Raw genomic sequence first — 529,874 nt, forward strand, 5'->3', positions numbered from 1 at the left:
CCACGTTATAGGATAGTCGGCTCTTGATACCTGGAGAATGGTCCGGATGAGAATCGAACTCGTCTGGCCTCGTAGGAACCGGTCTAATCACAGGACTTTTTTTTTTTAAAGCACAAAAAGATGTTATGGTTTATTCATATAAATTTGTTGAAAGACAAGATGTTTTAAATCCTCGCTAGGTTTCCTACCGTTTTGGCGCTTACACTAGGTACATGTTACATGAGATGTATCGTTATAGTTCGTTGGAACAGAAGAACACGCAGTACTTCGCAATATATTACAAGGCTTTTGAGCCTTGTGAATTGAAATCAATTCTCTATCGGTTAATATTACCGAATTGTATGGGAAAGGAGAAAATTATTTACAGGGCACTTAACTAACTTATAATCTATTACTCTAATCACAGCACGCGTTCAATGAGTCGTCGGGACGCATGTCGAAGAGAGCAGCAGAATTAGGATTAAAATGCATTCTGCCTTTTGGTTTAAAGTCTGTATACAATATTCGGCAATTAATTGTTGCTCGACCGAAGAAAAAGTTTACCAAAATGTGTCCCAAATATACATAATACATAATACTGTGTTTGTGGTTGTGTTAGTCACAAAACGCTTTCCGTACAGTGTGGCACATCAACGTGCACGAATTTGTATAGAATTTGGTGTGCCAGAGACATTGCTTCTAACAATTTCCCTTTAACTAACCAAAAGATCGTGAGGAAGATGATCGTTCGCAGACAATGCCATACACAGGAAAAACAAGGAGAAAGAAAACTCCCTCACGTGCGAGAAAGAGCAGCAACAACCAAACAGTAGAGCCGATGGGATTGTGAGAATGTGACAGGGCATCATCGTCTGTGAGCGAGAGTGAAACAGAAGACAGAACCATAATCTTCGCATCCATAATCAGCCACTATAATTTGTGTGTGTGTGTTCGCCCCATACAAATGGCATAATTTTGATTTTCGCTTGGTCGAAAATCGCGGCGAAAACCGGATTTTGCGGCTGGGGTAGTTTTTGAATTTCTATATAAAATAAATTTGTATCTACGTTTGGCCACCCTACAAACAAAGAGCGGGGTATTTTTTAACACGGTATGTGTAAAAACCAAGAGTTAAGCCAATGGAAGATTAATCAGTCAACTGCCATACATGTTGAACATGCTTTTTTAATCAAAAACAAAACAAAATGGGATATATTTAATTCATTGCAGCACTGACACAGATCGATAGTTACACATTCGGAACCACTTTTGTTTCACTCACTATTTTATTGAATCATAACATTAAATTATTTGCCTTATTTCGCCTGGCGTTATGATTATTATATTATCAGTAATTAGGAGAAAAGCAAAACAAACATACGTAATTATCAAGCAACTTCTACATTAGACACATTTTTGTAACAATCACAATTTAATTTGTTTTATTCACTGCAATCTGATGTCATGGTGTACAATTTACTTATTTTCTAAACATCAACGAACAACGATAACAATAACAACAGCCCTTCTAACCAAACAGACTGAAAAATTCTCGATTAATCTTCCGTACATCGGTGGCAACGTCTGCTACCGGTGCTGCCGCTCCACCAGCGACTTGTGTGATAAAGTTCGCAATCACGCTCATCATCATCTGAAATCCTTCGCCCGGCTTCCAATTGGTAGCCTAAAACGAGTACAATCAGCATCGACATAATCAAACGTTGCCCACTGCCAGCCCGTCCCATTGTACTTACCACTGAATCAATGGCGTCGTTCAGATTAAACACCACCGTTGGTCGATTGCCGCTGCCTGTTTCCCCGACACCTTCATCACTCTGTTGTACCTGATCGGCGGACGACACCCAATCGAACAGGCCACCCTGGCCGAAGAACCCGAGCGGTCCACCGTGCGGACGGTGCGGCTTGAACGGTTTATGAGGAAATAAACCGCCACCACCCCCACCTCCGCCACCACCGAAGGAAATGCCCTGACAAGGATATCCCCCAACGGCATCGTAGAAATGGTTATTAAACACAGCTCCACCAGCCGTTCCGGTGTCCGCTGCGTGATCTCCGCCACCGTAATTATTGTTGGGCGCATAGTAGTTCACGTCGGCCAGCACAAGATTCAGGTGCGGAAGGAGCGTTTTCGGATCAACCGGATTGCCCTGCAGATCTCGGCCATACTTGAGCTTGTGAAACAAACTGTAGGGGATGCAGGGCTGGCCCGGTTTGCGTCGCTTGTACTTAAACTTGTGTCTGTTTTCCCCAAACAGTGACGTGAGTCCATCCGTCAGACCTCCAAATTTGTCGTTAAAGCCGTAGAACAGGTTGTTGATCGTGTTGGATGCTACTCCACCACCACCACCGCCTCCTCCTACGATCGGTGGTCTGTTGAATGCGGGCGATGCACTTACTACCGGCTTGTCCGGCTGTTCCTCTTCCTCGCCGACATCGTCATCATCGCCGTCGTCATAGTCTCCGGCAGGTTCGGCCTGTATCGGTTCGTCGTTTTTAGATGGTGGCAAACGGTTATATGCCGCATTTGGACGATCCGATCGCGTTGTATAGCGCGGAGGTGGAGGAGTGATCGAGCCAGGACGATTGAGATAAGCACCTGCGGTCGGTCTCAATCCCGGAGGATCGGGATCATTCTCGTGCACCTGATACCGGCTGTAGATGTCAGGGAATTGATGTTTGTTGGATGCTGCTCCGTTCCCACGTATGCTGCGCCCCTCGAATGCTTCCTGCCGTCGATTCGATGTGCTGGATGTGCCGGAAGAGGAAAGACTTCTACCGTTGTCGCCACTACTACTACTTCCATCCGGAAATGAGAAAGGCAACGATGCGGAAAGATGAACCAAACAACCGAACAGAATCAGTCGAGATAGCTGCAAAGAAGCACAGGGAAAATTCGACAGCAAATAGGTTAGAAAAAATTTAAAGCATTCTGATTCTATGAAGTAGTGCTGGGAAGTGTTTTAAGCATTATGACATGATAGGCAGGGCTCCAGGGGTATCCAAATTACGGCCAGCGAGCCGGATGCGGCCCACGAGACTGTACTTTGTAAAGACTAGAACAAAAAGTTTATTATTTTCTTTATTTTAATACTAGGAGGCTGTACAATTTTGATACCTTCAGTTGATATTTTCTCGTTTATATTAAAACAAGATTTAAACGTTCGTCCATTAGCTAAAGGTAATGTCAAAATGGCCCTAAACAACGATATTTGTAAAGCAATGAGGCCTCTCATAAACTTTTTTAATACAGTTTTTGCAAATTGAACAGTTTAAAAGTAGAGCAAAATATCAAACAAACGAGGTTGTCTTTCTTTTTAAATCATGATGATACAATCGTGAATATTTGTTCAAAGTAGACATTTATCATTGAAGCAATTTTTGAAATGTTAATTTAAAAGATCGATACGTTGAAATTTTTGAGAAATGTATTGAATTGAATTTGTAAACAAAAAAATGAACTATGGAGTGCATAACTCTTAGTCAGTTTTATGTTCTATCTGCTTGAGCTCGTGTTCGTGTGAAATTTCATGCCATAATAAAAAAATATGTATGGCTAGCCGTTGCCAAATCTTATAAACATTTTTGAAATATTTGGTGTGTAGCTACTATCGATATTGTTACCGAACTTATTTCCGTTTTAACAATCTTAATTTATAATATATTAATCATAACACCAGGTGAAGCAAATCTGAGTCTGATTGCCTAATCGTTAAAAATGCTCGAATTATTATTGTTGATTAAATAATGTTCGCATTACGTCTGATGTCAATTTACCAAGCTAAGTAGATACATGACATTGGGGAAATTATTGTTACAACTTGATTTCCCAGTAAGTATGTGTTTCTGAGTACCCATGCCATTTCAAAAAAGATTCTGAACGAGAAAAAAATAACGTCTTGCATCGGCCGGGAATCGAACCCGGGCCGCCCGCGTGGCAGGCGAGCATTCTACCACTGAACCACCGATGCCTGTTGATTAACTGGCGTTTATTTACGATCAGCGTCCATTATGGGTACACTTATCGGGCTCTTTTACGACTTGTATTGTAGATTTGAATAAAACACGTAAAGCTTATCAATTCTAATGTTTAAAAAATCGTTATGCAATGAAAAACAACGTGATAGGTAACAGTTTTTAACTCAATGTGGCTGGTGAGTTCATGGTAAAGATTTTCAATGGGGAATTCTATATGCTGGGACTTCTATTGACAGGAAAAATGGTTTCTGACTTTAAATGAAAGTTTATTATATTCAAATGTCAAATGAAGATATTTCAAAGTACTCTGGCAATTCTCATCGGTAGTTATCTATGAACCTTGCTTTTTAGATACAAAAAATCTAATACTCGAAAATACCATTAACGTTGCATTACACAAAAATACAAAATCACACAGAAATACATCAAATAACAATCGTTGAAAGTAGGTTTATCGTGATGTATTCAAGCATTTACAATTTATCAAACCGAAATACAGATGCTATCAAGCAATCACATTTTTTCACATGGACACTTAAGCCACTATACTTACAATTTTACCATTTTTGCGAACGGATTATGTTTTAATAACAATTGGATGGAAATGATCCAATTACGACAGGTTTCGCATTTCGCAAACACAAGAGATATAAAGCACGAGAGATACACGTTATAATTTTTACAACGTTTTAAAATCTTTCTCTCAGCTAATTTATATTCCATTCTTCAATTACAACTGAAAGATCTGTACAGGTTGTCCCTTAGACACGTTATTTAGACAGATTTCTGCGTAAGTCGAAATTTGTCATTGGTTCAGCCAAAACAGAGCTACGATTCGTCTTATTTAGCTTGAACTGGGTGATTCAGTCACTATTGTAATTATTTGACATGACTCTCACAGAAGCTAACTTATTTCTACTTTTAAAAAATGTTGGGGCTTCTTGTTCGCGTTCATGTATGTCAGTCCATAGTTCAAGTTCAACCGTTCTTTTAAAATAAAATCACACAGTATTTCATTTTATGTAGTTTTGACCAATTTTAAAATTCACTCTAATTCCATCAAACTTTTTGGTGACACACTGAACAATGATCCACTGTACACATGACGAACACATAAATCATCGTTAGCTTAACAAGCATAGTTTCACTAACCATATTACTGAGCTGCATCATAACACTGTGTCGTCGGTTTCGATCGTATTCGAACCTCCACTCGTCAGTTCAAGCTACCATGGTAACTCACACTGAGATTGATTCACTGCAAACTTTGCACTAGCTCCTCGTCCTTTCACAGCCACAAATGGTACCGATCACTGCGATCAGTTCGACACTCGGCACGAAACTGTCCTCTTCTGATCATTCCAGCGCCTTAAAGACCACCTTGCATTCGTTAAACTCTTTCACGTGGGGTGTGTTTTTGCCATTTTTTAAAAAGAGCAACAGAGATCGTGTGAAAGAAAGTGAAAGAAATGGAATACAGCTGTGTCCAATACCGCTTCGCATCCCCTCAGCGACGGAGACGGTCAGATCTACCCACAGATCCATTCATAAGCGTCAAATGTGTGCCCTGTGCAATTGTTTACATTTTCATTCGTCTCCCCCCACCTTGCAAACCTGTGAACACGAATTCGCGTCTGAAAATAAAGTTCCTATCTTCTCGCACGCACGGCACGGCGCCATTCATCAGGTTTGGTGGAGGAGCAAGCTTCCCTACAAAGCTGGTCGGCTGATTTGGTTCAACTTTGCACGATGAGGTAATAGCTAAAGTTCCCGCCATACAAACGGGATTTCATAATCGTTTGCCAAAACCTGGCCATGGTGACCCGAGCGAAAGGCAGATGTGCGGAGGCGTAGTGCCCGAAAGCCAAACACTGGCGGGGACCGACTTACTCACAAACCCGTTATCTGGGTGGATGAAGCTTCAAACACAAAGTCCACCACCATAGGTACCCTTGGTTTCCCGCCCTAGGTGCGTGACAAACGGTGACGTCAGTGCCCACTACCTCGGCCACACCACTTGGTTGGCAGACGCATTGCTGCCCACATGTTCTTTTTTCTGTAATTTGGTAAATTTTACGGTTTTGATTTTGGGTTAGAGGGTTGGCTGTTGGGATTGTGCATAAAGCGGGTGGTTCGTTTTTTCATGGCAAACAGGAGCAGGAGAAGTTGATACGCCACGTTGATACTTCCTTAAAAGACGCTCGCAAGGAGAGTGACCAACAAATCGGAAGGTCGAATTAAAAATAGGTCATACAGTGAGAGTTGATTGTGAGGAATTGGCTGAACGCATTCTTAATTGCTTATAAAATTGACTAACTTAAGTGTTTTTTATGCCTGGAAATGGCCTATACCACTGTTAGCTCCAAGGCAATATTTTTTTAAATTTAAAGGCTTCAGTAAATGGAGAGTATTAACGGTTTACAAGGTCGTTGAAATAAACGATTCTAACAGGCTAAAGAAATTATTCTACAGTTCATAATGGCTGGTATCAGTGAATGCGTTCGTAGCGGCGGCGTACGTCCCGACACTCATGTTCCTGACATACTAGATGGTTGCTACAGTTATTTACCGCGGTGTTGTAAGACCGGGCACAAGAAATGTGTTGCCATCCCAAGAATTTCTTGTGCAGTACGTTCCGCTACGAACGTATTCCAATGAATTGGTAGCTATAACTATTGGTCCAGTTGCAATTGTGTCCGGCAGCTATGGAGCCCACTGGAAACCCAGCTCCATGTGTGGGATTCAATAGGAAATAGCGTGTCTATATTGGCCTAAAAGATCACGAATTAGTTTTCTAGCTAGTAAACCTCACATATTGGTCATATCATTGGAAAAGGAAGCGCCTTTCTCCGATGTACTTTTTTTTAATGATTTTCTTTTTTTTTATAAAATTGCTCGAAAAACTTTTAATACAAATGTAAAATACTCTTCATTTAAAATTTGGTGAACTAGTTTATAGTAGCGTTCCATGAGGAACTTTACCATAATTTTTCAAAGTTCTGAGAGCAAACTATCAAATTTTTGCAAGAGTTTGTTCATGTACGTAATTGCGTTCAATAGCTATTAACAATGAAAACATAGTGGAGATATAAAAAGTTACACAACCACTAGGAAAGTCCAACATGATCAAGGAGCAAAAAATCAATTCATACAAATCAATTCTTTAAATTTGAGGTTTCTGGTCAAAGATCTAATCCAATGTCTCCAACAAATATAAATACTACTTTGGTTTGAAAAAGGCGACAAATTAATGTAACACCAAATCATTGACAGAATTAAGGACTTTATCGGAATGTCCTGGTTATCAATAAATTCATATATAAATACATAATATGCCTCAATCAATTAATTTCACCTAAACTCAATGGTAGTGATGGCTCAGTAAAAAACTGGCCAGCTTTCGTTACAGTCGAGAAGTGTTAAAATGGCACAGCTATATCCAGCATAATTACTGTCCAGAATTCTGACCTAAAGTAAAAGATTGAGCAAAAATTTTACAAAAAATTTAAAAACAACCAAGAAACCTGCAAAAAAAAAAACGTTAGCTTTACCAATTTTATACTAATGGAGTAAATAGTAAGAGAAGACGATATAACGGTTGTGCAGATTTTAATAAGTAGTATCGAAGGATGCATTCATATGTACATCAACATTTTATTTATTTTTTAATACTTTTGTCTTCTTCTGCTGTGGCACAACAACCGTTATCGGTCAAGGCCTGCCTGTACCACAATGGGCTTGGCTTTCAGTGACTGATTAATTACCTCAGCAGGGTAGTAGGATAGTCAGTCCAACGTATGGAAGCACGACTTTTGTACTTTTGTACATGATAACAACTTCATATAAGCTAAAATAATGTTTATATGTTGAAAACTGATTGTTTTACATCCTGTACTGTACTGTACATCCTGTGGCCAGTGGCGGATTTAGGGTGTTGGGGGCCCTAAGCGTTAAAAGCAGTGGAGGCCCCACGGTTGGTGTCGAGCGGGGGGGGGGGGGTGCATATTGCTGCATTAAGTTTTGAATCAAACACACGTTAATGGTTTGCTGGCGGGGGGGGGGGGGGGGTGCTCAGAATCCCTGTACTGGGTCCCTATAGTTTATGAGTCCCTTCATCCATGGGGCCCCAATCTAGCACAGAAGTGCTCTCAGTGAGATTACTGTACACACTCTTCTATATGCTGGAATTACCATACACGGGGCCCCTACATTGACGGGGCCCCCCGCGGCCGCTCAGTCCGCGCACCGTTAAATCCGCCACTGCCTGTGGCCAGATTCTAAAGGAACAGTGGAACCACAATAAGGTAGAGAAATAATGCTTCCTTGGGATGAAAGCTCGGGTTACACCTTTAGTGAAAATGAACGTGATATTTTGGTTGGTTTATGTTTAATTAAAATTTAATCAGAATATTGTTCATTGTTAATTAAACATTCAATAAAAAAATCAATTGTCCAACAATTTAAACTATAAAACATGTTTAAATAAGCAATAAAATTGCGCATTTCCTTATATCTCTTCGCTGAACATTAGTTTTGCACCGTGAAAATAGTGGAAAACCACAAGGAAATGCATTTAATTCTTTATTTAACATATGTTATAGCCTAAATAGTTAGGGAATTAAATTTTCTTTCTTTTGGCTTAACGGGGTAAACCGGGCTTAACGTGAAATCTAGCACCGAATACCAAAACCACATTATTTATAAGAATCATGCGAATTACAGTCTTCACAAACTTATCAGCCTTGTCAAAGATAATTGGTGCCATAGTGTATGCGAATCGTTTTGTAACAGTCGTGATTTCCGAAGCATTCCCGGGCATTCCTGTCGTCCCAGACTGACTATCTGGTTACGTATTACTGTAACCTGTAAATTACTGTATAAGTTCTAGTGTAGTGTGTAAACCTGTAAACGATAACCAAGATCATAAAAACTATCGGAGTGCGGTGTGTTCAAGGGTGGCGCGTGCATCGAAAGATGAACCACGTGCTTGATTGACATAACATAGATTCTAATTATGACGACACTTTGAAATTGTTCGAAGCATAAATTGCCTGTGATCGCGTTCTTACCAATATTATAAGCTGCATTCCCGATCCAAGCTACAAGCTGTTAATGTGTTGTCAGGGTCAAACAAAATAAAAGTACATCAATTGTAAAATGGAGGTCGTTATATTACACACAATAAATGAGTAGGATTTTCCACCGCATTCTATTCAACTTACCATTGGTTTCTGTCATTGAATGCAACATATCAAACAAACTCTACAGCTACTACAATGATCCAAACACCAAACCATCAATCCATCTTGTACGTTTTGTAATTGAGGTGTTACAGACATATTGCTGTTGATCATTCTTTTTATCACGCAAACACACGCACACATACACACGCAGGCGGATGTTTAGTTTTCTGGGCGCCAATTTTGAGCTATTGCTCAATTACGCTCGCTCAGTACAAATTAACATCTTCACTTAAGCCGCGCTGCTCCTTCCAGGCGCCTAACCAACGTGATGACGTCTTCGCTGAATGAACGTCCGGATTCGATTCGCTTCAATCTAAAAGATACAGACCCCACACGCTTCATGTTTGCTGCCTTTGCTTGCTTTATTTGCTTTGTTTCTTCCTATTCGTCCAACCTGTTCCTGATCCAGCATCTGGGTGTGGGTGGGTTTTGTCATCTCCGTCGCAGAAAGCTGTTTCGCCTTGACCTCAAAAAAGTATGGCGAGTAAGCAAATGATTCGTGCTGTCGATGACGACAACGAAAATTAAGTAAAAAGCAATTACTATCTTTCGGATGCAAACATGAAAAAAACGACAACATGGACACATTTTTTTCTTTGACAATTATTTCAACCGAAGATTAACTTCATCTTTATTCTGCTGTTTTCTGTTGTCGCCTCCGCTGCCCATTCTCCATTGTCTGCTACCATCTCACACACACACATATCTGTTCCTTTTATTATGTTTTTCTTTGCTCTGCGCAATGATAGTTTTCGTAAAACACATTTTCACTTTCTTCGCGTGTTGTTATACTGCTTATCCCTGTAGGTTTTGCCTGTCCAACTCTTTCAACACCTCTTACTGAGTAATACCGACTTGCCATCTAAATGTCTTAGTTTCAACCAAAAACACACGCTCACGCTGTTTACCTTTACTTGTTTTTTCCTTTAACAATCAACGGGAATGTAAGATTTGTTTCATTCTCAATGTATCCTTGTTAAAACGAGCATATAATTCCATTGAATTCATAATCCAAAACAGCGCACATGTGCTATCAACATTTTTGTTCATTTCTTGTTCTCAAACGATCGATCGATTAGTTGTTTTTCAGTAGATCGCACACTTGATCGAGCTTGCTATTATTTTGTCAAGCCATTGTTTTGTTGCGCATGCTTTTCGCCCACGTTTACCTTGAGGCCATGTTTGCTGGTTTTCACGAGCAGCTGCAAATTCGCATTCACCATCTTCTTTCCCAAGTGCTACACCAATTGGCTCGCCCAGCATGAATGCAATACTCTAAATATATATATTTTCTTCCATATATGCTTGGGTTTATATTTGTTATTTGCTCGATTTTGTTTGTTTCTTTGTATGTATATATATATACCTTGGGTAAGATGGTTATATGTAGTTGCATTGCAATCAGCATTGGTTTCTGTTTATATGTCTGTTTTTGGTTGACGCTACTTGTTTTTGTCTGCTCTATGTTCATTCTTTGCCATGCATTTACTTCTACCTGCCAGGATCTATCATCCATACCTAGTTGGAGAGTTCCTTGTCTCGATTCTGTTTGTGAATTTTTACTGTTTTGCACTTCCTTCCCTTGTCTTTCAGTTGAATACGTACTATACTTTGCTACTAACTGTATTACTAACCTTCGGGACTAAAGCTATTGGTTTTGCTGTCACTATCTTCCCCTTTTCACTTCGTTTGCTTCCCTAAACATTCGCAAAGAGCCTATCGCTCTCCTGTCGCAAGCATTTCCGCTCTACTTGCATGCTTACCTATGTGCACTTTCTGTCCAGAACGCTTGCGTTCGTTCGTTTTACTTGTATGCAAAAAAATGAAACAAATCTGTTCACTAAGTCACTACCAACTACGCTTTGCCATGCACTTGCAGTATGTATCATTACTTACGCTATTTATTAGGGGGTTCTTTCTACTGTTTCTACTACTACCTTCTGTTTGCTGCATTGTTTATCAGTTATTCTTCCTTCACTACAGTTTATTTGCAAGGTTTTTTTTTTGTGTGGATATTTGTGTGGTTTTACATGTTAGTTTGCTTCTGCGTTAACGCTTTCAGTTTTGTGCGATTTACAAGTGCCCACTATTCTAGTTAATTCCACCAGCCATTTTTAATACGATGTTTCTGCTTTGCGATGAATGTAGTTCAGTGTTTTGTTTCATGTTAGTGCGATGAGTTATTAGCATTTCCTTTTTACTTCTGTTAACGTTCCTTGATGAGATGCTTTATAATTTTCTCTCATGCCCTTTTCTTTAATGTGTTTTATTACTTCTCAATTTTCTCTTCCGGTTTGCTCAATGCTTCACTGCCACGTTGCATTCACCAACACAAGCCATCTGTATCTGTACTATCTGTACCTGCGTACGCCGGACACGCGAAAAAGTAAATAATATATATAGGTCAAAGATATAACAGGAAGTCTTTCAGCTATCATTAAGCACACAAATTCGATTGATAAACAAAAACGAAGACTTTTGTGATTTTTTTTAAAGTGTTCCATCCACTAACGCATCACCACAGGCCGGGGTTTATATTGCCTGCATCGTGCGTGGATGGGAAAGCTCGTGCAAGTAAGTGCTATCGTAGTGTGAAGTTTTTTCTTTATAATGTATCTTCTCTACTAGACGTGCTATTTGGATAGAGAGCATCTTTGGTGCAATTTAACAATACTCATATTTCTCCCGCCTCGCCCATTACAGTATGTATACGCAGTGTGCAACAAATCGCTTAGAGGAGTAGAGTGCAAAAACGGTACACTAAACACATACCCGTAATTTAAAAGCATAGTGTGTGTTTGTGTAGAATAAAAAATAATCAACTATCACATGACAGTGTTTTGCGCAAATAAAATTTACAGAATATTATTGTAAAATGAATTAAAAAAAAAAAACAACGTATAGTTGGTTTATGCATCCTTTGGCACTAGTTAAATAATTAAAGAGCGTTCATAACCTTCGGCTCAGTATCAACCCCCTGTTCTTTAGCATTCCATCAGCCGTTTCCCGATTTTTGGGAGATTATTTGTTTCGTTTCTTGGTGGAGATGATTTTATGATAAGATTTTTAATGCCTTTCATGTATGTTTATAAATATCTTTCTCCGTCTCTCACTCACGACACATTTTCTCAGTGCTGTCCTATTTGAGCGTGATGTTTTTCTACTTCCTTGCTGAGTGATACGTTCATGTTGTGTGTTCAAGATGACTTGCTTACTCAATTAAATCTATTTGCTTTCCTATCCTATGTACACCATTCCACAACTCTTTTTGGTTGACTTACATTAAGCTTTTACTTCACCCTTAAATCATTGAGACAGTTAGATTTGAGTGTTATAAATTGGCTGCCCTGCTGCACTACTCCTTCAAACCTTCTTTTCAAACCTTCAAACCAACTCTATCTACTTGATCAATCGTGCTAAAAGTGACTGTGGAGCACATTCACACAAACACATACATACACACGTGGAAAAACAGGATACAACGCCACGGATTACGATCCATCTTCTGCAGTGATTCCTCACACCGCACACTCACACACCCACGTATAGGTAAGACTATCGTGTGTGAATCATTATCGATGGTTGCTAATGATTCGAATTAATCGTTCCGCGTGACAGAGTGAGTTGAGGTGAAAGGGCAATGTGGTACCGTAAGAGGGGTACCAATTCGCCGCCCACCATCGTACAGCCGCCGCTAGTGGGAAAGTGTATGAAACCGAATCCAAACCGAAGCATCGCATCACTCAATACTACCGCGAAGGTTAAACAGTGCGCCGGAAGTACACGCGTTACGATTTCTTACAGGCAAAAGTAGTGCAAGAAAAATGGATGCCGTAAACACAGGAACGATAATTCCATCCCCATCTCCCCATCAACCATTCCGGTTCTGTACACACACTCACACACAGTTACACAGACTAACGCACATCGAGATTCCTTTTGCTGTTCGAATCGGTAGATGTAAGATTTGCCAACAGGAAACATATTGTAGACGCACAACTCGGAGCTTTCACACACACGCCAGGAATCGGAATCCGAATTATTGTTCCACACACACACACACACTCACACGGACTGATCTGATATTGGACATAGAAACTTTCCTCACATACACAGTACACATACACAAATATTGGTTCCCCGTGCAAACTGCTCTTTCCTGTCCCACGAAAGGATTCAAAATAGAGGTTTCCCTGCTGAAGAAAGATGCGCATCTTTGCTTAGCGTCGTTGTATGTGTTGTAGTGATCGGGCCTTCACAGGGCGGCCCCGGTAGAATGGTAGTCGATCGCTAACGGTTGCGTTGAGTGATCGGCCTCACCCTCCTCCTCGAACGATTCCTGCTGCAGCCCGCATTTTGCCCCCGCACTGTCACTCAATTCCGTCTCCCGCTCGAGCCGTATTGTCAGCTTTATCTAATCGCCCTGTCAAACGTTCATGGCGTAAAAAACAGCGCCCTGGGATGGCTGCTGGGAGGCGTTCGGCATGCTGCCACCTGACTGGCTACCGACCGCCACCACGCCACCACCCTGCGCGCCGCTCACGCCCGACGATACTGCGCCGGCCGTAGTGCCGGCCGTCGTGGTGGCCGAGCTGCTTGACGCCATACTTGTCGGCATGCCCGGTGGCCCATGACCCTGGCCGGTCGGTGAGAGCAGCTGGGTCGCATCGGACGGTTGCACACTGGCCGCACCTTCCGGTGCACCTCGCTCGGTGAACTTGACCACGCCCGGCTTGCCATCGGACGGGTATTGCGAGTAGGCGGGCGGTTTACCTTGCGGTGGTGGCGGAGCGGCCTGCGTCGACGGGCCCGTCCCGGTGGACGCGTTCACGGGAGCCGTGTTGGTGCCCAGCCGGGGAAGGGTGGAGTAGTGTGGTGGAAGACCTGCTCGTGCACCGGCGGCCACTACGTGGAGCTGCATTCCGGGCAGTGGATAGCCAACCGGAACACGGATCGTTTGCTGTGTGACCTGTGAAGAAAGCGACAGAGAGAGAAACGTGTTGAAGTAAGTCTGAATATCGCCAAGTTATATTTATTTGCCATAATGTTGTGTTATGTTTAGTGTTGGGTAAATCTGATTCATTATTCATGCATCTGAATGAATCTGTGAAATGATTCAATGATTCTGAATCAATGATTAATGAATCTTAAAGAGTCATCAAACTCAATCATCAAGTCTCGAAAGATGAATATATTTCGAAAGATTCACGAATCTCTAGGGATTCATGAATTTCAAGATATTCATAAATTTCCAAAAATTCGTCAAGCTTGAACTTTTCATTCTTCTTCTTGTTGGCGTAACAACCTATGTGATCATACCATTTTATACAGGCTTTCGAGACTTCTTGGCAAGTACCAAGCAGTCGGATAGTTTGTTTTGCTACGGCGACGGTTCATGCGAGGCTAGAACCCACAAACAGGCATTTTGTTAGGCGGAATCGCGCAAATTCAATGTTTTGAAAGATTAATTAAACCCTAGAGATATATGGATTTGAATGGATTTACAGGGTTTTCCACGATTTATTGGTTGGTTCCCATAATTTAGTGTGATGTTTCCCAAATTGTTTTGGCATGTTCTCACGATTTTTTTTTTTGCGTTTCTCAGAATTTTTTGGTTCAATTGTATTGGTTTTTAATAAGACGATACCGATAAATGATGGGAACAAACCAAAAATCTGTGGTACACGATGAATAAATCGTGAGACGAGCCCAAAAAATTATGGGAACCGATTAATAAATCGTGGTAAATCCTGTATAAATTCTATAGAGTCATGAATTCTTGGAGATCTTTCATGAATCCTGAATATCTAGAGACTCATGAATCTTTGAAGAGTCGATTCGATATTCGAATGACTCATCACTGAAGATTCATATGAATGAATCTCAACGAAAGATTCATAAAACCCAACACTAGTTGCGTTTCATTAATCTTTAATACACGAATCTTCAGTGTTCAGCAATTCGAATCTACAACGATTGCCAAATCATTACAGATTTAAAAGGATGTTCTTAGATTCATATATCTAAGAATTCGTAATTAGCTCTGAGTTAAGAGATTCATTTATATTATATTAGTGTTCTTAAATTACATTTATCTTATGCCATTAAAAGCAAGAATCTTAAAATGTTTAAGAGTTATGATTTTCTGATTTAGTGATACAGCGAACTAGGCCGTTCTTGCTATAATTAAAATAAAGGATTTATTCATTGTGGATGTATCTATCGCGCCTAGATACGATCTTTGGAATGAATCTATACAGATACATGAATCTTGGGGGATACATAACGCTTGAGAGATTTGTGAATCTTTAGTGATACATGAATTCATGAATTCCGATATTGAATCCTAATCAGATATACCCATATCTATTATGACGTAAATGGTTCATGAGACACTCAAAGAATTCATGATACAAGATCCTCGTAAATGGCGGCGTTCTCTTTGACTCCACGAAGCACTTCTCACTGATCGATAAATTTGTTTAAAAACAGCCTTTCCGACATCTAAAACGTTACCTGCTGATACTCTACGATGTTGTGCTGACGTCGATAGTTCTCCTGCTCCTGGGCGGTGTAGCGATGGTACGTTTCGGCATTGTACGGGATGAGCACCATCGTCTGATGATAGTTGCGCAGCGGTGGTGGCGATTCGGGCCGCCGTGTTGGGCTGCGAGCGAACTTGCCGTACGTCGCGGTATCAGTCATTTGGTGGATGTGGTGCGCCGTATGTACGGCCTGGTGTTGCGTGTGAATCTGATGCGACTGCACCTGAACTGCGCTGGCCTGCACGCCCAGCGGCAGGTTGGCGCAGTTCTGGTAGATCGCCTCCTGCCCATGGTAGCTGTGGCGCGTCTGCACCGGTATGTGGTAATAGTTCCCATGCGGATCGACAGCCGCCAGCATGTTGGGCTGTGTGGCCGCGGGTACCGTAGCACCTGGCGCTTGCTGTACCGTGCCAGCCGGTTGCTGTGGTTGTTGGGCGACTCCTTTTGACTGGGTCGCTGGGTCCACGGCAGGATAGTAGCTCCAGGAGGCCGTGTGCTGGTGTGTGGTGATCTGTTGCTTGGCCGCCGCCACATGCATGCTTGGCCGGGGCAGCGTGTTCGATTGGATCGGTTGCGTTTGGGCGGGTACCGTGGTCGATTGAGACTTGGTCTACAAAGAGAGATGAAAGTTTAGGTATAAAAGAAGTATGTGACTCCCTTTTTCCAGTATCTAATTTACCTGCGGAGGTGTTGGGGCCGCAAGCTGGGCCTGCATTTGTTGCAGAATTTCGTTAGTGGAGCCGAAGCGCGGCTTTATACCCCGCACCGAGGGCCGCGAGTTGAACCCGTAGTCGTTCTGCTCGTCATCGTCGGAACCGGCGCCGGAAGCAGGCGCGGAAGTCGACGTTTCCGCACTGTACCGCTTCTTCAGACGCTCGGTACGAGCGCCTTCCTGCTGCACGAATGCCGCTAACTCGTCCGACTCTTGCCCGGGCGTTCCGGCAATCACGTCCGGTGCCACCTTCTTCCCGTCGTCATCGTGCAGTGCGGCGTCGATGTCTCCGATGCTGTACTCGGTGCTCTGCGAGCTTGCCATCGAGCTACGATCGCCCGGATGCGCCAGCGTGTAGTAGGACAGATCGTCACGCTGCCCGGCCACACACGCCGTCAGTGGGGCAAGCGTGGACAGGAACTGGCGCCGCGAGTCCACGTGTCGCTGCTGCGGAGGCTGATGGATTTGTGTGTGTGCACCCTGAATTTGAACACCCATTCCAATGTCCGGACCCGCCGGGCAACGGCAGTCCTGCCAAGGAAATCGGAACATACAGTTAATGACGGTTGGAGAGGCCGCGGCCGTGGCTCGTCGCCGTGTGACTCCTTACCTGCGGTATGATGACTATCGGGTTTTCATCCGCTTCCGGTATCTTCTCCTGCCGTCTATCGCGATGGAACAGGTCGGTGATCTTCTTGTAGGTCGACCCGTTCGAACCGCTACTTGAGCTCGATGCGGACGAGCTGGGCGAGAAGCTTTTATCTGGGATGTACTTCGGCTGCTGCGGGTTCTCTTCACCGGCCGGACTGTCCCGACGCTCCATCTCGCTGAGATCTCCGTCACCCGCCTGATCGCTACCCTCACCTCCACCCGTCTCATCGATCGGATCGTCAATGTCGCATGTAAGCTGTCGGATGCGCTCCTCCAGCGACGTAACATCCTTCACCGGGATCTTCTTCCTGTGATAACACAAAACACAAAAATATGTACAATTTTACAAAATGACAACTCATTCTTCCTCCACCAGGTCACCTACTTTGGCTCATACTTGATCAGCGATCTTCGCAAAGCGTTGCGTTCAATCGAGCGCCGTATGGTGTCCGTTTCGCCCGGACCACCACCCGGCACTGCCGTGCCCGCCGTAGCCGAAAGTGCCAGCGCAGCTGCCGCACTGTTCGGTATATTGCTCATGCTACCGGAATTGCTTGTCAGACTGTGCTGATGCACCAGCCCAGCCGCTTTCTTCGCATCGTCAAACGCCTTCAGTGCTTCCTGCGTCAGCACGGTCGAGTGTGCTGCGCTGAGGGCAGCTGGACACATGGCCGCTCCGCCACCGGCAGCACTTGTCGTGCACAGAGTTTGAGCATTGGAACAGGCGGAGGTGGCAGTGCCCGCCGAGGCGCTGGGCGTTGTTGGACCCGTGCCGGAACTGGCCGTTGTAAGCAGAGGCTGAATGGCGCTGCTAGGGAAGAGCTGACGTACGGCCGAGTTGGGCCGCAGCGCGTTGTGGAACAGTCCCGACGAGTGGCGCTTGAGCGTGTCCGACATGTAGTTGATCGCTCGGCAGGTACCCATTTCACCCTCGCCCAGCCCAGATTGTACCTCGCCGTCGCAGCACGCCTCACGGATCGTTGACTCCTCGTTGAAACGTACCGAACGCTTCGAGCTCGTTTCTTCATCCGAGGTCACTGCTGTAGAGTCGTCGTTCTATGGAGATTAAAAATATGTTTTGAATGTTACAATACTTTGGTTTATGTTGTTAATGTTGGAAGAAACGTCTCGTTTACAGATACCCATTCAAATCATCATATCAGAAAGGTTATCGAACTAACGCAATCGATCCATTAACATTGAAATTGCTCGCGACAGGAAATCAAAACATATCCTTCGACACTTTGTTTGACCAAAATAACCTTCCAGATTGGTTCACTCTAAAAATAAATGCTCCCGCATAGCTACCAGGAGTTCCATAAATAGCATCCTACGGTGCGATGCGATGACATCCAATAACCGAAAACTGTCAATTCGGTTCATGTCACCGTAAGTGCTCAAAGATTGTATCTTCGAATTCTATGAAATCAGTCGACATTAAACATTCATTCCTTCCGATGCATTTTGATACAGAAAGAAGAAGTAAACGCCATTTGTATATATTCTTCCAACCACTTTCTGCTGAGTTGGTGTTTAAAAAATGCATCTCGAAAACGGCAAACTTGGCAGTTTCCGTTTCGCTGCTTCCCATTTGTCTCTTTCTGCCCCCAGAAAACGTTCAACCATACAACGATACTTTATAAGTGTGATTCAAACAGCACCCTTAAAATGTAAAAAAGTATGAAAAAAGGTTTCAATGAAATGGTGAAAGTGAAAATCGTCTGTAAACATTGCCCCGGACCAACCGGAAAGCAAACGGATATCCTTTTGCGGTTTTGTGCAAAACCGCTCTTATCATCCGCTCGAAAGTAAAGAAAAAAGTACTCCAGATAAAAGTAAGAATTCCAAGCTTTTCTTTCGTGTTTTTCTCTCGCTTTTCAATCGGTACTTATCCGGTGACGGTAGTGGCAGTTAATGGAACATAACGCTTCCAAGGGGACGATCGAGAGATGTCGAATACCAGTGCCATCGTATGGCGTGGCGGTTGAAATAATCGATACCATCATAATAAATATTGGCGCATTTGCAGTCTAAGCACGTTCCCCCGGGCTAATAAAAGCCGCTATTTGACGGGATGAAAAATTCATATTACTCTCATATTATCCTTTCCGGTGGATTTTCCTGTCCCTTTTCCCCGGTTGCTTCTGTATGCTCAAAAAGGGGAGAAAGCTTTCGATCGCTCGGTTATTATCACTTGCTTTATCTTTAAAATATGAACGCTGTTTTACGCGTCAATCGTTCTAGCAATCGGTTTCTTAAAGCCACTCAAACGATGGTGATCACAACACATGTAATCGCAGAAGAAGTGCTATTTTCACTCTAACTGCTGGTACCAGGCACTCTGTAAAATTGTGTTTATAGCAACAAGGTTGACAGAGACTATTGTAGCTCAGTTAATTGCTTTCCAACTGAAAATTGCCACGAAATAGCTCATTGGAAACTAAACCGAAGCTCATCTATTCTCTTTCTTCGTCCATGATAATTCTGACAGGAATCTTGTAAGCCTTTAAATTAAGTTAAGGATTAGCATAAAGCAGCCTCAAGCGAATTCACGATTGACGCACGTATTTTGTCGACTGAACGGGAGTAAACGCGACGCTTTGCTCTTGAACCGAGTCAATTTAAATGGAATGATAGTATTGCTTCAAATATATTCAATTTGAATACTTTATAAGGCACAATTTTCCGCAACATTTTCCATAAATCAGTGCTTCATCGTCATAAATATTACATTACAGAAACAGCACACAAATGGATCTTTTTTTCCACTGACAATACAATAACGTTTTGATATCTCACTCAACGCGATATCATCGTTGCACAACCTTGCTCCATTTATTTTAATCGAACCGACGTGGACACGGAATAAAGAGAACAGTGGCTCCAAAGTGGACACAACGACAGTAAAATATGGTTGCGCTTTTTGTCCTTGACAAAGAAACTTTTACAGCTTTTCATACAGCAAAGAGGATGTTTCAAAGCATCACAGCGTAGGTTTTGTCAATGCTGAGGGTTTTCCCTTTTTTTGCTCTTTCCCTCTCTATATCACCATTACTTATTACTTTCCTGACTTTGTCCTTTCCTGCCCTTGTCAGCTGAGAACTAGGTCACGTACACCACCACCCGATTACACTTTTCTATACCGACCGTTTCGGTCGTCTTTCGCCGTTGTAGTGACCACCATCCGTTTTGAAAATTTCACACTTTGTGAACTCCTCCTTCACAAAAGAGTGTTGATATGTTCGTTGCAAAAATAGCACAACTTTAATCATCAACCTATTGTACGCGTATCACTACAGTTACAGCGATAGGGAACAAATCACACGCCAAAGGGAAAAGGATCTTTCACTAACAATTAAATCATTGCCTTACAACTTGTGACGCATCAGACTGTGCCTTCGTCATAAATTAAAAAGCACAAAAGCAGTGCGGGTTGACTCTATGCGTCACAAAAAGGAAATCCAAAAGCACCCGATTAGTTTCCACTGTCAGTGGAGAACAACTGCCAGACACACACACAGTCGTGCATGCAGACAGGCATTGAAGCGAAAAAGAACAAAAATAAAACCTCATTTCCAACACCAGCTTCAATCTAAAACTCTATTCTCTGAGCCATTCTCTGTTCGAGCTCCACCCAAGGGAAATGGCAAAAATACTTGATTTATTACCGAGTCGCTACGCTAGTCGACCGGTTCGCACCGAACACTGTGTGTGTGTGTGTATGTGTGTCCCTTGTGCCAGTCTCTCCAAGGATCTGCTACGCCGGTTACATCATTCCTGCACTCCACTGTCCTTCGAGGGCCTTGACGAGGGAAGTAATAAATTACATTTCCACAACGGCGCCACTGGATGTAAAAAATGATAAAATAATACACCGAACACACACTACAGACACTCTCGCGCGTACTGTTGGGTCTACCTGCGTCTTTTTTTTTTTGTTGCTTAGAACCAACACTAAAACCCTTTGGGATCATTTTGGGCCATTTCCGATTTCCGAGGTTGAGAAGCGGCACACACACACATACACACATGCGAGCCTAGTATGTGCCATATTGGCAATATGACACAAATGAAGCTTGACATGTTTCTCTAATCCCATCAACGCATCCGCACGGAAATGTGTTGCTACTGTCGATTTGGCTACTCGTTGCATCCTGCTATCTAGTGCCAAGGACTTTGTCCTACCAAAATGTGAAAAGCTTCAGCAAAATCAAATAAAAAAACGGTCAAATCAAATCAAACATAATCAGCTTCCACAAAAAAAAATCGCGTTTAATGGGTAGAGTTAATGTGTCACGACTAAACGCCTAACGACTCATTACATTCGCTAGCCCCCCGAACACGTAAGGACCATCCTCCGAACTGGGACATTAATTTAAATTAATCCCCACATTTACAAAGCCTGCAGGCAATGAAGAAATTAGCTCACCTGAACGGTCGACTGCTGCTGCTGGTGTGCTTGGTGTTGCTGCTGTTGTTGTTGCTGTGGCTGCTGTTGCTGTGGCTGGTGCTGATGATGTTGCTGTTCGTTTTTCCACAGCTTGCCTCCCTTGAGGATGCCACTTATCGCCTGCGCCGTGCTTAGTGGCTTATGTTTGGCCGGCTCGTACTGACCTGTGCCACCGCCCGGCGCTTGTTGCTGCTGTTGCTGCGAGGCACTTCCTTCACCACCGGCCATTGGCTGTCCCGTACGTAGACCCTTCTGCAGTTGCTGCTGCTGCTGCTGAAGAGATCGGTAGTCGTGGCTGGCGGCTGAGGTTGCGAGCGAAGTGCCCGGGGCACCACCGGCCACCGTCGGTACTGCGGTCGAACCACCTTCGTTGCCTGCTGGAACGATAGGTGAAAGCGTGGTGGATAAGGCAGACATCACTGTTGGTATGGAGGTGGTGCTGGTGGTGTTGGCCACCGTCGAACCCTCGACTGCACCTCCACTACCGGTCGGGCCAGGCTTTGGCCGCGTCGGCGAATCCTGCTCCTGCTCCTTTTGCACGATCCGGCGCTCGGTCACCGTGGTCATCGTAATTGTTTCCACGATGTAGCGCTGGGGCGTTTGGGATGCCGTCGCACCGCTGTCGTCACCTCCTCCCTTACCGTCACCATCTTTCACCGTCACCGACCCCGGGGTAAGCGGTAGCAACCGGGTGCAGAGCGCCGTTTTGCGAAACGACGGCATACATTTGGCGCGGACAGTATTGGTATAGCGGGGCAAAATTCAAAACAAAAATGGTGCACTTCATTAGTTTCACTGTTGCATTTGGCAGGGGCAGGCCTAGTGGCAAAGGGTAGTGTTGCAGGTATAACGTGCCAGCGTAAAACAGCGTTCGACAATCAAGAGAAAAGGAAACGGATAATGCAAGCAAGCCTTATCGCAAAAACGACCAAATTGCAGCTTGGTTTTAATTGCATTTCTGTTGCTTTGAAGTTTGCACAGAACACACGTGAAGTAGTGGGTGCTTCGAATGCAATCGTGGCGGTACTAAAGTGCGCTTGAACATTACAGAACCTCTAATATATGGTACAGTAGGCAATCCTTCCGAATGAACAGTAAGTGGCTTTTGAGAAATTCATTATCATTTGTATGCAGCCTAGTTGTGCCATTTTTTTGTATTCCTATCCAATCATGACAGTTTGGCAAAGAAGTCGACTATTTTCTAATTACATTACTAAGATCTTTTCAAATGCATGGCTCAACAGCAAGCCATCACTATTTATCGGTTGACAAAAGTTTGTAAGATCTGAAGGTTTAAGCTACGCTACCATATACAAACGTGCGAAAGGAACTACTAATTCAACTTATCCTAGCTACAGCTTCTAATTAGCGGATGCTTAGCCTGATTGCAATCTAGATGAGATGATTAAGTTCATGAACAGATTTTACACAATTTCTATAAAAAGAAATTTTTGAAGGCCGTCTCGTCTATCGGCAACTGTGCGTCTCCATCTCCTTCCGAGAGCATATCTAAATGAGAGCCAGCCATTTTCTCAGATAATTTAATTATTTTGAGAGTAATTCAGATAAAATAATTTTACAATAAAAAAAGTTATTTTCCTATACTAAACAGAACAGCAATATTTTAACGAACACCGTTCGCAGCTAACAACTGCTTGAACGCGCAAATCCTGCGCGACACAACGTCGCCTTGGGCGTTCCTAGTCGATCAACTCGGTGAAAAGTTTAACTATAAAAATGAAATAAATGCATCCAAGTCCAATTTATCGAATGTATCGAATGTAACTCCGTGCCCGCCGTGTAGGATGTTGATGTAGGAAACTCCTGCTGAGGTTTGGTGACGTGCCAGGATTGAAATGGAATTAGATTGAATTTGTTTTTGCCTCGCTTTTCCAATTCCCGTTCTGCCAGAGATGCGAGTGATGGTGGTGGTGGTAATGGTGAAGGTGATTCGCAAAAGGGTGGAGGTGACGAACGGTTCAATGCGATTTCCTCTCGAGCGTGAGATTGTGGTTGTGTATTTAAATGAACATTTTATTGAAATTTGCATTCCACGTTCCATCCTCATAGAAAGGATGGACGAATGAACGAGTGTGAGCATATGAGTGTGGTTTTCATAAAACTTAAACAGAAATTGCATTCAACAAACGTTATCGGAAGCATTGCATTTGTGTTAATTAAAATGAATGTGGATTATACAAAATATTGCGATTCAAAGATAATAAAATTGATGATTTTTTCATTATCCAAACATTACAATGCTTGCAGGCAGCACCATTTGCATTCCGATTGCATTATGAAAAATTCATACGAAAAATCATACTACAAACGTACGGAACCGAACATTCAAACAGCATACTTATGTGTTCATCCATCCGCGTCCTACCTTGCGAACCGGAATCCTGCACCTGTTTGATGGTAAGGAACTTAGGCCTTTCCTCGCCGGCTATAATCTCCTTTTGCGTAATGCGTCGTTCCGGCGAGGACTTTGTCAAGGGCACCAGCGCGATCGGAAGGGTGGCATGGGGTGGCAGCGGAGCCTCCAGCATTGGCGAAATGTCGTCCGAACATTGAGAGTCACATTCTGGAAAAAGGATATTACATATTACAAACAAAGCAAAGAGTTAAAATAATGTGAAAATATATGAGGGTTTTGTATTTGTGTCTGAATGTAGAAGAACGTTAAATAAAACAAGTCGCAGTGCAGAAATAAGAACCAATGACTAGGACTTTTAAACATTCATTTGAATAGCAAATATGAACACTAATTCAAATATCAATAAGCTGACCAACAACTCATGCTAATCTATAATATCGAATGAACCCAAATTGCAGTGCATTTTCATCAACGAACTGTATATTATTTTTCAGTTTTCGCAAAAGCTTCATTAAAGAATGCTTACTTTTTATAATGGCAATTAACTCATGCTTAGAAGAATGAAAACTCTTGAATGAGTAATATGCAAAACGAGAGCACTGCTTTAACAATAGCGTAGTTTTACATCATCAATGGCACCAAGTCACACAGGAATTATCTTCATTTTCTTCGTTTGTTGTGATGTGTGATGATTTTATCACATTAGATGTCAGTTGCAATGAGATGAGACATACTTGATTACCAAAAATATTTTATTTTTCTAATAGCTAATTGAACTAATTTATGACCAACTTATTGATGACTAAATTTTGTTATCGTCTTTTTTGTGCTAGTTATTATTGATTTATAATAATGTCAGCATTTATTTTAATGTTACAGGGTTTACCTAGCCAATCCGGCATCGTCAAAGCGTTATCGGTCGCCGTAAATACTTTTTCGGGCGACGTAAACCCTCAATTGGGCACTGTCATTTCTATTCGAGCCTTGTGAAGTATAAATCGGGCAATGTACAGAATTAACATCTTCTAGTGTTTTAAAATGTACTGGTTACATGATATATTGTATTATGTCAAACTTAGGAACCCTGAGCACAATATGATTGTAGTAGTGCATGTAGTCCACGAAGATCCATTATCTTTCTAATAGATTAATACATTAAAAAAATAAATGTCTCTTTGGTTTTGGTTTTATTGAGTTTTAGTTTTTACTACTTTTGGGTACTACCGCTGACGACAATCATATTGACAAAAAGCGTATAACTTTATCTATAATATCGTTTAATATAAATGTTTCCAGCATTAATCGAGCAATAAAAAAATGCGCACGATACTATCACAAGCACCTTATTCGAGATTATCTTACCGCACATTGACAGTTTGAATGAATAAATCAACTACCACTGGGCGATCTTCTTGCAGCCCAAAATTGTAAAAAAAAAAACCAGTCGAAACAGCACGAAAGGCGAGCAAACATATTCTACCGTTTCTAGGTTCAATCGACGACTACATTCCAAACACGCACATTTTCGCGCTCTGCCGTGAAACGGACATTTATGCAACGCACGCACACGGAATGTATCTCGCTACTGGTCTCGTAAAACCGGTGAATGATTATTCGAGCCACCGTTGGTCGAATGTTACCTTTGCGCGGTGCAGCTCAAACTACTCAATTGCTGTTACTTCCGTCGGCTTCCCGTCAGGCCCCGCACGACCTAATTCTTGTCACGATCCAGGTATTGAGCCTTTCACCCGTCAACAGTAATAGTAGCGAAGGCACGGGAGCATCAGCAAAGCGAAAATGTTTTCTATTCCAACACATGTTCTTGAGCGACGAGAAATGATCTCACGACTCGAGCACACACAATTGTCATCATTGTGTCCAATATCCAAAGAAGTGGGTGAATCGCATCAACATATGCTACCGATTTCCATCGGGACCAAATATTGATGAATTTGCCTTCAATTTCCCACGAAGAACGTAGTTCATAAAAACTCGCCCAGCACAAATACCCACTAGGCCCATAAATTCATACCGGAATCGCTTACAGCATGACAGTTTGAGTTTAATTTAATATTACATCCCACCAACTGAGGCTAAAACCGCAACTACTTCCACTTACCATACGTAATTGGTTGAAAAATGGGAACAATTTCATTGAGTTTTGTAACCATCCAACACTCTTACGATAAGTCATCGTTCTGTTTATACATTCCGACACACTACGCATGCATTTGACCCTGTAAACTGCCACACAGGAAAGGAAATGAAACTGTGTACCAAGAAATCACGGTACTAAAATAAAATTCCATGTCCACGTAATATTTTACATTTAGCACAAGCACTGTCACGAGCCTCAGACAACATGGGGAAAAGGGGAAAATGAGATAAAATGCTTGGGAAAGAATTAAGCAATATTTGCACTGCAATGCCATTCAAACACAACCAATTGCATTACACAGAAACAAAGAACTTTTCATTACACCCAATTGCGGGAGTGTTTGAATGCGGTACGCATGGAAACAAAACGTTTCGACACAGATATCAATATCAACCGATGGGATGGTGTTAAATTTTCTAGGACATACTGGTACAACCATGAATGCATTTCCCAGAATATCGCCCCAAAACCAGCACAGTCTACGCAATGCAGCTGACATGCAAATGTATCACAATTCCATAACTCATTAATCTTTCTCTCCCTTGCCGTCATGTTCACTCTCTACGATAGTGAGCAACGGAACCGTTCATTCGGGCGTGGTCTCTTTGTTATAACTCGAAGCATTGTTCGAGTGGAATCTGCAGTTCGCTCGATACATTTAATTTGTGCATTACCGAGGTAGCTTACGGCTTTGGAGCCGGATTACAATACTTATGCAATCCATTGCAGCTTTTAATTGGCAAATTAATGAAATAGCATTAAACACTTATCATACAGAATAAGTAACAACTTCAAAACCTCATATTTAGAGATTTACGGATAAAAGTCAATTTCAATTTAGAGCTGTGGAAACCACGATTTGGCAGGATTCTCAAAAAATCTGTGTCATACCGACAAGCAGGCAAAATAAGTATAATAACTAATGTGCACACGAGTAAAGTTAACTGAATGTGCAACAGCCGCACAATTCTAGGTAAATATTAAAGCTACTCTTTTACAACCCCTTCCCTCCTGTATGACTTTCAGCTTTTTGCAAATGAGCGCGTTCTATCGCATGGGAAAAATTACTCAACCGGTAATTTTTACAATCTTCATCCATTCACCTCAAGTTTCCATCTACTAGGGTCGCTTCTCATTCATTCGGCACTCTTCACATTCTTATGACGAAGACGCCGTACAAACGTTCCGGTGGTTGAACTTTCATTTCATTACCACCCTCAACAGCTCCGGCCCAGGGTGCCCTATCTTAGCATCGTTTCCACAATTATCCACGAAACGGCTGCTACAAACCGAGCCTAGCTTCATAAATTGAATGAATCGGCTTTACCTCCCGGTTGGAAGCACAAATTTGCTCTCATTGACATTGTCCTGCGCAGCAAGAAATCTCCCAGGAAAGGTTGTCGTCTGTAGCTGCTAGAACTTCACCTCAACAGCAGTGACATGACCTGTCCAGTGTACGGCAAGTTCATTTCACACTAGTACATCTTCCCAAGTGCCTCGATTAAGTTTATAGTTCAGTTAACATTCTAACAAAAATTCTCAGTACCTATTGTCGTGCTTTGAAGATTCCCATGATTAAGATTAATAAAATGCTAGCACGGACTCATCCATCACCGGCGTCAGAGTTGTCGCTGATTATATAGTTTCTTGTATGTTCTGTAATGTTTTCTTCGCTTTTTTAAGGTTAATTTATGATACATTTCTTAACAACATATTGAGGGACACTAGGTGAACGATGAACAAGGGTTATTACTACAGTTCTTGATGATTCTTCTCAAAGATTAATAAGATAACAAATTTCTAAACACTACTCAACAAATATACAAGAAATAATATTCATGAGGCACAAACATGCATGACTCCCCGTAATGTTTCGGTTATCTAGAGACGGTAAACTCGAATGTGTTCCACGAAATTCCAACAATCAACAGCGTAAAAACGCGAATGAAATACTTAACATAACCGAGATGTATGTGGAATAGCAACCGATCGAAATAAAACATAGCATCAGAAATGGCACAAATGAAAACCCATTAAACGGTGAGCATGAGCGTTGTGTATCACTGTACTCGGAAACGTTCTTCTTGAACAGATTCTGCTACCTGTGTTACCATGCGCGTCGTCCAAAATCGATACAACATTATCAGACGGCAACAACAGAGAGAGAAGGCAGAGTGATTCGAAACCACATCGAATCGATTTCAGAAGTATCGCACTTCTAACATCACCCGAAAACACCTTCCATTACAAGCCCAAAACAAGCGATTAAGTTCCACTTTTACTGCCAGCACTGTCTCCGATTCCGGTCAATATACAATTTCACCCAAGTTTGGTTTGCGGCAAGGTAAACACTGCAGCAATTGCCACCGCCCAGCTTCTTTGCGTAATTGGATGACTATTAAGACCGTGTTTAGCATCGTATCCTACCCATTACATTCGAGACATTCTTGGTCCGAAATTCCTAACCCAGGATACCTAGGAGTTGGAGCATCATGAAATAATTTATAAGGCATGCCAATTTACCCGGAGTTTTTGGTTTGGTGTTCTTTGTTATCGGTGCTACTAGTTCCTAAGTTTCCTTTTAGAAAAGTATTTGGAGCTATGTAACAAAGATGATTTTAAAGTTGTTATAATCAATTATTTAACATTAGTAAACTGTTTGCAGACATATTTGCATTATATTTCCACACTCTGGAAGCAATCTGTTCAGCAGCGTCAGCTGTCACATTATATTTCAAACCCAACCCCAATGATTTACATCTGGCCCTGACGGAGAAATACCGATTAAAATGCCGATAAAGCTTCTCAATAAGCTTGCCCCAACCGCAGCTCGCGTAATGATTTCCACCCAACAACGAGTTGAAGAATTTATTCCCTCATTCTCAAGAGCTTAAGTGAGGTTTAAGCCATCGCACATTGAAATAATGTTATGCGCATTTTGGTAGAGTACTTTGGTGGATGCTTTCATTAAGAATTTTACCCTGAATTCTTCCCCAGACTTCGTGAAACCAACTTGAATGCACCAGTTGTGAAATATTTTACTAGGACGAGGGACCCCAAAGACGTTAAGCAAAATGGCATAATTACATTTAATGGTAACATATCTACCCATATATCATAGCTTTACTACATTTTCCAAGGCACACCGAACTTCTGTGGCTTCTTTTATTTTAAATGACACAATTCTTGAAGTACGCTGAACATATAATTACCGAAATCTTGAGAATATTCGTTACCTTCGTCACTGATAGCGTTGAACGATCCCTTCAGACTCCGCGATCCTAATGACAGGAACGATGGGCAAGTATGTAATCGTAGCATATGCATTTTCATACTTTAACTTGTTTGACACACACACTCCAAACTTTGAACCAAACTTTTACATTTCGAACTCATGTGAACAATTTCACTCGCCAACGCCAAAACCTTAAGAAGATGAATCGTTTCTATCCTTCCGTCTGACTCTAATTTATTTAGCGAACACATATAAATCCCTCTAGCACACTGCACCACACGCTGAACATAGAAAAGCTCCCAAATTAACCCTTTGGGACACACGAATCATTATTTGATCATGCAGTTACTTCGCTTATGCCGTCGCACATTGGGAGGCCATCTTATTACTCGCATACGGTTTTACGAGTGCTGCTGATAGAATTAATGAACAGCCGGTACCATTTATGTTTGGTCCTCGTTCCATAAACACATCGTTACACACTGAGGGAAATGTTGAAGCACAACAAATCAGTACCACAGCTCTTATCACACCGAATCTGCTCTTGTCTGCTGGTATTTCCCAAGTGAAATACTTGGCAAAATGCCGGTACTGTGTGAGGTTATTTTTTATTTTAGCCAAAAAAACCCTCAGTGGACAAAACCTGGTTCACTTTGCCGCACACCGCACAACGTAGTTTTTTACGTTATTTTATCCAGAAATGAGAAAAAAAACACACACACACACCTCTTTCGTTCTCTCCGTTCTTGAAAAATTTCATCAGGGACGAACGCGTCAGCAAAAATAAACTGTACACTCATCCACGCACGGCAGTCAAACACGCGATGCCAATTAATTTCATTCCCCAATTTGTCAACAATTTTCCTCCCATTTTCACCTTTTAAGCACCGTTCACTATTCTTTCACCCTAGCCGGACTTTATTATTATTTCACACAACTTCCCGCATTGCTTGATTTTGCACTGGCTCGTCATTTGCGCAAGGAAACTCCTTCCTGCAGAACCGGAAATCGATTTTTCGTATTCTTAATTAAAAAGGATGCATCAGCTACTAACCCGACTCTATCAGCACATGCAACGCTCATACGCATGTTAGAATTTGTTTCGCGCGTATTTGCCCGCATCCAACATTATCGTTTTAAATAATCAACAGACGGATAGCAATTATTTTCACAAAACTTCATTTGCATCCAGCACTGTCCCTTCGGTAAGCAGTTCCGATCAAGTCAAGCAGCCCCACTCACTAGCACTATCCGAATTTGATTGCGTCCAATCGCGAGCAGTTAACTTTTTGGAATAAATTGAACAAACCGCACAGACCCGGTCCTGCTAACGATTGTGATGAAACGCAACCGGCAAACCGGACTCTCGCTAACAATCGGAGCATAATAAGGCGGTATATTCTCCCGTTTTCCGGCCCATGGGGTGAACGAGAATTTAGGAGGACCAACAGACGTCAAATGAGGGAGAGATCGACCGAGGAAAGCAAAAACAAAACGCTGACACCAGCCGATTTCACGCTACTGATCGTACGTCGAGTGGCAAGATCGAGAGCCACCGCCCGTTCTGTTTCTATTTATCGAAACCACATGACACACGGGTGTGGAGGACCCGGCTTCATCATCGCTTTGGCTACGCATACAAGCATAAATAAAATCAAAGCATAAAACGAGACAAACAGTAATAATATTTATATGTGAAACACTCGTTTGCTTCTCCCCTCTTTCGGCGAATCTAAACATAACGCAGCATAAATAAACCACTCCTTTGTGTGTGTTCCCCCAAACGATTGACCCCGCATGCATGGTTTTTCATGACGGAAATCAGGCTTCAGGGCGCTGAAGAAATGCAATGACCAGAACGATCCAGCCAGCAGCACAACGAGTCGCCATTCATTCACAACAGCACGACTCCCGGAACTTCGAAACTCGATGTGAATACTGAGCTGCGGTTGTTGCGAATGCCCATGCTGGAACACATTTCCCAGTCTAGAGTTCAAATCTAGTATAAAACAACTGCAAAATTCTTCCGTAAGAGACTTATATGCTGCTTGAATAAAGTCCAATTAAGGCGAAACCTTAGAACGAAACGAAAACTCTTGAAATACAAACCATGGCACGGTCTGAGGTTTGGTGGTTTACTAAGCTCCTAACTAAGAAACAATTTGCACACAAAAAGCACAAGACTTTCTCAAGAGTAACCTGATACTGTATGTTTAGAGAAGCATATACAAACAAAAGTATGTGGTAGCATCAGATTCGTAGTCTTCCACAAGGCCCAAACAATCTTGCTAATATTCTCATTAACCGGGCATGTGTTTATTTTGTTTTAGGTAAATACAAACCAATTTGCAAAGATTCTTTTGACAAGGAAAGTTCGTAAAACACTTTCCTCTGCACAAAATATATCATAAAGTCAGGAGAAAAGAACACAGACACCAATAAATATTTTATGCATACAGTACCTTCACTGGAAACTATTGATAAACCGTACAAGTACATTGTACATGAAAGTACGATCGATACGATGGAAATGTGAACATGAAATGTAATTTCAAACTATCCTCTGCCTTTTTCCAGCACGACTTTCAGCTACTGAAAAAGGATAGCGGATATCGACTGTCAGGGAATATTAGAATCATGACATTGCTATTGCCTGTTGAACGGCAGTGAAAGATGCTATTGAAGTAAAGTTCGAGAGAAATGTATTTTTTAAATATGGGAACATATTACAACATTACCCAGAAACTCATATTGCTCAAAACTGTTTGGAAAAGATTTTATTATTCGCTGAAGTTCTTCGATTTGCACTATCGGTATTGATTTGCACACTAAGAGCCGCCTTACATTTCCCCACTAAGTTTCCACTCGTCTAATGAAGACAGCTACAGGCTTAATCCATCGCACACTCAGCAGAGAACAAACATTTACAACTTCATCATAGTTTGGGCTTTCGCGAGGCATGGCTAAGATGTAAGCCATGTGTTATTAATGCGTGGTTCAGAAGCCACTATTTGCCTGCAAAGCACCGCAGGCGCAGAGCCAAACATCAATGACATCGCTAGACAGCACACACTGGGGGTCTAGCTCATTAAAGTCGAGCATCTTGTGCGATGATGCTCGATGGCACATATTGCGCGGTCATGTCACAACCACACAAAGGACTCATGCCTCACACAACCCATTCCCATTCGCAGTAGGTGTGGCCGATGTTGATAATGTGAAAGCTTCCCGCATGGTAGTTGGCAAAGGCCCGGATTCGTATAACCCGATTCGTCTGTTTGATTCCGGTAGTTACGCTATGGTCGACGATAAATGTCAAATGCCCGCGGCAACTATCGAACCATGCTTCCGCTATCCTCCATTCACACTGCCAACCGATTTCTCTCTCAAACCGGGGAGGAGGAAATGTCACTACCGGCCGTACCAGCAACAGCAATGTCACGGCATAAGCGCAGGAGGGTATTTACAGACCCCTTTTAAAAATTGCCCTGCCCGAAGATCCCGATATTGTTCGGGACTGACTTTCTAGGATGGGCGAAACTCGATATCACTCCAGCAACGCGCCCTCCTCGCACAAGTTGAAGTCACGCATGACGGCGAACGCGTTGCGATCGAACGCGATGGACGAGGGAGAGACAACGTAGGTCACGGTTCACGAAAGCTCATCCATCCCTTACACTGCTCTTTCGAACGCGACGCTAGTTTAAGCTTCCCTCGAAACTGTCCACGTGCACCTCCGTGCACCGGAAGCGAAACGGAAAGCAACGCAATGAAACTCCAATTTCCGTTTTGACATTTTCCAAGCAACGGATGGAGTAAAAGCGGTATGGACCGCGGGGCAACAGGAACTTGTTGCGTTGCTCAGGTTGTCTACTTCCGGGGTAGGCAAGACTGGAACGTTCAGTTTATGTTAAAGTATTTCATGATAAACACGCCATTCCGGACACAAGTTGTTGGTCAACCTGTCAAATGAAACAAATCAAGTGGGTTTCTACGCCAAATAAACTAGAGTGTGCGTTACATCTCAATCATTCAACTTGAGCAATGGGCCAGAATGAACAATCTAAGCGTAATTTTCATCGAATAGAAGCATACCAAAGCAGATTCAATGCACTGAGGTTAAAATTATTCTTGGACACCACAAAATTAGAACAATTAATCAGCTTCATTTATTCAAGGAAACGCCTCCCGACCCGACAGAGTAACAGGAATCGATTCAGATTCATCTCCTAACCGTTCGTTTCCTGCTGTCTGCTGACTGACAGTGAATTGAGTAGTCAAGCAATTGCACGTGAAGAAGGTTCAACATCATTCACAATACCGGCTATTTCCTGCTGCAGGCAAAGGAGTAATGGGAAGCGTAACCATAACACTCTCCCTAACCGACAAAGGTCAATGCAACCTTTCGTTTAATGAAGCAGAAATCGATTTGTATCTAACGAACGTCCCACGTCTTTCCTTCTGAGGAGTTGACAAAGTCTGTAATGGGAAAGGGTACAAATCAATCTGATGGTCCCTTTCTTTTCCACCCTAGAGTGTACTTGTTTGTGTCACTATATGATATGACAGTCTAATCAAATATAAAAAATCGTCAAAATTGTTTAAAAACTATTTAACTTTTTCATGTTTCAAATCCCCCACGATTTGATGAAATATACAAATTTATTGCAACTGCATAGATTTAACTCAAATACCCTACTTACCTTCGTCATGCATCTGTTTAGCAGCGCATTCAGCACATTCAGCACACTCGGTGCACACAGCTGCTTGTTGCGCTTGCTGCTGTTGTTGCTGCTGCTGCTGTTGTTGCTGCTGCTGTTGCTGTTGTTGCTGTTGTTGCTGTTGCTGCTGCTGTTGTTGACTAGCGGAGACGGGTTGGGAACCAGCCTGGCCTTGGCCTGCGGTGCCCGTTTGTTGTCCCTGCTGGCCAGCAGCAGCTCTGGCTGCCAACATGGCAGCCCGTTGCTGCTGTAGCCGCTGGATAACCTGGAGCTGCTGAATATGTTGTGCACCGAAGACATGCCCACCGAGTGCTCCACCGAGTGCATTGTCAAGCAGCCCACTGCCATCTTTGTAGCCCTCCGGGGGGCTTAGCGTGGCCTGGTCGACAAACTCGATCGGGGGAGCAAACTTCGGACTCTGTAGAAGAAATCGGAAAGCGAACAAGAAGTTAGATCAATAAAGTGTGTGAATTTGAACAGCGGTTTCAAGAGTAAATCAAACCCAAGCATCACAAATATTACTTCCGAAAAGGAATCTCTCCCTGTAACAAGCACGCATCGTCCATTCGCGTGAGTTTCACATTAGCAATTCAAGGTGCAGTTATGGCTACGGTATGGCTACCTACAGAACGCACGACCAATTGACAACGGCTATAAATTGACGATGCGTGTAATTGATCGCCCAGAAGATTGAGCTATTGAGATTTCTGTGAATCCAGTACCTTTTTCTTTTCTTCTGCTGTCTTTCGTTTGTCTTGACTGAGTCTGAAATCGATGCGCCGGAACGGACCGCACCCACGCAAAAATACAAATACAAAAGAAGCGTAAGACTATGGGTAAATAGCTCCCAACTTGTCATGCGATAAATCACAACCCCATTTTTGTGAGCTGCGTGCTCTGTAGGTTGGGGTTGGAATTACTGTGAAAAAAGCTAAACATGTATGCTACTAGACGGTGACTGGAAGCTCCGCATGCTACCAAGAGCGCTCACGAATTGGAATGTGATATGTTACCGTCCAATTAGATGTGGAAGAAGCACCCGTTATAAACACGCTGAATAAAATATCATATAATCATACAAACGGATGCAATCGAAACGGATGAGCAAATATCAAACGGTAAGCTGGTGACGGACGGTTTATTTTTGTAAAGCAAATAGGAAGCAACATTTTGTACCATTTTTTGTACATTGCATGAGAGAATGTATGCTTTTTATAGCCCTATACTTATTTTCCGACCAAGTGTGGAATCTTAACTGACACTTATATTTACTCTTTAAATTACATTTACCCAAGCAATTGCAATTTTTTTTAAGCTCCCATCAATATGTGCATGGTTTATGATAAGTTGTTTTCAAGTGTTTCAAACAAAGTTACAAATAAACTAATTTTCAACTGTTTCTCAACCATAGCGTTTATGAACAGAAAGTATGGTACCATTATCAAAACCTTTACAACATTTGTGCTCCCAATAAATCCATTATTATCATGTACTGAGCACTACAACCGCATTAGAGGTAATATACCAACGCTATACGGTCACATTCTTCACATTAGTGTCCTCCACCTCTTCTAATAGACAAATACCGACGCAATTCTCGGACTATAATCGACAAGGCCATCGTTACTAACCGGCAAAGGATGTTTAACCTATGAAAATATTGAAACCATCTAACATTATGACCCCGCGGCTAATCGAGCTGCTGAGTCCTTCCACAAACTGTCGACTTTGCTGAAAGCTGTAACCTTCCTCTATACTCATGGCGAAAGCTGTTTTACATCACTTTTTCGTCGCAAACCCCATCCCATCTAGCCCTTCCCAAGAATGATAATGTGTCTTAGCTTCTGCCCATGAAAATACTTTGCCACTATTTACCCCCCCTAATTCTCATCTCGCAACCCATTTAGCCACAAAGCCGTCTTTTCGAACTCGAGCATTACGCTAACGTGAACCCGTTTCATTCCTCCTTCCCGTACCGTGTCCCTTACATTGGAACGCTTTTGTTATTCTTCGCCGCCAAAGTACAAGGAACGCTTTCCCCCTTCAAAGCTTGACGGGTAAGAAAGCAGCCGCTCCCAGCCAGACGTGGCATGATTGGAGTCCTCTCAAAGCTTCCTGCTTTTCTCCCACTCTGGTGGGCCGTATCATCACACACCGTACCACACACGTATGGTCTAGCGATTTCCCGTTGTGTTTGCGACTCGTCTGAAGCCGTTTCAAGCTAAGCATCGTGTAAGGATCCTTTCATCGAGCGGCGAGCGACCGTTTTGGTGTTCAATACGCTCACAAAGCATGCAAAAGTCTACCTAACGTTCCGCTGGCTCATCGCAGATGGTAACCAAGGGTGGGCCACCTTCTCCTTCAGGATCTTGTACGACGATAGGGATATCGCACCGACATTACAGTGAAAGCGAAGGGTATAGGCAAACCCTCTTGTAGGACTATTTTTACCACAACACGCACACAACAGGCTAGTGCGGGGAGAAATGTCAACCTAGACGTAGTCAACGAAACCCTTACGTTCAATGAAAAGCTTCGTTCTATCAGAGTTTGAAGAAAAAGGCCTAGAGTTGAGAAGAAGAAAACGACAGGTAAGCGAGCCAAACTACTACAGGACAAGAGAATAATTGAACGACAAGCTCTCGAAACGAAAAGCATTCCAATAGCGAGAAGTATATAATCGAAAATAAAGCTCAAGCGTCATTAGGATTTTCCTCACTTTTTTACCTGATCGAAACAGCAGCCCGTTATCGCTTCTTTGATTGTTTGTCGTGATTCGTTATGGTTTAATAACGAGGATGGAATGATAAAGGGAGACAAAAAGACTTCGAACAAGAGGAACCACATGTTTACTCATTAATAAACTTCAGATACAATAAATGTGACGTGTTTTGTGGCGATATTCGAAGTAATCAAGAAGTAGAGGATGTGAACACTCGAAACGGTAGCTTCACGAATTTATTTGGACATGAAATTGTGGAAGAAATATAGGGAATATTCAAGAAGACAAAATCGTTCAATATAACTTTCAGATTGAATTAAAGACACAAAGCGAAATGAGTCAGTCAGTCTGTAAGCGATTGCAACAGCTTTTCATCGATAGTTACACAGTATATGTGAGTACTCACTTTAGTGTAAGTATTTTCCCTAGATGAATCATTTTCTGGATAGTAATAAATGAAAATGTTAAAGAAATTTACACCAAATTGAATGTATATAATGTACATGATAGCTTTCATAATCTTAGATATTTGAAACATCTATCTATAATCTCCAAAAATTCCAATAAATCCAATTTTGCACGTCCGGTTCAGTGATATCTATGTAGATTTTTTTCTCAATTAAAAATAATCCTCCTGATTTCTAAAAACAATATTTACGATCGTTGCAAGCTGTATGTACTCTGAGAACAGCTTCTAAGATTTCTTCTTGTCTTTTCTACACAAAATTGACAAAATTTCAACCAGAAATTAATCCCTAAATCATGCTTAAACACATTTCCCTGCGGAGGTTTGGTCTAATTATGCGAATTTTGCATGGTTGTTGTGGAACTTTTCCGCATCTTCATTGTTGGTTGCTTTGAAAAACCTTTATCAGACAAAAAAAAAACAAGAAAAAATATAATTCCCATGCCTAATTTTCCAAGAAATGGATGGCTTGCGAAGCGTTCGTACCGTGACCTTCATCAGAAGCAACAATATGCATGGTCAAATTATTCAAAGATTAAAAGATTTTTGTTCAAATTTCACCCAAGCTCCTTCACCCAGTTTGACGCACGAACAATGGCAATTCGCGTGGTGCTAGGGATCAATGATTTAATTTGGTTGAAAATACTCAAAATAAAATCACTTTTTTATTTAATTTATAGTGTATAAGATTTACCTGAATACAACACCAAAATAATTGATTTTAACTATTTCTTTTGAATTTGAACTTGATATTTATTAAATATTTTTATTGATTTTAAATATTATCAACCAGATTTGTCAAACTGGCGGCCCGTGGTCCACATGCGGCTGCTGAGGGTTCTGTATGCGGCCCGCGACGCTACGAGGTTATCACTTATCAAGTCTATATAGGAAGTCCCCAAAACATACGGTACCGCTTATAGGCGGATTTGGAGTTACGCGGTTTTCTAAATTAGACAGATCTTTGAGCAAATTGTACCAATTTGACTCATCAATTGTCAAATGCCAAATAATTTTCCTTTTGATAGAATGTTTAAAATCATTTCAAAGCGTTTAAAACTGTTAAATTTAGCGAGAATCATATCAAATAATTAATTAAGTGGCTAAAAGCACCCCCTACTTGTAAAATTACAAAAAAATGAGTGATATTTAGGCTGGAAATCACGAGATTCGAATTACGCGGAAATTCGAGATACATGGTATTTTGCAACCGTTTTCGGTCCCCATTAACCGTGTATCTCGGGGATCACCTGTATTTGAAATGGAACACCTTTACCATCGATGTTTGAGTTTAATATTGCTGTCCGCAAAAGAATTTTCGCCCACCCAACAAATGAGTTTGACAAATCTGTTTTTATCAATACGACCTTTTTGAACCGTTCCAAATTTTATCTGCTACTGACAATTTTAAAGAGTACCAAAACTGAATCAATTTCGTAAACCCAATTTTCCAGATCATGTCGTAATACCAACGCAACATTGAATGCCTCTCGAAGGCCAATCACCGAGTATCCAACATGTCGTTTGAAAACCAATTTTAATGTGTCTATGCCTCTCTTCAATTGCTTTGATTCAACGTACGAAACGTTGCGCGTATATTGATTTATTCAGTTGTGATTTTACAAAATGTCTACGGAACAAAAAATATAATACTCAACCACACTTATGACGATTCCAAGACGAAATTCAATTCCTACAAACGACTCATCATCGTATCAAAATTGCCTCATTTCCGTGTGTCAAAAAGCTGCAGGATCGAAAGTAACATCCACGAAACCGACGCCACCTTCCGAAACCTTGTGCAATCCTTGGGTCTGTGTGTGGTGCAAAGGTTGCGGCACAACGTGCACCTTCAATTTATTCATGTCAACCGTTTTCACTCGATGAAAAGGTCAAACCGTCTTTTCAATGGCTTCTACTGCCTCGATTTTTTAATATTGTAAACAAAATCAAGCCACATGGCGTTCTAAGTATACGTATCGTGCCATGTAAGGCACGACGCTTTATTGAAAATTCGCACATGAATCATCGTTTCGAAAAGTTTTGACAGCGATTCAGGAGCTACCTATAAGTAAAATATAGCTTATGTCAGTCAATGTACATATAACGGTTCCACATGCACAATCGCAATATATGTACCAACGATAAGCAAAGAAGCTCAGTTTTATATTAATTTCATTTTCAGTTTCTGCAACTAGATATTGCAACGCTGGCTTGATTACACCATTTAATAAAGTTCCAAAAAATAGAATTATTCAAAATTTCATATTCAATCTTTCTCACTGAATACTTAAAGCTCTTTTTGTCACTGCAACAGTTTGATTTTGTCTTCATCTGTGTTCCGAAAATATAATCCATTTCCTCGAAGTCACACAAAAACACACATGCAAAAACGATAGGCATACTCCTATTAACTCTATGCCCATAAACATCAGATAGCATTCTCTTCCTTTTGAGTTTAGCACTCTCCCCCTCCCCTCCCCCCGAATACCTTTTGCCCAACCAAAAACCACATGTAAAGGTGTCAAAAAGTCACGTCCATTTTCACCTGCGGCACAGTACCGCTCAGAGGCTGTGTTACGGTGCCAAAAATAGCACAGGACAGCACTAGATTGCTGCTGTGCTGATGCCTCTTCGTTCATCATATTTTGCAACAGGAGATCAGCCCCTCGCATTTGCAGCAGCTGCCAATGATTCCCTTGCGTGAGGGAGGAAAGTAAGGGCACCGGTAGGACAGGTAAGTGTTTATGAAAGTCACAGAACACAGTGCAGCAACGCTGCAGATGGCGCCATGGCAGGCAGCTAATATTATATTACAACCGACGGAGTCAGAGCGTAGGTGGTACACCTATTTTCATCTCACCGCGTGCTCAGAAACGTGCAACGGCAAGGATAGTAATACCGTTGATACGCATCACAGTCCTTGTCGCATGTTTTAAATTATACCAATGTGATGAACAAAATCCATCTATCTTTTACACTTATTTGAATTTATTCCTAAATTCCTTTTATATATCACACGTTCCATTAACACGAAACACGAATAGAAAAATTAAGCTTCCAACCCAAAATGGAACACACTCATAATGCTCTCACGACAAACATCACCTTATTATCCCGTATATGCTCATCCCATCTGGGAAAAGCTCAAATCGACTCCACCAAGCCTGCCACAAAATTGCCGGAAGTTACTTTTACCCCACGTAAAACAAACAACAGCACCAGCATGCTGTACAGTCTCCATAAAGTTCCATGAATGACGAGTTGGTGAACGATCTCCCTGGATGCCCTGCGAGGATGCCTGTGAGATATAGGAAGTGACTGGGCTTTGCTCGTTTCAGCCCATCAAATCCGCTCATTAACCTATTTACTCTTAATGCTCGGTCGCCTGGTTTCAATGAGCAGAGCTGTGTTAGAATGAAGATGTACCCTGGCCAGACTTACGGACGACACTTCGCAGGAATAGAAAAAGGATAACGATTTGAAAGCATTTCTCTCTTTCAGACCATATTTCCTATTCTATGTATTACAGAGGTGATATTGTGGAAGATTTACAATTCAGACTTTTCGAGACTTTTCCCGATTACGCAAAAAAAACAAAGATTCTCAATTATCGTTGCAAAGCAAAGAGCCAAAACCATTCACATGCAATGAGGAGAGTTTCTGTAATGCAAACGATAACAGAGCGAAGGTTCAGTAAAACAATGGAATCTGACATTCTGAAACGAGAGTGAGCATTCGACGAAATATTGATATCATTCGCAACACGATTGAATGCAATTTTCGTCGAACAGTCATCGTGATTGCGCAGCATCTCATTAGCGCTTTCGAATAAAAGAAGCATCAATCCAGAAGAACATAATTAATTAGCGTACTTCTGCCACTAGACAGATAATGATGTTTTCCAAGATTTACCTGCCACTTTCGCGTTCAATAGCATACTTTCTTTCAATGCATTAGTTCGAACACAAAAGGCATCTTTAGTGTGCGTAATCATCTCAATATTCTTAGGACTGATCATGATTGTTCTGCCCAAAATAAATGCTTTAAACCCTGTTCTGTTTGATAGCCGATTCAACATAGAGCTAAATCTACCACATCGCGGTCCGCAAAAACATAAAATCTGTTGTAATTATTGGAAGGATTTCGAACCCATCGCATACCCTCACAGACCAAGCATTTATTGTTTTATCCGATTAGGTTAGCAAAAGGAAACCTTGCGAGGGATATTTGTTTTTTTTTTTTTATTTTGCTTCTTCCACAGCAGAGCATTCGAGTTTGTGGATGCTTCATTTTAATCACAATCTAAACCACCCGTCTTTTACCCATTGACCGTACTCAAACATAATGAACGTCGTGAAACTTTTGTCGGGTCTAATCTTTTCTCATTTTCCATAAGTATAATTTTCTTTGGCGTACGTCGAAACTGCAAAGAAGCTTGTTGGCGCAGCACAGAGGCAAAAATAGCATTTCTGCTACTTGCGCTGCTGTTTACATTCTTAATTTTTAAAAGCATATTGCTTGCTGGTGAGTATACTCACGGAAATGGTACACATGGTACTCCCGATTTCATTGTGAGGATTATAAAAGCAATGAACACCACTTCCAAGAGGAGAGATGTATAACATTCCAATCCCACCGGTGACTCGTGAGTCATAAGTTTATGTGCCATTTGCTATTCTTATGCTTCTCCTGCACTTTGCTACAGCAGCTGGTGCCCTTTTGCAGCTTTAGCGGCATAAAAACAGGAACCACGCAAGCAAGGACGAGCTCCCCACCGTGCAACCCCGTTTGACCCAGTTACGGCCCATTTCAGAGCCATTTCGCCGCAACCGTCACCACCACCACCAGCACACTGCCGCACTACCCATCTTGGGCTGGCGAGTTTTGCTGAACGATGGAACCAGGCAGGCTATAATCCCGGCAGCTTCTGCACACACTGCTGTGCATCCACCTATGCAATCCTCTGTACCAAAGTGGACACATTCAAACGCGAGGCCGTAATACGAAACGGGGACAGTACGTTCGCCATTTTGACTCTCGATGGTTGAACCATCAACTACAACAAAAAAATGCCGTATGTTTTTCCACGTCCAGGTCAAATGGATTTCTCGAACGTTTCTTCCTTCCAGGACGAACTTGGTTGCTTCCTGGCTCCCTGGAAAGAGCAGCCATAAAGCTGAAGGTTGGAGGGAAAATATTTCGGTCGACTTAATAAACGGGTCGACGAGAGTTTTTGCTACATAAACGCACATCTCCCACGTAAAGCAGTTGACACACGCGTTTATGCACACGCGAAAATACCGGACAAGCATGGCGATGGTGGGAGGCATTCTTACAGTTTTCCTTTAGGCGTGGGCCAGCCTGTGACAGCGACAATTTGAGACGCGGTAAGTATTTACCATCGGCTCTTTGAGCCTGAAGTCTATGAGTGAATGAGACTTGCTTTTTCTCTGTTTTCTCAGCTTTAAAATATTGACGCTTTTAAATCAAACATACATTTCCATACATGATGTTTAAATTAAACGTAATATAATCCAAAGGGCGAATAGAGTAGAGATCTCATAGATCACCAAGACCTTACATATTGATATCACAAGCTTAGCTTACGTTAAAGATGCTTATACATACATACATACATACATACATACATACATACATACATACATCAGATGGTTGTATTTCCCTGAATTTAAGATACACTTTAATGGAACCAGGTTCACCAGGTTGTGAACAACAAATAGAGAGAAAATAAAAAAAAAATTAATCTGTTATATATTACTTCCAAGTACGATGTAGAATGTATTGATTGTCACTGCAAGCAACATTGTTGCTAGAAATTGAGCCGAATTTAACAGCTCATGCAACTTCTATGATGACCAAACTCTATATATGTTGATAATGTTTAAAAATTTGATTTTGATCTTCATCTTTTAGAAATGTAATTCACCAGAAATTCGTTTAAAAACTTATCTGCTTGCATGGTTATGTTATTTACGGTAAGAATACCTTGGGTAAAATGTCAATCCAACACATAATGTAAACAAACTAATATAGATACTACTTTCAACTAAGCACATTTTAATAAATGAATCGATTTGTTGACGAAAACTCAAACGATTAAATCGTTAAAATGTTTAAAAATTAAACAATTTTACATTGATCCAATTCATTCTTAAATAAGCCCAAAAATAAATATTTAATGCAATTTATTTACATGAATTCTAGTATTGAGCAATCCTTCTTATTAGTCTTCTTCGTCTTCTTCGTGTTCTTCTTTGGCACAACAGCCATCGGTTAAGGCCTACCTGTATACCACTAGTGGACTTGGCTTTCCGTGACTTATTGATTTACTCCATAAGCAAGATAGTCAGACTGGGGTCATACACATGTTAGGGGCACAGTCCATTCGGGGCTTGAGCCCACGACGGACATGTTGTTAAGTCGTGTGAGCTAGCGACAGTACCACGAGCCCGGTATGAGCTATACACATATTCAAAAAGAAACTACAACCCTGTAAGCTTTTTTACTATTTCTCTAATCCACTTTCATTTCAATCTAACACGGAAGGCCACATCATGTATATAGGACGTGCAAAAGTTTTTTTTTGTTCTAATGTCAGGATGCATTCCGTTCCATCTGTCACTCTGCCAGGTTTACACTTTGGCGTATATGTAAAAATAAACAATTATGGCCAACCAAAGCCATGGATACAGTCGAAGCAAAAAAAAAACTGAAACCCGATTTCGCCGTAAATACCATACTGTAATACTGCCAACACTCATCCCCCGTTTTGTATGATATCTACCTGAGGTTTTCCATCAGCCCTAGCTCTGTTTCCCACGCGACAATGCACTTTTCCCGAGGGCAGTGAACCGACTGAATGCGGTTATAGCGCACAACAAAAAAATACCCATCGCGAGCATTCCCATACACATTTGGCCGTAGATCAGTTGACACTTTTTCTCCTGCTGCTTTATCGAGCTTTTATTTTCTACAACAGAATACTCTTCCAGAATGGCTCTCGGTAATAAGGATTCGCCTGGGAACAACGCAATCCCGATTCGTAGCTAGCTGTTCCCTTTGGATGAAAGAGTAGCGCAATTACGAACGAAAAAAATCCGATGAATTCGAATAGCAAAACGAGTTATGGCCAAGAGATTCCTCGAGAGCTGAACACAAACGGATACAGCAGTGGGTGTGAACATTCTGGAAAAAACATATTGATTTTCCTGTTCATACTGTGACAGCAAAATAAGCCACACTAAGCAACAAAAAAGGGCGATACCACAAGACAAAAAAAAAACAGAGAGTTGCCAAACTTTGTACACACCATACCGTCTTCTGGTATTTTGGTTTTATTTTTCGTAGAAAAGTTCCTGCCCATAGCAAAAACGGTGCCTGCGCCAGGATACGGCATGAACCCGTCTCGTCCGAAGTAGAAGTGAGCTAAGCAATTTTTACGGCTTTTAGGGCAGGAGATAAATTTTCTTCCCGTCACAAAAAAACACAAGTAAAATATTGCCCAAACGCGAGAGACTCCACGTTTCTTGCGCAGCAAACGATATCACGAAACTTTCGCCTAACAGCTCTCACATACAACATGGTACAAAACATTCATTTATGCTGACGAAGCAACGAACTATTATGTCAAAGGCGTTGGTGCATCCTTGTGGACGGGACTGTAGTTCGATGGGGGTTTTTTTACATCCTTTTTCCGTGGGAGGAAAATGCCACCATTGAGCATTGAACTGGGCGTATTGATATGTTGAACCATGAGCACTAAAGCGTCGCACAAGCTTTCCCGAAGGACATGCGGTTGCTGGTTTCGGCAGTGAACGACCCCGGAAAAAAGCTCCTTCTACTACGCTGAAAGCCGATTTCATCGTTTTGCCAGTTTGCACACTTTTCTACGAATATGTCAAATCGAATGTGAGTGTGTGTGTTTGCACGTTTGGAGACTTGTACGATTCGTTCCAGGTTTAGTAGCCCTTGTTTTGCGCTCCCTGCTATGCGCTCTGAAACGTCCCTTAGCACCCACTGAAAACAACCCATCCCCAAGCTACTATTTCTTGTAGTCTAAGTGAATTCACCACATCGCTGCTCTCGTGGTCTACTGGGAGGACGGAACAAAAGAAACAAATTGATCGGGAAGCAACGACAGAGACAGAGATAACACAACCCGAATGCTCGCTCGCTGCGACTGACGCGAACGCTCGAACGGACGCAGCCAAATAGATAGCAATCAAGCACCATGCGGCTCCATCGTGTCTGCGTCTGGCTGCGGTCTGGTGGTGGTAGGCGGTGTGTGGAATGAGGTTGTTTTTTTGTCACTGTTTTTCTTTTACGATCAAACACCGTTACCATGGTAGGCCGTGCTATTGGCAGACCGAATTCAATAAACATGTCCCAATTCCAATTTGCGACAACAGCGCTCGACACAACCGACTGTGGTTTGGAGCTTGGCGAAAAGGAACAGGCTTTGCACACGGCCCAACAAGCTAGCCTGTGTCGGCCAAGAACATTTCGCTCGGAGGCAGATTCTTGCATCCTGCAGCAGGTCTTCAGCACAAATCTGCGCCCTTAATCGGAATGTACGAGGCATTACGAGCCTTTCGAGGGCAAAGCCAAAGGACTCGGCCGAAACAACCTTCCAGATAATTAGATTTATTTTCCCGACATTGCACCGCTACGTTGTCGACGTTCCTGCAGTACGCTTTTTGGGCATTAGACATTGGATCCGTATGCGCTGCGGAAGGCGGATAACATATTCAATGCAGGTTCATAAAATGACCTTTCACAAAATGAGCAGTTGCTTGGCTGGAGCAGAGACGGCTGATGATGACCATGATGCGTAAAAGTAGCACCCACTACACCAAGAACCTTTCATCGTTCGTTTAAAGAGAGAAAAGACAGCTTGAATTGTTGCCTGATGGACATCGAAGCTCCGTACAGAACAGTGGATCAATCGGATTCTCCTAAGACGCATGGTACGAAAATATCAACGCCGCCACCTTTTCGACCATCCCGATAGCCCAACACAATGACGGCTCGGGGTGGTAGATATAAAAGCTCGTTAGGTTCAAAGTGCCATTGAATTATACTTCATGCAAATGGAACACTCCTCCTGAGCGGAAAGTCCTCGGCGAGCAAACACCGCACAGTGCTGGAATGAGCTGAGCGTTGGTTGATTTATTGGATTTACGAGCTACGCACTAAATATAAATCCTCCGGTTCAGCGGCATTAAGGGCCCACGTGCGTCTTCGTCTGTTTGTGCGTCGGTTTGTGACGTGAGTGTGTACGTTGGTATCCAGTCGAAATTCGGCCACCGGAGCCAAGGAAGGTATTTAATAATTGAAACAAAGAACCTGCGTGCAAATTAAATGGAGAGAAATGTCTTACGAATAGCTGGCCCTACTGGAAGGATCTAAATGAAAGGTTCGTTTACTCGTAAGTGACGTATTATTCTATAAGTTTTTAAATAATATTTTGCTTCTTTTACTACTTGGCCAAATCTATCTACAAATCATTTCAATTTCCAATTTCTACACAATCTATTGTTTTTGAAAATTAAAATTGAAATCATTCTGCGCACAAAAATAAATATCTATTTCTATTCATCCAGACACCGCTGCTTCAAACAACCTGCTGACCTTTTTATCAGCCCAAAGAAAAATATCTACCATTATTCATGTCGCTTTAACTTTCTCCGACACCCTCTCTTCAACGGCCATTGGTAGCCAACGGTTAGGAATACATTTGACCCTCTGCAATAAAGTTTCACCACCGTTCCTGTTGTCGACCTTGGAGAGCCCGTACACGGTGGGCAGTGTTTTTCAATGACAAACAGTTTCTCACCATATCGCTCCATTTTAATCTAGAAGCGGTGCACGATGAAGTCAACCGAGAAAGTACGTTCACCGAGCGAAATTGGAACAACAAACTTGTGGAATCGAAAACAGTCGAACACCGCTACACGTTCACACTCATACACCCCGGGGTTAACGGAGGCGGAGGCTACCCGATCCGTCTTGCAGGGGTCGTCGGAGGTATTGGTGGTGCGAAGCCGAATCGAAACCCACAGGCGTACCGTTTGTCATTTGCCATGATCATCGACACGCTATTCCATGCTAAGGTTGCGCTCGGAGCGTGCTCTATCGTGAGCGAAACGAAGTCTTGGCCCGACTCCTCCAGTTTCTACTCACAGCTACAATTACAACCTTCGACAACTGTGGCTTCCTTCGACAATCGTGTGACGTCAACGAAACTCATCAAATGTTGCGTTCGTGAGGAGCTGCGAAGAACACCGTACCTTCTGGGATGTCGATCCACCCAAACCAAATAACGATTGCCGGTAATTGTTATTGCTCAGAACAAGAACATCAAGGGCACAGAATCTTGTCTTTCGCCTAAGAACAGTAACACCAGAAGGTTCGGCAGCTGACTGTCACATCTTCATCGTCTCATCCCAAATGGACGATAATTTGAGGTGCTGATGAGCCAGGCGGACTTGTGGATGTCACAGCACAAGGAAAATGCTGTAGTCAACCGAATTGTTCATCAGGATCTGTTCTTGCTTCTCCTGTGCCCTGTTCGACTTACGTTTCATTCGAAGCTTTTTTGCTGTGAATACTTCATCAACAGCACGGCAAACATTCTGGTATGTATGCCATGGCACAACAAGTTCAGCAATAGGAACAAACCCGAATCAATTGTTAAGGTGTTGCTACGAAATAAATGAGAAAATGAATCAGCCCAGCATTGTGTAGAGGGGTGAGCCACCGTCAAGACATCCTCGGTCTCTTGAATCCATTTCGTGTTCGTGTTCCTGTTCTTGCCCGTCCCCATGTGCAATGGGTGCTGCGCAGGCGGCCTTCTCGCCTTACCTCGATTGTGCGGTGGTGGCCTCGATTTTCCTCGGGCAATCACCGCTGGCTGGGATCGTAAAAAAGCGAATAAAAGCATCCAAACACGAACACAGGAATCGTTCCATTTCCAACAATATGGCAACTAGCATCCTTCCATCCATCCCACGGATGGATCCCATCGTGATGTGAGGGGCGCTCTTTAGATTCGGAGAAATGGAAACGAGGTCACGAACATCAAGGTCACCTCGTACGAGATTCTAAAAAAATCCTTATCCATCTGCTCTGCTCTGTTTTTTTGTTGTGCTTTGCAGTGTATTTTTGTCCTGAGTACAATAGGAAACTGCACAAACTGCATGGTCATTTTTGCAAACAGATGGCTTTGCTTTGGTGAACATATTTCAACGCAAAATTTTTGGACAAAATGGTACAATACTACACAGTTGAGCCTTGCATTATAAATTTAATTCGATACACTGAATTATCCGTTCTACCGAAAACGCTCTATGCTGTTGTGCTCTATGACAAATTAAACATTTTGTTCCTGGCTTAGCATATTGGTAGAACACAATGTTTCTTCTTCTTCTTCGTTTAGCTCAACAACCGGTGTCGGTCAAGGCCTGCCTGTACCCACTTGTGAGCTTGGCTTTCACTGACTTATTGATCCCCCCATAGCAAGATAGTCAGTCCTACGTATGGTGGCACGGTCCATTTGGGGCTTGAACCCATGACGGGCATGTCATTAAGTCGTACGAGTTGACAACTGTACTACGAGACGGGCCACAATGTTTACATTTAAAATAAAAAAGTGGAAAGCGTACATAAATACAAACAAGTTATCCTGAAGTCTAATAACTGGAAATGAATTATGTTATTTAACAGTTCCTCATTATTATTTTTAAGTAACCAACGTAGTGGACTAGATCAATCACGCTTGCACCTTTTACTCGTATGTTTACTTATTTGTACCTAACTGGCCCGGAAAACTTAGTTATTCCCAAAAACCTAAAATATAGCTTTGTTGTAGCTTAGCTTAGCTTTGTAAATTGTGATATTTTTATCATGCCCGTATCCCCAAAGTATCGTATCGTCGAGTGCAAACCGCTAGGTACCTTACACTGTCAAAGTGCTGTATACAACAACAACAACAATCTTGTTCTTTGTATGGGAGTTAGAAAATTGCAATTAAATTATGTTAAATGTAACATAGGAAAATTTTATCAGTCTTAAAACCTATGCTCATAAGTAGTGTGCAAAGTTTCGTTGAAAATGATCCAACAGTTTCGGAGATTGCTGGCAACAAACGCCGAGACACGAGATTTTTTAATATATAGCGAAGAAGAAGATTTAACCAACTTTCTTTATCGTTGTCTAGGCAAAGCTCGCATTGCTCACGAGTGAAGACAAAATGTTTGTAGAAATTACCGCACATTCCATTTTTTCAACAAACAACATAGCTTGTTATTTGTGAATTGACTCGTTATTTTGCTGACGTATTTGCAACGCATTTCGATGAAATCTCTTTGCAAAACAACGTTAGATAACTAAATAAAACGTTAAAATAACTTCAACTGTCTAAATGCTTATTCATTAAGCAAGAAGTTTTCTCGTGTAATAGCTTTAGGTGTCACATTAAACTGTTTTACAATGAAACTCAACACCGTAAAGTAGCCCTTGGAATGTCCTTAATATACTATACTATGGAATATAGTTCTATGGAGAGGATCGCTTAAACTTCAGTCATATTCATGTGATGCTTTAATTGATAGGAAAATTCAAATCCTGCCACACCGTGCCACACACGGTGCTCTAGGCACACTTACCGGTGGCGTTCGTCCATCATCCGTGTAGCCACAGTTACAGCCTTCGTCACAACATATTCGAACGAGCTCGTGTTCACCGCAGGTGCATGGCTCCTCGTCCTCCTCGTCGTACGGGCAGTCCTCCCGTATCAGTATGATGTAATCCGCTTCGAAGAATTCATTGCGCGTTTCGTCGAACACTACGCGATTTTTACGCACCGGCGGTGGCCGGTTCGGTTTCTTCAGCAGCCCCCGAAGGGTCCCGGTCGCCGTCTCACGCATCGCGCCCCCACCCGCGGCAAACGCTTCCACCTCACTACGATACAGCGGGATCGCCTCGATCACGCACCCACAACCGTCAAAGCTACGCGCGACCCCGGCGCGCGCTTTCGGTGGCGGTGGTGGAGGTGGTATATCACGATCCTCCGCCTCGCCCGTCTTAACACTACCACTCGCACTACCGCCTGGGACACTGGCCGGACCGTTTACCACCACCACACTGGCCGAACCTGGCTCGCTTGAATCTGCGTCAGCGATTCTGGCTAACGACACTGGCAATACTGTAGCAGCACTTGCTTCCCCACGCGTACCCACGGCACGACCTTCTGCCCCACTGCACTGCACTTCTGCCCCCGACACTGTGACACCGAATCGCGGAGTTGAATAGATTGCACTTTGCCTGTCACCGACCGACACTACTCGCACCCCTTTCGGTGGCGGCGGTGGCGGTGGAGGCACTGCTGGAGGCGGACCCACCGGCAGTGGACGGGCTGGACCACGCAGCACCACCAGCAGATCGTTAGCTGCCGCCCGCTCTTGCTGCTCCTCTAGCTCCTCCTCGAGCTCATCGTAGCAGTACTTAATCCGATACACTTCCGGCTCGTAGTCCTGCAAATGGCGCGTGTCGAACTCGCAGTTCGTATGCGGATCGGCCGCCAGCAACTTTTCCAGCCGCCCAAACTCGTCCCCCCGTACCGTATCGGCCTCTTCGCCGCCCAGATAGTGGCGATGGTTGTTGTTGAGAATGTCCTCGCCAACGCCACTGAGAACAATGTGCCCTGAGGTGTCTTCCTCGTCGTCGTCGTCCTCCTCCTCCTCCTCGTCGTCGTCGTTGTCCTCTTCCTCGGTGGATCCACCAATCACTACCGTCTCAACCACCTCGAGCGGATCCGCAACGCGAGCCTTCCCGCCAGGAAATATTTTACAGATTTCTTCCGACTCAGCACCGCTGCTCTCCGGCGTGTCAGTGTTTCGTCGCAATTCCTCGACGGCCCGTGGCTGTCGCTGGTACCGCAGCAGCTGGTTACGACTGCCGAGTGGGATGGTTTCCGCGGTCGAGGCACAACGTGCTGGGCTAACTGTCTCCGCCGCACTGCCTCGCACTGTCTCTACGATACACTCGCTCGGCCCTTGCTGCTGTACCACGGGAGCCAGTAACGAGGGCAACGAGACAGCCTTCGATAATCCGTTCTCCTCCGCACGGCTGTTATTGTTCTTCTCTTGCCCTTCGCGGTGCCCTTCGGCAATCTCCCCCTCCTGATTTGTGCAGGATGGTTCTTGGCTGGCGGTTCTTTGTCTGCTCTGTCGCGCTAGATCCAGGCAGGACAGCGAAAGCAACGAGGACGCAGAAAGTGACAGTAACGACGAGGACAGCGGTGGCAGGATCGGTCTAGTCCAGGATGCTCTCGCCGTTCGGTTGAGAGATGTTGATGGCGACGGTTGCGACGTGGCGTGTGGCGCCCGATTACTGCCGTGGCTTTTGCTGTTGCTCAGCAGATAGCTCTCCGTGTCATCCTCGTCTCGGGTTGCGTCCTGCTGTAAACAACTGAGCGAGGATGTTTTCCTCGACGCTAGTAGCGCACTGCTGCCGCGACCACTGCTGGCAGACTTTCGCTCACTGCTTTCGGATGCTGAGCAAGCTGCTGACGATGCCACTACAGCCCCGAATCCTCGCGGCGATGACGATGATGATCCCAATGACGACGTCGACGCTGACGACAATAATCCTCTCCGGCTGCGTTGGTGTGTTGGTGAACGCAAGAGCGTCACGTTCGCATCGCTACCACCGTGGCCTCTCGCAGCATCTTCCGCGGACGCACGCAACGATGGAGAGCCTGCTGCGAGTGTGTTGGTGTTGGCATAGTCCGTCGACGACGAGCGAGCGTCGGGATGGCCTGCGCACACCAGCAGCGAGGGCAGCGATCCCCCAACCGAGCGGGGCGCCTCGCCGTACCGCCGCGCACCGCCCGCCCCAAGACCAGGCGTGTCGTGCGAAAGTGACTCGCGGAAAAGCTTCTTAGTGTAGGCAAAGCCACGAAATCGCTCCTCCAGACGCTTCAGGCGCTGGCTCGCCTCAAAACACTCGATGCCACCGCTGGGAGCTTCCGCCGCCTCACCGCTCGCTCTATCACTGGTGTCGTCTTGCGCAGGGTGGTATCCCTCTATCGACACGGAAACTGTGGACGAACACTTGCTTCTCGAATCGCTTTGTACGCGCTCACCAACACTCACGCCTTCGCACACTTCCTGCTCTGGGCCGTGGTCTGGCAATCCTTGGGGACGGATTTCACTGTCAATAAACTGCTCAACGAATGGTCCCGTCTGTGTGCCTTGGTGCTGGTCCCTTCGCTCGCCAGGACCTTTCACAATGCTCACACCCCCCTGTTCGTCGCCTACTCGCTGCTGACACGGAAAGCTTCTTTCGTCACTCGCTGCACCACCATCGACGTCATCGTCGATAATAATAATTCCACTGTCCGCACTGGACGGGTTGTTACGGTGGCCCGTACGCGACTGGATATCCCCCGTTCGGGAGCTGCTCCCGTCCGAATTGCCGTCACCCTCCCGGTCCTGTGTGCTGGTGGCACTGTCCCTGAGCACTCGCGAGTTTTCACTGCAGTGGCAGGAGTTACTTGTTTCCCCAAAGGAAAACGGAGCCTGCTGCTGCTGCTGCTGCTGATGATGAACACAGATGTGCGCACTGAGTGTTACCTCCACCAGCAGCGATGAGGAGGTCGAGTTGTGCTGTGTGCAGGAAGGACACTCCCTCCCTTCCGGATGATACTCGTGCTGATTTGCACAGGGACGATGCTGGCTGACCCCTTCTACGGTCGGCGGTGAGCACGTACCGTAATAATTTTCACTCTCACTGTCCGACGATAAAGGGCCCGTGGTTCGCGCCCCGTGTCCCTTCGCTGACACCTGCGTCGATTTTTCTTCACACTCCGTTGGACAGGTTTGCACCGTGCGAGCGACGGCACCGTTCGGGGCCAGCTGGCGCTGCTGCCCTAGGCCTTTGGACCGTCGCTTCCCTTCTTCTTCGTCCTCACCGCTGGAACCAACAGCCTGCCACGGTAAGCTGCTGGCACTGACGCACTCTAATCCTCGCAACAGACTGGTGCTCTCTGGTCGCTGCTGGTGTTGTCCCTCGCCACCATCGTCGACGTAACACCGTTCGTCGATTCTCTCGCGCTCACCAGCGCTGCTATTCCTCCGCTGCGAAGTTGCAGAAACCCTCCCGTCCGATACCACTGGCCACTGTCGAGCGTTTGCTGGTGTCACTACGCGCTGCACACCCTGCCCACGATTGTCGTGCTCATGGTGCGTCTGCAAATCACGTCCATCGATGCAACAAACCTCAATGTCACTACCAGCGTGCTGGAGCCGTTCATCGATCGGTACGGAAGAAAGCTTCACATTGCTCAACGTTACTACACCACGCTCGTCACAACTACTACTACTGCTGCTGCTGCTTCCATCATCGCTAGCCTCGGGCCGTCCTTTGACACTCAGTCCGCCGTCGTGAGGGTCGTGTTTCACCAGGCTGCCCTGTTGGTGTTGGTGTTTCCTGTGCCGTTCGCCGTTGATCGATTCGGTTCCGGCGCATGCGTTCGCTCGGCAAACATCCGCACGCGACGCTCTCGCCCCGTGTCCGCCCGCTCCCGACGGTCGGAGGGTGCACGCGAGAGTTTCATCGATTCTCTGTGTGCTGGTGGTTGCTCCACCATCGGAATTTGCTGCCACGGCTGCTGGACAGATGGCGACGGTAGACTGCTCCTCGCGATGGCGCTCGTGACGACGGCGATGCTGATGATGATGATGCCGCTGACGATGACGATGACTCTCACTCTCGGCGTGTAATGGAGAGGAGCATGCGCGCTGAACCATTTCCGTTTCCAGCCACGCATCGTGCTCCGATGCTCCATGCTCGTCCCCGTCCATCGCTCGCAACCGTTGGGGACTCCATCTTCCAGCAGCTTCACTGTCAACGTGACCACTCTCAGCAGCGCTCTGCTTGCCATTGACGTTTACCCCGGCCCGTCCCGCCGCCTCATCCGCGGCGCGCAAAACACTGTCATCTGTTTGCCCAGTCTCTGTTGATATTTCATTACGAAGCAGGCAGGGTGGATGGTGCTTTGGAGTTACCTTCCGCCCGCTGCTGGTAGGATCGCTTTCATCGACCGATACCCACTGCTCGCAAACGCTCTCGGTATCGATGTCTAGCACCTCTCCATTAATCCGCGTAGTCTCTTCTTCCTCTTCCTCCTCCTCCTCGGAGACTTCGCTATCTGGCAGATCTGACTCGCCGCGAGGATGCTTCACGCTATCCGACCCGTTATCGCTGTCGTAATGCCGAAATGGATCATCATCTAACAAAAATGTCACCTTTTTCACCCGACCACTTCCGGTGACGGGTCCGATTTGCGTTTCAGGCGGTGTAGCTTCCAGTAGCCCGTTGGATTCTTTCGCTAGCGTTTTTTGCACCGGCGTTTCGTTTGGTTCTGCTGCAGGCTCTTCTTGATCACTGCTGAAATCGATCAAATCGATCAAATCGTTATCACTTCCATTATCTTTCGGACCAATCTCTTCACCGTTATCGACGACCTCATTTACAGCCGAGGCGCATTGTTGTGGCCTATCAATCTTCAACTCTTCTCCGCCGTCGATAGATAATTCGTCGCCCTCGGCATTATAACCACTTTTCGAAAACGATTCCTCGACTTTATTCCTCATCCAACCGTCATGCGGCAGTGCGGTAGATGGTGTTTCAAAAATATCCTTATGCCACCGCTCTAGGGTACTAGATTTAATCGGAGCAGGCTGTGTGACTGGTGCCACGGTGGCCACACTGTTTGTTATTACTTCCGGAGGTTTGCGAAGGCTGCGCTTCACAGCAACTCCCACAATGACTGGCGGTTGCTTGAGTTTGGATAGTTTTGGATGGATAAAATCAACACCTCCCGTTGTACGCAGCCTTGACGATTCTTCCTTCCAATCTTCCAACGATGTCGTTTGCGATACACTGTCGTCAATCATACCATCGTCGGACTCACAAACGCTGGTAACTGCTGGTATGAGCGGAGACAACGTGAGTCCATCCCGACCGTGAACTGAGCTTCCGAAAGGATCTTGCATTGTCTTCCGGTGTGGTGGCGCATAATCCGGATCTGTGTTGATAGTAGGACCAGCACCCGGTGACGATTGTAGCAACAGAGTTTTGATCGTTTCCATGGTGTTACAAGCCAATTATTCGCCACATCCCTGTTGCCGACCAATGTCATGTACCGGATGTCTTCTTTGGTATTCAATTGAGGCGCAACTGTGCGGTTGACTGAAATGATAGAACGGGGTAAAACAGAGGGTGTGAGAAGTACAAAACAAAATAAACATTACAGTGTGATGGTAGTTTAAGCTCTTTGTGAGATTTATTTAAGTTTTAGTTTCCTCACGATTAACACTTATATGTTTGAATGTTTGGTAATCATATTGCATATCTCAACAGTTTCAGTGGGAATGAAACAATGCATTTTCTATATCTTCCTTCTAATGCTAAGTACTGAGCCCTGGTAAAATCTTACAAACCACAGGCCGAAGAAAACCATAATACCATCGAAAAGTTTTTGTTGAAGTTACTCTTTCCTACGGTACCGGCCCTATATTGTTCATAATACTTCCCTGAGTTACACGGAAGGAATGTCCTCGTTAACGTCAACTTTTCCGAGTTCAAAACGAGATAACGAGATGAATCAAAAGAAGTTTATTATTAGATGTCTTTTGTACTAGCATTTTTATTTTCTCAAAAAAAACACATACATTGGTTGTCTGTTCAATGTTGGTAATTAAAATGAGTACACTGCTTTTCTCGGGCAGTCCCTTGGTACATTCGACAACTCGTACGACTCAATAACGTGTCGGTCGTGGGATCAATCCTCATATGGATCGTCTCCCACTAGCAAAAACTGAATATTCGGCTGTGTGGTACTGAATAAAGTCTCGAAAACCTGTATAACCCGGCATGTCCGCGTATGACGATATGCCAAATAGAAAACACTGTTTTTCTAATTTGAGTTAAAAGTAAAAATTCATATCGTTTAATGTTTGCACACTTTAAAGCATATAAAATATCACATTAAAAAGTGTTCTTTCTATGTAATGAGTAAAATTTTGCTGCAATAGAATACGGTGGTCTCAGAATATTTTATGTATCTTACAACCACGATGAATAAATCCGTTCTGTGTTAATAAAGATTCAACATAAAGAAAAATAAACGTCAAAAAACTCATGAGTATTATTGCCCCAGTTGAATGGCACGATTATTGAGCCAACAAGCAGTGACCAAATCATCCCCTCCATCGAGCGATTTTAACGTTCTGATCTTGACCTAGCTCACTCACCGCACCTAGGTGTGGTTTTATCACATTTTGCCCTGTGAGTAAGTCGCATTGCACCAAAGCCAAGAGGCATCCCAGTTGAAACAAAAAACACGAATAAGAAAATTGCTACACCGTACACCGTAGAAGGTTCTGCAACCATGACCCACGTGGGTTCGTCGTAACGTACCCTACTAATCTTGACGCGCTGCAGCTGCTTGCAGGACAAAGAACAAAGAATATCGCCACGTGATTCGGAGCACTACATTCGGGGCTCCTCCCAAAACCGCTGATTGCACACACAACTAACAAAAAGCAGAAAATCCATGAACCAAAAGCTCGCTACCTTCAGCTCCAGTCGCAAGGACACTGACTTCATCAGATCTAATGAAATTTTACACCTTGCATCGCTTTCGCATCTTCGCCTTTATGCATCCAAACAGCGATAAGGGATTCTGCTTGAACACGGGACCAATGACCGTAAGCTCGCACCAGGCGTCATCATTTTAACACCATCCCTACAAACGTTGGGAGCCGAGGTCAATCCTCCGTGTGCCAGAAAACAATGCACAATCGACAAATCCTTGACCCAGGACAAAATGGCTCATGTCGCTCGATACGCGCCCGACTAGGACACAGCGCAATGGGAGCAAAAGTTCGTCAAACTGCACCGAAAGAGCAACGGAGGGCATTTATGCGCTGTGTGTTTTTTGCTCGTGTTCTATGAGTTCGATCTACGTCACTCAGCATTTAGATGATATAGAATCTTGAGTGCTTGAGTGAATGTGTGCTATGATTTTTCTGGTGAGTCTGAACTATTATTAAATTAGCGTTAACAAAGAAACGCTATATACCTACATACAATGTGAAAGGTAAAACGTGTTGGAAAATGAAGCAAAGCTGCGTTTACACAAACAGCAATCACAATCAACGATGAGAACTAACGGAAATGAAACGCTGAAATTTAATTTGAATGACAAAAACGAATGACGGATTGTATGCTTTGCCAAATTGAATTCATGTCTTATGCTATTAGACGACTGTAATTTAAAGGCTCAATTTTTACTAATTAATCATTGAATCACGTCACTCAAACGTGCAAAGCTATTACTTTTCAACACTTACATATAACACATAACAAACGTGTTATTAAAGCTTTTTTTATTTATTGAAACTAACTTCTGACACATTGGTATAAATTCATAATCCGTGTTACATTTTGTTTTGTTTTTTCGCCAAATTTTATGACATTTATATCAAACATAATAAACACACTTCAAGTTTTAAAGAAAATCATACAGACATAAGAGGAAAATATAAATTCGAGTAGAAATCACAGATAAAAATAAATAAATAATCTGATAAACGTAATAAACATTCAAATCATAATAACATTTAAACAAAATCTATACAAAACGGAAAACTCTTGGTCTAAATTCATTACCACAACAAGCTTGTTACCTTTCGTTTGGCGTCTATTCTTTCAGCGCGATTACCCAACTGATGAAATGTAAAGTACCAGAAGAGCGCCCTCGACCTTGGTATCGAAAATGAGTTTGCCGCGAACTTCGACAACTCTAGCCCGCAAGCAAAACGCGCTTACCTTCAAAGTTACCAATGCCACTGCCACCTGCACCTGCCACGGCGCGTCTACACGTAGCACTACCCCGAAAACTTATTTCATAGCCTATCAAAACGCTATCTGGAACCATTAACAGCTACGGCTCTTCACGGTGCTTGCTTTTTCTCGCCATCCTCCCCGGAGGGCTATATGCTAACCATGATAATGATAATCTTCCAGTCAGGAGGTTAATTTTCGCATCACAATTCTTGCACACCGGCAACAGCGGCAGAAAGGATTCGCCCCACAAATCCCTGCACAAATAGGCAAACTCGGAGGCCGAAACTCGGTCCCAGCTTATCGGTGGACTCGGTGGTATTTTAAAACAACTTCAGACAGCCTCCGCGAATAAAGCTTTTGTGCCCAGACTCGGTGGCTGGGCGAATGAAATTGTTCCAATCCGGAACCATGCCAGGGCGCTAGAATGTGCTTGTTTAATTAAAAATTTAAATTGCACCTCCATCGTACGCGCCCGGCTGCGCGTATTCAAATTAACTTTTTGCCAATCAACACAATACGACACTGTCGCTAACCTTTCGGATGGCACATAATCGTTCGAACAAACCAAGCCGTGCGGAATGTCGTACAAACCAACGGAAAGTAAGATGAGTAAGTCTACGCAGAATATCAAGAGGTGAATCGGTATTCCAACTACGACATCGGGTGCATATTTGCCCAGCATGAAAATCAAGTATATTAGGCAAATGGTTGAACAGGTAACGTTCCTCTTGATATGTAAACTCGCAAACGTAGAACATGTTTTCCGTAACAAGTAAAATTGTGTTTGAAGTGCAAGTTCAAAGAACCATCCGAAAACACACACATTGGTAGATGGTCCCGAAATGCAATAGTACTTACTCCATGGCAATCAAGTTTCATTCATGGGAAAAAACTTCAAATTCTAAGAAATTTATGAATTATATTTCTAAGAACACTTCAAAAATTCAAAAATAAATATGAAATAATGTACAATTTCCATCAAACGATATTGCTGTAATAATCAATCCAGTCACGTCTAACTCAAAAAGCGTTGAACTCAATAATTCAGCAATATGTTATTTGGGGGATCCGTCACGAATCTTCCACCCATGAATGGTCAATGGCCGGTCTCTGCACTTCACACAGCTTACATGGCAACTTAACTCATGGCTGGAGAAAATCATAACCCTCAACATACCGTGTGCTATCTTTGAACCTAAGAGAAACTTGTAACGCCAACAAACGTCCCAGTGCCGTTTACCGCAAAAGACTGCCCTGGGTCGGAGTTTCGTCGTAAGAATCCATTTTACTCTGTGATACAATAATTCTATTCAAATTAATTTACATAAACTTTTGCTGCCTCTCGCCGCAACTCCTTGGTTTGTAATTGATGGTTACTTTTATGGTTTTGTCGAGACCCGAGCCATCGGAGTTTGAAAGGTAAGGATGCAGGAAATTGCTGTCCCGCTTAAACGAACCCTTGTTTTAAATATTCGGAAAACATGTCGTACCAATGTTTTATTCATAGAGTTCATTCTAACCATCTGGCTCAGGATGTCTTGGGCATCATGAGCAACATTAAAAGTTCACTGTTGTAATGGCACCCTTGACCTAGGCATTTGCAAAAGCTTCCGTTTTTTTCTTAGCACACTTAAAATATATCAAATTATTCAAATATAATCCAGACTAAATGGCACATATATTTGCTCAGAAAACATAACCCAATAAACTCACGATAAGTCACGAAAAATAATCACCATGCCCTTGCAAGGCTAAACGGCAAAGCGAAACACATCATAACTGTAAAGTAAAAATGTATGTAAAATGTAAATGATTACTACCCACAAAAAAAGCCAAACGAATGAAGCTTGCTTTCCCCATGCATTTATGGCAGGAAAAGTTTATCAAACAGTCATTAAAAAAATAAACATCCAACTTTTGTACCCGGCCTCTTTCAAATACTTTGCAAGTTGAAAGCATTCCGCGTTTAAGTAACAAACAGAACTCATCAACAATCCGACAAAAAAATACACACAGTCAACGGAAATCATCCAACAAACGAAAAGTTCGCTACATCCATCGCGCAAGACGCTCGGAATCGTACAGGCCTCAAAAAGCCTCCAAAGTCAACCCTCACTGCCAAACTCACCACCCATCCAATTGGCTCCCCGTGTGCGCTGAGCATATGGATCATTACCGCAGCATAGATCATCACTGATGATAAACTGCTTACATAAAAATCTCCCGCACAGCCAATAATAACAAATAAATAACGACCCACCAACCCCTGTTCCGCCCGAATCCGGTTCAATCGTTCGTTTGCACCACGCTTCACGTTCCATGTTTACGATGAATGTTTTAAATTCTGCACCACGTTTCCCATCGGTCGAAAGATGTTTCCCATCTCGCCTTCCAACAGTTGGTTACCCGATTAAAACGAACCACACACTCATCCCTCCATCCGCACCCGGCGTAGAGCTTATCTTTGTCTTTCGGGAACCCTGAGAATCGCCATTGAATGTGCATTACTTCTTCTGTGTGCATTTTTGTTCGTATTGTTGCTATCTCGTTTTCACTTGTTTACATCTATTCTTTGCTTTTCCTCACCACGCTGAGCGTCATGCAGGTGTGCTGTTGCATTGATTATCGCATATGCACATGCGGCATAGGGATGGTCGGTGTCTATTTACTAGTGATATAACCGTAAATAAAGTTCGCGTTACATTTCTAGAAATCTATCCTTATTTACACTAATCTAATATTTTAAAATAACGTATTGAATTGTTATGTTCTAGGTCAACTTCTGGAAATGAATGAATCTAAATCTAATTCAACTAAAAATTATCTAATATTGGCTCCTTCTATATTTAAAGCCAGAAAGCTGAAATTTTCAGCCTGTCAGTAGAATAGTATTCATCATCTGGGTGGTATCAATTTGACAATTATGAACCGCCATATTGTATTTCAGCAAAGTTATAGTATTTTTATGAAATTTCAACTATTCGATACATTTTTTACCTTTCTTCTTTTAACCGCTAACCTTATCGCGCCTGCGACGAATCAGTGTTTGTTTACATATTTTTCAAGCTAAAATATCCTAGGCTGAAAATCAGAGGCTAGTTTTGTGTGAGGTTTTTTTATGAAGTGTTGACATGATTTCAGTCAAATTAGTTCAAAACACATGTAACACATCTAACTAATATCGTAAAAGCCCCCATTGGTTAACACGAAAATTATTCAACTACAGTTCCCACCCCTCATCACGAGTTTCATCCGTCCCAGTTACTGACTCGTTATACGTGAGGCTCTATTCCATATGATAATTTGTTCCAGGACAGTACAAGTAGAATCCAATTTAAATAGAACGTCGAATATTTTAAACTCTGTAAATAAACGAATCATGAAGTGATCGCTGACCTAATAACATCCTTTACTATTATTTGCTTCTTTACATTTTATTGAGATTATTTTAACTTTAAAATCAAATTATTGTATTATATTAGTATTGTTAGGATTCCAATCTATGTTTGTATGTCATCAACTTCTTCTTTTTTGTAGCCAAAAAGTAGTCCGCTTGAAAGCTTTAAAGACTGCCAACACTTTCGAAGTTGTGTCGTGTTCTGTATTATTTTCGGATTTATTAATTGATATAACCGAACTCAAATGACTAATAGTTTGTTGAGGATTAAATCAGAAGAAATCCAATACAAATGTCGATTTACTGTTTAGAATCCATCGATGGGTTCGACTCGTAGATTATATTTAGCCTATGGGCTGGACTTTACGGATCCATAATCGGCAGGATATCATAAAACTGCTAGACTGTTCCATTGTCGTGATGTCAAAATCATGACGAAGCATATAGTCCTGCACATAGCAGAGCTATTAGTGGAAATATCATGTCGCGGTGCATAATTTTCCATAAATTTTGAATTATCAAATGCATCACCGGCTCACATTCTCACTACTGCATGGGGGTGCCAAGAAGGTAGCAAACACTTTTTACGCTAGCGTAACGCTTCGCTTATCACACACACCTGCATGTGTGAGTGTGTGTGTCTGTGCGCGAATGTGGGCGCCAGTTTACTTCCGAATGCGCACGTTCTGCAACAGTGCACATTCCCACGCTGCAAGGTAAGACACTCTTACTGATTGTACACATTCAATGGAACAGCAGTGCATGTTTGAACTATGACGAAAGGTGCGAAATAATTGATAAGTATTTAACTAAACTATGAAACACTTCATATCTATTCCGCTTTCCGCGGTATAATTTCAAAATATAATAAGTAAAAAATAAATTTCAATTGATACAATAACAAGATATAACTTGTATTCCGGTCCGTGGGACGGTCTGGTGGTACAGTCGTCAACTCGTACGACTTTAACAACAACATGCCCGTCATGATGGGTTCAAGTTCCGAATAGACCGTGCCCCCATATATGTAGGACTGAGTATCCTGCTATGGTAACAATAAGTCACTGAAAGCCAAGCTCACTTCACCAAGTGGGTACAGGCAGGCCTTGACCGACAGCGGTTGTTGTGCCAAAGAAGAAGAAGAACTTGCATTAAGCAATAATGGAAGCACCAATAAAGATACATAAAAATGTTTTCAAATACTAGTTTTCCATACGTAATGCTTTAAAAAGTTAAATATAATTTAAAAACTCATGAGTCATGACCAGTGTTGTTAATAGTCGCCTTTTTATGATACTAGTTAATTTGGCCCGGTTACAGGGTTATGCAAGATAATTTCTGGGGTATATAATAACCTGCATGCAACGGATTTCTTAAAATACAACGCAAATTCCATGTGGTTTTTAATTCCAAGTGATGCATTAAGAAGCGAAATCATCGAACATTTCGAAATTATCGAAAAACCGAACATTTTAGATTTTTTTCCGCGATATTGTTAACATTTCGTATTGTTTACACAAAAATAAGCAACAGAAATGAGTTTCCTGTAAGTAATTTACCTGTTTAGTAATTTAATTTAAATTTTAAGTCAGAAATTCGCATATTTAACTGAGTGAAAACCCGACTTCGAATCAAGCATACTCTTACCGGTTTTTGAAGACTATAGTTATAAAGTTTTTTTAGTTAATATTTCAATCACTAATCACACTAATTTTTACGGTCAAATTATGTAAGAAATCAATATTATGGATGTGATTCTTACTATTCATTTGAAAACAGCTTCAAACTAAGTTCCATGTGTATTATACACAGTTTTTAGGTATCTTTGTTTACCAACACGATAGTAACACAATACGACGACTATAGGAAGTAAACCACCATTACAGATGCAACGAAGTTGTCATAAAAATATACTTTTTTTGTAAATTTGTTGTGTTTGATGGTTAAAATGCTTGTGATTACGAAAATTGATTGATTGATTTCTGTTAAAATATTCATAAATTTACCTTCCTGACACTTTAAATCTATTAAAGCACATCTGTACCTTACATTGATATTTTTACCCTACCGGTACTTAAATTGTATATATACCGGTATAACAGCTCCAAAAATCGTGCCGGCCTTGGAATTGTTCCCGCACCCACACCAAAACCTACACTAAACCCATAACGGTCCTGGAACTGATCCTGACTCCATGCAGATCCTGCAACACATACCTTTCGGTACTGGAACAGAACCCTCTACTGATCCTTGAAATGATTAAGATTCCATGTCAGTCATGGAACAGATCCTGATTCCAAGCCCTGATACTGCTTCCTTATATATTTCGGGACCTGAATAGTACCTGAATCTGACTCACTAATCGAACCACCCAGTCCAGTTTTCCTATTTTTATCTCTTGTTGCATCGAGGGGTCCCGCGGTACTATCGTCAACTCGGACATTTTAATAACATGCCCGTCCCATGGACCGTCGCCCTTATCAAGGATTGACTATCCGGCTAAGTGGTACTAAGTATCGAAAGCCTGTATAGACCGGCATGACCTGTTACTCCTAAAAGAAGCTTATTTGTTTTAGTTACTTTTTCGTATAAATGTTGTCGCAACGTTTTCATACATCCGGATCCAGTTCTTTGGACCACTGATTGGAACATTTTACTTACACGTAGTAGAAGACATTCTTTAGCTATGCTTAAACCAAAAATTAGGCCCATGCATAGAAAAATCTCGAAAGACCACGGAAAAACGTTCAATTATTAAATTCAGACTGTTATTTGTATCATTCTTCTCCATACCGTTCAAAACACTAAAAACTAAGTCGGCGTTGCCGTTTCTATAGTCGAAGTGGTATCCATTGTATGGATGTAAAGTAAGCAAAAAACATCCAAGCTACCGCTGGAAAGTAACGCTGATCAGCCTTTACTAGAATTTTATAATAGAGATTCGCAGTAAGCGGTTGTCAAAATCTTTTTTCGATCATGATATTCATGGTTACCATGACACGACTTTTCAAGAGCGACAATCATTTGTGCAATGACAATCAATGCTTTTGCGATGACATGATTGTAAAAAGAGTAGAATGATAGTTATTTTACATTTTTCATGTGACGCCAGAACTGCCTAATCGTGCATTTACCGATACTTAGGTATTAGACCACTTGATATTTTCATTCAGTCAACCAGAAAAATGGTGTTCACTTATAGGAATATATAAATTCACGCGAAAAAACGAAAAAAGGGCCCATTTCCGATGAAGATCTAGTTCACTTGAAGTACGGCAAAATCAAAAAGTCAAATAATTGTACCAGAAAAATATCATCGTGTCAAACGACATTTTTTCCGTGATTTTCGAATGAAAGCTTGAATCTAGAATGCGATGCTTCAAAAAGTATCATTTTGTTAAATTTTGTGTCGACGATTATCACCGTTCGCAACACTGGTCATGACGCATAGCATAAAAAACGTCTACCAAAACACACACAAAAAAAACTAATTACCAATCCAATTCGAGCGTCCAATAATACATTTTTTCTGCGCAATTGATCATAACAAGGAAGCTATTTCTCCTCTTCAATACATCTACTTTCTTGTTGCATAATTTTCTTCGCCAATGTTTATTTAGAAGTAAACATCGTCCCAAAAGTTCACACCCTTGATTGATTGTAAGCTTTTCCATGAATCGCATACTACGTGTAGCCAATCGAAGAATCCTCTTTCACAATCAGCCTCTCGGCACCAATCAATCATCAACAATGCACCACGGACTCACGACCGTTACCAGATAAGCCTACATTACCGGAAGAGCATTAGCTGGCGCGAAGATTACACCCAATCGCTGATGAGTGGTAGCGATGGGCGCTCAGATAATCATCGGCCCTTTAAAGAGCTACCAAATTAAAGATGGCTCACTGCAAAGCTGCAGGTTGCACAACCGAAACACATTTCGTCTTCCTCCACCCATCGATTCAAGCTACTCTATTGCAATACCGGAGGGCTTGGTAGTGTGGAAAAACCAAATAAAGGTAAACTTTCCATGAGCGACCTTTCAATTGTACACGTGCAGCAATGCGCAAGGCGAGTGTAAAATGATTCGTTATGATTATGATGAGGAAAATTGCATTTCGGTCCGCATCGCCACCGTACGGACGCAGGGCTCGTGAAGGGGCACATCATAATTTTCTCACCTCGTTCCGTACATTTCTTCCCAGCCATGAATGGTGGAAGAAATGTTGCTTTTCCACACGGACATTGCATCACCGGTGTTGCCACCAGTGGTCACCAGCGGCGGCTGTGCTAAAACAATCATGTTATACGATCGGCGCACGTCATCATCGGGGACACGCTTTTTCTCGACGCATTTGTTGCACTCAGCTCATCTTTTTCGTAGGTTTTATTGTTGTAATACGTCTACTGCCTAGGAAACTCTTCGAAGACACACCGACAAAAAACAGCTTTTTCGTACACACTCATACACGTCATCAGACAGCCATCATCAGCTTGGATTAGGTGTTGGATGAGTAGGGTAATGGATAGAAAATATTTGCTAAAAAACAAAAGATATACAAAATTAATACAATAAAATTGAACGAACTATTGTGGATCACGAAATCACCAGTCGATTAAGTTGTTCAATGTTTAATGAGAAAGTAAATTTTATCACATATCACATAACCAGTACAAAAAAAAGCTTGAGTTTTTGCCTTCAATAATGATGTTTTTGTTTTCTAGCATTATTTAAAGAATTGCAAAACATACCTAAGGTCAAGCTACGTCTAACAAGTAACATCTGAAGACTAATTAGACCACAAAGTGGCAAATTAATAGATATTTGCAATTTATTCATTCTATCCTAGAAAAATTAAACCAATTGGAATACTCATAGCATAAAAATAAACATTTTTCAAAATTTTACAAAACTTATATGAAATAAAAGCCGCATCTCAAACCGCATGGCAATGCGCCTAAAGGTCTCTGCAGCAAATTGATGTTATGAAATGTCTGTTGCGTTTCATGCCCGTTGGCGTCAAAACCGGTACATCCGTAAGCTTTAAAGCGTTGTTTGCTAAATTTTCCACATGCACCAGACTGGGGCGAAATGTTTAAAATAAAACCAATATAATCTACGGCGGGTCCATTTCGTCAAAAAAAATTTCTCACATACTGACGAAAAGTTTCAATGCTGACAAAGTACAACCAAAATCAAGGACAGACAAAATTTTGAAGAAAATGGAAGAAAACGTTTGTACGCCCTGCTACAATTTCACACCTGGGATTTTACTGTTACCAAGCGCTATAACCCACATTTGAGCCAAACAGTTGACCTCGCAGTGAGCGCGATAAGTTACTAGTGGCTGATTATACACCCTACCAGAATTAAGCTCGATTCCAGCGGAAAGAAATTGACTTTCTTGAGCGTATAATCTACGGCTGCAGATGAACGAAGATCACAGTGCGTTTAGAGCGTAAAGCGGAGAGTAGAGCAAGCAACAAAGCAGCCCAGCGATACTCGACCACGATTGTCAGCTCAAAAGTAGGTGAATGAACGCTGAAAATCCAATCTACATTTTTCAACCATTCCCAAACCTCCCGGCCAGCGGGACTGGTAGGTTCACTTTTGTGACATCCCATTTTTCACGCCAATTTCTACGCTCAATCCAGAAAAAGCTTCAAGTAGCAAACCGCAAAGAAGAACCACCGGGAAGCATCATCTTCTCGAGGGTGTACACGACGAACATTTCTACTTGCACCAGCACCTCGCGAAGACAAAAACATTATATAATTAATGTGTGAGAAAATCCATAAATCATGGAGAAATTTTATGGTAGGCCTAGTCGGAACACCACTACCAACACCGTTCGCGGCCACAGCAAACTCTTGGGCCAGACTGAGGGGGGTAGAGGGCAATGCTGGGAGACTGTTCCAATCTGCCCGCTCGAACGTTGTTTTTGTGTCTCTTTCTCTCTCTCTCTCTCTCTCTCTCTCTCTCTCTCTCTCTCTCTCTCTCTCTATCTCTCTCTCTCTCTCTGTGCTGTTTTCTCGTATTTTCCTTCAATCCGTTTTAAAACATTCATCAGCGCTAAGAGATCACTTTTTTCTAGCGCCCAGCAATGGGTTGTTCTCCTGGTGCTCTTTTTCTTCTCACACACGTGCGGCGACCAGCAGGCGGATTTAGAGAGGCAAGACGGCAGTATTCAATGGAGTGGGAGCGCAAGAGATGAACGATGCACAAGAAAACGGTAACATCTTATGCAGCGGTTCCACAAAACTTTACGGAATCCCAGAAAAACATACAAGCTTATGAAACCGCCAAGGTAATAGTACAGGTTTATTTTAGAGCTGACTGCACCAAATGAATATGTCCGTTAGTTGCAAATCAATTTGCCACACAACATTGTACTTGATGGATCCTTCAAACAATTCAAGCAACTGCTTCTATTTATAACCATTAGATTGTCATGACAGGTTAGTTTTTCATTTCATGCAACTGTCGTCACAGTGAAGTTGAAATCACACATTATAATACAATATAAATTTGTACCAGCCGCATTCAATCAGGAAGCCAATCAAACCAAATTTCACGCCCCATCAAATACTGCTTCCACACAGCCAAGCTACGCGTATTGTATTTCGCAGCACTCATTAGTGCACTGCAAGGGAAAAATTCACAACAACCAAAACGAACAAAACTGAAGCCGACACTTCTTTTTAACCCTGTCGAGCACACGTGCAATAAATGTGTTAATTTCGATTTGTGTCGATTTACAGATCTATTTGAAAACATCAATCGACTTGGCGTTCGCCGGGCAGCGCATATCACCAATATCCGAGCCATTCCCGCGAATCCCGTCCTTTGGGAATGTAACGTAATTGAGTTTCATTTGAACGGTACGGCAATACTTTAATCGCACGTTTTCTCATTCCAATCTAACCGTTTAATACATTCCTGTTAGACCCAATAAAAATTCATTTGTTTTTATTCCTCTGTTGTACGTTGCACGTGAGCTATCGAGAAAAGCCGTTGATTTGAATTTCATGAAAACTGCTCTGTAAAGTTATTTAGTTGAATGTTTCGCAATCAATCGAATGAATTAGTACCGGTACATGTTGAAAGGTCAAACAAACAAAAAAACAAAACATGAATAATTTCCATTTATTGAACCCTACAAATGCTTCCAATCAATCGAGACAGTAGCAAGCGGCGGCTTTCAGTTGTTGAACAGTGCATATTACAAGCAAACCACGTGCCGAATTGATTGCCCAGAGTACACTTTACCTTTGCCTTGAGCTAATGTTGCCTCCCTTTAAACAACTGTGATTTTTTCGTTTCGCCCACCGCGCCTAAAGAAGCCCCCGACATGGTGCGCTTGAAGCATTTGGGTCATCGTAGTGCCCCCCCGTACCGGTGCCATGCCGGTAAACGGGTCAAAATCAACATTCAAAACAACGCCGCACAATTGGCTGTAGTAGGTACACCCAAAAAACAGTGCGCAGATTCTACAAAGATAGCCTTTCTGTGTAGTGCGCGTCTACGCCCTACACCATCAAACGTATCGGTATTAGCATCATCCCGCCATTCGTCATACAAACAATATTTTGTTTGTGTTTTTCTTTCGTTTTCTTTTACGCTACAGCACCACACAGCTCTACTCGGCCCTCGAGCTGGCCGGAAAACGAATCCGGACCGGCAACCATTTACTAACGGCAAGAGATGGACCGTCGGACGCTTTTCCATCGCGACCCAAGTGTGCACGGTACGGAGCAAATCGCCAGAAGAGCCCCTAATAGGTTCGAGAGCATCGCGGGAAGGCTCATTAGCATAACCAGGAACGCGATGAGGCTGGGAAAATGGGCTACACTTTTCTTTTTCCTTCTTTTTTTTTTTGCATCACCAGTTAGCCTACGGACATAATCATGGGGAGCGAAGGAGAAGATGAAAGGTTTCCAACAAAAGCTCTCTAAATGTAGCCCCTGCGTGTACCAGCAAACACACAACCCATCTAAACATGATCAGCTGTGTTCGCTGCGATAACAAAGGCGAGATAGGGCGAGCCATCGGTGAAAAAAGTTTTACTCAAGCGAACATAGGTCCTATAAAATGTCCGTTATCTGATGGCGGTTCGGTAAATATGCTTAACATTGTTGCAAAAGTAAGCTTTTGCAATAAGGAGCTTTCGCCGGGTGGGAGGAAATGCGTCAGACTTTACCCTGGATCTGGCAGCATTTTATGTATGTAACAAAAATCAAACACTATTCCACGCTTCAACCACAACGGCTGGGGACAAAGTGTAACGCCAAGCGGACAGAGCGACAACCGGAATTATATGCAGTACAGTAAACCCCGCGTTTATGCTGGGTAAAGGGGTTTGCGACAGGAAATAGCAGCAAAAAAAACCCTTCGGAAACGGAAGCAAGAAGTGAGAAAAGTGTAGCGTGCCACCCAGCCACATCGGGCGTCGACAGCGATGGCGATTATCTGGAGGAGATTATGATAATAGTCAATTCTGGTAGCACAGGATGGCTGCAAAGGATGAGCCGGCTCCGGTTGCTCCAGGCTGGCAGGAAGTACTTTTTTGTTACTCTGTTTGGTGCAATTTTTCTCCGCTGCCGGACAGCAACGGTTTGTCCTTGGGCGACCGATTTCATCTTTTTTCTCATCCGTTTCGTAAGTTGATTTTTTTTTCTCGTTACTTAAAGTGCTACGTCTCACAATTAAATAAATTTAACTTGTCTTAGAACATGGGGAACATTTTAGTGGAAAATTGTTAGTACTAAAGTGAACTAAAACAAAACTAAGCTTCTCACAGCAAAAAAAAACATAATCTGTCCCTTACGGGTAACAGAAAACACAAAAGCTTTGCTAGCAGATAATTGCCATCTTTATTCCGTCTGCGGTAGTATTAGAACATTTTCCCAAACTAATGATTCAAGTCTTTTGCCTCCTTTTCTTACTGGTTCAACTGAGACACGGTGAAAAACTTTTATGAATGGAACCTCTGTCTCAGTACAGCCTCAACCCAATCTGCACGCCGGCACTCAGTCCGTCTGCAATTTTCCCACCGCAGCAATTAGCCAGCGAGCCGAGAATGGGAATGTCGAATGAGAACTGAGAAAACCCATCCAACCCCATCCCGGCACGTATGAAAGCACTGGTATGAAGCCCTCAATGTCATTCGTGACGTCATTTCCTTGCCACAAATCGTCCAATCACAACACCAGTCGACACATGAAACTAATCCCACTGTTCCTCGGTCGCAGCTTTAATCCACACTACTTCCTTCTTCCTTGAACATTCTCATGTCCACCCAAAACACGCCACATTGACAGACAGTCGAGGAATGTTCTGAGGTTCTTTAAATTCTCGTATCCATTCCATCCAGACATTCATGAAGATGGCCAGACAAATTCTCAAAAAAACTGGGGTGGGGAGGGACCAGCTCATCCATGAACCATGAACTGCACAAGTAACAAAACCGCAAACCAAACCGGACACACTCGTATACACACACGCACATACACACGTACAGAAACACGTCGTTCTTGGATTTTTTTTTGCTGCAGCTCGAACTAAACCGTGTAAGTGCATGCCTTGGGCTTTCAGGTGATGCACGAGTGCGTTTTCACGTGAGAAAAATTAAAGGTCCAGCATTTCGCTAATGCTATGGCCCATGCAGTCTGACTAAGCTATAGATGCTGAAATTGCAATGTTGCAATGCAGACAAACGGTGTTCGTGTGGATGATGATGATGATGATGATGATGGGGATGAAGTTGGCTGAGAAAATGCCGGAGGAAAATGCTGGACGACAGTCGCTCTTCGTGCCATCTTTTCATTCTCAATCAAATCAACATGCTTGACCACGGGTAGCAGGATGGACGAAAAGTCGACTGGGCGGTAGAATAAAGGAAAGATGGCATAGAGCACAGCACTCGGTAACATCAAACAGATAGACGATCCGCCATATGGCAGACGAATGAAACGGTTCGCTTAACAAATTCGAGTAAAAGTTTTCTCAGTTCTGCAAATAGATTTTTTTTTAATTTGCAATGATTGAAGTTGTCTTAACGTTATGCTATTATTATGCATATTGGTACGTTTTTTAAAGCCATTGTTAACGTCATTTTGGCGTTACAAACCCTTGTAAATCTAAACCTAATAATTATTTTCTTCTGCTTCTTCTACTACTTGGCATAACGTCCTTCGCGAACATGCCGGCATATATAGAAAATTTGTTCATTTTACGGACATTTTATTAAGTCGTATAAGTTGATGAATATACCGCAGGACCACCCCTAATTAATAATTATTTTTAATCACGTACATAAATATTCTTTACTGTCTTAACGATTATCATCCTTGCGATAATCATTAGAATTTCAAGCTCGATCTTTATTCAGTTCATACGGCCAGCTCTGTTACATTTAAAATCGCCAACTTCACGCAACCTAACAGATTTTAATGTAAACTCTTTGGCTATGGGATGGTTATACTTTTTGGGGTAAATATTTTACATACCATGCACCATGCAATTTCATTTACAAATGATGAGGGTGTGCAATACACCTTTTATATTCTAAGAAGGCGAGCTTCAACAAATCAATTAATTACGACCGTTGCCATATTTCTATAAAAAAGTACATTACCACAGAGTCCCATGTATGTATGATTTTTATTTCTATACAGAATGTATTCAATGTATAAAAGCAGATTAAGAACGCAAACAAGGAAGTTCATAAGGAGAGAAATATTGCCTGGGCAGAACTAGTGATGGGAAAAATGAATCTCGAAAGGGATTCGAATCTTCGAATCCCAATCCTGATTGTGATTCGAATTTTTAAATCCCAATCCCAATCGCAATCAGAATCACAATCATAATCCCATTACCAATCGAATTCCAATCGAATCGCAATCCGAATCCCAATCCAAATCGAATTGCAATCGAATCTCAATCGCAATGAAATCTTTTAGGGATTCAAAGCCTACAAACGGGATCTGATCCGATCGAATCCTTCTAAGGATTGAATCTTCGAATCTTCCGAATCCCGAATCTCCCAACACTAGGCAGCACTATAACCACTAAAAAACGATCGAATAACATCTCCATTAACTTGGGCTTCAAGTTGAGCTTTCAAACTATTTCAAACAATTGCTAATTGTAGCAGTTTAGCTAATGAGAGAAATCAACCCATTGTCGTAATAGTAACTTTCACCAATTACAATTCCATGCGCTGTCGAGAGGACTACTCTGTGATTAATTATTTATTGCTTTGCTTATTAGCGATGAAATTTTCAAACCTTTTCCCCGTGGAGAGTCCTCAACAACCTTAGGTAGCTTTTGAGAATTTGTTAACGTATTTTTTTTCGTGTTCCTTCAAAAATACTTATCGAAGGCTTAAAAAATTCCAAACAAAAGTCGCAAAAACGCTCTGTGAAGATTACCTCGATGTATAAAAATGCTGTAATTAGAGGTGGAAAAAAATCAGCACACCTCGAAGGACTTAGCACCATGTCATTGAACGATGAACAATTAAAATGGTCCGAAAACTTTTCACGCCCGTAAACTGTCAGCCTTTGGGGAGTTCCGACGCCACTTCGATCCGACCAGTTAAAAGAAGACGAGCGAACACTTAAACGTTGAAAAATAGCTGACGAGCTGAAAGTAATTACCGTTTTATTGACCATGGCCATCGTTCTGCGGTTGTGAAAGGGAGTAGCAAAAAAAAATATATCTGCCTGTAAGGTTGGTGCAATTTTGCGTTTAAATTGTAGCTTTAAATACCATTTTTCGATCAGCCTGCGCTACATAGCTACCGACATCTTTATTTCTTCATCGTTAATGGTTCTGAAAGAAAATTCAAATGCTGCTACCTATTCAGTGGAACACCAAAACTAAATAAAAAATCGTTAAAAGAAGTATTGCTTTATAAAAAAAAGTAAATAAATGAAGTAGCACAATATCTCACTGGTTTATAAAGCAAAATCACAACTCATGTCTGAAGACGTTTTCCGCTTTCATGTCAACAAACTTAGTCGGATAGTGGCGAACTTTGGGCCAAAAACTGAAACTTTCTTCTACGTCCGACGGATCGCAACCTATCACGCAACGTTAAAGGGTAATTGGGACACGGCAAGGAATTACCCAAAGCAAACTACTGCAACCCACCGTCGGGCTTCTACTTTCTATCTGTGACATCATCAGTTTAGATGGAAAAAGGGAACCTCTTCCGAACTTGTTCTCCATATCAAACAAACTCACAAAAAAACGAGACAGGAAAACAAGTCAGCAAACAACGACGTTGGTGGAAGGAGTGACATCAAGTAACAGAACTTAACAAACCATGTCGAAAAAAGTTGTAAACTATCCCTGTTCATATTTTTCTTCGTTTCTCCTGCCAAACCGTTCCTGCCATTTCTTGATATTAACTCCTCGGCAGGAAGAACTACCCTCTAGCTTCTTGCAGCATATTGTTTAGTGAACCAGCGAACACCCCCGAGGGACACTGTTTGATAGTTTTCCGCATGAAAGGACAATAAATTCCTTGGCCAGAGGGAGGGAGGCCGAAGTAAATGTTCCGGGCGGAATACCGTTCATGCTTATTTCCACCTAGAAACGGGGTAAGAAGTTATAATTTTCGTGACTAGCAACGTATTCACGGAACACGACGCCAATCAATTGTAGTCAGGAATATATGAACTCAAGGGTAAGCACGGGAAAATACACACAAAAAAACACCCGCGGTTTCCAAACGTGTCCGTATTGTATTTGTTAGTATTTTTCAAATACCTAATCGATTATGCACGACCATTAAGGGGTAACCAGGCAGAACGGCAAATAGCTTTGTTTATGCCGTCATAATCATGCGAACAGGGGTGTGCTTGATTGCAGTGGCAATAAACTATGAATCAGGTTGGTGCGGGATAATGTTTGGTAGAAAAATAATGCACGAGATAGGCATAAATAATTTCATTATTTAAAAGAAAAACAATTTCGTTGAAAAATGTTAGACTCAAATAAGTTTGGAGGACTTTGCGTAAGCTTACCGTTCAAACGTTGATGAAATGCAGCTATTGTGAATTGTTCGACAATTTTAATTAATCACTGATCACCTCATGGCTGTGTTCTCATTTCGATTGCCAAGAACAAACAAGCACCAGCTAATTTTCTATCAAAAAAATGTTGCAAAATATTAGAACTATAAATCAAATCTATTACTTTCCTTTCACTTTAATATCATAAATTAAAATGTTACAAGCTATTTCACTCAAATACGCCGCACTGTATCACTCCATCCAACAAAAGTATAAACTAATCTTTTAACAAGATTCTCCCACTAACAGCGGGAAACATATGGTGGATAGCACATTAACACATTACAACACGGTCAGCTCGCGCGGCACAGATCGAGCAAAAGCGAACATCTTATCCTCTTCCAATCTCTTTTCTCATTGCCCTTTTTCTTCGAACGAATTTTCCACTCACAATCGCATCCGAAACACTGCTTCTATCGATTATTAACGAATCGCACGTAAGATTTATCTGTGAGGCATGCCAGCAACCCGCACCAACTGCCAGATTGAACCGGAGCAGTTCGTTATCCACCCGGGAACGGGAGGGAATGGACCCTGCTACCCGCTAATTTCACTTCTCTTTTACGTTTTCATGCTCGGCAGTGGCAGGTTCCTTCATTTTCTGGGAGCGTGAAAGATCTACCCGGGATTTGCGTTCCTGCTACATGCTTCGCCCAGTGAAGCACTCCAGCCACACTCGATCAGCTCAATAATTCGATCACTGCACTTGCTCCATGCCTCATTAACGCATCATCTGCCATGGGGATTGGGCCGTTTGATTGGATGGGTTTATTTCTTCCCCTTCATTCTTGATCTCACCTTTGAAACCGATTACCTTCTCTCAAGCACCGATTTCTACTCACAGCAAACCCAAATCCCAAACGAAAAGATGATGTAAATCAACACCGCACTAAACAGCGCAAAGCACAGAAGCACTAGGAACACCATCTTTGCACGCGTCCTGCAATCCTTCCACAATCCCAAGATTGTATCGCCACCAATATCGCGATTCCCTGCGTTCGATCACACCCGAACACTCGATGCGTTTCGATTGGAATGGTTGCGGAAGGCAAAACCGTTTTGCAGCTCGCTGCAGCCCCACTAAAAGAATCGTTCGCATTTAACGTTCGTTGTTCGTTGTTGAACCGGTGTCGTTTTGACATTTGACAGTTACTACGGCAACGCATCGTTTACTATGGTGGGCGCATTTCGTGTGAGACACACCGCGCGCGCGTTGTGGCCCCCCATCATTCGTAAACAAACTTTTTTACGTTCACGTTTAGCCTCTGGGGAAGCAGTGGCTAGCAAAAACCGCACTCACACACACACAGGCACAACTACACAAACTAACCCTCCAATTTTTGGGAAGACCTAAGGGCAGCATGCATTTGAACGAGGGGTGCTGGCAAGCTGACCCCCTGGAAAAGAACGGTGCGAGCCGATAAACAATTCAAAACTTCTACCAGTTCCAACGGAGCGTGAATGGTTGAGAAGGGGGGGAGAAATTATTGAGGTTAGAAAGAGGATGAGAAACTCTTCGCCGTGCAGGTGTAATCACCCCGCAAGCACATACAAAGGGAAGAGCAAAGGTAACACGGGAAACAGGTCCGGAATCCTTACAAAGCGCACGCAAGAACTGCCATTAGCATTACCGCACCGTTTGAAAGCTTCTTATGAAAACATTAACGTATTCTTCATTTTTTCATACACACACACACACAAACACACATCTTGGGGCACACACACACACGCACGCACACGTGCTGAATAATCCGAATGCCACCCGGCTATGATTTCCTTCCGTTCCAGCACGGCTTCCTTCACATCCGGAGCGTTCTTGAACGGGAGATGGTTCTTTCCTGTACTGCTTTAAGATAATTAAGCAATCACTGTCCATTTCGGAGATCCTTTTCACTTCCACGTTTTAGCCGGCAGTACTACAATCGATAACCATGGAAACAGAGATGAGCAACTGATTGATTTGAAAACTGCACAGCATGGCTCGGAAAGTAACGCATACAAAACCGGAAACGTAACGCTACCTGTAACGCTGATCACTGATTTGACGCCACTGTTGACCCTTAACCTGGGCAAGTAAATTCACACACTCCAGTAGCTGGCTTTGTCCACCTGGCCTCCCACCCCAAAACTTTTCTCACCCTTCCAAAACAAAAGACCTCCCACCGAACGCCGCACGAAGGGCGCAAAACAGGAGGTTCACCCTCCACTCGCGACAACTCCACTCGGACAGCGCAACAGATCGGACCGACGACGTGCTGCGTCTTTGCGAACCGTCTCGGCACAGTGTTGATTTGAAACTGACGGAGAAACGCCATCCCAGCCCCAGCCAAACATGGGCCAAACATTGTCTGCACCCCGCCTCGCCGCGCACCTTATCCCCCTGTCCTTATATGCGCCTGCTAAAAACAATACGCTTCGGTGTGTGTGCGCAAGTGGCTGGTTGTTGTTGTGCTGCTTCGTGCGGTGCGTGTTGGTCTCCGTGTTTTTAATTCCCCTCCCTTTCCCGTTACCCGGTGGGCCCTATCTGATGGGCCCAATGCGTTGCGCGAGCCCAAAGCCCTCTGCACACGAATCTTACGTCGTCTGCCTTGTGTAAGCGGGAGGAGTGGGAGGTGGTGGGGAGATTGTTGCTGTTCCGGCGGCGTTTGTTTTTCGTGTTGCTCTCTCCCACACGTTCGTTTGCTTTTCGCAGTTTCTCTCTTTTCCTTTTTACTTCTTTTCTTCGTTCTTCTCTTAACCATCTTCTTTTCATACACTTTTTCTCTCTGTCTTTCATTTACTGCTTTATATCTTCCCCTCTTTCGCAACTCGTTGTTGCATCTCTTCACTTGCTGCCTTTCGTTCTCCCCATTCTTATCTCTTCCTTCCGATCCGTTCTGCTTCATCGTGTTATTTACATCACATCATCAAAATATTCTTTTCTTCTTTTCTTTACTTACTTTCTTGGCGCGCTTCACTTTATGAGCTTTTCTTTACCAGCGTGATCATTCTCGACAAACGAGCGCGTCTATATTACATGCGCTCTGATCTTTTCACTCGTCTCCACACGTACACTTCGTTCCTCGCTTCGTCCGGCTAGCATGATAATGTTAGCAACATATGCAGTTTTGTTTTACTTTTTACCCTCACTCGCTGCTCAGCTCTGTTCCTCCGATTTGCGTTGTATGTGTTTGCATTATAATTTCAATATAAACATGCAGCACCGCCATCATCAGCAGCTACATTGCCAGCACCATATTACGGTGGTTTCGGTGGTTTCTATGCTCTAGCTCCTGGCGATGGGGGATTTTTTTTTTTTCGTTTTTCAACCTGCAGCTCTCTGACCCCATCCAGCGTGTGCACTTGACACTCGCTAGGGGTGCATTTTTTAAGACATATTTCTTTCCTTTTCGCTATCTCTGTTTCTCTCCGTCATACTCTCGCGTTCCCTTTTATCCATGTTTTTGTTTAACCTAGGGACCGAGGGCAATCGTGGTCGATTCCATTCCTTAAAACAAAACAAAAAATTGGCCACCGTTACTTTCACGATCCATCTCAAACCTCGCATAGTCGTGTCTCATGGGTGGCCATCGAAGCGATGCCACAGTAGCAATCTAGCCACACACTTCCGAATTACGAATCCGGAAAACCGTTAGTCGGATAGTGACAGCGAAAAATTAGATCACTTTTTTGGTGTAATTATCTTAACGCCACAACATTTATGTTTTAATGTATTATACACGGGAAAAATGACGGAGAAATGTCACGATGTGCGATTAGAAAAAGCGTTGGAATGTCGTAAGATCATGTGGAAAGTTACTATTTGAGGAACAATTTTGATCATAAAAGCTGTTTGTAATGTAGCACTTGACAATATGAAATATTAACAATAAATTAGTTCCGTTATTGGTGCAGATTCGCCATAGCTTTCTCGGTCAAGTTAAGCTCCATGAAATAACCGAGATAGGTGTCAGTTGAAGAAATGGGATAAAATATTCTTCTTATCAAACGATCAATTAGCCATGTAATCATGTATAACAGTGATGTCAAACTATGGGTCGCGGGTTGGATTGCAGTTAAAAATATTCCGCGCATTTCAGCGATTTTTCCACAATTTTGGAAGAATTTTCAAATATAAATAATTTTAGTTTTTGGTCAATGTATAGTTTCTCCATCACCATTGCTTTCCCTCAGCTTAAATTATTAAAGATATTATCATAGTTACATTTTTGTATAGGGTCTAACGAATCTTTTCATGTCAAATAATTTCCCACGAATTGTTTGTTGTGTAGAAATAAGGGAACATGGAAATAAAAGTATACTAAACAAAACAGTTCATGATATTTACTTATATCTTCAGTGGTGGTCGTCCTAAATTGGAAATTTAATAATTATTATACATTGCGACAGATATGTGCTACCTTTGAGTCTTCCTGAACTATTCTTAAAACCTCGTATAACGTTTTCACACAGCGATGAGGATATTGTTCGGCTAAGCGAGTGCAAAATATCAGGCCAGTATCTAAAAACACTTATGCGTAGCAAATAAGAATTATTTTCGGAACTGGTGTTCTACACATTGGTCATTCATTAGGCACATGCAGCTTATTGACAACGCCAATAACGATAAGTCATAATTATAGCACTATATCGGTTAATCTTGGATAGATATGTGGCACTTTTATCCAACTTTCAGAAGTTTCCTCATACAATTCTCGGTTTTTGTATTGCTTGATTTTTCGTGATTTTTAAAGACATTGGTCTAATTTTCTGTGAAGCATGGCTTAAGAGTACCCTCATCAATGAAGTGAAGAAAGTGATACATTGTTACCAAACTGTCCTAAAACGTCCTCAACGTCAGAAAATGGGTTAAAATATGAGGAGTCCGTCATAAGGGTGCCGCCACTTAGACTAAAAAAACACGCGCTACACGCCATCTTTGCGGGTACCTGGTCAAAGAAGCCACTAAGAGTAAATCACTCGAACAACTAAGACTGAATGTTGAAGCCTTCGTCCAAAGCGAAACAACATTAGCACAACTGTTTTTCTTGTCTTATAATCCACAATCTGTATCTGCTGCTTCATGCAAATAACTGAAAAATTTCTTCGCAGGCCGGACTGAAAGCCTTCGCGGGCCATATGTTTGACATGTCTGATGTAGACCCTTAAAAACTTATTCGAATTGTTGTACCACGTAAATAGATTATCAGTCCCTGCTGTGAAAAAATAGTATTGATGGAAATTGAACTTACATCGAAAACTGTCCTTTTAAGTGGAAAAGATTTAAACATAAATACAACTCTCCGAAAGTCTGTGTACAGCAAAGGAAACCAGTGTAACTGTCATCTTGATGTGAACTGTGTAAAGTATCATTATTCATTAGATCAAATGTATCATTCATAGATCTGCAAACTAGGAGTGCGTTTTAAAATGTCTTCGCTTCTGTTTGCACTACACTTTCACCAGCGCACCACGATAGATAAGCAAGATGTGTTTTCGCGACACAAGTCACATGAAGATCGCCATGAAGATCTTCACTCGGAGTGGGTGTAAACTGCGTCTGCGGCTGTGTTTTCTCCACTCGTTCGCGTTCTCGCTAAAGTGAAATATAATTATTATTTTTACATTTAAAATCACTCATCCTATGCGGCTCGGAAGAGGGCACGTTAAAACTGACCTCCCGGTGTGCGGTTTGCGGCGGCAAAACCAACAATTATGGTTGGACCCGGCCGGCCCGCCAGTCCAACTTCCACGCCGGCTTCTCCGGTGAGGCATCATTTTGAGGGAACTGTAGTACACAGAATGATGTGAAAATTTGACAAACGAACCACAGAAGCAGTAAAGTTGTGTTGTTTTTTTTTTCTTCTGTTTGCTCTTTTCCACCCAAAAGCTCAATCACAGCTCGGCTCTAACCGTTAGCGGGGTTCAGTTTTCTCACCATTCAAGCTGCAGGTGAGTAAAAGATCGTAATCAACACGCGAATCAACAGGCGTGTGCGTGTGTATGTGTCCTGTGGCTTAACGCCATTTGGGAAGTAAAGTTATGATCGTTTGAAAATGTGTATATAATACCAAAGAATAATACATCAAACAGAGGACCACAATCTCGATAACGTCACATTGAAAGCGTTTGCTATCGTTCATCACCAATGAGCCCACCTAGCTGCCCAAAACAGAGCTCATTAAGCGTGTGAACCGCAATGCACCATCGAACATGTCTCGCTAGTATAATAATTAAGCTTTAACATGTTTACATGAACCAGCAGACTCCAGAGTCGGTAGCGAACGCAAAATGACCCCGCAAACCAGAAACACAAAAAACACCACTCAAAACAGCAAAAGAGAACCTTTTATGAGTCGCCGGGGTAACAATACACGTCACGTTGTTTTATGAAAACGCTATTTTAACATACCCGCGAGTCAATATGCTTTATGAATCGCAAACAACTGGACTGGGATAAGCCCGAGTGTATTTAACGACCATCACCAACACAAATCAATGCTTTCTCTTCCCGGCATTCGCCAGACTTGGGGGCCGGTCACGTTTTGTGCAGTTTACTGCATTCCACTGCAAATGCATCCCGACTGTGGCGATGCCGGCTGGCATGCAACAGTACTGTGTTCCAGAACTTTTCCATCTTCCGCACATTACTTATGCGGAGTTCGGTCGCAGAGCCGCACCGAATTTGTGTATGTGAGAAATGTGAATGTATAAGTTTAGTGCTTTTTTCGGATTACACTGGGAGGTGATGATACTGGTCCAGCACATCACTGTCCATCAAATGTCAGCATAATAATTCAGGTTACTTTTAATCTATTTTTAATGTTCTCGTAGCGCTTGATGCAGGAGGAAAAGGCTTCCTTGTTGCATATTGATGATGGCAACTTTTAGACACGCAAATTACATATACCGGCCTCTGAAATGCTTGGTTTTGTTAGTAAGTAGTTAAACCGTACATAATGAAAGTAGTTTTTAAACTATTTTTGGATCAACTAACCAAGTTGGCCGGTCTGGTGGTACAGTTTTCAACTCGTACAATAGTTGTTGTGCCAAAGAAGAGGAAGAAGAAGAAGAACCAAGTACAAAGAGAGTTCCGAATCATACAGCCGCACAGAATCCTATTATAAACTACCATCAGCTCATCCCCATTTTCATAGAAAAATTAGTATACTAACTTACTTATCCGGCACTACAACCACTTTGCAGTCTTGGCCTGATCCAGGAGTGTCCGAAACCGTTCACGATCTCGCGCCTTCGTCTGCCAGTCCGTTAGCTTGGCCTTAATAGCGGACGCCTCCATGCCATCTTGCCACCTCAATTTGCGTCTACCAAGCCTCCTATGTCCTTGTGGACGGCCTAAAAAGACTTTACGGACTGGGTCGTTTCCGTTTCCATGCGTACAACATGGCCAGCCCACCGGAGCCTGGCGAGCTTGATACGTTGTGCGACAGTAAGGTCGCCGTACATATCGTATGGCTCGTCATAATAGCGGCTCCTCCATTGTCCTTCCAAACATACGGGGCCAAGTATTCTTCTGAGCATCTTCCTCTCGAACCCGGCAAAGAGGGTTTCGTCAGATTTGGACAGTGTCCATGTCTCAGAGGCGTATGTGAGTACCGGTACTGTACAAGTGTTATATAGTCCCAGACAGGTCGTCGCGTCGCGACAGGTTCTTTGAGGTGAACTGCTTTTTCAGGCTGTAGAATAACAGGTCCGAGGTTCTCTGCCGCCTGCTCGATCCTTTGGTAGGCTTCTGCTACATAGGAGAGCCGCAGACCAATGAAGTCTATATCATCAGCGTATCCTTACATCTGGGTTGCCTTATAGAAGATGGTTCCCGTAGTCTCCACCCTCGAGTCACGGATGCCCCTCTCTAGCGCCGCTTTGAATAGGATACGTCCCCCTGGCGCAGAACTTTGGTGGTAGCAAAAGCCCCTGAGAGTTTTCCATCCGCCTTTACCTGACAAGTGACGTTGGTCATAGTCATTCTAACTAGCCTTATCAGTTTGGCCGGGATTTCAAAAGAGCTCATAGCGTCATACAGTTTTACCCTGGCTATGCTATCATATGCGGCTTTGAAGTCAATGAAGAGATGGTATGTGTATGTATTCAGCCATCTTCTCCAAGATTTGCCGCATGGTGAAGATCTGATCAGTGGTTGATTATCTGTTCCGGACTCCTCTTTGATACTTTCCGACTATCTCTTCGACATCCAGACAACGTGATCCTGAAGGATCAGGGAAAATATTGTATAGCCGGCATTTAATATCGTAACACCCCTGTAGTTGTCCATCCAACCTGTCTCCCTTCTTGTATATGGGATAGATGATGCCGAGATTCCAATCACAAGGCATCGATTCGTTATCCCACACCTCAGTAACAATTTGATGAATTTCATTTTCTAGTCGTGCTCCTCCATTCTTGACCAGTTATTATTATTACTCACTTATTATATTACTTACTTAGTTATTATTATTTAGTTGTTTTTCAGCCGACGGATAGCTTTTTGTGTAAGAGAGAGAGAGAGGAGGGGAATCACAAAGACGTAAACGATAACGGAACACTGGGACATTGTGATAGGAGTTGATGCAAGCCGATAGAGCTCAGAGAAAATGGTCGTTCTAACCGTAGCGGATCCGGCGAGATGGGATTCAGAGGCGAAGTCTATCACGAAGACTACTCTAGCCTGGCCATCGCTGTCGAGTCTGGAGGAGACCAAACAACAGTGGCGTATTCCAGGGTAGGTCGAACCCAGCTACTGTACAGTGACTTCAAACATAGAGGATCGCGAATTTCGGACGCAAGTCTAAAAATGACTCCCAAACACCATTCTAAGCTTGAACCCATGGCGGGCATGTTGTTAAATCGTACGAGATTGGTTTCTCCATCCTGATCTCCGGATGATCGATATCAGATCCAACTCCACCTTTTCCTGCTCATCGCCATTACGGAGGGAAGTTAAATAGTAGTCACGGAAGTGTCCGATAGAAGTTGCACTTCATTCAAGGTGACCTCAACAGCCATATCATTTTTCCAGGAAAGTTGATCCGCTGTATTATTCATCACCAACCACTTTCAAGCCAAGGGATGTGCGTCTGCAGAATACGATCTGCTACGTGACAAATGCAGTCTATCTCACCCTACAGCTAAACTGAACGAATGACATCTATTTTTCATGGATTCTTTCGACCCCTAGATCTTCGCAAACAGACGATGATAGCAACATTGACGCGGTAAGCCTCTTTAAACATAAAGTTGTCTCATGTCTATTGCTCTCATTGTCACGACAGCAATGTCTTTTTTAACACAATAATCGCAGTACCTCAAATAACATACCTAAGACATTTATGAGCTTGGCTCTCTGGGTGAGCTTGACCCATAACGAGATATTGAACCCTGCGTATATGAGCTCAAGCGTTTGATCCGTACCAGTTTTAAAACATATTTTGTTTACTGCATGTTTTAAAAATAGTATTGATAATTCCTTGCAATAGAGCATAGAACTGCCGTTTAGATGAACACAACATCTTTTCTACGCCTTGTAATGCAGGGGAGGACTAAAATAGAACACCAAACCACCACGATAAATAATTTAGGCCAACAATTGGCAGCCTCCAAATGAAGCAAGAGTTCACTAAACTTGTGATGCACACTGTAATTTAAAAAACAACAATAAACAACCATCACCACGCTTCACATTTTTAGAACGGTAGAACGCGATTCTTACTAATTTTTGACCAAATGATTTTAAATCTCCTCATCAAGCTGCCCAATTCCCTTAGCACATACACACACACTTCCAGTGGTGAATATTCATTCTACCTGGTATCAGATTTTTTGCAATTTTGGGTATTCTTGTAGCTGTGGCTAAATTTATCACAACACAAAATCCACCCATGTTCAAGACTCCTCCTTGGGTCGTTGATCTTTCTATCTGCCCCTAAAAGTAAAACAAAGAGAATCTGCACTCTCAACAACCACTCACCGGTTGGAGCTCAGTGTCCTTCCCATTAGCTTCCGCTGCACAGAGCTTCCTCCCATCTGCCCCACAACGGACACTTATCATTCTGCGCAATCAATCATCGCGGGCTGGCGAGAGATAGTTCCGTTCATCAATCGCGCTCGCGTAGAAACACGAAACCATTCGCAGCAATTCGCAAACCCTGACCAGAGTAATCTGGTCCACCCAAAACACCTCCCACCCTTCCCCCCGGGCCTGGGTTGTAATTTTATCCCGCGGCATGGATGGGCAGGGGCGGACTGTCGGCATGGGATTTAACATTCGGCTAAATTCACACACAGCTGAACCAGTCCCCCCCTCCCTAGGATGGACTCCACGAACCTGCCAAGCAGTGGAGCAGAGTGTTGGATTTCGCTTTCCCGCATGCAACGGCGGCCGTACTGGGCCGTAAAAAGGGAATCGATTCTCGTACGTGCTTTAACCGCAAAACCCACAGAACGGCGGGAAAGGAAATAAATGTCCGCTTCCTATCCGAATAGTATCGGGTTTGCACTCTATTTTTTTTTTTTTTTTTTTTTTGTGGCAATTTGGTCGGATCCAAAATCCGTTTCGGAAAAATGTGAAAAGTGCTACAAATTAACCACTTGTAGCAGGCAAATCTTCACACGAAGCGATGCCAAACATCGCTGGGAAATTGGGATGGAGAGAAGCAACAACAAACAGGAAACGTTTTGCGGAAACTTCCCTTTCCTCGCCGGATGGTGAAGGGTTTTGGTCGGATTTCTGCAGCATTTGTGTAATTTATACGGCAAGTGTGAATTAAATACGTGCTTACAAGGGTTCCCACAAGGGATCGGGACATTATGGAGTCATGAAAGGATACTGCTACAACATTTGCTTACCTTTTAAATGGGCGATGGCATTTGGTTGAATCACTTCTTCTGCTTCTAAGTTCACAGTTCAATTCATTCACTTCGATTGCTACAACTGCGGCGGCTTCATGGCTTCCTTTTGCACTGCATCTTCCCAGATTAGAAGCGTCGATCTTCCCAGAACCTGCCGTGCGGCTTCCCATGCCCAGCAAGCGCAGCACATTCGATGCTAATCAAGACGTTGTATTAGCCAGGCCGCAGACCGTGCTTTTGCGCCTGCCCTGATGATGCGCACCAATTATAAGCCCCAAGCTGTGATGTGCGCACCAATTATAAGCCCGGAAAGATGTCCCGGTCCCTTAATAAGGTCAGCCACCGCGGACGGTTCGGGCAAAACCGATTCCTGCTACCAGAAGAATCCAAAGAAGCCAACCAGCTCTTCACCCTTTAGAACACAACGGTTGGTGTCGATTGCACCGTACCAATACACACTCACACACATACACAAAGACTGAAACAATTCACTTGTTCCGCCTGGTTGCACAATTCTCACCCCTTATCAACAGGTCTTTGGCACTGCCGTTCTGGGAGGGAGTTCACAAGCGTTTGCGGCGTAGTTTTTTGCAGTGACCCCCGTTTGCGTCTGGCTGTATCGCAACTGGCGAAGCACAAACCAATGGGACGGAAGGCAACGTGTAAATCATCACCCCAACCCCCTTCTCTTAACCATTTGAGTTACAGAACTGTCCGAAAGCTTTCGCAGTAGGCTGAAAGACTCTCGCCTACTACTACTGCCCGGTTGTCACCGAAACATCACGCCAACCGCGCACATGTTAATGATTACGCGTTTACGCGCGGCGACTGTCCCAGCAGAGCCAGCAAACACAACCCGGACAAACCGGCGAACCATATTTTGTAATCAACGGTGGCGGGCCATTAGTGGCGACGGTGTGCGGAAAAGCATTAGCTTAGGGTTGTTGCAAAACAGTTTTTGCGAATATGCGTGTCACAGACGAATATGCGGATGGATGCGACAGAGCTCTTTGCTTGGAACAGGTAATGACGTGTTCGTGCGTGGGGCACGACTCATCTACCGCCATTGCATTAGGTGACAGACAGCATGAGACGATGCGAAGAGTACGGTAGCGCGCTAGAGCGTTAAATCACTTTAAAGGCGCAGAATGTGGCTGGGTGTGCTGTTTGTAGCGGATTCTACAACATTAACACAAACTACAAACGCCTTTGATGGTGTAATTCGTTTTTGAGGTCTTAAAATTGTGGCAAATGTCCTAAAACGATACCAATACTATTCAATATGCTTTGATGGCTTTATAGATACAACTGATAGCTACTTACTTATGTTAGTTAAACAGAACACTTGTTTCTGAAAAGTATTCGTTACTTAATGTTTGAACTTAATCTCTTTGGGAAGCAATAATTAAATAAAATTATGAATTAACGCCGAAATGACAATCGACATTAGTAGATAGTACTTTAATCAATAGTTAAAGTACTTAGACCCGCACGAAATGTGAAATAAATATATCGCACATTGATTCGCCCGATGGTTCTCTATAGATACGAGTCCCGGACCATCCGAGTGGAGGATGCAAACGCTCTGGGCGTGTTTGAGCGACGCATGGAGAAGGATGAACCACGAGCTTGCTGAGCTGTACGGCTAACCGAGCATCCTGACGGTGGCGAAGGCTGGCAGGATACGATGGCTGGGGCATGACATGAGGATGCCGCACTCGTGCCCCACCAAGAAGGTGTTCGACAGCGATCCCCAGTTCGACATACAGGGTTTCACACTTTATCTCAAGACCGCGGGACCCCTTCCCGAATCTGTCTTAGCCAAAGCCAAGACTGCGGTATGATGCTTGAAAACGTTGATGATACCTGAATTCATCGGATGCAATGCTGAATCTGCGGCACATTTCTCGAAACACACTGGTCCGCGCCGAGGACATGCGGTCGAATATTTTTTTTACACGGATAACCTTTGTGTACATCAGTGTACTGAAAACAGTGAATTATTTTTTCGTGTTTTTACCAGAAAAGATTATTTAAACAGTTCAAACTACTTTCTTAACACTTGTAAATATTTTAATTAAACAAATATGCATTCACTCATTTTATTAAATTGTCATTTTTGGTAAAAAAACGAAAAGGATAATTGAGTGTTTCAAATAGACTGATGTACACAAAGGTTAACCGTGTAAAAAAATATTCGACCGCATGTCCTCGGCGCGGACCAGTGTGTTTCGAGAAATGTGCCGCAGATTCAGCATTGCATCCGATGAATTCAGGTATCATCAACGTTTTCAAGCATCATACCGCAGTCTTGGCTTTGGCTAAGACAGATTCGGGAAGGGGTCCCGTGGTCTTGAGATAAAGTGTGAAACCCTGTAAGGCGCAGGGGAGCACAGCGAACGCGATGGTTGGATCAGGTGAAGCGAGACCTGTCGGAGATCGGGTGTCTACATGGATGGGAGGCTGCAACCAAGGATCGAGCATTCTGGAGAATGAATGTTGACCGGGCCATGTCATACCGACGTGCTCTATCGTGAGCAGGCCAACAAGAGAAAGAGAGAGAGAGAGACTTAGATCAATAGTCATAGCAGCAACAATAAAGAAGAATTAATAGCATTTTCTTTCACTGGCATCTACTAAACAGAAACAATAATCAATTTCTTTTAAAATTTTCTTATTTGTTTACATTTTGTTTCCGATTCACTGTACGATACATTCGCTGGCCTACGTTTAACAAGTACAAGGAAGGATTTCCATTTCTAAATTTACATTGTCCCAGACCGACAGATATACTGGGTACTGCTGCTGCTTCTGCTGCTGCCCTTTTCCTCTTCCTGGAGCACACCTTATTGATTCATGTTGTATACTACTTGCACGTTGTACCACGTGCAACCTTCTTATAGTGATACTACTCGCCTAGCCTTTTATAGCTAAAAAGTAAGTTTATTCCTTATAAAGTAATTACGTTCATTACCTTTGTGTATTCCATTGCTTGTTTCTTTAGCGCATTTCTTTTTTTTCAGAATTGGTCATTTTTTAAATGTAGAAGATTTGTCTGTTGAATCGATTCGCCTCCTGTTTTTTGCATATTTGTTTGTAAACGAACTTTAAGCCGATGGTCTCTATCTTAGGCGATAGATGGTACTGTAAATGCTTAGTTAAGCTTTCTAAGACCTACCTATGTACATACATACTCGAGCAATGGTGCGAGTTTCTTTGAAAATCAGTTTGCTGAGAGAAATCTACATTTACTCCATGCGCTTAGCCACCACTTCAAGCGATATCATTCTACTTTAAATTGTCACATCAAATGCTACTCATTTCAGTACAAACTGCTCCTTTTCTACAAATCCCTTGTGTACACTGGACGAAAGATAGACTAATCAGTTCTACCTACACCGTAGACAAGAAGCAATAATCGGGAGAAAATTATAATTCTTACAACTTAACAACTGCCTCAAGTGACGATGGATAAAATAAATTAATTGTTTGTTTTGTTTCCCGATCGCCCGTTTCTCGAGCGCGCTCGGATAGCAAATAGAATTCAATCTTTCGCTTCCACTTATCATTCCTCTACAATCCAATATTGTTGCCTAACGTTAGCTTGTAAACAGATGCTTAAACAGTTACCCTACAGCTATATTTACATTGCCCACCCACAGCACAGCAGCGAGCTTACGGTGCAGCTTGCTGTTGTCCGTCCGCGGGAGCGACCGTCGCCTTCATGAGATTTACTCGCGCCACAATTTTCAGTGCCGGGCCGAGCTTCATATCCATCGTGCTGACGAGATGGTTCTCCTTCAGCAGCAACAAAGCCTGACCGTCGATCTCCTGGTTGACGAAATCTTCCGCATAATCCGAACAGCCGGGCAGTCCCCGAATAAACTCGCCCACATCGTTTACCGTCCAACGTAGGATGGAGGACGCTTCCTCGGAATTTGCTGCAGCGGCAGCGGCAGCAGCTGCAGCAGCCGCCACTGCTACGGGCGTCGCTGGGGAGGCCGGAACGTCGGCAATCAACATTGCAGCCGGTGCTTGCGCTTGTCCCATACCGGCAGCGGCGGGCTGTAGCAGACCCTGCTGCTGCTGCTGCTGTTGAAGCTGTAGGAGTTGCTGCTGTGCCAGCGCACCGGTTGGCAGTACGGCGGCCTGCATCTGTTGTTGCTGCTGCTGTTGTTGTTCCATTTCTAGCTTCATGGTGGGGAGCACTCCTCCAACGGCCGGTGCCAGCATCGGTGAGGCGGCCAACGGACCGAGCGGAAGAGTGCCAAGCGTAGGATCCACTCCTTGCACTACAACACCACCGGCCGGGTTGGTGGCGACACCGATCATACCGTTGATGGAACCGACAACTGAAGTGTCCATTGCCGTTGTCATCGGTGCGGTTGGGGTTGGTGGGGCCATACCATTGCTACTGGGCGGAAGCATCAAGCTTCCAGGAGCACCGGCCGTTCCATTCTGCACCGGCGACGATACCTGATCCGGCGAGCCTTGCTTAGCGGAGCGCGCACAAGCCGCACTGCAGAATCGTTTCCGCTTCATCTTGTTGCGCATTTCCGCCTTGCCGCATACCTCACAATTGCCCATATCGCTGGTTTGATTTGATGGCGAGAGCGGACTATTGCCCTCATTGGTGGATCGTTTTTCTGCGGAGCAAGAAGAAAGAGACGCTGATTAGAAAATCACATTCTGCAGATAAAACAGAAAACCGAAGGCTCGAGTCGCTCGAGAACGTATACTCACTCGGAGGCTCATCGGAGCTGTCTCGCTCCGGATAGCGCTGCCGCTGGACCACGAACGGTTCGTTCGCTTCCTGTATCACGAAACCCTCGATGACGTGCGTCAGCACGTTCGGTTTGATCGTCGCCTTCGGGATGCCGCCCTTATCGGCGCTGCTCGCCGTCTTCGGTGGCAATCCGCCGCCGGTCGAGCCGGTGGAAGCGGTCGTCACGCAGGACGTTGCAGTCGAGCCAGACGACGACGACACCACGCTGCCGTTCGTTGAGAGCAAACCGTTCGAGCCAATGTTGCTGACCGGTATTGCTGACGTGCCCGTTACTGTGGCAATCGCCGTCGTAGCCATTGTGGATGATGCGGTAGTGGAGGTGGCACTGCTCAGTGCACCACCACCACCCGTCGTTACCGTGGTGGTCGTGGTGTTGGTCGAGGAACTGGAGGCCGTTGCCACCGAGGCAGTAGCTGCCGTGGACTCTTTTGCCGCATCCTCTGCCGCACTTGCTGGCGTGGTAGCGGTTGTGGAGTTCACCGACGCGGTGGCGGCGCTGCTGCTGACTCCCGCACCGCTGCTCACAGTCGTAATGGAGGTGGGGGCATTGGAGGCAAATGCGGACGATACTGCGGATGCGATCGACGACGGGGTGAGATCTCCACTGGTTCCGTTCGCGTTGCTCACGGTGGTCGCGGTACCGGGAGCAGGTGTAGTGTCCATCGGCGTGCTGGCGGTGCCGTTCAATTGCGCATCGGTTGCGCTGCTATCCGTGGCCGGTGTGCCAGTGGTCAGTGCTGATTGATCCGAATCTAAAAAGGTGAGAAAAGACAACACATTAATATCGTGTTTATTAGGTCGTTCATACAAAATATGGAAGTATGATATGAGAGCATTTATGCGACCAAACTCCAAATTAACATCTATCAAGTAAATTAAAACAACAAAAAGCGATCAACTCGACCGGTGCTCCACGAGTACCGGCACGGTTGGCACATTTTAGGTCAATTAACACTCGGCCGAAACTCGTCTATTGACACAACGGTTCGTTTGGTTGTTGGGCCAGTCTAACACACACTAATAGGTCCAGTTTCAGCATCCAAAGCATCGTCACAAACAGTTACGCATACAGTGTCTTTAAACCTACATTTTATTTTTCCGCTACACGTGCTCACGAGGCAAAGGCTTTCTACTTAATACTCACACAGGTGTTGTATGTAGCGCCTATCGTGTTTAAAGAGCGAACCAAAAGCACATCAACAAACTGGCCGAACGACAGGCAAACGCACATGTGTTTCTCCTGTCGCAAAACGCACCTTTCCATCATTGACTAACGCCACACTCCCATCGTTTAGATTCGCGTATTGTTCGATTCCTAAACCGTTTCCAGTACAGTGCACCCAACTGGTATATGCGTACTGCAATCAACTGTCAGCACAGCAATGATGCTACCGTGATTCATCTTCTTTCCCCGCTAACCGTCGTCACACTTTCGAACCAGCCTGGCGGGGGCACGTGCTGTACAGGCAGGCCAGGCAGACAGGCAGGAAAGAGCAACTCAACAACCCACCCCACTCCAACCCTTAGTTACTTCCACTCACCCCCCAGCCAGTTGTGTCAAAACACTCACGCAAACAACATCGATGGAGCCGTCGTTACAGAGCGTTGCGCACTACCACATGCTCACTTCGCGTTGCTATAGACACGCACACACATCCACAGCGCCCTAGAAAAAACACCCTTCAGGACCTTTCGCGCACCACGCTGTTGCCGTCTCCACCACTACCACCACACCACACCAATGCAGCAATGCTCGTTGGTACACGCTAATGCTCAATATATCGATCAGTGTGTCATTTGATGCACAAGCATCGACCGGCACCCGGTACACCCGGTTGGGTGTTGTGGCCTTGAAACCATGCACACGCCACCGTAGAGCACACGCCGCACTGCACTCACTGGTGGTACACTACTTTTCGCTGCCGCTTGAACGATGGAAAAGAATACACTCAATCGGGCACTGAGCGAAAATGTCAAAACATCCTTCGTGTTGGCTCCATGCTTTTTTTCGTTTTTTTGTTTTTGTTTCATTCAACAATTGTTAATGGTCCACAACCAAAGCTGGCAGTCACGAAATAGCCACAACACATCGGTGATACGGGCACTATCTAAATCCTTTCTCTCCACACACAATCGCGGCATTCACTGAAGAAATAGATAAAGATATGTGTTATATGTCAACCGGAGAACCGAACGACACACTGGAGGCACCACTCGCGCACAACTGACGCTACGCTCTCTCGCTCGAATCCGACCAATGTCAAGTTCAGCAAGCGCCAACAAACGCCAACAAACCAATACACACGGCATAATATCTTTGCGAAAATAACCATTCACTCACACCGGATCGCTGCCGACCGAGGTATGTGTTGTTTATGAATGTGTGCAATAGCCGCGCACTGGGAACCCACCCCTCGCGCCCATGTTGCCTCCCCCCTCTCAGGTGATGCCGCCAATGTTTTCGCGTTCGCACGTTTGTCTAATCCGCGTGACCATACCCACCATACCATACCATACCATGCGGTGCCCCATTCGTCAAACCACCATACCACCACGCGCCAAACGTGTTACGGGGTAAATGAGATGTCGTTGACAGGTCGGATGAGGGGAGCAGTGGCTTCTACTTTGGAGCAGTTCGAGTTGGTGGAATTCCATGCTACTAATTGATCGTTATCAATCAATCAAACGTATCATGATCACTTTGTAACGAAATAAACTAACTGAAATGTGGTTAAGCGCACTAATAAATTTTACATTAATTTGTTTCCGCGAGTTCAAAGCGCAACCTACCGACACACAACCGGCAACACGTCTAGTAAAAGAATGGAGACCAGGGTTGCGTTTTTCAACAGCCAATGCGAAGCCGAGGGCACAACAGCACATGCTTCGTTCCACGAAACCGTGTAGCATTAAATTGGTTGATGATTTTCAAACGATATTTGACTTCCGGACAGAGTAACGTTCTTCCGTTCTCTCTAACACAATCCAACGCCCGTGGTGCTGCTGCCTGCTCGCCCGCTGCACCAAGTAGTGTACGAGTGTGCGAATAATTATTCAAACTCAAAAGCCGCACGCAAGAGAGACACAGCTACACGGCCGGTCTCACTGGACCACCATCACTCCACGAACCAAAAAACGCGACTGTTGTATGATCGCTGTAGCCGTCAGTGTGTTGCCTTCTTCTTAATGCGCGATACAAACACACATTCGGAGTTCATCGTACGGCGAAATTAATGGCAACAAACACAAAGACACACGCCGGCCCGAAAGGGAGTGTGAATTAGAAACATTGGTTTTTGCAACAACCGGCAGCAGAGAGAGGGAACAAAAACCTCTCCAGTTCGGCAACCACACATTTACATGATGCGCAAACAATGCGGGCGGGCGAGCGGTAAGCACCGGCTATTGAAACGCTAAATTTGCATAAGGCGCATATATTGGAAAGGTTAGCAAATTAATGGGATACCACGCTGACATCCAGAAAATAATTCTAATTGCGTAAAAGCAACCGTTTCAAAATGCTTACGTGAACATTCCACTGATTTATCTCTCACTCATTAAGTAATGCTCTTTCAGTACGTACCTTTTCCACTGGTTTCATTCGTGGATAGCTTTTCCTTCGCCGATGCGTCCATCGATGCAGCGGTCATCCCTGCTGGAAGTTGCTGAGGGCCTTGTGGTGACTGGAACATACCCAACTTAACGCCACCGACGGTTTGCTGCGGCGAGCCCATTAGACCGCCCTGTGCCATCGAGGTCGGGATCTTTCCGCCCACCGCCATCATGCTCATGGCCGTCGAGGTGGCCGGCGAGCCGGGCAGCGTTACGTTGCCAACCGCTCCGCCCGCGATCGGTGATCCTCCGAGCATTGCCAACGGGCCGGCACTACCGCCGGCAGCGGCAGCCGCAGCTAGTGCGTTCATGTTGTCCAACAGTTGCTGCTGTTGGATCTGCTTCTGGGGCGTGGAGAGCTGCTGCAGCTGGTGCATTGCCACGCTGATCGCTTTCGGGTCCGTGTCCTTGCTAGCGTTGAGGAGAGCATTTGCAGGGCCTGCATTACCACCGGCACCACCGGACGCAACCAGCGTTGCCTGCTGCTGGCCGAGGGAAGCGGTAGTCGTAATGGCACCGGAAGAGATCGATGAAATCATTCCCGAGCTAATGATCGATGCGACGGACATCGGAGCAGCAGACAGAGACGTCATGGCCACGATCGGGTTCTGGCCGGACTGGTGTACGGTCGAGCTGGGCATCGACGAAACCAAAATCTGCGAATGGTGCTGTTGCTGGTTCGATTGCAACGCTCCTGCAGCCACAACGTTCGTTGCGGCTACGTTTGATTGATGAATGGGTGAAATGGTGGCACCATTGCTGGTCACTACGATTGGATTGCCGGCCATGCTGGTGATGGACACCGGCAGCAGACTACGATCAATCTGCAGTGGCTGTCCACCTTGAGATACGATGGTGGCGCGATCAGCACCACCCGGCTGTCCCATCGAGGCTGCCATTATCATCTGCGCTGCCGCATTGGCAGCTGCACCACCCTGCTTTCCAGCCTGGCCATTTGCCGCCTGCTGGTTCGCAAGCTGCTGAAGCGCATTTTGCTGCGCTTGCTGAACTTGTTGCTGCTGCTGTTGCTGCTGCTGAACCTGTTGCTGCTGCTGTTGTTGCTGCTGCTGCTGCTGTTGCTGCTGCTGCTGCTGTTGAGCTTGCTGCTGTGCTTGCTGTACCTGCTGTTGCTGCAGCAAAGCTTCGGAGGAAACGTTTATCATCATGCCCGGTTGGTTCGGTTGGCCCTGCTGGAATACCAGCTGGTGGACGATGTTGCCCTGCTGCCCGCCACCAGCCGTGGCCGTCTGCACTAGTTGGCCCTGCTGGGCGGCATTAGTGAGCAGCTGCGCTTGGTTTGCTTGCCCGGCTACGGCGGCCTGTTGAAGGATTTGCTGTTGCAGCTGCTGAATTTGTTGCTGCTGGGCAGCCGCTTGCTGCTGTGCTTGCTGATGCTGAGCTTGATGCTGCTGCTGCTGCTGCTGCATCATTTGCTGCTGATAAATAGCCTACGGGAGAAGCAAAGGAAATGGTTAAAAGGCAATCCACACGCAGTCGTTCGCAGTCGAGGCATCGTACCTGTTGCTGTAGCAAAATGTGTTGATTGTTAGTCTGCTGCTGCTGTTGCTGAGCCGATTTAAGCTGCTGCTGGAGCTGCAACTGTTGATGCTGCTGCTGCTGCTTGCTATCACCCATCAGAGGCATATTCAGCACTGCCGGGCTTAGTGCTGTTCCCGTGTTCATCAGCACCATTCTGGAAGGAAGAACAATTGCAAAAACAATTCGTTAGAATCTTATATGTCCGACCGTGCAGTGATGGAGCATGATTTTACTTACTTTCCACTGCTTGTAACAACTTGCTGTATTTGCGGCTGAGCGGTCGGCTGTTGGGCTGTGTTTTGGCCGAGTTTTTGCGGCGTTGTCGGACCCGTGCCGAGCTCGGTCTTTATAATCGGTGCCGATGGGCGCACCATCGGCTGTTTGGTGCGCATCTTCGTCCCAGCCTTGTTCAGCAGACTCTGCTGTGCTTGGGCCGTTTGAGTCGACACCGACGGACGGATGGGCGATGCACCCTGCGGTAGTATCTGAGGCCGTTGACCTTGCTTCGTACCAAGCGCTCCACCGAGAGTCTTCTGTCCCTGTAGTCCCGTGCCCACGCCTCCCGTTCCGATCGACTGGGCGGTTGCTACACCTGCAGCACCTAGCGTTCCTGCCTGTCCTACGGTACCTCCCGGTCCCGTAGCATTCGTTTGGGCTCCCGTTTGCTGCTGTTGCTGCTGTTGCTGCGTTACTTGCTGTGGTGATTGTGTGATCGCACAGGGCAGTGCAAGAGTTTCTATGGATGGAAGAAAATGACAAAAAAATGAAAATGCAATCGATGTCATACAGACGACTTATAGTAATGATGAGCAGCACACGCTCCGTCACACTACTTACGATTATGCGTCTGGGGTGCCTGCTGCAGCGTTTGCTGGGTGCTCGGGAAAAACACGTTCGGTGTGCCGTCCGGGTTGGTGCCGCGTATGATGATTGAGTTAACTAGCCCGTTCGGGGTGGACCAAATCTGCCCCGGCAGCGGCCACTGGGTTGAAAACTGCATCTGCTGAGCACCCTGCTGCTGCAGCGGACTGAGCAGCTGGGCCGTTGGCATCGGTCCCTGCGACACCTGTACACATTGCTGGCCGGCCGCCGCGGCAGCTTGTTGCTGCGTCAGGGCGGCTAGGTTCTGTTGCTGGGTGGCATTGGTCGCGCCGGTCAGGCCCGCCGCCGTACCAAGCTTCTGCAGCTGCACTTTCTGCCCAGGCGAGGCACCAGCAACGGTGGCGGCAACAGCGTTCTGTAGCGCTTTTTGGATGTCTTGCTGGTGGGCAGTAGTGCCCGGCTTATTTCCCGTAGCGCCGGCCGCAGCCACTGCCGACTGGGCTGCCGTCGCACTGAGCGCCGGGAGCAGGTTCTGCGTCTGTGCCTGGGGCTGCGAGTTTACCACGCTAACCGGGGAAAAGAACGTGAACGGACCGTTAAAGTTGCCGGCGCCGGTCGTACCTATCACCTGCTTGCCGGTGGTCGTCGTCAGCATCTGCGGCTGCTGGAAGGGTTTCGAGGTGATCAGCTGAAACTGCTGCTGACCGGCGAGCGGGGGGAAAACCGTCAGCGGCTGCGTGCCGTACAGCTGCTGTAGGTACTGCGCATTCGGAATCGGCTGCTGTACCACCATACGGCCGTGCGGCCAATCGGTGGATGAGATCTGCTGTCCCGTGGCCATCGCTTGCAGCGGTGCCATGTTGTTAAGGGCTGCGGCTGCCGCCGCCGCAGACTGTTGCTGCTGTTGTTGCTGCTGCTGCTGTTGATGCTGTTGCTGGGCGGCCTGCTGCTGCTGCTGCAGTGTTTGGGCATGGTGTGGGCTTTGGGGCGGCGCCACACCGCTCGCCTCCGCCAGCACCTGCATTTGTTGCTGTTGTGCTTGCTGTTGCTGTTGCTGTATCTGTTGCTGCTGCTGTTGCTGCTGTTGTTGCTGCTGTTGTTGCTGCTGCTGTTGATGATCGACACCGGCCGTACCGGATTGCCCGGTCGGCGTTGGTGCGTACTCTTGCTTCACTTGTATCGTACCGCCATAGGCCTGGATTTGCTGGTACTGGAACAGTTGCTCCTGGGACAGCTGCAAGGGCACTGTGGCCTGCTGCGCCACCTGCGCTGGGCTCTGGGATTTCTCCAGCGTGTCGGGAAGAAAGTCGTACGGTTCGTCGAACGTGATGCCCGCCTTCTCGGCAAGCGTTTCCAGACACTTTAGCGACGATCCGTTGTTACCTTCGGCGTGCGGTGCAACCGTGCCGCTACCAGTGAGGACGATCGTTGGCGATCCGATGGTACGCACCGAGGATGGTGACGAATGATGCAAACCCGATAGCGAATGCACCGGTAGCACCGATATTTGGGGGCTGCTGCTCGGATCACCACCGACGACGGTAGAGCCGACCGAAGTTATCGATTGATGGGGTGATAGTGCGCTCGGTGCGGTACAGGCGGCGGCGGGTGATTGAGCTCCTGCTTTGATGATCGGATTCCACGGCAGCTCGATGGTTATGATCTGCGGCGCCGATTCACTGACGCTCGTCGTAACGTTGTTCGATTGGTTTGTGTAAGCAACGTGTGCGTTACTGGTGTCTCCGCTTGTCTCTTGATTTTGGGATTTTGCGAGCCTTCCTTTTTGTTTTGTCGGCGCCTGGTTTTGCTCTGGATTGTGCAGCTGTCGCTTAAGATTGTCGTAATGTTCAGATCTGTAAGGTGGAAAAGATGAAGGAAAAACATTGTAGTGAAGTTGCCAACACAAAGTTAAAGGTATTTGTAGAATGAAATATGAGTGAAACGACTTTGACATATTATTTGAGACACCACATGAGCCGAATTGTGAAAGACAATTTCAAGGATTGTATAAGAAATTAGTTAAAAATAGAACAGTTCTTTTCTACACATAGGCGGAAATATCTCTTATAATTTAAAATAAAAACTACAAAACCCCACTCATCTGATGGAATCTAACAATGAAAGGGCATCTCATTCTGACATGTGCAATGGTCTACAACCGGTTCCTTACGGAGGTAGGAAAAACCTTCAATTCATCCTGACGTAGGGACGGGCGGACCATCCCTTAATCGGATTGCTGTTCATCTTATTTTAATGAAACGAAGTTATTCCGAGCTCCAATATATTTACCGTCTCCCCCGACACACACACGCACACAAACAGAACACATGGAAGCACTATGGGCAAGAGAGGGTGGTCGAGTTGACGCAATTCTCGTGCTTGCCCTTCGCTCACACAGTTTTTGTGAAGCGTTCTCCCGCTGGTGCGAATATACGAGAAGAGCTGAATAATACAGTTCAAGAAGAGCAATTCTCGAACCAAAAGTGCTAGCCTTCGACGAGAGAGAATGCTCGGTTCAATATGGTGGTTGAAAATCCGATTATATCGGGATGGAAAAGGCCAGATACTAAGCCAGAATCGAAGGGGGAAATATTCATATCTGTGCAACTCTTTCCTGCTTATCGAGTGTTTAACAGTAAACATCTGTCAATTAATTTGCATTATTTCTGATATACATTTAACAGTATTTAATGTCAATTTGAAATAAATTTCTAAACCACCCATAAGAAGTTTTACCACTTGCGAATAAACAGACTATCGATGTACCCCATTTATCGGACGAGTTGTTCAACAGCAAACCTAACACAGTGTCGTAAACTTCACAAACTGCCATAAAATTGCTATCCCATCGATTCTAATTCAATTCGCACGACGTCCACACATATTTTCCTAAGTGCTGGTGAGGCGAGGCTATAAAAAAGAAACAACGATTTTCCAAACTATTGAATCCCGCTACCAAACAACGCTGCCCGGTTAGTTGTGTGTTTCTATTGGGGAGGAACATCACCATGTCCTCTCCGGCACCAGAGCCCCAATTGAATTACTCAGCTCTCCGCCGGGGGGCCGTCAGTCAGTCGTGTACAGAGTAATAAAAATTCAACAGGTTGGTAGATAAAATTAGAAACAAGCGGAACGGACCAACTCCATCGGAACATCGGAACCAAATCGTCCAACTAATGGTTGTGTTCGACTAATGCAGCGACGAAGAAGCGAAACACATATCACTGTTAACACAACAGGAACATCATTCATACATTTAACAGTACCAAATATTAAAAAGACAAAAATAAAGCATCCTCCTGCTAAATTCACACCCCAACGACAAAACACATCCAATGGATCCATCCATCAATAGCAGGTGCTGGTGATGAGAGCAATGTCACAGCACAAACGAAAGGATTACGCGGGTAAATCCCAGGGAAAAAAGAGATTGAAATTGGTTGTTTCCTTAGGTTCGTCGTTTTTGGTCAGTACGTTAGTTGGAAATCTGTGAGCAGGGGACCAGAAAAAGTCATCCGTTTTTAGTCCTGGAACATCGATCGAAACATAGCAGAGTAGCATACAAAGATACAAACAGCTAGAAAGCAAATATAACTTTCCAGACTGTTGTAGTTCGTTTAGCTTCTAACCTTGTGATTGTGATGTCCTCTTTTTAGTTTCTATTATGTTTTGTTTTGTCAAATACGCTTCTGTGTTGTTGTGTTTTGTTACTTCTTTCACTTCAGCTATCGTTTTGTCATGCTGGACAAGTTGATTCTTCCGTAACAAACTGAAATCGTTCAGTCGTGTTTGTTTATAAAGCTTGTGTCTATTTCTTTTTCCCCCAAACCAAGTTTATGGCTGTCCTTACACTCATTTTTATGCACTTTTTGCGTAGGTTCAATAAAGTTCTCTTCCCAATTAAAATACCATGCGGTTTAGAGGTTGCTGCGGTCATTACAATGTGTGATTGATATTAGAAAACCATCATGAGCTTCATAGCATGGCCGAGCGAGTTCGGAGAAGATGAAAGATATAATCAACTGCCGACCGTTTGCACTTCGTATCTGTCCAAAAAAAAGGCCATCACAAGCCTGTACCTTGGAAGAGTACTAAACCTCAATTGCACAAATACCAATCTTCATGCAAAAAGGAACCGCAACACCGTCTCTCCTGATAAACCCTCATTCAGAGGTTTAGGAGATATGGTCAAAACGCACGCACCACAACAACCTTACCACACCACTGGACAACATCATTCCAAAAGCATGCCTCTCTATTGAACATTCAGAAACTAACGTGTGCTGCATGCGTCCCAAAAACTGACGAACGAACGAACACGAGCAGTTTCGAGTACGACCCCCCAGAGTACGATAGAGTGATGCTGGAGAGCTGTTGCCCACCGTGTGACAACAAGAACGCGCTCCCCGTTCGTTGTGCAAATGTTGTGCGTTGGTCAGACACATGCTGGTCTGGAATGCTGGAGGAGCTACTACTGCAAACCAAACGACGAATCGAAGATCTGGTACAGCATGCATGCGAACGTGAAAGATGATTGATTCTAGTGTTTGAATCGTATATGTGAACGAACGATACGAAAACTCCCGGGCAGTGTGTTTGGTAGTGTTCCACCACCACCCACTACCGAGAGTGGATGATGATGGAATTGGAGGGAGCGTTGGATTTCATAACAAACCCAGACAACATCGTACCGTCGATTTGAATGGAGTTAAAGCCATGGAGAGTATATACCGGAAAATGAAATTCAATTCTCCTCCACTACATCACTTTCAGAGCTCGTTTCAAACATTTTAAAGATAGGTACACACAAGTGGGTGAACAACATGCATAAAACAGGCATTAGACGTCCATGCTTCTACCGATCGCATCGGAACATGACAACTGCACTCACGCACCACCGTGCTTTCATAAACCCATGGCATGTCAGCAGCAAAACGAACCTAACAAAACAAAAAGTTACATCTTTTCGTAGAAACATTTGCCACCAACCACGATGATACGGGTGATACAACCCTCTTCTCTTCTCGCCGGCGATGGAATGTTTGCGAACCAAAAACTAAATCCACTTTACCAGGAAGTCATTCTGCACCGGCTGCTGGCCATTGTATGCTCCACCGACAACGTCAATCACACTCCTGTCGGCCAGGGAACAATTTGTGTCGATTGCTGCCGAGACGTATCCGCGCAAAAGGGCCATTTCCATAAGGGAAGCTAATTATCTTTCATTATTTTTTTTTCTATAATAATTACAAAACATCACAAACAACATGGAAAGGTTTTAGAAAATAATTCTTCAAAATGCAAATTTGCAATATTTTCCCGAGAAGAAGAAGTAAACAGCTCTCGACTGACCTCGACTGGACCATTATATAGCGGGTGAGGTGCAATAAACATGTTGGTGCATTTATTAAGCCTCTTCCTTTGCGCAGCTGCAGTCTTTTGCGTCCTCTCAGGTACAATGGCGTATAACGCCTTCGCTCGAGCGCAGCGCTGTCATAAAAAGTAAAACTTTCATACATGGAAATAAAATGTGTACGGCTCTGATGCTCCATCCAACCCTGCAGCCGAACCGGAGACACTGCCGGGTGTCCGTGCACATTGAGACAAAATAGCAAATGGTCAATAATTTAATATTAAAAAAAAAACAAATCCTAAACTAATGTAATGAAGTTGAGTTTAAAAAAAATAAAGATGTTATCTTCCCTCTTTTCCAATAAAAAAAAACGCAATTTTTAGCCACGATCATGCCCACTGTACGAATTCTTCATCTCGCCGCGTTTTCTGCCGACATTATCTTTCAATACAAAATTTATGTCCACCATTCGTTCGTTCACGGTGCCATTGATGGACGGGATCAGTGAGGAGATCACACCCAGCGAGGCACACATGGCAAACCCAAAACGCTGAGATCGGTTGTAACCGACAGTAAGGGGCACACACCACCAACAGCAACTGTGACGAATGCTGTGCGCACCACCAACCTGTGCCTCTCTGCGCTATGCCATAAATCAGCCACAGGCTGGATCGTCCATCGATTGCGAAAAAACGGCTCTTCTATTGTGTGCGATCACCGAAGAACACCGCGATCAACGCGTTAGTGCAACGGAGAAGGTTGGTTGGTTGTTGGTCTTCTGCAATTAATCGTGCTAATATGCCCTCAGTCAGCGGCAGCAAAACACAGCTCCCCAAGCGAAGAACTAATCCACAAACAGGTTTTACCAAAAGCTATAAAATTTTGCGCGAAGCTCGTCATTTTAACACTCATCACACACACACACCCACCCCGCTCGGTCGGAGTGGACAACAATAAACAGCATCTGGGCATGCAATAATGACTCCCATTCCCTCACAGAGGGCAAAACGTTTGTAACGCTTGCTTGCCTTAACGTGTAAGAAATGGTTTTTACCACACCTGACCGTTGTTCAGTGCCGCACACATCCATCACATGATCGAACAACGGGAGATGTATTGCTTGCGCCCTGTACATGCACCAGAGCGGCCGAAACCAACCACCAATGGAAGAAAAAAAGCTTCGCGATAAAGCGGAGAGACGAAAGGATTTGAATGACTTTTAGGTTCCAAACTCTGCCGAGGGCCGGGGTGTTTTGTCGAGCAAACGTAGTACAAGATGGAACCATTAGTTCAAGTGCATTTTTGCTTTATAAAGCTCGCTTTGTATCGCTTGCATTGGTGCGTGATCCTCGCGTAGAACACGGCTCGAACGAAGAGTTCGCAAACGTTGAACGTTCGTAAAGAACAGAGTTGAGAGTGACATGGTTTTATTGAAATGGACAGTATTATGAAACACCTACTCTCGATTTGTATTAGTGTAGCAAAACATGAAATTAAAATTTGACCTCCTTCGAAAGTGAGGAAGCTTTGTTTTTATTTTAATTCTATATAACATGGACCAATAAAGGAAATAAAACACGAAATACGAGTGGTCTGCTCAAGCCTGCTTAACAACACCATTCAACAGATGCTAATTCCTTATATTAAAAGTTAGGATTAATTGACCAAATTGTTCGTTATCTAGTTCGAAGTGAGTTCTTTCGCAGTGCCCCCATCTTAATCCCTTGATGTAACATCGTGAAACAAACAGGCACTCGGACACACCTAAAAGCGTTGATGAACGGCCCATTGATGGTGCATAATTACCCTCTTCCCCCATCCAATCCCCATCTCCCATTGGATTGCGCGCTATGGGACTTTCTCTCTATTGGCTAGCGCAACGCATTCTTCACCCTTGTCAGGGGTTTTAAGCCTTTCGGCACGCAGAACCGTAACCGCAGTTCCAGGCGCGCGCACACACACACACACACACAAAGAAGCAGCCAACCCTTTAAACATTACGCACCACACACGCGTCGTCCACAAATTGCCTTCTTGCGACCCTTTCGAAAGATCCTTTTTCCCTCGATGTTGTTTGATTTTGGGGAAAAGAGAACAGAAAGAGTCACACACCAAAAAAACGGACGCTAGAACACAAACCCCTGGGATAAAACTGGAACCGACCGGGTACGTCCTGGCGAATCGGTAGCCAAAAATGGGGGATTGGGATAAGGGCACGGCAGCCAAAAAACAACGGCATGTTGCTGCTGCTGCTGCTGCTGCTGCATGATTCTGCTGCTGTTTTAGCTTTTATTCAATTCAACCCCATATACACATGTGCGTGTGAGAGAGTCTGCTTTCCCTTTTCTATCTCACATTAGTGCGCGGGACGGCGCACGGTACCGGAAAAAGCAAACGGAAAATGTTGTGTGCACATTTTCCTCGAACGCATCCATCACCGGGACACATACGCACACACGACTTGCTAACAAAAAAAAAGAGGCAGTACGAATCGCGCACACACACACACGCACGGCACCCCACCATGTTGCTGTTGTTATCGACTGCTGATAGACAACAACAAAAAGCCGTACCCGAAAACCCCTGCTTGCTTGCTTGTTCGCTGATTCTGGGGGACGAACACTGCACTGTAGAACGAAAACGGTAAGAAGATGGCTCTGGCTCAATCTCACAAAGCAGGCTGGGAGTTCTCTTCGGGAGGTTTTGAAAAACGCACACCACACTTCGAACCCGAACTGCATGTGATGGGGACGCACCGTCTGCTTTCTAGCGCAAAAAAAAAACGCGCAAAGAGAGAGAGAGCACGCAAAAAACGCTGCAATAAAAACAGCATCCCACACACATGTATGCGCACAGAGGGACAGAAAAAAAGGTAAATGAAAATGGGGAGGAAAATGCATTTTGTTCAATCTCTTTTTTCTTTCTTTCCTGTCGTTCTTTCTACTGCTGTTTACTGTGGACTTTTTTTACTACTCCAGTTAGAATTTGGCCGTATGGGGTGGTCCCCTACTAACAGATCAAAATGAGGGGAAAGAAGCAACCGGGAAACAACGGTTCAAAAAAAAAAACCCAAATTTGGGATGCCTTGAGCCATAGATTTTTTTACCCTGCACCACCTATTGGTCCGTTCCCTGTTCGCTGAACCCTTTCCCTCTCTCTCTCGGTAGCTTTGCGCTGCCGCTGGCTTTCTTCTCACCTTGCAACCCCATCGTCTGTACGCGTGCCCGACCTACGTATGTGTACAACAAGCCAGCTGTGCTGATGCGTTACTTCCGGTTAGTTCCGTCCAGATCTGATTGCCGAGCGCATCCCACCCAACCCTCCTCCTCTGAATCTGCTTTTTTTACCACTTTCTTCTTCACCTTCCTTCCTCTACACGCGACGCACCTCTCCTTCAGTCAAACAGGAGGTTTTTTTTGCCAATTTTTCACACACCAAATCGCACACAAACGTGCACACGCGATAAACGTCGCTTGTTGTAGGGTTGTAGCAGCAGCTGGAGGAAATTTTTAAACTAGACAAAGCAGAAAAAGCCTTTCATCCAAAAAAACACACACTCAAAACACCTCCCACCGGGAGGAAAAATGGAAAAGCGTTCAAGAGAGCACTTATCTGCGCCGCCACTCACACACGCTCACACACCCGATACGTCAGACATTCACTTTGCCACTTGTTCCCGGTGTTACGTGTGTGTGTGTGCGATTGAGAAAAATTTGATAAATTGCTTCGAAAATCATCCATAAGTGAGCACACCACGACCACCTTTTGTTCCTTCACTTTTCCCTAATTTTTAGTTCAAACAGAACCAAAGCCTGCCCTAGGTCGGTGGTGCTGGGACGATGGATGGATTTATGCTCAGCTAGACCGAGAGGTTTGGTGCTAGAGTTCGTTTGCTACCGATTGATGGATAAAGGCAGGAATTTTCAATTTATCACACACATGATAGTAGCGAAGCGTTACGATAAAATGGCAAAACACGGCCCAGAGGATGGAAACGAGAGGAATCATGCCTTCTCTATCGGGAAACGTTTTATGTTCACATTCTTCACGGTTCGATTCACGGCACTGGGCGGGAGGAGGAGGTTGCATATTGCAAGTGGCATGCGAAAGCATGACGAGGATGATGATGATTGTCTTTAAATGTTTATGTATTTATAATTTATTGTCCCTCTCCCAAGCTTTGCCCGTTTGGGAATGGGTGAGTGCTAATCGTTGATGTGTGTTGTTTATTTTATTGATGGAGCAAATAAACGCTGTGAATGGCGGTGAGTGGGTGTGGGTGCGTGCGTTTTTGCAGCTCTAAGGTCCGGTGATGCATGTTTTTAGCATGAATACAATTTTATGAGTAATCTTTGTGCAAAATGTGCAATTCAGTGACGCGAAAAATATATCCGTACTGTAATTGACACATGTTATTGTTCAGTGTGCAGCAGCAGTAGCGGTTGGATAGTGTATGGAAAACGTTAAAAAAATAAATGGTTTTCTATGAAGCAAGCATTCTGCACTGATACAGAGTGTTTAGTTCAGTAAATCCAAAATTCGAAGGGACGAAACAATGACCTTACACAAGAGATCATTCATGACGGAATTGCTTGCTCTTAAAATAAACCATTACCTTCAAGAGCTTCCAACAAATATTACATTATTCTTAAAACTCTGGAATTCGACGCCTTTTTGGATTAGAGAAAATGTGTGAAGCCAACAACGAACAGCACGAACAAGACATAAATGTCCCTTCGATAGCTCGAATACTATCGAATTATTGAGCAATCAGGAGACCCTTTCTTTGCTGTTGCTTCCCGTTCTTCGCCATCCAAATCGGGTCCCCGCCGTCCAAGTGACACCGTCCCCAGACACCAATATTTGAAGCCGCGCTTCAAACGCTTGAACCAATAAACCCGCGCACCCGTATACCAGAACAGGCGTAAACAAATGACCCGTCAAGATTTACGGGCAGTATTTTATTTCTTTCGTTCCTGCCTGTTTCTTTACCCAAAGCTGTTTTTGTTGCCCATTTTTTTTCGAAACAGGCAAGTTCTATGTTCGCTCTCCACTTGTTTTACTCCCTTTGTTCCCGAATAGAGTTGTCCTCCAACTCGCAAGCTCCAACCGCATGAGCAACACGAAAGCAATAAGATGGTGGTGTGTCATGGGTGGAAGGTGATTAACTCACGCTTAGATTCGAAAGTTAATATGCTAATTATTCTTGGTACCGAGGCTCGTTCCCCGCGGATCGTTCTATCCCTTTCGAGCGGGTGAGCGCATTGGCTCTTCGATTTCAATGCCAGCCAATGTGTGCACGTGTTCAGTGGCTTGTGAAATGAAACATCCGCGTAATACGATGTGACACGATGTTACGGTGGGATGGGATGCGAAAAAAACAACTTTGTCATTATGCGAAAGGCACAACGGGATGTAATCTTCGAGACAGTTCAATCCAAGAATCTACTCTTTTTTTAGACAACACCTAATTGAGAATTAATATTATACATTAGAGCAATCCTATAATTCAGTACAGTCCTATAACAAAGGGAAAGACGATACAAAAGCAATGTTGGTTGTAGTGCCAAAAAAGACAACTGATGACTTTAACGTTTCTATCTCCTTTCCAGTATTTGTATTTGTCTAATATTCATAGCATGATACAAGGATCGTGTGGATACTTTTCATCCTTTTTATCCGGCAACGATTTTATTCTCCATCAAGCAGCAGAAAAAGCGTACATTGGCGTGATCAATAGGAAAGCTTAGAATGGCAAAATCCAAGACACAATGGCTGAACAGGGCGTCAAGCTCTTTCGTCCACAAATCTCTTATAGATTGTGTATAACGGGTACACAAAAAAACAACTAAAAACTATGTGCTAGAAATGTAGTTAAACAAGAGAGTTGTTCTCCCCGCCGAAACCACACTGTTAATCACATAAGATACTAAACACGGTCGGAGAGAGAAACAAAAAGGCGCCCGACCGACCAGTTTTCGAAGGTTCCATGACCGGTACACGAATGTGCTATAACCGTCTTTGCGCGAAAATTAAGAAGCATCCTCTGGCAAATGCTCGTCTCCTGTTCCTTCGATATTCTCTTACTCTCTATTTCTGCATCTCTCTTTCGCTCCCACTCCCCAAAATTGCTCACAATTGAAGCTTCCTGTGCGACGCATCCAAGTCTCCAGACGACGAGCCAACTTTCGGGGTTTCGGGGTAGGCAGGCAAAAAACGGCGCCTAAGCCAGTGGCAAAGCTTCCCTCCTTAGCATGCCCAAGGTCCACCCCATCATGCACACCACATTACCATGTGTATAGAGAGCTGCGCACAACTGCAAGTGAACCGAGTAAAATATTACAGCGTGTCTGTGAGATAGTCACGCTGGTCTATACTTTGTGAAGAGTATAATGAAATTTACATCCTTCCAATTTTGGCACTATCTCTCCACATGCAGTGGGGTTTTTTCCATTTCTGAACCCTCAAATCGTGTAGAAAGAAGAAAAAACCCGAACTCCATTTCATTTCCTTTTCAGTAACTAACTTCCCTTTTTGCTTTTCTATTTCCTTTGCCGCGCTCGAACACGAACAGTGGAGGTGAAATATTTTTTCGCCGCACTGTGTCTACACCAACAACACCTTTCGGAGGCGGGCGGGGGCTGCAGGAGAAGACTTTTTTCATTCTATTGAACAAAGTTTTATTTTCTCATAAATCTTAGAGTATACTCCGACCACTGAAAAAGTGCGATGAGAAAGTGCTTTTATCCTACAAACTTTGCTGGTGCGGCTAGCGATGTACACAGCGCCGGGTACTCGCTACATAAAAGCTGGAACCCGGTACATGTATTCGGTACATGGGTTCGGCGCAGTTTAGTGTACCACAGCCGCGTAACCATAGTGAACGAAGAAAGTATGTATATAAAGTGCGTAAGGGTGGGAGATAGAGAGACGCAAACTAGAACACTGGCACTCTTTTTCGCTCTTTCTTTCTCCCTCGTTCTCGCTATGTATTTTCCACAGCCACAAAACATCCTTCCATTTGGCTGAATCGAAGCAACCCAACCGAACGAACACACACATATGCTTGCTTTTCCCACGACAAAAAAGGGGAGCAGCCACCCTTACCATACGAAGAAAGAAGACATGCTCCCGAGAGGGAGCAAGGCTACGGGAGAGCGCGCATGTGCCACACACAGACACAGGACGATAAGAACTAAGCGAACTCGCTGGTTCGCTGGAGAAGGCTACTAAACACTATCGTAAATGAGTATTTGCCGGGATGGGAAATGGGAAAATAGCTTTCCCTTTCTCGCGGCCAGCAGCTAGCAGCTTTCTCTTACGGCGCCAAGCCTTTTTTTTTTTTGAGCTAACCAGCATTAGCGGTAGCACAGTGGTAATATATTGTCCCGGTCTGAAGGATAGAGATGGGGTTTGTTTTTTTTTTTTCAACCCAGCATAATCCGTATTTGTGCTGAGAAAAGGTTTTTGTTCGAAATGCTTCCAGAAATTAATGAAAATGGATTGCTCATACCCATACATTCTGTGAGTATAATGACATTTGTAATTATGTAGCTAGCTAAAATGTATGAAATAAATGAACGAAGTACAAAGTATGTATAAAGTGTTGAATAAATCGCCGGCACTGGTCTTAAACCTGTGATCTTCTTAGGAATGCTGGTTTGGAAAATTCCCTGCAAATTGATTTAATAACCAAAACCCGAAACTAAACGTTCCACTTCAAACACTTTTGGGTTTACATCCGATACTCTTGTCTAAAGGACCCTGGGGTGTTGCTTAAGCATAACTGCTCATATCGAAGGGACACCAAAGACGATCGTGAAAGGGTGGCATTGATGATTTGAGTGTCAAGTAATCCCGGAAAGGAGACACAATTCTACTTCTCTACTTAACAGCTAAAGTGGCTTATTCGCATTTAATCATCACACTAAACTTTACACAAAGAGTAATTTTCCAATAATTAAATTTACCTCCTTCTGGTGTAATTGATACTGAAATGGTAAAAGATAAAATGTCCTCACAAAAGCGCCATAAAGTATCGTATAACATCAACATTTCTACGAACGCAAACCCTTCCAACTGTTTGGCTTGACGGAGAGGACCGAAAATATTTCACCCAAGCAACATCCCAAGGGTTTGCGAAAAGGTTCGATGTCCTTTTACGGATGGGGGACCCATCACCCATCGGCTGCGTGGTTTTGTTTTGCTCTCCTGCCGCGTTCCCGTCCCAGTGCTACTCTACTTTCCTTTCCAATTCTCATTGTTAGATATCTCTTTCTCTCTCACTCGCACTCCATCTATCCAAACATCTCTTTCTACCTGTCATATTACCTGAGCGAATGTTACTTTGTCTCTCTCTCTCTCTTTCATGCTATCTATTTCGTTGCTATCCTTGGCCTGTAAGGAAATTGTTCACTCCAAGGGAAACGCAACTTCCACGCTCCAGCAAGCTCTCTCCTATACTCCATAAAACTGTTTTCTTCTGGAGTACACAGGCACACACGCCAAATATCATGCTCTCGATATTTGTTTCATTCATACGGCCCCATACTACCGAATATGTTGCTGCGCCGATGTCGCTCCATTACCATTGTTTGCCACTCAACATCGACACCAGTGGAGGCTTCCTCGAGGGACAAATGCAGCTCCAAAACGTCTTGCCTTACCAAAAGACAACAAGATCACCCGACTTTCCCCCGGTCAAGTGTGCATCCACAGCGGTGCGTATGTGTGTGTGTATGTTGATATGCATCGTTTGCGCAGCCCGGTAGCTGTTCTGAAGCATTTGTTATTTACCGGTTGATCTATTGCTGCATGTTCTTATCGTGTAATGGCAAAAAAACTTATTTGAAAAAAGATTTGAAAGTTCACATGAAAATAACAATGGATAAAAAATATATTTCCGAAAATACATCAGGTAATGGGAAAAGTGATTACACTTCATATATTTAGTCGTAAGAATTCATCGACAGTGAAAAAACCACCCATGACGAATGTTTGTGAAACTACAAAACAAAGATGTTGGTTGTTTAACACATCTTGAATAACAGTAACGCCCGTCATGTCTTTCCATTTTCAAAAACTCTCGCCGAAGAACGTAGAGTAAAACAAAATGACCAGTGCAATTTAACAAGCGCCTACATGCAACGATAAACAAACCCCGCGATGCATCGAAGCATACGCACGCGGGTGCCGCAAGATAAAGGCGCAAACATGCAATGCGAGTGAAGCCCAAAGTGAAGAAAATTTGACAGATGTAAAACCGGCACATCCCACCAGAAGTGTCGATGAAGACGTGCGCCTGCCCAAGGAGGGCGTACACGCATTCCCGCGGAAGCCTTCGCCGAGCCCCCTCCCCCCTCCCACCCCGTGTAGTCAGCACACACCTCACCAATCCGTGTGAGGGCACGAGGTCAAACCACACGCGATAAAGCGACATAAGCGGGAGCAGTAGCAACGGCGGCGGCGGCGGCGGCGGTGGCAGTTGTATTGCCCCGAAACCGGTTTTCTGGCTTTGTTGAACGGGCTCAATTCCTGGAGCATGGTTCGCTCTCTGACCCCGCCAACTGCAACTGCCGCCCCGACGCAGCACATGTGTGTGTGTTAGTGTGTTGAAGCAGAAAGGCAAACATTTCCGATGCGCCGTTGCTCTCTCGCTCTCGCCAGCTGCTGCTGCTGCTCATCGCACGTAAAGGCGCTGTACACGCACACCAACTCTCCCCACAAAACCTGTTCACATTTTGCAGCCTCCACGCTGGGCTAGGCCCATCACCACCTTGAGGGTTTGAGCATTGAAAAAGGGGGGCACCCCTACCAAGGAGAAGCAAACGACCAACCGTGGAGAGTGAGCAACGAGAGTGCAAGAGCAAGGAAACAGGTCGCGGCCGGGTTGTACCGAACAACCTCGTGGTGTAGAATTAAAACGGTCGCCGCTTCCAGGGATGTGGTGGTGTTTTGATTTTTTTTCTCTCCTACACCCATCCCGCGGACGGGCAAAAATGGACGGCGGGATCTTGTATCGCGAAACACTCGCACAAAAGATTTTGCAATGCAAGAGAGACAGAGAGAGAGCGAGACAGCAGCACGCACGAACAACCAAGCGAGCGAGCAAGCACGACGAACTGCACACCAGTGGAACAGCACGCGGAGCAATGGGGAAGCAGGCAGGCAATAAAAATGGTCTTTACCTCCTCGACGACATCGTCGCCTACTATACGTTGGAGCACAGGCACCGTGCGCCGGACACAACAAAAATAACCTCCGTTTTGTGCAACCACAAGGAGAGAAAGAGCAAGCGAACCGTGCGCCTGCTGTGGTGCGAGAGAGCGAGAAGAGAGCGCACAAATATGCACATGTTGCCGGCCAAACAGGATGAGAAGGGAATAAACGATGGAAGCCCTTTCCACGGGACACAAAACTGGTTGGACGGGTTGGTGGTTTGCTCGGGTCTGTCGTGTTGTTTGGCGGTCTCCCTTCCCATCATTCCACACCTTCTAACGGCACCCCCACTGCCTCCCGCTCCAACAAAATGATACCCGAGCAGGGATCAGGTTTCGCCGCACTACGAACAAAAACCGCGCGTCGACCCATCACACGCCTTTGGGAGAGGGGAAATGTACGTGAAAGTATTGGTAGTAGAACAACATTAAACCATAAACACACACACACACACGCACGCATACCACACAAACAAGAGAGGCAACACATTTCCGAGCTGTATCCTCACACTCGAGGAAGGAGTGGATTGTTTGTGGGGTGATATGAGGGGGAGAGAGAGACTTCGCTCGGTATTTATTGCACTCCATCAAAAGGGACATACAAACGGCTCGGGCCTGCAGCAGAACATGTGTGATTTGCCTTACGTCCGGCTGTGTCCTACTCTCAGCCGATGTGGGGAAAGATCTCCCGGACAATCGAGGGCGAGCTGGAGCAGACCTGCGGAGGAGGAGGTTGATCAACACGACCACCGCCCGAGCCCGAGCAAACACTTCGATGGAAAAGGGCACACACATTTTTATTACACCAAATAGTGTATCCTTCTACGCGAAACCACCCAGCGCGCAGGGCACTGTCAAGCCGGTAACGCTAGCGAGAACGAGACAAACTCAAAGAACCATCGAGCGAGACCGAACCAAAGCACAGTAAACCGCACACAAGCGAGATGCAAACCGTGCTCGAGCCAACCGTGTGGCCGTGTGGTGGCGGCGGTGCCTTCGCCTTCGTCCGAAATAAGGGATGCAAGGGCACGAATGACACCGAAAGGTGAGCGCAGAATATTTGAATGCGTTAAAATAAATGGTACAAAAACATAATCGAAACACAATGTGAAAGCGAAAGAAAAGAAACTGGGGCAATGTTAACGAAATGATACAAATGATAAAATTATTCAAAATAATAAATACCTTTTAGTATAAAAGCTGGACCCACGAGGGCGATCCATTTTGAACGAACTAAACATAATAAACTTAATTCAACGCTCGTAATAAGGACACAAAAGGCACGTCTCATCAAGCGCGTGTGCAACACTCCGCAGAGACACAACTGATGATAACTGATAAAAGCACACACACACGCATACAAACGCACACTGTCGCTAGAGTGATGGATGCAGACACACACACCGTTTGTTACGCACGTTCGGAAACAAAAGCTTAGTTTTTTTTGTAAGTGAAATTGCAAACGAAAATCAACACAAACAAAAGCAGCAGCCCAAGGCAACGTAACAACGCACCGCGCAGCTGGTAAGGTTACCACGCGAAACAGCAGTCACATCCATCAACGCAATCGCAATAATGCCAAAGGGGGGGAATAAGGCTTTGCTGTACCTTATTGATCCTTTTCTATTCCATTGAGCGAGTGAGCGATACCCCCCCGTTCGTTGGTTCAGTTTTCGGTGTACGGTGAAGTGTGTTGACAATGTTGAAACGGGGCCCGCGCCGTGTCTGCTCGCTCGCTACTTCTGGGCCAGGGCTCACACACTTGAATGCATCCTTTTGGAAGTGTGATCGATCGAAGCGTTACGCGACGTTACGGTGCCGTTATGATCCAACCATTCGATGGCTGCTGTTGCTGGTGTGCGATGCGTCAATTCTCGCTTTCCGAGAATAAATAAACAACAAAACAGCAATGCCCAGACTCTTCCCGGTACGTCCGTTTGACGGATAAACTCTTTGCAGGGCTGCTACTACTACTACTGATGTATGCTGTTGATCGCGAACCAATCGATTGCTTGTGTTACAACAATTACCACAAAAACACAAGCACACCGCCACACACACCTCACTTCATTGTTGTTAGTTTGACCTGATTTTGGCGTCTGTGCTTGAATACAGGGGCCAACCACTTTCACTAAACGGTAATCCACACACACACAACAACTCACGCCCCACGGTTTTGGGGCAACACACTCTAATTAATCCTTCGCCGACGCGACAAGAACAAACACGCTTTGTGTACAACACAGAGTACGCCCGGACTGGAGCTCGCCTACTCTTCACAGCGCGGCCGAGAGATTTCGTGCAGATCGCAAGGAACGAAACAAGCTGACTGATTCATGCGACGGCCCGTCCATTGTACGGACGGCATTCGCTTTCCGTGAATGCTGCTTCAATACAACCCAACACCACCACGGCACAGGCCAGTGTGTGAGTGTGCGAGCGCACGTTTTTATGACTGCTCACTCTTTTATGGTGTGTGTGTGCGTATGACGAGAGCGCGTGCTGGTGTTGTCAGTGTTTCTTTTCTTTTTTTTTTGCTTTTACTCTTGCTCTCCCTCTTCCTCTTCCCCAGAGCACCGTTTAAATTTCCAAGCACCCGCGCGCAGCACAACTCCACAGCACCACCATTATTCTCTTTCTCTTTCTTGCTGTCCAGCTTTGCGACCCACACTCACCATTTCTGCTCATTTACTCCCTCTCTCTCTCTCCCGTCAAATTCTTCTTCTCTCCCTCCTCCTCTTCTGTTATTTGACTCTGCTCAAGCAAAGGTAAAAAATGGGATTTTGCCCGCTCGCACTCTCCTCATGACAGAGGGTAACAAAAAAGAAAACCAATGCATATTCGAGAGGAACAATTTACTCGCATTCACACAAACACACACACACCAACACAATTTGTCTGGTGTGCACGCGCTGGCGCACTCTTCACCGTACCGTTTCAACGGCAGCGAGCTGAAACAAACGAACATTCGGTCTCTCACTCGCACTCGCACACTCAATACGTCTACCTTATCATCGCACGAGCAGCGTGTAAATCCAACCGAAAAGAGGAGGAAAACAATGAAAAAGAAAATCGAACGCGAATCCCCTCCACTGTGCTTCGTCGCACACATTCTTACTGGCGTTCAGCGCATGCGTGTGGTTTCGCTGTGTGTGCATGCTTGCAACGACGTGTGTATGCATGTGTGCATGAGTTGATGGAATAAGAAAAAAAGCATTTGAAAAGAGCCGTGCGTTAGAGCAGGGTGGAATCTTTTTCAACAGCATGAGCCCTTGCCTAGCGATGTGCGCAAGAGAGAGAACAGCTAACGAATCTCATTATCTTTTACGGCCGACCAAATATGGATTGAAAGGAAGGGAAAAATGGGAATACATGCAGCGGTGAAACGGAGGGGTAGGGAAAGGTAATTCCAACATCCGGACCCTCATACCCAGCCAACACTCTCTGAATCTGAAGGGAAAAATATAAAAATGGACCGCTGCCAACGCTTCTCTGCCTGCAGCAATGGCGACTGCGCAATGCTGCCAACGCCGGTTGAACATGAGGCAAAGAACAGGGGAATGAGAAGAAGGGCGAATGAAGCGTTCCCTTATGTCTGTCAGCGACATTCCTTTTATCAACCCCTCCTCCTTTCCCCCTGCGTCTTTTCCTACACATTCTACCTTTCTTCATACTATTTTCCCGCTTCAACACAGCAATGCAGCGCCTTTGTTCGTCTGGTTGAAAAGAGAGGTTTGCGTTTGCCCCTGTCGATGAACTCTTCGTAAAAAAAACAACACTCTGACTAGGCCCGGGCGTACATGTTTTACACGTATACTCATCGGTTATTTTCAATCCTGATCGGAGTGGGGTAGAAACGACGCTGCCAAGATAGGGGAATGAGGGAGGTTATAGAAAAAAGGGTATGTGCTGGAACAGCGTTTCAGCAGAAGGGGAACATAATTTTGATCCATTGTGCGATTACGATTGCTTGAATGCACTAGCAATGTGTGTATGTGTAGCAGTGTGGCAGCGTGCGTGTGTGTGTCTTTCAGTTGGAAAAAGAAGAGAAAAAAACAGAAAAACGCCCTGAAATATTTTAGGGACTAGAATAGGCTGGGAAATCGTTCTACCGATGTTTGGTTTCTTTTTCTTATCCTGACGAACGCAGAACAGGAACAGATTAAAAAATGACGATGACAAATATGCCCAATACCTTACGTTTCACTGGAACTCTTCGAATTGCATGACATCCGCAATCAAGAACAAAAAAATAATATTAGAGCAAAAACAATTATTTGAGACTTTTTGTATTAAAACTTATCACCATGTAACTTAAAAGCACCAAGATAAAATATACCAAGATTAAAATGCTAGAGTAGCCTAGCTAAGAATTGATATGAGCCTGATTCTGTAGAAGGCAATACAGTTGCTAATGCGGCAATACTCAGTTTGATGCGATAAGACTATTTCTAATAGTTACCAAACATCATTCATCAGAAGTACAACAATAATGTAATTAATCCTATTTAATTGTTACACATTGCTCTCTTAGGCACCACCGTCCAATGCATTTGTCTTCAAAAAAGCCAAGAGACTGATCGATCATCTCGATCCATCACTTTATCGAGAACAAAAAAGCACCACGATCAAAGAATGAAACCATGAAATTTCTCATTCTCTCTGCCTTCGTCTATCCCGCGTTCGCAGCTCCAGTACTCACAGCATGCGGGGCAAGAGACCTATTATCCCTGCAGGATCTGTAGGGGCGCGCGCAAAGCCAGCCCGGCCGAGTAAGCCATTATTATTATTAATGTCCATTTTCCATTTTTCCCTCACACCGTTGGTCACCACTGTTCCCTAAATTTATCATCTGTTCCATTTTCGCCTAAGTCATTGCATGTCCTCCGCACCCTTACTGATGATGACGACACGCATTCCCCCTTTGGACTTTGAAGCTAAGGGAGCATTCTACTCAGATCGATGTGTGCACAAAGGAGATATGTGAATTATATCTAGAAAAATATTTGAAGTTTGCAATTTTCCTTTTAGAATTTTTTTTTAATTCTGTCCAGTAATTCATTTTTTCAAGCAACAGGAATGACACAATTTAGTTGAGATCGTAAAACCAAAATTCCTGTATAAATAGATATTCTGCTTCTTCTTCTTCTTATTTGGCTCAACAACCGTTGTTGTCAAGGCTTGCCTATGTCACTAATGGGGTTGGCTTTTAGTGACTTATTGATTACCCATCGCAGGATAGTCAGTTCTACGTATGGGACAAGGTACATTCGGGGCTTGAACCCATGATGGGTATGTTGTTAAATCGTACAAAAATATTTTTCATGTTTATTATTGTTCTATTACTTTTCATTTTATTTGTTTGTATTATTTGTTATGATATACAAAGTTAGTCTAGCCAGACCGTATCAATTTAATTTTCACGAGAAAGGTCTCAATGTTTTCTGTAAACAAACAAAACATTGATCAAAATATCCTTGAATATAATTAAAATCTTTAAGCAACAAATAATTGATGGTTGCATTAATTAATATTCCCTATTGCATAAATTGACAATTAATGTTTAGATTCATTGCAAAACACAAACAAAATTAAAAAAAAAATACAAAGCGTAACTCATGTAAGTTATAACGCAACGTAAACTAATTAATTAAAAAATATTGTAAAAACATAATTTTTTGACACCGGTAGAATACTCCCTTTATCCCTGTCACTAACCTGAGCGGTTACACAGAAAGGATAGGGAAGGAATTTAATGAGCACGAACACCGCCTGAAGGGAGAGGGAGAAGCAAAGGATCTCCACCCTTCTTTTGTGTTCTCCGTTCTGCCATTTTCCACTTCGAAATTGTCAGAGTTCCCTTCTACTTTTTCCATCCTCCTTCACCGTAACATCACACCACGAAATGAACCGCTCGCTTCGACCGCTCTTTGTCCCTTTGAACGCCGTTTTTTAGCTACTTGTTATCGCGTTTCTTTTTTGCTCCACGTTTATAGTCAAAAGCGATCGAGAGACTAACACGAACCAAGGAGAAAAGGGAGAACAGAATTAATCTTCTGATCGTTTGGAGATTGTTTTTTTTTCCTTGCTCGGTTATACTTGTGAAGGCTCGGATGATCAAACAACTGGGCAATAAAACAACTTCCACACTCACCCTCACGTATAACACCATTCCATAATTCAGACTTCAAGTTTATACAATGAATAAAGATGTTTGTTATACTCACAAACCAGAACCAGTGGTGAAAATATAGCTCTATAAAATTTAAGAAAAACCCATACCACTTAAACCGACCGTCGATCGCTCTTCTCCTATGGTTTACGCTTTATTTATGGAATGTTTGCCACTATACGTCTTCCCACTTTCGGGCGTTTTAATCAAAATTGGCTTAAAAGCAGGGAGAAAATCCCTTACTGGAGGAAACATCAGAAGGGGAGAAGAGCAAGGAAATGAAACCTTTTTCAACCCTCTTTTCAAAAAGCAATATTTGTATACACACACATACACACTAACACACCAAATCCAACTGTACGTACCCTTGGTTTCGATCCTGTCCGCAGCCGTAGCAATGTCCTTACGCTTTGAATGGATGAAGGCAACACTCGAATCACATTGCTGCTTCTTGAGCGAACCCTCGCCGTGACTGAGCTGAACAAAGGGGACAGAAAACGGGAAACAACTCTCCTTTTCTCTCCTCTTGTTCGCAGCAGAGATGTTTGGTGGAACAATTTGCTTTGTTAAATTTACAGCACCCCTGGCACGGCCGATGTGCACCGATGGGACGCTTGGCTTGTACTGACGTGCTCCGCCATTACGATTTTGTTACATTTGCAGCACCCAGCTCGAGCGTCTGCTGTACAGTATAACCCTCCTTTTCGATGCTGAGAACACAGCAATGGATCGAATGGAACTGGTGGGTAGGGGACAGCGGATGTCGGAAGAGTAGAGGGGAAAAGAGAATGTAAAGCAGTGACGGTTAGTTGCATGAAGCATACAAAGAGCATACGCACATACACATACGCACAGCGATCGCCATTTTGTACGGATCAAGAAAGCCGAGGAAAAGTTTAAACAACTTTAGAACCATTCCACCGGTGTAAAAGAAACAACACTTTTCCAGTGCAAGGACTTAGAAAGGCAGAACAATGAACAAAATGGACTCGTAAAAACTTTCTTTTACCAGCTTCTTTCAGTTAAAGGTTAGAAGGCACCACGGGATCGGCGCAGCCATGTATCCATCCGCAGTCGATCCAAAAACATGTGCCCGTCATGGATTTAAACATCGAATGGACTGAGCCCCTGTTATCCACTGAGGAGCCCCCCAAAAAAGGCCCTTCTTCCGCCCATAAGCAAATATTCATCTTGGTATCATTGCAGTTGAGAATCCCAGTAGAGCCATAATTAGTGGACTAATGAGTGGACTCATCGTATGTATCATTCAATGGCTACCATGTCCTAAGACCATCCATTGTTATTACCACAAATCAGGAAAAGATACTAACGATGATATAAGCCAAAAAGTTAACAAATAATTATGCTAACGATAACACCCTTAAAATGATCATCAGAATTGATCAGCGCGATCGAATGGTGTGAAAAAGATCGTTACTCATTTATGTTACTAGATGTTAGTAGTGATCATCACGATGACCATAGTGTTCATAATCGATCGCTTGTCAACACACTCCTGTTTAATTAGATTGTAGTATCACCGAACGTTTCTTCACAAAAGATAGATCATTCTACAAATGTATGATAAGGTGATCTATTTTACCTGTCATTCGTTTAAATCTCGTATGCTAATGGTATAATAAATACAAACAAAGGCTTTAATGGTAAGAGTACGGTAACGGTAGAGTAGAGGGTAGAAAATTAGGGGCGCTGTGGTTTTATGGGTCCCCATGCATGATAGGAGCCCTGTGTTCGGAGCCCCCCACCTCACAATTCCACCCACCAGTACCCTCAAAAAATATATGTTGTCAGTTACATAGACGAGTGAAGACTACACCCCTCCCCCCCACACCCTTCGCAGAGCACTATAAATGGCCGCAGAGTATCTCCGATAGGCTAAACCTGTCACTTTATTTATCAAGTCACGAATAATCCAATATTGATAATTCAACTAAATACTATGAATTAGAAGAACATTCAAAACTAAAACTTACCTTTTCGTCCTTTATTTATCCACAGTGAGAAGACGAATTATTGGCTTTTCGTATTTAAGCCCTTTGTTAACCCAACAATCGCACAGATAATTAGATCATTACTCGCCATTCATTGTAGAAATATCCTATAAAGAAAAGAAAAAAAAACATAAGATTAATACCAAAAGATTTATTTACTTTTTCTACACATTTAAAGATTTCGATATAATAAAATAAACACGTGAATAGCCATCGTTTAAATGTTTAACAACTTCTAATTATCGTGCATAAACTAAAAGATCAGTTCCGTCTTTATACTAAATACTGATACACCATAGCGGGCCTGTCCCGTGGTACATTCAACCCTAGTATGGACCGTCCACCGTAGCGCAAGAACTGACTATCCGGCTGTGTAGTATTTACTAAAAATTCTCGAAAATCTGTATAGTCCGGCATGGCTGCGTAGCTGGTTACACCAAACAAAAGATGAAAAAATTCTTGTAGATAAAAGATATAATGTAAATATATTCGCGACACTTTAACAGGATCTATAGCTTGTGTCTGCTTAGGATCTCAACTAACCATTATCCGCCATTGGAAATGGATAATAAGTACACGAGTGTAGGCCCTAAGCGATCTCACGCCAGTAGGCCCTGAATATTAGTTGCGCGCAAAGGAAGATTGAAGTATTCACCATAGTAAAAAGATCAAGAATATAATTTGCTTATATGCGGAGGTGGTTCTTTTACTCAGAGCCCTCTCAGGACCTCGAGTCTCTAAACGCCCGCTTAGTTTGCGTAGTTTGCTGATCCGCGTCGTCCACATAAAAGTTCCTGTTATCTGGCAACAAAAAATTTCAAGCATTGGAAAAAAAATGTTCAAAATCATCACGTTACCTAGTCACACAATCAACAGCACGAGTGAATCATCAATTTATAGATGTAGCACTACGAATCAACACCACAAAGATGGTAAAACTCTTAAAAAACCCACGCACCAGTAAATGTATTCCGAGTTTCAAAAAATCAGAAAATAACGTCCCGACCTCTCACAACGCCTCTTTGTTATTCGTGCGCAATTCCCGCGGTAACACACCAAGTCATTTTGTGGGGTTCTCTCGCTTCTGCACATCTAAATTTGTATACAGCTATCGCGTTTGCTCAACCGACTGCTGAGCGATTGACGGCAATGGTGGAGGCAAACGCAGCTAGTAAGAAGAACATGAAATTGAAAAAAAAATAGAATCACATTAACGCACACATTCGCAGGGCATCAAATACGAACCACTCACACACTTACACGATGGGCGCTTTCCCTCTCCTACGAAACAAATGGATGTGTTCGATTGAGAGTAATGGTTCTCTCGTTCTCGCCAGTGGAAAACCACCCTTAAGAGATTACCGTTTTGCCCATCCTACAGAAAAAAATCCATCCCTTTATGTGGCTATGTAGTGGAGAAATGGAATCCAGGTGGCTACACAAAAATCCCCTGCCACCGTTGGAGGGGAAAATTCAAGCAACCCTCGCGCATACATAAGCCATTTTCTATGGAGGGGAGGAGGCACCGTACGAATAGCAGGATAAAGTGTCGAATGACAAATCATGTACCCCTTCCCATCGGACACAACACATGCAACCCCTAACAGAGCCGCATTTCAAGCGAAACAGAAAGAGACGAAATTATTCAGAAAAACCATCTGCCCTTAACACCACCAAGCCGTCGAATCCGATAGGAATGGACCCCGGGGTATGTGTGTGTGTGTGTATTTTTTTCCTTTTTTTTGTTCATTGTCTTTCCGTCCCTTCCACTCCGTAAACCATTAGCTACATCAAGCCGCCAAGGCATGAGTAGAAAGAAGACCAACACGCTAGAAGAACAGCACATTCAATACGAAGGCGAATGGATGGATGGTTTGTGCTTCGCTTCACCACGCTACCCTTGGGAATCGCCTTTGCGGGGCAGGGAAAGAACGCAAGATGAAAAATGACTGTTGAAGGCGTCCAAGTGTGCTAATGGAATGGCTGGGGCGTAGAGGGTAACATGAAAAAAAAAAACATCAAGTCGAAAATCTCTTCCCTTGCTGCTGCTTTTCGTAACACGAAACCCGTTGCAATCGCTCGCTTTTCGCAAAACTGCATCGAAATGGATCGTTTATTCGTACAAAATCAACTAAAAATGGAATAAAAAAAATCACATAACTGGTACAAAGAAGCCATGGAATAATTCATTGCAATCATTACTGTAAATCAGCTTGGTAAATTGAAAGAAACTACATCTAAGTGTTACCGGGTACACAATGAGCAATTTCGCTTTGCACAGCATGTAGTGAAGAAGTTGCTGCTTAGCAATTTTATTTCAATTTCGTACGGCTTTGTTGGGATTTTGGATCTTTTTAGATCAAAACTAGTGCCTAACCGTACTTTATTTTTCGAAAAGAGGTGCACAAGCACACACAATGCGATGTTGTTGTTTAAGAAATGAAGTGTATTATAGAAATAATTATAGTCTTGTATTTTCTATTATATAACAAATTGTAAAACTATTATTTCATCAAAAACCACAGAACTAAAGCAATTCGTTAGAACGTGTTTGCATGGCAGAAGAAACTGACTACATGGAATAATTGACATTAGAACGAAAGAGACCAAGGCAAAGAACAAGCGGGACAGAAACAACACATCCATCTATCTTCTTTTATGCGGAGAATTGCGGGAGATAGAAGCCGCGATAATTGTTTTATTTGAATATTGCAGTTTTTTTTTATTGAATGGTAAAAATGCAGACTCTATTTGAAAATAATTTTTTATAGTACAGAAAACCACATAAAGGAAGGTTTTAGCTTTTAGCTTCCGATTTATATTGGTTGTACTTATTGCTGCATACATGGGATGATTTGGGTCAGTTGACGGGTAGTTTTTATTTCCTTATTATTCTTTTCAAAAATTATTTCGGTATATGGTCAAATTCATGTGTTGAACAATAAAAAACGACCAACATCACAAGAAGAGCATGAACGAGCGTATGAAATGCTATATAAAACCATATTTTGGGAAGATTTGCAGTTTTGTTATAAGTTTTATTGGAAGTTAAGCGCCGGTTAGAAACCATTAAAAAGCGATTGGTACTGATTTACCAACATATTAACCGTTCTTACGGCAGCGTATATTGTGCCTAAGTTTCTGTTGCTTTGCAACACCGTAGGAAGTCGCAAAAGTTGCTTAAAATTTTCCTAATCGAAAAACTTGCCTGGCCGTTTCGGAAAGACCGGAAAAAAGTTCCGTCGGCAGCAGCGCTGCCAACATACCAGGAGACCAGCCAATAAGCGGTATCTCCCGCCAGAAGCCAACCAGCGGTAATCTCAACGACCGGAATGCGTTTGGTGTACGGGGCAGCGAAGGCAATAGAAAGAGACAGCGAGACATCTGGACTAGAAAGCAGTGCGAATGGGAAAGAAAGTAAGCAATCAAGCCGACAAGATTCAATGCACATGCGATGATGCTCTCTTTCACGGCATCTCCATCTCCGTCCACACACGCGAGGCTAAATCCACAGATCCACAGAACACGCTGCGAGACGGAACCACCGTGGCTCACCCTCTACTCTTGCCAATGGTGGGCGAACACAAATCTTCCCCGCATGGTATCGCCCCTGCGGACGAGTACGCGATGGTGCCCGGAAACCAGCATGGCGAAAAAGATGGCAGCACCAACAACGCTCGGGCATTTCGACCAACGGCGAGAGAAAGTAACAGGCGCACAAGAATTCTCCCCGGAGAGAGGTAGCGCTCACAGCGCGTTCAATTGACTGCCAGCTTTGAGCTGGTATTGGTGAGCTATCGCTGCTATAAACTGTGACGCTGAAAAAAGGGTCCAATCTCGTTCGATTCCTCGCTTTGTTGGACTATAATTCTATTACTTTTTACCTCATATTCTCCGACCATTACCGACCACTTATTCTATTTTGAACGATAAATGCCATGACTTTTTATTATCGAAAGAAAAAAAGCACACACTTAATTTGTCAGTGCCCGTTTGTTTACGACGATGGTAGCACACTCACACATTCTCATTCCAAGCAATACATGGCCACACGAACACATGCTTACCTCCGTTGCCGTACATCTGGCGCACAATGCTGTCAGCGGTTAACTGACAGCATCGAACCACAAACGTCAAACAGTTTGTTTGGGTCGCCGTCTCTTATCGTCGCATTCAACATACGCTCAAATGAGTTTTGCCTCTTCACATAGTGATAAGCGACCAATAGTGAGCACAGTGCCAAGATAAACGATACCACAAAGCCGCAGCGTCCGAAACAGTGGCGTAAAATTTATGGGTTTACTTTCATTCGTCCTTCACCCTCGTTTGGGTGTGTGCAGAAAATTCGTACCGTGCGACCAATGATAAGAGAGCGCAATAGATTGCAGCGAGGTGTTTGCAAGATATAGCTCATCAGTGTGTGACCTTCTCTCGTAGCGACAAGTTCAGCGCTATTTACTGCTACGTCCGGGTGCAGCGTCCATTTCATTTCGATCAGCTGTGACAATCATTTGTTGTTGCCCTTTCGGTAAGTTTTGATCGTGAAATTATGACAGTTGTGTTATTGTTGCGAGCCACTTCACTGTTGCGTATGCGCAACGGACACGGTAACACGTAATTCGGCTAGAGTCAAGTGGTAGTTATCAAATGCATTTCGTCGCTCCTTGACCTTGACGATACACGGTCGCCTCGGGTAGAAAGGTGAAATTGTCAAAAATTCTTGAACGACAAGAGCGGCGGAAAAACGCGACTGTCAAACGAAGCATACACGCAAAACATCATCCCCTCACGCACACCATCTCGTGTAACCCTTGGTTACGAAGGTATTGCAAACAGCAAGCACCATCAACCAGTGCGTACAGTTGTGTGAGTGAGCACGGGACAAGCTAATGTTTTACCGGCCGGGAGGCATAACAGTGCAACGTTGCCAGATCTCGCACCGCACGCACTTGCATATTGTGGTCGGTTCAGTTGAACTAAAGCAATTAAGAATGAAAAATACATTTAAATAAGTGTTGAACAAAGCGTTTTCTGCTTTTCGTGTGTCTCTAAAAGCATAGGAAGGCCAAAGTATGATCAGTAGAAAAGGCTTGTTCTGTATGACTTCTGTACACCAACTCACATAGTTCATAGGAGAAAGCACCGTCGGCACAAATGGAAAATTACAGGGCCATGTAAAATAAGACCAAAAATATTAAAGGCATAAATGTATTTTGTGTATTTTTTATAAAAGGGTATTTTCAAGTAAACGAAAGAAAAAGTATTACAAAATGTTTAAAAAATTTGTATGATTTATAAAAAAAATGCTATTAGATGGATTGCTTATACTGTAGTCATTATTTTACTGGGTTCATAATCAACAGCATAGCCCCTGTATAGTAGTAGTGGTAGTAGTTTATTTTGGATTTAAATATTTCAAATGTAAATTTTACGAATACGAACTTATTATATAATGGGTTCGCATTTTGCTTTCCTGATTAATTATTTCATTTATAGCAATCGCTGAGTTTTAGATTTGGCCTCGGTACAATATTTTACTGTGAGAAAAAGTACAAAAAACAACTAATACAGCCTGTATAACTTTATGTATATTATATATGTATAATATAATATAGCTTTATAATAGTCACTGTTATAAGCAAGTCCTTTCTATAGTGGTTTGAAATAACGCTAAAATCTTAACAAGTAGATTAAACGTAAAATCGAAACCATCTTCAACACAAATTATATATTTTTAAAAACAAACATTAAAACGTAGCTTTTTGCTGCAACATGCACGTTCAGCCTATCCACAACATCCCTTCGCATAAAAATGCACACACGTAAGGATTTGTGAATTTTGGCGATACATCCCTACCTCTACGACCCTTTGAACCGATTAGATCAGGTCATCCAAAACACTGTTCACCCCTTGCACCCGCCCCAATCGAGTGGAATGAAATGACTGCAACCATAAACCATATGATTCCATGCCATGCTAACCTTGATCTACATCCCGCTGCTGAATTCGCGCTATATTCGTCATCACATGTGTAATCGCCATAGATTCCTCGTCATCGTTGGGTGAGAAGCAAACTGGTGTACGTCAGCATGCCTCCATCACCACCCGTTATAGCCTCTCCGCGTCATCCCAGACGTTGCTCGCGGTTCGCTACTGGGCGATATATTCTTTTCCTCCAGCGCTGTAACATGAGCGTTGTGGCGCACCAGAGAAGGATTGGAATGGAAATCGAATGCATCGTCTACTTTGTTATGGCGGCAGAGCAGAGGGCGATAAAGATTTCAACATTTCACCAACGGAAAAGGGTATGATTGGTGAAGATACAGGTGTATTATGGGATCGGTAGGCAAAAATTCCCCAAAAATGAACGTCTAAGAAATATTAAAATAATGTTACTTTAATTGTTTACGCTTCCCAATGCTCTGTAATTGGTAAACCATTTCTTAATTTTTGAGCTATGCCACAAACCCTTATATGAGCTTATTCAGCCTTTTTGTGTAAATAAACCATTTTGATGTGGCTAGATTAATAGCATTTAGATCGCGTATACACATTGATTGTACTGCCAATATAACAATGACAAACTTACCATCAAGCTGTAGCATCAACACTATATCAAGACGATAATCAGCCAGGAGGAGCTAAGAAGAGCTCTATATTCAAATCAGCTAATAAATCACTTATGGATTCAATTTGCCCTTCTTATACCTCGACAGGCATTAATTCATACATCGACACATTTTCCTGCAAAGAAACGAAAATAATAGGTAACTAACAGAGGTTCCACGAATTTAGTGACGCTTGTTTTGATGTTTACAAAACTATTAATTATGAGCTTCAAATGTTCAAGCGTCAACACTTGGCTCATATTAACCGAAATTGGACATTTGTTTCGCGCAAATTAAAAACGACGCTCCAAAAATGATTTATGTTAATTTATGGTTTTCAGCTAACCCTCCCCCATTCCTCCTCTTAAGAGCTCTTCCGTAGAGCCACATGGAGCGGACAAGTCTTGGCTGCGACCTTCCACATCCCGGATGAACCTTGTCTTTCACTTTTTTTTTGGCTGCTTCAAACGAAACCCATACTAAGAGTCCCTTGTTCGATGCGATTAGAAAAGAGACCCTTCGTCCCTGGCAGGGGGCGCGCTTAGAAGTGTTTTTAGCAATGAATGCGAAATGGTCACATGCTCGCACATAATAGAACTGCTTTGTTATTCTTATGGTTTTCTTCCTCCCTATTCCTTCCTTCCCAAACTCAACCCAACCGAAAGGTCATCGGTCTCGGTCCGAAGAGATCTATGTAACTAAGAACGTAAGGAATCTAATAATTTGGATTCGTTCCAGGAAGAAGGCACTGTGTGTTTGGCTGGAACTGGAGTGCACGTGTTTTCTTTTCCGGGGGGTTTTTTTTCTCCCCCTGGTGTTCAGAATCATCCCGGTGAAAGTGATAGTTTACCACCACGAACACTCTCTCTCTCTTTCTTTCTCTTACCCATCAAACGACGATTGCAAACAGTGAAGACTTGCTGTGTCCTTCCGAATTTTTATCTTGCAGCATCGCCTTTGCTTGACCGCATTCGCTTTTAGGCTCATTGTGCTGGCTACAAAAGCAAAAGGATTTAGTGATGATGACCTTTGGCTGGAGCTGCGATGCGATGGTGGTTCAGTCTCTAACAAACGAGGTTACGTTTGGCAAGCGCTGTCACAATGGAACGATGCCAACCAGTATCGAATGACCTCAAAACGATCGGATATTTATTGGCACTCCAAATGGCAAATAATGCTACTAAATCGCCAAGAAAACCAGTAAGAATAAAATGATCTCATTGCTAAGAATGGTAGATCATGAAAGAGCTATATCCGACATTGGAAAAAGTGCAAGAAAACGAATGAATGAAGGTGGGGTTAAGCAACTGCTTAAAACAGTACTCCTAATTTTAGAAGTAAGACAAATCTCTCACACAAGCTCTTCCCAACATCATCTGATTGTAATCAAGCATGTTATTTATCATTTTGTTACCACCCCCTCTCCTCAATCCAAGCAGTGCCACCAGTTGCACTCGACTGATAAAAAATGCTTGTTTTAGTGTGAATTTTGCACTTCTGCAGTGGGAGGAAATTACTGCAAGAACTCATCGCAATAAAAGAGTAAAACAGCTTCCACCTGGGTCTTTCGCTTTAAGCAACCGCGTGTTTCATTTTGTTAAAACGGAAAGGTTGTGCGTTTTCTTTTTTGCTGTCCGTTTGCTTGATTGAAAATTTCCCGTAGGTACGGGCGGGTGTTGTTTTTCGCCCTTTCTTAATAGTGAAATTGTACAGGATTACGGTGAAGCGAGAGAAAGAATTTCGCCAAAGACGTGAAATTTTTCGCTTTCACTGTCTCGTAGCCAACATTGGAGGAGCATCCATCCATCCATTTGCTTGATGGCTGTTGTATCGTGTCTTCCGTTTTGGAGCTGCAACATGTCGCGTTGGATGGTGTGAATTTTGTACGTGCAATGAATTATGTGTTTCAGTCGAACGCATCCATTGTTGGGGAGATAGGTTATTTCCCCCTCGTGAATGTGAAGAACGTATAAAGCAAGCACTGCAAGAAGGGCAGTACTAAAGGACATTTAAATAAGTAAGAGCTGTTCAAGGACTTTTGATAAATTTTTAAAACTCACAAAAAAGTTTATTTGTCTTGTTCTTCTTCTATTTGGCGTAACGTCCTACGCGGATATGCCGGCTTTCAAGACGGCTTTCGGGCCTATACAGGCTTTCAAGACTTAATTCATTACCACGTAGCCGGAGAGTCAATGCTACGGGAGGACGGTCCATTCTAGGCTTGAACCCATGACGGGCATGTTATTGAGTCGTTCGAGTTGACGACTGTACCACGGGACCGCGCCAAATTGTATTGTAAAAACACATATTTTTACAGTTTTACAGTTCTTTCAAAACATAATCAAAACATTAATATAGTAGCCTTCTGCAAACGTTTTCGAACGAGTTATTTGCAAGCGCGTTGTAAAGCTTCCGTTTCTTTGAAGATATTTATGCTTTCGTTCGCTAGGATTATTGCTCGCGCAGCATAATAAATCGTTCCTTTCAAGTCGGCACAATCTAGCTTCTAGCCTTTGCGGGGCGTTTCCCATCCATGTTCTCATGTAGAGGAGTGGGTATGTTTTCAAAACTTTTTACATTTTCGCAAATCCCGCGCACTAGTGCAGTGAAGAAGGCGTGCAACAACCGGGAATGGGCAAAAATTGTTTGCATACTGTTTGTACAAGAGTTATTGGGTGGGAGTGGAGTGGATATTGTATAAAAATGTCTCACTAACAAGGCACGTTTACGCTCTGTAGTCGCGTTCGTTGAAAGATGGTATTAATGTGCATTGGCTGTAAGAAGATTTTCATTGGAGATCAACATTGTTTCGTGCAAAAGCTGAAATACTGTTCATGTGCGACAGTGACAATTTTATACTGTATACTAAATACAATTGAGTTATTGACACATTTACCATCCTGTCTGGGACCGCTGTTTGACGTTGAACTAATCGCTTAAGCCACATCTGGCGCCGATGCTTTAATTGAGGCTTGTTCTCAAGAAATTAAGGAAAAGAATCGAGACGGTACCATTGGTAATTAATGGCAGCATTGACAGATTACAAGGAGGTGTTACACATTACGCTAAATGTTTTTAACGAAATTCTAAAAATAACCTCTAACAGTATGATAGGCCTGATAGTGATCATGTGGATGCAATACATCGAATGCAATAAACAAATTGTTTGTCGATGTGGAACAGATGAAGCTATTCGAAAAAGCCATATTACACTTTTACTGTCTTTTAGGTACTGCAATCCGAAAATGGGTTTATCCTGTGAGATGCAATACTCATTCTCATGATTGTTGTTCTATTTTGCTCTAATAATAAAGTAATAACAACACCAAACACAACAACATTCTCTTTTCGTCAGATTCGCAAGCTTTATCCACCAAAATCTAGACCCCATTTTTGTTTTGCTGTGGTAGTTCCTCTTTAAGTCGTCGCTTTGTTGCGTTGTGAATGCTTTTCTTTTTTCTTTTTGCTGTTGCTGTTGGTTCTCGTGCGTACATACGTATGTTTTGCAATGCTACGCGATGGATGCGGGAGGTGTGATTGTGAAAGCACCCGAACATCCCCTATTCGTGAGTCGAACGAGCCACTCTGGTGGTCGGTCTGATTTGGCCCCGGGAGAGAACCGCAGAGCAGCCAGATGTCTGCCCAATCTCCGACTCCGACGAGCGCGCGCGCCTTCTTTTTCGCAATTTCTTCGTTTTACACCGTCAGCTTTGCGAGTTGGGGTGTGGGGACGATGTGGACGGATATGAAGGCCTGCAACGTCGCAGCGGGTTTGCGCCCATCTATTTCGCCAATGAAGAAACGGCAGGACGGAATTCTTTCCTTTTTTGGGGGATAGTCTGACAGGATCTGACCTGAGGCAAGCATGTAGCACCAGCTACCTGTTTCATAGATTTTTTGTGCGATTTTGGGGCCATGAGAGGCTAGAAAAAAGGATGTTTATTTTTTTTCTATCTTTATGTGTTAGGCTATTAAGGGAATTCTTAAGAACTTTTTATTCCTGCCAACTGTAGACCAGCAAAATACAAAAGGAAAGAATGAAAATAATGAAGAAATTTTTACTAAAAAAATGTTCTTCATTATTAAGCATCAAATAATGAATTAGCAGTCAAAAATGTAATAATCAATTGACAAGATGCGTAGAACAAATGTGAAACAAAGCTTGGTCTTCCACAACCTTATAAATTGTTCAATATTTTTCAACTCAAATATGTTTTATGATTAATGCAGATCGTTATAGAGATTCTAAATATATTTTTCTACGATTTTTATTGAGCAAACAATTATTTTGTACAACCACTAATGCTCCTCACGAACATTTACAAAGAACATAAGTGAGACAAAGTTACCAAAATTGAGTTGAAACACCATACACTGCAATATAGTTGCTTGTGATAAGTAAATAAAAGGCCGCTCAAACTAAATTAGGCATGCATAATTAAGTTTGAATATTAATGAATAAGTAACAATCAGTGGGTTATTGTTGGCCGAGCCAATGCCATTAAAGTACCGCTGATGTCGAGGAGTTGATTAGATGGAAAGGACAGCTGATGATTTCAATTAAAAGTTGTTCGTTTGGTATATAGCACGTCATCATATGCATAAACGATAATTTAGTATGATGTGACAAATTATGGGAAACTTTAAGGTAGTTTGCAAAATTTTGCTTGCTTTTATTGTTTAATAACTGAGTGGGTATGAAGGATGTTCGTACTTTCTTACTTCTATCAAAGTTGGCCTCCTTTTCCTTCAGTGCCATGCAGCAAACAACGTTATTCTCTACAGATCAAAGTATTTCCCTTGGCAAAGGTAACAAAGTTCAAAAAAAATCTTTATGTTGGCTATCCTTCCCACACTCACACACACGAAAACGAGTGGGTGGGTAAGGTTACACAATCTGATGATGACGTTAATTATTGTTATTACTATTACGATCGCTGTCTAACCCGTGTCGTCCACCAATTCGGCTCGAGTATCCTCCGCCCACGTTTCATCAGTGGTAAGGTTCGATGTGAAACCGGTTCATTTGCGATACGAGAAGTCTGAAGGAACCACACTACCGGAAGGCCGAGCAAAGCCGTCGAGTATGAATCGGGATGGTTCAGTGCCACGGTGTGTGCGCGCACGTACGGTAATGTTGGGTATGTCTCGCCATGCACGAGACATGCCATGTCGGGCGTGAGAAGCGTAACGGACGCGGCCGGGCCAGTGTGGACCGGTGTGGAATGATAGTGTACAGTGGACGGAGAAACGAACGAACGCCACCATGGCAACCGTCGCGTTTGGTGACGTTTTCGCACTCGTCGCTCGGTGTAACGACCTTGACTGGCTTCAATCGTTGTACGGTTTCGCACTACCAGGCGGGCTGTGCTACCAGGCGCCACCAGGTACTACCACCGCTGCCATTCCTGCCCAAACGGAATCGCATCCTCTAATTTCGTTGGGTTTGTTTCCTTTTTTCCATCAACCAACAAATTTGTAATGCAGTTTTGATCCCGGCTCCGAGCGGTACAGAACCGTACAGAAAGACATTCACGTATTAGTGAGCGAAGGCAAAAGAAGAAGGCAGATTTCTTTTCGCCTTGAGCCAGAGAGCATTTTTGGTGTGTACCATCATCCGTGGTATGCTATATTTTCGCCCATACAGTAACGGACATTAAGATAGGACCCTTTTTTTTCAATGCACCGTGCACTTGTTTTGCCACGTTACTCGTGTTTGTGTGTGTGTATGTGTGTATTTGTGTGTGTATGTGTGTGTGTGAGTGTGTGTGTGTGTGTGTGTTTGTGTGTGTGTGTGTGTGTGTGTTTGTGTGTGTGTGTGTGTGTAGTAGTAGTAGAAAGTGAGTGTGCTTTTTAATGTGTATTTGCAAGTGCGCGGGTTTGTGTCTGAAAAACATAGCTTGCCATGATGTCATATTGCGTTGAAATTATTCTTATTATGTGTGTTATCATGTGAAACATTGTGCGTTTACACTTGGATAAAAACTAAAGTTTGCATCGACAGCAGCCCTTGTTCCTCGGACGAAAACGCAGGTGTGCTGTTTCATGAATGTGAATGCGACACCGGTGCGAAATGGACACACGCACAATATCAATGAACTCGGCATTCTCTCACAGGTGTTTCTCCAGTGCACGCCATTGAAAGGCCTTCGTGCATCTCTGCGTTGCACGTTGTGTGCGAATGGTAAACTTTGTGCGTGCATTGAGCTGGCGCGCAGTTGTTCTTTTCAATGGGCGTTTTGTTTCATGAGCGCGGCAGTATTCTGTTCTCGATTTTGAAGGGAAGACGCTTACTCGCGTACTCGTTGATAGTTTTTATCCATGCGATGTTTTCGCTGCTCGACAACGATGTAATTCATCGCGTATAGAAGTAGAACGCAGGCAGAGCACGGGATCAGCCGTGTCCAAGTTTTTAACCAGCGCGTTCTTGACGGTCCAAGCAAGCAATGTTAGTAACAATGGGTCGAGGTAAACGTTGTACCGATTATCAGCGCCATATGTAAAAGCGAATGGCTGCTGCTGGCATTAAGCGCAAAAGGATCGAGTTCGTAATGGAACGATCGCGCACTTTTGTGGCAAACGCGCTTCGGACAACCGAAACGTGCTTAGACAACTGAAACGCGCTTGGACAACCGAAACGCGCAAGTCAACCGGACGTCCTCAGAAGACCACGGCGAAAGAAGACCGTAACATTGTTAATATATCGAAAACACACTGATCGCGAGGGCGGTGGTCCTGCTTATCACACCAAAAACCTAACCCAAAACACAAAAAAGCTACTTACAAATCTATCCGAAACGACCTACTTGTGAAACAAACACACACATCAATACACATTCAAACATACATCCACACACACACACACACACATGCACACACACATACACACACACATACACACACATACACACACACACAAACACAAACACATACAAACCACACATAAACTTGGCCCAACGGGTGCACGGTGCGTTAAAAACCCAATGCCCTATCTTTCTGTCCGATACTGTACCAATCATTTGTGCTCCCCCTCGTAGCACGAGCTTCTGAGCACACCGTTTGCAGTGCAAAATATTCCACGGATTCCACTGAGCACGAAATACGAAAAGGCTACAAACAGAACGCGTCAGAAAAACTTGTTTTCGAATGCATTGGTTCACTTTTTTGTCCTTCATCGCGAGTTACATGGCAGCTGAGTCGTCTTTGAGTGCAATAGTTCGTTCGATTAAAAAACCGATTAAATTATCATACCGCAAAAAATGGAAGACGAGAGCAAATGGGTAGATAAATGGAAGGAATTATTATAAAAGATAAGACAAACGGCCTCCAAAGGATTCTGAAATCAGAGATACATTTTATCAAACAATCGTAAAAAATATCAAAATATTCAATGTTCAAAGCGAAATTGCCTCTTTAGAATTTAGATAAATTATAAAACACTGTGTAAATCCATACAATGTATTTGGTAGCCTTACGGACACGGTTCAACTCTCATCCTGATCCATTTTTCTCCTGCTGTATGTAACAAGGGATTGTTAGATCCTGAATAGCAATTTTCTACATTTTTACATTCACTAAGCAACAACATTCTGTCTTTCTTCTGTGTGTCGATCTTTCACGATAATTAATTATCATAAATCAAGTTATGTAAGAAAAACTGTGAGCGAGGTAACGTTCTTTTAAGAAAATATTTTACGATGTAATGCACTGTAGTAAAATTTAATAATATCTATGCTTTTCATACTTAATATGTATGCTTTTCTGTATAATGGTTTCTATAATGATATTTGAAGAATATTGAAGAAGTTTCACAAGGATGTTTAAGTATCGGTGTTTTTATGGTGGTAAGTCCTGTAACGATGCGTAGTTGCTTTCTGTCATTTTTATTTTCATCCGCAGTTGAATAATCTGTAGTTATTGGATCAGAGCGTTTTTTATGAAACGGTGTACAATTTTTTGGAGAAATCAGATGAGATAATAAAATTCTCTTCAATCTACAACGTACGGTGGTACGGGTTGAATTGGAATCGAGGCATGTTCGGCCTTGTACGTACTGGTACATCTTTACCACTGGATCACGAAAATGTTGCATACTAGCTAGGCATTTATTATGTCTCCAGAGAGCCAGGGAAATAAGAGTTCTTACGTGATTGCTTCTTATTTTGATAATTGCAAATTGCCACAGTGTGCCTTCTTTAGCCACTAACTGCTTGGCTAATTGCGAGTGGTTGCTGCATTCTTCATCTTCTACTTGGCGTAACTACCTACTTGGACATGCCGTTCTATATAGGCTTTCGAGACTTATTCAGTACTTTCAGTTGTCGTGAATGCAAATGTAATGAATTAAGCAGGTCTTGTTCTGGTGGCCCCTATCAAACACCAGACCGAGGGTCTTGATCAGAAATAACTAAATAACAACATCAATGGTTCGTTCACAACCATTCCCACTCAATCTGGGCGCGTGCTTTCATTCATCAAGCAGCAATCCATTCAACCTGTCAATCATCTACGCAAAGCACACATTCCAACGCCAGTAGTCGATCGAGCGACATCAATTGTAACCCTTCCCCGATCGTGCGTAGTAGCAGCTGATTTTGACAGGCCATTTCAGCGCTGGTCTACCCACTCTCGCGGGACACCACAATGAATCGAGCCTCTTCTACCCGCTATTGTGCGGCCATTATCATGTCAAATAGTCGCGTAGCTACCGTGGAAGTGAGAAAAAACACAACAACGATACAGATGAGATGCCGTGTTAAATCATGCAGTCGTTAAACGCGTATCAGGTTGTGTGTGCACTGCGGCGCTTCCAAACGCAAGATCAGTGGGAATTATGTCGTGTTGCGCTTTCTTGTTAGTTGCTTGTTCCTGCAGTTGGTTCGATTATGCAGTTCAAAAAATGGCAAAGCGTGGATCCGATAATGACCTATCATTAATCAAATTGTACTGCCCCGAAGGCAAACTTCTGGCGTCCGTACGTGAATGTGCCGTTCTCGTCAGTCCCGCGGATTGATATGGAGGACAGCTTCAATCTGGGAAGCGTCTGGCTGACGTCTTCTGTTTTACAGTACAAATTCGATGTGTAGTTTTATTCGTACACCTTGCAGTAATATTGTATTGTACTTGAATGATTTATTTAAACATAATGAGTGGATTCGTGTATGTTTGTATTTTTCGTTTCGCAAGGGAAATTTGAATTGAATTGCTGAATGTTGTTACAAATATGTGTTCTAAAATTTCAATTGTTTTTTTTGTGGGTATAGTTACGATACAGACTGAAATGCCCAAACGTGCCGCTCTTCAACATGTGGTCTATCATTAATTAAGACCGAAGAACATCTGACGACAATAACTGAGAAGGATAGATACATTCTTGTAACATTAAATACGATGTCCTGCTACGCAGACTACGATTTCTGGCAAAAAGACTCCACGAGGACGTAATTTCTGTCCTTCTCGCTCGTCCGTTTTCGAACATTTGGGCCGTACGCGTTGCGTTCTATCATCTTATGCGAAAGATAATTCGTTCTTAGAAGCCCAATTCAAAACCCAGACAGCAACACCATCACACAGCTGTAGGTTTGTGTGTGTGGTTGTGCATGATAATCTTCATAGATCGAAATGGCGCAAAGAACAGAACATAGCTGGAAAAAGGTAAAATATCATGCACCCGTTGCCCTTGCCTTTGTCGTCGTGTAGAAGGTCCTTGCTTTACCTCTTCTCTAGAGTTCAAAGAAGGCGAAACGGAGCAAAAAAAGGAGAGAAAAAGAGAGAGATAAATATAAAGAGAGAGAAAGAGGGAGAGAGAGAGAGAGAAAGATGGAAAAATAAGAGAGAAGAGAAGATATAACGAGAAGGATATGAAGAAACGAGAAGGATAGGAAGAAACGAAGGCGACATTTAATCGAAGGAAACAAAACGATCCTCGAAAAAAAAAGCCAGCACAGGATATGGTTTGGGCTGGTAGGCACCGCGGTTCAGTCTCTTAGGTTCAGCACAGCCGCTCCGAAAGGCGTACATACACACAACATTACCGTTAGCATGGCACTGGTATGGCGGCAGTTTCGGCACGGTTTTTCGTTCCCTTTTACTGTGTGTCGTGCTGTTCTTGTTTTTTTTATAATTATCAGATCCGATCAATCATTAGTTTTTCACTTGGTTGCGATCGCCTACCAAAGATCCTTTTTAAGGGTACAGGGTGTTGAATGTTTTCCTTATATTCTTTCGAACACTAAATACTTCCTTTTTATAGCTTCATCTCTATCTGCCTTTTCATTCTTTTTGATAGGTACTGGTACAGTTTAGTTTTACGTATTTTTACTTAATAAAACATAAATTCAGAAAATAATATATGCGACGGGGTCCTATTACATCATATTTTTAATTTAAGTAATACATAATTAATTCTTCAAATAATATGTAACATTCGTTTTTTTTATAAGATGTGCACAGTGTTTTCTTTTAATATGAAACAAACAACAATAGAATAAATGGAGTCATTTTCATTTTATATGAAAAAAAAAGATGTGTTGTTGTAACTCGAACAAAACAGCCGATTGTATTATAATGTAATAAATAACAAATGTTGCTTTACGAAATCTTCAACGAACGTAAAATCTGAACATTCTATGGAGGTAAAATGTGGAAAAATTAATCCACATCCGGACTAGCGTACCAACCTTTCGCTCGGTTGCTCACAGTATTATTTTCCGCACATGCTCTTGATTTCTAACGAAAGCAGCAGCACCACCAAATACACTCACACATACACACCGCCACACAAAACGCACCGTAACGCACTTTTCGTAATGTATATTTAAATAACAGTGTGTGTGTGTGCGTTCCTTTTTTGGAACTAAACCACTACCAGCGCACTGTTTTTGCCAGCAGCGTGTCCGATGATGGTATTACACACGCTATTTAAATATGTAGTGGTGGGACATTCACGCACACTATCATGAAAAAACACAACAGTACACACTTTCCGGCATTAAGACAGAATCACGGCACGCTCGTTGGGATGCGTTTCCATCGCAACACATCTCACAAACGTTGCTGCTGGTGCTGTTTTTCTCACTTACGATTCACGAAGGTAGTTGCCATACCGGGTAGGTAAAGGTCTTCCAACTTTGTCACACTTGCTGTTTATTCATGGTTGACAATTTAGTTGTCAAGATTCTGCTCCGCGTTTAATGCTTTTTTTAGTGCTCCGCTTTCACAGCACGATCGAAAAATTTCTCTACCCACTGTATGTGTGCGTGTGCACGAGCGCTTACTGAACGCGACGGATGACTGAAAGTTGCCCTCGATTCTCTTTTATTCTTTTTATGTTAGTTTACTTTATCTACACAGTATCTGCATCCAAAGGGCCTATCGCCACGCGTTCACTTATCTTCAGCTACCAAAGATAATACTCACTTAAATTCTGCATACATACAAACACACATATACACACAAATTGATTCGATTGATACCCCCTGGGGGGATGTTAATCGCCAGAAGGGCTTTTAACAATGACAGCAGCCACATAAACACTCACACACTCATACTCTCATGCGCACTCTTTCTCTCCTTCGAATCGCTACCGACGACTTGCGCGTTCACTCTCGGGCTGTCTTGCCATTGTTAGTCTTTTAGATAGACCAACACCACCAGCACCACCATCACCACTTGCCATACATTGGCTCATGCCCCTACCCTGCTCACTCGGGGCTGTTATCAACACCACACTGTACTATCAGCACCACACGCCTGAACCAATCCAATGGGCCGAACAAAACGGGCGATAAAGCTTTGCGTCCCCTTGCCGCTGCTTGTGGCTTGTGGCTTGCCCGGGAGGAGAGCAGACAGCGTAACGCTTCGCTTCGCATTCGCCAGTGGGCCGCTTTCTTCTCCACTTCACGTCACATACACACACGCTCCCGGTGACACCAGACTAGACTAGAGTTCGAGAGCGTGCGCGCGCACAGTAGCAGGCCCTGCTTGCCCCGTCTCTTGTCGTGCGGACTGGACGCGGAAAAGCAGGAAAACCGCGCTGCCCTCTTTCCCGGGTACACACCAGCGACAGACGAGGAACTAATAAACGATGGTGAGGCCGTGCAGCTGGTACGGAGCGAGCGAAGAGGCGCTCAAGGGAGTCGATGCGTTTCCGTGCTACCGTGTACACGGCGAGACGCTTCACTTGAATGTGTGTAAGTGCAGCCAGCAGTACGGTAGAGTGTGCTGTGTTGTTTACCTTTGCGAAAGAGCGAGTCTCTCTTTTTTACTGTGCTAATGTGCTCGCTCTCACTTACACGCGCTTGTTTTTTTTATTTATTTTTTGTGTGGCAACCAAGCGACTTCTTTTTTTTTTCTTTTGCGCTTACTGCCGACAGCACTTGCGCACTATTGGGTTTATGCTGCGCGAGAGCGGGGTGTAACAGCGAGAAACCAAAGGGGTGAAAGGTGTGGAATGGGCCGCTCTGCTGTGAAGATGTTTAATAAGGGTTACCCTCCTTTTTGTGAGCGGAATGCTCAACGCTAATGAAGGAGTGAAGCAGTTAGCTATTTCGCTTTAGCAGCCTACGATCAACGTGCAGACGAGCGCGTAATGTTTTCTCGCTCTGACACATTGGCTCGCCCGTACAGGCCAAATGACAGATGGACCCGTCTGCTACGATCGAAGCGAATGAACAAAAACGGAAAACCGCTTCCATTGTGAAGGCAGACCAAGCGATATGGGAACTGCTGCTTCCACCGCTTTTGTAGGACAGTGCAGGAACAATGATGGAATAAAATTTGTGCAGGGTTGCTTACCTCGATATCGCTGGTACTGCGGGAACTACGTGCTGAAACAGCAGTTTTGGTTGCTGATTGGCATCGTTTCGATACCGTTCTCGCCTGTCGTCACGGGTCGCCCGGAGACTCGTGTTGCCGCGTATCGACGTGTATGTAACTGAACTGGCGAATCGGATGTTTATGAAATTGGTCGAATGCTTGGCAGTGGTGCTTCTTCTTCTTCCTCCCTCCTCGACAGCAAACAGCCGACCGCTTTCGTTCGCTTCTACTCCGGAAGTGTGAGCAGGATGACGCCCGCTATAGCAGTGCTTGTGTCTCGGTTACACTACAGTTGAGGTTATTGCTTCACATCGCCTGCTGCGTCGAAAGACACGTGAATGTGAGTGCGTTTGTAAGCTTCACTGTCTGACAAGGGTACGCTGATGAGCGCTTGCGCCCCTAACGAATGGTATTGGTCGTTTCGAGGTTCTGCTGGGTAAGAAATGGTCATACTCTACCTTTTGGTATTTAGCCTTGCACAATACATCTTCATGCGAACAATACATGGAATTCGTTGAAGTAAGGGAAAACGGGTACGGAAGTCGTGCGGTTCGGTAGAGTGAGCGAACCAGCCAGAAGATATGGGGAATGGTTTAGAAGGCGTGGTCTAATAATTGCTTTCGTATGCAACACAAAAGCATGCCCTACCACTAGTAACCGTTGCTGATTGCAGGGGAAGTTTACTATGTACGCGAAAGATCGTATATAACTGAAAGGTAGAAAGAGACAAATGATCTTTGTTGGCTATCTCAGCTATGCTAATGTGAATGTTTTTTTTTATACAATTAACAATGCCCCTCCAATAAAATTAACAAACGTCGTGTGTTTGTATGTGTGTGTGTGTTTTTTTTCCTTTTTTTAACACACTTGCACACAAACGTGTTCAAAGATTAATTTTAACATCGTCGTCGTTCGTCGGCAATGGAAACGAACGTGATTTTTCCTTTCGTTGATGTACTTCATCATTCAATATGAATCTTACGCAATCGAGATCAAGACAAGTTATTAAATCCTTTATGCTCAACGTTTTAGTTTAACAAATGTAAGAAATTACCTCCCTAGAAGTATTCGAATACAAGCGTTTCCTGTAAACTTCCAGCTAAACTACAATAAGTTTTTTTTTGTGTGTTCGTTTTCCTTACGCGACAGCATGCGCCATTGCGCATTCGCTCCGTACGCGCTCTGCACTTCCGACGTACACACATTGCTCGCCCAGGCGTCGTAACACGCGCCGCCAAACGCTACCGATCCCGTGGCAGTTCGCTAAGGAGAGAAGATACTCGTTTTTCGTCTGCTCGCTTGGTACTGCAGCGTACAAAAATGGCACATATGCGCAACTGCACCGACACCGACACACGCGGTGCGCGATCTCGCGAGCACGTTGCCACGTTGTCGAGCGTATCGGGACCGGAGCAGAGCAGACGTGCTGTGAGCGAATCTTTGCAGTGTGTCGAAATTTTTAATTTCTTATACCTCTGGCGTGGGCTCGTAAATATCGCACACTTCGCTTCACACTTTGTGCGCTGTGCGAAATGAAATGTTACGAGCGTGTTATTTTTAGCATCTTTCTGCCATGTTTTAAAATTGTTTTGCACGAGCGCAGTTTAGTAGTTCAGAGGGCAAGCATCTACAAATTTACTTTAATTTCTTCAAATTTCAAATTTAATTTACGAGAATTTACTTTTTCCTATCAAACGATTGAATACCCTTATTGTATCAAATGCTCGAAAAATATTTGCAAAACATATAATTATTAAATATCTACCAATCAAATACCGAAGCACACCTTATTGCCGAATAAAAATAATACATTAGCAACATCGTTACAATAAAGTATGATTTCAGCAATAGTATAATAGTTGTATGTTGTCAAAAAGCACTGCGTACACATTGGTATGCTCAATAAATACATAAACGGTTGTTCTTTTTGGTGTGGTGTTGTTTAGGTAGCATTTGTTAATAACTTATCATTCGAGAATTACTTAAATTCTCATTCAAGTAAGGCTACTACTAGCCTTTTTATCATATTAAAAATGTAATTCGACAACAGATGACTTCTTCTCGTATCCAAAACCATTCATCGTACGGAAAATGTCCTAAAAGCTTTCTGTTCTTCCCACCATTCTCTTCTTCTTCCCCTGTGAAACGAATAGCGATGGCGCAAACGTTTACCATTCCCGTTTTCATTCCGTCAGAGCATGGCGCCATTTTTACTTTTTCGGTAGTTACCTCCCCGGGCCATAACGGAGAAGTCCGTTTTAAATGGATGATTTTGTTGATTCATAAAAATAAAAATATAAATAGCTATTACGTCAGAAAAATAAGTCGCCGCTAACAACACTGTCTACGACAGTTGCCCGTGTTTTTGTTTTAAAACTGAGATTGTTTATTAGAACAAAGACTTCGCCGGAAATGTGTCGCGGCGTTTTAGTCTTCGGCCGGTCTCATCGTACAGTCGTCAACTCGCACGATTTAACAACATGCCCGTCATGGGTTCAAGTTCCAAATAGACCGTGCCACCATACGTAGGACTGACTATCCTGCTATGGGGGGATAGTCCAAAATTCATTGAAAACCAACCCCACAAATGGTACAGGCTGGCCTTGACCGACAACGGTTGTTGAGCCAAAAGAAGGAGAAGAAGAAGAAGTTTTAGTTTTAAATTACTATAACCCTGCTTCTAGATGACCAATTTTTGTACCGCGTCAAATTTACTGCGGGCTGTTTGTTACAAAAAGTTGCATCGCTTTGTATCGTCCTAAACTATTGATGACTATTGTTGTGTTGTTGAAACGGCACAGTGTAAAAGCGTCTCTCATCCTGTGAAAGCAGTTTTTAAATATGGCCTGGCGATAACAGCAGTGTTGCGAACGGTGATAGTCACAGACACAAAATTTTACAAAATGATACGTTTTGAAGCATCGCATTCTAGATCCACGCATTCATTCGACAATCACGAAAAAAAATATCATTTGACACGATGATATTTTTCTACTACAATCATTTGACCTTTTGATTTTGCCGTACCTCAAGTGAACTAGATCTTCATCGAAAATGGGTCCTTTTTCGTGTTTTCGCGTGAATTTCTATACTCCTGTAAGCGAACACCATTTTCTTGGTTGACTGAGTGAAAATATCAAGTGGTCTAATGGCTAAGTATCGGTAAATGTACGATTAAGCAATTCTGGCGTCTCATGAAAAATGTCAAATGACATTCATTCTACATTTTTTGCAATCATGTCATCGCAAAAGCATTGATTGTTTTTGCACAAATGATTGTCGCTTTTGGAAAGTCGTGTCATGGTAACCATGAATATCATGATCAAAAAGTGATTTAGACACCCGCTTACTGCGAATATCATAAAAAAATGTCGACAATTAACAACACTGGATAACAGCTATAAGCCCACCTGTATATTATACCCACTTTGCTTTTGAGCTAAAACATAGACGGTTTGACAGATGGAAAGTGTTGCCAAAAATTATCGCGGAAAATTGTTTGACACATACAACAGACACAGACGTAAAGACAACGCAAATGCTATTTGATTGTTAATTCCGATGGACACATTAAGAGAAACATATTCAGAACCCATACCGATCCTGGGACAAATTCCGAACCCATGTCGATTCTGAACCTTAACAGAATTCATACTGGTGCTGGAACTGATTCCAATCCCAGAGTCATAAGACTACTCTGGCTCTGGAATTGATTCTGGCACTATAACGGTCAGAGGCACTATAACGGTCAGATTTTCCCATAAGCGGACTAAGCGGCCGCGGAGCGGACTAAGCGGAGGGTCTAAAGGGGGCCCCGAGAGAAACCTCTACATGTTAGCTTCCTTTTATAAGCGATTGATTTTTTTTTCTATTAATGCACATACGGACGGAATAAAGAATATTTCTCAAAGTAGTACATTGTCAAAAGTAAGTGTGATGTTTTGATAACGTTGTTACGAACTTTGGAGTTAATTTTTGCAGGCTTTGAAAAATTTGACATACTTTCGCTCTCTTCCATATAAGCAATACAACCTCTCATGACAATAAAGCATGAATAAGCTCTTGGAACGTCTAATTTAATGCTTTTAAGAACTTCGTCGATGGTCTCAATAGCAAAGATGGCAAGTCTTCAAATACGCAAGTACCGGATAATGATTGTCGAACTCTTGGATTTAGGGTGATTTTAATATATCTGTGAAACAGGAAATGACACAAACTTTGTGGAGTGGTTTTTACCTCTCATATACATAATTGAGCAAATAATAAATTGCAAAATCTTCTTTACAAATCAAAATGTACAAATGATTAAAATTCGGTTTTTTTTGCAAGGTAGACCAACTAGAAATGAATGTAATGTTAGTAAAGAAATTTAGAAAGTCTGGAGTTTTATTAACGACAGTTTATCATTTCATTGTTTGATTCATTTCCATTAAAAAACGCTTAGCTTAGAAAAACGACCAAATGTGTATTTGCTATGAAAGACTTGTGTAGAAAATGATTTTTTTACACCACAAACACATGCTAGTATTTGAATATAGCTTTGATAAATTCACATTACCGATAACAACGACGATGGACAACCGAAACATGTGCAAAATATGTAACCATGGTTTCACGAAGATAGTTATCATTTAAATCATGTAATAACTGCCATATAAAAGGTCAGAAGAAAATTAATCCAAAACGAATTCAGGATTATGTATTTGCTATTCGTAATAAGATATTAAGTAATAAGATATTAAGTAAAATGCGAACAGTGTAATGTTGGTTGATACTGATACTTTTTGGGGACTTTTAAGGAAACTAGGGGCCTCATTTTGATCATCCGCTTAGGCCCCCGAGATGGATAAATCGGCCTCTGATACCGATCGTGGAATTGAACCCGATCCCATACCGGTCGTGGAATTGATTCCTATCCCATACCGGTGCTGGTCCTACTTCCAAAGCCGTACCGGCCCAGGAATTGATTCTGAACCTAGAACTTCCACTGAACCCATACTGGTCCTATAACAGGTCCTGATCTCATTCAAATCTTGTAACATATACCTACCGCAACTGCACCTGATCCCAAAGTATGGGTCCTTGAAATGATTAAGATTGCATATTGCATATATATTTTTAAAGTTCGACTTAAAGGAATTGACAACTGTTGAAAGATCTTTTAGCGAATTTGAGTGAATGCACAACAAAACTCTTAACAGTTTATCCACTGATTGAGCTGGAAAATGTAAGTACTTGTCGTACTCATTTGTAATGTTGTAAATACGATTTAAACAAGGGCACATATTCCCGTAATGTTTGTATAGATGACGATTCAATAAAATTATCTGATAATGAAGATAAATGTTAAATGCACATTAAATTACTGTTGGAAACTGCTAGAAGACTATCAGACTACAGACTACAGACTATCAGCAGAGGCGAAATTGTGTGTGTACTCAGACATAAGAAGGAAGAAATAAGGTAATTGAGATTAAAACACCCAAGAGCAAAGATTTATAGAGGACAAAGGAAACATATTTGTTTGCTTCACTCTCAATAATTACCTAACTGAATCAATTATTCTTTTGTTTTTTAGTTAGATAGCCAGTTTCTAACAGATACGTTTATAATGGTCTCCTTTACAACGGCCTAGCCGTATTGCTAATGTAATACAAGGATGCATTTTGCAACGCCTTTCCATAAGTAAAACAACCTTTTAGATCTGCGATGCCTACCACTTGATTACAGGACAGATGGTGTAAGTTTCTCTGTCCAATTTAATAACACAACTGTCGTGTTCGATTGCACAATTGTAAGATTCGGCACCGTGAGTCCAGACCGTAAAACAAGTTAAAAACTAAAAAGGTGTAGTATGTGTGTAAATTTGAAGATCAAAAAGAAATCATATTTTTCAATATTTCAAGTAAAATTATTGAAAATTGTATTGTTTTATCAAATGTAGAAGGTTTGATTTACTAAAGTGAGTAATGCAGACTGTTTTAAATTGAATTAGTTAGAAAATATTAAATGCGGTCTTTTTTGTTAGCATGTGTTTTCATACATTTTTTTTTAAAAAAGGTCATGAGATTTTTGTATTTTTTCACTTTTGAACCATACAAACACATGCGTTTCAATTTAATTGCCTGCAAACTATCGAGCGTTTAACTAAAAAGCATTCAACTATTAAATTCTGTCTGTAATTTTTATCATTCTTCACCATACCTTTCAAAATACAGTGAACCCTCTCTTATTTGACACCTCTCCAATTTGAAAAACCTTTCTTATTTGAACATTTTCCACATTTTTGAACACTTATTTGAACACATTTTGTTCGCAGTTGCCTATAGCAACAGTAAAGGCGGCATACTAAATGTGCTATCTCTTTCTTGTTTGTATGGACCTTTCATTCACTTTCAACCTCTGTAATTTGAAACCCCCTCTTATTCTGCATTCCTATCGCTTCTCAAATAAGAGAGAGTTGACTGTACTCAAAACTAAGTCGCCGTTGTGTTTTCTATAATCAAAGCAGTTGCGATTGTATGAATGTAAACTAAGCAAAAAGCTAGCGCGAGTGAAGGTCCTAAGCGGACACACGAATGTAAGCCTTTCTAAAACGTGGAGCGAGAATATCGACCGTCTCTGATATTAACACGTTTGATTGCGAAAATAACAACGAGAAACCAGATTAAGCGGATTAAGCACTACGCAAACTATGCCGTCTCTAGGGAGCTCCGAGAAAAGGAACCCACCCCCCGCTCAAGCATGTTTGCTTCTCAATCTTTCTTTGGTTTAGAATCTCTCTAGAAAACTCCTCGCTCGACACTTCAGAAAGGCATACATTCGTGTGACCGCTTAGAGCTTCAACTCGTGTTAATCCTCCACGGCAACTTGTGACAACTTTGCGCTATGACCAAAAGGATAGTTTTAAACAACGCATCCATAGCATGCTGAAACAATTGGTGCGTTGATGTTTAGTTGCACCAATTATGGACGTACGGAAAACACACACTTTTCGATAAAATATTGCTAACTTTTTGAGTCGTTAGATAGTTTTAAAATAACTAGCATTTTGCACAAAAATGATGAACTTTAGATAAAACTATGGTTAGATACTTTAAAAATCTAATGTTCTACAGTGCTGCTCTTAGCAAAATACCAAGAGATGCCAAACATTTTGGCTACATATTTTAAAATAGACAATTTGCAAAGGGAAGTGGCCAGTATTAATCAAATGAAGCACAAATGTTTTTAAATTTTCGATATTTGATGGTGCTATAGTCACAATTGGTACACTTACCTTGCTTTAAATTATTTTCATCGATTATTCCAGATTCAATGCTTAACAACCTTCCTGTAGTAAACCCATTAATAGACTGAGCCATCTTTCATGAACAGTATCTTTTTGAGACTATGTATGTGTCTACTAGATTGATTTCCTAAAAAATTCCAACCACCTTGTTTTCAATGCCTGCTATTTTTGTTTGGTGCTCTGTTTTTAAATATTTCTTCTTCTTCTTCTTCTTCTTCTTCTTCTTCTTCTTCTTCTTCTGCTTCTTCTTCTATTTGGCGTAAACGTCCTGCACGGACGTACCGGCCTATATAGGCTTTTGAGGCTTTATTCAGTACCTCTTCTTCTTTTTGGCACAACAACCGCTGCCGGTCAAGGCCTGCCTGTACCCACTAGTGAAGTGGGCTTGGCTTTCAGTGACTTATTGTTACCATAGCAGGATAGTCAGTCCTACGTATGGGGGCACGATCTATTCGGGGCTTGAACCCATGACGGGCATGTTGTTACGTCCTTCGAGTTGACGATTGTACCACCAGACTGACCCAGTTCAGTACCACGCATCCGAATAGTCAGTCCTTGCTACGGGGGGACGGTCCATTCTAGGCTTGAATTCAGTGGCGGGATTACAGTGTCGGGAGCCCTAAGCAGTAAGAATTGTTGAGGCCCTCTGTACATGATTACCGAGGGGTAATCCGTCTTGGATTATGTAACATTTCAACTTGAATTTTGTTGCTGCCGGGAGTGTTTAAGGTTCCTCTAGCACAGGGCCTCAATGTTCATCACCCACGGGGTCCTCCTATTAGCAAGGAGGCCATATTCACAGTGCCATATTCTATCAACTCTTATAGATAATGGACTAAAGATTCGCGAGGCCCCTTATTGACGGGACCCGCCGCTTTTGCTTACTTTGCTTACCGTTAAAATCGTCACTGCTTGAACCCATGACGAGCATGTTATTGAGTCGTCCGAGTTGACGACTGTACCACGGGACCAAATATTGGCGAATTAATTTTTGACACTTGGTTTTGGTGAAAGGGGAAAGATACGATTGTGAAGGGGGTACTGTTCATACGGGGCTTGAACCCTGTCATGGGTTGTTGAAAAAAACGTACTAATTGACGACTCAAACACGGGACCGACTCAACCAGGTCAAAACATGTTTTTTTTTATATTCAGGAGGAACGGTCCAAAAAGACATTGCCGGACCATTTGGTAAAGATTAATTTGTTCATTTATTTCACAATTCATTGGAATTTTATAATTGTACAGGTGTCCCCTGAGATACGACTGTATTTGGGACCGAAAAATGGCCCAAAGCAAGGCGTAAGTCGAAAAAGTCGTATGTCGAATATCTGTCAATGTTTAGTTTATAACCGAAGTTGAATAGGCGAAATCTATGGTATAGTGATTTTTATTCGAAACAATGTTTGATAATGTATTAATTTAACACCAAAAGTCGTTTACACGATATAGATATTCAAGGCCGGGAAGTTGTGGAATCTGTGGAAATGTGTTTGTAACGGTTATCAGCACAGAAATTCAAAAAAATAGATCAATTTCAAAATCAAATCAAAATCGTCGTATCTGCGAATCGTCGTAACTCGAGGGGGTCGTAACTCGGGGGACGCCTGTATAGGAATCTAAAGCAATAACTCTTTAGACTAAGTGCTACGAAGAGAAAAATGTGCCCTCATAAGTTGAAACATAAGTATATCCCTAAAAACATTGTCGCTGAGGACAATTTAGGCTTAAAAACAAAGCGTTGCTAGGTCAATAAATGCTGACTAGCTACGTTATGCAACGCGCCAGCGATGCGCGCTGGTTTAACGATTTAATGGAAAACGTAGGCTAAGAAGAATGTGCTGATCGACGACGGTCAGCATTTTTAGAGCATAAATTCAGTTGAATAAATTAACGAAGGCATTATTTGCCAGGATCCAGTTGGTGCGTTTATTATTGTGCTTATGTCGGCGTGTACTGTGCCTGTCTTAAGCTGCTGCTTCGAAAGACACTTTCGTGTGCGCGACAAACATGTTTAGACATTTTGAAATCGACAAGTTTATACGTTTCATTGAAAGTGTGGCCAGATCCAAAGGATAAGATTGACTTAAATGAATAATGGATAACGTAGTTTTTTTTATTGACGCGTTAGATTCGATCAATTATAATAGCGTAGGAGCACCTTTATGATTATTCAATAGCGCTGATGTGAAAAGGCGTTTTGCTACATTTTTGGGCTTTTTGAGAATCTATAATCCTCTATAATCGCCTCTATAATCCTCTATAATTTTTGAGAATCTATAATCGCCAGTGATGAAGCCAAACAGCAAACCTTTTTGCTTTACTCGGTAAGAATTCTATTCGGTTATATCAACGATCGGCAAAGTACGGATCGCGAACTGCATGCGGTTCTTTGGTTTCGAGATGGTGGCTCTTAACAGTTCATATATTTCATATAACTTTAACACATTTTTGCTCTTAATTAAACAATTTGGCTCTTCACGTGAATCTCTACGAACATTTTTGTAGAATTTGGCTCTTTCGGTCGCAGAGTTTGCCGACTGCTGGGTTATACCATTATTCAGTACAGAGACTTCACTAATTATGCATTCCCAACCAGATCGCATATATGCACAATATAGGGTTTATATGGTAATTGAATCACGAAATCCTCGATCGGGGTGAAAGGCTAAAAGAGCGTCGAGGTATCAGGTTTCAGTACGTCCCAAGGATGTATTATCAATCGGAATTCATTGTGGAAGTATTTATCAGCGTGAAAACAACAGTGTTGTGCTGTGAATTTCATTAAATCACATATTTAATTCTGCCCGTAATTCAAAGCAAAATATTTTATCTTGTTTTTCATTCCTGACAGCCGAAGTAAATTGTTACTAATATACAAATACGTTTTTAGACAGTGATAATACCAAGCAAACCACGATATTTGAAGATGTATATGACAAATGCATTGATGGCCGTACGGGAAAGATCGCCAATTTGCGTAGCAGTTCTTCGGTTCTATTCATGTACGAGTACAAGAGTAAGTAACATCCAAATCCCGTTGGATTTAGGACCGTCGTTCTGTCGGTCTAGGAGTACCCCAACATACAGAATCAAGGGCCCAGATCTTAAAACAAGTTTAAAAACTAAAACGGTGTAATGTTTGTCTGTGTAAATTTGAAGATTATAACAGGAATTTTCAGGCTGTCCAGAATAGGAATCAAATCGTCCGTAATTTAAACATGAGCTCAAAACTGTCCGGAATCTGAATCAAAATATCGTTGCAGTTTTATGATATTTTGCAATGTTTTTAGTTAAATTATTGGAAATCTTTTTATTTGTCAAATGAAGAAGGTTTGCTTGTGGTAAAGTGAGTTAAAAAAAGGTTTGACCTATTAAAATTGAATTATTAAGCAAACATGAAATGCCAACGTCTTTAGTGTCCGTATTTCGAAGCAATACGATATTGTGGAGCATATGTTATGGTTAAATTGATTGATTAATACATTCAAGTAAATATACTACTGTAATCAAACTTGATTGACCTATACCCCTATCTTTACCTTAACCATTATTCAAATATTGTTCTAATCAAAGTATATTCGGACAAACGGCTGGTAGTTTTGTATGCGAATAATACTTTCAAATGCCATTTCCTCAAGGGCAATTGTGCTGGCTTTACTATGAAGATTGTCCTGATGCCGTATGGTTCATTAAGGATCGTTCGTAATATGTTATAAAAACTTACTTGAAGTTTTTTAAGGTGAGTTTTAGCACAGTCTATGCGGACCGGGATTGCATATGTTATAGCTGGCAAAATGATACGTTTGTAGAATGCAAGTTTGTTTTCCTGGGAGAGTTTGGATCTTCGGTTGATCAAAGGGTAAAGTCTCGTAACAAAGATGGTGTTTTTGTTATTAAATTTTGAACATGGTCGCGAAAGTAAAGTTTCTGATCAAATGCTAATCCTAAGTAATTTACTGTTATGGACCATCTAATGAGGGTATTTCCTATTTTTACCATATGCCCTGTTGGTCTAGGTAGTGTAGTCCGCATATTGTGTGAAATAATAATGGCTTGTGTTTTATTTTAGTTCAATTTTATTTTTCACTACTGAACATATTGGAATATAATGTTTATCCATTTCTGGGCTCTGTTTTGGAGTTGTTATGGTTCTACCTTTGACTGCAATGGCAGTGTCATCCACAAAGAGAAACAGATTGCAGAATTGTGGGAAAGATGGTGGGTCCGAAACGTAAATAATGAATAGAATGGGGGCCAAAATGCTGTCTACGGGGACTCCAGCTAAAATGCTGGTGATATCAGAGAATGTAGTTGACAATGTAGGATGGTAGTCTCATGTTAACCATTCTGTAGAGAGGGTCGTCATACCAGACATTGTCAAAGGCTGATTCGAAATCCAACAAGATGACGGCCCTGGATCTTGCATCGCTCGTTGTTTCGTATAGTGTTTCCTGGTCGTATTAACTGATGAATTGTAGAATGTTGCGATTGGAGCCCAAACTGTTCAAGCGAAATGATGCGTAACTCTTAAATCGCATCTTTTAGCCGCCAATATATGATTCTCTCAAAGAGCTTGCCTAACGCTGCCAACAAACTAATAGGCCTGTAGCTCTCTGGTGATGTCGGATCTTTCCCAGACTTTAAGATGGGTATTACCTTAGAGCATTTCCAACAGCCTGGAAAGTAGCAAAGTTCCATGCATTCCGTGAACACATTCGGATGCAGTCATTAATATTGTTGAGAACAGCAAATCATGCAAATAATCTGAGTTCCGTGAGCAACAGGCCGATACCATTTTGTGTCTAACACGAACAACTGAACACCCATGTTGCTACCTTGAGGCACCTCAGAATGGTTTTTAATTTTATACGAACGGTATATGCGAAAAGAAAAGAGCCATGTCACAATTAATCTAGTATCTCCTAGCTTTTCATGTTTGACTAACAAAATATCATGCGATCAAAGTCAGCTTGACCCATGTAGATAAATCTGAAATCTATTTTACTGGGGTTTCAAAGCCAATTCGTTATTGCAAAATAGTTGTCTGTTTTCGGTTAGTTTCACTTTGGCGTCGTAAACCCGCAATTAAGCACTGTCAACTCTATTGATGTCGATATTGGATTATCGAGGACTTTATTTTGTTGACTGAAATCCAGGTTTCGCTTCGTGGGACATGGGCATAAGCATATTTTTTTTACTTGAGAAAGACCTACATGCGTCTGACCGATTAAATAGAATAGAGTAGAAAGACCAAATTAAGCCGTCCCGCCTAAATAAAAAAAATCAATTATTTTTTTGCTAGGTATTTAGTTTTGAACACCACGAAGTCATGAACATAAAGGTCATGAGGACTACAGATGATGACAAAATATTGTTTGAATTTTGTTGATTTGCATAGTGAAAGATAATTTGTTTTTGTTTCATATGTTTTAATTCAGTAGTGCGGGCTTAGCCTTATTGATAAAGTTATTATTACTGCTTCCGGAAATGTGGCTCCGTTGCAGCGTCCAACACCGGTTCTTCACACCGAGTCGGGTATATTTTTCCTTCGTCGACTATAGTGCCTTCGACTATAGAACGGAAAGTGCCTCCGACTATAAAGAACGAGCGATTCTGTGGTAAGTGTTTGAATGCACTTAATTTATTTAGGTTCTGATCTCTTACAATCTATTCAGTTGCTGACCGTATATAGGTCAGCTAATTGTAACTAAGACTAATTTGATAACAAGTTTTTATACTTAATGCGACATGTACCACAAATTATTCATACAATTATATTATTTTACTTCATTGAAGTTCTCCGATTCGGAATCCCAATCCTACTTTAGTTTTCAAGCTAAACTAGGGGGGGAACTACTACATAGGAAGTACTCTGCTGTTGCGAGAAAATCATGCAAAACTACTAACGGCCATAATCATATTCATAATCCACGAATAATTCATTGAGCTTTACATGTTGTTTGCATTGATTGATTCTTACCAAAATTGCTTTAACTTTCTCATAATTCCTAATTGCTTCAATTATTAACGATGGGATCCATTCGCCAATCCGTAATTGAGTCGTAATCCAATCTCAATCTCAACAAGCAAATACACAAGCACAGAATATAATGCACAACTTACATAGTCGGTCTAGGCAAGCCTTTACCACAATTGGGTTTTGGATATTCATGGGTTTTCGTTACGATTTACGATGGGTCCCCATCGTCGACGGCGTCCCAATCAAGCACGGAGGCCCTCGATGGGATTACTACACCTACTGTAATAAATGCTGGACTCACTATCAACGGGGCCCCTCAATTGAGGGGCTCCTAAGGCCGCTTAGTCCGTTTAGCGTTAAATCAGCCACTCTGCCCATCTATGATTTATTAATTTACTTATTAATCTCAGGATAGTGGGGACTTGGTTAATATGGAACCCATGACGGTCATATTGTTGACTGACAGAATGACTATCAATAAACATATATATTTGTTTATGTTGTAAAAAGTTCGCATTGCTAAATAACTCACTCAGTAGGCACCCGAACTATTAACGTAAGAAATTATCTATTTTCGCCTATGTACAAAGAATCACTTTGCATTCGACAAGTACCACCTATTGCTGCGAACTAGCACCAGTCGCTATCTAAACTAAGCTAGGCGATCGGTCCTGTGGTACAACAGCCATCATGTCCTACACGACTTCACAACATGCCTATCACGGTTTCAAGCCACGGTTGGATCGTCCCCCGTAGCAAGTTTTTTTTATAGAGACTTTGAGCCAATTGGCCTCATTTGCCCCTTTACTCCCATAGCAAGGAATGACACAATGCGACTGCATGGTTGTTCTTGTTTTATTTGGCCTAACCTCTTAGGCTCGGGTCTATGAACGTGTTGCAGCAACATTTGTTCAATGGCAACATTTCTGTATTTTTCTGTTTATTTCAAAGATTGTGCACGTATTTGCTCACTAAAACATTTTCAAATTAATTATTGTTGTACAAGTTGAAATTATTTTCTATCCGTTTTGGTATGCAAACAACTCCTTGTTCCTCTTGCAACAAAAATGTTCGCGCAACATGAGTTTGACAGCTCGTCCATACAATTTGACAACAAATGTTCCCGCAACATTTCCATAGACCCGGGCCTTACGCGGACATGTCGAGACCCTACTCGTCTCGCTTCAACCAACCTCTACGCTCCTGCAAGAACGCTTCGATCCCGGGATCTGATCGCTATTGAGGACCGTCGTTCACGTTCCGGCCACTGCGATCCTTTCTATGTAATGTGTCGAACGTTCAATGGTATCTGTCGTATATTCGAACCAGGAATGTCGAGCACTGAGTTTCTGAATAGTGTTCATCATGCACGCTGCTAGCTTCTTATGTTACTGTTTGTTTCTATTTGTATTAGGTTAAGCCTTAGAGTGTAATTTCGTTTGAAATGACCAACAGGATCCATTAAACTGAATAGATTCAGTTCCTCGCAGTCGGATTGTCAATCCTTTCTACAGGGGAATGGTCTATTCTAGGTTTGAACCCACAACGAGCATATTGTTGAGTCATGCGAGTTGACCGCTCTACCACGGGACCGCACCTGCATGGTAGTTGATATGTCTCGAAAGTACATTTAGGTGTCTGGCATAACCGCGTAGGTTGTTATTCCAAAAAAGAAGAAGAAGCTTAGCAGCCACTGTCACGACAATTCTGTCTTAGTAGTGCTCCTTGTACACCTACTAATGCTGCTGGCGGATGTGTTGCTCCGTCGCAGCGCCCAACGCCGGTGCTTTACACCGAGTCGGGTATATTTTTCCTTCGTCGACCGGAGAGTGCCTCCGACTATTAAGAAACGAGCGATTCTGAGGTTTGTGTTCGAATGCGCTTACTTTATTTAGGTTTTCATCTCTTATATGCTATTTAGTTGCTGACCGCATATAGGTCAGCTAACTGTGACTATGACTATTTTGATAACAAGTTGTATTTATACTTAATGCGACATGTGACATGTTTATGGTTTATGAATTGCGTAAAGTTACTTCCTCGTTTGAACCGTGAGAACGGTTGACTACCTGTTTATGTTTGTTGCTTTCTGAAGCGCGCGCTATCGCTTGAGGCGTGTTTTGCTTGAACTTTGTTTTAACTTGAGGTGTTTTATCTTGAAGTGTTTTACTTCGCTACATCCGCATAAATGCTTTTACTTCATAATGAGGTCGTACGCAACACCTACATTCCCTGTTGGTGGTGTTCCCCACCTCCTACACCTTTTACACCTACATTCTCTTCTTCCCTTTCCCATTCCCTTTTCTTGATGTTTCCCTCAAGAAATACACGATCGATTTTGCTCAAATGCGAAGCGAAGAATCCTTATGGTATCACAGTACACAGTACAAAAATTCATTCTTCCTGGATAGGCGATGATCATTGCTTAAATTCAAAGCTCTAACTGAAACCCCCCTTCCTCTTGTTTCTCTGTTGACCTATTCTATAGCTCAACATGCCGTATTTACACTTTCTTTAGCAATCTCTCAACCTTATCCTCCAGCAACTCAACCTACAACTTTTGTACAAATAAATATTTTTCTTCTTCTTTGTGACAACGACCGTTGTTGGTGAAGGCTTGCCTGTACGACAAGTGGGCTTGGCTTTCAGTGACTTATTTATTACCATAGCAGGATAGTCAGTCCTACGTATAACGGCATGGTACTTTCGAGACTTGAACCCTTGACGGACATGTAGTTAAATCATACGAGTTGACGACTGTACCACGGGACCGGCCTTTTTATCGTTATTTGGCGCAAAAACTCTTGCTAAATAAAGACCTATTTACATCATTCACTGGCGTGGCATGATAACTAATTGGAGAAGAATTGTTGGTGTATCAGGGATATTTTTTGTGTAAACTTACTGTCATTTAATATTGGTCACCAATTTTTCAAAGATATTCATTAAATAATCACGCCGTTGTTAAATAAAGTTGCGGTGTTTAAGAAAAGTTGTATTAGAATAATTATTTGGCGGCTAAATATTTTTGTGTTTTATTTTTTTTTATATTTATACATTTATATTTCCAATAGAAAAGACGAGCACTGTGTGTAAGATGGACACTTCTCATACATAAATGATAAAAGTACTTATAGAAGAATTGTTTAGAAACAATGTAGCATCCAAACTGAAAATATGGCAAAACACTTGAGAACATTTTTTGCATGATATCTGCAAAATTGGTTAAATTCATGAACAAAACACTATTGTAATCGTGGCGTGATCTAATTTGACTACAACGGATCTTAAGTTCGATAACTTTCACTTTTCTTTTCGGTTGTTTAATGAAGTGAATGAGTTGTCGTGAAATATAAGTACTTGTTTTCTGGTGGTTAAAGCTTCCTGACACACAAGTGGGATAGACGGACACTCGGTTGTAGAGAAAGATTGACACCGTTTCTTTTTACTTTTTGTATAAATTGATGATAAACAGATGTCATCATATACCTAAAATAAGAGTAATCGGAAGAGATAAACCGTCAAGCAACTATATAAAGCATTGAGATAAACGAGGAATGGAACTCCGGTCCCGATAGCAGTCATGCGTTATTTTATTACTCGCTCGACGCCGATGAGGTATCATTCTTGCCACGACTTGGACTATTTGCTTCTTTGTTTAATCAAGAAGAAGGCGAATTAATATGACATCATTGGGTAACTTTCCAATGAACGATTATTTGATGGTGAATCTTTTCCCTTCCAACGTCAAAAAAGATTCGCGAACCATTTTGCGTTTCCATGACATGATTCTTCTGTGGCTTCGAAAATAGCGATTTTTTTACGTATACACATTGACACTTGATTTTACCGTATGGAAATCACTTAAAACCCTTAGACCAGGGATCTCCAAACTACGACCCGCGACAGCCTTCAATGCGGCCCGTGATGACTTTGTGAAGGCCAAAAAAAGTTTATTTTCGATTTTAAATAGATCTTTCATAATAGAAAGTTATACAATTTTGATTCATTCAGATGACAATTTCTCATTAAAAGTAGATTTGAACGTGCATCCATTAACTAAAGGTAACATCAAAACGACCCTCAACAACGATATTTGTGAAGCAATGCGGCCCGCAAAGTGAAAAGTTTGGATACCACTGCCTTAGACACATGTTCTCCAATGCGAAGAGATCCCAAAATTAAGTTTAAATTTTTAAATGAATAGTTTTTTTTTTGCATCTGACACATATTACAAACAGCAAACATTCGTGCCATCCAGCCTACAGGCAAATGCCAAAAATGGCAATAAAAAGATTTGCCGAACGCTGGTCAACTTGGAGTGAAAATGCACTATAGAACCTATTTATTAACAAGTCTATGAAACTTGCTCGGGTCACGGGCTTGAATAACTTCCTAAGGCGAATTCCTGGATTGTATTTTTTCCATAATCTGGAGCAAGATATGTTGTAAACCGACGCGTATAATTCCTAAATTCACAGCTGAAGGAACGACGTTGATGCAAATGTCAAACAATTTGTTTATGTACAAACCAGGAAACGGAAAGCAATAGGTAATATTAGAATATGGTAAACTACTTTAATTTTCATCGTTTTACACAGGTGTCCATCTTATTCTCCATAGTGTTTATCTTTCCGATATAAGGTTGCTAGAAAAAACTTTGTTTTTAATTGATGATAAAAAAACAAAAATCTGATAGAAACTCAATACATTTTATGATAAAATATGAGTGTAACATAAAATTATATATTTCTAGATTTTTAACATTTTCCTCAGCGTGTCCGTATTTACCTACTTTATGTTATAACCTAATGTTTTACCGTACATTATAACACCTTCATTTGCCCAATACTTGACGTCAGATACTTTATTATTATTGATGTTTTAAGAGTCTCACAATGCTACCAATGTTCGCATGTATCAATAACATGCATTGATTACAACCAATTCCATTTTAAATCATTCCTTACAAATTTTATGGATGTTCCATTAAAAACAATCCATAAAATTACCTTAAGTATACTATACATGAAAATATATTAAATTGATTTAGAAAATGTGAGACCAATACATTGGTGCATTTGCGTTGAGATATTCAGACCCTATTCTGGGTTGTACATGACTTATATGAGTTTATGAACTTAACGTTCCACTAACTATCTAACCATGTATTTTAACGTAACGCTAAACGTACAAGCGTAAGACTCAAACTTTCGCGTATAGCGAATTCATATAAATGTTTTTTTAGTATCCCTACAAGGGGTAGCAATATCTGATTACCATGTTGAATTGAATATTTTTATCATAAAAATCCACGGAGCTGTCAAATCAAAGCTGTCGTAGTACAAGTTCTTATTACAATTTAAAATAATAAGAATAAATTTTTTTGCATTTTTTTTTAATCAGAAGGAACGACTTCGGCTACTAATAATTATATTATTATTATTTTTATTATTATTATTATTATTATTATTATTATTATTATTCTTAATATTACAATATTCGTAACATGGTTTAAAAATTTGCCCTTCTTTTTTTGAAATGTTACATGGATCCAGCGCATCATAATTTGGGTTAGTTATCCTGCTGCGAATAAACCAATAAATCATAGACAAGCCTATCCAATTGCGGGCTTTAAAAACACTATGTTGACTACGGTTTTTGTTACAAACAAGAAGAAAGAGAAAGTTCAATTTTAAGTTGTAAAACACAGGAACAACAATAGCCAAATGATATTGTTTTTTATTATTTAAAATAATTGGATAACAAAAACACAAAACACCTGTTTAGATTATTTTATAAATAGATTTATTAAGTAATTTTTTTATTCTTGCTAACGAATAGAATTATTCATTTAAGTTGAAAAACATTTGGTAAAATATACTATGGTTTCATTCAAAAATGTTACTTTGTCTTTCATTAAACGTATGTTACATTAAAATGATCTCGAATAAAAGATAATAAAAGATACGCTTTTTAAAAAAAGATATCAATGTTTGCTCGATAACCTCGCTACTGATCAGACAACTTGTTTTGTATTCTGATAAGTCCAACATAGTGTTGTCTGATGCAAACTTACGTCGCATGTATATACATACAATATACTGAGCAATAAATTCGGAACAAGAATTGTATACAAATATGTCAACAACATGAGAAAGCCCAAAGAGAAAATACGTTACAAGTTCATTATATTAGAATAATTACAGTTCATACAGTTTCATTATATTAGAATATAATGAAATAATGAAATTATTTATTTGAAAAAAATATTTACTTGTGTCTGCATTCCGTTAGAACATGAAGCATGAGAGATTTTGTAACGTAAAATGTGGCATTCCTGATCAACGCAATGTACGTTTATAATGTTATATTGTTGATCGCGTGGGTAAAAACACTGCAACTTACGTATGTTCTCACATTCCTTAAAAGATGGTTGCTTTTTGCGTAGTTTTTTCAGTATTCTTTATGCCTTATGCTTCGCTAGCTTTCCGATGCTGGTTTGTGTTTCGTTTCTTCCCTCATTTTCTCCGTCTTCCTATTTCTGCGCAAAGCAAATGGAACCGGTTTGTGATCACGGTCACACAGCGGACTGCTTCACAGACTGCTATTCTGTGGCAAACAGGAATGAGCTCTGATGCTAAGCGTATGTTATTTTGTTCAATTATTCCACTGTTTCAGTTGGTTCACACACTGTTCAACGAATTGTTTAATATCCGTGTATTATTCGCTATTACGATACGAATATTCGATGTGTGAAAATACGGATTAACCAGTGAGCCACTGTCTACCCTAAAATCGATCATTATGATACAAATATATCGAATTAAATGAAGTTATTTCAATAAAAATCCCCACAACTGAAAGCTACCAGATATAATACTAACTAGCATCTTGCATCAATCATTCGTCTTAATTCAGATGTCCCCATTTTTCAAGTGGCAATCTCTGGCAAATCGTTCGTTATTGTGCACTCTGACGCTTGAGTGCGCATGCTTGGGAATGCTCCTCGGACCAAAAAGGGCCCACAGCTCCTCGTAGCAGCAATAAAACGCCAAGAGCGATAGAAGGAGAACGCAACAACAGGCCACAGTTAATAACTTAGAACGTATTAAACAGCCGAAACAGTTTTGGGCAAAATCGCTAAAATCTTGCTTCTTGTTGTTTGTTTATTTTACAGAAAATTTGCGCCGATTGACTTTTGTCATCTCTGATTATGATTAGGCGTTATCCATCAATTATGTAACGCTGAATGTACGGGGGGGGGGGGGGGGGAGAGGGTGTCGTCAACTATTTGCTACATGGGGGAGAGGGGGAGTTTAATGTAATTACATGCAATTCGTGTGGTTTAAATATGTGTATTTAGTAGTTAAACTGTAAAAAAAACGCTTTCCGTAGCTTTAACCTAACGGAAAACTGTTGGACAAAAAACGGTCTCCGTTTGAGTCAGGTAATGCAAATGACCTTCGTTCAGTTCTATATATCAAACCAGAGACAAATCGAGTTCTCTAACACATAATCATAATCGAGTTCTCTAACACATAATCATAATAGAAAATGAGCATTTTTGTTTCTTTTTCTCAAGCAATTGAGTCACATAATCGGCACTACAGTCGTCAACTCGAACGACTCAATAACATGCCCACCATGGGTTCATGCCTAGAATGGACCGTCCTCCCGTAGCAAGGATTGACTATCCGGCTACGTGGTAATGAATTAAGTCTCGAAAGCCTGTTTATAGACCGGCATGTCCGCGAAGGACGATACGCCAAATAGAGAGAGAGAGAGAGTGAGATAGAGTGTGAGAGAGAGAGAGTTTTTCTTTTTCTTTCTTTCATTTTTTTGATTTGTGGTACAATTGTTATTTTATTTTAGAACAAATCTGTTATTTGAGTTGATCAATTGTAATCAAGTGAATGAAAAATCATGTAATCATGTCTGTGAAAAATATAGTGATGTAGAAAACTCGACCTGACCGTCTCTATCCAATAATTAAATAGTAGTCAACTATTTCCTTTTCTGGCAAACTGTTCTTAAAAAATGGCGGTCAAAATTGTTGAGAAAATGACAATTTTAGAAAATTAAGCAAGTTGGCCTCTCGGACCGTTCTTCTTGAATAAAAATAGAAAATGTTTTAGTATTCTAGTAAACTATTGACATATTAAGTAATAATTACGCAAAACATCGATAGAACAGCATTTGTAATACAACATCTACGAGATGTCGATTAGCAAAAACATATCAGCGAAATATTGTAAAATGATAGTAGCTGCTTTATGTTATCGTTTAATGTTAATTGGATTTGCGGAAATAATGACGTGCAATGATAATAATAATCATACAGTTTCGTTGAACAACGTAATCAAAATTAATGTTCGAAGCCATAAAATAGTTCAAGATATAGTTGCGATAGTCACAGTTAATATAGTCAGTCAATAAAGATAGTCAATTTTGTAAAAGAAAAACATAGTCCAATCTGTAGGGTTTTTTTTTCAAAGATAATTCAGGACCGTTTGGCAGGCTGTTGAATTACACGGGAAAATGAAGTGAAAAGTATTTAATTATTAATGTTTTATCACGTACCCTCCTGCTCTCTCCACGCGACGAAGGGAAGAAAATAAATAACAAAAAAAATAATGAACACTCTCGGCCAAATCAATGAATGACGGTCGTTCTTTCTGAATAAACATAAATAAATTATATCTTTCAATGCAATATACCAATGCAGTTCTTTCTTAAAAACAAAACAAAGTAGTATAAAAGGTTTAATCTTGCTTCAATACTACAGATGTATGGAATCGGTCGATGAAACAATAATGAAAATTTATGAAACTATTGATTTATGCACTACCTTAATGTTGCACGTTTGCAAAATGCATGAAAATGTACTGACAGACGGGATAGAGTAATTGGTCAAATTGGACAGAATTTTCCGTGGCAAATTTCGAATCTTCTCCATAAGGCATATTTTTTTAAAGATTATGCGATTTTACAACCAACCAGCTCGAAGTAAAGAGCAACTTTTATTGCAGAAAACAATTCCAACGGTGTCTAGTAAGTTCAAATGTGTCAAAATAATGAGAGTATTTTTTTAATACGAAGAACGTTATACACAATTCATTTGTTATAATTCTTCCAATAGTATATGAAGGTCTAACTATTCTCAAATGTCTTGCAAGCAGCTGCAACAACAGAATGGACATTTTTCTCAAATTTTGATCGTTTTGAGTTAATCTATTTATGTCATTATCCTAGTATTTATTTAGCATCGACGTCATACAGAACCAAACAATGAAATCGAAAGAGCATTAATAGCATTAATATCAAAACGAATTCCTGACCAGTCGAAAGAGCATCATCATAGCTCAAACCAAACCCTTTCTACTGACCTTCGACACGTGAAAGACCATGCATAGTTTGAAATACTTATAACCAAGGTTCGTTCCAAAATGGCGTGTGAGTAACCCTGCTGGAATCGTAGAGATCAGCAGTCCTTTGCCTGATTGAATGGCTTTGTTTAACTACAAATCTGTTCGCTCACAACCTTGATGGCGCGTGTCGAACATGACCAAGGACGTTGGTTGGTTGAGAACGTTTGTTGATATCGGTTGATCGTACTGATGTGAAATATCCACTCTGATCACTAGGATCCGATATTCTTTCATCTTTCAGATTTTTATGCTGAAACTGACATCAGTACCAATTTACATGGCTCATTCTTACACACCCATTAAAAAATAAAACAAAACTTTTTAAACACTGAGTTAAACGATTGATGATGCGCGTGATGATGCTATGTGCGTGATTATTTTCGATAAAAAAAATGTAGCATTGCATTACCGTCTTTTTTCCTTAATAAAAACTAAATGGGGTTACTTAGCGATCTATATATGCGTTAGTTTGTACTAAGCCCAAAGAAATTAACACTCACACCTGGAACCATCATATTGTAGCAAGGACTGAGCGGTGCTAACAAGTCTAGCAAGCCTGTTTAGACCGGTATGATCATCATCATCATCATACTTTTGCTGTTTTGTTATGGTGGGAGAGGCTTTATAGCGTGGTAAATGTATATTATTGTTGCTAATTAAATGTATCCATTAATTTATAATTTGAATCCGGTATACCGTTCAGGCCTCAGGTAGGTTTACCTACTAATTGTTGAGCAGTTGATTATCTCTAGATGTCTATTCAGCAGTAAACATGAGCGAAGCGGATTTGTTATTCGCGAGAGTGATAATCTAATAAATGAGGAAACGGTTCAGGCGTTCTGAAAATGAAGTTCGTTAATGATTGATGGGCTTGCGAGTTCGAGTGACATTTATGTTCGGTGTTCGTACCGGCCTTACCGATTTCTTTTTACCCGTTGAAACGACGTTATCGGGCCAAGTTCTCATTCTTTCATTTGAGTAATGAATGCTCATGTGTTAAGAACAGTTTATCGCATTTTGAGATCGAGATCGAGCTGTTATTATTTTTTTAAATCAAACTATAGCGTTCTCTCAGCCGTGGAATGCAAATCCCTAGCTAGTGAATAAAAAACGACATTTTTACTAATTTTATCTTAGTTTTCGGCAGTATTTATTATCTTTTTTTCCACAAGCCACGAGCTCTTACTTTTTAGAAAATAAAAAAACAAAATCTATTATTTGTATATTTCTACGATATCAAAACAGAAAATACATCAAAGATAATTTGCATGTATCTGGCAGAGCTATGCATATACTCCCATTGATTACAGTTTGATGCGATTTAATTGTTTATTATTATTCCGTCCACCGTAAACGGTTTAATAGATACTTAAACCTGTGTCTTAAGTTTAAGTTTGAGTCTAGATACAAACACGTTTGACATAGACAGTCGATGCAGTAACGAATATACGAGAGACATTTCAAATTATGTTATTCGCAGAGAGTTTTTGAACATGGACATGGACATGGTGAAATAAAACAGACTGTAATATAGGTCGAATCATACGAATCATAGCGTTGAGTCACCACTTCACACTTGCTGCCACACAGAGTGTTGGCGCGAGCTTCGTGTAAAATTTGACTATTCCTAGAAGTTATACGAGGGACTGTAAAACATAGAATATTGACTAAACACGGGTCATCAATTGTTCCTAACAATAATCCTGCTATGAAGCAAACTTGAGCCGTACAGCGCCTCGTTTCCAAGGATTCAAGGTCCAGAAGTGGACAGCGTTGATTGTAGGAAGGTAGCGCGGATGCGTTTGTCCAACCTATTTTCCTGTTAGTTTGCCACGATCGAGAAGTTTGCCAACACTTCCTATTAAAAGTTGTGCGATTTAACTGATGTACTGATTTAAGGAAACACCATTCGATCCGAATTTTGATCGTCCTTTTATAGCACAACCTGATCAGACCTGAACCTGTTGTGCTCGTGGATTGACTGCCATGGGGCCCCAACGATCATCGGCCATATACCCTATTAAAATTGTTGTTAAGCGGGGGGAGCGGGTGGTGATGGTAGTGTAAATGATTCGCCAGTCTCGGAGCCCTAGCAGCTATTCAACTCTGTCAATTTTTATACATACTGTGTACTATTGGCTATCGATCTAAGGGGATCTATCCCCTATATCGACGGTGCTCCAAACAATGCATATGATAGGCATAAACAATGCATATGATATTAAAATTTGATCTAATATAAAGGAAGGAAAACTACATTTTCTAAAGTTATAATTTAGTTACAGCAGTTTCAGTTTTTTCGCACTGCCAATAACTGCAAAAAACTCTATTTGAACAGGATTTTTTTATATAAACAATTATCTCTTGTAATAGAGAATATTCGACAACGATAGTGGAGTTTTAACTCCAAATTTATTCATGCATTCATGTTTTAAGGATCACTATTAATAACTATTAATGCTAGGAATGTTTAAAGGAATATGAGCAAGGAGTTCTGTCGAATTCACAACACATCAATGACATAGACGAATTTTCTTTGAAAAAATAATAACAATATACCTGGAGGACGAACTTTTGTTTAAATTATTACGATGTTTCTAGGGATTCAGCTTCGGAAGCTTAGATAATTACAATAATGAGACATACCGCCATTCTATGTGTATGTTATTGCAAGAAAAATAGTACACAAAAAGTTGTTTCTTACCGTTTCCCTTAGGATCGTCCATATTCGTTTTGTACATTGCACAATGTTCCTGCGTGGTGCGTTCCGCGCCCTTGCACTGAATCGAAATCTCACCCCAATCGCCGTACGTACCTTTGCCTCCAAGCAGCGTGAAGTGCCGGCCCTCACCTGTGATCGTTACCCCGTCCAGCGAGGATCGTTTGCTGAGCTAACCGATGATGATGTGGCCGTGTTTCGTGGCATCCTCGGTGGTGCAGACACGAGTCGCGTTCTTACAGCAGCGGACGAAGTGCAGGACTACAACATCGACTATCTGCGTAGCGTGCGTGGCTATGGACGGGTCGTTCTGAAACCACGAACCACGGCCGAAGTGGCGGAGCTGCTGCGCTACTGCAACGAACGGCGGTTGGCCGTTTGTCCACAGGGCGGAAACACGGGCCTGGTCGGTGGATCGGTGCCAGTGTTTGATGAAGTCGTCCTCTCACTCCAACTGATGGACACGATCGAGCGTATCGATGAGTACTCAGGCATTGTGGTCTGCCAGGCGGGATGTGTGCTGGCGACGCTGGAAGAGCAAGTCGGTGCTCGGGGCCTGGTTATGCCGCTGGACCTTGGTGCCAAGGGATCGTGCCATATTGGAGGCAACGTGTCGACGAACGCCGGTGGATTGCGCTTGGTACGGTACGGCAATTTACATGGCTCAGTGCTAGGCGTGGAAGCGGTAAGTTATTAAGACCAATCTGTTCATTGTGACACATAATTTCATGTAAATTGTGTTTAAAAAATGACCATCCATTTTCCATCACCATCCTCCACCAGGTAACGGCCGAGGGGCGTGTCCTTGATCTGATGTCTAATTTCAAGAAGGATAATACCGGATATCATCTAAAACATTTTTTTATCGGATCGGAAGGTACGCTCGGCATCATCACCCGACTGTCCATGTTCTGTCCCACCGCTTCTCGTTCCGTCAACGTCGCCTTTCTGGGGCTGCACAGCTACGACGATGTAAAGCGCACCTTCCTGGCCGCCAAGCGTGGCCTCGGCGAGGTTCTCTCCTCGTGCGAAATGATCGATGCTGCATCGTTGGACAGTTGTACACGATTTTTCGGACTACAGTAAGAACTAAACTGAACCGGCAGGATGTTGAAATTTTGTTCTGATATTAATACTTGTTCGTGCGCAACTGCACAATTCATACGGTAGGTCGCCGATCGATAAGTATCCCTTCTACATGCTAATCGAAACGTCAGGGAGCGATGCAGGACACGACGAAGAGAAGCTCGCCCGCTTTCTGGAGCAGACAATGGAACAGGGCCTGGTGCAGGATGGCACGGTTACGAACGACTCGACCAAAATGAAGGTAAACTGCATTTCGATAAACACGATCACTGTTTTTTTTTTGCTTCAAGTTTGTCTACGGGCCAAATCATTTTTACATTTAACACTTTTGCAACAATCACAATCAGAGCATTGCATACTGTCAATAAGAAATGTATGTAATGTGCCCTAAGAGTACATCCTTACCATTCTATTCGAAGAGGTTATCAAGGGATTGTCTCAGACATGTAAATTAAAACTTTGTTAATATTAGTTTTTTTTATTCATAACAATTTTGTACCTTTACAACCACAAATTTAATATTAACCATAATGAAAAATTAGAGTTATTAATTGATTGATTGAATTGAAAATGATCGTTGCTGACCTAAAGATTTTATTAAACAATATTTTTAAGATCATACAATGAACTTCCGCAACGCATACAAGTTAAACAGTGATTAAATACCGTAAAAGTAATGAATGAAATGAAATGAAACCACAAAAAGTTCAATTTTTAAAAAGGTGTAATAGTAGATTGAAAATGATTGAAAATGGTGCCTAGCACTTATGCAATTCAATAACCTATCATTTAGAATCATTCAACCAATCTAATCTCCATCGCTTACCCAAAAATGGGTTACCTTAGATTAATTGGGACATCGAACCCGTGCGATGCGAGAGCCAAAGCGAGATCACTAAACCACTCCTCGACCTGAAGCCCGCCCCTACCGATTCATTGTGATGCACATAGCTTCATATAGGGGTCTGTTCGAAAAATTAGATGAGTAAATGAAAGAATGATCTTACAGGGTTTCCCACGATTTATTGGTCAGTTCCCATGATTTTTTGGTGTGTTCCCACGATTTTTTGGTCGTATCCCATAGATTTTTGGTTCGTTCCCATAATTTATTGGTATTTTCCGATTGGATATCAATACAATTGGACCAAAAAATTCTGGGAAACGACCAAAAAATCGTGGGAACGCACCAAAAAAATATGGGAACCCACCAAAAATTGATGAGAACCAACCAATAAATCGTGGGAAACCCTGTAAGTGCAAATTAGTATAAAATTAAAATATTTGTTTTGTGTGCAGTATGCTTTGACACAGAAAAGAGTATTACCTTTGATGAATATACAAATTGAGATGGATGAAAAACTATGCTATGTTACTATTGATACGATAATGTAATATAAATAATTAATTTCAATACGAATGCAGAACAATAGAAAAAGTTTTTATACAAGCATCTCATTATATCTGGCACTTTCATGGAGTTCAAACTGTGGCTTTTCAACTCTTATGGTGATCATAGCTGAAAAAATGTCTAGGCTAACTCCATGATGTTTACACAAGGGACCATATATGAAAATTAAAAAAAAAAAATACAGTTACAACCAAAAATTGAATTTTTTGTCAATAAGAAGAAAAAACAAAATAAATACAAATGTTGTCTTTTAGCTAACAAGAATTACAATTCATGAATTATTTAATTCATTAATTCATTCAAATTTTGCCTACACCCCTAAGGGAATCGAACCTTTCCGGCCTTGTAGCAACCGGCGTGGCTATCGAATAGAGCCACTGTGATTATTGAGTTAAAATTATTAAGTTTTTTATGATTGAAACAATTCTCAGCAAATAACGTTTATGAGCTCGTTTATGAGTTTCCATTATTCGATATGGCGACAAAGTTGTAAGAAAGCTTAACCCCTTTACAATTTTGCCCACAGTTGATGGGCTAGTTGAACGGTCCTTTGAAGTTTTTCCCGAGCAGTGTTCGGGCGGTCTCTTTAGGATTTTTAAATTGTTATTTTAATTTGTGTATTTTTTGTGAATTTAAACTACAATTTAATTAAAACAGGTATTAAAAATGGGTGACAATTGTTTGACCTATTTTTCAAAATCGCGACTGGGTTAAACAAAAAAATCTGAAAAAGAAATCTCAAACTCCACCGCAACATCTATTTCAAACATTAGTCTCCATTTTATCTTACGCGAACACTTAACAAATGTAAACATGAGGATACCTTTAGCGAAGGGCGCATGAACAGGTGATGTCGTCTTATCTAAAAGGCTGATAACAAGATGATCGTGCACACCATTTTGTAAGAGAGCACACAAGTATTTGTAAAAAGTTTATATTGTTTACTGGATTTTTTATATTGAAGGGGAATTTGTGTTCAAATCATGCATCAAAAGAGAAATAATTTCCTCTCTCCCTCCCTTCAATATTAATAACTCTTCACATGATCCTCTTTTTACAGAACATTTGGAAACTACGCGAACAGATTGCGAACAGTTTGCTGAGCGATGGCTATTGCTTCAAGTACGATATTTCGCTGCCCTTAGACCAGTTCTACGATATCGTGCTAGCGGTCCGTGAGCGTGTCGGCGATCTGGCCATAAACGTTACCGGATACGGACACATTGGCGATTCGAACCTGCACCTCAACGTGTCCTGTGCACGCTTTACACCGGAAATTTACGGTCTGCTGGAACCGTTCGTGTACGAATACACTTCCAAGCTGCGCGGAAGCGTTAGCGCAGAGCATGGGATCGGATTTCTCAAGCGCAAGTACCTGCACTACTCGAAACAGACGGAACCGCTCCGATTGATGCATCAGATGAAGCAACTGCTCGATCCGAACGGCATTCTAAACCCCTACAAGGTGCTTCCCCCTGAAACGCCAGACCAGTCACGATAGAACGTTAGGAGGTTGTTTTGTATGAGGGACGCACTAATGCCATATTAGTCTTTAAAATTGACTAAAATGTCTTCCCAATTCAGTCTTTCATTACGTATCGTTCGAGATGGCATGCATTAGTAGATGAGCTGACGGGTAAAATATTTTATACGAAATATATTTTTTTATAAAATGTCTGGTACACTACGTTCGATGTAATAGAATGGAAAAAGGGTAAAATTTTAATCAAAGGGGGAACTGTTAAACGGATTGTAGAGGTGATATATCAGAGCAAAAAATATTATATGCTTCTTCTCCTTAGTAAAAACATATATTTTTAAATCGTATTTAAGCAGCCAAAAAATATGTTATTAATAAATCTACCAGAAGCAATACATTGAAATAACAACTTCAGTATAGTGTATCTTTCATTCCGTTGTATTCAAACAAAACTATGTTCAACGATAGTAATTAATACACGAAATGTAAACGGTAGTACATTTTCGATTTTGACTTCCTCTTTTCCTACATTTATCCCTTCGATTTTGTAATTACATGGCGTTCGCAATATTCCATTAACATGCTTTGTGGCTATAAACAGGATGAATGCGGTCTTACTTCTACGGCATTGAACACCATTCTAAACACAAAGAAAGCAAACAATTACCTATGCTCAAATGCCTAGTTTCTTTGAGTTTTCTAATTTTGCTTCAACAAAAGCAATCAAACGTACTGCCGGAGTGTGCTTCAGTGCAATCGACCGGTCCGAACCGAATGTGTTACATGTTGACGAGATTTCACTTCTCTATTACCAGCTTATCCGGTGCGCCATACAGTTGTCCAATTACGGTCTAAAGATGTCACGGGATAATATATCGTAAAAAAAAGAGGAAGAGGAAAAAGTACTTATTACACATTACAAAGCAGCCGGTTGTAAACCACCCAGCATACAATTGTTTAGCTTCACAACAAGCTGTGCCATTATTACATCATATTGGCTATTTATTCCGGCGCACCGCTGTCATAACCTCAAACCGTTCCACAAACTATCGCTCACACTTACCTGTCGTTTGATAATTTCTAGATTCTTCTGTGCGTACGATAGCTCGCTGGCAATGGCAGCATTATCGGTTAGTGCTCTGTTTTCTCTAAATGCATCACGAATCCGACGTAGTGCGTACATACTGTGAAAAAAAATCCATATCGTAATCGGTAAAATGTGACCGAGATAGCGCAGTTCTGCCGCCCTGGGCTTGCACGGTACTTACCGATAGTTGTACGAATCAAACTTTTGCGACGCACGCAGTAGCTGCTTGTAGAGCGATAGTACCTTCATCTTGTGTCCAGCTCCGGCCATACACAGCGCGTTTGTTATCGGAGTGAGCTTGCAAATCGGATCGAATCGCTCTGGCTGGCGCTGCTGAATGTTTGTGTTGATAAATATGCGGTATCTTTGACGCAATACAAATCAAAACAAATCACGTTACTGGCCGCACAGCCCATTGCGCATAGTTTGACGTTGTTTTAATGACATTTCGCTAGCAATATTTGACAGCGTTTGACAAATAATTTTAAAATTATTGTTTGTGTTTTTTTGTGTCTTTTTTTAAATAAAATGTACCGCAGATAATGAACGCTCTCATTCGTTTGATATTTTCCATCCAAAATGAAAAGGTTTGGGTTTAGAACTGGGCAATTGCATAGAGCTAAATTTGAATGCTTCCATTAATTGCCGCTAGAGCGCGCTGCGCGTAATGCATTCAAAAATTCAGTTGGGATTTTTGCTAACCATTTTTTTCTTGCTCAATTTTTACTACCATCTGCTGAACAAACCGGACAAGTTCACTAATATAAAAATATGTATTATTTGAATTCTATAATTTTAAAGTATAATCATTCAAAATAAGTTGTGATTGAAATTCTAGTCCAGAAAATTCGATCGGATCAATATTCGTGTTAAACTTTTTTTATTACAAGGAAAACAGAGAACAAAAATATCAACAATAAATAACTGCTGCACCGCATATACGTGTACTGACGAAATCAATGAGCAAATGCCAAACAATGCCAAACACTGTTTCCGGAAAGGGGATATAAAGGAGATTGTGATTCTGCGATGATGGAATGGTGAGTGCCAATCAAACCGGGAGGCACAGGGTCTTAGGCCAGATAAGTACTGGCGGACACATTGCCACCCTTGCCGGTCCAGTTGGTATGAACAAATTTGCCCTCCTTGCCGAGCAGCTCGTAGGTATGCGCACCGAAGTAGTCACGCTGTGCCTGGAGCAGATTTGCCGGCAGCCGTTCCGAGCGGTAACCGTCGAAGAATGCCAACGCAGCTGACAGAGCCGGCACCGGCACGCCCCACAGTACTGCCTGGCTAACCACCTCACGCCACGACTGCTGGTTGTCCATCATGGCCTTCTTGAAGAAATCATCCAGCAGCAGATTCGACAGCTGCGGATTGCGCACAAACGCGTCCCGAATGTTGCCGAGGAAGACGCTGCGAATGATGCAACCGCCACGCCACATCAGCGCAATGCCACCGTAGTTCAAGTTCCACTTGTACTCGTTGGCCGCCTCGCGCAGCAACATGAATCCTTGCGCGTACGATACAATCTTTGCGCAGTACAGCGCGTTGCGGATGTGCGTGAGGAACTGCTTGCGGTCCGCGACGGACGCTTTCGTGCTGGGCCCAGCGAGCTGTTTGCTGGCCCGAGCACGCTCCTCCTTCAGCGCCGACAGGCAGCGGGAGAAGACCGCTTCGCCAATTAGCGTCACCGGGACGCCATGGTGCAGGGCGGCGATTGCCGTCCACTTGCCCGTGCCCTTCTGGCCGGCCGTGTCACGGATACGCTCCAGCAAGTATCCCTCATCGTCGCGATAGTTCAGAATGTCCCGGGTGATCTCGATCAAGAACGAGTCCAGCACGCCCTTGTTCCACTCGTCGAACTCCTGCGCCATCTCCTTCTGGGTCATGCCAAGCGCCAGCATCAGATGGTACGCTTCGCAGATCAGCTGCATGTCACCGTACTCGATGCCGTTGTGCACCATCTTCACGAAGTGACCGGCACCGCCTTCGCCCACCCATTCGCAGCACGGATCGCCGTTTGATTTGGCGCAAATAGCCTATCGCGAGAAACGTGACAAGCGTTTAAAAAAACAGTCAGTTTAAACACAACAAGATTTACCCAACCTGGAAGATATCCTTAATCAACGGCCAAGCGTCCGGGTGTCCACCGGGCATGAGGGAAGGTCCATAGCGAGCACCTTCCTCTCCACCGCTAACACCCGAGCCGACGTACAGGATGCCCTTGGCCTTCAGCTCCTCATAACGGCGTGCCGAGTCCTGGTGTTCCGAGTTACCGCCGTCAATGATCACATCGCCCTTCTCGATCAACGGAAGCAGCTGGTTAATGAAATCATCGACCGCACTGCCGGCTGCAAAAAAAAGAAGAAACAGAGGTGTAACCAGTTAGCAAAAACGAAACTCGCTCGCCGGTCACCAGAAGGCAATCGATCGCCACAAGTCACGTGAGACCCGGGCGATCTAGAACATGCGAATCGTGAACCAGTGAATGAGGGGTCTATGCGTCTGTGTGTGTGTGTGTAGGGGCAAAGTAGAGGTCACTCCGAGGTAGATAATCAGTCTCTTTCCTTCCCGCGGCTTATTAGGTGTCGTTGCGTGTGCAACGATTGTTTCCTTCTCCTCGTCGTTACCCACGACACTTGACGCGATTTCAAGATCAACGCTCACGGACGCAGTCAGTGAGCAAGAACGGCAGTGGCAGCAGTAGTGGTAGGTGTAACATAAAAGGTCAGCCCCCCACCGGAGGAGGCTTTCACTTATTGCCTTGCGCTGCACCCATTGGCTTTACGTTAGTCTTTCCTCCCAACACGCCAACATAGTATTGGGAGCTGTCTTGAGCTTATCGCTGGGAATATGAGTACGTTAATCTCTTATGCGCACGTTTCCAATCCGTCCCACAGTACGAATTCGTTGGTGCTGCGGCTTGGTTTTCGTCAACCTACAAATGACTTTACTTTGGACGAGGCTGCTATGCTGCGGCACTTGAACGAACCAACCAACGTCCCTCTCTTTCCGCTCACCTTTAACTAGCATCATGATCTTGCGCGGTTTCTTCAGCTTGTTCACCATATCCTGCAGGGAGGTGGCACCGATGATGTTGGTACCTTTGGCTTCATTCTCCAGAAAATGGGTCACCTAGAAGGGAGATGAAAAGAAAGCAATGCAATTAATTGGGGATGTCGTAAATCACGCCACGAAGGGTCAACTGCGATCCATGTGAGTATCAATATTAGCGCACAGTGCTCGCGTTCGACCCATTTACGTTATTACCGGTAAAGTGAGCGGTGATCGAACGCAATGCGGTGAAGGGTCAGCTGTATGTGCGTTTTGCACTGTGCGCTAACCCTAGTGGGGTCATTTCAATGTTATGAGAAGGACTACGTTAGAATAGGGAAGCAACACCTTCACGTGTAATGGTGGATGCAGATTCAAAGAGATCACGTGATTTCGACGGTCGCACGTGGTAGCCACCAATAAACAATATAACTTCAAACTACTCAATCAAGTATAATATTAAATGGTTGTTGTAAAATATAGTAAATAATGAGCTTCATGCTTCACATACAAGCACACACGCTCCAGTTAATCCGTTGCTGGTGAAAGTTAAAGATTGTACAATCGCGTGACATAACTTGTGTATAGCATCTGTTGCATAAAACCGAAAGCCGAAAGTATTGAACCAAAAAAGAGAGAGAGCAAGAGCGTGAAAGAAGCTGAGAGGAAACAATAACTGAATACCACTGAGAACTGCTAAGGATTTTGGAGGAACTGCATTACCCAATCGTTAATGAAATTAAACGATATAATGTAATAAATAATATAAATAATATAAAAAAGAAACTACTCACCTTATCCACAGTACGATTGTAGGCGCACACGACAAAACCCTTCGAATCCATGTTGAGGATCAAGTTTTGTCCCATCACGGCCAAACCGATCAGTGCAATATCAGCTTTCCTGAAATGCAAAAAACAGCGCATACAGCCATCGTCATTAAAACGCACTTATGCCAACGTTTCCCCCCAGCAACGAGCCCATCAATTAAATCGAAACCACCAAATCGCACACATTTTTGTTGCCAGAGGTCATAGGGCACACGGCACGATCCGGCACGTATTCTGTAGACCACCAATCGTTGATAGACCATTATGCAAGCTCCAACAACACATGCGGTGTTTGCTCGCTAATCCGCCGTTTGTTTTTGTTGCCATCGTGCAGAAGGTCTTTTGGTTTGGCAGATCTAACACAGCCCCCCCCCCTTCTTAAGGTGACCTTGCCTACAGGCATGCTTGGATGCTTTTGCTACTGCTGATCACACCACGCCGCCGCACGATTGTGATGAATCATTCGTGTATGGAACACGGCGGCGACCGACCATTACTGCCAGCGTCAAATAGACTGGGGCGAAACGGCCACGGTCGTGCATGAAAAACTTGACGTGCCTGATGATGGTGATCATCATCGTCTAACAATCGATTCAGTGACGTGAAATCTCAAGCACAATCGTTCGCGACACTAGTCACGGAAGTGAGGAGATAAGAAGTCCCATGTGTGCATATCACCCGTGTATTTGTTGCCATCGTTTGCGGTATCTTCAGAAAAAAGGCAAACAGAATACATCAACAAACTTCAAACTAGGAGGGAAGGTCACTTTCAACCTGCGTCACAAAAGCCTTTCAAACTAAACGAAGGGGGAGAAGAAAGGTGAACGCCGACGGCATTATTTCTGCCGATCAGTTATCCAAATGAAGGGAAACACCATTTCGGTTCCATAATCAGCATTGCGTTTGTTTATAGCTCGGGTCATCCAAGAACCGAAAGCAAAGCTTGTTCGTAAAACTTCTGCAAATAATGACACACAGAGAAAAGCAAAGTGCGTCGACTGGCAGAAGAAGAATGGTGGCGGCGGTGTGCGATCGACGCGTCATGACGATGACTTGCACAGGGGGCAAGCGAAGGTGCCCTTTCCGGCTCCGGGTGTCGGTATAGTTCGCGCATCGAACGGCGTCAACTTACGGGCTGGACATTTTGTACGATGTCAGGGTGCAGAGCAAACGGCGTAGGGATTGAATTTTGAATTCACTGGGAACGGATCCCGGTTGACACTTTTACAACGAAACGAAAGGAAGGCGTTTCGAGAAGGAACTATGAAGAGCAGCGTGAACACACCACACCAGTCGGACACACGTTGTTTCCTTCCCGTGGGTAAACTTGTGAATGCTTTCCGATCGGTCCACCCGGGCTGAGTAGTGCCGAGAAGACGCCGCTGCTCGGTTCCACCGCACAGTGGTCGAAATAGTTATGCACTGAAAACACTGTAAAATTATTGAGTTTTAAATATGTTTTAACTTTCAGTAGCTCGCTGCAAATAAACACAGCGTCTTTCATGGAAAGTGAATGAGTGCGAATATTAATTACTAAATAGCACATAAATTGGGAATCCCAAAAATGCTATGATGTGGCTAAATCTGCGTTTTCATCCACTGTGCCGTTGGTCCAGTGCCGGTGCTGGTACGACAGTAGTAGTAGTGCTATCATCTCCACAGCAACGCGAATCATACGATGTGAGCCGCGTACGCACGCATACAACGCGCGTCGCGTGTGCTGCGTGCATTGAGATTCCGATGGAAAGGCGCGCGCGCGGAATGAGTCCTTGGGGTGGTAGACGAGCACGTGAGTTTGCTACAGTGCGTCTCACAAATAGACCAACACTATACGGTAACATTTTCGAGAAGCAGTAAAAGTGTGCGCCTTGTTAAACAATAACTAGAAATTTTATTTGCAAGTTGGCGAAATATACTCCCTTTATTTCTGTTCAACGGAAAATGATGCAAAAATGTAAGTATGCACATTGGTTGAATTATATCACACTGCGTCGTTAGTTGCAATATTTTTACACACTGTTTACCTGCTTTTGAAGGATACGTAAATTTTATTATACTTTGCCTAATTTATCATCAAGAAAGAGAAAAATAATGTTATCCTGAGAAGATGCAGCAGGTGGATGTTGCTGCTTGGTTGTGTATTACTCCACTAAATAAATAATATGTGCAGCTGGTTGCAGACAGCTACACTAACATAAAACTATGGACACGTAAAATAAAGAGATATAAAAACCAAATCAAATAAACGAAAAGCTAAAATGCCAACCGATATGACAACTGAAAACATCAGATATGTTGAAACCATAAAAATAATTACAAAGAAACAGTAAACTGAAACCGTTCCTTATTTTACGCAAACTATATGTTTTTATATGTTGTTTTCAAACGTTCTGCTACACTCTCATGGATCGTCTACGGTAAAACATAACGCTATCAATTATAGTAATTCTGCTCACATTAACAAAAATGTAACTTCTTCTACACGAACTAAAGGACAGCAACGCAGAGCGGTTTCTTTTCTCGAACTTGCTACATCGCATTACCGATACGAAACAAACTAGACTAGCAATCATGTGATTCATAATATCATTCATAATGTAAAGCAATATTGTGCTGCAAAGCTCACCACACAAAAGTTATGCACTTACGTCTTCTTTAAGTCACGCCTTAGAGTTTCTAACATTTCGTCGTTTATACGCTTCTGTTTCGTTGTGATAATAATAATCGTGATATTGCATTTAAATTTAACCGATCAGTCCTTAACAGAAGAAGACAGAGAATAATTTAAAATATATTGATCCACGAAACGCGAACGTGCACGCTCCCTAATTTGAACTAAGCAAAATGTCTAGCTGCCCACCAACATTTCACATAACTGTGTATGCCATTCTACTTCCAAACCAATGAGACCATCGAAACTACTCATATACTACGATCAGTTGCGCGGTAAACCAATATCGTAAAGAAAGCCATCGAATGAATCGTTACATCGTTCTAATTTTAAATTATCATTGTTATATTTTAAATACTCGCATCCTCAGCGTTCTCATGCTATTACATTGTATTGATTGTTAGCTTTATGTGTATTTGTTTGCCTTTCTGAAACGGGGTTTAGCGCGTGTCCAGGGAGCGTTCAAATCAAATGCATATTTTTCGTACAGTACTTGCTATTATGCATTAACAAACTATAGGATCCCAGGCATACTACATGGACAACAGAGCTACAGAGTTTATGTTTCCAGTTCAGTCGGGTACATCCATCGGGTCCTGTACCTTGATTTTCTTTTCATATTGGCTAACGGGGTGTTTGATGATACGTTACGCGTACGTACATTAAATTTTGCTAAAACGATACATTACCGCCTATCGCCTGCCTGATTCTGACTCACGACAATAGCGTGCACGGTGTAATGGTTCTGATAATCTAAGTAGTATTTTTTATATATATTTTTGCTACAAACCGTTACAAAGTAAGGGACTTGTGTGATGACATGTAACGTTCGGTAATGTTTATAGATGATGATATTCCTCATAGTTACAGTTCCAATTCCATTACAAGCAATCATTGCACCTGTACTACTACACTGCGCTGATGACAGGAAGGAGATCAACGCGGAGTGTTTTCGCTCGTTTTAAAATTCGTATTACTTGGCAATTGTCATAAGGATACATCTGTGTAACAGTTTTCGATTATCTTGCGTGCGTCTGACGTTCGTTTGACTGAAGCTAGCTATTGTGGCAGAGTGATGCTATGAGACCGTCTGCGGCTTCTGTAAATGTTTAGACGTTTGGTGGGATCTATTCTTCTCTAGGTTATAATTGTTGCTGCATACGAGGGAAATTATTCTATTGGTTCCTGCATCATGACTAATGTTATATCTGCTATAGTGTGCTGAATATGCAAACGCGTGTAACAGTACAATACAAAGATGAACTCTGCTGATCTGATGCCGAAGAGTACAGCGCTACCGATCACGGCATAAATAGCTTGTCCTCGCAATGATGAGTCTTTATATAGTTATTGTTGTGTTCATACTTGGTTTCGGGTTTGGCTGTCAGTCTAACGGTTAAAAAACATTGTGCAACGATCATCAAACACAAAACTCTGCTCTGTGTTGCTTTACATGTGTTCAAGGTATCTCTCTATACTCCCGGCCTGCGACCTTATCCTTTTCATTCGTTTCATTCAGGACAAAAAATGCTAAAAGTTCAATAATTGGTTTTTTACTCTTTTCCTCTCTATCGATCTACATGATTATACTTGCTTTCTTCATCAATCGCAAAAACGGATCGTTAAGTTTCATCTACGCTTTACCATAAGGATTACAACACACCATCGTCTTACTAAACGATTGCGCTGTTTTCGACGGGAGCAGCAACCGGACAGGCTTGCGGTTCTGCTGCTGCCGATTCAGTGGTATCATTGGTGTCAGAAGAAGCTGTGGTAGCAGTAGCAGAAGATGCATTTGTTGTATTAGAAGTGCAACTGTCGATAGTAGCGGAAGAAGCACTACCGTTTGTGTCACTCTTGGCCTGTGAGTCAGTGGGATCAGTGGTAGAAGTGCTGCTAGTAGGTCCCTCTGTTTTAGCAGTACTGTCTGCGGACACTGTGGGCGCGTTTGATTTTTCTACATTTTCGGTACGTGCCTTTTTACAGGCAGGCGCGGTCAAGATTTTATCTACGTCCTGTAATGAACAATCGTGAGTAAAATGTGTTTTCAATTGCTTGTGCGACTTTTCACTGGTAAGTAATCTTTTTGCTCTCTATATGGACTATATTATTGCAACGGTAGCGCAACGATTAGTAGCCTAAACAAGGGCAAATAAATTATTGTATGTGCAAGGGGATTACTAAAGGCATAGTGCATATTAGTAAAGGTAATCCTGAGGTACGTTTAAATACACGCTACACGCTATCGGTACATACACTTCCCACACTTACCTGTTCCGGATGCTTGCCAATGTATTCAAGCCGAGCTGCTTCGTACATTTTAACGAACTTATCCCGCTGCACCTTAAATTGTGCGAAAAGCTCATCGTCTCTGTGCCCTTTCAACCGATTCGCCAGATCAGCCTTCTTATCATGTTCGGCTTTAATTTCCTCGGTTACCCATGGCTTATCCAGCGGATACTCTTCTCTGTTCGGTGGCTGGGTCGGTTTCGGCCGGGCGCGTTTACCGTTCGGACCCACTCCCGTTCCACCGCCGGGTGGCATACCGTTGCGTGCAAACGGTCCCATCTTTCCACCCATGCCCCGTGCATGCATGCCACCGCTGTTCATGTTGCGACGCATCGGACCATCCAGGCCGCCGTGGCGCAGTGGCGGCGGCATCATACGCCCCATCGGTGGGGGCATCGGTCGGCCGGCCATCGGTGGAATCGGAGGAGGTAGCGGTCGGTTCATTAGCGACATCGGCCCGGGCGGACCACCCGCACCAAATCTTCCATTTTGTGGGCCCCGCATACGCATACCCGGTCCGCTGCGGAAATGAGCCGGTGGCACGGGCGGCGGTATCGGCGGTGGATTCATGGGCCCGCGGCGTCCGGCCGACGGTGGACCGGGGAACATGTTTGGCGGCGGCATCGGAGGGCCCCAGCTGGGCATTCCATTGGCTCCCCCGTTCATGCGATTCCGCATGCCTGGCATACCGCCGTTCTTCATGGGACGCTTCATCGGCGGATTCATCCGTCGATTGCCGTTTGCGAAGGGGCCATTTTTGATTCCTCCACCTTCCAGCCCGTTGGAGGTGGCCGCTCCTGCTGCATTTGGGCCACCCGTGCCGTTCGGTGCGGCGGTGATCGAATCATCGTTGAAGTCCACGAAACCGGGATCGTCACCGAGCTGATTGGCGTTGAACATCGCGTTCATGTTCCGCATATTGCTCATCGGATTGTACTGCTTGGCCATGGCCGGTTTGAACCGCGGTCGATTTGCCATCTGATTGCCGACACGTTTGTTACCTTCGCTCGTCTGTGCCTTGTTGGAGACCATTATTTACAACGTTTTTCACAAGTGTCCTCTGTCGCGAAACCAGTACCAGTTGTCGCCCGTAAAACGAGGCACCGTGGGGCCGGTGTTGACTGCGAATCAAGCGTTTGCTACCGTTACCTCACAATCTAATCGCTGGCTAAACGTTTTATCGTAAGCTAAAGCCGTTTAATCACTTTTCACCAAGTAAAACATTGCAATTCTTCCCAGGAAAAGCTTAATCGTGCGTGTGTGTTGCTTTGATACCTGTAATCTGCGTTTTTTCTTTGGGAAAATGGATGTTCTAAAGTGATGACAGTTCTAGAAATAGACTCTGCTGTTGGCCAGGACTTCTGAACTAAAAACAACTTTGAACCAATTACCATCAGGATGGAGATTGTTGATTACCATCGTTGTGTCGTGGACTTGTCGCGAAAAAATAACAGGAAATAATGCAAATTATTAAAATATGTATTTTGTTGTATTTTATTTAAAAAAGCGAACTGAGTTGTGTTGTACTAAAATTGTCCCAAATGCCCAAATGTCAGATATACTGTGGTACCATATGTCAAATGGTTCTGATGTGTTGACCAGAGTGACCAGAAATACCGATTTATCTGTATTCCTACCAAGGATAATGTATTTAGAAGGTTGATTTTTATCGCTTTTGCTGGGCGACATTGTGGGGGACATCTGTCATTCTCTCCATACAAATTTCATTACCCCGCACCAGCCCTCCCCGATTTTTATACCGGAGCCCACGGAAGAGAAATGTCAAGTCGAGAAATGTCATTTTGCTCTGAACAACTTCACCTTGTCATTTATAACACCTTGATTCCTACCGATTTTTTATACGCCTACCGATTCACAGATGACCGCCCTAAAACCACCGACAAACCGACGTGACACTTCGAACAAAATGAGCTTCAAAAGTTGTCTCCTTATTTCAAATGAAAATACGTTAAACACTACCGCCATCTCTATAATGATTCGCTTACTACACTGACACAGAGAAGAAACTGCTAAACCCCCTTTTTGTTTTTCTTCGCAAATTCCAATGCGTATTGTTTTATGTACTTCTCACATCTTTTGCATTGATTTGAAAACTTATAAAATGATTTTCCTGTGTGTTTTGTCTAATTATTCTCACAAAATCTTGCCTCACACTTCCTTCGCCATTTGTATTTAGAAATAGTTGCGAAACACATTGCAAGAAAAGGATAGCAATATAATGATGAGTTGTAATACGCCATCTATTGATCAAACCAATGAAGCTGTGGAGTTTTCATTTTTTTCCTATGGATATTCAATTTTCCAGTCGTTTAAGCTTAATCTGTGGCGCTTGGGAAAGAGAATGAAATTTTCAGGCGAGGGAAAGGTAGAAACACACGGTGGGGGTCCGGCCCAAGATCGGATCCGAAGTCCGTTGTTTTGGGCTGATAATTAATGAATGGCGGATGGAGCGCTACCACCGGGAGAATGCGCTCTCTTGCTCATTCTTCTTCTTCATTTGGCACAACAGTCGCTGCCGGTCAAGGCCTGCCTGTACCCACTAGTGAAGTGGGCTTTGCTTTCAGTGACTTATTGTTACCATAGCGGGATAGTCAGTCCTACCTATGGGGGGTCGGTCTATTCGGGGCTTGAACCCACGACGGGCATGTTATTAAGTCGTTCGAGTTGACGACTGTACCACCAGACCGGCGCTCTTTTGCATGCCTTTAAAATACAACCGTCTCCCCCTGCTTCTACATGCCCCTCGTCTGAAAGTCGCACACTTTTTCATTCTCTTTGCTAGTATGATAATCATTAAAATATTTAATAAAATTTAAATTGTTGCGTTCTGAACAGTGCTCCTGCCGAAATCTCAAAGCTGCCGAAGGGCAAAAGCTCACTCGAAAGGTCAACAACCGTCGCAAAACGTCAAAAACGACCGTCACCAGCGCCTCGAAATCGTTGCGAGTTTCGCTCGCTGGCGACGTCGGTTTGCAGTACATGCGACGCCGGTTTTGACGTTTTGCGACGGTTTTGCGACGGTGGCCGCCAAAAGCTCGCCTGCCCTGTGGGCAAAGTGACCAGAAATACCGATGTATATATATTTGGGTTTGAAGGAAAAAATCTCAATTTTTTGTAATCATTGAACGATGAAACTCAGCCAAACAATCAAATCAGTGTAAATATTCCAGCGAAAATCAAATGACACCACGTACGATAAAATCGTATCCGATGGAGCACTGCAGCGGCTCTAAGGTCGCGTGGAGGCCTGAGAAAAAGAACTTGCCACCTTCTTCTTCTTCTTTGGCTTAACAACCGATGTCGGTCAAGGCCTGCCTGTACCCACTTGTGGGCTTAGGTTTTCAATGACTACAGGCGGTCCCCGAGATACACGGTACCTCTTATACGCGGATTCGGAGATACGCGGTTTTCTAAATTTGACAATTCTTTGAGCAAATTGTACTGATTTGACACATCAATTGCAAATTGCCAAATAATTTCCGTTTTGATCGAATGTTAAAAACTATTTCAAAAGGTTTAAAACAGTTATATTCAGTCAGAATCATATCAAATAATTCATAAAGTGACTAAAACCGCCCCCTACTTGCAAAATTACACGAAAATTTGTGATATTTTAGCTGGAAATCATGAGATTCGACTTACGCGGAAATTCGAGATACGCGGTATTTTGCGGCCGTTTTCGGTCCCCATTAACCGTGTATCTCGGGGACCGCCTGTAATTGATTCCCCCCCATAGCAGGATAGTCAGTCCTACGTATGGCGGCGCGGTCTATTTGGGGATTGAACCCATGACGGGCGTGTTGTTAAGTCGTACGAGTTGACGACTGTATTACGAGACCGGCTTATTGAGCAACCATTGAGAAGAAAATGTGCATCTTAGTCCTTCTTTGGCTTAGAATTCCTAGTACAATTTTCAGACCTTCATTTGTGTAACCGCTGAACCAAATCTAATCCATATCCTAAGTAAAAGATGCATATTCTTTTGATATGGAACTTTAATTTTGCGCATTAGTAACCCCTCTCCTTCATCCTTTTAACACTTCTTTCGCTTTCACTTCTTTTAACTCGAGTTAAGTTTCGAGTTTTAACCTACCGAAAACTACCGATAAAATTTTGATGCGCCTACCGAAAACCGCCAAAATAATCTGGCCACACTGGTGTTGACATTTATATGCGCAGAGCGGCTCGAAAGCATGGTCGGTGGTGCTGTTTTGTTTTTACTGTGCTGAGTGCGGATTTTGGTGCGATTTCGTTTAATTCTAAAAGTTTATCGGCCGGCCCACAAGATGGTGAGTCCTATAAAAGATAATTTATCATAAAATATTGTGAATCCATCATCAAAACAAACATTTGTTGATTTTAGGTAAAACAAGCTGCTCGTTATTTCGAACAGAAAGAGGAGAGCAGTGGACCTGCCAAGAAATCCAACCAGAAACATCAACCTTCAAACGCGAAAGGAAAAAAGGGATTCAAATGGCAACCAAATGATAAAAAGCCAAATTATAAGGGCTCTCGCAAGAGCAGAAAAGAAGGCAGTTTCGAAAAGAAAAATGCCATCCCCGGATTGAAGACGCGGGAAGAAACACTAAACGGTTCAGAGACTCTGCCGGACATGAAAGAGTCTAACCAGATCAAACAAGAAAAACAGGCAGCAAAAGATGGGGGTAAGGAAGGCTCTCGCAAAGAGACCAGGAGAGAGAAAATGCTTAAAAAGAAAAATGCTACCCTCACACCAAGAGGGCGGGAGGAAACGCTCAACATTCCAATAGATCCGGCGGCTTTGCTGCGCCATTCGCGTGGCGAGCGCATGGATATGGAAGGCGTCAAAACCCGGTTTCACAAAATCAATGAAATGCGCAAGGATATGAACATTGAGTTTGCCACCCAGCAGGCTGCTCGGGCGGACATCTTGCTCCACGAGGAGGAAGGATATCTCGAGGCGGACGACGGCGAAAGTACGACCAACATTGCGCAGCGAGAGATAGTGCAGCACGTGGACATAACGACTGCCGCCAAGCACTTCAACCTGGAGCTCGAGTTCGGCCCGTACCGCACGCGGTACACGAAGAACGGTGCCTTTTTGCTGCTGGGCGGGAAGCGCGGCCACGTGGCCGCATTCGACTGGGTGCGCAAGAAGTTGCTGTGTGAGATGAACGTGATGGAGTCGGTGCACGATGTCACGTGGCTCATGAATCAAACGATGTACGCGGCGGCCCAGAAAAACTGGGTGCACGTGTACGACCAAAACGGGACGGAGATACATTGCATCAAAACGATGCACCGAAGCGTCCGGCTGGAGTATCTGCCGTACCACTTTCTGCTAAACAGTGCCGGCGAGAACGGGTTCCTTTCGTGGATGGACGTGTCGGTTGGCCAAACGGTGGGAAACTACAACACTCGCATGGGCAAGGTCTCGGTAATGACGCACAACCCGTGGAACGCGGTGACTTGTGTCGGCGGATCCAAGGGTGTCGTCTCGATGTGGTCCCCGATGATGCGCGACCCACTAGCGAAGATGCTGTGCCACCCGGTACCGATAACCGCGATCGCGATTGACCCGAAAGGTATGCAGATGGCGACGGCCGGACTGGATCGCAGGATAAAAATTTGGGACGTGCGGCAGCTGGAAGGCCCGCTGGAGACGTACAACACAAATACGGCGGCATCCGAGATCGAGCTGTCCCAGCGCGGGCTGCTCGCACTGTCGATGGGCAACGTGTGTGAGGTGTACCGCCGTGATAACAGCTCGACGGAAGCCCAGATGAAGCCCTACATCCGCCACCGGACGAATGGTCCGATTTCAAGCATTCGGTTCTGCCCGTACGAAGACATTCTCGGCGTAGGCACGGCGAAGGGCTTCGTGTCACTGATCGTGCCCGGTTCGGGCGAACCGAACTTTGACACCTTCGAGGCCAATCCCTTCCAGTCGCGCACGCAGCGGCAGGAAGAGGAGGTGCACAGACTGCTGGAAAAGATTCCGGCCGAATTCATCACGCTCAATCCGTCGCAGATCGACGAGGTGGACGTACCTTCCGCCAAGGCGCGGCTCGAGCAGAAGGTGAAGCTGCTGACCATGAAGCCGCCCAAGATCGACTTTGAGCCACGCAAGCGCAACCGTGTCTCGAAGGCCAAGCTTATCAAGATAAAGCAGAACGTGAAGGAAGCCCGCTTCCGCGAGACAGCGAACGAGTTGCGGCAGATCAAGGAGAAGCTGTTGGCAGAAGATGAAGCCAAAGCACCGGCGGAATCGGACGACTTCATACCGCTGGAACCGAAAAGTGTGCTGGATCGCTTCAAGACGAAGGCGAAGAAGAAGGCTGCGCGTTAGTTTAGCACGCCCGATTCGTTTATTGCTCTACCCTATGGATGGAAATTAATAAAATCTAACCCGATCACTTGTAAATGCTTGTGTAGTATTCTTCCTCGAGGTCGTACAAATCCGCTGCCATGTCGTCCCGCACGGCCATCAGCTTGTTGTCCCGATCGATCTGTGTGGTCCGATAGAGGGTGGAGTTGCTGCAGATAGCCTCATTGACCGAGTGGAAGTCGTTCAGGATGAGGTACTGCTTGATGTCGGACACCAGCTTCATTAGCGACTCGCCGGCCCGTACAATGTTGGCCGCCCGGACCTGCGTTTCGTACGTGTCCTGCTCGCACTGCGTTATCTTGGACAGCTGAGTGTCGTTCTCGCCCTTGGCAAGCCGGATTATTTCTGCAATGAAACAGCGACAGCATGACGAGATCGGCTCGATCGAACACGTATCGTGTGGTCGGATACGGCGCATACCTTCAAAATTTTCCCGCATACTCCGAATGTCCTCTTTCAGCCGGGAATTGTAGGATTTCAGCAGGGCTTCCTTCGATTGGGTCAGATTACGCTGCATGTTGACTCGGTAACAGTTTGCTGAAAGCGATGTAGAATTTCTTCGGCAGTTTTATCCAGATAATGCTAAAATTGTTCCCTTTTTCCTCACTTGTTTACATTTCAGTTGAAGGCAAACTCGGATTGGGAGACGCATTCTTAGCAGATGGCAGGTTGGCTCACATTCCGTTGCTGGAAAACATTTTTCGATATCCACTTTGACAGCAGAGTCGGATATCAATTCCTGCTTGTTTTTCTTTTTTTTTTGTGCCGCTCATTCCAGAAATCTTGTAAAATGTGTTTTAAACACTCGTTTGATAGAAAAGACAGAGATAATTTAACATTTTCATGAAATTGTCAAATTGTATGCTGCGTGCACTGCAGTGTTCGACCATGTCACCATCATGCAAAGATTAGGCGGCGCTCTGTGAACTCCCTACGGCAACAGTGATTCCTGTGCGACATAAACAAATGCGCTTTTATTTTTCTTTTATTGATGCAATAATAAAAGATAACTGCATCGTTGCTATTTTGATAACGGCCGGAACCAAAGCACAAATCGTATTACATCAGCATTTCTACTTGCAGAATGTTACATTAAGCTCGCTCATATCAATTGACGGCACACGTTTCCCGTCTGCATCGTCCAAGACCATCGCCTCAATTGATACACGTCATGCTTTCTCGAAGTGACGGTCGGCGTTAAGGTTGACGTGTACTTTACGAACAATAAAGCCTGGGCGCAGCGGTAGCGCAGGAATCATTCCCAGCTCAGCAATAGACAAGCGAAAATCGAGACAGTACGGTATTAGTGTGCAAACGGTGAATAGAAGGTTTTCTTCCCCCCCATAGGGTGTAACAGTCCCGATAGAGTGGTGCCCGGTTTCTTCGTGAAAACTGTGTCCTGAAACAATTAAAAGAAGTAAGTTGCGTGTTCTATGGTGTGCCCTGTTTAGCCGAAAATTGTGCAATGTGTGCCGGTAGGACGCGCGGTGTGTCTGAAGCGGAAAGGCAATTAGATGCGATGGTGGTGGTGGTGGTGCGTGCGTGCCTGCTGGCGGGTTATCCAATACCGACATAGGGGAAATACAGATAAGATTCGTTTTATTTGTCGAACCGCTAGAATAGAGCTTTTGATAGCGAATTGATTTTGCCGCCCGGTCAATTGAATGTTCTGGAAGGATTTGGGATGTCTTCCGCGTTTTTTCGGTTGGATGGCAACAGGGAAAAAGTAGGTGAAATGGTAGTAGTATTCGCGAAAAAATGGTTGCATGAAAAGAGGCCATTTTTCGTACACACATCGCCGCCAGTGGTGCCTTGGATGCGCCCCGGCTAGCCTGGGCCGAAAAGAGACGGAAAGCTAGTCCCCTCTGTTTGCTAGTAACGGCGTCGTAGCAAAGGGAGCGCGAAAGAGACAGGTAGTACGCACTGAAAGGTTGACGTGTTCTTTTTGAATTGGAGCTCGAGCAGCCGCGGCTGCAGCAAGGAACGAATCGACTCTCGTGGGGAACAGAAGACACGACGCTGTCGAGGTAGAAAGTTGGGTTCGGTTTTGCGGGAGAATCATCATCACTCTCTGGTGTGTGTGTGTGTGTGTAATAAGTGAGTTTTCTAGAAAGTTTCCGGTCGTTAGTTTAGTGTATAATCTTCTTATTACGCGTCATTTAACACTGTTGCTGAATAGTTTGTAGAACTTTTAGGGATAGGTTTTCTTTTTCGCCGTGTATGGCGGCACGTATTTCCTCTCCCTTTGCCGCCTCCTCTGCCCATCATAAATGGGGTCAACAGACATAACGGTTGTTTTCCGATTTTGTGTTCTGTGCTCCGCGAAAAGGAAGATGACGTGATTTGTATGTTAACCAGTCAAAAAGGCCTAACAATGGAGAAAGGTTTTCCACAGCTTTGAATGAGGAATTTGTCTAGAATTAAAGCATCGAAAGTCGCGATGAGTGCCGCCGTCGCCGCCGCAGCCGCTAAGCTTCGATGGGTACCGGCGCAGCACTGACGTGGCCTTATGGCGGATGTGGGATTTGATTATGTGGCATTGACATGGAAAGAATAGTCGGTATACTGTTCGGGGCGAGCTAATCTCGGCCATGCTATGCATCCGCTTGCTCTTTTATTTGATTACAGTGTTTTTGGTGAATTAAAGATTTTTAAATTTTGCCAACCTTTTCTGAAAACACGTGGTTCATCTGACAACCTCAAAAGTAGGCGACGATAAAGAAGAAAAGCACCGTGGCAGTACAACCGTGGCACGTCGTTACACAGTTAAAAGTTAATATTTTACGCAAACTTTGTCCTAATTTGTTCTTGGTGTGTTTTTGTTTCCCCCCATGTTCTCCCCTCCAATTAGTAAACCAGCAATGAAGCTATTGAAACAGACGGCCCTGGTGGTCGTGCTGGCCGTGTTGGCCTGTTCGGCGGAGGAAAAGAAGGAAAAGGACAAGGATATCGGCACGGTGGTCGGTATCGATCTCGGCACCACCTACTCCTGCGTCGGTGTGTACAAGAACGGGCGCGTGGAAATCATTGCCAACGACCAGGGTAACCGCATCACGCCGTCCTACGTGGCATTCACGGCCGACGGTGAGCGTCTGATCGGAGACGCCGCCAAGAACCAGCTGACGACCAATCCGGAGAACACCGTGTTCGATGCGAAGCGTCTGATTGGCCGCGAGTTCACCGACCACACGGTGCAGCACGACATCAAGCTGCTGCCGTTCAAGGTGATCGAGAAGAACTCCAAGCCGCACATCAGGGTGTCGACCGGCCAGGGCGATAAGGTGTTCGCGCCGGAGGAGATTTCCGCGATGGTGCTGGGCAAGATGAAGGAAACGGCCGAAGCGTACCTGGGCAAGAAGGTGACCCACGCCGTCGTTACCGTGCCGGCGTACTTCAACGATGCGCAGCGCCAGGCGACGAAGGACGCCGGAACGATCGCCGGTCTGGTGGTGATGCGCATCATCAACGAGCCGACTGCGGCCGCCATCGCTTACGGACTGGACAAGAAGGACGGCGAGAAGAACGTGCTGGTGTTCGATCTGGGCGGCGGTACCTTCGACGTCTCGCTGCTGACCATCGACAACGGCGTGTTCGAGGTGGTGGCCACGAACGGTGACACCCATCTGGGCGGCGAAGATTTCGACCAGCGCGTCATGGACCACTTCATCAAGATGTACAAGAAGAAGAAGGGCAAGGACATTCGCAAGGACAACCGCGCCGTCCAGAAGCTGCGTCGCGAGGTGGAGAAGGCGAAGCGTGCCCTGTCGGCCAGCCACCAGGTGCGCATCGAGATTGAGTCGTTCTTCGAGGGCGATGACTTCAGCGAGACGCTGACCCGTGCCAAGTTCGAGGAGCTGAACATGGACCTGTTCCGTTCGACGATGAAGCCCGTGCACAAGGTGCTGGAGGATGCCGACATGACCAAGAACGACGTGGACGAGATTGTGCTGGTCGGCGGGTCGACCCGTATCCCGAAGGTGCAGCAGCTGGTGAAGGAGTTCTTCAACGGCAAGGAACCGTCCCGCGGCATCAACCCGGACGAGGCCGTCGCGTACGGTGCAGCCGTGCAGGCGGGCGTGCTGTCCGGTGAACAGGACACCGATGCGATCGTGCTGCTCGACGTGAACCCGCTCACCATGGGCATCGAGACGGTCGGCGGAGTGATGACCAAGCTGATCCCGCGCAACACCGTCATCCCGACGAAGAAGTCGCAGATCTTCTCGACCGCCTCGGACAACCAGCACACCGTCACGATCCAGGTGTACGAGGGCGAGCGCCCGATGACCAAGGACAACCATCTGCTCGGCAAGTTCGACCTGACCGGCATTCCGCCGGCGCCGCGCGGCATCCCGCAGATCGAGGTGTCGTTCGAGATCGACGCCAACGGCATCCTGCAGGTGTCGGCCGAGGACAAGGGCACGGGCAACCGGGAAAAGATCGTTATCACCAACGACCAGAACCGCCTGACGCCGGACGACATCGAGCGCATGATCAAGGATGCGGAGCGGTTCGCCGACGACGACAAGAAGCTGAAGGAGCGCGTGGAGGCCCGCAACGAGCTCGAGAGCTACGCGTACAGCCTGAAGAACCAGCTCAGCTCGAAGGACAAGCTGGGAGCGAGCGTGTCCGACGATGACAAGGCCAAGATGGAGGAGGCGATCGACGAGAAGATCAAGTGGCTGGACGAGAACCAGGACACCGAGGCGGAAGAGTACAAGAAGCAGAAGAAGGAGCTGGAGGACATCGTGCAGCCCATCATTGCCAAGCTGTACGCGAGCAGTGGCGGTGCCCCACCGCCGGCCGGCGGCGACGAGGACGACGAGCTGAAGGATGAGCTGTAAGTTCCAGCAGCAGCGGCGGGGACCGATCACACCCCACCCACCTTCCATCCCCCCAAAAGGACGGTACTTCACAGCCCAACTTTCCGCGAGGAATGCAAAACAAACAAAACCAGCCGCCTTTCATCCACTCCATCTCGCTGTGTCTCCGAACCGTGTGTGTGTGGGGGGGAATAATTCTCCATTCCTCGGACACACACCCTTCGGAGTGACAGCTTCATAGTAATCGACCTCATCATCAGCGTGTAAGAAGAGGAAGTATAGTCGTCGCGTTGTCTTCGTCCTATTCCCCCCTTTGTTCTGAGGCGCAGTGCGCATCGCGACGAACCGGGTAAGAAGATATTTGGACAAGAAAGATGTGGCGCGCACAATGACGCCACGTTTTGCGTTCGTGTGGCGAGGCTCATCTTATTTTCTAGATGAGTTGTTAAGCTCTCCCAAACGCGTGTGCACAAACGCACACACGCAAAACACACCCAAAACACACCACCCAAGTCATGGGGGGAAAACAAACCACCACAAAGTGTGTCGATTTTGGAAGATCCCGATGCCGAGGTTTGATTTTCCCATTTTTGTTCTGTCGTCCACTCAACAGTGTGTCTGTGTGTGTGTTTGCGTCTGTGTGTTGAAGAACGAATCGTTTCCGATCTTTTTTTATTTATTGAGCGAGAGATGCGCTAGAAACAATGCTAGAAGGTAATACTTAATGAACACACCCTGCAAGGCATTTTGATAGGAAGGAGCTCACAATTTAGCAAACAAAAAACGGGATTAATTTAGGTGATTTGTGTGTGCGCGGTGTGTGCGTGTGTCTGTGATGAGCCCTTCCAAGCCAATCAGGAAAATGATTTGTAGAGTCTGCAACACCACCATCAACGAGAACAACTAAAATAGCAACACACACACGCACACATTGCGCCCTGACAAAGACAAATAGAACTAGAGAAGAAATTAAAGAGAGAGGATAGTGTTTTTTGTTGTTGTTCACACATAATTGTTCCAATTCGTTCTACGGGTGGTAGAGGCGGCTTTTGGTTTGGGGTAGGTTGTGGAAACACTTGTTCCCCCCCTCCCCCAAAAGTCCCAACATCGCGTCTAATCTGCGCTCCCCCTCCCTTTAACGTGTAGTGAGAGAAATGATGAAAAGCGAATTCGCTACCAACAAGAAACAAACTCTCAAAATTGATTCAATCACGCTTTTCCGGCCTCAATTTAGGTGGTGAATAGCATTTTAAGGACAAAATCATTCTTCTGTTTGTGTGTGTGTGTTTTGTGTTTACCGATAACACCCCAATATGGCATGAAGCCGCCACACACATTCACTGCCGCCTCCCAACTATTACGCGATTTCAAGATACGATTATTGCGATCATACTGCAACGGTACACTTTGTGTGCTACCCATTCCGTTTTCAGTTCGTGTTTCATTGTTTCTCATCCATCGACTGATTGTAATGTAAGGAAGAAAAAAGGAAGTAATAAAAACTAAACAAAAATAATACTAAAAAAGTGTGGTCGTGTGTTGTGTTGGTGACGAGGGAAAGAAATGTATTGTTTTTTGTTTTTGTTTCGTTCACTTTCAATAAGAATAGCTTATTTGTTCATGTTAGTATTTGATATATCACGATGGGGGTTTATTAATTTGTTGCTGCCAAAGGAAGCAGGAAGGAATGGTATATGGTTCCGTATTTAGAGTAAAGTTGTTTCGCATTTGCCTTTTTTCATGATTGATTCTTATTTAAGTAGCGATGATTTTTGTTGTTTAAATAGTACACAATAAGCTTTCCATTTTTTTAAAAACGCAACCTAACTAAACACACAGACAAAACAAAAAACAGCTGAGTTCACCATAACTCGTGTGGAAAACATCCTATGCGCGTCCGCGTGCTATGCTACCATTTTCGCATTCATTTTCTCGAGCACCGGTTCAAACAAGGAAGCGACGGGTTAATAAATAGGGACGAAAACTATTAAAAAACGCAAAAACTAGAGCCAAAAATTAAGAAAATCCCTTTTAGAGTGATGCTGCCTTATTCGTACCCCGGTTATTTCAGGTTGCGCGATCATACGCCACAGGGGAAGCGCAAACAAGCCAATCTCAATCCTGAGTAAACTACTTTAAACCTAACCAACTTTATCATACACCCTCAGTGCGTCTTCTCCATTTTTACACCCTGACGTTCACGCGAAACGCGGCGGTCAGTTCGTTTGAGGGGAAGGAGGCGAAATCACCCTTGGCCGCCCGGTGCGGTTTCCTGCTGAGATATTCCTGCATCACATCGCACGCCAGCTGTTCCGCCTTGGCCCGTATCTGCGTTTGCTGCTGCTTGCGCTGGTTCTCGTGGTCCAGGATCGTCTTCGAGACGCTGCCGTGCACGGTGTTGGTGGCCGGTATCTCGGCACCCTTCACTAGCGACATGATGAGATCGTGCTTGACGCGCGTTATCTTCTGCTCCAGCTCCTGGATGCGCTCATCCTTCGGCTGCGGCACGTGCAGCGGCTCCAACCCGGCCAGGATCTTGCGGTACTCGTTTGCCTGCACCTTGAGCCGCTCGGCCCGCTCATCCTTGAAGGCGCGCTTCAGCAGCGACAGCTCCTGAGCGATGTAGGGCGAGCTGGCCGAGATGTCGAGCGCCGTCGTGGTCTTGAGATCAACCTTGCGCGAGCTGAACGATTTCAGCTTGTCGCGCAAGCTGCTCTTCTCACTTTCCAGCGAATCGATATCGCTCTGCAGGTGGTCCATCGTTTCCTCGAACTCTTTCTCCTTCCTAAGGGGGGTTTCGGGGAGGAAAAAAAAGTGTAATTATTCAGAAACAGACAGCGAAGGACATTTGAACTGGCAAAGCGCCACGCAACACGTACTGTTTCAGCTTGGCGCACACTTCATCGTACTGCTTCTGGAGGCGCGTCGTGTTCGTCTCGTGGTCCTGCTGCAGCACCGACAGCTTCTTCTCGGCCAAATCTTTCCGTATCTGCATCTCGGACAGCTCGTTCTGCTTGAGCTTCGCGGCCAGCTTCAGCTGCCGTATCTCGGCCTCCCGGTTCTCGAGCGTTGCCGTCAGCGTTTTCGTTTCCTCCAGCTGCTTCTTAACGGCCTGCGCCCGCAGTATGATCGGCGCGACCGGTTTCTCCTCCGGCTTGGCAGCGTTCGTGGCCGAGATGATTTCGTACTCGTGATCGAGCAGATACTGGGCGAGCTGGCCCATGTCGGTGCTGGCCGCACTCAGCACGGTGCGCACGTTCTGCGACGGTCCTAGGTCATCCTGCTCGTACACCTTCTCGCACCCGTTGGACAGGATTTCCCACAGCTTTTCCTGCGGCACGGACGTCTCCGTTTCCGGGTCGAGCGTCACCAGCTGCAGACATTGGCGGGTGGCGTAGAACAGCACGCTCATCACCTTGTTCAGTGCTTCGGCGGTGCGTTTCAGGTTGCGCAGTGTGTTCATCGACAGGTTGCACTTCGTTATTGCTACGTCCTGCGGCAGGCGGCGCTTCACGAGCTTCAGCTGCTGTCTTATGTTTTCCACATTTTGCAGAATGTACTGCAGGAGTAAGCCGGAATCGCTCGTTTCGTCACCGGGCTGTGGAAATACGGGGCAATATTGTAAGGAAACTCTCCAAACGATCTGCCTGCGCTACTAACCTTAATCAAAATCTTAATGATGTTGGAATCGTTTGCGATCGAGTCGCAGGCCGCACCGATGGAAGCCGTACAATCGCGTACGATTTGCGTTTCGTTTACCAAATCTTCGCCGGTTAGCAGTACCACGTACATGGCGTTGAAGAATGTGACACACTTTTCCAGATCTGCAAGTAGAAAAATCCCCAATTAGGTCAGTTCACACACATCGCTCTACACCACCATCAACACCACCCCACTTACTGTCTGTGGAAGAGTTTTCGTCCAGCTGGTTAGCCTTGAGCAGATCGACGATCTCGTCCACCATCTTTTCCTGCGCAAGCATCTCTGGCAGGGCGGCGCCGATCTTGAGCAGCGTGTCTGCCTTGCATCCCGTCATGCTGAACAGGAACTGGTGCATGATGCTTTGCAGGTTGTGCACGTGGTGGAGCAGGCGCGACCGGAACCCAAACTGGGCCACCTCGTGGCCGGACAGGATTGCGGCCCTGTCCATCTGCGGCACGCTCGAGAACCGTTCCCGCGCCTGGCTGACGATGATGCCCGACTTGAAGACGATGCGCGACACGAGCAGTATCACCAGGATGGCATCGTGGTCGCCGCCCCGTGCCATGAACACGTCCGGCATGAACGCGGTCAGGTAGCGGACGTGCTCGTTCGCCTGCGTCAGCTCGATCTGGCGCAGCTGCAGATCGATCGCGCGCGTAAACGCCTTCGATTCGGCGAACATTTGCTTGAAGTCGATCGTCTCGGTGATGAGGGCGGTATCCTTGGCCTGCTGCTGCTGCTGCTGCTTGCTCGACTCTTGGTTCAGCCGCTCGCGCAACTCCTGGCACTGCTCGTTAAGCCGCTGCACCAGCTCGCGGAACTTCAGGATCGTCTGGTCGCGGTCGACAATCGTCTCGAGGGCGGCGTCCTTTTCGCGCACCGCCTCCCGTTTCGCCGCGTGCGCCATGTCCAGCTCTTCGCGCATATCCATCTCCAGCTCGTGGTTGCTTTCGACCAGCTGCTCGTGCACCTCCTCGAGCGCCTCCAGCTCGGCCACCTCCTCCTCGAGCGCCTTCACCTTATCCTCCAGCTCCATCTTCTTTTCGGCGAGCTGTTCGACCATCTCTTCCGCGCCCAGCGCCGCATCCACCTGCTCCTGCAGATCGCCCAGCTGGGCCTCCAGCTCGTCGATTTTAGCGGAAAACTTTTCCTTCGTACGCTGCAGCTCGGTCACTTCGGACTTTTTCGTTTCCAGCTCCTTCTCCAGCTTCTGGATCTCGTGCTTTTCGTGCGCGGACAGATCGCGCAAGCGGACGAGCGTTTCCCGCAGCCGTGCGTTTTGCTGCTCCAGCTGCTTGAACTCGTACGTCGAGGCTACGGCCGACCCGTCGCCAGCGCCAGCGCCACCTCCGCCCCCAATAGAGCCGACCTTCTCCTGCATTTCCGTTTTTAAAATTTCCAAATCAAGCGTAAGCTCCTCGATGCGCTCCTTGGCCGTTTCCAGCTCGAGCGCCAACGTGTCCGCCTTCTCCTCCGCCATCTCCTTATCCAGCGTGATCAGCTCCACGTTTTCGGCCAGCTCGGCCATCTCTTCGCTGTGCAGATCGCGCGCCTCGATCGCGTCCTTCGCTTCCTGCTTGGCGCGCTGCAGATCGCGCTGCAGCTGCGAATGAGCGTCCATGATTTTGCTCTTAAACTCCACCAGCTGCTCGTACTGCGTTTTCATCTTATCGAACTCGCGCAAGCGTTCGCGATCTTCCGCGCGGCGCTGCTTCAACGTTTCCAGCTTTTCGCCCAGGTCGGCGTTTAGCTTGCGCATCTCTTCCAGCTCTGCCTGCAGCTGCAGGATGTGAATGCGATCCTCGGTGGAGGACGCTCCCGGTGCCGGTGTCGGTGCCGGCGATGGTGAGATGAGCGATTGGCCCGGGGTGAACTGCGGTTTCAGCGTTTCCACAAAGCCCGTCTCCACGAACGATGCCCGTTTGGACGTTTGTAGCGATTCCGGGGGGCTCATGTGCGAACGCTGCAGCGGCTCATTGCGGTCCGGTTTCACCATCGTCGGGATCGAGGACACGGGCGTCGGAATGGAGGATTGCCCGGATGCCCGTTCGCTGCCCGGCGACGTAAGCTGCGTCTTGGAACCGAGCGAGCTCGTGCTCCGATTGAGCGACATCCGCGAGCTAAAATGGGAGCAGCAAAAGCAAAACCGGAGAAAGGACTACGTTAGAAGAGGAGAACGTGTACAAAAAAAACAACAACACTGTGCTAGCTTAAATAAATGGAACACAACAGAGGCATTGCTTGAAATTGAAGGCGTGATGATAACATATACAACAGAACAAGCAGAATCCATTCGGTGGGAAAAGTGGCTGCCAAGATACAAAACACAACTAAGGTGCACAAACACTGCAATCGTTTCCAAAGCATCAGACGTAAAGTGTGCGCATTATTTTATTTTATTTTGGCGAAACATCCTGAAAACGCAAACCAAAGTTAAATATCGTTGCCAAAGGGGGGCAGAGGAAAGAAAATATAATTTCAAATTTTGACCAACCGGAAGCAAACTAAACAAAGCTAACGAAAAAGGGTACAACTACACGCTTTATGAGTTGGTTGTTTTGGATCGTAAGATACAATATAGTTCTAATTACAAAAAAACAACATCATAATGCGTGTCGAGACAGTGTACAAATGGAAGTGTTCATGCAAAACAGAAAACCCAGAAGGTAGAGCAAGGTAAAACAGGCGTTCAAGGGAACATTCAGAGTGACTGTACAGTGACACAGGCAAGAACAAAAAAAAGTAGCAAATGCGTAAGTATCGCTAAGTAATGGATGATGTAATAAAATAACCTGGATGTTGACAGTGTCATTGTCATGGAGGCGCGCTTCGTTTGCGGCTGCTTGACCGGTGACTTCCGGCGCACCCTGTCGATGATCGCGTGTACAGGCGCATTAGCGAAACGATGGCCGATTGTGGAAGGGTTCGTTTGTACGTGGGAGGCGATGAATGGTAAGGATCATAATGTTAAACCAGTGTTGATGATGTTGAAGATCGATCGATCGTGGGGGATCGGTAATTGACCGAGCAATTTCCATGTAGGGAATGGATGGAGCAGGAAAGGGTGAACAAATCCAGAGTCAATTTCATAGTGTTTATCGGAGAGTCGTATTTGGGGCGGCAGTTGTTAGTGTAGAAGAGAGTCCACACAACGTCGTCGCACATTATTTACAACGACACCGGTCAGGGATGAGTTAGTGTGTGAAATGGGTAGTGTATCGAGATAGTGGAGTGAAAGAAAAAGAGAAAGATAATGATTAAATTTTGCATATATGATCTTTTCGATGGAGAGTTCTATAGAGGACCGTTACACTACACTAACAGAGGAATGCAGAAAGTTGTCTGCACAATATTACTGAAACCATAAATCATATTTAATTGAAAGGTTTACTTGCAAGCATCTTTGCTTACCGTTTAAAAAAAACACACACACAATAGAACAAAAGACAAAATAAAAGTAACTAAAAGGGGTTTAAAAGACCGGTCTAAGTTGTACGGGCGATTAGGGCGATTTTGTTTTTCGGGACATTGTAGCTAAAGACTAGCGCTACCACAACTGCAAACTACGGGAGTTCGGTAACATGTTTCACTTACGCTGTTGGCTTGGCCGAGAACGTTTGAGTCGATCCAGGCATTGAGGCAAGCGATCGGACTGAACCCGCGCTGGACCGTGGGCGATTGCATTGAAATACATAAAGATAGATTTAGTTAGATTGCTACTACCTATTGCACAGAAAGCGCGCGTTGCTTGTGATAGCAGCAGTGGCAGCAGCGGCAGCAGCGGCAACAGTAGCAAAAGCTCATTGGCGCTGCATAACAAAAACAGCCCCCCTTTCGGTAGGTGATGATGGATGTGAGTTCGAATTCGAATGAGACAATTTCGTCACTAGTTTGTGCTCGCCTAGCCTAACCGATCGGATACCGCATTGGGCGCAATGGTTAATGTGAGAGTGCGTTTTGCGTTCAAAGATTTCTATTACACACACCTATTCTAAAACAACAATCGATTTAAGGCGAAAAGTGCCCAATCTATGGTGACATTATGAGCTGAGTAAAGAACTGAAGGTGTTTCAAAACGTTAAATCGCACTAGTAATTTGTGATGGGAGCTATAGAAGCATCTCAAGTAACAACCATTCGGGAAAATTAATGAAGGGGTCTCGAGCGTGAAAAACAAAATACAAAGGACTAACACTAACTATCAATAACCAAGACGGCCTACGCCTAAATTAAGATGGATTGGAATGAGAAACAAAATTTGTGATCCGCTGCAAACAGCTGTTTTAACAGGATGATAGATACGGTTACGGTTTTTGTTTGTGGGCACTTACGTTACTCTGCCAGTTGCACGCTTAGCACTAGCGGGGTTTAACAACGACAAAAGTGTTACAGGAGTGTTGGAAGAGAAAGACGGAAGAGATAGATAGTTCGGTACGGCACCACATGAGACATGAGAACAGCAAGGTATGGTGGATCGAAGTGTGCAAAACATTTGTATGAGCAATGATGAGCTGAACTGGATGGACTGGATCGATCGTGCACCGATGGAGCACCGAGATTCTTCCCTTCCCGACGTCCCTGGTTCGAGGGAATGGGAAACCCTTTTGCACTATCGTCTCCCCTTACTACTAACCTGCTCAGACGGGATCGTGGCTTTTCGTCCGGCGTTTGTGCATCTTCGATGGGGTTACCAGCGTCATCGATAAACACCAACTGGGTTGGGCGTACAAACATCCCATAGTTTTCTTCACACTGAAATGCAGATGACCAGGTATTATAGCCGGGCTATAGCTGCTGCTTGTAACCCTAGCGAGGGTTTGTGAAACATAGTGCCAACGTTACCGAAAAATACTGATGTCCTTTTATCGATCCGTTGTTCTTGCCTTTTGCCTCATCCAGAATTACGCCGACCCACTTGCCCACGGCAAAGGAGGTCATACCGACGTAGGCGATCGTGCCCCGCACCTCCTTGCCGGTCAGCTCGACGCGCTGGCCAATTTTCAGATACCGTTCGGCCATATCGGGAGCTTCGGGGTGTTACCGTCGTTGTGTCTCCGCGAGAGTTGTTGCTGTTGCTGCTTTCACTGTGAACGGAACACGGCGTTGATGTCATCATGGGTTTCCCTTTTTTCACATGCATTTACGGGCAGACGGACTGCCCGACCGCACTACAATTACCTTGTCCGTTGTGCGCCGTAACGCTGTAAGCCTTTTTTGTAGGTGCTGTGCGTTGAAATTGGGTTTGCTATCGTTTTACAGTAAACTAGAAATAATTGTGTACATTTTGAACACCTTCCTATGCAATCACAAAAATGTAACTTTGGCAGTAGAGAAAAAAAGTACGTTTTGACATTTAGCCGGATGACAGAGGGCCCAAACAGGGTTCGTCGGCCGGAGATGTCAGTGTGTGTTCAGTTTCTCACTGTTTTGAATTTTTGCTCACTAACTGCAATTCTTTCTCACTATGGTATAACATAAAATTGCTACTCTCTATTGGAATTTTATTCAGATTACTTATATCTTAATTAATAAATGTTTTAGTTTCTCTTTCTCACTCTTGTTGGCCTGCTCACACGTCGTCGTGGCATGGCCCGGTCAACAATCATTCTCCAGGTTGCTCGGTCTTTTTCTGCAGCATGTAGACACTTCTTCTTCTTCTTCTTTGGCTCAACAACCGGCGTTGGCCAAAGCCTGCCTTTACCACGTAGGGTTGGCTTTCAGGGACTTATGGATTTCCCCCCATTTCAGGATAGTCAGTCCTACGTATGGCGGCACGGTCCATTTGGGGCTTGAACCCATGATGGGTATGTTGTTAAGTCGTACGAGTTGACGACTGCACAATGAGACCGGCTTGTAGACACTAGTGATGGGTAAAGATGGCAAAATAAATTTGGATTCGGAGTCATTCAGAGTCATCCGGAGTCGTTCAAAATCGTTGGGAGTTCTTGTGAGTCGGAATCGGTTGGAGTTAAAAGTCGTCCGGAGTCGGCCAGAGTCGGCCCTCGAAACAAAGGCCTGTATACGAAGTGCACGTACAAAGTAAAAGACAAAAATCACAACTAAATGAAATGCCTGATCATAATCACATTGAACCACATAGTTCCTGTGGACTCCGACCGATTCCGGTCGACTTCGATCAACTCTAGACGACTCCAAATGACTCCGACATCGATCGACTCCAACCGACTCCGGCCGACTGCAGACGACTCCGGACGACTACGACTCGGAACGACTCCGACTCCGGGCAGATCTAGTGGTTCCATATTACCGGAGTCGCAATTGGACTAACAATAGTCGGAGTCAGATCGGAGTCGTGGGTGCTATCCAGAGAGCACAACACTAACTAGACACGCGATCTCCGACAGGTCTCGCTTCACCTGATTCAGCCATCGCGTTCGCTGTGTTCCTCTGCGCCTCATGTCGAAATAGGGGTCTCCGTCGAACGCCTTATTGGTGGGTCATGTGTCCGGCATCCTTATGATATGCCCCAGCCATCGTATCCTGCCAGCCTTCGCCACCGCAAGCTCTTGGTTCATCCTTCTCCTCCACGCTCAATGTTTGTATACTCCGCCAAAGATTATTCGGAGGATGTTCCAGAGGATGCCCAGAGCGTTTGCGTTCTCCGCCCGGATGGTTCAGGACTCGTATCCATAGAGGACCACCGGGCGAGTCAATGATCTATATAGCTCACATTTCGTGCGGTCTCGAAGTTTTCGAACCATCTTATCATCATTCTATTATCATTACATGGTTGTTCAGGAGTTCTGATACTTATGGGCTCTGGACTCTTTCACATGGTAAGTTTTGACGCGCTGGAGATAAATCTGTTAATTTAGTAAACTTTATGGAACTGGAATAGTTATGCACGATCAGAAGCAACCCTAGTAGGTTCGTTTTGTTCCTAAAACGGATCGATCAGAGCAAGGTTAACATTTTTGAAACTAGTAGGATCGATCGGAACGTTATATTCGGTAGAAACAGTAGGTTCAGTCGGAGCGATAAGTCGAAACGGTTGGAACGATCGGAACGGTCGGAACGGTCGGAACGGTTGATACCAGTATTGCGAACGGTAACGTAAATAGTAAATAGTATTATTCCGGAGCCTTGTGTCTTCGGCTCCCCTTCCCCTCTCTACCGCTCATCGCGTTGGAAACCGGTACTTCAGAACGCTACTACCGAACCTGCCCGAAAAACTTCTGGCTTCGTTCCATTCCAATTGTTCTGAAAATTTCACATGACCAGTCTGTAATTGGAAAACATCTTTTATAGACAGACACAATTGGATTCCAATTGGCAGAAAACTAGAAAATTAATTCCAACGTATCGTTGGTAAATTGGTGGAGGCGCCCTAAATCAGTGCTGCCCAACCTTTTTAGGATCGCGGACCACTTGGCTTTGAAAATACATTTGCCGCGGCCGACAACCATAAAGGGCGTTCATTTTTTAGATTTGGTTCAATGTTTTTGATAAAAAATATGTTTAAATCTCATTCTAGACATTCCTGTTGAACTGATACTGATACTGATTGTGGGGAAAACAATTGCGCGATATGTATAGTAATAAGCTTTACCTTTTCAAAAATAAATTCATTCGCGGACCAAGTCTGTTAACGCTACGGACTACAGGCTGGAGACCACTGCCCTAAATTATCACGTAGTAGTGTTTCAACACACTCAATATGGTGTTCTGTTGTTTCAATGTTCAAATTTGTTCATTGCATAAAGAAAATGTAGTAGCTTTTTTCTCTTCCAAAATCTTCCAGAATAATATGCAACTATAAATTTCTCCATATTCTCCAAAACGGTAGAGGAATAAGCTTTATACAGAATACCTGATAAATATTGATTGCATGTGATAAAGGGTTAAAATGTAGGTCAAGTAAAATGTGGGCCATTTGCCACAGGATTCTAAATGATTCAACAAAATCTAAAAAATTCGATAGCTCTGCTGCATGTATGACCATCAAACGAGTGAAAAGGCTTAGTCTGTTCCTCGATATTGATGCCTCCGATATTGCTCTTTATTAGAACCCCGGAACGAATTGTTTCGTTGTTCCGGAATGACTGAACGGAAATATTGTTTCCACGCAGTGTAGTACTTACCACAAGCCCGATTCCCTTGAAAATGGTAGCAAAATCAATTCTGACCCATTTTGGCTCTATGATACATGAACTTCCATTGCTTACATGTTATCCATTGCTTCTTAAGCCCGTTCGCTGGAGTAAACACTCTGCCACATTATTATAGCACGAACAAAAGTGACGATAACGCTGACCGAACACCTTGTACCTTGTAACATCGTTTTGGCTGGGCAACGAACGCAACAGCATGAGCATGAGGCAGAAGAAACGAATCGCGCAGAAGGTGCGTCTCTGCGTACAATACACTCCGCTGAATGGGGAGGCAGCAAAACAAAACAAAAAAAGGCGGGAGTTTGCACGGGAGCCACTTCGGGCATTCTTTCGGGCGTTCGTTCTTTCTTTACGTTGCCGTGATTTATAAAAGAAGATCATCTGGGCGCCAAACGAGTTAGTCCATTGAAGAACGTGTTCCGCGCAGTGTCTATCGATCGTCTTTCGGTGGTGGTCCGGGTTCTCGTGTGGTTCTCTGGAAACTTGTTTGTGCTTGCTGTGTGTGTGTGAGAAGAGTGTGATGAATATCGGGCGGTAATAATGTGCTGTGATTAGGGTAGATTAGTTCAGCAGACAGAGAACGATTATTTTTGTGTGATTTTTGTGATCGTGGTCATTGATCTCAACCCTTACATCCGCACCACGCGTTAACGAGCGAGCGCCATGTGGTCGAGCCAGAAATCGTTGGTTATCCGTACCTTTGTAGCTAGTGTAGTTGGTATGTTGTGTCATGCAACAGTTAATGGTCAGTTTTATAGCTTAAGCTTCGGTACGGATGAAAGCTACAACACGGCTCCGGTACACGCCGGAGCTCCCAGTGGACCCACCCAGCACCAGCACGAGATTCGCCATAAGGTGACCCCCCTCGAGGCGATGATCGACAAGACGAATCATCTCGGGTTTCGGGTGCTTCACCAGCACTCGAAAGGCAATCGGAACAATATTGCGTTCTCACCGTGCTCCTTGGCCAGCATACTTGTAGCCCTGTACGAGGGAGCGACTGGCAATAGTGCGGCGGAGCTACACGGCCAGCTGGTAGCGCCGTACGATAAGGATGTGCTACGCGTTGGATACCGGGATATTCACCGTCGACTGCGCAGCTATTTCTATCAGAAAGAAAACCTTTTGAATGGGCTGAGCTTGAGCAGTGAAAATATTACCATTAGGTGAGTATGGTTCCAGTGATCTTCTGTGAGAGTGGGGCTGGTGTTTGGGGTTGGTTGATTGTTTGAATTTTCCCCCTCATAACAGACCGGAATATGAGTCGGTGCTTAAATTTTATGGATACGATTTGGAAAACATACCGGAAATGCGAACGCTAACAACTACCACCCCGATGCCGGCCACCACACTTGAAATGGAGTTGGAAGAAACGACGAGCGATGCAACGACTGAAATGGGAAATTCAACCGAACCGGTAGAACTGTCGACGACCGTCGGAACGATGCCTGACGAGCCTGCCACGGGCAGTACAGTCGATTCTGTAACGACAACGGAAGCATCCCAGACGACGAGCGATACAGGCGGCGATATGGATATAACCACTACCATGGTTTCGTCCGAGCCAGCGGAGGAAACCACCACGGAAGCGACGGAAGAAACTTCCGAACCTCCGACGACGGATGGCGAGGAACCGGTGACGGAGGAGACGGGTGGTGAGAAGCGGCGACGAAACCTGCGAAAGCGTGGACAGCGTTTGCTTCAGCGTCGCCATCCGGACTCACCGCAGCGGAGACGATCCGTGCGCCAGAAGCGGCAGCCGGAAGAGATCGACATCATCAGCCACCAACGGTTCCTGCAGAACTTCCTGCTGCAGGACGTAACGACCAACCCTTCGCCAGCGCTGCTTGCCACGGCCGGGTTTCCACCCGCGGTGGACAACACGGTCCGGAAGAACCCCTTCCTGCAGCAGCCCGATGCGTACCGGCTGCTGGACGATACGATCGAGCATAACTTCTACCTAACCGAGACGGACATCGTGAAGGTGCCGTACAAGGTGTACAACACGATCCTCAAGTACGCTTACATCGAGCGGCTCCAGTCGACCGTTATTGAGCTGGAGCTCGATTCGGAAGATTACAAGCTGCTGATCATACTGCCCGACTACGAGTTTGGGCTGGGCAATGTGCTGAAGCTGCTGCAGATAGGCGACAATGTGCCGAGCCTGCGGGAAGTGACGGAGCAGATGAGCCCGACCTGGGTGAAAACGATCGTGCCGAAGTTCAACCTGAAGGGCAACATCATCCTGACGAGCGATTTGCAAAATGTAAGAACAGCACCTAAACCCCGAACGACGGAGGGTGCTGCGGGTCGGCACGGTGCAATGATTTATGTTGTTGGTTTTACCATGCCCCACCCACCTTTCTTCCACAGCTCGGCATCAACGACATTTTCGAACCGTCCCGGGCCGACTTCTCCCTGATGACCGAAGATCCGACGATCTACGCGAAGCACATTGAACAATCGATCAACGTTAACATCCGGACGCATTCGCTGCAGCAGCTAAAGCGTAATTATGCAACCAAACACACACACACACACACACACACACACACACACACACACACACACACACACACACACACACACACACACACACACACACACACACACACACACACACACACGAATGCTACCGCTTCCCGTTGCACATTTGCATATCATTATGTTTCTGCATGACCGCTGGCTATAATTGGTCCGCTGCCGAATGGTGTGGGCGTTGGTTGTTGCTTGGGTGGTCGTGGAGAATTGCATTCTACGCACATGAGCACACGGTTGCGTTTTGCATTCCTGTGATCGTTTGTGACCAACCGGAATTCATTGCATTCTTCGTGCTAGAAACTGTTTTGTATTCTTTTCCTTTGTTTTTTGTAGGGTTTACGTCGCTTTACAAAAATCCGGTCGAGCTTGCCGTCAACTATCCATTTTTGTTCTGCATTCTCGATAACGAGCTTGACCTGGCACTGATGGTTGGCAGAATATTGAACCCGCTGAATGCACGTATACACTAACGCAAAAGCATGTGGAATATGTTACGCAGCACCGTAAGAACCATTCCACATAGCACAAAGTGCCTGCCGACGTTTTACAATAAAGCTTCAAGCATGAAAGTGTTGTTAGCTTTCTTCTCACACAATGCGCTCGACTGGTGGACGCATTGTGCTCTTTATTTTCTTACCGTTTCCTAACTTTACTAGCATTTTCTAACATTCCTTCTTCAACAAATTGCCCGCCGGCATACAATCGGGCTTTACATCGCTACGTTTGCAACTCTGTTGCCTCTCCTACATCAACTGATCACATACAACCGATCATACCTACATACATATATTACAGCTCTACTGTGTATACTTTTACATGCGCACGCCTCATCCGGAAGCTTGATAAAAAGCAACAACAAAAAAACGATATAATTATGAAGTACAATTTGTGTGCTGCCTTCTTCTGCTTGTAGCAACTACTGCTATACACCGTTCAATTTGCTACCTAAATTATTTGTCTCAAGTTCGTTGATGTATGGTTGCAGGAAACATTTCGCAAGACGGATGCCTACAGCGCGTCACAGCAAGCAACACGATCATTATGATTTTTCGCAGTGTTACACTTTGATCCTGTGTTTCCTATTTGGTATTGTTTGTGGTAGTGCGTCGCGCTACTGGAAGACTTGTTATCTTTGTTCTCCTTCTTTTCACATATCCACTTTTTGTCTCAGTGTCTGTGCACTGTTCCCATTTTGTAACTGGCCGGTATTCGTTTACCGATTCATTAAGTCGCCGAAACCATTCAAAAGTGTAGCGTAATGGCGCGTGACACTTCTTGTGCCTTGTACCTGGTACACCCGTGCATGCACTCATAACTGTACCTGCGTGTACCAATATTGTGCATCAATACCGCACCCCGAAGATACGCTCTCGTACCTCGACATAGCCACAGTTGGATGGGGTAGGTGGGATAAGGAAAGCTGGTGCGCATAGGGGAGAGGGGCCGTTAGGGGTGGCTTACATCCTGCTTAGCGGTCGTAGGAATGTCCACCCTGCTCGAATGCTGTTGTCTCACCGTGGCGTCAATCTATCGTATGCGTAAACCAAACACCGAACACAGGAAACGGAAGTAAGGTCGTTAGTAAGGAAGAGAGAGAAAAAAAGCATTAGTGTCCGAGGGCGAAGGATTGCCTTGGGCGAGGGAACGGGAAGGGGAATGTTCGGAGTGGTCGCATGAATCATCGACTTCATTTCACACACTCCAAGGAAGTCATACGTACATCGCCACCGTTCTCGATAAACTTCGCCAGCCGCTGCTTCATGGCACGTGCAACCGGGGGCGAGAAGAGGTCAGTGTTCAGATAGGTCTGCTGCTCGTCGAGGTAGATGCGTTCCGTGCCCTGCGCACCGCGCCAGCGCAACAGCACGCTCGTACCGTAGCCAACGAGGAACGTCACGAGATAGCCCAGCACGCTAAACCACAGATAAGACAATCGGTACAGATAGAAGTAGTCGGAGTCGTCCCGCGGTTCGGCGGCCCTCTGTGCCATCGCCAGCGGCAGGCTGGTTTGATTGTAGCCCCCAAACTCGGAACAATCTTCCACGGAAAAGTCGAGCGTTTTTAGCGGTGGTCGGGGCTGCCCGAACCCGATCCACAGCGAAAACGACAGACCCACCAGCAGGCCCGTTATCACGCCCTGAGATCAACAAAAAAGGCAGTAAAAGCAACAGATGAAAAAATAATAGTAAATAACAAACGGTATCGATCGTGAGCTTACCCGCTGATTGGCACGTGTGGTGAACATTCCCATGGTGAAGAGCGCAAAAAGGGGTCCCCCGACAACGCCGAAAATCGTGAGCGATGCCTGCAGCACGCCGCCCATCTTTTGGGCGAGAAACGCAACCGCTATGCAAACCACACCGTACAGGAACGCCATCACCTTGGTCGGAAAGCTGGACTGCAGATCGGGCATCGGTTTCCGCTTCACCTTCTGGTACAGCGGCTTTAGGTAGTCTTCGAGCGTGACGGCGGCCAGCGAGTTGAGCGCGGCCGACACGGTCGACAGGCTGGCGGAGAAGATACCGGACACGAACAGGCCTGGCAGCCCGGGTATATCGCCCATCGCGTCCACCACGAACAGTGGCATCGTTTGATCGCGCACCTTTATCCGGCCCTGGCGCAGCGGGTCACAGCTGCGATAGTAGTAGTAGATCGCCAGCCCGCTGAAGGACGTGCTGAGGCTGAGCAGCGACAGGATGGGCCAATTGAGCCAGAGCGCTTTCTGGGCGGACTTCAGGTTCTTGCACGTCTTCAGCCGCTGCACTTGCGTTTGGTTGACGGCGTACAGCGACAGGTAGGTAAACATGCCGCCGATCGTTAGCGTCCACCAGGTGTGCCGCGTCGTCGGGTTCGGATCGAAGCTGTAAAGGATGGCGGTACCCGCTGGTTAGCATTGGGAAAGAAAATGTGTCGTGTAAAGTGACGCTTACTTCCAAATCTCCAACCGGGCGCCCTCGGACGCTGCCTCCCATATTGGGCCGAGTCCGCCCGCCTTAACAGCAGCGCAAATAATGACCGCGTAGATGGCGGCAAACATCAGCACCGACTGGAAGACGTCGGTAAACAGTACCGCCTTCATGCCGCCGATCGTTGAGTAGAACGTGCAGATGCCACCGATCGCCAGGATCGAGTACGCCTGGTCAAGCCCTGTGACGGCCTGCAGCGCGAGGGCTGGCGCGTACACGGCTATACCCATGTACAGAATCATCTGCAGGGTGTACGCCAGCGAGGCTGCTAGTCGCGTCTTCTTGCCGAACCGCTTCTCCAGATACTGAAAGTGGCAGAAAAGAAAGAAAGAAAGGCGTACATGAATACTTACAAACAGCTAAGAACCTATAGTTATCGAAGAATTTGATAACCGTGAAATAATGGAGTACACCGCTTACCTCGTACGCACTGCACGCTTGCAGGCGAAAGAATACTGGCAGGAAGAGGTAGGCCGCAATCGGGGTAGCCAGCCCGTACGAGAGGTTGATGGCCACGAACTGCGTACCGAACTGGTAGTTTTCGTTCGACACGCCCAGCAGTGTGATCGCGGACATGAAGCTGGCCATCAGGCTGAACGACACCGGCCAAATCGACATGTTGCGATCCGCCAGCAGGTACTCCTGCAAGGGTAAGCGCGAGCGAGGAAGAGTAAAGCCAGCATTATAAAGGGTGAAGAGAGAACGAGCTAAGTATCGGGTTCGCAAGGGGTTTTTTTCGACTGTCGCCTCAGGTGAGGTCCAAAGTCCAGTGTAAGATCGCACGATCGCGTTTTGGGTACGCGCGTATTGGACCTAGCTGATCCTCCAATCGGTTTAGTTCTATGATCGGAAGTTATTTGTTGCTGTTTTATTTCTTCTTCGTGTTGGTTGTTATTCTTCCCTCGTCGATTGGTTGGACAAGGAGCTCCAGGTGCATGTTTGTTTCACGTTGTGTTTTATAAAAAACTTAACTCGCTAGCGCTCAAACTAGGTTTAAACTCGGCACAACTACTGCAACTTTGGTCCCAATCTGCTCTTTCTAGTATAAGAATTTTGATACGTACCGCATTAGTTTTCTGCTTGCCGCCAGAAAACCGATAATACACGCCGATGCCCGCCGATATCATCAGCATGGCAATGAACACGACGTAATCCCACACGCCGAACGCGGAAGCCATGATGATGGTGCAGCCAGACTCTTTTGAATGGTGATAAGTTTAGGCACTGTCAGGCAGTCAACTGTAAGAAGAACCAATGATACACACTGATTAGAGAGGGCCGACTAGACAATCGGGAGGATCGGGCAGTTCCTAATTACATTGTAATGCTAATGACATCAAATTAATTATCGGCTCTTTTTACGTTCGTTACAAAACACACCCCAACCAACACGCTTCGTTTAGCTTCCCAAACTTTATGGCATTCTAGTGCGGGTTGCGCTGGTCTCCTTCACGCTCGGTGTCGACTTGAACGACTGCCAGGCGGCGGACGCCATCAGCCTCATTATATTGCTGACCGGACGGAAATCCGACGGAAAGCGTGCGCGTACACAATCTCTCTCACTCTCTCTCTCTTTCTCTACCTCTGCCCAGTGTGGTAATGGCGGCAATGGCAAGAGAGACATCGTTCGAGTAATTACACGTGCTCAAAGAAACCACCCGCGCTCGATCAGACGGTTCTTCAGGAGATCGATTAGCCATCGTCCACGCGGTTTGCCGAAGGACCGAACGGGATGGCTTTCGGTGTACTTTTCCCGTGTGTGTGTTTGTGTGAGAGTGTGGTTTGTTTTATTTGATGGCCCCACTCGTCATGTCCGCTTTGTGGGCTAAAGGCAAATGCTGACTGTTTCGAGTGGTTTCACAAGCGTGTGCTCCCAAGACCCACCGAAGAAACGTTTGTAGCTGCCAAAGTCAGCAAACGGGGCTCTTGAGCGCAACGGGAAGAAGGTGTAAGACCGTCGACAGGAAACTGTGTCAAAGGGTTACACACCCGCGGAAGGAAACTTCGGCCGTCCGTTACTCTTTTTATGACGCGGTGAGCCCAAATTTTCGAACCGTGTCAAGAAGGTGGCAGAGATCGACGCCCTTTCAATTATCATTTCCTTTCGGTTACCGGGGTGGAGAGATTTCTGATTTCTGTGTTTTTGAGGCTCGTTGTATCGTGCTGTATCGTAGAAAAAGGCAGTGAAACATGAAAGGAAAGCATTTCCATTTCACCACATCGTTTCATCTTTTCTCTCTGATGGTATTGTTGACTGGAGCTTGATAACATTGGTGTTCAAATCGCTTTGTCAGCGAGACTCCACCGCACTCAAGTTGCAAACGATAAGAAGCGTTTAAACACACACACTCACACAATACAAACAAGATGCAATAGACAATGGTTACAACACCTATAATTAAGCTAATCCTTCACAACTGACACCTTTTTCCCCGTGCAAAGCACGACGCCAACAGCTGATCGTCTTATCTTTCGTTTTGGGACAAAAAAAAGAATGCTGAATAACACCCTCATCAGATGCCACACGCTCTTGAGTGTATGTCTCGAAGTATTTAACTCTTTTGCTAAGGGTCTTTATTCAACTCGCGCCTGGAAGTGTTCTCCTCTCGCTTGGTTGTTCTGTCAGTTTTTCGGGCACAGCAATTAAAGGCACTTAATGGTAAGAGGCCAGCTTGACATGAGAATCTTCCACATGCAGCAGACTCATCCACCAGCCAAAGATCGTCCGGGTAGACGGGAGACGGTGGAGTGGTATTATGTTTATTGCTTCAATTAGCCTACAACGCGACATGCAGAAGCGCCACGAGACGAACCTTTTCGGTACAAAACATTGAATCTCAATTAAGGTGTCTCACGCCCGTAATTGGGATAGGTCCATTGAGCATTACAAAAACACTTCAAATCGTACCGACCTTGTGCTCCAATTCTTCTCGCCCTGGTGGTGTGTTGATTAGGGACAGTTGCAAAGAACGATCGATCACTCGCTGGGCGGATGTTCATCCCAGCGGGGTTGCAACATTGTTGCAGCAGCATTGCTGCTATCAACCGGATGGAAGCGTATTGTAAAATCACACTAATCGAGCGGGTGTCATTATTATGGTGTGCCGATAAGCGAAACGCCACGATGAGATGTCCATCTCGGTATCTTTTCGGGCAGGGTAATTGGACCATCTATACCGCAAGATGAATAAAGCGAGCAGTAGATAAGCAACCATCCCACCCCGTTTGCCGCTAATTGTGTAGTCAAAATACATAACACGACGGATGTTTGCAAGATACAGGCGCGTGCGGTTTCGTTCGCTGGGCTGGTAGGCAATTGATGGTTAACGGCCGTTCAACTACTTCCTGTGCGTGAATGGCAAGGGTAAGGAAGCCGCAAAAAAACTCGTCTTGTTTACGTTCTGGGTAAAAGTTAGTAGCGACGCCTATCAGAAGGATAATCGTAAGGTCACCCTTCTTTATAGTTGAAACGTGTTACAATATACAGGAATGACGGAGTAGGAGTGTAGTAAGGTTGATGTAGCATGATACGAGCACGGCTTGGTGCACATTTCAAGGCGCATATTAATGAATCGATTTGATTGTGCATTTGTTTGTATTTACATAACATTGTGCTTACATTGTTTGCTGCGAAGCGGGAATAACTACAACCGGCAGAATACAAGCTTTCTTATCGTTGGGTCCTTTATTATTACAGTTTTCTTCTAGGCAATGCTAATTCGAATTATTAAGTCGACCAGCAGGCGCGTCTAATTGGAATCCAGGTACAGCGCATTCACGTTGCTCGTTCGAAAAGGTTTAACATCTTATTCAAAAACCAATAAAAATTATTCAATTACATTGATACGTGTGTTGGTTTCAGAACGATACGGTTTTAAAGAATTTGCTGAACATTTGGAATTATATTTTACTTACATTATAGCATAATCCACAATATATTGCAGCTTTGTATAATGTAATAGTCTAAATTTAAGTTAAAAATATTTTAAAATTCATCAAATTTAAATTAAACATAGTGTATCTTATAAATTCTAAGAATCTTAATTTTTCAACCAGATTCAAATTAGTTGATGTGTTCCTTTTTAATTTATTTTGGCTACGCATTTTTTTTAATTACAGCTACAACATTGCAATAGAAGAAAACTGTAATTATTGATAATTGTATACATACATTTATTGTTTGATAAGGATTTTTATTGTATTCCTTTTATTCGATGTTTTGTCCCAGGGCTTGGCCAAGTCCATAAAGCGAGACCATTTTATAATCCATTTTATTTTAGAGAATAAAGAGATTAAAAAGTTAGAGTTAGAGATTAAAAAGGATAGAATTTTATTACACCTCACAAATTTACAAAATAAGATCAGTTAATGATCTAATTTTAATTATTAGTTATTATATTGTTAATACATCTCCTTGATCTTGAGTCTTGAGACAAAATTGACGAATGATTGGCATTATTTCTTCATCTGGTCGATGTTTTCAATGAATGCTTGTTTGCCATACTGCAGGGGTCTCCAAACTACGGCCCGCGAACTAGTCATCAAGAGCCTTTAATGAGGCCAGCGATGACTGGGTAAAGGTTAAATAAAATAGCTTTCTTTTCTAACTAATTAATCAAAATTTATTTTTTTACTTCTGAAAGACGAAAATCAAGATTCAATAAAAGAAAGCTGCAGAAATTTGATATATTTTGTTAATATTTTCTTATTAAAACGAGATTTAAACTTCCATTCATTCTAAAGGTAGCGTCAAAAGGCCCTCAACAACGTTGATTGGAAGCAATGCGGCCCGCGAACTGAAAAGTTTGGAGACCCCTGCCATACTGTAATAGCCGTCTCTTAAGGAAATCATCACTGATTATTAAGGAAATTATCACTCCTATACGACCCCATCGGGCCCATTTTGACAAAAGCTAATATGATTTATTTTCCATATAATACTAATTAGCTTTACCTGACCATGTTTTATTTGGTTCATCGGGCCCCTATCATGCTTAGCTGTGATCTCTATCCTATACAACCATGTCGTACCATCGCTCATACCACAACCGTACACAGTTTAGCAGTTTAGCAACAATGTTGCGGCCGGCCACCTAATCTGTAGAAGTACGGGTTTTGGCGCGAGTCTCTTTTTGCGCGCCTTCTATTTTGGCCGACAACACTCTCGCTTGGTTGAAGAGATTCAACCGGGTGGCAAACATAAATTAGTGTCAAAATACATTCCTTGCCAAACACGGCCCGGTGGGTGTGTTGTTCATAAACATTCTTCAAATACTTTCTTTTTGATGCGTGGTAGAATGCAGGGAAGGTTAAGACATGCAGGAGTTTTAGTGAGAGACGATGATAGTTGGATACTGCGAATGCACAAAAAATTGTATGTCGATTCCGAAAAAAATAGCGTTGTTAATAAAAGCTATACCAGCTGAAAATGTAATCTTCCATGCATCACGCCATACCAAAAATTCATTTACCGATTGCTGATAGCTCTGCTCGTCTTAGCCCTTCAAAACGCTTATCAGAAGAGAACCAGAATATGTTCGAGAGGAGAGAAAGAGAGGGAGAGATATCGTTCAGGAGAAAAGAAACGGAAATCGACCTTGAATTTACGCATGCTCCGCTTGTGAAGGGTCAGCAAGTACAACACGTTGTTATGGGGAGTTGTCAAATGACGACAGCTCGTGGCGCCGGTTTCATTGATCGCGGAGTAAAAAGAGTGACTAGATGCTACGCACGCATACGCACAACCGCGATAGGATAGTTGTGTGAGCAAGGGCCTAAGCATTCCTATACGCTATGTGTTTGTGTGGCGTGATGGTTGTGACGAAACAATCCCGCGTGCTCAGAATGTTGCCCTATCCCTGTGCCCTGATCTCGAACCTCTAACACTGGTATGACGTCACGTGTCCCGATATTGGTTAACTGAAGATGGGTTAAAATTGAACCTAATAACTCCTAGCGTGAGTTTTGTAGTGAATACTTTGTTTACTTACATGCAATCACTTTGGTGCAACACGGGCACAATTATGTAAGTAGGAGTGTGCAATCCGCTGGCAAATGACGATTTGAAGTTGCGAACACGCCACATACACTGCAACAATTTTCAGTACTGTTTTCACTGCTGCCGAGAGCGAATTAATGAAGGTGTTTTTGCTTCGCACGTGCAGCGTGTACACTGTACACAACCTTACGAAAAGCGGCACACCATCAAAACTAGCACATTACTCTTGACAGCGTGACCTTTGGAACCGTCCCGCCGGACAGGGCCAACGTTGCGCCAGCATCGGACTGCAACAGGGAACCAATACGCTTCTATCTATCATACACACGGACGGCCTTCACGAGGCGGAGAAGTTAGCGTTAACGGGACACCACTTCTTGTTTTAATCACTGCACGTTACTCTGCTACTACAACACCAATGCCCAATCACTCTTTCGTTTCCCTATCACTGCGCAGGTCTCGCCTTCGGTTCGCACACGGCGAACTGATAAACAATTCACTAATCACTGTTTAGACGGTCTGCAGGCCAAATCGTTCCTTTCTGTGGCAAGAGCGACACTGTTCCGGGTGCTAACGCACTCTTTATCCTCACACCAATTCCACCCGCTCTGCTGTGTTGCACCGAGCGCAACTGTAACTATGGAGACGCTCGCAAACGTGCGATTTGTGCAACTGTCAAATGCACGGCGTGCGAAGCAGTAAAATGTGCAACATTGCAGAATATCACGAAAGGCTGGGAATTATAAATAACAAACTCAACGCAGCTACAGACATCATCGGTCACAGAGCAACCGTACCGTACCGGCGACCGCGAGGGTCAATCGTCAAGGTATTCGCATCAACGCCTTTGTATACAGTATACACACACACACACACGCATACATACTTTCCCGAAAATATTTGGGTTATTCGCTGGACGACAGACGCACAAGGGAGCGGTGGATACGGTGCTTCAAAAATTTCTCCCAATAAAAAAACAACGCTTCACATACAAACTTTCACGATTCACTACATCTTTTCCAACACTTTTCACGAATGCACAGCACAGGTACCAATAAAGGAACGATATGGTGCATTGTTATCCTACCATTTCACTAGAATTGAGCTGAATTTTCCAAGCAGTGGAAAAATTTTCGCCGGAAAATCTTGCGAGCAGCGCGAGCAAACGGGGAACACGTCCGTCAGCTGAGGAGTATCGATGAATACAACGGCTGCCCGCTGGGCAAAGCGACCGAAGAAATCATTGCCTTTCGCGCATTTTCTCAGGCCTTCTTTTTCTCCCCTACGGCAAATTTGTCAAGCAGCACTCGTCCCCTGTTCTTTTTCCTACCCCTCGCCTGAGCGGGCTGTCACAGGTTTAGATGTGGTGGTGCGTCAGACAACCATGGCTGTCAGGCGTCGTCCGTGCTCATTCCCTCTATAGCGCTATCTCTTTCGCGCGTGTTTGCTCATGATTGCTGCGGTGCTTAAAAAAGCCGTTAACAAACATTGCGGCGATGAAGTTGAATTTTCACAAATCAAACCAAAAAAGCGCAATGAGTTCAAACGCTGCAATATAAAAATGATCACGTAATTGCTAGCTCACGCTGCTGGGTTTGCTGTGCAACGCGCAGAACCCTAGTTCCTATTCACACGTTCTGCCTGGCGCTGATTTTCATCAATTTTCCGTTCCGCCGGCATCTAGAACGCAGGCAGTTGATTGTGAAACCGGCATACTGGAAAGATCACTGACAGGCCCTAGGGCCTGCCACCGGGCTGAACGTGTTAAGCATAAAGCATATTTTTGTTACACTTTTTTGCTTTCGTAAATTACACAGATGTGCTGTGTCGTCTGCGCATGGTTGCGAGTGTGCGTGTGTATGCGAAACTGTCGCCAAATGTGTGATCTTCTGGAATCGAATCGAATCGAATATCCACAGAAAAAAAGCTCCATAGCTTTCCCAAGCGCCACATATTAAGCTTAAACGACTAAAACATCGAATATCCATAGAAAAAAATAAAAGCTCCACAGCTTCATTGGTTTGATCAATAGATGGCGTATTACAACTCATCATTATATTGCTATCCTTTTCTTGTAATGTGTTTCAACAAGTTTCATCTTATCCTGACCTATATAGCCTTCTAACTTTCTGAGCAAAAATCTATATGAATGGTCGTGTGGTCAGATACGTGGGTATCGACACCAACGACCATTACTCAAATCTCACTTGCTTCAGTGTTGATGGTTTATATTGAAGGTTAGAATTTAAACAATCGTTCTAGTTCTAGCGATGCATAACTTCAATGCGAAACCATATAAGTACAGAGGGAATAAGAAAGCTATCCAAGCGAGGAAAGTGCTCCACTGGTTGGGTATCCAACCAACAGATAACAGATGGCGCCACCAGCTTTTTGCTATTTTTAGAATGCATGAGTCGTTCATCGTCTTGCAAAACCAAGTCTTTCTAAATTCCGTGTAGGTAGAGAGCTTGAGTCGTTTAGAACCCGTTTAGTGGTCGTTTAATGAATTTGTGGTACTTGGGTATTGATACAGGCAGGCCTTGACCGACAACGGTTGTTGTGCCAAAGAAGAAGTAGTAGAGAATAAAAAAAAAATCTTTTCTTCTCCTTTAGCACAACAACCCACTAGTGAAGTGAGCTTGGCTTTCAGTGACTTATTGTTACCATAGCAGGATAATCAGTCTTACGTATGGGGGCACGTGCACCCATAACGGGCATTCTGTTAAGTCGTACGAGTTGACGACTCTACCACCAGGCCAGCGAAACCAACATTACTTCTGAATAAAAACAGGATTTCTTTCGGAGAAGATATTTTGTTGTGCGCTTGTTTACTGTCTTTATATGCATTTATTTACTATTGCTTATGATCGATACTTTGAGAAAAAAAAAACAAAATAAGTAGCTAGGGAGGTTGAAAAAATTGAGCACCACAAGCTTGGAATTAACTGCAGATCACAGCAATCCGAAAAAGTTCCCCATTGTGCGCGGTTTGACGAGTCGTTTGCTCTCGACTACCCGCTTGTCCTGATCGTATCTGGCTAGATGATCTCCACAACTGATTGTGTAGTTGTATAAATTATCTGAAAAAAAAACAAAAACAAGAACAAATGTAGAACAAACTCTTTCCTCCAACCATGTCGATCAAGCACCGAACCCGATGTGTAATATTACCTCGTAATAATTTGCGTGACTGTGCCATACCTCCATAATCGGATGGCAGGAGATGTTGAGGGATGTAAGGGAAAAGAGTATGCATCTTGGTGTGTAAATGGAGCATTTCAAGCAACTCTTTCTTCATGAACGGCCTGATCATGGTCATGATGCGATCGATGAACGGCACCACGTTGGCAAGATGTAGTCCCTTAAGCCGAATTGGTAAGCCTTCCTGTATGAAGTACAGCAAATCTTTAAGCGTAAATATGCCCAGCTTCGGCAGGTGTCCAAGATGAATGCCGTCCATGTCGATGATGAGGATCGATCCGTTATTACATCCCTCCTCCCAAAGTTGGATATCAACACACATGAGCGCACTGTGGGCATGGGAGAGTGAAGAAAAATGATCAAACTGAAGGTTGAAACAAATCAAAGGAAATACTTACAGCGTCAGCAAGGAGCTGAGGGAAAATTTACTTGCGTCTGGGTCAACGATCTTGGCCAGCATCACTCGATATCCTTCGGGCGTTAGTTCAGGAAGGATGGCTAAATCGCTGCAAAGATGAGTTCAGCATTCGGTTTATTATCAATCGCACAATCGTTGTTTTTTAAGTTTATTCATTTATAGTTTACTTGTACTCACAGTACATCCATCGCCATCAGTATCGCATCTTTATCGAGGTTTCTGTTGCCGAACAGATTCTTACAGCTCGTTCGAAAAGTATAGTAGCACTCGATCGTACGTTGTGCCGCCTCCAGATCGTAGTAATTTGAGTGTAGAAACAGGATCAATTCGAGCTCGGTAACTGGTGGTAGATGCGGTTGGCCTTTCACCCACTCGCCTAACTTCTGCACATCAGTAGCTCGCAGTTCGCCTGCATACTTTCGGTACTGGTCTTCGACGTTAGCGAACTGGATGGTTTTCATCGCGAGCAGGTTTTCAGAATGGAGATGTGCAAAGCAACTTCAAACTTTATTCGCTGGAGTGCTGCTGTTGACTGGAGCCTAAATAATTTCTAAACCGGACATGACCCACAGTGGCAAGACCCAGGGGTACGGAAGGGATTTTTTAAGTGTCGTTTTTGTCGTCCAGCTTCCTAATCCATTAAAGCAAATATACACGCGGAAGACCTTGGAAAGATAGAATTAACCCTTGAAGAGCCAGAGTGGCTGAAGGTTACGATATTAAAAACCTAAATGTGCGACTTTTTAGATACTGGAATTGAAACCACCACACTGCACGATCTTCGCGGGTTAGCACGATCTGATGAAGGTCTTGCTTACATGCTATTTTGCTTGTTATTGCAGTAATTCAGCAAACTTGTTTTATCTCATCTGGATGAATGAGAATGTAATGTCTTTCTACAGACTTGTACCGTATCGCCGTACAGACGTCATGGTTTCGGATCGCCAAGTCGGTTGGAATTGACAAAAAATAAAAACTAAATAAAAGATGTGTCTTTGACGCATGCCAACAGTAATTCTGCCATCAACCTCGTGCAATGGAGTAGGTCGCTGGTTGATTGTATGCCAAGAGTTGTGTTTTGTTTTATGTTTTTGTTTGTTACTTCATACCCAGCAAGGGTAAAGTAGTTTGGCGAGGATTTTTAATCCGAATTGGATGTGGAACCTGTTTTATCTAAAACCTAAAGACCATATATGTACTTCATATGTAAAATATAAATTTTTAGTCATAGTCAACTGTCAATGTTTATTATGTTTAAATTTTTTAAGAGTATAATTTAGCTGGCGTCAATAAACATACATGAAGTTCAATTGACTATGACATGAAGTGTATTGACTTATTCAAAAGAAATATTCGTTTTTTACCACGTAATCGCAACGAGGGGCGATCCCATGGTACAGTCGTCAACTCGTACGGCATTAATAATATATCCGTCGTGGGTTCAATCCTCATATGGACCGTTCCTCCTGCAGCAAGGTTTTTGACTATATCCGACGAACAAAGATCAGTAGTCTCGAAAGCCTGTAAAAGCCGGCATGTCCGCATAGGCACGATACGCTAAATAGAAGAACAATCACAACGAGTGGACGATCCCGTATGGGAATCGAACTACATCTGACCAATTGGAATTTTGTAACGTCCATAGACATTTCTGCTGGGACATGTCGGATCTGGCGGAAGGAGACTTCTAGCGATTGGCATATAATTGTTTAATTTTCAAATCTATAGGATAATTATAGTGATCGCTAAAAAAGGAAACAATGTTCTTTTCGGATGTAGGGGAAAGCGGGGCAAAATGGGCATGTGGGGCAAAATGGGCACCCTCTATTTAAGCATTATTTGACTACAATGATACTTTCCAATGCTCAAAATGTATTCATTAGAGTGTTCTATGAACACCATGTAAGTTTCATAACCCTTACATAACAAATAACTAAGAAAAATGCAAAATAAGGTTTAGCAGCATATTGATGTAATTTTTGCCACTTCGAAAATAAGCTTAAACGTGTGTCACAGGGATGCGTTGAAGTTTTTAATGATATATTTTTAAAGATATGATATTTCTTTACAATTTGTCTGAAGCAATCAAGGCGATTGAATTCGTATTTTTACTAATATAACAAAAAATACAAAAATGCTACACGTGGGGCAAAATGGGCAGTTACTCTTGGGGCAAAATGGGCAGATGCTTTTGACATACGGCGCTTGGTGAGGCTATGGTGTTGTATTTGTCGCCTCAATAATGATAACAGGCACAGCTTCAAAACATTCGATTTTGTAGATTTAAACGTGTAAAAACTGTTATAATTTTGATAACGTATTTTTGGAAGAATTTTAAGGGCTTTTCTGACCAGCAAATCAAAAGAAAGAACGAAAAATACATTTCACGAAACGTGCGCAAAAGCATAGACCATTACCTAAGCGCAGTTGTTGTGGCCCATATTGCCCTAGTGTTTTGACGTTTCACAGTTTGTTTACATATGCCCATTTTGCCCCAGGGCTATGCCCATTTTACCCCGTGTGTCAAAATAGCTTCTCGTAAAACATCAACTTTTATTTTACATTAGTTTATTGTTTTTAAGTTGTTTTCATTCTATGTGGCAATTTTAATCCATAGATAAATGGTGGAGGCATACAATAATGAAAGAAAAATTGTGTTTTGTGGCATATTCAAAGGAATATTCAGTAAACTGCTTAACATGCCCATTTTGCCCCGCTTTCCCCTATATCATAGAATGGAGCAAAAAAGGCGTCGGTTAAAAGCGTAGCCAGTCCACTTTCAATTTACGGCGTGCCCAAATGGTTCGCTCCAGAGGTTTTTTTTATTATGCGTCCGTATCATAGAAGGTAAGGTAAATAATAATATTATAGTTATAGTTACATAATGCCTACTAGTAAAATAATTGTTTAATGAGTAATCGCAATTACAAATTAGAATGTAATTTCGCAAGCCAGCAAGCAGTGGTCGGGCATTCCATTTGCACGTTATGTGTTGTGTGCTTTTCAATGGAGTTTCAAATGGTTTGAACATTATGATTTATGTACACAATGAAGAGAACTATAAAATAGAAAGTGCCATAAATCGAAATCAGGGCAAACGAGTTTTAACAAAAAAAAAGAACAGTAGCTGTAATAGATACGAGCTACCTGAAATAAACGAAATCTATAATGCGATTGTGGTTGCTTGGGCGCTTATGGTTCCATCATCATAGGTAGTGTTCGATTTTAATTGTCCTACTGTGGTATACATCTTTTTCTCTCTCTCAATCGCTCTATCTCTCGCTTCTTGATTTATCCTTCGATATTTGTGCTTTGTTTAAGTTTCTGTGGCAGTTTCAATAAATAAGTTTGATTGGTTTAGTATACAATATATCCTAACGGCTATTGCAAAAGATTAATTATACGAATACAATAAAGTCAGGCCTTCCCATCGATTGATTCTCATTCAGGACGTCCTGATATAGCAAGGAAAACCCATCCGATTAGGTGGCATAATAAAGCCTATGAAACTTGGCTTAAAGACGCAGGTCGTTATGCCAAAGTAAGAAGAAAATAATAATAACCAGATAACAAGTTCTTAAACTGATTGTTTCGCCTTGAGGGAGGTGGAGAAAACACTCTGAATATTGAACGTTACAAATCTATCGTCACATCACCCCTAATACTTGCGAACATCGTGGATAGCTTGAGGCTTACGCTTAGCAATTCAATCGCAATACAACATTACAGGAAACATCGATCGGGATCGATATGTCTCCGCTGCCAAACTGTTCGACTTTGTGATTTTTTGTGTTGCAGTTGCATTTTATACATTTTCTGTGCATCCTTAACTATATAAAAAACCGTTATAAAAACACATTACCTATACCAACTACAGGAGAAGAGAATCCGGGCTGCCGGGTTCGTTCGATAGGTTCGTGATCGTTTCGTACACATCCTGATACCTCGCGCAGCGATTTGTAAGGATCGTAGTATCGGATCATTCTTTTCCAAAAGGAAGTTGCGCTTCGTTAACAATAATATGGCAGTTTTCATCCATTGTTTTTCTTTTAGCGAGAGAAAAGAAATAAACACATCAATTTGTTACTAGTAAATACATTGACTACACGCATTGGTGCACCTCATTACAATAAGCTTTATGTGTAGCAAGGCAGTTTCGTACGGTATTGTAAGTAGGTAGAGTTACTAGTAAAGATTGCTTTTTTCTTATTTTTTTTGTTTTGTTATAAGAAAAAAGAAGAACAGATTTAACCGGCTTTGATCGGAAGTTCGATTTTGGCAGTGGGCTCGTAATACTAAACCAAACATAGGATGGCAGTAATCTGCCACTTGAGATTCGTGCATCCGTGGTTGTACAGAGTGGGGTCTTCACGTTGCTTTCTTTACAAATCAAATCTGAGTACGTTTATCATCAATTTTACTAAATAGTTAACGTAAATAATTTTCTTCACCCGTTTAGGGTGGTTTGGTTTGACTGTTATTTTATTTTTGTTTATCACTATTGAGTATTTTCGGGTATAATTGCTTATGGGAGATTCGATTCGACCGGTGCTTATGTTTTGTATTAAATATTCTAATCGACTCATTCATTTTCAAACACAACAGACTCAACAGCGAGAACATTTTAAAAGTACTCATTCATTATGACATTCGGGTTAGAGAGATTTTGAAGTAATGTTTTGCTCTCTTTCATGCACGAATATTTTCTTTGCCAGTTTTTAGTAATTTTCAGGGTTTTATGACTTTTTTTATGACTTTTCTTCTTTGTTGTTTTTACAGTTTTACAGGGAATGAAAAGGAACGTAATAGTCCACTAAAAAGCCGTTTACACTTTTGAATGTTTAATATTGCACCGAATCGATCGAAAGGTCAAAGGTCGGTCTAATGAACGTGAAGATAGAAGCTAACGTGGTCCGACCAGCATATTGATAAATGTATGGCAATAGGTTGATGAGGCAGTGAAACGCCTCAATCAGAATAAATGACGCCGAGACAGGTTAGGATGAAACGAGACTACTATTAAGCTAAGCTAAGTGGTTAGTGGAGAACCGATCTTTCCGGTGTAGCGGTATTCACACTAGCAGATTCTACTTTGCTGCTTGTGTTTGTTAGTCAGTGGACAGACAATGGGTCCTTAAAACAGAACTTAAATTCGCTGTCGCGCGATCGACTGCTGGCACTAGTGGGCGGTTCTCGGTGAAACCGTTTCTCGGTCCTGGCCAGTTGGAACGACCGGGAATCGGTTCAGACCGCCCAAGAGCACAGCTGATGCACTATGACCGCTGACCAGTTGGACGTGTTTCGTGTTCGTTTTGGCACATGTTCAAGGCATCGTTAGCTCGAAGCTGTTACGTTAATGGGAGAGAGGATATTTTAGAAGCACACACACACACACTCACACGCAAACACGAATACACACGTTCACACATATACACAAGCAAATAGTTCCATATAAAATAAATGTGTGTGTGCGAACTACGCTCCACGTTACGGACGGTACAAGAGCGGGAACGGGACGTGCTCTACCGCTAGACGTGGCTTGCTAGGTACATCCACCGCAGGAAAGAGACGGCCACTAGCACACAGATAATACGGAAGATCGTTGGATATTGGTGGTATGGTCGTGATCGCTGAAAACACCAGTCCTTAAACACTAACACTGTAAGGTCATGGGTTTCGAAACTCTCGTCCTTGAGGTTGTAGGATGGCTCCCTAGCTCCTCAGCGGTGCGTTCTACATTAGCTCCAGATACAGATTGGTACGTCGTGACACAGAGCAACTCCCACAGTAGCCACCACAAAGTGCCCGAACCTTTTGATACGGCGGTTGCAGCTACGGAAATAGCATAAAAAAAGGATAGTTAATAACGATAACGTTGACCGTTGCGTTGGAGCAGCCCTTTGCCGTTTTGGTTCGATTTCTTACCGGCACCAGGAACTTTATGACCGCGTGGACACCAGACTTTTCCCACGAAGTGTGGGGTCGAATGCGAAACGGTGTGCCCTTGAGATTGATCGCAAAATCACCCTGCGGACAACGGCCCGTATTGCTGTAGCAGTCACCGGCCGATCCGAACGGTTGCTTCTTGCCGGAGCTGTTCGTGAACCGGAAGTCGTTCGTGTGCACCTGCAGCGTCGACACGTTGATCCGGATCTTGCGGTAATGCGTCGCACCGTAGCTAATGCTCGAGTCCGCCCAATCGCGTTGCGAGTTTTCACACTTGTTCGCATCGGCCGCTCGTCGATTGATGTAGATGGCATAGTTTTCCGTGGGACCTATGGTAGCGGTAGATCACATTGTATAAGAAGAATTTCCAGCAGCATGTCAAACCAATCGGTGTGTACTTACCGGCGGGCAGGGAGAGATATTCGGTCGGCGTGTCCGTCGCCATACCGTGGCAGTAGATCTTAGCCTTCGTCCCATTGACGTGCATCATGTACTCGCCGTCCGTTTTATGCTTGCGCCGCGCATCGTTGCAATTGCGGTAGACGGGTTCGTGATGGCGGTTGCGCAACGCTGTGCGGCATCCCGGTGGTTTCTGGCAGGATGCAGTCTTGCTCGGCCGTGTGCTTTCCGAGCAGCGGTTCGACTCGACCTTCATCTTTTCGTCGTAGCACTTAACGGTGCGATTCTGCTTACCCTTACAGTTGCACTATAATACGAATGAGGAGGATGAATGCAAGACAGGTAGATGTGGTGAGTGAGTGCCGTGCATGTGAGAGGCGCTAGAACTGTTGCGATACGGATGGTAGAGTGGATCTCTGGAGTGGTCCAGCTACGATCAGCGTGCCGGATCTTGCTGATTTTTTGAGTCTTTCGAGCGGTTTGATCGTGGAACACATAGAAGGTGTGTACGAGAAGTGTAGCAGAGGGCAAGGTGATAGGAAACTAGACACAGATTCTGCTCGTAGCAATAGCAGAAAGAAGGATACGTTCTAAGAGACTGCAGCTTGCGATGTTCATATTCTGTCTGCCGTCTCTTGCGCGACTGTGAATTGTTATACTTTCATTACACTGAGCTTTCGATCCTCAACCCAAACTAGCGCACAACGCACTTTGGAAGCGGCTGCTAAGGATGAGGATGAACTATGTTAGTACCAGAGCGGAAGCAAATGGACGAAATTGTTGTTTGGAATGTGTATGTTTGCAACAGAAGCTTGGTATTGGCAGCTGAGTAACGTGTTTTTCCTTTTCAACAAGTGGTGGACACTTATTCCATTAAAACATGATTGGATCGGTACAAAAAAAAAACAAACTAAGAGCCACATGTGCCCCGCAGAAAAGTTACAGGAGATGGGTAAATATTTGTTTGAGGAAATCAGCATCTTCTGAATTCCTTCAAGTGTTTTGGAAAACATGAGAACTTTGCTTTGAAAACAAACTCCAACCCAAAAAAAAAAAACGTAATTCGTAAGGTACAGAGATATCATACTTAGAAGTGAAGTGATTGCACTGAATGGCGAATACCAATACTCGACACATACTTTGTTCGGCTTCGAAATTCTCCAGCGGCAGTGAGTGAGCGCTTCGCAGACCTTCGTATTCGGGGGTTTCAGCATCGCGTTGCAGGCTTTCGGCATGATCGTACGGCCATTGGTGCAGGTCACATTTCGCACTGTTCTACCGGTGCCGCACCCAACCGAACACTGTGCGTCGTTCACGCCCAATTCACGCACGTGGTTTAATGATTATTTGGGACAAGAATTAGTTTCGACGGAGGGTTTTGTAGTTCGGTGGGTTTTGCCACCATGGGAAAAAGTGTAGGAAGTTGTTTTTTTGTTGGAGGGTGTAGAGTGTACATGTTGGGGATTTTGTTGCGTCCAATCGGTGTGAGGTTGAGTGTAATGCCGGAAAGGGAATATTCAACGCGAGTGTGTAATTTAAAGGGCATAAGTGTGTGTGTGTGTGTGTGTGTGTGATGGGAATGGAACAAAAATACAAATAAAAACATAACAATGGGTGGGTGGGGTGGAAAGTGTGACCAATGCATTTCAGATGGTTGGCATCACCGGAATAGCGTGGATGGCGATGGTGAGCACGGTGTGTGGTCGGTGGGTTGGTTGGTCGATTCGGGTGTTGGTGTACACATAGATGGTGAGACATGACAGATAGTAACGGTAGGAAGACAAAATAATACGATCGTTAGAAGGATGGTATAAGTACTGCAAGAGAATCGCTAAGAAAATCGTTAATTATCGTTTATAAAGGTAAGGAGGTGGTAGGCGTAACGTGTACCGCGTAACGAATGCAAAGACTATTTGAACTATTTTAATACTTTAAAATATCGATTTAGAATGGTAAATAAAACTACAATCAAGAGATTGAGGTAGCTTGTTTTTTGTTTACTTTATATAGAAAAAAAGAAGATTTTGAATTAGTTTAATTTAACTTTTTATGTTTAAAATATACTGCAATCGTTACACGTAACACTACTATAGAGCGAGGCAAAGCCAAAGCTCCACATAGCGGTTGTGATCCAGCAGAATGGATAGTTCATAGAAAAGGGAAGTTTTATCAATCAAAACATAGAAAGGGTGTGGTGGGATGTTTATGGACACAAGTAAAATTAACATAGCTACGCTGCGCACCTCAGACCAGTTCCCGAGAACCCAGCGGAACGGGCACGGTTTGCTACACTTTTTCTTCAGCTTGGCTGGCGTCGGCATTCTAGCGTTGGCACAGTACTTCGGGTCGACTTTGCGCCCAGTTCTGAGCGGATGCGGATTGTCGATCGACTTGGGATACAGCCGTTTGCAGATGACATTCGGCTTGCGGCGACCCTCGGCATCGCAAGATCCGGCGCACTGCAACGCGAGCAGGGCAGAAAGATGCGCACGACAAAGCCGAGCGGCGTCCACGGCACGGACACGGACCAAAAGCGTTGGCGGATGGAGATGGTGGCGGCGGCAGCGGTCGCGATGGCGGCGATGATGGTGAAGAGATGATCGTGGCAAGTGTTGATATTGACATTGGCGGTATGTGTACGGGTACACGGATTTTATGTTTATGAATCGCATGTTGGCACACACAGAGAAAGAGGACGGCGATGGGAGGGCGAATTGTGTAATGTGGTTTTGATGTTGTTGTTGTAGTTGTGGTGGTGGTGGTTGTTGTTGTTGTTTTTGTAATAATAGCCGAAGTTATGTGTATGCGTATGAATGAGAAAACAAAAGAAAACGAGAAAACACGATCCACGAGGATATGATGAGACATATTTCAGAAAAGGAGAAAGAAAGAAAAAGAAAGAAACAATTGCATCGTTAATACACGATTTTCACAAATATGTACATCAGAAAACAGACATCAAGCTAACAAAGCAATCATCTGGCAATTAGTTACACTCTACCGTAAGGTAAACTATAAAGTAGTTTTAAAGAAAAAGTACGAACATTACGAAAATAGAATAAAAAAAGTACAAAACAAAAGAGGAAACATAAGAGAACTAAAGAAAAATAATAAAAAATCTACAAAACTGAAGCAAATACAAGATAAAAACAAAACAGAAAAACTAAAACATAACTAATAAAATGAGATAACGATAGATAAACAAGAGAAAAAAGAACAAGAAGGTCATTGGAACGATATTTACGGTGACTCTCCATTTAAAGCTACAACACGATTCCACAGCGGGCGGTTTCAATTCGGTCGAGCATTGGTCGCTTTCTTTGCCACGGTGATCCTGACACAGGACCTGACGGGAGCGTATGCATTCGTCATTACACTAAAAGAGAAAACACAGTCAAAATAGATTGAGCCACCCATCTTGCGTTCTATGGAGTGGTGTGAACGAGGATTGCATGTTGGTATAACGTGTAGTGTAGTATTAAATCGATAGTGATTTACGAAAAAAAAAAGAAAACATTGTGGATAGGAAAATGCAGGAAAAACGAATGCACTACTGAATCATTTTCCGTATAGTATTCCAATAAATGCATTTCATGCGCATTGTAGAAAAAAGGTAGTCAAATCTTAGATGTGTTTTTTTTTGTTCATTTTCTGCGTATACACAATGTTCAAGATGGGAGATAATCTGTATATAGTACAAATTGTTAAAGTAATATGGGCATGCGTGCACAACTCTTATGACGTAAGATCATGACAGATCTTAGAAATGACGCATGGTTCGTGTGTAAGGATTGTAGTAAAAGTAGTGCCGATAATCATTGACGATCACCATCCTCAGCCAAGGAAGCAGAACAAATGTACATTTGCAAATGTGTGGTGGATGTAGTTCAGCGATCGCTAAAGTGTGTATTTAACATTTCGTGGAAGAGTGTTAGGTGGTGTGTATTGGTTGAATGTGACAGTGATTGCAAGCGACACATCAGAACATTTGTTGAAGCCGGAAGCAAGATTGTAAACCTAAATTTCATTACAAAATCCATAGGACAGAAATATACAAAATGTGCTCTTGCGCAATATGTATTTTATGAATATAGGCAGCTTGTTGTAGTGTGGGTACGTGGTATGAGATGTATACAGTAGCGTAGAGTGGAAATATTTAATGAAAAGCACACTGGTGCGGGTATTTCACAATTTAAAAAGAAAACAAGCCACAAAAGCATATTGCTGCAGCATCGCGGTTGTTCGATAAGCTAAGAGATCGAGCACTGTTTCCTACCAGATGGGATGGGCCTGGTGGGTGTGTCTGTGCAGTATTGTATGTATGTAAGCAGTGTGAATCCTTCGCTCCTACCTCCTGGCAAAATATACTCGCTTAGGATGGAAAACATTGGATGTGGTTTGCTGAATCCGACGAACAGATGTGGGACGGATGGACGATCGGAGATGTTTGGGGCGATCGTTGTGCACTTACCTTGCTCCAGGTACCGAAGTTCCAAGAAGGACAGCGAACGTTGGCGCAATTGATCTGAGTCACCGGCTTGGGATGGGGACAGTACCGCTCATCCAATGTCTGGCCCGTTTCGGACAGGCAGCGCACCAGGCGCTTTTTAAAACCGCCGTCACATTCGGCACTGCAGTTGGAATAGCTATAGGCACGCCACTGCCCGCGCGGCACAGGGCTTGGCTCTGGAGTCGGTTGGTAGTTGACATTTTTCATGCTCTGGTTTGGCTGTACGTCGTTCCGAAAGGATGAGTATTGGGTGTTAGGCATTGGCTACGAATAATGGTGACACCGGTTGGGAAGATAGATAGACAAAGGAAGGGGAAATTTTGAGTCGAATTACATGGATCTGGTTGTACTTCGGTGGTTCCGGTGCTGAACGGTTCTTTTTTTTATCAATAACAAAGCATAAGGATGTACTGTTGAAAACAATGCAAATATGCGCCTCTATTTGTGTGCATTTAACGCACAAATAACTGAAAGTAGTGTGTTATAATATACTCACAAATTTCATTCTCGTTTATCAGTGGCAAAGAATGAAAAATATGGAAAATATGTATTGTAAAATGGTACAGTTTCAATGAAGGGAAACAAAAAGAAGACATTTAACGTAAACATTGATAAACAAACATACATTGAATAGGAACATTGAGAAACAAAAGCGAAAGCTACACAATATCTGACAACCGATTGTAGAGAACCAGCCGACAAAAGATTTGGACCGAACATGTACTATTGTTGTGAGTGGGAGAAGAGGAGGAGGAGGAGATCGCTATGGGTTAGAAGGGAAGCTACCAAAAACACATAGACACACACACACAAACCTTTTGATCGCAGGGCGGCATGGTACAGGTCATTACGTCCGGTGCAGGACGGGCCCCGCACAAGGCAGCATTGACGCTTACATTTTTAAGCATACATTGCAGAGCGTACGCACGTTGGCCTTCGCCACAGGTAACGGAACACTGCACGGGAAGCGGGACGCGAAGGAGGTTGAAAGGTAAAAAAAATTGGGCACATCAAAATAAGTATCAATGATATGGGGGATCATTGATTGAAAGGGTATACACTAATGCATGCATCTAACGACTAAATAAGCACACTATATACAATGTAGCTGGTGAGGAATCCAACAAGCAAGAGTAATAAGGCAGCCTAACAGCTTTAATTAAAAATGGCAATCACGGTAACGTATGAGCATAATGTTTGTCGTTAAAATGTTTTTGGTATGCGTCTATGCTTAACATTAACAATAATGATAAAATAAGATCAACGATCGTTTCTTAACACGTTCAGCCCGGATTTTTACTTATTTTTATCAATTATCCGTTCCGCCAGCATCAACGCAGACAGTTGAATTTGAACTAAATATACATGTAGCGATTTCTTGGTTGCGTTATTTTCAACTCTTCTCTGTTCATGAATACTCTAAGGGCAATGGGATTTTCGTCAATCGCAATAATTCTTAGAACACGATTATTCTACCTGTGCACCGCTGCAATTCATGAGTGTAGAGTACAGTGGTTTGCAATGATTGTTGTTCCTCAGCAAAAGAATAATGTGAAAGACTAAGTAAAAGACTAACTAATGTCCCCAGGCACGGAGCATACGGGAAAGTTCACTTGCGGTCCATGGGGACCCCCATAGGGATGAACGTGTTAAGAAACTTCATTATTAGCTGTTCAAAAGGATGATCACTCTAATATAAAGCATATTTGAAATTCGCTATAAAAGCATGCAAAACAACAACAAAGAGAAACTAGATAATAGCAGGGAGTCCAACTGGTCCCTTGATGAAGGAAATATTTACAAACGCACGCTGTCCCAATATAGTAAGGGGTTTAGAATAAAGCATGACAGTGCGCCTAAAGGTAGGCAATGAAACGCTTAAACATGTGGAACTCGAAATAGGATGAGAAATAAAACACGAGAAGGTGAAACATATAGCTACCGGGGTAAGTTCTCCTTTAACCCATCTCGCGCAATCCGCCTGGTCCGCATCGCAAGATCGTACAGTAATCTTTTGCTCCCTGAATTCACAGTACGCATCTTGGATCGGAAATCCGTTCGGTTCGGAGAGACACTTGGCGGTACGGTTCTGAGTACGATCGGAGCAGGAGCACTGCGCGCCGAACCGTGACGATGGATAAATAAGGTGTGTCGATACGCGAGGATGCAAGGACGATACAGGACGATACACAGTGAACCATTACAGGGAGAGACAGACACACAGACATGAACATAGAGTACGGTGGGGGTACGTCACAGGACACGGAACCATAACGTAACGTAACAAAACATGAAAGGGCGTCCATTTTTCACCCGACAGCAGACAAGGCACATCCCAAGCGTTGGTTGAAAACAGGGCCAGCACCCGAAAGGTTGAAGGTTCACAGTACGTTCGGTGGACAATTCACAAGTAGAGAAAGCGAGAAAGAAAGAAATGAAGAACGAGAAAGAAACCCGGTCAGTAAACGTTGTACGGCGGGGTCGATATTCACCGGGTGGTAGTAGAGCTTGCTTGTAACCTTATTCCATTGCGAGTACAGCCAGGTCGCGTTCATGCAGGGACCCATGCACGTTTCCCGGATGTTGACCGGTTTCGTCGAGCCGTAGCACATTGCATCGTCCACGTGCTCCTTGCGTTGCGTCTGCGAGTACGATCGGACGCATTTGTACTCGATCTTCTTGGTGCCCTCCCCGCACGCACTGGAACATTCCGTACGGCCGGGCTCCCAGCTGTACAAATAAAATCGCACGCGCTCATTAGACGGGTCTCACCCTGTACGGGACAGTGTGGTGACTTACTAGAAATGACATTCCGTGTTGCATGACTCGAACTCGTCCTGCGGTTTGACCGATTGGTTGCAATAGTCCGGCGACACTTGCTGCTGCGCCTCGGCGTCGACACAGATGGCCGTACGACGCTTCTTACCCGTGCACTGCTGGTCGCACTCCGTCCACGGCGCCAACTCCCATCGGTAGGGTGATTCCGGCGTCGGCGCAACCGTGGGCTGCAACCGGTGGACACTGTTGCCACTGTAGTGCGAATGATGCGTATGGTGAGGATGATCGTAGGGATCAGGTTCGACTTTCGAATATATCGCGTTGGAGAGCGTATTTCCGAACGGGTGTACTGGAACCATGTAGCTGTAGTCTACGAAGCCTTTGTGTAGCTCGACGTGCTTTTTGTGGATAACTCGCACCGTTAGCTTTTCCTTGAGCGGTCGCCCAAAGGTGGATGTGATGCGTTCTTCGGAACTGGTGACAGTGTATTCTAGTCGCACGCCAGCAAACAATCGATGCCTGCTCGTGTGCGGTGTGAGATGTTTCGGGTCGTTAAAGATGATTTCGTTGCCGCTCATTACACCTACACAAAAAAAACCCAAATGGAACGGAACATGTTAAGAATGGAAGCATGATAAGAATGGGAACATAAATGCCGATTGTCGATGAATCTTACTCAAATAGCATGCATCCTTCATGTAGCCCGTGTTAATGATGTTAATGCTGGTGGCTCCTTCCGGTATGCGGAACTCCATTGGGCCGTCGGACGACACCCTGCGTACGACACCCTTGCCTAAATTAAGGCGTCCGGTGACCGGCCGGCAGGTAGAGTTGTCCCCTCTGCACACACCGCATTGGTCGAGCTTGGCGTCCGAGTTGAGCACATAATCGCATCCCGCCTTGCGACACTGCCCATTAATGCACATATCGAAGCTGTCCTCGGGAAACGTGCACGGTGTGCCATCAATCACCTTTTCCTTCAGCATAAAGTACAGACTCTTGTCCTGCACGCGGCACAGCAGCTTGCACTGGTCCGCCACCGGTGTGCCATACTTAGGCGTCCATCGTACATTCGGCTCCAGCGAAGGTACGTCAAAGTTCTGGCCGTCCATCTCGTGGCACTGCTCTTCGCGGAAGTTATACCGCCAGCTCGGGCAGGGCTGCGTGTTACAGGGCCGATACTCGATGCGTAATCCGGTGCAGAATTTGCCCCCGTTTTTTGGCTTCGGCGAGTCGCACTCGCGGGTGCGCGCCTGTATGCCGCCACCGCAGGTCCGCGAGCATTCGTTGAATCTGACAGGAAGCAAGGTATAAAATGGTATTAAACTTCAATCCCCTGTGCGTGGGTGCAGGATCGCTGCACAGCGCGCTACTTACGAACTCCACGCACTCCAGCCACCGTTCTGCGGTTTCAGCGCTGTCCGGTCGATCGGTACACACTGGCCTTTCTGGCACCAGTGTCCCTCCTGACACTCGGTACCGTCCGCCCAGGGCATGTGTTGCGTTTTGCAGCCGGACATCTCGTTCTCCCAGCTGCACCAAAGCCGTGCGCACGGCGGCATGTAGGAGCAGATTTTTGATCCATTGCCAAACACCAGCTCGCACTGCTTGTCGTTGGTGAACTTTTCTCCCGCCAGCATCGAGTCCATACTGCCGGACGTCATCAGATCAAGCGAAGGGTGGTTCAGCATGCAGTTATCTGGATGTTTTCTGTGCGGTACAACGATGTACGGGCGAATGAAATTGACCAAAAGAAGAACAAATTGGTGAAACGTGCAAAATAAAAACGGTTCCGAGTTTCGGTGGGGAACCGAAACGAAACAAAACAACTAGCGGGTTTATGCAAATTTCGACCTTTCTCGATCCCGTTCCACTGATTTTAATCGATCGACATTATATCGTTTAGTTTAACTATTTTGCCTCCGTGCACAAGCGACAGCTGACTGCCGCGCCCAAGCAATCTTCTTGTGGTTGGGGTAGATTTTTTTATTGCAAGGATGTATGCAAACCCGTATAGAATAATAAAACCGCAGCAATCAAATGTACTGTCGGCTTGTGCAGAAGAGAGGGTTGTGTATAGTTTCACGTTCATCTACCGCGTAGAATAGCATTCAATTTGTTCTTGCCTAGAATCATGTGATCGTAACCGATCGAAAGTAGCAGCAAGTCGTTAAAGCACATGGACGTACAGCTACAGATACAGCTTCAATAACCAGAGCCAGATCACTATCGGGACTTATTATCATTCTGAGTCGTCCGGATGGGCAGCAGACTTATTTTATTGCGTTCGTCTGGCGATCGCTCCAACACCCAATGAAGCCAATGAGAATATTTGATTGAGGTCGTAAACCTGCATCTCGCCAACGGTGTCGGGATGGCAAAAAGGGTGTCGGGATTTGGAATATTTATGACATTATGCACGCGGATTGTGCAACCGATAAGCGTCCTGGCCGTGGACATGCAAAATGATCGTGTCCTAGGTCGGGACGCGTGCTGTGTGCTACTGACGCACCGAAATTGTGTATGCACGGTCGTGCGACGAAGGAAATCGTTAATATGTGATTGACCGTTTCGCGATCGCATTTTTGCGATGCAGTCGACCCGTGAGCATTAGTGCCTTCGGTCTGGACCGCGCTGACTTGGGCAGGATTCGTGGCAGCGTAATTGCAGTAGACACTGCGGCCGGCCGGTCAATTAAACCCGGTTGCTGCGGACTTGTGGGTCGTCGCGCGGTAGGACATTGACCAGACGACGCACGAGCGGGCGATGTAACGATAGGGCTGCTCCACGGTGAAGGGATGGTTTGCACAGCACAGCGCAAAGATGGTTTGATGGCGATGAATGCTAAACGGTTTCATCGACGACAATGCGATACGCACCTCTCGGGGTCTAGGTGATGCGGTTATGGAAGGGATTAGAAAGTGTTGATTGCACATCGCAGGGAATTAGCATGAAAAATTACTCCGCGAACTAATCAACCAGTGGTATTCGAAAGGAGTTGTGAAGAATGGCTCGCTGCTGTCGTGCAGGGCTTACACCTGGGAGATTAATGATCACACGGGGTTTATAGGACACGCTGAGTCTAATGCTATGCGAGATGTGTCTTATAAAGCTATATCAAAATGTTGCCCGCATGTTGCTTCATAGGATAGAATTTATTTGAATCCACCTCTTTACTAGGGAACGTTCACCAAATAACCACAATTTTACAATATCACAGAATTAAGATCGTAATAAATGACAGACAATATTGGTTGAGCTGGTATACAGTATACAATCAATAGCTTGTTGCACGATTATTCCTCCACTCATATGTTCAAGTAATATCGTTCCCCACAAGTATGGCAGTCAAAAATGCCGCATGCAGTTTAATAATGACTCGTTGGGCTTTGCTGTGTCCCGGAGGAATATCTTACCCATCATTACACCGCCGGTTGATGAAGTCATTCTTCGCCTAATATGGGGCGGTCTTATACTGGCCAATCGATATGATCGGAAGGTATGTTTTCTTGTCCTGCCAAAGGACCTTTTTATTTACCCTTGGGGTATTTTTTTTATTTTTGGGGAAAACGAAGCAAATTAAACCTAACCTGTGGTGAACAAAAAATGGTCACGGAAATTAAACGCGCTGCGTGATTGCTGTGTTGCACACCGCCATCCCCTCCCCGTGCCTCACACCAATCCAAATACCAAATTGGGATGTAAACCGATGCTCTTCCCTTTTTCGAAAGCCCAGAGGCCAAGGCATATGCTGCCTTGCCTTATCCAACGAACCGACACATCCATACACAAACACACACACATTCATTCCTGTCTGTATAAAACATTGACATGAAAGTCGCCCGACAGTGATGCAGCGGTTTATTTTGGTAGGAAGCAAAAAAAAATCTGCAGAATGTGTTTGCTGTTGTTGCAGTTTGGTTACAGTTCGTGAGTTAGTCTAACAAGTGGAATACGCCTGCAGTCGGTGTCCGGGAAGGAAAGGCGATTGCAACGTACAAAGACAGCTTAACAAGGCACTCCAGGGTGGTATGGCTTTGTGGTGCACTTAAAAGTTGTTAAAATAACTGTCCAAAGTATCTGCAAAGTGCGATGGACTGCGATCATTCCGTGCCTCTGTGGCAGACAGGTAGAGCCAAAAAGAAATGGCCCCACTAATTGGGTGAAAGATGTATGGAAAGCAAAGGTTTTGCGTTATGTGGACCAGTTTTGTGACCGTGATAGCAACATTTTTGGCAGGATTTAACATTCATTCGCGCCCACCACACACCGGTGACGATCTCAAGGAAAGCTAAAAACAAGCGAAACAAAAAATAAAATCAACCCGCTGCGTTTCAGGTTTTTAGTGTCTGGTAATCCCTACAGGTCTGCACAGCTCACCGAATAAGCGGATTGTCCGTATCGTTGCGCCTTTGGCTGGAACACCTTTATCTGTCATCACGATGTAATACCTTTTTATCTAAGCTCCTCGGTTTGCCCCTTTCCTTCATTTTCATACCAAGTTAAGGAGGTACACTCGGTAATAATAAGTAACAATACTCGGAACATTACACCCTTGGGGTTTCTACGGCTATATGGACTTTTAATCCCATTTTGTCGGTTGCCTTTGGTGAGCGCCGGTACTTAGTTCATGGTAATTGATATGCGCTTTGTTCGGAATTAACGGCAAGTGATCGGGATGGAATTCGGAGGAATGTGATCATGAGTGATTTATATAAATCATATAAATATAAATGCCATTTGAGTGGTCGACAACAGGTAGAACAGTGTAATAGCTTCGTGGGAGAGTTTTAGGGTATTAAAGTTCAGAGAAAATAATTAAATAGCAGCAGACACGACCAGCAGTCAAAATAGCGCACAAGATAAGATATATTTCATTTGAATCGCTCGTTGTGACAGCATGTCACGCTTAGAACGAACCAATGACTCCCGAAAAAAGTGCTAAGCACATATCCGTTCAGCAAACATGTTCCCTTTACTCTCTTGCTCGAACTTGCATATTAATGTGTTGAAAATATGTACAGCACGCACGTTGTTTACGGACGTAAATCAAACTCTCTTTCCACCCGCCAACTGCAGGCAAGTTGAAGATTTCAACGGATAAAGATGACTTCCTTTTACGTGCCGTTTGGCCGTTCGGTGTCGGCATCCTTGCTGGCGAGCGCGTTGAATTGCGTAAGGAAAGGTGATTTATCTTGCCACTGGCTGCCGGCCTTTCGCATTCCACTCTTTGAAAGGGGAGATGAGGAAGGTTTGCAGCGCGTAGGTTACGCTTCGCACCATCCCTGATTGCACCGGACAACCAGGCGATACAATTGCATACACATAATTCATCCTGCCGCTGGAGAGGCAAAAACAACAATAAACTGCTTCAATCAATTTTAGTTGTCGACGTCCGACAGTGCCGGGATTTGCTTCACTCTCTTTGAAGCCGACATTTTACCCAACCCGTGTTTCCGTTAAAAAATCGTACCGAGATTGTTTTGATCGGTGCTGATCAATTATTTGATTAGTAGTAAAATATGAGGCGGTGCATGCTACTGCAATATTTTTGGGAAAGGGCAACGGTAGTTGAGTTTGTGTTTTCTGTGGTGTGCAAATTTCGAGAGAAGACATTTTGTAGATTTATGAGGTCAACAAATGTTTATTTAAAAATTAAGAAATTAAAGATTAAAGTTCGTTGTATTTTTTTAAATAAATTCTTACAATAACACTCTTAACTTTAATGTGATGCCGTATATGAATGAAAAGCAAAAAAAGGTCTTTAGAGTGTCTAAAGAATTAAGAGTATTTAATTGTCTAACATTATAAAATAAACCAATGTTTTAATCATATAAGTTATGTCGTAAAAATTGCAATTTTGTATAAAATACGTAGTATAAAATATTATATATTTTGATCACATAGATAGCTAGCAAGGGCTATTATAAAAATACATTGCTACCGACTGAAGCAAGTGTACAAAAAGTTCTTCAAGAACAAAAAAAAACTGACATAAATCAAGTGTTTCATTTGTGCACCGTTTCCTCATAACTTTAGCAGAGATGAAACGCTCTTGAGACCACCCTGTCAAATAAGTGCATCATTTTTGAGAAGAAGCAGAAGGTAGCTTTTGTTTTTGGTCAGAATTTTTATTGATTTTCTTTGCTTCATTCTCGATGCAGTTAACTTTCACTTTGCGAGCGAAGCAGGGAGAAGAATATACGACATGCTTACAGCATTATGTAGCACGCTCATGCAAGTGCATAGTTGACCGCCCAGGAAGGTGCATATTGTCAGCATTATGTTGCTTGTCGTTGGTGAACATAACAGCGGTGAAAGCATGAGCCGGGGAGTTCAACGCTATCGTTCAGTATTTGCCGAGGGGCATTGGGGAGGGTGGCAAGAATCGAAATTGACAACAATGTGCCGCATGTTTGGTATCTTCACCGTACATGCTGGGCACAATGAATGATGGGAGCGTTTCAAAAATCACAGAAAGGAAAATAATGAACGCACATACACCAACAAAAAAATGCTATGCTGGTGCTTATGGAGAGCATATATTTATGCTAACGATATATTCGATGCATTTATTGCGTTTTATTATTATTCCCGTTATGTACTGGGTGGTCCTGGTTGGCAGGCGTGCTCAATGCACCTATGGTATAGCATAGATTAGAGTGCAATGTTATGCGACTCACGCTTATTGTTATTTTTGTACTTTGTAACAGAGAACAAATAAGAAGTTAAAACATCATGCCTAATTTCTGTTTCAAAAACCTACATTCCAACAAAATGCAAAATGAAAAGATAACCATGATGATTTTTGGCTTTCAATGTGAACATTAATTCATCATTATTATGTTCACTTCTTTTCGTACCCGTCGATAAACGACCACCGTGGTCCAACGTCTCAGAAATAGAAAGGAAACTGTAGACAAGATTCGCTCGGCAGGGTTTTGTTTTATTTGCTAGCGTCGTCGGGTGGTCATCGAATTCAACGGTAAATTAATTTCATTAATTATCGACCGATCATAAATCGACTCCAGGCACGTGGGTTCGAGTGCGTGTAGGCTTTCGACCCTTCCTCGGTGTCGCAACCGCCTCGAAGCTCGTGTGGATTTTTGACCAATAGAAAGGGAACTCCGGAGGGATTGCATAAAAATGGAAACCGTGCGTGTGTGTGGCAGCGGTGGCAATCATTTACTAATAAGAAAAAGCCAACCGAAGAATCGTTTTAGGATGAGGGCCTAACCGCGTCTGTGTGGGTCTGAACGATTAATGATCCTGCTCGACCGGCACGCACTCGATCGCGTTTGGTGGCGATGGCCCACCAGTGTGTGACGTTTGATTGCCGATGAGTTTGTCGATATCAAAATTTATAACACAGCAATGCTGATAGAAGATGGAGTTATGTTGACGTCATTAAATAAATTATGGTCAATAAAGATAACTACAAAAAATACGGCTTTTTGCGTTAAACATAAACAAGTATTCGGGATTTAGGAAGACGAGGAAATTTACTTACTCAAAGTACTCGCTAAGAATCTGTCGCGAACAATTAGACCACTGCCATGGATGTGTGTTATGGTCGATCGTACGTGACATAATACGATTGTTTCCGGATGAGTCGCCCCGATACCGTTGACACCGGTGGTCGTCATCGTGAGGCATTCCTAAGCTGTGTGGGGGAATTGTAAGTAAGCGAAGAAAAAAAAATGGAATTGAGAAGGAGTGTGAGTCAGCGAGATACAAAATCAATAGAATCGGATTGAGAAATAGTTTGGCAGGATACAAACATGGACTCAATAGTTTACTTGACATTTACTGAGTAGCCAAACAAGGATTGTAGCAGTGCTCCGAGATTGTAGATGGGTTCGGACCATTTCAAACCCGTTGTCTTGCAAATTGCAGTTAACGTTTCGATTGTGACGCTTTGTTTTTGTGTTTGTTGCCATAAGTAAAATTACATAGGAACACCATATATAACCAGATTATTACAGCTGTTGTCAAGGTGTAAACTTATGTAAATTAGCACTTTGAATTGCTTGCCATGGGAGTGCACGTTGAAATCATGTTTAGGTTCATGTACACCGAATCCACTGTACTGTACTACCAAATCCAGCACCGCGCCTGCAGGATTTGATTGAATAGAGAGTTTGCAGTGACAACTATAACGATATCGTATATACCATATACATATAAGAAATATATATAAGAAATGCTATACATATATGCAATCTCCATTTTTTACCTACTACTTTCCAGGTGCCCATACAGATCGCTAAAAGCCGTCCTGGACTTAACACGAGAATCAATCGTAGAGTTTATTATAACTGAACGCTACATTGTGTGCACGCCGCGACGCTTAATTAATGGCTTGCTTCTGTCTGGCGGTCGAGTTGTCTGTAGTGACGCTGGCTGACACTAACGCCTCATAAAGAAAACGGGAGGCTCACCTCGTTCATAAACCACGCGCCACGAATGACAGTAGCAGAACAAAAGGCTATAAAAAAATGATCTTCCGCAAAACGTGTTCACTCTAATCGTGTAAACGACCAGCCACCACTACAATACGTTCATTTGTCTCGAAACACTTGGAGCATCAACACGACGCTCCACAATTGGTCATTGAGCGTGCGGTGCCGCGAAGGGCCCTCAGTTACCGCTACCGAGCGCGATCCAATTTGTTTGTACGATCTTAATGTGGCCCTGCAGTTCTCCTGTTGTTGCTTGATCTTCTCCGTGGTGCTTGTTGGCGTTCATGGTGGTATTTAATAAATTTTATTGTGCATTCTATTTATCACTTTTCATCCTTGTTTTTTTGTCCGATGATTAATGCGGACGGGAGCTAGGGAGTGTTCCAGTCGCTGGTGAACTCTCGGTCTAAGCCCTCTGCAGCGCCGCCACAAACGTACCAAGCCATTAATCATGCGCCGTGTCTAGGAAGTAAGTAATGTGCAATCTTCTCTTACCATACCTGCACGGGGCGCATAAAATCGGATTACTGCACCGAGCAGAGGGCTAGGTACGCACGATGAGTAATTGGCTCGTGGTACGCGGATTGTCCAGTTTAGCCGTACTGGTCCATGAAGTTCAAGTCGTGCATTCCCGTGGCAAGCAATAAAAATAAATGAAACAAAACAAACCGTACCCAACCTGGCGATACTTACACGTGGCCAAGTTCATGAGCGATGGTAAAAGATGCCGACAGCCCGTTATCCTGCACGATGGCGCACGCCGTATCCCGGCAGATCGTGCCCAGCTCTGCCAGCCCGAGCGTGTCGCAGTTGTTCTCGGCCGGATTGCGACAGATTTGTTCACGGGTCAGTAACAGTGCAACGTCATGATGGATGTTTGTCGATTGCTTAAACCGGCAAAAATCTTGCAGCATATCGGAAGCAGACACCCCTGTCATTAGCGGAAGAAAAAAAAAATGGACAAACAGATTAGGCGATGAAACCCAAGCTTTATTCAAGCGTTCGATAGTTGTGTTGAAAAGTCCCATGTGAAATACTATATTAAATAACAAATGTATTTCAAACTGGATGACACCATTTTAAAAATAAATAACAAAAAATAAATAAAAAAAATAAGACATTACCAAAGTAAGAAAGCAATAAAGTAAGGAAGTAAGAATGTAAGCAAGTACGTAAGACATCAAGTTAGTTAATAACTTAGTAAGTAAGTAAGCAACATAGCATACGATAAACACGTATGCCAAAGAATTGTTAGAATTCTTACTGTTAGAAAGAACGCCGGTCTGATGGTACAGTCGTCAAATCGTACGATTTAACAACATTCCCTTGATGGGTTCAAGCCCCGAATGTACCGTGTCCTCATACCAAGAACCCACTATCCTGCTTTGTGTTATCAGTAAAAGTCAGTAAAAGCTAAGCTCTCTAGTGGTACAGGCTGGCCTTGACCGACAGCGGTTGTTATGCCAAAAAGAAGAGGAAGAAAGGAAAATCTCAATGAAAGCATGTGAATAAATTTTAGTTGAAACAACTTCATTCAAAATTGGAATGTTCCTATGCAGTGCCAATTCAGCAAATAGCATTCAATAGCTTTATTAATTATAGAGAGCTCGTAATGTATTTGCTAAACGACTCTTTGTGCTCAGTCCCTAGCTCAGACACGATGGTGCAATGTTGCAATAAATGTTAAGCCAGCAACAGGGTCCTACACCCGGTTGGGGTCTCGAGATTAGATTTGCAACAAACTTGAGTACTTGTTAAGTTATCGCCAGGGAAGTGGGTGTGGAAAGGGGGGAGAGGATTTTCGCACAAACGCATGCGCAGCTGGTTTATTGATTCTCTTTCAGTAAAACAATATTCATCCTCTAAGCGTGTGCCACTAACTTCCAGCTAACGACGGGTTGGTGGAGTCGTCGATGGCGCAAATACATTGCTCAAATTCTCGCACACCACAGGGACAAAGGCGTACAACAGGCAGCCCGAGCTAGCCAGCAGGATAGTTTGTTTAACGCAGCGGAGTACTCAAGATAAATTTTGCGAAAAAAAACATTCCGTTGCACAGCAGTTACTGGGGGAACGTAAACGTTTGGTACACTGCAGCTGCTAATGCAGGCGATGTAACGTGCAGCAACATTCTAACGGACTCTAGACAAATGTTTACAAGAGTTGTCCCATTTGTCATCGGGACTGGTAATAGAGTTTTCACATGGGGGCCCCCATGCACCGCTGATTGTCAGCCCGATGTTTGCTGGCGGTATCGTTGTCACCCTAACTCCTACACACGTGCCGGCTCAGCCATGAAGCGGCGAGCCGTTGTTTCAGAGCAAAAGTGGTTAAAGCGTGCTTGGAGATAGGCAAAAAAGGATTATTTTCTTCATGTCGTCATTTTGTTTCGTTGCGTTTATAAAACATGCTGGTTATACTATATCGGTTGGATTGGAGGCTTTGTGTTTGACGAGAATGGCATGATGCAGAAGAAAGGCAAGAAGAAACATCTTTCGTGGGAAATCGTACGATGTGGAATGTAGACAAAGACGGAGACGAAGAAAAGATATTTGGTTTCTAATAAAAAATCAAACCTCAAGCCTTTAAGGAACACAGCAAGAGGAAAAAGCAACAAAAATACGATGTGCATATCGTTCTTACCTTCTAGGCCCTTCTTCGCGGCGGTCGTTTGTGCATCAAGGTCGTGATGAATGTAAGATATATGGGTCACCGCTATTTTCATCGAAGATCCTATGCTAGCGTCAGCATACACACTGGAAACCTTTTTGAGGGAGGAAAATAAACCAACAAGATGTGAAGAAACTTGAGTGTGAAGCTATGGAAGAATACTACCATACAGGTAAGACACAGCAGGAAATTGTGAGTAAAACAAAACCTTTATAAAACAAAATAGAAAAAAAACACCATCTCGCCACAAATTGCTGCCGCAATAACCGTAGCATAATTTATGACGCGCGAGATTAAGCAATTTCGATAGGTAGAACGTTCGCAACGGTACAGCAACTGGTGCAGCACGATTTGCAGCTGCATAGAGCTGTTTATTTATGGTTTCGCTACCAGCGGGACTGTATCCGCATGCAGTAGCGCGTAATTTGTAGCACATTCCTGGTAGAACAATTCAATTTCCGAACCTAGGTGGCAATTGCGATAAAGAACTGCATTGAACGCTCGCGGCAAGACTATTCGATGGTATCGATCTTTGCGTTCATGGTAATGGTCCGTAAAAAATAGAGGAATTCGCATTTAAGATATCTTTTACTGATTGCAATGGACGAGAGAAGGTAAAAACAGTTAAAGCGCTTCTGCAGTTTGTAATTGAATATGTTATGGGCGTGAAATATTATTTTACCGTTCGATCGGTATAGCGTTACCTAAATGAAAAATGATCGATGTGATCGTAATCTGCATAGATGTATTACCTGTGTAGTGTTTTTCATACTTCAAATCAATTTACATGACACACAAATTGAACAATTTATTGATTGAATTATGCGATTAGCATCTATAAGGTTGCAATTAGGACAAAATATACTGGCCTTCATGTTCACTTTGTGCAAGTAACAAACCTCCGAGAAAATAGAAAATAGCTTGTAATGTAATGTAACGAATGTTTACATGATTACGAGTAAAATATGCTTGAAAAAAACACCTAAAATAGCACTGTTCTAAGATGTAAGAGTCTCAAGAAATTAAGCACTATGTACAGGCAACAATACTTACAATGGACATCAGCGTTAAAACGTAGGTTTTGAGGTTTGTTTCGTGATATCGCTGCATTTGGTTATCGACCACCACCAGCACCTCGACCGTGTAATCGTTGTTGGCGAAATGTTCCGGGCTGCGTCGTCTTCGACTATGCCGACTGAAATAATTGTTATCCGTTGGTTCTGAACCTAATGACCGATCAGCTGGAAAAAAGCAAAGAATGTTATGAAACATTAATTGAAGCGAATTGTAACAGCAACAAACATAAAATATTAAACGCTTGTACAAGTAGAATACAAATGTGTTGAACCATATTTGAGATATTTAGGTAAGATGAAGATAACGATAAGCTAGATTAAAACAGAGGATTTAGAAAACAATATTTCAAATTATGGTGGACAATAGTAAAGTAACGCGAACGCTTTAAGTAATGTAAGTGTATATATTGAACCGTGCTTTATGCTTACTATTGGGTTAGGTTTATTATTGTTTATTTTTAACGTATCCAAACCACACCGTACCGATTACGGTTGTGCTCAATCAATTGATGTGGCCCCACTAACCACATGCTGGAGCTGCATTGAATGGAACAGTAAAAAACTACCCCGGATTCCCCACACCTTCCTACCCATCAAAACGTTTTTTTTTGCTTTACCCTTTTTGTTCGTGTCTCAACACGAGCCAAGTGGCACTCTTTAAAATTAAAATATTATGCTAATCAAATTAATGATTTCTAATGCTTAGCACCTCCGACACCTGTGCCAGTGCACCGAATGGAAGACTGACCGAGTAGTGAACGCTTGTGTGGTACCGAAGAAAAAACAAAACACACCATGAAAAGCTGTCCGCCTCCTGTCGCGGTGATTTGGAACAAAAACGATGCAAAGCAGCCCGGCTTTTACCGGTCGGCCAAGCAACCTGTCTTGCCGGTCGATCATTTTTCCACTCCAACCAAGCCTCCAAGGGTCACTTTAGTCACCGACGATTAGTCTCGATGACGCAGAGACTTGCCTTATTTTGTTAGATAATTTGTTGTTAGCCAGACCGGACGGTTGAAGGAGTGTTGAAGTAGCTTTTGGTGCATGGGGCAGGCCGCACCGGCACGGAGCGTCCTGCAGTGTCCTACGAAGCCGATGGAAGTGCAGCGTGCGGGCAATCGGGCGGTTCGATGCCACTTTACAGCAACTTAAACTTCACTGTCAGCTCGGTGGAGTGCCGATTTGTTCCAGCCGTCCAGTTGGTGCGTTTGATAGATATTTATGAGTGCGTGTTGATTTTGTCACTTGTGCACACCTGGTTGGTTAGATGGTGGAGCTAGTGGTGGAGGCGGTAAGCACTGTTTGGACGGACTGCACCAACTAACTCACTGTCAGCCAGTCGGTCAATTTGCCAAACCGGCTTGTCAATCAGTGCTATCGGTTTGAAGCCACGAGGCGTACGTAGCGGCTCGTTCCGCGTGCGCCAGCGAGTCTACCATGGCGCGCTTTGTTGCATTGGTTTTAACATTCCATCGCGTTTGGAATCCTGTGGTGCGCTCCGGGCATAGATGCGTTGCGCAAGACGCGTGAGGGTTGATTTGTTCGATGAACGATTAGTCACCTGTCCGTGTGACACTGCGGCAGCATTTGTTATATACCTCTTACAGTCGATTATGTCTGCGGTTTGTACTTAAAGTCCGTTGGTGCATCCTTGGAATCGATGAAGAAACAAAAAGCGTGTGCATGCAGGTGTTAGCTATGTTAGCCATTTACGACTAATGATGAAATGCAAGTCGATTTATGACCATCTTTAACGCTTGCCGCTGTTGTAAGCATAGCTGTAAAGGATTTTAAATATATAATGGTGTGTTTAGTTGTTAACTGCAAGAACTGACATTTTGCTAAAACATAAAAAAAACTGGCACACAAAAAATTGCTCCTTTCACTGCACGGGCCAAAATCCAACAACGCATAAACGTTACGTTTTAGGTTTGTCAAGCGATCGGTCGCAGCACATGCCGTGATAGTGCGTGCTATTATAAATCGCGCTAATTGGTAACACAGTCGTTGATACGCCAAGCTCGCGCCTTCTCCTGGTCCTTGTCTGGCTGTGGGAAATTGATTAGGTTTTAATTGGCGATTAAGCTAATTGGTACGTGCGTCTTATCGAAAGGGAAGTGAGTGGCTGCGAGGAGCGTGCCTGCATTCGTACTGGCCCGTCTTCGTGAGGGGTAACGATAAAGAGAGCTGCCGTCGGGACGATGCACTACAGAGACCCAGGAAGCAAGCTATTTGCTGTATAAAGGCGCCAATGGTAATTTATCATTTATGTGCCACGCAACGTGCAGACCGCTGTTTGCATGCTATCACTCGTGTGTCCATGTTGATGGTAGACGGTATCCATCAACACACTGCATGGATTCTGTCAGATTGAAGAAGATAGATACAAGTACTCGATGCAGCTGGGTATAACGACTGTTTCACTGTCCAATTTTGAAAGGTTGGATGAAGATGCGTACACTATAATCGGTCGACGAGACGCAAGCACTGAAATGAAGCATAATTCTGACGAGAGTGCATTATGCAGATTGCGCTGTACAGGTTCTTGGTTGATGTTCAGTTTTATACATCCCAAAGAAGAATAGTGACGATCGGAATTTACATTTTCTGTGCTAGAAAATGTTCACACCTTACCATTTACTCGGTCTGACACGGAATGGTGACTTTGAATGGATAAGCCAAAGCGCAACTTCGTGAGATGAGATTCTATCTTTTTCAGCGAATAAAAGGTTATTAGCAGATTGACTGGCAACGCTAGATTTACACAGCATGCCAGTCGCATTGCCCTTGAAATGGAATTTTCCTGTCAGCGTCTGCTTAAACACTAGCTCAAGCGCGTTTGTTTCGTTTTTAACTCCATCGACCATCGTTGAGGTGCATTAGGGAAAGAGCATAGTGAGGACATTGTTTGTGCGGACGTTCGAACGGTTTCTATACTGCTACGAGAAAATTGTTCAACCCCAACTAATAAGCAGCCAGTGATGGAATAACAAGGTAATCGGTACAAATACTAGAGCTATATCAACCAGTGTTTATACAATTAAACAGCTAATTGGCTGGCCGGTAAAAAGATACAAAACTGCTAGTCAAGCAACTGATGCCCCATTGTAGAAGCGTTTGATTAATCAAACTTTTTATAGACTTAGCCTTATGTTTAAAAACTCGTGTACATCATACGCGTGGCGGTATACACGCTGTTCGCGACACCAGCCAGGCTGACTCGTTCAAAATATTAAAAAAAAAAACTTGAGTGCATGCATAAGACACGAACCCCCTTTCCGATCCAACAGTCGCTTAACGGTCGGTTTTGAAAACCAACAACGCGCAGCGTGTAATGGGAACCAGATCAGCTTATCGACAGTTTAATTAATCACAAGAAGTTAATCCATTACCCCAGCTGATCACCGGTCCTCTATCTTTCCCACGGGAGTAATGTCCGTCGGCGGCAGTAAATTCGTGCCGCATGTTTCAATCCACAGCGAACTTCGCTCGAAGGACTGAATGAAAAAAGAGCAAAGAATAACAACAGCAAACAACGCTTGTAAAACACCTTTATTGAAGATATTCAATTGCGATAAGCGCCTATCGAACGGCACCTACACGGCAAGCGGGATTGTGGCTCGTTGACAGAGGAGAGGGGGGGGGTGGAGACACTTTGAACGGAAAGCGTTTTCGTTGTACAATTGTTTTACGATGTTGAAATTAATTAAAGCATGCTTGCGGGCAGACTGCTTGCTGGGCGCGCGCGCGTGAGACAAGTTGTTCAATAAAAAGAAAACCCCCACTAGAGCAACAATTACTTTCCTATCGGGCAACAGTATAACGGCGAGAACAATATGTTTGAAATAAATTAAACCATTCCCTCGGTGTGTATTTCTACAATAGTTTACGACGAGTTATTCACTGCAGGGATCGTTACAACACAAGTTGAGGAAAGCATGTTCGGCAGAACATGCATCTGAAAATTGCATTGCCATGTTTTTAAAGCATATGGTGTCCGTCAGTTTGCTGCAGCGGGCTGTAGTCGTGTTGTAGTAAACCTTCTGTTTCTCACGACTGCATTCAAGGGGGTAAGAAAAGGCAAATTACCAGATTGTTTTGTAAGCAATCAGCTAGCAACAAAGTGAGGAAAGAAAATGCATCTCTCGGATGCATTAACCGGATCATCCTTGACACACATTAGTTATCAAAACGTGCTCCAAAGAATAAACAAGGGTAAAAAAATTGACCAAGTATGTGCAATAAATCACCACCGAATCTATTAGCTCTCGGTCGAACGATAAATTTGGATCAATGGAACAGGGAACACGTGTGCGAAATGTGGCTGAAGCTGACGATGAAACTTCCATAACGCTCGTTAACGATCAATCGGCTAATACTGCTCGTAAATTATTGCCGAAGTATTTACGACAAATCAAGACTAACTGGTTAAACGGGCCAATGAATAGTTTGCGTGAGAATGGGATCTAATTTGAATTATATGGAATTTTGGATGATCTGATAACACCCGCGGATTGGAATTGATTTTATGAGTTAGTTGTGTTGGCATTTTTAATGAAACGCGTACGGATGTTGGCACTGTGCGAGGGATGATCGAAAAGGGGTAAATTTGTCAATGTTGAAGGGATAAATTATGTACAACTATTTTAATCACTTTTGACAAAGACGATCTTTATGCAAACCTAATGGTATTTAACTCAGAAACAGTTTGGACGATTCAAAATTTTAAAATAAGAATAAAACTATTGATCACGCAAATAATGGTGCAACTGTACGGAATCTATAAACATATATGATACAAATTTATTTGCTTTTTTTTCGGCACCAAACCTCGCCCAACTGAGCATCTTCTCATACTCATCCAAACGGATCGATTTCCGGCACCGAGAACGAGTTGTGCAGGTTTTTTGGGCGGTCTTTTTCATGCAAATCAGTTGCGCATACCAAACGGCAAGCACTGCGGCCAACCATCCTTGACTTCTTGGTGCTGCTCCGCGGGCAGCATCCGTTCACATGAGCAGTCTTTCGGCTTTTGCAGACACGACGTCGGCAAAACAACTTGTTTCCCGTACCTGAGTCACGGAATAGTAAAAAAAAAAACACAAACCGGAATTCACGTAGACAAGAGCGAGACAGTATATACAGTTTTTGGGGAGTCGATTGTGACAACGAGACAAATAAAAATTACAGAAAAAAACGGAACGCGCATGATTCGTGCAAATGGGCGCGGTAGTAGTTTTGGGATCATGTTGCACGATCACATTGCGCGCAGTGTAGAAAGCCGCAAGGTGAAGGAAGTACACACAGGTGGTTGACAAAAAGTGCAATAAAATAAAATAACACAACATATCACGTAAACAGCATCATAAAGGAGCGATTTTTATTGAGCCATTGAAACTGTGTGGGTTTGGTGGGTCGTTGCATGGGATGTTATTGCTCAACCGCAAAGGCGGCCGCGAGTGTCACGAGAGAGAAAAACATTGTTTCCAGCACCGATAGAACCCGCTCTCGACCCACATTCTGGGAAAGCTTGGGGTAGTACTGTATGGGCCAAATTTAGGTTCGATAGGTTCGTATCTCTGCGCACGTTTGTTTTCCCGTACAGACGTGTACATTCCACTACAGATCATTCAATCCATTGTCACTAAAGCGACATCTGACTTTCGAGTCATGTGATGAATCGTTTTTTCCCTTTAAAAAGCAAACTGGGACACTAGTTATTTTTTATGGTGTGGAAACAGTGTCACCGTGATTGCCCAAAAGCGAGAGGTACGATGGAGCGGATGCAGCCGTTAAACCGAAAATAGTAAACAATTTGCAATTTGAAGACTCTAGTGTAGGATGCAACCTTTAGACGTGTGGTAAACGTTATTGCGCACCTCCTCTTGCAGTGCAGTGCATTCGGTGAAGGAACGTTGCAACCGACGAGGGCGATGTCACTTATGGGCCTCGGGTGCCATTTTACATAACATGTTGAAGGCGAGTAGGAAGACCGGTCATGATTTGTGTTTGCCCTGATCTCTTTTTATGAGTGGAGCTGTAATTTATGTAAAGCTGGTAAGTACTGCTCATCCACTTGAGCGGCAAAGGTGAGTGCACAGAGCAGCACTCTAACACTGACTGGATTATGCTTGAATGTGTTATGATGGAGGTGTGAAGGCTCTGTGATAAATGTTCGCTCATTTACAAGTAAATTAAAAAAAGCTTCCCATTAACTCGTGCTTATAATGCGATGCTCAAAAACCAATCACATGTACCATCCAGTGGTTCAAAATAGGAATCTTCTAGCAAAGCTCAGATACTATTTGTTGAAAAATGTTAAATTAGCTGTTATCAAGATTCCGCTTTCTCACAAAACACCTGGTACCGAACGGTTGCCTATCAACGCCAATCGATGAGTCAGTTAGCTGGGCCTTTCAGTTTTGTTTCAGTAACCCGAAGCTGTTTACATTGGAGCGGTCAACAACTTGTTCGCGTTTATTAGTTTCCTAAGCAGAAGGCAAACACTATCAGTGAGCAGTGTGTGTTGATACGGAGAGGCTAAAGCACCGCGTACGTTGCTGATCTTGAATGGCAGGGGGGATGATGTTTTGTCAACTACGATGATACGGGTGCCAGATTCTCGGGCAATGCCTTCGCCCGGGTTGTCAGCTGGGATTGTTGTCGTGGCACCGTGCGTGCTTCCTGAAGGGGCTGGGCAGGGGATGACAGGGGACGGGTGAACTCGCGCTGGGGAACAAATAATGCGATTCATCATGGAACGACCTTGCGAGAAATTACGCAATCACCACGGAAGCGGGAAGCGAACTAAAGAGATAGTGAAAGATTCACAACCCATTCCCAGGTGGGTAATATTTTATCGTACTTTAAGTATTAGTGTGATCGTTGACCTGATTTTTGAGTTGCTCTCTTCTCTTCAACCTGTACGCTAAGCCTTGTGTATATCGTAGTTTCGTCCATTAATCTTGATTACTAAAAGTATATGCAAATACTAGAATTTGACCTAGGTTCTGTAGATTGCAAGAGTGCCCGGAACAGAACCAAGTTCGGATGAGCTGAGCGAATAATTGGTTCAGGTAATTTAACCGTTGTTTTTAATCAACTTGGACTGAATATTAAATGTAGTAACGCGTCGTGGGATTGACCTAGATCGCATTTTGGCAAATAGCGTGCCAAGATCTGATCGAGAAGAGCACATTTCTGAGGATGAAATAAGACACGTTTTTGCAAATTCACGGTCGTAATAACAATCAATAAAAGTAGTTCAAGTTAAGCTGGTTGTTTTTTGATGGTGTGCAGTGGTGGTTGAAACGTTACATTCGTCATTGAATCGTTGAATGAAAAGTTGGAAGAAGAGTAGAAACTAATGGAATAACGGGCAAAATTATGATATAATATTATTATAGTAATTCCCCGATATATGCCATACTTGATACACGCGATTTTTTTTTAATTTGACAGTTCTTTGAGCAAATTGTACTGCTTTGACACATCAAATGTCAAATGCAAAATAAATTAACTATTGGTCGAATTAAAAAAAAAATAATTAAAAAGTACAAAATTATTACCTAATTAAAATTGAAATCACATCAAATTCCTAATTTAGTGGCTAAAATCTACCATTTTAAGCAAAATTATACGAAAATTCGCTATAATTTGACTGAAAACCTCAAAATTTGACTTAGCGCTAATATTATTGGTACACTATTGCCTCCCGTCCGCATTAATAGCGTATATCGAGGAATACCTGTATTGTTGTTATTTCTTTATTTAATTTCAATAGCATAGCGTCTCCATAATTAAAACATAGTTTAAGCTATCCTACCCTACAATTCCCAATCTACTTCGATTCTTGCGCCTAAAAATATGTTATTTTTTACCGCTGCAGTACTAAAGTTAGAATAAAAAATGGAGCTGTTGAGAGCCTTGCACATAGCTGATATAGGTGAGTTACTCGCATGCAAAGAATTAGCATTAGCCTTAGGGTGTATATGGAAATACCAAGCACATTACGAGAGGTTCTTATACAGTTGATCATCGATTCGTCAAAACGGAATCGTGCCGAAACAATTTTGTCTATCGGGCAGCACGTGCCCTGTTTCTGCTTGATGGAGATGTTGCCGTGCCCCGTGTCAGCTGGTAATCGGCGGGCGGCATTTTTGGCTTTTATCCCTTTTTATCCTTCCAGCCCCCAAACGCCAAGCTCGTGGGCTGCTCGTTCCAATCGCAATTCCCGTGCGCGTCGATCATTACGAGCTACCTTTTGACGACTGTTCGATCAATCATCGAATTCGGCTGGAACCTGTTTGTTTGGTGGAGTTCTTGTTTTTGCCATTCGTCCTCGCTTCACAGTATTCGTTTTGCTGACAGGGATAGCCAAAAAATATGCCTAGATTATCCCATAGCTCCATTCAATGCTCATTTCTGCTTTACTGAGTGGTTGTTTATTGGGTGTGTGTCGGTTCTCCCCCTCTCTGTTGGGGGGGCCTACATCGCTACCAATATGCTAAAAGCCGACCACCATTGAACGGACGCGTTGTACGGGCGAACTAGGAAGAAGAAACTCTAAACATAGTTTGCCAATAAAAAAAACAGCAAGCAACTTCCAAGAAGGAAAAAAAAAGTAACTCCACAGAAACCCGAAAACTGTTGTTACACGTCAGTCAAAGATTTTAGCAGGCAATTTACATAATTAGATTTCATGTTTCACCTAACGACAGCCATCACATTGCGACTGCGGTAGGCGATAATATAGTCTATGCTGGAACGGGCGGGGGACATGTTGTGTATGAAATTCCTTACAAGGTGTTGCCGTTTGTTGGTGGCTATCTCATCAGAAAAGGTGCGAAGCAGCCACGCAGGAGCAACCAGGTCCTTCGCGCGAGCCAGACAGACAGAGTTGCAGTGACGAGAATTTCAAAAACGTATAAAATTAATTTTTAACACGTTCTTGCATCGATACATCTATTCTACGACATGACACATTGATCTGTTGGTTGGTGGGAATGTATCTTTTTGTACGTATGGGTATGATGTGGTGTGATGTTGCCGAGCCGATTCCATCTACTGAGACTGAACATACATAATACGTATCTGTCCATCAGCGTTTAGTCAGGGCACAATCGGGTACGGGCAAAAAAAAACATCTGAATAGCAAACGACGCTAGAAGATGTTCACTTTATCGCCAATTAGCGAGCCAAGATTTAATAATCGGTCAATGAATTATGTACTGATAGGATTTCTGTTTAAGCTCACCGCTGTTGATTCATGGTCTGGTCGAGCAGGTGTCGAATCGGGTAGGTAACGGGCACAATACGTATGCGGCAAAACGCTCCAGCAACCGCACAACCACCAAAAGGCTTGCCCTTTGGCCGTGCTGAGGGCGATGTTTTACCGTGGGCTGCTGCTGATAATCATCAGCGAAGCGCATCGCAGGTGGCAAACGTGAGCCGAAGCCCTTCGTTCAGGTTTATTTAATCAACCTTAACATTTACAGCCTATCAACAGCGATCTTGGCCCGGTGATCAGGTGGGAGCTTCGTTCTGTGCTGCTCCAAAACGGGGTTGGGTCTCCCGAAGTCAACGTGCTGCCAGCGGAGCGGCGTTACCCAACCGTTAGCAACCGTGTACCGTCGTGCATACTGATGCGCCGCACACGCCCGAAGGTCACCGTTTGGGAGAAAACATCTTCTTGGTCAGTCGCTTGACCGTTTCACCGCGCACCATGCGATCGGCGGAATCGATTGTTTGACTTATCATCTGCGGTTGGTTCGGTGAACGCGGTCGTCAATGTTAACCAGATGCGAACATTGCCCGACAGTAGGGCCGATGCGTAGGATCTAACCACGATGCGAAGGCTAAGTGATGTATACCGAAAGTGACGCGCATTTGATACGCTCCGTACACGCTATGCTATGCTTTGCCCAATTGGATCGAACATAGCGCAATTTGTTTGCTTATCAATTTCTGTCGCCCTCGTCACGTTCAAGCTACCCTCCCTGGCGGCTGTTGACACTCGCCCTCCAATGCGGTCTTTATCCACTGGGCCTGGCCGAAGTGATCTTTTTATGATTGACAAGCATAACTAAACGCCCCTTGTACACTTTCGTACTGCGGGACTAACGATATAATGGACGTTTGCATGATGCTTATACATTGAGAGTAAGATGAATCCGAAACTGAACCGATGGAAACCGTAGTTTTTTTTTTGATTCGCCAATAAAATCAATTCCAAGTTAGAGATATTTGCAGAAACTATTAACTAATTTACGGACAAATTTAAGTCATGGTTAAAGCCGTTTATTTGCATTTGAAGATTGCGTGTAAATGGAAAAGTGAATTCGACCTTTATTTGCACTAAATATTGCAACTGTTCTGATTTAATAAACGCTAAAATTCAATAAAATGATTATATGGTATATTTCTGTTAGGGTCGCAGCGATAGATGGGAAATATTTGTCGGAACTCCATAGTTCTTACCCATACACGTGACTAACCAGTCAGCAATAGCAAACTCACATGAGGCCAGGTCCAATAAAGGGCTCGGCAAGGTATTCAACAGTAATACAAATCTATGTTAACGAGGCTTTATGAATCATAGACCGTTACTGAGTTGCGGGTGGCTGGAGGATACATGTATTTCTTTAATATTTCCAACGACATCAACGACATGAAATTACGCACCTCTGCATAATAGGTGGGCGAATGCAACGCCGCTGCTGCTGCCTACGTGGCCATAAACCTTCCATTAATTTCCACCTAGACGCAGGGTGCGACTGCAGAAAAGTGCGTTTCCTCAATGGTGTCTGGCAGCGTGCAAATTATGCAACGTGGCTGAGCCAACATGGGTGGAAGATATTGTGCATAAGCCTGGCAACATATGTCATACATCAGGACGCATGAGACACTGCCGCAGGAAACGCATTCTGGCTCACAATAGAAGAACCGATCTATTTGAACGGGATACGGCTAATGATTAGGTTTCATGATCACGGTGTTCTTTTCTGTGGCAATGCTATGCAGGTACGTCAAGCTACTAGGTGCGATGTCTCCGTTGGACGATTCCTTCACGAAAGTCTGCCATTGAATCGTATGTTGGTGAATGAAAGCCAAACTCAGCACGCTTCTGCACGAGACGCGCGTGGGCACATGATTGCTTAACAATGCACTCCAGCACAGTGGGTACATTTAATCTTCTTATGCAAATATGCCGCCAGCTTGTCTGGGTAGCTGCGAGGTAGCAGAGCCACTGATTGAAGAGAAAAGAGCTTGCATATAATAAATCATACATCATTCTGATCACATTGGATGCATTTAAAAGCTTTCCCACATCGTCTTAGTGATGCGTTTTTAAGTAACAAGGAATGACGTTTTGATATATTTTTCAGTAAAGGGTAAGTTGTGCAAGTAAAAGCGTAAGTTTGATTTTATATGTCAGGGTATTTAATTTGTAGTAGTAAATACGTAGCCTTATTCTTTATGCCCTAACATACAATGATTATTTACCTGATCAGAAAATACCGTTTGGCATCGTCTTCAAAGGTTGAAAGATCATGTGTCTCGATGCATGTAGGCTTGATTGCAATATGAAGGAGTAAGAGGAGCGATGAGAGAAGGTGGAACGAAAAGCAAATAGCATTCCTTCGATGATATACTCTTTTGATTAAGTTGTTCTCAGCGCGAGGTTCCCCAACGACCATAAGAGTACAAGCACATCCCGTTATGTACACCTAAATGCCGAGAAAAACAGCGAAAAAGGCGTGTGTGATCGAAACACAACCGTTCGGATGTCCGTACTATACGCCTCGGGACTTAGTGGTTATCGATCGATTATTTCGTAAGCGACCAAACCAAGGGGAAGAAAGGGTGTGGTCCCCTCGAGGGATCGAAATTAAAAATAAGCATAAATTGGTTGCGTTCGATCATGTCGCTGATAATCTGCACCGTGTAATGAAACGCCTTGGACCAGCGTCATCGTCTGGGCGGTTCACAACTGTTTTGCGACTCAGACGCCCTAAACCACAGATCACTACGGTTGAACATGTAGGGGTGACGGAAGCTGGGTATGATAGTAAAAGATAGCACCAAGAGAGGGCGGGCTTAGCGTAATTATGATAACTACTATTTTACTCCCGGGCAAAATATCTAGTACGAAGCCGCCAAAACCCCAAACATAGGAAGTAGCTGTATATTTGCAACAATGTAACATACGGAGCTGAGCAGAGAGAAAATATGTGAGTGAAAAGTGATATATTAGAAGATCAAGTTGCAAAAGAAAGGTACGAGGTTAATCACATGGATCACAAAGCGCTTGAATTATACTCGAATGACTGGTCTAATGAATCGATGACCTTGTATTACATTTTCTATTACAAATTAACATAGCACATTGGGAATCTGTATAATGGTGTGTATTCGTAATAAATGTCATTGTAATTAGAATACATTTAACTTTGTTATCTTTTTGATTCAGGAGGAACGGCCCTGCCGTATTGCTTTTTTTTAAACTAAGCACAATATAATCTGAATTTCTTAGTATGGTCTTTTTCCAAAAATTGAAAGTTTTAAACCATTGTTTGACCATTGACCAGCGATCATTCTGATGAACATTCCTGGGTCTAGACTGCATTTAGGTCACATTCGAGTTGTAACGCATGCCACTGGACAGATCTATACACTAAACTGTTTATGAAGATCAATGATCAGGTATCGTACCATCACGTACGAAGATACACGTCTCCATTACATAGACATTGTAATAGCCTAGTGGCAATTTTAAAGTAGTTTGATTGTAGATTAAATTCGAAAGTTGGAAAATAGCGTTACATCCGCATAGATTAACTTTTTTGGCTTGGTTATTATATAGTTGATTCGTAAGCCATGAACGAGCTTTTTTATATTCTGAATACAATATTTTGGAGTTAAATATTGCGTGATAAAAAATCATATAGTTTAATGTTATCGAAACAAAATATATCTTGTCTTTTTTTGCTAATCTTTTTTTTTCTTTGGCACAACTATGTAAGTTTACCCGTTTAAACCAAATGAGTTCGATGGGTTTACTTTAATAAACAAACATATAAACAAATAAACAACAACTGTTGTCGGTCAAGGCCTGCTTGTACCGACTAGTGAGGTGAGCTTGAGTCTCAGTGACTTATTGCTTACCAATAGCAGGATAGTCAGTTCTACGTATGGGAGCACGGTCTATTCGGGGCTTGAGTTCATGACGGGCATGTTGTTTAGTTGTACGAGTTGACGACTGTACCATTAGACCGGCCCACATTTCTTTGCTAATATTATCTACTAAATTGACATCCGTCAAGTTAACTGACGGATATGACCTCACTATCGGTTACATTTTCATATCCTTCAAAGAGGGGATTAAATGTACTTCAGATTTATTTTATTACTGCCTGGTAACACAAAGTACTGGCCTTGCTTGCGAATTGATGCGATATAGTACAATTAATTGAAAAAACTGACATCATCGATCTACTTTTACGGTAAACTAGCCTACTGAATCGTATTGAAGAGAGCAATAAACATAACAAGCGCAGCTACAAAAGCGTTCGTAGGCCAGGGTCACGATCAAGATTCGCTACTAGACAAAAATCTGCCCAATGGTAAAATAGCCGACCACGCATACGCGTTAATGAGTGTAGTATTCAAACACACACTTAATCACTCGCCACAAATTGATTTTAATGTGTAAACACATTCGAGGGAGTTTTAAAGCCAGCCCTTACTCTGAAGGTAAAAATATGCCCAACCCCGGCACGGTTTACTATACGTAGGAAGCAGGGAAATATTGTGAGGAAAAAATCTCGAGGTTTAGGCTGTATGCAGTACTGCCTATGTTAAATGTTTGGTAAACACAGTGCATTGTGGAAGTAAATGTACTAGAAAAAGGGAACCGGTATAGAATCTGATAATTACAGTAGACGATGGTTACCGACGTAGATGATAATGATCTTGATGCTGTTTTTGATAGTAACGTAAACAAGCTACCGCATTCCTGTTACATTCCGATCGATGTCGAACGGTGAGTAACACTTTCCAAATCTTGAGATTCTTTTGACAAAGCAGAGCGAAACATTCCACACTCAAACATTAGTGGACGGTGCGGTATGCGCGGCACATTAACGGGGTAGAATCGGTCAGCAAATCGAATGAGAGCTAAAGTAGCGAATTTGCGAGCAACGTATGTTTAGATAGCTTAGGTCTACGTCGATCTACCACTAACCAACCTTCATTTCGATGCGCTATATGCGAAACCTCAGACTGTTTCAATCATTTGGTGGGGTACGCACGTCGGTTGTTTTCGATAACATAAATGAAGTAATAAGTTTCAGTGGCCGTAGGTAAACAGCTTGTTGAAATTGTGTAATGCATACTCATCCACGGAAAAAGACACAAGTTAGAATTGCATAATATGAATGTGGCTAGTACTCAGTATAGCCAAACGACATACGTTACACCGAAAACAAGCCAGTCGTAGCACAGCTGGGCGACTCCGATGATATTTCATCACCCATGTATCCCAGGGGTCTCTAAACTGTTCAGTTCGCGACCCGCATTGCTTCGTTGTTGAGGGCCATTTTGACGTTACCTTTAGCTAACGGGAACTATATTATATTCGTTTTGACAAGAAAATACTTAGTGAATATTTCACAATTCTCTATCTTTCTATTATTGAAGTTTGATTTTCGTCTTTAACTAGTACACATCACAAGCACATTTCTTACTCCATTACATATAGCAAAAGTGCATCTCAAATGGATCTACTTACCAGCTTCATGATCTGTTCGAACAGCACAATCCTGCGCCGGTGTGATCGGGCCATCGACTAGCGTTCGTCCATCGTTTCCGGAACTGGTTTTGTCGGTCATGAGCCGTTGGATGCGGTGTAGAATACGTGCATCACTGTTCGATGCATTGTCCGCCGGTTGTATTAGAAAGGATGCGTTGGTGGTTTTAATGTGCCCTTGCTGTATTGGATAATAAAAGAACGAGTGTTATATGTTATAAGAAACATGATAATTTATCTGAAGGCAATTTATTATGGTAATGTAAACATCAGGTAGTGTTAGGTGAGTTTTTCGCTTTTAAACTGGAGAATTGTTTGCGAAGAATGAATTAAAATAGTCCTTGTCACAAAAAAGCAACAAATGTTTGAGTAACTGGGAGACTGGTAACAACTTGGATTATGCGAGATGATAAATCCAAATTTTCATGTTGTCTAGTTGTTCTTCGTCTTTAGTTTTGTCTGAGACAATTTTAGTAATCATTTAACATGATTTTTCGCTTTTAGGTTCTTTTGGGTCACATTTGCGAAAATGGTACAATTCATGTTTAAAATGTTTTTTATTTTTTTTTAATATATTTTATTTGCCAAAAATTTGCCAAAAACTTGCCTCATATGCAAAAAGTTTCAACGATCATCATCATCAACGATCATGCATCGTATAAGCGTTAAAGTAAAAAGGCAAACAATCAACTACCGTTGAAGCAATTGGCGCTGAAGCACAAAAAATAAAACTTCCATACACTCCCATCTTTAACCTATTTCACCACAGACGTTGTGCTGCACTGATAAGAATCGAACTGTAAACATGTGGGCAGTAAAAATTATTTCATCGTTTAAAACGGCGGTCATTACACTATTCGAAGCAGCTGAAAAGATTTGATGATAGCAGGACTGTGAGATCAGCAAATTTGAGGTATAAAAGATGATCCTGCGACCACCAGAAGGCACATTCGAGCTTTGGAGTGCATTCAAAGCATCCGGGCAACTGCGAACAACCGAACCATGATTGCGAAGTTACTCCTCCTCACGCTTGGTAAGTGTTATTCATTCAATCGTTGGCTATTCCATTCGAAGGATTTCATCTGCCGTGCAATATAACTAATCTGTTGGTGTGCTGCTTTATGCTTTACAGTGGGGTTGTGTACGGCGTACCAGTACTCGTACGAGTATGAGTTCCCCTCCTCTCGCCCGTTCAACAAGACGGGCTTCGAGTTCGGTGCCTGGGAACCGAACAAGGAGTACGTGTACAACGTGACGACGAAAACCATGACCGCTCTGCCGGACCTCGAGGACTACTGGACCGGCATTGTGACGCACGGCTATTTGGTGATCCGTCCCAAGGATCACAACTACGTCGTTGCCTACATTGACCGTCCGACGTACGCGGCGTTCAACGAGTATCTGCCCCGTGGATACCGCACTGAACTGTCGCGCTTCAACCTGAAATGGCAGCCGATGCCATTCAGCTCGAAGCCCTTCGGAATCTACTACAACAAGGGAGCCGTCAAGGGCTTCTATGTTGAGAAGACGGTCCCCAACCACGAGGTCAACATGCTCAAGGGCTGGGTCAGCCAGCTGCAGCTGGACACCCAGGGAGCGTACGTGATCAAGTCGGAGTTCAACCAGTTCCCGGAAAACAACACCCTCACCGGTGTGTACAAGACCATGGAGCCATCGGTGACCGGCGAATGTGAAACCCTTTACGACGTCAACCCAGTCCCGGAATTCCACTTCCAGTCCCACAAGGAATGGGTTCCTCAGCCCCAGTGGCTCGAGGAGGACCAGCATGTGTTCCATGTTGTCAAGTCCCGCAACTTTGACCATTGCGAGCAGCGCATGGGCTTCCACTTTGGCTTCAGCGGGTTCAGCGACTTCAAGCCAAACACCAACCAGATGGGTAACATCATGACCAAGTCGGAAGTGACCCAGATGTATCTGACCGGCAACTGGTACAACTATACCATCCAGTCGGTGTCCACCGTCAACAAGGTTGTGGTCAGCCCGTCGCTGGTCAACAGCCAGAAGGCTATGGTCTACGCTCAGGTCAACATGACGCTCAATGAAATCACGCCCTACGATAAGTACCCCGAAGGCCCAGCTGACGATCGTCAGGTCTTCGTCGACCTGGTGTACAGCTACAACATGGCTCATGATAAGAACAACTTCGTTCGTCCGGCCAACGAGACCGATGACTCTTCGTCGTCGTCGTCGTCGTCGTCTTCGGATTCCGACTCTGACTCGTCCAGCTCTTCGGACTCGTCCAGCTCTAGCTCGGAGGAGGAAGCGGAAAACTTCAAAATCAGCCCGGCTGAGCAGTACAAGAAGCAGGCTAAGGAAGTCGAGCGTCGTGGAAACCGCAACCGTCGTGATCTGAATGCCTTCAAGGAGAAGCAGTACTACGAAGCGTACAAGCGCGACCAGTACCGTCTGCGTAAGCAAAACGACACCTCGTCCGACTCGTCTAGCTCCGATGATTCTTCGTCCAGCAGCTCTTCGTCCAGCTCTTCGGAGTCGGATGAGCACGACTTCTACAGCTCTTCCGAGTCCGACTCCGACTCGCTGAGCAGCGAGGAGTTCTACCAGCCGATCCCGGAAAGCATGAAGGATGCCCCTCAGACTCCCTTCCTTCCCTACTTCACTGGATACAAGGGATACAGCGTGCAGTACGCCCACAACGTCGATGCCTCTCGCTACGCCTACAAGCTGGCCTACGAGATCGCCGACGAGCTGCAGGAAATCTCCCAGGTCCCCAAGTCGAACACGCTGAACAAGTTCACCATTTTGGCCCGTGTTCTGCGCACCATGCACTACCAGGACATCTACGACGTTTGCCAGAAGCTGTTTGTTTCGCAGAAGGAACGCGAAGAGGGCAGCAACCACAGCGAGTCGTTCGCCAAGAAGGTTGACGCCTGGAACACTTTCCGCGACGCTTTGTCCCAGGCCGGTACCCCGCCTGCCTTCAAGGTGATCAAGGAGTTGATCGAAGAGAAGAAACTGCGTGGTGATGAAGCTGCCAGCGTCATCGCTACTCTGCCCAAGACCATCCGCTACCCGACCGAAACGGTGATGCACGAGTACTTCCTGCTGGTAACGTCTAACGCTGTCCAGCATCAGGAGTACCTGAACACCACCGCTCTCATTTCCTACTGTGACTTCCTGAACCGTGCCCAGGTCAACAACCGTTCGGCCTACAACTACTACCCGGTGTATAGCTTCGGCCGTTTGGCTGATGCCGACTACAAGATCGTGGCTCACAAGGTTGTGCCGTGGTTCGCGCACCAGCTGCGTGAAGCCGTCAAGGCTGGTGACAGCGTGAAGGTGCAGGTGTACATCCGCTGTCTTGGACATTTGGGACACCCCGAGATCCTGAACGTTTTCGAACCGTACCTGGAAGGCAAGATCCCAGTGACCCACTTCCAGCGTCTGGCTTTCATTGTCGCTCTGGACCGTCTGGTCGAGAACTACCCGCGTCTGGCTCGCTCTGTGCTGTTCAAGGTGTACCAGAACACCGGAGATGCCCATGAGGTCCGTTGTGCCGCAGTGTACCTGCTGATCCGCACGAAGCCCCCGGTATACATGCTCCAGCGTATGGCTGAGCAGACCCACTACGACCCGAGCACGTACGTCCGCGCTGCCGTCAAGACCGCTCTGGAGAGCGCTTCCGAGGCTGATGAGTTTGATGATGATTACGAGTTCTCCCAGAACGCACAGGCCGCTGTCAAGCACCTGAACCCCCGTGACTTTAGCCTGCAGTACTCTGGCACTTTCCTGCGTGATTTTGCCTTCAAGGAGCTTGAGCTCTCGTACCGCATGTACTTCTCCCAGATCGCTGCTGACGACCACTACGTCCCGAGCGGCTTCTTCTTCCACCTGCGCAAGAACATGGGTGGCCTGAAGCGTTTCTCGACCTTCTACTACCTGATCTCGAGCATGGAGACGTTCTTCGATTTGCTCGACAAGCAGTACGACAGCTACAACAAGCACCAGGAGTACAAGTCTAGCGACTACTACTACAAGTACTACAAGCAGTATCCGCACCTGTTCAAGGACTACTTCAGCCAGTACAACAAGAACCACAAGTACCAGAACGATTACTACGAGCAGTTCGGAAACAAGAACCAGGAGGAGTTCCAGAAGTGGTCCACCACCCGCATCGCCAAGCTGCTGAACATCGATCCCGAGGAGGCTGAGGAGCTGGAGGGTCAGTTCATGTTCCAGATCTTCAACGGAGAGCGCTTCTTCGCCTTCAACAACCAGACCATTGAGCAGTTCCCGAGCCTTGTGAAGAAGTACTTCGAGGACTTCGAGGATGGTTTCGCCTACAACATGACCAAGTTCTATCAGCAGAACGTTGTCACCATGGCCTTCCCGCTGGCCACCGGTCTGCCATTCCACTACAGCCTGAAGACCCCGACTCTGATGAAGTTCGAGTTCGAGGCCTCTGCCACCACCTACCCGAGCATTTTCAAGACCCCCACTGGATACCCCGAGAAGGAGAACGACGACTTTATCCATATGCCCCGTTGGTTCAACGGATCCGCTGATGTGAACATGGCCTACTCTCGCCTGGTTGATGCCAAGGTTGGCTTCATTACGCCCTTCGACCACCAGCGTTATGTCGCCGGTTACCAGAAGAAGTTCCAGGGATACCTGCCATTCAGCTTCGACTTTGGCTTCGACTTTGAGAACAACGACTTTGAAGTGAACGTGCAGCCGCTGGAGCCCAAGAAGGACGTGCTACTCTTCCACATGAGCTCGTGGCCGTACACCGGATACAAGGACATCGCCGATCTGCGCCCGATGGCCGAGCAGCCGAGCGTGCACATTCTGCACGATCGCGCCCAAACCACCAAGTCGTTCGAGCAGTCGTTCGGTCAGTCGCTGACCGGCGTTGCTCTGCGCTTCCAGGCCAAGTACGACAAGGACTTCATCGACTACGCCTACCTGATGAAGCACATTGAGCAGCACGACTACTGGTCTGCGCTGGTCTATCCGTTCGCCTCGGAGACCTACCACTACCATCAGTTTAACCTGTACTACGATGCTCAGCGCACCAGCGTGAAGAATGTCAAGTTTGTGCTGCAGCACAAGCAGGCCGACTACGACCAGGACTTCCAGACCGCCGATGTGAAACACCCGAAGAGTCGCCACGGATACTCTGGATTCTACAACGAGTACAACTACGCCCAGCCCTTCGTCTACTACGCCGGAAGCCAGCGCCGACAGGAGCAGTTCATGCGCAACGCTGGTGCCGGTATTCGCAACAGCGACGTCAATGTCTACGATTTCGGAATCGTGTTCGAGGGCAAGCAGCAGAAGGCTGAGTTCGTGTTTACCACCGCCTATGCCGACAGCCCAGTCGACGAGAAGGAGCGTCTGTTGATGTTCCTGTCCTTCAGCCCGTACGTGTCGTCCAGTGCCTTCTTCGAGTTCATTCCGTTCTCTGGCAAGCAGTTCCAGATGTGCTTCTCGGCCACCAACCAGTACCCGAACATGCCCAAGCTCAACTTCCTCAATGTTCTCAACTTTGACAAGGTCGGAAGCATGAACTGGGAGCTGGCATACGGTGAGAAGTGCCAGGGAGGATCGCACGTCTCGATGAAGGGTAAGCTGATCCAGTCGGAGCCCTACCGCCACTTCCTGCGTATCTCCGAGGCTGGCCAGAGCTGCAAGCAGCAGATGGACCAGGGATACTTCCAACTGCCCGCATGTCAAAACGCCACTCGCCAGGCCGGATACTTCGATCAGTACTCGTTCAACTTTGAGTACAAGGATGTCTCGAACTATGCAAAGAACCTGACCTACCAGTTCTTCGACTACGCTCGTTACTTCACCTTCCCGTACTGGAACGAGGACTACTTCTTCCAGGGCAAGCACAACCAGTTCCAGATCGACTTCCAGCTGGCTCCGTACTTTGATTACTACAACGCTTCCTTCTACGGATCTGACCGTAGCTTCGCTATCCAGAACTACCCGATCGAAAGCGAATACGCCCGTTACTTCTTCTCCGTCCACCCCGACTTTGACTACTACGAGCGCATGTTCAACTACGCTTACCGCGGAAACTACCATCGTAAGTATACTGGCGGAACATCATCAATATTACACGCTCCAAAGATACCAATAATTGTTTTCTTTCCTCTACAGCATCTTGCGCTGTGTCGAACAAATTCGTCAACACCTTCGATGGAAAGACCTACGACTATGAGCTTGGCAACTGCTGGCATGTTGTGCTGCACACCGTCAAGCCTGACTACTATTTCTACGCCCAGGACTCGCACTTCATGAACTCGGACTACGAATACAACTGGAAGAACGGCTTCGGAGAGGATGAGCAGATCACCATCCTGGCCCGTCACGGCGAGGACAACCAGCTCTTCTTGAAGGCTATCCTTGGCCAGTACAAGCAGAACGACTACAACATCGATATCATCCCCCACGGACACGAGCTCCCGATGGTCTACATCAATGGCAAGCCCCAGCAGATCCACGAGAAGTACGCCGTCGAAATGTACACCAATGATGATGGTGGCGATCAGCCGCTGATCCGCGTCTATGCCCTGCCTGGCAACGAGCTGGAGATCAGCTTCCGCGATGACGACATCAAGATCGTGTTCGACGGATACCGTGCCCGTTTCTTCGCCGACCAGTCGTACTTCAACAACTTCGTCGGTCTTTGCGGTACCAACAATGGCGAAGGAGAGGACGACTTCATCACCCCCGACCAGTGCGTCATGCGCAAGCCTGAATACTTTGCCGCTTCGTACGCGCTCACCGGCATGAACTGCAGTGGGCCAGCTCAGGCCTACTTCACCGAGTACCACCAGAAGGCTCAGCAGCACTGCGTCAAGCCCCAGTACTACTTCGGCAACGTCATCAGCGAGCAGGAAGCCGGACGTCAGCGTTACAACTACTACTACAAGGACTTTGATCTTTCGGACTCATCCTCGTCCGAGTCTTCGTCGTCGTCGGATGAATCTGATGATTCCAACTCGTCCTCGTCGGAAGAGCGCAAGCCAAACCGTGAGCACTTCTTTGAGAAGCAGCAATACACCGAAAAGGAGTGCCCCGTGAAATACCAGGCTCAGTACGTCGAGCAGGGTGACAAGATTTGCTTCACTAGCCGTCCGCTCCCAACTTGCGCTTCGCAATGCAAGGCTACCGAGAAGGCTCCCAAGTACGTCGATGTCCACTGCCGTGACGCTACCGATTCCGTGGCTCAGCTGTACAAGCAGCAGATCCGCAAGGGAGTCAACCCGGACATGAGCAACAAGTCGGTCACCAAGACCGTCAAGTTTTTCTTGCCCAAGAAATGTGTGCACGTCTACTAAAAACCACAAATCAAACTGAAACCCCGAGCCAAATGAACCGTTTGTGAAAGAATCGAAATCAAGCATTATGAAAATGTATAAAAAAATGGAGGTGTATTTATAATAAAAAGAGCATTTTATGAAAACCTATGGTCTAAAGAACTTATTAAAACTAAACTATCTATCAGCAACCAGTTGGTGAACTCGGATGAGCAAATATACTCGTCTTAACTGGACGTGCCAACACATTTTGGCATCAACTCGAGCCTAGTTGTAATTCTATACAGAATAATATGTATATATTACAAAAGCATGGAATCATTAATAGGGTATATAAAGGGATCATAAAATGTTTGAGGTAAAGAGCCAAATTTTTAATTCAGTAAATGATCCAGTGCCGCGGGCCAGAAGAATGCATTTTTTGTTTTATTTTTGCACTTAATTTAAGTGTTTATTATATAAAATGTGAGAAAAAAACTAAATGGTAAATGATATCAAGCAACACGAATTGTGATGTTGTTGTGTTAGTTGTTATATCATCCAAGTGAGGTTCAAAATTAGTACTTCCTATTATTAACAACTAAATGTAAAAATTCATCAGTCAATGATCGGCAACATAGTGCGAAAAAGTGTGATAAGCCACGATCAAAGACAACATCTTTTCTTGATGCCCCCCTCTCCTCCCATGCCGCAAATTTCTTCTATTTGGCGTAACGTCCTACGCTGCGACATGTCAGCCTATACAGCCTCTCGAGACTTATTGAGTACCTCCCAGGCGGATAGTTAATGCTTGCTACGGGGGGACGGTTCATATGAGGCTTGAACCCACTATGGTCATGATGTTAAGTCGTTCGAACTGACTGCTGTACCATGCCTCACCATGCCGTAAACAATATTCCTAACAAATAATAACTAATAATTAATTTCTCATGAAAAAGCTCTTTGACAATCGTTGTACTCGTAAACAAAATCATCAGGATTTGTTAAATGTTGGATGATGTTTTCCAATTCGATTTTTTTTTTCCTAAAATCGATAAAATTGAAGACAAATAATTAGTATGAAATAAAGGAGAACTAATGGATCAGAGAAAATATACTACCGCGAGAAAAATTCATAGAGCTATTTCATGATTTTTAAATCGTTGTATTGCAGATAATTGACACGATATTACGTTGGCAAAAGGCATTGACGCATGCAAAACTTCAGTTATACCCATAAAATCAGTAAAGACCTAGGTGTATTTTCTCTATACAAAATTTCGTATGCGATTTTCATCATTGTGAATATCTCATCGTCGTGAGGAAATAATGTTAGTATTACATACGGGAAATTTTGACCTCGAGTTCAACTCGACCATAATAATTGATCCGTCAATCCATATTGGTCCGCAATAATGAAAGTTGCAAGAGTACGACGGTATGAAAAGAGGTTCAGTAAGTTGTAAACTAATAGTTTCTTCCCAACGTTCAAATGCTGGCAAATCTTTTCGCGGGCCGCACTTCGTCGATCGCTAGTCTTAATGATAATTTCTGAGAAAAAGGTGCTACTGCATCTACTATATTCTACTGGATATAAATGAAATAACAACGTGAGACTCACCTACAACATGTAATTTATTGATGGTTTAGTTTAACCAACCTATGAAATAATTTGATATAGAAATTTGTAGTCGTTTTTCTATGAAGTAAAATTCTAAAATCAAACATTAAACTGTTTTGTAGTACCCGGACTCATGGTATGGCTTCTATTAGCCGTAAACAAAGATTTACAATTGACTAAGGTTAGGTCCGACACTGTAGGTGCCAGCGCGTCCTTTCAATACATCAACGGACCATCTCGTGTTGTTAAATACTTATTATTATTATGGTTTGCTAATTGATATGTTCCAAGACCGATTTGGATTTCGAAATAAGTATTCTCTGATTCATTTTGGGAGCCGGTCTCGTGATACAGTCGTCAGCCCGTACGACTTAACTACATTCTCGTCATGGGTTCAAGCCCCAGATGGACCGTGCCGCCATACGTAGAGTCAGTCCTATCCTGTTATGGGGGGTAATACATAAGACACTGAAAGCCAACCCCACAAGTGGTACAGACAAGCCTTGACCGACAATTGTTGTTGAGCCAAACAGAAGAAGAATCCATTTCGGGAAATGATTTTATCATTCAATCAAACCAGTCAATCATAAACATCATAGTTTTAAATACTCAAAACTAGTTGAGATCTTTAAAACACATTATTTTAGTTTAATTAAATGATCTGTTAGCTAGAAGGTAGATACGATATTTTAGACATTTCGTAATAGATCGCAAATCTCTATTATGTGGGTAATTCACTTCGTAAAACTCTTAGGCAAAACTCTTATTAGTAAACAAAATACTAATCAAACACTGATAAACTAACGCGATTTATACATTGGACAAAGAAGAGGCTGATTTTAAAAATACTCGCTTTAAAATTTGCTTCATTCATCAATGTATTGTAAAGCACATAAAGAACACAATCATTGACTGAAAACAATTCCACGTCTCAGCCAACTTCCAGGATCAATGAAATAGCAAGTTCCAAGTTCCATTTCATTGATTATGGTAACTACTGATTATTTTCAATAACAAATACTTCGAAGACTGCACAATTCAAAAGTATGCCAGAAAGAAAGGATTACTATCAATTGTGGGTTAATCAAACTAAGACAGGTGGCAAAAATGGAACCATTGATTAAGGCAGCCACTGACCGATTTCATTAAAAAAACACACTCTTGGAAGTTTCCACACAATCTCACCTTTTGCCAATTTTAGCAAAGACGTTGTGCTGCACTGATAAGAATCGAACTGTAAACATGTGGGCAGTAAAAATTATTTCATCGTTCAACACGGCGGTCATTACACTATTCGAAGCAGCTGAAAAGATTTGATGATAGCAGGACCGTGAGATCAGCAAATTTGAGGTATAAAAGATGATCCTGCGACCACCAGAAGGCACATTCGAGCTTTGGAGTGCATTCAAAGCATCCGGGCAACTGCGAACAACCGAACCATGATTGCGAAGTTACTCCTCCTCACGCTTGGTAAGTGTTATTCATTCAATCGTTAGCTATTCCATTCGAAGGATTTCATCTGCCGTGCAATATAACTAATCGGTTGGTGTGCTGCTTTGTGCTTTACAGTGGGGTTGTGTACGGCGTACCAGTACTCGTACGAGTATGAGTTCCCCTCCTCTCGCCCGTTCAACAAGACGGGCTTCGAGTTCGGTGCCTGGGAACCGAACAAGGAGTACGTGTACAACGTGACGACGAAAACCATGACCGCTCTGCCGGACCTCGAGGACTACTGGACCGGCATTGTGACGCACGGCTATTTGGTGATCCGTCCCAAGGATCACAACTACGTCGTTGCCTACATTGACCGTCCGACGTACGCGGCGTTCAACGAGTATCTGCCCCGTGGATACCGCACTGAACTGTCGCGCTTCAACCTGAAATGGCAGCCGATGCCATTCAGCTCGAAGCCCTTCGGAATCTACTACAACAAGGGAGCCGTCAAGGGCTTCTATGTTGAGAAGACGGTCCCCAACCACGAGGTCAACATGCTCAAGGGCTGGGTCAGCCAGCTGCAGCTGGACACCCAGGGAGCGTACGTGATCAAGTCGGAGTTCAACCAGTTCCCGGAGAACAACACCCTCACCGGTGTGTACAAGACCATGGAGCCATCGGTGACCGGCGAATGTGAAACCCTTTACGACGTCAACCCAGTCCCGGAATTCCACTTCCAGTCCCACAAGGAATGGGTTCCTCAGCCCCAGTGGCTCGAGGAGGACCAGCATGTGTTCCATGTTGTCAAGTCCCGCAACTTTGACCATTGCGAGCAGCGCATGGGCTTCCACTTTGGCTTCAGCGGGTTCAGCGACTTCAAGCCAAACACCAACCAGATGGGTAACATCATGACCAAGTCGGAAGTGACCCAGATGTATCTGACCGGCAACTGGTACAACTATACCATCCAGTCGGTGTCCACCGTCAACAAGGTTGTGGTCAGCCCGTCGCTGGTCAACAGCCAGAAGGCTATGGTCTACGCTCAGGTCAACATGACGCTCAATGAAATCACGCCCTACGATAAGTACCCCGAAGGCCCAGCTGACGATCGTCAGGTCTTCGTCGACCTGGTGTACAGCTACAACATGGCTCATGATAAGAACAACTTCGTTCGTCCGGCCAACGAGACCGATGACTCTTCGTCGTCGTCGTCGTCGTCGTCTTCGGATTCCGACTCTGACTCGTCCAGCTCTTCGGACTCGTCCAGCTCTAGCTCGGAGGAGGAAGCGGAAAACTTCAAAATCAGCCCGGCTGAGCAGTACAAGAAGCAGGCTAAGGAAGTCGAGCGTCGTGGAAACCGCAACCGTCGTGATCTGAATGCCTTCAAGGAGAAGCAGTACTACGAAGCGTACAAGCGCGACCAGTACCGTCTGCGTAAGCAAAACGACACCTCGTCCGACTCGTCTAGCTCCGATGATTCTTCGTCCAGCAGCTCTTCGTCCAGCTCTTCGGAGTCGGATGAGCACGACTTCTACAGCTCTTCCGAGTCCGACTCCGACTCGCTGAGCAGCGAGGAGTTCTACCAGCCGATCCCGGAAAGCATGAAGGATGCCCCTCAGACTCCCTTCCTTCCCTACTTCACTGGATACAAGGGATACAGCGTGCAGTACGCCCACAACGTCGATGCCTCTCGCTACGCCTACAAGCTGGCCTACGAGATCGCCGACGAGCTGCAGGAAATCTCCCAGGTCCCCAAGTCGAACACGCTGAACAAGTTCACCATTTTGGCCCGTGTTCTGCGCACCATGCACTACCAGGACATCTACGACGTTTGCCAGAAGCTGTTTGTTTCGCAGAAGGAACGCGAAGAGGGTAGCAACCACAGCGAGTCGTTCGCCAAGAAGGTTGACGCCTGGAACACTTTCCGCGACGCTTTGGCCCAGGCCGGTACCCCGCCTGCCTTCAAGGTGATCAAGGAGTTGATCGAAGAGAAGAAACTGCGTGGTGATGAAGCTGCCAGCGTCATCGCTACTCTGCCCAAGACCATCCGCTACCCGACCGAAACGGTGATGCACGAGTACTTCCTGCTGGTAACGTCTAACGCTGTCCAGCATCAGGAGTACCTGAACACCACCGCTCTCATTTCCTACTGTGACTTCCTGAACCGTGCCCAGGTCAACAACCGTTCGGCCTACAACTACTACCCGGTGTATAGCTTCGGCCGTTTGGCTGATGCCGACTACAAGATCGTGGCTCACAAGGTTGTGCCGTGGTTCGCGCACCAGCTGCGTGAAGCCGTCAAGGCTGGTGACAGCGTGAAGGTGCAGGTGTACATCCGCTGTCTTGGACATTTGGGACACCCCGAGATCCTGAACGTTTTCGAACCGTACCTGGAAGGCAAGATCCCAGTGACCCACTTCCAGCGTCTGGCTTTCATTGTCGCTCTGGACCGTCTGGTCGAGAACTACCCGCGTCTGGCTCGCTCTGTGCTGTTCAAGGTGTACCAGAACACCGGAGATGCCCATGAGGTCCGTTGTGCCGCAGTGTACCTGCTGATCCGCACGAAGCCCCCGGTATACATGCTCCAGCGTATGGCTGAGCAGACTCACTACGACCCGAGCACGTACGTCCGCGCTGCCGTCAAGACCGCTCTGGAGAGCGCTTCCGAGGCTGATGAGTTTGATGATGATTACGAGTTCTCCCAGAACGCACAGGCCGCTGTCAAGCACCTGAACCCCCGTGACTTTAGCCTGCAGTACTCTGGCACTTTCCTGCGTGATTTTGCCTTCAAGGAGCTTGAGCTCTCGTACCGCATGTACTTCTCCCAGATCGCTGCTGACGACCACTACGTCCCGAGCGGCTTCTTCTTCCACCTGCGCAAGAACATGGGTGGCCTGAAGCGTTTCTCGACCTTCTACTACCTGATCTCGAGCATGGAGACGTTCTTCGATTTGCTCGACAAGCAGTACGACAGCTACAACAAGCACCAGGAGTACAAGTCTAGCGACTACTACTACAAGTACTACAAGCAGTATCCGCACCTGTTCAAGGACTACTTCAGCCAGTACAACAAGAACCACAAGTACCAGAACGATTACTACGAGCAGTTCGGAAACAAGAACCAGGAGGAGTTCCAGAAGTGGTCCACCACCCGCATCGCCAAGCTGCTGAACATCGATCCCGAGGAGGCTGAGGAGCTGGAGGGTCAGTTCATGTTCCAGATCTTCAACGGAGAGCGCTTCTTCGCCTTCAACAACCAGACCATTGAGCAGTTCCCGAGCCTTGTGAAGAAGTACTTCGAGGACTTCGAGGATGGTTTCGCCTACAACATGACCAAGTTCTATCAGCAGAACGTTGTCACCATGGCCTTCCCGCTGGCCACCGGTCTGCCATTCCACTACAGCCTGAAGACCCCGACTCTGATGAAGTTCGAGTTCGAGGCCTCTGCCACCACCTACCCGAGCATTTTCAAGACCCCCACTGGATACCCCGAGAAGGAGAACGACGACTTTATCCATATGCCCCGTTGGTTCAACGGATCCGCTGATGTGAACATGGCCTACTCTCGCCTGGTTGATGCCAAGGTTGGCTTCATTACGCCCTTCGACCACCAGCGTTATGTCGCCGGTTACCAGAAGAAGTTCCAGGGATACCTGCCATTCAGCTTCGACTTTGGCTTCGACTTTGAGAACAACGACTTTGAAGTGAACGTGCAGCCGCTGGAGCCCAAGAAGGACGTGCTACTCTTCCACATGAGCTCGTGGCCGTACACCGGATACAAGGACATCGCCGATCTGCGCCCGATGGCCGAGCAGCCGAGCGTGCACATTCTGCACGATCGCGCCCAAACCACCAAGTCGTTCGAGCAGTCGTTCGGTCAGTCGCTGACCGGCGTTGCTCTGCGCTTCCAGGCCAAGTACGACAAGGACTTCATCGACTACGCCTACCTGATGAAGCACATTGAGCAGCACGACTACTGGTCTGCGCTGGTCTATCCGTTCGCCTCGGAGACCTACCACTACCATCAGTTTAACCTGTACTACGATGCTCAGCGCACCAGCGTGAAGAATGTCAAGTTTGTGCTGCAGCACAAGCAGGCCGACTACGACCAGGACTTCCAGACCGCCGATGTGAAACACCCGAAGAGTCGCCACGGATACTCTGGATTCTACAACGAGTACAACTACGCCCAGCCCTTCGTCTACTACGCCGGAAGCCAGCGCCGACAGGAGCAGTTCATGCGCAACGCTGGTGCCGGTATTCGCAACAGCGACGTCAATGTCTACGATTTCGGAATCGTGTTCGAGGGCAAGCAGCAGAAGGCTGAGTTCGTGTTTACCACCGCCTATGCCGACAGCCCAGTCGACGAGAAGGAGCGTCTGTTGATGTTCCTGTCCTTCAGCCCGTACGTGTCGTCCAGTGCCTTCTTCGAGTTCATTCCGTTCTCTGGCAAGCAGTTCCAGATGTGCTTCTCGGCCACCAACCAGTACCCGAACATGCCCAAGCTCAACTTCCTCAATGTTCTCAACTTTGACAAGGTCGGAAGCATGAACTGGGAGCTGGCATACGGTGAGAAGTGCCAGGGAGGATCGCACGTCTCGATGAAGGGTAAGCTGATCCAGTCGGAGCCCTACCGCCACTTCCTGCGTATCTCCGAGGCTGGCCAGAGCTGCAAGCAGCAGATGGACCAGGGATACTTCCAACTGCCCGCATGTCAAAACGCCACTCGCCAGGCCGGATACTTCGATCAGTACTCGTTCAACTTTGAGTACAAGGATGTCTCGAACTATGCAAAGAACCTGACCTACCAGTTCTTCGACTACGCTCGTTACTTCACCTTCCCGTACTGGAACGAGGACTACTTCTTCCAGGGCAAGCACAACCAGTTCCAGATCGACTTCCAGCTGGCTCCGTACTTTGATTACTACAACGCTTCCTTCTACGGATCTGACCGTAGCTTCGCTATCCAGAACTACCCGATCGAAAGCGAATACGCCCGTTACTTCTTCTCCGTCCACCCCGACTTTGACTACTACGAGCGCATGTTCAACTACGCTTACCGCGGAAACTACCATCGTAAGTATACTGGCGGAACATCACCATTATTACACGCTCCAAAGATACCAATAATTGTTTTCTTTCCTCTACAGCATCTTGCGCTGTGTCGAACAAATTCGTCAACACCTTCGATGGAAAGACCTACGACTATGAGCTTGGCAACTGCTGGCATGTTGTGCTGCACACCGTCAAGCCTGACTACTATTTCTACGCCCAGGACTCGCACTTCATGAACTCGGACTACGAATACAACTGGAAGAACGGCTTCGGAGAGGATGAGCAGATCACCATCCTGGCCCGTCACGGCGAGGACAACCAGCTCTTCTTGAAGGCTATCCTTGGCCAGTACAAGCAGAACGACTACAACATCGATATCATCCCCCACGGACACGAGCTCCCGATGGTCTACATCAATGGCAAGCCCCAGCAGATCCACGAGAAGTACGCCGTCGAAATGTACACCAATGATGATGGTGGCGATCAGCCGCTGATCCGCGTCTATGCCCTGCCTGGCAAAGAGCTGGAGATCAGCTTCCGCGATGACGACATCAAGATCGTGTTCGACGGATACCGTGCCCGTTTCTTCGCCGACCAGTCGTACTTCAACAACTTCGTCGGTCTTTGCGGTACCAACAATGGCGAAGGAGAGGACGACTTCATCACCCCCGACCAGTGCGTCATGCGCAAGCCTGAATACTTTGCCGCTTCGTACGCGCTCACCGGCATGAACTGCAGTGGGCCGGCTCAGGCCTACTTCACCGAGTACCACCAGAAGGCTCAGCAGCACTGCGTCAAGCCCCAGTACTACTTCGGCAACGTCATCAGCGAGCAGGAAGCCGGACGTCAGCGTTACAACTACTACTACAAGGACTTTGATCTTTCGGACTCATCCTCGTCCGAGTCTTCGTCGTCGTCGGATGAATCTGATGATTCCAACTCGTCCTCGTCGGAAGAGCGCAAGCCAAACCGTGAGCACTTCTTTGAGAAGCAGCAATACACCGAAAAGGAGTGCCCCGTGAAATACCAGGCTCAGTACGTCGAGCAGGGTGACAAGATTTGCTTCACTAGCCGTCCGCTCCCAACTTGCGCTTCGCAATGCAAGGCTACCGAGAAGGCTCCCAAGTACGTCGATGTCCACTGCCGTGACGCTACCGATTCCGTGGCTCAGCTGTACAAGCAGCAGATCCGCAAGGGAGTCAACCCGGACATGAGCAACAAGTCGGTCACCAAGACCGTCAAGTTTTTCTTGCCCAAGAAATGTGTGCACGTCTACTAAAAACCACAAATCAAACTGAAACCCCGAGCCAAATGAACCGTTTGTGAAAGAATCGAAATCAAGCATTATGAAAATGTATAAAAAAATGGAGGTGTATTTATAATAAAAAGAGCATTTTATGAAAACCTATGGTCTAAAGAACTTATTAAAACTAAACTATCTATCAGCAACCAGTTGGTGAACTCGGATGAGCAAATATACTCGTCTTAACTGGACGTGCCAACACATTTTGGCATCAACTCGAGCCTAGTTGTAATTCTATGCAGAATAATATGTATATATTACAAAAGCATGGAATCATTAATAGGGTATATAAAGGGATCATAAAATGTTTGAGGTAAAGAGCCAAATTTTTAATTCAGTAAATGATCCAGTGCCGCGGGCCAGAAGAATGCATTTTTTGTTTTATTTTTGCACTTAATTTAATTGTTTATTATATAAAATGTGAGAAAAAAACTAAATGGTAAATGATATCAAGCAACACGAATTGTGATGTTGTTGTGTTAGTTGTTATATCATCCAAGTGAGGTTCAAAATTAGTACTTCCTATTATTAACAACTAAATGTAAAAATTCATCAGTCAATGATCGGCAACATAGTGCGAAAAAGTGTGATAAGCCACGATCAAAGACAACATCTTTTCTTGATGCCCCCCTCTCCTCCCATGCCGCAAATTTCTTCTATTTGGCGTAACGTCCTACGCTGCGACATGTCAGCCTATACAGCCTCTCGAGACTTATTGAGTACCTCCCAGGCGGATAGTTAATGCTTGCTACGGGGGGACGGTTCATATGAGGCTTGAACCCACTATGGTCATGATGTTAAGTCGTTCGAACTGACTGCTGTACCATGCCTCACCATGCCGTAAACAATATTCCTAACAAATAATAACTAATAATTAATTTCTCATGAAAAAGCTCTTTGACAATCGTTGTACTCGTAAACAAAATCATCAGGATTTGTTAAATGTTGGATGATGTTTTTTTTCCTAACAATCAATTTTTTCCTAAAATCGATAAAATTGAAGCCAAATAATTAGTATGAAATAAAGGAGAACTAATGGATCAGAGAAAATATACTACCGCGAGAAAAATTCATAGAGCTATTTCATGATTTTTAAATCGTTGTATTGCAGATAATTGACACGATATTACGTTGGCAAAAGGCATTGACGCATGCAAAACTTCAGTTATACCCATAAAATCAGTAAAGACCTAGGTGTATTTTCTCTATACAATATTTCGTATGCGATTTTCATCATTGTGAATATCTCATCGTCGTGAGGAAATAATGTTAGTATTACATACGGGAAATTTTGACCTCGAGTTCAACTCGACCATAATAATTGATCCGTCAATCCATATTGGTCCGCAATAATGAAAGTTGCAAGAGTACGACGGTATGAAAAGAGGTTCAGTAAGTTGTAAACTAATAGTTTCTTCCCAACGTTCAAATGCTGGCAAATCTTTTCGCGGGCCGCACTTCGTCGATCGCTAGTCTTAATGATAATTTCTGAGAAAAAGGTGCTACTGCATCTACTATATTCTACTGGATATAAATGAAATAACAACGTGAGACTCACCTACAACATGTAATTTATTGATGGTTTAGTTTAACCAACCTATGAAATAATTTGATATAGAAATTTGTAGTCGTTTTTCTATGAAGTAAAATTCTAAAATCAAACATTAAACTGTTTTGTAGTACCCGGACTCATGGTATGGCTTCTATTAGCCTTAAACAAAGATTTACAATTGACTAAGGTTAGGTCCGACACTGTAGGAGCCAGCGCGTCCTTTCAATACATCAACGGACCATCTCGTGTTGTTAAATACTTATTATTATTATGGTTTGCTAATTGATATGTTCCAAGACCGATTTGGATTTCGAAATAAGTATTCTCTGAATCATTTTGGGAGCCGGTCTCGTGATACAGTCGTCAGCCCGTACGACTTAACTACATTCTCGTCATGGGTTCAAGCCCCAGATGGACCGTGCCGCCATACGTAGAGTCAGTCCTATCCTGTTATGGGGGGTAATACATAAGACACTGAAAGCCAACCCCACAAGTGGTACAGACAAGCCTTGACCGACAATTGTTGTTGAGCCAAACAGAAGAAGAATCCATTTCGGGAAATGATTTTATCATTCAATCAAACCAGTTAATCATAAACATCATAGTTTTAAATACTCAAAACTAGTTGAGATCTTTAAAACACATTATTTTAGTTTAATTAAATGATCTGTTAGCTAGAAGGTAGATACGATATTTTAGACATTTCGTAATAGATCGCAAATCTCTATTATGTTGGTAATTCACTTCGTAAAACTCTTAGGCAAAACTCTTATTAGTAAACAAAATACTAATCAAACACTGATAAACTAACGCGATTTATACATTGGACAAAGAAGAGGCTGATTTTAAAAATACTCGCTTTAAAATTTGCTTCATTCATCAATGTATTGTAAAGCACATAAAGAACACAATCATTGACTGAAAACAATTCCACGTCTCAGCCAACTTCCAGGATCAATGAAATAGCAAGTTCCAAGTTCCATTTCATTGATTATGGTAACTACTGATTATTTTCAATAACAAATACTTCGAAGACTGCACAATTCAAAAGTATGCCAGAAAGAAAGGATTACTATCAATTGTGGGTTAATCAAACTAAGACAGGTGGCAAAAATGGAACCATTGATTAAGGCAGCCACTGACCGATTTCATTAAAAAAACACACTCTTGGAAGTTTCCACACAATCTCACCTTTTGCCAATTTTAGCAAAGACGTTGTGCTGCACTGATAAGAATCGAACTGTAAACATGTGGGCAGTAAAAATTATTTCATCGTTCAACACGGCGGTCATTACACTATTCGAAGCAGCTGAAAAGATTTGATGATAGCAGGACCGTGAGATCAGCAAATTTGAGGTATAAAAGATGATCCTGCGACCACCAGAAGGCACATTCGAGCTTTGGAGTGCATTCAAAGCATCCGGGCAACTGCGAACAACCGAACCATGATTGCGAAGTTACTCCTCCTCACGCTTGGTAAGTGTTATTCATTCAATCGTTAGCTATTCCATTCGAAGGATTTCATCTGCCGTGCAATATAACTAATCGGTTGGTGTGCTGCTTTGTGCTTTACAGTGGGGTTGTGTACGGCGTACCAGTACTCGTACGAGTATGAGTTCCCCTCCTCTCGCCCGTTCAACAAGACGGGCTTCGAGTTCGGTGCCTGGGAACCGAACAAGGAGTACGTGTACAACGTGACGACGAAAACCATGACCGCTCTGCCGGACCTCGAGGACTACTGGACCGGCATTGTGACGCACGGCTATTTGGTGATCCGTCCCAAGGATCACAACTACGTCGTTGCCTACATTGACCGTCCGACGTACGCGGCGTTCAACGAGTATCTGCCCCGTGGATACCGCACTGAACTGTCGCGCTTCAACCTGAAATGGCAGCCGATGCCATTCAGCTCGAAGCCCTTCGGAATCTACTACAACAAGGGAGCCGTCAAGGGCTTCTATGTTGAGAAGACGGTCCCCAACCACGAGGTCAACATGCTCAAGGGCTGGGTCAGCCAGCTGCAGCTGGACACCCAGGGAGCGTACGTGATCAAGTCGGAGTTCAACCAGTTCCCGGAGAACAACACCCTCACCGGTGTGTACAAGACCATGGAGCCATCGGTGACCGGCGAATGTGAAACCCTTTACGACGTCAACCCAGTCCCGGAATTCCACTTCCAGTCCCACAAGGAATGGGTTCCTCAGCCCCAGTGGCTCGAGGAGGACCAGCATGTGTTCCATGTTGTCAAGTCCCGCAACTTTGACCATTGCGAGCAGCGCATGGGCTTCCACTTTGGCTTCAGCGGGTTCAGCGACTTCAAGCCAAACACCAACCAGATGGGTAACATCATGACCAAGTCGGAAGTGACCCAGATGTATCTGACCGGCAACTGGTACAACTATACCATCCAGTCGGTGTCCACCGTCAACAAGGTTGTGGTCAGCCCGTCGCTGGTCAACAGCCAGAAGGCTATGGTCTACGCTCAGGTCAACATGACGCTCAATGAAATCACGCCCTACGATAAGTACCCCGAAGGCCCAGCTGACGATCGTCAGGTCTTCGTCGACCTGGTGTACAGCTACAACATGGCTCATGATAAGAACAACTTCGTTCGTCCGGCCAACGAGACCGATGACTCTTCGTCGTCGTCGTCGTCGTCGTCTTCGGATTCCGACTCTGACTCGTCCAGCTCTTCGGACTCGTCCAGCTCTAGCTCGGAGGAGGAAGCGGAAAACTTCAAAATCAGCCCGGCTGAGCAGTACAAGAAGCAGGCTAAGGAAGTCGAGCGTCGTGGAAACCGCAACCGTCGTGATCTGAATGCCTTCAAGGAGAAGCAGTACTACGAAGCGTACAAGCGCGACCAGTACCGTCTGCGTAAGCAAAACGACACCTCGTCCGACTCGTCTAGCTCCGATGATTCTTCGTCCAGCAGCTCTTCGTCCAGCTCTTCGGAGTCGGATGAGCACGACTTCTACAGCTCTTCCGAGTCCGACTCCGACTCGCTGAGCAGCGAGGAGTTCTACCAGCCGATCCCGGAAAGCATGAAGGATGCCCCTCAGACTCCCTTCCTTCCCTACTTCACTGGATACAAGGGATACAGCGTGCAGTACGCCCACAACGTCGATGCCTCTCGCTACGCCTACAAGCTGGCCTACGAGATCGCCGACGAGCTGCAGGAAATCTCCCAGGTCCCCAAGTCGAACACGCTGAACAAGTTCACCATTTTGGCCCGTGTTCTGCGCACCATGCACTACCAGGACATCTACGACGTTTGCCAGAAGCTGTTTGTTTCGCAGAAGGAACGCGAAGAGGGTAGCAACCACAGCGAGTCGTTCGCCAAGAAGGTTGACGCCTGGAACACTTTCCGCGACGCTTTGGCCCAGGCCGGTACCCCGCCTGCCTTCAAGGTGATCAAGGAGTTGATCGAAGAGAAGAAACTGCGTGGTGATGAAGCTGCCAGCGTCATCGCTACTCTGCCCAAGACCATCCGCTACCCGACCGAAACGGTGATGCACGAGTACTTCCTGCTGGTGACGTCTAACGCTGTCCAGCATCAGGAGTACCTGAACACCACCGCTCTCATTTCCTACTGTGACTTCCTGAACCGTGCCCAGGTCAACAACCGTTCGGCCTACAACTACTACCCGGTGTATAGCTTCGGCCGTTTGGCTGATGCCGACTACAAGATCGTGGCTCACAAGGTTGTGCCGTGGTTCGCGCACCAGCTGCGTGAAGCCGTCAAGGCTGGTGACAGCGTGAAGGTGCAGGTGTACATCCGCTGTCTTGGACATTTGGGACACCCCGAGATCCTGAACGTTTTCGAACCGTACCTGGAAGGCAAGATCCCAGTGACCCACTTCCAGCGTCTGGCTTTCATTGTCGCTCTGGACCGTCTGGTCGAGAACTACCCGCGTCTGGCTCGCTCTGTGCTGTTCAAGGTGTACCAGAACACCGGAGATGCCCATGAGGTCCGTTGTGCCGCAGTGTACCTGCTGATCCGCACGAAGCCCCCGGTATACATGCTCCAGCGTATGGCTGAGCAGACCCACTACGACCCGAGCACGTACGTCCGCGCTGCCGTCAAGACCGCTCTGGAGAGCGCTTCCGAGGCTGATGAGTTTGATGATGATTACGAGTTCTCCCAGAACGCACAGGCCGCTGTCAAGCACCTGAACCCCCGTGACTTTAGCCTGCAGTACTCTGGCACTTTCCTGCGTGATTTTGCCTTCAAGGAGCTTGAGCTCTCGTACCGCATGTACTTCTCCCAGATCGCTGCTGACGACCACTACGTCCCGAGCGGCTTCTTCTTCCACCTGCGCAAGAACATGGGTGGCCTGAAGCGTTTCTCGACCTTCTACTACCTGATCTCGAGCATGGAGACGTTCTTCGATTTGCTCGACAAGCAGTACGACAGCTACAACAAGCACCAGGAGTACAAGTCTAGCGACTACTACTACAAGTACTACAAGCAGTATCCGCACCTGTTCAAGGACTACTTCAGCCAGTACAACAAGAACCACAAGTACCAGAACGATTACTACGAGCAGTTCGGAAACAAGAACCAGGAGGAGTTCCAGAAGTGGTCCACCACCCGCATCGCCAAGCTGCTGAACATCGATCCCGAGGAGGCTGAGGAGCTGGAGGGTCAGTTCATGTTCCAGATCTTCAACGGAGAGCGCTTCTTCGCCTTCAACAACCAGACCATTGAGCAGTTCCCGAGCCTTGTGAAGAAGTACTTCGAGGACTTCGAGGATGGTTTCGCCTACAACATGACCAAGTTCTATCAGCAGAACGTTGTCACCATGGCCTTCCCGCTGGCCACCGGTCTGCCATTCCACTACAGCCTGAAGACCCCGACTCTGATGAAGTTCGATTTCGAGGCCTCTGCCACCACCTACCCGAGCATTTTCAAGACCCCCACTGGATACCCCGAGAAGGAGAACGACGACTTTATCCATATGCCCCGTTGGTTCAACGGATCCGCTGATGTGAACATGGCCTACTCTCGCCTGGTTGATGCCAAGGTTGGCTTCATTACGCCCTTCGACCACCAGCGTTATGTCGCCGGTTACCAGAAGAAGTTCCAGGGATACCTGCCATTCAGCTTCGACTTTGGCTTCGACTTTGAGAACAACGACTTTGAAGTGAACGTGCAGCCGCTGGAGCCCAAGAAGGACGTGCTACTCTTCCACATGAGCTCGTGGCCGTACACCGGATACAAGGACATCGCCGATCTGCGCCCGATGGCCGAGCAGCCGAGCGTGCACATTCTGCACGATCGCGCCCAAACCACCAAGTCGTTCGAGCAGTCGTTCGGTCAGTCGCTGACCGGCGTTGCTCTGCGCTTCCAGGCCAAGTACGACAAGAACTTCATCGACTACGCCTACCTGATGAAGCACATTGAGCAGCACGACTACTGGTCTGCGCTGGTCTATCCGTTCGCCTCGGAGACCTACCACTACCATCAGTTTAACCTGTACTACGATGCTCAGCGCACCAGCGTGAAGAATGTCAAGTTTGTGCTGCAGCACAAGCAGGCCGACTACGACCAGGACTTCCAGACCGCCGACGTGAAACACCCGAAGAGTCGCCACGGATACTCTGGATTCTACAACGAGTACAACTACGCCCAGCCCTTCGTCTACTACGCCGGAAGCCAGCGCCGACAGGAGCAGTTCATGCGCAACGCTGGTGCCGGTATTCGCAACAGCGACGTCAATGTCTACGATTTCGGAATCGTGTTCGAGGGCAAGCAGCAGAAGGCTGAGTTCGTGTTTACCACCGCCTATGCCGACAGCCCAGTCGACGAGAAGGAGCGTCTGTTGATGTTCCTGTCCTTCAGCCCGTACGTGTCGTCCAGTGCCTTCTTCGAGTTCATTCCGTTCTCTGGCAAGCAGTTCCAGATGTGCTTCTCGGCCACCAACCAGTACCCGAACATGCCCAAGCTCAACTTCCTCAATGTTCTCAACTTTGACAAGGTCGGAAGCATGAACTGGGAGCTGGCATACGGTGAGAAGTGCCAGGGAGGATCGCACGTCTCGATGAAGGGTAAGCTGATCCAGTCGGAGCCCTACCGCCACTTCCTGCGTATCTCCGAGGCTGGCCAGAGCTGCAAGCAGCAGATGGACCAGGGATACTTCCAACTGCCCGCATGTCAAAACGCCACTCGCCAGGCCGGATACTTCGATCAGTACTCGTTCAACTTTGAGTACAAGGATGTCTCGAACTATGCAAAGAACCTGACCTACCAGTTCTTCGACTACGCTCGTTACTTCACCTTCCCGTACTGGAACGAGGACTACTTCTTCCAGGGCAAGCACAACCAGTTCCAGATCGACTTCCAGCTGGCTCCGTACTTTGATTACTACAACGCTTCCTTCTACGGATCTGACCGTAGCTTCGCTATCCAGAACTACCCGATCGAAAGCGAATATGCCCGTTACTTCTTCTCCGTCCACCCCGACTTTGACTACTACGAGCGCATGTTCAACTACGCTTACCGCGGAAACTACCATCGTAAGTATACTGGCGGAACATCACCATTATTACACGCTCCAAAGATACCAATAATTGTTTTCTTTCCTCTACAGCATCTTGCGCTGTGTCGAACAAATTCGTCAACACCTTCGATGGAAAGACCTACGACTATGAGCTTGGCAACTGCTGGCATGTTGTGCTGCACACCGTCAAGCCTGACTACTATTTCTACGCCCAGGACTCGCACTTCATGAACTCGGACTACGAATACAACTGGAAGAACGGCTTCGGAGAGGATGAGCAGATCACCATCCTGGCCCGTCACGGCGAGGACAACCAGCTCTTCTTGAAGGCTATCCTTGGCCAGTACAAGCAGAACGACTACAACATCGATATCATCCCCCACGGACACGAGCTCCCGATGGTCTACATCAATGGCAAGCCCCAGCAGATCCACGAGAAGTACGCCGTCGAAATGTACACCAATGATGATGGTGGCGATCAGCCGCTGATCCGCGTCTATGCCCTGCCTGGCAACGAGCTGGAGATCAGCTTCCGCGATGACGACATCAAGATCGTGTTCGACGGATACCGTGCCCGTTTCTTCGCCGACCAGTCGTACTTCAACAACTTCGTCGGTCTTTGCGGTACCAACAATGGCGAAGGAGAGGACGACTTCATCACCCCCGACCAGTGCGTCATGCGCAAGCCTGAATACTTTGCCGCTTCGTACGCGCTCACCGGCATGAACTGCAGTGGGCCGGCTCAGGCCTACTTCACCGAGTACCACCAGAAGGCTCAGCAGCACTGCGTCAAGCCCCAGTACTACTTCGGCAACGTCATCAGCGAGCAGGAAGCCGGACGTCAGCGTTACAACTACTACTACAAGGACTTTGATCTTTCGGACTCATCCTCGTCCGAGTCTTCGTCGTCGTCGGATGAATCTGAATCGTCGGAAGAGCGCAAGCCAAACCGTGAGCACTTCTTTGAGAAGCAGCAATACACCGAAAAGGAGTGCCCCGTGAAATACCAGGCTCAGTACGTCGAGCAGGGTGACAAGATTTGCTTCACTAGCCGTCCGCTCCCAACTTGCGCTTCGCAATGCAAGGCTACCGAGAAGGCTCCCAAGTACGTCGATGTCCACTGCCGTGACGCTACCGATTCCGTGGCTCAGCTGTACAAGCAGCAGATCCGCAAGGGAGTCAACCCGGACATGAGCAACAAGTCGGTCACCAAAACCGTCAAGTTTTTCTTGCCCAAGAAATGTGTGCACGTCTACTAAAAACCACAAATCAAACTGAAACCCCGAGCCAAATGAACCGTTTGTGAAAGAATCGAAATCAAGCATTATGAAAATGTATAAAAAAATGGAGGTGTATTTGTAATAAAAAGAGCATTTTATGAAAACCTATGGTCTAAAGAACTTATTAAAACTAAACTATCTATCAGCAACCAGTTGGTGAACTCGGATGAGCAAATATACTCGTCTTAACTGAATGTGCCAACACATTTTGGCATCATGTAGTTGTAATCCTATACAGAATAATTGATGAATATTACAGAGGTATGGAATGATAATGGCTCAATATTAGTTTTTCTGAATAAATTGGATTGTCACATGAAACTATTGGTGATTTGTTGTTCCAAATATAGGTAATTCAATTATATACAACTGGGAAGTACAAAATTTATTTGACGATAATATTTAATTTAATTAGGTTTATGGTGTTTCAAACTAGCTTTGATAAGGGCTGTGACATAAACTTCTACATTTTCTCGGTCTTGTTTGATTGTTTTGTACAAATCAATGTTATAATATTGGGGGAAGATATTAGGTTTTATATTTAAATAATTGACAGTTTTACTTTTTGCACAATTTCGTACGAAATGAAGTCCCGATTCCTCAATAGAAACATTGGTTTCTGAAAGTTTTTTTTTCTTTATTTTTATAGAGATCTTGAGCCAATTGGCCTCATTCGCCTCTTGAAGAAAGTTAAAGAGTACATGGCTAAATGAAAATATTTCCCGATATCATATTTACTCCTTTTAGGGTTATAGTAAATGTGTTTTCCTTAGTACTATAAGTCGAAAAACTCGCAACTTAAGATTTGTTAGGCGAATATGAATATGGCAATACTAATTATGTTTCGTATTATGGCAATACTAATTATGTTTCGTAAATTGCAATAATGTGGATGGTGCAAAAGCGCAAATGATTTGCTATTTTCAGCATATTGTTGGCATCAATTTCATAGAATAAAAATAAAACTGCATTTTAATATATGGCTTGCCCATGGTTACTGCGGTTCCTGGAATAGCATAGAGTTGTCTGCCACAGTTAGGCAAGTTGTTTTTAGGCAAGATTTAGGTTAGGTTTAGGTTTTTAGGCAAGATAATATTTTTAAAGGATAAAGGATAAAACAAATGTATTGAAAGGATAGTACACATCGATGCAACAGTAAATGCACATATACCAATAAAGAAATAAAAGGCAACAGCTATGCAATTGTATTCTTCCTTCTTGGCATATTCCCCTTATGATTTAAAATTTCGTATGGACCAAGTTCTTTATAAAAAAGAATGTCTATCGTAATGGGTATACAAATATAATTTACATTAGATAATGTAGCTAAATAACTGAAAGTGGTATAATCAAGAAAATATGAAAATTATTTTGCTTTATACAGTAATATTGACTTACCATTCCTTCACATAACGACACTCGAACGTTTGATTGTGCATCACCTACAACACTGCCCTTGTAATAGCAACCTTGAAGCCACCTACTTTCTTCGTGATCCTCGGGCTTGCGTAAAGTTTCGTTTGGAAAAAAATGAGTCACCTGTCAAATAGCAACAGAGATTTTTTTTAGTATGTCTATGTTTAAAATGTGTTAGGGGATGCAATCATGTTATGATAATTCATTTTCAAGTCGAGATAAACAATAATAGCCAGATTTTATTTGTAATTTGAACATCTCATCCTCACTTATGATGTCACACGTACTTCATTCTTCTTACCTTCATATCCTTATGAATAAATTCTCCGTCATGCGATAATTTAATATGCATTCTGATCCCAAATACGTTCAGCTCGTACTCTGGATGAGGATCCCAGATTTTTGACGATCTACTTCGAAAAGCACCAGTGGCATCACGGGCGACATCATGAGCTAGAGGTAATTATTCACAAAGATATAGTAAACATTTATATGTCAGCAAGACCAAATGTGATAGACGAAGTAAAACTAAATGCAAAAGTAAATGAAATGCTTTTAAGTGTTTGTATTTTGCTTATAAAATCCTACAAGATTATGCTTGCTTACCTGTTTTGGATTCGTATAACAGATCATCTTGATGCAAGGGCCGCGCTATTTTGGTAATGTACGCAAATTCCGTATCGTTATTTACTTCATGCGCCTGCATCACATCGCCATTATCTATGTTATTGCTAATAATACTATTGGTACTAATGTGGCCATCAGATACTGATGGTACTATCCTACTGCTCCCGCTGTCATCATTGACTATAGCTACTCGCAAGGTCGATTCTCTCACTGCAGCTTCTGTAAAAACATATATAAAGAAGAGCAATTAGTTTTTGCCTAAAAACATTATTTTTTTAAAAACTAATTTCAAATTAGCCGGACTCGTGGTACAGTCGTCATCTCGTACGATTTAACAACATGAAAGTCATGGGTTCAATCCCCGTGCCGCCATACGTAGGACTGACCATCCTGCTATGGGGGGTAATACATAAGACACTGAAAGCCAACCCCACAAGTGGTACAGACAAGCCTTGACCGACAACGGTTGTTGAGCCAAAGAAGAAGAAGAAGAAGAAGAAAAATTTCAAATCATGTTTTTGATTGCAAGTCTATACTGTACAGCGTACAGTATGCTGCAGCAGTATATGCATCTTTCTGCACGTTTCTTTTTGCTTGGTAAGCATAAGGATGCGCTCAAAACAAGAATAAACATGTGAAAAAAATGTTTTCGAAGCGAAACGATCTACCGGCAATTTTTGGTAATTCTGATGTAGGTCATCAAATTAGACGATTTTTGGCCTTGCACGTTTTGCCTAAAACATTCCACCTATACATTTAGGAGGTCCGACACTTGGATGACGGTATCGTTTTTCGAATGACAGCAAATATATTTCATAAGCCAGCCGTTGAGATCAAGCAATGGTACAGGAAACACAAAACAGTGTGAAGATTAACATTTCTACACAGTCCAACGCTGGAGTAGACGGAAGGACCAGGAACCACGATAAAGGGGAACGGTAAAATGGTCTGGTCGGTTAGTTGGCTTTTATACAATCCAACACTATCCAATGTTGTGCAAGTGTATGACGTATGTTAACTTCACATTCTGCTTCCCCTCACATAGCAATGGTCAGATTAGGTATTCTAATCTTCCCAGAACCAGTAAAAAAGCATCTTTGGTGTGGTCCTTTAAATCTGACAGAGGTCAGCATCAAAAAGTTCGCTCTTAAGCCTTACAAAGCGAATATGAAAGCAAACCGTACGTATGAGCGAGGTGAAGATTTTGATTTTTTTTTTTGCTAGACTTAAATAGGATGAACACAAGTAAGAAATTTTAACGGAAAAGAACTCATAACAATATTACCCAATTAAAATACCATCACGGTCTATCAGTCACTAAGAATGATGTTTAAAATAAAGCAAAATTGTGCCGAATCAACCCCTCATCTTTATGCGTCTGTCCAGCTGAAGGTCCGGCCAGTGCAAACCAAACGCAATCAACCAAACCCATAAAAGGAATGGTTAAAACCACAAATATGTAGGGATGAATAATCGTCCTTACGACCAGAGTGCACGCAGAACGATCGTTTTAATCTGCTTTGCAGTCCATGTTTAATTAATCGCTTCTTTCATCTTTTGCGACGATGATGCATTCGAAAAAAACAGTCTGAAAGATAAAAAGTGCATTTGGATGCCGCTTATTACGATGGAATAATGGAATGCCGTTAGCGTAAATTAAGAGATGTTAAAAGAAACCAGCCTAAATTCGAAGAAAATAAATTGTATCTCTCATTCTCGCTGCTCTTGTCCTCTAGTCCTAGTTAGGTATCTTCGAATATTTTCGCTGTTAAGCAAAATATTATTTTTTTCTAAAAATGGTGGTTATATTTGCGCAATTGAAACTAGAGAAATCACTGCGTATGATGTACTAGTACAATTCAATAAGTAATAAGGTATCCATCCATCCATCTTTGGAATGAACCTCAACGTTCAAATCATCGTAGATTCAATAGAGTATGAAGAAAACAATGCACAATCTTGAAAATATGATCATTAGCATAAATTGGCCATCACTGTCATGTTGTCGGATGCCCGTGCCATTATCGAGCTTTGGGAGTCATGGGAAGAAATAGCGAAAGAGGAATCCAAACAACTGTACCAAAATATGAGAAAGGTATGATTATCAGCTCCAACTCCCTCCCAACTATCATCTCTAACTCCCCCCACCCGCCTCAAGAATGATAGAGAACAGATACACATTTCAATACCAAGACAACATTGTTCGAGTTTTGTTCAAACGGTGGTGAAACAATCGAAGGAAAGAAAATGTGCTTAATGATGCATTCAAATTGAATTGTTCCAATGGAATGTTATTAGAGTACGCAATGGTCCGACACTTCGATGTATCAAATATCATCTATGGGTGGTCGCAACATAACACCATGAAGCACATCACCAATAGCCGTTGTCGAATGGTCATGTTTGAAGTTGATCGATGCAATATAAATACTTGCATGAGTATACTCATACATGTACTATACTTGCATTTATTTATTTATTTCAAATACAACACCTTTAAGGTTTAACTATTAAAAATAAAGCTTAGAAACTAACACTGCCTAGCTCTAATTAGTGAAGACTAATTCTTAACAAAAAATGTGCTGTTTGGGAAATGGTTAAAGTGGAAGGAGAGGAGGCTTGAAGACGAGAACGAAAGGATGGCAAAGAACATGTAAAGTCGAAGTGGTTGGAATCAGTATTAAACTGCCTGAGGCAGTTTAGCAAGGGATCATTATGACAGTTACGATAGTACATGTACATGATTAAGATAGTACATGTTTCATTTGTAGTTTTTCTATGAACTACGAAAAAACTCTAGTACAAACTGAAAAGACTTAAAGGAGAGCAAGAAACGCATAAATACAAATCATCCAGCTTATTCACACATCGTTACTTACTGCTCATTGAGGACAATTTCAACGACGAGCTTTCAAACACGACACAATCGAACGCTCCGGGTGGTCGGCTCATATTGTTGTTGGTATGTAATTGAACTGAGAGATAAATGAAATGACTCGCATGCACATCGACATCATAGTAGGGCATTTTTTACATTTGAATGGCGCTGACATTAATGTGCTGGAGAAATTATTTTATAACCAGCAAGCGTAGAAATGTAAACGAACCAGGATGGACAAAAGATCTGTTTCAATATGAGGCAAATGGAATTATTCCTGTGAGTGGACTGTAGACTGGAGAAGATTGTAAAGCATCAAAGCTACATGCATCATTCTATGCGTTATCAAACTGGATGAAACGAGATTTTTAAAGGTTAAAAGAGCATACGTGTTCAATGCTGTGTTAAATATCAGTATAAATCAACAACAAAGTTGAACAATATTGTTTCTCATGTATTGTATTGATTTTTGCTCAAAATTTGGCTTAATTGATATGATTTGACCGATACGTTAATAATGATCATTCATCTGTTTAATAATTCATCTGGTCAAACATTCAAGCACACAGCAATTTTTGATTACTTACCAACAAAGGTGTTCTCGACAAAACTAAGATTTTGTCTGGGAAGTATTTAGCTATTTATGATTATTAATATTATTATTATTATTTATTCCTAAAGTTATCCAAAAAGTTATCCTATCTTTTAAATATTGCTGTGTCGGAGTCCAAATAATTCTAGCAAATTCTAAGGTAGGACGGACAATTGCACAATACAGAGCTTTTATACTGAATGGATCTTTGAAGTATTGCTCCATAGTGATTCTGCAACGTTAGTCTGCTATCTAAATCTAAACACCTAAATCGCGGATCACATTATTACGCGGCACTGATCTATCATCAATTTTATAATCGCAAATAAAGGGAGATCTTTTCCTAGTGTAGGATATAACAAAGCATTTCGATATGTTGAAACGCATACAATTGGAATTACACCATAAGTTAAATCAAGTTAAACAGTTTTGAAGAGTTAAACAATCGGTTTGATCTGATACCGGTAGGAACATTTTCATATCATCGGCATGAAACAATTTTTCGCAATATGGTTTAACGTAAATAACATTATTTATGAAAATGTTAAAAATAATAGGGCCGAGAATACTGCCTTGTGGAACCTCGGACGTGTTGGTGAATGGTGCAGATAGAGAGGAGGAAATATTCACTGCAATAAGCCTATCACTTAAATAACAGGAGAGCCAATAAACTAGCGCCCCATTTACTCGGTAGCTTGAACGTTTTGAAATTAGCATTTAGTGAAAGAGTCAAAGGCAGCACTGAAGTCGGTGTAGATTATTACGTCTACCTGTTTTCCGTTGTCCATTGAAGGATAGCAGGGGCTCAATAAAGAGAGAAGGTTAGTTTCAATTGAGCGGTTGGGTAGAAAGCCGTGCTGTTTGTTGGAAATTATATTTTTGAAACTACTTGATAGGTGTTTCGAAAATTTTGCTGACTGCACATAACATATAAATACCACAGTAATTACATATGTCATTTCTATTTCCATTTTTTGTAAACCGGGAACATGCATGAAGATTTAAGGGCTTAAGGGAAGCATTTATCAAGTATAGTAGGATACATTTGGAGCTGTACCGTTGCAACATGCTGGACTAGATTTGGTCAAAATTAAAATTAAGAACTCAACGTGCTTAATGCAAGGTTCAATTGACTTATTTATATTCTATTAAAAATATTCCAATTTACTTTTCATGAGGATCTGCTTGATTTGGCAACAAATCGCTATCGAAAAAAATTTTCATTGACTTTCACTACAATCGTTTTTGACGACTTTTGCAACAGGTAATAAAAGTGTTGCAAACAGTGATAATCGTCGACAAAAATATTATAAAATGATACTGTTTGAAGCATCGCATAGATTCAGGCCTTCATTTGACTTTCATGGAAAAATATTATTTTTTGACAATGCGATGCGATCGTCTAAAAAGCACTGAATTACTGAAAAAACTAAAAACAGCACATCAAGAGAACTAATTCTATTTCAACGTTAGTACCGATCTTTTTAAATGCGTTTGTTTGTTCCTAACTGGATACGAGAAATAACGAACAAGCGTGTGCGACAGAAACTCGATGGCTTGTTGCGATTGGGTAGGAAGACATAGGACACGAAGGACTTGTAGCAGTATGCAGTTACCGAATACAACTGATGTAATACGTGCATCAAGAGTAAGCGAATCATCTTTCACAACAATCTAAAGTATCTCTCCTTCGAACGAAAAAGTGAACATTGCTCTAATGGGGTTTTGTAATCCTTCCAAGCAGTGCTTGACCATAGAATTCTCTTTGCTTTGAAAATGAAAGCAATAATTTCTTTTGCCTGGCGATGGATGTTACCCACTAAGCGCTAAGCTAGGCAAGCATTTAATATTTTCAATTTATCACGGTTTCAGTCTCCCAGCTCAGTGCTCCTCTGTGTATCGGTCGGTGGTCGTGACTGGAGGGATAGGTTAGTAACATGCATCCCGCAAGAATGCATGATTGCGCTCTGTTTCTTTTACCTGCTCCTCCCTTTATTGAAGAGGGGAGTGGAACCCTACCCAGGGGTCAAGTCATGGTAAAATAAAGCATAAGATTAATTACAAAGTTACTGATAGCTGGCAGAATTATTATAATAATCATATTTTAAACTGGCAAACAAATCTTACCCCGGCTTTACCCGTTCGGTAGAAGGCCTCGCGCGACGGCTTCGTCAAACACTATTCATTCAATTTATTCTGTTAAAGCTCTAATGGGCTCCAATCAAACGAACTGACAAGGCGTTGAATATTAATGCAAAAAGGTGGAAAATTAATTACCATCAAGCATCATGTGTTTCACGCAGTAAGCAAAATATCTGTCTCTGTAGGTACTAGTACACCTGTGACTGCACGAATGAAATGGAACAGGGGTCTGAAAACTTTTGAGTTGGCAGACCTCTTTGCTTCCCAAACAGCGTTGTTGGATCATTTTGACGTTACCTTTAGCTGATGGATGAACGATTAAATCTCCTTTCCATGAGAAAGTACGAATAAATCAAAAACTAAAAAATCTCATCTCGAGTTTTGTTTAAAATAACTAATGGTATTTTAATATTATTATTATTATTATTATTATTATTATGATTGTTATTATTATTATTATTATTATTATTATTATTATTAGTATTATTATTTAAAAACATTTTATTAAAATAGACACTATGTTTTTACTGCTTTGCAAAGTCATATCGGGTAAAAATTGTAGGCTTCAGAGGGCATGCGGCTCGCGGGCCGTAATTTGGAGACTCCTGGAATGGAACACTGAATCGCAGCGAGGGATACAAAAATCTTCTTTACCTAGGCAGATTAATAGGAAGATAATCGACAAACACCTCAGTGTTTGTTAATACAACGAACAACTTTAACATGTTCAATATAAAAATAAATGCACTTTAATGAAGAATAGCCCATTGACCTAAAGTCCTAGTTTAACGCAAGCATATAGTTTTTTCAATACCATCAGAACATGAAAAGAGCACAAATGTGGATGAGGAAACAGTTGAATAATTGAAAATCAATATTGTTTATGCTAATTGTGCAAATTGTGGTTTATCGGCCCGCGGCCGTATTTAATTGATACTGATTTGTTTTCACTTCCGACCTGCTATAGACTATCGTCGCTCCTTGCGGCATTGTCACTCCTTGCACCGTTTTCTCTTTTCTCAACCAAGTTTCTTCGAGACAACCCTCAAGAGTACGAGCTTGTTTAATTTATTCCCCACCGTTTGTGGACAGATCTCTCGATAGTGTCATCGATGTTTGCATTCAAGCCAAGTGCGATGCAGTTACAAGCAAGATGCACCTCTTCATGGTTGAACGCGTATTGTGTGTATTTCCCGGATCAAGAGCCAAAGAGGGCTTAACCGCTGCGCAGAGTCGTAAATGAAGAATCCTACTTCCCCGTTTGGTTTGCTTACCCTTTAACACCTTTACATCTGCGGGCCAGCCCCAGTTCCCCAGTATCACAAGAAACGAATGGCGCCACGACAGATTCTTGACAATTTAAATGTCTCTTGTTTTTATCGGCCTATTCTTTGCTGTTGCTTTTTTATAAATACCATTATTGATTTAGCAAGATAGTGAATGACTCTCGACACACACCATACATTAAGGCAAGGGGCACCCGTTCACCCATTAACCATTTTTGCAGGCAATCAGTGACAACAGTAGTTTGTCGGGAATGTGGATGTGAAAGAAAAACCTTTTCTCTCCCCCTCCGCTCCAGATCCTAGAGGGAACCAGTTGTGTGCGCGTGTGGAGAACTCAATGAACGAGGGAAATGGTCGTTTTGTTTTATACGTGCATCGTACTCATTGGATAGTTCACAACATCACGGAAGTAAGAGTTCAAGGCCGACGACTGTCGTTAACTGGGAGTGGGGGTCACATGATGTCCAAATAACGGCAATCTTCTTTGTTTTTAATATCCATTTGGTTGCTTCTGAAAATGCTGCTGTATCTCTTGGACGACACGGGTTTATTGCACCAAATAAATGGAAATGATTGACAGACAGTCGTTCGACTGGTTTTTATTAACGGACGCATTTCCTTATCGACGCTACATCGTTTGCAATGTTTGAATTTTGAATGAAGAAAGTTTCAATGGTTTTCCGACACTCAGAATTAATGTTTTGATAAAAGTCATTCAATTCACCCCCAATAAAGCTGACTTTTTACTTTTCCTACTTAAACTTTTATTTCCCCCATCCCTGGGATATTCGCCAAACGAAATGAATCGAAGGCAGTTCATTTATCAGTCATCTCGAAAACAAACACCCAACCTCCAATTTTGATCACTCCTTTTCTTAAATAACCCAATTCCAAGCGATCAGATAACAAGTTGAAGCAATTCAAAAATCGGATCCACTTCACCCTCATCATCGAGACTAATCGATTCCGATTATCGGTCGTTAGGTGGCGTTTACTCTATAGCTCTGGAGGCTGTCTTTCGCATTTCAATAATTCAATCTGATAAGGCCACTCATACTGCCATATTCTCGACTCTGAGTGCGAGCTACCAAAGTGGACCCTTCGGAGAATCTGCGATCGACCAGCTGGACAGGCTGCACACAGGCGATGTATAAATTACTGCACGTACGGGCACAGGTCAGGCAAGTGAGTCTGACGTGCCGATAACTAGATTCCATCGACGTATGCCAGAAGAAGAAGCATGCCGCTACGGAAAACTTTGAAATAGGGACAGGAGCAACAGGAGCGAAGAGGAAACGTATGGCGTCAGCGCAAAAAAAAACAACTATTATGCGAATTTCTGGTGCCACTAATGAAGCACAGCTGGTACTTCAGAAAATAACGATAATTACACCATGCTGTGCAGATCTGGGTGTTAATGCGGGTTAGTGGCAAAATAATCGAGGCACTTTGTTTCTGGAGATCGGCAACAGCGCAGGTGCGGTTTCGATCACCTCCGACTTTAAGTCGGCCAGTGTGTGTCACTGCAGTCCCGCACGATAAACGGATGCAATTATGCAGCAAATCATTGTCATTTACTCCTAGGATTACGATTCGTCCCGATGATTGGTTGCCCCTAGGCCTCTAAGCGTGCTGGAACCAGGACGGCAGCAGTCATCACTAGCGCAACGGCAGTTTGCCTGCCCGTGAATCATTCAAGGAAATGACAAACGTGAGCGTGGCGTAAAATTTTCGAGGTCAGTTGGCGGTGTTCTCGACGACAGCCTACTGATTGTCTGCCACCAAACGATGGTATGGCGTGATCTACACTACACCCGGAAAAGTCGGTCACTCTTGATCACGCAATACGCGACGGTAGCGCATTACTGAAGTGGTCAGGGAGTTTAAGGAAATGAGCAACACTAGTTTAGCGATCTCTATTATACTTGCATGCAAAATTTAACATACATACATACAAGACCCCAGTGCTAAATTTGACTAGTGGTGTTTTCACTATGAAGGAATGTTCTGAAGGCGAATGTCACACTTGCGCTCGACCGACAGTTCGTGACTCTTTAGTACCGCTCCAAGAGCGTTCACAAACAAATAGTGCATAACTGCGCAGGCCTAACCACTTGACAGTTGATTTATGATTGGATTGTGAATGCCGTATTAGCCACCCTGTTTGGTTCTAAATGCAACGGATCACGTGCTGGCAAAAGGGAGGAAAAAAATAAATACTCGATTTGCATACACATCAATGATCAGATGACGCGACCGGTCGTGTTCTATCGATCGCCTTTGATTTCACTTTCCGTGCAGCTGTCAGTGCATGAAGTAATGCTTGGCATAATTCATAGAGCATACTCATATACAATTATTTTAGTTTTCATTCTAATGGATTGTAACATCAGTATGGATCATACAAATAAAATGAATGTCATGAAGCATGTTTTTTTACAAGAGAATACTACTTACATTATCAAAATAGTACAACACAAAGCAACAATATATTTGTATTACACAGCTATGGAATCACATCAATCAGTCACATCATAACAATAAACGCCTTTTATTCATTATATATTATCGCATTACATTGCGTAACTATGCAGAAGGGTATAGAAACACAGGGATTTCATCCATTTTTTTTCCTCTTTTTTACTTTTTCTAAATTTGAATTGGATTGAATTTAAAATTTCACTTTATTGCCAAATAGTTCAACAATTAGCATATATATTTCCATGTGATGCACAGCACTTTTTAACGTCAAAGCGTCTGACTGCCTTGAAGCGTTTGATATGTAAGATTTTATTTAAAGGATTGTTGTGTTGCCCTACAGCAATTAGAAGATCTCACTTTTTCGAAAAAGTTTATTATTTTGAACAGACGGCTTGCTCATCTCATCAGCCATAGTGCGGCATTCCTCAAACATTTTTTATATGAATTTGTATTTTCCTGATTTGTGTTGCCGATAACAATATTTATCTGCCTTATATAATACACATTGATCGACAATAATAAATGTATAAAAAGTCTATAACAAGACCAAGATTGAAAAAGTTTAAATAGTAAAGTATTTCCCATTATACATTAATTAAATTTAATGATGATTAACTAAATGATGATTAACTTAACGAAACATCTCTAATGTAATTAATGAAGAAAACTTATTTATATTTGAAGCTAGCATTCAACATGATTGAAGTGATATACAAGATGCTTCGAAAAAATAGAAAGGAAAATTATGATTAATACAATAAAACGATTCATGAAATAATAACTGATTTACCATCTTTACCGCGTAGCTTTATTTGGTACCGATGCTCACAGATTTTTTTTCTAAATGGTGTAATAGTATATCAAAGTTCATTTCTCTCAGTACGCGGTATTCTTAAAAGATACCCGTATGATCACTGTCCATTTGAACATAATAACAGACGCTACACCACGAGCTAAGTGCCGTATAACGGCTGACGCGGTGTTGCATGCCAAAAAATCGTGACGTTCTGCGTAACTTTTTACATTCCTATTCTTCTTATAATCTCAACCCACCCATACTATCGCTGCCTCGCGACGAGTTTCGCCGTTTACGGCAGGCAATGCCTTCACGAGTTAATGCGCAAACGCAGCGCTAAGCGTTTGCGCAGTACCGGTAATCGGTAAGATCAAGTTCAATGAAATCGAGTCTGGCCGCCGTGTTTACTGTCGTTGTAACACAAATTTGATGGTTCTCACGTGGGTAAGCCACCACTTTCGATAGCTACCCGGTTTACGATTTGATTTATAATCGTGTTCAAATGGCAGTTCACCATTCTGGTTTGCTGTATGTGAGTTTGACGGCGTGAATTTCATTACACTACCAAACGACTCAGAAAAGGAAAAAAGTTGCTAAACAACTGAACAATAAAAAAAAAAAAAATAGAAAATGTAAGCTGGGATAGTAAAAATGCTTTTTATTGTAATATTCCACGATTATATAGAAGCACGCTTATTGTTGATCAGTGCTGGGAGACTTGGTGAAAAGATTTTTAACGAAGCTTATGGAAGTTTTGCGCAGCCGTGACTCTAGCGGTTCCTGTGACGTAGTGGGTTTGCAATCGTTGGAAGCTACAGACTCTTTCCGCTGTGGGTACATATTTCCGAAAGCTTGATCATGATACTGGCGGAAATAGATCAGCTTCTGGGTCGCGTTTGGTGGCTTTATAGTTAGACGAATTGAAAGTGAATCCTTCTGGATGTAACCATTGTTGATTAATTCTTCTCGTCCCAAAAACGATTTCCACCCGAAAGGTAGCGATGGTTGGATACAATATTCTAGCGATTTTTTGACGACCTTTTTGTCATTTTGGTGCAAAATCGCCACAGTAAAGTCGTATCTGTAGTAAATAAAGTGAGAAGTTAATTGAGATTGATCAGTTTTTAATTACGGACTTGTCGGAATTCTTACTTGTTAGCAATGCCCGAACAAAGCTCGATGAAAATGCTCAAAAATTGTCCTTTACACTCGGCATTCCCACCAGGGTAGATCTGTATCCGCCACCGGCCACCAATATCATCATTTAGAATGTCAGAATATAGACAATTAGACGATTTGATTGCATCAACCACGTTGCGAACGGTTATCACTTCGGTTAAACAGTCTGGATGGGCTAACCTGAAAACGTCAAATATATCATTACTTGAACGATTCTTTGTACGTTTTACAAATGGGGCTTACTTGTTTAATTGGTCAACTTCAGTCGTCAATAGATCTGCTCGTTTTTTCATTTTCTCGTACTTATCGATCAGGTTGAGTGCTCGAACAGAAAATGTAAGCTCAAGTGCGTCGTTCTCAAGAAACGATTCCTGCAAGGACTTTAAGTCGATGAAATGATTTTGACCCCAGCCCCTCCGCAACTCGAAAAATGCTTCATCCTCGTATCGGTGATTCCTAGAGCTGCCCAGCAATTCAATCGAATAGTGATAGTTTCCTACAATCCCGTTGTACAGCTGTAGGAAAATACTGAGCGAGGTGTTTTTGGCGTCTTCAAACCCACTCGGATGTACTTCCAAACGCCATACGGAACCAATATCATCCGTAACTAATTCTGAATACTGAACTTCATTCGTGCGCCTTACTGATGAGTACTTATTTACGATAAATTTCCATGTTGATGGTTCGGGTATTAGGTTACTACGGGTAATGAAAAGGACACAATTTCGTATTAAACAATAGCAACTACGTAATATGAATGTAATCAATCAACATTACATATTTTAAATGGAAATGTTTACCTCTTAAAACAAGGCGGTTTGACGTTCAGGCAAATTGTTTTCAAACCTTCGATGACTTGTGTGCAGGACCTTTCAATCTCCGCCTGCTTCGTTACGAGCTCTTGAGGAGAATTTTGTCCCACCGTCGCCTTTACGGACAATAGTGCAAATTGATGCTTGTCCAATTTCTTTGTCAATATATCGGCCCACGCATTGATTTCACCCGTTTTTGCATGGAACTGTTGATGTATATCTTTGAGCTCCTGTTGTACCATCACATTTATGGTCTTTATCAGATTATCCTTAGTTTGTTTCACCAGCGCTCGTTGTTTCTCCAACTCCTCTGAAACGCGACGATCAGTTTCGTTAAATAGCCCCTGTGTTTCTAGTAGTATCTTTTCTAGGTGTTGCTGTATCTTTCCAGAGTCAAGCATTGTCGACGATGCGTCAAATTGATCTGACTTGCTCGTGTCATTGTCGATGGGTTTCGATGGATATAACGGACTGCCTTCAAGAATCTTAACAAAATTATCTATTCCACACGGGCACCGACAGTTCGGACATGCCGGATTACCACTTTCTAGCTCCGCCTTTTGTAACCAATCACGGATGCAACTGTAGCAAAACAGCTTCGAACATTGTGGACAAAGCCGAGGATCGTCAATGTGTCTCATACAGATCAAACACTGTGATGCTTCACTAGCCCACTGCACGCGCTGATCTTCTGAACTAGAAGCCATTGGCATTAAAGGTGGTCAATGAACGATTAATGATAAGCTCTGGTTAATCTCGAATGATCGTGCTAATCGGCTAGGCCATCAACCACATATGTATGCTTATCATGAATGCTTCTCACAGAACAGCTGTTGCGACGGTGTACTTATCAGCTGATTGGTTTTTGTAAGTCCACTGTATAGTTTTTGCACGTAAATTGGTCCTCTACAGAGTGTTTACGAAAATATGAAATAATTTTTAAGTTCAATTAAATTACGAGACGAGAATTACAATACCGAAAAACGAAAACCGAACCTACACAACATGTGGATCACATCCGACTGAATTTTCGCAAGCGGAAAAATAAGAGAACGTACAACGAAACTGAGAAAATCATCAACATTTACTCATTTTCATGCTCTCTTGAAGGAAATCTCTCTAAAACGCGAGACCCACCCGAATGTGTTCTATTTTAAGAAGACCATACGAATGATCCCATTGTGCGATGTTGGTTCCAACCCATGTCTGTTTGTATCGCGAGATACTCAACGAACATTAAATGTTTGTAGGAAAAGGACCGAACTAAAATGGAGAAGCAGCAAAAGAGTTTGGGATCGTATAGGTCATGCAAAGCATTCGGAGATGAGCTGAAAACGGCAATGACTTTCAACATTTGTTACAAGGTTTATAATCACGCGATGAATTCGCCGAATATCGAGAAGTCTAAAAATAATTTCAGTGTTGATCATGGCTGAGCACCAATTTTTGAAGCATCGGCAATGCACACATGTGACTAATCAGTAAATATGACGGGCACAAAAATTATTTAACATGCAACTGATAGCGTAGAAGGCTAGCTTCCATGCCAGATCAATGATAATAAAAATGAAGTAGAAAGATTTCATTGAGCAAACCACTGATAAGAAAAAAAAAATATAGGAAAGTCGAGTATAAAAGATGATCCTGTGACCACCAGTAGGCACATTCGAGCTTTGGAGTGCATTCAAAGCATCCGGGCAACTGCGAACAACCGAACCATGATTGCGAAGTTACTCCTCCTCACGCTTGGTAAGTGTTATTCATTCAATCGTTGGCTATTCCATTCGAAGGATTTCATCTGCCGTGCAATATAACTAATCGGTTGGTGTGCTGCTTTGTGCTTTACAGTGGGGTTGTGTACGGCGTACCAGTACTCGTACGAGTATGAGTTCCCTTCCTCTCGCCCGTTCAACAAGACGGGCTTCGAGTTCGGTGCCTGGGAACCGAACAAGGAGTACGTGTACAACGTGACGACGAAAACCATGACCGCTCTGCCGGACCTCGAGGACTACTGGACCGGCATTGTGACGCACGGCTATTTGGTGATCCGTCCCAAGGATCACAACTATGTCGTTGCCTACATTGACCGTCCGATGTACGCGGCGTTCAACGAGTATCTGCCCCGTGGATACCGCACTGAACTGTCGCGCTTCAACCTGAAATGGCAGCCGATGCCATTCAGCTCGAAGCCCTTCGGAATCTACTACAACAAGGGAGCCGTCAAGGGCTTCTATGTTGAGAAGACGGTCCCCAACCACGAGGTCAACATGCTCAAGGGCTGGGTCAGCCAGCTGCAGCTGGACACCCAGGGAGCGTACGTGATCAAGTCGGAGTTCAACCAGTTCCCGGAAAACAACACCCTCACCGGTGTGTACAAGACCATGGAGCCATCGGTGACCGGCGAATGTGAAACCCTTTACGACGTCAACCCAGTCCCGGAATTCCACTTCCAGTCCCACAAGGAATGGGTTCCTCAGCCCCAGTGGCTCGAGGAGGACCAGCATGTGTTCCATGTTGTCAAGTCCCGCAACTTTGACCATTGCGAGCAGCGCATGGGCTTCCACTTTGGCTTCAGCGGGTTCAGCGACTTCAAGCCAAACACCAACCAGATGGGTAACATCATGACCAAGTCGGAAGTGACCCAGATGTATCTGACCGGCAACTGGTATAACTATACCATCCAGTCGGTGTCCACCGTCAACAAGGTTGTGGTCAGCCCGTCGCTGGTCAACAGCCAGAAGGCTATGGTCTACGCTCAGGTCAACATGACGCTCAATGAAATCACGCCCTACGATAAGTACCCCGAAGGCCCAGCTGACGATCGTCAGGTCTTCGTCGACCTGGTGTACAGCTACAACATGGCTCATGATAAGAACAACTTCGTTCGTCCGGCCAACGAGACCGATGACTCTTCGTCGTCGTCGTCGTCGTCGTCTTCGGATTCCGACTCTGACTCGTCCAGCTCTTCGGACTCGTCCAGCTCTAGCTCGGAGGAGGAAGCGGAAAACTTCAAAATCAGCCCGGCTGAGCAGTACAAGAAGCAGGCTAAGGAAGTCGAGCGTCGTGGAAACCGCAACCGTCGTGATCTGAATGCCTTCAAGGAGAAGCAGTACTACGAAGCGTACAAGCGCGACCAGTACCGTCTGCGTAAGCAAAACGACACCTCGTCCGACTCGTCTAGCTCCGATGATTCTTCGTCCAGCAGCTCTTCGTCCAGCTCTTCGGAGTCGGATGAGCACGACTTCTACAGCTCTTCCGAGTCCGACTCCGACTCGCTGAGCAGCGAGGAGTTCTACCAGCCGATCCCGGAAAGCATGAAGGATGCCCCTCAGACTCCCTTCCTTCCCTACTTCACTGGATACAAGGGATACAGCGTGCAGTACGCCCACAACGTCGATGCCTCTCGCTACGCCTACAAGCTGGCCTACGAGATCGCCGACGAGCTGCAGGAAATCTCCCAGGTCCCCAAGTCGAACACGCTGAACAAGTTCACCATTTTGGCCCGTGTTCTGCGCACCATGCACTACCAGGACATCTACGACGTTTGCCAGAAGCTGTTTGTTTCGCAGAAGGAACGCGAAGAGGGCAGCAACCACAGCGAGTCGTTCGCCAAGAAGGTTGACGCCTGGAACACTTTCCGCGACGCTTTGGCCCAGGCCGGTACCCCGCCTGCCTTCAAGGTGATCAAGGAGTTGATCGAAGAGAAGAAACTGGGTGGTGATGAAGCTGCCAGCGTCATCGCTACTCTGCCCAAGACCATCCGCTACCCGACCGAAACGGTGATGCACGAGTACTTCCTGCTGGTGACGTCTAACGCTGTCCAGCATCAGGAGTACCTGAACACCACCGCTCTCATTTCCTACTGTGACTTCCTGAACCGTGCCCAGGTCAACAACCGTTCGGCCTACAACTACTACCCGGTGTATAGCTTCGGCCGTTTGGCTGATGCCGACTACAAGATCGTGGCTCACAAGGTTGTGCCGTGGTTCGCGCACCAGCTGCGTGAAGCCGTCAAGGCTGGTGACAGCGTGAAGGTGCAGGTGTACATCCGCTGTCTTGGACATTTGGGACACCCCGAGATCCTGAACGTTTTCGAACCGTACCTGGAAGGCAAGATCCCAGTGACCCACTTCCAGCGTCTGGCTTTCATTGTCGCTCTGGACCGTCTGGTCGAGAACTACCCGCGTCTGGCTCGCTCTGTGCTGTTCAAGGTGTACCAGAACACCGGAGATGCCCATGAGGTCCGTTGTGCCGCAGTGTACCTGCTGATCCGCACGAAGCCCCCGGTATACATGCTCCAGCGTATGGCTGAGCAGACCCACTACGACCCGAGCACGTACGTCCGCGCTGCCGTCAAGACCGCTCTGGAGAGCGCTTCCGAGGCTGATGAGTTTGATGATGATTACGAGTTCTCCCAGAACGCACAGGCCGCTGTCAAGCACCTGAACCCCCGTGACTTTAGCCTGCAGTACTCTGGCACTTTCCTGCGTGATTTTGCCTTCAAGGAGCTTGAGCTCTCGTACCGCATGTACTTCTCCCAGATCGCTGCTGACGACCACTACGTCCCGAGCGGCTTCTTCTTCCACCTGCGCAAGAACATGGGTGGCCTGAAGCGTTTCTCGACCTTCTACTACCTGATCTCGAGCATGGAGACGTTCTTCGATTTGCTCGACAAGCAGTACGACAGCTACAACAAGCACCAGGAGTACAAGTCTAGCGACTATTACTACAAGTACTACAAGCAGTATCCACACCTGTTCAAGGACTACTTCAGCCAGTACAACAAGAACCACAAGTACCAGAACGATTACTACGAGCAGTTCGGAAACAAGAACCAGGAGGAGTTCCAGAAGTGGTCCACCACCCGCATCGCCAAGCTGCTGAACATCGATCCCGAGGAGGCTGAGGAGCTGGAGGGTCAGTTCATGTTCCAGATCTTCAACGGAGAGCGCTTCTTCGCCTTCAACAACCAGACCATTGAGCAGTTCCCGAGCCTTGTGAAGAAGTACTTCGAGGACTTCGAGGATGGTTTCGCCTACAACATGACCAAGTTCTATCAGCAGAACGTTGTCACCATGGCCTTCCCGCTGGCCACCGGTCTGCCATTCCACTACAGCCTGAAGACCCCGACTCTGATGAAGTTCGAGTTCGAGGCCTCTGCCACCACCTACCCGAGCATTTTCAAGACCCCCACTGGATACCCCGAGAAGGAGAACGACGACTTTATCCATATGCCCCGTTGGTTCAACGGATCCGCTGATGTGAACATGGCCTACTCTCGCCTGGTTGATGCCAAGGTTGGCTTCATTACGCCCTTCGACCACCAGCGTTATGTCGCCGGTTACCAGAAGAAGTTCCAGGGATACCTGCCATTCAGCTTCGACTTTGGCTTCGACTTTGAGAACAACGACTTTGAAGTGAACGTGCAGCCGCTGGAGCCCAAGAAGGACGTGCTACTCTTCCACATGAGCTCGTGGCCGTACACCGGATACAAGGACATCGCCGATCTGCGCCCGATGGCCGAGCAGCCGAGCGTGCACATTCTGCACGATCGCGCCCAAACCACCAAGTCGTTCGAGCAGTCGTTCGGTCAGTCGCTGACCGGCGTTGCTCTGCGCTTCCAGGCCAAGTACGACAAGGACTTCATCGACTACGCCTACCTGATGAAGCACATTGAGCAGCACGACTACTGGTCTGCGCTGGTCTATCCGTTCGCCTCGGAGACCTACCACTACCATCAGTTTAACCTGTACTACGATGCTCAGCGCACCAGCGTGAAGAATGTCAAGTTTGTGCTGCAGCACAAGCAGGCCGACTACGACCAGGACTTCCAGACCGCCGACGTGAAACACCCGAAGAGTCGCCACGGATACTCTGGATTCTACAACGAGTACAACTACGCCCAGCCCTTCGTCTACTACGCCGGAAGCCAGCGCCGACAGGAGCAGTTCATGCGCAACGCTGGTGCCGGTATTCGCAACAGCGACGTCAATGTCTACGATTTCGGAATCGTGTTCGAGGGCAAGCAGCAGAAGGCTGAGTTCGTGTTTACCACCGCCTATGCCGACAGCCCAGTTGACGAGAAGGAGCGTCTGTTGATGTTCCTGTCCTTCAGCCCGTACGTGTCGTCCAGTGCCTTCTTCGAGTTCATTCCGTTCTCTGGCAAGCAGTTCCAGATGTGCTTCTCGGCCACCAACCAGTACCCGAACATGCCCAAGCTCAACTTCCTCAATGTTCTCAACTTTGACAAGGTCGGAAGCATGAACTGGGAGCTGGCATACGGTGAGAAGTGCCAGGGAGGATCGCACGTCTCGATGAAGGGTAAGCTGATCCAGTCGGAGCCCTACCGCCATTTCCTGCGTATCTCCGAGGCTGGCCAGAGCTGCAAGCAGCAGATGGACCAGGGATACTTCCAACTGCCCGCATGTCAAAACGCCACTCGCCAGGCCGGATACTTCGATCAGTACTCGTTCAACTTTGAGTACAAGGATGTCTCGAACTATGCAAAGAACCTGACCTACCAGTTCTTCGACTACGCTCGTTACTTCACCTTCCCGTACTGGAACGAGGACTACTTCTTCCAGGGCAAGCACAACCAATTCCAGATCGACTTCCAGCTGGCTCCGTACTTTGATTACTACAACGCTTCCTTCTACGGATCTGACCGTAGCTTCGCTATCCAGAACTACCCGATCGAAAGCGAATACGCCCGTTACTTCTTCTCCGTCCACCCCGACTTTGACTACTACGAGCGCATGTTCAACTACGCTTACCGCGGAAACTACCATCGTAAGTATACTGGCGGAACATCATCAATATTACACGCTCCAAAGATACCAATAATTGTTTTCTTTCCTCTACAGCATCTTGCGCTGTGTCGAACAAATTCGTCAACACCTTCGATGGAAAGACCTACGACTATGAGCTTGGCAACTGCTGGCATGTGGTGCTGCACACCGTCAAGCCTGACTACTATTTCTACGCCCAGGACTCGCACTTCATGAACTCGGACTACGAATACAACTGGAAGAACGGCTTCGGAGAGGATGAGCAGATCACCATCCTGGCCCGTCACGGCGAGGACAACCAGCTCTTCTTGAAGGCTATCCTTGGCCAGTACAAGCAGAACGACTACAACATCGATATCATCCCCCACGGACACGAGCTCCCGATGGTCTACATCAATGGCAAGCCCCAGCAGATCCACGAGAAGTACGCCGTCGAAATGTACACCAATGATGATGGTGGCGATCAGCCGCTGATCCGCGTCTATGCCCTGCCTGGCAACGAGCTGGAGATCAGCTTCCGCGATGACGACATCAAGATCGTGTTTGACGGATACCGTGCCCGTTTCTTCGCCGACCAGTCGTACTTCAACAACTTCGTCGGTCTTTGCGGTACCAACAATGGCGATGGAGAGGACGACTTCATCACCCCCGACCAGTGCGTCATGCGCAAGCCTGAATACTTTGCCGCTTCGTACGCGCTCACCGGCATGAACTGCAGTGGGCCGGCTCAGGCCTACTTCACCGAGTACCACCAGAAGGCTCAGCAGCACTGCGTCAAGCCCCAGTACTACTTCGGCAACGTCATCAGCGAGCAGGAAGCCGGACGTCAGCGTTACAACTACTACTACAAGGACTTTGATCTTTCGGACTCATCCTCGTCCGAGTCTTCGTCGTCATCGGATGAATCTGATGATTCCAACTCGTCCTCGTCGGAGGAGCGCAAGCCGAACCGTGAGCACTTCTTTGAGAAGCAGCAATACACCGAGAAGGAATGTGCTATGCAGCATCGTGTGCAGTACATCGAGCAGGGTGACAAGATCTGTTTCACGAACCGTGCTCTGCCCACTTGCTCATCTCAGTGTAAGGCATTTGAAAAGATCCAGAAGTACGTCGATGTTCACTGCCGTGACGCTACCGATTCTGCCGCTCAGCTGTTCAAGCAGCAGATCCGCAAGGGAGTCAACCCGGACATGAGCAACAAGTCGGTCACCAAGACCGTCAAGTACTACTTCCCCAAGAAGTGTGTCTTTGCTAACTAAGCCTCATAAGATGCACTAACTATTTATGAAAATCACAAAAAAGCATTTAGAAAATCATAAAAAATATCGAGGAGAATTGAATAAAAGAAAAACAATGAATTAAATGAAAACTTTGCCTTATATTCATCAAGTACATGGAAGCAGTATATTGCATATAAACAACTTCAAATTTGTAGAACGATTTGTTTTTCTTGAAAAGGACAGGAAATGCATTTGTCTCGACGAATTTAAAACTTTTTTTTAATTGAATTTCATTCATCGAGTCTTATTTGTGTAAACAGTCATCTCTTTGAATGTCAAGGTTACCAGCAAACGACGTTCAATTACCGAACCGCAGACATTCCACACAAGTTCTTTAAAACAGTTCATTTAATTTAAACTCAATAGGATTCAGCGCAACACGCATGAACCCCAACGAACGACGGCGAGTGCAGTGAACTTCAACTCCTAGACAACAATCAGCCTTTTAAAATACACTAATTGGTGTGCACCATCGTCTGTGTGTCTTTGCGTTCTCGTCGTCACGAGTGAAGTTTCTGCACTAGATATGCTGTCGCGATGTCTCATCCGTGATTGGCAAAAGACGGTGCTATTTTTATGCAAACGATGATTCAATGTCGAGGAATTGCCCATAGCATTGCACCACTTATAATTCATATGAAACAATTTAAAATAAAACTTTAAGTTAGTATGCTTAAAACAAAAGAACGTAACCTTTATTGAAATTTTACTATCATATTTATTTGTTAACAAAGGTGGTATAAATTAAAACATATGTGTGTAACAGTGAAAAGTAGATCAATATTTAAAAAATATTACTTTTAAAAGCCTGCAATGTTAATGAGCAGAGGTTCTCTTCAGTAATACAATTTCCCCGTCAATTGAGAAAATTAGGTTCTACATACTATATTGTATCAATCGTTATTTTCCGATGAGGTACACGAATAGACAAAGCCATAGGGTATTAGCCATCACCGCACGGTACTTGTGCATGCAAATATTGTGACTTCATTGAATCGTAAAGTGATGGCGCGACAAGTCAGTTTAGCAGCAGCAGCACAAACAGGGTACCCCAATGGACGAACGATTCAGTTGTCAGAGATAGTTAATGAACCAGTTGCACGTTTGATCGGTATTTCTTTGCATAAATATTTTCTTAAGCCACGCCAACATTTCATGCCACAAATGGACAGATCGGTAAATTTACAGAATTATTGATCATAGACATTAATTAAGACGGCTAAGACCATACTAACAGGTAGTCCTTGAATGTGCTTCGTTTGAATACATTCACACTAATGGCGCGGTGTGTAAATGAGCTAATGCATGTGCTCGAATTTCAAGAACAAATTGAATTAAATGAGCAGTTTGAGTGTAGGGAACTTTCGTAGGGTGTAGGTTAACTTTCACAAACTTTCTTCCTTCTCATTGAATAATCAAACTGATATGTAAAACACTGTAATTAAGTTATGCACGGGTCATCTATTTCTTAAATGAAAATCAGTCCGATTCGATATCTAAAAACACTTTCCGACTATTTCGTATAAGGACCACGAATGCACACGCTATTTGTCTTTTGGCACGATGCAGCCGTTTGTCTGCATTCCGAAACAAATGGTGATGATGCAAGTTCTGATTTCACTCGACTCGAAAGTACGGAGGGAAGGTAAAAAACATAAATCTTGTTTTGCTTCCAAATAGCTTGCCGTTCAGCTCATAACACACGATCGGATGGTGGTGGAATTTGAGAGGCTGACCGACAGACAATGTTGCAACGAACTGGTAATATATGCACGTGTCTGGCCTATTCCACTCTTGCATTCAACCATTTTGCGCGAGTCAGTTTGTCTAGCTACTATGAGCTAGCGCGTAACTCAGTATAAATGTAGTATGAAATTAAATGTATAAATATTTCGCGGCTAAGGTGATAAAAAGAATGATTTACCCGCCCTTGCTGTGTACAAATTGCAGGGTTGGCTTTATGCAGAATGATTTACTGTAGCTCATCTGAAGTCTGACATAAAAAAACGATTGATTTTTGGCTGGTTTCGAAGTTGCTGTTACATTCTAATAACTAAGAAGACTTTTACAATGCGTCATGATTTAGGACAACTGCTACAAAATATAACACATTTCGGTCATAAATGCCATTTTTGCAAGCAAACTAGCTTGCAAGTGTCCAGGATTGAACACTTTTCAATTTGGAGTAGTTCCGTAACCGGCCAAACGCTAAATAATACCATCTTTCAGTGTAACCGTTTCACTCCTTTTATTTTTGCTTCTTGAGTTTTGCGGCATAAATAAACGCATCAAGCAGCTCTAATTCCGATAAGTGAATAATAAATCCTTGCTGACATTAATAGCATCGTGATGGATGCCAGTGCACTCGATAGGAATGTGAAACTGCTTAATGTGGCCTGTCTTAAATCTTGCGCTATTGGTACCCGCATGCTAGCAACCATATGGTAAGAAATCCTCGAAACCTGCCAACATTGTTCGGGGTTATCACGTTTGCTTACTTCACGCACAGCACAGCGTAAACCAATTGAAATACTTCAAGATTGTGTTTAAATAGGTTCCATACATGTATAAGTGTCTCAGGGTGATGTACTGACGGCAGGACGGGGGTAGATTATTTCACTATCTTTCAGCCGTTAAGTTGACTGAAGTCAAATCGAATAAAGTGTGCACGAACGATGCTGCAACTGCAACGCTTAAATTATTAGGTCGTGGTGAAAACTGAGCAAACAATCGGTTCGTATCCTTGACCTTCATAAATTAAATGCATTTGTTGTTTTTGTTGTTATTCAATTTAACTTACGGTTAAGTCAACCGATTCTAAAAGTCTTAGAATGACCACATCCACGGGGGGAGGGTATACGACATTTTGGACAAATTAATTGAATATGGGCTACCATCTTTCGAGACCATCGTCTACATTTATCGAAATTTGCTACGAATTCTTTGTCTGGATGCAGATGCGACTAAATTATGGGGTGATAAGGAACCGTTTCAGACTATACTATAGATATTATACCACATGGATGTGTGTTTAAATTATAACTGTAGCTACTAGAATACACACATATCTTTACATGCTATTTTTGTTTGTTTGTTTCTCAAAAAATGGTGCAATGAAACGTGATTTGAATCACGTATTGAAATTGCTATAGTTTGCGATATTAAATGAGCAGAAGAGATATGTAACCATTCATTAGAATAAAAAACAATGTAGCAAAAATAACAAGTAAAACTTTTGGCAGACACCTGCCAAATTAGGCGATTTGAGAGTTGCAGCACACCATCCATCATACCAAACAAGAATTTGACTGCACCGTGCATCATGGCTGTAGCAACGCTTATTGCAGCACAATTAAAGAGCATTGGCGTGCGCTTGTCGATAACATACACGAAACTCCCAAGGTAATCGCTGTTAGGGGGATGATAAATGTTTAGGTACATCATTGAGCCAACTACAAACTGGCTAGTGCGCGAGTTTTCGTCCATTTTCTTTCTCTCTTTTGGAACCGGTCGGAACTTTTGTAGTTGTTTTTTTCCTGTCTCGTTGCTTGCAAACAATTTCAAAACTGTGCATTCGTGAACGAGAACGTGTTGTGTTTGATAAATCGTTGTGCATACCATTTTTCCCGTGAAATCATTTTACAAACCAAGGCGACGCAGAATCCTACTTATGGATGCGTCGCGCTAATTCGTTGAGAGAAAAAAAAAATGTTCGAAAACGTGATACAAGCCAGAACCCATGCCAACGAGTGTGGGAAAGTTTTGGGCACTTAGGCTCTTTGGTGAAGCGGAACGCAAATGACTTGTAGATCGATTAACAGAACACTGTTCTTGGTCCTCATCGCAAAAGCAGACTATCTTCAATCATATGCACGGCATGTGACAACAACTGACTGACAGGATGAGTCGTACGCTAATGTATGAATATTTAAGACCTCTCAACGCTAGTGAAGCTGACTGTTGTATCTTATTTTTATATACAATAACCTAATTTGAATTGATCATTTGTCATATATGCCGTTCCCTTTGTCTGGCTGTCTGCGAGAAAAAACACTAAATTTAACAGGTCGATATTTTAAGCAATTCACCACATTTCACGCTACAAACTATGTTACCGACAAATGTCACAGAACGCACTATGTCGCGCACACATCGAACAAAGGCGATCTGCTTTTGTTGCGACCAATAAATACGCGCTAATCTTTTTGCACTTGCCTTGCCGACTGCGTCCACCCTATGTGCGGCACAACAAACCATAAATCCATTAGCGAGGATCGCCCCCGTGCTGACCCTGAATGGTGTCCCAGGTACGCCCAGGCAATCGCCCCCATACGCGGCAATCCGATTGTCAACAGGTTGCAATTTAGCGGAGGATTTGTGCCATCGTGAGCGGTTTCATTGAATATCGGGGCTCTCTGTGTTGTTTGAACGCATCGTTACTTTGTCTCACACGGTCGGTTTCATGCCATGGGATGCTCTGATTGTCAAACAAACAGGCTCACACATACTACATGTACTCCCAGGATCCTAACGCTCTCTTTTGCTTGACCTACACGGAAACCCACTTTTGCAATATGCGTTCGTAAGCAAAGTCCCCGATTTTGGTACTCAATTTTGCAAGAAACCAAAAACCCAATACCCAGACCACAATTTTGTAGCAGCTTAAGCCGCATGAACCTTCACGGTTGCCTCTTTCGGGACGGTAAGCTCCGACATGCTGGCCTACAATCTAGGGGACTGTTTTACGATGCTATTTAGCGCCTACGCGCATTTCGCTAAGGAAATGGTGGTATCAATTAAGAACGCCGTGGGCCGATTACCAGAAGACACGCCGCTAATCGGATCAAAAAGCTAGATTGATCGTCGTTCGCAAAGCACTAAGATGCGCGACGTACATGAGACACAATATTACACAAGACGGTCGATAAGCTTTTGGCTACTGAAAAATACTTAATTTAAAAAAAAAGAAATGATGCAAAATTAGATGTAGCAAAACAAGAAGAAACACTTCGGAACATAACAGCTACGATATCGTGGCAAAACAATTCAAAACGAGGTGAAAATTGTCCTCCCCGCATTAATGGCACGAATCCAACTGCTCGCCATTCGTATCCAGACCATTCGAATATCGTAAATTTGGAGGTAGTCTAAAGGGATTAAAGAACGTTATGTGTCGTTTTTCTCATGTAGCACTACAAAGCTATCCTTGACAGGGTAGGGGCCATCCTAGTTAAATCTGAACGGCAGCTCACCGGTTATATATTGCTTATAAATTGGCTCGTAAAATAAAATACAACCCGATTACGGGACTATAAAGCATCGTATTCAATCGAGTTGCGCTGTGAACCACTGGAGCAGCGCTAACTGGTGCACACCAAATTAGCTTAGGCCTGTGGCGAGACGAAAACAATAACCAATTAAGGCCAAGGAGCAATCGCTTTGGCCTACTGGAGTAAACTTCTGGATGATGAAATTCAACAGAATAGCAAAGTAAACGACTCTTCTTACCAAGCCATGGGAGATGTTTAATGTCTTACAGCTAGACTTCGTCCCCAGAAGGTGCACCAGTTAGGTCAGACATCATATAACTGATGAAGTCACGCAGTAGCTGAAACACCACAAGAGCAGGAGATTGTTTAGAACATATTTCTTAGTTAGTGCAGTTAGATGCACACATTTTTCACGTGTGTAAATAAGGCACACTATTTACATGGACTAACCTATATAATCATCCGAACAGACGCTATTTAAACAGTACCTATACCGCGTTGGGCCGTTTTCTGTCAGAAGAACGTAGAGCAGGTTTCAGCAATACTGGTAGTAACGACGACGACGACGACGACGACGACGACGACGAAGATGACGACGGGTAACCGAAAGTAAAATTTTGTACGAGCTGTGTTTATGCGTTTGTGAGTGTGTATATATTGGCCACTGCGAGTTGCAAATGTGTTATACCAACCATACCCGAAGTGCATTCTCCTATCGCAGCCAAGAAACGGTTTAATTGCTCCATAATTCAGTGAGCTATTTTGATAACTCACTTAACCACGTTCTCTGCAGGCATGAAAACTGCAACTCTATCCAGTTGCCGGGGCCAAAAGTGGAAACAACCTGTAGCGAAGTGTTCTAGGCGAGCATGTGCAAACTTTATCGACGCGCTTAATGGGTTGCAACTGCTTGTGAGGTGTTTTTGAGACTGGTCAGCAATTTCTTGCACGAACTTTCTAGCGAAGAATGTCGGAAACGCCCTATGCGCGTTGTGTGTCGTGTGCAGTATTTCCTAGTGCTAGATGCACTTACCAGTCTGGCCGCATGTCGGACAACTAACTATGTCACGGATTAACGAGATTTCAGAGTCCAACGATTCCGTTGTACGGAACGGGACACAGCGTCGTGTCGTGGGTTATGTTTTGTCTGGTAATCTGGTTCTGATATATGGTTCCAGCTAGTGAAGATCATTCGAGGGGATTATTCCGAGCAAGGGAAACTAATCAATGGTCAAAGAAGGGAAGAAACTTGTACGGCAACTACCGCTTTTGACATTCGAGGATCGCAGTCGAAACATCGTAATGACCCCACAGGCAAACCGATTTAACGGAGCAGGAGAGGGGCCGAACGGAACATAAATAATCCAGCGCTTTAACGAACGTCGCCAGGTCGATTCAGGTCCATGGAATGGCTTATCGGGATCTTAGCTAGACGCAGCAACTTAGGAACACCATCCTACAGACCCGGCAGCATCAGTTAGCCCTAGCTTCTGCACGGTTGCTTTATTGACCATTCCGATGTGATGTCGTTCTTTTTTTTCACTTAGAGACGGGAAGTACAAAGGTCAGAAAAGGTGCAAGCCACTGTTGATCAACATTTCACCGTAGGTTGGAGGGTCTGAACGGTTTCTCGACATTGGGCGTGAGGGTACACCGTATAGACGCGATAGGAGACAGTTGATTGGTAATCGCAATTAACGGTCACCTAGCCTTGTCTTAGCTTGGAATTCAGTAAATTCAATGTGGATACATTTTTCATCTCAACTGAACGTTTAATCATCAACTGCAGGTTTAAACCCTTAAAATAAACCCTTAAAATACAGAACAGAAATTACCACATAAAATTAGTATCAAATATTATAAAAATATATCATACCGAGTTTTTAGACTAGCGTATCGCTTGGATTCAAATTGTAGAACGATTATAAAGTTTTTTTTCATAGCAAAACACCTACTACTGCCATAAGAGTTAAAAACTGTACCACAGTGCTGAACAAGAGTTAAATATGCATGCAGACGAAATTGTTCGTATCTAAAACCGATAGAACAGGACATGATTCAACTTGGTCGGTGCAGCGCTCCATGGTCGTAATAAATTATCATTCCACCGCGAGCCGACATGGCCTCCTATTAGGTTGTGGATTAGGGTGGTCCATGCTTGGCAAGATTTCCAGATTACTCGAAGACTGTGTGCAGACAGTACGGCGGCTGAACGACTTCTGTATGCTGATCAACACGCAGCAGTCGCGCCATTTTACACTTCGCCCTTCTTCCGTGCGTTTGACTCTGCGAGAGTCATGGTATAAAAAATAGCCATCCCATGCGTGCTAGCCTGGTAGCAGTCGCTCCATAAATTACCATCTGTCAATCGATAAATTCTGCAAAGTGATAATTGTACACCGTGCCTAACACAACGGCAAACTAATCGGCCGCTAAGAATCGTGCCGGCACTGGAACGAGTAGCGTATCGTGGGTACTTCCGTACCGGTTTTCTGGACGATGCGCGCGAGGAATGATTTGTGTTACCGTGTAACGCCCAGGACGCTTCAGCGAGTGGATTTTTTGTCTGACTTCCTGCAATACACGAGATCCACACCTCGTGGGGTAGATTGCCATCTAAAGCAGGGGCAATTCGACCTCACGTGCAATATATGGAAACAGCAGCACGTTACAGAAGATTCTGACCATTCCACCCTCACACTGACGACCACGATCGGAGCGTAATCGACTGTTTGATCTTGTTTATTTACATTTTTCATTCTCTGGCTGCATGCCTTCAGCCCGGATCTGACATTTGGCATTTGAATACCGTTTTGTGAAGTGTGAATTCTTCTAACCTGTCAAGAGTCCCCAGGTGACGTGAATCAGCACGCGCTCATCCGTGTTCGCGCAGCACCTCCACAGACAAACGTAGGCTGAACAGCGATTCATCTGTCTCATAAAGCGAAGTTTATTTCTTCGAAGTACTGTGCGTTGGACAACGAAATATTTCCAACTAGAAAGTAGACCGAATAGTGCTCTTCTTATACGATATTCTATGTCGATGAATTCCTCACAGATCCAAGACGATTGCATCAATAAATGAAGCAAATTTTGTGATAGTAATAATGCATGACAGCGAGCATTACTTTCCGATTTTATATACTCAAAAAACATAGCAGATGAAAGAAAATAATAACAAATTATTGTCTTTAAAAAACTCCATGTTCATGCTAATTGTGTATACAACTTTAATAGAACTTATTATTACGCTGTCTGAAAGGATAAATACTGTTGGTGTTTTTTTAATGGAAATAGAAAATGCCACTCCATGCACACCAATCTTTTGAATAAACATGATATAAGAAACACGACAAATGATGCGAAAGATGCTGACACTGCCGAGTAAGCTCAAATAACAAGGGTAGTTTGTGCTTTGGAGGGGGCCATGTTTTTCGACCATGGAATCTACCAACTACTACAAAAATCGTATAGCTCGACCATTCACCGTATACACACGAAACAGATCACGCCATAACAGTCAATAACAAAATTATGTGCTACTTCTAACATTTTTATGTTTGTTCAATTTTTTCAATTGTTAACAATTATCAAGGCGAGTCTTGAAATTAAATTCGTGGTCCAGCAGGACAACGAACAAGACCATATTGCGAAGAAAACCAAAGGATTCTTCAACACGTGTCGAATAAAACTGCTTGAATGGGTTCCGATCATATCCTATCAACAATGTTAGGACGATTTTCTAACTTCCATACAAAGAGCAGAATTGTTGTTGTTGTTTTATACAGTATGGTACGATATATACGAGATATACGGGCACGATACAATTATCCCTAGTAACAAAGCATAGATGGAATATTTTAGTTTTTTTTGTGTATAACCAAGTTTTCCGAGCCAGCTAGTTAATTATAAAAATGTTATAATTTTTGTTGCAAGTAAGCACTTTATTTTGCCAAAATAAGTTTTGCAAATTTTGTTTGTTCAATAAAACAATTTCTAATGTTTTGCATTGTTAATGTTAATGTTTTGCGTTTTTCTAATGTTTTGCATTGCACATTTATGACCACATAATGCTAATAGTACTTTTAAATAAAGGAGTGTACATTTGAGTTTTAAACTAAATAAATGGAACGAATGCAAAATTTATGACGTGAGCACTTTTTTTTTGCATATCACTGTAACTTTTGCGTGTGCGTTATAGATCCTAACAGAATAGCAGAAATTGGGAAAATCATAAATTTGGCAGAAAATACAAAAAAGAAATAATCTTGCGTTGACGCTACATCCATGAATGGCCGGTCTCGTGGTACAGCCGTAAACTCGTACGACATAACAGCATGCCCGTAATGGGTTCAAGACCCGAATGGACCGTGCCCCTCCCCTCCTCCATACGTAAGGCTGACTACCCTGGTACGGGAAATTAATAAGTAAAAGCCAAGCCAAATAGTGGTACAGGCAGGCATTGATCGACAACGGTTGTTGTGCCGAAGAATAACCAGACGATATCTAGAATGACGAATCAAACACTTCTAAAAAACGGAACAAACAAAATTCAAATTTTCTACTAAACTTTAAAATTAATATATGTTATTTTATTATCAGTTAAAGGTTAAGGGTGTCTAGACCCTTTACTGCAAAGCAGAGTTGAGGACCTTTAATAGTTTCAGCGAGAGGGAGGGGGGATAAATAAGAATTGCTTATTCGAGGAACGGCCATTTTTCGCTTACAAGATCTCCATCGTGTGTTCATTGTTGCTTTATATTGCTATTATATTAATACATTTATGTAAGTGAAGCAAGCATAAAATGAAAGAATTTTATGCTGCACAATTTTAACAAAGTGAGAATTGAGATAAATTATAAATAATTATTATTTATTACAAAATAATTTACTATTTGTGTAATTGATGTGATTCAATTTTAACGTTCAGTGATTCAATTTTAACGTCCTTGCTGGTACTAAACTAAACATCGAACGGAACACATTTTGTATGAATTTATTAAGCTGGAAATTTAAATCCGTTGATGTGGTGAGTAGCAATGCATGCCACAGCGCCAATAGACAACCCAGACTTTGAGTGTACTCCGGATAAAACCTCAAAAACCAAAAAATAATGACTTATGGGTAAGGAGAAAAGATACAGTCAATAGCACCAGTACAAAATGCACAAAGAGAAAGCACCGCGCATGCCTCCAAATCGAAAGATAAATAAATCAAAACTTATTTCCGCTCACCAGACATAATGACAGGATAGTTCCAATAGCCAGAGATAGCAACCACATAAGCGCTCACGCCTTTAATATGCAGAACAGCGCAGTCACCGAAGCTGCCAAGGGTGATCAATAGTGGTTTATATGTTTAATCGTTCGATGTTACCGGATACTGGTGTGCTGGATTTATGAAACAGTACTTCTGCGTATTGGTTTGCAAAGATAGGTACGCAGGAAACTACTTTTCCATCTAGCAGCTTGTTGTTGTTGTAGCAGCACGTTGTGAAATGTAGTTGTTCATAGGTTAAGCATCACATTAAATGCAAACTACGCTTTGGATGTTTCCAGTAAAATAAGATGTTCCTGTTTGAATTTCTTAAAACTGAAGCATTTTCCCATTCCGGAATTTTACAGTTGATCATAAAAAACAACACTTTGAAAACATAGTAACACCATACGGTTAAAAGATTTCGGTTAAGATTTTTTTCGCTCTGGGAAGTCCCTTGAACAAGTAGTTTGCGATATAACAATAATTTAACAACATTTTCAATAAACAACTAGGATATAGATCTTGCTGACCGGAGTTTTTGACTACATTTTAATGTATACATATTTAATATTTAATCGTACAATCTCGTTGAGTGCGCTTCCTATTATATATTTTGAGATTATTTACAAGTTCTAAAAAGGTGATTTAAAACAAGTAGCTCGTATGCAAATTTTTGACAATGCCACCAGAAATAACCGGAATTGCATGCACAAAAAAGCATATAATTAGCGTTCTTACGTTGCTCAGCACCGCTTGTTAGAGGAAGAAACCAGATCGACTATGAAAGGACAAAATAACAAAAATATCATAAGAAAAAAAGCAGCCACTGAGTTTGGGGAATGCAGTTCAGAATGTAATACCGTTTATGGTGATTACTATCGGCAGTGCAAGCCTTTGCCAAAAGGACAGAAAATGACGTTTTAATGATGTATGAACTGTTGAGGCAACACGTTCGCTTGCTAAATCAGTGCATCTATGTCAGGCTCCACACGTACACAGCAGCAAGCATTTAACTTTGGCTGGAATGTTTATCATTGTTTAGTTGTTGTTTGCCACGTCTTTTTTGAAGACGTTTTCTTTCGTAAGATCTCCATGCCCCTGTGTGTAGATTGCATACTGCATTTAGTATGTTTTGCTTGAGCCAAAACCAAAACACTGCATTTTTGCACCGTCAGTTTTGTTTTCGTTCGCGGTAACGATGCTTGACAACACGAATCCTCGACAACGGTTGTGCTTTGCGTCGTTGTTTAGCCAACCTGTTCGCTTGAAATCATGCAATTGATCAAAACTTATATTTTCTTTTCATTGCAAACTCCTTAGCATCTTGACAGAAATAAACCAAATGAATGGCAAAATAATGCTTAAGCTAAACGAGTTATTATCGAGCAATTTTATTCCATTCACAGTGTAACTATAAAAGCAAAAATAATAAAAATAACAAAGTGGCAACAATACATGGCTGCAATTAGTTTTGTGTATCCAATTCTTTATGTTACCTTGGCGGCATCATGTAGGAAAAAACCATTTCCTATCGTCAGTATATTACAAATACTTTACTTAGCACACACACTTTACCAATCCTTACTCATGGTTCTGGTTGTGTTAATTGTTGCAAGATTTTTGTTTATACTCAGTTTACGGTGAATTGTTGATTTTCGATCTCTTCAACGGTTTACTGAAATTTGATTGTTAAAATCACGACCGACCGACGATGCTAAAATGACCGAAGATTGACGGTTTGATTGAGATTAATGAATCAATAAAACGATGCTCCATCACGCAATCGTGAGAACGCTGAAGAAGTTTGGGCCGGTACAATCCGAGAGAAATCCAAACGAGAAAGAGCAAAAAGGTTGCAATTGCGAACGGTGATAACGAATGCGGTGAAACGCAACAGTACGAACCATCTCTGACAATGAAGGTGCAAACTTTGAGCTCCGGTTAATGCGTCGAACAGATCGAAGCCACCATCAAATAAGAGAAACAAACCAAGCAGGATAAGGTAAATCGTGCAAACATCCTTAACGAACCTCAATGCAACGAATAAACACAACGCAATGACTGCACCAGTCATTGCTTTCAATTCGAGCGTCTGTTTATGCTACTAATGGCTTCCCAGTGTATCGCCTCGAATGGACAGGTTCGGCATAGATTTCATGACAGTTTCATACGTTAGGCGGCAAGTTGGCGACTGTCTTTGGAAGATAAATGTTTCGCACGGTGAGTGATTTCGGGTGAGTGGCATCGAATTTTGAAGACAAATAGTTGAAACCGTTCGGTAGAATGATCGATGCTCCGTGGCACAGTCGGAGCAAGTTGCAACCATCGTTAAGTGCCCGCTGTCAAGAGGAAATGCAATTAAATGCGGCTCGGTAAGACGTTTGTGTGCATCAGTTTGCTGATTGCTTTGCTGTTGGAAAATCCGGCATCTTGTTGTAACCGTAGTGGAGGGTGCACCATTGTAGGCGTGAAATGTATAAGGACTCTCGGAGCTGAGACGCTGCGTATTGCACGCAGGAATAGAAATTACAAAGTGTACCTCGTGTTTTAGCATAACATGTAGATATGTTTGGTTGTGAAGCCTTTTTTACACAAATATATATACCATCTTATTTGAATGCACAACACATTTTTAATTTCCCAATTCATGAAATAATATGATGGATGGGTACTAAATCATATACAAAAATTTGCTTCGACGGATTGCTTCGACTTCGACATCTCGACTCAGTGCTTCAAGGAACGTCTCCGGCTTTTGCCGTGGCCGCAGTGAATTGCGATGCAAATTGTGTTTTTGTTATGTATTTTTTTAATGAACTGTTACATCTTAATTAGGCCATACGGCCCGTTGAAGATTAATAAATAAATAATAATAATAATAATAAAAAAGCTATAGAATATTAATCTGTAGCTTACCTTTTCCTTTAGATGTCCCATTCCCACCCGGCGACGTATCGTTTGGTGGTGTTTCGAATGGTGGAACATGCTCAGACGGCACTAATACATCAACTCTATGATCCAATAACACGTGACTTTGCCCCATAGATTCTGTTGTGGTTTTCCACAGATGAGGGATCGTAGAGCTTGGACTTTGCCAGCTTTCGGAAGGTTCTGATCTGTACGATACGAGACAAAGCGTTAATAGTAGCAATATTATCAAGATTGCTATGCATCCCGATATCAGGAAGCAGATCTTCCTGCGGGATGGATACCATCCGGTGGTCATAACTACTACTGCAAATGCTGTCGAATATTGCAGCCAAACAGAAGCCTATCAGCGCAAAATTTCACAGCGTGAAGTTTTACGCCAACTTAGCACACAACTTCGATATCAACACTAAGCACTTCACCGGCAGCCTGCACACACGAAATGCAACCGCGCACACAAAACGCACACGCTTTTCTTTTGATTCCGGGAGGCGTCACAAAACGACACCGCTTGATCACTGCACCAATCACTGCTTTGATCACTGAACGGACTATAATTCGATACCAAAACCAGACACGACAAAACAATGCCCTGTAGCGTCGAATTGGGTCACGGGTCGCTTAACCCGGTTGAGCACAAACAGCCACAAAGAACTTTACACTTTGTCACCAGCTGAGACGGATGGTTTAATACCGCCCTTACACTGCTCGTCGTAGGTAGATAACACTTTTGCTGGCCTTTCGTCATTTGCATCACTTAATATTATCCGATTGTCGATTCTGCTCCCTTGTACGGTTGGTGTAGCTTCCAAACTGAAATAAGGTAAAAAGAGCAAATGATTATAAACATGCGAAAGCAAGGGTATTGTAATAACTATCAGTTAACAAAACAGTGATTTTTTACCTTCTACCATTACTATTACTTTATACTTTTACTTATACTCTTATTATATTTTGAGCTATATCGGTTAAACGTGCGCTACTTTAGCCATCCATTACCATCTATTCTAATAAAAAATAGAGATATTAATCTTATGCGATAAACGCTTTGAAACGAGTACATAGGACAACGACAACAAGTGCGTCATTACCTCTTAAGATTGGAAATCACGGTTTTCGAATATGGTACAGCAATATAATTTTAACAAAGACATTTGTTCGAGGCAGAGTTCTAGAACTACGTCGGAGCTGTGGAAAATACTAAAAAACGTGCATCGAAAAAGGTACAGTTGGGATTTCCCGTGACATTTCATTGCACATTGGAATGATTTTAATTTATTCGAAGCAATTAGCGACCACTAGGAGGTGATCCAAGCCAAGATGATAGAGCAATTTATTTTTTATATGTCATAGGGTGGGATGGTCCCGAGGTACTGTCGTCAAATTGCACGACTTAACAATGTACCCGTCGTGGGTTCTATTCTAGAATGGACCTTTCTCCCACAGCTAGGAATTTGACTATTCGGAAGTCTCGAAAGCCTATATAGACCGGCATGTCCGCGTGAGACGTTACGCCAAATAGAAAAAAAGAAGTTATTTTTGTATGTCTTTCAACACATTATCTGCATAATTTATGACGCTCCAGATTTTTAATGATAAAATCAGACATATATTTTTGTTCCATTATTCGATCTAGATCTAGAATTGACCTGAGAAGAGCAGATTTATAAAATGTTTTAAATTTTTTACAAAATATGCCTTCGATCGAATGACCAGAGCCAATATAGAAACAATGAACTACTTGTTTTGAAGAAGCCATTTTAAAACATATTAGTCAACTGTGTGTTAGTCTTTTTATAGTTACAAATATAAAAGGCAGTATGATGACTCCCGTGAACCGCGTGCACCGAAAGCATTTAATATGGCGCCATTTGTTCGGTAGATCATGTTGTACTACAGCATAGCACCAAAGGTTTAGCGGATACGCTTAGTTAGGGCACATTACGCACGCTATTTCAACAACCAGGGCGTCAACACTTTTTCAACAAGAACAAGAGAGATCATTGCGTCGGTTAAGCTAGCAACGTATTCGACATTGGCGCCAGGAGGGGATAAAATTCGCCTTCCTCAATTTGCTCCGCTCGAGTGCAGCTGGTAGAAAATGGTCCGGATTGTTTAGAATCCGGCGATCCACTCAAGCTCGGGGCTCAGAAGAATATCGTTATTTTAAGAAAGAACAAAACAAAGATATGAAATCGCTTCCACGGCTGAAAAGGGCCAGTCGCGTAGCGGGTGGTTTAGTAGCGCCCACTGTACGTTCTAATTGATCGTCGGCACCGAAGCACCCTAAAATATGTTCGTGGTTCAAAGCATAAACAAACCGCAACTTAACGCACCGGGCCTTCAACTACAGACGTTGATCGGACAAAAATTACTTAAAAGTAACACGCAATCGCATGCGCCAAGAGCGTTCAAAACGACGCACGGAAACAAGGCGTGTGTTTTGTTTTTTTTTTTACCATCCGTCTCCGGTTATTTTTCTTGTTGCGGCGTTGTCTTGAATAAGATGAAAAATACACAACGATAGAAATCTGATTCTGCGCCAATTAATAATCAATTATCCATAAACACTTTCGAGCTTCGGTTGAGCATTCCCGAGTGAACAGCATTAGATCACGACATTCGCGGGCAATACTTTGCAACCTCTTCCCTCCTACTGGTGCGTTGCAATATTTTGTTCCCGTACACCGCTGGAAACCTGGAACCATCGTACACACAAACTTACGATCAAGTGAAATCTTCATGGTCAAACCCGCAATGGCATGTAGCGTTCGTTCGGTTCGGTTGCCTGCCGAGTACGTTGACGTTTTGTTCCCCACCACGCATGCCTTCGCAGCGCAGTCAAGTTCAAGTTCATTTTTCAAGATCTCGTCCAATCTTTAGCCGGCGGCAGGGGGAGAAAAAAGGAATGACCAGCGGAAGGTGGTGAACGTATGCGAAAGCGAAAACATGATTCAAAGCGTTTCGTTTATGAAGGGAAGGGTCGGAAACGACTGGCTGGAACGAAGACGTCACAATACGGCAATCGTACATTTGCCATCTTTAAATCTTGCGGCATGCGGTTTAGCGTGTCACAGTATGCTGGTCGGTATCGTCTAGAAAATGAAAGAAATGAAAAGTGAGGCGTCGAAACAGGATCATGCTTTGTAAGCCAACGTCCGTTGGTGGAAGCCGTCTGTTTCAAAACGTGTCGCATGAAATGGTGGGATGCTGAGAGACTCTTTTTCGTATCAGAACCTTAACATCAGGCAGGAACATTGGAATGTGGCACACAACATCGTACATATGTTAGCTACGACAATGACTGCACCATATCCTCCTGGATAGGTCAGGAATCTGGAGTCTTGCTGCGATAGTAATAACTTTTACTGCGGGTTGAGCTACAACACTTGTATAAAAACTCAGCACCATATCATTATTTAAAAATATAAATATATATAAACCATGTTAGTAATAAGGTTTGAAACAAAACTTCAAACACTTTTGGCATAAAAGATTTAAGAACAAAAAAGTCAACATTTCTTCTTCTTCTAATTTCTGGATAAGTCAAGTCCATAATATGAGGCGACGGAACGACGGTGTACGTGAGACTTGAACCCATGGTGGGCATGTTGTTAGCCGTGCCAGTTGACGACTGTACCATGGGATCGACCATTGTTCAATAGTTAGTAATTTCCATTTTATTCAAAAATAATGCTCCACCCATCAACACAACAGATATCGCATGATCGTACATTTAATCTCTCCACTCGAGCTAACGATGCCCAATCAATGTAGGCACGTTAGCAACATTTATTTAAAACTCAGCTAATCCATCCTGTTGCCAATTAGGTAACATTGTGAAACATACTGATCGTTTGATTCGTTGAATTCTCGTTCCTTCTTTCCTGTTTTCCCTAATTTCTTGGTCCACACATACAGCCTACGCTGCTGGAGCTTCCTTTATGTCACCATTCATGAAACTTGCTTCAGCTCATCACTACAATACCTGCTCCGCAATCAAATTCATCGCCCCAGCATCGGTGTGAATGAGTCGTTCAGGTTTGCGGTAATGTTTGAATGAACTCACCATCACCAAAAATGTATGAATGAAGTGAAACGAAGAAAAAAACAAAACCAAATACAACGGAAGAGGTGAATAAAACATAAAGATATACACTCTAGGTGCGGTAACCCGCTGTGCAGTCATTTATCGGAAAGAAGAAGAAAAATAGCATTGCAAAAAATATAAAAATCACATCACGAATAACGTTGGCTCTATGATTCATGTGATCGATTGCCGGACACTTCGGTTTTGCTTACTTTCCACACGCTTGTGCTCCTGTAACACGGAAACGCTAATTGATTAGCGTGATCATTAGCGTAGAATCCCATGCCCTTCTCTGTGGATATGGAGGTCGATTCGGAGAAGATTAAGAATCAAAGCGGCTCTAAAATTTTGATGTATTGCTACACATTAGCCTATTCGAACGCCAAAGCAGAGGACGATTTAAGATAGTATCATCTTGTCATAGCTTTGGAAGCGTTTTGCATAGAGATTCAATCTGCGATAGGATTATTTTCTCTTTAAACCATTCATCATTTGTTGAGCTAATTCAATGTTGGGTCTCAAACTGAGCAACACGGTTGTTTCAACTATGTAGCATTGTGTTTTAGCTGTTCATTCTGCTCTAGTGATGAATTTTACGACCATGTGTCTGCAATGTACGAAATGGAAACAGCCCTTCTAACTACTCCAAACCAGCTGTCATTTTAGAACATTAGGGAAGCTGGTAGAAGCACGAGTGCGAAGAGTGCGATGTAGCGTAGTTGACACTGTTCGTATCATTTTGGCAAGGACGTACCGATGATGGACAACAGAAGAAGAAGCTGACCGAATGGGGAGCGCTTAAGTATGAGTGAGTACCGACTGTAGTGGTGTGCAAACTAACCTTGACTCTGCTTTTAACCGAAGCTGAGGTCATTACAGCAGTGGTAAACACTGAGGCACGACATGCTTGAATTTTCATGTCCACACTATATGAAGAGCGTGTCCACCGACGCATTTCGGTCTGGTGGAGGTATGATTCCATCCAGAGTGTAAATGTGGAAACCATATGGATTTTAATTGAATACAGCTCTGCTTGCTTTTGGCTTGAATTTCGAAAGCTTGGTGGAGATTCCGAAACACATTCCACTGCTTTGTCTTACACGAGATTGTTTGTACGGCACTAAAGGCTTGGTCTGACATGCTTTGCTCTAGTTTGTATTATTTTACCAACATTTTTTTTAATTAATATACTTCCTGAGTGTTCTAATGAAATTCGGAAGATTTTGAAAACAACTCCAATCGACTCCTCCACTTCCAAACGATTCTCATCGATTGGTAGTTTATGTACTATTGACAGCATAACCAAAACTTTCGTTTCGTACGAGTCACTCCACCGGGTGAAGTCACATAAAAATGTTCAGAATGTATCGATCTCCAAATAACTCTGTAGCCCCATACTCATCGAGTCGTCCCATTACCACTGGTCTGGGGTTGCACTGGCATAGAATCTGTTTAGTTTCATGTGTCGATCAACACGCGCCAAGCGTAAACTGTCAAAACTGTGAACACGCTTATATGCCCCCTCCCAGGATAGGTTTTACTTTTCTTCCTCAGTCTGGAGGTGCAGACCGTTTCAATCCTGTTCGCAGCTCGACAAGAAAGCTAGATTGTTTCTGTCTGGCAAGGCACCGTTCGCACTGCATCGGGAAAACTCCTGTGGGGTCGGTTCTAAACACACACTGTGGCCGTGCTCGTCTTCAGCACGTGTCGCTAACGGGAAACAGGAAATTGATGCCCCTAAACGTCTTGTGGTGATACCGAAGGCGCTAGTACTAGGGCAGGAGGGTGGTATCGAGAATAATGCCGAGAAGCAGCGCATTTTTGACACAATATGCTAGTTTGGTCTCTTTCGATCTGCAACAATTTTCACAACCATCGAACGTTTGGTCCGATATTGATGCGTTCCAAATGCTGCGAAAGATAGTAATCATAATTGAATTGAGAGTTGGCTAAATATAAACCAGTAGAAGTGGAACAATCGTGCGTTGCAGAAAGCAAATTCGCACAGAGACGTGCTAAATGGTGCAGTATGTTTATCAGATTGTAGCGAAACGATTACTCGGAACCTAGCCTCTCTAGACTTCACAACTACAAAGTGTTTACAATATTAGATTTTGCAAATATTTTGCATTTTGCACCCAGCATTCACTGTGTTTCATTTCTTGGAAAGCATTTGCATGATATACAAGAAAGTAGGTAAACAAAATCATTCAACTTCTACAATGTATTACGATTGTTTCTTAGAATTCCAACTATACAATACAACTATGTAATACATGATATTACAATTGTGCGATTCATCTACTTAGGAACCCTACAGTATACTAGTTCACCTGATGTTTATATCATCATGTTTTGATACAAATGGTATTAGAGAAACGAAAGATTATTCAAAAGCCATACATTGGCCGGTACATTTACTCCCTCGCCGATATGATCGCTCTAAGCAATCACAACCTTCGCCCGTGCAGCACACAAAGGTGATGGCCATATCATTAGAAACTCTGCGGAAGATAATAAAATGTGATAAAAGCTCCCGCGCGACAAACTGCCATAAAACAGTGTTTTATTATCCTGACTGACACTAGCACGCATTTTGTCCAGCCACTTCCGTCACAGTTCGTTTATGTTATTTTATTTTATTTTATTTTTCATCTCCGTTACCTCATTAGTGTCGTACAGCAGATGCGCTCGGACATACATCGTGCGACCGGGGAGAATCGATGCACGACTGTGCACGACGAATGCAGAAATTAAAGTTCATTCTTTATACAAAATCCAACCAGCGTTCAGTCAGAGCTCTGTTGCGAGTTATGAGGCCGTACGCCCATCAGCGCCCTAACGGTACGTTGTACAATAAATCCCCATAACGCTTCCTCATCGATCGAAACTGCATCGGATCGCAGACCGCCCATTGATGAGTTCCGAGCTGGACGCTCGCCAGAGGATTTGAAAGGTAAATTAACACCATATTTTGATGGACGAAAATACATGGCACGCATAAAACTTGCACGTTTATATCTTGCGCTTAATGAAGTTTCAATTTGTTGAGAGATGTGTGTCATAAAGACAGAATCACATCGTCTGGCACCGTTCGTAGCACATCATGGAGAACGTTTACCATCGTTTAAATATCTCTGTCATAGGACGCGAACGTCTGAAACTGTAAAAAAAACTGGAGTTCATCAAACACCGTCTTCCAATAAAATGATCTATTCCTCACGATCGCATTCAGTTTTTCCTCATTTCAACTCATCAAATACGGGACCACCTCCTCTGAGGCCTGTCAGAGTCGGTTGTGCAATACAAAACCCTTAGCTTGGGCTTTGCACATCGACAAGATGATGGGGAGCGTATAATCGTCTGAGGGCAATCTGCAATTTGCAACCCAAGACATCATCAGACCCAGCTCGGACGCAAGTACTTTCTTTCTATAAACGGTTGTGACGGCTGGAGACTGGGACTGGAACTGGACTGAACAACCGAGCAACAGAGCAGAGCAGAATAATGAACATCTATTTTAATTTAGCACGCTCGGTGTCTAGTTCAGACGTCAATTGCGCATCGAAGGCGCGTCAGTTACACGCCCCCGCACTATGCCAAGATGCTAGAGCACGATCCGCACACCGGCAAAGTGAAGTCCTAGAAATTACTCCCCAACGGACCCTGGGGTCTAGGTTCCCCGCCGGATGGCATCTTTTCTGTTTCGTTTATATTTCGGAATGCATTCCAGATAGCTTAGGGTGAACATGATAGGTCATGACGCGTGGTCCGCACCGGGAGTAGACCAGTTAATAGAGAAATATATCGACATTTAACATAATTTATTCCTTCCCACCAGCTATCGTTTTCTCCGTCTAGGAGCAGTTGCAGCACACTGTACGGGAACCGGCCACGATAAAAATGCAATTTGCATAATTGAAATAGTGAAATAGATTAGATCTCTTAAACATAACGCTGGACGGTAACGTAAAGAAACGAAAGCGATGAATCAACATCGCAGTGCGGGCGTGCTAACAAGGCGTAGTGCCTGAAGAAGCTGCTCGTAAACCATTGGAACCACAATTATCTTGCGTCTGGAAGCAGCGCATTGAGTATTAGCTGTTCGAGATAGTTAACTATTGCAAAGAGGTACAGCCATTGTCAGAAGAGCTCTCGGTAAGTGGAGTAGTCTTTGGATGGAAAAGTGGTAAATGGCAAGGTAAAACAATTTATAGTATTTTTAAAGACCACATAAAATTAATTATGTTTATACCATTTTTTTATTTAATTTTACAGCTCAGATGGTTTTTAGGCGTATTTACATACTCATGTCTATTTCGGACGACATGGTTTGATGAAGAAAAATGATAATACACCCTTCCAAAAGTATCGCTCTATGATTGATCGCGTCAAAGAATGTTTCAACCGTGGTAAGTGATTGCTACGCACTGACAACTGGATGGAGATGGATTGATCAGCGCCCAACATCATTTAACTGTACCGTCGGCTAGGAAAAGAAATTGAGCTCTACGCACTGGGCACACGTCAGCGAACCCAAAACCTTCGGCACTTAGAGCGCCCGAATCAATTTAAAATAAATGCTGCCTGTCTGTACATCCAGCTAGATGAATCGCACGACATCAATTGACACATCGGCACTCGCATTGCCATTGGCCGATTGGCCGGTAAGCTAGTTGGTAGCGGTGGCGACAACGATAAAGACTAGTTTTTTGCTACCGTTCGCGCGCCACTTCTATGGTTGGGAACGCTTTACTTCGCGTGCCATTTGCCATAAGCTTGCAGCACACGATACGCTGTGTCAAACCGGTAGCGAACACGCTCCCGACAGCCGACATCTTCTCCCCGGTGCCACCGGCAGTGTTAACGCGGTCGATCTACAAAGAGAAAACGCCGCCCCAAACACACCAAGCACTGGCCACAATCCGACGCCACGGTACCCGTTTCGTTTAATCAGTTTTTGATGATCCCATCCAATTATGACCACTGGTTGGATGGTTGCGTTTGTGGCTGTTTGGGGACAACTGTTGCCCTCGGGAGCCGATCTACCAGCTGCTCCGCACGCTGAGTGAAGCCATGAGGCATAAATCGAAGACAATCGGAGCATAAGGAGCAGGGCAATGATTGCGTTGCAACGGACGAGCACGCAGATCGATAAATCTAAATTATTAGGTCGTGACTTTCGCTGTCAGTTTTCCGCCAGACCGGGCGTGAATAGATTTACTTCAAAACGGGGACTTTGCTCTATGCGGGCTAAGATACACACACGAACCCGGTGGTAAGAGCAGCCCGGACACTTTATGACGCCAAACAGCTCACGAACCGCAGAAGATAAATGGTACGTCTTTCCTCCGGTTTTAATGGGTGTCTTTATTAGAGTAATCTTGAGGATCTTAGGCTAACCTGTGGGATGCGAGAAACTAAAAAAACACACACACACATGCACACTCGTTTCAAATCATTCCAAAGGTACCGTTTCTCACGACACATCCGACAAGTCCTACGCACAATGCACACAAACGTCAATAATCCATCAATTGTCGCATTAACCAACCACACAAAACTGGGGCGCGCCAGAGATGCGTGGGACACTATGCACCAGGGACGTCATACAATCCGGTGAGACGACCGGTCCAAAAAAGAAATGGATGCGATCATATGAATGGAAAGCGGTCGCATCCCGAAAATGGGCGTCGAATTAATTTTGGCGTTAAATACAACCCCATGGCGTTCGAGTGCAGTGTGCATTGTCATTTTCAGTCCTGGATTCCGATTCGATAACAGTTGCATTGCGCAACCTCAATTGCAATGCAACCGAAGAACTCCGTTCCCGTGGCTGGACAAAAAGGGTTGAAATTTGTCCTTAAGCAACCGCAAGATCATCATTACCTTTTCAGTCACCGAGAAGGTGGGTGAGACGATGGTAAAAAAATCCCTCACCGTGAAACCATTCAAACTCCGACAAAAACGGACTTTAAAATCAACGCCCTCGAACTCTGCGCTGACCTGTGATCGAGTAATTTATCGCCGGGTCAGGACCTGCAGTAATATACCCTCCAGCCTGCGGTAGGTCGCACACTCTAGCAAATGATTTTAAAGTTCACTAACTCCGTATGCGGCGCATACCGGCGATAATGAGTTATTGGTGTCGGGGCCTTAAAAAAGACCGCAGCATTAACAATCTTTACACATGCGATCGATATAAAGCCCGTCCTCAATGCACACGACGATCAATAATGTAGATCGAGCACGAGTACAACAAACTGCTTAGTGACACAACCGAAGGAGAGTCTTTAATTGGATCGAACCAGAAGTCGAGCCATTGGGTTTTTATGGAGCTTACCGTTGATGCAATAAATACTGTTACAAATGGCAATGGAGAAGGGAATGGCTGTACAGCCATCAACGGGAGTGTAATAAATGAGACAACTGAAATGGTGCGTCCTAAACCTAAGGAGAGAGAGAAGTGTGATACCAAGCGGATGCCAACGGCAAAGATTACGTGACCCTTTCCGGAATATGAAATCACATAAGGCGGTGGAATCCTCCCCGGTGAGCTGCCAAACCGTAACCCACGCCACGTACGTCTGAAATGTTGAAACACTACACAAATGAGTTTACTGATGTAGTCTTGAAACCTCCGGTTTATCGTGGGGCTTTAAAGTCCCGTTTTGCTGCACCAACCTACCATCGTCTACGATTAAATATAACGTTCCTTTTTTGTGAATGAAACAACTCCAAACGATCGCAATCAACTAAAACCTTTGGTTTTAGCATTTCATTCAAGTTTTTTCACGATCAAGTTGTCAGGACATGGGGGAGGGGAGGGCTTTTCCAAAAAAGGGACACGCGTAAAATATCATTTTACAGGACAGTTTGCTCAGTTTCTGACCGGTATGAGGATTAGTTTTCTCCTGTCTATATTTCCTTCTCTCTCGCTCTCTCACACGATCTTGACCTCTCTCTCCTTCTATCTCTCCCTCTCTTTCTTTCCCCTTCAACACTATATATCGTTGTGCACTGGAAAGGATTATGGCATTGGGTGGTTGGTTTCAATCGTACCGTTCCATTCATGGCATACTTTGGTTGCACTTGGTGGCTTTGGGCTTTTAAACGCGGTGGCAATGTGTATCTGTTTGTGCGTGTGTCGTTTGTTGATCTAATGAGAGTTATTGACGGTTGACCTAATGAGATAGACGACGAACGGACACAGCTTCACAACTATCTAATCAACTAACCGATTTAGGAATATATGGAGCCACCTATAGGAGTAGTATGCAAATTTGATTTATGAAACCATTGTTCCGATTGGCAGCTAGGATTTAAATTATGCATACATAAATTCATCTAATGTAGATATAGATCCAATGAAGTATATACTCACTCTAAGCAACTGTTGCTGAAGCTAAATTGCCGACATCCAGTATAGCTTGCAATGGCGAATGCTTTCTGCTTCTAATAAGCTAGCTGTAGTTGTTCAATGGTAAATAATTTCATAACATTACCAAATATGAAGCAAGCCACAGCTAGAGTACAAAGTTATGCTCGCTCATTTTAGATCAACACTAATCGCATGTTCTGTAATGTGTACTGCATGTTTTTCAGTGAGATATGGGATGAAAGGATCTGGAAAGAAAAAGAAGATCATTTGTACAAAGAGAGTTTTTTTTCATATTTTTGACGTAAATATCTTTTTTTTTTTGTCGTTTAACACTGGTTAGTGAAGATGCTGAATTTTTAAGTGAGTATCTTTAGCTAATGAAAAATTCATCCTCCTCCTTCAGTGGGGAATTAGCAAAGTGAAATTTCGCTAGCCACCTTTCAAAAGCAGACAAAACTGTAATGTAAACAGATCGTTTTGGTCAGCTCGTTCCATTTTCGATCCTCATTCCATCGGCAATCGTTAGACCAAACCCCGAACGCCAGACGCGTGTGTGAGTAAATTTTGCAAAGTTTATTAAATTCGATCCTCCGGCTTCCTGGGCGCCAGCTTCGTCACTACCATCACTAAAGCCGTGTGGCCACCGTGACGAGTCACCCCGTGCTGTGCACATGGCGCACGATCTTCCCGTTCGTCAAGACGGCGGAGAAGGTGGGGTCCCAGGGGTGGCCTAAAAAGGGGTCTATTGGCAATCTAAATATGCACGCTTAGCTCAACGCTTAACCCTGGCACGTTCCCAAATTAAGAGGCCAAGATAAATGTTTAGATAAAGTCAGATTAGGTTACGCACAGAGGGATTGAGGAAAGCGGCCGGCATTGCAAATGTTACAGGTGGAGAAGAAACTTTAGAAACAAGCTTGCCAGCCTGATCGCGCACCATTTTAGCAACAACCCAGTCAGCTGGGCGATGGAACAACCGGGCGAGCGGGCATGAGAGGCGAAGGAAAATTGCTTAAAACATTCGTCCCATGGCACGCGAATACATTTCGGAGGTTGATTTCCCTGTGAGCAAATGGGGGAACAAAACCGATGGCGATAAACGATGGCCAGCATTTCATGGGAACCACTTGCAAGCGGCTACAGTGTTGCTATGCTACATACATATGCAGCACGCTTGCACTATTGGCTGAATGGTATGAGGGGCTGGGGCAAAAAGCTGGAATGTTTCCCGCTCCCTCAACGTTTGCGGGTGATTTAAAAGGAGTAATAATCGCACACGTTCCACCAATCGATCTACACTCCATCCCAGATGTAAGGCGGCTAATTAGCAAACCACCTCGATTGCATTCCTACTGTACACCATTACACACACCGCACAACAACTAACACTGTGTGTCTGGCCGTCTGGCAATAGTAAACTGAAAAGGGAAACGTATCCATTCCGATCTCTATCGGAATATTTATTTTACTCCTTCTAAGGCAGTGCCGAGTGCGCGGTGGAAAATGAAAAACCCGCGTGGCTGTGGCAACTAGATTCGCATCTGGCAGTCTGGATCCACCACGATACTGTGCCCAAGACGGGCAACGAGTCTGCTCTTGACGGAGCTGCCGTTTACGCTAGTCTACTTTTAGACCAACCCGCTTGCCAACGAGCGGCTAGACACATTACGGCACCCGTTACTACCTCCACTACTGCCGCATAACGTCTGTTATAGTTTGTTTTAGTTATTTTACTTCAACACCCATTTTTTTCTTTTCGTTTAAGTTTAACCCTGGCGGTGTGGTTTTTCTTTTAATGTTTTCCGCATTTCCCACCGCCCAGTACTGATACAGCCTGGCATACGGTACTGACAGACTCAATGCTGACGCCATCAAGATTTAGACTTTCGCTTTCCTTGAAGTCCTAGTGTTGTGTTTTCTCTCTCCCTCTATCTCTCTCTCACTCTCTCTCTCTCTGTCTATCTCTCTCTCCCTCTAGTGTCTGCGAGGAAAGAAATTCATCGCCAGAACTGTAGCGATGCCTATCGGACCCAAGAACTCCGCTAGACATCGCGATAACGGTGTGCGCATCACAGCAGAATCCAAACGATTGTTTGAAATCATCCATGATACATTAGCTACTGCTGATTTCGAGATTAGTTATCAAAAAGAAACAATGTATGGAATTTCATTGCACAGCAAAATAGCAAACTTTATGCCAAATCACAGCGCATTAAAAAAGAGGGGAGAGAACCAATCCGCACCACACTGCCGTGCCGGTCGGGTGAGGTTATTGACAGCTGCTTCCTCGACGTAATGCTAAACACTCCAATCCAAGTGGATGCCGCTAAAAACAGAAGTCAGTGGAAGCAGCGGGACCGTGTTCAAGTAGGGTTAAGCGAATTTTCAAGGTTGAGTGTGAGAAGGTACGCTAAATTTATACCGTGCACAAACGCGCTCGCTTTCGACGGAAGAACTCATCGCGAGCGGTCAGGTTCAGGTTGCGCGGCGGCGGCGTGAGCCGGTGAGTTCGATCGCATCGGTTGCGCTGCGTAAGTGCGTAAACGATTTTAGCAAACGGAGATGTGGCGGTGCCTCACCTGGGAAACAGCAAGGCCTGGGTAGCTGGGGTGCCGCTGTGACGCAAAGGGTGTCCCAAAAATGGAAATGTCATTTATGGTAGGCATAGACTTTGAAGCCGGTCGTTGCTCGTTTGTTCGCCCGGTCGTTCGGGTGTACAATGGCGTCGATTATGTAGCGAATTTGACAACCTCGATGGGATAGTTTAGTTTTTTTAATTCTTTTTTTTTTGCTTGTAAATGCAGTGAGGACAATTTGATTCACAACCAGCTGTACCTTTTGGTATACGTCTACTCGTATGCGTTGTTATGATTTTATATTTATTTGATTTTAACGCTTAATAAACATGGCTAATTATTAAGGTCTAAAGATTAGTCAGACGATTAAGCAGACCTATAAATAGCAAAGGTTATACGATATATACGATTTTAATCGGTCTCATGGTACAGTCGACAACTCGTACGACTTAACAACATGCCCGTAGGACTGACTATCCTGCTATGGTGGGTTAATCCAAAAGTCATTGAAAGCCAAACCCCATAAATGGTACAGGCAGGCTTTGACCGACAACGGTTGTTGAGCCAAAAGGAATAAGAAGATACGTTTTACAGATCCTTCAAATAAAATTCTTATGAAAACAACATAATAAATTATGTCCGTAGTAATTAACATTCTTTAAAATGTATTTTAGCTCTATTTCTGTCAATAAAATTGATACAAATTTAACATTACCGTATTTTTAATATCCATTACTCCGTGCAATGGATTTGTATTACTCCATGCGTATGATGACCATACAGGTTGTTTAAAAAACTCCAATCGGATGATCTAGCAAAATAACAACTCTAGCAGAACATTTCTTGTTAAACAAAACTAAAGCAAACTCTCACATTTCTAATGTGTCCAACACAAGGATTACCTACCAGTTAAATGAGAAACCATTCGGAACCTTCCCATTTTCCCTGAAAAATACTAGCCAAAGCTAATTATGCACACGACAGCACATTCCCGAAGGTAATGTAGTAGGCCTACATAGCTTGGCCGGCTTGTGTTTTCTGAGGAACGGGTCATGCGAGATATGTGTCAACATCGCTGTTCCGCTCTAGAAACCGAGTCCGAGGCCCAAGACGGCCTGATGGGTGTAAGATTTGTTGAGCTCCAGGGAAACGGAACGATGAATCTGATCTCCACATCACCTGACATTACCGATGCACATGCTTCACATGCTCCAACTGGTCCACCGATGTTTGGCACGTGGTGAACTCATTCAAGAATTATGCAAGTAATTGCTTCTGCCACGAGCGACATCAAATCCCGACTGATTCATTTTTTGCAGACGAGTTACACCCACGGGGCCAAGGAAAAGAAGAGAACTAACACAACAAGCTGCATAAATAATCCACTGAAAGCCGTTACGGTTTTAGCTGGTATCGCAACAAGCCACCAAGAAACTTCCTTTGGCGGCACCATGCTTTCGGCAAATGTTAGTGAACAGCTGTCCGAGCAGTTCCAGAAAAAATAAGGAACATCTCCTGCCGCTGCTGCCCGATTAAAACGTCTAAGAAGCACTGGAGACGGGAGAAGGTAACATTCTAAGCGTGCGAGAGGTGCACGATAAATTAGTTCTATCAGTTTATGGTGTTTATGAAAAGTTAATTCCACCCGCCCGTCATCCGGACTATTCCCTCGCGGGGGCGGCGAGTATGCACTTAGTCTTGCTGAGGCATCCCAAGGCGTTTTGGTGCGTGTGAATGTAAACGGTGATCGTTGGCTCGAACAGATCCCGACATTCGTAGCTGCCTGTAACGTACGTCGACGGAATAGACTTTGGGGAGCGATTCGCAAACGTTATTTACGGTGTCTTGGGATCATCTGCTATGCCGCCGGACGGGAAACCGGCCATCCAACGGCAACCACCGTCCGTCCAGCGTGCTATAACGTCCAGGCTAATCTTTGCCCCACTTTAACACCGTGACTAAACTCGCGCACGTTTCTCACATTGACATTTGTTACTCACCGCAGGGGGGTATTAAGTCACAATTCTGTGCAAAAGAAGCGGCTCTGCTAGGTTAAATATCGTGCATACGGAACGGTAACAGCAGTAATAAATAACAACAACAACAACTGCATGCATTCGGTGATGGAATTAGTTCCGATTAACTCTGAAGTGAAAAAAACGGTCAAAAGGAAGTTACCGATTAGAAGCCGCAGCCGCTCCATACGATTGGAGGCGCTTTCCGTCGAACATTTACTCATAATTTGCGGGAGCTAATGCACAAAAACGCTCACACACAAGCTTGATGCAAATTTAAGCCCAAAAACTCACATAACCGCGCCCACCGGGGGAGCAGAGCCTTCAGAAGTATTCAAAAATCGATGATAATCGGTAATAAATTCGAAGATTGGTTTACTTTGCTTTGTTTTGCTAATTCTGCCGTGAGCGAGTGTATGTTATTCTTCCTGCGTTGCGTTGATGGAAGCAAAGCAAAGTAAAATGTTAAATGAACGAACCCTCCTGCGTCCTCCTCCAAAAACAAAACGAAGCAAAAAAGAAAGCAACACTAAAACAGATACCACATTATTTGATCGTACCTTCGCCGATAACATGAACAACGCAACACATGGGCAACCGAAGTTTTGGAAATATCTATCGACAAATTTATCGATTTACCCGTAGGATTGACACCCACCGACAACCGTGATGCTCCCCCCAATCGACACCTCAAAACGATGAGAAAAATTGAGGAGCATGTGGCAAAATTAGCATGAGGAAAAGGGGAAAAGGCAAATAACGTCTAATTAGCAGTCCGGTAAGAGAGGGATGCCCTCACTAAACTTCGTTCTGGAGTGGTAGTGTATTCGATTCAATTGGTATCACAAGCCGGATGTCTTGATTCCCATGGCTGGATCAGAACAGCTGGAGGAAGTTCTCAGCTCTCAGTTTCTACAACTAGTTGCACTTTTTTATCCGAGATCCGAGGGACGGCTTTGCCGTATCGCTTAGTTTTCATAATAATTGTTATATAATTTAAAGAGTTAGCTTGCATAGTTATCAAGAATATGTATTTCCTGCTACGAGATTTTATCTTAAACTATTAGACGTTTCCATCGATCTCCCATCGAGTGTGACGTCAATACAATGAGACTGGGATTGATAGAGCAACATAAAGATGGCCGTAAAGACTTCAAATATAAGATCTGACATTCCCACTCATAGACAGCGTTTCGTGGAATATCTCATTTTTAGCTTTTCCACGTCGAGTTGTGTCTACCCGCTGCATAACATTTGAACAGATCGCCCTTAGACAGATCAATACAAAGGTAAGACATTAACGAAAAAAGACGTCTGTTATGTGAGTCTAACGCTGGGAATTGGACACTGTATCTAACTCGCACGGAAGACCTCCTACCACCCTCACCGTACTTACAGCAAAGGTATAAGCTTAGCCCCGGCCCATCAATTTGCGGGAGTAACTCTTTTGAAATCCTCACTTCCAATCTGTCATCGAGCGTTCCATCGTGGAAGCTTTTAATTGACATTTTTTCTAAAGCCTGTTGACAGTTTAAACGTACCCGTGCGTCGTAAGAAGGCAATATAACCCGATAACCGACCGAAACGGGTAAGCATACCTTGAAGATGAAATGAATCGATAGTGTCCGATTGCTAAAGCCGCTGCCACGTCGAACCGGCCGGTCTGACTCAAACGCAGCAACGATCGAATGTTTCGCCGCCAGCAGTGTCCATAATCTGCACGGGGTGTATGAAGAAGATTTTCTACGCTTCTACTCACCACAACAAAAACCCACGCTAACGATGGGTCTTGTTAAAATAAAGGAAAATCTACACCGTCCACGATCTTTGCGTACCGCTGTTGACAGACCAAATTCCTCGGCAACGAGATTAATTCCTAACATATTTTCCCTCTTCGAGGTGAAGGTGCAAGTGGCATGGACTGGTGTAATGAAAGGCTGTCTTGCTACGGACACCCTAGATGAGGTGTATGTTTAATGCCCGCCTAATGACACCCTTAACGGCGAGCACGAAGAACAATGCGAATGGTTGAAATGCTTTCGATATCGATGGGTTACTTCTTTACGGAACATTCCAAACACTTCGGTATGATCGTGCATCGATCGAAATACGATCCCATCGGCGGCTGCACTCTGTGGAATGTCATTGCTGTGGCTCTCTCGGGGTAGAATCAGGCCAATGTTCTGCAAAATACATATAAACCACATGTTTCCTGAAAATATTCCCATTTTTTTTTCGACCACAGTCTAATGGGGAATAAAAATAGCGCATAAATTAACGATAAGACATTTGCATTTTTAAGATACATTTAAATATTAGCAATTAAGTGTCGCATCCCTAAGCTTTACGCGCTTCTTTATTCGGTATGAAATGATAAACGAAACTTACTTATAGATTTGCGTAAGAGCAGTGTATAAGAGTAAAAACGTGAAGCTAAAATAAACAAAATTATACAGCTTGAACATATTTATCGTAACACCAGCCCGATTGAAGAGCTATTTCCTGCCGTGCTAAAGATATGACGCGATCAACGCACCAACGAAAAACAGCAGTCCATAATTAATGGCTTATCGTTTGATAGCATAATCCGTCAGCAAACTTCCGACTTTGTGCTCAACCCGCCATTGAAAGACATCACTTAATTTCAAGCGATTTGTCAACTCAGTTCTAACTGTGCCGAAAGATAGCGCTGTTTCTTAACAAGCCGACGAATCTAAAAAAAAAAGCGCTCCCATACAAATTGTCCTCACCTGCACATTAATCAAATCAACTGAGATTAAAACTACACCGTTATCGGTATTTTTATCCAAAAATTTGAAACCCAAGTATAAATATTTCCTCGCTTTGTCTTGATCCCCACCCAAACGACCGGTGTTACCTTGTACTAATCGACTCCCTTTTTTCTGCGTCCCGCAAACGAGAAACAACGACATCGGACACCGATTTCACAACAACACAACTCACCACAGCGGAATGACAAAATTTACGCAGTTTCAGTTTAAAGCTGTAAATATTAAAACCAAAGTCAGCCGGCCACGTTAATGATGATCGTGTTCAAGCTTCGACGGTTTCGATCATTTCTCCCACTGCCAAAACAACGTCATCGGTTGGCTCGATAAATTAAGTCGTGTCCTTTCGGTGCGCCTGTCACCACGCGCCACCTTCGCAAAAAGCGAACAGATAAGTAAGATAACCTCCATTTCCGTGCCATGTACGCGTAGACAGACACCGGCCAGACAGTACCAGAAGTGTCGGCGAAGATTACGGTTATTACTCATCCGGAGTCTCGCTCGGACCACTGGCACCGGGACACCTACCCATGGGTGGGGTGATGCTCACCGACCAACGGTAGTGAGTTTCCAACATCTATATTAATATTTTCTCATCAAGTCAAAGCTTCTACCGTTCGCGATGCGCCAAATGTTGGCATAACCCATTGGTAGAGCTAGGGGGAAAACGACGCACGCACACGCGATACGAAATGACAGCCACGGCTGTTCAACAGGGAAGACATTGAGTAGAAACAACTGTTTTCAAGGATTTTGATTCTCATCGAGTTCTCAGTCGACTTTCAACACTGTTGCACATCTGCACGGCCCATCTTGGTGTACATCCTGCCGCTAAAAAAAGATACAGTCGACTTGGTTTCGACTTGCACATCTGCATTTCCAATGCCGCATCACAATCGCATGCGCAAATGTCTGAAAGTCTGCACTCAGAGTGCAATATTGTTTGAGTCTCACAACAAATTAACTAATCTTTTTGCTCCAAACCGACTGGAGAAGGTTTCAATAATGGTATACTTTACTGTTAGTGCTATTAAACAAATTTTGTATTATTTTTGCATAGATGACCTCTTCCGTCTTTCTTTGTTTCCATGTTCCATCTTTATAACTTGCCCACTCATGATGGGGTTCTTTAGAGACTTGCATATTTATTGTTATTACATTCTCAACACACTCTCGATCACAGTGTCGAGTAGTTGCAGAATTATGCACTCTCAACAATTCATCTCCTGGCCAATGGAAATGAAGAAGGCACTGCGAACTTTATGCAAAATAATAAAACACACCCGACAAGTATCTGCAATTTTGCTACGCATTTATTGGCTGATCACTTATTTATGCCCCCTATCCAAGATCAAACTGCAGATTCTGTCTCGTCTGCCATACCCGATATGTTTATGCCTTTCGAGATAATTTCAAATGGGTTTTATTTAATGGATTGAGACATTCCTTGAACCATGGGACATCTTGTGTTGTGCTGGAAAAAAACCCTCATTCTTGTTTTTTTTCTCCAAGAAAGAGGTTTGGTTAAGGTACAGACAAGACAATACATTAAGGATGCGCGATCTCCTGCGAACGGACGGATCGAAAGGTGATGATTTGTTTGATGATATTTTACATCGAAAGGCCAACGTTCCGCCGCTGAACGGAGTAACAACAACAACAACAAAAACATGTAAATTATGGCGCAATGGAATGAATTCCGGTCGCAAAATAACAATGGGATGAATGGGAATCAATAATCGTGAGTTATTGTGCTACGACGCAGCTTGACTTTATTACTCAACCGCGTGTGAGTAAAACCTTTTCACAGGGAGCAAAAAATTGCGAGTTTTATTGTGGGCACTAATGATTCTGAACAAAATGTGAAATTTATTTAATTTATTTGAATGTTATGGCGAAGCCAACGTTTCAAAAGGGCTCCAGTTGAATCTGTGTTCAACATAAACATAAAACATTTGCGTAAAAATGAATAAATTTACTCAATTCAGAGTGCGCCAAAACTGCTATCCTAAATTTGTTTTTGCCGATCCAAAATAATCAAAATAAAGTAATTTGCAAATATTTCAAAATCGCAATCAACATGAAAGCACCAGTGCAGCGTGAAGAAAGGCCAACTCCCATGAGGCTACATTTATCTTTTTAAATGTTTTTCACAATTGCTATAGCAATAAATTTCTTGAAGAGTAAATTATGAATATATCCTGTTCATGACATTAATACATCAATAAATCAAATAGAATACCAAATGAAATTGATTCATTTTAGAAATAGGCTGAATTGCGTATTTCTATCACTTAAAATGTAAATTTCGTGTTATAATGAAGAGTTCTATGTTTTCGCGTGTTTTTTTTACTAGTTTGATGGACCTCTTGTTCAAGAGCGGCATGTTTTTGATGTTTAAAACCACAATAAAGTAAACGAAATCTTAGACAATATTTGTCTTAACATCTGACTGAATTGATGCAGACACAACTTTACGCTTTTGGCTATCTGCTTCCGCCATCATCCATCTTTCACGTCGTTGAAAGTATTAATTGAATACAAACAATAAAACCGCTGACACATTTAAGGACAATCTCCCGTCATCATCAATTTTAGTAGCAACGATTAAACGCATTACACAATATGCACATTACCACATCGGCAACATCCTTAACAGTCGGCGAATTACTTCGACCACGCGAGTTGCAAGGATGCAACACCATCAAGGAGCTTCAATGCAGAACAAAAGAACAACCCTAGCCGATGGCTGACATTGGCGAATCGGTTTCATCTTTCATCAACGCTTAGTCGATAGTCCAAGGGCAGTGGATAGTAATGCGCCTTTCGTTTTGGTTCTTTTTGTACTTTGCGTACGCGTCGTCCTTAAGCAAGCTTATTGCAGTTCTTTGTCCGACCGGGTGCGAACGCGATGAGTTATTGCGTTCCAGCCAGCCACTATCTTTGTGCGCCTTTTTGTCACAAGCTTCGCAGATATTACGCAACGGTGCAACATGAGATGCCAGCAAACGAACTCTGATGCAGCGCGGAATTTTGAGGGACCGCGGAGGAGAGGTGTGGAATAGGACAAAATATGACATAGGGTGAACCCGTTCCCGGGGCCGGCCTTGGTACGATTTATAGTGTATCCTGCGTTCATGGTTACACGAAAACAAAAGTAACATCATGTAATGGCAAACCGTTTCGGATTGAAAGTGAAAAAGATGGCAATGTGGGAGTGGATGAATTGAAGGGGTGGAGGCGGAGGGAGTTGCCGATAAAAAATAGCTTCATTCCAGGCTCCGAGGCGCAAGAAAGTAGAGACGGGAAGGTTCGAATGGATGGAAAGTGCATTAATCAATGCATTGGCATTCGCTGATCGGTTTTCTACACCTCACCGTTTTCGCACTCACCATGTGAAGGTGAAATGGAAATCAGTTCACCGGAGACAGGCCACCGAAAACGGCACAAAACTACACACCTTTATTCCGCCCGACAGGGAAGGGAACTCGGTACCCATTAATCATTCGTCTGGCGCGATCGCTACAATTACGCAATTGTTCTTGTTCTGAGTCACAATGTGATTGTATTTTAGTAAATATTGCCCCAAAAAACTACAAGCTTTTTGAGGTTCACTACACAATTAACATCAAAAAAGTTATTTTCATCTTTTTCAACAATTTGTTTACCAGTTTTGCAGCTTGTGAAAAAAGTTGCCCTAAAACCCACGCTACTGTGTTCGGCCAGGCACACGGACTACTTCCCGAAAGTGGCCGGAGAAAACATAATTCATGCGCATATTTACACGTCTCTTGGTCAGCCACCCGCCAGTCCCCCAAACCCTCAATCATGGTGAAGGATGGCGTAATACTTGCAGCACATTTTGCCGGTTTTTTCATCAGGGACGCCGAGCACACCGAGCTTGGCGGCCGTTGGTTCCAATTTAAGTGGCTGCAGCTTAAACTGCAGCAAAACATGCGTGTAAATTGCCGTCCATCGCGGTCGCGAATGTCACCATCGCAATCATGGGACGATCCAGTAGTACCCGTACCTTTAACGCACCCATTACAATGCATTACGCTCGTGATAGATGGGCAAGCGGGGAGCAAGACCTCCAAAAACTCCATCGGAAAGTAATGCTTGTTGCAAATGTAGCTGAATGTATCCCGCGAAAAGGAAAGTCATTAACGCATGGCTCGAGATTTCGGGTAAAGTGTTATAAATTGTGCCCTGTCATCGCTGGCTGGCCACATTCAATGAGCATTGCATTGCACACCACTGTGGCAGCTGCAACTGCAAAATCCATCAACACAAATGTCAAATGCGTGGCGTGCATGGTGGCGAAACAAAAGCAGCCGATATTTAATGGTGAGGACGAGAAGCCGGAGTGGAGGTTATGAAGCGATCAACATTTGTTTCGTCCTATCACAACCGATCATCAATCTGTCGATTCATCCATCGTAAAAGCTGTACCTGCAAGGGAAGGTACATTTTGCATTGATCGAAGGGTGCTTTTAAAGTAAACATCAATTTAACCGCACGATGAAAGGCGTTTCAAAGAAGTAAAAACAAGACACCGATACTGTTCGAAGAGAACAAAAGTTGGGCAGAAGCTAGGGTTTACCTTCGAAAGCTGGGCAAGTGGTGACGAACACACCCCCCAGGATTGATGTGGACTGATGGACATATGTCGATACATGGCTGGTACAAGATGTCGGTGCTGCAGTTAAATAAGGAAAGAAAGGATCACACCAAGGAACGCAAAGAAGCAATTGTTTTGTCAATATTTATGTCATGATCGATTCGTGTAATACGAGCGCTCAAAGGCTCCCAGGGACGGGTATGACAAATCGATACCAAACAGGATGAAAACAAAAGTTACAAAATCAGGTCGAAGCCCGGTAAAGGTCAACGTCTACTCTTTTTGTGGGTCACTCTGGTGTAATGAAAAACATCAAGCAAGGTACAAACAGTCTGACATAAAACAGATATCAATTTTTATGACCCGTTGCTTCCGATGAAAGGTATAAGGAGATGTTGTCTTGGAAAAAAATGTATATAGCAGTAGAGTTTTCGGTGCCAATCATCGGAAGACAACAATCCGTCGCTGCAGAGTAATATCACATTACTTTTGGGGTAAAAGAACAATCAAATCAAGGGTTTAAAGGGTTTCAAAACCAACAAATATTACCGTGGGGTTAGTGTAAAGCGTGTGGTTTGTTATAAATCATATGCCTTCATAGATGGAGACGCATGATGCCTCACAGTAAATCACAACACAGCGACAAAATGCCTTGCTGAAATGATTGGATATTACGTTACATTGCTCTATGCGAAATAAAAATATGGCACACAGTGAACAAAAGATATCGATATCCTGCAAAAACACATATTTGTTCAGATGCTGTGATCCGATCGAATAAAGCCAACAGCGGATGATGACCAACATGATGATGACTAATGTGACATCGGATGAATCCCGCCAGAAAGCGTGGAGGTTATGTGCTTCGTTAGCATGTGCTGGGAATGACAACCCCTACATTGGTGGTCCCGATTAAGTGGGATTTGTCGCTGGCCGGTGATTGTGGCACGCATGTTTTCAATTATGAGCGGTTGCTTGACATTTATGGAGCATCATTTTTACTCGCTTACGCCCAAGTCCGAATGAGGTCAGTGTGTTTGGCGGAAGAATTGATGTTTGATTTGAAACGATAGTAGCCCAGCTGAGAGAGATTCTGGAGAACATGTGCGATACCAAGGGGAAATTAATACACACGCCGAAACAATACACATCCACAACTTCCCAAAATGGGTCGTACGTGATCTCATAATTTGGGACTTTATTAGAACATCATTTGGTTCAAACTGTTTTACTGCCTAAAATGTTCTCGATTCGTGAGCGAATGTTCGATACGCCAGAAAACGTTTAGTATGTTTGGCCCATTTAGTGCTGTTACGAAATGCTAGAATTGCTTCAAAACATGACTAACAGAAGTTTTGAACGTGTGGTGTATGCTCTATGTGACTTATAGTGCCTTACTCGTGATTTTTTGCTTGGATTTTGACTGTAAATACGCTGGAATCTTAGGAAAATGATGATGAAAAATGGTATTATTAACTTTTCGGTTCAATTACAGTCGTTGTCATCATTTTTTACTCTTGTAGGAATCACGATAATTTTACAAGATATTTGAGCAAATTTTTGACAATTGTTATTTTACATCAAAGAAACATTACAAGTAATTTGATTGTTTTAGTGCTTTTTGAAATTCTAATTCTCTAAAACCATTGTTTACCCCTGAAAAAACACGTCAACATTGATCACTCCATTAAAGTTTCCAAAATTGGCATAACAATTGTTATACTTTTAACTATGTCAATAACATTAATACCTACTTAACTGAAATTCATTTATTTTGGAACACACAGTTTCAGAAATTACGTTTAATTTTGTAAATAAAGTGACAGTTAAAAATGTATGCCATAGAGACAAAAATTGATGCGTGCTGTCAAAAATTGTGGCAATCGAGACAAAAAAAGGTGAGTTACAGTCAAAATTTAGCGGCAACGACTGTATGGTGATTATTTCCTCCAAAACTGATGGAGCTGATTCCATGCAAACCATATGCTGCATAGATCCAAAACATAGATGACTTACTTACTGATCGTTGGAATAAATTGGTAGTTAAAGATTCAGAGATTGTTAAAAATGAGAGTCTCGTGGTACAGTCTTCAAATCGTTCGACTTAACAACATGTGTCCGTCATGGGTTCAAGCCCCAAATGGACCGTGCCCTCATACGCTCGATCGAGCTATGGGTAAACAAAAAGTCGCTGAACGCCAAGTCCACTAGTGACACAGGCAGACCTTGACCGACAATGGTTATTGTTCCAAAAAGAACACAAGATTCCGAGAGTCTTTCATAGAACAATAATTTAGTTACAAGAAACTATATGTTTAGGAAATGTTAAGAACAATATTATTATCTTCAGAATCTAAGCGATCCATCGGCTATTACTCACAAAGATGTATCCATACAAAGAATCTCGCAAGTGAGCGCAACTGTTAAAGCAAACAAGTAACGTAGCAGTAACATTTACATTTGTCATTCATTCAGCAGAAGGGCAACTCTGCAACAGATGTAGGAGTAAACATTCAGTATACCAACCGTACGGAGCATGTACCGGACACGAAGGGAGCAAGTAATAAAAACAGTTGCTACCACAGTTTGCTTTATTAATCACCACCGATCGATCTTCTGTCCAGTGGATACAACAGGGGACGACGTCCTGTAACCAGATGTTGTCAAACAAATTCCCTTTCATCGAACGCACAAAGAAGGATCGTGCTGTTCGTGTGGTGGAGTACAGCACTTTGCTACTCGGCGGTCCCGACTCGGACAGTGGCAATCACCTACGGATAAAGTCAACATAACTGCATATGAACAACGAAAGAGTTTACGAGCATCTCAAGGATATAATGCCACTGTACTGCATTTCAAGGAAGGACTACACTGTTTACCAACGACATGTGCTAGTGCGTTGTGATTCTGTAAGTGCAGAATTACAGAAGTCTTAGACACGATTGCGCTAGAATCTATTTTTACTATGTATATACTACTACAAAGTGCATTGGAAATCGAAAACAAAGTTGCTTATGCCGGTCAGTGTTGCATACAAAATAACTACATGCTCTGCAATAACCCTACGTCACAGTAATAAACCCTAGAGCGAAATTCCATCTCTACAAATGGCCTTTGATAAGGGGCTTGCCAAAGCCAAGGTTGTCTGCTTGTTGCCGTTTAAACTTCACCCATTTTCATTCTGATCCTATGATGTTGATTTCTTCTGTTCTAGACCCTTTTCGCCTCATTCGCCCCATAGTCCCGGCTCAATCATAACAAAGAATCACATCAGGATTGTCAAGGTACAATGGGAGGCAAGAACATTTCTAGAAGCGGAAAAAAATGAAGATGAGTGGGCAGAACAATTCGTTGTTCATCTCGCTTGATCAAAAACTCAAATGCGCCCGTGTACGGTTTAAGAAGGTTGCATTGTTCCATCAGTCAAACAAAAATACACGCACACACACACACACACACACACACACACACACACACACACACACACACACACACACACACACACACACACACACACACACATATTTTGGGATGTCCTTTGTTTTCCCTCGCAGACCATACCTTGAATGCAGTCACGGCGGACTATATTTTTGTTCATTGCAACCATTCACTGCACATTAATCATATTTCGTAGACGGTACACGGGATTTTGTTCCGTCTCGTTCAACACAATCCATAACCGGGTGATTTGTTCGATTTTTTTGCTACATTTCAAGCAAAGGCAGACCGGGAGTTATGAGGCATACGTTATGCTTGAGCTGGCTAGTGGGCTTGTACAAAACCTTTACAGACGTATTGTGCCCATCCCACCCATAATTACCACACACTGCAGATGCCATGCAAAACAAAAGAGGGGGTTTGTGAATATTCGGTCAGCAAATATTTGAACGCACACAGAAAAAACCCGCCTATGCGTCTAATACTTACAAATTGATAGAAACACTAGTTGCAAAAGTAATATTTTTTAAAACAAACCAACCAAACAAAACAAACAAAACCTTCGCGTAATGCAATCGCTATGAAAATAAAATCAATCCACAGAGTCAAAAATACCAAACAATCGGCACCATTATATGCAAATATTTCATTTCTTTTTTTTATGTTCCAGTCGTCGGCTTCCTTTGGTGCCGTGCGACCGATCATGTTGAACGGTGACCGACCTTTCTTATATTGTCGAACATTATCAAACGAGCAAGCACATGTTTTGGGTTGTCGGCCGGTATTGAATATGTACAAAGAACCCCCTAACAGATGATAAGCTCATTTCACTATAGCGCAGATATGCTGAAGGTACAGAACGTGTACGAAACTAAGAAAGCTCAGCTCGCTCCCCTTTTCGAACCAGGCCGAAAAGGTCGACGAAAACGAAACGAAATGCATAAAATAACGGATCACCGAAATAAATCCGACGATCGGTGAAGTGAAACAAGCGACCAGCTTCATCGACACCTACTCACTTGACACCTAAGCTGTCGCAGAGCGCGACCCGCCGTTTGCGGTTCTCTTCCGCGATCGCGTCACTAGCGCCCAGACGACCCAAACTGTCATGGTCAATGCCAACACGTCGTGCGCGTTCGCCTCTTGCCGCCGGTGAGATGTTGTGTTTGTGTGTTGTTTTGATCTTGCGTCTTTCTTTCATTCTTTCTGGCCATGCTTATCGGACCACTTGAGCATTCTTGCCAACCGGCCGGCCAGTTAATGCGCGTGTATAGGTATTATTGGCCAGTTGGTGGTGACCCAATCGCTGGCCACGACTGTTGCCAGCGCTCTCGATCGTGCACCAACACCAGTTTGGGGGACACAAAGTTTGGGCCAGTGGCAAACACCGTGTTAAGTCACCGTTTCAATAGTGATCGCACGAGCTCAACGCAACAGTGCGCGGGAGGGCAGGGACGAGCGTTCGAACGCGACTGGCTGGTAAAGGCATTGAATCACGTTTTTGGCAATTTGAATAGCAAACAGACGCTACCCGTAGTTCAGAATCGCGGTCCGTGGCGCGTTCTGTTTCTAAACGCTCCGGGTGCTAAGGAAAGATAAAACAGCAACGTGCTTTTCCTTCAAAATGAATTCTAATTTTTAGAAATCTGTTTAGAAAAAAGGCAAAGAAAACATAAAGAAAAGCTGCTTTCAATCCTACAAAAAGCCATTTTTATGCGTTGTAAAAAAACTGCATAACTGGGTCATGCTAACCGCTACTCTGCTTGCGCAAAACTGTAAATACAAATATAAAAAACCTTCCTCTGAAAGACCTTGCTCTGCTGTACTCGATGATACAAAAATACACAGCAAACAAAAATTTGCCCCAAGTCAATAGCAATTCAATTTTCTACCGATACTTTTTTGCACGCGAAACGGGTAAACAAACAAAATTTGGTGTGCAAATGGTCGATGGTGGTGCTAAAATTAAATTATATCACTCACTCCGTTCCGTTTCATTCCGGTGTCATTACCTTTTTTCCTCCCCCACCCTCATCGTCCACCGGTCAAATCCCAGGTCAAGCGACCGTTTCCAGCATGGTATCGCACCGCCAATGCACGATCTGTTTTTAGCCGGTTTTGCTATTGCTTTTGGCGATTTATTTTTGGCAGTCTCGGTACGGCCTGCTGAGCAATTTGATGACCCACCGACGCGCTTAGCAGGCACGTTTACGCAGGGGTGTGTAGAAGGATAGGAAAGAAAGGCAATGAAACGATAGTCTAGCGTAATCGTAACGGAGAAAATTGAGGCAAACATTTAAGAAAACGCATGAAAAATTACTTTACTTCACAGCTACTTCCGCACTTCGCTGCAAGCTCCCGTGGCGCATTGTTTGTGTAGCCTCGTTTTGCGCTGGCACCGAAGGCCACCCCGGACACGGGTTTTTCGAAACAGCAATTTAACGACTGTGCGGAAAATGCGAAATGCAAAGTGAAAAACTGCTAATAACTGAAAAATAGCATTTAAACTTCACATGATGGTGCGTGAACGAAGAGAAGAAAAGATGGAGACATGAAGACTTGAGAGAGAGAGAGAAAAATCATTTCGACTGACGCATTAGACTGTTTGTCTCCACAGCACCGTGCGCAAACGGACGGGCGTATGAGAAATTGTTGCGGAGTACGCCCAATGTGAGCAAGATGAGGGAAACCCTGCCAGAAACTCGACGATGTTGGTGGCAGCTTATCGGCGCTTTATGCGTGATAGTAAACATTTCTTTAGAAAGAAAAACAAAGCATTCCCTTGTACACCGAAGGGTGAGGGGCAGCAGCAAAAGTAATCTACTAAAAAACACTATACTGATAATTAATTTCAAACACATCATCATCATTACACACCAAACACAAACAAATCTGGTGTAAAAGGTCCCATCACTCTAGCAATAGTGTCGACCGTAATCTATTCTAAGGAACTGTATTGACAACAGCAGCTTGTACTTCACACATAATTCTATTCAATTACCATTTCCATCGCAGTTGTTCAACCAACCTCAGATTCTTTGCCGAGCTGAACGGCAAATTAATGTTAATATTCCTTCTTTGTTTTGCTTACTTTTCAATTACTTTGCAGGATTTTTTTTTACAATTGAACATCGATGGAACGAAATGGCGAAGGAACATGACAAACGCTGTAAAACAACTGTTTCACCTACGGCGTGCAAACCACGATTGTGCTGTCCCCGATTGAGACAGAAGCAGATAAACTCTAAACTTCAACCCGATCCCATGCACGATGATAAGATTGCTCCCAACCGAAAGCGGTCTTGTACGGGACGAAAGCAACCTCGCCAAAATGGGGCCCTATCAGACCGTGTCTCGTAGAGCCAATCGTGTTCGCCGTGTCCATGCTCAGGCGAGCGAGCGCAAATTGCTGCTCGATGAATTGCGGCACAAGTGATAACCAAATTTGCGCAAGGAAGGGCCGAACGGCAACCCAAACGCGACATCGCGAGGTACTGTTCCCCACAGATAGAGGGAAAGAGAAAGAGAGGTACGGGGATTCGTTCCACCTGTTGAACCTGTTGGCTCACGTGACTTCCTGACATTGTCGTGAATCGCACGACTGGAAGGTGCCCTGTGTCGAGACTGTGCGTTCGGGGCGGGGACAGCAAGCCGTCGCAACGGCATGACAGGAAGAAAGTAAAAAAAAATAATAATTTCGTAAGGTTTGCCAATGTTTCTGGGTTGAGCATCGAGCAACGCAGCAACGGTGCGCACGGGTGGACCATCTGATTAGCATATACATCCTCAATAATCGTCGCCGTGCCTGGGCGGGTCATATCAACCCCGTTGACGGTGAATATTATGCAATCCCTTTCGATTGAACATGAGTTTCATCCAGCCCACCTTCACCCGCACCAACATACGCGCCCGCCAGCCCGAACAAATGTGAGCACTTTACTCATGACAAGAGAAAAAAAACAACCGCCTCAAGAAACCAGCGCGTGCACACGCGTTATCGCCACAACCAGCACCGGCAGCAGCAGCAATGTCGTTTCACAGGTTTTCTCTTTCCTCCTCGCTTCCTTTTTGGTCGGTCCCATTCGGTGACATCGCGATCGCGAAACATATGATCTACCCCAAACACACTGCTGCGTCACACAGCCATCTCGCGGCGAATGAAACGATGATAATGCTTCAGAATCGCGCAAGACACTGCTGGCAATGGGGCACTGGCCGACGACGGCCGGTGACTGACTGACTGTTTGCTTTGGAGGGGATGGAGGGGAAAAGGTGCACAAAAACCAGAAGAACAGTGTCGCGATAAAACGACGAACCGCGATGGTGATACGGGCGGTGCGTACTTTTATGATGCTTATTTTGCAGCAACAACAACAAAAAAGACGCGCAGGATAAAACGGCACAACAGCAGCAGCCGCAACCGTCAGGTATGGAAGGGCAGCACTTACTTTGTCGAGTGCACGAAGTTTCGAGGCGCCAACCAGAAGCACAATGTGGGAGTGTATGTGGCGCCCGAGACTAGACTGGAGGCGTTGAATCATTTTATGGAAAACATCATCTCACCAATCGTATCTAGTTTAATTAGTGATCCGCGTTTCTTGCTCACTGCAGCGGTCGAGTTTAATGCGCTCATTACTAACCTGCAAAAAAAAACAGAACGAAGAATAAAATCAGTCTAATGCGTTGAGAGCCAAGCAATCGTACATAAATCATAAAGCCTATGAAAGCAAACAACATCAAAAGTGGCACAAAGTGTCGGGCCTTTCAGAACCTTAGCACTACGCGCCGAAGAATCGTTAAAAAAGTCTGAGAATGTACATTTTTTTGTTGGTTGTATCATTCTAATGGACATTCCCCAATGGGACAGTGTCTAGGGAATAAAACCGCAATTAACCTGTCCATTCTTACGGATGCTTACAACAATCGGACCCCACCAACTCTAATGGAATCCGGGAGAGCAGCACGTGGGCGAAGAAGCTGAACGCGTTGGCTGCTTCCACGCCAAGTGTCCCAGGTCCCTTCTCTGGTGGGATTCTTCTCCGTGCGCTACGCCACAGCCGAAGTCATTCTACCGGTTCAGGGCTACGTGTGCGTGCGTATTGACAGGTCTTCAGCGCCAGTACAACGCTCTGCACTCACATCGGGCCGCCTATCAGTCAACCTTCGCAAGAGAGCGAGAGAAACCAGAGCACATGTCTCGAATTTCAACTGTCGCCTCGTAACAACGGTTGTAAATGGCACCACACCGCTCCCCCAGCACGCCGGGTGCTCCCTATCCCTACAGCTTCCCTATCGGTTGACATTTATGCTTGGAGCAGAGTTGAGTCGAAACCTAGGAGAGACGACAAAGGCGGAGCGAGAGTGCAATGCGCTCAGCAAGGTGTTGCACCTATCCTAGTGTCCGCACACAACATGATCCACGAGAAGCACATACGTCGAAGAAACAGCTATTCGGTACCGTTTTTTTATTACCATTGTCTTAAGGGATGTAGATATCGAAACCGTGTGCCCGGTATAAGGCATTTGGATCTGCTAGGAGCGCTAGCAACTAGACCCCTAAACCGAGTCCTTCACCAGTATCACGGGGTCCGTGTGTTCCGTGAAATTGGATACTTTTTCCACCGATCACTGCTGACTCATGCGCACCACCAACCCGCTCAACCCGCTTCGCTCGATCTATTCCAGGCGGCGTACGAGCGATCGAGGATGCGCTTTTGCGCTGCAGCACCATCATCTCCGCATCGGACCAAACCGGCACTCTATCGTGTGCTATTCTACCGCGTGGGATAACGACGTACTATCTCTCTAGACTGTTTGATCCCCCAAGCTCCTCATCCCGCTTCTTCGCGCTTCCTCTCTCACTAATTGATTTACGACTCCACGGCACGGACGCAACGTATTTCGGCAACATAATACCGCGGAAGGAGCGAAAAATCGAGTGAAGTAACAACAAAAAAATCGCAACAAATTCGAGAGTTCCTAAATTCAACCAGCAACATCAACAACAAAAAAAGCATACCACCACCGAAACACACATAAAGTTGAAGGTCGCCCGAATTGATACTTGAGTGCGGACGCATACAGCGCAGCCTCTCTTGCCTAGCGTTGCGTTGCGGAGGCGTTGCGGAGGCGCTGGAGAGAGGACCGTGAGGTGAGGGGGGGGTGAGTGCCAAACATCTATCAGCAGTTCTGCACTTCATCATTCGAATCTGGGGGAAATCGAAACCGAGGAACCAGCAACACCCCCGGGTCAGCCATTCGGCGGTCAATGCTTCGCGCAAGAGTTTCGCGCGAAACTCTGGCGGCTATTCGTTTGCTTTAATGTGCCTCCAAAATGCCGCACGGGAAGAGGCTCTCCCACTCCGCCATTAACGAAATTAGTTTCGCAGCTGTGTAGTGTACTTTTTAGTGTGCGTGAGTATGAGTGCGGCTCTTGCTTTCAGCCACTCATTGGCGCAATGCGCGCAACCGGTGCGTCAGCGTGCGCTCGCCTATCGCGCTCTCGCGGTCTAGCCCGGTTTAGGTGACAACACACACACACACACACACACACACACACACACACACACGAGTAGGATAAATTTACAGTTGTTTTTTTTTCTCCCTATTTTTTCCTCAGTTCTAGATGTCTCCTCCTTGCCCGGCCTGTCCAGACGACAGTCTATAAATCAGGCTAACGACACGGCGGGTGGCCAGTGGACAGCTGACCGCAGCAGAATCACAGTTTTCGCACAGTGATTTATGCGTGGAAAACTAACCGTGCCATACTACTTCGTGGTAGGTCGCGGTGCAAAGTAGTCCAACAGGCAGCACCAGCAGCCCCAGTGGTGATTATAAATCAGCCACGCTTCATCTACGAAATCTAATGTGTTTCCATGATTTAGCTTTCCTTTCGGGCATGATGAGCGAACTACGCAAGCACGTGTGTTGGTGTTTTTGGCGAATTTTTGCAACGTTTCAACGAATTTTGTTTTGGCAGTGTTTTGACAAACGAGAAATACATATTCCACGCAGCACCGGCACGTATAGACGCGACTGGCACAGTACAGTTAGGGTTGATGACGTCGGCAAGACACACGATACGGTGTTTGGATCAAAAGACCATAAATAATAAAATGATTAAACATTCAAATGGCTAATAAACGATTTATTTCATAGCTCCCGCTTCAATTTAATCACTGCCATTAATTAATAAAAAGAAAATAAATACACCCGGACCACTCCACGGCCTAGCAACTGGTGCGGGTTGGAAACTAAGACAATTCACCAAAAAAAAAACCGTTGAGCCACTAAGCCCCTTTCGCATTAACGCGGGATTAATTACTTTCAATTGCTCGTGGATGGCAATGACCCACTTGCACCGTGGCCCAAGAAAGGCGGTCGGAGTAGTAGCGGTAGCAAACAAACGAAAAACAGCAAATGTGACCCCAGGAAAGCGAACATAAAGACCGCAACAGTTCGTGACCATCTTCCGGAACCGGGCCCGGTACCACACACACCGGGTGCCCTTATCAGCATCAGCATCTTCTTTTACGACCATATCTCGGCTGTTGTTTTGCTTTCGTCCATTTTCACTGCATTGGCCCGTGCGTCTCCACCTCCCGCCCGCATAGACACCACCACACATTTATGGCACTAACTTGGAGGGGGGGGGGGGGGGGGGGTGAGTTTGGGGTTGTGGAAATTTGGCTAACAAAAAATCAGCCACAGCCGCATACTTCGTCGCCATGACGCACGGCGATTGTGCCAGTACACCATTCGACCAAATTTACCCCTTATCGAAGCGTTCTGGTATTCGAAGAATTTTTCCCCTGAACGATAACCATCCATAACAGATCGCCGGTGCGATCGGCCAGCCAGCTAACAGGAAGGCATGTGTTGGGTGTTTCATTTAGAACCGACACAACAGAACAGGATATGTCAACACTATTTAAAAGTATGTTGTTGGTCACAATGAACTGTTTCCATTTGGTTGACCCCAGTGTTGCTAACCACCATAAAACTTTACCATCCATGCACGACTGCTTCCTTGGCTGGAGCGCACAAGCCGCTCTCATGAATGCGCGAGAGTGCCGGCAACGTGCCGAGCGATTTACGCTAGCGACACAACACTTACGGTGGTGGTTACCGCCAGCACCGCGAAAGCACGTCACCGCGAGACAGTTGTGTCAACAGTACAGTTGTGAGAGAAACGCAAACAGCGGGAAAAGCATAGCGCCATCTTGGGGTTCTAGAGTGGCAACCAACGGTGGTAACCAAGGGATAGGGGAAGGAGGGGGTCACAATTTGCATACTGTAAACGCAGCAAGAAACCGTTCCTGGTTGCATTGGAACAACACACCGCCGGGGTGGGTAGAACTGGCTCATCTATTTTTTTTTTTTGCACTTCCATTTTATATTTTATAATTCGCCTTGCGCTTGCAGGAAAGCCTTTTTCTGAATACAACGCTAATAGTAAGATTTATTGTTTTTTTGTTTTTATAACTCAACCAAATGATTCCCATTCAACAACTTCCTGCGCCGAGGGTTTAGTGCTTCCAACTGTCAATTCGAAAAGCACAAAAATGCAAAACAAATGGCCACCTTAATGGCCGTTCCCCGTCCCTGTGTCCCTGTTGTGAATGTGTGCTGAATGGTGGAAAAAATTAGCAAAATTGGTCAATTTCACCACCATTTTCGTGTTATTTATCTCCAACCTATATCGCCCTCATCTGTGGACCAGATTCCGCCCGAAAAAAATTAACAAAAACCAACAGCCGCATAAGAGGAGAAACCCAAACCACGGCACCGTTAGTCGGTGCGTCGCAACCTGTCTAGGCGAATCGCGCGCACGGCACCAACTTCGGTGGCCGACCAAACCAAAAAAACTCGAATTAAAAAGTAGTGTCTTGCGGCCGTTACCATTGCTTGCGTGAAAAAGCTAGTGGTAACCACCCCACCACAGCCCCATCCAACCAATACTGCACACGCTTTGTTATCATGTTTTGTTATTTTTTGTTTTTTTTTGTTTTTTTTTTGACAACTCTTAACGTGTGCCGGACGAGTAATGGAGTGTAGCATTTGCCACCAGTATGTGTCCCACACAGGGCAACCCTTCCGTTTTTCCTCTCGCTTGCACACAGGCCACAGTGGCTTATTATACTGCTGCCCGCGCGGACACAGTATCTTGTGTCCAAAACAAAAGGAAGCACACACACACACACACACATCCCTTAATTAATGCCACCGAAAGTAGGTCTGGGGCTGAACGGCACTTTTCATCCGTAAAATAGTTTGGACCAGTTTCGTTTCCCACACCGGCGGTTGACCGGCGTTCAGGTGCACTTTGGGTCGCTAGGATGGCGCGGTTTCCTACAACCCCCACCACCGTTTCAGTTGCATCGGTTGTGGGCCCAGCAAACGACCCTACTGCGATCACGCACCGATTTATAAACCGCTGCTCGATCGGTGCAGTAAAAATACAATGTTGCATGCGATGTGCGTGTGTGTGTGTGTGTTTTTTTTTTAAATGCTTTTGTTCAAAAATAGTGCAAAACGATCGCTATAACAATAACAATTCATCGTTCGGCGTCTCCGTTCGGCGCTTTTGCTTACGCGGTACGACGCCGTCCTAGCGAGACACGGCGCAAGCGGAGGGCCTCCAGCAAGGGCCGATTGGTTTGGTCCGGTGGAGGGGAGTGGGGAAAATTGTTATTGATATATGTCAAGCACGAGCGCAAACTGCCCGACCAGCCACGAACACAATGTAATCCAACATAAACATTCGGAATTATGGCTTAAGTGCGTCAGGGGGCGGGGGTGCGTGCGCACCCGTTTTTTTCTCCCGTTTGGCGAGTATTAGGAAGAAAAATAAGAGCTGCCTTTAACACAATGTTGTTCGTTTTCTTGCCCCCCTGATTCCCAGGCGAATTAGAGCTAGAAACAGGCTTCCCAAAACACCACTGATGAACGTTGTTTGCGACGAGGAGTTTTTTAAATTAATTTATGATTGGGCTATTACGCGATCAGTCATCTGCCGAGCGCCGGCACAGTGGGAAAGGATGTGGTGCTCGACACGCTGCCGAAACGCGATATCTTCATCGATCGATCGGTGGCCGCGCAGCGCAGGAGGCCGGGAGAACAGGAAGTGCTAACGAAGCGGCAGACATAACGCGAGCATTGAACTTGCCGTGCCGCAACAAACCATGCCAAGCGGGAATTGGAAACTCCCGAAGGAAATGATCCCGCTTTTAATTACTTGCCTAAAGCTGGTGCACCCATTTTCCGCTGTTAAACCATGACCGAGTGGGTATGTTTGTAGGCGAAATGGTTCTGCGAAACAACAAGTAGAACGTCCTAGTTTTATGGCCAACCGGAGGTCGACCTTGTTCGGCGCAACAAGCTCAAAAAACGAAGCCGTCTGCGATCGATCCGTGGATTTTGTGCTGTTGTTGTGACTGAAAGGATGAAATTGGAGCATTGGATTAAGAGAAAGGACAGGCGAAATGGGTCCAGCTCACCCCCTCAGTGAAACGTAAGGAACAACACGTACTGTGCAAACAACACCGAAACAACACGTTTGCCATGCACCACGCCACACTTCTGTGCCTATTTGCCGGGGACAGCAACCGAGGACAGCAAAGATTCCGATTGCTCATCGTCACTGTCACTGCACTTCGCTAACGCCGGGCGGAAGATGTGAATTGAAAAACGCTTAAAATGGATTTTAAATTGATATTAACGACCGTGGGTCGAGCGGCTTTAACCACCCTCGCCCATCCCGTCCTGTAGCAGCATCCAAACACTGGCAGCCACTTTTGTGCAGAAAAGTGTGCAGAACGTCTTCAAACGTCAACACACGCCCCAAGAGCTCCATCGAGAACAGACAGTATGGAGACATAAGCAATCCGATCGCAAAGAAAAAGGGGAGAAAAACATCATTCACTGCTTCGTGCGTTAAGTGCTTTCGCACACGGCCTGCTGAAGAGCAATCCGATCCATTGCGATGATCAACCGATCCTCTGTCGCTTCGCGTTGGGCTTACCCCACCCGGACTGCATGATGAGTTTGTGTGTGTGTGTTTTGTGCAGTAATTATAATTTGATGACAGCCAACGATGGATAAACCCTGTTCTTTTATTTAATGTACATCCTGTTTTGTTGGAAAAGTCCTTCCCGCAGTCCCGCAGCAAAGGGGACGGGACCAATTCCATCCCACCAAAGCAAACGGCCACCGCGCCAATTGAGATAAATGATTATGAAACAATCGAAAGATAACGCCGAGACAATCGAAATGGCATTGCTTTTACGGGCGAAAGATTTTTATTTCTCTTTCACTTTAAACATTCCTGTTTTAAAAATGCCGGAATTACTTGCACACAGTGTGACAATGTGCTTCTGGGATGCGTGGCAGAGGGTGCTTCGACAAATAGGCCGTGTAATTGCAATTTATTTGCACTGCTGTGGAGGATGATTTTTTTATGATTGATGATGGGTGAAACCATTAAACGGTAGTGGCGAACAAAAAAACAAACGGAAGACGCTGACCATCTATCTCCCCCAAGGACTTTAGCACTCATCACGTGTAGGGATGATGAACTTTTCAATGATCAGAGAGCCCTTGTGGTGCACTTTCATTACAGGGCACTTTAAGGAGTAAAATCAACGTAATGGAACATTTCAAATAGAATAAAATTTGAACAAATACCAACTGAATTATCTTAAGAGTTAACATGCTTAAATAAAAATTTAAAGACCTCTAAATATTGTACGATTTGTTCAAGGATTTAGTTTTTTTTTGCATTGAAGTGTTTCCATTTTATGAATGAAGTGCAAATGAACGTTGCGCTTCCATTTTATTCCAATTTATGTAATTGTATCGTAATCCCGGCCTCGCAGTACAGTTGTTGGTCTGATTGTCCAGACCTGTAAACCAATCAAGTCACCGTTGATAAGGGGTAAACCAATCAAATCACTGATAGCCAAGCTGATAGCCGTTTGTGGCTAAGGCAGGCCTAGTTCGAAAACAGTAGGTGTGCTAAACAAGAGGAAGAAGATACATAAAAATATGTGTCAAATCTAACATTACAGGGGTTTTCAAGGTTTTTTAAACTTACAGCACGCATTCTGTGGGAAGTTTCATTCGTGCGGCTGAGCTAAAGCAGATTAGGATAATCCGGGCCCGTGCTAATAATTTAGAATTAGGAAAAAACATGTTCTATTACATTTATGTCCTTTACATTAATGTTACATACATTATGTAAATGTCCGTGCATCCGACATAAAATTTCCCATAGTTTTTGGGTCGTTCCCACGTTTTTTTGGGCGTAGCCAAAAGTGTTTTAGATCAATTGTAATTATCTCGAATCGAATGATACTAATAAACTGTGAAAACGATTCAAAAATAAATGGAACTTGATGAATAAATCGTAAAACGAGGAAAGCTGCCAAGTTCTTCTTCGTCTTGGGCATATTTTAAGTTATTTGTATGCGGTATATGTAAACCTTTTTTTTAAGGAACTTAGGTGACTCATGGAACCTGCAACAGCCAACGCGTCTGTCCAAAATCAACCCAGTCTATTTTCATTTTTGTGGAAAAATATGAAAAATTATGTCACTATCTTTGTTGGACAGTAAGGTGTCAAACATTTTCGTTACTCCCTTCGCTTAAATAGAAGCACAAGACGCTCAAGGCGCCCTAGGAACATATTCGATCGATTCCAGATGCAATAAACCGATGATGTGCTGTCTCATTTCGCCAGGATGTCCATTCGCTGATGCTCCCGGAAGCCATTTTCACCGACCAGTAGACGCCACACGATGAGTCACCCGTAACCATTTATCCCGTCGGCACATACGGTGAATACGTTAGCAACCCATCCACCCATAAAAATGTATGAAAGACGGCCCATTTATAGAACCACGCAGGCACGCGCACGCCGGGGCACATCTCCCTGTATACGTAACGTAGATGAAGTCCTCGTAGGTTCGTGTGTCTCCAAGGTTGCGCCACACCCGGAGGGAAATTCAAAACCGTCTAGGACAGCCCTATCGAAAAACGCAATCGCACACAAACACACACACACACACACACATTAAAGATTGCTGGAAGAAAACGACAAACGTTAGACAGTTCCTCCAGTCCATCAAGAAAACCGCTACATCCACAGACACGGATCCCCCGTTTGGGAATACTGCAACTGACTGAGAATTTGTGGCAGAAAGTAAGAGTGAATGTGCATCGAAAAGAGATTGTGCATCGAAATCGAATCGAACAATAACAACAGCAGCATCAGCAGCAGCAGCAAAAATGCGCTTGCAATCGCCTGCATTCTTTTACCGCCCAAAAACTACCACGAGAATGAAGACGTTAAGTGAACTTCCTCCTCCCATTCCGTAATGCAGAGCGCGCTAGGGTGGCTGGCGATTTTCGCGATCGCGCCACGGGAGCAGCGACCTCCGCAACTGGCTTGCGCTTCCGCCAGCCCGGGCGGGTAGGGAGGGGGAGAAGGTGTGGGAAGGGGAGAAGGCACAATCCGGGTAAGTGACGGTGGCACACAAAAAAAAGAATGAACACGTTTTTACCACCACCGCCGCCGCCGCCGCCAGATAATCATCGTCGGGTGGCCGGTGCCCCGGCTGGTGATTTGTTTATGCTGCCCTGTCGCGATAATTTATGTGCAATGTGCACAATCCCCCGTGTTACGGTGAAGGCACACCGTACCACTCTACCACACGTACCCCCGCGGGGGATGCTGCTGCAGAAGCGACACGATACGAGATAGATGATAATACAGCAGTCGCTGAAAAGCGTTGGGTAAGGAGAGAAATGGCAACATTGGTAATGTAATTACGAGCTCGGTGCGAAATCCGACGGCAACGCGAGCCGCGCCGAGCCAGAGACGGTTCTCTGCGTGACGAAGCATATGTGCATTTTATGCGCTTTTTTTGTTTTGTTTTGTTATTATTTTGGGATAAATTTTTACATTCTGCTAGAATTTAAATCCCCGACCGCGCACACTCGTTATCCGAGGGACGCGGGGTTTGTTGCAATATTAATTGCTTTTGTTTCAACAAGACGTTTCACCTCGATTTGCTCTCTCTCTCTCTCTCTCTCTCTTCCTCTCTTTATCATCGTTCAGTTTTTGATTTAGCTCTTGACAAGGCGCCACAGATGGGCTGCGGATACACGTAGTGCGCGGTCACAGCATGAGCAGCCAACGGTTGAATTAAAACATGAAATGATGCGTACGTTAATTGCCTTTCAGACGATCAAGCGAATGCTATGTTAATCTGTCTCGTCTTCTTCTACCAGCGACACACGAAAAAAAATTAGCAATTTAATACAACTCTCTAAATTCAGACATCCCTTTCAACAATCATTCCGTGATGATAACCGTCACAATCCCCCTCCTCCTCCCAGGAGAGCTCAGCTGCTACCCTCAGATTCGGTTATCATTCACATTTGTTTGAATGCTTTAATGTTATTTTTTTCCTTCATTTTGGCAGTGCTTCGTTGGTAACACCACTAGCAGCTGCTACCACAAACACACACACACACACACACAACACCCACCTACTAAGAGGGGGGGGGATGGTCACGCGCGGCCCTGATTACTGTCGCGTTGCTTTGCGCTTGCAGTATAAGAAGCGTTTGACCGACACGACAACCCAAATCTGTGAATAACAGTGGAGGGCGAAATTCTGTACAACGGTTGCAGCGATCTGGATTAAAAGCTGGAGCTGCTTTTAATGCCTGCTGCTGCTGGTGGTGGTGGTGGTGTAACCAGCAAGCGACCCCAATTTCATAACGAACGCACTACTAGAGCAGTGTATTCTAAGGGAAAGCGATTTCGGCAATCCTCTGCTTTCTTCGTGCTGGAGAAAGATGAACCGACCAGGGCCGGATCGCGCCCGCCGGTGGTCAATCATCGATCATTAAGAGGCCGTCATGTAATGCCCTTTCCGCATCGTTAGCAATCGAACCGGCATTTCCTCTTCTAAGCTAAACAAAATGCTTGATACAACCGCTGCTTTCCAGCGGGTGGTAAGCCGAAAGCCGCCCCAAAATATCTACCATCCTGGTACGGTGGACCGAAACTTGATCGCTTCTTTCACCCCCTCCGTTACGATCAAACGCATCCCCGATCTAGCTTCCGGCTGCGTGCCAGTGTGCGTGTGTGTGTATTGTGTGCGAGTAAAACCAGCTGACCCCGGGGATCACCGTACGGTGACCATCCAAACGCACTGCTACCAGCGATTCCGCCACATGATGCAATAACGATTACCACTTTGCTGGCGATCAAACATTTTGCTGCCGTTGAAACTGAAGGGGTGCAGGCGAAGGAGACTTACGGTTTTCCATTACCACCATGGACGCATCTGCAAATGCCAGCCACAAACAGTTCAACTTTCATCGTCACTAAATCTAGTTTGGCGATATCCTCGACGAGCAAATGGTAAGCCAAACCAAAACCCAACGGATTTCGCGTCCGTTTCGGCCAATCGATCGATGGGGGCCAAACGGATAGGGTAAGAGTTCGTGGAAATTTACCGACAAGCAAACAGGAACAATTTTCCGAGATCAAAAATTAACTCACCGAGATAAAAATGTACACCCGCGCCCGCCGGATGGGCGGATTGGCAGACCGAAAGGCGCAAAATCGACGAGACGGGGCTAAAAATACTACCGGGGTGGGAATGTTTTTAAATCGTAAATTTTTTGTACATTCTATTCTGCGGTCCCGCCCGTGCGGGCGGCAGAATTGTAGGAAGATGAGGGTGGTAGAGCGACAGTAAACATCGAACCAGTGCGCGATCGTGGCGGAGAAAATGTTTTATCGGGAATCTGCAAAAACAGCTGGGACACGACACAGTGACAAGTTGCGTTAGAGAGCGCGGCTCAGGAGCATCAAAGTGGCGGGAGCGTACACTCAATTATGTTTCTGAACTTAAAGGTCTGTAGAAGAAAACGATTTTGCTTAACTTTATCGCATACCATAGGAAAATAAATTAATACTTTCTATAAATTACACACATTTTCAGTTCAATAATTACAATTATTCCGTAGTACAGTAAACACGTGATACGACTTAACAACATGCCCATCACAGGACTGAACATCCCTGGGGCTTAGCCAAAATTACGGTTATGTTGGAGCAAATAAGAAGCAAAAATATGATTTAAACCGAGATTTAAAAAAAAATTCTGTGTTTTCCGGGAGAATAAAAATGTACGGAGGAACTAGTGGTGGGAATAATGAAATTTTTGTCGGAATCGATTCCGGCTAGCTCCGAAGTTCCAGTTCCAGAATCGAATAGGAAACTAGAATTGGAATTGATTCCAGAATCGGCTCCGGAATCGGAATTGGCTGCGAAATCAGAATCGATTTCGCAACGGAGTCGGGTTGGAATCTCTATAAGACTAGGCGTTTTGGTAAAACGATGCTACGTATAGATAGCCACAAAGCATCAAAATTTACTTCTAAACGATCCATTCTCATCTTCCCGGATCCGGAGAGATTCCCGGAATGATTTCGCTTCTGAAACTTCTTTTTTCAATTCAAGAACTGATTCTCATTCCGTAGCTAATTCCATTTCTGGAGTCAATCCTGATTCCGTTACCGGGGCAAATTGCGATTCCTAGGTCAATTACGATTCCAGAGCCGATTTTGATCGCGGAATCAATTCCAAAACCAACTCCAGAATCGGCTGCGGAATCGGGTTCCGGAACCGATTCCAGCATCGGAATCGGCTGAAAGAACATGGAGCAAAGTGGTCATGGTTAGGATTTTGAACACATATGCTTCATTTAAAAAACAAACTTACGTCAAGATTCGTGATCGAGCATTGTTTTGAGGTTTTGAGTTCTGACATAAGAACTAGAAGAAACATGTATGGGACTTATTGATAGAACTCATTAACACTGATCCACAAAAAAATTTTGAGCATAACATTGCGGAACAATGTGTTATCAATTTATAAATATTATCTAAGCATTGGCTAAAATTCACAATAAACTCAAGAAACACATCCTCGGGGTTTGCGTCTGTCCCATAATAAGTTTGTACCTTTGCAGTACCCCTTCACCCATTAATATAACGATTTATATGCGGCCAAAATAAACGCACCGCAATTCGACATTCTGTGTACATTCGCATTTTTTCAAGTTCATCTTCACACTTGCGAAGTCTGTCTATTGCGTACGACACACAGCACAAGTCCTTTACCGCTCATTTACTGAGCATCGAAACACTAATTGCCAGTAATGGCATGCATTACTCTCTCTCTCTCTTTCTCTCACACCCGCATCGCCGTTACTGGTTGGCCCATAAGCGCCCGTAGGTCACGTGCACCTGTTCAAATTTCAAGGTGGTTAGTGGGTAAATGGCATTGTACGATACGGTCATGCCGGCGCTAGCCGCAATGTCGCATCAATGCACCCATCCCCGAAGCAGCTTGGGTTGTGCCGTTGAAACCAACCGACCGATCACCGACGTCCCAAGGAAAATAATGGATTACCCAACAAATTCTTATTCCGAAGATCCCATGACCGTTAAGCGCAACCCGTCATGCAAGCCTAGACCGATCGTGCCACCCAAAGTCTCAGCGGTACTGGCTGTAATTACACAAACAATAACAGGAACAAGCAAATTAAAAAAAAATCAAATCCCCAGACCACCAACGTCCCTTCCACCCACATAATCCACACGAAACGTGGGGCTGGTTCCATTGATTAAAAGTGTTGCCAGATTGGAAGACAGGTACGGTGGCGGATTGTAGCGACCATCGCGTCAAAAATAAGGTCAGCAAATGAGCGTGGAGAGGACATCGCCCAGCACCACCGGGACCGAGGTACGATTTCACTCGCGGAAATTCCCTCCACCCGCTGCTGCCGTGGTCAGCGCGCCGGTACGGATTGCACAAAAACCGATGCGTTCAGCAGTTCGGCTCCAATTTCGTTACGCGACGCGTGTGTTTGTGCGCTGCTGCTGTGTTGCATCTTTCCCGCTCTCGCCCGGCCTTCCCTCGTCATTGGTCGGGCGTGTGGTGTGGTGGCCCCACCGTGCGGTGGGTAAGTAGCCACCCTATCGCACGGCTATTGGTTACGCTTGTGTGGTACACCTTTACACCGAGGGTACACCTTTGCGTGCGACCACGCCAACCTGGGAGTACTGGGCGGGCGCGGCTGGTTCACAAACACACCGACCGCCGGTTACCGTGTCGGTCGGACGAGTGGGAAAAGTGCTTCACTGGCATGTATCACAAAGAGTTTTGGAGGACGGGGAAGGCGGACAGGCAAGGCAAACATACCGCGACGCTAGGCGATCCTCACACGCCCGGGCGTGCCCCGGGAATGTCCGAAAACAGAAAACAAAAAATCTCGCGCCGTCAGCACATCAGGGGGGGGGGGGGACAGAGCGTCGTTTCCCGCAAGGAACACTGCGCATCTAAGACGACAGTGGCCCATTCCACAGTGGGACACTGACTACTGCGAGCTCGGTCCCTAGGAAAGATGTTTCTGATTGAAGGGTTTGAAGAAAAGCATGTCACCCCCTTCAAGGTTCGGGACATGTATTTAGACATAGGTAAATTTCAATGTACCATGTGGGAAAATTTTTCAAAGGTCTTCAACAAATTTGGCCTCACTTTTGCATACCACAAAAGAAAATCAATAAGCAGTCACTTACTGTTTGCCGTACCATCTTACATTGGGCTCTGGTAATCATGGCTGTCGGAGGTGATCGTGATGAGACTCCGCGATGCTTACCATGCAGAACAAGACACTATTCTCACGCACAACGCCGTGCCCAGCCACGAGTCTAGATCACCAATCCTGCCAGTGCTCAAGAACGCTGCGGTTTGGGACGCCTTGATGGCTGGGTGTCTAACTTGGGCAGCGTGGCAGCAGCCTGCCTCGGGCCAGCCAATCAAACCAGTTTCGGACAAAGCGGAAGGCGAAATGGCAACTGAAAACGTAACCGAGCGCAACCACGCAGCCAGGGCTACGATCGCAGTTGTCGCTACAAGAACGATCCATGCCGCCTAAAAATCACTTGCACACAAGAACCGTTGACCCCCACCGCAAAGGTTAAATAACACCAGCATCAAGCGGAGAAAACATTCCCTCAATTATCCGGCATTGTATTGTGACGCCGTGTTGCACGTTGCCACTTACCTTTCCGCACTTTTTGGCACTCTCGTCGAAGCTCCTCGGCATCAGCATCAGCAGCAAGTTGAATGGATAGGGCTGTCAAACGCCCGATACACATCACTAACGCACGTGATAAAACTGTTTCAACCGGCAATCACGCATACACCTGTGCGCTCGATCCCGCGCGATCGGGGCGATAATAACCAACACCACGAAAACGTCGAATTTGACAACGTTGCACACACGACGGTACCAACTTCCGCGGCTTTGGATCCATATGCCTGAACCAGATTGCGACACGTTTCACTCACGAGCGTGCTCTTGAATCTTCTGCCCCAGCACGATGCGGGATGCGCGCAGTGATTGACCGGGTTAGTATAGCTGGCTGCCCCGGTCAGGCTCGACACTTTGATCTTTTTCTTACGCTATTTTAGCTACCTCGTGCACTGACACTCGACGTAAGCATCACGAACAACCTTGGCAAGGCCGACGCGCCCGATACCGCAATCGCGCTCAGGTGCGTACGCTCAACACTTAAAACGCGATCTCCGTGCGCAGGCAGACAGGACGACCGATTGACGACCGATCCTCGATGCCGCAGCTTCTCGACCACAACCGTGTAAATGCTCTGCCGTGCGGCTGGCCCACGGTGCTTACGATGCGCCTCCACTAGCGAACATCGAACAACGCGGTTCGCTTCCGGGGCTGTAAAGGACGTACCGGGATCCTGTTACGCGGACGATACTCCCTCAGGGGCCTTTGCGTAGAGCTGCAGCAGTGTGCGAGCGCCACCCCGAATTATGAACCAACCAGCCTAGGGCTATTATTGTACGACGAGCACCGTGCGAGTCACAACCGTTCCGGCACGCGAACGAGCATGAACTGTTTCACGGTGCGGAATCAACCCTCGGACGGTCTCGGCATCAACGTAGCGCGAGCTGCGCTCGCTCTCTCTGCAGGCCCGGAACGCTACCAGAAACATACGGAATCGCGCGCTTCGGGAGCATAGAGAGTAACCGCGTTGCTGCACGCTAAGATGTTTTTTTTTTGTTCTTCAGCCCCACCCCGATCCGCACTATGGGCCCAATCCGTATCGGCAGCTCAAGAAGAGTTTAAACTTTTCTTGTCGAACTTTGGATACTGAAAGATAAAACAATGTTATGTTGAAATGAAGCCGTTTTGTTTGTACTTGTTATTATAAAATACGCCAAATACTTACCATAACAATACTACAGGCTCGTCTTCCGACCGGTTTCTCTGTGTACGGCAGCATGATACCGAATGTTAAAAATAAAATTTAAAAAAAATCTATATCTTACTATAATCATTATGCTAGATAAATTATAATCAATAAATAACAATAAAGTTATGATCAATATATAACAAACATTTGCATTATGCTGAACCTATATACCGGATTGATTGTCGATACCGCCGATGCAGGGTTTTCTAGAGGTTCTCATAGTGTTGGACACTTTCTTGAATCTTTCTTATGCGAAATGAAATTCATATGATGGAAATTTGATTCGAAGGCACCCTTTTTGGACTATTGGATTTGTGGAAATTCCTATTGGATTTGTCCTACAAGGGTGGTATAGAGTCCAATTCCCAGTACATTAAGTTCATTTCACGGAAGAAAGTGCCAATAAAGTGAACCACAGCTATTAGAACTCCTGGAAAAACCTATAAATAAAATAAAATTGAGCAACTCACATGTTCACTTTAAAATGAAACCAATGCGATTGACAATTTAAGTTTAATCTATGTAATATAATGGTGCTTTCTATACACAACAGTATTGTCATCAAGTGGATGCTAGGGGATGTGGTTCCATTAAATGGAAAAAATATATCGTTGAACAAATTTATTGGTTTTAATGTTCTCCTCCCGTCTACTCAGGTATAAAGATATCTAATGCACAATAAAGTTTCATTTTGTAGTTCGATTTTTATGTTTTTTTTTTGTTATCGCTCTCGTTCCCTCCCTCTCTATCTCACTTTTCTTTCTTTACAGTTACATCTAAGTGGTTTAAGTTGTTTAGTCGTCTCTGCACATTGCCCCGCGATTCGTAATTTAACATCACATTCCCTAAACATTTCAAACCGGTGTTAAACCGAAGGCTCTGTCATTTAAATCTACGGTACAGTTGTTTTAATATAAATCGATTCTTCCGATCCTCTTGACATCGAACCAAATCACCAATTGGGTTGCAAAACTACTCATTGGAGTATAACGGAAAGCTATTGAGGGAAAATAATTTTACTATTTGCTAAGTTTGTTGCTGTCGTTTGATTAATAGGTGGCTTTAAATTTTTGAGAAGCATACGTATCTCACTCAGAATTTCGGGTCCCTAGCATATTTATTTGAAAACATGTTATTCGTTTTGCTGAAGTAATTATCCAAATCGCGGTAAATAATGATCTAGCTGGATACCTAGTTAAATTGGTGGGGAAATTGTGCAAATTGATAAATGAAACATTAACGTAAAAGAAAAACAAGCGCCATACTATGTAATACAATGTGTAACAACAACCAAAGCACGGAGAAAACTACCAAGGGATAATATCAATATCATGTTAAACCGGGAAGATTAGTGTGTGTTTATGAATGATAAGTTCAAGTGTAACACAGATTGACTGAAATGCGTTCGAAAAGGCGCAGGTCGATAGGATGCTTCAGACACTCTTGCATCTGAATGAATAGCGTAGTTTTAGTATAGTATGTAATTGTCCAATACTGAATCCAAAATAACTCGAATGGCCAACGGCCATCCGCACAACTCTTTTCGCCTTTTGCGTGAATATAATCATTTAAGGTAGCACAATTTTGAGATTCATTCCTCTGCACACAGAAAGAAGCAATGCTTCTCGTTTTGATTGAAACAGTCCCAACGAATGCATATCCTGTGCTCGGATAACGGACACCCGTCACGGATGTCGCCCACCCTGGGTAGCGGTACCCACCATTTCAATACATTCCGCCCCAGAGTGTAGGCAAACTTGATATATAAGAACAGGATTGATCATGGTACAAACTTACACAGACCGCGGGCGTCACTAGCCTTCGTCACTTTCTACGATCGGCAACTGCCGCCGCCGCCGGAACAATCCGGCCGCAGTCGGCTCCTCGGCTGCTGTCCGCTCGCGAGCGTTCCGGCCGCATTGCGTGCCGAGGTGTCCCCGTACTGAATGCCACTGCCAATCCGTTCCGGATCGAGCTCCCCCGTTTCGATCTTCGCAAGGATGGTTTTGGAGCATTTCAGGAATGCCTCCTCTACGTTTTCACCCGTCTTGGCGCTCGTCTCTAGAAAGATGAGCTCGTTCTCCTGCGCAAAGTTGCTCGCCTCCAGGAACGTGACCTCGCGATCCTCTTCCAGATCTTTTTTGTTTCCCACGAGCAGTATGCAGATGTTCTGGCTTGCCAACGTACGCGCATCGTTCAGCCAGTTCCAGAGCACATTGAAGCTGTCCCGTGAAGTCGTATCGTACACCAGCAAAGCACCAGCAGCACCACGATAGTACGACCGCGTCACCGATCGAAAACGCTCCTGTCCAGCCGTATCCCAAATCTGTAGCTTTATCGATTTGCCGCCGACATTCACGATCCGGGATCCAAATTCGACCCCGATTGTATGTGAGCTGTCCTCCTTAACTGCACATTCGGGCCGCCGAGCATGAAAAAAAAATACGCACAGAAAATAAAACAAACCGAGATTGTTACTGCTCAAACTTAAGGTTCGAACGCGATTAAAAGAGTGTGGCACTTCGAAGAACATCGCCCATCTGCTGATATTTACGCATTAGCGCTCTACCGTTCCAGTTCATTGCGTTTCGCTGGCCTCGCTTTCCGGCCAGGGTCTACAGCGCTTCGTTTACTTACACTTGTTCTCGATAAAGTGATGAAGCAAGCAGGATTTGCCACTACCAGCACGGCCAATGATGAGAAACTTGAAAAGATAATCTGGAACATGCGGGTATCATAACGTAGGTGATGGAGAATATGAAGTAGAAGCAACAGGAAAAACCATGTAAAAACACCCCCCAAAACAACAAAAAAGGTTAACAGTGCATATTAATGAGTCGCTTTGTTGCTACTGCCAGCGAATCGGGGCAGAGGCAGCTTTGAGTGCGTGTAATATTTACCGTAGGACTCCGACATGTTTTCTACACTTAAACCGTCGTCAGCTACTGTTGGCAGCTTATTTGCGGGAGGATTAGCACCCGAAAAGAAGATAGAATATTACGCTCTATTTCAAAACGCACTTTGCTTGTCGAGAGGAAACAATTACTGTTACTTTGCACAATATAAACCTTTCAGATGGAAACATTTATTTTTCTGTGTCTTTATTTTTCATTTTCGTGTTTCGTACCTTGACATTTAGCTCATTGGCCCGTACAACATGGCGAGGGTTTTTGACGTTCGAATGTCGCTGCATCTCGCTCATTGTCTCTACCCTTGCTTTACTTGCCTACAGTGCTCGTTTCAAAGTTAATGTGCATCTTGCAGATCATCTACAAATGCGCCATGCTGTACATTGCCGGTACATTGCAAGAGGTAGGTGTATTGTAATATTAAGGCCTTGCTACATTGATCGTACTCTCTGGTGTAATGTTGATTTTCACTAGCGCACCTGGCGGCAGGTGACCGAAGCATTTTTCCAAACAATTTGGAGCCGCTTCAAAAAATATGTAATTTTTCCATGTTTTTAACCTAATTTGGACAAGAAAAGTTTTGTAAAAGGTAGATGCACATGTCCTGTACGCATTGCATCCATTTTCATGGCAAAAAACGATGGAAAAACAACTTAATTTTGAGATCCAGCACGACCATTCCCTCGATGACCAAAAAAAAGCTTCGCTCATTCGCCACCAGGTGCGCTAGTGAAAATCAAAATTACACCAGAGAGTACGATCAATGTAGCCCGGCCTTTAGGACAGTGCTGCAGTGTACGCTTATCCTGATGTGTTTTTTTGCTATTTTTTAGGCAACCACTTTAGACGGATTTTGATGCATCAGTTTTGTAGGAGAATGGGAACGACTACAAACATCAGTATATTCACACGCCCTCATGCTCCTGAATGCATATCGACGGAAAATTGAATACATCGATAGTACTAACTCAGTGAAGAACCTTAGTACACTCGCCAATATGCTCCGTAAGAACAGCAAGTCTTCGGCCGTTCAAATAGACATAGAGCGACAACGCCTCGCGTGATCAAAAATAGCTCAAAATTTCACTCGGCGTAGATTAAAAATGCTCATTTGTCCCAGTCAACCTACTTATTTTTGGTTTGAAAACATAAAAAATAGCTAAAATGTGCTCAAATTTATTTGTTTGAGTTTGTTTTTAATCTGACTGGTAATCAAACTGAATAATTCGATTGTTTCGGATGAAGCAGAAATGTCGCGCGAGACAAGTAGCACTGTTTGCAAAATTGAGCTACTTTTTAAAACATAGGAATCTTAGAGACAGCCTTTTTTGTGTATTTTCTATGACAAATTAAAAGCCAATGTTTCACAAGTTTTATGGGTTAGATTCGATACAAGCTCGCAAACGAGCATGAAAATAACAAACAAGCATATTTTGTTGCTTGGGAATAATAGTTCCAAACTTTCACTTCGACAAGGTTTATAATGATCGTTTTTTGTGGTACGCGAAACAATACGCTACAAATTATAACCTCTACCAAATGCACTCTTTATAAACAATGTTTGAATTATATTATACTAAACTAATCCACGAGATCGCTGCAGTAAAGCAATAGCGTGCTTCGGCTGAAAATCAGCCACTGGAAAAGGAAGCGGTTGAAGTGATAGACTGCAAATAATTAAGTCATCACTATTCTGTTTTGGGACCTTGTGTTCAACAATCGTAAGACGCACTGTTCCAGCACCAGAGGATACGGACACAAGCAGTTGAGCAAAGTGAAAGGTGATCGTAGGAACTAAGTTAGATGAGCGACTAAAAGATGTCGTGGCACACGGAACTGTTGCTAAGTCTGGTTTTGTTGTCATCCGTTCCATCCGAGGCCAAAAATGTGTTGCTTCTATTGGGTAAACAAGAAAAGGAAAAACAGACTGATGCAAAGAAAATATCGCTATAACTCTTCATCCTCTTTCCCGTAGCTGATGATGGCGGCTTCGAGATGGGCGCTTATCGGAACCGAATCGTGCAAACTCCTTTCTTGGATGCATTGGCGAAAGAGAGTCTCATCTTCAACAACGCGTATGCTTCGGTAAGCAGCTGCTCGCCGTCACGCGCCTCAATACTGACGGGCATGCCGGAGCACCAAAATGGCCAGTACGGACTGCACAATGGGGTGCACAATTTCAACTCCCTGCCGAAGGTACACAGCATTTCATCGGTGCTCGGAAAGGCCGGCATACGAACGGGTTTGATCGGAAAAAAACATGTCGGACCGGATGAAACGTACAAGTTTGACTACGAGCGCACCGAGGAACAGTACCCGATCAATCAGGTCGGACGTAACATTACGCAGATAAAGCTCTTCGTTAGAGAATTTCTGCATCAAACCAAGTCAACCAGCAACGAGCCATTCTTCCTGATGGTATCGTTTCACGATCCACATCGATGCGGTCATGTAACGCCCCAGTATGGTAGCTTCTGTGAGCGATGGGGCTCGGGAGAAGAAGGAATGGGCTTGATTCCGGACTGGCATCCGATCTACTACGTGTGGGATGAGATCGATCTACCGTACTACGTGCCAGACACGCAACCAGCTCGATACGATCTAGCTGCACAGTACACAACCATCTCACGGCTTGATCAGGGTGTTGGTTTGGTACTGAAAGAGCTGCGCGATGCAGGCCTTGAGGACGACACGCTGGTCGTGTACACCTCCGACAATGGACCGCCTATGCCCGCGGCAAGAACCAATCTGTACGATCCAGGCATGGCGGAACCAATGTTCATACGATCACCAGAGAAGGGCGTTCGCCGCAACGAAGTGACGTACTCGATGACAAGCCATCTTGATCTCGTCCCGACGATCCTCGAGTGGTTTAACCTCACCCATCCGCAGCCGACCACACTAACCGGGCGGAGTTTACTGCCGCTCCTGTTCCAAGAGCCATCTAATCAACCGGATGATGCTGTGTTTGCGAGTCAGAGCTTCCACGAGATCACCATGGCCTACCCGATGAGAGCGATACGGACGAAGCGCTACAAGCTGATTCACAATCTTAACTATCAGCTACCGTTTCCGATTGATCAGGATTTCTACGTGTCCCCCACGTTCCAAGACATTCTCAATCGCACACTCGCAAATCAACCAGTTCCGTGGTACAAAACGCTTCGTACGTACTATCACCGCCCCGAGTGGGAGTTGTACGATCTGAAGATGGATCCGACCGAGTCGAGAAATCTGTTCGGGAAGAGCAGCATGAAGGACACATTCCAGCAGTTGAGTGAACGTTTGCAGAAGTGGCTGGAAGTAACAAAGGATCCGTTCCGCTGCGCTCCGGACGGTGTTCTACAGGACACCGGGGAATACCTCAACATTCCAACTTGTCTACCATTAGGACATTAGCATGAATAAGAATTGCCGTAGTGGGTAGGAAAACGGTGCTATTGCCGGTAAAATTATGCTGTCCTCATACTCCCCAACCTAATTAATTTCTATATGCGCTGGTGCGTTGTTGTTTAAACGTTCAATTCAAACGTAACCGCTTTTTGGCTCCGTGCAGACTTGCATACGTAACAACGTACCTAATTTAACAACATGTGTTTAATATTATTGGTAAATGAACAAAAATACTCTTATACAAACAAAAAATAAGAAAGTCGTTCTTGGTTGTGTAGCTTTTTACCAATCGCGTGATGCATTATGCATTTATTGCATGATGCTAATAATAATTTCACATATGAAAATGAAGTGGCCAGTGTGTAGACGCCCTTACCGCTGTCAAAGACACATGTTCTAGAAACGTAAACAATGATGACAGTTTGATAGACTCACGTTTTCCGAAACATCTCCGGTGCGGTTTCGTTTAAAAATGGATAAATGTAAACTAATTAAAGAGGTAAGACACGCCGCAATACACGTTTCTGATAAAGGATATCATTAATCATCTTTTCATTAAACGCAACAGATTAACAAACTCCAAACGCTTCTGAAAACAAGGCGCGTTGTCATCATGCACAAGTTGGTACGACTGAGCAAGCTGTTCACGGCGAAAGCTGCAACGAGTTCTGATCCGCGTGCCCAGAAAAAAGCGGAAAACTACGTGGCCATCCTTACCAACATTAAATCACTCTCTCCTGCTGCATTGTTGGAGAAAGTCATTCAATATCAGCCAGCGAAAAATGGCCAGCCGGCGGATCCGCCCTCTATTGAACAGCGCAGCATTGCCCGGTTTATGGAAGATGAGAAGCTAGTTCGGCACCTCAAATCGCTCGAAGGTCAATTTGGCAAAGGTGAAAAATCAAAGCTGCTTGAGGTCCTTAAGAAGAAGAGTAAGATAAAAACATCCGTGAACAAGCAGAAGAAAAAGGAAAGGATTGCGAAGCGGCTAGCAAAAGAGGAGAAAAAGAAGCAAAACACCGGAAAACAAAATGACGCGTCCGATAACAAGAACAAACTGAAACGTAAGCTGGATAACGATGGAACGGATGTTGTGCAACAAACAAGAATTGCTTCGTACGATTCGTACGAATCGGACGACGGCTCTGAGCCGCGGAGCATTAAGCTGAATGAATCCGATCAATCTGATGAGGAAGAGCAGTTCGACCAACGAAGTTCTCCTAGCGTGTCCGTCAGTGAAAGTGATCCCGATTACGCCAGTGATGAAGATTCGGACGCTAATGCTTTGGAATCACGGAAAAATTATGTTTCTGTCGCTAAGCCGAAGAAAGCTATTGACCAGGAAAGCAAACCGATCATCAGCGAACCTGAACTACCATATAATCAAAGTCTTCCAGCGAAAAAGAAGGTTGTAAATTACAAAGCACCCGAGGACGACGACGAAGAAGACGGAGTTGAGCTGTTAACGGACAGCTTCTTCATTACGGAAACGGGAGAACGGTACGTGGCAGTCGCTCCAAAACTCAAACCTCGGGCAGAAGGAGATGAAGATTCGGAAGAAGAAGAAGAAGAAAGCTGGAAGTTTGCCAATAAGCGGAAAAAACGAGAGCAGCAATGGCAAGAACAGGATAATGATGAAGGTACATTACCTACTTACTTGATTGATTGCTATTTGATTTACATTTAAATGTTTTTATATTGTTTGCAGAACTGGACGTTGGGCAGAACTATACGACGCACAGCAAAGCAAGTAACCTTGGCGGGAAAGGAAAGTTTGCCAATGGGAAGCAAATGTATAATCAATCGTCTAAAATTAACGACGATCTTCATCCGTCTTGGGCTGCCAAACAGGCTCAGCAAGGCATTAAACCTTTCGCTGGCAAAAAGGTGGTATTTGACGCAGAGGATGGTGATACAAACATGAAACCAGTTGGCACCAACCGATATCCCAGTAAATCTGATAGTCAAAGCGATCTTCATCCGTCTTGGGCGGCCAAACAGGCCCAGCAAGGAATTAAACCTTTCGCTGGCAAAAAGATTGTGTTTGACGCAGAGGATGGTGATACAAATATGAAACCAGTTGCCACCAACCGATTTCCAAGTAAATCTGATAGACAAAGCGATCTTCATCCGTCTTGGGCGGCCAAACAGGCCCAGCAAGGAATTAAACCTTTTGCTGGCAAAAAGGTGGTATTTGACGCAGAGGATGGTGATACAAACATGAAACCAGTTGCCACCAACCGATATCCCAGTAAATCTGATAGACAAAGCGATCTTCATCCGTCTTGGGCGGCCAAACAGGCCCAGCAAGGAATTAAACCTTTCGCTGGCAAAAAGGTGGTGTTCGACGCGGATGATAATGATAATGAACGGGCAGAATTTACTTCCAACCAACCAAAAAGCGACAATTTCAATAGCAAATCACACCTTCATCCTTCGTGGGCGGCGAAGCAAGCGCGAAATGGAACTAAAATCTTTGATGGGAATGGTACGAGGAGCTTTCCACCAAAGCACACCTCAAACAATGATCTTCACCCATCGTGGGCGGCTAAACAAGCACAGAGCGGAATTAAACCATTTGCCGGCAAAAAGATTGCATTCAATGATGATGATAATGACGGCAGTAACCACGGCGACCCGACCGTTATAAAACGAATGCACCCGACAGATAATCGGAAAAACAACGATCTACACCCTGCAAAGCAGGCCCGGAATGCTGTACTACCTTTTAACAGTGGTAGATCAGCATACGGCAACGGTGTTCACAAGTCTCAAGCTGACAGCTCTGACCTACATCCGTCCTGGGCTGCGAAACAGGCCCAGAGCGGAATCAAACCTTTCGCGGGTAAAAAAATTAAGTTTGACGCCGAATAAATAATTTCGCTCGGTAAAGATCGTTCGCACTCTATTACCGAACAGTTAGTCGTCGTTTGTTAGACATGTTTATAGATATATTCTAATGGCGTAATAGTCCACATATATTCTAATGTTCGCCTACAGCACGTCCGTTTGATAGACACTACGGGGTTTCGGTTTTGGTGGAACAGTTCGAAGTTGAGTGTGCAACTCCATAAGCAAGTCCGGTTTTTTACCGGCAATCCGTTCGAATCGCTTCATCGCAATAGGTAGCAGAACTTCCGCCATGTAGGTTTTGTTTTTCGCCACAAAGTTCATCTGAAAGGTAAGTTGGTTTGTGTTATTTTTTTGTTATTTTTCTCCCATTTCACCTACGTGTTTGTACTTACGTCTGCATTCAGCGAGTTGGGCGGTTTGATGGAATGTTGCGAAAGGAACAGCTCGCGAATGAGCATCTCAGAATCGCGCTGCAGCGAATCGTACTTCGCTAGATAGGCACAGCTTTCTGTGGTTTGCAGCAGATGGCGACAGAAACTAACCGTTGCCTGTGTTAGATTAATCCACGTGTCGCCCGTCACGTACGCCCGGAAGTCGATGCCCAGCACATCGAATTCTTTTAGCAGCGTGCGGAGACCGGTTTTCGTTTGCAGATTGTATGGTTGCCACGGGTCCTCGGTACGACCGATCGAATCGACCAGTCGGTATCGAGCTTCATCCAGCAGTTGGCCTAGCGTGCTACGCAACAGACCCTCCATGTGGTAGGACAGGTCGAGTCCTATTTCACGCAGCTTCAAGCAAGGCTCGCGCACACCTTCTACCACCTTCGCCACCATCTCGAGCTGCGTGTCCTTCGTAAGATAGTGCTTAATGAGCTGTGAGGCAAAGTACTGCAGTTCCATGTTGCACCACACGATCAGTGCACTAGTGCAAGATGCCTTTGCGCTGAACGCACGCAGAAACTCGCTTGCCACAAGCGCCACGTCGCAGAAGAACAGCTCCGACACGGCCAAATTGTTGCGCCGTGCCTGGCGCTGCGAGGTGCGAATAGCACTTGTACACACGCGCAGCAGGATCCCGCACGCTTCGCGCGACTTTTCCATCTCGACCAGCAGCTTCAGCGGTCGGCGACTCGAGCGCAGCGCTGCCTGTAGGCTGCGGCTCTGCGAGTTGGACAGCTCGTGCATTAGCACCGACGCCAGCGAACCTTTGAGCGTTTTGATCTTTTCCCCAATTTCCGCTGCACCGTGGAAGGTGCTGTCCTGGGCGAGGTGATCCTCACACTTTTGCAGCAGCGCCAGACAGTCCTCAAAGTGTCGCTGGGCTATTTCCGCCTGTATTTCCTCCGGCGCCGTCACAAGCCACTCAGGCGGTAGATTCTCCACGATGACGCGTCCCATTTCCGAGGCGGTCGGGCTAAGGGTGAGCAGCTCACTGTCGGTTGACTTTTGCGGTGCCTCGAACTTCAAGCTCGTCGGGGGCTGTGGGGCTTGCGCTTTCTTCGGCTTCTTCAGCTGGTGGAACTTGATGGCATGCTCAAACTTATCGATCCATTCCAGCTTGGCGGCTGAATTGATGCACTGAAACATGCGCGCTCCATCGCTCGTTATTACATTGATCGCGTTCTTGTTCACTCCATCCAAATCCTTGATGTTTATCACGGCAATCTTCTTCGTTTCGTATTCTGTTTGAAATTCAAGTTTTCTGAAAAAAAAGAAGGCAACCAGCGAATGTGAATCGGTTAAACACGCCTTAACGTAACGTCCGCAGGTCAATCAAATGCACGCTTACTTTTCATTTCGCACTTTCGCCAGCACCAGGACCTCGTTAAACAGGAACAAATGGATGCGACAGATGGGCCGATAGTCGTTGGAATCCAGCTCAATCAGACCACCTTCGTGAATGAAAACTTTATCATCCAGATTGCTCTTGTAACCGATGAGTGATTCCTTAATTAGCTGGATTGCCTTTCGATTTTGTTGCTCCTCGTTCACGTTGGGATCTAGGCTTTGATCTTCGATGATGTTTTTTTGATCGTCGAGCATCGATTCGTCGCGAAGCGTTGTCAGTAGATTGCGTTGCTCGATCAGTATGTGCGACAGCTGGTACATCTCCGACTCCAGATCTAGTGAAAGCGGAAGAAAGTTACGCCAAATGTTTCATGTTGTACTTTGGACCAGCATCGGCGCTTACGTGAGATCTCTTTCGCCGTTTCGATAAACTGCATGTAATTTTCGTACACATGTTTTTTCAGCGTAGACGATACAGTCTCACTAAGAGATTGGATCTTTTGCTTTGTTTGCTGCAGCTCCGGACCACCGACACAATCCTGCACCAGATTTTTCACATCTGTAAATAAAACCAACCAAGAGATGTGGTTCTTGTTGTCGTCATCTGTGGGTAAGCAGCGTTCCATTTTGCTGTGCTGTCCCTTTTACTTACACTTTTCAGCATTGAAGTTATCCTTCTCAAATACGGCTGTGCTTGCTTCAGGCATATTGGTTTTTGATTTTGCAAATTATTCACTAAAATATTCAATATTCTTAAATCCGCACTATCCGTAGCGATAAATCGACATTTCTTGTGGGTGTTTTGTTGTGACAGTTTGTTTGGCGTATCTTGCAATCAGAGTGACCAGAAATACCGATTTATCTGTATTCCTACCGATTTTTTATATGCCTACCGATTCACAAATGACCGCCTTAAAACTACCGATTTTCCATTTATCCTACCGAAAATCAAAGATATTTGATTTTTCAGTCGTTTAAGCTTGGCTGTTTGAAGGATTGCTAACCTCATTTGTTACTTATCGCGCTGATGCACGTTTGTTTGCCAGGCACTTTTTATTCTTATCCGTTAAATTTTGATGTTCATAATAAGTAGAAAATGTCAGTTACGTGGATTCCGAGAATTGCTCATCAAAGAAAATCATTTAAATTTGAATTTGAATCTCGCTGTCTGCGGTTAAAGCTTACCCGACTGACAAAGAGAATGAAATTTTCAGGCTAGGGGTAAGTAGAAACACACGGTGGGGGTCCGGCCCAAGATCGGATCCGAAGTCCGTTGTTTTGGTCTAAAAATTAAAAATGGCGGATAGAGCGCTACCACGGAAAGAATGCGCTCTATTGCATGCCTTTAAAATGCACGAGGCGCTCTCACTGAAAAGAACGCTCGCTCGCGCCGTTTCATTGTATTTTCCTCATACCCCTTCCTTTCCGTTTCTTTCGGCTTGCACTGCGCTGAATTGGTACCCCACTTCCCAAGCGCCACAGATTAAGCTTAAACGACTGGAAAATTGAATATCCATAGAAAAAAATGAAAGCTCCACAGCTTCATTGGTTTGATCAATAGATGGCGTATTACAACCCAAGTGCCACAAATCCACTAAACGACCACTAAACGGCTTCTAAACGACTCAAGTTCTCTACCTAAACGGAATATAGAAAGACTTCGTTTAGCAGACGGCAAACGACTCATGCATTCTAAAAATAGCAAAAAAGCTGGTGGCGCTATCTGTTGGTGGGATACCCCAACCAGCTGAGCTCCATCGCTTGGAGGATAGCTTTCTCATTTCCTCTGTACTGTTGTATGGTTTCGCATTGAAGTTATGCATCGCTAGAACTAGAACGGCGATACGATTGTTTAAATACTAAACTCCAACAGAATCCACCAGCACTGAAGCAAGTGAGATTTGAGTGATGGTCGTTGGTGTTGATACCCACGGATCTGACCACACGACCATTCATATAGACTTTTGCTCGGAAAGTTAGAAGGCTATATAGGTCATGATAAGATGAAACATGCCGAAACACATTGCAAGAAAAGGATAGCAATATAACAATCAGTTTTAATACGCCATCTATTGATCAAACCAATAAAGCTGTGAAGCTTTCATTTTTTTTCTATGGATATTCAATTTTCCAGTCGTTTAAGCTTAATCTGTGGCGCTTGGGAACTCATCGTTACATTGCTATCCTTTTCTTGCAATGTGTTTCGACAAGTTTCATCTTATCATGACCTATATAGCCTTATAACTTTCTATAAAAAAATCTATATGATTGGTCGTGTGGTCAGATACGTGGGTATCAACATCAACGACCATTACTCAAATCTTACTTGCTTCAGTGCTGGTAGTTTCCGTTGGAGTTTAGTATTTTAAACAATCGTATCGCCGTTCTAGTTCTAGCGATGCATAACTTCAATGCGAAACCATGCAACAGTACAGAGGAAATGAGAAAGCTCTCCTCCAAGCGATGAAGCTCAACTGGTTGGGGTTATCCCACCAACAGAGAGCGCCACCAGCTTTTTTGCTATTTTTAGAATGCATGAGTCGTTTGCCGTCTGCTAAACGAAGTCTTTCTATATTCCGTTTAGGTAGAGAACTTGAGTCATTTAGAAGCCGTTTAGTGGTCGTTTAGTGGATTTGTGGCACTTGGGTTGATTCCAACGAGTTTCGCTGCGCTGGACTGAAACCCCCTCCCGCTCGTTTCTTTCTTAGCGCGCTGTGCACTTCCCTTTACACGGACTTGGTGCACCCGAATCAAAAGAAAAACTTTAGCACATCAAACTTGGTTTATTTTGTGATATTTGTGGGGCTTGGCTAAAACGATGTTGTACTTATTTAAAACAATACAATAATATAATTTATTAATCCTAAGCCCTTTTTGTGCGTGACCGTCCCGCTCGGCCGCCTTATTCCAATAGAGCACGATCGTCCTTTCGATCGTGCTGAGTGGCCTCTCGGCTCGCTGAGTGACCAGCCAGTCGCAGCCGCACTGTATACGCAGGTTGACTCACTTTCCGTAATTCGCCCTAAAACGCCTCCATAACAGTTTATAAATTTTTTATCACTTTTATTGCAAATAAAAGCACATTTCAATTCATAGCTTCACACAATCTTGCTTCAAACCACACACATTATTTATAAAAGACGCACACTTTTTCATTCTCTTTGCTAGTAGGGTAAAAAGAAATTGATCGTTAAAATAATTGATTAACCCTATTCCAGGCAACCGGCTACCTGGGTAGCCAAATCGATTTTGATTGCTCATTTCTCTGATTCTAGGAATCCGATTGACTTGAAATTTGGAACATGTGTGTAATCCACAGCCATCTTTTACTGGAATTTTTGTAGATTTTTTTGAGTATAATAAACCTGTTTTTTAGAATTAAATTTTTCAATACCCCTATTCCAGGCAACCGGGCTACCCGGGTAGCCAGCAACTTAGGAAGCTTATAGCAACTTAGGAAGCCAAATAATCTGGCGACACTGCTTGCAATCATGCCAGCGTTACGTTGGGTTACGCTGCGTTACACATAGGAGACACAGGGTGTCTATCCTTTTCATTGATTTAAACAGTACCAAACAGTGAGCTCACTGGAAGCCTATCCCATTTTGTGTTTTTTGCTCTCTACAAATTTATGAAAATACATTTAGTTGAAATGATTTAGGCATGGTTTTAACCGACGCAACTTTCCAATGCGTGGTCCGTTATTTGCCGTTGCACTTATGATATAAAGCATAGGCCAATGATAGTTATGAAATTTATTTTTTATTCTTTGATGTAAAATAGGTTTAAAAACCATACACATTCTTCATTTGATCAAACGTCTGCTGTACTACAATTAACTACTTCGTTGTGTGATTTAGCTTGGGTAATGGGATAAATTCACGATCACTTTCACGCAATACGCCTGGAGGAAAGAAGCCTAGCAGTGCCGCTGCATGCTCCTTCAGCAGCTTTATCCTTTCTTCCTCCAGAATTTGCTGTCTTCGATTTTCTGCTTGTTTTTGTCTTTCTTCTTGCTCCATCAAACTCTTCACTTCTTCCGTCCTTATCTTTCTTCTCTCTTCGAGCAATTCATGAACTGCACGCCTATATTCCATCATCTTACGACGACGCTTCTCGTTGGACATAATGTCGATACGATCTCGCTCAGCCCACGCCTGAATTTGCTGCTCCTGGAACCGTTTTTCTTCCTCTGCTTGTAACTCCCTTTGACAATTATTCTCGGAAAGCTGTTTCTCGAGGTCCAGTCGTATCGCAATTCTTTTCCGAATCTGTTCCTCCAACTGTTGCTGACGCTGAATCTCTTCTTTCTCGTTCCGTTCCGCCATGTATAGCTCTTGCAGCATTTCTTCGCGATTTCTTTGCTCATTCTAAAATTTTAAGAATTAAATTAGTTTGTCACAAGTTAAATAGGTCACAATTCCCCATATTAAACCAATACGTACTATTTCTTTTTCCAAGGTCGCTTTCATGGCCTCATTAAGCTGCATTCGTTTCTGGTCAATTTCTTCCTTTTGCGTTTGTTCCATCTGTTTTAACATATCCTTTTCTTCGATATATTTTCGTATCCGCTCGTTTTCTTCCTCATCCAGTAGTAATTGTCGAGCTTTCCACGTTTCCTTGGCCTCCTGAAAATGTTCCATTTCTTGACGCGTGCACCGTTGTTGTTGTAGCTTCCGTTGAACTGCTTCCAAATGTTCATCTTGTATCTTCTTCACCACTGCATCCAAATATGTTTTCTCCATAAGAAACTCTTCATACAGACATTTCTTTTCTAAGCGCCCATCATGCATTTGTTGCTGTAGTGCCGAACGAAGAATTCGCTTTTCATTTTCCTCGCACGCTTGCTTTTGCTGCATGTATGCTATGTTTTCGTCCTTCAGCCTTTGCATTTCATCCATCTCTTTACGGGCCTGCAACCGTTCAGCTTTCTTTCGCAGTTCTGCTTCCGCTAGTTGGGCAGCGATACCTTTTGCTACATATGCAGCGCGCAGTTTTGACTCAAGTTCCCGCATTTCTTGATTCGACTCGCGTAGCTGCTGTCGTAGCTTTTCTTCGTTGATTTTTTGACGATTTGCTTCCTGCAAACGCCGTGTCTGTTCCTGTTCTTCTATCAACCATTGCCGCCGTTGTGCCTCTTGCTTAAGAGCGATTCGCTGCTGGTCGTTTTCTCGCTCGCGTATTGCCTGTTCTGCGGCCTGTTTCGTCCATTTTTCCAAACAATTGCGCTCTATTTGATTCAAATCTTTTTGATAATTTGCATTGAGCCGGTTGCTTTCAACGGCTCGGCTGAGAGCATTTTGTTTCAACTGTTGTTGTTTATGGCGTGTGGGATGCTACGGCAAACAAAAGGTAAGTGTAAATTTTCAGCGATGTTAAACAAACTCATACCCAACAATTACCATTGTTTTATGAACATTAACTTTGGATTAATTTACATGAACACCAAACCTCATTTGGTTCATTCAGAAAACTACACATCGTTTTACTGATTTCTATGGCAACATTTGTTAGCGCATTGCTATCTCTGCTTTGACAGCCGTAGTCAATGTGTGTGTATGTGTTTTGTTTTATTTACCTGGCAAGTGTTGCCAGATTCATTTGCGTAACCTCAAACGACATGTAAGGCAATACGGGGCAAAGTGGACATACAGTACACTCATTATTTAGCATTTATTACTTCGGTTAAATAAACTAAAAGACAATGAAAACGTTTATTGGAGTGCTACAGGGTTTTCTAATTGAATAAATAACGTTTGCCATTGTTCTCAAGACGTTTTATTTCGATGTCAATATTTTCCACAGCTTACTACCCAAGTGCCACAAATCCACTAAAGGACCACTAAACGGGTTCTAAAAGACTCAAGCTCTCTACCTAAACGGAATATAGAAAGACTTCGTTTAGCAGACGGTGGACGACTGATGCATTCTAAAAATAGCAAAAAGCTGGTGGCGCCATCTGTTGGAGGAATACCCAACCAGTGGAGCGCTTTCCTCGCTTGGAGAGCTTTCTCCTTCCCTCTGCACTGTTATTTCTCATTTGTACGGGTTTCTCATTGAAGTTATGCATTGCTAGAACTAGAATGGCGATACGATTGTTTAAATACAGGCGGTCCCCGAGATACACGGTACCTCTTATACGCGGATTCGGAGATACACGATTTTCTAAATTTGACAGTTCTTTGAGTAAATTGTACTGATTTGACACATCTATTGTAAATTGCCAAATAATTTCCGTTTCGATCTATTTCAAAAGGTTTAAAACTGTTATATTCAGTCAGAATCATATCAAATAATTAATAAAGTGACTAAAACCGCCCCCCCACTTGCAAAATTACACGAATATTTTGCATTTGTTAGGGTTTAATTAGTTTTAAGTCTGTTTTATTTAGCCTTGATGGCGGATATTGAATTAATAAGTGAAATGAAATGAAATGAAATATTAGTGATATTTTAGCTGGAAATCACGAGATTCGACTTACGCGGAAATTCGAGATACGCGGTACCCAAGTGCCACAAATCCACTAAATGACCACTAAACGGCTTCTAAACGACTCAAGCACTCTACCTAAACGGAATATAGAAAGACTTCGTTTAGCAGACGGCAAACGACTCATGCATTCTAAAAATAGCAAAAAAAAGCTGGTGGCGCTCTCTGTTTATGGGATACCCCAACCAGTTGAGCTTCATCGCTTGCAGGAGAGCTTTCTCATTTCCTCTATACTGTTGTATGGTTTCGCATTGAAGTTATGCATCGCTAGAACTAGAACGGCGATACGATTGTTTAAATACTAAACTCCAACGGAAACCACCAGCACTGAAGCAAGTGAGTTTTGAGTAATGGTTGTTGATGTTGATACCCATGTATCTGACCACACGACCATTCATACAGATTTTTGCTCGGAAAGTTAGAAGGCTATATAGGTCATGATTAGTGTTGGGTCAAGTAGTTCTTTTGGAAGAGCGGAGGGCTCCGCTCTCGCTCTTTAAAATGTGCGGTGCGTTTGAGGTAGCTCCGCACGGAGCGCTGCACACAGGAGCGATTGTGCGATGCACTCCCAGGAGCAAAATTTCGCACCACAAGCAGCGTTGCACGCAGGGCTGCGTATGTACTATGCACTTCCAGGAGCGAAATTTCTCTCCCGCTCCCAGGAGTGCTGCTGGATAAGTTGAAACAATGAACTAGAAGATGTGCGTTTGAAAGCTTCGCACAGAAAATGATTTAAAGCCTTGCCGAATGTGAGCGGAATGCGCCAATTATTTTTACTCACCTGTTTGAAAGAACATATTTTCTTATGGGTCGAGTGACAATGGCTTATACAACGTAAAGGCCGGGCTACATTGATCGTACTCGCAAGCGTAATTTTGATTTTCACTAGCGCATCTGGCGGCGGCTGTCGGAAGCAAATTGGTAAACAAATTGAAGCCGCTTCAGAAAATATGTAATTTTTCCATGTTTTTTACTTAATTTGGATGAGAAAAGTTTTGTAAAAGGTAGATGCACATGTCTTGCACGCATTCCATCCATTTTCATGGCAAAAAACGATGGAAAAACTACTTAATTTTGAGATCCGGCACGACCATTCCCTCGACGACCAAAAAAAGCTTCGGTCAGCCGCCGCCAGATGCGCTAGTGAAAATCAAAATTACACCAGAGAGTACGATCAATGTAGCCCGGCCTTAATACATACATAATTGTCCTTTGCGGAATGGATTTAAACTAAAATTGATTTTGAATATGTTTGGTGTGGTATGTGTTTATATGAGTTCGTATATGTTTATTATAAATTCAAATTGAAAGGCCGGGCTACATTGATCGTACTCTCTGGTGTAATTTTGATTTTCACTAGCGCACCTGGCGGCGGCTGTCCGAAGCATTTTTCCAAACAATTTGAAGCCGCTTCAGAAAATATGTAATTTTTCTATGATTTTAACCTAATTTGGACAAGAAAAGTTTTGTAAAAGGTAGATGCACATGTCTTGTACGCATTGCATCCATTTTCATGGCAAAAAACGATGAAAAAACAACTTAAATTTGAGATCCGGCACGACCATTCCCTCGACGACCAAAAAAAGCTTCCTCCAGCCGCCGCCAGATGCGCTAGTGAAAATTGAAATTACAGCAGAGAGTACGATCAATGTAGCCCGGCCTGAATACAGTAATAGAAGTACAGTATAGTCGCGACGGACGAAGCTGGGACTATATAGTACCGGTACTCACATACGTCTCTGAGACATGGATACTGTCCAAATCTGACGAAACCCTCTTAGCCGCGTTCGAGAGGAAGATGCTCAGAAGGATACTTGGCCCCGTATGTGTGGAAGGACAATGGGGGAGCCGCTATAATGACGAGCTATACGAGATGTACGGGGCCTTACTGTTGTGCAGCGTATCAAGCTCGCCAGGCTGGCCATGTTGTACGTATGGAAAAGGACGAAACGTTGTACGCCCGTAAAGTCTTTTTAGGCCGTCCACAAGAACGGAGGTAGGCCCAAATTGAGATGGCAAGTTGGCGTGGAGGCGTCCGCCATTAAGGCCGGGATAACGGATTGGCAGACGAAGGTGCGAGACCGTGAGCGGTTTCGGACACTCCTGAGGCAGGCCAAGACCATAAAGATGTTGAAGCGCCGGATAAGAAGAAGAAGAAGGAGCGATGCTCCTAATACCTCGTAGAATGCCGAATCAAAAGCATTATTTAAATATCGCGCACTACCAGCAGACTTTTTTTTCAGCTTACAGAACAACAGTCCCGAACTTCCCTTTAGGAAATTACTCCGAGAAAAGTTCACGACTCCAGTTTGTTTGAGGGATTTGTTGATAGATCAGGCCACTTTTTCCACCTTGTCAAAATTCAACTTTTTGATCTTTGTATTCTCATAGAATCTCTCGTCTATTCTTGAACAATGTCATAGGGCCTCTTCTTTTTTGTTTATTAAAAAGCCAAGTCGTGGCCAGATATTGGTCTTCGTAAAGTGCCCAATCAGCGTCGAGCAAGTAATAGCATAAAGGCCGGGCTACATTGATCGTACTCTCTGGTGTAATTTTGACTAGCGCACCTGGCGGCGGCTGACCGAAGCAAACAATTTGAAGCCGCTTCAGAAAATATGTAATTTTTCCATGTTTTTAACCTAATTTGGACAAGAAAGTTTTGTAAAAGGTAGATGCACATGTCCTATAAGCATTGCATCCATTTTCATGGCAAAAAACGATGGAAAAACAACTTAAATTTGAGATCCGGTACGACCATTCCCTCGACGACCAAAAAAAGTTTCCACCAGCCGCCGCCAGATGCGCTAGTGAAAATCGAAATTACACTTGGGAGTACGATCAATGTAGCCCGGCCTTAATAAATGGCTGCTATGTTGACCGGTGTTTACTCGCATATGTCCATGATTTCTCTAAGTTTTGAATGGTTTATATATACCCTTATTTTAGGTTTAGAATAACCTTATTTTAGGTATTTTATGAAATCCATTCATCACCAATTGATGTAAAAAGTCAAATAAATCAACAAATCTGTGTCCATCTTTCCCGCTTGGGTGTCAGGATAATTACATTTCTGGTGGAAACAATATTTTTTATTGCTTTCATTGCCGTTCTTTCGCCAGGTTTTAGTTTGGATACTGTATTGTTGAATTATTTAATTATTTAATTATGATCTAGTTACGCTAATTACTTGTATAATGTATTTATGAGAAGTTTCCATCTTACTACTATCTCTCTACAGTGGAACCCCTCATAACATGTTTAAACTGTTCCAATGACTCACTCGTTATGCGGGAGACTCTTTTTCATAGAATTTGTATGAAAAGTTATATAATTGGTTCCAGATCAAGAAAAGTGCAGGTAAATAAAGATTATATCCATCCCAACCATACAGAACACCTCCAAATGGCAACAGTAATCCATTGATCAATTCTTAGTATCGAAATGTTTGCGTTCATGATCAAGTAGATCAAGAATACATGCAAGAACACACTCAACAATCGTGTGTTCTCACACTTGAGTGAAACACAAGCTTCTTAGGGAGGTACACTACACACTAAAATCCACTTCCTGCCCATTGCCACGGCCGAAGCCGAATAGTGCCTCCAATATCGTCAAATAAGAAGGAAAGAAATGGAGCATTTCAACTGAAGATACTACCTCACTTACTCCACCTTTCGATAAGCGCAGCAAAACTCTCAGCTCCGTTATCTGATCTGAAAAGAGTTATCTGGTCGTGGAGTGGACGCGCCTCCGTACTGCCCCGGCTTTTTCAATTTTTGTATGACTTCGTGAGTTTTGGGCTGGCAGGGGATGTTAATGGGTCACCAGCCTTGCACTTTTTCGCCACACTTAAACTTGCCTCTTTTGGAAATAGAAAACTCACTCAACTTCTTGAAACTCACACAATGATCACGATTTCTTACCGGGAAGAAAAAAGAAATTGCTCGTTATGCGAGATTTTCCTCGTTAAGAAGGGTATTCGTTGAGCATTTAGATTAGCTCGTTATGTCGTTAATTAAAAATTCGTTATATGGGGAACTCGTTATGAGGGGTTCCACTGTACATTGAAAAAAGGGTTAAATATTTTTACATAAATTTAGTGTAAACAATTCCATGCTTCGATGTTAATTCTACTACCTATACTATAGAAATTTTACCTGTCAATGTTCCATGGGAAAGAAGATCTATGAATTCCATAAGTTCGATGAGTTTGACAGTTAGTCCATACGATTTGGCAACAAATGCTCCCGTAACATTTTCATAGACCCGGGCCTAAAAACCATCTTTTCAAATTCAAACATCAGCTACCGTACCCCCCAGCTGATTTTCCGTTTCCCAATTCACGCTGACAATCTTAACGCAAATACATTCTCCCGACACGAGTGCGCCCGCGAGCACTCCGCTACGTACAAAAGGAAAATGAGCACAGCAAAAGGAATTCTCTCACAACCGAGAGATGCGAATGTGCGATTCTTCAGCCTGAAGGAAATAGCATACAATAATTAACAACAAAGATGAACCACAACGGCTATAGATAACCGGATGTTGAATGCAAAGTAATGTTGAGAAAACTAAAGGCGAGCAATAATTCTCGGATTATAGCATTGGAAGGTTTTAAATTGAATGAGAATAAGGCGAGATAAAAGAGAGTCGAAGAGAGGCAGAAGAGAAAGAGAGATTGAAAAAGCGAGAGATAGCAGGGTAAGAACGCAAATGAGACAAATTATTTAGAGAAAAAAGGTGATATTGAAGGAAAGTGTCTGAATCTTAAACGATTAAATAGAGACACCTCTAAGGACAGAGGATTGGAAAATTGCCTTTGCTTCAATTTAGAAAGGGACATACATGCGACATATGATGATTATATCAACCATATCTTCAATCTTACTTCCCCGAAATGGGATGAAAATATTTGATTGACAGGTTTTTTTAATCCCTCCCCTAAGTATGACGTCCGTAGGATTTGATTTGGTACAATTTATGGACATTACTTTTCTCTTTTCTCTCGCCACGAGTGAATCGCGCGCTCCATTTCTCTCATCTGCCCTACAGAAATTCGATTTTTCCTCCAAGTAGGCGAGAAAAACTCACCTACGTGCTCACGAAGAGAGCATTTTCCCAATAAATTCCAACTCGCTCTCATGAATTCTCACCATCTCGCCCTCTCGCGCTCTCTTTCTAGCGCGCGCTGTTCAGTATGAATTTTTCCGTAACAAAATTGGCTCCTCTCGCCGCAACCTCATTGGCCCAGGAGTTGGCGAGAATGGGTCACGAAATCGTTCCGGAGCATCTCTCCGCGTTTGAGCTGCACGGTCAGGTAGGTCGGTCGGGACGGGTCAGGTTCAGGTTTTGGTCTCTCAGGTCGGTCGCTGGTGAAAAGTGGGCTCAGTTTTCAATCTTTACTCGCACCGTGCCCGTGTGTCATCCGGAGCGACGTCGTCGTAATGGTGACAACCAGGGGGAACAAAATGGAGCAACACTTTCTGGCTGCGTTGGCACTGTGCAAGACGGCGATGGCGGCGTCGGCGGTTGCAACCGAACAGCAGACATCGGTATCGGCAGCATCCACGACGGTGGCTTCCGGATCCGCAATGCTGCTGCTGGTGGCCCCAGTCACGGCCTAAAACACTCTTCAGTGCTTCCGCTCCCACCCCCTCCCCCACCTCTTTGTGCCAGGCGCAGAAGACAGCGAGGAAGGGACGGCAGTGTGCGGGTTTGCGGTGAATTTAGTGAAGGAAGCGATCGAAACCTAAGCGTGTATGGTTCTTTAATCATTTCTGGTGGGGGGGCAGTCTCAGTGTCTCAGTCATACTTACGCACACACACGCACACACACATACACACACACACTCACAGTAACACACCCTGCAAAAACAGTGAAACGTTGCGGTCCCAGCCGTTAAGAAAATTATAGAAAGGAAACGAAACATATATCTGTGTACGTGTGCATGTCCGTGTGCGTGTGTTGGTCGGTTGGTGTGCAAGTTGGAAGGAAAAGGGAAGGAAAAATTAATCTGTGCAAATGGGGCAAGAGATTTTAGCTTGGAAAACAGGTGAATTGGCTACAGCTTTGACCCCGTTGAGGTGACCGTAGCGAGGGCACACGATTGCGTAGCCCCCTATGAGTGTCTGTTTGTGTATGTGTGTTTGTGTGCGAGCGTGCGCGCACGTTCGCGTGCATGTGTGCTGACTGGCCATCGTCATACAACGTGAACAATTATATGTGTGTGCGCGGGTGCGTTCGTGCTTCTGTGCGCGTGTCTGAGAGTTGTTCAATTTTAAGAGTGGTTGAGTGTGTGAAGATTAGAAAAAAGTGCAGATTGCAGAGATGTGAATATGTTTCAAAAGATTGGAAACAGGGGTTGTGAAAAGGAAATGGAAAAATGAAAGAAAGTGACTGTATGTCGTTCAGTGGTGCGTATGTGCGTGAGTGTGCGCACGTTCTTGGATGAGATATCAGTAGTGTACGCGTTTGTGTGCGTGAGACCGATAAAAGGATAGGAAAAGAAAAAAAAAACAAATGTCTCAAAGCTTTGCATGCATAAAAAACTCCACAACCAGGATGGGAAAAAATTGCATAGTGTTCTCCAACAGGAGTTTCTTCGCTAGTGGTTTAAAATAATAGCTCCCCCCCTCCTCCCTCCCTAACCGATCCGTTCTCAGGAGATTCGGCTTGTTTCCACTCGTAAAATTCTTTGTGTAGAGAAGAAAATGTTTGAAAAACCTGGCTTTTAGCTGCTCAAATGAAAAATACAACCATGAAATGGACTGGCACAGAGATGCTCTCCAATTTCGCTGACGACTAGCAATATGTACGTGCGCGTGAGTGTGTGGGTGTATGTGCGCGTGTTTGTATGCGTAAGATGTGAAGATGTTTTTTTTCTTTTAGTATTCTCTTTAAATACTCGAACAGTGGACCTGCATCCCCCTTGTGGCAAAGTAACATACACTAAGCCATTTTCATCGAAAGCAATGCCAGTGAAACATTTTCAAAGTAGTCGCTGACTAACTAATGAACGGCTCCCTTTCCCAAGAGCAAACCATGCTGGGAAGAGCTTCTACACCAACACATACAGTGGCACACACAGTCGTTCGGGAGGAAAACTGATCCACACAAACGCGGAGTAACAGAGCTATGGGAGGCACCATCAAGCGTGCAATAGAGAATCGCTCGATACAATGAGCGCAAATGTGAATTAAAGAAGCGAACGCAAATAATATAGCGATCCAGGATTCATTGGATACATTCGTACGTTACCAATAAGTACATACTATGTACTGGACTATTATTACTGGTTTATGCAATAACATTTTCACCTCATCGCCATGAAGTTGTCCAGGAAAAGAAATCAATGCGTTCAAAGTAACCTCGAGAGCAAATCTGCCCCTACACCTCCAAATCTCCAACCCCCCACACCCTCTCCCTCTCTCAGCAACCCTCACATCCTTCCACCTTACAGTGCGCTACATGATGCATGCGTGCGCCTGCGTGTGTACATGTGTGCGTTCGCGTCTCGTGTGTTTCGTAGCGTTTTTTTTGTGTGTGTTCATTCTCTTCACTATCTGCTTTTCCACGTCGAGCCGTTGCCAAAGGGAAATGTTCAGTTTTCCACTCCACTCAGACGGACGTGCGCGCGCAAATACACTCACACTGCCTCACACGCACACAATCGTACCAATGAAAGTATGGCGGATCGGACTCGTATTTGTCCGACACTCTGCTCCCGTACTCGAGGAGGCTGTTCGCGTGCGTGCGTGCATGCGTGTGTTCGCTTGTATGTGTTCGTGTTTGCACGTGAATGCTGTGGCAAGATCAATGGAGCGAGAATCGAGTTTGCTTGATTGCTCTAAAGAAAAATGTTTGCTTAACACCTGTAAAAATCAAACGGAATCCCAATAAAATAACACTCGCCACGGATGCGATGTGTTTGCACAGCAACACAATATTCCAGCTCACACACCAGAGCTCACAGCAAAAAGGAAAATAGTAACGAAAAAGATGTTGTCCAGAAGCAGCATCACCTTGACCGTTATTTCCGCTCAGGACGAAAATACATTTCCTTTCCCAGAACAATTGAGAGCAAATCTGCTACGGCCGTTGAGTAAAAGGTCGCTACGCGTAGTGATTCTGTGTTCCCGTCCGCCATTAGAATGAGGAATGAGAGCGAGAGTGACGGCAAGAGAGAGCGTATCAGAGGCATGATAGAGAGAGTGTGATAGAGAGAGAGAGAGAAAGATAGAGGGAGAGAGAAAGAGAGAAAGAGGGAAAGTTTCTAAAGTGATAAAAAGAGGTATGAAAAAGAAGTGGAGCAAGTGATGGCAAAAATATACGGATGTGGCTTTTTTTTCGAAATGTCCTCCAAGTTTGTTTGCGTGTCCGTTTGTGCTGGTATTTGTGGGACCAACGTGTATGTATGAGTGTGTGTTTGTGTGGTGATCGTGTGCGACTTGTGAAGTTTACCAGCAGCACGAAGTGCCAGTGGAAAAAAATCTACAGATCGAAAATCCTTCCTCTGTCCCTGTTTCTGGTGCGCACAATGTGAGATATGAGGGTGAACCGTTTGCTTCTCTTTTTTGCAGCGCTGAGACGCGTCGTTGCGTTTGCTCTTTACTTTGTAGATTTTTTGTATTACTGTAAAATACTTTTTTTTTGTAAAAATGCGAAGGATTTCTTTAAAATGTTGATATGTCATTGATAGTTCAATGTGGAACTCAGTGTTGTTATTTAAAAAAAACCATAGGTTCCAGGTTGCTAACAGATTTGCGAGTAGTATACTACTCTACTCTTTGTGTGTGTGTGTGTGTTCGTGTGCAGTGAAATGCAAAATTTATGGGTTCAGTTACATCGAAAAGAAAGTTTTCATTGTTGTGATCTTTATCGCCAATCTCGTGCAGTTGCAATAAGTTACCATTTTTCCCTTTTTCACAGTTGTACAATGGAACGCACAAAGATAAGATAATTAGCAAATAAATGCGCCCAAAGGCAAGTGAGCATTATCAGTGCAAGTGTACAGTGCAGGTGTGGGATGAGCATTGCAGCAACAAGAAAAGCCATGTAAACGAAAGCAGCAGTAGCGGTGGGCAGTGCAGTGGATTAACAGAGTGCAAAAACACGGTGCACGGTAGAAAAGATTAACGTTCATTACAGGTGCACCAGCAAGAACACCGAAACGAGTGACACGGTGAACATAGTGTAAGCAACATAGTTTAAGCACAACCAGTGAATTCGATCGCTTGAATCGAGACGGATGATAGTGAGGGTTGGCAAACAGTAAAGTGCTTGCCGCGAAGGAGTAACCGTACAACCAGTGCCAGGGAAAGCGGTTGTTTTTTTTATTGCTGCTAAAGTGCCAAGCCGATGCTGGTGTAGCTTCGTAGCTTTACAGGCGTTTTCTCGATCCCCCACCTCCAGCCGCCAGACACCAGACTCGGCGACTCCCGACGACAGCGGAAGTACACTCCACAGGCACCGGTCAGTTTGGCTTGTTTTTGGAAACCGTTCCATTTTTTGCGAGTCAGTTGCGAGTTCAGTGTCGGTGGTGGTGGTGGAGGTTGATTTCCTGCTCGCAACGGAGTACACATCGAGATCCAGCAACACCAGAGGTGCTAGAACGGCCATCACACTTTCCGTTGGGCTTTAACAAGTGCACATCAAGAGTTCTGCAGATCGTAACAGATGATGGTACCATCAGAAATCGATAATTGCTGCGCTCCCGATTTAGAGCATGATATGACAGCAGCAAAGCCATAGGAAAATCCAGCGTAGAACGACGCATTAAATATTTAAAACAGAAAATTCCTGTAAAATATAGAGGAAAACCCATATTCCCAAGCATTCTAATTTGATTGTTTCGGACGCAGTGGAACAACTGGAACCAACAAATACGCACGTAACAACAGTAACAACAAGCACAACAATACCAACGCAGCCACCGACAGTAACCAAAGCAACAACGTCAACGGTCAACTACTACTCCACCAAACTCTAGCCAAACTCAGCGAGCGGCGGCCTCCCCAACAACGGACCCTGTTGGAGTGCATCGCCTCCCATCATCATCATCATCATCAACAACAACAACAACAACAACCAGCTGTCTGTTGGCCAGGGAAAGAAATTATCTCGGGCTGCAGTCATCCGTCATCCGTCTGGCGCACCACACTGCACCGGTCGGTGTCCTGTCGTCATTGTTGCCCCGTCGCCACCCAACCCCCTCCGCATCCCGCATTAGGCGCGCGCTTGTCGATACGTTCGTCATCGCCGTCGTCATCACACCACCACCAGCATCATCATCATTGCCATATCGCAACGATTGTGCTATTGGAAACAAAATGGCGGGTGGCGAGCATACATTCGGTAGAAAGACATTTCACAAACCAACCTATTGCCATCACTGTTCGGATCTGCTGTGGGGGCTCATCGGACAAGGATACATCTGTGAAGGTGCGTGTTGATTCCCTGGGTTTCAATCTTGTTTGGGGTGTATTTTTTATCTCCATTTTAGCTGCTTCTGGTGTGTTGTATATTTTTATGCTGGGTTTCATCGGTTCCGTACTTACTTGCTTATCTCTTGGCGCCAGTTCTCTGGTTCTCTTTCTGGTCGTCCCGACGATTCTCTCTTTTACTTTCTACCTTTTTACTATTGAGAGTTTGGTCCACTTTTAGCTTCACATTTCAGGAAGTCTTGTGTTTATATGAATAAACATGTACCGTGAAGATTCAGTTGTATCGTAAATCACGTAATTGCAAGAAAACAATAGTGCTGAAGTTCTGTACGTCATCTTAATTCTTTTGGATTGATGTTATTAAGGCGTCCAATAAATGGCATTGTTGGTCACCCAAAATCAAATATTTTAATATATTGTACCATGTTTCAAACCCCAGGCTTACCATGTACGTGTTTCAAGTCTTCTTTCTATCATGAACGTCCAATTTTACAGAATATTAAAGGGACAATCACTAGAACACTCATATTTAGCGCCAAATTACTATGAAAGCACGAGGTAAAAGTAACATGGTAATCATGTCCTAATTCTTGATTTTGGAATGTCTTATTTGTTTTGAGATGATTTTGATAAATTATTATTATTATTATATTATTATTAAGTTTTTATTCAATGGACAGTTTTAGTCCAGATGAATTTTCTTAGGTTTAAACTTATTTAGGTTACAAACTTAACTTATCGACTATATCTTGGCGCAAATGCGGTATTTAATGTATCAAACTCCAAAAATTGGTTGACTTCATTAAAAGCTCTGCACATATACATTGTACGACGACGAGGGAAATTAAGCATAGGTCGCGTGCGTAGAGGGGCCGTCAAAGCATAGATGTCCAATCGCTGGAGTAGGGATGAACATTCGATGTTCCTAGTTAGGAAACCTTCAACGAACTTTTGCTGCGCTATACGACACCTGTCACTTAGTATTTTCAACCTAAGAAGCTTTTTGCGTACTTCGTTGGATGGATACATTTTGTACAGGATCATTGATTAGAAAATATTCAACAGAAAATCTTAACTATATATTTTAATAGTAAAATTTATTCGCTCAAACGCTTTGTCGAATTTTAGTCTCAAAAATTCTAAACTTAAAAAAAATTGTAAGACCTGTAAGCGATAAAAGATCATTGTTTGATTTGTTTTAATGTTTTTAATTTCATCTATTTTATATTATAAAAAACAAGTAATAGAAAAATGCAAAAAACATGTTTTCATATCATAGACGTTTTCATTAATGCATTATTTACATTTTGAATGGTTGATGGTATGGTGAAGTTATTTACATAAGTAATATAATGTTAAAGAATTTTATCTGTGAAATTTTTTGTTTGCCATGTTGCATCTCTTTATCTTAAATGAGATATTCTATATAAATTTTGTGGTATGCCTAAAATGAAATCTATACCCTGTAAACACACAATATATATGATTCTAATCCAACTTCGAACGACCATACTACACCAACCTGTATGCGACCCTCTACTTGTTTGCGAACCGCTTCGCTTTTGCTCGCTATTAGCATCGAGCAAATCGATGAAGGGCTTTTCATGCGTCATCACTGTTCATTGCCACCAGTGGACCAGTAGTTGTGTACAGTGAGCAGGCCTGCTGGTAGCAGTGGTGCTTGGTTGGAATTTTTTCACCCCGTTAATCGGCGTGTCCGGGTATGGTCACGACTTAAGGGAACGGCAGAAAATAGATTCAATGCTGAACACATAGTATACCCCCGAAAGTTAACATAAACATCGGACAAGAGCGCTGCTGCATATGTTCACGTGCGATCGTTTTCAGTACTCGATCACGGATTTTTAATTGTTTGAGGCCTGTTTAACGATTCGTGAAGATTTTTCACAAGAAATTACGAAAATTTAACCCAGGAAATCATCACATTGAAATTTAAGTTATACAACCGAAATGAATAGTTTGAAGCTATCAAATCACAAACAACAAAGGCCAGTTATTCTTTGTTTAAACAATCATTAAGTATACACCCTAATACACGGCATATTTATCAATCAGTCACAGAAATCTAAGACTTTTTTAATAGGACACAGCTAGTTCTTAGATCAGATAACTATCAGATCTAAGATAAAATAAAAAATTTAGTCAAACAATTAATGAGTAACCATGCGCCTCCATTCAGTTAAAAATTTATATTATAGCTCAATATTATCAGAACGAACTGCAAAGCGCCAGTAGGAAAACCATCTTATTGAAATATATTTCTATTGAAATTCAGGTTCAAGCTTAAAACGCTTTGACTAGGGGGATTGAAAAGATATAACTTTTAGTAAAGCACCATGCGTCTCCATGTGCTTTATAAGCAATATTTTGTATTATTACAAAGACAAAACAATAATAGAGCAACATCAATACTTGGAACGTTTTTCCTGCCTTTTTATTTATAAATTTTATATCTTATTAGCATGTACATTCATTATATTGTGAGCAATTACGTTGATTCGTTTGCACTGGTGCATTTGTATCGGCGTTGACACGATGAGTTACTTATCGCTCTCTGATTGCGAGATTCTCTGAGTACCGTTGTTATCACCACGAGCACTGGTTTCGCAGAGCTCACTTTCTTCATTCCACCCCAAACCATTTCTACAGCATAATGTTATTGATTTGTTAATCAACCAAACTTTTCGAACAACAATAACAACGACATTGCTGGAAACAGTACAGCAGGGTGCGCGTCTATTAAACATTCTGTTCTTTCACTCGTCTGCTTTGATTTTTATTCCATGCACTTATTAAACAACGCTAATATCGTTTTCTTATCTTTTTCATTGCAGTGTGTAACTTTATAGTACATGAAAAGTGCGTAACCAACATCGTAACACCGTGCACGGGCGTTGCACCCTATCTGATCCGTAACCCGGTGGCGCACTGTTGGTCCGAACCATCACATCATAAGCGCAAGTTTTGTTCGGTTTGTCGCAAGCGTTTAGATGAAACTCCCGCCGTTCATTGCTTGAGTAAGTAAATGTACAACGTACCTGCGCCGATGTGTCGCTTGTGTTGTGTTTGCATTTTTGTACATTGTTTTTAGATGCCTCATACATCGAGCAATTCATTTTCTTTAGTTCTGCCCATAACACAATTGGAGCGTATTATAGGCGGAGCAGCACCTGTTGCTATGGTTATTTCTGGATTAGTACACAATCATGCTGCTCTTGCTAGCTCTCATGCATTTATTTATGGATTCAACCGCCATATACTGATCTATAAAGTGATCTAAAAAAACATTCCCTTTGCCATGTATTGCAAAATATCTTGATTTATTTTATCAAATTATTTTAACTTTCTAACAACTACCATTCTTTTCACTGCAGTATGTGAACACTTTGCACATGTCGAGTGTCAGGATTTTGCCATCCCCGACTGTAAGGAGAATGCAACCTACGTTCCGGGCAAGGAATTGGGCCACGTCAAACATCAGCACCACTGGCGCGAAGGCAACCTGCCACAATCGTCCAAGTGTGCGTACTGCAAGAAGACGTGCTGGTCTTACGAATGCCTTACAGGTACGGTATAACTCGACGCTTTTCGAACGTTCCCGGCCTTGATTAACACATCCGTTTCCCATTTCCATTCTACCCCCAATGCAGGTTATCGTTGCGAATGGTGCGGCACAACTACCCACGGCGGTTGCAGAAACAACATCTCGGCCGAATGTACGTTTGGCACATTGCAGCCCATCTATCTGCCACCACACGCAGTGTCCATACCGCGGACGGAAGTGCCGATGGAGGCGATCATCGGTGTGCAGAATCGCAACAAAGGAACGCCTGGATTACAGCGCGACTATTCCTGTCGTAAGTGTTGGTTTTTCGAGCTATTTGATATCCTGTTTTGTTCATCGATGCAAACTCATTCACTGGTTCATTCATTCGGTGCTAAATTAATTCTTCTCACCAAACAAACCCTCATCAATCGAAAACGAAAGCATATCACTCTTAGCAATCGCCAATCGAACGAAACATTACTCTAGGAGGAGGAGTGTGTTCTAAATCTTTATTCGATCTAACAATTCATTTACTATTGGCTCATTTAGCAATCGAATGGTCAGCAAATGCTGCACGCTCGAGAAGCGACCTGAAACGCATTCGGCAATACACATCTTCTGATTCTATTCACTGTTCGCATCTGGTGTCATGTTTCCGTGTTTGTGGTTGATTTAACAACGCCAGGTTTCATTATTTTCCATCTCCATTTTCTTTCTATCTTTTTTCTTGATGTCCTTGTTTTTCTTTTTATTTTCTTTCTTTATGTCGCTGTTGCCACTCATCACCAATTTAAACAAAAACAAACCATTCCTCAATATCGAAATACATAAAAAAAATCCACCGCACCTGTGCCACAACCTGCGCTCTCTTCGTGTGATTGTGCTCGTCTGCCTGTGTGTCTCTTTTCTGCTACATGTGCACCCCGCCCCTTTTCGCCCTACCCTTTACTTCATCTGCTCGGTATATCTATTGCTACTATTGTCGCCCGCACACCATACCACGTTATCACCACCGTTGGTTCGCTCTGTCCCACGCTGTGGCGCTATTGTCTGTTGGCCTCCGATGGGTTTCTTGCAAAACCACTCGATACGTGCGACCTATTGCGTGATATAATGATCGCATGCATCCGGCGCTTGACACGTCCGCAGCGGAACTGTGGACCATCGGCATGTATCAGGAGGAGCAGCATCAGCAACAGAAACATCAGCAACAGCAGCAACAGCAGCAGGAGCAAATTGAATATTGCAGCGAAAGCACAGAACTTTTGCTCCACAGTGTGCGGCAGGAGGAGCGTCAGCATCACGGTCGCACCGCTCCGCTATCACCCGTGAGCTTCACCTTCTACGATGACGATGACAGTGTTTCCAGTGCGATTGGATCGATTCCAGCCCTGGAAAGGAGCGATCAGCGGCAGAAGCAAATGCCAGACGACCAGCAGCAGCAATGCCATCAGCAGCAGCAGCACCAGCACCAGCAATACCACAGTGATAATAGCTTGCTGCTGCAAACGGACGATGACTGGCCGATGCGGCCGACACGCAGCCGCAACCTTATCCATCCTGCCCTGCGGCGTACCAAAGCTGCCACCGCCGGACCACCGACCGATACGCTGGTGATGCGCAGCCGTTCCTTTCAGGATCAAACTAACAGCATTCCAAAGCGCTTCGTTAAATCAGCCGCCTGCTACAGTCCCCGGTTCTTGGCGCGGTTTCGCAAAAAGCACCAGGCACCCCGGAGATCTCCCTCCCCGCTGGACGCACGCCGGGCTGGATTTAATGGTGGCGAACTGGCGAAGCTGCTGCTCGTTCACGCTGGTACCACCACCAACAGCAGCAGCAGCACCAGCGAACCAACGACGATGGCCCCAATACGGACCGCGCTTGCACCGGTGCTGGTGCACACTCCTTCCGGTTCGTTGACGCCATCGTCCGCTTGTGCTTCGGGCCCGCCGCTACTACTTACCGTGTGCGGGATGAATGGGGAGGTGGACGATGCAGCAGGAACGGTGGAACGTTCGCACTCCTTCGACTGCACCACTGCTGCAGCGGCAGCCACACCTACGGTTGGGCGACATTTCGGTCACCATCTTACGGTGGCGTCAGCGAACGAGCTGCTGCTTACCTGCGTCGAGCCGAGGCGCGTAGTGTCGTACGATGACGTCAGTGGGTTTAGCTTCATCGACGACGACAACGAGGGCGGTGCCGAACCGAACGGTAGCACGACTGCTAGTGCAGTCGGTGCAGCATTAGTGGGCTGCACTAATGAACCCACCACCACCTCGGTGAGCCCGACCGGAAACGCCGATAGCGATACGCAGCGTCAGCGCCAGCGTGCAGCGACGGTCGGTAGGGCAGAGCAGCAGGGCGCACTGTCGCACTCACCAACGCAGCACCTGCTCGGTCGTATCTATCGACAGATGCGAAAGTGCTCCATGGGCTGGAGCAAAACTGGATGTCGTGTACGCAGAGGTGCGACTTTTATTTTCTGTTTTATTTTATTTCATTTTTTTCTTTTTCTTGTTTGAGTTTGCTTTTAGTTGCTTTAGATTTTATGTGTAACTTTTCTTTCATTTTTTAAAGAACCCAACTAATCATTTGTTTGTTTGTTTCTGTTTGTGCGTCATTGTTTTTTATGATTTCATTTTATATTAACCTCAAAAGAACTTGCGTTTCTGTTTTTACCAGTAAGAGTGACGCATCTGCTTTCTTTCCTTAATTGATGTATTGGTCTTCTGCTTACCAACGTTTTACCAGCCCTTACTAACACTGAAACAATACCGACTAAATTGGCAACCGAGGGCCTGTGCTGCCAGAATCGCATCCATAAAACACCCAATCCACACGAGCAAAAGCGAGAGATTGAGAGAGCGTGCAAGAGACAGAGAAAAGGAGAGTGAGAAAAAAGTGCGAAAAGGAGCGAAAAGTTCAAGCCCCGAAGTTGGCTGAAAACTTCTTTCTTTCCTCGAATTCACCTACACAATGAATGTGTCAGATGCAACAGGAGGGCTAAAGTTTTGTCATCAACCAGTACAGAGCGGCTGCAAACCTGCACAAAAGCATGCACTCCAAATGCGCGTACTGAATGCAATGCTGAAAAAAAACACAGACACATACATACACGTATACCCCTACACAGATACAGTGTACTGAGCTACAAATGATCCTGATTGCCTACCAAATACGACGCCGGGAAGAGAAGTTCGAAAAGAGCGAACAGAGCACCAGTCAGCGGACAGCGCAAAGGTGTACAATGTACATGTGTGTGTGTGTGTGTGCGTTGTTCTCTGGTGTCGATCCATCGTAGATAGAGAGGTGGACGGACCGCTACCGTTTGCTAGATTGCTCGTCCGGTGCTGTTAATTTGGTGCGAAAATCGATAAAGTTAAGGTGTCCTGATTTTCTTGCTTGTATATTTTATTTATTTTTCACACTGTTGATTGCGAATGCTCCCTGACATTTTCACACTTTTGCCCAAAAACGGTTCGGTCGCTCCCGTGTTCCCGTGGGCCCGTTGGGTGTGTGAGGTGTGTGCGTGTTTGTTTGTTCACCAGGAATTGGTGCTCACGCTCGGGACAGCTACACACAGCCACGGTCGTCAAAAACCCTCCCCCAGCACTAACAACGACAGAAGCGAATGCATGCTAAATGTGCTGTAGTTGGCATCGATTGAATATTTCATTCCGCATATACTGAAGCACATCCTTTCTGGCAGTGTGGAATGGGATGGAATATTGCTCAACTAGTTTGGATACGCTCTGCCATATACAAACCAACAATTGCAGCTAAATGGAATGGTTTGAGTTGAGTTTTTCATTCTGTTTTTATTACCTTCTCACCTGTTTATGAACGATGCTCTTATAGTATAAGCAAACATTCACGTTTCATGACAAAACTACATTTACACCGAATCTATCTCTCTCTCTCTCTCTCTCTTTCCTTTTTTCATGCCTTTCATGTCCATCCTGCATAATGCTTGAACTTCCACAATTTCGAATCGGAACCCTGCCATGCGGACGGGGACAAAACGACACTCTACATCGTTTTCCGTCTTCCCTTTCTACCTCCTTTTCCCCCTCCTCCCTGCCATCCACCACTCTTTTCCACTCAAACTCAATCGCCCACCACCCAACCCCAACAGCTCGCAGCATCTCCGAGGAGATAACTACAGAGAACCGCTATCGGGACGATGAGTACGTACCAAGAGGCGAGAGCAGCGGCTCCGGTACTCACTCGAAGCCAGATTCTGCGCATAAGCCCGATAAAGATAAGGATAAGAAAGATAAGGACAAGGAGGAGCGCGATGAAGGTACGTACGCATTTGTGTGTGTTTGTGTGTATGTGTATATGTTAGTGTGTTTGTGTATGAATTGGTGGGTGTGGGTGGTTATGTTTGTGAAACGGCGAGAGAACCGCTCGTTAAAATTCCCATTGTTTGCACGACCGGAAACCGGAGTTTCTATGGGAGCAGTGAGTGCTCCACTTTTCTACACTCATACACAGCCTCCCAAAACCAGACACACGGTAGAACTGGAAACGATGCCTTCAGTTTCGTTCTACGGAGAAATGTGCATAGTGTGCATGCTAAAAATGCAACAGCTTTCCAATTCCTTCGAAACAGCTGCAGCATGCCAACAGATAAAAATGGCAATGGATGTTTTCTGTTTCGCAGGAAACTGTAAGCTGTGTTGGTGCTGGTGGGCAATATTGGTGGCTCTTGCAAGGGGTGTTACTCAAACAATTGCCGCTTACCATTTTCGCTTTTTTACAGAAACAATCAAGGTATTCGACGGAAACTGTTCATATCGAAGAAGAATTTTCAGAGCCATTAATGTACCTAGAACATGCTCGTTGGAACAACTGTTGACCACCGCCTTGAGGGCCTTCCACATAGCCAGGGATCCAAATGTAAGTCTATCTACGTTCTAACCTACTAACCATCCAGAACTAACCGAACGATTATCACACCCTGTGCTTGCAGCTATTTTTTCTCACTGATGTCTATGGTGATGAGGTCAGATTGCAGGACCCAACTCCAGTACCCGGCCTACATCGTGTGGAGGGTAAAAGACCAGCTATATACTTAAGATTTCGGTGAGTACCCAGGCCAATCCGCTATTTGTTCTGTTCGGAAGCGTCCACCAACAACTGCGCTTATCTGTCCCTCCCCGCAGTGATAAGGAGAATGATCACGGCTTTGTACGAGTCTATCCGGGTAAGCTGCAGGTGGAGAACGCTTACGTTATCATACCGGTGGACAACGATACCACCGTCAAGGATCTGATTTGCGAATCGCTGAAAAAGTTCGGCCTGCAAAGCCACCAGATCGAGGACTACCGCTGTTCGGAGATACTGCTCGATCGGGGCGTCACCGAGCGCGTCCTGTCGTGGAACGAGCGGCCCTGGGAAATTATGAAGCAGCTCGGGAAGGATTCGATACGGCAGATGGAGCTGATGCGCTTCTACCTGCAGCTGAAGCAGGATCCGCACGGGCCGAATCTGGCACTGTTCGTGGGCAACCTGCCGCCAGGGCTGTCGCAGCGCAACTACGAGCACATACTGACGGAGTTTCTGGGCTTCGAGAACAAGTTCAGTAGCATCGGACCGATCTACTACGAGTACGGCTCGCTAGTGATAACCTACGAAAATGCATCAAAGGCTGTAAGTGTGCGCAACGGCAATCGCACTGCCCCACACTACGGTGTGCTTTAACGCTTAATCTTTTCCCATCGCCATGCAGGTCCGTGCATTCCAAGCACTGCGGGAGTCGAAGTACGAGGAGAAACATTTGCTCGTGCTGCTGTTGCCCAACATCGAACCGAGCATGGTGCCGGCCGGTGTCCAACCATTGCTAGTGTTTGTCAATGTCAAGTCCGGTGGATGCCAGGGTCTAGAGCTTATTAGTAGTTTTCGTAAATTATTAAATCCATATCAAGTGTTTGATTTGGATAACGGTGGACCACTGCCTGGGTATGTTCCTGGGATTTATGTTCCTTTGTTGTTTCGTTCAACTCAACTCAAGCGCTGTTTAACGATCACATCATGCTTTTTTGCAGGCTGTACGTTTTCCGACACATTCAGGACTACAAGATTCTGGTGTGCGGTGGCGATGGTACGATCGGTTGGGTGTTGCAGTGCCTGGATAACGTTGGTCAAGATTCGGAATGCTCTAGCCCTCCGTGTGCCATCGTACCCTTGGGCACTGGTAAGTGGCGCACATTCACGCATGTTGCGAAACATCTCCCTGCATCGCTTGCATCCTGTTCTGTTTCCAGGTAACGATCTGGCACGCGTACTGCGCTGGGGCGCCGGTTACACCGGTGGCGAGGATCCACTAAATCTGCTGCGTGACGTTATCGACGCGGAAGAGATACGGCTCGATCGCTGGACGGTGGTATTCCATCCAGAGGACAAGCCCGAAGATGCCACCCCGAAGGCGCAACCCAACTCAACCGGTAAGAAGAAGAAAATCCAACAGCAACAACAGCAACAGCAACAGCAACAACAATTGCAACAGCAACAACAACAACAACAGCAGAACCAGCAACACCATCACCCATCGGTGGCGATCGTGGCCAACCCGGCGCAAGGTCATTTGCTGTACTTTGATGGCACAATCGCATTTATCTCATTCTCTCTCTCTCTCTCTCACTCTCTTATTCTCCCTCTGTTTCTCTGTTTCTGTTATCCTAATTTCTTGCATTTGGCCGTCATCGCTTTACTTGCTACCAATATTTGCCCTTTACTGTCTCTCTCATCACAAAACACAAATCTTGCTCTTGATCCTCCCGTTTACATATATTATATTCCTCCGCTCCCAACTTTCTCTGATGCCATTATGTCAGTTGTGTCTTTCTACACACACACAAACACCTACAAACACACAAACAGTATTTACTACCCTCGCATCCATGAAATCACCTAAGCAGGTGGCGAGTGGTTGTGTTCAATAATTCGTAGTTAAGAAAACAGCAGACACAAAACGGCACAAATACTCCATGCAAAAGTACATGAAATAACCAATCCACAAAACACCCTGTAACCAACAACAAAAAACCGTACATAGTTGATGCAATCCACCGTAGCAAGTTGTACAAACCCCTTATCTGTGTGCAATGCCGTGTACTAACTACAACTGGCTTGCCTGCTTGCTTACTTACTTACTTACTTTCCGTTACTATGCTACCGACAGTAGTGGTTAAACTACCCGGTTCCATTCCACAGTAGAAGCCCAACCATGGTGCCGATCGAACTTTGTACATCCGTTCGTAGCTTGTAAGGAATGAATGGTATCTGCATGCTGTGTGTACTTTTTGGTTGTCATCTATCACAATTCAGAACAGGATGATGACTAACAAGCGGCAAAAAGCACATGCATCGTATTTGCTTGAGATAAAAATAAGAATGAAACACAAGCAAACAAGCAAATGTCAAAACATGCAATTAGAAATATCTTATCTGATTAATTTTGATTTTTGTTGCAAGTATTAAGCAAAGACTTATGTCAACTAGTCTTAAATGTAATTTTTGGATATCAGTAGCACAAGTTGCACCGTTTGGTGAGATTGGTTTGAAATTGAAACGACTCAAGTAAATATTATGCAAACTAACGCAAACATAAAGGCAGTGGTGGAAACCGAATTATCTGGGACACACACAAAATACCCCGACAGTATACTTCTCTCACAACCAAAAGATCCAACCTAACAACCACAGACATAGTTGATGGATGTTGCTGTAAATACTGTTCTAGGCCGGTCGATGTTGTTGTTGATATGCTCGTTGTCATTATTGGAATGAATGTATTTGGTGTGTATGAGGCAAGATGTGTTGCACTTCGTCGATTCTTTGGTTTTAGTAGAAAGCCAAACAAAAGAAAAATCAAATACAGCAATGAACCCTGCTATCTCGTTCCCCATATACCGTTGAGCAGGGGCGGATTAAGCAGTATGCAAACTAAGCGACCGGATGGGGCCATGAGAAAAGGAACCCATCTCCCGCTCACAACTAAATTTACTTCTCAATCCTTCTCTATTTAAAAACTCCTCAAACATTTTCCTCCACTCGTGTTAATCCGCCACTGCCCTCGGGCTAGCCTTTCCTCACCCAACGAAACCGGAATCGAACGAAGGACAACGCTCTTGCATCCGTCATCAGCTGTACCGTGTATAGCCCGTTTGCCGCGAGACCTACTACCACCAAAGCTCTATTAATATATCCCAATCTTTTACCACCGTACACAGTTGTTGGAGGCGCACAGAGTGAGGACAACTCGCAAATATTCGTGATGAACAACTACTTTGGTATCGGCATCGATGCCGATCTGTGCTTGGACTTCCATAATGCGCGCGAGGAAAACCCGAACAAGTTCAACTCCCGCCTGCACAACAAGGGCGTGTACGTGAAGATGGGCCTACGCAAGATGGTGGGAAGAAAGATGGTCAAGGAGCTGCACAAGGAACTCCGGCTCGAGGTGGACGGGAAGGTTGTGGAGCTGCCCCCGGTAGAGGGTATCATCATACTGAATATCTTAAGGTACGTGTACCGTTGCTTTCATGCGATTCAAATGAGGTATTGATTGGGATGTTGGCCTTGTAGCTGGGGATCCGGAGCAAATCCATGGGGTCCGGAAAAGGAGGATCAATTCAGCAAGCCCAACCATTGGGACGGTATGCTGGAAGTCGTTGGCGTTACAGGTGTAGTGCATTTAGGGCAAATTCAGTCCGGGTTGCGGTCGGCCATGCGAATAGCACAGGTAAGTGTTTGCGAATGGAATTAAGTTGTACGCTCGTACGCTTTTCCGCAGGCTCTAATCGTATCAATCTGGTGTTCTCTTTTACGCAGGGTGGTCACATCAAAATTCATCTTCATTCCGACATACCGGTACAGGTTGATGGAGAGCCGTGGGTTCAAAGCCCCGGTGACGTTGTCGTTCTAAAATCGGCATTAAAGGTAAGCGCAACCCAGTTTACGTATCTAACTCGCAACAAATAATATTAAAAAAAAAACATTATTTTACGCTTGTGGTAGAAATTTTGAGTTTCATTTTTGTTAGTCTGTGCATGGTAATTTACGACTACCGTATTGTTTTGTTTTGCTTCTTACTTTTATGTTGCTTCACTTTCATTCACTGGTATGATTTTGCACCACATGAAAGCAAAAATAAGTGTGAAAATTGGCATGTTCTGTCGTGTTTGAAAGCGTACATGAATTTTAAAGCATCTGGTCATATACCATTCACCTCAATCTGAACATCCATTTCAATGATAGAAGAAATATTACATCGACCTAGTAGTGTAGCAAATTATGTTCATTGGTTTCATTAACCTTTTTTTATACTATTCTCGGACATTTTACATTTCATCTACATCGAAACAGACCTGTTTGGCGTCATCCTTAAGCATTATATGTTAATCATAACCTATCTCAAATTATTGAAATTATTGTTTGTATAAATTGCAACTAATAACATGGCAAAACATACTTATACCTAAGAGAAGCATTCACGAAACCTTGAACATTGTACAAATGTCAACGTAAAATTTATGTTCGTTATGTTTTTTTATTGAATATTTGGTATAATTTTAATGCCTATACCAAGTGAAAATCGGTTTATTATCCATCTTGTGAATAATCATTTCCTATCATCTCCTCATCGTATTAAGACAATATATACTAGTGAAAAATATTAATTGTATCATAAACGACTGTAAAAATAGAAAATGTCACTCAGTGGCTAAAAGTATAATTTTTTTCACAAACATGCCTTCTTTTACTCCCACCATATTTGTTTTCCCACCGAGACAAAATTAACGACGCATTTGTATGTAGTAAACATATATGACTGTTCCGAAGTTGTGATTGGACGCGGCATTCCCTGGTACCTGGTACCGTAAACCAACCCCCCAAGACTGTGTGTGGTTTGCGTGGCTGTCTGATCGTGTGTATGTGTGTGCGTGTGTATGTGCGTGTGTGTTTGTGTGTGCACGTGTCATAAATGTAACATTAACACAAATCATAGAAAGTAAAACGAGTGCTATTCTATTCATTGTTTGTTCCAAGCATTAGATCCCATTTCCGACCTAAATACTGATCCAACCTTATAAATGCTATTAACTTTCTATTAGGCAACGATGCTGAAGAAAATTAAGAGCAAACGGAGGCTAACAGAACCGCATATCTCACCGGCCGTTGCGGGATTCTCGCAAGGGGGAGCTCCAGAAAATGGAGATCGTGATAAAGATGCCCTGAGCGGAACCTAGAGTACCCGTCCGTCCGGTCCTAGCTTTCTATTCTCCTGTTTTCTATGAAATCACCATACAAACATACAAACCAACCAACCGACAAACCAACCAGCAAAATTCAATTGCAACCATTGCAAACTAAGCGTTAAACAAACAGTGGCGCGTACCATAGTCCGGCAATCGTGTAATGCGGCAACGATAACTTAAGAAACACACCCCATAGTATACACAGTCATATTTGCGAAACAGCGGAAGATGGTGGTTTGAGCTTAACATGCACTCGTTAAGTTTTTGATGAAAATAATAATGCCCCTAACGCTAACACTTTTTGCCATACCTTAAATCGTACGTGAAATGCGTTTCTACTCTATAAATATACATATATTCGCTTATTCTATTGTGTATTGATCATGCGTACAAGATCGCAGATTACAGCCGGGTAGCATAAGTTATTTTCTGCTAAAGAACCGTTACTAGTTACATGCAGGATGAGTTAGTGATGATAAAAAGGCGCAAAACATTTCGTATTTCCAACAACACCCCAGCTAATCCTCCTCCACCTCTTGCTACTCCTACTCATCCTTCTCTTCCTCTTCTCCCTCCTCCTCCTCCTTCTCCAGGAGGTGAGCATTACACTATAAATTTGTATTCAAAATACACTCACACACTACAAATGCCTTCCAGTGAATTGTTCTTTCCGTTATTCGGTGAGATTATAAAGGATAGTATTGCATAGGAGTACAGAAGATTTAAGTCTATCCCAATCGTCCCATTCTTAATTGTACTTCTAAAGTTGCCATCTTTATCATAACCTCAACCGAAGGCTAACAATCAATTCGCTCTCACACAGGAAAAAAACCAAAGATTTTTTAAAGAATACAAATAGGAACATTCAAACTGTAAAGCACCACGATATACGTGTGTAAATGCCCAATTGACAACAGCAACTACTTCAGCTACCAAATACCACCCAACGCCTCCAGCTCTCACTTCTTAAAGTGATCCTAAATTACTCTACCGTTCATTTCCTCTGTCTTACTTTTTCTCTCTCTTTCTCTCCGTCACGTTAAACTGCACTTTATGGTACGTGTATTTCGAATGACTTGATATGTATACTAATCGATTGATCTATTGACGCACGCCACAAGTAGTGAGAAGTATCGCCATTTCCGACCATACTGACCATACCCCCTACCGAACACTTATCAGCTGATACACAGTAGAGAAGAAATGCAAACCCTGTTCCAATTGATTGTTATGAAAGGACACCAACACACCGTACTTGTCACCAAAACATCCACACATTTAGGCGCAAACCAGGCTGTAATACACACTTTCTGAAGTATTGATAGTAATCGAACGTATCACCTTCGCATCATCCTGACCCATATTTGCATCGATCCCTGTTCCGACGAATTTCATGTTTTTGATTGTAAGATTACATCGACACCTCACAGTTATTATTTTTATAATTAAACTGTTATTATCAATTGACAGTTAGTTTTTTGTTTGGTTTAAATTCTAGCAGCATAACATTTTATCACACCACCATGTATCGTGCCGCTCGTATGATGCAGTTTAAATCACACTATCTCGATTTGGATTCTGGATTCCGACTGATGCTACATTTGTTTGTTCTGCATTTTTCTTTTCCATTCTTAAAGCATTTATTTCTCTATTCCTTTTACTTATCAATGATTGCTCATGCTATCCGCCTCAGGATATTGCTACTGTTTGATAGTTCACTTTATCTGTGCCTTGTTCTTTCTATATACATTTCTTCTTGCCTCTATTGTCTTGTTACGGTTTTGTAGGAAGTACAACATTCGCCTATTATATCTTACACATCTCTTTTATGAGCATATTTTACGTAAACACGTTTGTTCTCCTGTCAGCTAGCCTACATACAAGCTCATCTTGGACAGTTATAGGCAACATTACATTACTGTTTGCTAACCGTTGCATAACGAGTTTTACCTATGGTTATCTCATGTCACTTTATAGTTTGAACGTTATATACATCTATTTGATTAGAAATTACTTCTTTTTCTGATTTGTAACTGCTTTAGAATAGTTTTGTTGGTTATGAAGGGTTCCATAATCGAGATGTAACTTGTTTATTATTATTATTATTTCGCTAATATTCATAACATTTCAGCAACATGTTCGTGGTGCGCAGTTTATTGCATTTGTTTTGCTCTTGTTCAATATTTACATACTGAGTAATTTGTCTTTTTATTTCTTAGCCTTATTTCTATCGACGATACCCACGTCATCAATAGTATTGTTCCGTGGTATATATTATCTTTACTTTCTATGATGTAGTTTGCTAATAAACACAATACATTTTTAAACTATTTTTATACTTCTTTTCTTGCTCTCAAATTAAACATGACGCATATATACCTCACCACGATCAAATACGATGCTAAAACTGGTTCTCAATTCTTCTTTCTTCTTTCTTTTTTTTATTCAAACGTGGATGTCAAACCAAACAAATCTAACCTTATTGAACGTTACCAATCACTGATTTATGTCGGCAATGACAATTTGTTACAAAAACAATCTGTAACATGCCGGAAATGCGCATTCCATCACGTTCGCTAACATTCATCAAACAAATCAACCAACCGCAACAAACAACAAATGAACCTCCTTTGCGTTCATGCTATACCATATATTTGCTTTAAATTTTGGTTACACACACAACAACAACAAAAAAAAAACAATTTCTTCGGAACATGAAACGATGCTGAACCTCAAACCGTCCACGGTTATACAATCTGTTGCTAAATTCTATCACTACCCCGATACACTTCATACATACGGCAAACAAACAAACCAACAACAAAAAAACTGCAATAACAACAACACGACTAATGAAACGGTTGAACACTAAAATAAACCCCGAAACAAATTTATCTCTCTATCTCATGGACCGGACGGCGGCGACGGCGGCATAATGTGCTCGCGCGTGTATATGTGTGCGCACAAAACGCACAACATGAAAAAACGTAACTCGTGTGCGCAGGCAACAATGTTGAAGAAAATGAAAGGAAAAATGAAACGACGCAACACCGAACCCACGATGCAGGTGATGGGCCCATCGGGAATCCAGATGACGCTGGCGGCACCCCAGGAGCCCGACGAGGTCGACTCCAATAATACAGATTTTTGAATATGGTATAACGAGCGATTAATTTAACGTGCTTCGTCGTTTGCGGGTGTTTACGTGCGGGAAAGGCAAGGAAAGCTACGCAAGGAAAGAGCCGTGGATAGGGCAGGGATGGAACATATTTCACCTATGCTACTGCAAAAGCCGCCAAACCACCAACAGGCAGCTACCGTGCCCGATATGTCACACAGATATCACCACACCTTATCGCCTTACAGATATCGATCTTCACACACACAAACACACACACACACGCTCCAGAACTGATATGTCCTGGCCATAGTGGCCACAATGGTGACCGGTGCAAATGCTTCGTTGTGTACATGATGGTCTTTATTAACTATGAGAGTTTGTTCTGTTAATTAATCTGTTAATTAAAACAAACTATTTTTTTTTTTCAAATGACAGTTAATTTCGAAGTTGTCGGTTAATGGCAATGTTAAATTTCATATCGTTCTGTTTACTGTTGCTACCTTACTATTTCTATACCATACAGTGGGCAGTTAAAACATTATCTTTCTCCGTTTTTCGACAAGATAATTGTGATTGTGACGAAGTACTTTATGAAAAACTTAACTATTGTAACTGTGAATGTATAAGTTGGTCAAAAAGGGCCACCTTTGTAACAAAATATATCCTACTCTGTGCGTGTGTTTGCGTGAGTATCTGTAGGTGTGTGTGTGTGTGTGTGTGTGTGTATGTGTGTGTATGTGTACGTGTTTGTATGTGTGTGTGTTGTATAAGGAATACGACATTGTGATGTCTGAACGACGGTAAAAGAGGTGAAACTTATGCACAGTTCTGTAATGGAAAAATAATATAGCGGCAAATAAGATCATAGGAATGAAACACTTTCCCCTACACACACACACACACACACACACACATCCAACGCAAGTGTCAAGTCAGGCGGACGATTTGATAAGTAGGAAAGAAACTCCCGCTCTCCCATCCAAACCGTAGGTAAGATATGAGTAAGAACAAATAACAACAATCACCGTCACACCCAACCAATAGCGCAACCCATATAGAAAGCGAATGAAACTTGCACACACCAGCGAATATACAACAAAAACTGTGTACAATATCGTAGGAACTGTAGCAGAACCGTAAAGAGAGCAACCACCTCTCCTGCAAGAGCCTTTAGTAGTAGTGTGCTGGAAAAACAAAGCGCAAAAGAGAACAAAATGGCAAACATCTGTAAAAAAAACACACACACACACAAACAAACATGAATCGCGATAACTAAACAAACTCTATGTATATGTATGTGTCTGTGCGTGTACGTGTAGTAGATAATTCACGTGAAATTAGAAAGTGTGTGTGTGTGTGTGTGCGCGCGGGTAAAACGTTAAGTAGATGGAAGTACACTGCAAGAACCCTACCGAACTAACCCCCTACCAAACAAAGGGCTTCTCTTACGCACTCCAGGGTACAGGATCAGTGAACCCTTACAGGCGCAAATAGTAAAAAAACACTGCAATATTTACAACTGCAACCTACATTCGTATGAGAGAGTGCAAGAGGAAGTAATTCCATTCAAATAATAACAAAATAGCATAAACGTAACAGCAGCAAACGAAAGTAGCAAACAGAACAGAACAGAAGGTAAAATAAACCACAAAAGCAAACACAATAGTAGAGCAATTGCAAGCAACTGCAATGGAGCATGTAACGACACTGAAAGTGGGTAAGATGGAAAGGAAATAAAAACGTAGTAGAGCAGAATAGTAGTAGGCTACCATCGGCAAACGAAGTAGTGAATTGGAAGTTAGTACATACAGTGCAAAAGATAGATGCATCACAATGCATGCGTGACACATGGTAACACTCATCACATAGACACTAATCAAACCAAAATTCCAAATGAAGAACAAACCGACAAATACCATTGCAGTAGGAGCAGCAGCACACATACACACACACAAACACACATACACATATATAAGTACACACAAACACACACCAAAGACCAACCAAACAGCACACAACATACGGTACTGCACGAAGAAACAAAACAAAACAAACAAAGCAAACAGTGCTACAACCAACAATGGCATCATTGGCAAACACAGCACTAACGGATAGCAGACCACAGGCGCATGAAACGTTGCAAGAACGTTAAATTAATGGCTCTTTATCGGCTTGACAAGGCAAGCAAGGTGGCAAGCACTGCTACTGGGCCTAGGTGCGGGTGCTAGGCAGTGCAGATGTTTGCAAGCGGTAAGATTAGATTGCAATAGAAACGATTGTATCTGACTGTAGGTTTAGACACGTATCCCATATAAGGCGGTAACCGATGCAATCCTTCACAAGTGACGAATCCTTACCCGCTTTGGTGGAGATTGGTTTTGTTTTGCATTTCTTTATCTGGGTTTTCTTTTTGAGATTTTGCTCGAAAAAGGGATATTTCATAAACTTTCTAACGCACTTTACAGTCGCTTACCTGAAAACGCGCATTCTGTTGCGCGCATTGTTGGAATGTCATGAATGCGACTACATTTTTATTACACTGTTCACCCTTCAATTATGTGCCACACTGTTCCGGTTAAATAATGCGTTTAACTAGTTTATGTTGGAGCAATAACACAAAAAACGAAGAACCATTGCTTACACTACTGTAATTCCTGTTTTCCGTGTAAAGCAACCTGTCAGCCAGTATGGCGCGTGGAGCATAGAAACCAACCTATATAGAGCGAATTAGAAGTCAAGGCTAGTAAATGGAAGTAACATTACTCTAAACGTTAATACGAATTTAGGTGGCCCAGATTGGGGGGCCAGATTGTTGTACGTTTTTTTGTATTTTAATTCTGTTCTTTTTTTCTTACGTAAAAACAGCAATCGTAAGCACAACGCTTGAGCGTTCTATCAAGCGACTGGATTTGGTATTAAACAAAAAACAAACGAGAACAGCAGAGCATGCTGCACAACAGGGAAAACCGGTAGCATGGCTGGTAGGCCAGTGCCACTAACTAAATAGTGCACCAGAGCATATATAGAGTTAAAGGCATGAGGCAGCTATACATTACTATGTATACAGGTAGACGGGTAGTAACGATAGTGGGCGTCGGAGTATGGTAAATGCCAGCAAAGGATGAGTTGTGGTTTCCTGTGGTTCATAGACACAGTCTAATCTTTCACAGAAATTGTGTACAGCCGTTTGAGTTTACAAATTTATTCATGGTGCCATTAGACGGACCAGTTTGGTTGGCTTCTTTTAACGATGGCAACGTGCTGGAAAGGATGCTTCAGAAAATTCATTTTAATTGGAAACCATAAGGGTCTTTTTGGCTTAAAAAAAATTCATTGACCCATGTATCTTTACTGATACTACCGTGTCCATCGCCAGTTCTTTGCGATGTTGCGATGGGCACGGGTTTAAACTGTCTTAGTTCTTTGGTTGTACGCAAACATATTTAATCTCTTATTGCCATATGGCCACAAAACTAAACAGACCGACAGACAGACACACAGAGAAACAGACAGACAGACGAATAGACAGATAGACAGTAAACAGCACGCACAAGTAGCGCTATCATGGCGTCGTGGAGCTGCTAGCAAGCAACAATGTCTTTATAATTGTAAAATGTAATTACAGCAATTACGTTACGTATGGTATTTTACCAGCTTAAATAGTTATACAAAATCTCATCACACAAAACACGTACAGTGAAACACACATACATGTATTTTTTTCATCGCACAACACACATAAACACATATAACAAAGAAACACTTTACACGAATGGCTATGTAAAATCCATTTTCTTAGTTTAAATCTGAGAATCTGAGGCATGCTGTACGCCAGGGTTGTATTTCGAGGAGTGAAACACATACTTTCACTAGCACAAATTTAAAGAACTAACTCGAAACAATCGCACAGGTCAAATTCCCACCCAATTAGAGGAGACTCCAATCCTTCACATTTCATGTATGGGAAAAGTCTATCCTCTTGTGGGGGGGGGAGCATGCTCCAAACGCCTCCGGTTATAGATCCTACCAGGGCGATTTATTGTTAAAAACGGAAAACTAAAAATAATACAACGAGACACGTTGGGTGACACGTTGAGTACTGAATAGGGTAAACCATTACTGATGTTGTGTTGCGAGGAAGGATTAGCATTAGCGGGGAACGAAATGAAGCTGGTACCAGCAGCTCCGCTATCTAAGCGTTTTCCCAGCTACTCCAGCACACATCCACCAGATGGCTCCCTAAATTGTTTACCGTAAACTGCCACCGACGTGCGTATGCCATCTGCATGAAATCATTCATTACTCGTTGAATTGGTAAAGCTTAGAAGCTTCCAAACAAACAACAAACAAAAAAAACACCACAAACGCCTATTTTGGCAGAACAACCCGCTAGTCAGAAAAGGCTGATCCAGCAGCTAGAAATTGCGGCCATTCTACGAGATCACACTGTTGGTTTGGGCAGTGTGGAAGCACTAGCAGAAGACACCCAAGGTATCCCTACCAACAGCAGTACAACAGGAGCAAATGTATGAGTGTACCAAGAAGAATAACGCAAAACAGGGCGGCATTAGCCTCTTGCAAACACGAAATGAAGACCAATGTGCTACACGGTAACCAGGGGCACATTTCCCGCAATGCCAACCGCGCAGGCAAATTCGGTTTCGCGATCCCCGGTGATTGGAACTCGATTGGGCTCCGTTTATGATCTGGAATGAGTGTGTGCGATGCGTGAATGCTCTTCTACTTCTACCTATGCATGTGTTTGGTGTGAGTTACTGTATGTGTGTGAATGTGTGCGGGTGTGATGATGATCATAAACTGTAACTGGACTTTCAACCATCAGGATCATTGCGAAGCTTCAAGCCCTGCGCAATGGCAAGCGAAATCTGGAATTACCGGAGCACATTCGTCGCTTCGTTTTGGTTCATCTCCATCGCCGGGAGGTAAACAGTGCCGCCAGCAAAAACCCTTTCCATCCAACCATGTCAGTATTTGGAAAGGAAAGGAGGACGCGCAAGTTTTGAGTTTCAAAGCGTTAAACGAAAAACAAAGAAAAGAAATTGCGCGTTTAATGTTTAGTTCCGTAGTAGACCTTCGGGTTACGGGTTCGATTTTCTTTTCAAAAGTTAACTCTACGTTTACATCTGAACAGTAGCTTTAGCTCGCGAACGAAAAGAGATGATTCAGGTTGGGTTCGATGTTCGAGGCAGCGATGCTTTTCGAACGTTTCCAATTCTGTCGCGTCTCTGGCGGGTTCACCGGGCTCTTCACGGGCTGATGTTGGCGTTATTCCTTGCCGGAAAGGAATGACTGTTCCGGACATCAGCTCTCTCTCTCTCTCTGTCCCTCCCTCTCTTGCCTTTATATCCCTCTCACCCCATATGTCCCAATCCAATTTCCCATCTTTCTCACCATCGAGAAAAGGGTAGGGGCTCAGTGTTACTAACGCGTAAGCAACAACCAACTTCCGGTCAAACACAGTGCGTTCATCCGCACGGTGTGAATTGAAAGCAGGCTTCGTTTCCCGAAACTATCTTGGTCCTTTTCTGTGAGTTTGTTTTCTTTTTTTCTCTTCGCTGATCGACTCTGCACGCTGGCAACCACAGTCTCTATCCAAAACTTATCCACCATAATGAACAATCTGTTCGATTGTACCTTCAATTAACTCTTCACTCGCTATCAGTTTTGCATTGCAATTGTATCACTCTCTTCTATTGGTGGTGAACATACACGCTACACACATTTCCAACATTTTATTCATAGTCAGAGCGGCGAATTCAACGTCTGCATTCTTTGTGAGCATGTGTTCTGTGGACTTTAGTGTCTGCAAGAGCGCATCCGCCCAGTGGATAGTTTCGCCGTATTTTCATTTGGTACCGTGCCTGCTTAATATTGCCGCCGAATGATCGTCACGAAGAGCAAAAGGCAAACATACTGTCAGCTTCCGTTCGCCTTCCTTTGGTAGGAACGGAAAAGTGCCAAATGGTAGATCGTTAACCAGCGGGATCGTGTTTGAATTTAGTGGAAGTTGCTGAGAGTTAGTAACACATACCAATTTCTCGATGGTGACATTATACCACCCGCATGATGGTACCGTGCTCCCCAGACGCACTGGTTACACTCCATAGGTAGCTTTCGTTCGTTCATGCCGTTTCGCACACACGGTTGTGGAAACCACACCACGTACGTTACCGTCTTCCGGGATTCGTTTTTCGGTGTATATTATCGGTAGTTAAGGTATATGCTTAGTTCGTTAGAAAAAACGTTCAGTTACAAAGTTGTGCTCAGTTCGTCACTCATACATTTCGCTCGCAATGTCGATGATGGTTGTCGTTTCTTCGCCGGACAATGCAAAGCTAATTCGGCAAGAGTGCACTATCATTGGCATGTTTGAAGGAAAGGGGATTAGAAAAAAACGAAGCGTTCAAGTATTTTCTCTGTTTTTAATTGTCTTAGTTTTTATTCGTTCACGTTACCTAAAACCGTGGTGCATGAGTGTGCAGAGAAGTAAAGTAAACGTATAAGTAAACAAAAAAAAACAAACACACACAAGGGAACTACAACATAATGGTCTAGTTGGTATGTAATGATAATAGTAATGCAAACAATTATTATTACTATAATTAACATGTAATAAGCAAAAAACGGTGAAAAAATACGAGAAAGAAAAATAGAAGAAAACAAAACGTGCCTAGAGGCACTTTGGCGGGCATAAGAATAAAAGTCAGTCTAGGCAAGATGAGTGAAAAACAATGAGGAAATAAACTGACCATAATATATTGCAGTATATCCTTCTAATGAAAAAGTTAAAATAAACCAAAAAAAATCTCAAGATAGAGTTGATGTAGTGTCGAAACGAGTAAGCAGATAATCACGAAAATCTTGAACAAAAAAAAAACAAACAAAATCATCAAAAACACAAAAAATATAACATACTATAACTGAATATGGAAAAAAAACATCAAAGAACAAAAACGGAAAGAAAGAAGCAAAAACATACACACCCACTCACACATAATTCAAAGAACATGGAAAGATAAAAGTGTAAAACGGTAGAAACAGAGTAACTCATTACAAAAAAGAGAGCATAGAAAAAACACAGACTGCAAGTTAGGGCAAAGTTTTCCAGTCGTACACGTGCCAAGTTCTCATGTAAATATGGCGAATACGGCAAATGCTATGACATTCACTTCCATCGGCTGCTAGTACGAAAGACTAGAATGAAGTAACAATACCAAACCAAATGCACAATGTTTAACAGGCGTGAAGTGAAGCTCGGCATGTTTTAGTGAGCCTAGAAGGAGCTGCGCTGCTTGGGTCAAACTCGCACAAATGTGTTTGAAGGACTGTCTGCCAGGGCTTTGTCAGGATCGTATCACGATGACCGTATCGCGTATCATGCATCACAGTGTGGGTCGACTTTATGATCACTTGTTTGACCGCTATGGCTGATGCTGATGCGATACTAATGCGCAGTAGATCATTGTGAAGCGATTGTGCACGAATGAGCACAACAAATCTCACGCGGATTAAACATAAAATCAAACGATCAGAGACCGCACAGTACACCACGACAACGGTCTACCAATTAGCTTGACCCTAACGCACAAACTGACCAAATGACTACTGAAGAATGTTTATATACTTTGCAAACGAAATAAAAACCAACGGTCCCTACACCCACCTCTCCGTAATTGCATAACGAATCATAATAGAAGCCGTAACCAGGGCAGAAACAAGAAAAATCAAAAGTGAATTACACACATAAATAATAAAAACAGCATCATTCAAGTACACCGACGCCACTGCTCGCCTGATAAACCAGTGCGACGCTGGAGAACGATCATCTTTTGAGCCTCGGTCAACCGTAGCAACATAGGGCGTTAACATGGGTACAGCAGCTATTGAACATACTTACAGCACCGAACATCACTCATTCATGCGTACTATACAAGGGAGTTTAGCAAAGTAAACAGGCAGAAAACAAACACACAACCGTTTGACGCGCAGTGTACAACTCCTCTAGGGAGCGTAGTAAAAGCAAGAGAAGAAAGCACACGGAAGAAAAAACAAACAAACCAACCAACCATCTAACCAACCAAATCTTCAAACCGAACATGCAATCCCTTGAAAAAGGTACATAAAACAGTACCGTTGGCGATGTTTCAACGCCGACAACAGTAACGCCGGTACCAATGGAAAAAGAGTTCGAGCACAAATATGTCAAGAATTAAAAACTGTTGTCTAAAACAAGTAAACAAGGTTGAAAAGAAAAAGAAACAAACAAACATACATAAATCACGAGAGCAAAAGAATAGAGCGATCGAGAAACAATACCTCCGGTAGCAAAACAGTGAAAATACATGCATAAGGAGTATATGAAAACCAAACGATACATGGGGCAGAGAATGGAAAAAAAACAAAGGAAACAAAACAAAACAAACAAACAAAGGATGAAAAAAATAACAAAAATAATAATAATAATAATGATAATATTAATAATAGCAAAGCCACTAAAAAAGAATAACACAAATGAAACAGAGGATAAAAAAACGGTTACACATGAATCGGTTACTGCAAAAGAGGAAAACAGAAAAAAATACTATTAACTATTTAATAATTATTATAAAGAAGTGAATTATATAAAGTATATATATATAAATATATGTGATTATAAATAGGTTAAACATAATTTGTCAATAGCAAGAACAACAAAATATATATATATACATATATGTATAATTAAAATATACACAAATCAGTAAAATTGAAACGACTTGTTTTATTTCCCAATATTTGGATACACATATCACTGCATTTTCAGGGCTCTTCATATTTGACGCGACAGTACTTCTCGGCCTGCCTGAACCTCTAATGGCCTTGGCTCTCTGCGACTTGCTGGTAAGCTCATACAAAAACAGTCAGTCCTGCGTGTTAGAAGGGATTACTTTACACTTTAAGGGAAGTGATAGTTAGAGAAGTTTTTTTTACAGATTTCCATGATTACCTAGACGCTCAATCGCGTGGATATAGTTTGCTTCGAAAAGTTTTTACTTCAGTCCAACCTATGTTGACAAAACGATGAGCTTCTCTAAACATCATTGAAAACCGCTGTGTCAGGCGCGCGTATTACAGGATATCCCCGAGATACGGCTTTATTTGGGATCGAAAAATTGCCCCAAAGCAAGGTAAGGTAAGTCAAAATAGTCGTATGTCGAATATCTGTGAATATAAAGTTTATAATCTAAGTTGAAGAGTCAATATCTATGATATAGTTTATTTTATTTAAAACAATGTTCGATAATGTATTAATTTTACTCGAAAGGCCGATACAGATATTCAAGATCGGGTGGTTGGGGAATCTTTGTATATGTGTATGTAACGGTTATCAGCAAGAAATTTAAAAAAATACATTAAATTCTTCTCAATGACAACATTCAAAATCAAAATCGTCGTATCTGCGAATCGTCGTAACTCGAGAGGGTCGTAACTCGGGGGACGCCTGTACACGTATTTGTATCAGATGGAGGCGCCTTGTTCTTAACTTTCGAATGTGCACATAATTATTCACAGCATCCAAGATGTTTTTCAACTGCTGTCAAATGTTGTATTTAATTCAAAATGAAATTTGAGTTTCAACACATGATTTTCAACACATAACAAAGAACTGTCGAACTCGATCCTGCTTGAGTCGTGTTGAAAAGCATGCTAGAGAAATTAAAAGTTATCATGATGGAAATGAAATATTAGATTCATGTGGATTAACATCTTGCATGCGATGAATAACAACGTTTACATTCGACTTGGAAAACCCTGTATCAGTGAACATTTTCATAATAATTTTTTTATATTTAAGCAATATTTGTAAAGCTTTTTTTTCGTTGTTTCATCAGTATTTTGCTCATATAAAACATCCGAAAATATAAAGAATGCTTATTTAACACTTTAAGCGCCGCGTCATATGAAATCGCATGACGGCTTTGTTCACCGCTCAGCTCTGTATCTGACGCTCACCAATTCTCTTGATAACGAATGAGGTAGGAAAGAGAGAACGAGAACGACATGTGCTACGCCGCTTATCGAAATGAAACAAAAGAGTGATAATAGTCGCACGAACAATTGTCGCTCTCATCGCTCTCTTGTCATGCGCTACGTGCTCACTCGCAAACTGTGACGTCAGGCCTAATTAGATCCATAGTAGCCTAATTAGATCCACAAACGTACGCACGATTGAAAATTTGTTTGTACAAATTTAATAGAAATCATGCCAAAAATGGTTCTCAAATGTGTTGTCACTCCTCCAGATTGGATATTATATTGTTGAATAATTCACTGATAATTTTTTTCCAGTCTTTATGACCAGTGTCCATCTTTCCCGTAATGCCCGTGTTTACTTACCATCTTCTAGATAACGATTTTTGAAAACCTATGACATAATAATTTGGAATTGAAGTATCGATAAAACCGGCAGACGAAGCATAGTGAACCGGGAAAACTAAAAAAATCCGGGGAAAAACGGGAAAACCGGGAATTTAAAATCCTGATTCGAATGACCACCCTGTTCTTATATGGTCCAACTAACATATTGCCATTACCATTCACACACAGCACGACCGTTACTCCTGCGCTTAAGAAAGGACAAATATTAAACAATTTGGAACGGAACTTCTTGTTTGACGTTTGACGACCAATCGTTGGCAGTCGGTTTACTTCTAGTGAGTTTGGCTATTAGTGACTGATGAATTACTCATAGCAGAATAGTCAGTCGTATGTAAGCGAAGCGTATTGTATAGCTCGTCGTTATAACGGCTCCTCCATTATCCTTTCACACATACGGGGCCGACAAAAATATTTCGTTTACACGACATCAAATTCGCAATGAACTAAAAATATATGTGCCAGCAGCGAATCTTATTATTTTTGTTTGTCTTGCTTGGGTATAAATGTTGATGGTGACCTCGCAAGCACAGTTTTAGAGCGTTCCGACTTTGGATGGTAGCGATTGTTCATTATATTAATTTTGTTGTTGTTGTTTTTATAATTACTTACTTACTTACTTATCCGGCGCTACAAGCGCTTTGCGGTCTTGGCCTGCCTCAGGAGTGTCCGAAACCGCTCACGGTCTCGCGCCTTCGTCTTCCAGTCCGTTATCCCGGCCTTAATGGCGAACGCCTCCACGCCATCTTGCCACCTCAATTAGGGCCTACCACGCCTCCTCTGTCCTTGTGGACGGCCTTAAAAGGCTTTACGGGCTGAGTCGTCCGTTTCCATGCGTACAACATGGCCAGCCTACCGGAGCCTGGCGAGCTTGATACGTTGTACGACAGTGAGGTCGCCGTACATCTCGTATAGCTCGTCATTATAGCGGCTCCTCCATTGTCCTTCCACACATACGGGGCCAAGTATCCTTCTGAGCATCTTCCTCTCGAACGCGGCTAAGAGGGTTTCGTTAGATTTGGACAGTGTCCATGTCTCAGAGGCGTATGTGAGTACTGATACTATATAGGTACTATATAGTCCCAGCTTCGTCCGTCGCGACAGGTTCTTTGAGGTGAACTGCTTTTTCAGGCTGTAGAATGACCGGTTGGCAGCCAGCATCCTTGTGCGCAACTCAGCTTCCATACTGTTGTCGTTGCTGACCTTTGACCCCAAATAGGTGAATTCTGGGACGACTTCAAAAGTGCGTTCACCTATCTGTACATCCCGCCTACGTAGATTCGGATTATTTATTGGTAGGTCCGCTGATGTTGCCACCATCAGTTTGGTCTCCGAGGCTCTTTGTCGCCTGCTCAATCCCTTGGTAGGCTTCTGCTACATAGGAGAGCCGCAGACCAATGATGTCCGCGGGACGTCATTTTGTGGATGTCCCTCCGCGCAAATTTCGTACTTCCTACAACCAGATTGTTCGCTGCGGCGAACTGGACCAATCTACTACCATTATCGTTACTGTGCTCATGCAGACTGTGACAGCCAGTGTATTGGCGGTACATTGGCTCCCTACCGACTTTTGCGTTGAAGCCCAGGGTGATTTTGAGGTCATGCCTGGGGCACGCATTTATAGTTCTAGCGAGGCGGCCGTAAAAAAAGTCCTTCTCCTCTTCCTCTTTATCTTCGGTAGGGGCGTGAACGTTTATGAGGCTTATATGAAAGAATTTGCCTCGCATGCGCAGGGTGCATAGCCTATCGTTTATAGCCTTGAAATCTATGATTACGGATTTCAGCCGGGGACCTACGGCGAAACCCGTTCCGAGCACGTGGTGGCGGTCGTGGCAGCTGTAGTAAATGTCGTAGCAATGCTTACCACGGGTTGAATATTTGAATATTTGTAGCTTTACCAAATTATCGCAAGATACATCGAACATCTCAATCCTTTGTAGGGGTCAGAGGTGGGTCATCATCATCATCACCACGCCTGTTGTGCACACCGTTCCCTAGCCAACGAATCTCTTGTAGAGCTACGAGGTCCATGCTCAGTGTGGCTAGGGCGTCATCAAGTTGTTTCAAGGCTCCGGCTTTGTTAAGAGTGCGTACGTTCCATGAGCCCATTTTAATCGTTGTCCGGGGGCATTGCGTTGGGTCGGTATCGTTAAATCCGTTTCGTAACTTCCTGTTGCTTTCCGTAGTCGATTGTTCTGTTAGACAGGGTGACTGGCCCTGCGCCCACGTGGCCGTTTTATTTAGCGTCGGGTTGTCCCCCGACGTTCAGGCACCCAGTTTCCCGGGATACCCACCCCCCTCCTGGTTCGCCATATGCCACCATCCGCCCAAGGGGTTGGATCTAGCCCGTGTACTCAAGCTAGGATATACAGCGGCGGATCTAACGGTAGGCGGACTAGGCGGTCGCCTGGGGCCCCGCCGATTTAGGGGCCCCGTAGATCGCCATATTATATAGTATGCCGAATGGACAGAGTACTAGCGACAAGGGCCCCCGGAAGGATGGCCGATGGGGCCCCAAGGCTGGCGAATCAATTGCACCCCCCCCCCCCCCCCCCCACCAGCAAAAATTTTAGAGTCTGCGATTGATGATCGAAAGGGGCCCCGACGGCATTTCAAGTTTACTGTAATCTCCCAACAGCGAGTTTAGTGCCGCTACCAACCCCCCAACAACATTTACCGCCACTGAGGATATACCACTGAGGACGTGTCGGAATAGGAGTTGGATAGGAGCCTATGTTATCCCTCGGAGGGCTTCGGATCCCATCCCATTACAGAGCGTTTTTATAATTATTCACGATAAATCCGAATTTTCACACCCTTTAGCCAAATTACTGCAATTGACAAGCTCGCAAACGCTTCCCCGGACGGCAAATTACTGCAGTTTGCGAGCTCTTGAACGCTTCAAAAGCATTTGGTGTTTGCTCTCTGACGAGCGTTATATACGATCGCTCTCAATTCTTGTCCGGAATCCTCACAACAAGATTTATGTATGAGAGAAGAATACAAACGCTTAGGACTTGTTCAAGGATAGCGTGAGGAGGATAAATCCATGTGGCTCAGCCCGAAACTCCTCCAGAGCAACGATACTACGCGCAGAACCTCATAGAAGTATCTCGAATTTCCGTGTGAGTCGAATTTTGCGGTTTTCAGCCATTGTTGCATAATTGTGGATGAAGTGGTAGGTATTAGACACTAAACTTCTTCCTCTTCTGTGGCACAACAACCGTTGTCGGCCAATGCTTGCCTGTACCACTAGTGGGCTCGGCTTTCAGTGACGTACTTATTACCATAGCAGGATAGTCAGTCCTACGTATGGGAGCACGGTCCATTCGGTGCTTGAACCCATGACGGGCATGTTGTTAAGTCGTACGAGTTGACGACTGTACCACCAGACCGGCCCAGGTACTAAACTAGTTTATTCATATCACCCAAGCGCCACAGATTAAGCGTGCATAAACGACAGAAAAATGAAATATCCATAGAAAAAAAATGAATGCTCCATTGCTTGATTGGTTTGCTAAATAGCTGGCGTATTATAAATTATAATTATATTGTTGTATTTTTTTTTAATGTGTTTCGATAAACTTCACAACCTTCTTAACATTCCAAGCAAAAATCAATAAAAAAGGTAGTGTGGTCAGCAGAGGCGGATTTTGCTATCTGTGAAACTTTTTTGTAGTGACTTTCACTGCTCATGTACATGATTGGGCAAACAAATATAACAAATGCAAACTCTGCTCTAAAAATACAAAAGTATAAATGAGTAAAATTCAGATTTTTTGTTAGGTTTTCCAGATATGCCTTTAAGATGTACTAGATCAATTGTCAGGCTACAGTTGCTTGGTTAAGGTCAGGGCAATTGAATCAATGTAGACCAACTACATACAGCTGTACTGAAAATTGGAAAGTCTAGAGTGTTAATAACTACACTTTATCATTTCATTGTTTAATTCAATTCAAAATAAAAGACTCTTAGCTTAGTAAAAAGACCTAATGCGTACATGGGTTGAAAAACTACTACAGAGAATGAAATGTTTCTTTACACCAATCACTAGTAACACACTAGTATGGATTATATTTGAACATAGTTTTGATTTTTGCACTACCGGAAACAACGATAATGCACAACCTAAAAATATGTAAAATATGTTAGCTTGATTACACGAAGACTATAGATGCTATTAAAATAATTAACTAACTGCCATAAATAACGACAGAAGAAAATTAATCCCTAACGAAATCAGGATGATGTACAGTAGAACGTCGATTATCCGGGGACGGATTAACCGGCAGGCGGCTTAACCGTGCGCATAAATCTGACAGCTGTTCATGCGTACAGCGAAAGTTTGCAGCGATAGTCAAGTGGGTAACCAGTTTCTTATGCAGCTCTGTAGTGTCTAGTGGTATTTTCGAAATTCATTTTTGTTCATAAACAGTTGTTAAACCTATAGTTATTGATTAAAATAATATTCTACTAACGATTAATCGATTTATTCCAGGTGAATTAATCATAAAACTAGTGAATTTATTTTTTTTATATGCGTTTGACATTTCTTGGACCATTATCCGTGCAAGTCGATTAACCGGCAAACGTCCGGTCGGTCCCGAGCTGCTCGGATAATCGACGCTCTATTGTATTTGGTATTCTTAAAAGGATATTTATAAAAATGCGATATAATTTTCAGGACTTTTAAGAAAACTAGGGGCCCCAATTCTATCTCCCGCTTAGGGCCCCGAGATGGATAAATCCGCCTCTGGTGGTCAGATACGAAAGTATCAACAACAACGACCATTACTCAAATCTCACCTGTTTCAGTGCTGTTAGTATTCATTGGAGTTTAGTATTTAAACAATTGTATCGCCGTTCTAGTTCTAGCGATGCCTAACTTCAATGCGAAACCTGTACTGTTGTATGGTATGGAGGGAAGTAGAAAGCACTCAAAGCGAGGAAGCTCAACTGGTTGAGTATCCCCACCAACAGTTGGCGCCACCAGCTTTTTGCTATTTTTTAAATGCATGAGTCGTTTGCCGTCTGCTAAACGAAGTCTTTTTATATTCCCTTTGGGTTGAAAGCTTGAGTCATTTAGAATCCGTTTAGTGGTCGTTCAGTGGATTTGTGGTACTTGGGTTGTAAAGTTCACTGGATTGCTCAATAGATGCTGTTTTCTATCCATCATTATATTGCTATCCTTTTCATGTCAGCTAGCAAACTATCGAACATCAACCAAATTAAAATCATCTTGGAGCCGACATACCCGACCTACATACAAGCTTTCGTGGCTTATTCAGTACCACGCAGCCAGATGGTCCGACCTTGCTACGAGGGGACGCTTAATTCTAGACTCGAACCAGTTACGGGCATGTTATTGAGTCGTACGAATTGATGGTTCGGAAAGTTATAAGGCTATATCCCAAATAGCCAGCACGTACTTTACAGCTGATTTGGGGCTGTTTAACAAAAAATCGTTCCGATGTCGTACTTTGTGGGTGGTTAAGAGATAGACGGTACTTTGCTACTATGGAGCTTTTTAACAAGCACATGGTACTATCAGGAACCTTGTGGCTGATTAGCCCGATGTGTATGCTTCACGATGGGACTTGAAGGCTTCCCAAGTGCCACAAATCCACTAAACGACCACTAAACGACTTCTAAACGACTCAAGCTCTCTACCTAAACGGAATATAGAAAGACTTCGTTTAGCAGACGGCAAACGACTCATGCATTCTAAAAATAGCAAAAAAGCTGGTGGGCGCCATCTGTTTGTGGGATACCCAACCAGTTGAGCTTCCTCGCTTGGAGGAGATCTTTCTCATTTCCTCTGTACTGTTGTATGGGTTCGCATTGAAGTTATGCATCGTTAGAACTAGAACGGCGATACGATTGTTTAAATACTAAACTCCAATAGAAACCACCAGCACTGAATCAAGTGAGATTTGAGTAATGGTCGTTGGTGTTGATACCCACGTATCTGACCACACGACCATTCATATAGATTTTTGCTCGGAAAGTTAGAAGGCTATATAGGTCATGATAAGATGAAACTTGTCGAAACACATTGCAAGAAAAGGATAGCAATATAATAATCAGTTTTAATACGCCATCTATTGATCAAACCAATGAAGCTGTGGAGCTTTCATTTTTTTTTCTATAGATATTCAATTTTCCAGTCGTTTAAGCTTAATCTGTAGCGCTTGGGAAGTGATTATGATTGTACAGTAAATTGTGATACATTTCGTGTAATTTATGAATAGTATGAAACTTGTCGTAACACATTGCAAGAAAAGGACAGCAATATAATGATGAGTTGTAATACGCCATCTATTGAGCAAACCAATGAAGCTATGGAGCTTTCGTTTTTTTTTCTATGGTTTTCCAGTCGTTTAAGCTTAATCTGTTGCGCTTGGGATAACTTCAATGCGAAACCATATAGTACAGAGGGAAGGAGAAAGCTCTCCAAGCGAGGAAAGTGCTCCACTGGTTGGGTATCCCACCAACAACAGATGGCGCCAGCAGCTTTTTTGATATTTTTAGAATGCATGAGTCGTTCACCGTCTGCTAAACGAAGTATTTCTATATTCCGTTTAGGTAGAGAGCTTGAGTCGTTTAGAACCCGTTTAGTGGTCGTTTAGTGGATTTGTGGCACTTGGGTAATATGATCAGTGGTTTTTTTTTTTTAATGGTTTGAAGACACGATTCAAAATGAAACAAAACTCCAAACTCATCAAAAAAAAAATCTCGGAAATCACAGCGATGGGTTACGGTTTTGACGATTTGTTTACGATTGTATGCCACGTCCATACGCACGAAAGATACAGCACGATACAAAGAGTGAGAACTTACACACCTCGGTACATAAGGACGTCCGTGCGCGTATATCGTTACCCACACAACGAGTGGTATATTGACGATCGACAATAGTGAGAAAGGCGTTTGAAGAGAAGTGAGAAAGCGGGACATAAAAGCTCTACCCCAAATGAGCGCAATATGCAGGAAAAGAACGGGTGTGGTAAATAAGCGAGAGGCACCTGCTTTTGACAGTTAAAACCCCTCTCTTTGTAAGACGGGGCTGATCATGATTGTCACAACACCATTGTTTACAAAAAAAGTTAGCATTAGAAGTTCAAAGAAAACAAAGGTAAATTGAGCTGCTACTATTAAAAAATGCTGTGGCAATCGTTTCATTACTTGTTTGAGTAATGTTTAACTTCCTCGTGGACTTTTCCTCTAGATCCGGAACGTACGACTCCTTGATACCTGGTTCCACTGTGGAGAAGAAGACGAAGGAGAAGAGTTTACAAATTCTTTGCAACTATTTTGCCACCGGCTGCGTAGCTGATGCGCCATACATAAAATGGCCCTTGCTAACGTATTAATACTGAGCCAAATTGCTGGCCATGTCTTTGCATTTATCCTGTCGATGTGCATCTTTATTCCGCTCGCTATACATGTTCGATCGTTCGAGTAAGTCGAAATAGTACTATTGTACATCATGAACAATGAGCGCACAGAAACATCGCATAATGAAAACTATTTACTTCCTTGCAGTGGTCACTGTTTACTGTTTACCACTGGCACGTGGCAGGAAAAGGATGGTCTGTTCGATGTAAGGTGGGCCTCGGAAGCTTACTGCAACTATCCCATTATCGTCGGTGTCTGCTTGTTCATCATTGCCGGTGTTCAAATCTATAGGTATATGTGCTTCGAATCCGCCAATAACCTGTATTGCTTTGGACCGCACTTTTTCTAAATGGTCTATTTTATCTACCACTATAGGATGGCGCTGTTGGCATACCGTGAACTTGAGAGCTCCTTTCTGGGGTTATTTTTCGACGTAGTATTTAGCATTTCCCTGTGCACAATGACCCTTATCGCCGCTATCATCATTACGCTTGGTTTCATGGCCTGGTGTGGAGAGATGACCGCACGTTTCCCATCGTAAGTTTTGGACGCTGGTGAGGTTACATCTGTATCATTGTTATACTTTATTCGTTACAGATGTGAAATCGCGGATGGGCAGAACATAACAAACGTGGAGCTCAACATCCAGACGTCCGGATTCTACATCGAAATGGGCACAGCACAGTTTGGCGCATGGGCATCGTTTGCGACCTGGGTAGGTTTGTCCGTTTTTTCGCTGTTAAAACTGATCAACAACCACCAGGTGCGCAACATCCGCGTATCGATGTACATCGAGCGGCAGCGTTTGGTAAACGAGGAAGTCTATCGCAATACCACATCCGAACTGCCGTCAGGAGCACTAAGTGATAACTAATCATGCAATACTTGATAGGCTTGTAGGGCGCAACGTGTACCGGCAAGCCTCAGGCTGTCTAGGTGAATGGAATGTAATGAAAATTAGTAGCTGAAAAGCACATCCATTGAGATATTGTTTCCTTACATTACTAACATTATATTTGGTGTACAAGGCTTTATTTTTAACATTCTACTCGATTTGTATAAGTATACCGTTATCGCACATTTACGAAAGTCGGTTTAGCGCAAAACAAAATTCCATTGAACTAATGTTACATTCTCGAAATAAGGTGAACACGTGAATAAAATAGAAAGAAATATACATAATCACGAACCGCTCAATATTAGCAGTTTATTAGAATTATTTTGCTTTTGCTTTATGAATTTCATGGAACGATAGCAGATAAGTTTTTTTGATATTAGTACCTCACGCACCCCGGTAGCTCTTTATGAGTCACTCAAATTGCCTGCGACAAAGAATGAGATGATAAGAAAGACACAAATCCCAGCAGAGCCTCCTCTAATTACACATCCCTTGTAATTGCTGCGAATGAGCCTCGTCTTACTGACAAGCTAAACGCATTTGGTACTAATTTTGATTTTTTTAAGTAAAAAGACGTATCCATTCATTTTTCAACACAACTGTTTATCATTTTAAGATTGAAATCCTCTTCCAATAAATAATACATCTCTGGTTGTGTGCCCTGTAATTGTTGCTAACGAGGCGATTAAGCTAGACCTCAAAGTCTCTATAAAAATAAGCTAAAGTAAAAAAAAGTAATTGTTGCTGATTTCGTGTTGCAACTCAATAGACTGACAGTTATTTTTTATACAGTTTTATACAGACAGTTTTTAAGGGCGCACTATTTTCTAGAGTATCGTGAATTAGATTTTCGACATTTATAAATCATCACCATCGTTTGTTCATTCAGTTTAAGTATGATTAAAACAATATTAGCTAACATTATAAATAGAAATAAAACAGAACATAACATCATAAATGTCAATAACTGCCAAACGAGACGACCTGGTTCACCAGCCCACAGTGCATAGCTGTCAATTGCGTTTAAATGGCCCGACCTTGTGTCCTGCGTGTACCGTAAACGCTGACTGTTCCGTGCTGGCCAGCCCAACACAAAAAAAAACCAACACGGACACAGACAAGACAAAAGCTGGTGCGTAAGGAGGCTCGTCAGGTGTTTGCGGGCGTGTGTATCCCTTTTTCTAGCGTTTAACGATTATCCCTTTCCTCGCTGTTTCATGCTTTGCGTAGCAGAGAAGCAGCAAATAAATCCGTGGCTGTAGTTTCTGCTCTTTATTCGACTTGTTTGACCGAGCGTATTTCATACGTTGCGTACCTGTATGCGCGTGTGTGTGTGTGTGCTAGTGTTTATTTGTGTACACCGGGATATCCCTTTTAATTCGGTGCGGAAGTAACGAAAAAAAAAACATACCAATCATAACCGACACCGTACCGCACTCTCGTGTCACACAATCTGTGACGCGTCTCGCTTTGTTCAATTACGGTGAAAGAGGTCATCCTCCGCTCCGGGTGGAAAGCGCAGGGCGACAGAGAAAGAAGCGAAAACGTCAACTGGCTGCGGCGATCTCGCTGCCTGCTATGGTGACTGTGCAGTCCCGCTCGTGTGAGTGTGTGTGTATGTGTGCATTTATGTGAACGCGTTAGGCAGAGTGTGAGCGAGAGTGGTTGGTATCCATTTTTATTGCCAATCTCTCAGGGCTGGTGGGCTGGTCGGTCACAGAAGGACATCGGGTGTATTGACTATCCTTACACCGGCTGAAAAACACCACCTAGCCGCAAACAGGAAACAGGAAGCGTGTTAATCGAACCCATTTTCACCGGAAAACATCGAACCGGACAGACACATTCAAGCGTATGCCAAGAGGCTCGTGGACACCTTCAGGCAGAGTCATCAATCGGTGAGCAAGGCGTTCACTTTAGCCCTTTAGTGACAGAATCACCACCACTACTACCACCACCGCCATCGTCGTCGTCGTCGTCATCATCGTCATCTTTGCAAACAGTGTGAAGTGCACTTTCGCCGTATGCGATAATCGCTCAGTGTGTGCTAGGTAGCGTGTGCTGATTCAGGTGGCGGCGAGCGTCCACGGTGGATCCTGGGGAAGGGAAGAAGATTATCATCGATAAAGGAAATCGCGAACACACCCGAATCGCAAAATTGGTCTCCGTGGACAGACACAGGCTGGATAGCGTATGTGGCGCACGAGTGAGCTCTCTCTCTGGTGTGTGGTTGGCAAAGCGGAAAGCGATTGTTGTGTGCGAGTTTGTTGCGGAACCACAGTGTGTGCGCCCTTGGTTGACGACGTCTAATACGCGCGATATGATGATGATGATGATGATGTTGGTGGTGGTGCTTTAGTGGGAGAGAGTCTGTGCCCCCATCTCATTATACATACCTCAAATGGCTTTTCTAGCGGCGACCGTACACGGGAATCCCACTGCCTACTGCTATGTTGCGGTCTACAAGAAGTGCTTTGTGAATGTGTGCGTATGTTTGTGAGTTTCTGAATTGAAGAAGTGAAAAGTGAAAACATCAAACACCCTTTGCCGAAGAAGACGGTCTCCCGCACACACTGACTCACACCTCCCATTTCTTGCATACTGTGTCCCTCCTCCCCTTTTCGCTTCTTCTACCTTTCTGTCGTCCGCTTACTCTTCCATCTTTTCCTATCGTTGTGTCCGGTTGGTAGGTTGATGGTAGCTGCTGCCTGCTACTGACATACCTTCCCCAGCCGACCGGCACATGTGTTGCCCCCGCCGTCTGTCTACCGCTATTCCAAATCCAGCAAAGCCTTTACAATAATATCATTCGGTGCGGGACACCGAAACAATCGCAGCGCCAACACCGTCCCACTCTCCCCGGCGCACGTAGGCTTTTATGCAGCAGAGCGCATCGGGAAGGCGAAAAGCGAAAATCGACCAACCCAAGGTCCATAGCAGGCCTAGGCAGGGCGGGGTGAAAAAAAGGAAAACCCAACACCGAACGAACAAACACACAACCAAACAGTTGCAGCAGCCTCCGATACTAACGCCAAGTGTGTTGGTTGCGATCGCGAAAATTTCATCCTGCAAGGGCTGAGTGTACACAGCGTGTGTGTTGGTGTGTGTTGGTGTGTGTGTGTGTATATTCATGCACAAGATATCGTTGCCGGTGCAGTTTACGAGTGAACTAATTCCACAGGACGCAACCCATTCAACAGAAAATTCCACCCGCGACGAACTCACGTAATGGATCTTCACACATTAACAAAATCTGAAGGTAAGTTTTAAAAACTTGTTTTGGTTGTACGGGTTTGAATCTCGTATGCCTAAGCCTTTGAAGGGTTCATTGAAACAAAAGATCCACTACGGAATGCTTGAGGAGCAGAAACATAAATCCACGTACAAACGACGCTTTGGTTTTACTATGCGAGACAAAAACCGGATGAATCATATCTGTAGCAAGGGAACCACACTAAACCCCGGGATTATCGCCGTACGAAATGGTCTTTACTGACTCAGTCAGCAAATTAGTTGGGACTTGTAGACAAGGAACAGGATTGAGCAGCGGTGTAATTCAATTACGCTGCTATTTCTCTAGTACAATTTATGAACGTGCCTGTATGCCATTATTTATCAGAAAGGATCACTCATGCCCTAGAAGAAACGATAACTCCATTACATTTGATTCCCGCACCGTATGCACGGTACACACCCTTGGGGCTTTTTTTTTTTGTTTTTAATTAACACCATCCATGGGACTCTCATGTTTTAGGTGTGCCTGGGAATGTGGAAACCGGCAACGAAGACTGTGCATAAAACCATTACTTCGGTATATTATCTGTCATGTGTTTGCATGTTTCCGTCTGACCTACTTTGACCAACCCAGCACGGGACTCTCGCATATATTCTCTGACCTTTCTCAACACCGTTCTCGCAATGATGTTCCCGTCTATTGACATTTACACCCATCGCATGCTTGTGGAGCGGTTTTGCAACGCACTCGCTTACGGTTGTCAAAAGTACAACGAACCCATTCCCGGTTTCGGTTGCCCTACCGGTTGGTTGCGTAGGTGCAAGCCAAAGAAAAGCCCTTTCCTGATTTAGTGGAAGGACAATCTGGTAACCTAGAATGCATTGTGGGAAACCATCCAAACAGGGTAAAATGGCAACATCGAAATATCAAATTTACCACTCCGCCCAATACCCGGTTTTGCGTCGGGGACAAACACATTAAAAAATAGGGCTTCAAACAGAAACAGGCAGGACTTAGGTACTCACCGGCAGCTCGTGTTCGGTTTGGTGAAGAGAATATGTCATATCAAGGACTGTGTTGGAAGAAACACAAACGTACCAAGAGCGAATATCCTTCTCGTGAGAGTAAAAGAGAAACACCACGCCGTTAAGGACGTTCTGTGACCCACTTGGCGAAGTGATGCGCCCATGTCCTGGTGAAGCACTGTGACGTTGAGCGTTTGCAAAAACGTGAGGAAGATCGATGCCCGGATGTCACCCGTTTACCGTACACGTTTTGGCTGGAAATGGAACATTGTTATCAACCTCTTTTTAACTGCATGTACACTATGCTTTATGCATGCTTCACGCGATGGAAGTTTTTATTTTCGTCTCAAAATCCTTTAAATTCCTCCGCTCCATGGGCAGCATTGCCGTTGTGCTTGCAGCTTACGAGTTGCTGGATCAGATGCGATGAAACTGAGATGTAGAAGAAACAAAAGGAAAACAGAAAAAAAAAGTCTGAAGCCGTCCTGTCGATGACTCAATCCGAGTGAACAATCGAACGTTGTCCGTTGATGTCACGATGGTTTCTTTTCTCCTTTATTTTGTGGCATCTCCCTTTCCTGTGGAGTGGTGAAAATCTAGGCCAGTGCCGATCATTGCTGCCACACCCAAGATTCAAGATTAAACCCGAGAAAACAACACATCTATTGCTTATGACACATATGCAAACACACACACACACTCACTCACAAATGTGGTACACTGAACGAGAAGTTTTGTGTATATGTGTGGTTGTGCTCTACTGGAGCCCTTTGGGAGTGTCGTTTTGTTGTATGCATATAGAGACTTCCCGATTTTGTCGCTGTGTGTGCAACTGTAACAGCGAACTGTACTTGCCGAGACGTGTCGCGTCATTGCGTTCCAACATTTGATAAGATTAGTGGAGCGCGGCTAGTGCACTAGTATAAGAGCACATACACACAAACCAAACAGTGTGCCCGGGAACACAGCAGCGGATGTTGTAAGTTGCTTTTTATCGCAAAAGTACGCACCAGCGGACGGGAAGCGAGACCGTGTGTCAGCCTCGGCAGTAAAGCCCTCTCGTCGCGCGTTATCATTTATCCTATCTTTCTGGTTGGTTCACTGTTTCTTCTGTTGTTCGATTCGATAACGGTGGTCTTTTGCACTTGCAAGAGAATGATTTTATTCCATTTTTTGTTATAAATATGGCTAGGTTCACGCAACTACTGAAGGCTTTGGCAGAAGCTCTTTTTGGGTAATTTGTAGCTTAGTTATTACAGGGTTTTCCAGGAGTTCTCAAAGCTGTGGGACACTTTATTGACTCTTACTTACGTGTAATGAACTTAATGTAATGAGAATTGGACTCTATAGCACCCTTGTTGGACAAATCCAATAGGAATTTCCAAGGAGCCTGCCCAAAAAGGGAGAGAGTCCAATTTCCATCATTTGAATTTCACTTCCAATACGCAAGAGTCAAGGAAGTATCCCACAACTATGAGAACCCCTGGAAAACCCTGTAAGGTTTACTTAGCATGCCTAACTAAACGTCCAAAACTCAAATCAACAATGAAAAGAAGGCGAATGGGCATCCCATCTGTGCGGCTCTAGCCATGTTATTGCAGCGGATCCATTTTCTCTTCATTCATATCTTTCATCGAGAGGTTTCCCTCTTTATAATGATGATTAGATATTTATTTGTTTGGGGCAAAACAACAGCAGTAGCTGCATTTTATTATCAGCAATAATTTCCTTTTCAACGTCACCCAGCACTGACATCATGTAATTTATTGGGTGTTTATTAGCGGGCAAGATCGCATACTATTACACTCCACCATACGGTAAGCGGCAGTGTGGTTTGTGTGTGTTTTCCTCGGAAGGAAAGCGAAAACTTTCGCGAAGGAAGCGACGTCAGACACCATGAATGATGATGGTGGTTGAGAAAATTGACGCGAAACAACATGCTCGCCGGCGCCGCCGCCTTCACACGATCGTTAAATTTTGTTCAAATTTTCAGTTCCAGTTATCTAATGTGACGCACCAGGCGCCGCTTATCGGATTGGCGAAGAGAGAGAGAGGAGTGAGTGGGGCAGCTTTGTATGAAAGCCCAACACAATCCCCCCTGCCGAAAGCTTATGATTCCTAGCACGTACAATAGTCGTGTTTGCACCATTACAGCCTTGCTACGCATTTGTGTGAGCTTTTGGTGGTCTTTTCTTTTATTTTGCAAACGTTCTACCCCTTTTTGCTAACATTTTGGAATGGAGATTAAGTTTTGTCCACAGTTTGGTTTTATTAAGAAAAACAGTAATACTACAACGAAACAACGAAAAGCTAACGGTAGCTTTTACTTTTTCACTTAATGCGCGATGAAAGTTGAGCTCGCCCGCGTCCACGGTCGCCATAAAAACCCTTTAATAATCAGTTTAATTCAACACCATTCCTGCAATGCTTGCGGCACAAACCGAACCCATCTAATAAATATTGAATTTGGGATTTTTGGAAAATGTAAACATTAAGCAGTATGGTATCGGTTTCAATCATTGAAAAACAAAGCCAAAATTCGATTCACAATCAATCGACAATTTCACCCACTCTCAATCTTGCCGGCTGGGTTCGTAATCGCCGCTTTTGGGGCAGCAATGTGCAGTGAAGATGTAAATAGAACTAGTTTCTCTTCATGAAATCTCAACAACACTAGCATTACACGATTCGGCACCGAATTATTAACCTTTTCGGGCTGTCGTTGATTAAAACCATATTAAAAAAGACACCTCAGCATATGATGATGGCGCGGCTGTTCAATGACATTGGAGAGGAGAGCTTTTGAAACTCGACCCAGTCACATTAACTTTCATGAGCCACTCGTACTGTATTTTCGATGAACGTTCGTATAAATAATCGTACGATACATTTCTCCTCATATCTGAGAGAAATCGCGTGGACGGGGAACCATTATCCCAGTGCCGCCGTTCAGCAGTGCACCTTTGCCTATCTTATCGTTATCTGCCGCGGTCTCAAGTCTGGCCCCGTTGACTGTTCCTATTGTTTTCCTAATCGATTTTGATACTGCAGGCAACGCCGGACGCCCATAACGATCGATTAACCTGCGCCGGTACATCTGTATCATTGCTCCCTCCTGTGCTTCCTACAAACTCCTGACATGTCATCGGTTCCTGCCGTTTTGAAGCAAATCGTGTATTTTATACCTCTTTTTTTCGACTGGCCACATTTCGCGGTCAGTTTCCTTTTCGTGCACATTGCAATGTCCACCGGCAGGCCTTGCAGCATACTGACACACTCACACGCGTTAAAAGGAACACAGGAGGAGGAGGTGGGGGCAAGGGTGATCGCGGCGCCACGTTCGCTTTGCCTGCCTGTGCCGGATGAGTCATGTGTAACTTTGCAACCCAAATTTATGGCCACCCATTTGCATACGAACAATGCGTTGGGTACCGTCTCGTTTCAGCGAGTTGCAGGTGAACACCAGCCCCCGGAGTACGCCACACGCACACACCATAAGCACGCATTTTTGCTAGGACGGCTGTTTTGCACAAGGGTGGTGGAATTGGCACGTAGTGGAATTTCGGTTAAAATAATGTCGTTTATTCGCTTTTATCATACCCAGCAACCCATTAGCCGTAATGGAATAATTCATCTCCAGCACGCAAACAAACCAAAACAACAGGTTTCAGCTGTTGTTTTTTTTTAATATACTAAAATAGAAGGTTGTTCATTAAAGAAACACGAATATCAGTTCCACTGACACGGAATAAAATGGGAGAGTCATTTGAAATTAGTTAACGCAGTTTCGAACATTCAGATTTGCGTTATTGTTTTGTTGAATCAGTGTGTGGAACGATTCTTATCGTTATCTTTTTGCACAAGGAAAGGAGAGCTCTATAACTAGCTCTTCGATCTTAAGGTTGCTTTAGACTTTGCGTAAAAGTAAACGTGAAACTTTGTTTTATTTTTGCTATATTTCGTTGAATATTTATCAAAATATAGCTTATAGTATACCAAAAAAAGGATATTCAATTCGCTGTTGGTTTTCAATGCGATGCGATTGGTTATTCAATTCCCCAACTATTTAGTCTGTAAAAATATTGAAATAATGAATTAATTACATTACATTCCCAGCTGATTATTATCTTTTCACCGTGACCTAAGTGGGGAAACACCACGAAATGTATTTAATTTATTATTTCAATATTTGTTTATATTCTGCTTAGTTGGGTAATTGAATATACTTTCTTTTGGTGTCCGGTAGCAGAATACTCCAAAATTTCACATTCGATTTCACTGGAGCTGTAACGTGGGCTTTACATGACACAGATGTTGGGTATGAAACATGTACATACTTTTAACAACAAAAAAAGTGCTTATCCTTTGCCAACTTTTATCTAAATTCAACAAGCTCAACTTTGTATTATTTGCGTACGCACGTTTTGTGTGCCGTAATGCAATGACACACTCATCCTCGTGGTGTCATCATCATGATCGAGCAGGGAAGATACACCATTTCTGTTGCTATTACACGTTCACACCCGCCCATGATGATTGTGCGCGGGTAGCTCATTCTTGGTTGTTGATGCGTCTTATTTGATGATCACACCACTGTCTTGATCCCTGATGTTTGTGTACGTCGTGTGTGTGTGCGTCGTGTGTGTATGTTTGTGGTGTCGTGGGACCTGTTCATTTCAGGGCCAACCGGGTGATGATGTATCACTCTTTATTGGCCGTTTGAGCTGGGTCGAGCTTTCAGCCTTGCGATTCGTCTAATATTACTTGCATCTAAAGTACCGCGTTTCGTTCCCTCCAGCGTCCTAAACAACATCAACTTGTCCAGGAATATTTTAATTATTGATGTTTGTTATGTTGATGTTTGCATACCATTTTTCATTGCATACAATTCCTGTTCTTTCTAGTGTTTAAATAAACTTAAATAATAATAGAAACAATAGCATTAGCTAACGTTTTATGAATAATTATTACTTATCACACACATTTTCTTATAAAGACTGTAACATTTTCATCATTATTTAAGTATTTTTGATTGCATCTCCTGGCTGAATGACAATTTCACACAGCTAGGCCTAAAATGTTGAGTGTCCTGGGCCTTCTGGATTCCTTCATGAGGGTAATGCATACAGTAGAAAGCCAAGAAATTGTCCTCAGCATAAGAGGAAAAACAATATGTATCGATCTCAAATATGACACATTTTAAAACCACGCTCTGGTAGAACTTGGTTGATCTGATCGGGTTTAAAAATCCTAACTGGACAGACCTTCCTTATAAAGTCCCGACAAGGCTAGATCAGATCCAATTGTAATGGACAGCAGTATTTTTACAAGTATCTTGAATTTCACATCTATCCATTTAACAATTTCACTAGTAAAGATGACACCAGACCCGAAGGATACACTGTTAATCTGATCTGACCATAGGAATGTGATGGTCTTTGGGGACTTTAAGCCAAACCATTTAGACAAATAAACGAATAACCACTTCACCAGAACAGCTTTTTTATAATTTTACCAAAGCCATGGACATGGTTCTAGTTTTCCATGACCTTGGTGGCCAATTGTGATTCCGTATTTGCCACCAAATTATTGGACTAGTACCCAAAACGTAATGCATCAGGTCTCTCGTGCTGGGCTCAGTGCTCCAGATCTAATTATCGGTTTTAGGCATGGCGTCTGCCCATGTCCGAAATTAGGTTTTATTTTTTACCAGAACAATTAAACTTTTTTTTTCTACGTGGATACTTAGTACTCAGATATACCTGATAAAATAGACCCAGATGCCCGTTTTATACAAATACCTTCGCATTACGGAGCAAATGATTTCATCCTACCAATCCTATGATGTATCATGAAAAACAATATGTTGGATTGGGCATAATCTGCGAACAATACCAGTCTTTGAATTTACAAATCTAGTTTTTTTGTTTGAACTCTGTGTTTTTGAAAATATGCCATTACATAGGAAACCAAATCGAATTGTATTTAACAACCCTTACCCACTGTAATATGTGATTATATAGCTAGCCACAAATTTCACTTACTCACTATAACTTTGTAATGGTTCAGCGTGCTTCCGAGAGAGTGTTTGTAAATAGTCTCAACTCAAAACTATAGCGCGGGGCCGCTTTACCCAGTTACAGCCATTCCCGGTCGCGATGTCTAAATGTAGTCCCGATCGCAACCATCGCACGGCAGCAGCGTCACATCGTGAACAAACGGTGGCGACCGACCCGGTTTACCCGTTTGGGGAGGAAATGGCTTATAAAACTTCCACCGTGATGGATTTGCTGGTTTAGCCTCCACTCGAAACGTGCTCCGTACGTGTCGGCCCTCTCGATCGTGCTAGAAACTTCATCCCGCGCGTCGATTGCATTTGAAACGGTGTCACTTTTGCTCTTTGTCTTGTTCTCCATTACCCTCCCATCTGTGGTGACGGAGCAATGCAGACCACCGACCAACGTGTGCCAACCTTCTTTCTGCCAGTAGCGAACATTGTGCCCATCTGCAGGGGGTGAAAAACGGAGCGCGAGAGCAGCCTGCGCAAAGTGACGTGATGTTCGGCGACTCTCCGCACTGGAAGGGCTGTATTCTTCCAGCCTTTTTAGCTATCTGTTCTTGTTGGCGGTTTGCCTATTAAACGACGTTACACATGGCAGCTAAGCAGAGAAGCTTCTAATAGCTAAACATCGCCTATCGTATGGAATGTTAGAAAGATGATCTAAGGGGGAAAAAGTAGACGAAGATCGAACCAATCGTGGCTTTTTGTGTATGCGTATGTATTTGTGTGTGTGTATGTGTTGTAAGGGGTGGTCACCACTTTGGCGGTTGTTCACCTTTCAATTTGGTGGATACCGGTGTGCTCGGTGTGTGTGTGTGTGTGCCGCATACTTTTTGTGTTTTGTTTCGATTCTTCCTTTCGCGTGTTCTCCTTCAAACGGTTCACTCAAACTCACGCTATTAGTGTTGGCCATCTCCTCTCGAGATGATCTCAGGTGTTTGCTGCTCTTGTGCGGTTGTACCGTTTCTGTTCGTCTGGAGTTGGTGGGATTTTCCACTAACGATGGCGTAATCGGAAAACTACTCTGCAGGTTTGACACAGTGTGTTTACTACGCCCAATGAGCTGTTATGATTTGAAATGTTTGTTAAACAGTAGGGTCACGGCTATCAAATCAGTATAATGTGCATACAATTTCGAATGCATAATTGTGAACAGGATAGCATTATTAGTCAACGATCCTGCACCGATGTCGATAAGCAGACTTGGCAGCAAATAGACAAAGCCGCATACTATTCCACCACTATTTAAATGATATCTTATTTAAATGCAGAAGGCATTTCGATATTGTTTTTTAGTTGAAGTAACATTCATTTTATTAGACTAATTTTGAGATACACCTATACAATTATCCAAGTTTATTGTTTTGTTTTACAACAAAAATGTATCTAAAAACCAATTTACCATTTTGCTTGGCTGAAGAGCTCTCCATAGGTCGGCATAGGGCTCGTGGCCGCACAAAACGACCCTCCGAAGGTTTACAGATTAGAATCACCATCAGATCTTTTACGTTTACTACGTGTCTGCCTACTGGCCGGTCTCCACCACCACTCATCGGTTAGGGATACCATCAATTTGCTTATGCCTATGCTCATACACCGCCCCAAAAACCAGGCCAAACCGTATAACCACCAACACCACCGCCACAAGATGACGGTGTGCTATACAAAAGGGAAGGGAAAGTGAAACGCGGGAACAACGATCACTCACGACACCGCCGCTCACACCAACTGCCACTGCCGCGCTTTCCCCTCCCGGTTTGAGAAAGGTTTAATGTGGATATATCCTCATAAAGCGCAGTGCTAGTTCTAAAGCACCAAGGGAAACACGAGAAAGAGCAATGAGAGAGAGAGAGATGAACAGACCGGTCGACCGATCTTAGGAACGCGACACCAAAATCTAAGGCTTGCTTAAAGGCGCGGACTTATGCTTGCACGATCCGTACCTGAACGTCGGAGCTTTGTCTCGCGAGGGAATATATAGGTTAAACCACCAACCAACCAGTCCTCCATTGCCGCCGGTTTCGTTCACCGGTCCAAGCAATGGGGTGTGTATACTGGTGCGAAGCTACAGGTCGGGCGCAAGTTGGTAGACAAATGTAAGCCATACAAAATTGAGGATTGTTTCGTTGTTTGAAATAACATTCGAAACATTTAGTGTTATTTCAGTGTCTGCGGCGTATTCATAACGGTGGAAAATGCATAATCAAACCCTAAATCAACCCTAACCAATGGTATGATGCAACTCTTTACCTACTATTTTGTCCCACTTTCAGTGAGCGCAGTCGTCGAGTTCGACTACACGGCCAAGGAACCGGATGAGCTAACGCTCAAAAAGGGTGCCATCATTACCAACATCAAAGTGCAGGATGGAGGCTGGTGGGAAGGAACGCTGGTCGCTACCGGCCGCACCGGAGTTTTTCCGGACAATTTCGTCCGCGTGCTAGAATCGCAAGACAAGAATCAAGTGGTCCTACGGTAAGTGTGTGCTTTTACGCTGACAACGCAACAATGCTGTCGCTTTAATGCTTCCATTACATTGGTTTGCTTATTGTTCTACTTTCAGAGATAAAAGTGCAACACAGAATCGAAGGTGTAAAGTCATTTACAGCTATCAGGAGAACAAAGCCGACGAACTAACGTTAGCGGTGGGCGATGTAGTAGAATTTTTCGAGGAGGTAAATAGACTTGTTTTCAAACTGGGCCCGCCGGCCGTTGACTGTCAAATCAGCATACTAATGAGCATTGTTTGGACGGTTTTAGGTCGAGGAAGGATGGTGGCGCGGTAAGCTGAACGGACGGGTCGGCGTGTTTCCGTCCAACTTCGTCGAAATGATCGAATCCGTATCGCCCAAATCGTCAAGCCGCAAGAGTGGCAACGTGGGCGGTGGTACGGGCGTTACGGCAATTGATGGTGGCGGGCTACCGGCAACGACCGGTTCGTTAGGTGCCAGCCTGTCCAAAACCAACAGCCTCAACAAGAGCCGCACGAGCTTGAACAGCTCGCGGGAGGATCTGGACAGGCATGATGCACCGTCGCTGCCGCCGAAACCGGTACGGGAACTGTGCAAGGTACTGTTCGCTTACCAGCCCGCCAACGAGGACGAGCTGAAGCTGGTGGAGGGCGACATCATCACCATCCTCTCGAAAGAGCTACCGGATAAGGGCTGGTGGAAGGGCGAGCTGCGCGGACGGATCGGCGTGTTTCCGGACAATTTCGTTTCGCTGCTACCGCCGGAAGGTGGTAAATCGTCCGCGCACATATCGGCTTCGGTCCGCTCGCTTGCCAGCAGCACGACCGGCTACAGCAGCGGTGGCGTTAGTCCTCATCATCCGGGCGTCGTTTCCCCGGTCAAGGATCCGCTTCACATTCCCAAACCGGACCGCCCGCCAACGGCCAGCAAGATGCAAATGTTTGGCAAGCAAACGTCCAACCCGTCCACCATCTCGGCGGCGGCCTACCGGAAGGAGAGCTTCGGCTCGAAGGATTCGTTGAACGAATCGACCGGCAGTGTCGGAAGCGTCGGCGGCGCGGGCTCGGTGACCGGTTCACCGACGTACAACAGCGTGGCGGCGCACCGGAAATCGCTCGAAAGCAAGGGCACGGACGGTTCGGCCGTATCGCCAGCCCCCACGGCAGGCATCGTGACGGAGAAGCCACCGCGCAAGAGCCTGGAAAACAAAGCGTCCGAGATTCGCAAAAGTCTGGAAAATTTGGACGACAAAAAGGCCACCCCGCCACCAGTGCTTGGTAAAAAGCCGCAGGTTCCCATCAAAAAGTCACCCTCGATCACGAGCGTCACCGGGAACCTGTTCTCGGGGCTGAAGCAAAAGGTGAAGGGTGGAGGATCGCTGGAAAAGGACAAAACGACCGCAGCGGATGAACGGGACGGCATCGGTAGCAGCAAGGTGGTAAAGTCGGAGGTGGCGGACAATGGCGACCGGTCGATCGTGGGCGAACGGATCGATGTAGAGCTGGGACACGTTGAACGTGGCACCTCGGTACTGAAGGACATGCGGGCCAATCGGGCGAAAGCGCCCAAACGGCGGCCACCCTCCTCACCAAGCAGTATTATTACCACCGATCCGAACGTGACGGCCAACGGTGGTAGCGTTTCCCTTAGCAATGGCAATTCTGGCCTATTCAATCAGCTGTCACTATCATTCGAGCCGGAAAGTCCGAAGCCGGACCTGATGGTGTCGGCAGCACCGGCCCTAAACTCTTCGCACGGTTCCGGATCCACCGCAGCGACGGGCGACGCGGAGGAGGCAGTGCCCAAGGTGGCGAAACCTCGCGAGTGGGAAAAGAACAAGGTACCGTGGATGGACGAGCTGAAGGCAAGTCAGGCAAAAAAGACGACCGCCTCGGAAAGCAAATCGCCCGAACACCATCATCACGTGTCGTCCTCGCAACACAGCACGAGTAGCCACACTCAGGAGGAGACAAGCATTTCCAAATCATTCCATGCTAGCACCACCACCACCACCACGGGTGGGGCCGGCACTACACCACCCGTCCCGTCGGGTCATGCGGTCCGTGCCCGGCTAATGGAACGATCCGCCACGACGACGAGTGTCCCGTCGGAAAGCAATCACGCCAGCAATAGTACCAGCAATATCAACAGTTCCTTCGATCTGATTGCGTCGTGCAATCGGAAGGACACAGTCACACCGTCCTCAGTCAGCAGTAGTGGCGGAGGTTCGCTGCAGCACCAGCAGCACCATCAATCCTTCGAGTCATCGAACGTGAGCGCAATGACTAAATCGATGTCTGCCCTGTCCACCACCACGACCAAGATTGCCATCTCCGCATCGTCGACCGGTACGGTATCGTCGACCACGGCGATCACCGAAAACAACGGTACACATGAACCGCCCTCACCAAACAGTCGCCCCGTCAGTGTGAACCTGCGGAGCACCAGCATTTCGCCAACGCCCCAGAACCGTAATGCCAAAACGATTCACATCGTCGGCACCAGCACCAACAGTACGGCGGGTAACAACAGTAAGCCAACATCGTCCGCGCTGGGAGCAGGGACAGAAGCGATGAACGCTGTGCCCGCTCATCCCGTCTCGATGGACAACGTTTGCAGCCGGGTTCAGGAGCTGGAGCAGAAGGTGAACCGAATGGAGCGACAGCTGGCAACACAGAACGGACTTATTGAAGAGCTGACGCGAATGTTACGCGGTGAGTCGGATAAGGTAAAAACGCTTCAGAAAGAGCTAGAAAAGTACGCGCAATGCGTTACGCAGGTATGATAGACGGAGTAATGCCGGTCGGGAGAGAGAGAACGTTGTGCGTACTGCCCGGTTGCGTACTGACGGTACCGATAGAGGTAGAGTAGTAGTAGGGAGACTAAATAAGTGCTGCTGTTTTTCGAGTTTTTGGCACACTTACGGGCTAGTTTTACGTTTTATTCATATTTCCTATTAAAGAAGCAGCAACGAGAACCGGCTGCCCAGATACGTACTGAGGCAAATTGCTGAAGAATTATCCACATTTCTTTAGTCAGTTTAGCAACGAACGAAAGGATCGCGCTCGCGCGCGTGCGTGTTTGTGTGTACAGTGATTGAATAGTTACACTAAGGTACGCCTGGGAGCACGGAAGCCTCAACGGGCGAAAGGCGGATTGGCGTTACGGATAAGTGGCACAAAGCAACCGACCAACCACATAATTTACATACGGTACACTAGGTATCATTGCCATCAAGGATAAGATAAACGTATCCCCCCGCGTCGGACAAGTTCTTGGAATGCAATGGAGTCCGAATGATATGCGAAAGCGATGTGTGTACGATAGAAAAGCTAGGCGATAACATTTCCATTCAGTTCGATCGCGAAACGCCCAAACGGCTGAGCGCGGTGCAGAAGGGGTGGAGGAGAATTTATTATCAATTATTAATTTACACTACAAGCTTCTTCTTTGGCTAGGGTTTAGGGTTGAAAGGGTTGACCCCATGGTAGTAACGTGGACGCACAGAGAACGCGCGAATAATAACGTGTAATAATAGTGAAATTAACGCTAGCTAAGGTAACATTTCCTATCGATCATTCCAATCGCTTTTTTCTAGCATCGGCGCTCTTAGATACCATGGATAAATGCCTAAAGTATTGACAACTAGTAATAAAGCAGGGACATTAGTAGGCGGGCTAAACATTCGCGAATTGGCGGGCCTCAATTAGGAGCGCTGAAAGGGGAAACGCTCGGAATTGGGGCTAGTATAATAAATATGCAATTGAAAACGGAAAGTAACACCTACAACACTATGAAATATGGGTCACGACCGACCGATTCTGAGGACCGTGGAAAAGAATCAATCCTACACCACACAATGCTGGAACCAGAGCTGAGATATAATTACTGCGAGATAGGAAGTGAGAGAGAGAGAGAGAGAGAAAGAGAGGGAAAACAAAACCCCCGAACCCGGAACGGATTTGTTGAGGTTTGTGGCTTGCTTTTTATATACACTTATATTATATATTTAGCTACCCGATTTCTCCGCCAGACGTAAAACGTTAACCCTGTCCCCAGGTTTTTTTTCGATTTTTGTAACCCATCATCTATATAGTAGATAATGTGCATTTTTGTCATTTAACGCATACACCTTTAGTATATCACCGTGTGTAATGGAACCGGAAACCCGTTGTTTTGGCGGGTAAGGGCGCATTATTGTGTAGTAGCTATAACTATAATTATATCGATACATTAGTGTACTTAAGTCCGCGGAAGAGATGATCACATTAAAATATGAACAGCAAAAGGATTTAACTACATTCGAATTCGATTTTTCTTCCATAGTACCGAAACTCGTTGGGAATTTGCCGGTTGATCGTATTTATAAAAATGTGGCGAACAGTAACATAAAGTTAGCTCTAGGTACAATTACCCTAATATTCTACTTCTTTGGTGCAACAATCGCCAAGTTCTAAGTGGATTAGGCCTGCCATAAAGCCGCCAATGTCTATCTGTGATTGATTGGTTTTCTCATAGCAGGATAGTCCGTCCGTCGTATGGGAGTTCAGTCCATGCAAGGAATTCCAAACGGACATGATGTAAAGTAGTACGATGGAAACGGATATTAAATAATATTACAATGCAAGATAAATATCCTGCTTGTACGCAAAAGAAAGATCTGCAACACATGGATATTCGGAGCACACGTTGAAGATCGCTTTGCTTTTGGATATACACCCAGCTCCTGCAAGGCTGGGTATGACTCGAATCTCCCGTTCGTAGTTGTAAGAATTGACCGGTGACCAAAAAGAAGTAGCCGAGGCGGTAGTCTTCATTATTTACTTACTTGCTTATCTGGCGCTACAACCGCTTTGCGGTCTTGGCCTGCCTCAGGAGTGTCCGAAACCGCTCACGGTCTCGCGCCTTCGTCTGCCAGTCCGTTATCCCGGCCGTAATGGCTGACGCCTTCACGCCATCTTGCCTCCTCAATTTGGGCCTACCACGCCTCTTTTATCCTTGCGAACGGCCTAAAAAGACTTTACGGGCTGTGTCGATCGTTTCCATGCGTACAACATGGCCAGCCCACCGGAGCCTGGCGAGCTTAATACGCTGTACGACAGTGAGGTCGCCGTACATTTCGTATAGCTCGTCGTTATAGCGGCTCTTCCATTGTCCTTTCATACATACAGGGCCAAGTATCCTTCTGAGCATCTTCCTCTCGAACGCGGCTAAGAGGGTTTCGTCAGATTTGGACAGTGTCCATGTCTCAGAGGCGTATGTGAGTACTGGTACTATATAGGTACTATATAGTCCCAGCTTCGTCCGTCGCGACAGGTTCTTTGAGGTGAACTGCTTTTTCAGGCTGTAGAATGACCGGTTGGCAGCCAGCATCCTTGCGCGCAACTCAGCTTCCATGCTATTGTCGTTGCTGACCTTTGACCCAAGATAGGTGAATTGTGAGACGACTTCAAAAGTGCGTATCTAGGCACTTCGCGCCTACGTAGATTCTGGTTATTTATTGGTAGGCCCGCTGATGTTGCCACCATCAGTTTGATCTTTGCCTCGTTTATCTGCAATCCGAGGCTCTCTGCCGCCTGCTCGGTCCCTTGGTAGGCTTCTGCTACATAGGAGAGCCGAAGACCAATGATGTCTATATCATCAGCGTATGCCAGGATCTGGGTTGACTTATAGAAGATGGTTCCCGTAATCTCCACCCTCGAGTCGCGGATGGCCCTCTCTAGCGCCAAGTTGAATAGGAGACAGGCAAGCCCGACCCCCAGGCGCAGACCCTTGGTGGTAGCAAAAGGTCCTGAGAGTTTTCCATCCACCCTCATCTGGCAAGTGACGTTGGTCATAGTCATTCTAACTAGCCTTATCAGTTTGGCCGGGATTCCAAAAGAGCTCATAGCGTCATACAGTTTTACCCTGGCTATGCTATCATATGTGGCGTTGAAATCAATGAAGAGATGGTTTGTGTAGTGTCTGTATTCAGCCATCTTCTCCAAGATCTACCGCATGGTGTAGTCTTCATTACTATTTACTTATTTGAATATACGGTCTCTTGACATGCCGTCGATGAGCACTCTCTCTTTGTCATTAACCTGGATCTCAATGTGCGCTTTGGTCAATGCGTTGTAATTTGTATGTTTTATGCACACAGTTTTGCAATTTTGAGATTCGTCGTGGTTTAGTAGTTCTTTAAAATTCGACACATCCATTCGCAGAACAGCTGTTTTAGTTTGGTGAGGAATTGGAGTTATATACTACACACGATGTTATTGTTTTCAATTTTATTTTATTTTTTTTCTCGTTTTGACTCTTGTTTTTTTTTTCGTTAACACACCACGGTATTTGCTCAACATGGATTCTTCCTGTTGCTACCTAGCTGTCGATATTTGTCCATGGGCTTCATATTTTACACATCTGTACGATTGCCTGCTTGTTGTTCTTAAAAACCTAACTCAGATACACTCTTATAGGGAATTAGAATTAAAACAAAACGATACCCACAAAACAATAACCCTTTCTGCCGCCCGGTACATGCCTCATCGGAGACTCTTGCACGGCATTCAATAGATAGACACGTGCAATTAGGAAAAAGAGAGAGACGACGGTACAGGCGTGTGAGATTACTCGGCAATCCTGCGCATTCCAATCAACCATTCGCGTGTGTTCTCCCGTACGCCCACATCCAAACGACTACTTGAACATAGTCAAACACAGGCGAGTAACTATAAAGGGGCGTCCATACTGTACAGTGGAACACCGAAAAATGTTGTAAATCATAGGTAGCCAGGACACAACCATAACCACACGTGTCTTCAATCCAGAGCCTCGCATAGTAAGAGGATATCTTCATCGAGATGATATTCCTGCAGTTGAGGGAGTGCTGCTGCCACATTTCTCAAGTGTACCTTGTGTTTATCCTCATCAGTCCGTTGCTTCTCTCTGGACGTTATCTGCTATCTAAACCAGATTGCTTGACTTGTGTTCTCCTAAGCGTTCTCTTTTACAATTTCGCCTGGTCTGCTGTTGTTAGTGAAATGCTACTGCGTTTAGTCCTCATTGTTCGTACGTTTGTTTTAGTCTCGTCTCCAGCTCGTCTCGCTTTGTCTCTGTGGCAGTCGATTTGTTCTTCCGTTTACTACAACTCTCCTCTTCTCCCTCCGGTTGCCGCATTCCATAGGAACACGCTATGGAACCGCCCTGTGGCGGTTGCTGCTGTTAGTTGGTTTGCCTCCCTCTTTACAGCTCATCGTGTCCCTCGTCATCCAGCTCGGTCGCTTCACCGGGCAGCGCATTGTCCGCATCATCCTCATCGTCCTCATCTTCGTCATCCTTGGCAGCCTCTTCGGCAGCCGCCTCCTCTTCGGCCTTCTTGCGCTCCTCGGCCTCTTGGGCGTCCTTAACCTTCTTTTCGCCTTCCTGCGTTTCCTTCACGCTAGCGGCCACCTTCTTCGCCTCCTCGAGATCGTTCGTGATCATGAAGTTATCGAAGATCGTGCCCGACTTCACCTGCCACACGTCAATACCGACGGCGCACACTTCCTCGCGCAGATACAGGCTCTTGTCCTCCTCGTACTCGGGATTGTCGATCTCCGGATGCACCCAGACACCCTTGTAGGCCGGATTGTCGATCTGCTTCGGCTTCCATTCGCCCTTGTACTCGGGGTTGTCGATCATCGGTGGCTCCCATTCGCCGTCCATCTCATCGTCCCAGTCGTCGGGCTTGGTGGCATCCGGGTCGGGGATGTGCTCCGGTTTGTCCCAGTCCTCCGGCTTGGTATCGTCCGGATCGGCGATGGTCGCGCGATCGTCCCAGTCTTCCGGCTTCTTCGCTTCCGGGTCCTTGATCTTCTTCGGCGGCAGGAAGTCCCAGTCATCCTCCAGGCTGCCCGACTCAACCTTCTCGTTGTCAATCAGCACCTCGTACGTGTTGTCAGCGCGCACGACCAGCGTGTAGAAGTGGGTGAACACGTCGTCCTTGCAGCGGATGTCCTTGTTGATCAGATGGTTCTTGCCCTTGTAGCTGAAGATCACGTGCACCTTCTTCGTGCCCGGTCCGCAGATATCCGGTCCGAACATGACCAGGTACGGCGTCTCGCCGTGCAGATCCTTCTGGTCCACGGAGCAGTCGAACACCTTCAGGTAGCCACCGCCGCAGTCAATATTCTGCTCGTGCTTCACGGAGAACTGGATGACGAGGGTATCGTCCTTGTTCGAGAACGGCGTAAACTTGTTCGACAGAGCGTAGAAACGGGCATCCTGCGAAGTTTGCAGACCTGTGAACAGAGAACAGATTCACAATTTAATTACGATTCAATTGAAATGTGTCCGTAAAGCATCCTACGTAGTTGCAACCGTAACAATTTATTTACAAAAATAAACAGGAAAAATGGCGTGGTTCCATCTAAAACCAATACGTAAATTCTTCCGCCAAATGACACCAATACAGTCCCCCTCCTCTCCTTCTACAGAAGCTAATGAGGTCTGTTGTGTTAAAAATAAATCAACAAAGCGCAAACCGACCTCAAAAACAAGGCAGACTGAAAAGTAAACATCAAAACGCAGTAAAACAAAACAATCCTCAATTTCAATTTACTTGCTTGGTAATTTCGCACTCAAAACTGCTTTTTCTAGAACATGCTCTGGTTCTCTTTTTTCCGGTCCACTTTTCGTGACCATGGGAAGGCGGCAGAGCTTTGCTTTCGGACACGTGCAATTAAAAAGAGCATCAAAGCATTCGCTGGACTTGTTTGCCACTAATGTCACGCACGCGTTGACATTACACACGATGGACGGAATAAATGATTACAAAAGTAAAACACATCCCTTGCATGCTCCATGCTCGTTTCATAATGCAAGGGCAGTACCCGGCGTACACCGGCGTTTTGATAAACATCGACACCTTTGCGCGATTTGGCCGGCCTGCCCTAGGTGCCGGGTGGAAAAATGTACCACCGCCAACTCTCCTCCGCCCATTCCGCCACCCTATTCACGCGACTGAGCATTAAAATCATGACAGTAATAATGAGCATGCATGTAGAGCAATCCCCTTTGCATTGGTCCCTTGAGTGCTGGGCGGCAAGGCCATGGAAAATCGAACGGCAATCATAAAACCATTTTCACAAAGTAAGCGATGAGAACGCCGATAAAAGCAAGCCAAGCGCTAGGGGTTTCTCGAACATTCGGCCCTGATGCGGAACCATCAACACCATCACCACCACCGCACACATCAGCAGCACCATACCATATCGCATCACCAGATGGACACGTCACACATGAAAGTGGCATAGCCAGAAGCGGCCTATGCCCGTTGCCACGGCGACAGCAGCGCAAACCGGTGCTTCCTTCAGCGAGAGCGACAGAAACCGAAGATGATGATGTTTTGCCGGTTTTTCCTGTTCTCGAGAACAATTTAGCTTGCGAAGCCGGGTACGCCGCCATTTGACGCACCACACCCGCTCCCCTCCCCCACCATGTCCCATGTTGTATATGCGCTCTTATGCTTCTTCGACACGCCCCATCTCTTTCTTTCCCGTGCGAAAGCATCGAATGACAATGATGATGATGATTCGTCACACGGTTCTTGCGTTCGCTTTTAAAAAAGCTGACTGAAGAACTTTTTGCTGGCGTGTCTGCAGTGGTAGCGTGAATGCCGGAAAATTATGCAACTGCACCAGCACCTTCCCGCAACCTCACCTCACACCTCCTGGTTTATCAGTGTCTCTGCTATTCTTTAATACTTATGCTAGCAGCAAGTGGATACACACCCACTTTTCACTTCTAGCTCCATGCCGGCCCGCCCATGCCACTATCCCGTTGCCTACGGGCATTACAGTAACGGTCATTCACATTCTAGAAAATTGACACGTCGATGTTTGCGATCTGTTTAGCAAGACACAACCGAACGAAGCTGCCCCTGGTGCCATTATTCCTAACCCAATTTATATTTACCTTTGTCGGCTTCGGCATCATTGTAGAACTTTCCGGCAGTGTGCACAAATTTACCGTACTCGACACCCTTGTGCTCGCTCTGGACCCAGGTCTTTTGCCACGAATCTGTAATGACCGAACAGAAAACACACACACACACACATCAAGATGCGGATTTAGTCGAGTTTGCCGGGAAATGCGGCCGGATGCGTGTACGCTTGCTGCTTCGATGCACCACACAACTTACCGTCTTTGAATCCTTCTTCAAAGTACACCTTGGCGTTAACGGCCAGAAAGGCGGCAAACAAAACCGCTAACGTACGCATTTTCGGTAGAAACTAGCACTTTTCTAGCACTACGTGGGTTAAACTGCACTGCAACTGCACTCTTCTTCACGCGCTGCCTGTCGACCGTACGCAGGATGAACGAATAATAACAACAAATAACCGGGTTCCTCGTATTTTATGCGAGCCCTGTTCTTCTACGCGACGGTGCTGCCCTCTACCATCGCTACGATTGGTCCGCGTTGAACCAATCGCTGGCTCACAATTGGCATCGCCAAAGCCCGGTGAACAAATGCTGACATTAGACGCGATGCGATGTACCAAGGTGTTTACAGTTGACATCTATCTCCAACAATCTGACAGCTGTAGGATGTTTGAAGAGGTACATTTTACGGATTGACGGATGAACAGAGTTCATCATTACGTGAACATTTTTGCTGCAAACGACCTGTGGTACACATAGAGCTGATAAGTGGTACAGCCTGTTCCCGAGTTACGCGGTTTATGCGTTCCCGAGGAATCCACGTTACTCGTATATCAGCGTAAGTCGAATTTCGCAGTTTTAAAACAAAATACAATTGAATACACGGTATTTTTATTCAGTTCAGTACTTTTATACACTTCTTCATTTATTTCATACGATTCATGCAAAACATTGTGATATTTTTGGTTTTGAAGTAAATTAAATTTGTCATCAAAATATAAATTCAAAAATAATTTATACTGCATTGGACACTTCTTGAATTTAATTGTACTGATTTATCATTTTTATCTGTCAATTTTGGAAAACCGCGTATCTCCGAATCCACGTAAGTCGAGAACCGCTTAACTCGGGAACAGACTGTGCACATAGAGAAGTGGAATTTTGGCACATTGGCACAAAAACTTTCTTCTGCACATTTAGGGTTAACATCGCAACATTTTTTGTGGTTTAACACTCTGGGCGCTGCGTGGATCGTTAGCTCAGAGTGATAATTCAACCAAATAAACTGGAAATAAACTACATTTTATTAAATACTCATTTTTTTAAATTATATAAACTGGTCAATAAAGTTAGATTAATTTTTTTTACATAAACCTTGGTAAATACCAACCTGATATGCTCCATAGAACTAACGTCAAGTCGTTCGATCTAAAATAATACCCATTATCGGTTACTTGTATGTTCACAGCCTCTCCGGCAGTGGAACTGATCTATCATGACTTAAAAAAACGATATAAGAGGAAAAAGAAAACGTTCGGCCGTATCTATATATACCTTGATATCGTGTGCGTTTTGCCGTCAGTATGCGCTCTACGGGCATACGCGGTGCCAATTGTGCGTCGGTGATTGGTCCAACGCGGATTGGGACGTTTCTAGATGGCAGCACTATCTGTAAAGAGAATATTGTTTGAATTGGACCGGCATCCTTTCCCCACGAACATAACCAGATATTTAGGTTGCTGTCTCCTAAGCTTCCCATTTACCATTAACCTTTATGTTAGGATTTATCTTGAAGTTTGGAGATACTAGAAAATATATTAAAAAAAAAACTTACACTAGATGCAATTAACTACACATTTAATGTATTAGAAGTTTAAAAAATAAAATATTTTTATGCAATAAAAAAAAGTGATTGCTTTTTAGATATTCAGATTTCGTTCAATCGAAATGAATTTAGGGGATTTTCTACAGGTAAACATAGACAAACAACCCATTAAGACAAACACATCAGTTTTAAAAAAGGACAAATTCAAGGGCAAATGGTACAATTTGATACAAGCCATGCTTTGTTTCCAACATACTGTCGCTAATTGTTTTCTAATGAAACACGCCGGTCCGTTGATGATGCTATTAACGTGAAAGGGAGACGAGACACATGTATATTTTAATTGTAAAAACTATTTCTTCAACTGTATGAAAACAATCTTAAAGTGTGTATAAAGTGCGTCACACTTCATGAAAACTGCACGCTGATAAGAAGAATCATTAATATTCAAACAGAACATTGCAACCAGTATTTTGTTGTCCCTGGAGAAGTGAAAAAGATAACACAAGAAGTTGAACACACAACACATCAGCAGGTATTCGAGGTCGTGGGCTTTACGTTGCAAGAAATGTGTTCTAAACTGTTGCCGAGTAGAAGAAGCTGAATACGCGATAACGGGAGTCTCCAACCGAGCGAATGCACACAAAAATCACCAATACAGACCGCTTTGTTTCTGAAGGCATTATCGTTGCGCCTGGCACTACGCAACGGCAACTGTTAAACAAACGCAATGCAATACGTACGACTTGTTGGTCACATGTTGTGGCTGTTTATTTTAGTTTATTTCAACACGATTCGTACGATTCGTAAAATGTTCTGTTGAGTTAGTTTGGGAAGGATATCTCGATCTTGGTTTAATTTCGTCCGAATGTGCTCCGCTCCAAGGATTCGCGCCCGACACTTTTACATTGGCCGCACGGGGTACATGTGTGCGGGCACGGAAAATGGTTCGCGGCAAGCAGGGCAATTAAACGCTCTCGTCGATCGGACGCGAAAAGGAAAGTTGTATGGCAGTGGTATGCTTTACGCAAATTACGAATCGGACTCTTCGTTTTCATAATTTTCCTCATTGCCCTCGCTATCCTCCGGCTCGTCATCCTCGTCGTCGTCGTCGTCATCCTCCTCTTCGGAGGATTCCTCTTTGACCGGCTTCTTTCGACCCCGGCCCCGGCCTCGGCCGACCGGTGCTGCCGGAGCTTTCTTGGCCGCTTTTGCCGACTTCTTGGTGCTTCCTTTCGGTCTGCCGCGGCCCCGCTTCGGGGACGGTTCTTCGCCATCGTCGGACGCGACGGTTTTCTCCTTTTCGCGCTCCTCGGCCAGCTTTGACTCCTTCGGCGAAGGGGCACGGGCCCTCTTTTTCGGCGCCACACTGTTCTGAAAGGGGCATTGGAGGGAGGGATGGGAAAAGAGGATTGTAAATTTATTTATTAAACAACGCACTCCTTTGGTATTGGAAAGCAAAAGGACACAATACATTTTGCAACTCTTCACGATGCTTACCTTGTCAGGGTTCGGTGGGCGTCCACGACCCTTCTTCGGTTCAACGACCTCGGCATCAGACATTGTGTCGTCCTTCCTGAGCTATTTCTCGCTAAAACCGTATCCCGTACCACGAAAGCCTCCTCTCCTCTTGCTCACTCTTATGTATTAAACAAAAAAAAAATAAGATTTATCAGAAATCTCTTCCACGTAATGTAAAACCACCACTAGAGCCTCGCTGGCACTATCTTATCTTCCCGCTTTATGATGCACAATCGTACCACAGAAAAGGGGCATCGGAAATCTATGAATGAGCAAACAAATTTTGATACATTTTCCACCCACTACTACTACTACTCATCAGCATCCGCACCGAGCGCTCACCGAGCAGCCCTCGCGTGAAAAGCTCTTTTGCTTCCCTCTTGCCCAATCCCATTTGCGCGCGCACACACGGCAGCAAGCGCACACGAACAGAGCTTCCCGCACAGAAGAAACCCCCGATCAAAGGCGGCCGCGGATTTTCACTTCACCTCCGCAACGTGTATTCCAAATATATATGCGCCCTTTTGGCAAATATAGTAAATTTCTCTGCCGAACCTGTTGTTTAACACACAATACCATTCCCTTTTGCTTACCTATTTTTGGTTTTTATTTCACTAAATGTGCAATCGAAATTCGTAGCAGCCGCCACCAACCAACAGTCTCGCCTACACACGAACGGTGAGTGAATAGTACGGCTTTGGAGCATAAAAAACCCTCCACCTTCACGTCGCTTTTCACGCGGTCAAGTTCGCCTCAATGGAAAACAACAATGCTGCCTACATCACAGCACAGCCACACACATACACACACGCACGAGCGCGCCCGCCAAACAAACAGTTTTCATCGTGCAATACACTCATAAAACGAGCCGCACGCATATCCTAGTATCCTTTGCCGGTACCTCTAGTCTTCTTCGCGGATGTGTGTGCTAGTATGTGTATTTGTTCCCTCTTCGATTGTATTGGTGTACCATTTCCGGAGAGAGTATCAAAGTTTGATGTTATGTATTTTCTCTTCTGCTTGAATTTTCCTTTGCCCTCGGAAAATGAGAATCATCAGCTCATTATGGCCATAATTTTGGTTCGATTTTTTCATTTCACTTATCAAGATTATGATTAAAGTTTTCATTTATCTATATCTGGATAGACGGCCAATTTATAAGCTTTGGTAAATAGTTACGCTTTCCTTATTTTAAATTTCGCCTCAACCAAGTAGAATGTTCTGGTTAAAAAAAAAGTAATGTTACATTACACGCATGGTTTTGTTTGGCGGTGGTGTATGGATATGTATCTTGATGAGAATTGCCTTCATAAAATCGGCATAATTATGATTGCTAAAAAATGGCCCTTGTTCCCGGACACACGATAACAATCCTTCTCACACTTGCGTTCTTCTCGTGAGACACGCTTCATCATCTTTATTATTGATCGATTGAACAATTAGATATAGATCGGTTTTCTTAAGTTTCCTAACGCAATGAAATCATCGAGGGCTCTTGACGGAAACAAAAAGCGGACCCGTTGTTGGTGATTAATTTCGAGAGCTCATCGATTTATTTTATGGCCTATCTGTTCCATTACAATTTGTACATTTCACAAGTCGATTACTCGAAAAAGGCTGCTGCTGCTGCTGCTAGATGTAGTGTGAGAGGGGGACGTGTAATCGACGGTGAGACGTGGCGAGCGACATTCGATGGACTTTCCGCAATGTGGAAGGTAATTTAATGAAACAATAGTGGAGTGTCCCTGCTGTTAGTGTTTTTGTTTTTTGTTTTCTTCCGCTGGCTATTTCAATAAACACGCATCCTCGCATTTGTCTCTACCCTACAAAACAATTACTTGTGAGCACAACAGTAGCTATGATGAAAGAAAAAAAAACAATGGTGAATTTCCCGTCCATCGGTAAGAGCGAAACGTTTTTCCCCGCAATATTCTACCATCTAGCTCCTCACCCGGTGCCATGAACTAATTAACAGATTTATCTTTTCTTAGTGTGGAGCAGCACACATGTGTAATTGGTGATTAATTTCGCCGCTACCGGCAACATTTTTGCTATTTGTACGCCCAAACTAGTGACGCTTTGTCTAGGCCTTCCCCAAAACTGTCCGGGGGAAGCGAGAAAACGTAACATACATTGACAGAGAGGCACAACGCTGGTTGGTGGTGAGTTGTTGATGGAAATGAATCGAATAGGAAAATACGGTCAATAACACTAACTGCTGATACTCGTGCGTGTGATAGTTGAAGGAAAGGTAGAGCGTTCATCCTCCCTGCATCGTCAGCTTGCGCTCCTCTCTTCCTTGCTCGTCCGATAATTATTAATACGAGTAACATCATCATTGCCCATCCCTCGCTTAAGGATTCTTTTTTGGACGACCACGGCCACGGCCAGGCACTGGCACCGGTTTCGGCTTCTTATTTGCCTTTGGTGGGCGGCCGCGACCTCGCTTCGCTGGTGGTGCTGCATCCTTGTCCGCTTCTGAGTGGGCCTCAGATTCGCGTTTTTTGGCAACCGGTGTTTTTTTACGGGGCGGCGGCGACACCGAACGCTCTTCCTCCGATTCCGAATTCTCACTCGCATCAAGGGGCTCCTCCACTTCTTTCGGTGGTGGTGGTGGAGGCTTCTTTTTTTCCACCGGTGCCTCTTTTACCGCCACATCGCTTTTTCTGGGGCGTCCACGTCCCTTCTTAACTGGGGTCGTTTCCTCGGTCATATTTTTGTATTGTTGATGCTAAAAATGCGCGAGAAAAAGCTTCGTTAGTCAATGGTAGCATTATAATTATTTAAACAAGTATTAAAACACTAAACAAATATTCTTTGGAACAGCAATGTTCTTAACTGAACCAACAAGTAAATTGTTTGTGAATAGAGTAAAGATGCTATGACAACCGATCATGGATGCTAGGATTTAATAAATGTAGATGATTTATCTAGACCAATCTAGAAGTGCTATGCGATGTTATTTCTGCCCCCTATCGTTTTATTGCCTCCGTAAGCGTACTTCAACTGTTGTGGTAATTATAGGGGAAGTGTATTGTTTCTCCATTTTCTCTACCACAAGTTCCTGCGTTTAATTATTAAGAGGGAAAATTCCATTCACGAGAAAGTCAGCGCCATAAAAATAAACAGTAAATCTTCCTAACAAATATTTATTTAAAAACAAATATTGCGCTAAAAGATGCTTCATCTAAACATTCATTTCGTGCTCATTTCTAGGGTGTGATTACTTAACCAACAAATCGTAGGCATAAAACCAATAGCGCATATTAGCGTAGCCCCCGTTTATAGCTTCGCCTCTAGGGGGACGCCACGGTTTGCCGCCATCCTCAACCAAGCTAAAGCTTCATGTTTAATTCGTATTTAACACGAATGCTATAGAACATAATACAGTGTACACTTCAAAACTGTTGCCCTCCTCTTTGACGAGTGTGATGGTTTGGGTTTAAAATTATTGTGGCTAGGGTTCACATATTTTGACGAGTCACCCAACAGTCCCGGGACACGGCCATTACAACTTAATCCATGTCACAGAACGCACCAGAGATGAAAAGAAAATGGAGATGCGAGCTCCACCCGCCACACCCGTGGAAAACTGGACAATACTAATGCAATCAATCCCAATTTCTGCCACCGTAAATTATTACCTTACCTATCAAAATTGTGAATGAGCAACTTTTCGATAGGAGTCTTTTTGGCGGCACACACTATCGTTGAACCGAAGCGCGAGAACAGCAGACGACGAAAACCAACGGAGATGCCTTCACTACGCAAGAAAATGCGAACGAAAGCAAGAAAAGAGCGGACTGCAAGAATGAATTGACCGGCGTTACACCAACACTGTGACGGAAACGTACGCTCGCGCACTCACACATCCGAGGAAAGCGGTTTGGAAACGCGCCGAAATCCACGGCTTTTGTATTGAATTGCACACTGGGCGGTTCGTAGATGCCGTCTTTTTGACAGTTGCAGCCAAAATTTGTCGTGTTTTATTACAGGGTTGGCTTCTGTGGCAATGCTCACCGAATCCGCGTTCTGCATTTGCATTTGTTACCGAGCAACCAGGCATATATAGACAATTTCACGTGAATCTTATTCGTAATCGTAATCGTAAAAATATTTAGCCCCATACATTTAGGACCATATGCATGTTGATTTTGGCTATTTGTTCACGCTTCACGGCGTGTAATTGTCTATATTGGTGCTATTAGATTTGATAGATTGAATTAGGCATGTGTAAAATGAACGAGAACCGCACCGTTCGAACAGTTCGGTAAAGTGCACGAACGAACGAGGTTCTTAACAAAAAGAAAGACCAGGACTTTTGGAAGAAACTGACTACACCGAACGCATTCGAACGTTCCGTTCAGTGTTCGACGGCACACATAAATGTGGTAATGAAACGTGCAAAATCATATTGCATTCTCGCTCTTTCTTGCACCGTGCGAACGTGTCGTCAGATATCAAAATGTACCCTGTTGGTGTTGAAATCGTACCCATACAACTCAATTCCTCGAACGACGTCGAATTTGTCCAGCAGTGTTCGATACGTGTGCTGTTGGTGTGGAAATCGTACCTACACAACTGAATTCATCGAACGCGTTCGAACTGGTGTTCGATCTGTGTTCTTTTGGTGTGTAAATCGTACCTATACAACTGAATTCATCGAACGCGTTCGATCTAATCCGTTAGTGTTCGATCTGTGTTCTGGTGGTGTATAAATCGTACCTACACAACTGAATTCATCGAACGCGTTCGAACTGGTGTTCGATCTGTGTTCTGTTGGTGTATAAATCGTACCTACACAACTGAATTCATCGAACGCGTTCGAACTGATTCATTTGTGTTCGATCTGTGTTCTGTTGGTATGGAAATTATACCTATACAATTCAATAGATCGAGCCCGTTCAAACGGATTAGTCATTGTTCGCGAATGAACTGAACTGAATTGATTGCGCTCATCATGTTGATCCATATTTAAATAATTTTGTTTTTTAGAATCCTTGAGTGTGTATAAGGCATGGGGTTTTTAAATTATTGGTTTCAACCGCAGAATGAGTACTTCTTTGGCTACAGTATGCGTCTATGGTGGGTAAATGAAAAAGATAACGAGCGTTCTTTGTGAATAAAAACCTCATGAAACAAAGAACGAAAGAATCGTCGTTCGCGTTCGGTTCTTTTTGGTGAGCGAACTAGTTCGTTCGCGTTCGGTGAAAAGAATCGTTTTGCCCATGCCTAGATTGAATTTAATTTTCGAATTCTTGTCTGTGGTGTAATACCGCGCAAATAATCTATGCAGAAACGCGTACAGGCGGTCCCCGAGATACACGGTTAATGGGGACCGAAAACGGCCGCAAAATACCGCGTATCTCGAATTTCCGCGTAAGTCGAATCTCGTGATTTCCAGCTAAAATATCACTACTATTCGTGTAATTTTGCAAGTAGGGGGCGGTTTTAGTCACTTTATGAGTTATTTGATATGATTCTGACTGAATATAACAGTTTTAAACTTTTTGAAATAGTTTTTAACATTCGATCGAAACGGAAATTATTTGGCAATACAGGCGGTCCCCGAGATACACGGTACCTCTTATACGCGGATTCGGAGATACGCGGTTTTCTAAATATGACAATTCTTTGAGCAAATTGTACTGATTTGACACATCAATTTTAAATTGCCAAATAATTTCCGTTTTGATCGAATGTTAAAAACTATTTCAAATGGTTTAAAACTGTTATATTCAGTAAGAATCATATCAACTAATTCATAAAGTAACTATAACCTCCTTACTTGCAAAATTACTCGAACATTACTGAAATTTTGGCTGCAAATCACGAGATTCGACTTACGCGGAAATTCGAGATACGCGGTATTTTGTGACCGTTTTCGGTCCCGATTAACCGTGTATCTCGGGGACCGCCCGTATAAATGAAATGTCATTCGAACGCGCTACCTCGGAAACGCAGAGATGCTCGTGCTGAAAATCTGTGAGGAACTGTTAAGGCCTTTGTTTTGTGCGTTTACAGGGGTTACAAGTACTTTTTATTATCACCACTTAAGATAACAGGATGGGTGTGTGTGTGTCGAACCGATCGCTTCGGTGTCGAGCAAAAGAGAGAGCTTCGTTACCACATTGCCACTACTTATAAAGCCTAACTGAGTGCCTCTCGCGGGCACTCCCTAACTTCGGGTTTGCTATAAACTAAAGCATGCGTTACACTACGCTAACCTTAGCATGCAGATCCCATAACACCTTATTAGACAGAGGAAAATACTGTCATTCGATTTTGGAATCTATCCTTCAAACAGGGTTGGGCAGAAAAATGCCAGTCGTAAAATCTGATTTCGGCATGCTCAATTCCGATTTGCTCGAGAGTAGATTTTTACTGTCAATGTCGGTAGAGCGTATTTAATTTCTTGTTAATGTTGAATAAAAACAACAAAAATGGGAAACAACGAATGATTCTTTCGGATAAAGCCAAAAAAATTAATAAATTAATAATAAATGTGAATGGTGACAGAACAATTCTCTTGCCTTATTACACGTACGAGAGGTATTTTTGTGCCAAAGTCTAAGTTTGACAGATAAATGCCAATCGAGGAATGACAGTATTTTCCTCCGTCTAATAAGGCCTTTAGACCGCAAATACATGACGCGCGTTTCCGCGCCCTCGGCAAAGCACGTCGTGTAATTTTTACCTTATACGCGTTTGAACGCACGTCGTGCATTTGCTGCCTAAAGGCCGGGCTACATTGATCGTACTCGCAAGCGTAATTTCCATTTTCACTAGCGCATCTGGCGGCGGCTGACCGAAGCATTTTGATAAACAATGTGGAGCCGCTCCAGACAATATGTTATTTTTCCATGTTTTTACTTTAACTGGACTGGAAACGCTTTGTAATTGACAGATAAATATGTTGTGCAAGTATTTCAGCAGTTTTCACATCAAAAAACGGTGATGAAACTAATTAATTTTGAGATCCAACACGACCATTCCCCCGACGACCAAAAAAAGCTTCCACCAGCCGCCGCCAGATGCGCTAGTGAAAATCGAAATTACGCTTGCGAGTACGATCAATGTAGCCCGGGCTTAAGGCTTGTTAACAAGATGAAAGTAGGTTTTTTTCTGTTCATGCTTGCATTTTATCGCTGCCCTATATGTCCCTGGGGTGCGATAGTGTGCCTGAAAAAGTGTGCCGCGGTCTTGCGATACAAATCAGTTCCGCAGTCTTGCGATCGACTCTCGCAATTCATCAAAGTGTCCCGCGGTCTTGAGTTCTATAGGAAAGCCCTGTATTACTTTTCACAAAAAAAGTACTAAACGAAATTCCAAATTCGACTTATTAGGAGACTTCCCAAGTGACATTTTCGAGCAGATTGTTAGCGTTTTTCGAGTTGCTGGAAGCTTAAACAGCAGGCTTAAAATTGGCTTAAAGAGCAAGCGATATTGCAGAGTTTAAGCTTATTATAACAGTTGAAACGTCAGTGTGAAGCGTTTTTTCTGGTGCCATTTTGAGAATTGTCATCACGTTGTGCACAAGCTACCGGCCCAAAACAAAACATGCGTACTTTTCAATCCATATTAAACAACAAGTTTATTATAAAACACTCTTTCACGTTGTTTTGTTATTTTCCCTGCGTTTCTCCGCTATTCTGATGCTCCTGGATAGATCGTTTATTTCTTTTTACTCAGTGTTTTGGCTGTTTGAACACCGAGGACGAAACTGCAAGCTTCTTGTTTGTCCGGCTTCTACCGAAGTTCTGACATAAACTTCAACGCTTCAACACATCGTTGTTCACTCACACACCCATGTTTTCAAGCGTTCATATGAGGCAATGGGTTAAATCGAGCTGTTCACGAGGAGTTTAAGCTAAAAATGTAGAACAGTTGTCACCTGGGTTATTTCTTATACAGTAGAGCGTCGATTATCCGGGCAGCTTGGGACCGGACGGTTGCCGGTTAATCGATTTGCACGGATAATGGTCCAAGAAATGTCAAACGCATATAAAACATATAAAATTCACTAGTTTTATTATTAATTCACCTAGAATCAATCGATTAATCGTTAGTAGAATATTATTTTAATCAATAACTGTAGGTTTAACAACTGTTCATGAACAAAAATTGTTGTGGGCAGCCGTGCCGACCCCTGGACTTGCCGTGGCAGTTGCGCTGCCACCGGTCAACGTCCAGGGGGACGACAGTGTGTCACGCACACTGTCGCACACACTAAGCAGCGCAAGGCTTAGTGTGTGCCGAGCGCACAAGCAGAGTGTGTTAGCGAGCCGATCGAGCAGGAGCTCTCGGCAGGGGCGCTCGGTGCGGCTGGTCCGCGGCCACCGTACAGTATACGTTTTATTGTGATTGTTTCATTTATGTTTTATTTATTATGTACGTTGTATAAGTGTCTAAATAAACACAAGTGTTAAAACACAACAAAAATGAATTTCGAAAATACCCCTAGACTCTACCGAGCTGCACAAGAAACTGGTTACCCAATTGACTATCGCTGCAAACTTTCGCCGTACGTATGAACAGCTGTCAGATTTATGCGCACGGTTAAGCCGCCAGCCGGTTAATCCGTCCCCGGATAATCGACGTTCTACTGTATCTTTTAATTACAGGCGGGCCCCGAGATACACCGTTAATGGGGACCGAAAACGGTCACAAAATACCGCGTTACTCGAATTTCTGCGTAAGTTGAATCTCGTGATTTCCAGCCAAAATATCATAAAATTTCGTATAATTTTGCGAGTAGGGGGTGATTTTAGCTACTTTTGGCCCGTGGCAGCGCTCATCCGACGCGATTTTATCGGACGAGATTTATATGGGATTTGACAGATATCGTCGGACGTGCGATTTCGTCATCCGACGTTATCTGTCAAATCCCATATAAAAATTTGACAGGCCGTCCGATAAAATCGCATGCGAAAAAGCGTTGCCACCGCACTTAGACAGCCTTCTGTTAATTTACCCATTCGAGCAGTTTTGTGTCTGTCATAACAGTAATTTAAGAGCATTAGCGATACGAAGTGTTGTCGTTTGTTGCAGTAAAAAGATATAAATAAGAACAAAAAAAATATTGTCTTAATGATCTTCTAGTGGAAGAAGACGTCGGTGGTGTGTTCAAAACTGTTAAATGTAAAAAACAGCCGAGAAATTGCGTTTATTAGTGCTATTTGTGCATCACCTTCTCCGGGTGATGCGGCTGTTCAAGTCCAGTTTGCTAAAAAAATACATTGTAATCGTTTGTATATAGTTAAGGAAAATGACTGAATATAACCATTAAACTGTAATATAATAAATTTTGTGTTATTTATTAACAATTTGGCCAGAAAAAAATAAAAACAAAATAGAGGAAGGAATAGGATCTGTCAAAACTGCTCGAATGGGTAAATTAACGACTGCTAATTTACCATTAAATTACTCTTAAATTACCGGTAATTTAGCGGTAAGATAGGGGTAAATTAAGTCCGATTTGTCTGACTGGGTTTCGTCGTACGACGGGATAAAAAAAAAATGATGCCGTCGGATCGTCGCATCCGATTTTATCTGTCAATGTAATCATTCAGTTTATGTAGGAACAATATGAAATTATTTTTTTATAATGGTTAAACCATTCAAATCATTCAAATTTTCGCAATATGAGCCAAAATAGCGTTTGACAGAAGCGTCCGATAAAATCCCCCTTATTAACCACCGCCCTTATTAATTATTTGAAGTGATACTGACTGAATACAACCGTTTCAAACAAGGTGGATTAATTATATCAGGTGGTGGATAAGGGCCTTTGGGAGGTCGCCATAGTTGAGGGACTGTTAAATTTTAAAACCGTTAACCATTGGTTTTCACACAAATCCCAAGTGCCACAAATCCACTAAACGACCACTAAACAGCTTCTAAACGACTCAAGTTCTCTACCTAAACGGAATATAGAAAGACTTCGTTTAGCAGACGTCAAACGACTCATGCATTCTAAAAATAGCAAAAAAGCTGCTGGCGCTCTCTGTTGGTGGAATACCCCAACCAGTTGAGCTTCATCGCTTGGAAGAGAACTTTCTCATTTCCTCTGTACTGTTGTATGGTTTCGCATTGAAGTTATGCATCGCTAGAACTAGAACGGCGAATCGATTGTTTAAATACTAAACTCCAATGTAAACCACCAGCACTGAAGCAAGTGAGATTTGAGTAATGGTCGTTGGTGTTGATACCCACGTATCTGGCCACACGACCATTCATATAGATATTTGCTCAGAAAGTTATAAGGCTATATAGATCATGATAAGATGAAACTTCTCGAAACACATTGCAAGAAAAGGATAGCAATATAATAATCAGTTTAAATACGCCATCTATTGATCAAACCAATGAAGCTGTGGAGCTTTCATTTTTTTTCTATGTACAGGCGGTCCCCGAGATACACGGTACCTCTTATACGCGGATTCGGAGATACGCGGTTTTCTAAATTTGACAATTCTTTGAGCAAATTGTACTGATTTGACACATCAATTGCAAATTGCCAAATAATTTCCGTTTTGATCAAATGTTAAAAACTATTTAAAAAGGTTTAAAACAGTTATATTCAGTCAGAATAATATCAAATAATTCATAAAGTGACTAAAACCACCCCTTACTTGCAAAATTACACGAAAATTTGTGATATTTTAGCTGGAAATCACGAGATTCGACTTACGCGGAAATTCGAGATACGCGGTATTTTGTGGCCGTTTTTGGTCCCCATTAACCGTGTATCTCGGGGACCGCCTGTATATTCAATTTTCCAGTCGTTTAAGCTTAATCTGTGGCGCTTGGGATCTTAGCAAATAGAACAGATTTCTTTGTTATTACGTGCATTTTTGTGTGTCTATTGATTTTATAGAAAAAATGAGATATATTAACAAAAGATTTGATGATTTGTTTATGCACGAAACTTAAAATCATGTTAGTAAGAGTTCTAATCTCACGTAAATTGTCCATGCGGCTCGTAGATAATGAAGAATTAATGTGAAAATTGAAAAAAAAATAATTATTTCTTACTTTTTATCATCAAAAATGTCGAAAACACAATGAATTATAGAATAAATTCACGGAATAACATTAAATAACACACTTTAATCTATGTTTCTATGTTAAATAAGAACTTGCATAGTACAAAATATATTTTTAAAGAATATTTAATCGAAAAAATGGAGTAGATAAATTATATGAACAAATTTAATAAATGCAAACAAAGTTTGAATCCTGGGGACCTTACGTCAAGTGACGATTTGTCAAAATGCACTAGAGTCCACTAGCTGATATTTTTAAATCCACCTTGGTTTCAAACCTTTTGAAACGCACCCCCACCTGCCACATCTTTTTCATATTTCCTTTTGCTGCTTCGCAAATGTCAAACACTGTTCATCACACGGCTCCGACGTTTTAGATCACTTTCGCCCGAGAAGGTGCGCGAGAGAGAGCGAGTAAACATAGTTTTGTTTGCCTCGCTAGCACGCACACCACCGGAGAGCGTTAGCGCGTGCGCTGTCGTGCGCACGTATGCTTGTGTGTGTAAAAACGAGGCGTTCGTTTTCTGCCGAGGAGGATTTGTTTTCTTCCAGCATTTGGCGTTTGGGATCACGAGAAAAAAAGAGTGAAGCAAAAGCAAAATGTGTCACCGCGGCAGCAGCAGCCAGGCCGGACTGGTGCCGTAATTAAACGCGCAGGGAGCGAAAGCAAAATCGGGGGGCCATTTCGGGTGTCGGTCTCCCGGAAAGGTTAACTCTTTCTGTTTTAGTTTCGGCGCCTGGCACATATGGTGCGTTTCGGTAGTGCAGCAGGGCGCGTTCAGTAGAGGAGGGTCAATCTCTCGGTGCGAGTGTTCTCGGGCAGCGGCGACAGTGCTTTGGGACGCAGAATGGTTAGCGTTTGTGGGGTTTTTGATATCTTGGCATATTAAAACGCACAGGCGGTGCAGATGCGTCTAGACCGCGCGGGGGATAGTGTTCTTTGCCGTTCGTTTGTGCTAATGCTTGACTTACTGGAAAGTGAAAAGTGTGAAACGTGTTTTGAAGCAATCAATTTCATCGATTTTTCTCACTCTGCTTGGTCGGTGCTGCACGGGGAGAGCTTTCAGCGTGTGTCGTACGAATGTGAATCAAAGCAAGGCAGAAATGGAAGAGCCCTGCTCTGTAGAAGCGATCAGCGCTCGTTTGTGTGTTTAATTGGGCATAGCTCAAAATAACATTGACCACGAAGGAAAGAAAGAAGTGCGCGAATGAATTGAACGAAGCAGTATCGTCCATCGAGTCTCGAATCCCCAGTTACGGACGGAATCCAAAGTGTGCACAACCGATAACTTCATCCTATTGGCCGTGAAGCGGAACATAAAAGCAAAAGAGTAAAAGGGGAGGCCTACAATAGAAGGACACATACATTCACACACGCACGCTTCCAGAAAGAAAGAAAGAAAGGAAAAGCAGTAAGCGAGAGACTAAAACAGAAAACCAACCAACTCTACCACCCAACTGTACTTTTTCGGGGTAAGTCGATATGTGCGGATGCAAATTTAGTAACACCTTTTTTTAAAAAAGTGGTGCAGTGTATGTACCAGCCTGTTAGGATAGGGGGATGGCGGCGGTACGAGGCGTTGATCAAGAGGGACGTGAACAACCCCTACTCCCCAGTGACAGGCGAAGCTGGCTGGCCCGGCCCGGCCCAGTCCGACCCGCATCACCAATGCGTGTGCACTTGGCGAGCAAAGCAGGCGCTTCATATGCAAGGAGAACGGTTCTTCCTGCCCTTAACCACTTGCGCACTGGGGTGGTTGGTGGTGGTGTGCATTATTACTTTTTTTCCTTCTCTCCTCTTGCGTTTGCGTTTCTTTCCGCGAGGGGTGGGTTATGCATGGCGGCGTGCATCTTTGCCACAAAAGGAGAGGGTTTCTTTTTGGTGTTTGAGGTATGGTGAAACCATGCCCGTAGTGGTGCCGACTTTTTCGTTTATTATGGATACGGCAAACGAATGGGACCGTGTCACGACCGGACGTACTCTCCCTTCTTCGGATTGTGCAGATTGTAATACGAACGAGATAAAGCAATCGATTGAAAGGTATGCCGGAAAGAGTCACCAGTGTTTGCTTTAGATACCGAGAAGATTGTGTATTAGTAGAAAAGAAAAAATACAATACGCACTTACAACAAAACGTCGTGGCTAAGGGTAACGCACTAGTAGACGCTCTTGACAGTGCAAGATAAACGCTCGGACCACAATCTTTTATTGGTCAACAGTCCATCTTACGGACTCATCATCGTGCAGGCGCATACACGCAAAGCATGTGCCTGCATGAAGCTGTTACCATGGTGATAGGTCCAATGGTCCTAGCGGTCGTGATGGGGATGAGATACGGTGGAATCGATCAATTGAAAAGAGTTAATCGAATGAAAAAGGCACTGGAAGATGCACACCCATTCAAAACAGAATTTTAAACGCATCGTTTGAAGGTCTGCATGATGTGTCCGTAGTGCTATCAATCTGTAACAGAGTGGACAAACATTTTCCAATATATTTTATTTTCTTAATATGTTTCACATCGAACACGTGTACAGGAAGTGTGGAAGATGCCTCCTGTCCGCTGAAACCGAGACTGTCGGGTATATTTTTGAGGTTGATATAATCAAGTGTGTGTTTGTGAATCCGGCGGAAGTTTAACCCCCCCCCCCTCCCCTCCCAGTGGAAACAAATTGCGCCAGCATGAGGATGACGTTGTGATGGTGGTGGGTGGATATGTATGTGACGCACCACAAAGGTTGACAGCTGCGAAGATGGCTCGATCCCCGGCGAGTTGTCAGGATTTGGTCGGAAAATCTCCACGCGAGAGAATTTTCCATTGCCGCCGCGTGTTCTGCCCAGACTCTCACCGCACTCTCTCTCTCTCATCACCACCATTTTCCCTGTTTTCTTTGCTCCTTTTTTCACTCTTGCTTTCAGTGGAGGAAAGAACGCTGCTGCAAACTGTTCTGGAGGGCAGGCGTCACCGGAAGAACGCGGCAGGATATACACTTGTCCGCCGAAGTAATCTCCTTCAAACGAAACAATTGTCCTCTCTCGCAGGATTTTTCCTGTGCATTCTCTCTCTTTCTCTTGCTCTCTCGTGCAACATCCCGAGTGTGTGTGTTAATGCTTTGTTTGTTCTCGCAAACATCCTTTGCGAAATTTGGAAAACCCGTGGGCGAACCATGCCTTTCCGGAGAGGTCGAACGAATCTCGAGCAGCCTGGCTGGCAGAGGCAGTATCACGGGAAACGTCACTCAGAACGGATATGCTGCTTAAAACCGATCCGCACGAAAGGTGAGCAGTGAGAGGGAAAGCAGAAGAGAAAGGAAGAGGTTCTGAGGAGCGGCGGTGCAATCGGTGCGGGGAAAGGTTGAAGTTCATCATCCGCCGGACGCTGGATAGCTGGAAGTTCGTACCTTAATCTCATTACGTGTTCGGCAAAGGGCATGAGATCCTGTGGTTTTTTGAGTGGAGATTTTTATTTTGTGGTGATGTTGCGCCTTCCCGCGAGTTCATCGATTTTTCCTACGGTGGGGATTTCGCGAGATAATGGTGGTATTCTTCCGGCGATGTGATACAGTGCTCGACAGCGATAATGTGTGTGTGTGTGCGTGGGCAAGTGGGCAATTCCTTGAAAAGACAAAACCTTGGCGTCACACCTATTTAACCCTGGTGGCTGCGTGTGAAGTTTGTGAAGGGTACGCTTGTGTGTAGGCCCACTTAAATGCCGAAGAGGATTGACTGAAGTAGAAGAAGAAGAAGGGCAGACAGGATGTTGCAAAAAACGATGCACCATTAAGGGATAGTGAGTAGGTTGGCGAAGGCTGGCTGGTAAAGTTTTTGGTCGCAGTTTTTTGGGTGTTCCGCGTTCGACGGAACACCGAACACACACCCCGTACGCCACATACAGCTTGGTTGCGGCATCCCCAGTAGGCCGGTGTGGTTCATCGGCTAGAATCGATTTTGTGCCGGAGCTTTTAACAGAGCACAGTCTGCTCTCGCTGTACTGGCAGCTGATGTCATCGCCGTGCGTGGACTACTTGGATGCGGGGACACTCAAGGCTCGGTCGGCCAAGTACGAAACGGGGAAGAAATGTGCCGCAATAAGTATTCTGTGGATTGCAGTGTGCTCATACGTCACGTCAGTCACTGGACCCAGTGCACTGGGTTTAGAGCCTAGAGCAAGGGTAGCATAATAAAGATGGTGTCGCGCTGTGTATAGCTAGAACCTTTGTCGAAAGTGGAAAACAATCGTAGTGCCGTGTGTGTGTGTGTGGGTTGCCTGCCTCGCACAGTGACCACGTTGTATCGTACATTCCGTTGGAGGGCGCGATGGGCGGTCCCCGTCCCTTTTTTCTGCCTGTGGCCCAGCAAAACGTGGTGCAAAGTGCTACTAATTGAACTGGTTCTGCTTGCGCTGCTGGTGATGGATGGTTGGTGCTGGTTGGCTCCCGATGCGTACAACGTAACCGTAAATCGACTCCTAAAGCGTCCGATATAATAATGAAAAGCCCATCCATCCGGTTTGCAGCATAAGGAGAGAGAGAGAGTCATGAGAGGTGCCCTTTAGCGGACTCCCGGTACATCCAAACGTGACGTGGTGTTACGAAACTGCGCTGGAAAAAGGTGGAGCTGTTTATAAACACCTCTACCCTGAAGCCATGAACCTGCTAGAACGGTGAAATGGGTTTGCTCGTGCTTCACAAATTTACAGGGCAAGGGCAACAATTTTAACATTGTGCTATGTTCCGCACCAATGGATAATTGTTTTCCCCGTGCTGATGATATGTCTTTTGATGTTTTAATTATTTAGTTCGGGTGTGGACACATGCTGTACGCGGTGTTTTTTCTTCCTCTTCCTCGTCCTAATCTCTCTACAGAGCGCGGGGCCGTGCGTTGCGTTTTTGCCGCGTTTTGCTGTATGCAGCGTCGCGAAAAACGGGGCGTAGTACCAGCCCTATCAATTTTTCACATTCTCTGGATCGTGGACTGCGTCATACAGCCGAGTTCAAAAAAAGAAGAATATTCTGTTCAAAGCGAAACACGAGCTGATTATAATTGATTGCTTCTAATAAAAAAAAACTCATCAGATTATGCTCCGAAAAACGTCCAAATGAGATCATGTGAAAAAAAAGTAAAATGTAGTTTACTGGAATGCGAAAATAGCACATTGTGACATCACCAATTTGAGTTGCTGGTGCTTTGCTCATGCTAAGTAAAAGATAACGCGAAATTTGGGACTTAAGCACTAAAGCAAGTGTATCCCACCGCCAACTGCCTTTTAATCTTCATGATGCAAAACTCTGTTTCCTTTCAGCTTGGATGGAATGCCCGTCTTCGGTGGGCCCCGCGAGCTACACGTTCGCATCAATATAGCAACGAGCTTCTGTGTATCGATGAAAATTGGGTCAAATTAGCGGGACACAGGAAGTGTGTGTGTGTATCGAATAACTAGCACCATGCGAGATGAGTGATGCATAAAGGCGGAATTTTCTATCAGTTCTGTTTCATCATTTGGCGCCTAGCAGCATCGTTTTTCTTTCCCGCGCACAGCTCTCAGCGTAAGGTTAAATGCTTGCTCCCTGCATGGGGCGGCATGCTAAATAGACGGAGCAAAAAATAAAAAATAAATAAATATGCTTGTTGTTTGTTACGGCAACAGACACACACACAGTCGGTGCGAGTGCAGGCAGGCAGCAAACAAGAGGTTTTGATCTCTGGGTTCGTCGCGTGGTGGTTGCTATATAGGTGCTACCGGACGGCATGTTTTGGTTAAACTTCTAGAGTTTGTTATGAGACACAAACACACGGTGCGACAGCGAGGTTGAATCGAAACTGGTGGGTGATTATTAATTTGTTCTAATAGATGTTTTACTAAACATTACAATGACCCTGCAGAGAGCGAAACGAGCGAAACATAAACAACGGGGATGAAACGCACACACTCTGTTTTGGCGCCCGCGAATGCTAAACAATCCCACTGGATAGCGATTGTGTGCTTGAGAGCCAGAAATTGGTTGTGGAGAGGGTAGAAAGGCAAACGATGAACGTAACGATGTGACAGCTGGACAGACGACATTTGTTGGAGATTTGACGGCACTGCAAGCATGGCACACTTTGGTAAATGCTAGGCGAAAGTGAAGAAAAAAAGGTTCCTCCGTGTTGTTTAAACCTTTCGTGGGATTAAGAATGCCCACTGGGCCGTAGTGAACGATGGTGGTGGATCTTTGCCATATGTTTCTAGGGTAACTGTACCAGTTTTCGGCAGTGTACCTATTTTCGGCAGGGTAGCTAAAAACGTGAAATTCTGCACAAATGCGGTAAAAAATTTCACAAAATACAATTTTGTAGTGAAGGTGTACTTATTTGATATTCACATACGAAGTTTCACACCATTTCATTACGTATTTTCCAAAATATCAAATAAATTGTGCTTTTTTTCGGCAGCTTTGCTGTCAGCCACTCGTTCGGCAGGTTTTGTGATTAAGAGAATCAGAACAGTAAAACAATGAAAAAGTGGTGTATATTAAAGATTTTATGCTTATTTAATTTATTCTAACTTGTTCGGAATTTTAAAATCACGATAAACAGGTTATTTTTCACTTTAAATGCTGCCGAAAATAGGTACACAGTAAATGTTCATTTTTGACAGCTCAATGTTGTGGGCTCGTGCCGAAACTCGGAACAATAACACACTTTGAATTTGGCTGAATATTCCTTTTAAAATTGATCAGAACACTACAATGCGTATGTCGACACATAATATGACCTTTCTTGTACCAAATATCACCAATTTTACGACAAACAATGCACTAACTTAAGAGAAAAATAAATATTTGTAAGCCAGTTCGCACCGTACGCTATAACCATCAAACTGTCAATGGCTGCTCTGTTTAAACGTCGCATCAAAATGGCTGTCAAAACGGGCCAAAATAAGCAACATAAAATTAATAATTAAAGTGCTTTTTAACACCAATCTTAGGAAAGTAAGAGAGTTAAATTGCTTTAAACATTTTTTTGTACATATTCACATTGATACAAACATTTTCTGACCCGTATTCGCGCTGCCGAAAATAGGAACACAGCCTGCCGAAAATAGGAACAAACTGCCGAAAATAGGAGCAAAATCAATGTTTGCATTTTCACGAATATTTATGAAAAAGGACTTTGAACCGGCAAATTAAAAATATTGTAACATACTATGATAGTTTATCAACCAGAATAACAACACTTTCAAGAAAAATAATGAAAAATATTGATGTGTGAGCAATTTTTGTGAAACTGCTGCACTAGCCTGCCGAAAACTGGTACAGTTACCCTATGTGTTGTACATGTTTATTCTTTTTCTTCTTGTTGTGCTCCACGGGAACTCTGGCGACCCAACCGTGCGTAGTGTAGGGACTGGAGATGTGTTTTCCTAAGCCGTGCAAACCATCTTCACTATGCTCTAGCAATCGGAGTGGAAAGTGCGGGAAGATATGCTGGGGGGCTACATCTAAATTTACTTTCCAGCTGACGGGCGACATCGTCGGCGATCCCCGCGTCCAACGGGAGAGAACGCCAAGAACAACCACTCATCGGCGGTTTTTGGGTTTGCTCTTGGTTATGGCCCTGCACTGGCCAGCATCAGCCGCAAAACACCCGGATGGGGTACGGTTTTCAACGCGCACGTTAATAATATTTCGTTTTTCTAGACCACTCTCCTCTCATTGTGCCCCCCCTTACATTGCCTACCCGTGTTCTGATGGTTTCGTAATGAGTTGATTATTGCTGGCAATAGGGGGTCCAGTCGAACCACACGCGGTTCTAAAGAGACTCACCACAAAACAGACAGCACGAGGGTGTTCGGTGAAGGGGGGGGGGGGGGACTCTAGGGCCTGTTACAACATTTAGGTTAGTGGCGTTTAAATTCTTCCTCCAACCGATGGGAGGGGAGAGTGGTATCGATAGGGAGTCGATGCTAAAATGACTCAAATAAACAAGAATAAATTGTTGATACGATGTTGCGCCTTGTTCGTGAGTTAGCTCACTTTGTATCACAGATCGTCTTGTAGGCATGTGTAATGAGATTGTCAAACTATTTTGTTTTATACGGTACTATCGATCGCTACTTTATTTAAATTAAGTTAGATTATGCTGTATGCTGTCGTACTTTTTAGTATAAAAAGATTTTAATCATGCTTTTGATTAGATAAGGCAAAGACGCCTATTCCTTTGCAAAAAGGGTGGCCCTAGCAGATGAGATTACAAATGATTTTTTTGCTAATCCTCTACTATAAATCTTAACATGCTCGTGTGGTTATTATGATTCAACGTCAATGCTATTGACGACAGTTTGCTTCACTACGCAAATTTCACATCGCCAGTCACAGTAACGCTCTTCCTTTTGCCAGCTACTAAACCCACACAGCACGTTCTAAGCAGCAGTATGTCGTCATGTCCAAAATCGGTCCAATTGAACGAGGCAATCGGCATCATCCTAATCGGCAAATGTGCGGAGAGGATGATCTCACCGTGGTCGTCACTTTGGCCCAAAATCCCTTCGGAGTTCGGCGAAAGTGATGAGGACTGTGTGGTCCTTCCTGCTCTCGTTTGCATCGTAAAATCGACAATCGATGTACGCTGTCCAGTAGTGCGAAGGGTTTATGATGCAGAGTGCGATAGGCTGTGTTGGGGAGTAATTTAAAAAAATGCTACTTTCCCCTGCTAAAGTTAGTACTACATGCCTAGCCGCCATTAGCAGTTATTTGTGAAGATTGCCGATGTTTTAAAGTAATACAATATATTGGTCTCTACTTAAAATTGGTTGATCGATAGTGGGGTCAGAGTGGGAGATTGCGGCGTCTTGCGTGTTGCTACCCCGTTTTTCTTACTCCCCAACCACGCTAAAACCAGTAACGAGCGTGGTAGTATCGATTGCGGTCTAGTGATGTGATTACGAGCGGAATAGAGGGTATTCTATTTTCCTCTGGCTGATGGCGTAATGTTGTTATTGATGCGTGTGGAGCTTTCCGCAATTTCCGACGTTAAATATGATTGCATTCGATTTGGGGTCGATGTCAGAAAGGGGATCAGGAGTGGCACGAGCTATTCGATTGGGAGTGCTCTCGTCTGTCTTGTCTGCTGTCTGCAGTAGGGTTTCTCGGTAGGGCATTTGCCCATCCCTGCGTTGGCGTCGGAGCCGTACAGAACATAAATTTTCGACATGATGGTGCACTGTGGCCAGTTGCTTGTATGTGGATGATGATGATGATACTGGGCTCAGGGACCGTTTCCTACGCACGCTTTCCCGCCATCCGATTAGTCGATGAACGCCCCCTGTCTAGCGTGTCCTCCTTAAAACTTTCTGAAACTGCTGCAAAAACCATATTAGAACCGCTACTAATTTCGTTGGTGACTGTTTCTGTATTTGTTGTGTGTGTGTGCCTCTCTCTCTATTTTTAGACTGTCCCCTCATCATTAAGACGCGCTGGGAGCGCAGCAGTACGCATTCGGAACGCATCGTGCAAACCGTGTCAACGGATCGGAACCATCGTCGAGCGCGGCCGCGTCAGGCTAGTGCGGTGTGTCTCGCCCAACGGATAATCGCCGTCGTCGCGGTTCGTCGTGTCAAACGCGCCAACATTGCTGCAATAATTGGGATACTAGAGCCGTGTTTGCGTAACAAGGAGGGGAGGGGAGCAGCAATCGGGGTCCGATCACGCTTTGACACCAGTCAGCGTAGTGCTACGGGGCGGAGGCTGCAATCACCCAGCAAAAGGTGAACGATTGGTGGATGATGCTTGTGTATTTTTATAAGATTGACGAATGCAACACTAGCCATCCGTTGGCCGTTGAGGCGCGCACGTGAAAGCAATACAATGAAACAATGCACCGAGAATGCACTCGCTTGTACGCGACAATTTACGACACAACAAACCGATCGCGAGCCTAATTAATTACGCTCGAAACTGAAGACTGAGAAGAAGGTAGTAGGTAAAAGGAGTGGCGCGCAGTGAAGTTGCAAGGACGACGACACCATTGATCGCGTGCTACTACGTCACTCCATTACAACCCCATAGCAACCACCGACCGGAGCAATTGAGAGAGATCCTGTTTGAGTGATCAAAAAGATGCTACAGCTTGCATAATATTCGGAAGGAAATTCTTCACCATAAAGGCACGGAGACGGTGAACGGTCAGGAGCAGGGGAAAAGAATGAATTCTGATGATATTTACGAAAATCTTCCCTGTCACACCGATGAGGCATTGCGGAACGGGAACGGAACGTCAACTACCGGCAACAGAGTGTCGTCTGTGATGATGGAGGGAGGAGGAGGAGGAGGAGTAGCAGGAGGTCGGAATCGACACACTGCCGAGGGTGACGAACACGGCGAAGGCAAGGTGCAAAATAATCTCGCCCTCAACAGCAAGGACATGTTGTATGCGACGCCGTTGAAAAAATCCGAACGACCGGTAAAGGTGCTAAATAATGCACCAGCGATGCAGAATGGGAATGGTGGTGGCGGTGGTGGCCGGCAGAACACGACCACGGCCAACACTGGCACCTTCAGCGGCGAAGCGGAGCGCGACACGAAGATCATCAATGCCGAGCTGGAGGATCGACGGATACGGGACTTTCTGAAGGATACGTCCCAAATGCACAAGAAAATCGAGCTTCACAAAACGTACCAAAGTTCGAACTTTTCCTACCTCGCGCGAAAGGAACACTTTGCCGATCTGGTGCAGCGCAACGTGAACAGCAGCAATGGGGCGGCGGCTGACCATCACTACCCAGAGCCGGCTGGTGATGGTGGGGATGCTGCCGGGGACGAACCCGACTCATCGGCGGCACTAGCAGTGGCGGCCGTTGGTGGGTACAAGACGCTGGCCGGCGAGGAAGAGGACAAAAACTTAGATCTCGACATCAATGAATCGCTGAACGAGTTGGAGGCGCGCTGCAATGAAAAGCTCGAGATGCTGGCCAAGCTAAACCGCACACGGTCGAGCACTGCGACCGAGCAACGATCCCAGGAGGACAACGAACAGCAGGCCGATCTGCTGGGTGCGCAGTTGATGGTGGGCGGCGACGAGGGAGATGCGGCAGTCGTTCCCAAACCGTCGGCACCACCGCTTTCCGCACTTACCACGGAACGGGGATCGAAGGCCGGTGGTGGCAGCAACAACTTAACCGATCCGAATGCAGGCGGCGCTGGTAGCGGCGAGGCGATAATTAGCGCTCATCTGAACCGCGAGTGGGTGCTGAAGAAGATTGCTATGTGTTTGGAGCAACGGATCTCGAAGAAACCGGTGCCTCCGGTACCAACGGTCGGGGCAGGAGTTACCCAGTCCATGGAAGGGGCACCCACACCTTCCGCTTCGTCTGTACCTCCAGCCGGACCGGGAGGATATTTTGCCCGAAGCGGCCAAGCGGTGGCAGCTAGCGGAGTGCCACCGACGGATGGAGGGGGGCATCATCGGGGTGGAGAGAATGGACTGCCTTCGCTCGGTTACCTTGTGCTGGGCTCAAACGGGTCGGGCAAAACGTCGATTTGTAACGACATCATCGAGGGAACGTCAGGCACGAAAGGAATGCTCAACAGGCGGCTGCTGGCATGCTACTTTGTCAACTCACAGAATCCCGAGTGTCACAGCTTGAGTATGTTCATTCGGAGCGTGATTTTGCAAATTTTAAGCCATTCAAGCTACGTGAACAGCACAGGCAGCTGTGGCGTTGGTCCACCGGAGCTAATCAACCTGTCGGAAGTATCCGTGGAAGCGAACGAACTGCAGCCGGTCAATACTAGCAACGATTGTCTGCCGGAAGCGGATCAGCAACAGCTTAAAGCGGAGCCGGTGCTACCCCAACCGGCAGGTGAAAGCCACGGCTCTAATCAACCTGCGACAATGGACGCGACGGACGGTTCGAACGAAGCCGTCGATAAGGAGTTGGAGGATGCGATTAGAACGGAAATGAAAATTAACGAGCGAGTGGCCGAATTCTGCTCCAATCGCAAGAAAGTATCGCGCCAGCAATCGGAACCGGTAGAAAGCTTAAGCCGTGACCGGGAGCAACCGAATTATCCGTACAAAACGCATCCGCCTGCAGTGGCGAAAGCGGGGACCGGCAATGCAGGAGCGGAAGAGTCGAACGACGATGAAAAGCTGGACAAAGCGACGATGAGTCCGGGCAGGCCGGCGAAGGTGTCCAAGATTCCAATCGCTATTGGCAGTACGATTCGCAGTCCAAAAAAGATGTCACCAACGAAGGAAGACGGCAGCGGTAAGCAGGAACAGCTGGAGCACCATCCGGGTACGAAACCGACCCCGGAGGAGGAGGAGCAGGATGACACTATCCTCGAGGGTGGTGGAGAAGCGATTGCCGAAGGCGATATGAGTGATATTAAGCTGGTGGAGGATGAAGAAGAGGACGCGGTTGTAAAATCGGACGTAAGCGAGAAAGCGAAACAGTCAGAACCGATGGTTACGCCAGAACAACCGGCGGCGCGGAACGATTCGGAGGAGAAGAAGCAGCACACGATGCGTACGACGAAGCCGATGGAGACGAGCATACCGCCTCCGCTGCCAAAGTCAAAAAACTGTCGCCAGGTAATAGCGGACGGGTACTATGAGATGCTGCTCAGCAATCCGGACATTTTTGAATCGCTCACGGTAGACAGCATCGAGAAGAATCCGGACGATTGCTTCAAGAAGGCGATACTGTTCCCACTGCTGGAGCTGTGTCCGCCGAAAAACGCGCTGCTGCTGCTGATTGACTCGATCGACGAGAACTACATCCAGGACGGCAATCTCATATCGACGCTGAAGGGCAAGCAGGTGACGAAGAGCCGCAATATAGCGGAACTGCTCTCGAACCACATCCACCTGATGCCGAAATGGCTGTTCATGGTGTGTACGGCTAAAAAGCAGAACAAAAACATCACCAAACTGTTCACCGGGTTCAAGAAGCTAACGCTGGACGATCTGCGCAAGTCGCACGTGGTGAAGGACGTGCAGCAGTACATCATCAACCGGCTGAACACGGACTTCCGGGGCATCAATCTTACCAAAGACATCATCGAGAGCCTCAACCAGCTGTACATCAAGTCGAACGGGTGTCTGCTGTATCTGTACAAAGTGCTGAACGGGATAAGGGAAAACTTTTTCACCTTCCGCGAGATAAAGCTGATACCGTGCACGCTGAACGGTTTGTACCTGTACATATGCCAGAAGTCCTTCAACAAGAAGCAGTACAGCAAGATCCGCCCGATCCTGAACGTGCTGCTCGTGTGCAACAGCTACGTGGATAAGTACTTCATCTACAATTGTCTCCGCACGCACAACTACACGCTGGAGATGGAGGACTTTGAGCGGCGGCTCGAGCTGATGCGCAACATCGTGGAGTACAGCCCGCTCAACCCGTGTGCCGTGCGGATCTTCCACAACTCGTTCTGCGACTGGCTGATCGATGTGAAGTTTAGCACGAAAAAGTTTCTGTGCGATCTGAACGAGGGGCACGTGATGGTGTCGATGTACTACACGGTCGTGGCGGACGAGATCTGTCCGAACAAGCTGCGGCTGTATCTGTACCATCTGATCAAGACGGGCGAGTATCTGACGAGCAAAAATGTGGATCTCGATCTGCTGCTGATCCTGCTCGAGACGAAATCGAACCTGAGCGACTGCTTCTACACCAACCTGCTCAACTGCTGCGCGATGTGCGAGGACGAGTGCCGGAACGACATCAATCTATCCGCACGCACCAAGTACATGCTGGATCGTTTCCTCAACGGTCAGCTGGGCGATGACTTTATGATCTTTTTGAACGATTTCTTCAAGCCCAACCTGCCGACGGACTGTAAGGTGCTGAAGCTGCTGATCGAGACGGGCATCAACAATGCAGACACCGCGCTGTCGTGCGAGTCATCCGCGATCAATTCACCCGTGCTGTCAGATCGCTCGCAGAACATCGATTCGGAGCTGGCGGAACTGTTGATCTCGAGCGAGAAGAGCTGCCAGCAGGAGCTGCAAAAGTCCATCAATCTGGAGCTGCTGGACTGTACCGGTGCTGTCGGTGGTGGTGGTGGTGGTGGTGGCATGTTGGATGGCGCACTGCTAGCCAGGGACGGTGGGGCGGGTCGTGTTTCGGCAGAACTTGCGCGCCATCGATACAGTGCAGGACCATCAATTACCAGTGGCGGTGTCGGTGGTGGTGATGGTGGCAGTAGTGCACTGGGCGATTCAAAATCGGACATCCAGAACGATCGCGTCGGTAGCGGTGTGCAGTGCGACATGTTTGAGGGCGAGATGCACAAGGGCAAAGCGCTGATTCACATTCTGGCGAACGAAGGAAACCATACGCTGCTGGAAAGAGCGTTGAATGTAGGTTAAAAGCGAGAAAATGTCAGGCGGCGGCAAACATGGGCTTGTGAGTGTGTGTGTTAATATTTGTTTTGTTTTTCTTCTTTCTCTTCTCCCCCTGGACTGCAGGCCTGCAAAGATCCAATCGATCTGGAAATTGAAGATCTCAACGGACAGACGGCACTCAACATAGCGGCAAGGAACGGTCATCAGGAGATTGTAAAGCTGCTGCTTACCTACAAACAACCGCTGCGCGACGGCACCGGTCGGTATCGAATGATTGACGTGAACCATGCGGACCGTGACGGCTGGACACCGTTACGGTCCGCTTCCTGGGGTGGTCACACCGAGGTGGTGAAGCTGCTCATCGAAACGGGTGTGTGTGCAATTGATCGGGCGGACAAGGAAGGCCGTACGGCGCTGCGGGCGGCGGCCTGGAGCGGCAACGAGGACATCGTTAAGATACTGATAGAAGCCGGCGCAAACGTGAACTCGATTGATAAGCAGGGACGTACGTCACTGATCGCTGCTTCGTACATGGGCCACTATGACATCGTGGAGATACTGCTGGAGAACGGGGCGGACGTGAATCACACGGATCTGGACGGCAGGAATGCGCTGTGTGTGGCTGCACTGTGTGGCAGCTCGGGGTACAGTAGGGTAATCTCGACGCTGCTAGAATACGGCGCGAATACGGACCAGACGGACAACGAAGGCATGTCACCGCTGTTGGTGAGCTCGTTCGAAGGCAATGCCGAGATCTGTGAGCTGCTGCTGGAGAACGGAGCCGATCCGGACATGGCCGACAACATGGGCAGGACACCGCTGTGGGCCGCGTGTACCTCGGGCCACGCGAATGTGGTCAAGCTGCTACTGTTCTGGGGCTGCGGCATCGATTGTATGGATTCGGAGGGCCGTACGGTGCTGAGCGTAGCGGCGGCACAGGGCAATCTGGAGACGGTGCGACAGCTGCTGGATCGAGGCTTGGACGAGACGCATCGTGACAATGCAGGCTGGACACCGTTGCACTATGCGGCCTTCGAAGGGTACGCCGATATCTGCGTGCAGCTGCTCGAATCAGGCGCCAAGATCGATGAGTGTGACAATGAGGGCAAGGCGGCGCTTCATCTCGCTGCCCAGGAAGGCCACAATGCCGTGATGGAGGCAATCCTGAACATTCATCGACCGTGCATCGACCAGCGCGCGCACGATGGGAAGACGGCGTTCCGTTTAGCGTGCTTGGAGGAACACTTTGAGTGTATTCAAACGCTGCTGAAGTTTGGTTGTGATATCAACTCGAAGGATGCCGATTCGCGTACCACACTGTACATTCTGGCACTGGAGAACAAGCTGAAGGCGGTCAAGTTCTTGCTGGAATATTCGAACGCGGACGTAAACATTCCGGATAGCGAGGGACGAACGGCACTGCACGTGTCCGCTTGGCAAGGTCACGCCGAGATGGTGAAGCTGCTGATAACACTCGGTAAGGATGGCGCGGGGGGAGGAATTTGACGGTCTGATGTGGGACTGTTTCACACAAATATGTGCGCTTTTTTCGCTGTAGGTAACGCTGATGTTAATGCGATGGATTTGGAATCTAGAACACCGTTGCATTCCTGTGCGTGGCAAGGCAACCACGAAGTGATGCAGCTTTTGCTGTACTACGGTGCCGTTCCGGATCATGCCTGCAAACAGGGCGCAACGGCGCTGGGCATTTCTGCACAGGAAGGACACGAAAAGTGCGTCAGCTACTTGCTGAAGTACGGTGCCAATCCGTACAAGTCGGATCACTGCGGACGAACGCCGATCAAGCTGGCGGCTAAGTCGAACCGTAACAATGTGCTACGAATTCTCGAAAACTTCACCAAAAGTAAGTTAGAAAGGGGTTTTACCTAAACATAGAATCTTATACCCGGAAATTTGTTTACTTGTTCCTGTTTTTTCCAGATGATTTGGATTGTGGCAAGATGATGCATCCCCATCTGAACTTGAAATCGCCGGATGAATTACCTCCGTGCAGCTCCATACACAATCCTTCGCCGTCGTCGGGCTATCCGAACAATCCGAACCTGCTGATGCCGGCCGGTGGCGGTGGTGGTCCGGCGATGGTTAACGTATCGTCGACTAACTCCAACACCACCAGCTCTACGACACAGAACAACAATTTCTACGAAAACACGATGCACTCGGACACGAGCAGTCTGCAGAAGCGTAAAAGTGTCATCTCTAGTCAATCCACCGGTAGCAGTAATGAGGTTAGTAACTAACTGTCCTGATTGTCATTAGCAACCGCCTACGGTAGCTTAATTCACATCGTGTTTTGCTTGTGTGTCACTTCCAGCAAGCGCCGATGTCGTTTACGCAGCAACTTCAGAAACATTCGCGCCATCACAACTCGAAATCGCATCACATCGTACAGCAACAGCACCAACCGCACCATCAGCAGCAAACGTCTTCGTCCTCGGTGGCGAAGTTTTCGAACAAAAAACATTCCCAGGTACTGCCGAATGTCGAGGAGTACCAAGCAAATATAGGTAAGTGACGAGGAATGGATATTTTTTTACCATTTTGTGAGCCGGTGTGTGACTAATCTTTTGCCACATTCCCTTCCCGATAGCGTCAAACATTCGCATCAATCCGAACGATGCCGATCTGTTCGATCTGGGATGTATGTCGCCACTGTACGCGACGCCACCGCATTCGCCGAGCAGTGAAATTAGCTCGCCGGGACAAAATCAGCCACCGTCGTCGCTGGCCCTGCTCGGCAAGCAGTTTGAAGAGATGAACATCAGCCTTTCGAACAACAGTACGATTATGAACCCGCACGATAACCACTTTGCCCGAGATACGCACATGCGTATCATTCTCGGCAACAATCAGAAGGAGAGCGGTCAACTACAGGGAGCGAGCGGTGGTGCCGGAGGTGGAGGGTAGGTATCGGCACCGATGCCAAGACGCGCGTGTATTGAATGCAATTTAGTGAAATGTGTTTTTTTTTTTATATTTTTTGCAGAAAATCATCCAAACGCAGCGGAATTGCAACCAATCCGGCGATGCGTTTGATACGCAATCGTATAGATTCCGCGGCGCAGCTTATTCGCCGCACAAACAACATGCTATCGAGTAGTGGAAATAACCAAGGTTCATCCAGTATTGGGGTGAAATCGGGCACGTTCCAGTGGCGCAAAGAGAGCCAGATGTAATTGGCTGAACTGGCGCAAGTCAAACAGGGATGTAAAATTGACCTACCTACCTAACAGCGTGTGCTGGGGAAGTGTGCAACAGGTGGGCAGCAGTGGGTAGCAGCTACATTCAGATCGGATCCCCCGAAAACGTGGTAAAAACAAAGCAATGTGTGTTATTATAGCATGTGGTCCACACGTGGCGGTGGAATGGAAACGGTGTTGTTGCGCGGCGTTGGAATGTTTATACATATGATACTCTTTCGTCCTCCCCCCCTGGCACGTAGTATTTAAGAGTGCGCACCGAATGTTCAGTGAAATTTTTAATTATTATAACGATTCAGACGACCGATCATGCATCTGTGGCTAAGGATCGTGGCATGAGCGAGATGCGCTGTATCCAATGTGTGGTGGAGAATGTGTGACTGGCGGCAGCCTAAGTAGTAGATTGGATCAGTATGTGATGATAGTGTGGCATTTATTATTAAACAAAGAGTGTGTTCTGCATTTACGTACACCCGTAGCAATGGAGAGCACGCGACACTTAATGTAAGAGTTTATCACCGGTTGTAGTAGAGCGGCGAACGCGGGGCGGGAACATAGCAAGTAGCATAGGGAAGCAATGAACAACCCGCATCAAAGATTTCGTACTGTGTCGGTCTGACTTGACCGAACTATTTACTAAACATCACACGTAGATGTTAGTCCAGTTGCTCAGCGGGGAATATATTAAAAGTAATATCATAAATCATAAATTATGAACCGGGCGAAAACGTACACACATACACACAAACAAACACACATTGAGCATCGTTTGAAAACTTTACGACACTGTGTCTTATCGCTTCTCGGGATGATGGAATATGGATAGAACTTTTCCTGGTTTTCTAAGTTAGTTTCTTGCTTCGCAGAGTGCGATATTCTTGTACCAGTATTTTGACTTTTCTTACATGAGATCTATTTTTATACCAATTTAATAAGCCATGGCAAACAGTAATGGGTGGTGTGCGTATTGCGTTTTGGACTGATTACATTTGGGTAGTAGTTACAAAGTATGTACAATGTACGCTCGTTTTAAGTAGCATACTATTTTCATACCAATTTTTGTGTCGCGCTTATCGGTTTAGCTTAGCCCCAACCCGTAGTAGGAAATTATTTAGTACCAGCCGCCATGACAATCTATTTTTGTACCTTTTATACACCTATTGTCCAATTTAGTGGGTTGTGTTTTGCCATTTCCAGCTTTTTCGTTTAACTTTAACTGAACGCGTCAGGGAAGCTAACAATACAATGGCCTTTGTAAAGTGCGATAGGATGGAATTATTTAAATGTTTCTCTTATTGGTTGGCATTATTTGAAATCACCAATTAAATTAGCACTTTAGCTGGGAAAGGAAATCGGTAGAATGACATATTTTCGTGACACTCACACAGCAAACATATTACTTACTAGGGTTGTTGAGCAACTGCATGATATAGGAAGAGATATAAAAAAACAAAAACAAACTTGTGAAACAAAGAAATATATAAAATCTGGATGAAATGGAATGGAAAATGCCGATCAATGCAAGATTCCTTCGTCGTTCAATCTTTTACACGTCGCAAAAGGAACCTCTTAGTTTTGGCGTTGTCGCGCATGAGGCAGACCCGTTTTGTGTGGAAAGATCACTACTCACAAATCAATTAACCTGAAATTCAACCAGTTGATAAACAGCACTCACCTCTAACTTAGACTGTAAGAAAAGAAGCATTAACAAGAGATACGTGTTTATTTTGGGTACCGTGACGTGTAGCACAACCATACTTCCTACCATATAATATCCTTCCCCATCGCCAGCCCATTTGAAGCAAAATGTTTAAGAAACAATCGGCAATGAGTCGGTTGAATCGATTCATTTAAGCATTTTTGTACAATATGCTGTCTCAACAAAACCACTTGGAAAAGGCCATATTTCAAGACAGAAAGCATTGTAAACGGGAGAACAATAGGAGGAGAATGCTACTTGTTTTGTTGAGGAAATGAAATGTTTGTGTTCAATATTATTTTATGTGTGTGTGTGTGTTCGTGTGTCATCAGCTTAGGCATAGTCCTGGAGGAACATGCGTAAACTTATGGATTCTAGTCGATTTTTAATTTGTAATCTAATGTAAACTGAGTTGCATCTCCGCCCGTTCCACATATTCATAATTAACCTCTTTTCCCTCTAATGACTCTGAAAAATTGCGTTCGATGATGATGGTCCCCTCTCATCGTTGCCACTCAAGGATGCAAGGATACGTTAGTTTACGGGCTTTCTGACGGCGGCGTCAACGATTTGATCCCACGGAACAATGAAAATGTGTGATTTTGTTTTTCTTTTGTAACAGTTTAACTCATCTCTCAACAGTTCGGATAGAATTGATAGTATTTCCGTTTCGTTTATTAGTTCATATCTGTAGCATGTATTATTATTTATTGGTTTCGATGTGTCTCCGTTGCAGATAGTGAAATCAGTTACGAAAAAGACAATTACAAGCACGAAAAACTTCCCCCGAAAGCAACACAAGATATAGGAGTGAAGAAAATCCCGTGAGAAAAATTCCTTTTCATTTCAATATGATTGACAGTGACCAGCTCTAACGCAGAGAGAACGTAGTGCAAAAGAAATAAAGAAACAAAATTAAAGTAGAAATGTTGCGTAAGGCATGTTTTGGGATGATGAATCCGAACCGCCTGTTCCGAACCGGTACCCCAGCTGTTCGCGGTAAGTAGCAGTGTTTGTATGTCTCGCTAATATTGTTCACTTTGCATTGATGTTTTACACTCCAAAAGAATATTAAAAAAAGAATTTCATTGTTGATTTCAAAACGTGAATGAATATAGTTCGTGTCATGAAAAAGAATGCGTAAAACTAGAACAAACTATAGAAATCGTTTAGATTGATGGTACGACCAAACCATATCCTTCGAGGACAGACAAGTAAATGACGTTAACTTGTGAACAGAAGTAAATAAGGATTTATAAATATATATTCCTTCCACGAATTAATGCAAACTAAAGTACGAAAAACAAAACTAAAATTGAAACATAATCGCTTAGCAAAATAGAAGTGGCAAACAAAACATTTTCTTCTTTACGGTGTGCGCGTGTGGCCGTTTCCAGCAGCTTGTGTCGTCGTTGTGTTGTTTTCGGCTCCGATACGATTAGATCGATCGCTACTCAACAATCAGCTCGTACCGTTCGACCTCTTCGCACATGCTGTTAAAGTTGTCGACAAACTCTTTGAAATCCTTTGTCTGTTGAAAAAAAGCATACAGATTTAGTATGTTGCCACAGGTCCCTTTTTTCATTTTTTTTACTAATTAAATATATTACCTGTTCTACTGGGACTGGTTTTCGTTTAGCTTTGCGCTGTTTTTTGTTCTTCTTTCGCTTCGCTTCGTCCGTTTCCGAATCTGAGCTGAGCTCTTGGCCATCATCCGAGCCAGCCGGGTCTTCCTCCTCTTCCTCATCGTCGTCATCATCAAGCCCCAGATTAGCTAGATAGATGTTTTTCTTCTTCTTTCGAAGTTTTGGTACCCGCGCATATGTTTTTTGATGAGCCTTGAGGAAGTAGATAAAAAGAAAAGGAACAATAATGAAGCCAAATGTATGTATCACACCCACCGCTGACCAGCGTTTGTTCACACTTACCGAATTGTTTAGCCATGCCGGTCGGTCCGGTGTGTCGAAAAGCACCACATCGGGATCCACGTTTCGCTCCACGTTCTCGCAGTTTGGTTCGATCACTGATACATCCGGCGCATCGATGACAAACGGCTTCGTAGCTGCTGATGGTCCTGCTGCCTGTTCCGTTGAAGTTACACCACCACCAGGGCGTGGTGTAGAGGCAACAAACTCGCGCAGTGTATGGGGCCGTTTCGTGGGACTGCTGAACACGCGTAGGCTTTTCGTCGGAAACCGGGTAGGACCGCTGGAGCGGGTTTGCAGCTGTTTTGGCTGCCGTCGGAAAATGGGTCGCTTGGGAAGCAACTGTTTCACATTGTGCAGTCGATGGTGAAGCGTTTCATTCGAGATGTTCAGGGGCATCGGCAGCGTAACCTGGGTAACCGAGTTTTCCACCACCTCATCGTCCTCCTCGTTGAATCCGAAGTAATCCCGCGTACAGTTTTCCGCATGCGGAGCACGCTCGTCGTTTTCGTTGCTGTGGGCGTCATTGTCCGGGTTGACGGAAGCATTATCCGTCGTTTCGTCGAATATCTCTACCACACTGCCGACGGACGGAGCAAGGGATTTAGTTTGCGGGACATCGTTAGAGTGTCGTTGATTCGATTGTGTCTCAGTGAATGCAACGGATCCATCGTTCTCCTTGTCATACTGAAGCTCGCGCCGGATGAGATTTGGGGTTGTCGCTTCCCCCTCGGCGGCGGCAGGTAGCTTCTTGGCTAGCGGAGACATTAAGGGACTGTCACGCTGTGGTAGTGGCAATACATTCAACGGCATCAGCGGATTCCGATTAGCTGTAGTGCCTCGTTCGGGCAACACGATCACATCTTTGGGACATTTTGACTGTAAAACTCCGATCGAGCTTTTTGCTTCGGCCAGTGCAGCCGGTACTTTCGTCACACCACTCGAGGAGGTGGAGGAGGGGAGAGATGCCGGTGGAGGACGGTTTTCGATGTCGGAATCATTCATAGCCAACTGTAGGTCCTCTATCATGGAGCGGAACTGACCGGTGCTGAGGTTGAAATTTTCCACCGTTCGTTGCTGCTCCTGGGACAACAACGGAGACGGACACGCTGTCGGCCGCTGCTCCGTGACGCCGTTATTCATGCGCTGAATACTGCCAATGATGCGCATCGAATGGTTGAATGCGTGCATCGAACGCTCGTACCATTTTTTCAACTTCGTGCAAGCTTGCCGCATATTTTGATCCTGCTGCGGCGTGGCTCCCTTCGTCTTGCACCTTCGCATAGCTGTGATCAATTTAGCGCTCATCTCGCTCGTCGCCTTCAGCTCTTTGTACATTTGTTCGATCTCGCGAATGTCCTTATCGCTGATTGCTGATGGTTCGGGCAGATTTGCTTCTGTCGGAAATTCCGCGACAGTTTGCACCGTCGTTTCAGCGCATGGAGATTTACGGCGCTCGGTGATGAAATGCTTTGCAGGACCAACAGGAACGTTGTTGTTTTCGCTGGCAATACTTTCGTACGATGGAAGCATCTCTTTCGTCCTGTGCATGTAGCTGGTACGGGGAACGATCATATCCTCCTGCAAGCGCCAGGGTGATGCCGGATTGCACGAGATTGATGCTACGCTGGGGCTATTGGCGAGGCCTGATTTTTGTGCGGGCGTAGACGTGAGGGGCCCTTGTGATCGGACCGGTTTTAGGCGTTGCACCGCAGGATTAAGGATTCGCGAAGCTTCTAGCGGTGGATGGTCGTCAAAATGAAGCTCCAAATTGTCTGACAGCGTATGTACTGTCGGCGGTCCCGGCGGAGGCGGAGCTACGACGGGTGGTGTTTTGGGAATTTCCATGTTAATCTTATAATCAGTCTTGGCTGGCTGCTTCACCGGTCCACCGCCTATGTTTTTGATCACCTTCGTTAGGGCTTTTTTATCGAAGCCAAAAACATTGCCTGATTTTTGTGACTTTGCCTTAGGTTTTGTCGTTGCAGTTTTCAGGTTCTTCTTCGCCGTTTGGCCAGCTCGTTTCTTCTCCTTCTTTTGTTTCGTTTTTCGAGCGGGTTTACTTGATGTGGTAGAATCGCTCTGTTGAGAGGACGACAGAAATTCGTACACGTCATCGTTCTCCTCCTCTATCAAAAGTGGCAATGGTGGAAGTTTAGCTGGATGTGGGTTTTTAATTGTATTGGATTGTGGTTTTGCTGCAGGTGGAATTTTGGCTGAATGTGGCTTTTTAAAAGTATCGGCTTGTGGTTTTGCCGTGTTTGGTGGAGCGAGATTCGAAACATTTAGCAATTTGCTCTCCGGTGCGGGAGTTGGTGATTCTGGCACTTCAATAATTGGAGATGTGACAACAATTTGAGGTTTTTCTACACTTGATTTTTGCCACTCTAAGGTTCGTTGTTTTTCCGTCACATTGTTGTTGCCTTGCAGTTCGGTTGCTCTGCTGGAGGAAGAGTGCTGTGAAACTGTTGTTTCTTGCGTCGAGTCAGGCTCGGGATACTTGAGCCGTTTCAATTCTGCCTCTGGCAGTACCGGCACAATGCGTTTGATAGAAATGATGAGAGATTTAAACACGTGTTTGTCTATTTTATCCAGCAGTCCTCCTATTCCAGTGCAGACATTGTCCTTAACATTCACAGTAAGAACCTCTTTCTCATTGTTCGCGGAAGATACTGCCTGAGACGAATGTTCTAGAATCGAGGGTTGAGTATCGGGAGCTCGTTTTGGTGGAGAAACACCGGATTCGTGTGAAGGTATAATGCTGCCAGGTTTCCGCTTCGATGGTAAGCGGGAAGTTACGTTACTTTTGCCACTGTCCGCAATCGTTTGAAACGATACGCGTCTTGCAGTGCGTCGTTTCTCTGGGACGGCAGTGTCTTGTAGCGCTTGTACGATGACATCATCATCGTTGGAGTCTGTTTGTATTTGTTTTCCCGTTTCTTTTAGATCCGGTATTTCGGCAATACTTTGTGTGTTGCGCTTATTTCTCGAGCGTTTCGTGCTGACACTGGATTCGTCAAGATGTATGATCGAAGAATGATCGTCCGGAACGACGCTGATGGTGTGACGCTGCTTTTCGACCGAGTTGTTTGGGTTTTCATTTGTCTTCGTTCGTCGTGGTTTTGTTCGCCGAGTAACGTTGCTGATTCGTTCTGCGGCAATTTTCTGCTGCTCTTGCACTGGGTCTGTGGTGTTATCATCTTCGTTGTTTGCTGAAATGTCGATATGGATGACACTGCTGCTATCTAAAATGGGAAACCGTAAGTGGTAAATATTTGTGGGTATTACGGCTATGAGAGCTAATGCGGTAAATAAACTAACCTTTCTCATTTTGGGAAATTTCTTTCGACGAGACATTTTGTGCAAATATATTTTGTAAAACCACTTTGCAGTCAATTAGCTTATGCCGAAGATCGTTTGTAGTCTTACGGCCAGCAGCATTCTTCTGGGTCAAATTTTTCTGCGATCGGCGTGTTGTTATCGTTGCTGCTAACGTACCAGCATCAGCTGCTGACGACCGTCGTATTGCACACGTCGAGATATTATTTACATGCGTCGAATAGTCACGATTAACGATAGAGCTGTTGGTGGCCACAGTTGGTGGCATTTTGAATACGAGTTAACTGAACAAAAAACAACAATACACACACACACACGTACAACTTCTCCTACCAAGCCGAAGCTTGGGTAAGCGTTTCCTGATTTTACGGTACCACTGGCGAAAAAAACGCGTATAACACACCACACGTAACTGTTGGAAGTTGTTTAAAGTTGTATAAATAAAATATATCAAAAATAAAGCGCAATTTCACGTTAAACTGCTATTCTTTCGATAACTCCGCGTATGACGCCGCTGCGCAGCATTTGTGAACTGTGACGTTGTTTAATGGCACACATTTGACAGCTTACTGGTATAGACACTGGGCGAAACGTGTCGATTTGTGGTGAAAATTTTAAACTAAAGTGACGGATGATGCGAATGTCTGCGGAGTTTATTAATTATTCTTGTTTCATTTTTTACAATGTAGCATTTTCATTCAAAATATGTTTTTGCTCTCTTTCTATTGTGTTTATGTGAATTTAGCATGAAATACTATGATCAAACAAAGAGCTGTAAAATTGCATACATTCAGGATATCACATGTACGGCGGATTGCATATGCTGTGGATCACACCTCCAAAGCGACATCTAGGTGTGAAAAACGGTACATTCCGGATGTCGACAAGATATTTGATTTAACGGTTTATTTTACTGATTTCATTGATAACGTATTTGAACTACCAGTTTTTAAAACATTTGTAATAAGGAATTTGCTTTTTTTTAATGATAACTTATTTAATCTGTTTCTCCAATAATGATTTATCTATCTTGTGGCCATTAACAATGATTTGCTTAGTATTGCTTAGTTTAACACATTTATACGAACAGTTATAATAACTATGTACATGCGGAGGGCACTGATAACTACTTACACAATGTCAACCTTCTCATAAAAGTGTTCCGTGTTCTTTAGTCTAACGACGTTTCTTCCCTGTTGTATCCGCTGCACTGCCGAGCCGCCGTGTACATTCGGCTCATACACCAGTGAATCGTGCAACTGCACTAACGATTTTTCCTCCGCCCGATGCTTGGCACGTAGCAAATTCAACACTATCCAGCCGAGCAGCGGAATGAGCGCCAATGCAACCGGTATTAGAAACAGCACCATAAGCTCCACGTATGCACCGCCCGCCCCTTCCTCCACCGGTGTGCCGTTGGGATTCAGCAGATTGACGTACGCATCGGCCATGCTGACACCGACATAATTAATGCCAACGCACACGTATATCCCGATGTCGCGCTCGGACGCATTGTACAGGATCAGTTTGCTCAGATAGACATCGTGCGACAGGAGCTTCTCACCCGCCGACGGCAGCAGCTCGTAGAAGTTCTCCAAGTAGCGTATCGATTTGTTCTGATTGAAGTTGTGCTCCCCGAGCCGTTTGTTGATACGCCGGAACCACTTAATGGTGGGCGGCACCTTGCTGTGCACGCGACACTGCAGCACAATTTGCGCCTCGGCCAGGGCCGTCGTGTTAGCGGGCAGATTGTCCAGCAGCTCCGGCGCCGGTATGGACTCATCCAGCGGCCATTCTGCGGAGGGAGAAGAGGCACGGGTTGCATTATTTGAAACAGATTCCATGACGCGTGCCGAGGCGTCAATTTGGTCCCGTCCCCTTGCCTGTCAACCTACTTGTCACGACGAGCTCGAACGTGCGGACGAGCTGAATGTCCAGCTGCGTCCGATTGTCCGTCCGGTAGGGGTGTATCGCGCAGCGGTACAGGCCGGCATCCGTCTCTGAGGCGTTCTGTATCGTCAGCGTTACTCGGCACGGTTTATTATCGCAATCGAGCGGCTGCCAGTCGAGTGCATCCAGCAGGGCCCGGTTACTGCAGGCCGTTTGCTGAAAGCCGCCACCACAAGACTGGCAGGTGAAATGAAAATCAAATAGATTATCACGACCGTCGGTCGACAGCGGGGGAAAAAAGAGGAGCAAATAACGTACCTTAAAGTACCACCGCACGTCGGAGGAGTTCATGTGGTCCGCGTGCTGCTCCTTGATGCCGCACTTGAGCTGAGTATCTGCCCCGGTGGAACACTGTTGCAATTTGGGTACTACCGTAGGGGAGTGGGGGTTGCAATGCAGCCAAAACAAGGAGAGAGAGAGGAAGAAAAAAGGGAAGCTAGAGTTAACAGCACGAGAAAACAAAAACTGATTTATTGATTTTCCTACTTTCAGTATCAGACGAAGATCGGCTTTCAATGGCGTGCGAACAAGGCAGCATACAGGTCAGTTGAAGCACAAAAAACACTGCACTAGGATGCAGTTTGGCGTACTTGGGCATCCCACTCATGACCGCACTCGATGAAACGTTTCCATTCGCAGGTTGTACATCTTTCAGCGGACGAGGAAGTAGCTGAGTAGCTGAGGTGCGACTTACTAAACCACCCAAAGAAAGAATGTGAATGTGAGAGGGAGAAATTGTGTGTGAGATAGAAAGAAAGAGAAGGATAGATAAAGAAAGCATACATAATTAACCAAGATCGAGCAGCGAGCAATCGTAGCAACCACGGACTTGGTTAGCACAGGGTACGGTTGCGATGTGAGCAAGTTTTACATTCCCCAATCAGCCTTACTTTGCGTGCGATTGCTTGGGTTTGAAACGTTCTTTACATTTCACTATTCTATTCAACCTTGGTACGTTCGAGGCAAAGGTTTTCTTTTCGCAAGCATCAATGCCGGGTGAATGCTAGGTGTGTAATCAGAATATGTAAAAAAGCATCCATCACTCAATCATCATCGTTGGTGGGTGAAAGTAAACAGACAGCGATGTTTTTGTTTGTTTCAACGCTGTACCGTTTAGCGTGTTGAACAATTTTACACCTTCATGCAGGGAAGCTAGTGCCAGGTGGTTCCATACATTTTTGGGCGTGTTTACTGCATGTACAGTCTGTTACCGAATTACGCGTTTTATGCGTTTCAGAGGTATCTCTCAAACATCGGCGAATGTCGAATATCACGTTTTACAGCCCACATAATTTGATAGATGGGTATTTTTGATTAAATTTAGTACTTATATACTCTATACCATACATGTTATACAATTCATGTAAAAAAAAATAGAATATTTGCGATTTAAAAGGTAGAAATGGCACAAGACATGTATCACCAACCTACAGTGCATAATATAATGCTCACTTTTTACAATTATACATATTTGCAGTTCCATATTTTTGTAAAAAAAGAAGTTATCATAGAGAGAGGGGGGGGGGGGGGGGGGGTTCGAGTCACTTTCGAATTTGCACATAATTATTCACCGCATTCAAGATGTTTTTCAAAAGCTGTCAAATGGTTTCAAAATGAAATTTCAGTTTCAACACATGATTTTTAACACATCCCAAAGAACTGTCAAACTTAATCCAGCTTAACATCATATTGGAGAAATTAAAAATTATTGTGATGGAAATGAAATGACAGACTGATGTGGATTAACATCTTGCAGGCGTTGAATAACATTGTTTACATTCGAAAGTGACTTGGAAAACCCCGTTTTTTTAATATAACTCGTTATATGCTTACAGAGTTTTCCAAGTCAATTTCGAATGTGCACATAATTATTCATCTCCTCCAAGATGTTTTTCAACAGCTGTCAAATGACGTATTAACTGTCAAATGACGAGGAATAAAATTTGAGTTCTTATACTTGATTTTCAACACATCACATAGAACTATCAAACTCAATACAGCTTGAGACGTGTGGAAAATCACCTCCAAGATGTTTTTCAATAGCTTTCATATGGTTTATTTGCTTCATAATGAAATTTAAGTTGCTACATATGATTTTCAACAAATCACAAAGAACTGTCAAACTCAATCTAGTTCGAGACTTGTTGAAAATAACCTATCATAAATAAAAAATCATATGCTCTTTCTCGATCCTATCCATCTATTCATGCGTAGGATTAAACACACATTTAGCTCAGGATGTGACTTTTTTGCATTTTATAAGGATAGTTTCTGATCTCGCATGCGGAAAAATGAACGCTGCTGCTTTCAGAGCATTGCAGAGATTGTAGCGAAAAAAACTTGGATTAATTTTAGATTTTCAACCAGGCATTCACGGCTATATCATTCACAGGCTGATGCATGATCTTTGCATCAGAAGTTGGTTTAATTTGCTGCAGTAATAACTGAGTGAATGGATAGTGTAAACCACCCACAGCATAACAATAATGCTGCCTATAAGCCACCGCTTTGTATCTACTTTTTTGTAATGTAATAAAGCTGGGGATTTAACTGCTTTAGCTAGGATGTGTACTCGACGCTTCCCATAATGTTACGATATTGCACATGCACAAGCACATATCTGATTCATTTAATTTTCTTTACAAATATCCGTGTTTCATAATTAAGATAAAGAGCAAAAAAAAATCTTCATAGTCTTTGCCAGTGTCAACATAAGACAGAACGCAGAAGATCGTTAATTGTCTAGGTGTGCTGGGTCGTGTTAATTTGGCTTCATTAACATCATTAAAATGACACAAAGATGAATACCTTCTACTAAAAGGTCCTTAGCCACGCTTAGAGCTGATGCAAACATAGATGTGATTTACTATCGCAGCTTGTATTTGTCAAGTAGCAATTTGTATTAACGAATGTTTGCGCTAACATCAATTCAATTTAAATACAGCATTGCATCGGATTTTTAATGTTAAAAAATAAAAATGTTAACATAATTGCAAGTACTCAAAAATTATTCTTATCCATTTTCAGTAACTAGTTTAAGCAACATCATAACGATTAGCATAACCTTTTAAATAAGCATAAAGAGTAATAAAATCGTTTTTTTTTCTTCTTCTTTTAAATCATGATTAGCGATAGTGGAAATATCATCACAAAGCAGAAGAGATATAAACATTACAAGAGGGCCCTGAAACGGGGCCTACCCCAACGAGCTCTAGGACGTCCGCAGACCGAGTGCTGGTCGAGAAGAAGAGAACGACCAAAACCCCGGCTAAGTCGGTACTCCAAGGAAATCATTCCTTAAGACGCCTTCCCGTACCGTCGTCCCAGAGGGAACGCAGGTAGAAGGGGGCTACAGTAAGTAATCCAACCGTCTCTATAAGCACCATTATTTCTCATTCAAATAATGCGAGTAAATTCATTTGAAACGACATTTTCCGGTTGGCAGTGTTACTGGTGGGAGGGTTTTGCAAGATGGACAAGGTGAACCAAAGCACACAGCACCGTCCTGGGCCGGCTGGAGAGCTGGAAACAAAAAAAAGGAAGATATGGCGCGGAGAAGTGTTCTTGGGGCGAGTTATGTTTTGCCGCAGCATCCTTCTTTGCATCCGGACATTGCGAGACACGGAAATGGTAGAGCGAGGAAGCATAAAGACATCTCTCGTAGCACGGAACGCGGTGCGCGAGATGATGGCGCAACAAGAAGGGGTTGTTTTGCTTGCACTTGAACTAGTTGGACTCGTTCGCCCATAAATCAAACACTTGTTTGCTACCGCCGGCACCTCCGCCGTTCGGTCGGGCAATCACACCCGCCCTCTGCTTCTCCCGAAGCCGCGAAGGAAAGTCCTTCGGTAAATCATTATTTATACGCGATTCGCAAGCTTTTCGCGCGCGCACGTTTGCAGTGGGATTGTGCGCCCGTGTCTCCCCCCCCCCTCCCCACTTCACTGCAAAACGCACCGAGGTCAGTCGCGCGGAAAAGCGTAACTTAAGGCACCATTAGCGCAAGAAGGCGCGCGAATGAAGACACCAGCAAGACAAATGATAAAACGCGAAAGCGAACTACTTTCCTGCACATTATCTTGCAGTACTTGGTACTTGGGTTGGTTTTTTCGTTCATCCCAGGTCGCTTCTTCTCCGACTTTACTAATACTGTGTAGGTGAGGTTGGTTGAGCATAAATTTAAAGTACTAGAGTGGCTAGTGATGGACGTGTCTTAACGTACGCGGTAGGTTCAGGTGCAGTGAACGTTTAAGCAGGGCCTTGGGTAGGGCTTACCAAGCATATTTTTTATTCCTTTCAGAACCTTTCTTTAAGTAAAGTCTTTCGTATTAAAAATATGCGTTCTCTATTCAGATTGTCCAAGCTTTCCACTTGTATTGAGGAAATATATTTTGTAGACTTAGTTCTCTAGGCTGTTTGATAAAATGTGTTAAATTTCAAATTGTAATATGTGTAGGTTTCTACGGCCTACTCCATCTCGTGGACTGTATTAAGAAAGGGGAGCAGTACTCCCGAGCAAAAGCCTTGAAAAAGGTTGGCACCCCGATGCAAACTTCCGCCTATCTAACAACGGAATTTACCAAAGAGGTCTTGCCACTCTTAATGAGAATCGAATTTCGCAAGAAGAGCAATGCTCACAAAAAACTTGGAGGAAGAACTAGTTAATTACACTGGAATTCTAACTCGATTTATTTGTGATATCTGGGGTGTTCTTATCAGGAGCCTGATAAGATGCATACAACTGGATTCTGTTTGAACTGGTTTAAATGGGATTTCTGTCTAATGGGAAAATACATGTAATGCGTGTTGCCTATGCATGGGCGTTGTTATTTCATTGCCTAACTTACGGGTGTGTTCTGCCTATCTCAAAATCCAACAATATGTAATAAGTTTTTCTTAAAAAAAGAACAATTCATTTGCGGTCCACGTCTGTTTACGGATCACAGGTTGGAGACCGAATAAAGGTAGCGTGAAAGTGAATATACTAAGATGATTATTTGGTCAAATGAATTGTAAACAGGCGAAAATATTATGCTGTATGTATCCAATGTCAAATGATATGTTAAAACAAATCCCCAAAGGGTTAAATTTAATTTCCGGTTAAAGTATCGCGCTCTCTCTCTGTCTCCCTATCTTTTTCTCGCTTTTTTTCTCTCTCTCTATCCCTCTTTTGTTAGCCTGCTCAAAGTATGTTATATAAATGTTTAGAATTTATGGGAATATAATTTAATTATGTTACCAAAATCTGATCTGACAAACTTGACTCAAATCTGACTGGAATTGAACATATCAGAGGGAAAAAACGCTCTTTTTCTTCATCTCTTCTTTAGAGCTTCCGTGACTTATTGATTACATATAACAGGATAATCAGTTCTGGGGGTATGGGAGCACGATCCATTTGACCACATAGCTCCAATGTATATCTGCAGAGGGCGCCATAGACGATTGTACCTGGGGTTTCGCTAAACCCGGAGACCAGCAAGTAGTTTCATAGCATCTGTCAATAGAAATACAGGTATTTCTCGATATACGCCATACTTGATATACTCGATTTCGCTATATGCTATGTTTTAAATTTGACAGTTCTTTGAGCAAATTGTACATTGAATGTCAAATGCAACATAAATTACCGTTTTGGTTGAATTTTAAAAACTATTTCAAATGGTATAAAATTGTAATCTTCAGTTAAAATCAGATCATATAACTAATTTAGCGGCTAAAACCTACCACTTCAAGCAAAATTGTACGAAAATTAGTTATAATTTGACTAAAAATCTCGGAATCGACATGCGCTAATTTTCGAGATACGCTATTGCCTCCGGACCGCATTAATAGCGTAAATCGGGGAATACGAATCGGGGATGAAAGAATGAGCCTATTGCAGTGTTTGTAGCTCATGTACAACAACAGCATTCAATCTTAAGTGATCAATATCATGTAAATTGAAACATAAAACTGCAGAAAGAATCAACAAAAAACATACATTTGGTACTGTTTATTTTGTCAATTATCTATTTAATGTACCGTTTTATGTTTCCTACTTATTTAACTGGGGAACGCAGCAAACTCATTGCTTCTATTAAATATTGTTTTTGATTTTTCCTTTTGCCTTCTATGTGTCGTCACGCGAATGCACCTCTGGTTAAAGCTCCGACTTCTATTTCTTTGAATTCTATTAAATACTGCACTTATCAACCAGTTTCTTAGGCGAAATCCTCTTAAAGCTCTACGTAAGTGGAGTATAGCGTGAGAAAGGCAGCCTTTTTTGCTCTTCTTACTTAACAAACTATATATCTAACCCATCTTACACTGAAACGAACATGATGTGTCGAACAGGCAAAGGGTAGCAAAAGGGTGGGTGAAAGCTGCTGTACCAAATGCTTCATAAAACATACCCCGAAGAATCTTTGCCATAGATAAGAAACGAAACGGTACGACAAAATAGGGGGCAAATTTATTGCAACCTAAACTATTCATCCAAGAAATATACTTACACCGTACATTTCTTTCGAAACGGGGTGGAATATTGTTTTCAGAGATGCCCGTCTTTTGCCGTGGCCATCTTCTTGGTCAATGTTGTACCATTCCTGCCCGGGAATCGGGGTACTGTGGACCAAGAGTTTTGCTTTCTTTGAGTTATCGTATGACTCACAAAGCACACCCATAAATCAGCAACTTCGACGTTTCAATTGACGGGAAGCAGCTGGAGCTGAAATTTCTCCCCATACACGACGTAAGCATGTAAATACTTTTCCTTCCCACGAGGTTGGGGGTCTCTTTTTCTGTGGGCGATTGTTTTCTTTTTATGTTATGCCCGTTTGCCTCTAGCTTGAGTGCTGCGGAAATGCATCAAAAGAGCTGATGGAACTGGAATAGTGGAAGTTTCTTAAAGGTTAGGTGCTGTGAAATGTTTATGAAGGAACCATTTAGCAGCACCGTGGAACGAACAGTCTCGTGGAAGAAGGACTGTGGTCACTGTTGAGCATTATTTGCATTGATTCATTGCCATTCCAAGTTTAGGGAGAAAAGGGCTAAAAAGGACGATGATCGGAACAAACTTTTCTGGTCCAAAAATCCGTTGCTAGTGAGGGTGAGTGGCTGCTCTTCACCTTCTCCGCTTTGTTGTGGTTCAGTGAGTTTGAGAAGATTCGAATTAGCTAATTTAACCAAACCGATTCAATGGCATCTCCAAAAAGTGAAATACCAAAGTCGGACGGTTGAGTAAACATTGGCTTGGCGAGAAAAAGTTTCTTGGCTCAGGGACAAGGCATCTTTTAAAGTAGAGAGCAAATCCAGAAAAAAATGCCCGCAAATGATAACACTTTGAGGCACGAAATTTGAATATTCCCTCAGCCATTCATCGGTCATACGCGTGGAGCAAGGGCGCGGAAATTAGACGGATTTCTAATCTGTCGCACTGGTTCAAAGCTCATCAGCAGGGACACCGCTGATTGCCGCGTTTTGGTTTGAGCTGCTGTGTTTTCCTGCCTTAGGCGTACACTAAAAGTGCTTCTTCTCCTGAAGCCGGTTTCATCGTAAGCTGCTTATCGAGGAAGGTAGTGACGTGGTTTACCGTGGCAACATTTTCGTGGCGATACAAAGGTCGCGAGAGAGAAAGAGGTGCAACGAGAGTAACAGATTACCGACAACATCTCCAAATCGGTGTTGGTGGAAGATGGCTTCTCTTATATAGCCAACGGGAGGCAAAGTGTTGCTGCATTCTACTAGAATGATAAAGCTGAATGATTTATTTTTAGCAGACGAATAAGCTTCTAAATGTCTTAGCTGGAAATGGTATTTTGATGTGCGGTTAAAAATAAAACTCAAACCTAATTTTGGTTGTTGATTTTTGTGTTGTTCTTTGAATTACGGCCAATGTTAATGGCAAATGGTTCCGTTGAAGGAGCAGTCCAAGCCGTAACCAATGTTTGATGATACTGATAACTTATTAAAAGATTTGATTTTCTTGAAAGCATAAACGCATGCAGTAGAAAATGCACAGCCCCTTATATGAATCAAAATTGAATGAACAAAGATCACTTGTGAAAGACTTTCATAATTGTTACTTGATGTGACAGCACTCAATTATTCGTTATTGTTTGTTTGTACAAATATGATTAAAATAGACAACATATGTATTTGTTCATCATGAACATGTATTTGTACATCATGAATTTGTACATCATTTTACACTTAGGTGTTGTACAATTTTATTGCAACCCAAATAAACTTTCGGGATACCTTCACCAACTGTATGGAAGCTGAGTTGTGCGCAAGGATGTTGGCTGTCAACCGGTCATTCTATAGCCTGTTAATGCAGTTCAACTCAAAGAATTAGGCTGTCCACAAGTTCCACAAGGGGGCGTGACAGGCCCAATTTAAGGTGGCAAAATGGCGTGATGGCGTCCACAAAACAAAGATTTGGTAAAAGTGTTTAATTCAATACCGATTTTATACAAGTAGTTTGGCTTTATAATTATTTTTGACAGAACTGGTCAATACTTTTGCTCAAACAGGCTTTCTGGTACTTGACCAATACACAAATCACTCTTAAAATCTTCATTCAGGAGCAGAAGCGATAGAGATCAACCTTCTAAATACATACACCTTGGGATAATCCCACTTGTATAACATCTTCTTCTTCTTTGGTACAACAACCGCTGTCGATCAAGGTCCTACGTATGGAGGCATGTTCCATTCGAGGTTTGAACCCATGACGGGCATGTTGTTAAGTCGTACAAGTTGACGAATGTACCACCAGACCGGCCCACTTGTATATTATACCCATGTTTATAGCTGCTCGAAAACTGCTATACAATGCAAACAGCTGATAGACTGAAATTTCAGCCTACGATCTTAAAAGGGAAAAGGGCCCATAAATAGTTAACTTAAATTAAAATCATTCACAGAACTGTTGACGTATTACACATGCTAAGTTTGATAAGAAACATGAATTTTAATTGGTTTGGCACCTCAAACAATGACGTATTTAGGATACCGAAGGCCCCTACATAAGCGGGGTCCCAGGCGACCGCCTAGTCCACCTACCGTTAGATTCACCGCTGAATTCAAATAAGGATCTTACATGCTGATTGTATTGAATTCCTTTCACTGAACTGACTGTTTGTTCAATTGAATATTTAACAAACGCATTCAATTTACCAACAATTGAACTTTCACACATTCTAAAAAAATTATCAACAACGATTTCTACCCAAGAGCTCTCGTTTCACATCAAATTGACTGAAAACGTTAAAAACTTACTGCAAAATATCTCAATGTCAGAAGGAAAATAGTTTCCATTCTGCCAAGCTGATTGTTTCCCGAAGCTAGATTGTAAGAAACGCTAAATGGAGCAATTTACTTTGCAAACAAACCAAAAGTCACCCGGCAATGCGCATTCCGTTTCATTATTTACCGTTTACATACCGGATGGTGGTGCTACGTTTTTACACATTGTAATAACGTTGGCATTACAGTCGGCATTTCAGCAACAGTCGGTAGGATCGACTGAAGAAGAAGTAATTAATAATTGATATTAAGAAACTTTCCGTGTGCACTGAATGAACGAACGATCGAACGAACGAACGAAGTGGTACAGTGAGGCGGGTGAAGTGCCCATCAAGTGCCCCGGCCGAGAAATGTCAGCTGCATAATGGAGGAAGTTAAATAGTTGCTAATATTTTTCTCACTTCCCTCCCGGTCGTTGCTGTAACGTGCAGAAAGTGGTTAGCTTTCCATTCCCACTGAAGAATCGAAAGTTGCATACCGATCGGATGCAGAAGAATGAAGCCCTCTGGCAACAAAAAATGCATTATGCACCATAGGACACAGTACATTGGGCTCAGACTCTGTCTGGCTGTGCTGCTGCAGGGATGTGGCAACGATACAGTTTTTCTTAGCAAAGCACTACTCCGCCCGCAATCATCCCAACCAATTCCTTTCGTCCGTCCGACCAACCGGCGTGTGTGCGGCGTGATGCCTTTGCTCAAACTTTAATTTATTTAATTATGTGCATTTATTGTTCGCATTGCCTTCGCTAGCCGGAAATAGTACCAGGCCTCGGAAGCCTGAGCCAGTTGTAACGATCAAGACAATGGAAGGTTAAGTGTTGTCAGCGACAGAAGATATCCTTTTTGCCAATCCGGATCAGACATTCCAGTTAGATTATTTTCTTCAGTGGCGTTCCGTTTTTCGCTCCATCATTTCTACATAACGCTGTGCAGCCTTTTGCTGTGAACGACTGAATCAGAATGCAATTGGAAGCTGAAAGTTTTGTTCAAACAGCGTCTGAGCACTGAAACAATCCTTCTGTCGCTGCTGAAAGTGTTGTTTTAGTAGATTTCATTGCAGAGAGGCAACGTTTTTCTTAGAAGGCATTTTAATATGAGACTTATGAACAAAAGGAGGAGGTGTTTGATTCCGCCGTTGAATAGAGCACTTGATAGAAAGGGATACGACAGGATTGGAGATTGTATTAAAGCAACAATGGTTATTGATGTGAATGTGAAATGTATAGGATATATCTTAAATATTGTTTAATTATTTATTTATTGTGTGAATTGTTAGTTGAACCGAAGATTTAGCATTCTTCCAAGAAAAGCAACGGTCAAATAGGACATGACTTGTACAGAAACTATGCATGATTTTTTTTCGACTTACTTAATAGTTTGAAGAAAATCATATTTTGTGTAACGACCTACGCGGTCAAGCCGGCTTATACAGGCTTTCGAGACTTATTGAGTATCGCGTAGCCGGATAGACAGTTCCTGCTACGTGAGGACGGTTCGGATGAGATTTACAGTACATTTACAGATGAGTACCACAAGACGAAAAAAAAGTATTTTTGTTTTTTTTTTTTATATCTCAATAGGGAAGGTATGCTTCTATTGCAAAAACTCATTAATATTGCAGTTTTGAATTATTTGGGTTTAAATTGCTATTTCTAAATTACCAAGCAAGCCTATGATGTAGGGGAAAGCGGGGCAAAATGGAATGCGGGGCAAAAATTCAGTGAAACGTCAAAACACTGGAACAATATGGGCCACAACAACTGAGCTTAGTTAATGGTCTATGCTTTTGCGTACGTTTCGTGAAATGTATTTTTCGTTCTATCTTTTGATTTGCTGGTCAGAAAAGCCCTTAAAATTCTCCCAAAATTATGTTATCAAAATTAAAACAGTTTCTAAACGTTTAAATCTACAAAATCGAATCTTTTGAAGCTGTGCCTGTTATCATCTTTGAGGCAACAAATACAACACCATAGCCTCACCAAGCGCCGTATGTCAAAAACATCTGCTCATTTTGCCCCAAAGCGTAACTGCCCATTATGCCCCACGTGAAGCATTTTTGTATTTTTTGTTATATTAGTAAAAAACGCATTCAATCGCCTTGCTTTCTTCAGACAAATTGTAAAGAAATATCATATCTTTAAAAATATATCATGAAAAACTTTAACGCATCCCTGTGACACTCGTTTAAGCTTATTTTCGAAGTGGCAAAAATTACATCAATATGCTGCTAAACCTTATTTTGCATTTTTCTTAGTTATTTGTTATGTAAGGGTTATGAAACTTACATGGTGTTCATAGAACACTTTAATGAATACATTTTGAGCATTGGAAAGTATCTTTGTAATCAAATAATGCTTAAATAGAGGGTGCCCATTTTGCCCCACATGCCCATTTTGCCCCGCTTTCCCCTATACATTAGCTGATGATTGGCTTAAGAGTCGGTGCGTTAATTAGTAGATGACTGTGATAGTGCAATGCACCAGTAGCTTCTTTAGAAATAACATAAAAACATGTTATTCTCGGTGAGGAAATGAGTTGCAATGGGTTCATAATTAATTATGAAATTCAGACACTGCAAATCCATCTTCAAATCAAAACAGAAAAACTGTCCCCATGTGGCGTCCCGATATCAACCCCCTCTCAGCCGGATATCGATCGACTTACGGGGCAATAAATAAAAACGCGCAATCGTAACCGTTCTACAACCGTTCGAGCACCGTTGAATCGATTTCGATTTTATTTGCCCTCCATACAAGCTGTAAGCTCCGTACAGGAGGGATTATTGCAGGGGTTCATTAAATTTTATTGCGCCTAGCTTAGCTGAACGCGACGGGGGCTGGACAACTACAGCAAGGGCTTGAAAACAAACGTACCCTTGGTGTATCTACGGAACAAGCTGTACATTTCGCTTTGGTAAACGTGCCCGCCCTTTCACACACAATCACACATCCCACACACAGACACTCTCCAGTGCTGATAAGTAAAATTGAAAAACTAGCTCGTATCAAAAAATCAACACGGCTTGTACTGATAGGGTCACCCTTCCGTACACTTACCGCGCTTACCGAAAGATACCGAGACCTCAATCGAGCCGGCAAGCACTGAGGATGGAGGAACGTTTCGCGAGTTTCACCTTCTCGCTGTGGCTGTGCTCCAGGTCCGTTGAGATAAGAGCGTTTTCGGTCGGTTCCGTGTTTGGTGCTGCTCGGTTGCAGGATCGAATGAAGATACGTTCCGTTTGCACTAATTGCTACACCGAGCAATTCGTTGCACTATGTTTCCGGTCTACATTGTCCAGCGCTTGTAAAAGGCTTCCGTACGATTGTCGATCTTGCGTCGCTTCTGTTGCTGTTTCTGTTATCGGTGGCATTTGACGAATGCGTTTGAGCAAACTACCTTACACATTGCAACAAAAACGTGCATTTGGTTGCTGAATTAGAATTGAGGAAATTGCTTTTTTGCTGCAGTTTGATTGTATTTTGTATGGTAACTGCTGTTTCGAATTTGCACTACACAGTGGTTGTTCGAAGCACATCATAACTTTTAACCAACACAATCAAATAAGTTGTTTACTATGACATTTTATAATCTAGTTGCACTTCATTGAACACCATCAATTCCAATATTCCCGTCCACTGCCACACTAAAACTGCTAAACTTAAAGTACCATAATGCTGCACTATAAATTCGGTGCGATACTAGCGATGTCAAGGAAGTAAACGTTCACATAACACTACACACTCCATGGGTATTGCAGTATCGACTCACCCTTTTGCAAAAGGTTCAATAAACCGATCCCCGATCGAGAGACAGAAACAGAGAGAGAGAGAGAAACAGAGACAGAGGGAGACTCGGGCTGTTGTGACGGTGGTCCGGAGCCGTCCGCACGGATCGACGGTTAAAATTAGACTGGAAAATGTGTAAACACACCGTATCGCGCACTTTATTGTTATTGACTGGAAATCACCCGTGTCACCGTGGGTGCTGGGCCCGCACACTAAACCATCCCGCTAGTAGTGGTGAGGCGTAAACTCACCCACCTGTAGGCAAAGTGTGTTCGATGTTTGAACGACCGACGTGGACGCGGAGGAAAGCAACCAAGTGGAGCGTGCGTGGTTTGGCGTGGTTTGGTTTGGTTGAGATAAATAATAAACCCACTCCATCACGAGGGGGGTTGGGAGAGGGTGAGGAAGAAGAGGAGAGGGGAGGTGATAGCAGAATGATAGAAGGTGAACACACATATGAACAAACATACACACACAGTACACACGATGAGAGAAAGCGTTGTAAGGGAACGGAATGCGTCATCTTCGGGGTGGAAAACGTAAACAATGTGCGATCGCGCATACTAACATCACCAAACCGTTGGCACATGTATGAGCGCGTGTTCCTACTCAAACTCAAGGTTTTTGACCGTTGTTGTATGGTGAGGAGTGGGGTCACAATGTGCGTTTTGTTGGGATGTGGGATGCGTTTTTTAAGTTTAGCGCGTAAATTCTTGTCGAGATTTTCAACGGCTAGGACGATGGGGTTTCATCATGTTTTACCAACGGTTAGGCGTGAAGGACGGGAGTGAGATTGAAATGTTTTGTTGTATGACGACGTATAATAATAATAATAATATAGAAAAATGCATTTGCTGCTTGGATAAGTCATCCAACAAGAGGTTATGGTTTTGATCTGTGGTCTTAAACCTGTGGTCTGCGGACCACAGCCTGATATCTTGCTCATTATGCCCGATGTTGAATAGAATATTGAATATATTATTTTTATTTTGCTTATTTGTACTTAATGATTAACGTTGGTTTAACAAACTGATGCTATTGGTGCAGTTAAAACAGCAATAGGAATTATGCAATCTTTGTATAATGGACGTAGTAGTGCGTTTGTACCGTGTGACCCGTGTGAGGTTAGAGAAGATTCTATAGTACTCTTGTGAATTGAAAATATATTGAAATTATTTAAGACACACAATACGCATTTTAGAACATTATTTTATTGTTTCATTGTTAATGAGCTTGTATTTTACGAAACATGGCACTTTTTGAATGGGATGGTATGCAAAAACGTCCTATTGCTTTCCAATAAAAGCTTTTACACGATTCAGTTAATGTCACTCATTTTACGTTCATCTATTCACTTCCCCCAAGGCTCATAAACATTCCAAATGAACCATAAACCAAACAGTTTGTGCTTGAAGCGAACGCATACCACTGACTTTCCATCTGTGTCTGGACGCGGTTTTTTGCTGACTGAGCCACTGCTGTCACGCTGCCATGCGACTGACAATAATTCTCGCCCGAATGGCGTACAATAAAAAGATTAATACTTAAGCACAGCATCGTTATCTTTAAATGGCGCCCGAACACCGACTGGATAGTGGCAGAGCAGCAAAAGGATGCGCACGTAGAATCGGTTGGGCGAAGCTGTCTATCACTGTTTCGGTCTATAGATAAAGGAATGTGGCCCTGATTATCGGACGCTTTAAGGGGTGGGGAGTAAGCCGGCAGTTGGAACATTTGCTGCCCTCCCTGTTGACTCCCTGTCTTTCTCTCTCTCTCTCTCTCTCTCTCTCTCTCTCTCTTTCTCTCTCTCTCTCTATGTCTCTCTCACCCCATTAGCCCTGAGGGATCGACGGCGCCAACAATCGGAATGATTATGGGGTTTGGAATGTTGACCGCAACAAAACGTTGAGTGCTCGGGAGAAACGTTGCTCCTTTGACGATCCTCACAATGATTCTGGTTACCAGTGTGTTTGGATTGGCATTGGGAGCGTTTTGTAGCGTAGCTTTCTCTTGAAGCGCCTTCAAAAACTGCATGCAAGATTTGTTGTTCAACTCTTATTAGAGAACTAAACGAAGAAAATTGAAAAAAGTTTTCTTGAATTATATGTTTTTCCAAATTGGGAGTAACGTGTACATATCGATTTTATACGCAATTCTTCGTTGGGAAAACTATCCTTGTTCAAGTTTGTAGACCATACAATGTGTTATCAGACCATCAGACAGCCTATCTCAACATAGTCAAATGATACGGCGAAAAGGCGAATACTAATCGGCACAAATTACTTTCTCATCATCTTTATTATACTATGCACTGGAAATGGAAATGATTGAAACGTTGGGTCAGATTGAAAATCTTGGCTGGCCAGTTTCCGACCAAAAGTGTTTTCATAGTTTTTTTTAAGATACAGAGTTTCCCACGATTTATTGGTCGGTTCCCATAATTTGTTGGGCTCGACTCCTATTTATTCATCGTATCGCATAGATATTTGGTTCATTCCTTTAATTTATTGGTATAGTCCGATTGGATATCAATACAATTGAACCAAAAAAATCTGGGAAACACACCAAAAAATATGGAAATCAACCAAAAAATTATGGGAACCAACCAATAAATCGTAGAAAACTCAGTATTTGATCACAATTTTCTCATATTTTTATTTTTGACCCATTTATCATAGAAGAAGAGTTGAAAGGTTAAATTTTGCTCAAACACTATCCCTAAAAATAAACGTTAACTTGGTAATTGGGAATACATATTGTAATTCCTAAAACAACCATTGCAAAAATCTTACAAAAGTTAATGTAACTCTTATCGTGATATTCAAAAAAAGAAAAAAATCATTCCGGATTCATTTTGGTTGCGTAATAAATCAGAATTTGAGATGAAAAGCCAAAAAGTTCAATAAATCGATAAACTTTTCGTTAGACTCTTTAAGTGCTTAATTGTGATTTTGGCCACATTTAGTCACTTCGATTTTCAGTATTTTTTTCTCCATTTTTTATGCGAAAATGGATGCAATGCGTGCAGAACATATACATCTATTTTTTACAAAACTTTTCACATCCTATTTAAGTAAAAAACATGGAAACATAATATATTTTCTGAAACCGCTCCAAACTGTTCCACCAAAATGCTACCACCAGCCGCCGCTAAATGCGCAAGTGCGAATGAAGAAATAATTTGAATTACTAGTGAAACCACTAAATTAAAATATAATTTTGTATTTAAATTACATATATAATTTACAATTAAACATGAGGAATAATGCAATGATGAATGCAAAAAAAATAGTATTTTTGAAGCTTATTCAATTTGGTTTTTTTGTTTTATAGAGGCTTTGGGCATAATGGCTACCACTGGCCTCTTTGCTTTTAAATTCTAGTACAATTATTCTTTACACCTATTTCCACATAAATATTTTAAATGATGTCGTAAGTATTTATCGCTTTTATGAACTCAAATAACATTTTTCCTTTTCCTTGATTACTTGCTAATATATCATCAATATAGTTTTCAATTTTATACACTTCCCCTTCTTTTACAAAGACTAAACACACTGCTAGAATAAGTCTTATTGTTATGAAATTTTCAAAGTAATTGCAATTTATCAAATTATAAGCAATATCAAATTGGATCTGAAGCAAGCTACATTTGGCCTGTTGACCGGACTTTACCAACCGTATCATGTTTTGTACATGACATAATTTTTGCGTTGTATTGAACACCGTCTAATAGTTTTGAAAATATAAGCAGAATATTTGAAGTTTATATGTATTGAATTGATTTTAGACAATTTATGTGATGTACTACATGCAGCCTGTAGAGTTGTGCATCAGGAACCAGAATTGTACGATTCATTCAGTTCATCCCAAAGAACGAACGACCTCCGTTCATCGATACTTTATAAATAAAAATGTACTGATTTTGTCATGAAAATAACGTCTTACCCGTCAAAATAAAGAAAGTATTAGTACTTCAGGTCGTTCATTCCCCCCATACAAATACGAACGTGTACCGTATGACCAGGACGTTCACGAAAAGAACTACCTATCCGTGGAAATATAGATGGTCATGGTTTGCCAAATAATTTTCAAGATGTAATAAAGTAATTCTTCTTGCGAAATGAAACCATTTACCATATTTCTATAAGCTGAAATGAAGGTATGAATCGCGATTCACGCTCAGTTCATGTAAATGAAAGAACTAGTACGTTCACGTTCAAAGAAAAGAAACGAATTTCCCAAGCCTACAACTCTGCAGCCTGAATACTGAAGGGGGCGTAGTTGTAATTATATTCTTGCTTTTAAATGTTTGCTGGCGTAGCATTAGGTTTATCTAAAATTGCTTGAAACCTTTAAATAGTAACAATTGACGACGGCAAGACAGCAGATGACGTGAGAAGCTTGTCAATTTTCCGGAAATTTGTTCGATTGAACAGCAAACCAAAATCGATCGATATCAGCATTTTGTGACAACTGCCAAACGATGTGATTTGCTGATAACAGATGTAGGGACGATGTAACATTAAAATAGTAGCTGCAAACGAGTTCATGATTCTCGCCCAAACCATTGATGCACTGGCTTTCCCTATCAATCTACTACCCACACATGTTAAATTTTGCACTGAAAGCATACAATGAAGAAGAAGAAGAAAGAAAAAAGCTACGCTTAAACCTGACTATCGTCTATGTAGCAACCATCCATCGCAAGCAGCAGTCTCGTTTGATACGTAATTGCTTTCCCGGTGGCAATTTACTACGACCAACAAATCGGTGCCATGGTGGAATTGGGGCTTTGCGTACATATGTACACTAAACCAGAAAATGAATTTGTTCTTGGAAATTGCAATTTATCGTAGGGAAATCGAACAAATCTTCCCAATATCCTTACGCTGTAGATGTGCGTTTTCCCTATTTGTATCCTCGCTGCTGCGCTGAAGCGTTCGCCGTACCGGGCAACGGGTTTGCTTCTGTAGCGCCGCAACAGAGAGCATTAGAAATCTTTTAGCAAGCCGGCTAATCAAATCATTCCCACCGGACCTGAACACCGGTACGGCTAGAACCGGTGGTCAGCCGGAATTACATCATCGCCATCGACCGGCCATGATCGTCATCATCATCATCATCATCATCATCATTGGTTGAAGCACGTGGGTGTAGCGCAAGTCTTAGTCGGTGCCAAATGGAAGGAAACATATCACAATCGATTCGATACGCGTGGGATTTGTTTTGATTTATTTTCCATTTAACAGACACTTTATCGAACAAAAATATACGATAACATCCGGTTAGTCAGGCTAGCTTGTATCAGGATATTGTCCCTTTAGCGTTGGCAGAGAACTCCCATCGTAACAACGCTTTAAGGCTTTAGGGAGGATAGTTTATACTTACCCATAGGCAACAGGGGAAATTCGCGACGGTTAGATTCGGGGGATCAGAATTTTAAATTTAAATTCTCGGACTTTTCTCGAAACTGTTGCATACAGAGAGCGAACACAATAAAAACCATAAAAGCGAGCAACGCGACCAAAAAAAGGATACGCGCGAGAAGTGACCGTATGATGTTCGAAAGTTTTGGCCCCGGTTCCCATCCGTTGGGGGCCGCAGCAGGAAGCGACGGTTTTGACCTGTGATGAACATTTTTGACTCCCTCCGAGAACGGTTTCGTCCGGTTGCAGGTATTTTGTTTTGTTTCCGGCACCGCTGTTACGCTGCCGGCTTGGTGGCGTGGTGGTGAACGTTTTGTGAAAATGCCGTACCTTCACATCGGAAGCACCAGCTTTCGGGGATGTGCTGTAGGTTTGGATACCATTTGCGAAGGTCGTTTGGGTACCATTTTGGGCACAAGGCATGGGGTTTGGTGTGGGGATTGTTTTTTTATTCGTCTAGCTACTATCGTACCGTGCACCATTCGTATGCCTGTACGTACACGCATTGGCTGGACGGTTGGACGGTTGGATGGAAGTGATGGTCTCGGTGAGTTTTACTCTTTACATTTTCTTGCTCCACGTTCACGTTGTTGATCCGTTCGTTTTGGTTCGTAGTGGTAGTGAAGCAGGTACGGAGTAAAATAAGCCCGGGCAAAGATGATGAGAAAGTAATGGATACTATGTGGTGGACACATGTAGGTGTTCCATGTTATATCTCAGGTAAAAGGGGAATATTAATCCACTCATGATCAAAGAGATTATGGTTCCGGTTGGCTTTTTTGATTATATGGATCTTCTTCCGGTGCAGTCGGTAGGTAGTTTCCTTGCGTGGCCAAAGTTTCATCATTGAATAAATACGTAAATATATCGTGGAAAAAATGAGCTCTGGATTGATTGATGTTTGTTAAATACATAAGGTTAATTACTCGCATAATGATAACTGTTATTGTTGTTCGAATGGCTATGTAAGCGATTGCTATTGCTAAGTCATATACCATACAATAGTGGAAAAAGATTACAGTGACTCAATAAATTAATGATACACTCAAAATTGGCACATTTTTTGCAAATATCCTGGCCAGTTCTTACGCTAAATTTAAAATGTTTCTACCAGTTCGTCTTCTTCTTCTTTTAACTCAACAACCGTTGTCGGTCAAGGCCTGCCTGTACCACTACTTATGGGCTTGGCTTTCAGTGACTTATTGATCCCCCATAGCAGGATAGTCAGTCCTACGAATGGCGGCACGATCGGATTTGGGGCTTGAACCCATGACGGGCATGTTGTTACGTACGAGTTGACGAGTCGTACGAGTTGACGACTGTACTACGAGACCGATACCAGTTCGTGACGGAAATTTAAAAAAGTACCACATTTGAGGTTATATTTTAGATTTTATAAGAAATAAAGTATTTCTTAGGCTGAGCTATTTCTTAATAATAAAAAAATGCTATTTTGTATTTGAAACTCAGTTTTCTTTTATAATAATGAAACCAAAGCGTCATTTACTTGGCCCTTTGTGGTTCTGAGACATGGTTTGTTCTAATAGATTTGAGTATAATTCGTGATTTATACAGTGTTTGGTAAATTGTTTGCTAACATCCTTGCTATGAGAGTAAATTAGATTAATGATTTTTTAAATTGAAATATAGTGCTATTACTGCAGCTTCAATGCATTTGATAGTATTTTGTTGCTCTCGTTGTTGTATTTTGTAAAAAAATATATTGGCTATGGATAACATTAACGTGAACATAAATATGAATGAATTATTTTATTTTCTAAAAAAAATCGATATTGCGGACGGTTTTCCCGTCAACTCTATTGTTATTTAATTAGTACTGATATCTATTGATTTTTAATTTCATTTAGCTCAATCACATTTTCTGTCAGTAGATCAACTAGCACGTCCAGCTTAACCTGCAGCATGTTGTTTTCCTGCTCAAGCGCTTTCATTCGCCGCTTCATGCGCAGCAAATCGTCCGTCACGTTGACGCCGGAACCGGATGCTACAGAGCCACCCGGGCCCGGCTTCAGCCCGTTCAGCCAGACACCATCAATGAAGCAGAGCTGCTTATCGACCAGATTGAGTGTGATGGTGCGAAAGTCGTCCAAATCTTCGGCCGGCGGTGGGCAGCCAATGTTGAGACGCTGGGTACGAGGTGGCGCCACTTTGGGTGCGAATTTCTTTTGAAAAATGGGCATCGCCGCTCGGTAGCTGGTGGTTTCGGGCTCTAGAAAATAACTGACACAAAGGTTTTACCTTATTTGTAGTTGTTGTAACATTTCACTTACCTGGATGTCAAACCTTTGCCAATCTGTTGAGCGCTTTGCTTTTGGCAGGTGTCGTTGATAGCACGGAAGCGTACTGTTCTGCCCTAGGACAAAAGGCTCGTTTTTCCACCGCGCTGTCAAATGTGTTGTTCGTTTATAGTGAGGGTTTGTGTTGCTGTTTGCGACCGTCCCTTAACTACCAATGTTTTCCTGCACTTAGCAACGGCTTTACGGACACATTTCCGTTACCATGGTAACGGCGGTAGGTATACAAATTAGAAGCGATGCATGACGCCGTTTCAGCCCTACTGTGACAGGTAGTTTGTGTCTTTTTGGAGCTTTGAACATCAAACATCAATTGAAATTAGGCACAACAATATCAGTATAGAAAAGGTCGGTGTGTAAAGTTTTGATTATTTTTTGTTTGTTCCTGCTGTAATGTCGGTTGCCGCAGCAGCGCGTGAACAAAGTGATGTACTGACGCAATTGAACGAACTTTGGCGCAGCATAGAGCAGGAGATACGGACCCACCGTCACGAACAGGAACGCACCCGGACGGTACTGCAGGAGCAGCTTGAATGTGTGCAAAGCCAGGCACCCGACAAGCTCGCCGTGGAAACGGTTGCTGAGCCGGATTACAAACGTGTCAGCGATGAAGTGATCCGGAACCAGCAGAATCAAATTCAGCTGATCAAAGAGGTTCGTTTCGGTGGCTTACTGGCTTCACCCCTACTCGGCAGGAATATAAATGCATACACCAAGCTTCGGGTTTTAAAATCTCGTTTTCCATTTTTTTCTTCCCATCCCTGCTGCCCCACTCCTTCCGTACCCACAATCTCCCACCTGCGAAAAATATGCAAAAACTAAATAAACCCCAGGAAAAAGATACGTTTGAGAAGCTGTGGCAAAGCTCTCAGCGAACCATTCGCATTTTGGAGCTCGAAATTCATGAGTACCGGCGGCAATTGAAGCAGCCTAAAGGTATACTCGAGGTACGGCAACAGTACGTGGCAGCCGTGCAGCTGCTCGAACAAAATCTGACGGGCGTGCGGGCATCGCTGGATGAAAAAATAGCCGAAAACCGACACCTGCAGAACGAGCAGCGGACGGCAAAGGAGCGTATGCAGGAGCTGGAGGAAGAACTGAAAGGTAAACAGCAGCAGCAGCAGCAGCCGGAAAGCGTAACCAGTATGTAAATGATGTTCGACGGTAACCCGGTCGAAGGAGGGATTAGAGTTTCGATCCGGTTACCGCCTCACGCGCATTGGAAACCACTCACCACTAAAAGAGCTCACTGTCATTCCCGGGGATTTGCAACCACCGGCACCACCGTTTCGTTTGTGCTAACGCTTCCGTTTCTTTCTTCTTTTCTCGCGTGGTTTTCCTTTATTTTGGCTTCACTGTTTATCCCATCACTGCTGGACGCGGGGATTGAATTTTCACACCACCTTTCATGGGCGGGCGTTTATCGGGTCGGAACGGTAGAGCAAAGGCGCGAGACGGAAGCACTAACGAAGGCAATCGACGAGCTGCGGACAGGCGAGTGTCAGCTGCGCACCGAGCTCGAACGTACGATGCGGGACAAGTCGGAGCTGGAGACGCTGCTCGATACGGCTGCCGCACTGGCCCGGCAGCACATGAGCCGGGAAAATCTCGCCCTTGCCAAGGTGCAGGAAGCGCTCCAGATAGCGGACAGTGCGATCGAGGAGAAGAACTGTGTGGTGCGCCGCGAACAGGATGCCCGGGAGGAGTGTGACTTTCTAGCGTCCACCATCGGGCAGGTGATGGAGGAGGCCGCCCGCAAGGTGGAGCACGAGTTGGGCGGACTGCGCAGTGGGTACGAGCGGCGGATTGGGGAGCTGGAGCGAGCTCTTGACCAGACGCGGTCCACACTGGAGACGCAGGTCCAGCGCACGAGCCAGGCCGAGACGCGGGCTCGCACGGTGGAGGAGAAGTTTCGCGCGCTGCTCAAAACCAACCAAAACCTCGACACCGATCTGCGGGCAGCGTCAAAGATGATTGTAAGAGCAACACACTTTTTTTCTCCCGCATTTTGTGCTTTCCTTTTTGTAGGTGGAGTATGTGTGGCTGTGGAAAGGGCAGGAGTGCGAGCGTGGCCCACTGCAACATTTGCAGTGATATCGAGCACGATTCACTGATCAGCATGATAATACTGGGAGAGGTTGATTTTGCATCCTAATTCCACTATTTCCGGTTTGGGGCAGTAAAACGCGGTGGCAAGGAAAGCAATTGGAATTTTCACGATTGTCGTTCTTTTTAGAGTAGAGTAGGATTCCCAGCAAAAATTAAAAAAAAAAAACTATTTTCCATTTTCTTTCTCTTGTCACAGATTGAAATGGAACTCAAGATGGAAGCACTTCAGAAAACGATGGCGAAGGAAAAAGAAACCAACCGGTGAGTGCTATGTATGTATGTGTACAAACGGAGGAAAATTGCTTCCGCTTTCCATCCTACCTTTCCTCCGCTGCCGTGCCGCTTGCTCTAGCGTTTTATGGAAATTTCGTGGTTTTTGCTTTCACCTTCGGTTGATGCTTCATATTTTCCATTATCGTTTATTAATGAACAAATTCAGAGTGAACGGAGTGTTCTCGAAATGGAATGTGGATTTTTGCGCTATTCGAAACGATTGCAGATCGAATCGGTCTAGGAATACTCGTGGTGGAAACGGATGACAGGCACGCTAGTGAAAAGAGTTCATTCTTTCTGAGTTAAGCGAAAAGCAACGGTGATTGGTTGGCTCAGGCTCGTGTACCTTTTAGGCATCGATATTTTTTGAAATAGTTTTTTTTAATTATTTCTTACGTATTTATTTAAGTTTTTTTTGCGAATGTAGTGATGATTAACAATAATTACAAAAACAACAAGTGTGTCGAGTTTTTTCTTTGACTATTAACACAGACCGACCCAATTAATTACAATCCTCAAGTATGATTAACTCACATGAGTTTAATCTACAGAATCACTACACATGGCGTAGAAGGATTGAAAATTACAAGCAAATAAAGCTTACTTGCAAGATTCGTTTATCTCTCGCAGCGCAGTGTACGTCATCCATCAAAAAAACCCCTAGCCAGTAAACAGTAAACAACATACAAAATTATCACTGCAGATAGCACTGCATTCTCTTCCCAGTCATCGAGATTGTGGCGAACGATTCCATCGTACTGCTAGAGCATGAATGACGCATCCTTTTCCACTGTGTACCTTTCCGAAGCAGCTACTTTCTATCGCAAAGTGCAGAATTATTCGGATGCATCCCCGTAGTCTGCATGGAGCTTGCATCGCACTTATCTTGTTTACTGTTTTCTTTTCGCTTTTTTATTTCTGTCCACTTCCACTAAGTCTTTTCGCACCACGATCTGACTGTTCACGTCCTAGTAGCACGAGGAAGGAAGCATTTGGGGATTGGGAAACGTGCATCCTTTAAAGCGTTGCACCGCTCCGACGGTCCCTTTATCGGTCCACCGTGTAGTACCCTTGGCCCATGGATGGTAACAAATTATCCTTATCTTTGTTTTATTTCTAATTACCCGGCGTCCCCGTCCTCGCCCCGTCGTCGCCAGAGCGTGCAGTGCACGCGAGGAAGACCTGCAGCGCCTGTTGGCCAACAACGAACAGCTGAAGGAGCGCTGGAAGCGCGAGATGCTTTCGGTAACCGACGAGCTGCGGCGAAAGATGGAAACGATGCAGCGAGAGAATTGCAAGCTGACAGCGGAAAACAATCAATTAAAGGATCAGCTATTAATGGCATCGTCACCGTCGGTGGCGATGGTGTCGGCGGTTGGCAGCGATGGATGCGCCCACTTGTCGTTGGTCACGGTCGGTGCCGTTGAGGGCGAGTCGCCAAACGTTCAACCCTGAGAGAAAGGGGTTGCGCTCACCATGGTACTGCTGCCAGCACAAATTTCCTACCCACAGCCACAACCGACGGTACTTCGCGGCAGCACCAGAGGATGAATTCCATTAGCGAGAGATGGGACTGGCCATCGGGATCGGTGAAACTAGGGCAAACAAAAGGAAACCCTCACGGGGGTTGTAATGATGCCAAGTTTACTGGGCCACGGACTATGTGGGTCCGCAATACAATCGATCGACAAAAAGAAAGCGTAATTGATCGGCTCAACGTTAAGCACTGGACGGAGTACTCACTTACGACCCCATCCGGAAGATAAGGACGGTTTCCATCAATAGCAAAACTGGGGGGAAGTTAGTGTTTGTGGCAAAACTTTTCCAGTATCTATTTCAGCGCTATTGAAACGCATCGTGGCTATCGACAACGCGTACCCTTTTACCGAATGGCTACGAATGGCCATAATTAGCCGTAATCAGCATCGTAATTGGCATTTTTCCACCCCACCGTAAACGGTCTAAGTTCAACAACTGTATTGTGCTTGGTTTTGGGAAAACTTGCCGCTTCCGTTGGCGTCGTTTAGTTGGCTGGAAATAAGTACCAAGTCATAGATATTAAATAACGTTTTGTTTCCATCATCGAGTGGCCATTGTTGGGGTGATGCTCATTAAGGGGAAGTATTGTGCGTTATTATGCGAACGAGTGAAGAGGCTGGGCACTTGACTGATTGTTTGCGTGCAGAGATTGGAAGTATTTAATATGCATTCACTTTTTCGTACAAATAAAGGAGTCTTGATAAGATTCTTGCAATATTGAGCTTTGTTCTTGACCTTTTATTTACAAGCCCTTTTGTGCTTTGCAACCGCCGTTGAGTAAATTAAATGCTAAATTTAAATGATATATAATTATGCACATTGCATTTGTTCGGGGCTGGTTTAGTCATATAATTTCTGCAACTTTAATGCGCAACAATCTTTGTAGATTGTAATACTACATTGTAAATTACCATGGTAGAAACATGCTCAATAATCCAGTACAGGAACAATCCTCTAATTTACTTTGTAATGATCAAGCAAACAATCATTATGACTTGGTTGAGTGACACATAAACCATCGACTAACGCAGAAATAACGGTTGTACGATTGTAAAACATTTCATAGCTAAGATTAAGGCTTACTTACGCCTGAAACAAAGACCAGTCATATCCCAGTTGTATTTACTATCTCACATAATACATGTTTGATTTTTTTACAACCACTTAGCATGCTTTCAAAGTGATGCAACTTTTAACTGTTTATTTCGTCGCGATCATAACGGCACATTAAGCTTCCTCCCGAAACTTTGCTACCGTGGCATCAGAACGTAGGATTTATGAGATCGCTTAATCTTAACCGATTTCACCGCCAGTTAAGGTAGTGAATAATAATGCTAGCTGCTTCTGCAAGAAACTACTCGCTTACTTCTTCAACCCAGCTAGAGAACAACTAGAACGCTAGAGATTATGGTTACGCTTGCGGTAGTGCAACATTGCAGCTAAAGACAGTGGCGAAAACTTTCACTCCTTTCCTTTCGTCCCGTTAATGCCCCGGTTCCCGCCCGCGCACTGCCACCATCGTGCATGGAACGTGTTTGACTTTAGCGTCACATTCATCTTGACGGCGAAAATGGGCAAGATGCGTTGTGGTGCGCAACCCCTCTTGCGGGAAAGCTATGCACACTCGTAGATAGATGGAGAAAGTGCACACGACAGAGAAAGGGAGATCGATGCAGTTCCTCAGAGAGTTGCTCGTATGCAGTCCACCAGGCAAAACTAACACACTAACTACCGCAGCCCAGCGCTCGGTAGCAGGCAGTCAATTTAATTGTTTCCAAGACGTTCTGTAATGTGCGATGTGAGTCGTGGGCGTGAGTTTGGGAAGTGTGACACTTTGAGCGTCACCGTTAGTTTATGCGAAGGCAGCTTCTGTCTGCACGTTCGGCACTGATGGGCTGTGGGAATAAAGGTTGAGAATAATCTTATTTGTAATCTTGCTATCTTCGTGAAGGGCGGTTTATGTGCTACGATGGCAGGTTTATCGCTCTGGTTTGCAGTTGCAGTAGTGTGTGTGTGTGTATGTGCTGAAATGCAATTCTTAGGGAACATCTTTTTTGTGAGCGTAAAAGTTATGTACGAAGAATTTAACACAAATAGGGGAGAATTTATGCAATGGAAACTGAAAGAATAGTTCAATTTCAGTTCTTATAATGTTCTCTGATCAAATGAATTTTGTATAGTTTAAGATAGTTGTATTACAATGGTATACGACACATAAACAAAGCCCTAACTCAGCTCTTTAAAATACTACTTTGGTAGAATCTCTGAACCAATTTAAATGAACTTAAAGGTTTTGAACAAATTTTAAGAGCCACTTTGTAAGCTTGCTTCTTCTTAGATATTTGGAAAACTTCACAACCATAAGAAGGGTCCTTATGTGAAGTGGTTCAACCAGACATGGCAGGGTTGCTTCACCGTTTTGTACCGAAACCTGTGTAACGACCGTGCTCGAGTCCGTACCGTTACGTGCCATTTTATCAATTTATATCCATGTTGGCTCATCCATGTGTGTCTGTGTGTGTGTGTGCCAGTGTGTGTATTCTCAATTTACTCTAAAGTACAATGCTGTCCACAGAGCACAATCGAATTGAAGAATGTTTAAAACGCTGTTGTAAAACAATGCTTTACGGAGCAGTAGAAATAGGAGCATCACTTGAGGAGATGCAGGTTGGCTATCCATTTTCGGGTTGTTGTGTTTTTCTCCATTTTTCCAGAAAACGGACTGTGAATGACAGAAACGAAAGAAAGAAAAGAATGGCATACTTTGGTGCACAGCATTTTTTGACAGGGAAAAAACTGTACGACACATTCATTGCATTCGGACAATCCTTGGCAATGGCGCACGTATTCGGTACATTCGTTTTGTTTTATTGCAAGCTTTTTTCGGATGCAGAAACGAGTAGAAAGCAGAAAACTAATTTAAAGAAGTTGAATTTAACAGACATGATTTAGGTTTATGGCTGTTTTTACAAACGTTGGATAAAAGCATGTTCATATGATGTTTGAAAGACAATAATTGACTACGAATATGATTCAATGAATGTGGACTAAAATTGAAGTTGTTTAGGCAATTTAGGCCAAGAGTAGTTCGGAGGATGGTGGGATGCTCATTTTGGGCTCACATGTTAACCTCAAACGCGAAGATAATTTATTCTTAATTATGGATTTTCAAAGATACACGAGTCATTCAAACTAAAAACAGAATTATGTATTGTCACGGACACGTTATGTCTCTTTTGCATAGAATATTGTGCAATCAATATACATTAAATTAGTCATATAACTTTATATCCCGTTTAAATCGAGAAAAAAACCTTTTTAAATTGAGAAATAAATGAAAATTCAAAAAAATATACAAAATTACTAGATTAAATTAGGAAATTAATCAAATTACCGCGTTATCTTTATTCAAATTATTTACATTTTCGAACTCTGAATCTCTTTTCGAGATTTCTTTCATTGGACATTTTTGGTTGAAAATACGGATGGAATTTTATCATTATCTATTGCTCCGTTTATGAGAAAATATTCTTTTGGCTCAACAACCTTTGCCGGTCAAGGCCTGCCACTATTTGTTTGCTTGACTTTCAGTGACTTTATTGATTCCCCCATAGCAGGATAGTCGAGTTAACGAGACTGGATTATCAGGGCATAAATGAGGAAATCAGCGTAGAAATAATTAAAACTGTTGTTAACACGTTGGTAACTACCTATTAGTAGTGGGACATACGATTCATTTCACGACCCGACCCGGAGTCGGGTGCGAGCCAATCGGAATCGATTCCGAACCGTGGGTGCTGCGGGTGCGCTAGGTCGGAGTCGTAATCAAATCTGACCCGCGGGTACAACGAGTTCGACCCGACCCGAACTCGCTGCATCAACGAGTCGGAGTCGCTTATGCTTTCTTGCACCTACCAGAGTCGTTGCACCTACTGAACCTACTTGTACCTTTGGGTTCGACCCAAACGACTCCGGGTTGCTTACGGAAGGCTCCGACCCGATAGGTTCGGGTCGACCCGCCCATCACTATAGGTATAGAGTTACCCATTCAATTAATGTCAATGCACTTTAATGCATCTGGTTCAGATGGATGTGAATTATCTACGAAATTGCGCTGGAGTCGGTTTGAAGTAAACTATTAAGTATGCTACCAGGGCAGTATTGATGGGTACAAATATTTATTTATTGAGGTTTGACGTTTGAAGGAGTTGAAGCTGTCCGTAAAATAATCAGAACAGTCCGAGCTATACAAAAGAATCGTGATCAATTGAATCATAATCAATACAGCACTTTGAAGACAAATCAGTACAAAAATAAGAGACACTCTTTTTGTAATGAATCTCGTAAAATTAGACGTTCAGAAGTTTTTAGATTGAGATTTAACTTCAATCCATTATACGAAGTTAAGAGCACCAGCACTTTGGGGCACCAATTTCATGCCAATAAATTATAGATTGCATTGAGATCTATTGCAAAACATGTGCTCTATCGTTACAGATCAATCATGTCCCGCCACTGCCTGTGCGTTGTTTAGGAGGCAGGCCATTAGCTGCCAACTTCCAAGACCAAGAGTCATAAACAGAATCTGAAAACTAATTAAAACTTTAAACACCGCTCCGCCCAACACTGTGACCAGGCAGAACCGGTGGCCTTGCACGATATGACCCAAAGTGCCCGAGCGGTAACCGGCTGGAACGGATTGCCTGGGTGTGGATAGATTATTCGGTCGAGCTGACGAAATATTTGCCCTTTTACCCGTTTGGAGATTTTGTGGTGGTTGACTCCCCTCGAACAGCTAATGTACCATCCATCTACCATCTGTCGCGCCATCTGATGCACAGAAGCAATTCGTAGGTATCGTTGCAAAATGAATTCCACCCCCCCCCCCCCCCCCCCCAACACGGCGACACTCGCTCCCTTACACGACGCCGACGACCGACGACAGGCGACGGGTTAAGCGAGATGCTTTTGTGCAGCTGGTAGCGCTTTGCCATTCGGTGTACGAAAAACATTTCCCACAGCTCCACACCACACCGTTGGGAGCAGCATTATAAAGCTTCCAAGCGAAGGCAGACCTCCTCCCAACCCAAGGAGTAAGTTCCACAAAGTGCTACGTTGTCGTAGACAGACACACACACACACACACATACACACGGGGGACTTGCATCGATGCGTTTTGCTTCCAAGCGCAAAAAGATCGAACGCATCGGGAAGCGGTAACGTTAGTAGAATGTTGCACAAAAGCAGTGACAGTAAAAAGGGTTGGAGGAAGTTACGTGCAAGCAGGTGAGGAAGATGCTTTCTTTTTCTGCAAAGAAGGCGCCTTCCTTCGATGGAAACCAGCACCGCAGTGATATTGCGGTCGATAAATTTTGTCTAGTGCACTTTTAATGCACGCCCTCTGCGGTGGTCCTATAAATTCGATCGATTTTTATTTTTCCTCATTCATTGTAGTTCCCGTTCGCTTTGTTTGCGCGGCAGCATGGATGCTTCCTTTTCGGTATGGATGAGTTGGTCCAGGAATGTTTGTGCACGATGATCGGTGAAACCGGCCATGATGCGCTGTACCAATGATCAATGATGCCGCCCTGCCGGTGTCAGAAAGGATATGAATTTTATTGGAGTCTTATAACAATGTTTACACCTCCTTGATTATATTTTGATGAGTGTTTTTTAAAGATTAATGTTAGGCCAACACATAACGTAGGGCCATGATCGTCATGACTTTGTAATGGTAAGTGAAAATCCGTTTAATTTATCATGTACGTGTCTGGAGCGTCAAGACGTAGATGTAAGGGAATAATCTTTTTAACCATTTTTTACTTACAAATAGATTAGCAGCTATCATTCATTTCAAGTATAAGCATCAATTTGGCTACTCAATCCCTGAACTGCTGTAAAAGGTTCCGAATGCCTTGCTACCCTTTAAAACAATGATTGTAATAGTATTGAACGTCATCGGCTGGATCCACGATACTAGTTGATGGTGAAAACATTCCCACAAAACACAAAGCTCCATAATGATACATCGATGAAATGCGCTGTAACGATGAAGATCCTTCAGGGGCGTTGAGAATTTTAAGTTCCCCTGACAAAACGAAATCTTCAACATTGTACGTGAGACACGTGTGTGTGTATGTTTGTGCTTCCTCCCGGAGTGAGAATGTAGATAAAATTGCCATCTTTACTAGGTCACACATCCTGCTCGGGCCTGGCACATCTTCTGTGCAGTACAGTGCACAAATATTCCACCCGATAAGGGCGCGTGTTCCCCCGGGGAGTAGTCAACCCAGGAAGCCTGATGGGAGCGAAAGTAAAATGAATTGCACTCGAAGGTAATCTATGTTTGTTTGGTGCTTCGGGGCGGGGATACTTCCCAATCGCCCAGTCCGTATGCGCTTTGCCGCAGGCTGGCTACAGATTGTTGAATCGCTCACTTGTTGGCTTTCCTATGCGAATCCCATGGACAGGGGAAGCTCTGCGAAACTTTCAGTGTAATGTTACACGTGCCACAGTGGGAATGGGCTTTGGGTGGTCGGAGCGGTAAATATCGGGGATGAATGGATAGAGTGATGTGTGTGTGTGTGTGTGATCTTCGCTGCTAACACTCCGCTCCCGCTTTTTAGTCATCACCCTTCCACAGAGTTACCGTTACGTAAGGGAATCAACTAGTATCTATAAGGTTTCATCAGTCCCTTCCCTGGACTGGCTACCGGGCTATCCCTCAAAACATGGCGTAACCCAATTGCCGGGCGAAGTAAGTGATCGAAGCTTCCAGGATGCCGGGAGAAAACATTCTTCCTGTAAGTCGCAAACTTTCGAACTACGCTGTTGAATCTACAATCAGGTCGTGGTGGGTCGTACCAAAGCGATCTTTTTTCTCTTTCTCTCTCTCTATCACTCTCTCTAGAGTGGCTCTTTGGCTCTGTGTTAGCGGGAGGGGGTGGGGGGATTTGGAATGAAGGAAACTATTACTTTCTCCTGCGCCCCGCTAGTTCGTTGGGTAGGTTTGCTGCAGGCGAATGGTACGAAGACGTGCCGATCAACGTACTCTGGAGCTGGTGCTGGAAAGTTTACAGATTATGTGCATTGAATTAACAATCATTGGAAGGACGTTTTGAAATGGGAAAAGTGAAGAAGCAACTATTGGAGGAAAAAAAACAGGTAAATTCCAATATACTGGTAAGAAGGTAAGTTCCAATATATTATACCATCGGGCCATGTGTTGTGTAAACCTGCAACCATCGTATAGTAGTGAGACGGGAGGAAAGTTTGCTCTAAACCACTTCACTATATCGGCTTGACCGTGCAGCTGGGACTACTACTGCTATGCGATCAGTCTATTCGTTCATAGAAGAAAAAAACAACTTAAACTTCAGCGTAATTGATCGCTGTACAGGGTGAATGTACAGGGTCAGAGCTATCTGAGAGGAGCACCAAGTATGTGTGCCAAATTGGCTATTAGATTTTAATGATGGTCCAGTGGACGGCTAGAATGCTGGGGTAGATAGAGCTTCGAATCAAATTACTTTTAGAAACATTTTAATTGGAAAGCATCCTTTTGATAGACGCCCAGCATTACGTGCCAGGAATAGGTGCACACCCCGTGGCTTATTAGTGCAGGGTTACATATAGAATCACAATTTGTGTTCATAGGCTGTGACAGCAAAAAATTAATCATGCAATGAAAAGTGATGCAGTGTGGTTCGGTACAATGATATGATTGTGATAAATGCATTTTGCTTAACAAACTGCACAGAAAAAGAAGCTATCGTTTACAAACCTGCACGACTTGGGGGTGAAATCATAACACGATTGTAAATTCCACTAAAAGCATTGTAGCAACTGGGGCACAATGAATAATACTGGTTACATACGAGCACATGTACACTGACGCTCAGTTTTTTTTTGTTGCATCCCGGCAAAGTGCATCCGCTATCAGTGCAGTTGGCTCGCGCGGCTTGCCTCACAGCGCAACGTTTCTTTCATGAATTTTAAAACCGGTGCCCCACCGTCAGTTGCTTTTGATAAACGACGCATCGTCTTCCGGTGGCGTGCGTTTGGAAGGCTTGGCAGAAGCGAAACTACCGCGAAATTGATAAACTTTTTGCAACAACGTGTTACTACTACTGGTGGTAGTTTCGTGGGAATGGTTTTTTTTATTCTTCTCCTCCATTGTTTCATAGTTCTGGGAAATGAAGATCAGAAGAGGAAACGATAACGGTGGATCTTGTTTCATAGCTTGCGGTTGAAACAAGCAAAAGAGGAGGAGGGTTGGAACGGAAAATAACTGATGAAAAACTATGCCACAAGTTTGCTGCTACTTGGGCTGATACTTCTAGTCAGGGAAGCTGTTGCACCACAGTGAAGAGGTAATGATGGGAAAACGTGCGCCACACTTTGTTCGAAAGTATCAAATCTTTTTACTTCTACTCTGATGAAATGAATAGTTGGTTGAGCGGTTTAAGGTGTGCCATTAGTTGTTGCAGGCATGCATTGTGCGATGGTATTCTATACTGATAGCAGCATTATGTTTTGCTTTGGCAGTAGAATGTTTCTTCATATCTTTTAGTTTTGTTTTTTTTTTTGAAATAAACCAAGATTTTAATCCGTCGCAACATGTACAAGGCGCCTCCATTTTGATTAAGTCGTGAAATATATTGTTTAATTTTTGAACTCATAGGAAAATATTTACAGTTTGTGAGGCTTATCGTTCAAAAGTAAACATTGTTTCAATAAAAAGTATCAAACTTTGATCATTCAATATATTTTGCTTTAACTTAACTGTTTCTTGTCATGCATCAATATCAAATGCACTAATATCAAAGTAAACTCTCGGTCACACAGGGTTGCCTACATTTAGGCGCTTACACTGTCGAATCGCACCGCAGAGCGCTACGCTTGTCAAACAAAGCGCTTCTGTCGTCAGTGTTATTTTTGCACAAAAAATAAAAAGCGATAAAAGTATTATTTTGAATCACAAGAGTTCACTTTACAGCAGACGCTCGATCCACCTCCCGTACGAGCTTTGCTAAGCTAAAAACGGTCCCGAGCGGACCGTCGCCTTGAAGGACCTTTTGGCGCTGCGTTAAAGAGTTCGCCAACAGGACGGTGCTGGTGCTGATAAAAAATGAAACAACACACGTCAATGGCAGCGAAAGTGATCCATCCATCAATCATAATCAACCGATGCTATCAAACGATAACAACGTTCTTCGCCTAGAGCGTTGGTTTTGTGTGCGCGGCACCGTAAAGCTTTGCTGCTGCGGTTAGGAAGACACTGCGGAGGCCAGAAGTGTACGTCATCGTCACCATGATGGCTTTCCCAGCGTCGCACACAAAACAACTCCGGAGGCCATTTCGGTTCAAACCCACACAGATGAAAAATCTGCTACCAAAATATATGCCTATAAGTATTTGCGTGGATGTGTTTATGGCAAACGACAAAAAAGGCCGTAATAAAATATGAAAGCAATCAGTTGGCGAAGCAACAGCGAGAACCGCAAGCAGACAGCCAGCTTCACATTAGACCGCGAAGAGATTAAATGCATTATTGATGAGATTGTTCTTTTTTGCTCTTGCCTTTTTTCTTCTTGTTCATCTCATACATTATAACATATCGTTTCTTTCATATCTTGTCTGTGCGTTTGGGTGAGTGAAAGGCGGTGCTTATGATGCGATTTTTTGTTGACACACGTCTATACATTTTGACCGTCGCGTTCGGGTTAAGCAGCATTCATCATTGCCGTCTATTATGAACGCAAGGTTCAAAATTAGATTATTCGCTAGCGCAATCCAGATCGTGCGGTATGTGTAATGAAATTGGAAGGAGATTGAAGGAAGATTGAAACGGTTCCCGAGTGAAGAATTTGTAAACCAACCTGCTTTCGAGTTAATCATGTCATTTGTTACAAAAATGACTAAATCAAAGTAAATATAAAATAACTGCAAACACAAATCATGTGAGTCAAGGAGCTTGAGACGAAATTTTGTCATTTAGCAAAATTACTGACGTAATTAACGTAATGCTGTTGTTGTACCGATGTACGAGTTTACTGTGGCAATAAATCGAACCACTATTCCGACCTATATGCATGCAGACCCAAGCCACAAACAAGGAGTGCGTATCAAGCAAATTAATTAATATTTTTTTGCCCTTCGAGCAACCGAAACACGCTTTTCGTGTCTACTTATCTTTTATTGTTCCAGGCCGGTTTCTGGCCCTGGACGAAATGAGTAAACTTTCCGCTGACGACATGTGAGTTTGTGAGATTTGTATGGCTGTTTGTGGTTCTGTTAAAACTTTTTTTTGCATATTTTGGTCCAATTTACGAAAGAAATATAACTACAGTTCTTAGTAAGTTTGTTATAACGTTCCTGCCGTCAAATAAAATGATAGTAAACAGGTCTGAAGCTACTTAAACCAGGAAGTATACAGTACAATCATCAAGCTAAACATAATTCATGGAAAATAAATCACAGATTCAGGCAATGAGAAGGTGCAATGCTACCGAGGTACAACACGATCAAATCAAAGTTCATTGGAATGGACAGAGGTCGATTGGTGCGTACTATGTCGAAAACGTCGAGCACGACAAGGTCAGAATCATGCCCGGGGCTAACGGGAGGAAGGTAAGTGAACCAATAATTAAACCAACTTCAACCACAACCAAACACACAAATTGGCTAACATGTTTCGTGATGGACAGCAAGCAACACTCGAGCTGATGTTTATCGATCGTATTGGTTCTTCTATCTTATTTTGGGAGCGCGTAAAGTACACGGCACGAAGAGTAAATAGAATGGTGTAAGAAAAATTGGCAACAAGCGACAAATTGGCAGACCACATCGCCGGTCACAGGTAAGACAGATCGTTAAGTTCAAACACGGGCGGACAAATTGCTCTTGGAGTGAATCGATAAACAAACTAAAACTGAAGGCGGTTTACATGATTGGTGGGCGTGTGTTTGTGACTGGTTGAGAGGTGGAAATGAATGCTTTGAATGTTTTATGAAAAATATAATATCTTTAACAATGACATCACATTGAATAGAAGGACAACTGTTTGCTGGGGAATTGGTTGAACGGTTAAGGATTTTCTGGAAGAACGAATGCGATTTAACGTTGATTTCGTTATTGGTTGTTTTGATAAAAAAACCACAGAGACATAGTGCATCAAACGGTGGCGTAATGAATATTGACCAATACGGTTTTCATTTTAGTTGTGGGTAGCTCACCATGTACCAATTCGTATGTACCTAAGCCTCGACGATGGTTTTGGTTAGGTATAAAAATAACCACTTCAACTTTCTCTTATTCCATTGCAACAAATTATGGTCTTCCGGAG

The 529,874-nt window shown here is 43.9% G+C and overlaps 36 protein-coding genes and 1 non-coding gene across 72 annotated transcripts; 15 read left to right on the forward strand and 22 right to left on the reverse strand.

Annotated features, from left to right (window-relative positions):
- Positions 1–1,256: 1,256 nt before the first annotated feature.
- LOC120953180 (uncharacterized) lies at positions 1,257–8,740 on the reverse strand. The gene is made up of 3 exons (XM_049607699.1): positions 8,696–8,740; positions 1,734–2,948; positions 1,257–1,663 (listed from the first exon to the last, which is right to left on the reverse strand). Exons 1-3 carry the CDS (start codon positions 8,738–8,740, stop codon positions 1,508–1,510), a joined length of 1,416 nt encoding a protein of 471 aa, XP_049463656.1. The 3' UTR covers positions 1,257–1,507.
- On the reverse strand, positions 3,898–3,968 carry Trnag-gcc (transfer RNA glycine (anticodon GCC)). Its single transcript has one exon. It is a non-coding gene; the product is annotated as a tRNA-Gly (tRNA).
- A 1,766-nt stretch (positions 8,741–10,506) lies between the features above and the next one.
- Positions 10,507–77,118, reverse strand: LOC120948443 (uncharacterized). Of its 4 annotated transcripts, none has more exons than XM_040364760.2 (11): positions 76,815–77,118; positions 74,629–74,750; positions 49,945–55,534; positions 34,050–34,485; positions 23,963–24,160; positions 21,556–22,226; positions 17,512–18,182; positions 17,086–17,434; positions 16,443–16,955; positions 15,735–16,373; positions 10,507–14,187 (listed from the first exon to the last, which is right to left on the reverse strand). In XM_040364760.2, the coding sequence occupies exons 3-11, from the start codon at positions 55,432–55,434 to the stop codon at positions 13,645–13,647; spliced, it is 9,510 nt and encodes a 3,169-aa protein (XP_040220694.2). In that variant the 5' UTR covers positions 55,435–55,534; positions 74,629–74,750; positions 76,815–77,118; the 3' UTR covers positions 10,507–13,644. The 4 variants fall into 4 exon arrangements, with proteins under 4 accessions (XP_040220694.2, XP_040220693.2, XP_040220697.2 ...); XM_040364759.2 differs by having other exon boundaries at positions 16,443–17,006; XM_040364763.2 differs by having other exon boundaries at positions 16,443–17,006; positions 21,556–21,950; positions 76,815–77,116.
- Positions 77,119–88,178: 11,060 nt separating this feature from the next.
- On the reverse strand, positions 88,179–114,566 carry LOC120953294 (polyhomeotic-proximal chromatin protein). Its single transcript, XM_040373097.2, has 7 exons — positions 113,036–114,566; positions 96,296–98,133; positions 95,696–96,194; positions 95,438–95,612; positions 93,891–95,367; positions 90,265–91,059; positions 88,179–90,167 (listed from the first exon to the last, which is right to left on the reverse strand). Exons 1-7 carry the CDS (start codon positions 113,089–113,091, stop codon positions 89,197–89,199), a joined length of 5,811 nt encoding a protein of 1,936 aa, XP_040229031.2. The 5' UTR covers positions 113,092–114,566; the 3' UTR covers positions 88,179–89,196.
- A 9,598-nt stretch (positions 114,567–124,164) lies between these two features.
- LOC120953295 (D-2-hydroxyglutarate dehydrogenase, mitochondrial) lies at positions 124,165–169,271 on the forward strand. The gene is made up of 5 exons (XM_040373098.2): positions 124,165–124,562; positions 164,881–165,568; positions 165,667–165,965; positions 166,054–166,210; positions 168,438–169,271. Exons 2-5 carry the CDS (start codon positions 164,912–164,914, stop codon positions 168,876–168,878), a joined length of 1,554 nt encoding a protein of 517 aa, XP_040229032.2. The 5' UTR covers positions 124,165–124,562; positions 164,881–164,911; the 3' UTR covers positions 168,879–169,271.
- A 3-nt stretch (positions 169,272–169,274) lies between these two features.
- LOC120953296 (LYR motif-containing protein 4) lies at positions 169,275–170,326 on the reverse strand. Its single transcript, XM_040373099.2, has 3 exons — positions 170,126–170,326; positions 169,921–170,041; positions 169,275–169,708 (listed from the first exon to the last, which is right to left on the reverse strand). The coding sequence occupies exons 1-3, from the start codon at positions 170,212–170,214 to the stop codon at positions 169,655–169,657; spliced, it is 264 nt and encodes an 87-aa protein (XP_040229033.1). The 5' UTR covers positions 170,215–170,326; the 3' UTR covers positions 169,275–169,654.
- A 472-nt stretch (positions 170,327–170,798) lies between these two features.
- LOC120947760 (6-phosphogluconate dehydrogenase, decarboxylating) lies at positions 170,799–175,207 on the reverse strand. Of its 2 annotated transcripts, XM_040363403.2 has the most exons (5): positions 174,964–175,207; positions 173,796–173,904; positions 172,968–173,082; positions 172,054–172,298; positions 170,799–171,986 (listed from the first exon to the last, which is right to left on the reverse strand). In XM_040363403.2, the coding sequence occupies exons 1-5, from the start codon at positions 174,972–174,974 to the stop codon at positions 171,018–171,020; spliced, it is 1,449 nt and encodes a 482-aa protein (XP_040219337.1). In that variant the 5' UTR covers positions 174,975–175,207; the 3' UTR covers positions 170,799–171,017. The 2 variants fall into 2 exon arrangements, with proteins under 2 accessions (XP_040219337.1, XP_049466892.1); XM_049610935.1 differs by lacking the exon at positions 174,964–175,207 and having other exon boundaries at positions 173,796–174,726.
- Positions 175,208–175,856: 649 nt separating this feature from the next.
- LOC120947761 (DNA-binding protein K10-like) lies at positions 175,857–180,233 on the reverse strand. Its single transcript, XM_040363404.2, has 2 exons — positions 178,774–180,233; positions 175,857–178,517 (listed from the first exon to the last, which is right to left on the reverse strand). The coding sequence occupies exons 1-2, from the start codon at positions 179,821–179,823 to the stop codon at positions 178,176–178,178; spliced, it is 1,392 nt and encodes a 463-aa protein (XP_040219338.2). The 5' UTR covers positions 179,824–180,233; the 3' UTR covers positions 175,857–178,175.
- A 2,612-nt stretch (positions 180,234–182,845) lies between these two features.
- Positions 182,846–185,215, forward strand: LOC120951879 (WD repeat-containing protein 46). Its single transcript, XM_040370869.2, has 2 exons — positions 182,846–183,101; positions 183,176–185,215. The coding sequence occupies exons 1-2, from the start codon at positions 183,099–183,101 to the stop codon at positions 185,138–185,140; spliced, it is 1,968 nt and encodes a 655-aa protein (XP_040226803.2). The 5' UTR covers positions 182,846–183,098; the 3' UTR covers positions 185,141–185,215.
- On the reverse strand, positions 185,137–185,832 carry LOC120951880 (mediator of RNA polymerase II transcription subunit 22). Its single transcript, XM_040370870.2, has 2 exons — positions 185,600–185,832; positions 185,137–185,524 (listed from the first exon to the last, which is right to left on the reverse strand). The coding sequence occupies exons 1-2, from the start codon at positions 185,694–185,696 to the stop codon at positions 185,205–185,207; spliced, it is 417 nt and encodes a 138-aa protein (XP_040226804.1). The 5' UTR covers positions 185,697–185,832; the 3' UTR covers positions 185,137–185,204.
- A 574-nt stretch (positions 185,833–186,406) lies between these two features.
- On the forward strand, positions 186,407–190,973 carry LOC120951877 (endoplasmic reticulum chaperone BiP). 3 transcript variants are annotated; one of them, XM_040370865.2, is made up of 2 exons: positions 186,407–186,596; positions 188,031–190,973. In XM_040370865.2, the coding sequence occupies exon 2, from the start codon at positions 188,041–188,043 to the stop codon at positions 190,018–190,020; it is 1,980 nt and encodes a 659-aa protein (XP_040226799.1). In that variant the 5' UTR covers positions 186,407–186,596; positions 188,031–188,040; the 3' UTR covers positions 190,021–190,973. The 3 variants fall into 3 exon arrangements, with proteins under 3 accessions (XP_040226799.1, XP_040226802.1, XP_040226800.1); XM_040370868.2 differs by lacking the exon at positions 186,407–186,596 and adding an exon at positions 187,150–187,253; XM_040370866.2 differs by lacking the exon at positions 186,407–186,596 and adding an exon at positions 187,156–187,276.
- A 239-nt stretch (positions 190,974–191,212) lies between these two features.
- On the reverse strand, positions 191,213–199,034 carry LOC120951876 (dynactin subunit 1). 6 transcript variants are annotated; one of them, XM_040370859.2, is made up of 10 exons: positions 198,879–199,034; positions 198,543–198,784; positions 198,334–198,452; positions 198,032–198,058; positions 197,296–197,364; positions 196,494–196,568; positions 193,900–195,821; positions 193,660–193,823; positions 192,879–193,597; positions 191,213–192,784 (listed from the first exon to the last, which is right to left on the reverse strand). In XM_040370859.2, the coding sequence occupies exons 2-10, from the start codon at positions 198,717–198,719 to the stop codon at positions 192,184–192,186; spliced, it is 3,873 nt and encodes a 1,290-aa protein (XP_040226793.2). In that variant the 5' UTR covers positions 198,720–198,784; positions 198,879–199,034; the 3' UTR covers positions 191,213–192,183. The 6 variants fall into 6 exon arrangements, with proteins under 6 accessions (XP_040226793.2, XP_040226795.2, XP_040226796.2 ...); XM_040370861.2 differs by lacking the exon at positions 198,032–198,058; XM_040370862.2 differs by lacking the exon at positions 196,494–196,568.
- A 2,674-nt stretch (positions 199,035–201,708) lies between these two features.
- Positions 201,709–205,911, forward strand: LOC120948415 (uncharacterized). Its single transcript, XM_040364698.2, has 4 exons — positions 201,709–202,998; positions 203,084–204,098; positions 204,206–204,341; positions 204,707–205,911. The coding sequence occupies exons 1-4, from the start codon at positions 202,496–202,498 to the stop codon at positions 204,841–204,843; spliced, it is 1,791 nt and encodes a 596-aa protein (XP_040220632.2). The 5' UTR covers positions 201,709–202,495; the 3' UTR covers positions 204,844–205,911.
- On the reverse strand, positions 204,944–214,546 carry LOC120948414 (putative sodium-dependent multivitamin transporter). Of its 3 annotated transcripts, none has more exons than XM_040364694.2 (7): positions 213,330–214,546; positions 208,404–208,578; positions 207,760–207,981; positions 207,304–207,644; positions 206,592–207,234; positions 206,094–206,510; positions 204,944–205,900 (listed from the first exon to the last, which is right to left on the reverse strand). In XM_040364694.2, exons 2-7 carry the CDS (start codon positions 208,515–208,517, stop codon positions 205,820–205,822), a joined length of 1,818 nt encoding a protein of 605 aa, XP_040220628.2. In that variant the 5' UTR covers positions 208,518–208,578; positions 213,330–214,546; the 3' UTR covers positions 204,944–205,819. The 3 variants fall into 3 exon arrangements, with proteins under 3 accessions (XP_040220628.2, XP_040220631.2, XP_040220630.2); XM_040364697.2 differs by having other exon boundaries at positions 214,425–214,542; XM_040364696.2 differs by lacking the exon at positions 213,330–214,546 and adding an exon at positions 208,658–208,826.
- Positions 214,547–215,952: 1,406 nt separating this feature from the next.
- On the reverse strand, positions 215,953–217,856 carry LOC120950300 (alpha-tocopherol transfer protein-like). The gene is made up of 4 exons (XM_049605189.1): positions 217,134–217,856; positions 216,937–217,044; positions 216,509–216,867; positions 215,953–216,417 (listed from the first exon to the last, which is right to left on the reverse strand). Exons 1-4 carry the CDS (start codon positions 217,415–217,417, stop codon positions 216,290–216,292), a joined length of 879 nt encoding a protein of 292 aa, XP_049461146.1. The 5' UTR covers positions 217,418–217,856; the 3' UTR covers positions 215,953–216,289.
- Positions 217,857–219,708: 1,852 nt separating this feature from the next.
- On the reverse strand, positions 219,709–366,310 carry LOC120948177 (A disintegrin and metalloproteinase with thrombospondin motifs 9). 8 transcript variants are annotated; one of them, XM_040364237.2, is made up of 24 exons: positions 365,439–366,310; positions 330,849–331,090; positions 319,363–320,187; positions 285,663–285,902; positions 285,358–285,509; positions 285,039–285,179; positions 257,589–257,787; positions 242,775–242,962; positions 241,695–241,815; positions 239,745–239,982; positions 238,100–238,252; positions 231,967–232,299; positions 231,266–231,882; positions 230,611–231,172; positions 230,331–230,541; positions 229,754–229,924; positions 228,627–228,767; positions 227,773–228,030; positions 226,546–226,677; positions 225,545–225,760; positions 224,441–224,602; positions 223,305–223,608; positions 222,882–223,231; positions 219,709–222,788 (listed from the first exon to the last, which is right to left on the reverse strand). In XM_040364237.2, the coding sequence occupies exons 3-24, from the start codon at positions 319,670–319,672 to the stop codon at positions 222,690–222,692; spliced, it is 5,298 nt and encodes a 1,765-aa protein (XP_040220171.2). In that variant the 5' UTR covers positions 319,673–320,187; positions 330,849–331,090; positions 365,439–366,310; the 3' UTR covers positions 219,709–222,689. The 8 variants fall into 8 exon arrangements, with proteins under 8 accessions (XP_040220171.2, XP_040220169.2, XP_040220170.2 ...); XM_040364235.2 differs by having other exon boundaries at positions 227,773–228,075; XM_040364236.2 differs by lacking the exon at positions 330,849–331,090 and having other exon boundaries at positions 227,773–228,075.
- On the forward strand, positions 258,537–265,062 carry LOC120948171 (vitellogenin-A1-like). Its single transcript, XM_040364232.2, has 3 exons — positions 258,537–258,639; positions 258,739–263,679; positions 263,754–265,062. Exons 1-3 carry the CDS (start codon positions 258,609–258,611, stop codon positions 264,935–264,937), a joined length of 6,156 nt encoding a protein of 2,051 aa, XP_040220166.2. The 5' UTR covers positions 258,537–258,608; the 3' UTR covers positions 264,938–265,062.
- On the forward strand, positions 267,884–274,409 carry LOC120948176 (vitellogenin-A1-like). The gene is made up of 3 exons (XM_040364234.2): positions 267,884–267,986; positions 268,086–273,026; positions 273,101–274,409. The coding sequence occupies exons 1-3, from the start codon at positions 267,956–267,958 to the stop codon at positions 274,282–274,284; spliced, it is 6,156 nt and encodes a 2,051-aa protein (XP_040220168.2). The 5' UTR covers positions 267,884–267,955; the 3' UTR covers positions 274,285–274,409.
- On the forward strand, positions 277,234–283,744 carry LOC120948172 (vitellogenin-A1-like). The gene is made up of 3 exons (XM_049606596.1): positions 277,234–277,336; positions 277,436–282,376; positions 282,451–283,744. The coding sequence occupies exons 1-3, from the start codon at positions 277,306–277,308 to the stop codon at positions 283,617–283,619; spliced, it is 6,141 nt and encodes a 2,046-aa protein (XP_049462553.1). The 5' UTR covers positions 277,234–277,305; the 3' UTR covers positions 283,620–283,744.
- LOC120948179 (E3 ubiquitin-protein ligase TRIM37-like) lies at positions 296,497–298,888 on the reverse strand. Its single transcript, XM_040364245.2, has 4 exons — positions 297,838–298,888; positions 297,281–297,736; positions 297,011–297,217; positions 296,497–296,939 (listed from the first exon to the last, which is right to left on the reverse strand). The coding sequence occupies exons 1-4, from the start codon at positions 298,560–298,562 to the stop codon at positions 296,552–296,554; spliced, it is 1,776 nt and encodes a 591-aa protein (XP_040220179.2). The 5' UTR covers positions 298,563–298,888; the 3' UTR covers positions 296,497–296,551.
- LOC120948174 (vitellogenin-A1-like) lies at positions 299,496–306,006 on the forward strand. The gene is made up of 3 exons (XM_049606595.1): positions 299,496–299,598; positions 299,698–304,638; positions 304,713–306,006. The coding sequence occupies exons 1-3, from the start codon at positions 299,568–299,570 to the stop codon at positions 305,894–305,896; spliced, it is 6,156 nt and encodes a 2,051-aa protein (XP_049462552.1). The 5' UTR covers positions 299,496–299,567; the 3' UTR covers positions 305,897–306,006.
- Positions 366,311–367,263: 953 nt separating the features above from the next.
- LOC120950485 (ras-related protein Rab-4B) lies at positions 367,264–369,763 on the reverse strand. Its single transcript, XM_040368554.2, has 3 exons — positions 369,558–369,763; positions 369,295–369,375; positions 367,264–369,066 (listed from the first exon to the last, which is right to left on the reverse strand). Exons 1-3 carry the CDS (start codon positions 369,571–369,573, stop codon positions 368,489–368,491), a joined length of 675 nt encoding a protein of 224 aa, XP_040224488.2. The 5' UTR covers positions 369,574–369,763; the 3' UTR covers positions 367,264–368,488.
- A 1,411-nt stretch (positions 369,764–371,174) lies between these two features.
- Positions 371,175–373,221, forward strand: LOC120949141 (N-sulphoglucosamine sulphohydrolase). Its single transcript, XM_040366187.2, has 2 exons — positions 371,175–371,469; positions 371,542–373,221. The coding sequence occupies exons 1-2, from the start codon at positions 371,385–371,387 to the stop codon at positions 372,963–372,965; spliced, it is 1,509 nt and encodes a 502-aa protein (XP_040222121.2). The 5' UTR covers positions 371,175–371,384; the 3' UTR covers positions 372,966–373,221.
- Positions 373,222–373,360: 139 nt separating this feature from the next.
- LOC120949139 (uncharacterized) lies at positions 373,361–375,867 on the forward strand. The gene is made up of 3 exons (XM_040366184.2): positions 373,361–373,458; positions 373,528–374,599; positions 374,668–375,867. Exons 1-3 carry the CDS (start codon positions 373,432–373,434, stop codon positions 375,831–375,833), a joined length of 2,265 nt encoding a protein of 754 aa, XP_040222118.2. The 5' UTR covers positions 373,361–373,431; the 3' UTR covers positions 375,834–375,867.
- On the reverse strand, positions 375,852–378,429 carry LOC120949140 (exocyst complex component 8). The gene is made up of 5 exons (XM_040366185.2): positions 378,255–378,429; positions 378,006–378,161; positions 377,604–377,937; positions 376,205–377,516; positions 375,852–376,133 (listed from the first exon to the last, which is right to left on the reverse strand). The coding sequence occupies exons 1-5, from the start codon at positions 378,307–378,309 to the stop codon at positions 375,954–375,956; spliced, it is 2,037 nt and encodes a 678-aa protein (XP_040222119.2). The 5' UTR covers positions 378,310–378,429; the 3' UTR covers positions 375,852–375,953.
- Positions 378,430–381,345: 2,916 nt separating this feature from the next.
- On the reverse strand, positions 381,346–383,144 carry LOC120952353 (meiosis-specific nuclear structural protein 1-like). Its single transcript, XM_040371634.2, has 3 exons — positions 383,005–383,144; positions 382,048–382,938; positions 381,346–381,972 (listed from the first exon to the last, which is right to left on the reverse strand). Exons 1-3 carry the CDS (start codon positions 383,005–383,007, stop codon positions 381,442–381,444), a joined length of 1,425 nt encoding a protein of 474 aa, XP_040227568.2. The 5' UTR covers positions 383,008–383,144; the 3' UTR covers positions 381,346–381,441.
- A 6,206-nt stretch (positions 383,145–389,350) lies between these two features.
- On the forward strand, positions 389,351–419,963 carry LOC120961628 (diacylglycerol kinase theta). Of its 8 annotated transcripts, none has more exons than XM_040385500.2 (17): positions 389,351–389,409; positions 393,022–394,533; positions 397,391–397,573; positions 397,931–398,122; positions 398,207–398,413; positions 399,253–400,572; positions 402,242–402,409; positions 402,872–403,008; positions 403,082–403,194; positions 403,275–403,761; positions 403,841–404,070; positions 404,157–404,305; positions 404,376–404,690; positions 406,344–406,635; positions 406,699–406,855; positions 406,945–407,052; positions 411,376–419,963. In XM_040385500.2, exons 2-17 carry the CDS (start codon positions 394,422–394,424, stop codon positions 411,520–411,522), a joined length of 4,317 nt encoding a protein of 1,438 aa, XP_040241434.2. In that variant the 5' UTR covers positions 389,351–389,409; positions 393,022–394,421; the 3' UTR covers positions 411,523–419,963. The 8 variants fall into 8 exon arrangements, with proteins under 8 accessions (XP_040241434.2, XP_040241432.2, XP_040241431.2 ...); XM_040385498.2 differs by lacking the exon at positions 389,351–389,409 and adding an exon at positions 389,432–389,539; XM_040385497.2 differs by lacking the exon at positions 389,351–389,409 and adding an exon at positions 389,445–389,849.
- Positions 419,964–428,965: 9,002 nt separating this feature from the next.
- On the forward strand, positions 428,966–430,527 carry LOC120951680 (transmembrane protein 179). Its single transcript, XM_040370507.2, has 5 exons — positions 428,966–429,065; positions 429,159–429,391; positions 429,476–429,619; positions 429,704–429,865; positions 429,926–430,527. Exons 2-5 carry the CDS (start codon positions 429,282–429,284, stop codon positions 430,200–430,202), a joined length of 693 nt encoding a protein of 230 aa, XP_040226441.1. The 5' UTR covers positions 428,966–429,065; positions 429,159–429,281; the 3' UTR covers positions 430,203–430,527.
- A 730-nt stretch (positions 430,528–431,257) lies between these two features.
- On the forward strand, positions 431,258–447,314 carry LOC120947993 (CD2-associated protein). 4 transcript variants are annotated; one of them, XM_040363928.2, is made up of 5 exons: positions 431,258–431,358; positions 432,641–433,485; positions 442,821–443,022; positions 443,111–443,222; positions 443,308–447,314. In XM_040363928.2, exons 2-5 carry the CDS (start codon positions 433,455–433,457, stop codon positions 445,801–445,803), a joined length of 2,841 nt encoding a protein of 946 aa, XP_040219862.2. In that variant the 5' UTR covers positions 431,258–431,358; positions 432,641–433,454; the 3' UTR covers positions 445,804–447,314. The 4 variants fall into 4 exon arrangements, with proteins under 4 accessions (XP_040219862.2, XP_040219859.2, XP_040219860.2 ...); XM_040363925.2 differs by having other exon boundaries at positions 431,270–432,124; XM_040363926.2 differs by having other exon boundaries at positions 431,271–431,391.
- Positions 447,315–449,275: 1,961 nt separating this feature from the next.
- On the reverse strand, positions 449,276–453,380 carry LOC120947341 (calreticulin). The gene is made up of 3 exons (XM_040362570.2): positions 453,184–453,380; positions 452,958–453,062; positions 449,276–451,282 (listed from the first exon to the last, which is right to left on the reverse strand). Exons 1-3 carry the CDS (start codon positions 453,260–453,262, stop codon positions 450,246–450,248), a joined length of 1,221 nt encoding a protein of 406 aa, XP_040218504.1. The 5' UTR covers positions 453,263–453,380; the 3' UTR covers positions 449,276–450,245.
- Positions 453,381–455,489: 2,109 nt separating this feature from the next.
- On the reverse strand, positions 455,490–457,526 carry LOC120961122 (chromosomal protein D1). 2 transcript variants are annotated; one of them, XM_049605420.1, is made up of 3 exons: positions 456,864–457,526; positions 456,250–456,388; positions 455,490–456,123 (listed from the first exon to the last, which is right to left on the reverse strand). In XM_049605420.1, exons 2-3 carry the CDS (start codon positions 456,310–456,312, stop codon positions 455,782–455,784), a joined length of 405 nt encoding a protein of 134 aa, XP_049461377.1. In that variant the 5' UTR covers positions 456,313–456,388; positions 456,864–457,526; the 3' UTR covers positions 455,490–455,781. The 2 variants fall into 2 exon arrangements, with proteins under 2 accessions (XP_049461377.1, XP_049461378.1); XM_049605421.1 differs by lacking the exon at positions 456,864–457,526 and adding an exon at positions 456,510–456,810.
- Positions 457,527–457,800: 274 nt separating this feature from the next.
- LOC125906496 (uncharacterized) lies at positions 457,801–460,167 on the reverse strand. Its single transcript, XM_049605422.1, has 2 exons — positions 459,920–460,167; positions 457,801–459,001 (listed from the first exon to the last, which is right to left on the reverse strand). The coding sequence occupies exon 2, from the start codon at positions 458,981–458,983 to the stop codon at positions 458,624–458,626; it is 360 nt and encodes a 119-aa protein (XP_049461379.1). The 5' UTR covers positions 458,984–459,001; positions 459,920–460,167; the 3' UTR covers positions 457,801–458,623.
- A 17,246-nt stretch (positions 460,168–477,413) lies between these two features.
- On the forward strand, positions 477,414–486,074 carry LOC120952853 (ankyrin repeat domain-containing protein 50). Its single transcript, XM_040372393.2, has 7 exons — positions 477,414–481,665; positions 481,774–483,127; positions 483,209–483,514; positions 483,592–483,899; positions 483,986–484,178; positions 484,262–484,574; positions 484,658–486,074. Exons 1-7 carry the CDS (start codon positions 477,502–477,504, stop codon positions 484,845–484,847), a joined length of 6,828 nt encoding a protein of 2,275 aa, XP_040228327.2. The 5' UTR covers positions 477,414–477,501; the 3' UTR covers positions 484,848–486,074.
- Positions 486,075–487,255: 1,181 nt separating this feature from the next.
- Positions 487,256–492,390, reverse strand: LOC120952855 (uncharacterized). Its single transcript, XM_040372397.2, has 4 exons — positions 491,817–492,390; positions 488,499–491,740; positions 488,181–488,408; positions 487,256–488,101 (listed from the first exon to the last, which is right to left on the reverse strand). Exons 1-4 carry the CDS (start codon positions 492,100–492,102, stop codon positions 488,021–488,023), a joined length of 3,837 nt encoding a protein of 1,278 aa, XP_040228331.2. The 5' UTR covers positions 492,103–492,390; the 3' UTR covers positions 487,256–488,020.
- Positions 492,391–492,791: 401 nt separating this feature from the next.
- Positions 492,792–506,998, reverse strand: LOC120952854 (fibroblast growth factor receptor-like 1). Of its 3 annotated transcripts, none has more exons than XM_040372396.2 (5): positions 506,846–506,998; positions 494,271–494,477; positions 494,043–494,152; positions 493,730–493,961; positions 492,792–493,629 (listed from the first exon to the last, which is right to left on the reverse strand). In XM_040372396.2, exons 2-5 carry the CDS (start codon positions 494,389–494,391, stop codon positions 492,965–492,967), a joined length of 1,128 nt encoding a protein of 375 aa, XP_040228330.2. In that variant the 5' UTR covers positions 494,392–494,477; positions 506,846–506,998; the 3' UTR covers positions 492,792–492,964. The 3 variants fall into 3 exon arrangements, with proteins under 3 accessions (XP_040228330.2, XP_040228329.2, XP_040228328.2); XM_040372395.2 differs by having other exon boundaries at positions 506,143–506,998; XM_040372394.2 differs by having other exon boundaries at positions 506,134–506,998.
- Positions 506,999–513,991: 6,993 nt separating this feature from the next.
- Positions 513,992–514,694, reverse strand: LOC120952633 (protein chibby homolog 1). Of its 2 annotated transcripts, none has more exons than XM_040372059.2 (2): positions 514,583–514,673; positions 513,992–514,521 (listed from the first exon to the last, which is right to left on the reverse strand). In XM_040372059.2, the coding sequence occupies exon 2, from the start codon at positions 514,490–514,492 to the stop codon at positions 514,136–514,138; it is 357 nt and encodes a 118-aa protein (XP_040227993.1). In that variant the 5' UTR covers positions 514,493–514,521; positions 514,583–514,673; the 3' UTR covers positions 513,992–514,135. The 2 variants fall into 2 exon arrangements, with proteins under 2 accessions (XP_040227993.1, XP_040227992.1); XM_040372058.2 differs by having other exon boundaries at positions 513,995–514,532; positions 514,583–514,694.
- A 131-nt stretch (positions 514,695–514,825) lies between these two features.
- On the forward strand, positions 514,826–519,242 carry LOC120952632 (myosin-10-like). 2 transcript variants are annotated; one of them, XM_040372057.2, is made up of 5 exons: positions 514,826–515,260; positions 515,440–515,710; positions 516,047–516,582; positions 516,912–516,976; positions 517,155–518,135. In XM_040372057.2, the coding sequence occupies exons 1-5, from the start codon at positions 515,000–515,002 to the stop codon at positions 517,252–517,254; spliced, it is 1,233 nt and encodes a 410-aa protein (XP_040227991.2). In that variant the 5' UTR covers positions 514,826–514,999; the 3' UTR covers positions 517,255–518,135. The 2 variants fall into 2 exon arrangements, with proteins under 2 accessions (XP_040227991.2, XP_040227989.2); XM_040372055.2 differs by lacking the exon at positions 517,155–518,135 and adding an exon at positions 518,146–519,242 and having other exon boundaries at positions 514,828–515,260.
- Positions 519,243–529,874: the final 10,632 nt, after the last annotated feature.

The sequence above is a fragment of the Anopheles coluzzii genome, chromosome 2 (genome assembly GCF_943734685.1).
Source record: "Anopheles coluzzii chromosome 2, AcolN3, whole genome shotgun sequence".
NCBI classification, from domain to species: domain Eukaryota; kingdom Metazoa; phylum Arthropoda; class Insecta; order Diptera; family Culicidae; genus Anopheles; species Anopheles coluzzii.

Bases quoted from the DNA above. Each gene is read 5' to 3' on its own strand.
- LOC120947761 (XM_040363404.2), bottom strand. From the start codon at position 179,823: ATGGTCTCCAACAAGGCACAGACGAGCGAAGGTAACAAACGTGTCGGC. The intron at 178,518-178,773 runs GTAAGTGTGGGA...TGTTCATTACAG, and splicing joins TTGGCAAGCATCCGGAACAG to GACGTAGATAAAATCTTGAC.
- LOC120948415 (XM_040364698.2), top strand. From the start codon at position 202,496: ATGTGGTCGAGCCAGAAATCGTTGGTTATCCGTACCTTTGTAGCTAGT. The intron at 202,999-203,083 runs GTGAGTATGGTT...CCCTCATAACAG, and splicing joins AGTGAAAATATTACCATTAG to ACCGGAATATGAGTCGGTGC. The intron at 204,099-204,205 runs GTAAGAACAGCA...TTTCTTCCACAG, and splicing joins TGACGAGCGATTTGCAAAAT to CTCGGCATCAACGACATTTT.
- LOC120949139 (XM_040366184.2), top strand. From the start codon at position 373,432: ATGGATAAATGTAAACTAATTAAAGAG. The intron at 373,459-373,527 runs GTAAGACACGCC...TAAACGCAACAG, and splicing joins AATGTAAACTAATTAAAGAG to ATTAACAAACTCCAAACGCT. The intron at 374,600-374,667 runs GTACATTACCTA...TATTGTTTGCAG, and splicing joins AGAACAGGATAATGATGAAG to AACTGGACGTTGGGCAGAAC.
- LOC120948179 (XM_040364245.2), bottom strand. From the start codon at position 298,562: ATGCCAATGGCTTCTAGTTCAGAAGATCAGCGCGTGCAGTGGGCTAGT. The intron at 297,737-297,837 runs GTAAACATTTCC...CATTACCCGTAG, and splicing joins AAACCGCCTTGTTTTAAGAG to TAACCTAATACCCGAACCAT. The intron at 296,940-297,010 runs GTAAGAATTCCG...TATTTACTACAG, and splicing joins TGTTCGGGCATTGCTAACAA to ATACGACTTTACTGTGGCGA.
- LOC120948443 (XM_040364759.2), bottom strand. From the start codon at position 55,434: ATGGAAACGATCAAAACTCTGTTGCTACAATCGTCACCGGGTGCTGGT. The intron at 18,183-21,555 runs GTGAGCTAATTT...TAATCTCCATAG, and splicing joins AGCAGCAGTCGACCGTTCAG to AACGACGACTCTACAGCAGT. The intron at 14,188-15,734 runs GTAACGTTTTAG...CTTTCTTCACAG, and splicing joins ACATCGTAGAGTATCAGCAG to GTCACACAGCAAACGATCCG.
- LOC120948171 (XM_040364232.2), top strand. From the start codon at position 258,609: ATGATTGCGAAGTTACTCCTCCTCACGCTTG. The intron at 258,640-258,738 runs GTAAGTGTTATT...TATGCTTTACAG, and splicing joins GTTACTCCTCCTCACGCTTG to TGGGGTTGTGTACGGCGTAC. The intron at 263,680-263,753 runs GTAAGTATACTG...TTTCCTCTACAG, and splicing joins TTACCGCGGAAACTACCATC to CATCTTGCGCTGTGTCGAAC.
- LOC120948174 (XM_049606595.1), top strand. From the start codon at position 299,568: ATGATTGCGAAGTTACTCCTCCTCACGCTTG. The intron at 299,599-299,697 runs GTAAGTGTTATT...TGTGCTTTACAG, and splicing joins GTTACTCCTCCTCACGCTTG to TGGGGTTGTGTACGGCGTAC. The intron at 304,639-304,712 runs GTAAGTATACTG...TTTCCTCTACAG, and splicing joins TTACCGCGGAAACTACCATC to CATCTTGCGCTGTGTCGAAC.
- LOC120961122 (XM_049605420.1), bottom strand. From the start codon at position 456,312: ATGTCTGATGCCGAGGTCGTTGAACCGAAGAAGGGTCGTGGACGCCCA. The intron at 456,124-456,249 runs GTAAGCATCGTG...TGCCCCTTTCAG, and splicing joins GCCCACCGAACCCTGACAAG to AACAGTGTGGCGCCGAAAAA.
- LOC120951680 (XM_040370507.2), top strand. From the start codon at position 429,282: ATGGCCCTTGCTAACGTATTAATACTGAGCCAAATTGCTGGCCATGTC. The intron at 429,392-429,475 runs GTAAGTCGAAAT...ACTTCCTTGCAG, and splicing joins ATACATGTTCGATCGTTCGA to TGGTCACTGTTTACTGTTTA. The intron at 429,866-429,925 runs GTAAGTTTTGGA...TATTCGTTACAG, and splicing joins ATGACCGCACGTTTCCCATC to ATGTGAAATCGCGGATGGGC.
- LOC120947993 (XM_040363928.2), top strand. From the start codon at position 433,455: ATGGATCTTCACACATTAACAAAATCTGAAG. The intron at 443,023-443,110 runs GTAAGTGTGTGC...TTCTACTTTCAG, and splicing joins AAGAATCAAGTGGTCCTACG to AGATAAAAGTGCAACACAGA. The intron at 443,223-443,307 runs GTAAATAGACTT...GGACGGTTTTAG, and splicing joins TAGTAGAATTTTTCGAGGAG to GTCGAGGAAGGATGGTGGCG.
- LOC120952633 (XM_040372059.2), bottom strand. From the start codon at position 514,492: ATGCCCATTTTTCAAAAGAAATTCGCACCCAAAGTGGCGCCACCTCGT.
- LOC120952853 (XM_040372393.2), top strand. From the start codon at position 477,502: ATGAATTCTGATGATATTTACGAAAATCTTCCCTGTCACACCGATGAG. The intron at 483,128-483,208 runs GTAAGGATGGCG...TTTTCGCTGTAG, and splicing joins GAAGCTGCTGATAACACTCG to GTAACGCTGATGTTAATGCG. The intron at 483,515-483,591 runs GTAAGTTAGAAA...TGTTTTTTCCAG, and splicing joins TCTCGAAAACTTCACCAAAA to ATGATTTGGATTGTGGCAAG.
- LOC120961628 (XM_040385500.2), top strand. From the start codon at position 394,422: ATGGCGGGTGGCGAGCATACATTCGGTAGAAAGACATTTCACAAACCA. The intron at 394,534-397,390 runs GTGCGTGTTGAT...TTTTCATTGCAG, and splicing joins ACAAGGATACATCTGTGAAG to TGTGTAACTTTATAGTACAT. The intron at 406,856-406,944 runs GTAAGTGTTTGC...TCTTTTACGCAG, and splicing joins CGGCCATGCGAATAGCACAG to GGTGGTCACATCAAAATTCA.
- LOC120949140 (XM_040366185.2), bottom strand. From the start codon at position 378,309: ATGCCTGAAGCAAGCACAGCCGTATTTGAGAAGGATAACTTCAATGCT. The intron at 378,162-378,254 runs GTAAGTAAAAGG...TTTTATTTACAG, and splicing joins TAACTTCAATGCTGAAAAGT to ATGTGAAAAATCTGGTGCAG. The intron at 377,938-378,005 runs GTAAGCGCCGAT...CGCTTTCACTAG, and splicing joins AACGGCGAAAGAGATCTCAC to ATCTGGAGTCGGAGATGTAC.
- LOC120953294 (XM_040373097.2), bottom strand. From the start codon at position 113,091: ATGTTTAGTTCGTTCAAAATGGATCGCCCTCGTGGGTCCAGCTTTTAT. The intron at 98,134-113,035 runs GTATTTATTATT...TCCACCTTACAG, and splicing joins TCCAGCTTTTATACTAAAAG to ATCTGAACATTACGACAATC. The intron at 95,613-95,695 runs GTAAGTAAAATC...TCTTCCTTCCAG, and splicing joins GTTGTTACAAGCAGTGGAAA to AATGGTGCTGATGAACACGG.
- LOC120952632 (XM_040372055.2), top strand. From the start codon at position 515,000: ATGTCGGTTGCCGCAGCAGCGCGTGAACAAAGTGATGTACTGACGCAA. The intron at 515,261-515,439 runs GTTCGTTTCGGT...AATAAACCCCAG, and splicing joins AAATTCAGCTGATCAAAGAG to GAAAAAGATACGTTTGAGAA. The intron at 515,711-516,046 runs GTAAACAGCAGC...TCGGAACGGTAG, and splicing joins GCTGGAGGAAGAACTGAAAG to AGCAAAGGCGCGAGACGGAA.
- LOC120948176 (XM_040364234.2), top strand. From the start codon at position 267,956: ATGATTGCGAAGTTACTCCTCCTCACGCTTG. The intron at 267,987-268,085 runs GTAAGTGTTATT...TGTGCTTTACAG, and splicing joins GTTACTCCTCCTCACGCTTG to TGGGGTTGTGTACGGCGTAC. The intron at 273,027-273,100 runs GTAAGTATACTG...TTTCCTCTACAG, and splicing joins TTACCGCGGAAACTACCATC to CATCTTGCGCTGTGTCGAAC.
- LOC120952353 (XM_040371634.2), bottom strand. The intron at 381,973-382,047 runs GTACGTATTGGT...TTAAAATTTTAG, and splicing joins CGACCTTGGAAAAAGAAATA to AATGAGCAAAGAAATCGCGA.
- LOC120951877 (XM_040370865.2), top strand. From the start codon at position 188,041: ATGAAGCTATTGAAACAGACGGCCCTGGTGGTCGTGCTGGCCGTGTTG.
- LOC125906496 (XM_049605422.1), bottom strand. From the start codon at position 458,983: ATGACCGAGGAAACGACCCCAGTTAAGAAGGGACGTGGACGCCCCAGA.
- LOC120952855 (XM_040372397.2), bottom strand. From the start codon at position 492,102: ATGCCACCAACTGTGGCCACCAACAGCTCTATCGTTAATCGTGACTAT. The intron at 491,741-491,816 runs GTTAGTTTATTT...TTCCCATTTTAG, and splicing joins AATTTCCCAAAATGAGAAAG to ATAGCAGCAGTGTCATCCAT. The intron at 488,409-488,498 runs GTAAGTGTGAAC...TACTTCCTCAAG, and splicing joins CGGCATGGCTAAACAATTCG to GCTCATCAAAAAACATATGC.
- LOC120948177 (XM_040364236.2), bottom strand. From the start codon at position 319,672: ATGACCACCGGATGGTATCCATCCCGCAGGAAGATCTGCTTCCTGATA. The intron at 241,816-242,774 runs GTAAGTATTGTT...TCCCTCAAAAAG, and splicing joins TTTTAACGCTGATGTCCATT to GTTTCCAGTGTGTATGCTGA. The intron at 230,542-230,610 runs GTAAGTCACCAC...TTATTTGTACAG, and splicing joins AACACGGAATGTCATTTCTA to CTGGGAGCCCGGCCGTACGG.
- LOC120948414 (XM_040364694.2), bottom strand. From the start codon at position 208,517: ATGGCTTCCGCGTTCGGCGTGTGGGATTACGTCGTGTTCATTGCCATG. The intron at 207,982-208,403 runs GTACGTATCAAA...TTACCCTTGCAG, and splicing joins GCAAGCAGAAAACTAATGCG to GAGTACCTGCTGGCGGATCG. The intron at 206,511-206,591 runs GTAAGCTCACGA...TGTTGATCTCAG, and splicing joins CCACACGTGCCAATCAGCGG to GGCGTGATAACGGGCCTGCT.
- LOC120951876 (XM_040370859.2), bottom strand. From the start codon at position 198,719: ATGGCCGAACGGTATCTGAAAATTGGCCAGCGCGTCGAGCTGACCGGC. The intron at 197,365-198,031 runs GTAAGTGCCCAC...CCCACGGTCCAG, and splicing joins CGTGCAACTGGCAGAGTAAC to CGCGGGTTCAGTCCGATCGC. The intron at 193,824-193,899 runs GTAAGTGGGGTG...TTCTACTTGCAG, and splicing joins CGAAAACTCTTCCACAGACA to ATCTGGAAAAGTGTGTCACA.
- LOC120950300 (XM_049605189.1), bottom strand. From the start codon at position 217,417: ATGAAAACCATCCAGTTCGCTAACGTCGAAGACCAGTACCGAAAGTAT. The intron at 216,868-216,936 runs GTAAGTATTTCC...CCATGCCCACAG, and splicing joins CTCAGCTCCTTGCTGACGCT to TGCGCTCATGTGTGTTGATA. The intron at 216,418-216,508 runs GTAATATTACAC...TTTTTTTTTCAG, and splicing joins GTCACGCAAATTATTACGAG to ATAATTTATACAACTACACA.
- LOC120953296 (XM_040373099.2), bottom strand. From the start codon at position 170,214: ATGGCCGGAGCTGGACACAAGATGAAGGTACTATCGCTCTACAAGCAG. The intron at 170,042-170,125 runs GTAAGTACCGTG...TTTTTTTCACAG, and splicing joins TTTGATTCGTACAACTATCG to TATGTACGCACTACGTCGGA. The intron at 169,709-169,920 runs GTAAGTGTGAGC...TGACATCTTTAG, and splicing joins TAGAAATTATCAAACGACAG to ACCGTAATTGGACAACTGTA.
- LOC120952854 (XM_040372396.2), bottom strand. From the start codon at position 494,391: ATGAGTGGGATGCCCAAGTACGCCAAACTGCATCCTAGTGCAGTGTTT. The intron at 494,153-494,270 runs GTAGGAAAATCA...CCCCTACGGTAG, and splicing joins ATCTTCGTCTGATACTGAAA to TACCCAAATTGCAACAGTGT. The intron at 493,962-494,042 runs GTACGTTATTTG...TTCACCTGCCAG, and splicing joins ACGTGCGGTGGTACTTTAAG to TCTTGTGGTGGCGGCTTTCA.
- LOC120950485 (XM_040368554.2), bottom strand. The intron at 369,067-369,294 runs GTAAGTAAACGA...CCGAATGTGCAG, and splicing joins TCACTTTATCGAGAACAAGT to TTAAGGAGGACAGCTCACAT.
- LOC120947760 (XM_049610935.1), bottom strand. From the start codon at position 173,927: ATGCGCTGTTTTTTGCATTTCAGGAAAGCTGATATTGCACTGATCGGT. The intron at 173,083-173,795 runs GTGAGTAGTTTC...TCTCCCTTCTAG, and splicing joins ACAATCGTACTGTGGATAAG to GTGACCCATTTTCTGGAGAA. The intron at 171,987-172,053 runs GTTGGGTAAATC...TTCTCGCGATAG, and splicing joins TGATTAAGGATATCTTCCAG to GCTATTTGCGCCAAATCAAA.
- LOC120953295 (XM_040373098.2), top strand. From the start codon at position 164,912: ATGTTCCTGCGTGGTGCGTTCCGCGCCCTTGCACTGAATCGAAATCTC. The intron at 165,966-166,053 runs GTAAGAACTAAA...TTCATACGGTAG, and splicing joins ACACGATTTTTCGGACTACA to GTCGCCGATCGATAAGTATC. The intron at 166,211-168,437 runs GTAAACTGCATT...CTCTTTTTACAG, and splicing joins ACGACTCGACCAAAATGAAG to AACATTTGGAAACTACGCGA.
- LOC120951880 (XM_040370870.2), bottom strand. From the start codon at position 185,696: ATGCAGCGTAATCTGACCCAATCGAAGGAAGCCCTGCTGAAATCCTAC. The intron at 185,525-185,599 runs GTATGCGCCGTA...GTTTCATTGCAG, and splicing joins TATGCGGGAAAATTTTGAAG to AAATAATCCGGCTTGCCAAG.
- LOC120953180 (XM_049607699.1), bottom strand. From the start codon at position 8,740: ATGGCACCAATTATCTTTGACAAGGCTGATAAGTTTGTGAAGACT. The intron at 2,949-8,695 runs GTAATTCGCATG...AACACTTCCCAG, and splicing joins CTGATAAGTTTGTGAAGACT to CACTACTTCATAGAATCAGA. The intron at 1,664-1,733 runs GTAAGTACAATG...TACTCGTTTTAG, and splicing joins ACGACGCCATTGATTCAGTG to GCTACCAATTGGAAGCCGGG.
- LOC120948172 (XM_049606596.1), top strand. From the start codon at position 277,306: ATGATTGCGAAGTTACTCCTCCTCACGCTTG. The intron at 277,337-277,435 runs GTAAGTGTTATT...TGTGCTTTACAG, and splicing joins GTTACTCCTCCTCACGCTTG to TGGGGTTGTGTACGGCGTAC. The intron at 282,377-282,450 runs GTAAGTATACTG...TTTCCTCTACAG, and splicing joins TTACCGCGGAAACTACCATC to CATCTTGCGCTGTGTCGAAC.
- LOC120947341 (XM_040362570.2), bottom strand. From the start codon at position 453,262: ATGCGTACGTTAGCGGTTTTGTTTGCCGCCTTTCTGGCCGTTAACGCC. The intron at 453,063-453,183 runs GTAAGTTGTGTG...CGGTCATTACAG, and splicing joins TGAAGAAGGATTCAAAGACG to ATTCGTGGCAAAAGACCTGG. The intron at 451,283-452,957 runs GTAAATATAAAT...CTCTGTTCACAG, and splicing joins TGATGCCGAAGCCGACAAAG to GTCTGCAAACTTCGCAGGAT.
- LOC120949141 (XM_040366187.2), top strand. From the start codon at position 371,385: ATGTCGTGGCACACGGAACTGTTGCTAAGTCTGGTTTTGTTGTCATCC. The intron at 371,470-371,541 runs GTAAACAAGAAA...TCTTTCCCGTAG, and splicing joins AAATGTGTTGCTTCTATTGG to CTGATGATGGCGGCTTCGAG.